Source organism: Cucumis melo, chromosome 4, assembly GCF_025177605.1.
Source record: "Cucumis melo cultivar AY chromosome 4, USDA_Cmelo_AY_1.0, whole genome shotgun sequence".
Taxonomy (NCBI): domain Eukaryota; kingdom Viridiplantae; phylum Streptophyta; class Magnoliopsida; order Cucurbitales; family Cucurbitaceae; genus Cucumis; species Cucumis melo.
Genome location: NC_066860.1, coordinates 33306350 through 33864686, shown reverse-complemented (window position 1 = coordinate 33864686; position 558337 = coordinate 33306350). Strand labels below are relative to the sequence as shown.

General features: G+C 32.3%; 79 protein-coding genes, 5 long non-coding RNA genes and 3 other non-coding genes across 145 annotated transcripts; 44 read left to right on the top strand and 43 right to left on the bottom strand.

Annotated features, from left to right (window-relative positions):
• The first annotated feature begins 2125 nt into the window (after positions 1-2125).
• Positions 2126-2198, top strand: TRNAR-ACG (transfer RNA arginine (anticodon ACG)). Its single transcript has one exon. It is a non-coding gene; the product is annotated as a tRNA-Arg (tRNA).
• Positions 2199-2331: 133 nt separating this feature from the next.
• LOC103486393 (uncharacterized) lies at positions 2332-5411 on the top strand. 2 transcript variants are annotated; one of them, XR_007820456.1, is made up of 4 exons: positions 2337-2403; positions 2502-2591; positions 2938-3552; positions 3697-5411. It is a non-coding gene; the product is annotated as an uncharacterized LOC103486393 (long non-coding RNA). The 2 variants fall into 2 exon arrangements; XR_537082.3 differs by lacking the exon at positions 2502-2591 and having other exon boundaries at positions 2332-2403.
• A 3621-nt stretch (positions 5412-9032) lies between these two features.
• On the top strand, positions 9033-10960 carry LOC103486395 (dof zinc finger protein DOF5.1-like). Of its 2 annotated transcripts, none has more exons than XM_017044142.2 (3): positions 9033-9223; positions 9470-9741; positions 10011-10960. In XM_017044142.2, the coding sequence occupies exons 1-3, from the start codon at positions 9173-9175 to the stop codon at positions 10693-10695; spliced, it is 1008 nt and encodes a 335-aa protein (XP_016899631.2). In that variant the 5' UTR covers positions 9033-9172; the 3' UTR covers positions 10696-10960. The 2 variants fall into 2 exon arrangements, with proteins under 2 accessions (XP_016899631.2, XP_008442559.2); XM_008444337.3 differs by having other exon boundaries at positions 9455-9741.
• A 12162-nt stretch (positions 10961-23122) lies between these two features.
• On the bottom strand, positions 23123-25994 carry LOC103486396 (beta-glucuronosyltransferase GlcAT14C). The gene is made up of 4 exons (XM_008444338.2): positions 25060-25994; positions 24210-24285; positions 24003-24118; positions 23123-23790 (listed from the first exon to the last, which is right to left on the bottom strand). The coding sequence occupies exons 1-4, from the start codon at positions 25607-25609 to the stop codon at positions 23276-23278; spliced, it is 1257 nt and encodes a 418-aa protein (XP_008442560.2). The 5' UTR covers positions 25610-25994; the 3' UTR covers positions 23123-23275.
• Positions 25995-27080: 1086 nt separating this feature from the next.
• On the bottom strand, positions 27081-27635 carry LOC103486397 (RING-H2 finger protein ATL33). Its single transcript, XM_008444339.3, has one exon. It carries the CDS (start codon positions 27633-27635, stop codon positions 27081-27083), a length of 555 nt encoding a protein of 184 aa, XP_008442561.2.
• A 7208-nt stretch (positions 27636-34843) lies between these two features.
• LOC103486398 (uncharacterized) lies at positions 34844-37835 on the top strand. The gene is made up of 2 exons (XM_008444341.3): positions 34844-35608; positions 35928-37835. Exon 2 carries the CDS (start codon positions 36111-36113, stop codon positions 37602-37604), a length of 1494 nt encoding a protein of 497 aa, XP_008442563.2. The 5' UTR covers positions 34844-35608; positions 35928-36110; the 3' UTR covers positions 37605-37835.
• Positions 37836-38201: 366 nt separating this feature from the next.
• Positions 38202-38900, bottom strand: LOC107990623 (uncharacterized). The gene is made up of 2 exons (XR_001762314.2): positions 38618-38900; positions 38202-38486 (listed from the first exon to the last, which is right to left on the bottom strand). It is a non-coding gene; the product is annotated as an uncharacterized LOC107990623 (long non-coding RNA).
• A 1655-nt stretch (positions 38901-40555) lies between these two features.
• Positions 40556-43578, bottom strand: LOC103486399 (ADP-ribosylation factor GTPase-activating protein AGD7). The gene is made up of 4 exons (XM_008444343.3): positions 42459-43578; positions 42269-42358; positions 41306-41831; positions 40556-41030 (listed from the first exon to the last, which is right to left on the bottom strand). The coding sequence occupies exons 1-3, from the start codon at positions 43239-43241 to the stop codon at positions 41307-41309; spliced, it is 1398 nt and encodes a 465-aa protein (XP_008442565.2). The 5' UTR covers positions 43242-43578; the 3' UTR covers positions 40556-41030; position 41306.
• A 17345-nt stretch (positions 43579-60923) lies between these two features.
• LOC103486400 (short-chain dehydrogenase TIC 32 B, chloroplastic) lies at positions 60924-64767 on the top strand. Its single transcript, XM_008444344.3, has 8 exons — positions 60924-61290; positions 62340-62571; positions 62844-62923; positions 63555-63708; positions 63794-63872; positions 63970-64054; positions 64150-64196; positions 64303-64767. Exons 1-8 carry the CDS (start codon positions 61173-61175, stop codon positions 64474-64476), a joined length of 969 nt encoding a protein of 322 aa, XP_008442566.2. The 5' UTR covers positions 60924-61172; the 3' UTR covers positions 64477-64767.
• Positions 64768-65223: 456 nt separating this feature from the next.
• Positions 65224-69111, bottom strand: LOC103486401 (UNC93-like protein 3). The gene is made up of 10 exons (XM_008444345.3): positions 68556-69111; positions 68179-68342; positions 67603-67666; positions 67389-67502; positions 67203-67247; positions 66743-66990; positions 66559-66649; positions 66030-66142; positions 65803-65917; positions 65224-65582 (listed from the first exon to the last, which is right to left on the bottom strand). Exons 1-10 carry the CDS (start codon positions 68712-68714, stop codon positions 65403-65405), a joined length of 1293 nt encoding a protein of 430 aa, XP_008442567.2. The 5' UTR covers positions 68715-69111; the 3' UTR covers positions 65224-65402.
• Positions 69112-70048: 937 nt separating this feature from the next.
• On the bottom strand, positions 70049-72200 carry LOC103486402 (actin-depolymerizing factor 2-like). Its single transcript, XM_051084210.1, has 4 exons — positions 72163-72200; positions 70660-70925; positions 70329-70559; positions 70049-70214 (listed from the first exon to the last, which is right to left on the bottom strand). The coding sequence occupies exons 1-3, from the start codon at positions 72163-72165 to the stop codon at positions 70409-70411; spliced, it is 420 nt and encodes a 139-aa protein (XP_050940167.1). The 5' UTR covers positions 72166-72200; the 3' UTR covers positions 70049-70214; positions 70329-70408.
• An 8161-nt stretch (positions 72201-80361) lies between these two features.
• LOC103486404 (uncharacterized) lies at positions 80362-87459 on the top strand. 2 transcript variants are annotated; one of them, XM_051084209.1, is made up of 19 exons: positions 80362-80698; positions 80923-81757; positions 81856-81924; positions 82003-82201; positions 82423-82504; positions 83162-83230; positions 83337-83418; positions 83510-83569; positions 83665-83717; positions 83800-83966; positions 84250-84433; positions 85028-85085; positions 85169-85225; positions 85306-85554; positions 85838-85899; positions 86203-86259; positions 86370-86463; positions 86569-86709; positions 86832-87459. In XM_051084209.1, exons 2-19 carry the CDS (start codon positions 80999-81001, stop codon positions 86916-86918), a joined length of 2529 nt encoding a protein of 842 aa, XP_050940166.1. In that variant the 5' UTR covers positions 80362-80698; positions 80923-80998; the 3' UTR covers positions 86919-87459. The 2 variants fall into 2 exon arrangements, with proteins under 2 accessions (XP_050940166.1, XP_008442570.3); XM_008444348.3 differs by having other exon boundaries at positions 80861-81757.
• A 2805-nt stretch (positions 87460-90264) lies between these two features.
• Positions 90265-94558, top strand: LOC103486405 (arginine biosynthesis bifunctional protein ArgJ, chloroplastic). Its single transcript, XM_008444349.3, has 17 exons — positions 90265-90695; positions 90874-90966; positions 91335-91458; positions 91717-91790; positions 91992-92036; positions 92151-92201; positions 92284-92352; positions 92446-92504; positions 92637-92706; positions 92849-92929; positions 93020-93106; positions 93282-93410; positions 93503-93565; positions 93645-93722; positions 93802-93947; positions 94024-94094; positions 94286-94558. Exons 1-17 carry the CDS (start codon positions 90636-90638, stop codon positions 94366-94368), a joined length of 1383 nt encoding a protein of 460 aa, XP_008442571.1. The 5' UTR covers positions 90265-90635; the 3' UTR covers positions 94369-94558.
• Positions 94559-94675: 117 nt separating this feature from the next.
• Positions 94676-97290, bottom strand: LOC103486407 (uncharacterized). Its single transcript, XM_008444352.3, has 3 exons — positions 96519-97290; positions 95966-96403; positions 94676-95321 (listed from the first exon to the last, which is right to left on the bottom strand). The coding sequence occupies exons 2-3, from the start codon at positions 96365-96367 to the stop codon at positions 94905-94907; spliced, it is 819 nt and encodes a 272-aa protein (XP_008442574.2). The 5' UTR covers positions 96368-96403; positions 96519-97290; the 3' UTR covers positions 94676-94904.
• Positions 97291-98560: 1270 nt separating this feature from the next.
• LOC103486408 (probable histone H2B.3) lies at positions 98561-99194 on the bottom strand. The gene has a single exon (XM_008444353.3). The coding sequence runs from the start codon at positions 99109-99111 to the stop codon at positions 98692-98694; it is 420 nt and encodes a 139-aa protein (XP_008442575.1). The 5' UTR covers positions 99112-99194; the 3' UTR covers positions 98561-98691.
• Positions 99195-99697: 503 nt separating this feature from the next.
• Positions 99698-102646, bottom strand: LOC103486409 (uncharacterized). Of its 4 annotated transcripts, none has more exons than XM_008444356.3 (2): positions 101807-102646; positions 99698-100056 (listed from the first exon to the last, which is right to left on the bottom strand). In XM_008444356.3, the coding sequence occupies exons 1-2, from the start codon at positions 102520-102522 to the stop codon at positions 100050-100052; spliced, it is 723 nt and encodes a 240-aa protein (XP_008442578.2). In that variant the 5' UTR covers positions 102523-102646; the 3' UTR covers positions 99698-100049. The 4 variants fall into 4 exon arrangements, with proteins under 4 accessions (XP_008442578.2, XP_008442577.2, XP_050940164.1 ...); XM_008444355.2 differs by having other exon boundaries at positions 99698-100062; positions 101807-102605; XM_051084207.1 differs by lacking the exon at positions 99698-100056 and adding an exon at positions 100140-100446 and having other exon boundaries at positions 101807-102595.
• A 1597-nt stretch (positions 102647-104243) lies between these two features.
• Positions 104244-107074, top strand: LOC103486412 (ras-related protein RABE1c-like). Its single transcript, XM_008444360.3, has 8 exons — positions 104244-104535; positions 105102-105174; positions 105279-105379; positions 105816-105881; positions 106131-106228; positions 106349-106411; positions 106553-106645; positions 106762-107074. Exons 1-8 carry the CDS (start codon positions 104463-104465, stop codon positions 106843-106845), a joined length of 651 nt encoding a protein of 216 aa, XP_008442582.1. The 5' UTR covers positions 104244-104462; the 3' UTR covers positions 106846-107074.
• An 85-nt stretch (positions 107075-107159) lies between these two features.
• LOC103486410 (type I inositol polyphosphate 5-phosphatase 8) lies at positions 107160-113532 on the bottom strand. Its single transcript, XM_008444357.3, has 11 exons — positions 113255-113532; positions 112498-112596; positions 112295-112379; positions 111135-111197; positions 110743-110812; positions 110466-110570; positions 108789-109152; positions 108504-108706; positions 108310-108418; positions 108067-108224; positions 107160-107946 (listed from the first exon to the last, which is right to left on the bottom strand). Exons 2-11 carry the CDS (start codon positions 112525-112527, stop codon positions 107667-107669), a joined length of 1467 nt encoding a protein of 488 aa, XP_008442579.1. The 5' UTR covers positions 112528-112596; positions 113255-113532; the 3' UTR covers positions 107160-107666.
• A 10517-nt stretch (positions 113533-124049) lies between these two features.
• On the top strand, positions 124050-130154 carry LOC103486413 (serine/threonine-protein kinase AFC1). Of its 2 annotated transcripts, none has more exons than XM_008444363.2 (13): positions 124050-124376; positions 124642-124813; positions 125079-125105; positions 125285-125438; positions 125522-125570; positions 125692-125806; positions 126000-126091; positions 126195-126351; positions 126439-126503; positions 126889-126986; positions 127079-127184; positions 127282-127421; positions 127775-130154. In XM_008444363.2, the coding sequence occupies exons 1-13, from the start codon at positions 124269-124271 to the stop codon at positions 127776-127778; spliced, it is 1287 nt and encodes a 428-aa protein (XP_008442585.1). In that variant the 5' UTR covers positions 124050-124268; the 3' UTR covers positions 127779-130154. The 2 variants fall into 2 exon arrangements, with proteins under 2 accessions (XP_008442585.1, XP_008442583.1); XM_008444361.2 differs by having other exon boundaries at positions 127761-130154.
• Positions 128941-130154, top strand: LOC103486414 (protein SLOW GREEN 1, chloroplastic). Its single transcript, XM_008444365.3, has one exon. The coding sequence runs from the start codon at positions 128941-128943 to the stop codon at positions 129985-129987; it is 1047 nt and encodes a 348-aa protein (XP_008442587.1). The 3' UTR covers positions 129988-130154.
• Positions 130155-135082: 4928 nt separating this feature from the next.
• Positions 135083-140076, top strand: LOC103486415 (uncharacterized). Of its 3 annotated transcripts, none has more exons than XM_008444366.3 (5): positions 135083-135451; positions 136058-136157; positions 136458-138556; positions 138638-138821; positions 139405-140076. In XM_008444366.3, the coding sequence occupies exons 3-5, from the start codon at positions 136700-136702 to the stop codon at positions 140025-140027; spliced, it is 2664 nt and encodes an 887-aa protein (XP_008442588.2). In that variant the 5' UTR covers positions 135083-135451; positions 136058-136157; positions 136458-136699; the 3' UTR covers positions 140028-140076. The 3 variants fall into 3 exon arrangements, with proteins under 3 accessions (XP_008442588.2, XP_008442589.2, XP_008442591.2); XM_008444367.3 differs by having other exon boundaries at positions 135095-135359; XM_008444369.3 differs by lacking the exon at positions 135083-135451 and adding an exon at positions 135500-135666.
• An 827-nt stretch (positions 140077-140903) lies between these two features.
• LOC103486416 (protein SODIUM POTASSIUM ROOT DEFECTIVE 2-like) lies at positions 140904-142933 on the bottom strand. Its single transcript, XM_008444370.3, has 3 exons — positions 142017-142933; positions 141800-141875; positions 140904-141275 (listed from the first exon to the last, which is right to left on the bottom strand). Exons 1-3 carry the CDS (start codon positions 142641-142643, stop codon positions 141052-141054), a joined length of 927 nt encoding a protein of 308 aa, XP_008442592.2. The 5' UTR covers positions 142644-142933; the 3' UTR covers positions 140904-141051.
• Positions 142934-144873: 1940 nt separating this feature from the next.
• Positions 144874-147844, bottom strand: LOC103486417 (UDP-glucuronic acid decarboxylase 1). Of its 3 annotated transcripts, none has more exons than XM_008444372.3 (7): positions 147179-147844; positions 146903-147050; positions 146725-146804; positions 146535-146618; positions 146361-146435; positions 145750-145842; positions 144874-145547 (listed from the first exon to the last, which is right to left on the bottom strand). In XM_008444372.3, exons 1-7 carry the CDS (start codon positions 147806-147808, stop codon positions 145341-145343), a joined length of 1317 nt encoding a protein of 438 aa, XP_008442594.1. In that variant the 5' UTR covers positions 147809-147844; the 3' UTR covers positions 144874-145340. The 3 variants fall into 3 exon arrangements, with proteins under 3 accessions (XP_008442594.1, XP_050940161.1, XP_050940162.1); XM_051084204.1 differs by having other exon boundaries at positions 146903-147045; positions 147174-147808; XM_051084205.1 differs by lacking the exons at positions 144874-145547; positions 145750-145842 and adding an exon at positions 145857-146272 and having other exon boundaries at positions 146305-146435; positions 146903-147045; positions 147174-147808.
• Positions 147845-160356: 12512 nt separating this feature from the next.
• LOC103486419 (exocyst complex component EXO70H1-like) lies at positions 160357-162578 on the top strand. The gene has a single exon (XM_008444373.3). It carries the CDS (start codon positions 160445-160447, stop codon positions 162368-162370), a length of 1926 nt encoding a protein of 641 aa, XP_008442595.1. The 5' UTR covers positions 160357-160444; the 3' UTR covers positions 162371-162578.
• A 7124-nt stretch (positions 162579-169702) lies between these two features.
• LOC103486420 (probable membrane-associated kinase regulator 4) lies at positions 169703-170569 on the bottom strand. The gene has a single exon (XM_008444374.3). It carries the CDS (start codon positions 170567-170569, stop codon positions 169703-169705), a length of 867 nt encoding a protein of 288 aa, XP_008442596.2.
• A 4003-nt stretch (positions 170570-174572) lies between these two features.
• On the bottom strand, positions 174573-181646 carry LOC103486421 (phosphatidate phosphatase PAH1-like). 2 transcript variants are annotated; one of them, XM_008444376.3, is made up of 11 exons: positions 181487-181646; positions 179182-180837; positions 178504-179099; positions 178341-178414; positions 177950-178034; positions 177382-177468; positions 177068-177140; positions 175585-175628; positions 175368-175496; positions 175191-175289; positions 174573-174942 (listed from the first exon to the last, which is right to left on the bottom strand). In XM_008444376.3, the coding sequence occupies exons 2-11, from the start codon at positions 180656-180658 to the stop codon at positions 174886-174888; spliced, it is 2721 nt and encodes a 906-aa protein (XP_008442598.2). In that variant the 5' UTR covers positions 180659-180837; positions 181487-181646; the 3' UTR covers positions 174573-174885. The 2 variants fall into 2 exon arrangements, with proteins under 2 accessions (XP_008442598.2, XP_008442597.2); XM_008444375.3 differs by lacking the exon at positions 181487-181646 and adding an exon at positions 181258-181440.
• A 3851-nt stretch (positions 181647-185497) lies between these two features.
• On the bottom strand, positions 185498-185986 carry LOC103486422 (uncharacterized). The gene has a single exon (XM_008444378.3). It carries the CDS (start codon positions 185984-185986, stop codon positions 185498-185500), a length of 489 nt encoding a protein of 162 aa, XP_008442600.1.
• A 3570-nt stretch (positions 185987-189556) lies between these two features.
• On the top strand, positions 189557-192091 carry LOC103486423 (ABC transporter G family member 20). Its single transcript, XM_008444379.3, has 2 exons — positions 189557-190147; positions 190260-192091. Exons 1-2 carry the CDS (start codon positions 189730-189732, stop codon positions 192020-192022), a joined length of 2181 nt encoding a protein of 726 aa, XP_008442601.1. The 5' UTR covers positions 189557-189729; the 3' UTR covers positions 192023-192091.
• An 11912-nt stretch (positions 192092-204003) lies between these two features.
• Positions 204004-207677, bottom strand: LOC103486425 (protein ALUMINUM SENSITIVE 3). Its single transcript, XM_008444381.3, has 3 exons — positions 207261-207677; positions 204666-204911; positions 204004-204518 (listed from the first exon to the last, which is right to left on the bottom strand). Exons 1-3 carry the CDS (start codon positions 207504-207506, stop codon positions 204204-204206), a joined length of 807 nt encoding a protein of 268 aa, XP_008442603.2. The 5' UTR covers positions 207507-207677; the 3' UTR covers positions 204004-204203.
• A 2058-nt stretch (positions 207678-209735) lies between these two features.
• On the top strand, positions 209736-214878 carry LOC103486430 (pentatricopeptide repeat-containing protein At2g37310). 2 transcript variants are annotated; one of them, XM_051084202.1, is made up of 4 exons: positions 209736-212505; positions 212595-212659; positions 212745-212927; positions 214574-214878. In XM_051084202.1, exon 1 carries the CDS (start codon positions 209889-209891, stop codon positions 211674-211676), a length of 1788 nt encoding a protein of 595 aa, XP_050940159.1. In that variant the 5' UTR covers positions 209736-209888; the 3' UTR covers positions 211677-212505; positions 212595-212659; positions 212745-212927; positions 214574-214878. The 2 variants fall into 2 exon arrangements, with proteins under 2 accessions (XP_050940159.1, XP_016899723.2); XM_017044234.2 differs by having other exon boundaries at positions 209736-212659.
• A 254-nt stretch (positions 214879-215132) lies between these two features.
• On the top strand, positions 215133-216902 carry LOC127143773 (E3 ubiquitin-protein ligase SGR9, amyloplastic). The gene has a single exon (XM_051084203.1). It carries the CDS (start codon positions 215624-215626, stop codon positions 216476-216478), a length of 855 nt encoding a protein of 284 aa, XP_050940160.1. The 5' UTR covers positions 215133-215623; the 3' UTR covers positions 216479-216902.
• A 2681-nt stretch (positions 216903-219583) lies between these two features.
• Positions 219584-220425, bottom strand: LOC103486427 (uncharacterized). The gene is made up of 2 exons (XR_537089.3): positions 220284-220425; positions 219584-220141 (listed from the first exon to the last, which is right to left on the bottom strand). It is a non-coding gene; the product is annotated as an uncharacterized LOC103486427 (long non-coding RNA).
• On the top strand, positions 220371-221740 carry LOC103486426 (golgin candidate 5). Its single transcript, XM_008444382.3, has 3 exons — positions 220371-220484; positions 220597-220720; positions 220841-221740. Exons 1-3 carry the CDS (start codon positions 220450-220452, stop codon positions 221369-221371), a joined length of 690 nt encoding a protein of 229 aa, XP_008442604.3. The 5' UTR covers positions 220371-220449; the 3' UTR covers positions 221372-221740.
• Positions 221741-223775: 2035 nt separating this feature from the next.
• On the bottom strand, positions 223776-231093 carry LOC103486433 (protein MODIFIER OF SNC1 11-like). 5 transcript variants are annotated; one of them, XR_007820454.1, is made up of 6 exons: positions 230716-231092; positions 230326-230403; positions 229962-230239; positions 228421-229517; positions 226558-228342; positions 223776-224162 (listed from the first exon to the last, which is right to left on the bottom strand). XR_007820454.1 is itself a non-coding variant. In XM_008444387.3 (3 exons), exons 1-3 carry the CDS (start codon positions 231006-231008, stop codon positions 230155-230157), a joined length of 456 nt encoding a protein of 151 aa, XP_008442609.1. In that variant the 5' UTR covers positions 231009-231093; the 3' UTR covers positions 229211-230154. The 5 variants fall into 5 exon arrangements, 2 of the variants coding, with proteins under 2 accessions (XP_008442609.1, XP_008442610.1); XR_537092.3 differs by having other exon boundaries at positions 230026-230239; XR_007820453.1 differs by lacking the exon at positions 223776-224162 and having other exon boundaries at positions 224761-227848; positions 227990-228342; positions 228421-230239; positions 230716-231093.
• Positions 231094-232053: 960 nt separating this feature from the next.
• Positions 232054-235208, top strand: LOC103486434 (glutathione S-transferase L3-like). Its single transcript, XM_008444389.3, has 10 exons — positions 232054-232275; positions 232424-232504; positions 232754-232814; positions 232902-232988; positions 233349-233447; positions 233537-233639; positions 233733-233809; positions 233950-234057; positions 234704-234784; positions 234910-235208. The coding sequence occupies exons 1-10, from the start codon at positions 232265-232267 to the stop codon at positions 234913-234915; spliced, it is 714 nt and encodes a 237-aa protein (XP_008442611.2). The 5' UTR covers positions 232054-232264; the 3' UTR covers positions 234916-235208.
• Positions 235209-236280: 1072 nt separating this feature from the next.
• On the top strand, positions 236281-239842 carry LOC103486435 (glutathione S-transferase L3-like). 4 transcript variants are annotated; one of them, XR_001762316.2, is made up of 10 exons: positions 236281-236440; positions 236517-236588; positions 236702-236762; positions 237043-237129; positions 237539-237637; positions 237711-237813; positions 237894-237967; positions 238114-238221; positions 238479-238572; positions 239148-239842. XR_001762316.2 is itself a non-coding variant. In XM_017044243.2 (10 exons), the coding sequence occupies exons 1-10, from the start codon at positions 236430-236432 to the stop codon at positions 239157-239159; spliced, it is 708 nt and encodes a 235-aa protein (XP_016899732.1). In that variant the 5' UTR covers positions 236281-236429; the 3' UTR covers positions 239160-239842. The 4 variants fall into 4 exon arrangements, 2 of the variants coding, with proteins under 2 accessions (XP_016899732.1, XP_008442614.1); XR_001762315.2 differs by lacking the exon at positions 239148-239842 and adding an exon at positions 238697-238988; XM_017044243.2 differs by having other exon boundaries at positions 238492-238572.
• Positions 239843-240905: 1063 nt separating this feature from the next.
• LOC103486437 (glutathione S-transferase L3-like) lies at positions 240906-244947 on the top strand. Its single transcript, XM_008444394.3, has 10 exons — positions 240906-241117; positions 241194-241265; positions 241379-241439; positions 242527-242613; positions 242896-242994; positions 243076-243178; positions 243271-243344; positions 243503-243610; positions 244541-244621; positions 244718-244947. The coding sequence occupies exons 1-10, from the start codon at positions 241107-241109 to the stop codon at positions 244721-244723; spliced, it is 702 nt and encodes a 233-aa protein (XP_008442616.2). The 5' UTR covers positions 240906-241106; the 3' UTR covers positions 244724-244947.
• Positions 244948-245038: 91 nt separating this feature from the next.
• LOC103486436 (glutathione S-transferase L3-like) lies at positions 245039-256109 on the top strand. Of its 2 annotated transcripts, none has more exons than XM_051084200.1 (10): positions 245039-246730; positions 246823-246894; positions 246984-247044; positions 247747-247833; positions 247938-248036; positions 248137-248239; positions 248322-248395; positions 248554-248661; positions 249133-249213; positions 255857-256109. In XM_051084200.1, the coding sequence occupies exons 1-10, from the start codon at positions 246717-246719 to the stop codon at positions 255860-255862; spliced, it is 705 nt and encodes a 234-aa protein (XP_050940157.1). In that variant the 5' UTR covers positions 245039-246716; the 3' UTR covers positions 255863-256109. The 2 variants fall into 2 exon arrangements, with proteins under 2 accessions (XP_050940157.1, XP_016899634.1); XM_017044145.2 differs by lacking the exon at positions 255857-256109 and adding an exon at positions 249544-249855.
• Positions 250976-252319, top strand: LOC127149107 (F-box protein CPR1-like). The gene has a single exon (XM_051084198.1). The coding sequence runs from the start codon at positions 251043-251045 to the stop codon at positions 252204-252206; it is 1164 nt and encodes a 387-aa protein (XP_050940155.1). The 5' UTR covers positions 250976-251042; the 3' UTR covers positions 252207-252319.
• LOC127149108 (ribonuclease MC-like) lies at positions 254076-255398 on the top strand. Its single transcript, XM_051084201.1, has 2 exons — positions 254076-254507; positions 254649-255398. The coding sequence occupies exons 1-2, from the start codon at positions 254277-254279 to the stop codon at positions 255111-255113; spliced, it is 696 nt and encodes a 231-aa protein (XP_050940158.1). The 5' UTR covers positions 254076-254276; the 3' UTR covers positions 255114-255398.
• Positions 256110-257280: 1171 nt separating the features above from the next.
• Positions 257281-260062, top strand: LOC103487129 (F-box protein CPR1-like). Of its 2 annotated transcripts, XR_007820451.1 has the most exons (3): positions 257281-258274; positions 258357-258458; positions 259707-259740. XR_007820451.1 is itself a non-coding variant. In XM_051084197.1 (2 exons), the coding sequence occupies exons 1-2, from the start codon at positions 257363-257365 to the stop codon at positions 259721-259723; spliced, it is 1113 nt and encodes a 370-aa protein (XP_050940154.1). In that variant the 5' UTR covers positions 257281-257362; the 3' UTR covers positions 259724-260062. The 2 variants fall into 2 exon arrangements, 1 of the variants encoding a protein (XP_050940154.1); XM_051084197.1 differs by having other exon boundaries at positions 257281-258458; positions 259707-260062.
• Positions 260063-267589: 7527 nt separating this feature from the next.
• Positions 267590-276257, top strand: LOC103486439 (uncharacterized). 3 transcript variants are annotated; one of them, XR_007820446.1, is made up of 20 exons: positions 267679-267892; positions 268538-268607; positions 268918-269553; positions 269625-269771; positions 269894-270007; positions 270397-270455; positions 270867-270933; positions 271070-271121; positions 271226-271318; positions 271442-271525; positions 271631-272025; positions 272564-272625; positions 273037-273106; positions 273564-273644; positions 273781-273882; positions 274268-274392; positions 274743-274827; positions 275146-275199; positions 275610-275749; positions 275933-276250. XR_007820446.1 is itself a non-coding variant. In XM_051084190.1 (19 exons), exons 1-18 carry the CDS (start codon positions 267849-267851, stop codon positions 275173-275175), a joined length of 2316 nt encoding a protein of 771 aa, XP_050940147.1. In that variant the 5' UTR covers positions 267637-267848; the 3' UTR covers positions 275176-275199; positions 275610-275915. The 3 variants fall into 3 exon arrangements, 1 of the variants encoding a protein (XP_050940147.1); XR_007820445.1 differs by lacking the exon at positions 268538-268607 and having other exon boundaries at positions 267590-267892; positions 275933-276257; XM_051084190.1 differs by lacking the exon at positions 275933-276250 and having other exon boundaries at positions 267637-267892; positions 275610-275915.
• A 1410-nt stretch (positions 276258-277667) lies between these two features.
• Positions 277668-281101, bottom strand: LOC103486440 (probable serine/threonine-protein kinase PBL7). Its single transcript, XM_008444400.3, has 5 exons — positions 280694-281101; positions 279852-280036; positions 279508-279697; positions 279033-279424; positions 277668-278447 (listed from the first exon to the last, which is right to left on the bottom strand). The coding sequence occupies exons 1-5, from the start codon at positions 280791-280793 to the stop codon at positions 278127-278129; spliced, it is 1188 nt and encodes a 395-aa protein (XP_008442622.2). The 5' UTR covers positions 280794-281101; the 3' UTR covers positions 277668-278126.
• A 1876-nt stretch (positions 281102-282977) lies between these two features.
• On the bottom strand, positions 282978-287191 carry LOC103486441 (WRKY transcription factor 44). Of its 4 annotated transcripts, XM_051084191.1 has the most exons (7): positions 286769-287191; positions 285319-285718; positions 285087-285230; positions 284852-284896; positions 284115-284722; positions 283831-283989; positions 282978-283475 (listed from the first exon to the last, which is right to left on the bottom strand). In XM_051084191.1, the coding sequence occupies exons 2-7, from the start codon at positions 285523-285525 to the stop codon at positions 283319-283321; spliced, it is 1320 nt and encodes a 439-aa protein (XP_050940148.1). In that variant the 5' UTR covers positions 285526-285718; positions 286769-287191; the 3' UTR covers positions 282978-283318. The 4 variants fall into 4 exon arrangements, with proteins under 4 accessions (XP_050940148.1, XP_008442623.2, XP_008442625.2 ...); XM_008444401.3 differs by having other exon boundaries at positions 284115-284896; XM_008444403.3 differs by having other exon boundaries at positions 283847-283989; positions 284115-284896.
• Positions 287192-288729: 1538 nt separating this feature from the next.
• Positions 288730-291183, bottom strand: LOC103486442 (uncharacterized). The gene is made up of 2 exons (XM_008444404.3): positions 290921-291183; positions 288730-289149 (listed from the first exon to the last, which is right to left on the bottom strand). Exons 1-2 carry the CDS (start codon positions 291084-291086, stop codon positions 288878-288880), a joined length of 438 nt encoding a protein of 145 aa, XP_008442626.1. The 5' UTR covers positions 291087-291183; the 3' UTR covers positions 288730-288877.
• A 5757-nt stretch (positions 291184-296940) lies between these two features.
• Positions 296941-301704, top strand: LOC103486443 (protein REVEILLE 8-like). 13 transcript variants are annotated; one of them, XR_007820448.1, is made up of 10 exons: positions 296968-297307; positions 297876-297933; positions 298010-298145; positions 298238-298396; positions 298490-298594; positions 299196-299305; positions 299674-299733; positions 300294-300586; positions 300663-300774; positions 301687-301704. XR_007820448.1 is itself a non-coding variant. In XM_008444406.3 (8 exons), the coding sequence occupies exons 1-8, from the start codon at positions 297153-297155 to the stop codon at positions 300387-300389; spliced, it is 867 nt and encodes a 288-aa protein (XP_008442628.1). In that variant the 5' UTR covers positions 296941-297152; the 3' UTR covers positions 300390-300890. The 13 variants fall into 13 exon arrangements, 9 of the variants coding, with proteins under 9 accessions (XP_008442628.1, XP_008442631.1, XP_008442629.1 ...); XR_007820449.1 differs by lacking the exon at positions 301687-301704 and adding an exon at positions 301255-301279; XR_007820447.1 differs by lacking the exon at positions 301687-301704 and having other exon boundaries at positions 300663-300890.
• Positions 301705-310001: 8297 nt separating this feature from the next.
• On the top strand, positions 310002-312139 carry LOC103486445 (60S ribosomal protein L4). The gene is made up of 2 exons (XM_008444410.3): positions 310002-311161; positions 311763-312139. Exons 1-2 carry the CDS (start codon positions 310058-310060, stop codon positions 311874-311876), a joined length of 1218 nt encoding a protein of 405 aa, XP_008442632.1. The 5' UTR covers positions 310002-310057; the 3' UTR covers positions 311877-312139.
• An 11736-nt stretch (positions 312140-323875) lies between these two features.
• Positions 323876-328214, top strand: LOC103486446 (APETALA2-like protein 3). Its single transcript, XM_008444411.3, has 10 exons — positions 323876-325045; positions 325150-325175; positions 325279-325309; positions 325394-325481; positions 325582-325727; positions 325863-325907; positions 325986-326089; positions 326235-326371; positions 326631-326747; positions 327608-328214. The coding sequence occupies exons 1-10, from the start codon at positions 324513-324515 to the stop codon at positions 327833-327835; spliced, it is 1455 nt and encodes a 484-aa protein (XP_008442633.2). The 5' UTR covers positions 323876-324512; the 3' UTR covers positions 327836-328214.
• Positions 328215-336444: 8230 nt separating this feature from the next.
• On the top strand, positions 336445-344216 carry LOC103486447 (probable LRR receptor-like serine/threonine-protein kinase At1g67720). Of its 2 annotated transcripts, none has more exons than XM_008444414.3 (15): positions 336445-336691; positions 337410-337941; positions 338160-338665; positions 338789-338918; positions 339017-339088; positions 339209-339277; positions 339355-339426; positions 339609-339677; positions 340101-340252; positions 340334-340575; positions 342634-342760; positions 342832-342900; positions 342992-343178; positions 343324-343459; positions 343661-344216. In XM_008444414.3, the coding sequence occupies exons 1-15, from the start codon at positions 336625-336627 to the stop codon at positions 343991-343993; spliced, it is 2763 nt and encodes a 920-aa protein (XP_008442636.1). In that variant the 5' UTR covers positions 336445-336624; the 3' UTR covers positions 343994-344216. The 2 variants fall into 2 exon arrangements, with proteins under 2 accessions (XP_008442636.1, XP_008442635.1); XM_008444413.3 differs by having other exon boundaries at positions 340331-340575.
• Positions 344217-348631: 4415 nt separating this feature from the next.
• On the top strand, positions 348632-352329 carry LOC103486448 (nuclear transcription factor Y subunit B-1). 3 transcript variants are annotated; one of them, XR_007820444.1, is made up of 6 exons: positions 348637-348836; positions 349089-349316; positions 349425-349554; positions 349644-350093; positions 350186-350260; positions 350350-350406. XR_007820444.1 is itself a non-coding variant. In XM_008444416.3 (6 exons), the coding sequence occupies exons 2-6, from the start codon at positions 349102-349104 to the stop codon at positions 351972-351974; spliced, it is 516 nt and encodes a 171-aa protein (XP_008442638.1). In that variant the 5' UTR covers positions 348637-348836; positions 349089-349101; the 3' UTR covers positions 351975-352329. The 3 variants fall into 3 exon arrangements, 2 of the variants coding, with proteins under 2 accessions (XP_050940145.1, XP_008442638.1); XM_008444416.3 differs by lacking the exon at positions 349644-350093 and adding an exon at positions 351930-352329 and having other exon boundaries at positions 350350-350400; XM_051084188.1 differs by lacking the exon at positions 349644-350093 and having other exon boundaries at positions 348632-348836; positions 350350-352152.
• A 3142-nt stretch (positions 352330-355471) lies between these two features.
• On the top strand, positions 355472-364556 carry LOC103486449 (E3 ubiquitin-protein ligase UPL4). The gene is made up of 17 exons (XM_008444417.3): positions 355472-355678; positions 356272-356940; positions 357049-357159; positions 357292-357408; positions 357494-357652; positions 357800-357964; positions 358441-358587; positions 358672-358793; positions 358917-360054; positions 360770-361960; positions 362042-362272; positions 362358-362462; positions 362905-362985; positions 363064-363132; positions 363229-363357; positions 363446-363529; positions 363918-364556. Exons 2-17 carry the CDS (start codon positions 356308-356310, stop codon positions 363981-363983), a joined length of 4548 nt encoding a protein of 1515 aa, XP_008442639.1. The 5' UTR covers positions 355472-355678; positions 356272-356307; the 3' UTR covers positions 363984-364556.
• An 845-nt stretch (positions 364557-365401) lies between these two features.
• On the top strand, positions 365402-368162 carry LOC103486452 (pentatricopeptide repeat-containing protein At3g09650, chloroplastic). The gene has a single exon (XM_008444422.3). It carries the CDS (start codon positions 365710-365712, stop codon positions 367918-367920), a length of 2211 nt encoding a protein of 736 aa, XP_008442644.2. The 5' UTR covers positions 365402-365709; the 3' UTR covers positions 367921-368162.
• A 166-nt stretch (positions 368163-368328) lies between these two features.
• Positions 368329-375294, bottom strand: LOC103486450 (probable DNA helicase MCM8). 4 transcript variants are annotated; one of them, XM_051084187.1, is made up of 18 exons: positions 374923-375010; positions 374553-374684; positions 374273-374416; positions 374068-374182; positions 373759-373981; positions 373439-373602; positions 372639-372902; positions 372456-372551; positions 372180-372332; positions 371632-371702; positions 371427-371545; positions 370777-370906; positions 370170-370221; positions 369906-370092; positions 369442-369616; positions 368916-369086; positions 368714-368827; positions 368329-368601 (listed from the first exon to the last, which is right to left on the bottom strand). In XM_051084187.1, the coding sequence occupies exons 3-18, from the start codon at positions 374327-374329 to the stop codon at positions 368554-368556; spliced, it is 2139 nt and encodes a 712-aa protein (XP_050940144.1). In that variant the 5' UTR covers positions 374330-374416; positions 374553-374684; positions 374923-375010; the 3' UTR covers positions 368329-368553. The 4 variants fall into 4 exon arrangements, 3 of the variants coding, with proteins under 3 accessions (XP_050940144.1, XP_008442643.2, XP_008442641.2); XR_007820443.1 differs by lacking the exon at positions 374553-374684 and having other exon boundaries at positions 368714-368816; positions 374923-375294; XM_008444421.3 differs by lacking the exon at positions 374553-374684 and having other exon boundaries at positions 371632-371684; positions 374923-375293.
• A 498-nt stretch (positions 375295-375792) lies between these two features.
• LOC103486453 (uncharacterized) lies at positions 375793-380644 on the bottom strand. 2 transcript variants are annotated; one of them, XM_008444424.2, is made up of 8 exons: positions 380357-380644; positions 379790-379999; positions 379444-379710; positions 378911-378945; positions 378379-378474; positions 377883-377991; positions 377227-377792; positions 375793-377122 (listed from the first exon to the last, which is right to left on the bottom strand). In XM_008444424.2, the coding sequence occupies exons 1-8, from the start codon at positions 380478-380480 to the stop codon at positions 376700-376702; spliced, it is 1830 nt and encodes a 609-aa protein (XP_008442646.2). In that variant the 5' UTR covers positions 380481-380644; the 3' UTR covers positions 375793-376699. The 2 variants fall into 2 exon arrangements, with proteins under 2 accessions (XP_008442646.2, XP_008442645.2); XM_008444423.2 differs by having other exon boundaries at positions 377883-378000; positions 380357-380643.
• A 1602-nt stretch (positions 380645-382246) lies between these two features.
• On the bottom strand, positions 382247-383909 carry LOC103486454 (40S ribosomal protein S23). The gene is made up of 4 exons (XM_008444426.3): positions 383761-383909; positions 383330-383485; positions 382681-382807; positions 382247-382602 (listed from the first exon to the last, which is right to left on the bottom strand). Exons 1-4 carry the CDS (start codon positions 383763-383765, stop codon positions 382462-382464), a joined length of 429 nt encoding a protein of 142 aa, XP_008442648.1. The 5' UTR covers positions 383766-383909; the 3' UTR covers positions 382247-382461.
• Positions 383910-384682: 773 nt separating this feature from the next.
• On the bottom strand, positions 384683-389337 carry LOC103486455 (interactor of constitutive active ROPs 3-like). Of its 2 annotated transcripts, XM_051084186.1 has the most exons (5): positions 389058-389337; positions 387823-387917; positions 387081-387355; positions 386760-386946; positions 384683-386651 (listed from the first exon to the last, which is right to left on the bottom strand). In XM_051084186.1, exon 5 carries the CDS (start codon positions 386496-386498, stop codon positions 384867-384869), a length of 1632 nt encoding a protein of 543 aa, XP_050940143.1. In that variant the 5' UTR covers positions 386499-386651; positions 386760-386946; positions 387081-387355; positions 387823-387917; positions 389058-389337; the 3' UTR covers positions 384683-384866. The 2 variants fall into 2 exon arrangements, with proteins under 2 accessions (XP_050940143.1, XP_008442649.2); XM_008444427.3 differs by lacking the exon at positions 387081-387355 and having other exon boundaries at positions 389058-389335.
• A 7053-nt stretch (positions 389338-396390) lies between these two features.
• Positions 396391-398351, bottom strand: LOC103486456 (low temperature-induced protein lt101.2-like). Its single transcript, XM_008444428.3, has 2 exons — positions 398194-398351; positions 396391-396541 (listed from the first exon to the last, which is right to left on the bottom strand). Exons 1-2 carry the CDS (start codon positions 398311-398313, stop codon positions 396452-396454), a joined length of 210 nt encoding a protein of 69 aa, XP_008442650.1. The 5' UTR covers positions 398314-398351; the 3' UTR covers positions 396391-396451.
• A 189-nt stretch (positions 398352-398540) lies between these two features.
• Positions 398541-403158, bottom strand: LOC103486457 (ribonuclease MRP protein subunit POP4). Of its 2 annotated transcripts, none has more exons than XM_008444430.3 (8): positions 402842-403158; positions 401773-402050; positions 401597-401673; positions 400560-400810; positions 400058-400126; positions 399833-399891; positions 399016-399117; positions 398541-398920 (listed from the first exon to the last, which is right to left on the bottom strand). In XM_008444430.3, the coding sequence occupies exons 2-8, from the start codon at positions 402044-402046 to the stop codon at positions 398811-398813; spliced, it is 942 nt and encodes a 313-aa protein (XP_008442652.2). In that variant the 5' UTR covers positions 402047-402050; positions 402842-403158; the 3' UTR covers positions 398541-398810. The 2 variants fall into 2 exon arrangements, with proteins under 2 accessions (XP_008442652.2, XP_008442654.2); XM_008444432.3 differs by having other exon boundaries at positions 401773-402034; positions 402842-403157.
• Positions 403159-404160: 1002 nt separating this feature from the next.
• LOC103486460 (uncharacterized) lies at positions 404161-408213 on the top strand. Its single transcript, XM_008444435.3, has 6 exons — positions 404161-404972; positions 405251-405442; positions 405597-405836; positions 406275-406492; positions 407035-407289; positions 407756-408213. Exons 1-6 carry the CDS (start codon positions 404558-404560, stop codon positions 407990-407992), a joined length of 1557 nt encoding a protein of 518 aa, XP_008442657.2. The 5' UTR covers positions 404161-404557; the 3' UTR covers positions 407993-408213.
• Positions 408214-408764: 551 nt separating this feature from the next.
• LOC103486461 (protein IQ-DOMAIN 2) lies at positions 408765-412287 on the bottom strand. Of its 2 annotated transcripts, none has more exons than XM_008444436.3 (5): positions 411966-412287; positions 411573-411854; positions 410823-411044; positions 410510-410629; positions 408765-409907 (listed from the first exon to the last, which is right to left on the bottom strand). In XM_008444436.3, exons 1-5 carry the CDS (start codon positions 412038-412040, stop codon positions 409116-409118), a joined length of 1491 nt encoding a protein of 496 aa, XP_008442658.2. In that variant the 5' UTR covers positions 412041-412287; the 3' UTR covers positions 408765-409115. The 2 variants fall into 2 exon arrangements, with proteins under 2 accessions (XP_008442658.2, XP_050940142.1); XM_051084185.1 differs by lacking the exon at positions 408765-409907 and adding an exon at positions 409937-410384.
• Positions 409812-413537, top strand: LOC127149105 (uncharacterized). Its single transcript, XR_007820441.1, has 3 exons — positions 409812-409946; positions 411615-411753; positions 413393-413537. It is a non-coding gene; the product is annotated as an uncharacterized LOC127149105 (long non-coding RNA).
• On the bottom strand, positions 413057-416250 carry LOC103486462 (beta-1,4-xylosyltransferase IRX9). Its single transcript, XM_008444437.3, has 3 exons — positions 415611-416250; positions 414229-414457; positions 413057-413534 (listed from the first exon to the last, which is right to left on the bottom strand). The coding sequence occupies exons 1-3, from the start codon at positions 416216-416218 to the stop codon at positions 413349-413351; spliced, it is 1023 nt and encodes a 340-aa protein (XP_008442659.1). The 5' UTR covers positions 416219-416250; the 3' UTR covers positions 413057-413348.
• Positions 416251-417498: 1248 nt separating this feature from the next.
• Positions 417499-420973, top strand: LOC103486463 (pentatricopeptide repeat-containing protein At3g53360, mitochondrial). Its single transcript, XM_008444440.3, has one exon. It carries the CDS (start codon positions 418469-418471, stop codon positions 420845-420847), a length of 2379 nt encoding a protein of 792 aa, XP_008442662.2. The 5' UTR covers positions 417499-418468; the 3' UTR covers positions 420848-420973.
• Positions 420974-421194: 221 nt separating this feature from the next.
• Positions 421195-425699, bottom strand: LOC103486464 (DEAD-box ATP-dependent RNA helicase 57). The gene is made up of 13 exons (XM_008444441.3): positions 425531-425699; positions 424738-424907; positions 424527-424650; positions 424325-424452; positions 424113-424204; positions 423879-423975; positions 423632-423712; positions 423325-423557; positions 423040-423234; positions 422858-422948; positions 422505-422627; positions 422008-422158; positions 421195-421880 (listed from the first exon to the last, which is right to left on the bottom strand). The coding sequence occupies exons 2-13, from the start codon at positions 424816-424818 to the stop codon at positions 421426-421428; spliced, it is 1851 nt and encodes a 616-aa protein (XP_008442663.2). The 5' UTR covers positions 424819-424907; positions 425531-425699; the 3' UTR covers positions 421195-421425.
• Positions 425700-426640: 941 nt separating this feature from the next.
• On the top strand, positions 426641-429687 carry LOC103486465 (uncharacterized). Its single transcript, XM_008444442.3, has 4 exons — positions 426641-427325; positions 428304-428734; positions 428977-429232; positions 429350-429687. Exons 1-4 carry the CDS (start codon positions 426824-426826, stop codon positions 429478-429480), a joined length of 1320 nt encoding a protein of 439 aa, XP_008442664.2. The 5' UTR covers positions 426641-426823; the 3' UTR covers positions 429481-429687.
• Positions 429688-434534: 4847 nt separating this feature from the next.
• On the top strand, positions 434535-436175 carry LOC103486466 (uncharacterized). The gene has a single exon (XM_008444443.3). It carries the CDS (start codon positions 434877-434879, stop codon positions 435912-435914), a length of 1038 nt encoding a protein of 345 aa, XP_008442665.2. The 5' UTR covers positions 434535-434876; the 3' UTR covers positions 435915-436175.
• A 2029-nt stretch (positions 436176-438204) lies between these two features.
• LOC103486467 (DNA-binding protein S1FA-like) lies at positions 438205-439640 on the bottom strand. The gene is made up of 2 exons (XM_008444444.3): positions 439416-439640; positions 438205-438610 (listed from the first exon to the last, which is right to left on the bottom strand). Exons 1-2 carry the CDS (start codon positions 439434-439436, stop codon positions 438395-438397), a joined length of 237 nt encoding a protein of 78 aa, XP_008442666.1. The 5' UTR covers positions 439437-439640; the 3' UTR covers positions 438205-438394.
• A 3977-nt stretch (positions 439641-443617) lies between these two features.
• On the bottom strand, positions 443618-446365 carry LOC103486472 (L-type lectin-domain containing receptor kinase VIII.1). The gene has a single exon (XM_008444448.3). It carries the CDS (start codon positions 445941-445943, stop codon positions 443757-443759), a length of 2187 nt encoding a protein of 728 aa, XP_008442670.2. The 5' UTR covers positions 445944-446365; the 3' UTR covers positions 443618-443756.
• Positions 446366-450802: 4437 nt separating this feature from the next.
• Positions 450803-453880, bottom strand: LOC103486471 (peroxidase 21-like). Its single transcript, XM_008444447.3, has 5 exons — positions 453711-453880; positions 453474-453622; positions 452746-452934; positions 452358-452523; positions 450803-451392 (listed from the first exon to the last, which is right to left on the bottom strand). The coding sequence occupies exons 1-5, from the start codon at positions 453781-453783 to the stop codon at positions 450989-450991; spliced, it is 981 nt and encodes a 326-aa protein (XP_008442669.2). The 5' UTR covers positions 453784-453880; the 3' UTR covers positions 450803-450988.
• Positions 453881-460429: 6549 nt separating this feature from the next.
• On the bottom strand, positions 460430-461909 carry LOC103486470 (uncharacterized). Its single transcript, XM_008444446.3, has 3 exons — positions 461467-461909; positions 460973-461063; positions 460430-460864 (listed from the first exon to the last, which is right to left on the bottom strand). Exons 1-3 carry the CDS (start codon positions 461710-461712, stop codon positions 460449-460451), a joined length of 753 nt encoding a protein of 250 aa, XP_008442668.2. The 5' UTR covers positions 461713-461909; the 3' UTR covers positions 460430-460448.
• An 837-nt stretch (positions 461910-462746) lies between these two features.
• On the top strand, positions 462747-462818 carry TRNAP-AGG (transfer RNA proline (anticodon AGG)). Its single transcript has one exon. It is a non-coding gene; the product is annotated as a tRNA-Pro (tRNA).
• A 219-nt stretch (positions 462819-463037) lies between these two features.
• On the top strand, positions 463038-466793 carry LOC103486468 (syntaxin-71). 2 transcript variants are annotated; one of them, XM_008444445.3, is made up of 9 exons: positions 463038-463393; positions 463615-463740; positions 463989-464148; positions 464270-464355; positions 464461-464529; positions 464624-464668; positions 464793-464855; positions 465033-465109; positions 466365-466793. In XM_008444445.3, exons 1-9 carry the CDS (start codon positions 463238-463240, stop codon positions 466378-466380), a joined length of 798 nt encoding a protein of 265 aa, XP_008442667.1. In that variant the 5' UTR covers positions 463038-463237; the 3' UTR covers positions 466381-466793. The 2 variants fall into 2 exon arrangements, with proteins under 2 accessions (XP_008442667.1, XP_050940141.1); XM_051084184.1 differs by having other exon boundaries at positions 463061-463393; positions 464270-464529.
• Positions 466794-473995: 7202 nt separating this feature from the next.
• On the top strand, positions 473996-477168 carry LOC103486474 (zinc finger protein BALDIBIS). Its single transcript, XM_008444452.3, has 5 exons — positions 473996-474587; positions 474669-475068; positions 475447-476249; positions 476513-476715; positions 476863-477168. Exons 1-4 carry the CDS (start codon positions 474452-474454, stop codon positions 476665-476667), a joined length of 1494 nt encoding a protein of 497 aa, XP_008442674.1. The 5' UTR covers positions 473996-474451; the 3' UTR covers positions 476668-476715; positions 476863-477168.
• A 2677-nt stretch (positions 477169-479845) lies between these two features.
• On the bottom strand, positions 479846-483633 carry LOC103486473 (uncharacterized). Of its 3 annotated transcripts, none has more exons than XM_051084183.1 (8): positions 483303-483633; positions 482462-482986; positions 481626-481791; positions 481100-481394; positions 480853-480925; positions 480602-480692; positions 480415-480494; positions 479846-480309 (listed from the first exon to the last, which is right to left on the bottom strand). In XM_051084183.1, the coding sequence occupies exons 1-8, from the start codon at positions 483381-483383 to the stop codon at positions 480082-480084; spliced, it is 1539 nt and encodes a 512-aa protein (XP_050940140.1). In that variant the 5' UTR covers positions 483384-483633; the 3' UTR covers positions 479846-480081. The 3 variants fall into 3 exon arrangements, with proteins under 3 accessions (XP_050940140.1, XP_008442673.2, XP_008442672.2); XM_008444451.3 differs by having other exon boundaries at positions 482462-482948; positions 483303-483630; XM_008444450.3 differs by having other exon boundaries at positions 482462-482908; positions 483303-483629.
• Positions 483634-485869: 2236 nt separating this feature from the next.
• On the top strand, positions 485870-487935 carry LOC107990602 (uncharacterized). The gene is made up of 2 exons (XM_017044153.2): positions 485870-486156; positions 486255-487935. The coding sequence occupies exons 1-2, from the start codon at positions 486030-486032 to the stop codon at positions 487733-487735; spliced, it is 1608 nt and encodes a 535-aa protein (XP_016899642.2). The 5' UTR covers positions 485870-486029; the 3' UTR covers positions 487736-487935.
• A 1172-nt stretch (positions 487936-489107) lies between these two features.
• On the bottom strand, positions 489108-498176 carry LOC103486475 (probable E3 ubiquitin-protein ligase LOG2). 2 transcript variants are annotated; one of them, XM_008444453.3, is made up of 3 exons: positions 497305-498176; positions 489639-490134; positions 489108-489534 (listed from the first exon to the last, which is right to left on the bottom strand). In XM_008444453.3, the coding sequence occupies exons 1-3, from the start codon at positions 497793-497795 to the stop codon at positions 489415-489417; spliced, it is 1107 nt and encodes a 368-aa protein (XP_008442675.2). In that variant the 5' UTR covers positions 497796-498176; the 3' UTR covers positions 489108-489414. The 2 variants fall into 2 exon arrangements, with proteins under 2 accessions (XP_008442675.2, XP_050940139.1); XM_051084182.1 differs by lacking the exons at positions 489108-489534; positions 497305-498176 and adding an exon at positions 490489-495622 and having other exon boundaries at positions 489998-490134.
• Positions 498177-501875: 3699 nt separating this feature from the next.
• On the bottom strand, positions 501876-504325 carry LOC103486476 (V-type proton ATPase subunit G1-like). The gene is made up of 4 exons (XM_008444454.3): positions 504090-504325; positions 502680-502772; positions 502306-502406; positions 501876-502200 (listed from the first exon to the last, which is right to left on the bottom strand). Exons 2-4 carry the CDS (start codon positions 502762-502764, stop codon positions 502057-502059), a joined length of 330 nt encoding a protein of 109 aa, XP_008442676.2. The 5' UTR covers positions 502765-502772; positions 504090-504325; the 3' UTR covers positions 501876-502056.
• A 1105-nt stretch (positions 504326-505430) lies between these two features.
• Positions 505431-507375, bottom strand: PIP2-8 (aquaporin PIP2-8). The gene is given in 3 exon segments (NM_001393785.1): positions 505431-505802; positions 506027-506463; positions 506698-507375. Coding segments are annotated over 3 exon segments (870 nt in total). The 5' UTR covers positions 507008-507375; the 3' UTR covers positions 505431-505679.
• Positions 507376-511956: 4581 nt separating this feature from the next.
• On the bottom strand, positions 511957-512827 carry LOC103486479 (60S ribosomal protein L12-1). Its single transcript, XM_008444458.3, has one exon. It carries the CDS (start codon positions 512661-512663, stop codon positions 512163-512165), a length of 501 nt encoding a protein of 166 aa, XP_008442680.1. The 5' UTR covers positions 512664-512827; the 3' UTR covers positions 511957-512162.
• A 6408-nt stretch (positions 512828-519235) lies between these two features.
• Positions 519236-520154, top strand: LOC103486480 (uncharacterized). Its single transcript, XM_008444459.2, has one exon. The coding sequence runs from the start codon at positions 519503-519505 to the stop codon at positions 520037-520039; it is 537 nt and encodes a 178-aa protein (XP_008442681.1). The 5' UTR covers positions 519236-519502; the 3' UTR covers positions 520040-520154.
• Positions 520155-525263: 5109 nt separating this feature from the next.
• On the top strand, positions 525264-527190 carry LOC103486481 (uncharacterized). 4 transcript variants are annotated; one of them, XM_051084181.1, is made up of 5 exons: positions 525264-525488; positions 525664-525775; positions 526453-526521; positions 526639-526749; positions 526919-527190. In XM_051084181.1, exons 1-4 carry the CDS (start codon positions 525364-525366, stop codon positions 526717-526719), a joined length of 387 nt encoding a protein of 128 aa, XP_050940138.1. In that variant the 5' UTR covers positions 525264-525363; the 3' UTR covers positions 526720-526749; positions 526919-527190. The 4 variants fall into 4 exon arrangements, with proteins under 4 accessions (XP_050940138.1, XP_008442683.1, XP_008442682.1 ...); XM_008444461.3 differs by having other exon boundaries at positions 526883-527190; XM_008444460.3 differs by having other exon boundaries at positions 525265-525488; positions 526867-527190.
• LOC103486482 (BTB/POZ domain-containing protein At5g03250) lies at positions 526888-531493 on the top strand. 3 transcript variants are annotated; one of them, XM_017044278.2, is made up of 5 exons: positions 526888-527035; positions 528906-528945; positions 529095-529164; positions 529279-530499; positions 530795-531493. In XM_017044278.2, the coding sequence occupies exons 3-5, from the start codon at positions 529144-529146 to the stop codon at positions 531323-531325; spliced, it is 1773 nt and encodes a 590-aa protein (XP_016899767.1). In that variant the 5' UTR covers positions 526888-527035; positions 528906-528945; positions 529095-529143; the 3' UTR covers positions 531326-531493. The 3 variants fall into 3 exon arrangements, with proteins under 3 accessions (XP_016899767.1, XP_016899766.1, XP_008442684.1); XM_017044277.2 differs by lacking the exon at positions 528906-528945 and having other exon boundaries at positions 526889-527035; XM_008444462.3 differs by lacking the exon at positions 526888-527035 and having other exon boundaries at positions 528117-528945.
• Positions 529861-530795, bottom strand: LOC127149104 (uncharacterized). The gene is made up of 2 exons (XR_007820440.1): positions 530521-530795; positions 529861-530440 (listed from the first exon to the last, which is right to left on the bottom strand). It is a non-coding gene; the product is annotated as an uncharacterized LOC127149104 (long non-coding RNA).
• A 321-nt stretch (positions 531494-531814) lies between the features above and the next one.
• Positions 531815-535760, bottom strand: LOC103486483 (cytokinin riboside 5'-monophosphate phosphoribohydrolase LOG3). Its single transcript, XM_008444463.3, has 7 exons — positions 535360-535760; positions 534713-534810; positions 534549-534579; positions 533827-533926; positions 532581-532651; positions 532318-532461; positions 531815-532183 (listed from the first exon to the last, which is right to left on the bottom strand). The coding sequence occupies exons 1-7, from the start codon at positions 535489-535491 to the stop codon at positions 532091-532093; spliced, it is 669 nt and encodes a 222-aa protein (XP_008442685.1). The 5' UTR covers positions 535492-535760; the 3' UTR covers positions 531815-532090.
• A 13131-nt stretch (positions 535761-548891) lies between these two features.
• On the bottom strand, positions 548892-550888 carry LOC103486484 (29 kDa ribonucleoprotein, chloroplastic). The gene is made up of 4 exons (XM_008444464.3): positions 550451-550888; positions 550263-550364; positions 549604-549900; positions 548892-549119 (listed from the first exon to the last, which is right to left on the bottom strand). Exons 1-4 carry the CDS (start codon positions 550814-550816, stop codon positions 549054-549056), a joined length of 831 nt encoding a protein of 276 aa, XP_008442686.1. The 5' UTR covers positions 550817-550888; the 3' UTR covers positions 548892-549053.
• Positions 550889-552941: 2053 nt separating this feature from the next.
• On the top strand, positions 552942-557274 carry LOC103486486 (adenosine kinase 2-like). Its single transcript, XM_008444465.3, has 12 exons — positions 552942-553248; positions 553500-553553; positions 555054-555100; positions 555174-555205; positions 555296-555397; positions 555508-555575; positions 555692-555768; positions 556092-556189; positions 556257-556327; positions 556420-556486; positions 556567-556750; positions 556922-557274. Exons 1-12 carry the CDS (start codon positions 553166-553168, stop codon positions 557062-557064), a joined length of 1026 nt encoding a protein of 341 aa, XP_008442687.1. The 5' UTR covers positions 552942-553165; the 3' UTR covers positions 557065-557274.
• A 449-nt stretch (positions 557275-557723) lies between these two features.
• Positions 557724-557797, bottom strand: TRNAI-AAU (transfer RNA isoleucine (anticodon AAU)). The gene has a single exon. It is a non-coding gene; the product is annotated as a tRNA-Ile (tRNA).
• Between the last annotated feature and the right edge of the window lie 540 nt (positions 557798-558337).

The window sequence follows — 558337 nt, the reverse complement described above, 5'->3', positions numbered from 1 at the left end:
AAGCTAAGCTTAATTGAAAAAACCTCTAATAGCGTATCTACGATAACTTTAAATTGTATATTTTCGTCGTATATCGAACGGGGTCTTGAAGAGTATGTTGTTAAATTATAATTGGTTTTCTTACAACTTTATTTTTTCAAATGAGTCGATATTTTGTTAATCGCTCGACCTTTTTGTGAATTTACAAACTTCTTGAACAAAATACTAAGTGAGATAACAACTTCACTCTTCCACTGACTATACTTGCCGACTTTAACATGTCTTAAATAAAAACTAGAAGAAATGTCTTGCAAATTTATAACAAAGATGTCCAATACACTATGCATGTATATACACAATAATATTTCTTGTCTTATTGTAATAAACATTCAAAGTAAAAAATGAAAAATGTGTTCCTTTACAATAATATTCAAACTCCTTACTTTAGTACATACACAACGAATATTTGATCGCAAACAAATTTTATGGTCTCAAAAGAATACATAGTTTCAATTTTTCAAAACCAACGATTTATTTAACCTTTTTCTTCGTCCAATGTAAGGTGCAATCTCGAAAATATATTTTTTTATCCCAAATATTCAACTTACGTTCTTTTCCCAATTCCAATATTTTAAATTATTACACTACAATTTAAATAACCACTATTGTTAATTGCATAAATACAACTCTTACGTAAGTCTTAATTAAATGTACTAAAATGGATTTAATTAGCTAATTTATTTTTTAAAAAAAAATTCATTTTCCACCGATTTTCTTTTGTTAATTTTCAAAAAGGAAATAGCAAAACGTGGTTTTAATTATAATGATGCCTTTGTTTTTCCGGACAAAATACTGTTGTACGTTAGACCAATTTCCCCCATTTTAGCCATCAACCTTCCTCCACCTCTTTCCCTTTTCAGAAACTCTTTCAATCATTCGTCAATTGCTTACGCCTATAAAGTATAAAGCAACGCACGGCCGCACAGCGTAGATTCCCCAATTATTTGCAAAACTTTTCTTAATGGGCTCACTTCCTCATTTCAGCCCAACCCAACCTTCCTTCTTGGGTATAGGCCCATTTAAGCAATAATATTGCCCAGGTTGCATACGTGCGGATGTAGTAATTATATTCAAAATAATTAAGTATATAGCAACATTTTAAAAAATTACAAATATAGTAAAATTTTTCAAAATCTATCAATGATAGAATTCTATTATTGTTATACTATATAGTAAATGTTGATTTATCAAACCATAAGAGTTTATCAACGATAGAAGTCTATCAAGATTTATCAGTGATAAACTTTGCTATATTTGCAATTTTTTAAAAAGATTGTTACATACTTAATAATTATTCTAAAAGTTGCTATTCATTCTAATTACTCGGTTGGGATTGAAGAATCCACTGAAGCCCGTTCATCCCTATTTTTGCAACCATGTTATCTAATAAAAGTTAAATATAACAAAATATGTAAGAGTCTTTCAACGTAGATATTAGTCTCGCTGATAAATTTTGCTACCGATTTTTTTAAAAGTATTTTTTTATCCTTAAAAAATTATTATCCATTATAATTACCATATATTTTCATTTTTTTTAATAGAGGAGCAAATTTAGTAATTCAGATATTTTAAAAGGCTAGATTTCAATATTTAAATCAAGAAGGAATTAAGCTTTAAAAAGATTTTGTATCACAAATATTTTGGAAAATCTATTGAATTAAAATGAATATATTATATATAATTACTTCGAAAAAATGAAAGAAAAAACAATATTAAAATTGCCCGTACACATATACTAAAATGGCTGGTATGTGTATAAGGGTGAACTCATAAAGATAATTATAATATAAAAAAGAATAATGATAATGAGTAGCGATTTTAGAAATAGTTATTAAATATATAACAACATTTATAAAAAATTGTAAATATAGCAAATTCTATTAGTAACATTTTGTCATCGATAGACTCTTATGGTTTATCAGTTATAGACTAATATTTAAAACATGATTGATTAGTGATAAACTTATGTCATCGATAGAATTTGACAGATTTTTTCATATTTGCGATTTTTTTAAAATGTTATTATATATTTAATTGCAACTATCTTTCCAATAGAAGGAGCTGCTGGGCACCTGCTTTCAACAGCGACTCCATGGCCCAATGGATAAGGCGCTGGTCTACGGAACCAGAGATTCTGGGTTCGATCCCCAGTGGAGTCGTTTTTATCTTATCTTCTTATCTAGTTTTTGCTTATAGTAAGGCCACGATATGGATCTAGTGGGCTTTGCCTCTTGAGCCCATTTTTCATCCAATAATTACTAACCGCGGGAACGCTTCCCCCAGTTTCTTTCCAAATGCTTGAAATCTCGCGCGTTTCTTTCTCCTCTCCATTTCCCCGATCAACTATGGCTTCAATATCTTCTGGTATCTACATTGTCAATATCTTTATCTTCAAAACTCGTTTTGTTTAATGTTTATTGATTGTTCATCATTTTGTTATGTTTTACGAATGTTATCTTCAGCAACTGCCATGTAATGGATCGAAATCAGTTCAACAATTTAGGTTACTTAAGTTATATGATTACTGCGTTACAGGAATTCGAACATCAGAGGTATCTAAACTTTGTTACTGATCGAGTAGAAGTCTACTTCCGCTTTAGCTTTTCTTTTATTATTGAAACCAGCCAGCCGATGTTTTGAGTTTTACTGATGCATGATTACAAACTGAAATTCTCGGTGATCTCTGCCCCGATCTGCGGCTGTAAATTATTTGAGTGTACTATTACTAATTGGAGATTATTTCATTTGTTTGAAATGAATCAATTACGATTTTGAATCAACGCAGTCTTTTGGTTCTTGAATTTTGATTTTCTGTGTACTGAAGACATTATTCTACCTGCCGAATGTGCAACAGTAAACTAATGGATTGTTCTGTTTCGATATGTTTCTATTTGATAGATTTTGACGTACCACAGCCTTTTCATCCTTAAACTCTGATTCTCCTTGTATTGCAACGGAACAAATTGAAACGATGCGAGTGGTTTTTGATTATGGAAACGTGTGTCATCAAACTTATATTAGGCAATGCCTACATCCACTGCCAAAGGAGCGACATCAAGATTCTCTGTCGATGATCAGTCTGACGAATTTTACAAGATACAATATGGAAGAAGATGTACTAAGTTGTCCGTTTGAACTTGTATATAGCAGAAACCAGTTCTAATGGCTTTAACAAACTTCTCTGTTTCTTCTTATTGCAAAACCGTTTTGACCAATTTTTTATTAGTTTAGGGTTTTCATAAGTCATATCAAATCCTAATTTCCATGATAAATATCAGTTCTGAATTGACTGGTGTTTTTCCTTACTCTACAGGAAAAATGTAATTCTACGTTACGCATCGAAGTAATTCCTTGCACTCTCCTCTTTATGTAGGGTTATTAGCTTCCTAAACTGTTATTTCTAGCGATGCATCCAGGATTTAGTTGCCGGAGAATGTTCGGGAGATAAAGTCGGTATCGTCGGCGCCAAACATTTTTGCGGGTAGCAGCTTGCATTGCAGTTTCCACACTCTGGTAAGCAGTGACAGCCTCTGCATCTGCATGCCTGATCATTATACAACTGTTAACTACTATTTATATACCAGCTTCTAGCACTAGCAGTGTCTGTCGGTATACTTTCTCTAATGTTCTGATCATCCGTTTCTTTTTTGGTTCCAGTCAATATAATTCGAAGAGGTGTATTTATCAAAAACCAGATCTAACCACTTTGGTGTTGCAGCGCTGTGACCATGATTTGTGCTTGACGTGTCAGGTACATTCTATTCTTGTTTTTTAGTAAGTGGTGTTTAAATGTATGGGGCTGGTCAAGCAGACTTGTATCGTGGTTTAGACGAAAGAGTGTAAGACTTGACCTTCATTCTCAGTTTGCAGTTAAGAGGAAGAGCTAGGAAGGACAATATAGGTGTAACCTTCTCTCTATTAGTCCACAATTTTATCGTCTTAATATGCTGAATAAAGTTTTTACAATCAATTCAGGGGAATAATTTTTCTTTTGAAGTAATCCAACATATATTTTTCCCTCGGGACATTCGGTAAAATTAAGAAGATTGGCATAGCCCTTGCGCAAGGATAAGACACAAATCAAAATAATCCAACATATATTCCTTATTAACCAAAATAACAATAAAGAAAATTCGGTTATTTTTGTAGTGAAGCATATTGATAAATGTTGGCTATAAAGAAGACGTGTCTCCTGTAATTATTAGGCTCTGCACTCCAAAGTTACGACAATTCTTCAAAAGACTTCACCTGTAACCAAGTCCTCTTACAAATCCTCTATTGCTTAGAATTCGCAATTAACGATAGTCAAGAAAAAAACTTCCATTAGGAAAATTGATGATGAAAAAGATTGAATACAATTAAAAAGAACGATGTTTGTGGATGCTACTGGGAGCAGTTCCTTTTATCAGGAAGATTGATTTAATAAGAAGAGTGGATTGACCAAGTTAAAAGATTAAAATTAATAATTTAAAAACATAGAGGATCCTCATAGTTATCTCAGTTGAAAAAATTCAAACTAATGTATATCATCCAATCTTGGTTCTAAGTATAGCTAAAATTTAAGCCACGGGCATTCACAACCTAAAAGAATAGACAACATAACCTACAACTTCTAAGCAACTAAAACAACAATAAAATCAAGACACGGTTAGAGGGGCTGACATAAAATTTATACCAATTCATCCAATGTAACGATGATTCAGTTCTCGGATGTAGGTTTACTAAAATCGTTCAAGAATGGTTTCTAAAAGATCTCGTAAGTCACTCAACAAAGCTTTCTCAAATCTCTTCCTTCCATGGAGACTAAACAGATATATTTCCATCGCTCGAAAACGCCCATGATTCCTGCCAATTGAAGAAAAGTTGCTGTTTAATAAATAGCAGCGGCGCTGTGGCGCTACAAACGGAAATTTTCACCTGTCTTTTTCGGCATTCCATGGCGCTCCTTGCTTGATATTTCTGGGTCTCTTACACAATTTGTGTTAGTTTGGGACTACTTCAACATTCGAATGGTGTTTATTACTCTGCTTGACGGTCACTTGAATTTAAAACAAGTCAAATCAACAATTGACTTGGCTTTCAATAGCTACAATTTTTTCTTCCACTTGAATGTTTATGGGTTTTAGTTTTGAAATTTACTATTTTAGTGGAGTGGAGCATTTGTTTCCAAGTCAATATTCTATTTTACAGGAGTATTTGTGTTCAACTCAGTGCTTCTGTTCAAATAACGTGACCGCAACTACAAACCATGAAGGTTTTGTTTCTATTCCATGACTTTATGTTGAGTGGATACTTTCATTGTTGTTTTGACGTTCTTCAATATGCTTGCTGATATTTGTTCCATTCATTAACTTGCTTAAAAGTTCATCGAACACTTTAGGACCCCAAAATCAAGTATTTTTTGAATCTGATGATAATTATCGCAATACTAGTAGTAGGGCTGTGAAGGATGATTGACTTTTACCTTTTAATTTCGATATTTCCCCCATTTCTGTTACACTTTTGTTTTCTGATATGTCATCTTTTTGGAAATATTCTTTTTTAATAGGATAAAAATAGAAAGTTTGAGCTAGATTGTTTGTGCTGACATTTCATTGAATAGTATTCTCTTAATTTTGATTAAGTTCACCTTAGGAATAGTCATTATTTTTTAACAACAAACACATATTCTTTGTATAGAATAGTGTGCCATTTTTTTTAAAAAAATTATGCGGACATGTATCTTGGACGCACCCCTTTATGACTAATCTGTAGGTAAAAGCGAAACCTGAAAGTGGTCTTCCATTTGCTAAAGACTAAGCCTTAATTGGTAATTCCCTAGCTAAAGATTAAGCCTAAAGTGGTCTTTATAATTAGCTTGACGTTAGCTAGATATTAAGCTTGGACAGGTCTTCCACTTAGAGTTACTTTGGCTATGTGCATGGAGCAGCCCCTGTCGGATTGCATGGAATATTTTAACCAATAAAGGAGGTCTTCTCTCATGAAATTCTAAAAGATAAGTTGGGAAAAATGACTTCTCTCTTGAATGACAAGAATAATATTGGCATATTATTTAGCCTTTACTTAGTCGCATGTTCATTTTAGTTGACAATTCCAACACTATATCATTCTTTTTCAATATATTTTCTCTCCGTAGACTATCCTTCTCATGCAGCAGATTGAACTCATGAAAAACAAAAGAAATGTTGAATCTCAATTATCATATTTTGTTTGTTCATACAGCGCCTATGCATTCTTCATATATGGAGAATTCCTAGTATAAAGTAATTTATTTTGTTATCCATTACCCTTTGACTACTGAACAAGGATATTAGAAGCCTCCACCCATCTTGACAATGGTATTATATCGTCTATTGTTGGATAGAAATCTTTTTGGCTTTGCTTTTAAAGCTACCTAAAAGTCCTCATACTAATGAAAGATAAATGTCATCTTGCTTATATACTTGTGATTACTTCTCTAACTAATGTGAGATTTCGTTTGCCCTCGTAATAATCATTCCCTTGAACAAGGTACTACATCTCGAGTCTTCTCTCATTCATCTACTCCTATTGTCCACAAAAGCATGCATCAAGGTTCAGTTGCAAAGCCAAAGGATGACCCTAAACTCATTTTCATGGATTATATACTTGGTTTCAGCCACCTGTCACACTTTTAATCTATGAAGATATCTACTCCTTTGCCGATGAACTTGATAGAGTTATTACTTACTGCACTAAACACTTTTTCTCAAATATGAGGGAATGGTGATCTATAATATCCACTGCTTTTGTTCAAAATGTCTGAGAATCTCATTTACGTAGATATGTTTAGACAATGACTCCAATAGAGATAATTGTTCATGAATGATCACTTCAATTTCTAACCAACACGATACCTTGTTTGTACTCCCTAACATACTACCCCTTATATGATTAGATGATGGTTGAAGTTCAAAGTTAATTGCTTAAAATAATCGGAAGTACTTAGTTATATTCAAGGTACCTTCAAGGTTCTCCCTAACATACTACCCCAAATTTACAATAAGTGACGCACAAATAGCTTTTTTTGGTTCTTCTAAGTAATTGCTTCCGATTTAGTGAAGGTACTTATTTATATTCAAGTGTCTGCCTTTTGATGGGATCAAATTTGCAGTATAGGGTTCATCCATTTTTGTAGTTTGACCTTTTAGCCGATGATTTGAGATCCTGTATGTTGAGATTGGGAACTTGATTGATTCATATATCTTGTTCTAGAATTTGCAATATTGCATCTTACCCTTTCCCCTCATGGCAACATTAAATTAGAAATGAGGTGAGGTTTGATAGAATGATTCAAACCTACTGAAGAAACATATATCAATATCAAATCATTTTTTATCTTAACCTAAAAAGAGGGTAGTCTAGAATTCGTCATCATACATATACAATGTCAGTTTAGAATTGACATCATAGACTAAAATTTTCGTGGTGGTAAGAATATTCTAGAATTTAAAGGTTCAAATTAGAACTTTCCTTAGATTTTCTACCATAAATTTGAATTTATAACATTTACTTCATCTATTTGAATTTTAATACTTTTGAGCACTAAGAAGGATCTTAATAATATTTTTTTAATTTGACATTTCTCCATTGTAGTATAAACATACTTTTGTCTTTTGTTTCCTTTTTTCCTGTCTTTTATAGTGGTGGTAACATTTGAAATTTTGGCTGTGCTGACTTCGAATCAAAACCATCACTACAAAAATGTAAAAGGTAACGTATTAGGATATCAAAGTCCATGGTCTTTTTTTATTTGGCCTTGAACAAGCAGACCAATTTTTTCTTTTTTCTTTTGGTGTGAGAAAGTTTGCTTCAATTTTAACCCTCAATTCTTTTTAAAAGGAAAAAAAGAAAAGAGAGTTCGGTAGAGTTCATCGAAGGAAAATAAACAAATTTGGAATGGTGACCAAAACGATGTCGTTTCTTGGATACCATAACAATCCTTTCGTTCCAAACATGGTCTTGTGGGGGCACTAGGTCCCACATATATTCCCATGCAAAAAAATAAAAATAATAAAGGGAAGACTGTCGTACACCACAAAAGCCCCAATCTAACTTCTTTTAATTATGATCTTAAAAAAAAAAACCCCCCTTTTTTTTTTAAGTTTTTAAAATAAAATAATTAAGAATATGGGATTTACACAATAATTCCATTCTCCAAACTTCATTCATCTGGTCAGCACTCTCTCGTCCCAGACATATACACCAACTTTTTCTCTTTCTTTTCATTTTTTCCTCAAAATTATATAAAAAAAAATTCCACAAAAAACAATAACAAACAAACAACAAATATCATTTATCCATCATATTTGATATCATATATTAAAGTAAGCATAGTTCAATTGACAAACAAACATATCAATAACGAAGAAATTTGTGGTATGAAAATTCTTTTACTAATAGTTGAACATTGTTTCTCAAAATTTTAAAATCCTAGGTAAGACAATAAAAAAAAGGTAATACTTAGTGCATCCCAAAATGAATCTCTTTATCACTACTCATACAAAAAAGAATCAAATTATTTGAAAAATGAAGAATTTGTCATTGAGTAATTTAGTAGGATGCATCAAAATAATGTTCTTACATATGCATCTAATTGTTTTTAATTAAAAAACTTTAAAAACATTTAAAAAAACAACAAAAAAAAAATCATATATGATTGAAGTACAATTAAGTTATAAACTAAAGATGCATGTAAGTATTATTAAAAAAGAAAAAGAAAGGTGAAAACCACACTAATCTCTCTCTTCTCTGAATGAATTACTAAGCAGCAAAGATTGAAGGAGAGAGAATGTGAAAGTATCAAAAGAAGCTTATGGACTAAGAAACAACATCTCTTATGCCCTAAAAAAGCAATAGAGAACAAAAGGAAAGGAGGGAATGACTACTATTTTATTTTTTTTCTTTTATATATTAATTATATAATTATATATACATATATATATAAATATATAAAAGTTCACTCCTTTAATTTTGCTCCTCTTCTTCATTCCTCCTTCTTCCTCTTCAAACCTCTCTTCTTTTTTCTCTTGATGTGATTCTCCACTATTTATCTCTCCCCCAAAACCCATCAACCTTTACAAAAGAGAAAGATAACCCAGAAAGAAAAAAAACCATGAATTTTTCCTCCATTCCTCCTTATCTTGATCCCTCCAACTGGCAACAGGTAATAAGGGTTTCCTCCATATTTTCTTTTTCCTTTTCTTTTAGATTAATTTTCTTTTTCTTCCTTTGCTACTAAAGCTAAAGAGAAAAAAAAAATGGAACCCCCTCGAGAAAAAGATAAATATTCCCCTACTTTGCTTTCTATTGTTGTTGTTTTTTTTTTTCTTTCTTTTGAATATACTTGAGATATTTGATTTCATTCCCCTTATTCCAATAATTTTACTCATCTCAGCAAGTCACCCATCAGGTGGGAACTAGTAGTAGCACTGCAGTTAGTTCTCAGCTTCTTCCCCCTCCACCGCCTCCTCCACCACCGCCTCCGCCTCCGCCTCCCCATGGCATCGGTGGTGCTGGTTCGATCCGTCCCGGTTCGATGGCCGAACGAGCTCGAATGGCTAATATTCCCATGCCTGAGGCTGCATTGAAATGCCCAAGATGTGAATCGACCAACACTAAGTTTTGTTACTTTAACAATTATAGCCTTACTCAGCCTCGCCACTTTTGCAAGACTTGTAGAAGGTAAATTCAAAAGATACAAAAAATATTCTTCATATATTATTCTCTAATTCCTTTTATATATCACTATATAGAAGATTAATTAAGATGTAAAAATTTTACCTTTTTTAATTTTTAATTTTTAATTTTTATTCCTCCCACAAAAAGGGTTGGAACTTCACAAGGGCACAACTTATAGCTTGTTATTAATTCAAAAAAGTATCTATAAAATATTTAAGATATTATTATTTGTCTCTAATATATATTATGTTAATCTCGGCTCGCTCGAGAAGGTACTGGACCAGAGGCGGGGCCCTACGGAACGTACCGGTCGGGGGTGGGTGCCGGAGGAACAAAAGAACCAAAGGGAGTAGTTCGAAGTCGCCACCGGTCAGCTCGGACCGACAACAAACGAGCGGTTCAGCCAATTCTTCGTCAAGTGCAATAGCTTCCAACAACAGTGGAGGTCTTTCCCCACAGATCCCACCACTCGGCCGGTTCATGGCTCCTCTCCATCAACAGCTTAGTGACTTTGACATCGGCAGTTACAGCTACGGGGTTGGTCTCTCAGCTCCCGCCACCGCTACCGGTGACCTGAATTTCCATTTGGGCAACACTAATTTAGGTGGAGGAACAAGCATTGGATCTCTCTTGGGATTTGACCAACAACAATGGAGGCTCCAGCAACAACCTCCTCAATTTCCCTTCTTATCTAGTTTAGACCCTTTCGAAGGTGGTAATGGTGGCGGCGGAGAAGCACCCGGAACCGGGTGGCCAATGAGGCCAAAAGTACCATCAAGGAATAATTTAACCCAAATGGGGAATTCGGTGAAAATGGAAGAAACCCCGGATCAAGTTAATAATAATGTTGGAAGACAACTTATTGGGAATAATGAACAATATTGGAGCAGTGGATCAATGGCATGGTCAGATCTTTCTGGTTTTAGTTCTTCATCTTCAACAAGAAACCCATTATAGAGAAATGTTGATCAAATTAGTTATTAACACTTTGGGATGAACAATGGGGGTTCCTTCATCATACATCTTCGTTTCTTCATGTGTGTTATCATGATCATGTTTATCTAAAACCCTAGAAACATATGGTAGTTTTTTTTCTTTTCATCTTTTGTTTAATTTAGTTTTAGTATTTAGGATTGGAGTTGGGAATTATGAGAAGTGAGAACATTATTTTTATTTACCATATAGATTAATGGAGATCACTTTGTGTGTTCCTTCCTTGATATATATATATATATATGATCATATCAGTTTCTCAAAATGCATGCTTTTAATCTGCATTTAGAAATATATGTTTTGTGTTGGAAAATCAATGCAGCTCAACCCAATTTATAATATAATATATTATATGTTTTTTGTTTTGTTTTTTATTCTCTTATCTTATAAAGTTCCCAAGTAACACAAGCTCCCCAATTGTTGCATAATAATGACATGTCTCAATAACTTAAACACATGTGTCTAATTTTATTTCAACTCATAATTTACAAATAATATTGTCACTCCCGCATTAGATTTATGGTATATATACATATTTGAAGTATTTTAATTAATTAATAATATAATGTTAAATCCAATTTAAGTATAAATCTTATCAATTAATTATTATTTATGGTTTAATTAAATATTGATGTATTAATTAAAATGTGTGTTTCTTTTATAAGCTCATGGTTCCAAAATGTTGGCAAATTGGAAGTAAAAGCTATGAAAGCTTTTATTTTTGTTTAAAACATTTCCCATAAAGGCTATATATTATATAGTCATGGGAAAATGAAGTTATATTCTGCAAAGTGAGTTTTTGTTTTCTATAAAATTTATCTTCACTCTAGACAAAGGGTTTTGTAGTAAAAGAAAGGGATGTCTTTTTTTTTTTTTCATTCACTTTTTATTTCTTTTCATTTTTCTTGAAAACAAAAAGAAGAAGAATAATGCTATATACCAATGCAGTTTTGACTCTGAAGAAGGTGTCTATTAATCTTTTTCGATATCGAAAAAAGTCTAGATGTGAATTGGAAAGTCGTTTTTCGAATTGAATACCAAAAAAAAAGAAAAAAAAAAAGAAAAAAAAGAAGTTCCCAAAGAGAGATTAATTAAGTTAACTTGATTTATGTTTTTAGTTTATCCCTCAAAACCAAAGGCATCGAATTATTTACTCACTTGGATTTGAGTAAATACAAAGGTAAAAAGTACAGAAAATGGTGCGTTTTGGTCATTGGGTTAGTACTTGCTACTACAACCAAATTAGAGAGCATAAAATTAGGTTTCCATAGGGTTGTTTGTTGCTTGTTTTGGTGATTACGTCAAATTTTCAAATCATCAAAATTTTGAGACAACGATGTGAAAACATAATTAGCCAAAATTGTTGCTTGAAAATTTTGGTGTATAAAATCTTAAATTTTGACTAATTTAAGCACCACGTTAGAAGATGATTGGTTTATGGTGTTAATAAGTTTTAATTTGCATCAGTTTGTTAGTTATTATTTAGGTTACATAGAGGACTAATCATCAATTAAAGAAATTTAAAAATATAATTATAATGTACATTTTGTTAATTGGATTCATATAGTTTTTAATAATAAGAAGAATATATATAGGCTATAGCTACAACCTAAAAAGCAGGGTTTCAAAACTTAGCTTAATTATCAAGTAATAATCAATTGAACTCTAAATTTGGAACATACACGTAATTTTAGAAACAAAAACAAAATTGATCAAACCAACAAAAATTCAATCGATTGAACTGATTAGTTCTAGGGTTTACTTTATATCATTATAATTTGTAAAAGAAATACCCCTACATTTGTTTTTATAAATAGTTAAAGATCGAGTCGGAATGAGTTGGCGTGCTTTACAATATTTATATGTTTTTAATTAGATTTGATCGGGTGAAGTAAGATATTGATCCGTTTAGTTTTTGTGAGAATTAATGTTGATCTTTTCAATATGAAATTCTCACCATGGCTTCTTAGAAACACAACTCTAGATTATACCACTCCTCAAATTAATTCAAAAGTTTTTTTTTCTATTAGAATAAACTCGTTTAATTCAAATAAGATCATTTGGTTTGGTTTTCGAGAACGGTAGATATTGACCCAAAAAGGAAAGAAGAAGAACAGGCCTACCCACTTACACCCCTCATGATCAATTATGATTATTCTTTGTGTATATGTGCGGGAAGTAAGAAGATTTTGGAAACCCCAAATGTTTGAATGAGAGAAAAGAGAGACAAAAAAGGGTTATTATATATATACATGTGTGTATATGTGTGTGTGAGGAAAACACAATCCAACACATATAACAAAAAAAAGCCAAAGATTTTGCCAAAATCAGTGGTTAACTTCAAAAAAACCATTCAAACTGATTTTGGGGTTTGGTGCATTTAGGAAGTCTTTGTTCTAACTTCTCAGTCAGAAATAATCAGAGACAGAGAGAGAGAGAGAGAGAGAGAGAGAGATTCAAATTAATAATATTAAAAAAAATTATAAAAATAATATTACACTTCTTTGTTATGTGTGTGTATATATATATATAATATTAATTAATTAAGGTGGTAGTCATTGTTCCAATAATATGGTCTATGCAACAATTCCAATGAGATGGTTTGTGCATCAATTCAGTACAAACCAAATGATTATGGAGTCTAGCACATTTTTTCAAGTACACACTTTCTTTTTAAATAACGAAACTTCGACTTCGTCCAAATAGTTGTTGTTACATTATTATTAATAAATAATAATGTCCTTTTCTTCATATATATATATATATATATATATATATATATATATAATTATTTCATTCAACTTTAACTTTATACTAGAAAATGTATCATAAATATTTTAATTTTAAAACTTAATGACGAATGAAGAATGTTAATGAAAATTCCTACATGAAAAACATTAACATCTAATTCAACTTTTTCCATATCTGAAAAAATTGATATCTTTATTTTATACTCTTAATCCCTATACTTCTCAAAGCAATAATTAAAATTTCATATTTAAATATTTAAATTCATCAAATTCAACTACTTAGAAAACGTTTGGAATAACAAATTGGTTATTATAGTTATAGTTTGTAAGTGTGGTGTAAATTATTTTAATTTTTGTTATAATAATATATATTTGAGATGTACTCTGTTTTTAGTTTGAGAAGAAAATAATAAACGTTGTAACAAAGACGATGAACTTAAAATAGTAAATACTACGATAAAGGAGAGATTTGAAATAATATTGACTATAGTTAATTTGAGAATACAAAATAGTATTTTATTATAGTTTCCTTAAACTAATCATAGGCACACTTACAGTAGGTCAACCAAGACATATTAATTTATAGTTATTAAGTTGGATGTTTTGATTTTGTTGAAGACTTTTTTAGTTGAATTTTGGTCAGTACACTATAGCATATGTTAGCTTTATTTTATAGCAAGGTATTCTCAGCTACATTATTTATATCTTCATCAATTTCATTTCATTTCAAGTATTTGATTTTGTTTTGTATAATGTATTTGTATATATGTAATAATTAATCAATAGTCAAGATATTCATACAATCTCCTTCCCAATATATATAGCTGATCCTCCATTTCTCTATACCTTTATATTGAACTCAAAAAAGACAAAAGGTGGTGAAAAAATTATATATTATATTTCTTTTGTATTAATTTGTTATTTTACACATCAAAACAAAACAACAAATTACAAGAAAAGTGATTTTTTTAGTACCCAAATAGGTCCCAAAGAAACCCTAAAATAAAGAAAAGTAATATTTTGGAAGTCAAGTGATAGGGAAAATGAATATCATTTGTATTTTGTACAAATTTATTCACTTAACTATTTAATTTTAGTTTCTATGCCATCTAAGAAAATCAGTTTCTATACTTTTAACATATTTTAAAAGGATGTATTAGTCCAAAGTGTTTCTTTAAGTCTACAGAGTTATTTGGTGTGAAGTTTATTGTAATAAGATAAATAATTGATGTTTTTAGTAGTGGAGTTGGAAACACACGGTAAATCAAACAAGAAATAAAACTAAACAAACATAAATTAAATTTACTCTATACGACCACTTTTTCTGTAAAATTATTATATATGAATAATTTAGAAGGTAATAAACTTAAAATATGAAAGAAAAAGAAATTTCCTTGAAAATACATCGACTTAAATTCATTATAAAAAAAATTAAGAAAAATCAACGTATTCAATAAAACCTATTGAAAAATATTTATAAATGTCGTAGGAATTTTAAACACTACCGACGATAACTGGAATTTATTAGTAAGTGATAAGAAATTTATAATCAATAGCTATTAATGGAAGAATTTATTTATTAATATCTTGTTATATTAAAAACAATAAAAATTGAAAAGTAAAAAGAAAAAGGGAAAAAAAGAGAGAAATATTTGAACCGAAAGAGAGAGAAAAAAATGGTAGGTAATGTAGATGAAAAGAAAAGGGAAAGCTAAACCCTAAAATAAACGTATTAGTTTGTGTAGTGACGCATGAGAAGCCGACAAGCCTCTGTTTTCTCAGTATTCTTCTGGGTCCCACTCTTTTTAAAAATCTCATTTTTAGTTTTAATTTAATTTCCCCATGCACTTTTCTACTTCATCAATTTCTACTCTACACTACACTACACTACACTACGCTACTTACCCTTTCATAGACAATGAATATTTTTCTACTACCCTAAACATTCCTCAATTATTGTACAATAACTCCCCTAATCTCCCCTTTATTTACACAAATGAACCCCCAACATATTACATCATCATCATCATCATCATCATCATCATCATCATCATCATCATATATATATATATATATATATATAAATGTATATAATTATAGTTATTATTTGCTGAATGTGTCCTTGGGAGTAAATGGTACTATTTCTCTTCATTTTTGTGCATTACTTAAAAAGGGTAGTAGTCAAAAGTTAGTTCCCATTGAGTTTAAAGCTGATTCTTATAACCTGCTTTTCTTTCTTTCTTCTTTTCTTCCTCTTTTTTTTTTTTTTTTTTTTTTTTTAAATTTGTTTTTCTTTAAATGTACTTTCTTTTAATTGTTTCCGTTTCTTTTTTGGTATACATATAAAAAATACGCTCGGTCACTCATATTTAGGTCGTATACATTTGAACTCTTCATTTTTCAAACTTAAAATCCCTTAACTTTGCTTTTAATAACACTTTTGGTCATTCTATCAAATTTGTTGTTCGTCTTTAACAAAAAGTTGATTTGACGTTTATTTTTCTTTATTAAAAAATATTTTTCTTCTTTTTCTCTTTCCTTTCATTCAAAACTAGCCGAGAATTGGATTAAATGAAAATGGTACCATTGAACTCAAATCTCGTCAACTAAGACGTTGCATTTGAAAAATTATAGATAAGTAAGCCGTCAAGGATTAAAAAATGTAATCTTTTTTCATATAAAATTATTAATTAACAATTCAACTCTCATATATGTTTTGACCAGAAATATATACTGTTTGAACTAGTGGATTAGGGTTTAATTTTGAAAATGTTTGAATTGTTTGGATTGATTTATATAATATAAAAGAAAGTTTAATCATAATTAATTATGACAAAATTTTAGGGTTTGTACGTTGATTTGAACATTGTCTCACAGACGACATAATGACAAGATTACAGGTTTTCAAACTTTAAAAGATTGAATCTACAATATATTTTATTTCTTAATTAATTCTACTTTTATATATATCTACTAAAGTGTTGTCTTAGCATCTAGTGAGTCAATATTAATTAACATCTTAGACTTATTAAAGAGAAACATAGTTTAATGTTTAGGGATTTAATAAAAAAGCTTTATATTAACTTATATCAAAGGATCCAAATGTACCCTTTTGTAATATATGTGATTGCAGAAAGACTATTAATAAGTGAGTATAAAATTGATTTTCCCGCAGAAATAATATGCTTTGAGTTTTTAATTAAGCCAGTGATTAAAAAACATTTTAGCATAACCCTAATCGAGTAATTTTAAAATGCAAAAAGAACTAAGACTAGATATTGGAGTCTACAAGTATTATCTAAGTTAAAACGACCTACCAAAAACAAAATAGGTCAAAAAACTAAAACCTATATGATTGCCATATAGTTAAAGCTTATAAATATTCTATTCTTACGTGTGGTTTTCTTTATTTTGTTATCTATTTTTACATGAAATAAAAATTCAAATAAATTATTAGGAAAATAACATATAATCTATGAAAATGTGTTGAAATAGTATGCATAGTTTTCAAGAAAAAATTAAATTAAAATGTTAACCAACCAAGTCAAAATAATTTATAGTTACTAATCGAACTCTACACATTTCGATTGATGGCGTTGGATTTTGAAAATATATTAGAAAAATAGTTTCCTCGTGTAAAAAAATTATAGGAAGCGATAGAGTTTTCAACCTTATAAAATGAGCCTAACACTTTTGCTTCGGATCATCTAAGTTAGAAAGACGTTAAATTTGAGTGTGTACTAATTAACTCTAAATAATTTCACTTTATTCAAAAAAGTGTTTGAGTGTAAACGAATTAAAGTTTCACATCGATTAATGAAAGTGAGAGTTCTATACAATGCATACAATTATATTAATTAGTACAAAATCTCTCGAAAATTGTTGATCATTGAGAAAAACAAAGACATGTAGCTAGCCAGTGAATATTTCAATAGAGACGTAGGTATTGATTGATAAAGTGTATCCAATATAATATCTCTTCCATTGTATGTGTGTATATATAAAATAAATACACACAGAGAGACGAAGCTTTAATTTATTAGTTTCCCAAGAAACTAAGGGTGTGTTTGGGGTGGGGTTTTAGAGGGAAAAGGATTAGGAAATTGGGCCAAACCGTGTTTGGCCCAAGGAATATGATAAATAATTCTAATCCCTAAATAACCCTATCTTATCCTATTTTTACTTTCTTACAACCCTACATTACCCTACCTAAATAACCCAATCTAAATTCTATTATTATTTTTTAAATTACTACAATCATAATCCTTCCCCCAAACACATATTACTATAACACTACTATCATAATCTCTCCCCCAAACACATACTATTATAATACTACCTTTTATATTCTTTCCCCCAAACACATATTATCATAACACTAGGATTATCATAATCCTAGGATTATTATAATCATTTTCCCCCATAACTCTTTCCCTCCCCCAAACGCACCCTAAGGATATTGCCATGCAAAAAGCTGAAATAATGGGTTTGATTGAAAGGGGATTTGAAGATATATAGTAAAAATAGAATAAATGTAATTTAAAAAAAAAAATCAATGAAAGTATGTAATATATAATTAGTAATTAGAGATAAGAGAAGCAATGAAAAAATACAAATTATTTATAGTATAGCATTTAATTAAAACTTATAAAAAAAAAAAAAAAAAAAAAAAAAAAAAAAAGAAAAAGAAGAAGAAAAAGAAGAGGAGAGAAATGGGCATCTAGAAAGAAAGGAATCTTGAGGGGAGCTGTTTGGATTTTACCTTTTACAAAAATCGAGGCTGAGGCTGTGAGCCTAACCCTTACTAACAACGAATAAAGCAACAAACACACACTCTGGAAATAATTTTCTTTCTTTTTTTTTTTTTTTATAAAAAGAAAATATTATTTATTTATTTATTATTATTATTATTATTATTTTCTTCAAAGAAAATATTTCTCTCTCTCTCTCTCTCTCTCTCTCTCTCTCTCTCTCTCTTTCTTCCAAGTTCCAACAGTGTTAAGAGAAAATCTCGTGGTTGGTCGGCTTGTCGAGGGAAATAAATAGTTTTTCTTCTTTTAGGGATGGAAGAATGTTGTATTATATATTCATTTTGTTCTTTTTTTAACAAACTACCACTAAAATCTACAAGTTGGTAGTAATTGTAATCCTAGTTGTTTGTTGTTTGTTAGAATCAAGTACACTTAGTATGGTTAAATGGCAATTTTTCTTAACCATTAAACGAGAAATATTAATAAAATGATTTGTATCATCGTCGTTTTATTTAAAAAAGGCTCTTTGCTAGGTTTAGATTGTGGGATGTTTTGAAAATGAAATTGTAGAAATATATGATTCATTTTAACCGATAGCTATTGAAAACGTGAAAACTTTTAAATTTGGAAAACAAAACATTTTTTTGTTATCCGCTTAAATTTTAGATATAATTTCTTTTCAAACCCTAAAATTTGAGTCGATTATCATACGTTGTTAAAATGTTTCGTAACTTTGAGAAAGAGGAAGATTTGGGTAAGAAGCATGCAAAGATAAGAATAGGAATGGGAAAAAAAATGGCTCGGAAATCTAAGCGAAGTATTTTTTGTATTGATGATAAAAAATAAAAATGAAAAATGTGTGTGTTTTGAGTGTTGTGTGTGATTTCTATGTTGGTCGTCACATATCATTACCAATTCCTCACATTGATCCTCGTGCTCTGTGCTTCTCACATTCATCTTTCATTCATTCCCCTCTCTCTTTTCTTTTCTCTCTCTCTCTCTCATTTTCCCTTTTCTTATGGAGTCTCCAAACAAGTTGATTGAATTGTGTACGAATCTTATATTTAATGTTCTAATAATAAGTGATATGCCGAGTGTAAAAAATAAATAATAGCCAACTGTTTGAAGATATAATCTTTTAATTGTTGATATGGAATTTTTTAGTGTTTGTTCTTCTGAGTCTCAAAAGATATATAGTACTCTTGATGGATTCCATGATCGAGTTTATCAAACTACCATTAATTGTATACTCTTTTAGATTAGAAGAGATGTGTTATTATTATTAAATAATCAATTAACTCAAAAGCTGAAGCTTATCAATAATGGTAACTATAAGATTATATTATCTAACACTCTCTCACTTGTAGGCTTGAAATATGTAAAAAACTCGATAAGAGAAAATCAATTTTTAATTAAAAAGGAAATAAGCGAACGTTATTGAAACAATGTGATCTAAGTTGAAATCTAACTTGATTGTGATCTTTATACGAATTACCTCTATTCATTGAAATTGAGTCCCACGTATGTTTTAATTTTCTAATAATCCAAAGTTCAAGGATTCGAACCAAACTCACACGTCTCAATTAAAACATGCTTTTCAACAATTACATACATACCCTAGCTAGAGAAATGGTACAACTTCATTTTCTATGTATATAGATTATATATTATATACATATATGTTTATACACAGTTGGATATGCATCAGCTTTCACTTTTTATAGAGAGATCAGCTGTGTGTGCTTATCTAAGAGAGAGGAAAGAAGGAAATGTTTTGCTCAAGTTCTCACGTTCTCCCACATGAACTCAATCATGCAAACCATGGCCCATTTTACACATTTTAGATTCCCAATTTAGACATCACATACACCAATTTTTGCATTTTGGTCCCCCAACCATTAGTAATTTTCTGGATTGGACCCTACCTTCCTTCATCAAAACCTATTAACAATTCAATTCAATCCCGTCTCGTCTTCCTTTTATAATTCACTTTATTTTGTTATTAAAAGGTCTCGTTTGATAACGAGGTTATCTACAGTGGTTTGTTTGACCACCATTAACGTAAGATTTAAGCAAAAGACTAAAATTTTGTTATTTCATATAATAATATATATATAACACAATGATGTGATTTTGGTTATTTGATGTTTATAGGCACACGTCTAGAGAAAATTACATTAAATAGTTCAATCGAAATAATATAGGAACACACCTATATATCTTCTCTTTAGGCTATCCTTAACTTTAATCGAGCTAGGACTAGCTAATTTGAAAAATAAAATCTTCAAAATGTTGAAACAAAACGGGAATAAATGTTCGAGTACATATACTTCTAGGGTTTAATGAATGTTTTTTATATAAAATGTTATAATTTAAGATACGTATTTGATGTAGTGATTATTAAGAAACATACAAATTCTCAAATCTAACTTCATTAAACATTATATAATTCTTTCTATCTCATATTCAAATCTTGATCTCTCCACTCGAATCATTCCCATCTTAAAAATTAGAAAACAAGAAAAAAGAATTGATGGGAATATACAAATGGCTTTGTCAAAAAATAATAATCTTTATAACAAGTTGAAAGGGCCTACTTAACATTTAGCATCACCAACTTTTTAATATATATATATATATATATATATATAGTTTTATTTTTTCATTCCTTAGCCCATTAATTTTGACCCTATCTCCCTCCATAGCATCCAATGAAAAAACGAAACCTTTCTTTTCTCTACTCTTTCATTTCTTTGGTTCCTTTTGAAATTATTTTTTTAGAAGAAAAGAAAATAGAATTTTGATTATTTATCTAAATCTTTTTGTGTCAATCTTTTTTAAAATCCAAAGACATCTTTTTGGTCATTAATTGTGACATAAAAATTCATAAAGAGAGTGGGAAGTAACAAATTATGTCTACACGTTTTTCATTTACATAGTTTATTATATCGCCACTATGACCAATAATTAAATAAGTGATTCTTTTATTAACATTAAATAGTTAAATAGTCTTAACACATTCCCTAGTGTTTTTATACTTTAAAAAAAACATTGTCAAAAAATGTTTCTTTTTTCTTTTTCTTAAATAAACATTAATATATAATATTTTGTTATAATTAATACCATATATATATATATATATATATAAATAAATAAATAAAGTAACACCCGTTTGAGATAAGGAAATAATTTATACGTATTTCCTTCTAATTTTTCAGTTTTTGGGTTTATATATATTAAACAATCACATGAATTTGTAATAAAATTCTAAAAACAAAAACTATGAAAAGCTCGTAGATGGAAGTAATTTTTATAAGCTTAATTTTTAAAAATAGAAATAATGACTCTCAAATGAGATTTTAATTTTTTTTATAAAAAAATTAATGTATATAAACACTATTGTAATAACTTTCTACTACGGCTTAAAAAAAATATGTTAGGTAAGATAATAGGTTTCATGATATTATTAATCATTTAATTCTATAATTTTTTTAATAAAATAATTATGAAAATGAGAGATGAAACTTTCCACCTAAATATATATAAAATATAAGTTTAATTTCAATTACCACTGGACTAAATTTAAATTATGAATTTTATTGCTTAACATAATATAAATTAAAAGTAATAGTTAGTGATGGGTAAAGAGAGTAGCTTTGGCATGATATGTATCATATTATAATTAAACACATTAGAATGATGACTAAAAACAAATCAATTTGTTTTTTTTCTTTTTCATATATGGATATGGTTAAGGAATTTGACTGAGTGGGATCTCCAATCATTGTTCATTTTCATTTAAATTAATAATAGATATTTAAAAATGAAATTTATGGATGCTTGCGTGAGGAAGCACTAATAAAAACAAAAGAAAAGAAGAAGAATATTTATCTTTCTTTTTTGGATTATAATTGAGGGTGACGACAACACCAAAAGCAAACCCCTTTCTTCAATGAATCGTAGAACGACAACAAATCCCTCAACGTTTGCTGCCTTTCGATTTTACAAAACGACAAGTCGTTTTAAAGCGATTGAGACTTGAGAATTCTGAGTCAACATCAACCCTTCCAAAGCCCATCAACTAAGTCCGGCCCAACCTTACGAGACATTTGGGCCTAGCCCAAACCTCAATTCTATTATTATAGATACAATTGAAAAGAATTTCTAAGAAGTCTACAACTATAGCAGAAAATTAATCTATATCGGCAACTACCCAAAAAATTGCTACTTCATTATAATTATTTTGAAAATATTTTAATGTGAATGAATGAGATATTGAAAAACTCGACTTTATATGACTTACGAGCATTTTGGACATAGTCCATGTATAAATATAATATTTCGTTACAATAGAAGAAGTGATAGAGATTGTTCAAGAACTCAACTTTATAAAAAGAAGATATGGATGCCAATGTTGATGTTATTTGAAATGGTTTCATAATAGTCATTGTCTTGACTGTGGGATATCATTCAGAAAATAGGAATCTTTGTTATCAAAAGGATCTCCTGTAACTGTTTCTGATATGGAATTAGTCAATCGTCCACTTTAGTATCCTTTCGAACAAATATAATGGTGATATTGTTCCTCTATTGATCGAGAATTTTGATTTTTGAAAAAGTATAACAATTTTCTTCTGATTATTTAGGAGTTGAGAGGTTTGAACTCCTAACCCCGTGTATCAAGAGGCCTAATTTCATAATCGACTAATAAATTCGATGGTTGAATAGCATATAAGTATAGAAAGAGGCAGCACTGGTTGACAAACATTACCCTCTTAGGTAAACGATGGAGAAACACGTGTGTATATAATAACACATCCGGGTGTGAAATTGTGTTTCTAGAAATAGATTATGGACATTAAATTTAATATGAATGAAATACCGAACAAGTCCTAGAATCTTTGGATTATATCATTTATGAATGAGAATGATATAAAAACCTTCGCATTTATATGCTATAATTTCACCTTCATACTTTACTGTACACAGGAATCACTTTGGACCTAAACAATTCATAGTGGGAATATCGATACCTTTGTTACATTATCTACATTGTCTGGGTCTGAAGTTCTCGTGATCAAGAAGCTTCATCAGAAGCTTTTCCAGCCTCTTTGAGCTACTAGTTGGTTTAACAGCATGGGGACTACCATAGGCCATACAAGGACCCTTCTCCGAGACGGAGCTCTTTAAGCACCAGCCACCCGGTGTCAACTGCCCCTTCGGCCTCTTTAAGAGTTCCTCATCTATTCTGTTAAGTACTGAACTATTCTCGGCAAAACTTCGAGCAAAAGGGAGACCGCTTTGGACCATGTCAATAAAATGTTCAGATGTTAGATTCATGGGGTGTTGGTTTGGCGGGTTGTCCCACTTCATATAATGCAAATCTTGGTTCACAGTAGTGTTTTGGTAGTCCTTGTGATTGCAGATGATTGTGTGGAAGTATCCCTCTGGTGAAGATAAGAAATTGGTGTAGTACATGAGGAGAGTGCGAGGGAGATTATCCCATCCCCATATGCAGAATTCCAAAAATGGTTTCGTGAGAACCACCCATGAAGATCCTGGCAAGAGATTTTCACATCACTTCCAAGAATAACAAACCATTCGAGTGGATCAGTTAAAATCAGTAATCTGTGAATATCTAGAATTTTTCATCTCATCGACTTGAGTCTAGCTCGACTTATATCTAGCACGACGGAAGTATCAAGACTGATAAACTATCAAACGGGTGGAGAAAAATAATGCATAGAATTAATTATAGGAACTGCCTTACCAGTAAACAGCTTGAATGATGATGGTATTGATCTTCTCTCTTTTGCCCAAAACACTCCCGATTTTTTGGTATGATATAAGGCAGGATCTATTATTATGGTCCTTGCTCCCAAGTCCCTAGTTCATTTTATAAAACAATTTAGATAACAATGGTGACATCCAAAGGGATATTAGAGAACTGTGATGCAATGAAGACAATCGGGCTTACTCTTTCCAGCCTAGATTACTTGAGTGATCGACGAAGTTCAAATCCCTTGGAAGGAAGGAGAATACGTGTAAAAGATCTGGAACACAAACATATAGGTTACATGAGCCAAAAGATAATAAAACTCACAAATCGCACATACCAGTACTGCAAATTCGTTTGTTCTTTCAAAATATCAACATGACAGAAGGAAAAGAGTTCACAAGTTCTTGCAACACAAACAGAATAGATCAATTGAACTTTCTTCTTGTTCGTTGGATGGTAAAGCAAATGGCTGCTTAATTAGGGATAAAGATGAATACAAGTATCTTAAAAATATAGAAACTGAACAATATAAGAGTTCTAAAACTTATAGACTTCATGTATATAATCCACCACCGAATCAGTAACAGTTAACAATACCTAAACTAGTTTCTGAATTGAACACCAAGAACTCAGCCTCTTAACCCGAGGACAATTTACACGTAAATTAATTATTTGCTTATTGAACTTTGATTCACTCACGGAAATAAATCGAATGGTAGTTACGTATATATTCAGAATGGGAGGTCAAAAAAATCACGAAGTAAATTGTTAATATCAACAAATTAACAGAAAGCTCGTTGATTTCTATAATTGGTAGACACTATATGGAAATACTCATTCCGAATTTAGAATTAACTTGTAAACAGGGAACATGCCAAAATAAAATCAATGTCGTGCTTAAAGTCGTTTAGAATTCCACTTGACCAAAACTCAATGAACAATACAATTGCATACCAGGAATTTCGTTCTTAACAAATAAATACCAATTAGACTATTGATTAAACATTCCATTTGAGAAAAAATTGCAGAAATGAGCTGAAGAAACTACCGTCTTGCGGGAGCAGAGGATAATCAGAGGCGCTGAGATTAATGAACCAATCCCAATCCTTAGCACGCTTCAGTAATATGGCAATCGCCTGAAGGGTAGACGCAATCGTAGTTGGACCTTTATCAGTGATCAAATTGGCCTTACCCACAACCATCACATTCCTGAATTCTCTCAACACACTCTCCGATTTCACATATTTCGCAAGTTCGAGTCTCTCGGAATCCGAAGCTTCAAGATCAAGATGAAGCAGATAGTAGTTCCTTGGGTGATATGCTGCCTGAAGAAGCCGCCTCATCGATCCACCATCTCCTTTAGTTCCTGATATCAAATACGCAAATCTCGGCAATGGCGGAAGCCCTAGACCTAATATTTCATTCGCGTTGGATTCTAGTACGAATCTCGATGCGGTATGAGAAAAATCAGCGTCGGATGAAGATTTAGGGTACTCGGAAGTAACAATTAGAAGGAATATCAGAAAGAGCAAACAAAATACAAACAATGGCATCAACCATTTCCGATCTGGATAATAGGGAATGTAATTCTTCTTCATTTGAACCACCCAAGTTCAAATGGAATGCGATTTCTTCCGATGCACCGACGCAAAATGAGTTGCTACCTGGGAGCTAAAACCCAAAACCTCGATCCGAAAGTTACCAACTCAAAAGAAGTTGAATAGAACTGTTGAACTTGAATCCCGATAATGAAAACGGCGATGGTTTTTGATGATTTGCTGCCGTGTTCGAAGATTTTGATGCTTGAGAAACACCCCGGCAGGTGAAAGTGAGCTGTCGGTGCGCCGGTCAGGGGCAGAATTGGTTGGTAGGAAAAAAAATACATAAATATATATACAGATCCCAAAAAATAGTATTTACCGTAGTCAGACGTTATAATACGACTCGATATTAAATTTATACAAGTTATTTTGAATATCCATTCATATACATTTCCAACTATGTTAAAGTGATTTATTAAAAATCTACACATATCGAAGTATTTCGAATATTTAATTTAAAGGATAAAAAGAGATCAATTATTAATTTTAGAAAAACATCAATATATTTTTGTCTTTTTGATCAAAATATAATTTTTACATTAAATAGAATGTTTACTATAGGGTGAAATCATGTGGAAAAATAGATATTGAAAAGATTGTTAAATCAATTTTCATAGCCTCACCGTTATGTTAGTTGATATGGGTTTCATTTTCATTTTCTTGTTAAATCACTCTTCATAGACTTCCAAGTGGAGTTTTTTTTTTTTTTTTTTTCTTTCTTGTAATTATTAAAGAAGAAAAATATTATTTATTTATTTTGAGACTGTAGAATCTTCTTGTAGTATAAATATGATCCTAAGAATAAAGGATCAAAATTATAGTAAAAATTAGTATGTTTTTAAGCTCAACAACTACGAGAGGTTGGAGATACATAGACCATCAAATCTCCAATCATTCAATAAAAGTATAAATGGTTTTTATAATGGACTTCACTAGAAATAATTATTTTCAAAAAATGTTTTGATAATTTTATTATTGCATGAAACATATAAAATAGATGCACCGAAAATTACAATAAGTAATAATTAATCATTGCTATTTAATACGAAAACCAGAAGTTTCTATATAATAACAAAGTTGAAACTTTAGGACCATAAGCAAATATAGATATACTATAAGATTGAAAATATATATTCACATTTACGATTAATTAAATCAAGATTGTTCGTCAGACAATGGAATCAAATGACGACACGTGTAACAAAAAGAAATAAAAGGGAAGGAAATTTCTTAAATCAATTTCTCATAACCCAATCCTGATTTCTATTACAATTTTGCGCTTTCAATTTCACAATTAAAAATCACTCCAGTTTTTCTAAATTCTATGAAATGAAAACTATCTACTTCCAAATTATCCACAAAATTTAGCCAAATGGAGATGAAATTTGAACGTATATTTTCGATCTGTGGTTCGAATTTGCATAAAACGGATCAAGAACGACAAAGAGATGGAAGAAGAAGAAGAATTTCAAACTAAATATCCGGCATCCGGCAGTCCTTGGTGGAAATCGTCGCTTCTAGAAGCCGCAGGCCGCCGCGGCGCGTGGTTGTTAATCGGCCGCTTAACAGTGACCGGGACGGCGGCTCGACAAACAGGACAATTAGGGTGAGAGTAGAGCCACATATCGATACAATCGACGTGAAAAGAGTGTTTACAGGTGGCGAGTTGCCGGATCTCTTCACCATCGTCGAACGCCGACAGGCACACTGGACACTCGGTGCCTACTTCCTTACAGTGCTCGTCTTTGTTGTATTTAACGGCAGCAGCCACGTCACTGGAAGGAGTACGATTTCCGACCACCATGGTGACGCCGGCGGCGGAGAGCCTGGTGGATCTTTGCCGCCAGAGACGGAGGAAATTGGGGGGGCACTTGATGGCGAAGATGAAGGAGTAGGCTAGGGCAGGGATTGTGATGACGGCGACGAGGCCGAGAATGAACTCAATCGGAGAGAAATCGACGGTGCGATGTGGGGTTGGGTACGGCGGCGGCGATCGATTCATGGAGGAGGCGTTGGTGTCCATGGCGGAAAAATGAAGGGGAAAGGAAGGCTGTGGAATTGGTTTCTTATCATTAGACAGCTCAGGTTCATACAAGATTTGAGTTTTATTGTTTTTGTTTGGATTTGTAGGATTTTTTTCTTTGTTTATTGAGACAAATTAAATTAATTTGAATAAAGAAAAAATGTAATTGTATTTATTATTCAAAATGAAAAAAAAAAACGGTATGTATTGAAAAAATAGTTTAGAGGTTTAAATTGTCAAACTTTGCCATTGTTTCTCTAAGAAAGAAAAAAGAAGTTGTATATCTCAAATATTGTATATTTCAGCTCGTCTTTAGCATGTTAGTTTCAGTTTACATCTCTAATTACAACTCAAGTGACCATAACTAGAATCGGAATCCAATAAGGGATACAAGTCTAGCCAACAATAATTCAAATGATTTTGCCTCTAAAGATCGAAAATTAAATATTTGTTATGTACTCGAAAAAGTTAGATAAGGAGAATATTGGACAGAGATTAACAATACCACATTAAAAAAAGTCAAGGGGCTCACACTCCTTAAAAACTAAATGAGCTATTTCTCCAATTGTTAATTGATTTTGAGATGAAACTTCATACTACCAAATAATATGAGTGAAACAACTATATCTAATCTATAGTAGAGATATTTTTTTAGGATCGTCGTCTTTACATAACAATATGTTCAAGTGTAATATTGATTGAGATGACTATTTAAGAAGCATTTGGAGGGTCATTATCTTCAACGACCTAACATTTTGAATTTTCAACCTCTAAGGAAAGCATTTATTTTATTTCAAGAGTATAATTTCATATAAATATAGGGAGAATTCAAAACTTTTATTCACATAACTGCTAAATATAATAAATTTTATTTAAGAGTCAAAATGAACATAACTCGACTGATTGTAAACATAAATATTTATATATATATATATATATATATATATATATATAAAAGAGAAAATCCAAGGAACAACAAACATGACTAAAGCAATGGTATGTAATGCCCGATTGAATGAGGGAAGAATTAAAAATAACTTTAGTTGGAAGAACAGTTATATGTTGATTAGGTATGGGAAAATGTTTTTTAATAAAGAGGAAGAAAGCAATAATTGAGAGGTTGTGGCTGTCATCAGCATGATGGCTATGAAACTTACCTAAGTTTTTGCAACTTGGAAATGTGGGCCAAGTGGATGCCTATACACAATGCATCATGTAATTTTCTATCTGTCACTCTCTATATTCAAAGTTTCATTCTATGTTTATTGTACTATATATATTACGATTTTATATATTACTCGATTGCGATCCTTTGTTCTTACATATGGTTGAACTTGAAAAAAAAATTATATATTAAAATTGACACTTTATTTTGACGGATTTTTTTAAAATATTGTCTCCATCTTCAAATCACAAGGAGTAAGTCATAATGGCGTTTATGAAATTCAAACACAAAAATGTTTTTAAATGAAAAAGGGATTTGGAAATTGTTGGGTTAACAATTTGACCCTTTATTTTATGGGCCTGAAGCCCAACCTCAAAACCTAACTATCAATTAGACCGGCCCATTTTCTATTGTCTACACTCAACTGGACGAGATAGTACTATGTGGCCCAAATTATGTCAAGGCCCATCAAGATCCAAAATATATAGCTCAGCCTCAGCCATTCTAAAAAAAAAAAACACATATATATGAATATTTATCAACTTACAAATTTTGTAATTGGATAAGCTCCCTACATGATAAATAATCACTTGAGTTAGTTGATAGAGACATGTAGGGTAGATATATATAGGCCACTTCTTTGTCTAAGTTTAAAAGTTTTGGTGGGAGGGAATCTAATGCTAATAGTCTCCAATATGGAAGCGTCACTCAAGACTTACATGGAGGACTAGTACCGTATACGGATGAAAAGATTCTAAGCGAGTAAGTGCAAAAAGTTTTTGCATCTTCTTTTATGTTTACTCGTTGGAGTTCCTTTTGTCTACTAGTGGGACTTCAAAATCTGTGTGCAGAAAAATAGTATGTATTCAATTTAACAAAATAATTTTTTTGTTAAATCATTGATTAGCTTAATTATATTAACATCTTAACTTTCCTGTGGCTTAAAATTTTGTAGAAGACCCTAATAAGTAGAAATTGATAATGATCGGAGGAGGAAATGCCATTATATGGGATTTGAAACAAGTTATTCTATTTTTATATCATGTTAATTAAACCCTTAATAATCCAAAAACTTAAGTTTGATGAGTTACGATAAATTTAATTATACGAATACTTGTAACATACGTTTTCGTGGATAGGCATTAAAATTTCTGTACACTATAGTCTTTCATTTAAGTTTAATTAGACTATCATTGAGCATTGTACTTTGGTAATTTAAATATTAAATTTCATTTCAAAATGAGAACAATAAACAATTGTTGTTAGTATTATTATTATTATTTAATGTGAATGATTGTGAATATTTTAGTGGGCAAACTTAAGCCAAGTGAGGTGGGCAATAGAATAAAGATAAAAATTAGGGTTAGGCAAGCAGGCAGGCAGGCAGGTATAGAGGGTTCAATAATTAAGATTAAAAAAGATTAACAATTTTGTTTTGACAAATTTTGATGCTAAAGCCATGAGCTAATTACCAAACCCCACTTCACGAGAACTCAAATGTTTCTTTTCCTTTGTTGACAGGAAAAAAAAAATCTTAGTGATGTATAAGATGAGATATGACAAAAAAACTTTTGTTCTCGTTGAACATACAACAGAATGATATATTTTTGTTGTGGGTGTAATCTAGACTATAGATATCAAACGTTGTGTCTAACAGTGGAGATATGCTTGTACACGGTGTAGTTACATTCTTTCTCTCACTATACTTAACCGAATCGAAGTGGAATATCTTTTCATACATGAATGTGATCAAGACCGTACATATATATGAAATATCATAATAGATGTAATAATGGTGGAGATATTTATGAATATATAAAATACCACGTTCTTTATCCTTTGTCCTTTTACGATTATTTAAATTTGGAGTGATTAAACCATAAACACGAAACATCCTAATCTAACAATGTAAAGATGCTCGGACAAACAAAAACACTAAAAGTTAAAAAATAGTTCAAATCTTCCTTACATGTAAACTAAAAAGTAGTTATTTGAACTCCTAAAATAATTATATAAATCATATAACAATGACACATTATCTAACACATCAGATAAAACAAATAAATTATCAACAAAATAATAAAATTAATGCTCATATTTTATAATATTGTGGTTCTCTATTTTCAATTGGTCCTTTTTACTTTTTATTCAACCCACAAGAAAGTACTATGAAACAACAATAGAAGTATTTCTATTTTTTATTAATTAACAATATATATATATATATATTTTTTTTTAAAAAGCTAATTATATCTTTTTATTAATAAAGAAAAAGACATACAATGGATTTCTTAATCCCCTTTTCAAATTATATATATATATATATATATATATACTCAACATTTTCCTTTATATTTAGTTGCCACTTTTGAATTTATAAGAGGAGGAGGAGGAAAGAAAAAAAAAAGAAGTAAAATCCAACCAACCATTTGAAAGTGTTTATTACAAGGAATGCACTAATTTGACATAATTAAGAAAAAAGTTGGATATGGAATAATTAAATATTTTAGCAAAATCTAATGATAATAAAAAGATGAAATATATAAACGAGAATTAAATTGACAGATATCTAAACAAATGATGAAAAAAAAAAGAGTAATAAGTTTTGATTTGACAATATTGACCAAAATATTCAATTATTGCATATTGCATTATGTTAAATCGAAGCTTCAATTTGGGTGTTCATTTATTATTATTATTATTATTATTATTTTATAATATTAGTTTTTTTATAAAAAAAATAAACAAACAAAATTCAAAATTTCATGTGATATTCGTTTGAATTAAGTGCTAAAAATAATTGTGGTAATTAAAGGCATGTTTTCATTTTTTTTTTTTTTAATTTTTTAAATTTAGAAACATTTATTTAAGCAGACGAATCAAATAAGAAAAAAGATAAGCATTTATTTTTCCTTTAATATTTAAAGAAATTTTGATTTGGCCAAAAATTTCAATACTATGCTTTCTAATTCCTTCATTGTCAATAATGTTAGCATGCTTTAAAAAAAATAGTGTAGTAGGCCCTTTTCTTTGTTAATAATTATAATTTGAGAAAGAAAAGTTATAATAATGCATTTCTTCTTCTTGTTCATATTATAAATTTGTTTTCATAAATATTAGTGAAGTGAAGTGAGTAGATCTCAACTTATTTTTAAAAACATAATGACGCGATACATTCTTACAAGAAATTTCTCACACAATTCAACAAAATGTTTGTCGATCTTTTCTTGGATCTTAATTGCTCAAATTACAAATTATTATTGATGCAACCTCAAAATGACAAGATAAGTAATGCAAGTCATTGATCTAAATGCTCCAAATCTTTTTGATAAAATCAAGGCTAAATATCGTTATCGAGTTGTATTCTTAATAAATATTAAGGTTTGAAGTTATACATTAACTCCAAATCTCAAAAGACCGAACGTGTATTTTGGCCTAGATACAATTAACTTATTGTTTCTATTTTTTTTCCACAAAAGTATTAAATCAAATACGTTAAAAATTGAATATTTTACTTTGAATAGAATGATATTTCAACCTAAAATAACAATTCATCTATAATAAATTGAAAGACTACTATAGCTAGTATGTGTGTATATATATATATGATGGGTAATTGTAATTTGAAATTAATTCTTGTCAACCAATAAATATACATAGAGATTAACCAATAATTAAAGAAAAAAAACAGAAAGGAAATATAAGCAAAGCATTAAGAGTTAGAATTAAGAACATGGTATTGCCAAAATTATCACCCACTTATCATAATGGACAACCAATTCATCATTAAGATGTAGACTAAGTGTAATATAGTGCTCCATTATAATTTATTTAATGAACAATTAAGCACATTTAATTAAAATATAGGCATAATTATTTCCTTTTTAGAAAAGAAGAGGCTGTGGGACATATAGGAATAACTTTTAGTCAAATCCAAAAGGAATCACATTTCAAATAGTAATATTTACATAAAAAAAAAATGTAGAAAGTCAAGCATATTTTTGATGGGTGAATTTACTTATCATATTATAAATTGTATAAAGTATTGTAGGTATATCATATGCTTCCTACATAAAAACTAAGTTGTTTTTAATATGTGAAATATAAGGAGAATTAGCCCATACCAAAAAAAAAAAAAAAATATTGAAACACGACTACGACGTTAGAGGATTTGATTATAAAAGATTAGAATCTTATTTAATTTTAAACAGGACCATTTTGCAAAAGAAAAAAAATGTTGATGACTTTATATAGATGACCGAAATAATCGAAATGTGTTAATCCTAACATTTTGCTTTCATATATCAAATAGCATTAAATGAAACTTTTCTTTGAGATTTTCTCTAACCGTAGCGACAACGTATACTTGCAAAGAGAAGTTTTAGGTCATTAACTATTACGTAACATAAGCAAAAAAAAAAAAAAAAGGACTACTATTGCTTTCGAAAATTGAATCATTCCGCATTGGCATATTCTGATTCAAATTATCAGTTAAAAAAAGTTTTAGCATGATATTTAAAAGAGGCTAAATATAAATATTATTGTCTATATAACAACGTAGATTAATTTTAAATTCAGTCTAAATGTTTTAGTAGAAAAAAAGAAAGTAATTTAGTATATATTATGATGTAAAGTAATTTATGAAAAATAGACCCTAACAATCCCATCATATATAACAAGTCAAAGATGTAGAAAAGTTTGGTGTGTAATTTTGGGGTATGTTATTGGTTTCTTTTGAGGTGGAAGGATTGGATATATTTTATTTTGATAGGGAACCTCAACAAAATATATATATTCATATATATATATGAATATATATTGAATATAAAGGAAATGAATATGCACCACAAACAACACTATATAAAAGCAAACCACTCTACTTTCCCCATTTCTTTTTAGGGTTTGAGAAATCTTCTAATTACACTTTCAGATAATTGAATACAAACTTTATTCATCATCATCATTGTTCTCATTATTATTTGTTATTTGGCAAAGTGTTGGTGAGGCCCTAAAGGCCTCAAGATGATGCCTTTGCTTGTGCACTGCAGTTGGTTAGTGGCCAACACATGTTAAGTTTATACTTTCTAATCACCTTTTTTCTTTTTTTTTTTAAATGTTGAAATTTGTATAATTATTATTTTATAATTCAATTTTATTTATAATAAATTACTTTAAACATATTTTGATTTAGGAATTGAGTTTATAATATGAAAGACTGTTTTTATTTATTTATTTTAATGCAATTGTACATTTTAAAATTTTAAATAAACTAACTACATAGCCCTGTCTTTTTTATAAAAAAAAAAAAACTTTAAAAGAGCCTAATACAAATTGTCTAACATATGTATGCCCTAGTATTTTGGAAGGAAATTAGATTAATTAGATCGTGTTTGTAATTTAGAATACGGATTACATTAGGTCCAAACATGGTTTAGGATTTAATTAGTTTGATAATATTTATATTTGTCATTATAATTTTAAAGTAAAATGATCAATTTTCTTTATTTCATTTTAACGACTAGATCATGATTGACAAATAGATTTGTTATAACATTATTTAGTTAATTATGTCAACAATATAAAATAAGTAAAATGAACCATCAAAATTTATACACGTGATTTAAAAGTTAAGATGCGTTTGTGGGGGCAAGTTTTACCTATTAGATCGAGGACTTGAGAAACTTAGGTCAAGAAAAATTTGTGCTTTTAGTGTGTAGGTTTTAGAAAAAAATGAATAAAGTTTTGATTCCATGACCATTCATTCAAATTTTTTTTGCTATTTCTCTTGATTAGATTTGACTACTGCTCATTTTGTTAAATTAAAAAAAAAATTGATTTTTTTAGAAAAATACAAATGAACATTAAGTTATAAAAAATGCCATATTTTTAATTGAAAATTTATGAAATATAGATTTAAAAATAGTTAATTTGACCCCAATTTCTATTTGGATAATCCCATATAGGTCTACATTTCAAAATTTAAACTTTAAATGATTGAATGAAATTCACCCAAAAAAGAGGTGATGGGTTATATTCTATTTATAATAGAGTTTATAAAAAAGTAATCATTGATCCAAAATCAACTTTTTTTTTTTTTTTTGCTTTCTTTCTTTCTTCCACCTTTTTAGTGGCTAATGGCTATTATGTTTTTCTGTAACAATACTCTGCACTTTCCCCTTTCCCTTTTTTGCCTTTCTGGGTGGTGATTAGATTGCTTAATTCAAAACTTTAGCTTTTCTTTATATGAATCTTAATAAAATAACAAACTCCATAGTACTTTATGGGAATTGGGAAGTGATGATCAACAAAATAAATAAATAAATGAATAAAGGTTTATTAGAAAATCAAAAGCTTCTTTAGGCATTAATAAATCCATAGTTGAGTTGAGAAGAGTTATTTGGGTTTCTCTCTTGTTTGATTACAAATATTTCCTTGTGTAGTAAAAAAGTGGAAGAATAAAAAGGCAACACAGAGAGAGAGATTTTTCAAAGTGGGATATGCTGTGGTGGTTGTTTTGACCATCCAATTTTTTTTTTTTTTTTCTCTCTTTAAAACTAGGCTGCGGCATTTCTCTTCAAAATCCATCGTTTCCCATTTCATTGTACTTGCCGCAGCCCTGTTTGGCTCCATTTTTTTTTCTGGGGTTTTACTGGGGTTGGGAAGAAAGGGAAGAAGAAGAAGAAGAAGAAGAAGATATTGAAGAACTGAGGTATTAAGGGATGGTTGTTGACGATACGATGGAGATGAAAGTTGTTCTTGGTTTTGGAGGTCCTTCTACTTCTAGATTTCCCGATGCCTATCCCAAAAGGTATTTTTATCTCTTTGGATTTTTTTTTTCTTTTTCGATATTTGGGTTTTCTTTAGATTTTCATGATTGTTGCTTATTTTCTGTTTGTGGGTTAGTCGTATATTTCTTTGATGGGCTTGATTTGGGGGATTTTTGGGATCTGATATCGGTGTTTCCGAGTAATTTGAGAGTGATTTGGGGCTTTTTTTTTTTAAAGTATGGTTTCGATTCGATTCAGTGTATTTGAGATTGGACGTTGATTCTCTTTTCATTTGGGATGTTATTGCTTCGTTTATCTGTTGAGTTTGTGAGTAATTTGCGCTCTGTTTGGTTAATCTAGGGTTTTGATGGAGGGAAGATACACTGGAGATTGACATCATCAGAGTGTTTTTCAGGGTTATTTTCTTCAGTTGGTGTTGTTTTTTCCTTTTTTTGTTTTCTTTGTTTCTTTGTGTTTTCCCTTCAGCAATGGCAATATTCAACTTCTCAGAAACAAATAGGATTTCATAAGAGATGAGTTGAAATGGGAGATTCTCTCATTACAGCCCTTTCACTGGAGAATCATCATCCGTCTACACTTTTATTCATGGATTCGAGTGCCTCATCTCAAGAAGAATTGGATTTGGAAATGAATAGACAGATCGTTCTTTCCCGTCCTCCTGATATCAATTTACCATTGTCAACTGAATGCAGCTACACTCTGCAGCCATGGAATTCTGATCACTGTAACATTTTAGATGTTGGACTTGCTTCACAAGTTTATGAGACTGAAAGTTTTCTTACTGTTCCAAAAGTTGTAAGGAAATGCACCAAACGGGTAGACAGCATTTGGGGTGCATGGTTTTTCTTTAGTTTCTATTTCAAGCCTGTGTTAAGTGAGAAATCGAAGGCTAAGATTACCCGCGATAGTAAAGGTGTTTCGGGATTTGAGAAGTCGGATCTTAAGGTTGATGTTTTTATGGTCCAACATGATATGGAGAACATGTACATGTGGGCTTTCAAGGAGAGGCCAGAGAATGCATTAGGTAAAATGCAGCTTAGAAGTTACATGAACGGGCACTCTCGCCAAGGCGAGCCTCCTTTTCCATTTGGTGCTGAGAAAGGCTTTGTTCGATCACATAGAATGCAACGAAAGCATTATAGGGGTCTCTCAAATCCTCAGTGTGTACATGGGATTGAGGTTGTTGCATCTCCAAATCTAATGTCTCTCGACGAAGAACTACGAAAAAGATGGGTTGAACTAACGGGTAGAGACTTTAACTTCACTATACCACCTGAAGCAAGTGATTTTAGCTCATGGAGGAACCTTCCTAGCCCAGATTTTGAACTTGAGAGGCCAGTTCCTTCTGTCAAAAGTGCTTTAAATCCTCAACCAAAGAAATTGCTCAATGGATCTACCCTAAATTTGTCAAACCACAACTGTGATATGATGGATTTATCGCCTGTTACCAGCAAGAAAAGAAAGAGTTCATCTCCTAATATGAATGATGATGATTGCGTATTGATGGTCAATCCCCCCGACTGGATTTCAGATATGGACAAGCACTCGAATGGTTTGCAGTGGTTGAACGACTTTAGCGGAGTTATGAAGAACAGTTATGGGCCTGTTACAGCTGCGAAGTCGATATATGAAGATGGTGAAAGTTATTTAATAATCATCAGTTTGCCCTTTGTGGATCTACAAAGGGTCAAAGTTTCCTGGAGGAATACACTCACACATGGTATCATAAAGGTTTCTTGTGTGAGCACATCCTGCGTACCGTTCATCAAGAGGCATGATAGAACCTTCAAGCTTTTAGATTCATCTACCGAACATTGTCCCCCAGGTGAATTCGTGCGGGAGATTCCTCTTTTGACTCGAATTCCTGAAGATGCTAATATCGAAGCATACTACGATGGACCGGGATCTGTTCTTGAGATTATGGTTCCCAAACTCCGTGAAGGTTCAGAAGAACACGAGGTTCATGTTTGCCTTCGACCGCTCCATGGAGTCACTTCTAGTGTAATGTTGAGATAGCGGTTGTCTTGTTGCCATGGTTGATTATATCAATTTACTAACTTTATACCACAAGATAGAATTCTATGAACCTCAATCTATTTTTCACATTTTTCTTTTACAATTTACGTCATTAGTCTTATGCATCTGGTCTCGCTTTGATAGAACCCGGCCCTGATTGTCAAAGTCCAGATTCTTGAAAATTGGCTGATCATTTGGTTGAATATCAATATTTCAAAACTTATTTTTACATCTACTGTAGTGTTACCAGAACTTCATTGAGTTTAACTAAAGAATGCCAGAGGATACTTCTATGGTATTTCAACCTCAGAAATGTTGGCCTTTTATCCTACGTATCTTCTGAGAATTGTATCTATTCCCACTTTGTTGGATCAGGACAAATTGTCGATGTTCTTCCCTACTCGAGTATAAATAGTTTTGCATATCTTTTCCAATGAGCGAAGAAAAGAATATCAATAAGCAAAGCAGTGAAGGAATTTGTATCAATTCCATCATCAAATGGGAAAAAATGAGATACACAAAACTGGTGAAATCTTTGTTCCTACAAAATACATCAACATGCACTTGAACTTGCACAAAGAGTCCCACCACACTCAATTTGGAAAAACAATCTCATTTTTAGCGAAGACTATACCAGTGAATAGTATAACATGTGGGATTACAGGGGACAAACAAGAAAATGAAGCAAGCATAACTTTATCAGGAAGAACATATGATAAAAAATTTCAATTTGTTGGGCAGTCTCCAAAATTCTGAACCAAAAAGTTTGGATGGATGAGTTGAATCTCCTTACAAGCATCATTTATCAGAATGGTAAGATGAATATCCTATGGGACTTCTGGGCTTTGCATATGCTGCAAATATCACCCACCCATCAAGAAACTGCATCGAACATTAAACAATTATAAATGTTTAGATCTCTTTTTTGTCCGCAAGAAAAGAATACATTCTACAGTTTGTGGTTCAAGGCGAATAATCGAAGAGAATAGATAAAACAATTAACGGATACGAACAGGGCCGTGGAAGGATTTGGCTGAGGTTTCCATCTCCGTATCATTGTTAGAAGCGTGAATGGAAGGAAAAGCACCGGCGGCCGGAATAGTACAGCTTTCGTTGCCATCCTTCTACCGAAGAATCTTCCTCCTTTGATAGAGGACGAAGTAAAAAAAAAAAGCCGAACCCTAAGGTGAAGATCAAAATCAAAACTAAAATAAATCGAGAAAAAATGGTTGAAAGAAACAAAATAATTCCTACTAATAAAATTCATTTTTGTGACAACTAATATATTGTAATAATTAAACATTCTATGACTAAATTTAGATATATATTCATGATCAAAAGATTAGATATATATTCATGATCAAATATTAGATATATATTCACACGACCAAATGAATAGATATTCGAATTCTCTATTAATGCGTTGTCGAAAACGAATACTTTCTTTGAAAGTAAATTATATCACTTCATTATTAGTCATCTATAACGGGTTTGGGAGTAATTTTAGCTTCCAATTTACGTTTTACTTAGTACTGCATGTCTATTTTATCTTGAAACTCTTAGAGGACATGGTTGTATCCTCGATGTGTTAATTGAGAGAAATAATACTAATAGCTTGCAATTGCATATGAATGAATAAATGACTTAGTTGAGTTGTATTCATACTCAAAGCCAATCTTCAAATTCTTGGGTTATGTGATCGATATTGACTTTAAATTAAGACATGGTTGTTCAAATCAACGTTTGTTTGCATATACATCTGGTTGAGACTAGATGCAATCATCATGATCTTATAGTTGAGATGTGTTTGAAGGATCGATGTGTTTGTATGGACACGATCATTCGAACAACCATATCTAATATTTTATTAATTTTTTTCTCAAAATTCATTGTTTCATATTTTGCCCTTCATACTTCTTAGAACACAAAAATCGGTTGAGGTTGACAAAGTGTGATTATTAAGCTTTGAAAGTCTGTTTAGAAAAGTTGTGGGTCTAAACAAACGAGTATATTTAGACAATAGATACGAAAAGTACAATCTAATAACAAAGATGTTTTTGTACAAGTTACCCATCCTTCTATAGAATATCATCTCTAAGAGTTGGATATTGAAAATTAAAAAAAAAAAAAAAACAATTATGGAATATAAGATCGAACCAGAGTAATAACTTTCTTTGTTAAAAAAATGAAAACTTTCTTTAATATTCAAAGATTTGAATATCAACTTTTACGTGTAAATTGATATATTGTTTAAAAGAAAGATTCATCAGAACGGTAGCAATAGCATATTGGTAGACAATAGTATAAGGTTAATATTGAAATTTTGTAAAAATATTCCCATCTTTATTCTTCAATTTATTACAATAAAATTTGGTGGTGACAGGGGAGGGACAACACAGATCATCCCTTACCTTATCTTCTTCTGCATATGGACGACCCTATTAAATTTATTTTTGTTTGTTTCATGTAGTTCCATAGAGAGCACTTTGAAAAATCACTTTCGAAAGTATTGGTAAAGGCGTAGAAGTATTAGACTTTCTAAAACTTTCACTCGGATCTTTAGATATCAAATAGAGATGAACTTAACTTATAATTTAAGTTATTTTTAGGCAAAGTTCGATAGGAAACTACAATTGTAGTTTAACATAGATATCCTAACCAATTATCTCATTGATTTTTACGAAATTTGCTTAACGAGTGTGGATATCAATTTAGATCAAGCCTCCAACTGTGAGTATACATTGAAAGATTGTAATTTGTAATAGAACAATCTGAATGAAATCAAAATCAAGATTACCTAATCGTTCTACACATCTCAAAACAAATGAGATTCTTCAATCAAACTCGACAAAGGGCTACCACAAACATTCATTGTGGTAAAATAACTTCTACCAACATTCAAGTATCCTGATGTTCTTAAACAATTGAAACAGAACAAACCCTCTGAGAAATCAAATCAAATTCTTGCTCAATTGCAACCAGAAAAGCATACACGAGGAATGAATGTCATTAACTTCTATTCATTACAAAACAGGAAAAAAAATCAACTGTGAAGTCACAAATTATGTTCCTGACCACATAATAAACAGTGTCTATAATTCGGGTTTACCTCTATTGACGACGTTTTTTTGATGATACAGCACTTGCAAACACAACATGACCCCCCCACCCCCCACCCCAAAAAAAAAAAAAGAAAAAAGAAAAAAAGAAAACTGAAGATGTACTGACCTGAAAAAAACATGAGTGGGATTTGATATCCACTTCCATAAGAATCTTATCAGCTCTATTCTATATGTTCCTGTAATCATCGTCTTTAGCTTTACCAATGTGTTGACCAGCCATCTGTATGAGCTACTCCAAGTAATTCAAATATTCATCATTTGAGGAAACCAGGAACTACCTTGTGGGGTGTATTTCAGATGCTACCTAATCATACAACCATCTTTTTATTACTTGGGAAAAAGATGTAAGGATAATGGATTCAGGATTACAATTGTTTCTTTCATAAGTAGCCAAGTATGCAAATAAACAAAAATTACAGGTTATGTGGCCAAAGAAGAAATGAGTTTTGACTCTAGAGGGTATATTTATAAGGTCTTTATGACAATAAAACCATGTAAGTATCACTACTCCCATGGAGAAATGGGGAGGATCCAATAAGATCCAGACAACCATTGAGAATTAGGTTCATTGTTACAAACCTCAGAGAAAGCCTCCCTCTGACCATGTACCACCACCTGCTTTTCCGTTCTGACCGACGGTTTTCCGATCAGATGCTTGATAATAGTGATCATATCCATCATCTTTTTGGTCATCCCAGCCAGCCCAGCCATCATTACTATTATTATTATTATTATGGGTTCCACTCACTTTGGTTGTTGTTTCCTCTTTCCTGTTGTCTTTGGTATCCCAATCATCCCAAGAACTTGAGTTGTAAGAATTATTGTGATGTCCACTTCCTGACGACTGTCCTGTTCCAGAAGAAGAATTCCATCCTTTGTTATCATGTTCAAATTCTTGATAATATCCATTTTTCTCATTCTCGTTCCGTTGCCATCCATCATTCTTCCAGTTCATGCCATCTTTGGCATACTCTTCAACCTTCTGTGAAGCCATTGCCATTACACCTCTCATAATTCCCCATGTCCTTTGCCCAATTTCTGTTGTTTTTGCTGTGACAACATTGACGGTTTCATTTACTTTGTAATCATAGCCACCCTCCTTCACCTGTAAAAAGAATTTACAAATGTACATTTGGGAGGATAACAATTTCAGTACCAAACAAAACTTAGCTCCCATGGGATCAGGTAACAAATCATTGCTGCCTAAAAGATGCAAGAAAAAAGGTGCATACCAAACAGAAGCAAAGTACAAGTAGTCACGAAATCATTATAACCACAATGCGATTGAAGGGTTTTCAAGGAAAAGAAAAGGCAAACTAGACAAATACCAAAACTAAGTCATTTCCACACATAATAACGCTCCTCTGCATTTTTTTTTTGTAGAGTAAGATGTAAACATGGATAATATCTTTTCAAAAGCAGAAGATGACATATTCAATATGAAGTACCCTACCAACAATACAACTCTTGTAATTTGCAATATCATCAATTTCAGTTCAATTTCATTAGAGTAAGTGCTAACATCAATCTGAAAGAAAGTACCTTGGTAGTCAGCTCTTTTGTGCCAGCTTGAACAGCATTTACAGCCGATTGAGCCGCAGAAGCAGCGACCAGAGATAATTTACCAAACCCCTGAAATGAAACGATGCATTCATTGTTCAACTTTAAATGAAAATTCATAACATAAACACAAAACCAAACAGAAAATATTGATCACACAACAACATAATACCTGAGAAACAACAGAGAAAACATCATTTTGTGGATCGTTCCTTCGAGCAGGTGTAGGACTCGACCCAAATCCAACATACTTTCCACCTTGTGATGGTGGAATTCCTTCAGGCCTTGAATCATTCTCAGCAATTTTCCGGGCAAAAAAATTATCTTTATTTGCAGCAGAAGCCTCCAATTGAGCCCGTGTATAAATATCCTCAGTCGATCTAGACCTAGACGGCATCCCTCCGCCGCCCGTCCCTCGAACATCGCCGGTTGATTGGTTACGCCTCATATCACTAGAAGATCTAAAATTATCGTCGTTATCCCAACTATCCCAACCTCCATTATTGACCTTACTCCCTCCTCCACCAGCACTTTGCGCTAATGGAGGCCTAGATTTCCCTACTCCAATATTCTCCTTCACCGCTGGTGGATCCTTCCAAGATCGACCCTCAGCAAGAGCTTGAATTCGATCCCTATAAACCCCAGCCGCACTGGTATTGTATTTGGTTACAATATCAGTCTCCTTGGGTATTCCATACTGGGCAAGGAAAGCATTAAGCTGCTCATTACCTCCAGCCTCCATCTTCTTGATCTGGATCTCAGACCAAGAATCCATAGTAACAGATCTAACAAAAGAGATATGAACACCAAGTCCACGATGCTTCCCGGAACATTCCAAACACATGAAAACCCCATAAGAAACAGAAGCCCATTGGGGATTCTTTTGGGAACAATCAACACAGATCTTATTCCCCGGCCGCGATTGAAGGTCCCGTAGCCGCCGTGACGCCGCCATTAAGATCAGATCCAATTGGGTATTCAACAAATTTAAAAAGGTAAAATCGGAAGAAAATCCAAACTCAGAAAAATGTAAAAATCAAAATCAAAACTTGTTGAATAATAATAATGTTCAAAAAGAAAAAAAGAGGTGGGATTGATTATGAAGGGAAAGGGGCCGCCGATTAGGGCGCAACCTTAAATTTCAAATCAGTTTCTTCTCTGGTTGCTTCAACCTCTTCCTCTTTCGCCGCGACACCGACACCCTCCACAAATCGTCAAAAGCTCCTCCTTTTTAGCGTTCTGTTTTTATAAACAAAAAAAAAATAAGGGAACCGAATTAAAGCTTTCATATACCCAAATAAATAAATAAATAAATAAATAAAATCCATTCACACTAATATATATATATATACACACACAAACATATATGATATATATTGTGTACGTATTTGTAAGTTTAGTATAAATAATAATTTTTCAAAAAAAAAAAAACAGTATAAATAATAAAATAAATAAAGTAAATTCTAATCTTTGAATATGTCTTTTCAATTCCTCATTCCTATTTTACTTTTGGACTTCTTATTCCCTTTCCTAATCTAAATGTATTTTCCTATGAATTCCATTTTTTCTCTCTCTTTTATCATAATTTCCTTTTCTCATTGAAATTGATTTATATTTTTTGCCTACCAAGGGCAAAAATTCAAAATAAAGACTAAAATTTACTTACTAAAGTTATGTTCACCGTTTGTTTTTGTGGTTGGTTTTGATTTTATATTTATCTAACCATTTTGAATCAAATTACTAAAACATATTTATAGTATGAAAACTTTTTCAAAAGAACTCTTATCCAAGAGAAATTGTTCCAAACTAATAAACTGAATACCTCAACCACTAAATGGACAAAATTGAATCATTTGGGCTCGTTCATCGTTCTAAAGTGATGGATTAATAAATTTTGTCGAGGAAGGTTTGGGGTTTAGAGAACTAAAATATGGTTTTACTATTGAAAGAGAGATTGAACCCCTGAACCTATATTAAATCCACCTGCCTTGATTTTATGATATTGTTCTTTCCTTTAAGTACGTCCACGATATTCTCCCGTTGGTCCATTATTTCCTATGTGTGTGGCCTTTGTCTATATAAATTAATATTATTTAGAAATTTTAAAAAATAACGGGAAAAGAATAGAAATGCTTCGATTGTTAAGTAAACTTCTTGAGTTTTATTGTTGGGCTCAAATAAGCCCACTTCTAAACGAAAGTGAGCTATAACAATGAGCCTGAGCCCAAATGTAACAGCTAATTGGGCTGACAAGCTTGAGAGGTTTACTCTTGGGCTTTCTTCCCCGTTTGAAGATACTTGGCCCAATGTATGACCTATTAATCTGTAATATCAGAAAATATTGTTAATATTTCCAGTGAATCTCTCACAATGAAACCCTAAACCCATTTCTCGCTTTTCAACCTCCCTCCATCTCATCTCCTGCTTTTCAACCTCCTTCGATCTCTCTTCATCCATGGCCGAGGGCTTTCAGAAACAGTGTTTTGAATGTTGGTATCTCCCTTTTTTTCAATTTCGCCGTCCATCGAACCATTTTTCCACTGCTTCGGCCGCGGCCGACCCCACAAGCTTCTTGGTTGGTTTATGCTTCTTTTTCAGGTAACGACGCCATTTGCTCCATTCCCTATTTCCTTTTAATTGATTATTTATTATAATTAATAATCCCTTTCGAATCGGGTCAGACCGGGCTGAATAAAGGCCCGACCCAACCCATTTAGTTATTATTAAATGCTTTTATAACGAAAACCTTTAAACAATTAATATGCTTTTATTTTAAATTTTAAATTTGAATTCACCACTGGCAACTGGCAACGGCTAGTGGGTGAGACCTCATATATATAAGCTATCTTTGGTTCTGTTTACCTTTGTTTGGTATATGTTTGTTTCTTTTCTTGTTGGTTCTTCTTTTTATTTTCTAATTCTCCTTTTAAGATTTTTTTTTCTTTTTTTCATTATTGCCTTGGAGAGTACAATTCACTAGTTTCCTCCTTTCTGTCTCTTCTCTTTTTATTTAATTTCTTGTTGTTCTCTACTGCTGTTTTTTGTTCAATGATCGAGACTAGGAGAGCTTCAAACTTAGTACACTCAAATGACGGTTGAACTTTTTTTTTTTTTTTTTTTTTTTTTGCTGTTGTTCTACTGCTTTTGTTAAAATTTTCACCGATTGTTTGTGCATTTCGGATGTGTAATTTATTTTTCTGGGATGGTTTTAAATATTTCCACCTTTTTTCTTTGCATTATTCTTAATATAATCTTCTAGTTTATTTCATATTGGGTACGTTGTTTTGTTTCACCATTTTTTTTTATATATTTTATTACTATCTTTGGTTCTGTTGGGTGTTTTCTATTACTATTTTTTATGTTGGATTGTATTTGGTGTTTTTGGTATATTTATCTTAATTGTTCCACGTGGGATGGTTTTAAATATTGTACGGATCGAGACCCCTGTGAAAATTAGATATGACATTGTTTTATGACTAGATTATGCTCATTTGATTTTTTTTTCCCATTCTTGTTTTAGGATTTAATTTGAGAATTTGAGCTATATTTTCAACAAATTATGGATTTATATATTTATTTTTGTCTGCTAGTATTTTTTTCTACATAGATTTTCGTAGGAGTGTTGAATTTTATTTTCTCTTGGCACCGTGGATTCATCAGACCTCATATATATAAGGCTCGGTTATTCTTTTTCACCCAATTTCATATTACTTCCGTTCTTCTCTTTTCTCCTTTCTCTACCACTCGTGCTTCTTACAACACTCTCGTCTATGAGGTACCATTTTTCTTCCCCTCTCCTGCCTTCATTACATATTAGTTTGGTAGGTTGAAGTAGTGAGTTTAATTGATCTTTATGGGGGTAGGAATTTATTTGGTGACTTAAAAATTTGCCCTATCTGATTCTGATTTGTATGGTTGTCTATTCTGTTGTTTTGACTATTGGGTTTCATCTAGACATATTTGGCAGAAGGAACTAATTGCCAAAATTTGTGTGTTTCCTTTTGATTCTAACTTGACTGCATTGTGGGTTGCACTCAGTTGTCTATAATTTTCAATGATGAACATGTAATGTAATTTCTCTATTCCATTTGTTTTTTTTTCATATTCTGGATTTTTTCATATATAGAGATATTTACTTTAAATGTTGTTGTTTTCACGAATTTAAACAAAAATTCTTTCTCAAGCTTTTCTCTTTAAGTTTTTATTTTTTATATACTACGTTTTCTTTTTCTAATTCTCATATATCTATTTCAAAACCCCTTTAACAAATATTTTCTTCCCAATTTTTTTTCTTATTTGCAAACTTTTTCTTTAGAATTCTTTTTTTCAAAAAGGATTTTCTCAAAAAGCTTTCAAAATCTCTTTGAAAAACATTTTTCAATCTTCTTCAATCTTGTTTTTGCAAAATTCTTCTGGTTTATTTGTTGTTCCAAATCTTTTCCTTCCTTTTCTTTGCAAAAACATTCATTTTAGAAAAGAGCGAGGGTGTTTGTCGCTTTGTCGGACAATGAGCAGTGAGGCAGCATACATGCTTCGTTGCAAGGAAGCATGCACTCAGTGCGCGGAAGATGCAGCCTTGCAAGGAAGCATGCACTCAGTGCGCGGAAGATGCAGCCTTGCAAGGAAGCATGCACTCAGTGCGCGGAAGATGCCGCCTTGCAAGGAAGCATGCACTCAGTGCGCGGAAGATGCCGCCTTGCAAGGAAGCATGCACTCAGTGCCGCCTTGCAAGGAAGCATGCACTCAGTGTGCGGAAGATGCAGCCTTGAAAGGAAGCATGCACTCAGTACGCGGAAGAGGCCGCCTTGCAAGGAAGCATGCACTCAGTGCGCGGAAGATGCCGCCTTTCAAGGAAGCATGCACTCAGTGCGCGGAAGATGCCGCCTTTGTAAGGAAGCATGCACTCAGTGCGCGGAAGATGCAGCCTTGCAAGGAAGCATGCACTCAGTGCGCGGAAGATGTCGCCTTGCAAGGAAGCATGCACTCAGTGCGCGGAAGATGCCGCCTTGGCACCATTCAGGAACAAACAGTCAAACAAACTTTGTTTCTTTTCCAAACCATGTTTTTTTAACTTTCTTTCATGGTGTAAAAAATCTCTTTTTCAAGATATTTTCTTTTTTTTTTTTCTCTCAAATATTTTGATATCTTCAATTTGTTTTTGCAAAAATACTTTTTCATGAAATTTTCAATAACATTTCCTCTCAAACTTTTTCTCAAGCTTCTTCTCCCACTGTTTTAATCAATCTCTATCCAAATATTTCCAAAAATTCTACCGTTTCCAAAATATTTTCTAAAACGTTTTTCTCTTCTTCTTCTTCTTGTTCTTTTTTTTTTTTTTTTTGCAAAATTTTTCTTTTTAAAAGGTCTATCCAAAAACATTTTTATAGGTTTTTCGAGAAGGATTTCTCAAAGAGCTTTTAAATTCTCCTTCAGAAACATTTTTTTTTCTCTTCAATCTTTTTTTTTTTTGCAAAACTTCTTGTGGTTCATTTCTCTTTTCAAACTTTTTATCTTCCTTATTCATTTGCAAAGAGCAATTGCGTTGGGGCACAAACTGTCCAGCAAACTTTATTTTCTTCCTTTTTTTCTAAAAAAACTTTCCTAAGCATATTTTCAAACTTTCTTCTCTTCAATTTTGCTGGTGTAAAAATTCTCTGTTGCCAAAATATTTTCTCAAATGTCATTCTTCAATTTATTTTTCCAAAAATACTTTTTCATGAAATTTTCGAAACGAAAATTCCAAAGACATTTTCTCTTGAACTTTTTTTCTTTGTATTCTCTTTTATTGTGACATTCTTAATTCTTCTAGTTTTACTTTGCCGGGTTCTTCTATTATTTATTTTGATTCTTTTTAAAATATATTATTATTTTCTTTTGGTTCTGTTACTATTATTATTATATATGTTAATTTGTTAGTCGCGTACAAGTTTTATTTATATATTCAAAATATTTTCTTAAAAAACTTGTTGTGTTCTCTTATTCTCTTTTAAAAATTTATTTTTGTCTTTTTTATTATTGTTTTTGGAACCATTTCTGTTTTATTCTCTTAATAATTGTGGATTGTATTTTGTGTATATGTTGCATTTTTTTCTCTCTTTGTTTTGTTAATATTCTTGGTACATTTTTCTTTTTTTACATTTTTTCTGTTTGAAGTAATTATTTTATTCATCTTTTGGGATCATATCATGGTTTATATTTTTTTCACTCTTTGCCTTTTGTTGTCACTCTCTTTTATTTGGCATTTTTTTGGCAATACTGTTTATTTCATCTCTTAGATATCGGACGTGTAATTTATTTCTCTTAGAGAGCTCAAATTGTTCTCACCCTTTCTCTATGTGCTGTTCTCTTTTTTGGTGACATTTCTGATTCTTTTTAGTTAAATTTTGTTTGGCACAAAATACCAATACATTTCTTCTTGAAGATACTTCCTTTGTGTTTGGTATATATATGTTTGTTTCTTTTCTTTTTGATTCTTCTTTTATTTTCTTTTTGTTTGATTATTGCCTTTTGAGTACACTTCTCATTAATTTTCTTTCTTTCTTCTTTGTTCTGCCCCTACTCTTTTTTTACCTTTCTTGTTGTTCTACTGCTATTTTTTAAATACAACAATTGGGACTAGGGGAGATTCAAACCTTAGTACACTCAAACGATGGTCGAATGATTATTTTCTTTTCTTTTTCTTTTTTTGCTGTTGTTCTACCACTGTTGTTAAATTTTGTACTGTTGTGTAATTTATTTTTCTTTGATGGTTTTAAATATTTTCACCATTTTTTTATATTTTATTACTATCTTTGGTTCTGTTGACAAATTATGGATTGTATTTGGTGTTTTTTTGGTATATTTATCTTAATTGTTTCATCTTTTATCGTCTTTTATTGGGTGTGATGTTTTTTCAGTTTCATTTTGTTTCACGTGGGATGATTTTAAATATTGTACATTGATTTGTTCGGTATTGTACATACGAATTAGTTTTTTTTTTTGTGAGGATGACGGATTGAGACCCTATGAAAATTAGATATGACATTGTTTTGTGACTAGATTAATAAGTAAGACAACGTCCTCATTTGATATCTTTTTAATTTCCTATTCTTGTTTTAGGATTTAATTTGAGAATTTGAGATACATTTTCAACAAATTATGGATTTATTCATTTTTGACTTCTAGTAATTTTTTTCTACATAGATTTTCATAAGAGTGTTGAATTTTATTTTCTTTTGGCACTGTGGATTCTCCTTCTTTTTCTTTGTTGTCTTTCTTTTTACAATTATTTAATACATTGTTAATTTTTTGGAATGTTGTCTCTTCTTTGTATGTAACTCTTAAATTATTCGGTACATTCCTTTGTTTTATTCTCTATTATTTTTGTGAGTTCTAATTACATTGTAAGGACGTTATTTTGTTAATCTTGTTACATAGCTACGTAACAGTATCTCTTCTTGATTACAATAACTATAACTCTGATCTTCTTTGGTGATTCTTCTTTTTATATTCTTTTCTCTTATTTTATTTTTTTATTTTTCTTAACTTGTATGATTGTATTTTCCATATTTTTATAGTACATTTGTTTTATATTGTTCTATGGTTATTAAAAAAAAGCACTCTTCCATTGTGGCTGGCATTCTCCAATTTCACTTTTTTGTGTTATTTTCTTAATTCCGCTGTTTTTCTTGGTACTTCCACTTTTGTATTGATTTGTGTTAGATTTTGTAGAGAAGTATTTTCTTTTTTATTACATTGATTGGTAAGTAAACTTCCTCGGTTTTATTGTTGGGCTTAAGTAAGCCCACTTCTCACAAAGTTGGCTACAACAATGAGCCTGAGCCCAATATTACAGCTAATGGGCTGACAGCTTGAGATTTACTCTTGGGCTTTCTTCCCTGTTTGAAGAAATTTGGCCCAATGTTTTGACCCATTAATCTGTGGGTCTCATACATTTCATCATCCAAAAATAGTTATCAAACCCTAAACCCATCTATGGCTTTACAACCTCAAACGACAGTTGAACTGTCTTTTTGTCTGTTGTTCTACTGTGACTGTTATTGTTAAAATTTTCACTTAGTTATGCATTTGCGGTAAATTTGGATCATATATTTCTGTTCTTTGAAATCGGATGTGTATTAATTTATTTTTCTTGGCTAGTTTTAAATATGTTTTCACCCTTTTCTCTTTGTATTGTTTTTTAGTTATAAAATCATTCTTAATCTTCTTGTTTTATTTTGCTTGGCAATTTTGTGTTGGATATGTTTTGTTTCACTTTTCTTTTTTTATATTATTACTATCGTTGGTTCTGTTACAAATTTATGTTAATTGTTCCATTTTTTCACTCTTTTTTCTATTGTTTGTGATATTTTACTAGTTTCACTTTTTCATTTGTTGGGTATTGTACATATGGTTACTGATTAGTTTTTACCGTGAAAACGACGGATCAAACCTCTCCGATGAAAGTCTTATGCAACTCCTATTCTTGTTTTAGGGTTTAATTTTATTTGAGAATTTGAGCTATATGCTTTTTCAAGTAACTTTTATAAACCCAACAAGTTATGGATTTGTTTCTACATAGATCTTTTCTTTTTTTTTTTGTCTTTGTTTCTTTTTTTTTTTTTTTTTTTTTTTGGATTTACAGTTATTTTAATACATTGTTAATTTCTAGTTTTATTTTGTATGGCTCTATTAATTATTTGATACGTTCCATTGTATTGTATTATATTGTAGTACATTTGTTTTATATTGATCTATGATTGATTGTTAAAGAAAAATCACTCTTCTATTGTGACATTCTCTAATTTCACATTTGTAAATTATTTTCTTAATTTCCCTTTTTTTTAAGTAATTCCCACTTTATATTGATTTGTAAGATTTTGTTGAAAATTGTGTCTTTTTTATTATTTATTATGTTTTGTTTCTTTTGTTGAAAATAAAACTGTGGAATGTCCTTTTTTTTTTCTCTCATATCTTAGACAAATGGTTAAATGTATTTGATAATTACTCAATTGTCTAAACTTTCATATTAATCAATACCTAATAGATTAATACTTTACACAAAAGCCTAACCAATTTTATCTTTTTAGTTCTCAGAACGGTTTACTTTTCGAAATTTGACTTTTATAGAAACAAACTCGATAATTAAATAATTGTAAATTTTATTGACGAAAGATTACGTAGGCATCATTTGGGACAAAGATTTCAGTTAGCTATACTAAACATTATTTCAAAACTTTTATTATTTTTTTATTATTTACTATAATGTTTATTGTTTTCTTATCAAACTAAAATAGACCCACCAAACAAAAACTAATATAATCTACCCTAAACGCAAACTACAATGACTATAATAGCTCAATCTTTGCCCTCAAACTACAATAAAAATGTTACAAAATCTAGCCGCAAAATATTAAATAAAAAGATTATTTATTATTATTTAGATCACTTTCAAATGTATCGAAATATTTATAAACTATAGGAAAGTTTTTTATATATATTATTTCTATCGATTTCTATAAATATCATTAATAAATATGTCATATCGATAGAAAACTATCATTTATAGACTATGAAATTTTACTACATTTTATAAATATTTTCAGTAGTTTAGTCATTTACGGTTATTTCTTCTTGTTATTTAGTAGTACAACTCGAGTAGATAAGTGTTTGAAATAATTAGGCTCAGTTATTATTTTTTCCATTCACAGTAAGTTTGTAGTTATTTAAGCAGTCTTTAATAATTTACGACCAAGCCCAGGTGACTTCACTGTAAAAGTTTTTTCGTTCATTCATTATATAGTAATGTTCTCTTCTTATTATAAGAAACGTTATTTTAGAATATATTTCCTTTGCTTAAAATTTTTTAATAAGGTCAAATAACATGTGCTTGGTCTCTAAACTGATCTTAATTAGATTAATGTTATGTTTTTTCTTTTTAACAAAGACTTTTAATATGTTAATAGCATGTCTCTCAAGTCTTGTACGTCTTTGAAATTATTCGATTTTATGTTTAACGAATTCATCCTAATTCGACAACGATGTTATATTGTGAAGGTTGTACGAACTATATTAGATAGGTGATTACGATCGTTCGGATTACGTGGTTGGAAACTTTTTTGGCAACAAATCCTAAACTAAAAAAACGTTTAAATCAAATTTTTTTGGCAAAAAGCAACGTGAGTGGAAAGAAATTTATTATCATCATCATCAAGGTAGTTTTCAATTTAATTTGAAATATACAGTCCACCTTATCAATTTTCCCAGAAGTTGTTTATCAATTCAATTTGAAATATATAATCCAAAGTTTTTTTATTTAATTTTTTATCCATAAAATTTATATCCATTTGGTTCCCCTATACATAGTATGGTCGAGCAAAGAAAACCCAAGTTTACAAATTTCAAAATATTAAACATTAGTTTTAGAGTTTATAAAATTTAATTTAAGTCTATAATCATTAAGTTACCTTTGAGTTTTCACTAATTCATATTTTCAATCATTTGCAATAATCTTTTATTTATTAAATTTAATTCATTATCAATTTATACACTTAATAATTAAACTCTAAAGTTTGTATGAACCAAAATCTTTAACTAAACTAATATGATCAGAGAAAATATGTACAAATACGTTTCATTCCACCCCTTCAAAAGAGAGGGTATATATAATCTTCAAATGGGTTTGAGAAGAAAGAGGTGAAAAAGGATGGAGAAACATGTGAAATTATAAAAAGGGAAAGAAAAAGAAAAAGAGGAAAGAATGGGAAGTTGGTTGAAATCCCATGTTGTGTGATTAATTGTTAGCATTAATTATGGCCGGCTTTCTACTATGGTTTAAGTTTAAGAAATAATAATTAAAAAGAAAGCACCGCCCGGTCACGTTCAATTTTCCAAAACAACTTGCTCAAGCTCATGATGCCCATCTGCAGCCCATGCCCATGTCTACGTTGTTCATGCTGTGCCCACACACCATACAGCCATACTTCCCCAATTATATTCATATGAATACTCAAATCAAATGTATACTTCCTCTCATTTATGTCCCTATCAATTATATAATTTTCTTTTTTTATTTTTAACGTAAACCCACCTATATAATATATATATATATATATATATATATATATATATATATATATATATAATATATATATATATATATATATATATATTTAGTCCATCAAATTATGAACACCCACATCTATATTCATACCACCTTGTACAGTAAAATGTTATTATTTTCTCTCTTACCTTTATTGGTACTACCTAGGATAAGTGGCTGTAAATTTTAATTTTCCTTTTTTAATTGATCTGTAACATGTTAAATGAAATGAGAGAATCAATTTTTTCAAAAATATTTCGACTACCGTGATAGTATACTTTAAAAAAAACCTTACGTATTGCTTTTCTTGTCAAAAGATAGCATTTAAGAATTATATAGGAACTATGAAATAAGTTAATCAATCATTTAATCGGTATTAAATAATAAAGGGGAGTTGTAGATACTAAAGTACTAAAAAAAAATTATTTGTTTTTTTACATAAATGGAACTCGATATCTAATCGAATTGGTTTACTTGTCTTGTCATTTAAGGAATTCGCACTATAAAAATGTTGAGTTTAAAGTAATGATATGACATGGTTAGACTCTAAGTACACAAATTGTTATCACCCTCGTTTGATCGCATCTCCACTTTTAGATCAAAGCCAACAAAGTTCTACGGCATAGAACCACAAACCAACGTTCTAAATTCTTAACCTTTATTCTCCTAATTAAATCATTTGATGTAGATTGAGATTTCAATCCCATTCCAATAGGCAAATTGTCCCAATAAAAACGAGCGTAATTTGTAAACTAAAACATAAACATTTCATTACTATCTTCAACCACCTTAGCTTATTCTAACACATGTTCATCTTTTCCTACCGTATGAGTTTATACACAAACCTCCCAATCTACCAATTATATAATAAAGAAGAAAGAAAAAAGTGTCAAATCAAATAAAATAAAATCACAACAAATGAAAACTTTTGGTTCTAAAGTAATATCACAAAGCGAAAGTGAGGTAATGGATAACATAGCATAGGTCTAGAAGATGGTGATATTTACTACAATGTTGTGGATTCACATAACAATAGGGAACAATGACTTCACTTCCATTGCAACAAATCACATTAAATGATTTGACAACATATTTTGGTGCCCCAACCTTACCATTTCCCAGCTTTAAAAACACTGAATAATAAAATAAAAAGATATATATATATATATAGAACCCCCCACAAAAAGAAATAAAATTTTAAAAAATAATGTGTATTGATGTATTGATGTATTAATGTATAGGACCACGTGAGACTTTGTTTTATATGTACACACTGCCCATTACCCAAAGTATTGAGTGGTTCATATCTTAACTAAATACTCACATTTATGATTGAAAGCTTTGCTCTCCAACCCCTATCAAAGAAAAGTCAAAGTTTACTTTGTAGGATATATGAACATCCATCTCTACCCATATTTTGACAAGAGATGGCGAAGTAGAGTTTGTTTTTTGAAATTGACTTGTAAACGCATATATAATATATATTTGGTTTGATTAAAAGTTAAGAATGATTCGATGGACAACGCCATTGCGTGAAACTGAAGTTGTATCGAAACAGACAACTCATGTTAATTAAGCTGCCAAAACGAGTACGAGGAAGTCATACAACGTGTGAATATATTAGTTGTACTGTTAGTTTTTAGTCTATAAACTTTGAGATTTGTGTCTATTTGATTCTTGAACTTTATTTTATTTTCAATATTGATATATACTTTAGAGACATAATAGCAAGTTTAAATTATAATCTATTAGACATTTTTACAAGTTTAAAGATTATGTATCGTACTCTAAACTCTAAGTTGATGAACTAAATATATAACTTGTAATTTGACCGTTACTTTAATATATCTATATGTGTTATTGTTTGCGTAGGTAGATCGAAGATTCGTTTTAGTACGTCTAGACTTCTAAGGTTTATAAAACAACATTATTAGATCAAAGTATAAGATTCAATAACTAGTTATCGTCAAATCAAATGCAACTAAATTGACATTAATTAATTAAAAATAGAGATTAAATTGAAATTAATGTCAAAACTTAATTAAAAAATATATTTGTATAACATTTTGAAAACTAGACCTAAAACCCAACGAACAAAATGGTACTTTTCTAAAAGAAAAAGAAAAAAATGACTAGTTATTAAAAATAATAACATTAATTAGCATATTTAATCACTTATTAAGAATAGGTTTAATCACTTCTACACCATCAATTCATTTAGTTTTTAGAAAACTAAATTCTTGATAATAAATTAATAAATAGATGGTGATTTTGCATTCACATTGTGGCCTATAAAAAGCAGTAATTATACTTTTCTATACATGTGTTTGGTTGGAAATGACATTACATTGGCATTAAAGTTTTATCAAACTTCTATTAAAAGTTGCATGCATAAGGATATGATGTTGATAAAATATTGAATGAATTCACTTTTAAAGTATCAATAAATTTGGTCTACCACCAAAATGTCTCCAGTATCTAACTGGAGAATTTAATGTTTACTATTCTTAGAAAACTGTTAATCAGAATATGTAAAATGTAATCGGAATTTATTTTTGTATTTTAATATCTATTTAAAAACCAAACATTGAATTAATTCACTCAACGTTTGATTAATCGATATACTTTTATTATCGATGGACCATTTCATCGTAAATTTGGAAAACATATTTACATGTAGTGAGACTTTGTTCTTAATCAATTATGATCTATTCGAAACTACAACTGTTAGAATTTAATATTTGAAAAAAAAATAGAGCAAATCTCAAAATATAAAGTCAAAATGATCTTTTCAATTATCAAAATCGAGTAATAAATTTAAAATTGGTTAATTATTTTGAATGATACTTAAAGGTTTCGATTGATAATGATTTTCATTTCTACACCTTTATTTTCAAGATTATGTGTTTTGCGGATTTTATTTTTTATTTTGGTCAAATTTTTTATAGAATTGAATTATTTTTTTGGAAACTTAACTTATGGTTCTTAAAATTATATATATTTAGGAAGTTGATAGTCTTATCGTAAATTTTCTTAGTAAAAAGATAATGTCTATAAACTTAGTCCATATCCAAAATTGATTAGTAGTATGGGATTCTAAGGTTTCCATCCCTCTCTTGTCATTATTGCATAACAAACAAATACTTGGTTGATTTTGTTCAAGGACAAGAGACAGTTGAAGAAATTGGATAATATAATCATGGTTTGAACAATTTGTCAAGTAGACAAAAATAATTTCCAGATTTAGACCCTTTTATATACTATTTCTAAGTTTGGATTTTAGGTTAAAGTTTCCATAAAAAATAATAACCAAGTTATAAGAAAAAAAAATATGGTGGATCAACTAGGTCAAAGGCAAACACATGATAATGACAACAAAAATCGAGTCTACCAATGAATTAACGTCTAACGACTAAAATTAAGATTTGTAGTCAAATAATCGAAATAGAGAACGAAGATATATATATAACTAAAATACTCGTTGAGTTACAAGTTTAATTTATAATCGCTTTCATTTTGTGTTCATTTATTGATCGTTGTAACTTCACCCCATATGATAGAAAAAAGAAAATATCGATCATTCCACGCACAATAGACACAACATTATCGATGAAAGAAACTTCCGTAAGATCAACTGTTTTAATGGTTTAAAGAGACAAAGAAAATGACTTTTGTAATATATAAAAAGAACGTTATTCCATGCAAACACCATTATGTGAGCTGTACATATATATATACATACATATATATACATACATACATATATACATATATATATACATACATACATATATACATACATACATATATATATATATATTATATCAATCTATTTAAAATGGTAATTAAGAAAAACACATCTATGTATGTAAAAGTGTATATAATAAATAAAGTGATTTTGCATTTAATAGATTAAAGAACTTTGATTGTATATAATAGAGGGGGTTGAAACCATAAATGCTAACTATTAAATGAGACCTTCTCATAAACAAAAAAGGCTAAGATTTGCCTTTGAAATTCAATGTGAATTTGAACTTTTATCTTCATTATCTTACTATTCAAACAACTTATATCTTTCGTCGCTCTCTTTTATATTTGATTATGAATCAAATCGATTATAATTACTTCTTTTAACATACGTTTTAAAAAGGTACTATATTAATATTATCTATTCTCAAATTAAAAAAAAATAATAAAATTTCAAATTATCGATTGATTTTTTAATTAACGAACGCTTATCACAAGTTTCAACAATATACAAAGTGGAGATAAATATCTATGAACTAATTTATCATTTCTTTTTATTTGTTCGTTTGGTCTACACGTGAAGTTTGAATGGCCTAGAATTTATTGCATTAATTATTGTCACATATAATTGATGCATTATTTTGAGTAGTAACTTCATCAAAATAAATTATTTTATAGAAAATAAAATCAAAATAATTTTTTTATATAAAAAGTTTAATGAATTTTAGAAAATACAAAAACTTTAAAAAGGAAACATAAAACAGACTGATGTATTTATTTTTTTACAAATTCAAACATGGAGTAAAAGATTGAACATTTAATTCTAAGGAGATAAGTATAATAATGACTTCATTCATTAAACTGTATGTAAATTGATTGTTATTTACGAAAAGCAATTATAATTGTGTACCCCAGAATTTTCCATTAATACATTTTTAATAACAATTACTTTACGGAAATCTCTTCAACAAATTAAAATACTTTAAATTATCGTTTTTAAAAAAGGATTGTTTAAAGTTTAGTCACTAAACTGTTTAATTATTTATTTATTAATTCTAAACTTTTAAATTTAAATTTATTTAACAAATTCGTGAAGGGTTTTGGAGAGTGAAAGAGAAGGTGAACATAGATGTAGATAGAGTAACCGCATCGTGTAAAGGGAAAAACGCAAATACGGAGAAGAAGAACAAGAATAACGTCGGAAATTGAAGGGGGTTTATGTCACCCGACGCAATATACACCGATTTCAACTCGGAATTGAAGAGAAACATAGAGAAGAAGAAGATAAAAGAAGAAGTGCTCAAGTAGGGTTTGGCGATTGAAGACAAATCGAAAAGGCAACATGGATTGAAGGGATGGGTGAAGACGCATTGAATAGGTAAGTGGAGAGGGAGACGTTCCGGTAGACTGAAAAGAGAAAGAGGGTAAAGACTCGTTGAATGGAAAAATGGAGGAAGCGCAAAACCGGGTTTATGGAAACCCTAAAACTAGAGTTTCCATAACCCTAGTACCAAACGTGGGTTATGGTTATAGTGTTAATCCGCCCCAAATACCACTAAATGTTAATGAATTTTAAAAGAAAACTAATTGGATTTCTTTATAAATTGAAAATAAAATAAAAAAACAATTTATTTATTAAATTTAAATTTTATAACTAAGGAATTGCTAAAATTTTCAATTTTGTACGAAGCATAACCATAAATTTAAAAAATACATACATACAAACAGACTAAATTAATACATTTTAGCATCATATTTTTTTAATAGCTTTACGTAAAGCACCGAAATACTATATATTTAAGAACAATAAGTTTAGTTCGATAAACGTAGTATAATTTTTTTTTGTTTTTGGTAAAAAAATTTCTAATATAAATATAATCAAAATTTTGTAAAATAGGTTGATATTAAAAATGATTGAAATAAAATGGGATTTTTGGTTTTAGGTTGATGATTTAATAAAAATAAAGAAAGAAAGAAAGAAATGAGAAAATCATTAATAATGAAAATGAAAAGTGAAAAAAAAAAAAAAAAAAAAAAAAAAAAAAAAAAAAAGAGGGAGATAAGGGGATGGTACCCTCTAGCAGTCCTGGGAAACGGGTAAGCCCTATGAGTTTGTGAAACAGCTCTCATTATTATTATGCAATCTATGTTGGGCAAGGCCTCCACTCCATTCTCCTTCCATCTTATGCTTTTTATATATACTAATTATAAATCTTTGTCAACAAAATTTTTGAATTCATCACTATATATATTAAAACAATTTATATGTGAAATTTAAGTTGAAAATAACCATATTTATTTTCAATCAAAAATCACTTAAAATTATCATATATTATTACACCAGTCACCCACATGTAAACAAATTATATATATATGTATGTATAGTATAAGATTGATAGAATTAGTATGAATGTATGTGTCACGTCCATCATTTCCAAAAACAGAAAATAAAATCATATGGTCTTACCACACAAATTTATTAGGTAAAAGAAAGTAAAACAATAAATATGAAATTGAGAGATTTTTCATATATATATATATATATATAGAGAGAGAGAGAGAGAGGTCTGTCTCCAAACTCCACATGCTTAATTAATAACAATTACAATAATTAGTAACTAGTAATTATGTAATTAGTAATATCCCAATAAGAAACGTTCAAAACGGCAGCGTTTTTAACTCTATAATCCAACCCAATAGTTCTGCTCATAAACCCTAATTTAGGTCAATATCTCAAATTTTGAATTTATTTCTTAATTAATTTCTAAATTTAAATTTTTTTTATCAGTTTTGTAATTAAAATTAGTTTTGAATTTTAGTTCTACTCCATCCTTTAGTTTTGAATTTTACATTTCTACTGTGGATTGTTTTTACGATTTTGGTTATCATTGCTATTTTTTATTAATTAGTTTCAAATAAGATTAATTAATGTTCCCTAAATTCCCATCACTTATAAAATTAATTAATTAGAAGTGAGCAGAGCAAAAGTTCAATGCAATATATAAAACATTAAAAAAAAATTATATGATAAAATTGTAAAATTTTGAAACGTATGATCTAAATAAAAACGACCCAAATTTTGTGGATTATAATTTACATATCAATTTTTTAAAATAAAAAATTTAACAATGTGTTTTCTAAAAGTTTCTATCGAGTAAGACAATAAAATTGACACAATTACTAACGTATAGGTGTAACCCTCATCGTTAACATTCAAATATAAATTATTTAAGAAAAATATTTTGGGTGTACACATACGTCCATATTACTCATTGGTTATCCAATCAATACCTACCACAAGACAAAAAATAATAATTTTTTTACCAAAGGATAAATGATGAACTACATTAAAATAGACTACACCTAATCATTACTTAGAAAATGACGTTAACCCTAACGTTATTAGATAAACGAAAAAAAAAAATTGACGTGAGATGAATAATTCAACTACTTTACAAAGCTTGTGAGGTCCCCTCTCATTTTTCCAATGTTATCCACAACGCGTCTTGGTATCATTTTTTTCCCTACAAAGTACCGGTTAAAACGTATTGGGATTTGGATACCATATTAAATAAACATAAATTCTACGTCAAAGACAACAAAAATGTACATCTGAGTTGTAATACTCACATATATGTCTTACAAAAGATTTAGAAATCTCTCTTTATCTTTTTAACGTAGATGAATTTAAAATTTCCCCATCTAAAGGTTACGTAGGAAAAAAAAAAAGTGGATAGATAATAAATAAGAAAATGCAAAGAAGGAGGCAAAAGGTAAAAGCCAAAAAGGTAAACCAAACAGCGAGCTATTTACTATCAAAAACCTGCCAAATCCCCATCACATTAATTCCTTCCTTCTCCACACTTTTTTTTTTTTTTAATTTGTATACACATCCGATCCCCCCTTCCCCACTCTATAAATTTCCCTCTTCTTGCCTTTCCTCTTTGCCTTCCCCCGTTTCCACCGCCGCCGTTCATCGGAAAAAATATATTCAATTTCTTTTTTTCATTATTCCACTCTGTTCTTTGTGAGGTTTTGGGTGGAAAAGACATCGATATAATGTCAATCATTTCCCTAATAACTGGATGGCCTGGACCCAGTGGCTTCGGCTCGGCCTCCACGGCGGAGGAAATCACGCAAGGGATCGATGCCGCCTGCCTCACTGCCATTGTCACCGGTCACATCTCTCTCTCTCTCTCTCTCTCTCTCTCTCTCTCTCTCTCTCTCTCCATTTTAGCTTATTGTTTTCTCAGTCAATATGTTTATTTTGTGGGGGAGGGGTATGTTGTTTTGTTTTGTTTTGTTTTATTTAAACTTCATTAAAAACAAAAAACAAAACAAAAAAACACTTTACTTTTCTTTATATATATGTGTGTGTGTGTGTATATTGCTACTAGAAAGTCAACGTTAGTTTTCTTTTAAGGAAGTATTTGACTCTATTGAAACTATTATGTCTCTTCCATAATCATTGGAATACAATTTTTGTGTCTATTTAGTGTTTCTATTTAGTAATATGTATTTGCACAAACACTTAATCCTACAATTAATCTAATAGATATATCTATGACAATTTTAAAAATATTTGTTTAAAATCAATCAAATCTATTAGATATAATTTTAAGAATCAAATAAATAAATAAATACTCTTTACTTTTTCCAAATTTTGTTTTAAATATTTTGTTTCTAAAGGGCTTCTGTATATCAACATGAAAATCAGAGTAACTTGTATAATCTATTATTCTTTTCAGTGGTTGCTTTTTCAAATTCCTATTCAGAATCCATGAACAAATAAATTATAATTTTAGTCTCAATATTATATATATATATATATATATATATATATATATATATATATATATCATTGTAGTTTCCAATTATGGAAAGAGTTATTGAATTGGGTGTACAGTATCACAAGATGGGGCAAAGGTTCATTTGTCAGCTGAAAGCATTAAAGTTAGAAAAAGCCAAGTTGAGCCAAATGGATCAGAAATATTCAAACTCAAATATATTTATCACAATGACCTCCAATCTAGGGAAATTAGGGGGATGTATAATTTGGGAAAATAGTTGATTCCAACCCTAAAATGTACAATGTGGAATCGATATATATATATATATATATATATATATATATATATATATATATATATAACATTTTATGGAAGAAGGAGATTGATTATTATTCTACTGATATATGATTTGTACGTTGTTAAATGAGAAGAACAGGAGGAGCAAGCGGGATTGGGTTAGAAACGGTGAGAGTTTTAGCGATGCGAAAAGTGCATGTGATCATCGGTGCAAGAAATTTAGAGGCAGCAAATAAAGCAAAACAACAACTGCTTGAAGAAAATCCAACTGCTAAATTGGATGTTCTTAAACTTGACCTTTCATCCATCAAATCCACCACAGAATTTGCTCATAATTTCCTTGCTCTTAATCTCCCTCTCAACATTTTAATGTAAATTCCTTTCTCTTTCATCTCTTTTAATTTTCTCTTACCTTTTTATTTTAACTAAAATTATATATATATATATATAAACTTTGAAGAATAATTTCGAAATATTTAAAGAAAAGAGAAAACCAAAAATAGTATTAGAAAGTTTTTTCAAGTAGTATTTTTGTTGTTGATTGATATAATTTAGGGTTATATATGATATTTATGAGATCCATATAAAATTGAAACATGAAGTGATATATATATATATGTTTTTATTTGGGATGGAATTTCAGAAACAATGCTGGTGTTATGTTTTGCCCTTTTCAACTTTCTGAAGATGGAATAGAGATGCAGTTTGCCACCAACCATATTGGTAAATTTACATACACAACTCTTCAAAATCCCAACGCTTTACTTTTACGAGATTTAAGTTTTGTTTCAATTTAGTTCTTAGATTTCAAATTTTACACTTCTTAATCTAAATTTTTCATCAAATACTATTACTCACTTTATATTGTTTAGTGTTATATTAATAATTACAATCAATTAAGCTTCACTTTTTCTATCATTATTAAAGTTAAAATTAAACGGAGTTCTTTTCAAATATAGTAAAATAAACTAAAATATTTTTAAAACGTTGCAATCACGGTTTTTTAGCTAAGTTGTTTAATAGTGGTATTTTACTACATTTTTCAATATTTTTAAAAAATTTATCATTTAAAATAAATTTTCAATTAAATTCTATTTCATAATTTTTTCAATCAACAAACAGACATTAATTTAAAAAGAAACACACAAAAAGAGTATCTAGTAAAAACCTATGATTAAAAGTGTAAATAAAACTAAAATTCCCAAAAATAAAATTATAACATTTTGAATCTAGGGAGTACGAAACCAAACTCAAAACTAAGAGAATAAAAAAATTTGTTTCTTCCCATATATATTTTGTGTGTATATAAATATAAAATGTGTGTAATTATTGTAGTTGAATTTTATTTGTTTAGGTCATTTTCTGTTAACAAATCTTCTACTTGAGAAAATGAAGAACACTGCAAAAAGCACAGGAATTGAAGGTAGAATTGTCAACTTGTCATCTATAGCTCATGCCCATACTTATGGAGGTGGAATTCGCTTCAATAAAATCAATGACAAGAATGGGTATTCTTTTATTCATTTGGTGTAATTAATTTAAAAAAAAAACAAAAAAATAAATCTAAGCTATTGATTAATTATGAATCTGTAGATATTCTGATAAAAGAGCCTATGGGCAATCAAAATTAGCCAACATTTTACATGTCAAGGAGCTCAACCGTCGATTCCAAGTGATTCTCCTAACTCCTTCTTCGTATTATTTGTGGTTGAGAAATTAGATACCAAAAGCATAATTTGATTTGTTTCGTGGTTTTGGATGGTTTGTAGGAAGAGGGTGTGAACATAACGGCAAATGCGGTGCATCCAGGATTAATAATGACTCCTCTTATGAGGCATTCTATGTTTCTTATGCGTACGACATTTTGACTCTTTCTTTTAATACTCTAGTTTCGATTAAAATCGCATGTCGTCGTCACTTACCCACCTTCGTTCCTTTCTCTCTTATAGGGCTTTTGCAGGCTTTCACCTTCTTTATCTGGAAGAGTGTCCCTCAGGTAAATTAAACCATTTTCTTAACGTTCTAACTTGAAGGATATTTAATAAAAGAGCATTAAATTAGTTTCTTAGATAATATGTGTGTGTGTGTTGTTTTTGTTTTAGGGGGCATCAACGACATGCTATGTGGCGCTTCACCCGAATTTGAAGGGAGTGAGTGGGAAGTATTTTTTGGACAATAACGAGAAACGACCGAGCTCCTATGCTAGAGACGAAAAACTTGCAAAGAAACTTTGGGACTTCAGCAAGGACTTGATAAGTTCGAAGTCTAAAGTATGAAAAAGAAGTGGCATTTAGACCTACACTACTACTGAAGCCTCAAGTCACATGCTAGTTCAAGTTTATAAAGAATTAAGAGATTCAATAATGTGGTTCTTTGGGAGGGGAAATATTATGAATAGTATTCTTTTTTTTACAAAAAAGAAAAAAGATGGAAGTGGTGTTATGGACATGGGAAGCTCCTAGTGTTTGTGTAATAGTGTTTGTGTGAGTATTCCATTCATATTGTTTCGTTGATTATGATTTCGGTCTATTAATTATCTAAGTATATAAGGTTTCTATTTCCAACTTTCTACGGTTTGTGAATGGTATTTCTTTAGAAATAGAGTGTATATATGATTCTTAGTAGATTCGAACTAGAATGTTTAGAATGACATTTCAAGTACTTAAAGATTATTTTTTTAAAAAAAAATAGGATTCAATGATCCACATCACTCGTTGAAAGGAAGAGAAGAACTCATATTTGATTAAATGATGGAAATATGAGTTGAATAATTAAATAAGAGAAGAACAACTCATAATCTTTAAGTATTGATGCACACTAAGTGAGATTAATAATTGACAACTAAGCTAAGTAAAGGAAGTACAATAAATAAAGCACAGTGGAGTTGCAGATCTAACACTTTGGAAAAACATAACTAACAATCCATGAGTAAAACACCACGAGTCTAGCTTTTGTAGGCTTGATTGTTATATTGGTAGCTATCCCGATAAAAAAAAATGGTAAGATTGAAATATGGCTCATGATGAACAAAAGCTAAAAGTTGCATTCAATTTCCCAATTTGTATGGAAGAGATGCATTTTACACAAGATTGGTTGGCAAAGGAAATGAACAGTTTAGAAAGAAATCAATTGGCGAAAGGACAGATTTCTTTGACAGCAATAACATGAATATAGAAGACACACATATATCCGTGTCTACACATTATAATCTTGAGAATGATTTCTCTACCCAAACGGTCAAAGTCAGAAAAGCAACATACGAGAGGCAAAGAATAAAGAGTATAATCACCAGCATTGTTTGCATTGAAATGTATGGACTGAAAAAGAAGACGATCGAGATAGTCGCGCTCTGCCAGACCTTTAGTTGGGCAAACGCTCCTTCCTATAAACCAAAAGATAGCACCAATTTGAAGAAACCCATTACTGACTGCCTTTTCGCAGAACCAGAGATTATAATATGAGAAAAACAATGGCAATGGATGTAATGAAATTATATGAATTTGTTAAATGATGAGGTCGCCATGTATGGATAGAGGATAGAAAGATCACTGATCAATTCACCGATTCCTATCTTGAGAAAGAAATGAAGGATGGGTGAGTACCGTGTCGTGTTTGAAAAGTATTCCAAGCAGAGCATTCAGCTGGGTGTTAAAAACTCCATCACCAATTCCCAGAACGGCCGATATAAGAAGCAGGTATACGGTGCCAAGTGTTTCGCTGGTTTGAAGAGTTGTAACAGGGCATTGCAAGGTTTAATTAGTACACTCGCCCCTCGTGGTATTCATTACAAAATGATTATAGAAGTAAAAGATTTTCCAATGTTGCTAACCTCTGCCCCAGTAGAAGCCAAATAAAAACAACAGCTTGAATTACAGCCCCACCAGATACTAAGAAAGTGATTGATGGAAGACCAGATGTAAGACGACCAGCAACCAATGAGCACTAGAAAGACCAAAAAAAGAAAATAATTAACACTCAAATCTCACTTTTTTTCTATTATCAATAGCTTTGATTAAAGATAAATATATGTGGAGATTTTAAAGAACTTTCAACAAATAGACAAATACCATCTAAATCTACCTCTGCACGTGCGAGCATAATGAATATTTCTAATAGGCATGGCATAACAATGAACACTCTATATCTACAATTGGTTGAGAAGGTTGAGCATTATTTTAGTTCGTGAATTAGGACTCTCGAGATATATTTTGGTTTGTAAAGGGAGAGTCCAATGCCTTAAAACAATTAACTTTTGTGGTTCGTCTTAATTCAATATAGTTTGGTTCGGTTTAGAGTTCTTATTGGCTAGTTGAAAGGAAAAATGAGGGAAACAATAGGAAATAAGTAGGCAGACTTACAACTGCATCAGCAGCCCCATAAACTGCCATTGCACCACCGACCCCTGACACACCAAGTGATGGTGTGACAACTTGTTTCGTGAACTTGGCCCTATGTTTGAAACTCTTCAATGCTTATTGAGAAAAAAACACAGACTACTGCAATAAAGAGCATGCAATACTTCTACTTTATTCTAGTAATTACCATACAAATGCTGCTTGTAGTCCTGAATATGCAATCAGAGGAATGGTCAAAATCATTCTTCTGTCAGCCAATGGAGCAACTACCGATTTTGACAGAGACAATATAGAAGAACGTAGGCTGGATGAGGAGAGCGATGGTTCTTCTTCTTTACTGTCTTCCTTTCTTAAGAACCACATAAGTACGATACCTAAGGTCACAACGCAAAGGAAGATAAGGAACAATACAGTTGTGCCATCGGTACTTCCACCCTGCAGCAGTAACGAGGCAATGAAACAGGATTCAATCTAGAGATGTTATTAGTGTAGACTATTGAAAGAAGAAATGTGGTCAAAGGTGAAACAGAATTGCATGGCTCGGCAATTGCCTGCTTCAACAACGTTATGGTTGTTTCCAATGTGGCTGAACATGCAAACTTTAAAATGAAACTCTTTAAGAAAGTAATTAAGAGGAGACAACATACTGCTTCGTCTTTCAGCACAACGAGGGAAATAATATTTCCAATGACCTGCAATATTTAATCACATAAGAAATCAGATATTCACCAATTTAAAAAGGTATGAACCTTACTATTAAGGTTAAGTACTTGTTTTCCAGATAACATTTCTAGATGAACCAAAGTTTATAAACTTGAAATCTATGAATTCACCTGGTGACTTGCAAATACTCCCCAAAATTCTCCATTGAAGTTTCCAATGACAGTTCCTTCATGTAAGCCATTCTTTCTTGCATGATTACGTGCAGTTGAAGTGAGATATGTACCCTGAGAATTCATTACATGGTGAACACCAAAGATGTTTTCACTCTACAGTTATAGTGATTATCCATTACCATATAGTCCAAAAATATTTACTACATTTCACCTGCGCAACCCATATTATAGAAGCAGCAAAACCAAGGTAAAGAGAAGCTGGAACCATTGTGAACCTGAAAAGAGGTGTTCAGAAAATCATCTCCACTTTTGCAATCGCCTAAACGTTGAGTTGCAGTGTATTGAAAATTTGACGTAAAGTTCAAGACAATATAACACTACTGACCTAATTCAAAATGATATAAACATTCAATCTGAAGAATTTTTAAAAATACTTGTTAAACACCGATTGGTTGAAATAAGTAGAAAATTTATATTAGTTAGAGAGGAAATAACTTTTTAGATATCATGTTAAATCATGGATTGACCCAAAAGGTTAAGTTAATAAATGAATGTAAATTTAAATTTACATGATATCTAAAAAGTAACAGTGCTTTTTCAGACACTATCAAACACAGCCAGTGATTGCTGAACTGGCATACAGTCAAATTTTTATTAAATCATGTCTGCAAAACGCTTTGAGTAATTCACATTGCCAGACTCAGCTCTATTACACTTTGTCTTCATTATGTCAAACTCCCTTCATTGTATTTTCAAAGCAGTCCATCAAAATCAGTAAAAAAAATACCAAGTCGGCTTCAAATTTGCGGCTGTGAACAACCAATAACCAGTAGTCCCAAGAATCAAAGCGTTCTTAGTCCCCAATGCTCGAACCACCAAAGAAGCCACCAGAGAGAAAAATGTGAAAGATAAATACAATATCCCCAGCGAAGTAGTCCCCAAATCCTCCTCCTGAATCAAAATTCCGCAGCCAAGCAAAAACAATCAGCCCAAAATCAAACCTAAAGACGATAACATCAATTAACCACAGAAAAAAAAAAAAAAACACCCATCAAATACAAAATCCAAATTTTCCCACAAGAGGCAAAAATTAAGGTTTCTCGTCCATTTCTTTAACATCATCCAGAAATACCTAAAGAATAGAGAAAAGAACCAAAAACTTACAGTATTAACAGTACTCTCCAAGTTCTGTGCAGCTCCATAAGCAAGGAAAATCAACAGAAAAGCAAAGCTCAAAACATGAACATCTCTCGTATAATTCACTGGAGCTGAAATTGGCGCGTCATTAACAAGCAATCGCGCCTCTTCGTCAACAGAATCCATGGCGTGTCGGCGTTTCAAGCCGATCCAGTCGTAGAAACGCTTAAAAAGGGGGAAAGAGAAAACCCAAATGGAGTGAAGTCAAAGTTGAAGAATCGCCGGCTGAAAGTGAAGACAATCAAAAGGGCTACAGTTTCGATTAACTTAAGGTGGACCGAGCTCGAAATTTTGTGTTTGTCTGATGCGAAAATCGAATTAGAGCTGGCCAAATACGAATTTATATATGCTGATCTGGGGAAACATTTTCCCCGTTTTCGCAATCGCTCGCCGCCCCAAGGTGGGGCGTTGGTGTCGTTATTCAAGTTCTTAGCTTAACTAACGGTATCATCTGCATCGGACTCGTTGCGATTCGGAATCTTCTCAATCACTTTTTTCTTCTTTTATTCTCTTTAAAATATCAATTTCCTTTTAATTTCTATCACTACATCCAGAAAATTATTTTAAGTACAATACTTCCACCTTCCAAAAAAAAATCACAGAAATGGCTCAAAATAGCTTCTATATTAGTTGTGTTATTTTAGTAGTGAAGAAGGAATGTTTTCCCTTTAAATTCTTCGTACAATTTTTTTTCTATCAGAAAATCTTAGCTTATACCAAAAATAGGTTTCATTATAGAAAATATTTTAGTAAATCAATCTAGAGTTTTAGTTAGAAATCATTAATTTGTTTACTTTTGTCATTTATTTTAAATGATTAAATTGAGTAGGAAACTATGCTACTCGGCGTTCAAGAATTATGATTATCTACCCACGTTTGAAAATCAATCTACATAGATAATTCTTTGTATGGGAATTGGGAATTTGGTACTCAAATTATAAGTTTGCAAAGTTTAAGTGTAGGGGTATATTTTTAATATTTATCCAATCTTTTATTATATGTTTCTTTCATACTAGTCAAGAAATCGAGGTCAGAAAGATTATCCAAACTACTGAATGCAACGAAATTTTCCCATGATGGTATAAAAATTTGAGTGTTCTCAATTTAAATTGACTCTGTTAAAAGCTAAGATAGTATCAAAATTAAATTGATGTAATTATTACTTTGGGTTTTCACTGATACAGCAAAACATTTAAGAATGTAAATTATTGATTTTTTTTTTCCTCCACATTTGTTATTATACAATCAATTTAGAATATCTAAACTAATAAATTGAGTTTAACGCCGACACGTCTTCTCTCTTCTTTTTAAAATTTTGTGTTCGTGAGGTGGAGATGGAGAATTGATCCAAACCTCTCTACAATTGAAAAAATTCACAATAACTATCGAAATAAAACATGTTGTTCCATGAACATATTAAATAGTAAATAGCAACTGATTATATGCGGTATAAAGTCCACTTTTCTACCAATCAAATAATACCTTTTTAAAGTCTAAAAGAACACAGAAAAATTACATCAATAGTTGCTCAAATACAAATGTTCACTCCTCTTGTATATCAATCTATGGAGTAGAAGCAGAACAGCATAGCTCAATCTCAAAGCCATCCTGCTCCAATATCTCCCCCTGAAGGGTAAAATTATATAGTATAAGTTGTTGTCAAACAACTAAGAGGCGTATCAGAACATAAATCCAAAACACATTATATACCACAAAGCCAGGACCAAGACACTCGTTCACCTTGAAAAGAAGATGTGAAAGGAAATTGGATAGTATTTTATCCGAATTGGATGTTAAATGTTCGAATCATAGTATAAGGGTCAGCCAACTCGGCTTCGAATCACATCAAGACCCATTTCGGTTGGATCGGTGGCTTGGAGCTCAACCTGAAAGCCATCCAGCTCTCTCTTGAATCTATCTTTGGAGCTTGCATATATCATCTTGCTTCTGACTCTTGAAGAATCAGGGGACCTTCAGTTCAAACAATGGCGTTTTTGTTAAGTGTGTGATTGTTGGAAAGACAAACATGTAAGGATGTAGAGTAAAGCCTAAAGGAGACTGTTAACTATACCAGGCAATAAAGAAGATTCTGCTCTTTTGACAGTTCTCTTCCGTGACGAAGTCGAAATCGTAGATAGCATATCGACATTCGTCTGAAGGGAGGCTTTTAGCAAAGTCCTCATAACTTTGTGTTGGCTCACCGACTTTCTCCACTACAACTTGCTTTTGCTTCTCCTCGATCTTAAACACAATAAAGCGATAGGTTCTTTTTGCCTTGAGTTCCAAAAACTTCAGCTTGCAATCATCATCCACTGCCATTCCCGATGCTGCATTGGCCTATTAAAACCCAGAATGAAACTACTTACAAAAGTTTCGAAGTCCAAAATGGATGCAAACAGAACTAGTTGAAAAGGCAGAACAAAATTGGAAAATAAAATGTTCTTGATTATAGTATATCATACAACTATAAAATCAAAAAGCTGCAAAGCAAAGCAGTAGGTCGAATATTGTTTAACCTAACAATGGAAATGCAGAAATTTGGGAACAATAGAATCTGTCTGATTTTATCATATTTAACAAATTTCCAACAATTATTCTATCTCTCCCTTGGGAGCCTTATCTTATCCATCAATTTGTGGTGATATTTAGTCAAATTTTCCACCGCGTAGCCGCAATTAAGCCCGAGCTCTGTGCCTTGCTTCAAAGAAGCCTCTCGTGCAAAGGCTCCTAGACGCCTTAGCACTTGTAGTGTGTGCCTCAGCTCCTCAAGTTTGATTTCCTACTCTCTTTTTTAAAATTTTTTAATCTTTAAGAAAGAAATGCATAAATATTCTTACAGTCTCAAATGAAATCTCTGTTTTCTTCTTATTCGTCCTACTGTTTTTCTGCTTGTATTACAATTTTATCTACAAACGTCTATTGTTTTCATAAAAACTCTAAGTTTTGAAGGTTATTGCGTTTTAGCGCGCCTCAAGCTTTAACAAAACACTGACCCAAAGTAAGATATCTCGCGACAATTAAACAGTACATGGATTCTGTTCTTTGATAGCTGACGATGGTTTCTACCAAAACTTAAAGCAGAGAATCACAACTTGACTACACATGCACGAGAAGGATTAATAGCAACTCAAAAGGGAGGAATACACGAATATAAGTTATATAACCTGTAATCGCAATCCTTGACACAAATTTTCAAAACACAAATACAAAAATTAAAACGATGATCACAATAGATCCACGGCAACGGATTACTCGAAGTCAACAATACAGAATTAAAGAAAATAACGTTTCACTCAATTGAAGAAAAAAAAAATCACAGTAGAATTCAAATCGGATCTCCTATGTAACACAATGCATTCACTACTCCCCACTCGGAAAACTGCATACGGATTATTACTTCAAAATCACGCACAGAGATTCAAATAATCCACAAAATTGCAAGAAACTCTCGATCGCGATTGTAGTGAATTTCAAAATGGCTAACTAGAAATACAACAATCCTATTTTCTGAAGAACTAACCGATCATCAAACCATGAATAAAAGCAAAAATTAAGTAAGCTTCAGAGAACTCACCATTTTGAGAGAAGAAATAAGAAGTTCCGACGAAGAAGAAGAAGAAGAAGAAGAAATGAGGGAAGAAAATGTAGAGTGGATTTTAATTTTTATAGTGGTTTTTATTATTATTATTATTATTTTGGGTACTTTTTATTTATTTATTTATTTATTTATTATTATTATCTGTGATGGTGCTCGGGAGCAACGGTATCGTGGCGGTGACTTGTACTTGACAGTTGGCGGTGGGATGATGTCTGACCAATCATTATATGCCACGTGTACTAGGAGCGTGGGGCGGTACCTCTAGCTGCGCCGCACCTTTATATAAGCCGGCTCAGTAGTTAACTTTATCATCTTTTATTTCAAACTCCTTTTTTCTCTTTTGATAATTGTTAGTCAAATTTAATTTGACTTTAAATAAAATAATATCATAAAAAATTATTTCTTATAAAATTATTATCAACTAGTTTTATTATTTTATGTATTTACTATATTAAAATAAATAATTTTAATATTTTATTTTGTATTGATATAGAATTGGACATTTTAGATACAAAATTGAAAGTATTAATAATAGTAAATAAATTTTGTAATAAATTCAATCAAACCTAAAATCAAAAGCATTTGTTTACCTAATCTCTTCGGTACTTACTTTTTTTAACTTTGAAACGTTTATATTAAATAAAATTAGTAAACTACGTGAAAATAAAAAATACTTAATATTCGATATTAAAATATTGAAATTTGACAAAACGAGTAGAGTATAATAAAACGAACGTCGATAATCAACAATAAAAAAAATGGTAGATACAAATACAATATTTCTATAGGTTTCTTAATGAGCAAGATAAAAAATAAGTTTGTTAAAATAGTTTCTTATAGTTGTTGTTTATCTCAAACTTACTAATTATAATTTCAAATGAATTGCAATAACGTTATAAAGCGTAGTAAGGTGAAAATCGGCTAAAGCTGGTAGATAGACACGGCGAGCAGCTCGGCGGAGTTGGGCCCCATTTAATTCATCGCCGATGTGTTTTGGTTGTTCGTTGACAAATATCTTCTTTTTAAAAAAAAAAAAGAAAAAAAAGAAGGAAAAGAGAAAAAGGAGTTTTTATTTAAAATTTGAAAATTGGATAAAATAATTGCCATTTCTCTTTCTCGAGATTCCTTCCACTGCTTTGATCCAACGCAATTCTTTTTTCTCCTTTTGTTTTCTTTTCTTTTTTCTAATTTCAATTTTATTATATAATCAAATTAAAAAGAAACACACACACACACTTTGATTCTAATTATTGTATCACATGAATCTACATCTCTCTTTTCTTTCTTTAATTGTACAATCTTTATTTGATTTTAGAATGTCTTAGCATAATGAATTTAAAACTAACCAATTGAGATCGATGATCCAATAAAATTAGAGTGATCAATTGATTTGAATGAGTTAACATGTTTGAACAATGGTGCAGTTTGACTCATTAGTACGTTTTTTTTCTTTACTTACAAAATTCAAAGTACATTGGGAGTTATGATCCGTACATGCAATAGGTTAAATTGTATAAAACATGCATCGTATTTTGTTTTTTTCTAAAAGGAATAAAATTATATTTCTAACATAATCACCGACATGTTTCAAAAATAACATTGAAGTCAACTTTATTTAGTAGATGAAATGGTCACTTACAAATATATAATTGGTTTGATTGTTTTATAAAAATTACTTACAAATAAATTATAAGTTTTCTTAGGTTGCTTTCCAATAACAATAAAAAGAAGTTTGCATTTAAAGAAATATTATACGACAAAAAGTCATTATACTTGATTTTGTCGAGACGAGAGCATATTTTTTACTTAGCCTTTTTTTCCATTTAATAATAAAATTAACTTAATTTAAATTTTAAATAAAATATTGTTAAATTTCTTGTTATTATTAATTTAAATTTCAAAATATAATTTATTTTAAATAAAAATAATAATTTAAAAATCTAACCATACGACCTCGACCTTGACTCCCAAACCAGGGAATGGGACCTTTCCCCGCTCTATCCCCGTTGCCAACCCTATTTTCCTCCTATAATGTTTAAATCGATGGATTTTGTTGGTTTTAACAAGCCACCTCTTCATCTCTAATGGTTGACTTTGTTAGATAAGTTGACTAAGTCGGAAAAGCATGTATATATTTTTTATTTTGTGTTTTGAAATATCTACGTGCTTTCATTTATAAGTTAATACTCGATGGAACTATTCATTTACTTTACCAATAACAAGTGAATAAATAATTACTAGTCTCTTCCATTTTTGTTCATTGAAAAAAATAAACATACTTAATAGTCATTTCACTTATTGTATGTCATGTTTTAGATATAATGACCCTTTGACATTAATGTGAAATTCATTAATATTTGTAAATATAATTTTGTAACGTGAATAAATAGAATACAATACCTTTGTGATACTATTAAAGTTTATCTTTTTTTCTTCAATCTATTCACATGATAATCGCTTATCAAATAGAAATAATTACTAACACGATACTCACGAATATTATTGGTTTATAAGAATAATTGTACTTCACATGTTTTCACGTATGCTAAACTTACCTTAAGCATTAAGACAAGTGCTAATTATACGAGTTTTATTATGATTTTGAAATACGAAACTATACATGAAAAACATATATTGGACAGTGTATTGAAAAAAGAAAAAAAAAAACTAATGCCACGACTATTAAAACTTAAAAGACATACGTTAGATCGACTATATTATTCTTGTAAAATGATATCATTAGGAAAACGAGAAATAGGTTTTTAAGGCATTTTTCACATGTATATATAAAATGAATGCTTATAATGATTTTATTTTACTTTTACCATAGTAAACAATTATCATTTTCTAATTTACACATTAGTTGTCCGATTATTTTTCATCCTTTATTTGTATGGGAAATATTTATCTTGAAACATTGTATTTTTTAAACATATTTTTTAATTTCAATAGTAAAAAAAGAAAAAACTTTGTAAGGTTTAAGTGCCTAATTAAAATCTAAATCTAAATTTGTATGAAACTTTAGGAAAGATGTTTTGTGCGATTTACCCAAACATCTATACGTTGTTATGAATAATTAATAACCAACAAAAGGTTTTAATGGTTAAATTGAAAAATGAGAAGAAGATAAAATAAATTCACAAACTATTAACTTGAGAGGATCACATGTAGTCGATATATTATATAATATATGGTTAATCATATAGGTTTAGTGATTAATCTTTGACAACTATATATGTCTTTAAAAATTGTATAAAAAAGGGTTGTGGAAACAGATTCGAACACTTCCTCACGATCGCTTATCTTTGAAATTGAAATGGGTTTGATGAAATAAATTAAAATTTTACCTTTGATAGGTTTTGACAAATTCTTTTTTTTTTTTTTTAAACAATTAAGGGAACGCATGAACACGACAGAACAAGACCAGACTTTCATAGGGTCAACATAGAGAAATACCAAAAGAAAACTAATATAAAAGAATGGTAAAGATGAAGAAAAATAGTCAGGAAATAGAAAAGGAAATGAGATATTATTTTTCTTCTTCTTCGTTTTTTAAATTCACGAATGAAAACTGAGATTTAACAGCAAATTAAAAAAGGAACGAAACGACAGATCGAAAACGAAAAACCTGATTCCACATCATCGAAGAAAACGACATCGTCGAGTCTCGGGTCCCGCTAGCTCGCCGGATTCTGAGCATCATTCGCCGCGGCCGGAGCAGGAGGCCTTGGGGCTACCGGATCAGCGTTGCGGCTCTGCTGGGGTGGTCGAGTAAGAAGAGCCGAGTGCGGACCACCAGATTCGACCGTGGATCCCGGTCCAATAACCGGCGGTGGAGGGGGTTCGGAGAGGTAATCGGCGGCCATGAAAACGCCCTGCGAAGGCCTCCTCTGGTGCCTGCCGGGTCTCTGCGACATTTTGATTTTACGGTGAGATTTGGGAATGGAGAAGAAGAAGAAAGGGGGGGAGAAATAGTGAGAGTTCGCCGGCGTAACGGTAGAGTTGACTGCTTTTTCTTTTTTCTCTCTTTTTTTGTACGTTTTAATTTGGTTTGTTTGATGACTTCTCGATCTAAGCGAGTCAAACTTATAATGCCAATCTTACAATTTCCAACCTCTTCATTCTTACCTAATTTATGTTTTTTTTTCTTTCTAATCCAATAACCAATCTTTAGTTTAATTTACATTTTCATGTACTTAACAAAGATTAAAAAACATTTAATTGAGTTTATAATACAAATTTATGTTAAATTAATATTTTCATCATATAATATATGGTTATATATATAAGAAAAACAATAAGATTTACATTGCATTTATCTCTTCATTTAGATCTTCAAGTGTTTATGATCGACGTTTCAACCGTTGTGTGTTAAATTTAATAAACATAACATGTCGAAAATAGTTTCCATTTGGTATCTCTTACCAAAATATTGCACATTTAATTATTAAAATTTAATTTCAATTTTAATCTATAACAATACAATCTCATCCTTGAGATTTAAATTTTGTTTCAATTTTATCTATAGACTTTAAAATTTAAACATTTTAATTTTAATCGATCATTTTTTGTATTTAGTGTTGGTGTGTGGATTAATTACAAATAAAAGGTAGGTAAATCGTAAAAAAATATAAAATTCGACAAAATACTTACGATTCATACAAAATCAAGTTCAATTAATTTTGTCTTTTATTAGTTTTATTCTATGTAATGTAAATATTTTATCATTTTTTATATTTCAAAAAACCCTAAAAATATATTTAATTAAATTTTCCTGTCTTTCGATCTCATGACAATTAAAGCATAACTTACGAACTCCTCAAAATAATTAATAGACTTTAAAACTACTAGTAAATTGATCCCGTATTTTTTTTTTTACTATAACAATTATCCGTGGATGAACGAAACTTACAAACTCTCGATCGATCTATATATATATATATATATTATTTAAATAGTACTAAATTAAACTAATTTTTTAACATATTTTATAGAGAAATGATGTAAAAATATTAAGTGAGTTTTAATATAATAAAAAGTTAGTTTTAATTAAAGATGGAAGGTTATTTAAGAGATAAGTATTGGAGGGTGCGAGATTTATGGAAATAATTGGGGTGGGAAATTGAAGTGGGAAACTTCCTAACTGCCCCTGCGATTCATGCACCAAGGAGTGTCATTGTACCCATCCAATTTAACGGAACGGAACGGACACTTACAATGTCTTTTAGATAAGATTTTAAATTCCCATCCATTATCCAAATTAACCTTTCTTTCTTTCTTCTTTTTTTTTTTTTAATCTTGTTGGGTTAGGTGGATTAATGTGTTTTTAAACCACTTTAGTCCTTTTTTTTCTTTTTTTAATTTTTGTAAAACAAAATGATAAAATCAAATAAACAGTAAGTGAATAAAAATATCACGATGTCTATTAGAGATAAGATATAAATTTTTATTGTATTTTATAAATACTTTGATCCATTCTCTTCTACTTTAAAACGAAATATCGTTTTATTAGGTAGCTTTATTTGCTTGTTCGTAATTACATTTTAACAACACTTTAGTTTAAAATGTAATATTGGATTTTAAAATTATATTTGATTAAAAATTGAAGACCATATTTAAACTAATAAATAAATGTTATGTAAGTAAATAAGTTTAATGTGTTGATTGTAATTATGGTTTGTATATTTCTTATTAATAGAATAATGGATTTTTCGATTTAGTTATTGTGTCAATGTTAAGTTTGCAAAAACATATAAATATTCTAAAAGATATTTGTATGTCGATCAATTCAACGGAGATTTGAATCTCCAACTCTTTATTTTTCATGTTATGTGAGAACATTGAGTCAATCATAAATTGTCACGTTGTTTTCGTTATTAATTATAAAAATGCACTTTTTTTTTATATACTCAAATGAATTACAATCATAATTAAATTTGAAGACATAAATTAACATGATCCATTAACCATTCAATCGAGTAGGTTATTAATTATGTTGAATTCAATTATGGGGCATAAGAGTCTACGTAATTTACCCTATTACAACCAAGCCGAAGTCAAGTTGGTTGGACTCGATATCATGAAAGACCGAATACACAAACGCTTCTCCAATTCCACATTAACAAAATTAAGAATTCACATTGGATTAAAAACTTTATATATATGCAGTGGACAAGATTAAGCACATACACATATTTACTTTTTTTATATAGTAGGAAAATTAAATCTACCTTTTAAGTAAGTTTTAATATTCATAATTTTCAGCTTAACTTATTTAATCAAACACTAAATAAGATCTGTATGTGATCAATAATTTTATTCAAATAAAGTAACAAATACATGCAATAAAAATACAAAATTTAATAACTTTTTTTAAATGAAGAACGCCTAAGATGCAATATATGTATATCTAGGGATATTTGATTGTAGGGCCGTTGCACTTGATCAACTTTTTGTTCTAATAACTAAATCAATATAAATATAGTTAGATTTAAAATTTAAAGTTCAAACAATATTCACATCGCTATGATTTAAGGGTCGAATTCATATTTATTCATCTTAATTGAGTGAAAATCTGATGAGTTCAAAAGTGGAACTGATCAATTGAAGGGAATGAAGATTGAATCGAAAGTTATGATATCTTTTTTTTTTTTGTGGGCAAATAAAGTTGTGTTGGCAAATGATCCAAGAGGCAACTGGGCGATAAGTCGTGAGTTTGTAAATTTGAAAGACTTGGATTTAAGTAAGACATGAGTTCATCTTCATATGTCAAATTGCTACATGAAGTTCAATGTGGAGCCTCAATTATGAGCGTATATTTGAGGAACAAAGAAAGATAAAGGTTTGGTGATTAAGAGATATGAAATTTCTACCAAATTATGTCAATCGAATGAAAACATTGTAATTTTTTTTTAATCCTCATTCTCTTTGATTTTAGAGTCGAATTTCTAAAAATGAGAACCATCTAAACTTCATGATGTGAAATTTCTCGGTAAAATTTATTTTTTTGGATCGATGGTACTAAGGGGTGTGTTATATTATACTTTTTAAGTTCAACCATATATTTTAAAATTTAATATTTATGGGTTAATACAGTGATGGATCTAGATTCCAAACCCAACCAAAAATAAGCAAAAATTGATTGAAAAAAAGCCTAGCTAGTAGGGGAATGGGCTTTACTATTAAAGATTAGGTAAGGTTAGGTTGACCTGAAAGCATTTGGGTTTAGATACGAGTTAAACTTGGACATCCCATGTTTTAGATCCGATGATGAGAGTGACCACTAATACCATTTGTACATCAAGAAAACAAAATTCAAACCTAACGACCATGATGCAATCTAGATATCCAAAATCAAGATATAAAAAAAATAACGTCATATTCTCCAACTTACTCGTAAAAAACCGACAAAGGAAGGGGAGGGAGATAAAAGCCAAAATTGTGCTTTCCTTTAAAAGGATAGAAATACAATAGTAAGAAAATCGTAAACGTAATATGGCTAAAAATTTACAATTTAATATAATTGACACGTTATTAATATATTATTTATTAAAACATCAATCTTTAACCCAATAACTAAAAACTTTATTAAACTCTAATTTTTAAATTTTCAAAGTTCGAAAAATATTCATTGAATTTTAAATAAATCTGAATTTTAATATTTATACAAATTTGTTTGTTCAACTTTTCAAATATCTCATTACAAATTTTGAAAATATATTACCAAATTGTAATTTTCCGGCAAAAAGAATAGATTATTATTTAATTAAATTCGATAAAAATCAATCTTAATTACTAAATTTAATTTTAGTTTTATTAAAATGCAATGAATAGAATTCAACAAAATCCGATATAGATTATTACACAAATTATTTTTACACTAAAGTGGTCCTCATCCTGTAGTCGCGACACATCATCACAAAAGCAACCCACGTAAGCACAACACCTGGCATAGCAACAAGATGTGGCAGTTTCTCATTGGAGAAATAAAATGGACCCACCGAGTTTTCAAACTGTCGTCTCTTTAAAGATTGTGAACCATTACGAACTTTTCTATTTTTGTTGTTGCTTTTTCTTGTCTTTAATTAATAAATAAATGAATATACAAAAGATTAAATATTATTTATTATTATTATTATTATTATTATTATTGTTATCTCCCATTGGAGCTTTGTTTCTCTTTCCATCTCTATCTCTTCGAAGCTAAATATTGACCGCGAACCTAAAGCTTCTTTTCCATTTCGGTTTTTTGCCGCTCTGTTTTTTCTCTTTCAGGTTTTCCCGGACAAAACCCTAGCCCTAACCAATCCGCCCCTCGTCGTATTCCGATCTGATTCTACTTTCTATACACCTGAAATCTGTTCCCGACCGCCCAGATCTCAGATCCGTTGTTCTTACGAATTTAGTTGGTGGCTTTCTTGCTCGTGGCTTGGATTTCATCTCGCATTTCCTTTGATTCTCGAGTTGTTTTCATCGGATTTTTCATTTTCAGGTTTCGAGAAAGGTGTTAGAGGTTAGATTTCTTAATTTTTACGCGTTAACTCTCTGTTTTGGATGATGATGATAACCGCTGGCGGTTATTCAGAATTGATGTTTTTCTGATGCTTTTATTTTATTTTTTTTCGTTTTGATGAATTTAGGTTTTTTTTTTGAAGTTTAGCATTTGAATTCGCAGGCTTTAAGGAATTGTATTCAGTTTTTTACGAGATTCTGGATTTTCATTTCCACTCTGTTTAGGATTTTTGGATGCTGTCGATTGGGTTTGCGGGATTGTTAGCTACTGGCTTTGCAGATTTGGAGGAATATATATTGGATGGGAGAAGAAGCAGCTGTTTTGGCTGCAGTTACAAATGAGCCGTTGGGGAAAGAGAACGCTTCGAGTACTGAATTGAAGCGAGACCATCAATGTCTTGATGAAGATACGGAACCCGAGTCTTTGCATAGCAAGAAACAAGCTAAGGAAGTGTCGAATGAAGACGTTCGTTCAGAAGTATCGAATCCCGTAGTTTCTCCGAAAGAGAATCATTTCCATGATATTACTAGCCAACCTGAGGAGCTAGAAAATACTACCCAAGTTGAGCGTGGGGAACTTACGTCCGCTTGTTCGGGGAATTCAAGCTCGGAAGATATCTCAAGCGATGGAGTTCGTTGCCAGAATAACATGTCTCAAAACGACGTTGATATGTGTGATGTCGACGAGGTTTCTCGGGTTGTGATTGAAGTCCCTAAGCATGCTAGTTCAACTGGAATTAGGAAAATTACGTTCAAGTTCAGCAAAAAAAAGGATAACAACGGCGCATCCATTTCGGCAGACAAAGTTCATTCTTATGGAAACTCTGACAGGGACGGTAAACCAGAACCTTCATTGTTGGATGATGCTTGTACGGAAACGTCTGCACATAGCTGGGAAGGTTTTGCTGAGAGCAGCAGGTATTCGTTAGGCCCAAATAAAATGGAATTGAAAATGTCGAAGAAGGTTTTACCAAACAATTATCCGTCGAATGTTAAAAAGCTGCTGTCGACTGGTATACTTGACGGAGCTCGAGTCAAATATGTATCTACGACAAGCGAGGTATTTCTTGTTTTTCGTACTTGATAATTCCCAGCGCCATTTTCTTCATGATCTGATTATTTTATTTCGTTTTATTTTTATTGTACTCTTTCTGTTAGATGAAGCTACAAGGTATTATTAACGGCGGAGGTTACATGTGCGGATGTTCAACATGCAATTTTACAGCTGTAAGTTATAAGCAATTCTTTTACATGATTTCCGGACTCCCTTAAGGTGACCGTATAATTAACGATGATTTTGAACAGATCCTTAGTGCTTATGAGTTTGAGCAGCATGCTGGTTTCAAGACTAGACATCCAAATAACCATATATACTTGGAAAATGGAAGGCCAATTTATAGTGTCATACAGGAAATTAAGAGTGCACCTCTTAGCATATTAGATGAAGTGATTATGGAAGTAGCGGGTTCATCTGTTAACATGAATTCATTTGAGGCTTGGAAAGGTATGGATATTTCTTGATTTTTTTTTTAATTAACACTATTTATCACCTTTCTGGAAAATATTGGGGTGCTTGGGGTTGGTTTGCTTTTATGTATACAATAAAGGATTAGTAAAAAAAAAGTTTTAAGTGTGGGATCGAGTTCTGGATAAGTAATGAATTCCTTCCTCTGGAAATGTAGGAGTTGGACTCTCTTCTTTAATTGACAATTTTATGTTCTGCAGCAAGTTTCCACCAGGACAATGCAAATATTGTAGTGGAAAATCATGATGTGAAGCTTCCTAAACTGTCACATCCCGTTGAGAGGTATTTTGTAATATGTCTGATAATCCCTTTCTCTGGCTGTTGAATTATACAAGGACTTGTTGTATCCAAGAGGGTAGTTCATTCTTTGTTATTTCTTTTTCCTAGCTGGATTATGTCCATCCCTTCACACTCTTGCATCAAACGCTGCTCTCTTTCTGTGTGTATATATATTTTCAGTTGCCAGTGAAATAAAACTTGTATGTTTTCGTGCCTCAAAGACTTAAAGATGACTAAGAGTTAATTTTGGTTTGATTCTAGGGTTTGGGGGGCAAGGAATATTTTAAGATAAGAAACTCCCTAAATTTTTGGTTTGCCACCTTAGCGATCATACACAATTAGATTCTCTTGAATGGATTAGACATTTTGTGTGTGTGCACGTGTGTGTGTGTTTTGGAGATGATGGAAGATCTGCGAACCTTTTGCTGTCAACAACTTAAAATGCTTTTTATTAGTGATAACATTTTGCTCCTTGTTATTGCACGAGAAACATGAAGCTACGAGCTAGGGTTGTTTTTGGACTTTTAACTTTTCTCATAATTATTAAAATTTTGAAAATGTCATAAAGAAAGATGTCTTTTCTTTTTATCTACACGAAAAATATTGGTCTTTGGAAGACTCTTTTGCTTTGGTCATAACAGTAGCTTTTGTTTTATGCAGGCCAAACCCTAATTTTTCCAATGCAGTCTTGCAACACAAGAAAACGGCAGAGAAAGGCACAAAAAGAAGGTATTTTTCTCTAATTGGATTTAGCAAAGTACATTTTCTATTTACTTCTCTCCAAAAGAAGTTTCTAGCATTCCTTGTCACCGATAATTTTCCACTATATTTGCAGGGATAATGATCTTCACAGACTTCTTTTCATGCCAAATGGCCTTCCAGATGGGGCTGAGCTAGCATACTTTGTGAAAGGACAGGTAATTGAAATATTAGCTGATGTATGTATGTGATGAACGAGTTTTCTGATTGATCTGATATTTCTTTCTTTGTTTTCCCTACTTCCCATAGAGAATACTCGGAGGCTTCAAGCAAGGAAATGGTATTCTCTGTAGCCACTGTAATCGAGAGGTTGGTAGCTGTGAAGTCTCATCCTTTGTACTGTATCGATTTATTTTTCTGTCTATATTTATCTATTTCTAAACTATTTCACAAATTTGAAACAGATTAGCCCCTCCCAGTTTGAAGCCCATGCAGGGATGGCTGCCAGACGTCAACCGTGAGTATGGTGTTAAGTTTTATGTTATCTTGAAATGCTGCTAGGTTGTCATACTAAAAAAATATTTTTCTATGTAATGCAGGTACCGCCACATTTATACTACAAATGGACTTACACTTCACGATATTGCAATTTCCTTGGCTAGTGGGCAAAAACTTACCACAGGAGACAGTGATGATATGTGTGCTGCATGTGGTAATGGAGGGGATTTGATTTTCTGTGATCGCTGCCCTCGAGCTTACCATACAGGTGATTTTTATTTTATTTTATTTTATTTTTTTATTATTATTATTTTTTTCCGTTTGGTATATCCCGTCTTAGAATAAGGTTTCACCAGGTTGATTATTTCTAGTTTTATGTTCGTTCAAAACTGCATCCAAAATTATGTAATAGGGCTGGAGTACGGATTTCAGTCTAGCTCCACAAATGGGCTTAGCACAATCATTTTTACCCCACTCTGACCAGTAGTTGTGTTCATTTTCATTCACTTGCCTTTGCTAATTTCTTTGAACTATATCTGCTTATTTTACAGGCTGCCTGCATCTACAGAATGTTCCCGAAGGAGTTTGGTCTTGCCCAAACTGTAGAGATAAAGTTGGTTCCAATTCGAAGGCTATTTCTGGAGGTTCTTTGAGTTTTTCAAAGCCAATTGTTTTTAGGTTGACACGAGTTGTTAAAGCACCAGAGTATGAAATTGGTGGTTGTGTTGTTTGCAGGTAGTTACCTTTTTTTTCCCACTCTTCTGTGACACCCTCCACGTTCATTCTTTGGGCTCCCTTTCTTCTTATATTTTATTTAGCTGAAACTCCGATTCACTAGTGGCCGGATACTTTTTTTAAAAAAATTATTTTGTTTGTTTGTTTTTATTTGTTTCATTGGCTTAAAAATTAAGGAAACATTTTACTAATTATGCTTCTTTTAGAGTTTTATTTTTTTATTTAATTTTTAAGATAACTGCTTCTTATAGAGTAGTGAAGAAACTGTGTTTTTGTTATACATATGCAAAATTTGAATTTAAGTTTAGGGCAAAGACAAGCTCAACAAAAGGAGCTCCAACCGTAAATTGAGTGTAGTTGACTTTCTAGGTGTGTCCTTTGCTCATTAGACTGGATGACGGGGGATATCAACAAACTGGAGGACCAGCATAATGTTGCTTTACTGTTTCATCATAAAGCTGAAGCTTTCTTTACTCCTTACATTGTTTCTTATAAATTTTTAAGAAAGGAAATTTCATATCCCCTTATTTCTTAGGTATAATTTAGTAATTTACACGGCTTAAAACTCTAACACAACTTCTCTCAATCTTGTAGGCGGCATGATTTCAGTGCTGCTAAGTTTGATGATCGAACTGTACTGCTCTGTGATCAAGTATGACCATTATTTCATATTTTATTTTCGAATGGTTTTTAATGTGCTCTGTTTAATTTGATGTCTAATTTTCTCTTTTCCAGTGTGAAAGAGAATTCCATGTAGGTTGTCTGCGAGATAGTGGATTATGTGATTTGAAGGTTTGTTTAAGAACAATTTCATTGCTTTTAATCTTAAATTATACTATGAAGTTACTTAGGGGACCCTGATCTTTCTGTAGGAACTCCCCAAGGATAAGTGGTTCTGCTGTGACGAGTGCAGTAACATCCATGTGGCCCTTCAGAATACAGTTCTGAATGGGGCACAAACCATTCCAGATTCATTATCAGAATTGATAATCAGAAAGCATGTAGGAAAAGGATTATTAGTTGATGGAGCTCTTAATGATGTTCGGTGGCAAATTTTAAGTGGAAAAAGTCGCTATCCAGAAGATCTTCCATTTCTTTCAAGGGCAACTGCTATTTTTCGAGTATGTTTCTCCATATTAGTCTAATATTCCTATCAATTCTTCTTCTTAACTTTCTATTGAAATTTCAAATTCACAACTTTACAAGTTTAGAATTTTTAATTCCATTCCTTTTTACAATTCAAACATATGTAACACACAAATCTGAGCTTCACGAACCTAAGTTTTTTTTAATCTATGAATCAAATTCCGTTGAATAGTGTTTACATTTTTGAGCTGATTCTTTCAAGTTTGATTGACATTATTAATTCTGAAGTTCTAATCACAACTCTTATTCCTTTAACAGGAATGTTTTGATCCTATTGTTGCAAAATCAGGTCGTGATCTGATACCTGTTATGGTTTATGGGTAAGATAAATGTCATTTCTTGTACTTTCCCCATTTTTTTGGCAAGATAAATATTTGGAGTCGTATCTCTATTTTTCCTTTTTTGTTTTACTGAGGTTAGTTTTTGTTTCTTTCACTGGTCAAGTCATCACGGCCATGTTCCCCATGGCACAGCAGTATTGTTGTTCCTTCAATTGATGGGGGAAAGACTCTAGGGTCCTGTTGAATTCATTCACTATTTCTCATTAACTGGATTGTCTATTGTCTGTTTGTGTATTCATACAGTTAGACATTTCATGCTTGATTTATTTTAACTTACTGCAGGAGAAATATATCTGGACAAGAGTTTGGAGGGATGTATTGTGTTGTTTTAATTGTGAGGTATGACTATCTAGCTATAGTGTTCTACATTTTTTTTTCTTTTTTAAAATTTATTATTATTTTTTTAACCCTATGCTGATTCCCCCACTTTCTTCTGATCTGCTTCTTAGGTCAATAGTTGTGTCGGCTGGTCTTCTTAGGATCTTTGGTCGTGAAGTTGCTGAACTTCCTATTGTTGCCACAAGTAGAGAACATCAGGGCAAGGTAGGCGCTTAAGGCTCTTCTTAAGAAGGCTATGGTTTTCATATCTACTTCCTCTCGCTCTAGTTGAATCTTTTTCTTTTTCTTATGTCTGCTTTTTATGCGCAGGGTTACTTCCAAGTATTGTTTTCCTGTATAGAGCGGCTACTTTCTTCCCTAAACGTGCAAAACCTTGTTCTCCCTGCAGCCGAGGATGCCGAATCAATTTGGACCAAGAAATTGGGCTTCAGAAAGATGAGCGAAGAACAGGTAAGTAATATTCCATAATGGCATGGTTGCCTTTTTTATGGGTGTACAACAGAAAAGTTGGTCACTCCAATCAATTAGCTTCTGTTAAATCGTTTCTCATCTTGTTGTCTGTGATTGGGCAGTTGATTAAGTATATGAGGGAGGTCCAGCTGACTATCTTCAATGGAACATCAATGCTAGAAAAGGTGGTGCAGCAGTCAACGTTGTAACGCGTTATGATTGGTGTGCAATTCTCTCTATGAAACAAGTCCAAGTTAGATTCTTGTTGAAAGGAAGGAAGGAAAGAAAAGAAAGGTTTTAGGCGAAAGTTGGAATCACATATATATATCTATATATATTTTTAAATTCATTCTTTTCCCCCTTTTAATATCCTCCATAGAAAATAGTTGTGATGTATAATTGCTGCGAGTTCTCGTTTTGATTGGCAGCCAGAGGAAACAATCAATCTCCTGGGAAGGTTGTTCTGTTTGTACAAACTAGAAATTAGATAGTCAACTAATTGGAGGGGTGCGAGTGAAAAAAAAAAAGAAAAAAAGAAAAAAAAAAGGTGCATGCTGACCTTTTATTATGCATGCTGGAGAAATCTCACTTTGTTTTTGACTTTGATAATATTTGATGTAGTTGTTCCAAAAGTGTAAAAACAAACAATAATAGAAAGAAAGCCTAAAAATGTGCCACATTCAGTTTGTGTTGCTGTTGCAGACATAGAGCCCCAACCTTGGGAAGAAGAGAAGGCTGTATTTCCCTTTACTTGCTTGTTGCCACTTTCAACTTCCAACTTCCAATAATCGCTCCATCTCTCTATCTGTATGCATCTTCTAATCTCTATCCTCTTTTCTTTTTCAAAAATTTCACAACTATTGATCATCTCTCTGTATATATTTGCCTTCACAAATTTGGACCTCGTGATTTTTTGCATCCGTCTGTTCTAGTAATTTCATTTTTAGGATTCGTTGAATAAATGTAGGTTTTATTGTTCTTTCTTTCATTTGCTCGAGCATTAGTAGTTAAAAGTCTGCATATGGAGTCATCAGTAGGATATTGTATATATGTTGTTTTCATTTGAATAAACATATAAGTGATGATTTTTCCCCTTCTTTTTATTATTATATGTAGCGAGGGAGTCAATAGTACAAAATTTTACCCCAATTGAGTAGTGTTCATTTTGGCTGGAAGGATTTGAACAATTGATACTGATCTTTCATGTAAGTAGTGATTATTTTATCACATTGTGGCCTTTGATTTATGAAATGAATTAACGCTTTATTATTAATATGGACCATGATAAGCTAAATCACGAGTAGTGAAGTTATTGTAGTCGTTGACTAAAGAAATCTTTTAGTAGATTCAAAGAGAGAGAGATTACAAATGCAGTCAACAAAAGAGATAAATCCAAGTCGACGGAGCCCATCAGATGGAAAGGATGTTTGATAGAAATCATAACAACTTCATGTCAATGATCTTGACTTGCACATCTCCATTTAAAATTGAGTTCACCTGGAAGAACCTTGAGGAACAATGGTGGATATCCTCAAGAATCAAATTCTGATAGAAGAGGTAAGAGAGTTAGATCAACAATATTAGGAAGAGACCGATTGACGACCCAATGACTCACTCTAACTGTGTCAGAGTTTGAGGCTTCAAATACGAATGATTGCATGTCACACTGCTTAATCAATTTAATGAAATGAAGTTTACTGTCGATTGGATCTAAATAGTTATTTATTTACATTAATTTTTTTAGATTGTATATATATAGACACAAACATATATGCATCAATGAAAATCATGAATAGATTTGTTGATATAAAGGTTGAAGAGATTCATAGAAGAGTTCCGTTAGATTAGTAAAACTGCACTCTGACGTAAATCTGCAAATGTCTAATATATTCCAAAATAAAATCATAAGAACTCGTTCTTGGATATTGGATATTTTTACCCAAGTAAACATTTTCTAACGTAATAGCCTAATTGAATAGATCAAACTACGAGAATGTTTTAAATTCCCCATTTTTTTCTATGGATATCCCATTAAATCGCACTTACAAAAATCAAATGTATACAAGCTCTTGATTAATTAATAAAATAAAGAATTTGTAATGACACAAATATGAAAAAAAAAAAGGTTTTCTTATTAAATTGATTTCAAATTTCACTTTAGGTTTATAATATTCAATTTATGTTGGAGCATTAAAAATTTGTTTTCTGGTTTTTTACATGAATTTGTTTTTCTTCATTTTTTCATTCTCATGTTTTTTTATGTTGCTTGTTGTACGAAACTGACCAAAATCGAATGAACAATATTGGAAGAAAAGTGGCAATGTGCAATACAACCAAAATGGTTAAACCTAATTAAGTAAAATATTCGGTTATAGTGATTACCTAATTACCTAAAGATATTTCTATATTATAGTGATTTTACACCTTAACAACAGAAATAAACAATTAGAAAACATTAAATGAAAATATAAACATATATATATATATATATATATATATTTTATGGTTATTCAATATCGATTGCAACATTTAATATAAAAAATATTATAATTTAACCACAGAGAATATACAACAGAGTTAAAATTGTCTTCATCTTTTTAAAATTTTTAATAATCTATGTGGATTTAATGTAACTATATACATTTTCTAATTAATCTTAAACCATATCTTATACAAATTATGTGTTTGAACTTTAGCTAGGTTTTTAAGTTTTCGAATCTGTTGTGATTTTATTTATTTTTTACTCAATTTATTTTTAAAAGATATAGTTTTTAGAGAAAAAAAAAATGTTGAAGAAAAAGCAAATAAATGAATATTTACTTTTCTGTCTCAATCATGATTTTATACTTTGTCATCAGTTTGTGACAAACCTTATTTGGTACTTTCTGATTCTCTCCAACATTATTATAAAATTTAAGAACAAAAGAACAAAATGAGATAAATTCAAAACTAAGTGGGTTCTTATGAACTATGTTTGTTGCATACAAAATCTACCAAGTTGAGTTGTATATGATGTCTCTATTTGTTCATAACATTTTTTTTTCCACTTTCTAATAATATATCTTAAGCTACTTTTTCTAGGAGAAAAAGAAAAAAAATCTAGAGGTCATAAAAAAAGAAAATTACTTTAGATGATAAAATCTTTTAGAATATTTATAAATACAACCAAATATCACGGAATTATATAGATAGATTATGATATTTTATTATATTTTACGAATATTTGATTTATTTTGCTATATTTAAAAATAACGTTTTTGTAGCCAACCCTAAATTTGAGATTCCTTGGTTGATGACTAAACAATTGATTGTGATTTTTCCTTTTCTTTTTCTTTTTTAAAAGACATTCCTCATGGGTTGTTTTCAAACCTGCCAAATTCAAAATAAATTACATAAATAAACATTCAAAACTTCTAAATTATTAATAAAAAACAATAACTAATTATGATTTTGTAAGAGAAAAATAAGGAAAAAGTGGTGGAAATCCATGAATAAAAATAAGGTTATTTTAGACGTTTTTTGAATGTATAACCTAAGCTTTTTGTTTTTCTCAATTCTTTGTATTATAGAGACTTGTGAAGTGTAATCACCTAAGTTGAAAGAGAAACACAAAAGCAACTCTCCAAATTGAATCCTTCGACCTCCTTCAACCCTCAAATTCTCTTTAATTTTCTCCTTTCAAAGATAAACCCTTTTGTTTTGTTCACTTGCAAAACGATGATCCAGTCCCTCCACGTGATACTCACGTGCTCAAACACCCACCCCTTCACCATCGCAATAGCCGCCGTCTGCCGATCATCATTTGAACTTCACTTGACCCACTAAAATCAACACACAAACAACTTTATATAACGCTTTATTGATCCAATCATCGCCTCCTTTTTCTTCACTCTCTCTGTTTCAGTATTTTCAACAGAACCCAACCAATGTATCTCTCTGTTCCGCACTACCCATCTCTCAAATTCCCCACCTTTCAATCCCACAAGGTTTGTTTTCGATCGCCTCCAAAGCCCTTTTCGAAGTCCCCCCCATCTCTGTGTTTCTGTTTCTGGGTCCAATTTTAGCTACAAATTTGAGCAATGTTCATACCGCTTTTTCCCCATTTCAGCTATATGTTTATTCCATTGCTTTTGGTGATGTTCTGTTCGTTTCTGTTTTTTCTAGAGGAATTTTCGAGTGTTTTCTGTGGCTACCAATGAGACCGCCAATTATTTGCCGCAGGCTCCGATTTTGATTCCTGATGGACCATGGAAGCAGGTCAGGGACTGTTAATTTGCTCCCTTTGTATCCTTAATGATTTCTTGATTGTTTTGATTTAGTTTGAGTTTCTGGGGTTGGCTGATTACTTTCGTGGCCTTCTTGTTCTTGTGTCCGTCTTAGTTTCCTTGTCTTCTCTACATAAGTTTTCTCAGAATGTCAAATTTTATAATCTAAAGAACATTTAGTTTTGTACAAATGTTCTTTGGAAGCGATCAATAAAGTATAGGTATTGTCAGTTTTCAACTTATTATAAGTTTAGACTAAAAAAATTGTTATAAATTCTAGACAATATATTGTTGTCGTGTATCCTCAGTTGTTTTACTTTTTTTTATAAGTTCAAACCAAAAGTAAACTTGTTTTTGTAGATTGATGGAGGAGTTACTGCTGCAAAGGGGTTCAAAGCTGCTGGGCTATATGGAGGATTAAGAGCAAAGGGAGAGAAGCCTGACCTTGCACTTGTTACTTGTGATGTTGATGCCATTTCTGGCGGTAAGAGCTCACTGTTGAGTTTATCTGTGTTCTAAATAACAACCAGTTTTTGGTTGTTAGACAAACTGGTTAATGATTGTTATGGGAAAAGTTTTGGTGGTTTTGGCCACGTTCTTGGGGATTAACTTATCCCGACTGATTTTGAACTTTTTATTCATGCCCGTTGTGTTTTGGTCGGGCACATGAAACTTTGCCATCTGTGTCTAAGCTTGAAGAACATTCTTTATAATGACTAAGTTTGCTCATTTTCATTTCCAGGAGCATTTACAAAGAATGTAGTTGCTGCAGCACCTGTGTTATATTGTAAAAAGGCATTGGACATTTCGGAAACGGTAGGTTTTCTATCTCGAGTTTAAGTTATGTTTACCAAGCAGCAGGACAAGACATTCGTTGATGATAAAACCGTAACTAAACAAGTTCACTGATTTTGCTCCTTTTATACGGCCACTCCGGATTTGGCTCATTCTGTTTAACAAAACAGTAGTTTTAACTTATTTTCTAACAATGATTTGATTGATTCTACAATTTGTTAGGCACGTGCAGTGTTAATAAATGCTGGTCAAGCCAATGCCGCTACGGTAAGCTGTTGTTTTGACGACACCGATTGAATATTGTTTGGACTCGAAAAGATAGAAGTCCATGCCTATGTTGGATGAATATCTACATAGCTAAGAGTCTTTTTGTTGTTGCAGGGGGAGGCTGGTTATCAAGATATGATAGAATGTGTGGACAATCTTTCTAAGGCATGCACCTTCATAGGGTTAAGAACAAACCTCTTAATCTTTTCTCGGAACAATTTTAAGTTGTATATAACTTTAATTGCAGATTCTTCAAATAAGGCCGGAGGAAGTATTAGTTCAATCTACCGGGGTGATTGGTCATAGAATAAAAAAGGTACGAAGATATATTATGTATTATGTTTTAAAAGAAAATATACCTACTGGATGGATTGTCTTGAACTCTAAAGTTATCCAACTTCAAATGCAGGATGCACTTTTGAATTCTCTTCCAAAACTAGTCAGATCCCTTTCATCTTCCGTTGATAGGTATTCCTCAATCTTTTAGTTAGTTTCACTAGTACTTTTTGTGGTTATATGTTCGGCTTTGGCTTCTATTCTGCCAAGTTTTTTCCTTGTTAACTTTTCTGGTTGTTTATAACTTTATCAGTCTGTTTACAGTGCAGCTTCTGCAGCAGTAGCGATAACGACGACTGACCTTGTTAGTAAAAGTGTGGCTATTGAGTCCCAAGTGCGTAAAAACCGTTTTATATTTCCTTGTTCTGCTTGTGGACTATACAATAGTCTTGGTCTAACCAACATAAAAAGCACTTTCAACATTGTACTTTGATAACATCATAACACAATGGATTAACAGATGATTTAATGCCTAGGTTGGGGGCTCAACTATAAGAATTGGAGGAATGGCGAAAGGTTCTGGAATGATTCACCCGGACATGGCTACTATGCTCGGTGTACGTATCTTCAAACTTTGCAGTTCGTACTCAAACAAGTTAAATGACTGGGATTGTTTGGAATAATGTTGAAATGTTACAATGTGGTAGGTTGTAACAACAGATGCGGTGGTTGCTACTGATGTTTGGAGAAGGATGGTGCAAATATCTGTTGATCGAAGCTTCAATCAGATCACGGTATGATTGGTTTTGTAAACGAAATATTCAGGATGGATTATATATTAAAAATTTAGGCACACAGGTAGAGTATCATACCAAATCAATGATACAATACAATAATGTTATATAGGTGACGTTTGGAAGTACCATCACAATTTTCCTTTTTAAAAGAAAAATGAGTTTGATGATGTAGGTGGATGGGGATACAAGTACCAATGACACCGTCATTGCTTTGTCGAGTGGCTTGTCGGGATCCAGTTCAAATATAATTTCGTCCTTGAAAAGTCGAGAAGCAGGACAACTCCAAGAATGCCTTGATGTGGTACGCCTTTTTGAGAAACAGGATAGCTTCAAAAGAAATTTGAGGAAAAAGTTATTTCGATGTTTAGGATTGTTTCTCCTTTCTATTTTCAGGTGATGCAAGGCCTTGCCAAGTCAATAGCCTGGGATGGAGAAGGTGCTACCTGTCTGATTGAGGTCGGTCTGCCATTTCTATAAGCCAAAAAAATCTTTTACATAATCTGTGCATTTTAATTTCAAATTACCAATGCCACAGATTACAGTGAATGGCGCAAATTCAGAAGCCGAAGCAGCAAAAATTGCTCGTTCGGTAGCAGGCTCATCACTTGTAAAGGCAAGATTTTCTTCTTAATCATCTTTCTCCCAAGCACCTTGTCCAAGCATACATCGTCATTGTTTTTCCCATGCTGCAGTCAGCTATATATGGCCGAGATCCAAATTGGGGACGGATAGCAGCGGCTGCTGGGTATGCAGGGGTACCTTTCGAGCAGACGAAACTCAAAGTGTCCCTAGGAAACATTCTCCTCATGGATGGAGGAGAACCCCAATCTTTTGACAGGTTTAAAGACACCCAAATCTAATTTTAATTTGTCCAATTTTGATTATTGTAAATTGTATATTATTTCTTCTTTCAGGGTTGCAGCTAGTAACTACCTTAGAAGAGCTGGAGAAACCCATGATACCGTCAGAATTTACATTTCCATAGGTGAGAGAGGATGATTTAATATAACTCTGAATTGAATAACATTTTCACTTCTTCACTTGGTACATCCTAAGAAAAGATGATTTATTGTAACTATGAATATTCCAAACGATATCTATCGTATGAAAACTATAATCAAAAAGCTTTTCTAATACCAACCTCAAGCTAAGCTAGGTAGTTGCTTTGATCGACAGGTGATGGGCAAGGAGAAGGACGAGCATGGGGTTGCGACTTGAGCTACGACTATGTCAAAATAAATGCAGAGTATACTACATAAATTGTTGGCAAGGCAGCTAGCTATGACAGAATAATTGTATACGATCGGGTCCTTTGGGGGAGAAGAATTATATCAATTGAAATCATTTAGTTGAGTTCAATTGATATCTCATTAAACTAATCTTCTTTAGGACAAGATCTAAAAATTATAATTGAGTTATTCCAATTTCAAAGCTTCACTATTTTCTCTATGAATCTTCTGTTTTTTGGTATTTTTAGAAAAAAATGATGCACTTCTACATTCCATTAGTAATTATATAGAATCAAGTCAAGCATATCCCAATAAAAACTAGAAGCAGTCACAACCATATCCATAACCATAGTAACATATCATTTCCGCAGTGTTGAAATTAAACAAACATCGTCATATAACAAAAGGGTCTATAAATCTCTCATACAAACAAACAACAAACGAGTTAACGTACAATTTCTTGGTCCAAGCATCTCAGACATCAACAATCACAAACGAAACCAAAACAACATTTTATTTATTTACAGAATACTGTGAGAGATGATGAAAACTTGGACAGGTAACGCTCACAAGGCTTCAGTAACAGAGTAGTGCACCTTGGTGACTGATGTTTTCAGGAAGATGCTTCCACAGTGAGAGTCTGAGCTCCCGTCGTCGAAACTCTCAAATTCGTTGAGAGTATTAACCAAACTTTCTTGAGAGTTAAATGATCTTTGATACCGATCAGAACTACCAACAGATTTACGAGCCTGCCTTTTGTCCCTGCCACCACTCCCGCGCGAAGAGTTGCTGCCCTTCTGTCCTTTCTTCCCATTCTTCCTGTTCTTTGATTTCTGCTGCTTCTTGTTGTTTTTGACACAATGGCACAACGATGTCTGAGGAGGGTCATACACATCAGGAGCCCATGTCACAGTCATCTTAGGTGACTCCCCATAGTGTTGTGCTCGGCTACCTTTCATTGCAGATACGAGCTTTGCAGGCACCTGGATGTTAGAAGTCAAGTCAGCAAACAGAAGGGAAGACAAAATGCAAATATGCAATGGATTCACTAACATTTACTTTTCACTCATATCCACAAACAACCTCAGATAATGTGCTGCTTTGTGAGTAACAAACTCAAATCTGCACTTGGGGTGAATAAACAAAAAACGTAGTATAATTTTGTAACGAGAAAATCTACTCATGAAATGCCAACGAAAAAATGGCGAATCAAATTAACTTCATACATCAGTATTGCAAAAAGCCACCAAATTAGAAAGCAATCCATACTGGCAACAGTAGAAATGTCTCCCAAAGAACAAAAAAGCATGGCATAGTAAGAATAGAAATCATTTTTTTCATTTATGAAGCAAATGGATGATAAGCCACTATATTAAAAAAAATGGGTTTTCCATATAATATCTAGGATCATCAATCGTGTCAGCCAAACTTGTAAAGCTTGTCCTTAGAAGTTCCGATGCACACACCATATTTTCCTTTGTGACAATTTTTTTTTTTTTGATATCAATAGTTTCCATGGAAATAAGAAACGGAGATAGCAAAGCTACGCGACTGAATACAAGAATTCTTAAACACAGGACACAGCTACAATTTTTCCATATTTAATTTTGACAAGAAGAGAACTTACTGGTAAAGATATGGATCGTGAAAAGGCTTGATGCATAGACTCATTACAGGATACATCACCCATCGCTGTTTGTCGTTCCTTATCATTGTCTGAAGAATCATTAGGGGGGGATGTTACAACAGGGAGGGGAAAGGATTTGGATTTGCTTAAACACTTCTTAGATGAGTTGCTCGAGGGAATTTCAAGCTCTTTTTGTTTGTTTCTATCATTTGAATTATCGCTGCAATTCACATCACGTTTAAATTCTGAACTTTGAGTATCTTCAATGCTCAAAGACTTCTTAAAAAACCCATCAAGATCATTAAACAATGCAGCATCAATTTCTTTCAAAGACGACTGCAGATCATCCACCAGACCGTCTACACCAACAGCCAACTTCTGATGAATCGAAGGAATGTCCATTCAGATTTATGTAAGACACAAGAAATCTGCTAGAACCTGCACATATATCCAGAATATCGTGAAACAGGCCGGAAAGAAATTCGATCCAGGAGCAAGCTATATTGTGCCTGTAAAATTTTTACGAAGAATATAAAAGGAATAAGGACAATACCTCGCACAATAATCAAGAATGCAAAAACCCTCTCAACGAGTAGCCAATTGCCAGTGACTCGCTTTCAGGGACTTCGATTGCCGCTAAACCTCAAGATCAAAACAATAAACCCTTACCGTAAAATTATAATTTCTCTAGGAATTCCAAACCTCGAATAGGACCAAAAGAGCAAGGAGGAGGAAAGAGAAGATTGAAGAATACGAATAGAGCACGAAATGCACTAAAAGAACCCTATGTTAACTAAGATTACCACGCCGATCACCCTTTTCGAGCCGCTTCAGACGATGCGAAGAGGAACCACCATGAAAAGAAGTCAAAGAAGGAAGCAAAGGGCGAAGGTAGAGATCAATAGTTTCCGAAGGCATATTGAAATGCTCTTCGTAACCCTAATTTTCGTAGGGTCTAACAAAACCTCAGATTTGCGAGCCAAGAGCTTGAAGAAAACTTTGAAAAGAAATTGAAAATGTTGGAATCAATCAAAACACAAAGATTTAAAACATTAAGACCTGAAATCGTCGAGTCAAATGGATAAACCAGAAATCATCTGATCCGTAACATGATGAAAAAGTTAGGTCGAGAAGCAACGGCGGTGTAGGTGGAGGTGGAGGCGGAGGCGGATCGGATAATTTTGGGAGGATGAGGTCGAAAATGGTGGCGGAATTGGGATCTTACGGAACTAATCCTTTGGGTCAAGGGAAAGGAATCGGTCGCGTAGATATAGCTGCCACACCCAATCACAACTCTCCACGTTTATTACCTTTGACATTTCGCTGATTTAATTGTTTTTAGATATTTCCAACCTTACCCTATTGGGCCGGGCCTGTTTCTTTAAAAGCCCATTTTCAATACATTTCCAGCCTTTTTTCTTTGTTTTAATTAAACAAAACAAGTAATAAATTATAAATTTCTGAAGCAATGGTTGGAAAAAATTTATGATACAATGGTTCTTTTTTTCCAAGTAATTTCCTCCTCAATAACAAATCGTGAAAGTTGGGAAGATGAAACCCACCATTGTTATATTTTGATAGAGTTTTCTTTCTTTTAACTTCCTTCAAACTCTTACGATATAAAAACATACTTCTAACATCCTATATTTATTACATAGATGTCACTTATACATACATACAACTTATATCTATTATATAGATGTCATTTATACATACATAGCTTTTGTGTATGTTTTACTTTGTTTAGGTGTTGCGGTTGAGTTTTGATAATTTTGCATGATTAGTTGTTTTCTTCTTCATTCATCTGAGTTTCCTAGCCTATTCTTTGTTATGTTTGTTCATCTATAATAGCTTTTGCTCATTTGAACTTATTCCCAAAACAACAAGTAGAACCATATGTGGCCACATTCCTCCTCACCCCTTGAATTGATTTATGTCCCATATGATGATTGTTTGATTCATATGCCATTATGTTCCACCCCATGAATACATTCATGGACTACCTCTTCTAGCTTGAGAATTTAAAGTTGTTAAAGCTTTAAGAATTCCAAATTATTTTGAGACAATAATTACTTAGTTCGAAGCACTTAAATCTATGTGGTTAGTTTTGAAGGCATCCAAAATCAGTAATTTCAATACTTAATTAAAGATGGTTGCAAAGGTACTTCGAATTCACTTCACATTCAAACTCTACCTTCCGAATTCCATTTAATAATTGTTTATATTTCTTGTCATCTTTTTCCCATCACGAGTTGCAAATAACAAAACCCTAACCACATCGATTCTCTCAAAAGCAATTAATGGCTCTCTTACTTCACACCTGGCAGAATCCTGCTACAAGCAAACTACTCTATCACAATCACGATCACAATCAAAATGGGTTTCCCGAATTACCTCGATTCTCATCAATATTGCCTATCGTCAACAGTTCTATCAATAAATCGATCTCTTGTTAAGAAATTTCAATTCCAGATCATGATGCATGTATTCTATAATCGAATCCAAAGCACAATAACGATCGGATCTGTGGAAACCCTATTTTTCACATTAGGATAGAAGTATCACAGCATTTGCCAAAGAAAATAGAAGAGAATCTACCGAAGAAAGAACTTTGTTATCCATTAAAACTATAGGCATTTCGATACACCTGTAACCAGAGAGACCAAGATCTACACAAAAAGTACCCAAAACGAAACCCTAATTCCAAAATTCACCGACACCGGAATCTAAGAGCTTGTAAATTTGGTTACGGCCTTAGTTCCTTCAGAAACAGCGTGCTTCGCTAACTCACCAGGCAACACTAATCGAACGGCGGTTTGGATCTCCCGTGAGGTGATCGTAGGTTTCTTGTTGTATCTTGCCAATTTCGAAGCCTCTTGAGCAAGTTTTTCGAAGATATCGTTGATGAAACTGTTCATGATGCCCATTGCCTTGCTGGAGATTCCAATGTCGGGATGAACCTGCTTCAAAACCTTGAAAATGTAGATCTTGTAAGTCTCGGTGCTCTTTTTGATCTTCTTCTTCTTCTTGTCGCCACTGTCTTTGGCGATCTTCTTCTCAGCCTTTGGCTTCTTCTCTGCCGAGGAAGGGGTTTTCTCCGCTGGCTTCTTCTCTGCGGGCTTCTTTTCGGCTTTCGTTGGCGCCATTGTTGGTATGAAGGTGAAAGAGCTCTAGCGGTGTTGGGAACGGCAAGGGGGGATTTAATGATATTGAACGATTTTGGAGAATGTTGCAGAGGAGAGTTGATATAGAAGAATGGAGTGGTTTCTTATTGGTTAATTGGACTTTCACGCGGATCATCGACGTGGCGTCAACATCACCGTTGGATTTTATTTAGATACGTTGCATTTGAGATTACATGCTTAGTTTACGATTTGTTCCGAACTTCAGACGGACTTGACATCTCTCGCCATGGGAAAGGCCTAAGGGTTCAAATTTCATACATAAGCTGGAGAATTTTATTTTCTTTGTTAAATTTTAATGCATAGATTTTTAATAAAATACAAAAATAATTATTATATAATAACAAATCAAAATAATTTATTTTAACCAAAACAATATTAGTTTGACCCTATTTACCAACTCAGACTAAGTTAAAAGTTTAAAATCTTCAATGTGGATGAATAAGTCCATTCTCCAATTAAATTTTAAAAAATAAAAAATAGAAGTTTTTAGAACGTTTACTCATATGATAATATTTTAATGTTTGAGTAAGGATTGTTTAATTAAATGTATCCAAAGTTAAAATATTATAGCATTTATAACCATTGAGAAATACATCTTGTGAAATTCTCGTGAACAAAAAGGATGAAATGGAAAAATCAAGCAACAGGCAAATAATCCTTGCACAATGAACTTGTAAGAGCTAAGAACAAATGTTCATTAAAAACGATGGAGAAGAAACTCATCAAACAGAGAAAAAGTTGCTGACTCTATGTATTCGTCTCCTTTACTTTTCAGAACACACAAGTTCAGTGTCCTAACTGCAGAAACACCCAGGTGCAAATTGTAAGACAATAGTCCATAGCAGCGTCCATAGGTATCTGAACTTATTATATTGAACGAAAGACTGCAACTCGGCTCATTAAAACCTGTTCCTGACAAAATGCATAACAAAATAGATTGCTTGTATGAGTATCGAGTTGGAAAAGCAAACTGATCATCATGACAAAGGAAGCGCGAGTTAAAGTTTTGCAGATATGGATTCAATCCAATCATCGATCTCAATCAAGTTTAAAGTAGTCAAGATTTCCAATAACAAAGTCAACAGTGCAAGTGGATCTATCTAGTAGCAAGACCAAAGAGATGGGAAACCCAAGAAAGAACTAAGGAATAGCTTGTAAGACTCCAAGTTTCTAGCACAATCAAGCAACAACGTGGTCTTCTCGTATGCGGCAAGCATGCAAGACACAATAAACAACTGCACCAAAACCATGTTCCCGACTTTTGCTTCTAGCAGCATCTACTTCATCAGCCATATCCTGGAATAAGATTACGGCAATAGATTGGAAAGCTTCCTTGCAATTGTGTTGCTTCGGTCAAAACCATGTTCCCGACTTTTTCAGTATGCAAGTATATTTATGACTCTTCTAAATTTCTCATTTCCTAATAAACAATGACTCTCTCAGCTTGTTTTGTTCATGGTATTGGGAGAAAGAAAAGTTGCGGAATCAATGTAAAAACTGCACTATATGGAGAAACAACAACAATCTAGGATTCTTGCATTTCTCGGAGATTCTACAGATTTCTCGTTTCCCAGCCAAAAGTATGGCTCTTCTCTTCTAATGGAACTAATTTATCTGTGGAGGTTGATTCCAATGGGACACAAAGAAAATCACAATTGCCAGGATTCATGTGGCTGAGCTTTTGCTATGCAAATTTTTACTCAATAAAGCACCTCCTCTGTCAAACTATCATTTAGGGTCTAGATGAACTCCTTTTAGACTTTTACTACGAAGGTTTCAATATTATTAGTTGGCATGTTTACTTCCATATTTCCATCTACCACTACATATGATCTTTTAAAAATGATGATAACCATAAATTTCTGTACAAACAACCCAGATAGTAAGTAACGGAGCTTGAGAGAAGTGAAAGAATGTACAAGAGCATAAAAGAAAAAACCCAACAGAAAAAGAGACCCCAAGGTACTACAAAAGTGACTCAAAGTCCAACAAAATCAAACAAAGGTCATGGTTACACAGAGCACAAAAGTCAATAAGATCTTAGCTCAATACGTCGAAGACCAAAAAGTCCCCGCTTCAAACCCCCATACTCATTTGTACTGAAAAAAAGTTACACAGACCACAAAGGAGGCATTGAACCTTGCCACCTCCCAAACATCATCAAATAACATAAATATGATCTGCCTAGAAGTTTCCATCCATTAAATCCTTCACCTAATCAATAAAACCAGTTATTCCTTAGTTACATACAGGCGAGCCCATGTCTAAACATACAGCAACTACAGGAATAAGAGAGAAATGATCGACTCCAAGAACTTTGCAAAGAGCAGAAACTTTATGACATATACAAGTTAAAATCACACAAATAGAACAGACAACAGAATATACCAATGGCATGCGAGAGTGAAAAGTAATAGGCTACTTCAAAACTCTATTAAAGCATATACAAATCCTTCGTGTCTTACTTCTCAGATTCTCTATTTTTCATCTGCATTTTTATATTTGGAGACCATTCCATAAAATAACCTTTTGATTGTTTAAGAAACCGCATTTGAAGACGGTTTATCGTGGTTAAACTTCCTGTTCCCTCCAAATTCATAAGAACATGATTTATTCTAAAGAATTTCAGAAAATTTGAGAGTAAATTGTGCCGAACCTTTGAGAAGTGGGGTTAACATTACGATGAAGAATTCGACCGACACTCGAATCGCCGCCATCAATCAGCTCCCGAAGACCCAAGTCGCCCACCTTCTCCTCTTTTTCATCTTCTTCTTTCTCGTCTTCCTCGTCTTCCTCTTTCCATTTATTCAACTCACGGTTGACCACCTGCCTCTGAAGCCTCTCAAAGTAATTCCCATAAATATACTCCGGCGAGTATCCATTTTCTTCATCAAACAACATAATATGACCGTGCCATTCCCAAACTCGAAAATCCGAATCCTTCTCTTCGTGAAACCCCACGCACACGTGGTGCTCGCCGACCGTGACGGCTTGGCCTGAATTGGGTTTTAGGGAATCAGTATTTCCGGCGAGAATCACGCGAATGATCTCTTTTTCAAGCTTCGATTCTTCTTTAGCGAGCGGTGTTTTGTTGTCGTCGTTGTCGTCGTCGGAGAGATTGGCGGCCTCGAAGATAAGTTCTTCAAGGGATTGTGAGAGAAGGGGATTGTTGATGTTGTTGTAGTTGACTGGAGGCCTAATTTGGAGCCTCGCCATGAGGGTTTGAAGGAAAAGGTTGTCCATATTGGCGTTGTTGTTGAAGGAATCCATGAATTGGTTCGAGCTTGTGAAATCGCCGAGCAGGGTTTCTATGAATGGAATTTGAGGGTTTTTAGATGAACCACGGGCTTTGCTTCTTCTTTGTTTTTGCATTTATATTCCTTTATCCATCTTTAAGAGAAATTAGGATAAATTATAAAAGGATTCCAATTAGGAATTATCATCTATATTGGTAAATATTAGGGTTTAGGGTTTCAAAAGCCTAAGTGAAAAAGGCCCCTTTCTTGACCAAAACAACATGGTAAATTGTCACAATAATCATATTTGCGGTGGCCCTCGCTGGTCAATTGTTGCTACTTTCTGTTCTCGAGGGGGAGAGATGTTGAGTATCCACGAGAAATCAAATTTGGTGTACGTTAGTTCAAATAAAAATATACATAATGAGAAGCAAGAGTTTGTCTCGAGTCTAAGAGAGTGAGTGTGAATATCGAGAGGAATAAGTGTCCACAACGATGATCAAGCATACAGGGACGTCACATATGCTTTGAAATCATAAGATTCAAAAATATTTTTAACAAAAATAAATAAAAAATAACCTGAAAAGCAGTCAATGTGTATGGATTTTTCATCATTTCGATCTATGTACAGTGATTTGGTTGGAATATTAAATTGTAATTTCAATAGTTCGATATATATATATATATATACTCAATCAAATTTAAAATTAGAGTCATTACTATTCATTACAAAATATTTATTATCGTTCGATCACCATTTGTTAGTTGATGAAACAAAATTCAACCTCAAAGAGGTAGATATAAGATTTCACCGTAGGTATAAATACTATATTTAAAATTTATCGAGGTTTCATTAATTAAAATTCAACAATTGAAAGGAGATGAAAACTAAAGCGCGTAAACCAACCTAGTGTTTAAATCATATATACGTTAAAGGTACTTTAGTCTTAATTTATTTCTTAAAATATGTCGATAATTTAACTTTAATATATCAAAACGAACATAACTCAACTAACATATATGTTATATATGTTAACTTCGAGACTATATGTTTGATTCATTTCACTCATACTGTAAATAAATATACACATTGAATTCATTACATTGGGCTAGTATGTCATAGTAATAGATCTTCTATTACAATAAATAGGGGATGACATCGCCTGTACTGGGTTGGGTCACTTATATATATATAATTTAGACTATATTTTTCATTTTTCACTCAAAATTGAGTTCTAGCGGTAAACAAAATATCATATTTACATAAACAACCTAGATGTATTAATCAATTTTTAAAAAATTTATAATCAAGCTAAATAAACTGTTAAATTAGAATACTAAATAGGTTTTATTTATGTTTAGTGTAATTATAAAAGGTAGCAATTTTTAGAATAACTATTAAGTATGTAGCAATATTTTTAAAAAATTGCAAATATAACAAAGTCTAACATTTACTACATGGTTTATTAGTGATAAACTTCAATCATTGATAGATTTTGACAGCTATATTTACAACTTTTTTAAAATGTTGCTATATACTTAATTATTTTGAATATAATTGCTACATTTACAACTATAAAATCAAGTTGGGTTGACATTCGACCCCTAGATCATACAACACGGGAACTCGACCCGGTTTGCAAAACTGCAACCCAACCCATCCCTTAGTTGGGTAATATGAATTCGTCAGGTTATGGGTTTTTTTGGGCGCGCGTGTGGATGAGTTAAACGATTTTGCTATTTCCAGCCACGACCAAACGACATCGTATAATCCTGAACTACTGCACAAAAAATAGTGCGCGTACAAATGAAGGCGGGATTGATAGATTCGTTCTCTTCCGTCGGATCAACGCAGATATTAAAATCCATCGGTCACGGAGCTTTTCCCCGTAGCCTTAAGACTGAAACCAGGGCAATTAAAAATAAAAGAAATAAAAAAAATATATATACATATTTTCGCTCCCGGAAAACGATTTCAACGGCCGTTCGGTACCGCCGTACCAAGCGACGCCATACCCTCCGTCGTATCTCTCACTGTCATTCTCACCGGATCTTGTAGCTGCTTCGCTCTTCTCAATGGCTGCTCCACCTGCACGAGCTCGAGCCGATTACGATTATCTCATCAAGCTTCTGCTGATCGGCGACAGCGGTGCGTTAATTTTGCTTTATTGCGTTGTTCGAGTTTCGATCTCGTGGTTTCTTTAGTTTTAGAATCAGTAATTGTGAAATAACTGGATGTTAATCGAAATTTTGTTTTTGTATACTAATGTTCGATGATGTTTCATTAATATATATGATTAGAGGATTTCTCTGCTGGAATCTAGAGTGCGTATCAGTTGTAGATGGATTAGCGGTGAAGTTTTCGAAATGATTTGTCATTGGTGTGATTAGAGAATGTTATTGTAATTTATGTTTTGTGAGAGTCGTGTAATATTAATAGGAATTTGTTTTTCTGCTTGAACTCCTGCTCACGAGCTGTTTCTTGTGAGTGTGATATGATGAGAGAATTTTATGATTAGTATGTTTAATAACCCGTTGACGGATTAGCGGTGAATTGCCTGAAAGGATTCATTATTGACTCATTTGTAGTATAAGACAATGTTGTTTTAGCTCTTGTTTTGTGAGAGCTGCATTGTACAGGGTAGGATTTTATTTTTTTTCTCCGCGTCCTAAATTACAAATTCATTAGCTACTTCTTGTGACATGACAAGGCAGGTGTGGGAAAGAGTTGCCTTCTTTTGCGGTTCTCGGACGGCTCCTTCACCACTAGTTTCATCACAACCATAGGGTACGTGCATTCTATAGTGTGTTGAAAATGAAATTAGTGTATTTTCTTTCTTACTTCATTTGCCTGCTCTTCCTGATTTCGTTGCTTTGGTTGTACTCAAACAGCATTGATTTCAAGATTAGGACCATTGAGCTTGATGGAAAACGAATTAAATTGCAAATTTGGGATACTGCTGGTCAGGAGCGGTTTAGAACAATTACAACTGGTCTGTATACATACTTGTCGTGTACTCTTGTTAGTATTATTGGAATATGCAATTGTAGAATGGTCCTAGAGGTCATTTTTGTTTCTTTCTAATTTCATCCTATGTTCTTTTTCATGCAATTCTTAAAATTTCTACAGGATTGATCTCATATAAATGTTTCCATTCCCTGATCTCCATCCTTATTTTCAGTACCTGATGAGTAGGGACCTCTTTTCTTAGTTTCTTTAATTGTACTATTGTTGTTGTTATTATCATTATTATGGACGTATCATCAATTCTTTTTATGTAGATTTACATGCTGACTAAGTTTCAGACTCTACGTATCTGAGTTTTCATACTGATTTGATCTCATTTGTGTAGTTTTGTATCCAAATGTTTCTGCTGTTTCTGGGAGGTTCACTAAGACTAAATCCCAAGTAATACTTTATTCCTGCAGCTTACTATCGAGGAGCTATGGGTATTTTGCTAGTGTACGACGTCACGGATGAGTCATCATTTAACAGTAATTCTTCTCTACCTTAAACCAAAGGTTAAAAATCTGAAGATGCTTGTTACTCTTCAAGTTCACAGTAGGATGCCCTACAGTCGATTCAGATATTTCTCCATTGAAGATACTTGTATTAGAGTAGCTTTTGTAATCCTTTGTGTTAAGGAACGCCCTTATTTTTTTTCTTTATGGCATTTTTTTTTGTTCCTTGTCCAGATATTAATATTTTCCTTTGTCCTTATTTACATTTTTTAATGAATTCAGACATTAGGAATTGGATACGTAACATCGAACAACATGCTTCTGACAATGTCAACAAGATATTGGTGGGTAACAAGGCTGATATGGATGAAAGCAAAAGGGTACGCACTTTTTCATGTTTTTGTTGCTAGAACTTGTGTGCTTGCACATCTCTTCCCCCAGAAATCTATGAGTATTCAAGTCTCAGTGAATTCATAATTGGAAATGGAAATTTCATTTAGGCTGTTCCTACATCAAAAGGGCAGGCTCTCGCAGATGAGTATGGCATCAAGTTTTTTGAGACTGTGAGTAAAATAGTTGATTGTTATTGAATCTGTTTCCTCTTGAATAGATAGTTTAGACTTTAGATCACATGTCTTGAAGATGTTGTAACGTGTGTGTGTGTGTGTGTATCAATTTTGAACTTAAGATGTGGTATATTTCAGAGTGCAAAGACAAATTTGAATGTGGAAGAAGTTTTCTTCTCCATAGCTAAGGATATCAAGCAAAGGCTTTCGGACAGTGACTCTAAGGCCGAGGTATGAACTTTTTGAGGTTTTATGGGTAGATTTTCTTCTGTTTAGTTATATGGACTTTGTGCATATTTTGGTTGTTCATGTACTGAGCCTCTCTCCCCCCTGTTGGAACATTGCAGCCTCAAACAATCAAGATAAACCAAGCAGATAACGCAGCAGGGGCTTCCCAAACTGCTCAGAAGTCGGCTTGTTGTGGATCTTAAGACAGCTACACTAAGGTGGTTTATTTGCAAGGCAATACAATTAGGTTACTCGTGCTTCTTTTTCTGTCATTTTTTTTCACTAGTACTATAATAGAACTCAATTTGGGAGTTCATAGTAAATCCTTTATCAGAAAATTAATTATACGGTTCATCTGCCCCATATTTCATTTCAAACTGAAAAAGAAGTTTCATATTTCAATATAAGTCCTTTTCGTAGTTGAGTTTACAACTGAATATCCTTGATTAGTAATGAAAGTTGCAAGCTGAGAATACACCATCCTCTGTTCTTTTATGGACGATAACCTTTCAGTGAGTTAGAAAATGAACACATACTTTTATGAAGCTTGCTAATAAATATAAACATGTTAGAATAGATAAATCCAGGAATAAAGTTACAATATCTTTCCTATTTCCCAATATTTCTAGCTTTCTTATACACTTTTGCTGCCCACCCAACTTTCTATCATTAACATTCCCAGTCCTATATCTACAAATTTCTCCCCAAAAAAGAAAAAAAAAAAAAAACTATATCAAAATTTTGAGCTTTGACGCCCAGATCGTCCAGATCTTGCTCAATTTGATTCCTTTTCCTTCAACAAAATAAAAGAATCACCAGACTGAAATATATGGTTGACCCACAGCGCAATTTATGCGCTTCAGAGCTCAAGCACTTGAGATCTATCAGACGTACTGTTGATTGATCGATGGGGGCCAGATTAGCTAGTCTTCAGCTTGCAGCTTTTAATTATCAGCTGTTGGAAACTTGGAAATCAAATATACATTGGTTACTTTCCAAAAGTGGGTCAGTGACAGTACGACAGCTAGTTACAGTTACTGAAGGGGGAGGTGTCGATGGTCTCCTCCCTGAGCAAGAGCTCTTCAGCTTGGATTTTGGCTGCACATAAAGACGACAAAGCAGTGTCGATTGCTGGTTTTGCAGGAGCAGCAATGTTGGAGTTTGTAGTTGCCCGATTTTTGTTTGCTAACTCAACTTGGACTGAAAACAGTGAGTAGACAGGTCTGTGATCTGAAAATCTACACTCCCCTCTAACATACCACATCTGCTTCATTCCTATCCCTCTCCATAATATCCGATCGCACCTATCAAGTGGTCGATAAATAAAAGGAAACCAATCAGAAACATTTACTCTTTGCAGGTTAATAAGCTTTAAATTTTGCAGGTTAGATTGTTGCAAAATTAGCAGGATCGGCAAAACATACCAAGCTGGAGTGCGGCGTTTTTCTTTGGATGGCTTCAAGTTCGAAGTCAATGCAACATAATGGTCAGAATTGGTGATGTATTTGTAAGTTGGAGCAAACTCTATTCTTCCTTCTTCCCACCCTTTAAACACTCGACCAGCCCTTTGCTCTAACTTTAGCTGCCAAAACATCAAATAAAAGAAATCAAATTTCCATGTTCAAAAGCTAGTGGATTGGAAGTTTCCATTCGCAATCGAAACTCACTTGATCTTTCTCTAGTAATGCCTGCCAGTCGTTTCTCCTAAGAAGCTCATATGTTTCCCCACAGCCAGTCGAAAGGCGGTAATTCAAATCCCCAAGCCAAATGACCTTGCTGCATATACATTCTTGTTAGAATCATACAAGCAGTATCGATTTGATCGAGTTAATAGGAACTGAAGAACACAAAAGTAATTTACTCATGATCTAATATGGTCTCAGGAGGAGGTGGCAGTGCTCCAGTTGTAGCTTTACAAGAATGTGAAAACCTAGTTTTCTTCAAAATTTCACTCACGTCTGAGTTTCTTTTTACTTCATCACCTTCCTTCTCCCCAGAAGTCAAATGTGTGCAAACAAAGCAAAAGGTTGTTTGGTTCAATGTCATGCTAATGGAGACAGATCCCTATCAAAACACCACAAAACGATCATTCAGCTTCGACTCAAATTCAATAACAAGAGGTTCTTTTAATACAATGGTTGCTCACCTTGTTACCAAGAAACCCCATCACACCTCTCCCGACGTTGGAGACCTTCAAATTCGAAACGTGTTTGTAAAGATCTGCTCGAACCCACACGCACAAGAAAATTCCCACCATCTGTTTACTTGCTGCAAGGCAATACGTTGGGAACACCCTGGTGTTACCATTGCCAGTGTCGTCTTCTAAAGCAAGCAAGTCCGAGAAACTATGCCTTGGCTTCTGGGGTGCTTGCCGTTGGTTGTTTGATGTCGGGGAATCGACGTCGTCGGTGTTGAGGGCTTGGTGGATTAGGGATAGCCACTGGGCAGCAGGGCCACTATCCTCCGCCCCAAGCACATTGCCTGCATTTAGAGGGACGATTTCTTGGAACCTATTACAAAAATATTACAAGTAATTAATTAACTGATAATATTTACAAAATATAAAAGTTTTTTCAATATGAACGATCAATATTCATGATAAATTTCTATTACTGTCTGTGAATAAAATATTACTATATTTTAGGTCGGATATTTTGACTTAAAATTGCTATGTTTGAAAATGACTCATTTCCATAACAATAATCAAATAAACATAACTAACATTGTCTATCTTCTATGAATCTTATTTTCAAAGCATTTCACTTTCAATTAAGTCACATTTTTCAACTTGTTAATTTTCACATTTTCAACATCAAACAAGAATTAAAAAATATGTATATCATTTTATTTTATTTTATAAAACAAAGAGAGACAATAAAAATGAAAAATCGTCAAGAATAAAACAATCGACAAAATATCTATACTTATTAGAAAAATTAATAGAATTTTATTATATGGAACGTAAATATTTATTATTATTACTTTTTTAAGTTTGGGCAAGATTTTTTGTTTTGGTATGGCAAGGTGGGGATGGACAATATATTGAAATGACTTTTCAAGTACACAATTTTAGGGAATCAGTTTAATTTATAATTTTATGTATATGAAAAGTTTGCACTTTTCTTTCCATGTACATCCCAAGGGGATGACTATTAGTCGGCTAACCTTAGGCTTGGATTGAGCTATTAACTATTAAAAAAAAAAGCTAAAATTTGAAGATTGATTGGAAAGGTTTAGGTCAGTTGTTTGTTTGTTTTCTTTGTCTGTCGATTAAGCTCGTAAATACTAATTCAACTAACAACATATATTTTTTAGCTACTTTCGACGATGTTTTATAAACTATAGTCAAGGTTTTAAAACTAAAATAAGTAGCTTTTAAAACGTTTTCCTGTATTTAAAATTTGACTAAAAATTTGAATATTTATATTAAAACGGAGAAAAAAAAAGCTAACACAAAATCTTAGAAAAAAGACGGAAAGGGAAATCATTATCATACATAAAGTTAACTGTGATGCAATAAGTTTGAATAGGAAGGGTAGCTGTTCAAGCAAGCAAGTTTAAGAAGTCAGCTTGGCAAACCCTTTGAGAAATCAATATTTAGACTTAAAATGTCAAAGTCATTCACCAAAATACTATCGAAATAGAACTCCCAATTCCAAATGCTTATTTTCTTTTGAGAAATTTGTCTATAAGTTTAGGTGTTTCGTTAAGACAAATGAAGATAACATCGAAAAATTAGAAAGAAAAACAAACATAAATTTCAACAAAAAGAAAAGAAACATTTTCAAGCACGATATATAAACGAGAAAGAGAGAGAGAATACCCAAGAACATAAATATCAATTGGGGTTGAAGAGTTGAGCCAATCCCTCAAGTTCAAACCTTCATTTGGTGGCTTCCCTCCCACATTCCATGTGCCCACCAACATCCTAATTCCCCATTCAAATCCAAAACCAATTATAATTACAATCATATCAAACAATAAAATATTAATACTAAGATTAATTTTATCTCATTCATCATCAATGTATATATCCATAGAATTATTAGGAGAAAACAAAGAGGACATTATCTAAAAGTAAAATTAAATCAATAAATTACCTTAAGTCAAGAGATTCACTGTTGGGATTAACTCTAAGTCCACTTGTCTTCTCTATTCTCCAACTTTCAACTAGAAATATAGATAACCAATCAGAAACAAAAACGTGGAATTAAAATATTAAATAACGAAGACCCTACAGTCTATACTCTGAAAAACTCAGGAATAAACTAAATGTTGCACCCGCTTCTTCCACCGTCCACGTGGCACAGATCCTGAAATGAGTGAGTTTTTTTAATTTTTCATGATGGGTTATTAATTAAAAGTCTTTTCTCATTATTGTCAACTGATCAAATCAGGTAATTTAATCTGACGGCTCATAAACGACTGAATCTGTAGAAAATTATTATTACCGCGTCGCTGCACACTCAATTTTCTATTAGAAAAAAGTTACCTCCGATCTCTTCTTCCGGCACGACGGCGCAGCGATCTTGATCGGAGCAGCTCCTTCTTCTCTCTACTCAACGGACAACCAAACGACAAACAATTAAAAAACGAAATCGTAAACATATTTACTTACTTCCTTTAAGTAATAACAAAATGTTTATTTACTCTTTTTTTTTTTTTAATTCTTTGTTTTTATAATTTTTCATAAACATACATTAAATTCAATATTTTAATCAAAATTTAATATTTTAAACCTTTAAATTAACTTTTTAATAAGTAAATAAGCTTTTATTTTTTACCAAATTCCACACACGGTGATATTGTGAATGTTAAAATTTGTTCATTTATATGTTAAACTTTGATATCTATACTTTTAAATCTAAAGACTATTACGTCAACAAAATATAACATATACATCCATTATTAATTTAAAGAATTTTCTTCAACCAAAATCTATTTTGCTTAATATCTTATAACATTTGTCTAAAAATTCTTTAGATATTCATCTAGAATTCAAACATATTTCAACCTAAAAACAATTATTGTCCGATGTATCTTTGAAAATTTTTCAAGTAATATAAAGTGAAAATTTCAAACTCAAGTTTTGGAAAATATGGTTTTTTATTAAAAGAAAAAAGAAAAAGGAAATTATTGGAAGAGACACCAAATTTCCGCCAAAGACAAATTCAAAAGCTGTCATCGACTCGATTTAACAACAAAAGTGATCCAAAAGGCAAAATTAGTTAAATTAATTTAGAATCAGTGACTTCAAAAATGTTAAAAAAAAAATAAAACATATATTTTTACTTGTTTAAAAATCGAGGTAACAAAAATAAATTTAACTTCAAAAATTTTAATGGGTGATAGTTTAGTTCATACGTATTAAATTTTACCGCAATTTAATCAACTATTTAGTCTCTGTGATAAAAAAATTTCCAAGTATCAACTTTGACTCCATAGTTATTTTGTTTCTACGGTTTACAAATTAAATTCGATTGGTTGATTTAAAAAATATAAACTATATCAGAATTTATTTAATTTTAAGATTAAAATTGATTTAAAGGGGAGAGTTTGGGGATAAAATGTGTTTTTTTTTTTTTAAAACCGAAGTCTAATCTCAAGTTTAAAGAACAGAGCATGATATTATTATAATTAACAAAAAATTACCTTGAGCGACAAAATCGGACGGAAATCCTTGCTTATCGGCCGGAAAACTCAGCCACTTCCTCGCAACAACCCTCGGCCACGACGACTACACGGCGGAGCAACAAGTCGACAAAACATCATAAGCACAATCCAAAAAGGAAGGAAAAAAACGACATGTCGGAAAATAACTTAAATCTCCATCCTTAAGAAAACCAATCTCTTACCTTAAAGATCTTCCCTCGTTTCATTCCCATTGCTCCGTCGCCGTCAACCGCCGATAAAACAAATCAAAATCTTTTTCCTTTCGGGCCAGAAACCGCCGACTGAAACGGCGGAGTCAATCATTATTGCCAAAATATCCAATTCATAAATTAGTAAAGAATGGTAATATCTTTTCCCCTTTTTGAGAAAACAATCTTTAAGTAAGTAATTAAAAAATAGAGAGAGAGTGAGAGATTAATTAAGTGGTTGATTAATAATAAAATTGCAACTGGGGGTTTGAAACAGACTTTTAATTATTGTTTTAATTAACGTTTTCAACGCTAATATAAAAGACCCAATTGCAGCAGAAAACGGAGACAGCCAGCCTCCGACAAAGAACAAAAAACAGAGAAAATGAAATATCAATAAAATAGTGCACAAAGAAATTGAATTTGAAAGAAAAAAAAGGTTAAAATTTCAGCAACCCATTTCAGATCTTATGAAGATGATCAAGTCCCAGTTCCCAAAAAGCTTTTTTTCTCGGAATACCAACTGGGATTTTCTCGGGATAAGTTCACGAGAAAATTCCTTGTATTGGAAAACTTTCAAAAGAAACTGTAACAAAATTCGTCACAGTTTATGTAAAAGGAAATACAAACTCAATGAAAGTATGGGATTGGTTGAAATGGGGAGATCGGATGTAAACATTGGAAGCTGATCGATTTTCTCAGATGAGGAACAGAGAAAGAAAAGAATGCAAAAAATAGGAGAATTACTTACCAAAGGAAGAGGGTAAGTATGTTTATGTTATTTCAAGAAGCCACGGTGGAAACAGGGGTTAGTGCGGCGGGCAGAGGAGGAGAAGGGGAGGGTGGAGACGGCGGAGGAGATGAGGTTCAAGGCGGCGATTTTGTGGTGTAAAGTGGAAAGAAAGGGAAGTAGTTGGTGTTTGTTTGGAAAATATTCGAAAAAGAAAGAAAGAAAAAATAGTGTTGGTTTTGTTTGAAAGAGAACTGCGACTGCCGTCTCTCTTCTACTTTCTTTTTATGCAAAGACGATGCCTTTTTTCTCCTCTCTTTTTTAAACATTATTATTATATATATACATTTTCAAATATATAATAATTAACCATAATATACCAAAATTTTAAATTCCATTCATTAAAATATCTCTTTTTTTTTTTATTATTATTATTATTATTATTATTATTATTATTATTATATTTTGTAAATAACTTTTAACATTTTTGTTATTTACATCACATCATCATTTCTTTAAATATTGGATAAAAACTAATTTGTAGCATTGTTAAATTAATTTTATTTGTTTTTAAAATAAAGACCGATAGTGAATTTCTAAATTTAATTTGAATAAGGATCAGTCTGGTTAAACTTAATTAATCATAATTATTGCAACTTTTAAATTGATTAATAGAATTTAACATATGAGATAAAAGTATAATGCTCAGTGCATTTTTTAAATTGAAAGAGTATCCCTCAAAATTTACTAACTAAATTAAAATAAAATCCAAATATATATATATATATATATATATATATATATATATATATATATATATATAGGTTTATAATAGTTGAAGAAACTTTATTTGTTTGTTTTATTTGTAAATTATTATTGTATTTGGAATTTAATTGAAAATGTATGTATTATTTCTATTCAAACATTGAATTTCATGCCAAAAAGATTAACATCGTGTAATTTTAAGATTATTAAAATTATTTTTATCATATTTAAAATCACTTTAAGCACTCGTTTTCACTTATGCAATATAAAATTTAGGTCCAATTTGTTTAGTGATGATTTTATTTTTTGTTTTACAAAATTAAGCATACAAACTATTTTTATGTTAATTTGTTATCTACATTCCATTAGTAATTTAAAAATCAATTCAAAATTTAGAAACTAAAATAAGTAGTTTTAAAAAAATATATTTTCAATTTGGTTATGAATTTAATCACCACACTTAAAGAAATATACAAATCACTATTAAAAAAATATGGAGAGACAAAATCCCTATTGAATAAAAACAAATAAATAAAACATCGACTCATTTTTAAATTACATATTAACTATAAAATATGATAAAATGATATTTTTCCAAAATCAATCAATCATCATATGAGTTTAATATTCGTTTTTTTTCTACTTTTCTACTATATTGGCACATCATTTTATTTTGAATAATGCAATTTTAAAACTAGACATATATATTTTTTCCTAATTCTTTTAAAAGAATGTTTTTGCATCTCTCTATCAATATAAAAATTTCCCTTTATATCCATCAAAGAAAAATAATCATTTTCATTTAACAATAAAATAATTTAAAACAATAGAAAATTAATTTGAGTGGCTTTTAAATCAACAACTACAAGAGTACCATATGCTTTACAATAATGATTATTGTAGCACCTCTCTCATTTTCATTCATTACAAAAATGTACTTCCAACCCCATATATACATATATATAATTCTCTTATCATAATAACTTTAAACAAATTAAGACAATAAGTAGAAGGTTAATTGAGATTAAGTTTAGTTTTAATTATTGTACATGTTCAGTTTCCCTTTGTTAATGTACCAATTAATCAACTTTTTGGTAGAATAACACTAAGAAAAAATAGTCAACAAATAAGACTGACCTTATTTATTAATTAATGAAAAGTCTAATCTTCTAGTGGGATAGTCTAATATAAATAATTTTTTAGCTAATTTCATAGTTTGATTACTCTCTATTTGTTTGTGTTGAGGATTTATTTTATTCAATTTTTTATAAATAAAAACACTTTTTACAACTTTTTTTTTTGTTTGAAGAAAATCATTTATATGCATGTTTTAGTAATATTTTATATATTTTTCATGAGAAAATTATTTTAATTTTAATAAAATTAGTTGAAAATTGACTTTTTAAACATTTAACTTTTGTTGGGTTGTTTGAGAAACAAAAATTAATAAAAGTAGTATGTGAATATATATATATATATATATATATATATATATATATATATATATACACAAACATACATACATGTAGAAGAGAGATGAATAGATAATATTCCAAAATATTTGTGGTGAAAACTCATTGAATGATGATACTGTGGTTTTCAATCTTGAAGGCATTGGCCAAGAAGCTTGGGAGTTGTTTACAAAATAGGGAGAGATGATATATATAGTCCCAAAAATTGACAAAAGCATCCAAAATAGCCTTTTGGATTGTACAATGTATATTCATTTTCCTTACATTATCAAAATTTTTTGGCACAATTTTGTGTGGGCAAGACAAAGTGAAATAATGTTATTGTTTCCTATACACTTTATCTTTAGATAACTATGTACTTGTTTTCTTGGATTTACCCTTCAGTCTATTACTGTCCTTATTCAATCAATATTGTTGGACGTCAAATTCTGTCTTTTTCGTAAAAAATTTAAAAACAAAGATTAACACTTCGACCTATACGCAAGTCAGTATTTGAGCCTATATCAAATCGATCTAATATTCAGTAACCAAGTTTATGACCTAATCATTGGTTAACTTGACTCGTTAGATACTAATTGTTTGAGTAAAGTAATAACATATGAATGTATACAACATTATGGCTAGCGTTATTAGCACCATACAAATACTAACATAAATAACTATATCAAGCTTTTAACGGTGATATAAGTCTTAAATAATATTTTCTAAAAGGTGGAATCAAATGATTGAATTGTGATAGATTAACACGTGCATTATTTACAATGTTACATATATCAATTTAAGTAGAAACTCGAATTTAGAAAGAAGATCTTTTGTTTGTCTCATGGTAGCCTGTTCCAATTCCCTTACGGAAACTTTCGTTATTGGGTTAGCCATACACTTCACATGTTTATAGCGATTCACACGGCATCATCAAATGATACAAGTCTTGGATAAGAATCTACAACGCACTAGAACGCCCTTGTTGACGATCCTTCCCTTTAACTTTATACTTTTCGTGTATTAAAAACAAGTTATCTATCTACGAAGAGATAGTTTATTTTTCCATAATTCTGAAAATAGAATATTAAAAAAAGAATTTCTTCTAATTAAAGACAGAATATTCAAATACATATTTAAATAAAAACAAATTAATTAGTTTTAAACGAAAAAAAAAATGAATCTGTTTAATCCAAAATATTGGCATTACACGTGGCCGTTTTGGGTTGCGTTAAGGTCAAGATTTTGGAAGAAAAACACGCAAAGAAAAAATTAAATTAAAATTATATTAAATTTGACCGTGTGAGTGCGCCACACCGGATCACGTTTTCCGTAATATATTTATGTGTATATGTATATATATATATATATTAGTTTAAGGTTTATTGCTTTTGTTTGGATATGCCACATTTTAAATGACGGACCAATAGGAAAGAGCCATGTGTCCTATTAGTAGGAAAATTCCACGTGGACGGCTGTGTTTTCTCTCGGAGATCCTGAAGATCTTTGCTGTGATTAACCTAACGCAACAACAGGTGGTAACAATTCAGCTCATAATTAAAATTATATGTTGTGATATGAAATATTTTTTGATTTTTTTTATAAGTTTAGGAAGAGATTATCTAACCTAATACATGAAGTTGGTAATAATTATTATTGTTCGAAGGTTGAAGTTTCAATTTTTCATTAGAGTCGATGCATCGGGATTTGAAACTTTCATGCAACAACTTTTTAAAGATAATTTTAATACTTCTTTTTATTTGTGATCAAATTGATAATGAATATGCTTGCAGTTTCAGGATAACCATAACTTAAATTTACTTTTAATAAATCCTAAATTTAGTCTTAATCTATGAATTTTAACTATAACTTCCGAAAACATTTCATATTTTTTTATTACTTATTTGATCAATTATAAACAAAATTAACTTTGAGAAACTAAATTTAAGATTTTCTAAAATTAGACAATCAACTTATATTAGTTTTCTTAAAAAAAAAACCAAAATCGAATTAAAGGGTTTGTATCTTTTAAGTTAATGAAAACATCCAACTAAAGAATTAGGTTAAATCGTAACAATTGTGTATAGTCGTGGCGTTCCAGTGTTAATCGTAAACATTTATAATTGCGTATCTCACAACCCATCCACGCTTTTAAAACTGTATACTAACATATAACTAGCTTTTCTAAAAAGCCAACGGGTTAAAATCATAATAAAGTTGGGTTGTGAAATAGAACCAATTTATTTAACATGAACATATCTCAACAGTTAAAAATACAACATTATTATATATATCGAACATATCCATTTGGATGGATGACGTTTATCATTAATACGTGTACAAGGTATATACCAATTAACAAAACATTAAGATATATATATATATATATATATATATATATATATATATATATATATATATATATATATAATCTAAAACTTTGAAAAAGTTCAATTTGTTTAGGCGTTGATTTGCTCTTTTTCACCCATCAAAGCAACCTCACACCCAATATAAGAAATGATTTAAAAACATTAAAGACAAGTTACTTTTGTTGACTCAAAGATCTAAAATAAATCTAACCAAAACATTATAAAAAGTATATATGTAAGAGAAATACGTAATGAAATCATGTTTTTACGGACACGTACCACATTTTATTTATTTTCTTGGAAAAACTTTTTTGACTTTCCCATTAGCCAAACAATACAAAATTTAGTGCATTGTTATAGTGATAGGGAGCTATTGTACGAAGGTCGGTCCAAAGGGATCAATAATTTTCATTATCCCTTAGAAACTTCTAATTATATGTCACACCTTTGATCTCAATTAAATCAAGAAATCACATCTTTAATTATACCAATCTGTTTCTTTCTTTTTTTTTTTTTTTTTAATCTTTTTCTTTTTTATTAGATTAAGTAATACTATGTACTGATGTTAATCCATAAACTCGTTTTCTTATGTCATAATTTTATATATTTGTCTAATATAATGTTCATCATGGGACCCTCCATATGTTATCCTAATTAGTTGTGTCCAACTAAATTGTGAAGATGTAAAAGAAACAAAAAAATAAAAAAAAAAATTAAATGAATTTTTGGAGAATATTTGAAAATGATTTTTCACATCACCATCCAATGTTTATATCTTTGGCGGTATTTACTTCAAAATGCGCCAAAGTTTGGAAACATCACATTAAATAGGTTTTGTTTATTTAATAGAAAGAAGTAATATAGTTGATCTCATTAGGTTGGTTTAAATGGAGAAACGAAAAACGAAACATATCTATAATTCCATATTATATTTAGATAGAGATCATCAATAGAGTGGAACATGTTGACTCTCAAAATAATTTACTGGAAGTCGAAGGACTTGGTACAAAGTTTACTTTAAAACCCTCCATTTCACGAACTTAATGGTATCGTTATTGGACATGCAAAGAACAAGAAAGTGCCACGTTTGGGTTAATAAGGAAAACATAGGTTGAAATATTTATATTTTTTCATCGTTGAAAACAAAAGTTAAAGTGTAACTTGTGACTATAGAAGTGCATATAACCCTAGTAATGGTCGAAAGTTGTGAAATTTTGATTAAAAATATGTTGATTTTAGTTAAAAAAATTTGTGGAAAATCGATAAAAAAACGTATAAACTTAATTCACGTTATATTAGTTTTTGAATTATGCATGTCCTCACATGTAGTATCATAACTATATAAATATATAGTCGAAACAATACAAATATAAGAATCTTTGTTCTAAAATTATTTCAATTAAATTCTTTAATATTTAAAAACCTTAAAGAGACTAAAGCATAGCATAAAAATTAAAATAAAGTCAAACTTGATGCAATCACGTGGAGTGAATAATACAACTTTTTATTAATACTCTCCACCCTTTATTATGGCCTATAGGTATATATATATATATATATATATATATATATATAGATAAAGTAGACTTTTTAAATGATTCAATTAGGAGAATTTGACTTTCCATTTTCATGTGATTGCCAAGCTTTATCCTACTCATCCATAAGAAGAGGGGTCATCTCATCATGTTCATTTTAGTTTTAATATATGCTTTGGTTTTCAATTATATATATATATATAATAAAGTTATATATCATATCGATATCGATGTAGATCTAGTTCATATTTTATTTATTTTTAATAATTCGATAAAGTGGATATGTTCATTTTATTAGTTATCTTTTTCTTCTTCTTTTTTTTTTCGTTAAAACTTTTTGAATTATCGAGTAATTAAAATCATTACTTTTTCTCGTTTATCTAAAAGTTTATTGAGACAATCATTATACCTTTAAATTAGTAACAAAAATATGATCATAGTCCTATCCTATCATTTGCGTTGTAAATTTATATTGATATTCAACTTAATTTCTTTTTATATATGTTTAATGTTTGGTGGATAATTCAAAATTTGTTTTATGCTCTAAGATCTCCTGAATTCAACAAAGATATGTTTGGTTGCGAACTTTGTGGTCTAAATAGTGGAAAACATGAAAACAATACGAAATATAGCTTTCTCCGTTATTTTATAAAATTAAAATATGTACTATATATATGATACGATATTACAAAATAATCATCATACAAAAATTAACATAAAACAAATTCATAAATGAACAACCGATCGTTTACATTCACCCTAGTATTCAGTGAACAACTATAGCTAGTTTTACGGTTTGATTAGAATATATCATATCAAACACGCTTTTAAACTTTGTTTAATTTGAAATTTGCATCAACCCTACTTTTATTTGGATCACATATTTTTAAAATTATACTTTTACGCGTTGAATATCCAACTGACCCACAAATATCTTGATCGATTTCACACTTGACGTGATAAACGAATAAATATTTATATAAATCAGTGAAATAATATAAAGGATGGGATATACATATATGTGTGTGGAAATGATGACATAAATTTGAAATGAGAAAAATGTATTGAGAGTAGAAGTTGAGCTAATCATTGCTTGATGATGGAATAATGTAAGAGGTGGGATTAACATAATGTTATTTACAATTAGTTAATGAGAGATTAGTGGTTGGGGAAAGATAGACTAATCATTGAAATGATTTGGAATTGTAGGCTAATTAATTTTAGTTAATTTAAATTCTGCTCAAATGTGTGTAATGGGCCATTGTTGTGAGAATGTGTTATTATGAGTGCCCAAAGCACTACCCTTAAAGCTCACTTCATAATTTGTATTATATACATCTGTGTGTATATATTTATTTATTATAAGAAAACAACTACATAGAAATTAAAAGAAAAAAAAGGATTAACTAAACTATCTTTTGATTTTGTCATTGGTCCCCTAGTCAAGTTTTTTTGGTTGTCATTGTTTGACCTTACCACACATGTACTTAATCATAACTTAACCATAGGTCTACTTTTAGTCCACTAGCCCCATGACACGAAGTTATGAATGCTGTCCGTGAAAATTATAGTTTATTATGTTTGTAGATAGAAAAAAAATTAAAGTTTAAATGAGATTTTAATTCTACGTACGTTATCTGACTTGAATATTTATAACTATTTGAAGAGAAAGATAAAAAAGGACAATTTGTATGTAATTGTTTGTTTAAAATTATTTTCGTTGTTTAATCATGTTCGTTTCATATTTATGGTATATATAATTCATATTTGTAATTAACACGCAATGACTTTCCATTCAAAACATTTCTATTGTTAAACCCTTGATGGTTATATTTGAGACAACAAACCCTAATTATTCATATCCCATGTGTTACAAATTACTCGTCAATTCACAAAAGGGATGGACCGGTTTTATCATGTAATTACTTTTTGACATGATTAGTTAGGTGGCGAGACACATGACGTGATTGTTCAAATATGCGAATTCAATAACTCGTTTTCGTTTACTTAGTATTTGTTTGAGCTTAAAAGGAAACATTAATACCATAACAGAGAAACAACGTGATGTTTAATCTCAAAACAATTGACAGCAAGAGAAGCAGTCTATTGTACCTCTATCTTATAATCATAGTAATCAACGGTTCTCGATTTTCATTACCTAAAACATGTGAATCTCCCACAAGGTTTTCTTTTTTTTTTTTTTTTTGGTTAAAAAAAGCACAAACCCACCACACCAACCAACCCAAATGGCAAAGTTTATGCACAAAACATCCCATTTGGTTGAAAAAGTAAAACCCCATTTTCAAATGATAACAATTATTGGAGGTTAGGGAGATGAACCTCCCATTAATCATACTCATTAACATTAATAATCAAATGATCAATCAATCCTTTTCAACTCAATTTAAATCCCATTTTGTTGTCCTAACTTCTCTGTCTCTTCTTCACATTTCCATGGAATCTCCTGTGTTTTTGGCATTTTGGACCCATTAAAAAAAAAAGTTGTTTCTTTCTTTGATTGGTTTTATCTATTAATTATTCAATGTTTCCCCCCCTAAACAATGACATTCAATTGGCTTAATCTTACTTGTTTAACACCAATATAGTTTGAAGCATGATTCAAGTGTATATTAGTTTTTTTCTACATAAATATCAACTTCAACCACCCAACTTTGGAATATTAAATTAATTAATCCAACCAAAGTTTATGTTTATAACATAAAATTGTAATTCTCTTCCTCACCAAAACTTTGTAAACTTGACAAATATTCTTAGTAGGTGTGAAATGTTGGTTTATTTATTTAATTTCCAATATATGTATGAGTATTTGGTTGTCTAGTGGCTTCCATGTGTAACTACTTTATATACTTTTTGAAATGTAATATTGACCCTTTCGATTAATTTTAGAATACACAGTGTTAAAGAAAGTTCGTAAGATGTCAAAATCTTACCATTACAATAAGATGTCAAAATTTGATTTTATTTTTATATGTGACAATGACATTATGTAATAATGTAGAGTTAAAATAACACTATCGGTGAATGATAATTACAAACTAAAAAAGATGTTAATGATTTTGTCACATTCTCATTAAAGTGCAATAAAAAAGTCGTAATGTTGATTGAAAATTAAATAGGGATTGGACAAATTTTATTGACTAATACTTTTTATTTTTTATTTCTTTTCTATACTCAAATAAGTAAAAAAAAAAGAAAAGAAAAGAGAAATTGAGAGACACAACAATTTATAAAATGATTTGTTTAGAGAAGTTATAAAATTTTATATGTTATGCTATCGTAATGGCTTTCATCATTCTTGATTGTCGACTTGAGTTTATTATACACTACTTTGAAATTATAGAGTTCGTAATTTCTTTTGTATGCATTGAATTATTATTAATAATAATAATAATAATCTCTTTTGGTAAGTGGAAGATTCCAATCATATATTTTGTGAAGATTAACTATTTATTAATCGTGTAATGACTTTACAACACATGCATGTAACGAGCTAGTTAGGTTATATATAATATAATGTATGAGATATTTGTATATATATATACTTGCCCATGTGGCTCCGGAAGTCATTCAAACTAAAACAAAGAATGTTATTTTCTTTGAGATAGGAAGCGAAGAAAATGAAGTAATTGAATGTACGATCTAATGTAAGATTTATCAACCGATAAGTTAGAATTACAACTTAAAAGAAGTATATATGAACAAAAACCTTTAGTGCCTCGTTTAAAAGGTGATTAACGAGCTTTTAGAAGTTTTAGAAGAAGTTTCCACTTCGTCTCCATGAATTCATTTGATATGTGGTTTAACATTCTCCATTTCTTGTTTACACTAATAGCCTAAATACAAACACATGAATTTTCTAACACCTAAACAATATATCGATTTCTTCTATGTTATTTTAAGTTGGAAAGTTGATATTAATTAGTAGAGAATCAAAGTGCATGTTCATATCAGGTGTGTTATTTTTCATTCGATAGTTGGTAGATGATCTATATTAGATTTACTGTCAGCTATTAAATTATAACTTTGAGTCAATACGTAATTTGTTGTAATTTAACATGCATGGTATCAAAAATCTTCTACCTATTTCAAGCCAAATATAATAGGGATAGTTTTGTAAATATAAAAATTATATTCAAAATAATTAAGTATATAGCAACACTTTAAAAAGATTGTAAATATAGCAAAATCTATCAACAACAAGAGTATATAACTGATAGACTAGGTAGGATTGATCACTGATTGACCTTGCTATATTTATAATTTTTTTAAAAATATTACTACATACTTAATAATTATTCTAAAAGTTGCTATCATTATAATTAAGAAAATTGTATTAGATGACAAAAAAAATTTAGAAAAATGTAGTGATATGGGTCCTATTGTCATAATTTATTTTTTACTATTTTTGCAAACGACACCGTGTAATTACTTTGCAATAGAATATATATAAGGGCAATGGGGTCTTTTTGAGTTTATTAATGGGCCGTTGAGGCCCAAGTTTTGAAAGGAAAAATAGTGGGCGAGCGCCAACGAAAAAAGCACCCATTTTCATATTCCCTCCAATTTTTCATTTTTCTTATTTTGCTATGAGTTGGGACCCACTTGTTCTTAACCATAGTTAGGAAAATAAACCGTTATTCCTGGTTAGGTTAGCTTGATCATCAACCTGGGTTAATCCCGAACTGGTTCGGACTTCTGTTCGAGATCTGTTCCACGATTAGGGTTTCGAAGGTTGAATTTCCGTCATCCTTTTTAGTTGATTTCTTCAATTTTCTTAACTTTTTGGAATTTGGATCGATCTTTCGATTGAAGCTCTGTTGTTGAGACCTTCGACTTCTCTGAGAATTCTGTGTGACTCGAGAAAGAAGAGAAAATTGGGGAAAAACCAGGCAAAATGGAGACTCAGAGGATTATTGAATTTCCACACAAAAACATGGATAAACGTCCGAGGAAGAGACAGAGATTAGCATGGGATATGCCTCCTCCTGTTCCTCCTCCGAAGGTAATGCTTCTCGGGATTTATGAGATTTATTTTGTATTATTTTTTTAGACCTTAATTTCTGTTCTTAGGAATTGGTAATTGTTGTAATTCATTTTCCATTTTATAAAATAGCTGTGCGTTTGGAATGGAGATGTGAACTTTTCAAATCATGGAAATGGATTTCGGCTTTTTATGTGTTTTGTCCATATTATGGCCCCTAGAATCCAAAGCGTTTGTGCTTTGACGACCGGGACTTGTGTTTGACATATGACTTCTATGAATTCAGGTTCTTCCACCACCATACTGCGGGCAGGAATTTGGGAATGGGCAAGTTCCCAATTATGCATATCCGTCCATGTATTGCAGAGGAGCTCCACGCGTTGGATCGCCTCCATGGAGGCCTGATAATAAAGATGGCCACTATGTATTTTCCATTGGAGAATGCTTAACTCCTCGTTGTAAGCATCTCCCAGTTCTCTGAGTGTAGTGCATGCATTTGCTCTTTCTAATTGTCATCGTTTGGTACACTTTACACTTATGAGAGGGATCAGATTGATGGTAAATTTGTTGGAATTTGTTCCTAATTTGGAAGTTATATGGTTATTTAATGTTGAATGTGGTAATTGATGGTTAAAACATTCCTACATTGTATTTCTTGATAATTTGTGTTTATTGTTGATATCACTGTAATTAGCTTATGTCTTCTGTTTATGCTATCTGCAGACACAATTTTGAGCAAAATGGGTGAAGGTCAGTACATTTTCAGGAACTTAATTTGCCTTTATTCTCACTGTTGCTCCTATTTACTATATTTTCTTGGTTTTTATTTTTTATTTTTTTCTTTTCTCTATTTCACAGTGTTTCAATAACCTTTATTTATTATTTTTATTTTTAATTTTTATTTATTTAAAATTTTTGTTTTCCTTCAGGAACATTTGGGCAAGTGTTAGAATGCTTGGATAGTGAGAAAAAAGAGGTTGTAGCTATTAAAATTGTTCGATCAATAAGCAAATATCGTGAAGCTGCCATGATTGAAATTGATGTCCTTCAGAGGCTGGCTAGGCATGATATTGGAGGCACCCGGTAAGATTTGGTGAATCTTACTTCACTCTTTTGTTGGAGAAGTTTCATGTAAATATTAGTATAAGTGGTTTCATTCTTTGCAGTTGTGTGCAAATTCGGAATTGGTTTGACTATCGTAATCATATATGTATTGTAAGTATTTGTTAATATCTCCTGATTTGATTAATTTGGAGGGGCAATGCTAGTTCCTGCATGCCTGAGTATTGTGTGAGTTAAAAGAAAACTTGCGGATGAATTTAAATGGTTTGGACAGGTATTTGAGAAGCTTGGACCAAGCTTATACGATTTTCTTCGCAAAAACAGCTACCGTTCATTTCCGATTGATCTTGTTCGGGAGTTTGCCAGACAACTTCTGGAGTCTGTAGCATGTGTGTGAATAATTTTTGCATTTTTTCTGTTATTTACTTGATGTCAAATACACGTAAGGTGGACTCTGGAATTGCTTACTGAAGTATTCTTTTATCATGACTATTGAATCATGGCAGTTTGTTTGCTGGAGCATGAAATAACATATACATTACGGATGTCTGTCTTACTGGCCCTTTAAATGATTTTCTGTAGTTATGCACGAGCTACGGCTAATTCACACTGATTTGAAGCCAGAGAATATTCTTCTTGTTTCCTCAGAGTTCATTAGAGTCCCAGATCATAAGGTATAGCGGTTTGCTTTCAATTTTTCTGGAGTCATGGAAGGACAATATTCTTGCATGGTTGAGATATGTTGCTCTCTTTAAAAACTGACCTCCTGCATTCTAGTTTTTATCACGTTCAGTGAAAGATGGTTCCTATTTCAAGAATCTTCCAAAGTCAGCTGCAATCAAGCTCATTGATTTTGGAAGTACCACGACTGAACATCAAGATCACAGCTATATTGTTTCAACACGTCATTATAGGGCACCTGAAGTTATCCTGGGTACATTTTTTCTCTTGCTGTAACATTTGTTTATTCGTTGGCTATGATTTGCCCTTTAACTGCACACTGTTTTTATTTTGCCTGCAGGTCTAGGTTGGAATTATCCTTGTGACCTATGGAGTGTCGGATGCATACTTGTTGAACTTTGTTCTGTGAGTATCTTCTTGTAGACTAGGTTAAAACATTTGGTTCTTTGATTAGATTTTGTTTATCCTCAAACAAATTGCACTTCGATTCAATTTCAATCTGTGACCAAGAATGTTTGGTAAATAGGACTTTCCTTCTGTTTTGGCCCTTCCATTTTGGAAGATTCCTGATAAATATTACCATTATGTATTGCGGTGAGAAAATTTATAAGACCTATATCTCGATTGCAGTTATTTTGGTAATTGGCCACATTAAGTTGTTGCTTTAAATTTTTTTGGAGATTATGAATTTCCATTTTATGTTCTCTGATTAGTTTGAGCTAATTTTACAACTAGGTTCTGGATTTTCTTAACCTTTCCATTTTGTTATTTTCTTTTGTTTGATGAGCAGGGTGAGGCACTTTTTCAAACGCACGAGAACTTGGAGCATCTTGCCATGATGGAGAAGGTTTTGGGCCCGTTGCCCCAACATATGGTTCTGCGTGCAGAGTAAGGATTTTGTTCTCCTTTTATTAATTTTTGGGTTGAATTTTCGACAAAGCCCTCACCATTCGTTTATTTTTGTGTTTTAACTTTTGCAGTCGCCGTGCTGAGAAATACTTCAGGCGAGGCATGCAGCTAGATTGGCCCCAGAGTGCAACATCTCGAGAAAGCATGAGAGCAGTCTGGAAGCTGCTGAGGCTGCCTGTAATTATTTCCATCTCTCATTTTCACTTGCCATCAATTTCTTTTTGTAATCCTAGGTGTAATTCTTTAGTGGTCTCTTATGAAATGTTCTATGCAGAACCTTATAATGCAGCACGTTGATCACTCGGCTGGTGATTTGATTGATCTCCTGCAAGGCCTCTTACGTTATGATCCAGCAGAGAGGCTCATGGCAAGAGAAGCACTAAGACATCCTTTCTTCACTAGGGATCTAAGAAGGTGTGGTTACCCCTTGTAGTTCTCTCATTCACATTTTAATCAAAGAGTGAGCCGCTATCGAGGGAGAAAGAAACTTTAAAGTGATGAATTGTTTCACCAATAAGCTCATTATCTGTTTCTTTTTTCTTTTGTAATCGTCAAAATTCTTGTGTAGTTAAAATCAAAAAGATGATCTATCACATTCCCTTTTCTTCCCCCCTTTTCCTTTTCTACATATTACCATATCTATTCCTGATAAATTCCCAGTTTGGTTGTGGAGGTTTTTATGCAAAACCACAAAAGTAATGTACTAATATTCTTTTGTTTTTCTTTTTTGGTATTGATATGTATTCTGGCTAGTTCGTTATTTCCAGGTAAGCTTGGACAAGGACTAACAGTTGGAATGTAGACAGCAAACTAAAGACTGACGTGGAATTGAAATCCGAGAGGCAAGACTTGCCGAAAAGAGCATGTCTAAGAGTGAATGAGCTTTGCCCCACCGTTTTTCGGTTACAACAGGTACAGAATAGGAAAGCCAAACACGAAGATGGAGGTAACAGGAAACGATTGAGAACAGGCTGCTGAATATATATAAAAATATGAAACCTCTGTTGGAGATAGGAAATTGGGAAGAAGGCCAATTATTTGTAGGAGGTTTTTGACCATGTGAATGACGAAAGTTACTGGCAATCAATTGATGATGGTGTTCGGCTTTCAGGTTTTTTATTGCCAGGCAATTGGTAAAACATCATGCAACGATGGCGTTTTCTTTATGCCTTTGAACGACCAACCCAAAGGCCCCCAGAAATTATGACGTTTTAAGTTTTTAGTTTTAATATTTTTTTTTCTATTCAAAATGATTTGTTTTTTAAAAAACACCAATAAAGTAGTAATTACGAACAAGATTTTGATCGATAAGAAACCTAAGTTCTTTTCTCATGTTTAATATTATTTTCTCTCTTTCCTTTTTTCTTTTTAAAAAATAATAACTGTTTAAGTTTTAACTTGTGTAAAATTCGATTTTTTTTTAAAAAAAAGTTTAAGAAGCATTCAATTTTTTTTTTTCTTTTCCTTTTAATATACTTGAAATTCGTTCCTATTTATTCTTAAAATTTTCTACTAAGATGCTTTTATTTTTCAATTGTTATCAAGTTTAGTTACGATTTTGTAAAATGTGCTATAGCATAGAAATTTAATGATGACATTCAAGAAAATAAATTTATTTAAAACTTAACACTTGAAACAGTACGAAATATATTATTAATCTCGAAAGAAGAAGCTTGAAATGAGAGATAAAAAACAGTTTAAGAAAAGATTTTGTGAGCTAAGAAATGAGGCCTGCAAATATAAATATTTTTTTCGAAAATGGCGCCAATAAGGTATGGCTTCTTTTGTCTTCCCTGTTAAACGACGTCGTAGACGGTATCTTATACCAAGGTTTCTGTACGGCCGTCATCGTTATTGTTCATCTTCTACCTTGTGGGCAACGTGATCAGGGTTTTGGAGCGCTGTATATCCCATTCCTCTACTCCCGTCCGCTATGGAATCTCTTGGAAGACTGCAACACTGCCACCACTTACCGTCGTTTTCAAAACCACTTTCTTCACTTAGCTTCAGAACCCGACTGTCGATACCGTCGCCGTCGTCTAAATCATCATCCAGAGCATTTCCCTCGTTCCTATCGTCCTCCCTTGACTCAGTTTTCCAAACTCCGCGACGGCCCAGGTCCTCACTTACCCAAATTCTAGACCCTATTTCCTCATCAGTCCTTAAAACCACCTGCGTTACTCTTACCACGGCCGCTGCTTTGTTTTTCATGCGGTTTTGCGGAAAACCTGCTATTGCAGCTCCCATTCCTCCGCCTACGGTGGAGTCCGTGGAGGAATCGACGAAAGACGAAGCTTCTCGTGGAGAGAAAGAGACGGTACTTGAAGAAGAATTGGTGAACAATTCCAATGATGTTGAAGCTCTTCAATCGCTCATTGAGGTAAATGTTAAGGCTCGGAAGTTTCCTGAAGCTATTAAAATTCTAGACCGTTTAATAAAACTTGAGCCCAATGATTTAGAATGGCTTGTGTTGAAGGCCAACGTTCATAGTCATGTGGGTGACTCTGAATTAGCGAGAAAGGAGTTTCAGAAGATTTTAGAGAAGGATCCTTTTCAAGTTGAGGCTTATCATGGGCTTGTTATGTTAACAGAAACATCAGATATTGATTCGTTGAAGGCGATTCTGATTAGGGTTGAAGAAGCACTGGAACATTGCAAAAAATATAAAGGCAAGTCTGAGGAAAGGGATTTTAAGCTCTTGATAGCTCAGATTAAAGTTATGGAAGGAAGTTACTCTGAAGCATTGAAAGATTACCAGGAACTTGAGAGGGAAGAACCGAGGGATTTTAGGCCATACTTGTGTCAGGGAATTCTTTATACCCTGCTTAAGAAGAATGATGAGGCTGAGAAGCAATTTGAGGTATTTCGAAGACTTGTTCCAAAGAACCACCCTTATAAAGAATACTTTGATGAAAACATGTTTGCAACCAAGCAATTGGTACAGCAGATTGAGAGGGATGCAGCCGCTTCGAATAATTGATTTGTCTTTTTATAATATCTTCATGACTTTCTAGTTCTGTAACCGATGGTTTTGTTGCTTAAAAACTGTCATGGTTGGTTGAAATTAAGGGATGAAAGGTAAATATGTTGTTATTCCCATTTTAGGGAGCTTGATGAATGTAGTTGTTTAACTGAAGTTGCTCTTTAGATCCCATTTTCTCACTGCACATGCCTTGGTGCCTTGAATTTCATGTCTAATCGTATTACACTTTGGTAAGTGAACTTGCTCAACAATCCATATCCATAATGGATTGTATTCTGAAAGAAATGTATAACCTGAAATAAAATGACTGTGCTTTGGACTGAGATAAGTTTCTGGCTTGTTCAAAGGAGTAAAATTTTGTAAGTTTGGACTTTGAATTTCTTTCTTAAACCTTAACTGGCTGGACATTGGAATTGGCTTCTGGATTGAATCTTCTCTCTAATGGGTTACTTATGAAGATCATATTGTATCTTTTCATTTTTGCAAATTGTAATATTGAATTCACTTGCATTGATTTTTGGGTCTTCTGATCAATAAAAGGATGGTGGTAGTTCCGTTTTCTTTCTTCTTGGTCTCTTTAGATTTACGTCTAACTTGCCCAGAGTTTAGAACTTTAAATTATCCTTGAAAATCACCAGATTTCTATTACTATTCTTCCAATTAGTTTTCATTCGAAGGTGAATCTCGATGCTTTATGGAACTTTGAGAAGAGTTGTGGTGGAGTAGAATGGGTGATTCATGGTTCTCTTGGATCTCCTGTTTGAATAGGGTTTTGTAATTTGCTCAAGATTGGTTCGCCTAGTTGTTGGAAGCCCATGCGATTATTGGGTGTCTCAACTGTCTTTCTTCTGTCTCTTCTTCTTTTATTGTGGTTGAATCTGATGTAGGGAGGTGGTGGATTTGATTAACAACTGTTCTTCAAACTTCACTAAGGAGAAGTATGAAATTGACGAGATTGGAGCTTTGGCGAGACATTTGAGTTGTTGTTGTTTTTTTTTTTTTTTTTTTTTTTTTTTTTTTTTTTTTTTTTTTTTTTTATCTTTTTGTCTTCGTATTGGCTCATACGTCACTGTACTGTTCGTCATGTTGCTGGTTCTTTGTAATTTATTTGGAGCTTTTCTTTGCAAGATAAAGCCTTCCTCTTCTTCTTCTTTTTTTTTTTCAAGTTCAGATTTAGGTTTAATAATATGCCCAACTTTATCGAAGAGGAAGGCTTTAGATTTGAAAAATGAAATGGAGCTACATTGTATGCTTTTTGAATATTTTAGGTCATCCCCTACTTTCAACTTTTGTGGCCGTATGTCTCTTCCATGCTAGACATTTCCCGTAACATCTGCCCTTTTGAATGCTAAACTTAATTTTCTACCCTGAGAGGACTCTGCTTCTTTTTCATTTTACTATTACATTACACTTGTTGATGTTATACGATTCTCAAGGAATGGTATTTATATATTTTTTTGATTGTAAAAATGAAGGTTTAAGCTTCATTTCATTTATGTCATATCGCATTAATTCATCTGGACCATGCAGTTGCCGAAGGCGAAGTACAAGTGGAGGCTTGGAGGCCAACAATTCCCCTCTGGATACGACACAAAAGGTTGGTTTATACATTTACTTGTCTTCAGTCGTATTGATAGCTGGTTTCATGTGCGTCTTCATTGCTTCATATAGGAAATGTCAATTAATTTTATGTTTTCTTTCTTTTTTTCTTTTTACATTTATAACTATGATGATCATTGAAACTTCTTGTTGGTTGTTTAGGTTGAATATAGTATTGCACTTCTTGGTTTAATGTAGACATTGGGATGAATTTTGGGATAATAGGTTAACCATATCAGATTTTGATAGGTTAATGCATTTTCTCTCTATTTTTTTACCATGATTTTCATTTTACTAGTAAAAGGGTTGAAAAGCATAGAGAAATTCATCCCGAATGGAGTCTAAATTATTTGGTCCTTGAATTCTGAATTTTGTATTTAGTAGGTTGGTTGAGCTATTCCACGTTTTATTTTAATTACGAACATTAAATACAAAATTGAAGTTGTATGATCATAGGATGAAGTGATGGACTCAAAATTGGATTAGAAGAAGGCAACTTGCATTTTTTTTCTTTTGATATTCGTGAGTGTTTGGATTAACTTATATTCCAACTAATCTTACAAGACAACTCTTTGACATACAAACATTTAGGTGACTATGATAGATTGAACCTACTTTTTAGTTAATTAGTCGGATTATGTTTTTCTCTAGCACTAAGTTGACTAAGTTGACCTTGTTTGTCATGTATATCATATTGAGGAAAAAAAAGATAAGTAATAAAGGGAATCTGAAAATCCAGGGCCGAAAATTGGGATTTGACCTCAAAGACGATGCTCCACTCTTAGCAAATTTACCCTTTTTCCTTTTTAGTTTAAACCCAGTACTCTTGTCTCCTTATTGGAATACTCAAACATTTCTACTATACTTTCCCTTTCTTTTCACATTATTTGCATTTAATTTTTGTACTTCAAATTTTGAAAATTTTTGTGTTAGATTTTGTGTTTTGTTTTTAATTTTTAAATTTTAGATCTGGAATTCATAGTTTTATAATTTAGAATTTTCAGTGATTTCTTCTATTTGTTGATTTCTTTTGTATGCTTTGGTTACTTTTTGTTGATGTCATCTTCAAATATAGTAAAATGAATAATTTTTTTCTTCAAAATATATCACAATTTACTTTATTACCTGAAATTAAGCAGAGGTCTTTTGTTGTTTTTTTTTCCTAAAAAAGAATACAAATGATTTAATGCAAAGTTCTCTTAAAGCAAAATGAATATTGTAAATGTTTTTTTTTCTCTTTTAAAAGATAGGTGGGGTCTTCCAAATATTAAGCCTTTTTTTTTCTCTCTCCTCTTTTTAAGAACATTTTATTATTATTATTATTATTTTATTTTATTTTATTTTAACTGTTCTAATTGTTATATAACTATATTTATGCCCATTAAAAAAAAGGTTAGCTTCCAGAAACAACCAAGGATTTAAATTATTAAAATTCCTAATATTTGTTTTGACTTTGGATTATATCTTTAAAAATCAAATCCCTAACATTCCCTTTTTTTTGTGGTTTATTGTGCATTCTATACAACATTCTTTATATGGATTAGGATATCTATGTTGATAATATCAATGTTTTAGTTATATATTATGGATAAGGTACTTGTATAAACAAATAAATTTATGAAAATCATCCAAATTTCTGATCGAGTTATTTTTGCTCCTAAACTAATTGAGATTGGTAACTACGATTTATTATTTTGAATATCTATTTATAGAAGATATAAAAGATATTAACCAACTTTTATTGTTAATGTTAAACTCTTCTAATTACAAACATATTAATGTATATTTCAATTCAATAACAAGTATTTGAACCTTCAATCTATGTGGTTATTGGTCTAATTATCAAAATTTCAAAATGATAAACATAAAATTCTTTTTTTTTAAAAAAATCAATCATCCTTGGATTGTTGTGATGATATGGCAAGATTTTGTAATGGACATGGCAAATAAACTTAGGTGATTGCCCATATATGTCACTTCTTTGTTTTTTGTGCTAAGTCTATCTCTACAAAGTAAAAGAAGGTTCATTTGTCATTATATATATATATACACAAATCATGTCCTATCACTCTCTCCATGTTTCATGCACCTCTCCTTTTTAGTTGCACAATAAAACATGTTCCAGTTTCTATAATTCTTTTATGGAACTTTTCTCGTTTTATCTTGACATGTCTACGTTGAATTTAGTTGAATGATAATTAGTATGATTGTTGTATTAAAAAAACAACAATATCACACAAATATCAAATACTTAATTTTGTGAGATATTTCTAAAAAAAGTATAAAAATAAATTTTAAATTAGTAAATAAATATGTTGAAATTTGGTTACTTAGTTACCACTATTATTTTTGTTATATTTTGAAATATTTCTTTGATATAAAAAAATATTGATTCACTCCTTGAATTGATTTTGAACCATGAGAACAGGATGAAAAAGAGATAGTCATAATATACTTGTTATCGTCATTCATAATTAGACACGTCATTACATGTTTATATTAATTTATTTTGTGAAGTTGCTTTCTTTTAATTTTTTTAATACCTCTAAGCATATTTAGTTTTAAATTTATTGGTTCAAATAGGATGAATTTAAGTTATTTTGGTAGATCATCTAATATTTAATATCTTAATTCCTAACATTTAATATCTTAATTCGATTAGATTCTTTACTAAACATAATCAAAGTACGTGCAAGTTGTGTATAGATTGAAGTTTAATTCTCAAAAAAAAAAAAAAAAAAAAAAAATCTTTAGAATTGACATTATATTTTGTTAAGATACTAAAGTAACTTATACAAATAGAAATAATTGATAGCTGTGCCTCTATAATTGTGGGACTCCACCACATATCCTAAACCCTAATTTCATTATTGTTGGTACTTTTGAATAATAATATTAATTACAACAATATAAGAAAAAGCAGATCTATTTTTATTAAATTATATATACTTATGATTATTTACGTCATTCAATTTGCTTTTTCTTTCTTTCATAGTAAAAATGTTCTTATATAACATGAAAATATAAAGGATAAAAATTACTATTCATATGCCTAAAATGTTGAACTAATCTAACTTAGTATCATTTTCTTTTATTTTTTGAAAATATTTATTTTGAAAAAATTATGCAATAGTTTCTTTTGCTACTTTTGTTATGATTGATTGAAGAAAAGTTCAAATAATATTATAGGTTTTATGGTAAAGAAAATTTCAAAATAAAGAACATTGAACATTTTAAAAATAATTATACAAAAGTCTAAGATGCTTTCATGCTACCAAACTTTTGTAAATTCACCCTTCTTTAAACTATAAGGAATTCCAAATCTACCCCTGTTGGCCAATTTACAAAACTACCCCTTTTAATTTCTCTATCTTTCCTTATACGACAGTTTCAAATGTCGACATGGCGGCATAACCTTCCGACACGTCGACATTTTTCCTTCAGCCAAATTGGCATTTCAGTCCATCCACTTGCCGCTCATCTTTCTCAATCCTTCACCAATTTAAATGTTCAAATTCATTACTTTCTTCTCTTTTTTTTTTTTTTTTTGTTTTCCTTCTATCCATCGATCCCTTCTCCGTCTCGATTAACCGGAGTGGAATTTTCTTTTCTTCGATTTGGCTAGGATTTGTTCCTGTTCCACTACCTCCACACACGTTCCTTATTTATTGTTCTTTCCAATCTCACGATCTGCGGATTTTCGGATTGTACTGGATTTTTTGAATCTGAGACTGAGAGGTGTCCTTCATTTGCTTTTGGTGGAATTCGAGGTACTCTCGGGGAATTCGATCGTGTTTTTGTTGACTGTTCATTTATTTAGAAAGTGCTTTTAGAGAAGCTTCGACCTGCTTCGACAAAATAGGTAGGAGCTCACGGGAATCACTTGTCTAAGCTTTCTGAACAGTTGTTTTGAAAGGGCGACGTATTCGAGAAGTCTGTCGTTTCGTTTAGTTTTTTCGTGAGGAAATTTCGGTGAAGGATAAGAGTACAGAAAGGAATTTGTTTGTTTGTTTGTTCCTGTGCTTCTGTTGAATGTACTGAGGTGGTATAACGTCAATCGAGTATTTTCGTTATTAGGTTTGTGCCACGGTTTTCTCAGCTGGAAATTTGGGTGTTTTTCTTTTGTTTTGCTGTAAAATCCTAATGAACTGAGAAAGTAGCGACCCCATTAGTCTGATTTTGGTTGTTTTTGATAATTTGATTTGAAAATCCAAGGATTTGATGTTTTGGTGTTAATTGGTATGGTGGTACTTTCAACTTTTCCTTTTGGGAAGAGATAGAATTGAGTAATTGGAAAGAATTTTTGTTTATATGTATTTATTGTTGTTTCTACTGTCGTCTGTTGCAGTTTGGCTGCAATATCAAGTCTCGGTGGTTATTGCCTTAGCTTGAATTCTTTGAAATTAAAGCAGGTTTTCAAGAAGCTACTTTTTGACTTTTTTCCCCCACTTTTTTTATTCTTTTGCAGGGTTTTCTTCTTTATAAAATCATCTCTTTCCGTAATAATTTTTCTGGATGCAACTGAGGCGCGTGAAAATAAGTTGCTCGGCAAAGTTATCGCCATGCAGGTACTTTCCGATGTTCACCTTTAAATTGAATTTCATTTTTGTTTTTGTGAACTCTTCATCCCTCCCTTTGTTCTGCTTCTCTTTATCTCCTTTTCTGTCCTTGTGTTTTTTACTTATTTCCTGTAAATTTAAAATGAATATCTTTGGTTTGTTTTGGAACATTGGATTCTGTCTGTAGCAACACTTGATTCCTCGATAAATCCTCTCAAATTACACTTTTCAAACTTGGGTTTTTTTATTCCTTTAAAAAAAAAAAAAACTCTGATCCTTCACTCCTGTCTGGTTTACCGGATTTTCCAGGAAAGAGCCGGGTTTTCAAATCTCACCAGCTGCTGATTACATGTTGGTTGAACTATGTGATATGGTCTGTACCACTTCCTTCATCAAGTGGGTTTAGTTGATTCCCCCTTGTTTTTGGTCATTCTGTAGAATGAAAATGAAAACAGAACTTATAGTTGGCAAAATGAATTCAAAAATTGTAGTCCACGCTTAAGTTGAAGTGGGAGTGCTTTAAAGCAAGTTTAAATATTTTAGCAGAAGAAATGTCTAAAGAGGTTGAGTTCAGGAGGTCACCGAGTCCCGTTGCTAAATTGATGGGTCTGGATGGGATGCCAGTGCCGCATCGACAGTCGTCTTATAAACAACAGAAGACGGCTTCACCTGAAAAGTCTCAGAGGGGACTTACAGCTGACGACAATCAATTGTATGCACGGAGTTCGAGGCGGCAGCAAAAATTTAAGGACGTGTTTGAGGTACAGGAAACATCAATGAAAGGTAGCAGCAGTTTCTCAGTACCCAAGAATTCAAATCTGAAGCCTTCTCGGACAGAGATGGAATTCATTCAGAAGAAGTTCATGGATGCCAGACGTCTCGTAACAGATGAGAAGCTACAGGGTTCCAAGGAAATTCATGACGCACTTGAAGTATTGGATTCAAACAAGAAACTTCTAGTGAAATATCTCCAGCAGCCAGATTCTCTGTTCATGAAGCATCTTCTTGACATAAATGATGTTCTTCCTCACTCAAGTTGTATTCATATGGCACCTTCAAAATCATCAGATGATGAGAATCATGGGTGCCACAAATCCGGTAGGAAGTTAGCGAGGAGAAATCCACGGAAGAAGCACAGAAAATCTCGCAAGCATTGTAGCAGTCATGTCAGCCCCTCTGATTCTAATTATGTAGCTAAATGTCCTGTTAAAAGTTCTAGAATTAAATTAGAGGACGAGGAAAGTTTGTCTATCTTCCCGAAAAGAATTGTTGTTTTGAAGCCAAATCTTGGGAAACCGCAAAATTCTTCCGGTACACCGTCCTCACATTCTTTTCAGTCTGGCTGTAGGAAGCCATCAGAATTTGAAAGGATAGAGATCAGGGGGATGGAAACTTTGAGGACAAAGAATCATGATGACGGCCTAGGGGTATCAAGTCATGAGGTTAGACCTTCTAAAGAAGTTTCCAAGAAAACTAAGAAAGTGAGAGAGAATTTTGAATATAGTTCCATGAGTTCATCACTTGGAACAGCAAGACATGATAGGAATGGATGTCCTTTTATTGGGAATGATTCGGAGGCTGGGAAATGCAATTCCAGCAATATGTTTGGCTTAAATGGTCAACTCCTGTCTTCATCTTTTCGTTACAAAAAGTCATCCTTGAGTGCAGAAGCTAAGAAGAGACTATCAGAACGGTGGAAAACTACTTGTGACTACCATAACACGGGTGTGGTTAGTAGGAGTTGCACACTGGCTGAGATGCTTGCCATGCCCGAGAAGGAAACTGCACCTTCACATATGGAACCAAGGCATTGGGGAGAATCCAGCGGCAAAAATTTTAATGACCAGCGCATTGAACCTTTTGGCATAAGTAGTAGGGATGGCTGGAAGGACATCAGCTTAGAAAAGTTATCTAGGTCAAGATCTCTTCCTGCCTCATCAACTTCCTTTGAGATTCTTAAAACAAATTCTGAATCTCTGAGGATGGATCCACTGGCGATACCAAAAGAGCCCTTCAAGTGGGAAAGAAAGGAGGCAATTAGTGAGAATTTGTGCCTAAGGGAACATATAGGCCGCAGAAATTCCAGACATAGGAGAAGAAAATCTCATGGTTCTATCTGTTCACTTGAGGAATTTAATGACCCTGTACTGGAGATTTGCACTAGCCAGAATCAAGATAGTGATTTTAAAGACAACGAACCAGCCGATAGGAATCTTCTGGTTGTCAAAGAATCAATAAATTTCCCAGTTCAGGACCAAACTGAAGTTCTTGAAAATTGGATGGATTTGAGAGTGAAATCTGAAGAGGCGATTGTCTCTTCGAATGAGGAACTTCAACTTGAATTGTCTGTTCATTCAGTGGTAGAAGATATTTCTCTATCTGGGGATCAGGACTGTTTTATCTCTAAGGTTTGTCTTAAAATATTCTCACTGTACACCCCAACTGCAATTGAAAATTTTCTCCGGTCTAAAACATTTTGTTATATCCAGGGATTGTCACCAGAAGGATCCGAAGATATTTCATTCCAATTGAAATCTGTATCTGGAATAGAATCTCCTGTAAGCTCAAAGGAGGCTGAGCAGCCCAGTCCAGTTTCAGTTCTAGAACCTCCTTTTACAGATGATCTACCACCTGGTTCTGACTGCTTTGAGAGTCTTAGTGCTGACCTCCTTGGTAATTGCATTCGAATATGTTCTCCTTTAGGCATTTATTGAAGTGATTTGGCAAATGAAATCAAGCTACGTTTGAAATAATTCTTATACGTTGCCTGTTGGTGTTATTCAAGAATGATATTATTCAAACCATGAACATGTTGAATTTTGCTTCGAATGTGAAATTGGGTGGTTTTCATTTGTATTTGTACAAGTTGTTTGACCCAATTTTCATCTTTATAAGTAAATGCTTGTAGCTTCTTGTCATACCGTTGACTTTTCTGATTATCATGCAGGCCAATAATTTCCTTTTTTTTTTTAGTTCTCCAAATTTATCTAGACTTGCAAAGGACGAAAAGGAAAAAAAAATAAAATTATTGAATGGGGTGATCTAATTTTCATTCATCAACGAGCAAGAAGAAATGGATGAATATGATATTGAGAATTGAGATGTATAGAGTTACTATATATGATCTCATTCAAGTATTCTGAAATGAGAAGTAGTAAGGCCTCTATAGAGACTAGAAATCTTATGGCTTTAACTATCGTTTGTTTTCTGAAGCTGGATAAGTTTTAATTCGTTGTCCTGTGTATCATGAATACAGGGCTTCGAATGCAACTCAAGTTACTCAAGTTAGAGACAGAAGCTTTCACTGAGTCTGAAGAAACACAGCACATCTCGAGTGATGAAGATGGAGAGGAAGGTTCCGTCGGGTCTCCAGAGGATAAATATACACCCAATGGTGAAGATAGCTGGGAGATTTCATATCTAACTGATGTTTTACAAAGCTCGGCTTTTAAGGATACTGAACCGGACATTTTTGTCGCAATGTGGCACTCTCTGGAATGCCCTGTTGATCCATCTACATTTGAGTATCTTGAGAAGAAGTACGCGGTTAGGTCTTCTCAACCAAGGTCAGAAAGAAAGCTACTTTTTGACTGTATAAACTTAGGAATTTTGGATATTTACCAAAAATTCACTGACCCTTATCCATGGGTAAGGCCCCCAACAATTCAAGTAGGGTATAGTGAAGGGCTTTGCAATAATTTGTTTAAGTTTCTAGCTAAGCAGCAAGTGAAGAAAGTAGATGAAGACATTGTAGAGAAAGTGGTGGGCAGGACGAGTCAATGGTTAGTGTTGGGGTATGATGTTGATGTAATAGGCAAGGAGATTGAGAGACTAGTGGTAGATGAACTCATAACTGAGGTAGTTGACATGTATTTATAGATTATGTAGCTTTGATGTTGAAATAAGATATTATAGCCTTTAAACAAAATGCATGAGAGAAAAAAACCATTCCATGATTAAGTGATGCATTTTTTAGGTAATAGGTAAGAAGAATGCAGTCAGAGTCAAATTGTTATTTCTCATATGTAGCTGGACTACTTGGGCAAATTATTCAAAATTTAAGGTATTCATTTGAGTTGACTTATGATAAGTAAATTAACTTTTTAAGGTTTTTTGTTTTTTTGTTTTTTTTTTTTTTTTGAAAAAAGATAACTAGCCAATGAATAAACAAATCAAGTCGTCGTTAAGAGCAGAGGATACCCTAATTAGACCTTCTCCAGCGAGCTTGTCAGAATTGCTCGAGAATGATTACAAGTCCTATTTGTGAGATCAAATGTAGGCTCAACCACACTCAACCACATTCTTTGTTTAAAAAATGTCTCAAATGGTCCAATTATAAGTTCGTTCTACCAAGCTTTACTTGCTACTCTATGGATCATGCAATGGGGTGTTGGCTGTAATTTTGCTTAGTGTCTAGACAATTTTCCTTTTTAAATTACAGGAACTAAATCATTTTATGTAATAAACTTACAATGTAATTTGGGTTTAATCATTTAGGCTGAAACTTTACTCTTACCAAGGTTTGAACAGCTTCCAAAAGCCATATTCTATGGAATATTTTTGGAGAAGACAAACCTCATCAATAACAAAGGCTTCGGGAACAGAAAAGGCATGGTTGTTTTGTATTACAGCAAAACGTTGTTATGGGGAATCCAATTCCCTTTCTTTTAAAAATAGGCTATTGGTCCTCTTTCTCAATAGTTTTGCTAGAAAGATGCCACTCTTTTCCTTACTTAAAGCTTAAAACTTCAAAAGTAAGAAAGGAAAAGAGAATTAAACTTGAAACTTCTCAACAGCATGCTCTACAATCCCAACTTTTTCCATCTATGAAAGCATCAGAGTCCAGTTTTAAACTAGATGTACAGAAAACTCAAACTTTTTTTTTGTAACAAGATATGATTAATCAAAGCTGTTTTTCTGGCGTTTCTTCTGTTGTGGCTGATGTCGAAGCCACGGTCAACGAGGTGGATACTGGTGACTGTGGCGGCGGCGGCGGAGTTGGTGGTTGAGAAGTCCAAAACTTTGCATGCTTTAGCTTTGATACACTTGCTAAAACTCCCACTGGTGTTACATCTCCTTCTATTGTCACCTTTTTTGCTGCATAGTCTATCTTGAAGGATGTAACTCCTGCTTCCAAAATTTAAAGCTAAGTCTTTCTTATACTTAGTATTTTGACAGAACCCAAATATATTGAAATATAACCGGTAGCCAACCTAACAAGAACAACAAGTTTTCGATGTACTTGGACCCTCCCAATCTTGGAACTACTCTCCAAGCCAAACTCACTCTCTACAATATTGCGTAGCTTATTCATTCTCTTCACTTTCTACTTATAATCAACGAATACTACAAGCGTCCTAGCTAGTTACTAACATACCCTTAACATTCCTATCACATTTTGGGTTAAAAGCCTCTTTATCATAACATATATTTATCGTAATAAACATTTGAACTAATATAATACTCATACTCAGTCATGTCAGGGGATAATTTTTTTTTTTTTTTAGTAATACAACCAAATCCTATGAAAGAAAAGAAAGATTAAGAATGGATGTCCAAAAACATGTATGAAGAGATGGCATTTTTTACAAGTGTTATCAAAAGGACCAAAGAAAATGCCAAACACATTCTTTAAGGAGGCTGCGACTTACCTTCCATTTTTGAAAGATGTTTCCTAACTTTCCCTTCACAACCTTTACAGTGCAGTGACACCATCAACACCACAACCTACAAACAAAACCAAAACCAAACATTTCCCTTGAAAAAGACAGCTGTTTACCTTATAGAATGTTAAAAGCAGTTGCATTGTTTTTTTTATCCTCCATAATCATGTTCTTTATCAATAAAAGGTATAGCAAAGTGGCAAACCTGTTTGGTAGGAGTTGGTTTGGGCTCCTGAGACAATGTTGGTTGAGTTGTTGAAGAAGTAGACTCATCTTGATATGCCTCAGTTTTGAGTTCTTTGTAATCATCAACCGGGTTGATATCATAAACAGGGTCAACCTCCGGCAACCCGTCGAAATATTGTGATTGTGTATCACTTTCAAGTAGATACCTAGATGATCCAACCAAGGGCGGAGGAGGAGGAGCGACCAAATCACTCAATTTAGCAAAGCTCCTTGTAACAATATCAGTGGGAATGAAGGAGCTCTTCTTCAAAATATCAGTAGATGGAAGATTGTCAGAACTTTCCTTCTCTTCATTTTCATGTTTCACAAATGGGATTTTGTTCTTGATTTTTCTATTGACTTTTGAAGAGGTTTTCTTGCTCTTTGTGAGTTGATGATGGTGAGGTTGGGGACTAAAAGGTGGTCGAGAAAATTCTCGTGGAGGTGTTAATAGAGTATTTGGGGCAGTGATATTTCTTCTTCCATCACAGATGATGGGATTGTGGCGGTCGAGAGCACGGCCACCGAGCTGAATAACAGGCGAGGAAGGGTAGGAGGAGGACGATGAAGATGAAGAGGCTTGCTCAATTTCCATGCTTGAGTTCATATGGCTATTGAAGCTTGGTATACATAGAATATATCTATACCTTTCATCTTTTGGCAATGATTTATGAGAGAAAAAAAGAGAGAAATGGTATGGCTGGGAGAATCTGAACCTATGGGAAGAGAGAGAGAAATGAAAGCTTTTACAGATTGGCCTTTGTTCTTTTCTAGTTTTAAGCTGAGAGAGAGAGAGGGAGAGAGTTTGATTCTTCTTATTACATTTTGAAAAATATTGAGACCACTTTTATTGGCTAACATTTATAAATAATGCAGTCAGAGCCCTCCAATTGAAAAGAAAAACATGTAAAATTATAACAGGGAACTGTAATGCTTTCTATCAGCCCGTGCCTTCAGAATTTATTTGATATGTCCAACAAATTCATGTCTTTATTCAATGAAAACTTTTCTGATGAAATGTACAAAAAAAATTCAATTCCCATGTTTAATGCTCTACCACAGCAGTCTGTAAATTCATCTTCTTTCAACATCATATATTCAGTAAAAAAACTTCATATAGATTTTCTCTAGATTGTTTTTCGACATGTTCGTCGATGTTTTAAGGAATCCGTAATCAGGCATTAGTTTCCTCTGAATAATCAGAAGGTTCAATCAAACTCAGAGCAACATAAAACTTAGTTCTTTCCCATCAGTAAAGAAAATGAAGGTCAGATCTCATAATGAGGATTGTAATACAAAAGAGAGGGAATAATCACTTGAAAGAATAAGAATTACAAGGATTTTAGAAGAAGTTGTACCAATTTGTTAGTAAACCCTTTTTTTTTTTCTTTTTTGGATGTTGAAAAGTATTAATCCCAAAGCTACTTTTGTTCTTCTTTGTTTTTCTAATATGAAGCCAAAGCCATGGGATTTCCTTTCAGTAGCTAATTATGGGAATCAGATGCTGATAGAATTGGATTGTTTTTTTTCTTTTTGCCTATTTTCTTTACATTTAGGCCAACCCATTTTTACCAATATATTGTTAAAGCCTCTAATCAATCAAATATGTTCTTTCTCTCTTACAGTTCATTCAATGCCAACCTACCCTTTGGTCCACTTTATTCTTCTACCACTTCCTTTTTTAACTCTGAAACCATTTCTTTGATGCTAGTATTATAAAAATGAACTTAGTTCAACTAACATTAAGTATATATTATTAATCTCAAAGTTAAAAGTTTAATTTTTCAATCCACATATCGTCAAAAAAAAAAAAAACATTAACAGTTATCTTAATCTAGAAATTTTCTGGTTTTTGTTAAATTATACCAATAAAGAAGGGTGTTTGACCTGATAGTAATCAGAGTCGTTAGGAGAAATCTCGCTTATTAGCACATTTCATCATTTTAAGGTGTAATTACAAGAAATATCAAATCGATAATTTTACGAAGCTAGCTGACCTCTAGTTACTTTTTATCTAGGAACACTTCTGTTTTGAATTTGTGTAGAAAAAGTCAAATGTACAAATTATACAAAGATGGTAGCTCTACATAGAATGTAGGAATGGTGTTGTTTCAAAAACTTAAACCCTTTCTAAAATTTGTTCCATTTTTTCTACTTTTTTTTTGGGGGGGGAGGGGATGGAATCTATTCTTTCTTTTGGATAGAATTGGATTCTTGTACATGAAACAAAGTGATCTTGAATGCTTTGGAATCAGATCCCGAGGTGTCCTATCATCTAAAGTTGTCTTTTTCCATTTACCCATTGGATGAAGAACAATGGAGTGTTTAAGAAAAGAGATATATATCATGGCTTGGCAAGTATTATTTTGCCTTGAACACACCCTCAATTCGGTAAGAGTTGTAGAAACATCTTGAAATAACCACTTTCTTAAAAACAATTGCGACATGACCTCATGTTGATCATTTTAATTTCTATATATCTGGAAGTTAAAAAATAAATTATTTTGGTCAGAGTGCAACATTAAACGTTTTAAAGCTTCCAAACTGGAAAAACCAAAGCATGTGCTACAGCCTGGCTTAGTAAATAAGTTAATGACATATTTTGAAACAATATCTCATTCATCATTATGGGAAGTTTAAAACAAAAGCTCTCTAAGAATTTGCTATCTTTTCGGGGAAGAAATTCAACTACCTACCTACTAGCACCAACCACATCATGTGGCAACCACAGCAACACCGACAAGAAGATTGCAGTAATTCGCCAATGATCAAACACACGAAGAAAACTTAAGAATTGGATGAGTAAATTTATACTAGACGGCTGTGTGAAGCAAAACTTTAAGGAAACAATCCCACACCATCATATCATTCATATTGACAAATACAATATATGTAATGTGATGTTTATTTGCATGGATACATATATGTAGTGTAATGGGGCAAGCAAAAATGACAAGCCCAGAGATAAAGAGGACACTGAAAGCCCATACAAACAGATTGGGCTGTTTCTAACAACCAAACTTCAGGTAGCCTAATCATATGCTGGGTCAAGGAAACAAAAAATGTGGCCTAAAGGACCGTTTCACCAGCAGCACGATCTAATGGATAAAACGCATTTGAAAAGAACAGAAATAAATAGTGGTGTGGCACTCACGCTTTGTGATCAAGATCAAAAAATCTTTATATGTTCCTATAGTGGGATGAAGATGAATTTAGAGGATATTTGGACAATGAATGAATGAATCAACTAGATTCAATTGCTTCTCACTATACATACTTGTTTCATTCCTTGTAATTTTCTTCATCAGTAACCTTTACCTTCGTCTTCATTCAAAATGCGTTTCTGGAAGTCACTCACCATGAGAGGCAGTCCTTCTCTTAGTGAGATTTTGGGTTCCCAGTTGAGTAATGACTTTGCTTTGCTAATATCAGGTTTTCTCTTGTGAGGATCATCGGCAGTATTTGGTCTAAACTCTATTGTTGCACTTGGATCTATAGTTTCTTTGACAACCTATACAAACAAGAAAAGAAAATTTTGAAATTGTTGCAACTCTGTTTCTCACCCTCTCACTCAGTAAGGACTGGACATGAAGTACTCGGGCAGAGCTTGACTTGCAACAAAGAACATATGACTAAAACCCCTGTTTATGGATCATGAAATGATCTGAAAATTTGTTATTATTTATATCAATGAGTCAATTAGAAAGACAAACCTGGGCCAGCTCCAGCATGGTAAACTCTCCTGGATTACCCAAGTTGAAAGGTCCTACATGTTCACCTTCCATGAGTGCCACCAGTCCATTGACCTACCATTGGAGATTATTCTCAAGACCCTCGGTATGGATTCGTTAAATCATGATATAATGCTTTATTTTAGAAGTTGAGCTGCCTCTTTCAATTCATGCCCTTACATACATATATAGTATGTAGTAGCCACAGAAATAAAAAATCAAATGAATTTACAAGCATCAATCTTCACAAATTTACATCCAAAGAAAGAATAGAACAAGATGTAACTGGTCGTAAATTACAGACTAATATTTTAGAGCTGTCTTAAATCTTCCTGTTTATGCGTTCACATTTCCACTTGAAATATGAAATCAACGTAATTGGGTGAAGAATGCTAATGCATTAAATGAAATGCCGAATATCTTAAAGCATATTAACTAGAGTGGCAATATATAGTCATCCAACAAGGGCAAGGAAATCCAGAGTTTTTGTCTCAAAAGAAGTTAGAAGAATGCAAAAGCATCAATAATATTTTTTAGTGTTGCCAGTAAGACAAAGGTTCAGTTGAGAAATTACAAAAATCAATATGACATACCAAGTCAGAGACATATTGAAAGCTCCGTGTTTGTTTTCCATCACCATAAACAGTCAATGGTTGTTTGCGAATGGCCTGAAAAATTACCAAGAGAATCAGAAAATACATTTTAAGCATCGATCACAATAAATTCCCAAATGAAGGGGAAGGGGAAAAATCAAATCAGATGTTAACCTGTGCTACAAAGTTGCTGACAACACGCCCATCATCTAAACACATACGGGGTCCATATGTGTTAAAAATGCGAGCAATTCGAACCTGCAAAAGAAAATCTCGCCAATTGTCAAATGAATCAGGAGGCTACAAGAGATCAATCCTTTTCGTCAGTAACTAATGGAATAAAACTAAAAGTCAGAGTGATTACCTCAACTTCAGCACCTCTATGATAATCCATAGTTAAGGTTTCAGCTGTTCTCTTTCCTTCATCATAGCAGCTTCTCTCCCCTAAGAATTACAATTTTTTTTCTTAAAATTGGATTGTTGAATGTCTTCAACCTATATTGTACAAAATGCTTGCGGTATCTATCAAAACTACACTTTACCTATAGGGTTTACATTTCCCCAGTATGTTTCCTTCTGAGGATGCTCTAGTGGATCGCCATAAACTTCACTAGTACTGGTGAGTAGAAATCTAGCCCCAATTCTCTTTGCCAGGCCAAGCATATTCAAGGTACCCATTACATTTGTCTTGTGATAATTGGTTAAGGATATCCAGGCAAAAACATAATAATTCTAACAGCAAAAATTCTTCTTAAAATGCAAAGAAAGCTAACGCAAGAAGCAAGAATCTGAAAATGGAACTACTGGAAATAGGATATAATAGTCTTGACAGGATTGTACTTGTAATGAACAGGAGATGCTGGACACGCCAAGTGATAGATTTGATCCACCTCTAAAAGAATTGGCTCAACCACATCATGTCGAATCAGCTCGAATCGAGGATTTCCCAGATGATGCACCAGATTATCCTTTCTACCAGTGAAGAAGTTATCAATAACAATCACATCATCCCCTCTTTCAATTAACTTATCCACAAGATGACTTCCTACAAATCCAGCTCCACCAGTGACAACAATCCTCAACCTTCGCCGCCCAATACCGACGGGAACCCTTCCCCCCGTTTTCCCAAATCCATATATCCCCGACCCCGTAATCTGGTCCCTGCTCGTCAAACCTGTAGAAAACGATCTGCGAATTGCAGACCCAGCTTCAGAAGGGCCAATACGGGACAAGGAGGGCTGAAGGATGAAGAAGGTAGAGCCAATCAAAATGCCGACAAAAACAAAGAGAAGTCTCTGCTCTCTGAAAAGATAGTTGATGGATCTGGGGAGAGATCTGGGGTGTTTGAGAGCTTTTGGGGAATACGGCGATGTCGGACCCGGCGGAACCTCTTCATCCCGCCGGTGATTAATGCTGGATTGCTTATGGAGCTGTTTGATGCTCTGCATTGCTGTGTGATGTGTTGTTTCACCGCAAATTCTGTATGATATCTGAGATCAAGAAGAAAACGAGTGGAATTGGGATTTTGGTAGTGAGAATTAGGATGAAATTTGGATGAAAAGTTGAAGTTTAGTGAAAATTAAGATGGAATTTGAACCATTAGAGACCTGAGAGATCGCCAGAATTTCCCAACCGAAACGAATTAAAGGATCTGCCAATTGTAAATTCTTTTTTCCAATACCCTAAACCAATACTTCATTTCCCAAACTCCACACTTTGACCAAATTACCCCTCTCTTACAAAATTTTCCATTTCTTTTTTAGGCCATTCTTCCCTTCCATTCTCTTTCCTTTTTCGTCCTAAAAACTTTTTTCGACGAATTATTACAAATTAAAAACTTGAAAATATTTATACATTTTAACAAAATTAATATTTTTTTTAAACAAAGGGCTATTCATTCCATAGGATGTTGGTGTCTATTAATTAATTTTTAAAAAGTTAATTAACTATAATTAATTTCATTTCACTAATTTTTCATCATTTTAAAAATAAATTAACAACTTCACTCATAATTATTTAAATTTAGTTCATGTCAAATTTCAAAATATGCATTAATAAAAATTTGTTAAGATAAATATGTAAAGTATTATATTTAAAGAACCAAACGAATATCGATAAAATTATAACCTTCTAAAATTTAGAAACTAAACGAAAATTGTTACAATTTAAAACTTTACAAAATATTTAGAAATTAGATTTTAGAACAGAAAAAAAAAATATCTTCTGACACAACCAAACAATGAGACGCATTTTCTTTATGAAATTTGATCATAACGATTAGCTTTTGACAGATATTGAATCCAAGCTCAAAGTCTAAATTAGTCTAAATTTATACAAATAAATTGGGCTTGCTAGAGGCCTAAATTACCTCAACTGCTTCAATTTTTAACAAATAAATGGGCTTGGAAACCAGATTTGGCCCAAACAAGCCCATGCCCAATGGGTTGTCCCAACTACAATGAAGCCCAATCTTATGACAAAAATGAGGGTGGGTGACCTTAGCTCATCTCGAATATGAGTGTATTGATAACATAAAGTATGTTGTTTAAATCCTTCTACCCTAAATTGTTAATACTCGATATATATACAAATGAGAGAGGACCAAATGGTCGTATATAGACTGTATTCCACTACATACATAATATCATGCAAACATAAACTATACTTTGAACTTAAAAGGCAAATATGACATTAAAACATTATCAAGTTAATAAAAAATCAATAAAATATGAAGAATAGTGATCATATCAATATAATGCTTATGCTCATTTTGACGAATCACTCATCACTTATTATTGTGTTATTGTGTTATTGATAAAAATCAAAGAACCGTGGTTACTAAATTCAAAGACTATAGGATTTTCTTTTATTATTTATTTATCGTATTGAATTTAAATTTTAGACCTTAAAGGTATGTTTGACTCAAGGACGTGGAGGAGTGAACTATTTTTGTAGGACAACGTTTTTATATTAAAAAAAAAACTTAGTGCATTCCGTACATTATATCTCATCAAATTGTCCAATCATATCGTGAAATTTTTTGTTTTTTCTTTCATTTTTTAAAATATTTTAGTATTTTTATGTGACGGATAAAAAGAAATTTATAAAAGAGGACAACAATATTACCTTTTTTATCAAATAAGTTTGGATTGATAAATAGTAAATATCATGAAAAGACTTCCCAAAAAAAATTCATTTTGGCCCTTTGAAAAAGATTGAAATATCAGGAAAGGACTTACCAAAGTGGGCTTTAGTCCAATAAGCCCATTTAGACCTTCAAGGTCCACCAAGCCCACGTAACACTTTTCAAATCTTCGAAATTTGTACCACACGTGCCGTTTTCAGTTTTTACGCAATTATCAAAATTATCCCTTAACACATGAAAGTTTTCGTATTGGCCCTTTAGAAAAAAATTAAAAGAAAACAAAATTTTCAATCTTAATATCATCTTAGGAAAGGAAATCAATTTTGACATTAAATAAGTTAGATGGTAAATATCCTCATCAATACATTCATTCCAACATAAATAAATTTGACTAATACATTTTCTATTTTCTATAAAAAAAAATCTCTTAGTTTTGTTTTTCTTTAGAATTTTATTAATTTCATATCTTAGTCTTGTTTTTCAATTTATTGAACACATAATAATTTTTTAATAACATTTAAGGTGAAAGTTGATTAGATTGTTAAAATTGATGACATTTAAGATTCATTTTGGAGCATTTATCTAAATTTTTGTTTGCAATTTGACGAAGATTAAAAATTTAAGGTTAAAATAGATCTAATTTAAAAATTGATTTTGCTTTTTTTTTTTTTTTTTTGAAATGTAAAAATTAATTTTATCTGTTATGTTTTATATTATCAAATAATATTATAATTTCAAAGTTCATAATGTAATTGCATCATTGAAACTTTTTAAAAAAGAAAAAAGAAACTACATTGAAATAATTAACTTGGAAAATAAATAGAGTGGAGGGTAGTAATGAAAATCATATAAAATTGAAGGGTTAAAAACTAAAAATATAAAATCATTTGTGTTTTTCACTCTCCCACATGTTTGTTTGACTTTTATGCCCTCTACTTTGACAATACAAACGGGGGTTATGCGTACCAACTGAGGGGTATAGTGGCAATTTCATACAAAAATGAAAATTTAAATACATTTAAAGTATAGTTGCAATTTTTCTTTAATTTTAAACTATATAAAATTTTAAATTCTTTAAATGGAGCATTTCCAGTTCAATTTTGAAATAAATAAAACGTTATGAAATTAAATTAGGGGCATTTTCAAAAATATAAAAAAGCGGTAAATTATTTATACAGTATAGAAATAATTTCGAAAATGAAAAACGTTAGAGGTCCAACGTGTAAAATATAAAAAATGGTATGTCAACCATACGCGTAATATATTTGGTAACGAATTTGATACACGATCGTTTAAATTTGATTTGTTACACGTTTAATTAACTGGGTTACATCATCCTTTAGATTTGGGTATACGACTTTTTTTTCTTTTCAAAATTTGGTATAAGCTACATGATCATTTAGATTTGAGGTTCCAAATCTAAACGATTTTTTTTTTTCAAATTTTAGTATACAATTGTTTAGATTTGTCTACCTCATATTTAAATTTAAATGTCTAACAAATTTTTTTAAGATTCTTATGTACCATCAGATTTGTTACCTAATGAAAAAAAAAATGAAGAAATAAAAAAAAGAAAAACAATAAAAACAATAGAAAAAATAGATTTGGTTACCCATATTAAAAGAAATGGAAGAAATCATAAAAAGATGGAAAGATATTTAAAAAATGGCTAACTTTACGGTTTTGTTACCCAACCGTAAATATTTCATTAATTTGTTCTATTTAATAAAGTTTCCCATTAAATTATAAAATATTAAATGGAGGTAATTTCTTAAAATAGAAATTGAAGTATTATAACATTTAAGGTATTTTGTTTCTTTATATATATATATATATATGTTTTAGCCTAATTTATTTTTAGTTTAATTCTAAATAAAATCCAATATGATTCAATGTTTTCCATTGTGAGTATTTCTATTGTTATATTCGATAGAATATGTTGACTAAAATAGATCAATAAATTACAAATAATACTATAAGAACACAATCATATTTTGACAATGACAAAAAGATAAATGAGAATGAAAGAAAAAGAGAGGGGAAATAGCTCCGAAATTTCTTTTAATATTTAGATACATTTTTAGTAATATTTCATCTCCCTATATTTAGTAATCATTTTAATTTGTTTCTTTCTTTTTCTTTTAATTTTTTTTTTGAAAAACAAAATATATTCTTTTAAGCTTTCTTTTTTTTTTTCATTTTCAATTCTACTTTTTTTTTAAGATAATTTATTATAAAAATTTCAAATTCTATTCAATGATATATTGTAAACTTCTATCGATGTCTATCAATGTCACTGATAGACACTAACCGATAGATAAAATCTTTTACATGCATTAATTGATAGACAACTGCTATATTTTATAAATATTTTCAACGGTTCTTTCCTTTACAATAATTTCTCAACATTACTATTTTTAAATCTAATATATTTCCATGACCTCTACCCATTTTACATGTATTCAAAATTCAAATGTTCGATCCCAAGAAAAATAGTGTAGTTGACATGAAAATCATTCTATTAACTCCAAAGTTAAAGTTTCGATTTTTCCATTCTACCCATCGTAAAAAAAAATTATTGATTAAAAAAAGTCTATAGTGGGATTTTCCACCCATCTTTTATAAATAATAAAAATTCAAAAGAAAATTAATATAATTCATGCTTGCATGTGAAAATTAATGGTTTAAAGTTTTGAAGAAATTAAATGTCACGTATGAAATAAACAATTTAATGATAATTACACAAAGAAATAACCTTTTGAATTAAGAACTCATTTAGGTTTAAAACTATATAAAAATATTGATTACGATGTAATATAATATTATACTATATAATAATTAATGGTTAAGGACAAGCCATGATGAAATATGTATATATATATTCAATAGCTTTTCACAAAACACTTACGTAATTGCATGTTATTTGTGGTAGGGGTTTCGAGATTTTTTCAACCACCTAATCGGACAATTGGACACATGCATTGGAAAAAAATTCCAAACTATTTGAAATATATTTTCTCGATTTGAATATAATTACGTGCACGGAGTCCAAATCGAAGGAGGACGAGAGATAGAGAGAGAGAGATCGAGAGGACTCAATCTAGCTGGCAGAGATTTTTTTTTTATTCTCCCATGAACCGAGAGCGAAAGAAAGAGATTTGCATAGAGGGCCCTTATAGGGACCGATCCAATGAAGATATTTATCATAAGGAAAAAATTATTCTAAAGAACGCCATAAAACTAAAGTGGAAAAACTCAAAATTCAGAAGAAAAGTTACCACAGATTGAAAATTTTTCATTTTGTGCAAAAAAATCATTGCAATCACACGAAAATAACTCCGAATCACTCTTTCAAAACCCTTTCTCTCACTCTTAAACTAAATACCAAAAACAAAATAATAAAATAACTAAAGTTAGCATACTGATCGAACTTGAAAGTATTTTTTGGATAATTTGAAACTAAAGACATAAACTTCTTTTATAGTGTTCGGAGCTCTTCTAATACTAAACAATTGCACTTCTAATATTTTGCCAAAACACAATAGGTTAATATATAAGAGAGAACATGAAAAAGTATTTTGAATATGTATTCAGTAGTTATATTAAGGGTCGTACAGAATTTCAAATTCAAAACTAATAATATTGTTTAGAGACAATGAGATTATGATGGCCTTATTGAATGTTACGTAGATTTTTGCTCAATGAGATATGAGGGCAAGAAAGAGAGAGCTAGAAAAGAGGTTGGTGACCATTAGTTTTCCCTTCTCTTTTTTCTAAGGGGAGAAATTTTGGAACCCTAGAAATTGATTGAGGTGAAAGGAAGTTGATTGAGATGAATGATAATAAATGAGAAAATTATGTGGTGCATGTCACATTTACATGTTGATTTGTTTTTGATTTTTGATGACTTTTAATGATACACACATCAAGGAATATACCTACAAGAAGTCATGAAAGCTTTATAGAAATTTTATCTTCTCTTTCTATGGCTCTTTCCTCCTTCTTTTCTTTCTAATTTGTTTATATAATATATATATATATATATATATATATATATATATATTTAAATAAATTAGACAAATTAAAAAAGACAAAATCTTGTGGCTTTAAGTGATGGTAGAAAAAAGATTTAATAAATGTAATTTCATTCTTTTTCAATTACAAACCTTTCTCTAGTTTGTTGAAAAAAGGGACCCAATTTGTTTAGTTTCCATATACATCACTAAGTTCACACTACCAATTATATTCAGAGAGATGTTGATAAAGATGAAGAAAAACTTTATTGTCCACATTTTAATTATTGCGAGAGATATCGTTGAAAATGATATTAATCGACTATTTAATTACAAATAGACATATAGAATATTCGATAGAATACATTTTAGTTCGTAAAGTATTAAGAAGGATACTCGTATTTAGTTTGTTAATTTGTTTAAAACATTAAAAAACTTAAAAACAAATTTTCATTCGCGTCAAACTCAAAACTAAAGAGTAAAATGGGAAGAAGTTTTTTTTTTCATAAAATTGAAAAAGAAAATTCAAATCTAAAGAATCGAAAGGATTATCGTTAAAATAATAAAGAAATAAGGCATTAATTGATTTATGTATCCTAATTACATTCTTATTTAAAAATTGAATTGAAAGAAGAACAAACATATACCATCATGATAGGAAGTTTCCTGGAAGAAAACAATAATATATTTTCCCTATCTAAAAAAATTGATGTCATTAATTATTGTCAATGTTTGATCATTTAAAACATCTAAATTAATGCAATAATCAACTCCTTTCCACTAAGTAATTCTTAAATTGGCTACCTATTTGATCAAATTATATTAATTTAGTATTCTTATGAATAAGTTTTTGCCATAGAAAGAGAGTATATGTAAGAAACAAAATGTTATAAATAGTTAATTAAAGATCATATAATAAGAAATAAAAAAGAAAAATCATTCATTCTTTTTTTAATTTTGATATGCTTTAGATAATCCATATTGAAAAGGATGTTTATAGATCTCATAATCTTCATATGCATGTGGGTAGTTACATAATTTTATTCATTTTTGCTAAGACTTCCAAACCACCAATTTGAATAATAATGCATGGTATAGTGCAAAATTAAATATGATATCATCCACATCCATATAAAAGCATGGGTTATATAATAAAGTCAAACAAAATGTAAATATAACTAACCCATTATGTTTCTTTAGCCTATGGATTTGATTATAGTATAATGAATGCATATAATTAATAATACACACTAAAATATTAAACTTTTTTTTTTTTGAAATTGTCTCGTTGGGTAATCAATTGCAAGAAAAAGTTCAAACGTTATATACAACTTTTCGAATTCACATTTTGATTTCAAATTTGTCGTATGCATTATATAATCAAATGTTTAATAATTTAGTTGAAAATAATAAAATCATCGTGTCATTTGAATAAACTTTTTAAGTGGATTGTAATATGTCATCGTGATAAAGGGATAAAATTTTGATTCTAATAAATGTCTTGATTGACCTACCTATCCAAAAGAAACAACTATTTATTTAAGTTAATAAATCAAATTTAATCTATCCTAATAAATCAAATTTAATTTGTCCTTGAAGCTCCCATTATAATTTTATAAATTATATTAAGATAACTAAATTAATTTGAATACCATCTACGCACCTCACACGATAGATAATGTTGAATTACGTGAGTTAGTTTAAATTAAATTAATTTGTAAAAATTGTTCGACATACTTTATATATTAAATTTTGAATCACCAATAAATTATTACTTCAAATGATATTTATATTTATACATTGATTAGTATTGATCTTTTAGGTTAATCGATTAAAATTGGAGCATGCCTACATTTTTTTATTTAAAAGTTCAACTATATTTTTAGTTATTTTTTAAAAATGGGTATTTCTAAACATTCACACACACATATATATTTCCTTTAGAAATTAAGTAATTGGGGAACATAAATATCTTATTTATTTAATAAAATTAATTAAATTTGTACGAAATTTGATGAAAGTTTCTCAATATTAAAAAGATAAAAAAGAAAAAAGAAAGATAAATGGAAGAGTAAGAAATATGAATACATGAATAAAAATTTTTAAAAATATATTCTCAAATTTGGCTTATTATTAAACAAACAACAAAAGTATAAAATTAGATAATTCAATTAAAATATTAAAAAATAGCCTATAAGTTTATAAATAAGAAATCAAATTTCTTATCAGAGAAACAATAAAAGTATAAAATTGATAATTCAATTCAAATTTCAAAAATAGCGTATGAGTTCGAAATAAAATATATATATATATATATATATATATATATATATATATATAAAAAAGAGAAGTAATCAAAAATAGATAAAACCAACACGTGTAGGTGACGCAGCAGATTAAATGGGAAACCCTTTACAAAATTGCATCATCCTAGTCACGTGCCTTTTTAGTAACCGAACTTTTCCGTTACCTTTCGCCAAAATTGTACGGCCGGTTTTTTCTTGTCGCCAATTGACAATTTTGACCCTCTCGCGCCACCGCCGGTTATTTTATTTTAAATCTAATTTCTACTAATTTCATATATATTAAATATATATTGAACATCACTTATCAAGTAGCACGTTATGTTTTTTTATTTTGGAATTTTTATTTTTCTAATCCATTTTATTTTGTTTGAATTTGAAGGACTTCGACCTTTTTTTTATATATATAATTATTTTATTTATTTAAATCCTTTCATTTTCTCCATGATTTATTCATTTATTCTATATTAGTATTCAATATAATATTTCCAATATTCAATACAAATTTTCTTATATTTACATTTGTTGTGTTCTCATATATCATTCTATAAATTTTAATTAACCTTATTTAGTTATATAAATAAAGTGATCTAAGTATCAAAATTGTGATGTAATAAATGTGAAAATTATTTTATACTATTATTACTCCAAATATATGTTCAAATGTTACGTTGTAGATAACTATTAGTGAACATTATTTTCTCTTTTATAAAACTTTAGATTAAAATATATTCTGTTTTATATTTTAAGGAGTGTGTGCAAGTTGTCACATGGTTTTTAGAAGAAAAAAAAAAAGCTGTTTACATTTTTTAAAATGAATGTATATAAAAATAATCACACTTTTTATTTTTATTGTTTTTTAAGTATAACAATGAGCGGATTCAACGATTCAAACCTTTCCTTGGGAAGAAGATTAGGTCAATTGTCGTTGTGTTAAACTCGTTTTGACATCACACATTAGTTGTTGTATAAATAATTTTTACGCGATATAATTAAATTTACATTTACCCATCAACTTGATTTTTTTGACAACTCAATGATTTAAATACTATATATTGAATTTTTTTTTCTTTGGTCTCGATGAAATAACTTTTTAAAGTTCACGGATCAAATTGAAAAAAAAAATTATATAGACCAAAATGAATTAAAGTAATATCTTTAAAATTTTAATTATATTGTATGACTTTGACGTGTAATCTTGTTAATTAGAGAGTTCACTAATTAAAGATAAAATCTTAGGTCTATTCTCTAAATTATACAAAATTTCAAACTAAAAGAAAATCAAACATAATTAATTTTACATTAGAATATATATATATATATATATATACACACACACATATAAGGCAGCCAAATGAGAATGTCAATGTCAACAAATCTAAATAAGTCAATGCTTTTGAATCTTTTAACACTCAAAACCCCCCATTAACTTAGCCTAATCATTATTATTTAATATATAATGTGCCCCATGCATATAATGCCCTTTTTCTATTTTGAGCTTTTATGATTATTATATTACTCCTAAACCTCGACGAGAATATCAATTATTTTTATCTTTTCATAAATGCGATTAAATCCAAATAATAATAAAGGAAAAATTCAAAATCGTCCTCGAAAGATGGTCTTCAAATGACATAGTCGAGAATCCAAAATGTAGAGATCATGGTTCATTAGATTCAAATTAGGACTTACTTTGCAATTTACCTCATATTCAATTATTATTATTATTATTTTAGAAATGTTTTAAATTAAAGCAAGAGATGAAGAAATTAGAAATATTAATTAATTTATATAAATTTAAAATTTGAAAAAATAAAGACAAATTTCTAAATAATAATTTAAGATTGAGTAGTAAAAAGAATATTTGAGAATTAAACATAATCGAATTAAATAATAAATTTGATGATAAATAAAAAAAAAAAAAAGAATGAGGTTATAATAATTGAAAATGAAAAGTTAAAATGGATAGAAATGAAAATAAAAAGATAAAATTAAAGGACCGAACATTTGGGAAGTTATCGTCCACCAACAATTCCAATAAATTGGGTTCAATATTTAGCACGTAAGCCCTTGCTGACTTTTGAAATAACCTTCAACTTCAACAATTATCAAATTATTTGACCATATCAACTCAACTTCCTTAATCAAACTATACTTTATCAACTTATTATTACCCCCATGTCAACTACCTACCTAATTGTTTTTAGTAATTTAATTTACTTTTTCAAAAATTTATTTATATAAATTTAATATAATATCTAATCCTCGTTCTTACTTATTAGTGAAATATGAAAAAAAAATCTCAACAAGTGAAATTTGATGTTAAACATGAATAAAAGAACAATGCATGGACTTAAGCATATGACCTCTCTAGACGGCCACATGTTTTGATATCATCTCAAATCACCAATTTACTTAAAAGCTTGAGTTGGAAAATGAAGGTAAATTTAATATAATATTTTACTTTTCATTCCAATTTGAAAATAATAGAATAACTAATTACCCTCATCTAAGAAAAATGTTCCCTAAAAGAAATAATTAGTCAAACAAAATTTGTTATTTAAAGTTGTTTGTTGTCTCAAAACTAAGGTTGCTGTTTATCAAAAATTTCTGCTTGGACTAATTTCTTAAGCTTAATTATTGTTTGAACCTTTGGTGACATAAATGCTTACATTAATTGATAACTACATTGGACAAATCTTCCAAATAATAACAATTGATCATAATATGACCAAACTTTTTGTTTTGTTTTTTTTTTTTGTTTTTTCGTTTTGTTTATTTATTTATTTATTTTACTTTTTGCATTTTGGTCCTAAAAAATGCTTTCTTTAATATAAGGATGAAAAATGCTCATTGACTCAATCATATGTATATGAAGTTAAGTAATTGCACATAATTTGAATATAATGTCATTGGTTACATTTGTTTGTGTGAAACCAAATGGTTTAAATTTTGATTCTTTTTTATTTAATTTCTTCCCGCACAATGACCTTTTTGAACTTTATCAAATTATATCAAATGTAGTTATTTAGACTTTTAATTTTACAAAATTAATTGCAAACTTTGGAAACTATAGTTTCAATCTTAACCATTCTCACAAATTCATTAGAGAAGGTTTCGATGAAGTAAAAAGTTTATAGTCTAAATTCATATAATTCTCATAAAATTTATCGTTAAAATAGATTTTATTTCCTCCTCTCACAAAATGTGTTCATAAATGGAATGATTCAACATTATAAATCACATCAAACAAAATTATTTATCAATTACACATAAAAGAAAATGTGTCTGATTTTTTCTTCGTCCCATCAATGAGAAATAACTACCAAGCTTATTTTGATAGTTATGTTTATTTGAAATTTGAATTGACCTTTCTCATTTGATTGATCCTTTACTATATACCACCAATATATATATATATATATATATATATATATATATATATATATATATATATATATATATATATATATATATATATATATATATTCATTGTCAATCATTTGCCCTATTTTCCTTGCTTTCCAAATATAATTCTTTAAGAAATTATTTCTTACTTGCTATGTAATTTTCCAATAATAACTTTTTTCTTTTTGGTTTTTTATATGAAAATTTAAAGGAAGAACACATGTTTGGATCATACAAAAGTTGGTTCTTTCTCTTAAAATTATGAGATCATCGATATGATCTCGTGTAAATTATGTCTCTCGCGGTCTAAGAAAATATTGATTTTTTTTCTTTATCAACAATAGGAGATCGATTCATCCAAAAAAATATCTATTTTTTTTTTCTTACTTGTGAACTTGATATATGAAGAAGACACAACGAGTGGAAATCAACTTTAAATGAGAAATAAGTAATATTGCAGGAGCTTGAACATATGACCTGTCAAGATCATATGCTCTAATACTATTTTAAATCATCGATTGACCCAAAAGTTTAAACTTGCAGAAGAAAACGTGAAATATGTCCCTATAATAATAGGATTACGAATTTATTGAATGTTTTAAAGTATTTACATTTTTATCAAATTAATTGTTTCTTTTTTTTCTTTTTAAGATTTCAAGGTTAATTAATGTGTAGGTATCAAAAGTCATATTTTTCTAACTCAATATACAAAATCTACTCTAAGTGACTAACTTTTATATGGTTGTTTTGTCAAAATTTTACTTAACATACTAATAAAACTATAAATCATAAGTTATTATATCAAATAAAAAAGTGGATATTTCCATCTCTTACTTACTGTTTACCATCTAAGCAATGTTTTGTAAATGAGAAAAAGAAATACCAAATCCGACGTCGTATGAAATAGGAGAAGAAATAAAGTTTGAGAATGGTACTCGGTAGTCGCCGTCCTAAACGACGAGGCAAAGGCCTCAAAACGCGCAACCTTTGGGTCAATACACGTGTCATTTTCTTTTTCTTTTTAATAAAAATCCTAAAAAGTCAAACGTTTTTTTCGTTGCCGTCGTTTATCCTCCGAACGGCGCCGTACTGTACTGCCTATAAAACCCAACTGCATACCCTCAATTTTCACCATTCTACTAGAAACGAAAAAAGAAATTGATCACAACAATCATATCCTAAAACTGGTCGTCTCTCAACTTTCGTGATTGTAAAATGCCGAGAAAAGGAATGAGGAGTCTCCTTTTCCAGTTCTCGTCGCCGTCGAATAATTCCATTTCGAGGTATTCGATCTCGTCGCCGTCGAGAACGCCGGCCTTGACTCCACGCCGTAGCTTCAACGACGCCATGATTGAACAGGCCGTTGAATCTGCGGCCGCGATTGTGATGAAATGGAATCCAGATTCTTCGACTTACGCTAAAGTTACTTCCATGTTCTATGAAGACAAAAGAGAAGCCATGCAGTTTATTAAGCGCGTGAATGATCTTCAAAAAGCCATGCATCTTATGGCTTCTGATGATTCCGTTTCCTCTTCCGATCGCCTTGTTTACGCTCAAGGTTTGATGGAAATCGCCATGAAAAGACTTCAGAAGGAGTTCTATCAAATTCTCTCCATGAATCGTGCTCATCTAGATCCAGAATCTGTTTCCACTAGATCCTCTCGGTGCTCCACCAGATCAAGCACTTCTGTTGATTTCGACGAAGACGGAACCCTAGACGATGAACTCCAAGTCGTAGAAGATTCCATCTCTGAAGTTGAGCAAATTTCTTCTATTGTTATGGAGGATTTACGAGCCATAGCCGAGTGCATGATCTCCTCTGGCTACGCTAAAGAGTGTGTCAATATGTATAAAGTGATTCGTAAATCGATCATCGATGAAGGTGTGTACCGTCTCGGACTTGAGAAATTGAGCGCTTCGAGAATCAATAAGATGGATTGGGAGGTGCTTGATCTTAAAATCAAGAACTGGTTGGATGCAATTAAACTTGCAATTAGAACGTTGTTCGTTGGTGAAAGAATTCTCTGCGATCATGTCTTTTCCTCATCTGAATCCATTAGAGAATCCTGTTTTGCCGATATATCCAGAGAAGGCGCTTTGCTTCTGTTTGGATTTCCCGAACTTGTTGCAAAGAGTAAAAAATCTCCGGAAAAAATGTTCCGTGTTCTTGATATGTACTCATCAATCGCCGAAAATTGGCCGGACATCGAATCCATTTTCTCATCGGAATCCTCATCAGTAGTTCGATCTCAAGCTCTAACCTCACTCACGAAACTGGGCGAGTTAGTTCGTGCCATTGTTATGGATCTCGAATACTCGATTCAGAAAAATTCATCCAAATCGCCTGTTGCTGGTGGAGGCGTTCATTCCTTAACACTTCTCTCGATGAACTACCTCACTTTCCTCGCCGATTACTGCAACGCTTTGACGGATATTTTCGCCGATTGGACTCCGCCTGAAAAATCATCTCTCGAACATATCTTCTTCAGCAGTACTTCAGAAACCGACGATTCTCAATCGGCTTCTGGAATCTCTTTACGAATGGGATGGCTAATTCTAGTTCTTCTCTGTAAACTCGACAACAAAGCGAAACGCTACAAAGACGTTTCTCTTTCGTATCTGTTCCTAGCTAATAATCTTCAACACATCGTCTCTAAAGTCCGATCGTCCAATCTTCAGTACCTTCTCGGCGACGAGTGGATCGCGAAACAGGAAGTGAAAGTAAGGCAATTCGCAGCTAAGTACGAAGCATTAGCTTGGGGAAGAGTCTTCGATTCCTTGCCGGAGAATCCAACTGAGAAATTCTCACAAGAGGAAGCTAAAGAGATCTTCAGGAACTTCAATATGGCGTTCCAAGAAACTCATCGGAAACAGAAATCCTGCTTCATTCCTGATCCAAAGCTTAGAGACGAAGTTAAATTATCAATCGGAAGAAAGCTCGTTTGGTTCTATGGAGAATTTTACCGAGCGCAAAAAGCTTACGGCGGTGCTAATGAAAAGCCCTACATCAGATTCTCTCCGGAAGACATCGGTAACTACCTTTCGGATCTCTATTTTGAACCGTCCGATTGGGCAAGTGTTTCCACATCATCGCCGTCGTCCACCTCCTCCTCTCACCGGCGGGAACCCGGACCCCGTTGATTGCAGCTCCGGCAAGGGAATATTCTTACTTTGTTTTTTATTTTTATTAAAAGAAAAAACTTTTTTGGATAATCTTTCGGTATTTTCCCTCCGAATTTTGGATTTGCATGTGAAAGTTGTAATAGTAAATAATACGGATTTAGTAATGCTTTGGCATTTTGATCTTAAAAAGTTGAATAATATTGCTTCATAATGACTTTTCCATTTCCATCTCTTTCCACATTTCTTCGCCATAAATAATTGCAAACAAAAACTTGGCCTCATCATCATTATTATTATTACCATCGCTCGTGGTTCAAATCTCTCGAAGCTACATTTCTTGATTTGTTTTAAGAACAAACATCTTCAACAAAAATTCTAAAACTATGGATGTAAATTAGAAACTTGTAGTGGCCTTAAATAAAAACTGGACCACCATGCCATATTTAAGCCCATTGCTAACATTCTTAAAAATGTTAATAGTTCAATGGTTTAATTCTTTTTTTTTTCTTTCTTTTTATTGTAATTTAGTCAACTTTGTCACCCACCTTGATGGTATTTCTTTTTCTTTCTTTCTTTCTTTCTTTTTTTCTTTAAATATATGGTCTCTAATAATGATAAAAAAAGATATTGGCTGCCTAGCTATTTCAATTATATAATTAACATTCAAAGAAAATGAAGAGTTTAATGGTACAAATAAAGAAAAATGACAATGAGAGTTAACCTAATGAAAAAGAAAAATGTTACATATTGAAATTTTGAAATCCAAAAATACCTTTTCTTTTCTTTTTCTTTTTTTTTTTGGAAAGTTTAAATATTATTTTGTTTTTAATTCAATTTCTCAATCTTTTTCTAAAAACACATTTATGATAATATTAAATATCACTTTAATTTTTATTGGATCTCTTTTAATAACTTTATTATTCATTAATTTATTTATTCAACAATAAATCAAAGAAAAAAATAGATAGGTTAAAGATTTGATATTCACTTGTATCGAAAATCATGAAACTATGAGATTTTTGAGAGTTAGCTTAATTAGCTTTTATCCATTACTTCTCTATTATTCATGTATGCATATATATTGTCTATATCTAACCCTTTTTTTTTTATGCTATGCTATTTCCCATCCATGGTATAAAACTCGACTAATCTTTTAGGTTAAAAGTATTTTAAGTCCCTTTTGACTTTAACTATTATATAACTTTGCTTTATATATTTATATTGATTTTGATTGGTTCAATTGAATATTACTAAACATCTTTTGACACATGAATAACGAATAAATTAAAAATCTAATAAACCAACTTGTTCATAAATTTGATAAGAGGTCCCCTCATATATATGATATTTGTTGCTTAACATGTCACTACATCATGCTATTATTTTGGTTGAAAATAGAAAAAGAAAATCGAGACTCATTTTGTTACATATGTATATAAGTCAATGATTCTCAAAAACAAAGTATATCAAAGGTAATAATAAAAAAAAAATCAATGGATGATCTCATTTGGAGAATTATAAATATTTTATTTATATATATATATATATACTTTTGTATGTATGTATTTATAAATTTAAAAGTAAACACCTATAGTCTAGGAACAATGTATTGAAATTTCATGCATGTGATATATTGAAATTTGAAAGAATCATTTATCTTATTTGTTAATTATATAAATTTTGAATTTAACAAAAAAATGTTTTTTTAGTATATCTAAATTTTAAATTATTGTGTTTTTTCATGAGGAGATTTTTAAATATAATAAAAAAACCAAAATATTTACAATATATAACAAAATTTTAAACTTTATCAATGATAGAAAACTTATATTACTGTCTATCAATATAACTAATAGGAACATATCAATATAACTAATATGAACATATCAATGTCTATCATTAATATAATCTTAAATTTCGCTATATTTTATAAATATTTTATCAAAATTCATCTTTTTTTTTGACAATTTTTCTTTTATTCTCTATTTACTTACTTCTTAAAAAAATATTAATCTAAAATTTAATTATAACAATCCTATAATCCATAAACGAGGAATTATAATTGAAAATTCGAATTCATACACTAAAAACAAATAATTGCATATCATCCCACCAAAATAAAATTTCTCATTCAACAACATATTTTAACTTTTATTTTTACTTTCTTTTGAGTAAAAGATTTAACTTATGTCGTATTTTTTTTTTCTCATTTTTTTTTTCAAAGTTGGAGGTTTTTGAAGAAAAATAAATAAATTTAATGTACACGTCAGAAAGGGAAATTAAAGTTTTGTCTAAAAGAATAATTAATTAAAGCTTGAAAATATAAAAATGAAAAAAACAGGTGGCAGTGACCGTACGATTACGGGTGTTTTGTGAAACGATGAATATTGTGGATAACGACAGTTCCAAAAGATAACGTCTTATCTGTCATTTCTTTCTAACACGACAAAACCTCCAACAAAATATAGATCCACTAAATCTTCTGATTAATTCGAATAATTTTTTGTCGACATTCTCATCACTATATAGCATTATGAAATAGTATTTTTTAAAAAAACAAAATCTAACTATCAAAATATTTAAATCGCATAGAATACTTTTGAAAATAGAAAAATTCGAACCCATAACATAAAATATCAAAGCCACCCTAATCAATACACAATAAATTGGTCACACATACTCGAAACACGATTGTGTAGTTTTTGATATACGATCTCAGACATACTATGTCCTGAAATGCCCTAGGATGAAAGAATTATTCTTTAGTTACTGTATCTCGGGTCTTAGTGGCACCGTGATGAACCGAAATAAAAGAATTTTACCTTTATTTTATTAGATCTCATGCATATTTTGCCTCGAGATACCCAGAAATAAAAGAATTCTTCCTTTAGTTATTCGATATTTCGGATCTTAATTGCACCAAGATAACCCTGATAAAAGAATCATACATTTATTTTATTCGATCTCGGACATGAAATACTTCTTCATTTAGTTATTTGATCTCGAACCTTAATTGCACCGAGATGACTTTGGATTATAAATAAGAAAGAATATATAAATCGAAAAGACATATATGAAATTTACAAAAAAACAAAAGAAAAATGATCGCATGTCGTGATCTTTTCTTATTTTGTTATACGAACTATAAATATTTTTTATTTTTGTTACTTTTATGTAAATTACTCTTATTTAATTTTCATCCCTATTTTTATTACATCATAGAAAAATCTATCATAAACAAAAAAGAAAAAAGAAAAGATAAACATCGAAATATAAGTGATACAATCAACAGACATATTTATTGATTAATGTATATTTCTTTTGCTTTTATAAATTTTTCAAAAATATTTATCAAAATTGAAAATTCTGTAAACTTAATTTTTTTCGATATTTAAACCAAAATGAATTTGTTAATAGTTTTAATTAATTAACTTCCACAATGGTGTTAACATTTTGTATATTATTAGTTAACTATCATAATGATGTAATTTAATTACTAAGCGTGTTCCAATTTATTTGATATTAATTTAATGATAGTGAATGGATTGGGACATTAAAAAGTCAACATTAGTAATTTTCAAACAAGACAAAATGTCAACATTAGTATCATGAAAATTAAAAATCTCATAAAATTAATTATCACATATTCCTAATTAAATTACAACAATCTCAATCTTTTTAGTTTACGTTTTTTCTTTTTTTTTTTTTTTTCTTTTGGTAATGTCAAATAAAACTTTAAAATTTTAAGTTTGTATTTAATAAATTGTTGTCTTTAATTTCATATCAATGGATTTCTTAATTTTTATTCTGTGTTTAGTAAATCTTAAATTTAATAAAACTTCCAGCTATTTTATTTTAGTAGTAATATCAACGAAAATTCATATTGTAATTTAATTGTTTAAAAAACTAAATACTTGTATAATTTATTTATTTTAATAGTATTAAATTATCAGTTCAAATTATAATTTTCATCCTACAATAAATGATTCTTGATCGATCTACTTTAAACAAATTCTTACTTTTACGAAACCTTAAGAATCCAAAGTATTTTTTATTTAATTTGTATTTATCGAAAAAATTAAAACCACGTCATTGGAGATTACTATTAAGCAATTAAAAGAAGAAAAAAAATAAGCAAATGATACCAACTAGTAAATATAAAACATTGTTTGGCTCGATTGTCACGGTAAGAATGACCAACGTATATATTATTTGGTTTAGATAAATGTTGTTTGACATAGTTGAAATTGTTTGAAATATAATTTTATAGGATGATCTATGCATGGTTAAATCAATATATTTCTTTGAACTATTAGACACGAAGTTTTAAAAGATAATTAAAAAGGTATAAATGAAATAGGATTTTTTTGCAATTTTTAAATTGGCTTGAGTAAAAATGAAATTAGTAATAAACTTTAATAAATATACACTTGATTTTTTACTTGAACCTAAAGATTTTCTTTTTTTATATTTTATATATAGCAATATATATTTTTATTGTAATTTTACTTTTGTTGTTCTTTTCCTCTTAAAAAAAAAAAAACACTAAAAGAATGGTTTTCTATCATTCTTTGTATGCATTTTAAATTTTTATATATCGAAATTAACACAAGAAAAAATATTTCAAACAATTTTGATAAATATTGATAGACTTCGATAGATTTCTACCTACCAATGTCTATCAACAAAGAAATATATCATAAAAAAGAATGAAACAGATAAATTAAAGAAATATATCGTCATGAAATGTTTATGAAAGATTAGGGTATATTCATTCTTTAGAATTATATATTTCTTTAATTTATCCATTGCATAACTTAGTTGGATCAAATATACATTATAACCTCAAGTTTGGTTCAATCCTTGCTCCACATATTCTATCTTTTTTTTTTAAAAAAAAAAATCATTATTTACAAACAACTAAAAGTGGAATTTTTAAAACAATTACCCAAAAAAAAAACGTAATAATCCAAATTTTTTGTCTTGAGTAACCACAATATCATTTTAAATCCCAATTAATTTAAAAAGATTTACGAAAGGTGGAAAATAACATTATAACGTTTAGAATGACAAACGTATGGAAAGTAGAAAAGAAAAAGAAAAAGAAAAAAGTATTATTAAACGAAATAAAATCATGGGAAAGTGAAAGCAAAAGAGAGTATTGGGAAAGAAAATAAAAGAGTACTACAATTCCCTTTTTGGTTTTTTTTGGAAGAAAAGATATGCAAAATAGGAATAAAGTGCTAAGAAAAAGGACCAATAAGCCATTTATTGGGACCCACAAAATAAATATCTTAATACACATAATAATTCTTTGGTTTGGAACCTTTTTTGCTTACACTTTTTCTTTGCACTTTTTTCACACTTCCAACTTTAAACCATTGATTTAAGAGTTCTTTCACAGATTAATGATTAATAATACCCTTTTTTTAACTTTTTCAAATTTGTGATTACGTAAATAAATAACCTCTATCGAAGTAAAATTAGATGATATATGCAGAGTGTAAACCATATGATTAAATTTTTTGTAAATCATACAACAGACTTAAAGTACTGGAAAATCAAACCTCTAACTTCGAGATGAATGATACAAGTATTATATAAGTTGAGTTATCCTCGATTTGAGTATAAATTTCTTTTTTTGTTTTAATCTTTTACATACTCGTATTATGTAACAAAAAATGAAGATATTTTTATTTATGTACTAACATAGGCACATGCACTTTTTGGATTTGTTCTATGTTCACTTGGTACGTTCTACAAGAAAACAATATATCTTTGAAATGTGTATAATCAAAATTTTCAAAATGCAAAAACAAAACATTTCAATATTGCTAGGAAAAAGGGGGGGAAAGCTATAAGATGGGACCTAAAAACAGTTGAAATGTGTGAAAAAGTGTTAAGGCAAAGGGGCCAAAAAGGGGACGAAAAACAGTTGATATCATGTTTTTCCTTTTGGGTCCTTTCTTACTGGAAAAAAGATGACGATGATGAAGAAGAAGATGACAACTCATATAACCTCAATTGTATCCATAGAAATATCTTCTATCAACTTCTTTCACTCATTAATATATTTTTGCCTTTATTTCTTTCTTAGAACAATTTCCACATGGTTTTAGCATTATCAATGGCCCCATATTGGTTCATGGGACACTAAAATTTTCTTTTATCTTCAAAATGCTCAAAAGGGTTTGTGAAAAGATGTTGGATTATTTCTGACTTTAACTGCAAATTGTGTAACAGGTTTTTCAAGAAATGGAAAAGAGAGAGATTCTTCAATGCCTTGTGCCATTTTGTCCTTGTTTTTCTTGTGTCTAATGAATTTTGCATATGTCCTGAAGAACTTTCACTAAGTGTTGAGGAACTTGCAAGTTTATGATTCCAAATGGATCAAAATCCTTCTTATCATCTTAGAGGTAAAGTGGTGTTGGGATTTATATGTAGGGGAACAATCAATATTATAAAAAAAATTCTTCAAAACTTAGAATGTCTCTAAAGCTTCTTTAAAGTTTTGGATACTTTTATTTTCCCATCTTTTAGGATTTTTCTGTGCTATTACGAACAAGTAAAAAGACAAATTGTAATGCTATAGATTACTGTCGTCTATAGGAAACAGCATGTTCATGCCTTCATGGTATGTTTCTCATTTGATCAAATGTTAAAGAGTTTTTGCTGTCTAACATAAAGCCTACTCTCTTCTCTGCTTCGATCTCTGGTTTCATTATCATTCATTCGAGATTTCATTTGAATTATTACTCATAGGAACAACCAGTTGAACTTGATGCAATTCCTCTTGAGTTCTTGTCTACGCTATACATAGAATCGATAATACATGACATGAGTAACGACAAGACAGGAAAAGAGGTTGTGTCAGTCTTAATGAACAAGCCACCCACAATCAAAACTGAATCAAATGGGTCTACTTTTATGTCAAAGGATGTAAAGGCAAATACAGATCATCATCATCATATATTAATTAATATATTGCAGCATCTTTCTAAGAAACCTATATTTCAAATGGCTGAAAAAGAAATGGATTGAGAGAATAACAATTCAATTCATTTATATTCATGACAAATAACATCAGCCAAAGCAGTTGACAATGAATACAGTAACTTAACATCGTACTGAATGACAGGACTAAAGAGCCTTTACTCACAACAACTCGTAGCTATAAAAGCAACACCACTCCATCCAGAAGACAAACTAGATAGTTCAAAGCTTTCGTCCTTTATAACATCTCTCCGTTATCTGTTTTTTCCCCGTAACGGCATCAGTTGGTCATTGTTGCTGAGCTGAGAAGTACTAACCCAAGTCTTCACCATTGGTTTAGATATTTCTTGAGTGAGATTATAGACAATGAGAATGCTTACAGTGAGCTATAGCTCCTTCGATGGAACGCGCCATCTCCGAACTTGAACTGTTGCATCTCTTGAGTATTTGTGGATCAAACATACCACTCGATGAACTCAAAGAAAATGAGGAAGATGAAGAAGAAGAACCAGAAGAAGATAGTGAAGAAGGACAAGAAGGTTTAATTGCAGAGAATGGGGCTCTCCTCTGGTTGCTAACTTTGTTTTTGTCAACTAATGTAGCTGTAAAATGGTCTTTTTTAAAGCTTAATTCTTTTCTTTTTGGCCTATTTTCTGCTAGTTTTGCACAAGATTCATCTGTACAGGCAGACTTATTGAAAAGGGACCAGATATATGCTCGCGAGGCCTTAAGTTTCTGAAATAAAGAGGAGTGCTTATGCTGTCTCAGCTTTTGGTGGCCTCCCATTTCAGTATTTATCCAATGCTCAACAGGTTTTAGCTCAAAACTGAACCTGCAAGATTCGGCAGGCGAAAAATTAAAGGACTTACGAGGGGTGTAAATACTTGCATTAGCCGAGGAAGCAGAAGAGCTAGAGATGAAGGAGATTTGGAAGTTTTCTCCAAAGTGAGGTTCAGTTTCGTGGTGAGCATTGGAGTTTTGGATGAGCTTTTGAACCATTTGAATGCGAGGTGGGAGATGAAGGGGAAGAAGCTTTCCCTTGTAGAAAAGCTCATCAGCGGGGGAAATGGTGGTTTCTCTATCAAGAGAGACCGCATTCATTTGAAACTCAAACTCTCTTGCTTGAGGCGGAGAGTTCAAAGAATAACAGAAATTGGAAGAGGAACTTATATCCATTTCTATATAATCCTCAGTATAAGTATATGAGAATTGTCCAATGGCCATATCCACCTTCAACTTTTTTTTTTCCTCTCTACTTAAACTTAATGAAGGTGTAGAGGAAGTGATGCTCTTGGAGATGAAGAAGGTCAGAATTTATAGTACAACCATTCAACGTCTCAAAATACTAAACCTTAGATATTTTGAATACTTCCAAGAAGAGAATTGTAAATGTCCATTTGACATGTGGCAGGAGGAAGAAGTAGAGGAACATGAATGTGGTCCTCCATCAAAGTCATTTTGTATCATAAGTCTATGATTGAATTAAATGAACTTTGTAAAGTAAAAAAAAAAGTTCAATGCAAAGTATAAACTGCTGAACTATCTCATGAAGTCTTTCATATTTTTACTCTGAGCTTTGAAAGATTAGAGCAGTAACTGAAAGGTGACTCAATCAGATTGGAAAACTTTCACTGCATTACTTGAACAAGATCTACTTGTTCTATAGTTTGTACATATGTATCCATGAATTCTAAAGGTTGGAAACTTTCGAGTTGAGAGAGCAGGCAATAAGAAAAATGTGTAGAAAATTTCAGAAGATAAAACAGCGCACCGGCCCTTGTGAAACTTTTTGCACCGTATTTTGTTAGTGTTTCTTGGGGTACTCTTTTTAAGAAATCATGTCATAGTAGAGATGTTCCTCTCATTTTTGGTTCTATCTATCCACCATATTTTTCCATTCCCTTGGCATACGATCAAGCTATAGAGCAGTTAAAACAAAAGAGAAAAATGTACGGGATGAGAATGTAAAACGTTTCATTTTTGCATTCTGTTATGTATAAATTATGAGAAATATGAGTCCCACTCAACCTTAAAAGGCAAGAGGACAAAAGTTAAACACTTTCCTGAAAAGATATCATCAAAAAGGAAGAAAGAGAAGACTCTTCAAGAAAAATTCAAGCTAGTGATAAACACGTTCGAAGCAATCCGCAAAAGGCCTAGAAAGAGAAATATAAAATAAAATAACATAAAATAAAATAAATATATAAATAAATAAAAAGAGGAAAAGATCCAAGGGAACACCAACTAATGAGCTCTCTTATTCAACCAACTACTCTTGTCTGTTACTTGAATGATAATAGAACACAGTGCAAGAGAATCTCCCTTAACTTCAGGATGTTGACAATGTTGTTGTTTTTTGCAGCAAATTCCAAAAGAAAGCAACAGCCCCCAATAGGCTTTTAAAACAGTGGTGTGAGAAAAAGGAGAGCCGACAGAGACTTGATGAACTGCAAAATGGAAATGCCTGTACTTTCATGAGAATTTCAGGATAGACTAAGGTATTCATACTATGTAGATTGTTTCCATGTGTACTAAATTCTTTTTCTGAGCATTATCTAACAAGGGGAAACTTTGGCATTCATTTCATTCAAATTTTATGAACTGTTTTTTCTGTACTGTTCTTTTGCCAGACATCTGATAACTGACAGTGTCCATAAGGCTTACTTCCAACTGAAAGTTAGCCCAGATGTCTAAAGGAAGTTTCTTGTAGCCCCACAGTCTGAAATGGCGGGCACTTGACTCTACAAATCATCTTCAAAAAAGTGTCAAAGCCGTGTTCTTTGATGGCCCTTTGAAAAGAAAACTTGTTCTAGTTCATAATGCATATGCGTTCAAATATAAACCAATGACTTTTTGGTTGAGAATATAATGCCTTAATCATTAAAATACGTATCTAACATTATACATATATATTTTTATGATTTTGGACTGTGACTCTGAAAAAAATATTAAAGTCGAACCCACGGGCCCAACCTGTGGCTTCTACAACATAGTCTAGTCCTTATATGTACATGTTTTGATCACCAAGTACGTCTTCATACTCTAGCCATACCAACCAAACCCTCTAATATCTTCAATTAGTTGGTGTTTTTGAAGTATTGTTTACGTTAAATTTACATGTTCATTTTCTAAACTGAAAACTTGTTCCAAATGTGTCCTAATTTTTCGAAATAGACAGGTTGGATCGTCCCATCTCTGTGCTTATTAGAAGTTCTGTCCCTAATTGAAAATTTTCTAATTCTACTTTCCTTTTTTAACAGAGAGATAAGTAGAGGACTGTTGTATATATTACATCACATATGTTCGTTGTTTGATGTTTCTTCATATTATAGAAAAGAAAAGGACTTCTTACATTAAATGGTTGTTGTCTTTCATTCATTAATTCACCATTCTTTTCAAATCGGCCAAAGAAAAGATTGTTGTGAATATTTGGTTTTAACGTATTATAGAAGTGCCTTTTCAATTTAACTTCTCAACAATTATGGACCTTAGAAACTCTCTAACACGTCTCCAAGCCATAGGTCGTATCAACTTTTTTCAAAGTATAGCTGAGCCGCAAGATTTGAAGACTTGTTAGAATCACATGTTTTAAAAACTGTGGGAGCACATTATTTGAGATCCTCCATTTTTACAGAAATATAGTCTTCTCTAGTAGGCCAACTTCATGGTGTAATATGACTTGTTTGGCATCTTTCTTTCTTTCTTCCTTCCTTCCTTTCTTTCTTTTTTCTTCTTCTTTTTCTATTTGTTTAAGTGTCTAGTTCAAATTGTGCACATCTCAACTATTCTCATAGAACAACTACTCGATCCTTGACAAATATAATTTATTAGGTATTAAATCTTAGGGAAGTCCATCATGACTTATACTTCATGGATCTCATCGACCACCACTAGACGAAGCCATAATGGCTAAATAAGAGAGTCATTTAGGTCCCTTCCTTTTAGGAAACAACTACTGTTTTCTCTAGTGAACCAACTTTACTTTATACTATGGCTTGTTTGGTTAGAAAAGAATTCTGAGAACAACTGTAAGTCTAGAAGGGTCATAGAAGAATGCTTTAAAGTTTTGCATAAGAGATCATTTAATGAAAGGTTACTTTCTCATTATCCCTTCCTTTTGATTACTAAAGGCCAGAGTTCTTCATTGAGGTTTCTTGTCGTATCCCCTTTTGGCTTAGCCTTTTAACCCTCCTGTGTATTATTTTACGCGCCTTAATAAAAGTAGCTAATAAAGAAACAAAAATAGTATGACCAAAAACTGCTCAAACTGTTGGTACACTTCTTTTAACTTCTCCCATGTAAGGACTACAACTTCAAACTCAACTTAACAGGCTTTTTCTGCAAATCGTATTTGTGTGTTGAGGACTCAATCGTTACAACTTCAAAAGACGGGAAGACCAAATTATCAAACGAAACGAAGAGACGAACATAACAGAAAGTGCAAGTTCAGACAAAAGAAACATACTTCAAACAGGATGTTTAGGGAGAGGTGAATGGAAAAGATAGAAGAACATAAATTCTACTCTACGTGGAAATAAAGGCTACTTCAGATCTGTTTGGAAGATGAGAAAAAAGAAGAAGAAGAAAAATTATGCAATGGCTACCGCTGATGAATGAAAAGTTAACAGATACTGTTTGATAATCTCCAACTAGACGAAGACATTGACAGTGCTGTGGATTTTCTCAGCAAGTTCCCAATGAAAATTACGTATTTCATAACAGCTGAAGGAAAAGGTGGGAGGACGTGGTTTTAGGGAGGATAAGGATGTATCGACACTTTGGAAGTTATGTAGTTTGGGTTAAGTGTATGATCTTATGGGTAAGTTTCAAAGGGCAGGGAGCAAGTAGCTGTGTCTTTCAGTGTTATTATTTTTCTCATTACTAGAACCATTCATAGACTTATCTGCAAATGAAGCCAGCCCATATGTCTAAAGGAGGTTTCTTTAAGACCCACACTTGATTAAGATAGAGAGAGCTGCCATTTGTGGTGGTTTTAACTTGGTCCATATGTTGGGAGGTAAATTGACAGGGCATTAAATATGAAGTTGCTACGCAAGCAGGCACAAAGTTTTTTTTTTTTTTTTTTTTTTTGTGGGGGGGGGGGGGGGGGGGGAGGGGAGGGGTGGTGTAGGAGAAGAACATGGTAACACTTAGTTTTGTACCCAATTTTACTTTTTAGTATATAACAACATTTCATGTAATCAAAGAACCTCAAAGCATCACCAGCTAGAACAAAAGTCTGAGTTGATTATTCTGTAAATAAATGAATTAAGTGCATCTGAATGTAATAAAACCAAAAAGGAAGCAGAAGAAGACAAGACAAATTCAACTAACATCTTTACTTTTATTCCACAGGAACTTGCTTGATCCACCCAAATAGCTACAGCTTCAAACACTGCTCCAGTGGCTCTCTTTGTCAAAATTACTTGTGGAAGAAAACAGAGAAAATGTGAAGAATTTCAAATACTTCTATCTTGTGTGGAAGAAAAGGCCGCTTTGATCTTTTTTGTCAGTATAAACCAGTCTTCCCTATTCAATGACTACAATTCAATGTCAGGCAACGGTACTTTCCAAAAATTCCAAGCGTTATAGTCTTCCTGCAAGGATACAAAATGATAACAGCAGTGTTAGTTGTTGTTAGAATTAGTAGGGCTTTGCCCCAGAGTACTTTTGAAAAGAATAATATATAAGATTTTATTTCTTAAATATTTCCTAGATCTTTTCCTTTCTTTCTCCTATTGTACTCCCCAGATCGAAACTGAACCCGTCAGTTGTTAACATGACAAAACCAGTATCCGGACTCTCAAGCTGCTTGGACATATCTTAAGGATTTTGCATTCATTACCTGCTCAACCAGTGAGGTTGGTGGAAACATGTCGTTTACAAGTGTGTGCAAAGACGTGTAAGACTTCACATCGATCCGATGACTAATGGCCACTTCTCCCTGAAAACAGATGCAAAGTCAAATTTCTATTCAATAAAGTAAGGAGAAAAGGCTAATAAAAGATGGATAATAAGATACCTTGGGGTTGATTATAAATATCTTTCCTTTTGGAATCCCAACTTTTCGGTAGCTGAGCTCATCTGTGTCTCTATTGCCAAACCCAGCATAAAATGGATTGTAGTCAGGAGGGAAAAGCTTCTTAATGTCCTGCATTTCATCAGAAGAAAAATAAGAAAAACATCCTACTCATCAAGATAATTATGAAGATCAGCTATTCAATTTTACATCTTTTTACCTCTAAACATGCAATCTTAAATTCATGCGGTGCTCTTCGAATCACTGTCATAGATAAACAAAACCACAAGTCAATTATATCTACAGATAAAGCAGCAAAAGTCAACAATATGCTCTAGTGAAAAGAAACAAAAAGATTTCATGCTGAAGAAGGGGATGAAATGACCATGTTTGGTAGGCAGGAAATCAAATTTGCCTCACAATATTTATCTATAATGACTCTCCATGTCGACAATAAACTTCACAAGAGTCTGATAACTCGGTTAAATGGTCTTTTTGTAGAAATTGAAAGGAAGGTAACAGAACCGAGAAAAGAGATAGATGCAGAAAGAGTTAAGGAAGTGGTTGGAAAAGTATTGGAGGGAGGGAGGTTCTTGAATTTCTTTCTACTTTGAAGGTAATTATTTTCATCTATTGAAGTGAGTAAAGTCTAGATCTGTCAGTGTTATTGGATCTTTGAACAGTGAATGATGCAGAAAAGTCCCTATTCCGCCCATCATTGAGGAGTTCTTGGTAGAGCTACCAAACATTGTATGCTAAAAACTTGTCTCGTATCCAGTTATCATCACATAAGGATTGTGAAAGCTGATGAGATAAGAAGCTTTTCACACACATGAAGACATAGCAGTTGGGGCAATCACGAAGGTTTCCATAGATGAACAGCAAGTAGAATATAATCAAGAAAAGTCCCTATTTGTTTGAGAATTTGAGAATATGGGTCGGGTGTCTCCTTGGGGATGGCATTCTATAATCTATCCTCGACTTTTGCTTTGCTTTATCAATAATCATATTCCTATAAACCATAATGAGTTGGTCTAGTGGTCAAATGAGACACAATAACTAAGAGGTCATGGATTCAATCTATGGTGGCCACCTAGGAATTAATTTCCTACGAGTTTCATTGGCACCCAAATGTTGTAAGGCTAGGAGGTCGTCCCATGTAGGTGGAGGTAAGTGTATACCAGTTCACACACTCACGCTATAAAAAAAAATCCTATAAAGGCTGCTGAAGAAGGAATGTTCCTACGAAATCAGTGTCTTCAAAGAAATAAAAGATTACATGGTTCATGTCCTTGATTTAGCACTACCGGATTTCTCTGAAGTCCTTAACTATAGAACTGGATACTTAACGGAAGGCAAAGAAGTGGTGCAGGAACAGAACAAATAGCTTATTTTAACCAAGCATTTTCATCTACATAGAAGCACAAAGTTATCTCAAAAGCCACGTACTAATACACATAATACCCCCACAGAAATATTAACTATCCGCATAGCCATATTGGGACACATGTACTGGAGGCTGCTTAAAGATAAGAAGTCTTGTCTTAATACATTAGGAATTTCAAGTTCTAACCTTCATTAAAACAAATGTTTCATGAAATTTTGTGTAATAGATATCGACTTCTCTAAATAAAGAAGGGATTTCAAGTTCTTCCTTCACTAAAACGAATGTTTCATGAAATGTTGCATGTAAAAGATCTCACCTTCCCGAAATAAAGAAGGAAATAGTCCATCTGGTGAGATAACGATCGGTCCATTTGGTAAAGCTTTTCCATCCTACAGCATAGCAGAGCTATTCATCAAATTCATATCTTCCTATAAGTTCATGTGAAATCAATTTTTTTAAAAGAATTATAAATTAAGGAAAAAAAAAACATAATGCAAATAATCAAGTTGATAGAGAGATCATGATGAAACAAATCAAAACTTTCAGGTACTGGTCTGGCCTAGGTCAAGTCAATGTTTCAGTTGTTTCAGTTAAAAGGAAGCAGTCACCAGCGATTTATATCAATGGAACCTGTTTTAAGTTGAGTAAGAAGCTTCGGGTAAGATATGCCTGAACAATGGCCCGTGCACTGAGAAACAGCAGCTGATAACCGTTCTCCTGAGTAAAGCCCAATACACCACATCAGATAATAGCTTCAGCAGAGTAAACCACAATACTGTATTCAAATGATGCAGGTCAAATACGCCATTGATTAACTTCAACAATCTTAAACCAATACCTGGTCACCCCCCCCCCCCTCTCACACACACACAAAACAGAACAAAAAAAAAATAAAACTTAATCACTAACCAAGGTTTTTCACTGGGACTGATTTCGATTCAATAACATAGCTGACGATTTTACGACTGCTCGATTTAGTACACAGATAACGGATTAATCATTATATAATCATTAAAACCAGTTAATCCCAAACCAACTGACATCAAATAAAGATGCAGCCTGATTCAGACATTGTAACATCATTCTGAGCCACCTCTACCCCTTCATGGACATGATATTCTGATAAATAGCTAAAAACTGAATTGCGGTAAAAAGTCTACGAAACACCATTTTGTAAGAACAAATGCACAAGTTTTACCTTAATTGCGGTAAAAAGTCTAGCCACGCCAGATTGTGTCCAATCCTTCCCAACTAAGGGCATGAATTGACCTAATACATCAGACCTGAAAAATATGATCCAAGGTGAATAATATTTCCATTAGATTCAATACAACCCCCTCCCCCCAATATGTATCATCAAAGCTAACAATTTCACAACAAAGCAGAAAAGATGTTTCAGTGCCGACTATTATATATCCTTGGATGGTCATACATTCTCTTATAACTAAGAATTTGGACATGAAACTAGCAACCCTTGTATTTTCTTTCCGTGGTCATGTTACAGCAAAAGAAAGTGGAAAAAGGAGCTAAAAACTTCAAAGATTTAAGGGTATTAGCCAAACATATATTTAAGAGTAAAGAAGTCTCACTTAGTAATAGTCCCATCAACATCCGAAATCACAATTCTTGCATTCCATTTCCACAGATAAATGTGAGCATCGACCTGTTAAAAAGAATTTTAACAACAACATATAAAAAAATACAATAAAGTGGTTGTAGTGTACATATGCAGTACTGAGTCTAAATTGAAACCTTTTGTGTCCCAAGAACCCTAGTTGAAAAAGTGAAAGCTATCATATTTTGCCCTTCTTTGAGATTCAATGATGCTATCTGCTCTGTTGTTGGAACATTTGTCCTCACAAGCTGTCTCTTAGAAGCCTCATTGCTTCCATTCTGCAACCTTGGACTCTGTTCTGCTTGTGAGTTCTGTAACGTGGATTCGGAATCAACAAAAATTTCCTCATTTGATGAGTTACTGTTACTGTGATCAAGCGTTTTAACTCTTCTAAATGGAATAGGCCAGAGCCTCCATCTACGGCTGGAGGGTGTGGGAGTAGAGTCATCGTCCCCAGCTCTCAATGAATCATCCTGTTCCACAGAGATTGCATCTTTGGGATCCACTTTTAAATCAACTCCAAATGCAGCCATCCCCAGTACTATAGGAGCAGCTTTTTCCCATGACATGTACCTTTCTCCAAATCTGACAATTAGATTGTCATTTTTAATAATTGATGAAGCAGACTTTTCAAATTCCTGTGCAGACACACGATGTGCGTCAAAGGCGTCAGCTGCAGCATGCAAGCCCATACCAGCATGAAGTTCATGACCGCAAAGAGAGATCTCAAAACCTGCATATGGTTGAAGTATTTAGAGAATGTAGTCTGTGTTAAAGTACTGAGAAATACTTATTAATTTTAAATGAGAAGATGCCTGTTGAATGATGTTGTGTTCTTCCACATAAAGCATCCGTTGGAGATTCCTCTAACTGCCTTACATTGCATTCATCACCAGCAACAGGCACTTGTGAACAGCTCTCCATTCTTTTATTTCCCTCAATTGTGTCTAGCTGTTCGCCATTCAAAGGATCATTATTATGAACATGCTCGTCATCCGAAGCGGCTTGCTCTTCACCAAACACGCATCCCTCAATTCCACCAGCTTTAACAAGTAGCTCAGGAGTCATATTGACCACAGAGCTATCAGAACCACTACCAGAATGAGTGCCATTTTTATCTTTGGAATCGATAACACTCCCATTGGTTTCAGATACTGATGGAACAATCATGTCAAATTTTTCCTCTAATTTTTCAGCCTCCCTTGGGGAGACGACATTTTCAGAATCAGTGTTTCCAACCCGTTTGGCTAATTCCGATAGTTCCAAACAGCTCTTGAAAATCTCTTCCTCAATTATAATACGGACATCTTCTGAATCACTCTGCACAAGATCATCTTCCTGAACTTCAATGCCTGAGGCTGAGGTTTCTTCAGTTTGAGAGACATGTTTTACCTCCCTTTCTGAAACCACTAGGTCACAAGCACTACCATTAGACTTGTTGATCGAACCAGCAACTTTTCCAGAAGTGTCGTTTTCTGTAGATGTATTCAGCTGGTTTATATAATCAGCTGCCCAGGCATTTTCACCCGTAAATTCATTGTCTTCACAAAATTCTGTCCCTTCACCAGGACCCAAATGAAACTGAGGTGTACTTAATTGCACATCTTCTGTATTTTGTTCAGTTGCTAATATTGGAGCAGTCAGTATGTGACCATCCACACTCACTAGGATAACCTCTGAATCTGTACCCTGTGACTCGGCACAACTCTCGTTCTCTAAATTATCGTATCGATTAGAATCACTCTCTGACAACTCTACCAAATCCTCCACAGAAGACTGCTCATCCTGAAAATCATAGAATCTATGCTCAACGTCAGATTCTGCCCTCTCAATTCGTGCAACTCCCATAGAATCACTTTCATCTCGCAGCTGAACAACGGTAGAATCAGAGATACTATGCTCCAGTCGACCTTTTACAAATAAAGTTTTATTGTGTTCATCCTTGCTGTCTCCATATATCAAGCCATCCTTAACCAAATCATCTGTAACTCCATCAACCTCATTTCCTGGACCAATTTCTGCTTCCTTTATGAAATAGGCCTCACCAGAGTTATCAAGATACATATGGAAATTGGATTCAACGCCATTGACAGATATTCGGACGATCTTCTCGGCACCCTTTAAAACGCCCTGGAATTTACCAAACCGAACATACCATGGAGTGCTGCGGAAAGTCCCATCCTGCTGCTGAACAACGATTATATCGACTGCCCCACCAAAGGGATGAAATGGCGTGGCAACTGAATAAACTCCTTGTGAAATGAGACTCCCAACTTTGCCAACAACGTTCATCTGGACGCCTGATTATTACCCTCTCCAATTTGTGAGAAATACCAATTAGAAATTCACTTTCCTTAGTTTGTTTCCTTTCAATCAAACGTGGCATAATTTATATCCTCCAGTCCTTGTGAAATGAATTTCACAACTTGAATACTTCTTAATCTTTTGTTACAATCACCGGTCTACCGCATCTACCAAGAAAATTTACTACATTTAAATTCAAGAACAATAAGAAAAAAATAACAATTATAAAAGCAACAGGGATAGAGTCAATTCAAGCCCTAAAAAAGCAACCAATTCTTCATATTGAAACTGTTGAACCAAAAAGAAAAGCATTCCATCCGTCATTCTCTATCTAATCACAAACAAAAGAATGAACCATACAACTAAAATCCAAAAATCAAATCCTTTTCCATGAACGAACCATTCTTCTATTAATTTGACAAAGAACACAAAATCTTGAAACGAATCATCACTTGACATAAATGCATTATCAAATGAAAAGAAAATCAAAACAAACCCAATCCCGATCATGCGATAATGAGAAGAAACAGATAAAGAAAAAATAAATTTGCCGCCAATTTCCACCGCTAAAAGCTAAAACAACATACATTCTTCAATCTTTTCTGAGACATTCCCATGTTGGCAATGAAAAAAATTTGAAATTTAGAGGTTCGTGAAGATGGCTCGGAAATTGGGTGTCGTAAAATTTGTTTAAAGAATGATTTGGACGACAAAGAAATCAAGAAAGGGAGAAGAAAAAAAAATAATCCAGAAGCAGAAATCTCCTCCATGGATAACCATAAGCATTACATAGGTAAATGGGGGTGGTGGAAATACCAAAATAACCTCTTGAAAAAAGAAATTAGCGATCGGATCCGAGAGATTTGAGGCATTTGGGATGTTGATATGATGAGAATAAGAAGGGTGTTTTGGAGATTAAGAAAGGTTTTCGTGCCTGATAAATGTTTGTTCGAGGCTGATATTGGTGGAACCAGACAACTACAACCTCGTGGAAGTCGTGTATTCAATTTATGTCATTTCTCAAAATAAAATTTAAAACTCATCTCTTTTTTATTATTTAATTTATTAAATTATTTTTTCTTAAATTAACTTTTTAATCCTAAATTTTAATAAATACGATGTTTTTTTTTTCTAATTTTAAAAATACACCTTTTTAGTCGAATAAATCATTTAATCATCCATTTTCAAAAGATACTTTTTAGTCAAATATGGTTGAAAATTTCTTAAATAGCTTTATACTTTCATTTTAAATAATTATATGATATTTTAAATTTAAAAAATAATTTTTAAAAGTCGTATTCTTTCTAAATCTTTTTTATTTTAAACATCGTATAATTATTTTAAAAAATCGAATATAAATTTCTTTGATCTTATAACCCTATGTTCTAAAACTCATGTACTAAAAATAGTACATTTTGAAAATTCGATAACAAAATGGTTCTATCGTTATACACATAGTGACTAAAAATGTCGTTTTTAAAACCTAGGCATAAAAAATACGTATCGATGAAAAACTTTGAAAAAGAAAAAAAAGTAGACTTTCAATTTTTTTTCAAACGGAAATACAAATTTATAATATTGGTTATTATTTTTCTTTTTATTTTTTTATCATTACTTCAAAAAGGTATTTTCTTCTGACAAACATTTCTCCTTCTTTGTCCCAACTCCCATGTTCATACTTCAAACATTAAAAATGTGTCCAAATCTGAACTCTCCTATGCCTCAAATTTTTATCTTGAGATTGTTATTATTAGTTTTAATAAATAGTGAATATGTTTTAATTTTGAAAAAAATATAATAGTTGTTTTCTTTATTTAATGTTTTTTTCTTCTCTTTATAAACTTTTATTTTCAAAGTTGTTCGTGTGTTAATTTAATTTTGCTTTAACATTCTATCTCTTGTTTTTCAAGTTGGTTTAAAATATATTTTGATGAAATATTTGCTTCGTAAATTCAATTGTTACATACATAGATTGTTCGATTTGTGTCAAATATGTTCGATACATATTTGATTATTTTTAATTGTTTTATAGAGATTTTTGAAAAATCAAACATTTCAAGACTATATATATATATATATATATATATTTATTTTGTGTTTGGAAATTTTGTTAAAACTAAAATTACACCCAATTGCAAGGAAATAAAATTAGTTTTTTTAATTGAGCACGATGTTTCTATGCTTTTATATGAATTGAGCTTGGTTGACCTATGCATCTAGTCCTTAGCCCAAGCACATGGATTTAGCTTATTTAGCTGAGCTTATTATTGCGTTGCCTTATAATTTTAATTTCAAATTGGGATACATTTGATTTTTAATTAATTTCAAATTCAATTATCTGTATTTTCAAGATAAATGACGTGACAATTTGTAATTTATTCAAAATTCTTCATTCAGCAATACTATATATAAGTTTAGTTGCGTTTGCTTTCACATCTTTTAATACATAAAATTGGTTTAAAAGTTTCAACTACGATTTATATGGTTGATAATATAAATACACTGTCGTTTACCTATTCGATTTTTTTCTCTTTTTTAAAAAATAAATTCACAAAATCCAACCTATTCTAAAGAGGAAAAAAAGGTTATAAAGCTAATAAAATTAGTAAAGAGGAACATACAAAAACTACACAAAGTATGTTCATTAAAATAAAATCAAATTAAATGAAGAAGATTTGTAATTTAGTTTGTTTTCCTTCATAACTCATAAACTTATATTTATATTTTTCTTCTACGTTTATTTATATATTATTGTTTCATATGAAAGGTGTAGGTAATATGGATAATAGTGGGCCTATCCATTGGGCCACACGATAAAGCTGAAAATTATTTTGGGCCACCGATCTTTTATCCATATAATAATTTGGACAGAAACGGGCCGGCCCACTGAAGTACTATTATTATTTTAGTACCTTTTTAATATTATTTAAGATAGGTGGATGGATAGATTATATTTTGATTGAAACTATAATATTTTTCTCGTTTCTCGATCGAGTGAGCATAATTCAATGTTATTGTCATAATTTTTGTTTCTGTAGACATGAGGTTCAATTCTACGTTTCATTGTACTTAAACAAAATATCAGAAAAAATAACGTTCATTAAAAGTAATAAGTTGATGTTCGAATTTGTAAAAGAAGTTTAGGAATGGTTTCAATATTTATGCACCTCGAGATGACACGAAAATGACATAGTAAACAATGAGTAAAAAAACATTTTTTTTTTATATGTACACATCAAGATGCTAACATCATCAATACATCACTCTATGAATAACATCAACAATAAACCACTCTTTTGACTATGCAGCACTTTATAATCATCTTCCAAAAAAGTCAAACAGTCTGATACCAAATCCTTGTTGAATGTGGAAAGCAAGCAGAGTCTTTATACTAAGTCGTTATTTATTGATCATGACATTATTCTAATCAATTAATTTACTTTTCAATAGGGCCTCATCTTTCATTATCTGTCAACAAATTATTAAACTAATTTAGAAATTCAATGGGCAAGTCTTTCGTAAAAACAAAAAGGCTATATGAAGTTGAATGACTGTTTATGAAGTGTAACACCATTGAAATTAAAATGATAGTTGACAATAGAATATCCATGTTAATAATTACCAAACTTTATAAAAAATGCTATTCTATCAAATAAATAATAATAACTTTTACAACTAACAACAAGAGCATAACTCAACTATAATTAATACATACTCCGTCTTTTATAGTTGAAGGTTCAATCCTTACAAATATTGATGCAAAATATATATTATCGACCAAAAGTTCTCGCATATCGTTAAATAAACAAAATCACAATTAACTTATCAATAAAATTATATTGAAAAAAACGTGTAAACTTAATTTTATGCTTCTAATAAGTTATATTTAGAGTTAATTCTATTTTATATGCAGTTTTGATGTTCGAATTTAATCATATTAAGAAGTCTCGAATTAGACCTTTAAAGATGGTTTTTTTACTTAAATAGGTTAAATAATAATGGTACCAATAATTTTTCATATGTTTTTTTCATTCCAAAAATGCACTTGAATCATTGATTTGAATTATTAAATTCGTACAATGTACATTTTATTTTTATTTTTTATATATATATTTGGATAAAGGCAAAAGAGAAAAGGTAAATTTAGTTAGAAAATGTTAAAAATTTGGGTACAAATATGGAGAGGAGCCCCACAAAAGGGGTGGAAATGTTTTTATCAACTGAAAGAATCCTAAGCAAAATCATATCCCCTCTAATAGTTTTCTCTATTTTTTTGCTTTTTAACTTTTTGTCTTTAAGTAATATTCCTTCAAATCTACTTATTACCTTTGAAGAAAAAAAAAAGGTCATTACGTATTACATATAATTTTCTTTCTTTGACTCTCTTTAAATTTTTTTATTCAACATTGACTCTCTTTATTAGAAAAAGAAAAAAAATTGGGTCGATGGATATGAAAATCCATGGAATTGAAGTCGAAGAAGGAGAGGAGATTGATTTGATGTCGGTTGCATTGAAAATTTAAGGGGTGATTTGTTAAATTTTTAGAATTTTGTAAGACATTGTTTGCAGTTTATAGATTAATTAAACTCACGATCGAGTTTAAAGTATAAACTTAGGATGTAACAAAGAGAAACGAAAGCCTCATTCATGGATGACAAACTATTCAATTTCTACTATGAAGATGATTTCAATTTGTTAAAAAAACAAAAGCAAATTCATGCAAGAAATTAGTGAAATAAACACAAACAAAATCCATTATCAACTCCATTAATTACAGATGAAGAAGAAAGGACATTGGAAAAACCAAATTCAGAATCAATTACCGTTTAATTTCTTCCACGACTTTGTTCTACCACATCAATAGTCGCAGCACAAGACAAAATCCTTCGAAAAATCCCAAACATAATGAAACTGCACGAAAATTTCTTCATCTTCTTCCAAATCAAACACTTCCCATTCCTCTTCTTCCTCTTCCGATTAAGATTAAGATTCAGATTCAGACTCAAATTCCTATTATCCTCTCCTAAACTTCCCCTCTTTCTCTGACCTAATTTCTCCTTCACTTTCTCCAAACACTTCTTCGTTTTCTCCCCAACGGATTCCTTCTTCCTCGAAAATTTATAGCTCCTCAAGTACATTTGCCTGCACGATACTCCATCCACTACCCGAACTCTCCGCCTTACTTTCGGAACCGCCGATTTCACGATCTCGTTCTCCGAATCTGTCCAATTGTTGAGGTTGATGTAGACCGCACGCGGTGTACGGACACTTCTGGCGTCGCTGATGCAGAACTTCGTTGTGCAGACGGCGCTCATCTTTCTTTAATAACCTTTTTTTTCCTTCTCGACGATCGTTAATGGCGGAGAACGGCGAGGAGGACCGGGAGCATTGGCTGAGCAGATACGTCCTTCGTTATTGATTTGTTTGTTTTTATAAAGAAAATTTTAGGAAATTCTCGTTTTTATTTTTATTTTTTAATTTCATTTTTTTATTGCATGGACCGATTTATTTTATTTATTTGTTGTCAGTAAAATCAACGGTCTAATATTGACATTATTATTGCTTTCCTATTTTTTATTTTTCTTTGTTTCATTAATAACTATAATTTTTACTCTTAAAAAAACAAAAAGAAACTTAAATACTCAATAAAAAAAAGAAAGAAAAACTTTTTTTTTTTTAGTTTTGAAATGATGGATTGATGTTAAAAAAAAAATTGAAAAACGAAAAACAAAATAAACATAATTATTGGTGGAAAAATAAGTAAACTAATTATCAATTAAATGTGTGTATTTTATGTGTGAATTTAATAAGTGTGGTTGGGAACTTGGGATATTATAACCTCTTAACATTTTGCTATTTTAGTTGAAACACACTTCTTTTAGTTCTTTAACTAATTAAGTTATATTTTAATTCTTTTTAATAAGAATTAATGGGAAACCTAAAAAAACTAATTTGATATTTGGTACACCACATGAGACTTTAATCTTTTATTTATTTGGTTAATAAGTGAAATTTGAAATATAAACATTTTTTTTTTAAGTATATTCGGATGGAAGATTCAACGACCCACTATTTTCTATGTTGAAGAGCATGTTAATTATTGTTGGACTAATCTTATTAGATTATGCCAACATCTTACGTTTAACAAACACATTAAATTCAATAATTTATAAGGTTGAGATAATATTATTGTAATGTTCCGTCGAATTTTAATGACAAAAAGTATGACTTTGGACTAGATTAAATGATGTTAGTCTTTTTTTTTTTTTTTGGGTGAATTTTGTGATAGCAAGATTGAATTACCAAATTTTTCAAAAAGAAAAAAAGAAAAAGGGGTTAGATTATAAATGTAGTTAAAATAATAAAAACAAATAATAAGAAGTGAAGAGTTTTGGATATTGGGCCATTTTAACGTAAGTCCCCACAATTGGATTTGGTTAGAACGGCCCAACATAAAGTCATAAGCCCAAGTTGTATAAATTTTTGATTTAAATCCGAGGATGGTTGCAAATTTAGTAATTATATTCAAAATAATTAAGTATATAGCAACATTTTAAAAAAATTGTAAATATAGTAAAAATCTGTCAAAATCTATCAATGATAGGAATCTATCACTGATAGATCATGTAGCAAATGTTGGTCTATCACTGATAAACTATAAGAGTCTATCAACGATAGAAGTATATCACTGATAGATTTTGCTGTATTTGCAATTTTTTAAAAATATTGCTACATACTTAATAATTATTCTAAAAATTGTTCCCTATTATAATTACCCTAAATCTTATAATCATAATAATCACCGTTCAAGTAAATGGATTTTTATTTATTTTCCAAATTTATATTGAGAAGAATAATTAAGACTAACAACATGTCTACTGATCTATAAACAAAATTAGTGTAATCACATGAGTATATATTGATTTATTAATTTTAATATATTTTAATAGCTTACGTAATTAGATTGTTTTTTTATAATCACACTTAGATATTTTTGCAAACGCAAGTTGTTTAACCCGTAGGTTGAGTGTATTATATAACCAATTAGTCAAGTGTTCTCAAATCTCTCTCACTGAATAATCAACTTCACTGAACGAGAAAGACGTTTCAACAACCTCTTCAACTAAACCAACAGTAGAAATTGCAAACTTATATGGTCTAAGAGGCGGCTTCTTACTCCTTAACTTTCCTATCGTCAACCACTCACTTATAATTACGCTAAAGGTCAGACACCTCAAAAGAAAAACCGAGGTTATTTGATTTACATTGTTTAGATCGATTGCGTAGCAATGTTTTTACCAACAACATTAATTGCAATAGATTAATTATTCTCCTATTATAACACCAATAATATTTGAGGAAAAAAAAATTAGAAATTCGTTCAAAAGTATCTAAAACAACTGGTAGATCCCACCTAATTTTCAAATATACCTCTATTATTAGATTGTATTAGTTGATTAGTGATTTATTCGCGAGCTCAAGTTTCATTACACTGATAAAACACGAGTAAATAACACAACACAATCTACGGTATAATTGTTTCGATAATAAAATTAATCATAAACTAAATGTATGAATTGCTTTGAAAATTTCATCGAGAGTTTAGAGAAACTAAAATCAAGTACTAAAGCCAGAAACTTATTAATGTTAATACTCATTTCTTGAAGAAATAAGAAAGGAATCTATATATAAAATGTTATAAAAGTTTAGTAAAATCGGAGTCATGTGAATTATTGTTATTATAGTAATAACAAAGGGACGAAATGGGAGGTTGGGTTAACATACCCACCTAATGCTATCAAATTAAACTTTTTATCAATTACTTCTTCCTCTAATGGGAATTTCCAAAATGCTTGACAATCGAAAACGTGTGGAAAACATCATAATCGACACTCTTTATGCTTAATTTATTAGTTGATGGAATGTATAGATTTAACTTTGAGTATGTGGACAAACATACCTATATGGGCATGTATTTACATATTTTCTAGATCATAAATAAACGACAAAAATATCGATGAACTAAAATTATTAATTAAAAAATTAGCCAATTAGAATAACTACGTCTACTCTTATTTGTAAATACAAATAAAGTAACTAAAATGTTAGTTTGGATTGACTTAAAATAAAAATAAAGAAGATTTTTCTCAAAAAAATTAAAATTCATTTCTATGAAAATTTTTATTTGGTAAAATTGTATAAAATATACTTAAAATATTTTTCGATCTTTTTAAATAACTCAATTTTTTTTAAAATATCTCATTTTTCAAATTAAATCATGGAGAAAGATATTTCAAACAAACCCTAAATATTAAATTACTTTTTTAGCTTTTAAATTTTTAAACAAATCTCTAATATTTTCTTAGACTTTTCAATTGTGTTAGATATGTATTCAATAAATTTCACATTTTTATTAGAAAAGTTTGTAGTCTAAAATAAAAATAACTTTAAAAAGTTTAAAACACCGTCAAATTGTTTATATTTTGAAATTTATTACATTTTAAATTTAGTCTAATTATTTATTTATTTTTAATTAAAAAAGAACTTTTTATTATCTAGTAGAATTTTTACCATACGAATACTTACGTGAAATTTATTGTTGTCATTTAAGATAAAAACTAATCTCGATTAAGTGTGAGTAAACTTAGTTTAAGTATAATAAACATGTTAGTTAGTCATCACTACTAACCAAACTTGGAAGGAGTAAAATTAAAAGTTTATTACAAATATTAATAATTCATTTGTATAAACATATGATATTTTAATTGATCATTAAATAAAATATCTAAGGTTTCGTGAGTACGTAAACACACACACACACACATAGATATATATATATATATAAGAAATTGGAAGTTGGGTTGATTTATGTATGGCTATTGGTAAGAAAATGGGAACATTGCCGTCTCCCAATATTCTCCGGCCGTTGGAAGTTTGATACTCCAAATTCAACAACCCAAATTTCTCTTCCCACCTTATAAATTCCTCAATTTCGGTCCATTTCCTAACTAAATTTTCGATTTTTCCGACCCCTTAACCAAATCGCCGCGCCGTTAAAATGGCTTCAATTGGCGGCGACAATTTTTCGTACTTCAACAATAACGAATTGGAGCTAAGAGAGATCGGCCGGCGTCCCACTCTCGGCGAGCTTCTGAAGCGAGTGGAAGATGCTCAGTCGCCGGACCACAGTGTCGTCGATGTTAGTTATGGGTGTAGGTATCCGGCGGCGGCGCCGTTGTTGTATCCTTTCAAGCTGTCGTTTCAGAATCTGAGTTACAGCGTGAAAGTTCGGCGGAGAGGAGGGGGTTCGTCGTTGCCGGAGAATTTGGCGGCGGAGGAGAGTGGTGGAAGGGTTAAATTGTTGCTTAATGATATCTCCGGCGAGGCGAGGGAAGGGGAAATTATGGCGGTGCTCGGCGCCAGTGGGTCAGGGAAATCTACGCTGATCGACGCTCTCGCTGATCGGATTGCAAAAGGTAGTTTTGTCAATCCCTTGTTTAGGTTTAATAGTTATTTGTTTCCACTACCTTTCTAAATATTCAATTTTGTGATTAACGAGTTGAGTTTCAACGTTTTTATTTTGACTAGGGAAGTTGAAAGGGAAGGTGACATTAAACAATGAAGTGTTGGAATCTGGACTATTGAAAGTAATCTCTGCTTATGTTATGCAAGATGACCTTCTATTTCCGATGCTAACTGTGGAAGAGACTCTTATGTTCTCGGCGGAGTTTCGGTTACCTCGCTCTCTCTCAAAATCAAAGAAGAAAGCAAGAGTTCAAGCTCTAATCAACCAATTAGGTCTAACAGCTGCTGCAAATACTGTCATTGGTGATGAAGGCCATCGTGGCGTCTCCGGTGGAGAACGACGTCGTGTGTCTATTGGAATTGACATTATTCACGATCCGATACTTTTGTTCCTTGATGAGCCAACTTCAGGCCTTGATTCCACTAGCGCTTTCATGGTTGTCAAAGTTTTGCAAAGAATTGCACAAAGCGGTAGCATCGTCATCATGTCGATTCACCAACCAAGCTACCGAATCCTCTCTTTACTTGATCGATTAATCTTTCTCTCCCATGGACAAACTGTTTATAGTGGCTCTCCAACAGATTTACCCAATTTTTTGGCCGAGTTTGGACATCCAATTCCAGGGAACGAAAATAGAACGGAGTTCGCCTTAGATTTGGTTCGAGATTTAGAAGAAACTGTTGGAGGAACCAAATCTATGGTTGAACACAATAAATCATGGCAGAGGAAGAACAATGATCACTTAGAAGATTACGAAATTCATCGTGATTTTTCTCGCCGATTTCATCTTTGTCTCAAAGATGCTATTAGTGCGAGCATTTCAAGAGGAAAATTAGTCTCAGGAGCTCCAATTGATTCAAATCGTTCCTCTTCGTTCTCCAAATTTTCAAATCCTCTTTGGATTGAGATTTTAGTGATAGCGAAACGATCGATTATGAATTCAAGGAGAATGCCAGAGCTATTTGGAATTAGACTGGGTGCTGTTTTGATCACAGGAATAATTTTAGCCACCATGTTTTGGCATCTGGATAACTCCCCTAAAGGCATTCAAGAACGGTTAGGATTCTTCGCATTCGCCATGTCCACAACCTTTTACACATGTGCAGAGGCCATCCCTGTTTTCCTTCAAGAACGATACATCTTTATGAGAGAAACAGCCTACAACGCTTACCGTCGATCTTCATACGTCCTCGCACATTCATTAATATCAATTCCATCATTAATTATCCTTTCTCTAACCTTCGCTGGAACAACGTATTTCGCTGTCGGTCTTGCTGGTGGCTTCTCCGGGTTTGTTTTCTTCTTTTTTGCCGTACTCTCCGCATTTTGGGCCGGAAGTTCATTTGTCACCTTTCTCTCTGGGGTTGTTTCTCACGTAATGTTGGGCTACACCGTCGTTGTAGCCATTTTAGCATATTTTCTTCTCTTTAGTGGCTTCTTTCTCAGTCGAGACCGCATGCCACCTTACTGGATATGGTTCCATTACATGTCGTTGGTGAAGTATCCATATGAAGCAGTACTGCAAAACGAGTTTGAGGCAAAATCAGGGTGTTTCATTCGCGGTGTTCAAATGTTCGATAATACGCCGCTCGCAGTAGTACCGTCAGCGATGAAGGTGGAGTTGTTGAAGAGCATGGGGAAGACATTAGGACTCAACATCACCGGATCTACGTGTGTTACGACCGGTTCCGACGTGTTAAGGCAACAAGGGATTACAGATTTGAGCAAATGGAATTGCATTTGGATCAGCATGGCTTGGGGATTCCTTTTCAGGATTTTGTTTTACTTTGCCCTCTTGTTTGGTAGTAAAAACAAGAGGAAGTGAATATAACAAAAGATAAAGTAAAGAGAAAAAAAAAAAACTGAAAAATAAAATTTCTCGTTCTGTGTGAAATTATACACCACAAGAAGAAGGTTGCAATAGGTCTCGATCATGTTTTCATAATTAAGCTTATAAACACAAGTTTAAATTCTAAATTTTAAAAATAAAAAAGGCTATCTTTTCAACACGTTATAAATTAGTTTGAAAATAACATTCATCTTATCACAAATATTTAGAATTGTAATATTACCAACCAAATGAACATAACACAGTTGATAGTATGTACTAACGACTTCAAAGTTCAAAATTACAGGTTTAACTACAAACCCCTAATATCGTAAAAAAGAAAAATCAAGTGATGACTGTTGAACAGGAAATTTTGACCAATTAAATCACGCCACGTCATCACAGCAAAATTGAGATAATTATAATTTGATTGGATTTAGGTAGTCAAGTTTTCTCATACCCAACCTAGTTCAAGGCCCTAAAAAAAAATTGGGCCAAAGAAATAATGGACCAAGCCCGTCAAACAATTGGACCCGGACACGAACCCAACAAGCAAATGGGCCCAAGCCCAGAGTGTCAGGTGGGCTCAAGCCCAAGCCCAATAAGCAAATGGGCTAAGTCTAAGTCCAACAGACAAATAGGCCCAAGCCTAACAAACAAACAGGCCCAAGCCCACTTAAAGCCCATAAAATTTCTCTATAAATAGAGACATCTACCATTCATTTGAGAGACCTTTGATTGAAGAGAAGAATCGAAGCTCTGAAGAATTGAAGACAAAAACTTCTGAAGCCTCTCAAGACGTGCAAGTTATCATCAACCTCAGAATCAACCTTCTGAAAAATCGAAGACTTGGAAGGTCAAACTTTCCTTGAATTCCAGAAGATTGAAGCTCGAACTGACTTGTAGTTACAACTTCTTGAAGATCGAAGACCACGAAGTTTTAAATTTTACTTTTTGTATTCGAGAGAAAGAATCAAAGGAGTAAATATTAGAGATTGTATCCACAATACATAAATCAATACAAAGTTCGATTCCACGAATTAAATTTCTCCTGAAATCTCGTGTGAACAATTTGGCACGCTCAGTGGGACGATCTCTACCTTTCATCTCTTTCTCTTTTCGAAGAACATCCAAAGAAAATCATGACATCTCAAGGCAACACTTCCAAAGCTCTCAGTGACATCGGCAAACGGCCAAACACCCGTAGCCGCTCAAGGGAGATTCAGTCATCTGAAGATATGCCTCCTTTTGAAGTTGCAAAGAATATTTGGGAGCAAATCTCTAAGCCACCAAAAGGTGGAATTGTAATCAAAGAGAATCCTGCGGTTGATGAACGCAACTCGTTGTCTGAGTGCTCAAACGAGGAGGTTCCACAGCCAAATATAATGTCAGTTATGGTAACTAACGTGGATACAAGTGAAAATAGAATGGCAGAGCTTGAAAAGAAGGTGAACATGCTCATGAAGGTGGTGGAAGAAAGGGATTATGAGATTGCATTTCTAAAGAATCACATTGAAAGTCGTGATGCTGCTGAATCAAGTCATAAACATACTGTCAAGAATACTGACAAAGGGAAGGCAGTTATGCAAGAAAGTCAACCACAAAATTCGACCTCAATTGCATCGTTGTCTGTTCAACAATTACAGGAGATGATTGCAAGCTCCATCAAAACGCAATATGGTGGACCTGCTCAAACTTTCTCCTTGTACTCCAAACCATATACGAAGAGGATCGACAATCTCAGAATGCCGAATGGATACCAACCTCCCAAGTTCCAACAGTTTGATGGAAAAGGCAACCCAAAACAACATGTTGCTCACTTCATCGAAACATGTGAAACTGCTGGTACGCGAGGAGATTTATTGGTCAAACAGTTCGTTCGAACTCTCAAAGGAAATGCCTTCGACTGGTACATCGATCTGGAGCCTGAATCCATTGATAATTGGGAGCAACTTGAGAGGGACTTTCTCAACCGTTTCTATAGCACCCGACGTATCGTCAGCATGATGGAGTTGACAAACACAAGACAACAAAAGGGAGAACTAGTCATCGACTACATCAACCGATGGAGAGCTCTGAGTCTTGACTGTAAGGATCGACTCACCGAACTGTCTGCAGTGGAGATGTGCACCCAAGGCATGCATTGGGGACTTCTTTATATTTTACAGGGAATAAAACCTCGCACGTTCGAAGAGTTGGCGACTCGTGCCCATGATATGGAATTGAGTATCGCCAATAGAGGAGCAAAAGATTTCTTGATTCCAAAATCGAGGAGTGACAAGAATGAACTTGATGACACTAAAAAGATTGCAAATAGTGTCATAAAAGAGTCAATGGTTGTTCATGCAACTCCTTTGAAATCTTTCTCTAAAAGAAAAGAAACAAAAATTGAAAGAAAGCATGATGGCGATGAAAAGCGACAGTCAACTTTTAAAGAAAGACAGGAAAAAGTTTATCCATTTCCTGACTCTGATGTTGCAGACATGTTAGAGCAGTTGCTAGAGAACCAACTTATTCAGCTACCAGAATGCAAACGACCAGAACAAGCAGGAAAAGTAGATGATCCTAACTACTGCAAGTATCATCGGGTCATTAGTCACCCTGTTGAAAAGTGTTTCGTGTTGAAAGAGCTAATTCTAAAGTTGGCTCGTGAAAAGAAGATCGAGCTAGATATTGATGAAGTAGCTCAGACGAATCATGTTGCGATCGAGATGACTTCAAATGTTCCGCCATTAACACAACTTGATGATCAAAGAAAAAAAAACTTGATTTAATTTGGGACTTCTGCACCTATACTTGTTCTATTCCAACAAAGGATCGTGACGATAAACTCCAAAATAAAGAAGCGCATGGTAAAGATGATGGCGAAGGATGGATAACAGTCACTCGTCAAAAAAGGGAGACAACCAAATTCCATTCAAAAGGAGTCGCGATCCCATCAAAAGTATGCAAAAGGAAGCATCTCCTATAAAAAGAAAGGAAGAAGGAACAAGAAGATGTGGAATCCTAAGCCCATAAAAGGAAAAGATGAGGACTTCCTCCAACTTCGACGATCGATAACTTTGGCAGAATTCCTCCCAAGAAGTTTCCTTGAGGATCATCCAGAAGAAATACTTGAAGTCACTGCATGTCATGCTGCCAGCATAGTAGAAGTCGACAACAATTATAGATCTTCTAAAGAAGTCAACAATTCAAATGAAATTAATCAAAGGACCTCTGTCTTTGATCGTATCAAGCCTTCAACTACTCGATCTTCAGTCTTTCAAAGATTGAGTATGGCCACGAAAGAAGAGGAAAACCAATGTCCAACGTTTATTTACACTCGAACTTCAACTTTCAAAAGGCTGAGTATCTCCACATCGAAGAAAGATCGACCTTCAACATCTTCTTTTGATCGTCTAAAGATGACAAATGATCAACAACAAAGAGAGATGAAATCTTCGAAGGCAAAACCATTTCGTAAAGAAAATGATGACGATAAGATTCACAGTTGTGTCCCGTCACGCATGAAGAGGAAGTTGTCTGTTGACATAAATACAGAAGGTTCCTTGACTGTGAAACCAATATTTATTATCTTCACCAATCCTACAAACGAAGGAGATGAACAAATTCTTGTTGAAAATAAAAGTTGTTAAATATGCAAAGCTCCTTATCGCAAGAGCTTAAACTGCATGGTGCTTCTAGCCCACAAGAGCTTAAAAGGTGAATGGCGGAGAAAAAAAAATTGAACTACGTTATGACTTGATCCCTATGTTATAAAAAGGGTACGTAGGCAGCTTAAAATTCACTTTAAGTTCAGTCGCACGTAAAAAAAAAATATTATTCTTCATTGTGATGATGTAAGCGCATAGTAAATGATGCGTAAACAGTATAAAATGAAATTTAGGAGCAGTCACACCAGAATAAGAACATTCTCATCACCATTCAACAAATTCTTGTATTTACAAGAATACAACTAAAGAAAAAAAAAGAATGGGGGCAAAAGGGGCAAAGTTAAAGCCTCCACTTGAAGTTCTTAAATTCTTCGCGTGTAGCGTTCAGGCTCTTTTGAACCGTAGCTAGCGCCTCTGTGGCCTCTTTTGTGACAACAGAGATGTTTAATTGTTTACCTTCGTAAGGTGCGGTTTCGCCTCTTCTCCAAAATGTTGACCAGCGAACTCTACTCCTCTTTGATATGTTGCAGACAAGGATCTTTCCATGTGTTGTGCCCAAGAGGATCTTCATCTTCATCTTCTCCCATGTGTTGCAGCCGAGAGGATCTTCATCTTCATCATCTCAAATATGTTGCAGCCAAAAAGATTTTTGTCTCAAGTATATTGTAGCCGAGAAAGTCGTCGTCTCATATATATTGCAGCCGAGGATGTCGTCGTCTCAAATATGTTGCAGTCAAAAAGATTTTTGTCTCAAGTATATTGTAGCCGAGAAAGTCGTCGTCTCATATATATTGCAGCCGAGGATGTCGTCGTCTCAAATATGTTGCCGCCGAGGAGGTCGTCCCCTCAAATATGTTGCAGCTGAGAAGATTGTCGTTCTTAAATATGTTGCAGCTGAGAAGATCGTCATCTCAAATATGTTACAACCGAGAAGATCGTTGTCTCAAATATGTTGCAGCCAAAAAGATTTTTGTCTCAAGTATATTGTAGCCGAGAAAGTCGTCGTCTCATATATATTGTACCCGAGGATGTCGTCGTCTCAAATATGTTGCCGTCGAGAAGGTCGTCCCCTCAAATATGTTGCAGCTGAGAAGATTGTTGTTCTTAAATATGTTGCAGCAGAGAAGATCATCGTCTCAAATATGTTACAACCGAGAAGATCGTCGTCTCAAATATGTTGCAGCCAAAAAGATTTTTATCTCAAGTATATTGTAGCTGAGAATGTCGTTGTCTCGTGCAACCCAGAAAGTCGTCGTCTCATATATATTGCAGCCGAGGATGTCGTTGTCTCAAATATGTTGTCGCCGAGGAGGTTGTCCCCTCAAATATGTTGCAGCTGAGAAGATTGTCGTTCTTAAATATGTTGCAGCTGAGAAGATCGTCGTCTCAAATATGTTACAACCAAGAAGATCATCGTCTCAAATATGTTGCAGCTGAGAAGATTATCGTTCTTAAATATGTTGTAGCAGAGAAGATCATCGTCTCAAATATATTACAACCGAGAAGATCGTCGTCTCAAATACGTTGCAGCCAAAAAGGTCGTCGTCTCATATATGTTGCAGCCGAGGATGTCGTCGTCTCAAATATATTATCGTCGAGAAGGTCGTCCCCTAAAATATGTTGCAGCTCAGAAGATTGCCGTTCTTAAATATGTTGAAGCAGAGAAGATCATCGTCTCAAATATGTTACAACCGAGAAGATCGTCGTCTCAAATATGTTGCAGCCAAAAAGATTTTTGTCTCAAGTATATTGTAGCCGAGAAAGTCGTCGTCTCATATATATTGCAGCCGAGGATGTCGTCGTCTCAAATATGTTGCTGTCGAGAAGGTCGTCCCTTCAAATATGTTGCAGTTGGGAGGATCTTCACCATCATCATCATCTTCAATGCGTTGCAACAGAGAGGATCATCATCTTCATCTTCAATGTGTTGTAGCGGAGGAAATCATCAACTTCATCTTCTCACAAATATTGCAGCCGAGAAAATCATCATCTTCATCTTCTCACATATGTTGCAGCCGAGAGGATCATCATCTTCATCTTCTCATATATGTTGCAGCCGAGAGGATCATCATCATCATTTTCATCTTCTCACATATGTTGCAGTCGAGAGGATCATCATCTCATTTTCATCTTCTCACATATGTTGTAGCCGAGAGGATCTTCACCATCATTTTCATCTTCTCACATATGTTGCAGCCGAGAGGATCTTCATCAGCATGTTCATCTTCTCACATATGTTGCAGCTGAGAGGATCTTCATCATCATCTTCATCTCACATATATTGCAGTCGAGAGGATCTTCATCATCATCTTCATCTCACATATGTTGCAGCCGAGAGGATCTTCATCATCATCTTCATCCCACATATGTTGCAGTCGAGAGGATCTTCATCATCATCTTCATCTCACATATGTTGCAGCCGAGAGGATCTTCATCATCATCTTCATCTCACATATGTTGCAGCCGAGAGGATCTTCATCATCATCTTCATCTCACATATGTTGCAGCCGAGAGGATCTTCATCATCATCTTCATCTCACATATGTTGCAGCCGAGAGGATCTTCATCATCATCTTCATCTCACATATGTTGCAGCCGAGAGGATCTTCATCATCATCTTCATCTCACATATGTTGCAGCCGAGAGGATCTTCATCATCATCTTCATCTCACATATGTTGCAGCCGAGAGGATCTTCATCATCATCTTCATCTCACATATGTTGCAGCCGAGAGGATCTTCATCATCATCTTCATCTCACATATGTTGCAGCCGAGAGGATCTTCATCATCATCTTCATCTCACAAATGTTGCAGCCGAGAGGATCTTCATCATCATCTTCATCTCACAAATGTTGCAGCCGAGAGGATCTTCATCATCATCTTCATCTCACATATGTTGCAGCCGAGAGGATCTTCATCATCATCTTCATCTCACATATGTTGCAGCCGAGAGGATCTTCATCATCATCTTCATCTCACATATGTTGCAGCCGAGAGGATCTTCATCATCATCTTCATCTCACATATGTTGCAGCCGAGAGGATCTTCATCATCATCTTCATCTTCAAAGCAGTGCAGTCGATAGAACAATCATCGTCGTCTCCATGCGGTGTAGTCGATAGAACAATCATCGTCGTCTCCATGCGGTGTAGTCGATAGAACAATCATCGTCGTCTCCATGCGGTGTAGTCGATAGAACAATCATCGTCGTCTCCATGCGGTGTAGTCGATAGAACAATCATCGTCGTCTCCATGCGGTGTAGTCGATAGAACAATCATCGTCGTATTTGTTCAAGCGGCAATCCATCCTCAAATTTGTTCAAACGGCATCTCGATCCTCAAATTTGTTCAAGCGCATCATCTACACACTTCACTCGTATGAAAAAAGAATTTGTGGAAAAAAAAAAAGTTTAGCTTCACTCCTATGAAAAAGAAGGGTAAGTAAGTAAAAAAAAAAAATTGTTAAAAAACATTGGGGTAAAAAAAAAATTGCAAAAGAAAAAGTTTGGAAAAATGGGGACAAAATGGTTGAATTTTCTTTTTAACAAAATTGTAGAAAAAAAAAAAGAAAGAAAGAAAAAAATAATAAAAAAAAAGAAAAAATTGAAAAAATTGAAAAAAAAAATGCAAAAAAAAGAACAAGAAAAAGATAATAAAAAAAAGGAAAGAAAAATGGAAAAAGATAAACGGTAATAAAAGAAAAGGAAAACGATAAAAAAAGAAAAAAGAGAAAAAAAAAAAAAAAGAACTACATCTGCCGCATAAAAAAAACAGAGAGAGAAAAAAAAAACAAGAAAAGAAAAAAAAAAGTTTTAAAAAGAAAGTAACTAAAAAAAACTTGAAAAAAAAATGTTAGAACAAAACGATTTAAAAAAAAAAGAGAAAAGAAAACTTTTTCTAAAAAAAAAAAAACAAAAACAAAAAAAACAAAAAAAAAAGTTAAAAAAAGAAAGGACAGGAAAAAAAAATGAAAATGAAATAAAAGTAAACAAAGAAAAACAAAACTAAACTAAAAGGAGTAAAAATGTAAAAAAAAAAACATATATGTATATTGAAAAAAAAAGATGAAAACGTGAAAAAAAAAAGGGGAAAAAGTAATTGAAAAAAAAAGAAGTAAGAAAAAAAAAACAAAAAATGAAAATGAAAAAAAATATATATATATATATATAGAAAAGAAAAGAAAAGAAATAGAAGAAAAAAAAAAGAAATAAGAAAAGAAAAAAAAAAGAAAATGAAAAGAAAAGAAATCTCTCCAAAATTTAAAAAAAAAAGGGGGGGGGGGGTTTCTCTCTTCTCCGTCTCCTTTTTCTTCTTCATTTGTGCTCTTCCTTACCAATTGAATGAAAAAAAAAAATCTGTTTTTTTTTTTCATCTATCACCTCTTCTTCCAAATCATGAAAAAAAAGAGAGAAGCACATCGGATTTTTTTTTCTCTCCCAAATAAAGAAAAAGAATTGGAGGATCAAACACATATGCAATGAAAAAAAAAAAGTTAGAGAAGATGAATTGGTGTGAATTTTGTTTGCAAGCTTCTTCCCTATTTATAAAGGATGGAAGGTAGCAAATCAAATCTTTTCTCAACAAACTAAATAAAAATCTTCTTAACAAATAGTTAGATTAGGTGAGATTATAGGAGAGAATTCCTAACCTCCTCTATTCTTTTCCTTTATTAAATAAAATAAAAAAAAAACCTCATCTATTGTTTTTTTTTTTTAAGATTAATTAAGAAAAAAAAATGACATTTTGTTTTTTTAAAGCGTTAAAAAAATTTCAAGTCTTATCCCTCCCATATCCTCTTCATAATTAAACCTAAAAAAAAAAAAAAAAAAAAAAAAAACCTCAAATCTTGGAAAAAAAAAATCCCCCGATTTTCTTTTCTCATCTATTAAAAAAAAAAATGTTTAAATTTTATCCCAAATCATAAATGGATTTGAAATGAAGTAAAAAAAAAAAAAATGGCAAACTTTTCAAATTTTATCCCAATTCGCTAAAAATTCAAATTAAAAGAATATGCAAAAAAAAAAAAAAAAACTTTGACTTAAATTCATATTTTGATGAATTGGCAATATTCCAATTTTATAAATGTTAAGTCTCAATTCTTCCATTAAATTCATTGGTAAAAAAGAAAAAGTTCAATTTCATTCAAGTTTTGGCTATATTCCAAAATAAATAAATAAATTGTGAATTAAAATCAAAATTCACTACAAATTTGATATTGGGCTGTATCAAGACTTCATTTTTAATCAAACTTATGTCCAAACGCATAGTTTGATTAATTCGACATATTAACTGGAGCAAAAGTCAAGAACAAGATCACTTGTATTTTTTGTTTCAGCTTATCATTTTCGAGATTCATCCACCCATACACGTGTACAAATCTCGAAAAGGGGGCATTTGTTGAACAGGAAATTTTGACCAATTAAATCACGCCACGTCATCACAGCAAAATTGAGATAATTATAATTTGATTGGATTTAGGTAGTCAAGTTTTCTCATACCCAACCTAGTTCAAGGCCCTAAAAAAAAATTGGGCCAAAGAAATAATGGACCAAGCCCGTCAAACAATTGGACCCGGACACGAACCCAACAAGCAAATGGGCCCAAGCCCAGAGTGTCAGGTGGGCTCAAGCCCAAGCCCAATAAGCAAATGGGCTAAGTCTAAGTCCAACAGACAAATAGGCCCAAGCCTAACAAACAAACAGGCCCAAGCCCACTTAAAGCCCATAAAATTTCTCTATAAATAGAGACATCTACCATTCATTTGAGAGACCTTTGATTGAAGAGAAGAATCGAAGCTCTGAAGAATTGAAGACAAAAACTTCTGAAGCCTCTCAAGACGTGCAAGTTATCATCAACCTCAGAATCAACCTTCTGAAAAATCGAAGACTTGGAAGATCAAACTTTCCTTGAATTCCAGAAGATTGAAGCTCGAACTGACTTGTAGTTACAACTTCTTGAAGATCGAAGACCACGAAGTTTTAAATTTTACTTTTTGTATTCGAGAGAAAGAATCAAAGGAGTAAATATTAGAGATTGTATCCACAATACATAAATCAATACAAAGTTCGATTCCACGAATTAAATTTCTCCTGAAATCTCGTGTGAACAATGACATAGTTAACTCGAACACAAACGTAAAACACTAAAATCAATATGGTTAGGATCTAAGTTATTAAAATACTATTTTGATCCATGCACTTTAAAACTAAAATTGGAGATTAGAAATTCCATATACTTAAATTGATCGAGTCCCAAAATATAAAACGATCAACTTTCTTAATATGTCTTTCAACCATAGCTCGACCGGTTAAAAACAAATAGAAAATAAGAAACAAAGAAAAACCCATACATGGCGAAATATTATTATTAGAAAAAGGAAGAAAAAAGAAAAGCAAATCAAATCTCAACAATATTAATTTTTTCGTTCCATACAAAAATTTAGAAAAGAAAAGAAAAAAAAAACGGCAATTTCTACAAAATAGAAAAAAAGCCAACGAAGCCATTGTTTCTGTCTCCCCTTTTCTGAATATGAATTCCTTCAGACCCTCCCCCGTCAGGAACGCCCACTGCCCATCCCATCTCTATCAATGTCGCTGCCCTACATTACCTCCGCCGCCTTCTCCTTCTCCTTCCTCCTCATTCTCCACCTCGCCGTTGCCGGCGTCCAACCGCAATCTCCGCCCACCTCCGCCTCCAAAAACTCGATGACTGCAACAACAGCTCCTCCTCGACGCCGAAACTACATTCGCGAATTCCTTCAAGCGCACAACAAATTCCGATCGGCATTTCATATTCAACCATTAACCTGGGACAAGAATCTCACTCGATACGCGTGGCGGTGGGGCGAGAAACGCGCCGAGGATTGTAGAATGATCCATTCGTACGGTCCGTACGGCGAGAATATGTTTTGGGGGAAATTAGAACACTGGACGCCGACCGAAGTGGTGGAATCGTGGGCGGGAGAAGAAAAATATTATAATCTGAATACCAATGAATGTGCCGACGGTCAAACCTGCGGCCACTATACTCAGATTATTTGGAAGGAATCGCTCCGATTAGGCTGTGCGCGGGTTAATTGCGATAACGGTGAGTTGCTGGTGATTTGTGAGTACGATCCACCGGGAAATTACGTGAATGAGAAACCGATTTGAGTCCGTCCGGCGCTGAAATCGACGGAAATCTATTTGAAGTTGAAGTCATTTATTATGGATTTTTTTTTCTAATTCCTTTTTGTTATGGTTTATTGTGTTTGTGTTCTTCGTCGTCTTCTCCATGGATTGAGAGATTCGAAGCTGTGTTAAATTTCAGGAATCGGTCTTTCTTTTTGTTCGGCGGATTTCAAGTTTCGACATTCCGGCTTTACGAGGCCACGGAAGAATGAGGATCTTGAGAGCTATTTATTTGAGATTTATTTTCGATTCTTTATTTTTCTACCGAAAAGAGTGATCTAATTTTCCTTTATGATTAGTTGTTTTCATGCGAAACATTTGATAATCTTAAATATGCTTCCTTCTTAAATCTTAAAAAATCAAGACTTCATAAAATAATGAAGATCAAGAATTCATAAAATAATCTTATGAATTGAGCAATTAGCAACAACACCATCCAGTTGAAAATTTCAGCAATAGACAGTCTTATGAATTCAACAAAAAAAAAAAAAAAAAAATCAGCAAAACCTCATTCAGTTCAACATTTCATCAAACAACACACTAAGTCAATTTCTTTACACGGTACAATGTGTATGCATATAATCATTCATCGCTATGATTCTTTACACTATGTCACTATTTTTCTGTGATCAAAGTTAAATGGTGAAGTTCAAATAATAATTAAAAAATATATAAAATTTCATTATTGTTTGTTCTCATGTGATCCAATTTTTTGTTCTATCCTCACCCAACACTAATCTTGTAAGATCAGTATTCGTGTGGCTGCTTCTTAGTCGACCCAAACTATACAAGACGTTGGATCGATGTGATGTTGTATCATAGACTCGCATACTCTATCGCATGATTAAAGAAGTTTAATTTTCAATATGGCTAAAGCACACACTATCAAATTGATTCACTTGAGGCCTTGACGACGGTGTGATTAGAGATGTAGACACATATTGTGATAGTTATATGGTAAAGACAATTAGCTCGACTTGGTTGTTATCAATTTAGGGTTATTTCAAGCATTCATGTTTTTTTTCTCTTAACCTTGTAAAGTCTTTTTCAAGATTAACTAACATATTACTTATTACTTTTTTTAAAATTGTTGTCTTTAACGATCTAATTTTTTATCTAAAGCAATGGAAAGAAAATAAACTAAAAATACCAAACTAAATCAAACTTTAGCCCCTGAATAAAATATAAAATCAAAGTCTATGAAAAAAAAGAACAAAAAGTAGGCTAATTGAAGTTACATTTAAACTCCAGGGAAAAAAAGATCACATCTTGAAAAGAATTGGAATCATAAAAATTGTTGAAATGATATATATTCCTTGGACGGTTAAAAGCTGAGATGAGAACGGGAAATGAAATCAAGCGGCCGTGAAGACGGCGGTTTCCAACTGGTAGGCGGCGGTGAAGAAGGAAGGCCAGCAAAGGTAAGTGGACATAATGCTGCTGACTGTGGAAGCTCCGATCAAAAAATTCATCACCACAATTTGCAATTGAATGGCTGCGATTGGAGAAGCTCCGCCCATTATCAGTCCCGTCATCGCCCCCGGCAGCGAGATCAGCCCCACCGTCTTTGCATTGTCCACGACCGGCGACAACGCTACCACCAGCGCCCTTTTTACTTGCTGGTGCGTTGCCTGTCGTGGTGTTGCTCCAAGAGCTAACGCGGTTTCCACCTGAATTAGATGCGTTGCGAATATGAACAAAAGATTATGGTTGAACGTCCAATAAGCTCAAAATCTTATTACACACAAAATAATAATACTAAATAAAAAAAAGTTAAGTAAAGTGAGATATAAGTAAGAGAGGGAGAGAGAAAATACAAGGCTGAATTGAGTTCTGATATCATCTCGGAGTCTTTTCATGGTGACTCCGGTGACTGTCATGGAATTTCCGACCATCATTCCGGCAACGGGGATTATATACCTGGGAGTTAGAGGGAACACTCTCAACACCACAAGCATCACCATAGTCACTGAAGTTCCGGTCAAAATTGAAGCTCCGGCCACCAACTTTCCTCGAGGCACGTGCTTTGCACGCTGCCCTGCTGTGTACCCGGCAACCGTCACCTGCGTCAACAAATGACACCTTTTCTTATATACGTAAGTGTTGCCTTTTTTTCATATCATTTTGATCGATTATACTTTAAAATATTTATCATCGACTAAAAATTATAGTTTCTAATCACAACTTTCATTGGACTAAAAAGCAAATTACTGTTCAATTGAATTTAATTAAGAGTTTGTACATATCTCTAAACTTTGCACATGGTCACCATCCGTCACAAGTTGACCCTTACATTTTCCTAGAACACCGTTATCTTTTTTTCTCTGTCTATGTAACTTAACATACATAAATGTAACCAAACAAAAAAAAATATTTTAATATTTTTCAAAAAAAAAAAAAACATTTTCATATTTTTCAAAAAAAAAAACATTTTCATATTTTTCAATTCATTTATACGTCACTTCTCTTTTTCTTCTTCCGTGTGATTTTTTAATTTTTTATTATCTTTTTTTTTTTATATATATTTTTAAACGATTTATTCTTTTACTTAAATCTACTATTTCATCTTCATCATTTATGTTATTATATTTTTTGAAGCTAGATTTATTTAAATATCATTTTGACATGTTCTAAACGATCACATACCATAGTCAACACGATCGTTTAAAATCGAAGCATTTTCTCCATAATTAAAAATAACTACACGATCATGTATAATAACCTAAATGATCGTAGATTATTCATTAATAATAGTACACGATCATTTAGAAGAAGACTAAGCACTCGTTGACTAAGGTAATTTTAGTATTTTTAATTGCGGACATTTATGAACTTTTTTCGTTTTCGAAATTGTTCTTTATAGTGTAAATATTTTACCGATTTTATTTTATTATTTTAAAAAATCAAATTCAAAAGGTAAATCAAAGGACAAAACTCACGAACATATCCTATAGAAAATCCCAAGTAATTGAAATTTTGATAATAAGTGATGGTTGACTAAAATTAACGTTTAAGAGATATATGAATTAAAAAAATTAAAAGTCAGAAAATATATAAGTTAAGGTAAGAAAGACGAAATAAAACAAAGACTTGCATATTACCAAAGTAATAATTAAAGGTTAGTCTTTTCTACAAGACATGAAAAGCTATTTACAAAAATTGATTTCTTCTACTACTTATAAAAACTAATATCAAAGAATAAAATAATTTGAACTTCAAAGAAGAAAAGAAAAAAATTATTCTCTCCAAGGGTTTTTTTTTATCAAACATTTCAGTGATTAATTTGAAAAATAATTTTAAAAAATTGAAGTATTTACACAATCACTTAAGATATAGTTTTTAAGATATTTTGAAAATCGAAGAAAATGGTAAAAAATAGTATATTAGACAAAATATTTAAAAATTTGATTATAATGGATTAAAAAAAACCCTAAATTTTAGTCTAAACAATTTTTAATAAGAGAATTTAAATAAAAATAACAAAATTTTAGATTCAAAACATAAAATTAAACCATTATTGTTTATAGAAATTGAATATGAAATTTTGCAATATTTAATCGTTTATGATAATTTCTCAATAACAAAGGACTTTTAAGGAAACAAAAATATTTTTAATCTCATATGGCTGATGGAAAAAAAAATATATGACCTGTTCCAAATATTTTAAAGTTATATTATCAAAATAAATAAAAACTCCCTTCTAGAAGTCAACTCTTTTATTTTGCTTAAGAAATGAAAAACAAATCAGCAATATAATAAGAGAATCAACTTATACATTATTCTCTTGTGGCAAGAAAAAAATATTGGAGATCCCTTTTAACAGTGTTTAACTTTTGAAAATAAATGAATTTAGAAAAAAAATAAATAGTGTTCAATACAAATTTCAGAATTTATTTCGAACCATCTTTTTATTTGAATGCTTTTAATTAACCCTGACATGTTATAAAAATATTACAAATGTGTGCATCTAATGAGAACTTTAGGCTAAAAATCGTTTTTGATTAAAGAGATTTCGAAGCTTACAAATTCTAAACTAATACAGCAACAGTATCTATTGAATTGAATGGTTACTCAACTCAAAAGGTTAAGTGGATATGTCGCACTAGAAATTTAAGAAAATTAAAACTAGTGAAAGTTAATATTAATCTAAAAAGAGAAAATGATTTAAGGGGTTGAATTTTGGAACCTCCATACCATTGAAATTCCCAATCGATTCAAAAGTTTTAAGCCAATGAGATATGATAAATTGGAGAATTCACAAAATCAAAAGTGTTGTTTGAATTAAGTTTACAAAATTGTTGTGGATCCAGAAAAATTTTAAAGAAAACAATCCAAAATTAAAAAAAGAAAAGAAAAGAAAAGAAATGGACAAGAACAAAACATCAAACAGTTGGAAGGCAGAAAAAAGTTACCATGAAGAGATAGGCGAGAAGGATCCAAGAGAGGTTTTGCTGGTTGAAGATGAACTGGAGAACAAAGCCAATAATAGAAAGTTGAAGAAAGGCTCTAAAAATGGCGTAGATCATTTCGGCTTCGAGACCGAGCTTCTGGAAGTAAGAGAGAAGAACAGCGAGAGCGACAATGGCGGTGGCGAGAAAAGGCTTGGTCATACCTTGAAGGAAATCGAGAAGCCATTGAAGATCCATAGAAATATTCATATGAAATCAAAATCAAAACCAAAAAACAGGGGAAGAGAGAGAGGAAGAGATTTGTTTGTTAGTGTGTTGGACAATGGAAGTGGAGAATGAGGTATTTGTAAAAAGGTGTGTACGTGCTTCGGAAATTGATTGATCGTGTTGCGTTGCCACCTCCCCCGGTACCTAGGGCTCGGTCATCAACTCTCCTAGTATCAATTTCTTTACATTCTCCCTTAATTACCAATTTAAAATGGTAAATTAGATTTGATTGTATTTGGGCCTATATATTTTAATCACCAAACTATAGTTTGGGCGAGTCCACGTCCTATTGGTTATAAGAGTGGAGAAACAACTACTATACTACTATACTACTGTAACCATATTTTGTTTAAAATAAAATATTATTTAGTATATATTGTAATCTGACACTTCAAAATTAATATTAAAATAAAAATCGACAATGTGAAGAGACGCATGCCGTTGGCCCTTAATAAATCTGTCACTATATATGTACTATTTTTTCTAAAAAGAAAAAGAAAATCAATTCTAAAATAACACCGAATGACTAAATTTATGATTTATTCAAAGTATATCGACTATATTCAAAATTTAGAGGATACGATAATTAAAATTTAACCTTAAAAAAAACATAAATCAAATTATTACAAAACCCAAAGTATACCAACGGGATGGTTGCTCATTTTCAATAAATAATGGGTTAAATTACAATTTAGTTTATAAATTTTTAAATGTGTTTGATTGGTGAACCGTACATACCACGTTAAAAAAGAATTATCGATCTATTAAATATAAGTTATATTTTATCTCGTAGAGATATTAGATAAAAAATCATTAAAGATAAAAAAAAAAAATAGATAAACTTAATACGAATTGATTCAACAAAATGGACGATATCTTTTAATTTAAAATTAAAGTCTACCGTACAAAACAATTTTATGTGTGGATTGATTTGTTAGAATTTTATAAATACAAAGTGGATATCTATTATTAAGAAATGGTCCACCCATCGCATGTTATGGTATGCTTTATTCCCATCTTTTATATGTCACGTTAGCATATTTTCAATTTATGTTGGTGCAAAATCTACGTGTTCTTCGCCGCAAACCAACTTAATAGTTCCTTTTTTCTCTGTCTTTTCCACTTATCCTTCAAGGAAAAAAAAAAAAAAAAAGAATTGTGCCTTTTAAACATTAAATTTTCGTTGATCGGTCGAAGTTTGGTTTTTTTTATAAGTTCGACGTTGATATAATAAGTTAATTAATATTTTTATTATATCGTAAAAAAAATCGTTAATATAAACATAATAGAAACTATAGACATATTTATTTATTTAAATTACTAATCTTAAACGATAGTAGCTAAATAAGAATAAAAAAATAAATTTATTATAAAAAAAATCAAATTAGGATTACATTTTTCATCTGAGAACTTTGAGATAAAAGAAATACAATTTAAACCTCCCACCTCTATGAAAAGATTGTGCTGTTAAGTGATAGTGTTGATTATTTGTATCCGGCTAAATTTTTAATTTATGTAAGTGAGTCAATTAAAACACGATCTTTACACTATGTTTGAAATATTTTGAGTGAGAAGTATAACTGTTTCAAATTAAACTTATAATTTGACATAAGTGTGTTAATTTAGACCATCAATTCTTGCACATACCTAAACTTTTTCAAATATCGTATTGATAATATCAACGATTAAAATTGATGCATGAACAAAATTTTAATTAAGATTCTAAATTGAGATGCTCATCAACATTTTAGAAGTTTGATTTATAACCTTATAAATCCCGCTTAATATTTATTAAAACAAAAAGTTTATTGAAAATATATTAACTTGAACTTTTAATTAAAACCTGAATAAATCTCAAACTTCACATAAATAATTTTATAAAAGGTTATTAAATAATTTTTTAGTTTTATATAGAAAACAGTTAAACAATACAATAAATTAAAAAAAATGAAAAATAACGAAAGTAAAATAGTAAAAATTATAGCGAAACGAACCTTATGTAATTGTGTATTAGGTAATTAATTAAAAATATTTTTAAATATTATTTAATATAGCAAAAAGTGATTAGTATAATTTTAGACAATCTTTAGGGGAAATAATAATTTTATGAAGGATGTTTATAAATATTTAGTTTATTTGGACATATTAGAAAACTAACAATGAAAAACAATGTTGGTAGACATTGTATTATTAGTTATAAAAATATTATGTTGAAAAAAATAGAGCACATATATAAACACTCGAGCGAGCTAAATGGGCTAACAAATGAACGAGGACGACTGCTAAGCCCAAAGCCTTCAAACCTCAGTTCCCGCCGGCGTCTTTTCTTCCATTAGCTCTGCAGGAGTTACACCGCACCGACGGATGAACTACGGTGCTTACGGTCGCCTTATCCAGCACTGCACTGACCACCTCTTCTTCCGCGTCGGTAAGCAGCTTCACGCTCGTCTTGTTCTATCATCCGTAGCTCCCGATAACTTCCTCGGATCGAAACTCATCAGCTTCTACTCAAAATCCGGTAGCCTTCGAGATGCCTACAATGTGTTTGGTAAAATTCCTCGCAAAAACATTTTCTCTTGGAATGCTTTGTTTATCAGCTACACTCTTCACAATATGCACACTGATCTGCTGAAGCTGTTTTTGTCTTTGGTTAACTTAAATTCGACGGATGTGAAGCCTGATAGGTTTACGGTTACTTGTGTTTTGAAAGCGTTGGCGTCTTTGTTTTCTAATTCGGTTTTGGCTAAGGAAGTTCATTGTTTCATTCTTCGACGGGAGCTCGAGTCTGATATTTTTGTTGTCAATGCTTTGATTACTTTTTACTCGAGGTGTGATGAGCTGGTTTTAGCGAGAATTATGTTTGATAGAATGCCTGAGAGAGATATAGTGTCTTGGAATGCGATGTTGGCTGGGTATTCTCAGGGTGGATCCTATGAGAAGTGCAAGGAGCTATTTAGAGTGATGTCGAGTTCACTGGAGGTGAAGCCTAATGCATTAACCGCAGTCAGTGTTTTGCAAGCTTGTGCTCAGTCCAACGATCTAATTTTTGGAATGGAGGTTCACAGATTTGTTAATGAAAGCCAGATTAAAATGGATGTTTCACTATGGAATGCTGTTATTGGATTATATGCGAAGTGTGGTAGCTTGGATTATGCTCGGGAGCTGTTTGAAGAAATGCCGGAGAAGGATGGGATCACCTATTGCTCCATGATATCAGGCTACATGGTTCATGGTTTTGTTAACCAAGCAATGGATCTTTTTCGAGAACTGGAAAGGCCAAGGTTGCCAACATGGAATGCTGTTATTTCCGGTCTGGTTCAGAACAACCGGCAAGATGGAGCTCTAGATATATTTCGAGCAATGCAGTCACATGGTTGCAGACCAAATACTGTGACACTTGCGAGCATTCTTCCCATTTTCTCACATTTTTCAACCCTTAAAGGTGGGAAAGAAATTCATGGTTATGCCATTAGAAACACTTACGATGGGAATATTTTTGTTGCTACTGCCATCATTGATTCTTATGCTAAGTGTGGTTACCTCCAAGGGGCTCGACAAGTTTTTGATCAATTAAAAGGTAGGAGTCTTATAGCTTGGACATCAATAATCTCAGCATATGCTGTACATGGAGATGCCAATGTGGCTCTTAGTCTTTTCTATGAGATGCTGACATATGGGATTCAGCCTGACCAGGTAACCTTTACATCAGTATTGGCTGCCTGTGCCCATTCAGGAGAGTTAGATGAAGCCTGGAAGATATTTAATATCTTGTTACCAGAGTATGGGATTCAACCACTAGTTGAGCATTATGCTTGCATGGTAGGAGTCCTTAGTCGAGCAGGAAAGCTCTCTGATGCTGTTGAATTTATTTCTAAAATGCCATTGGAACCCAATGCAAAGGTTTGGGGTGCTCTGCTCAATGGGGCTTCTGTTGCTGGTGATGTTGAGCTTGGAAAGTATGTTTTTGATCGTCTCTTTGAGATTGAGCCTGGAAATACTGGTAACTACGTCATAATGGCTAACTTATATTCACAATCTGGAAGGTGGAAAGAGGCCGACACAATTAGGGATTTGATGAAGGAAGTTAGATTGAAGAAGATCCCGGGAAATAGCTGGATAGAAACAAGGGGAGGGTTGCAGAGTTTTTGCTAGAGGGCACTTCAAGTGAGAGGATCCAGAGGTTTATGGAATGTTGGAAGGATTACTTCGGTTGGTTAAAGAAGAAGGAATCATTCTGCAACATGAGATAGATGTCGATTGTGGCAGTGGTTAGTGCATGGCCTGTGATCATCTAAGGAAGCACGGAATAGAAAACCAGAAAACATGTGAAGAACAGTTGCGTTCCTCAAAGATGAACCACTTCATTTAGAGGTCTTGTTGTAGACTTGTGACATTTTGACAAGAAATCCTAGCATTTGTTATTCCTTGAAATGTTGTTGACTTGTGATTCCATCTCACCATGCCATTCGGGAACCATGTGTTACCTACCTAGCTGCAGCAATCTGGTTTCTTCATTGGCCACAGTTGTTCTTTATACTGGCAATTAACTATCCCTAGCTGCAGCTATCTGGTTTCTTCATAGCTTGATGGAGATGCATATGTTGAGAGCTAGAAAACACTGCAGCTTGTAGGCTTCGTTAACTTTGTGATAGATAAAATGATTAAATATTAAATTAATTAATAATTTAAGTCAGTTTTTAAATTGCCACCTCGGGAGGTTTTGTTAACCGCCTGTGGATTGATTTAGATCACGCAGAAGAGACAATTGAAAAAAGAAAAATTTACCCTTTCTGCCTTTTGAGTGAAAAAAACAGAAAGAGTGATTTTTCAATCGTCTCTTCTGCGTGTTCTAAATCAACCCACATCAAAGGCGGTCAACAAAATCTCATGAAGTAGCAGTTTAAAAACTGCTCCTTTTTAAAATATTATTTATTTAATAACTGATCATTTTATCTTTCACTTCGGGTCAGCGAGGAATGAGGTATGCTGAAATCCCAGATCAATGCTCATTGCATATAATATTCGATAATCCCGACAAAAGCAACACTTTATGCTCTGTATATTTGTAAGATGATTTTGGAATGCACTTTAGTATTTCTTTCAACGGAGGTGGGTGACACTTCTCACTTTCAAAAGTAAGAATGATGACTGGGCTCTATTTTGTGCTTTTCTTTCTACCCTTTTAGGTAAAGTTCAGCTAACTGTTTGAGATCTTAACAGAGTGCCTATTTTGTGAGCCTTGACTTGATCGCTCGCAATTGGCCACTGCGTTGCTTGCTTCAGATATCTCAATCATTATGCCTTCAGTTAAGAAAATCTCTGTCCCACTTACCGTGATGATGAGATTGGTGAATCCCATTCCCAACTGAGACCGCTCAACATCCTTCAAGCAGCAGCTTGCAGGTATTGAAAGGAAACTTCATCCTATATTTAATTCTTTCACACTACTGCCACGAATGCTTAACTATGAAGTAGTGATTTAGCCAAGTATAACAGACAATAATATTCCATATTATAAAGTAGTCTGTTCACTATATCCTTTACTTTATTAGTTTTTATATGATAAATATAATGGAATATAGATATCTTGGAACTTGTGTGGATATATCTATATATATATATATATATATATATATATATATATATATATATATATATACCGTCTTCAATTTCCACGATACAAACTTCATTGCTTGTGACTCATTATTTTTGTCTTGATGCTATTTAACATTTAGCTTATATGTGTTTCATTTCATTTCTTTTTGTCACAACATGTATATAAATTGATTGAACTACTAGTAGCAAAGAGGAGCATAACTCAATAACTCAATGTCTCCCGTATTGTTGAACTAAAAAAACCTGCCTAAACATGCATTTGGATAGCCTCCCAAATCCAAAAAAAATTTAGTAAAACACCAAAGATAACTATATTGCAATTTCAATGAAGAAATTACAATATATGCAAGTACCGGTACTTGCACCCTCCCTTAATTCACCCACCAAAATAATGTCTAAATTCATCCCTTCTTTCTCTCTATTTCATAACCAATCTCCCTAACTACTTTCCAAACCAATTACTAATATTCCATAATAATATCCTTAATTACATTCCTTATTGAGAGATGCAAATTTCAATCAAAGGACAAAAGAGATTATTTAGGCTCAACCTTTCAAGGTAGTAAACAAGCTTTCACACCCTACTAATTCTGTAGCAACCAAATTTGATTGGAGCCAAACATAATGGAGTAATATGAAGCCTAACTTTAGGACACATGGGAAGGAGCAATGATTTGTTAACCATGTGGGACTAAGCAATTTGCTATATATATATATAAATTGCCCATGACACAAGGCTAAGGTGGGAAATTGGAAAGAAAAAGGTTACAGACAGGGGGCCACGATTGGTGCAGAGAGAGAGAGAGAGAGAGAGAACACATGTGGGTTGGGTCTTGTGGAATTCCACCGGCTTTGACGAAAGAGTGTTAGGTTGGAGGGGACAAAAGGAAGAGCCATGGATGGGCCACCCTTCACTTTACACTTTTCTGCTTGTTTTGTTGCGTTTTACAGAAAAAAGGCAATGGCTATCTGCTTATGGAAATGAAAGGGATGAACTATAGCATGGATTTGGCCATTTCTTTTAGCTAAATAAATAATTTTAGTTATTATTATAGCTATTAAATTTCTATCGACATGTCGATGTTTCCATGCTCATGTGGTTTTGACATTGAGATGAAAAGTGGATAGTATTTACGTTATTTCATAGAAAAATCCATAAAACGTTAAAAAAAACAACAGAATGCCACTAATGTAAACATAACATAAACATTGACACGTCAATATTTCATCAACAGAATGCTGTATATCTATTGATGACAAACACAGGTCAATTATAAGTGTCACATACTACACACACATTGTATATCGATACTTTCCTTCTCCCTTCTATACATATCAATCCTTACCATGAGAATTTGTATTTATTTAGTGCGGTCTCTACTACAAGACGTAACGATGGAGAACAATTTATTCACGTTTTATTTGATATTCAGGTACAAATTGAAGGTAAATTCTAAGGATTTTTTATGAAAAGAAATCAGCAGGTCCTCTTATCATTAAAAAGGTTAGTTATGTTTTGTGTAGCCCGCAATTGTTTGTTTTGCTTCAAGTATGCTTAATTTTGACCCATGGTATCAATTTAATGAAAAAACATTAGAGTTTTAAGTGCGTATTATAGATTTGCCTTTTATTTATGTTGATATTCTACTTGTAACTCTCGAGTCTATGGTGTAGGTTTAATCTTTTAAATGGCATGAGTTTGGGTAAACTTGATTCTCAATCTCATAACCTATTCCTCCATCGGTGTCAATCAGATATTGTTTTGTTCTCTTTAGATTTATGTATAACTTCATATTCTATAATTGACTTTTCATCCATATTAATTTAATGTTCTTTCATTCCTTTAAAATCAATATTTCTTTTTAAATCATTAAGAAAGACTTGAAGTGTGGTCTATTGATTCTTTGAGCAAGTGAAAAAATTCTGATAGAAAAGAACTTAAATTCCCATCCTTAGAAAAGAACTTAAATTCCCATCCTTAGCAGCTAAGGGTATATTTAGTTTATATTTAGTTGTGCTACGTTTTCACCCATAAAATGTTAAGGGCATTTTTAGGAGTGAGTGAGTTGTATTAACTTCACTCACTGTTTGGTCAAAGAAATTCTTAAATTCATTGTTAGATCTACAATTGAAAGCATATTGAAAACATTGAGCTCAACGACAAAACAACCAGTCCTTAGATAAATCTTAGCAAGGTTAACCATGGACCACAAATTAAGTTCCAAAAAAGTCTAGATATAAGTCTTTATCACTCACTCGCACATAAAAAGAAATCAAATTTAAGAATTAAATAGGAAAAACAATTAATTGTAGATTTTTCTCCATTTATTCCTTTTAATAATAAGATCCATTAGTAAGATAATATTATTAATATTTCAGCCTAATATGCCTTTGGGCCTTGGGGGGGTATATTGGGATCCACATAAAAAGCTTCAATTCTCTTCCTCTAAAGTGAATGAGCAATACGCTCACGGGATCCCATAATGGAAGAATTAGAACCTCCCTCAGTGATTATGGCCGCCCTCGCCACCCTCTCTCCGCCGCGTCTCACCGATCTCTCCCACTCCATTTTCTCCGAGGTTCACCAACACCGCCGCCGCCTCACCTTCATTCTCTCTTCCCCAACCCTCTTCTCCCTCACTCTCCGTCACCTCAATTCCCTCTCCCTCTCCCACAAATCTCTCCTCCTCGCCCGATTCCTCCTCTCCGCCCTCCGCCGCCTCTCCCGCCCTTTCCAGTCACCGTCCAAGCTCCTCCCCTACCACCCTTCCACCGCTGCCATCTCCCCTCAAGACCTCGACGCTGCCGTCCTCCTCCTCCTTCTCTGCGAGGTCCGGCAACACAATCCAGCCGCCCTCCGAACTCCAATCACCAAATGGCGAGCGACCCTTTGTAGAATCTACTCCGAATCCCTCTTGACGATCTCCGGACTCGCCACCGGCGGTGGAGGGGCTTTGATTCCGTACATTGACACGGTGGTGAGGTGTTGGAAATTCGTGGGGTTTGTTGGTAGTTGCGGAGGGAAGGTCCGGAGAGAGGTGGCGGCGTCACCTATGGCGGTGGTGGAGCTACCGTCAGTAGCGGTGGGCGGTGGCGGTGGGACGGTGGAATGTGTGATATGTAAAGAGGAGATGGGAGAAGGGAGAGACGCGTGTAAATTGCCTTGTGACCACTTATTCCATTGGCTATGTATTTTGCCATGGCTTAGGAAGAGAAACACGTGTCCTTGTTGTAGGTTTCAGCTTCCCACCGATGACGTTTTCGGAGAGATCCAACGGCTATGGGAGATCCTCTTCAAGGTGGGATCCACCATGTGTACATCTGATGGAGATGAATGACCAAAATTGAGTGGTATCATGAACTTATCATAGAACCGGATGGAGAGGATATAGGATTAACACGTGAGATGAACTTACACGTGCGGAGGAAACTTGGAGGTGTATGAGGTATATGACCTAACTAATGAGTCGTTATTGGATATGAAGGGAGGGAGGGGGGAAGATGGGCTTTCGATAAAGACACGTGTGGTTCACCTTATGAAGATTCAAATGAATCTTTGTATTTTTATGATTTTTTTTAGGAATTGAGGATAGGTTCTTTTTTTTTTTTTTTTTTTTTTTTGTGAATAAATTATATTTATGTTATGTGTAAATTATTTATCCACTTAATCGTTTTTTGTTTTTGTTTTTTTTTTATACAGAATACTAGAATTGTGTAATTGGCTTTTATAGATGAATAATGTTATCTTATCTTGCACCTCAATCTTCTTACTGATCAAGTGTGTGTCAAATTGTGAGAAAAGTTCGATCATGGAATTATAAAAATGGTTTTGTTAAGAAATAAAGTATAATAAAGTATATCATTTGATATATTATTTATTATTTGTTACATTTTTTTATTATTTTACATTCGTTATTTTTTTTATCATTTGTTATAATATTTACTATTTTCTATTAATTTATTTACAAACATAAACTATTATAATTACTAATATATTTCAATGGGGTTCTAATACACAACAATATCTGATATATTCCAACTGCGTTCTAATTGAATGGCTGGGTGGAAATTAATATGATAATGATTGCCATCTTTAGCTGGTCAGAAAAGACCTCTAAATGTGTTGTCTTACAAAAAGATGCAACTGAAAGCTATATATGTTAAAATTAGTTGATAGTTTTAGTGACATTTTGAGTTAATAAGTTGATAGGGAAGTGGAGGTTCCAAGGTCCACTCACTATATAAGTTTAGTTAAAATTAGTTGAAGTAATATTTATAAAATAAAGTTGAAGAGAGATTTGAAATTTTATGGATATTGTACCGTACAGGTATATTTTTTGTTTTTACATATTAGGGGGTTAGTTTTGAAATGAAAAATCAAAATTGTGGGTTCCAAATTGAAATGAAATTCATGGAGGAGGATTCTTTGTAATTCTGAGATCTAACTTCAAGATGAAGCAATCCATCAAATCCTCTAGGAGTGGAGAGACAAAAACCTCATGTGTAGGTCGACATAGATCGTTTTGTTTTGCCAGTGGGCAGTAAAATAAAAAAGAAAAAGAAAAAGAAAAAGCCATATTATAATTATAATGAAAAGTCGAATCCAAGGATTGTAAAATTAAAATATTACAGAATGTCGGTGAACCTAACGTACTCTGGGCCCACCCCGACTTTCCGACACGTCGAATTCCACAGCCAAAATCCTTTTTTTTTTTTTCTAATAAAAGGGTTTATTGAAGAAAACAACCTTAGTATACTCTTACAGAGGGCTCTTCAAAAACCCCCCATTGACTTGATGTAATGTGTTTAGGTCATTTGCAATATTTTCTTCACTTTAGTAGAAAAGAAAAAAAAAAAAATGAAAAACTGATCTAAATTATCAAGAAAAATAAAAAAATCAACCCGGTGACCCAACCCGATGTCATCGGCCACTCTATGATCACCACCTACAGTGACTCACCAACGGACTTCTGACAATCAACTCCAACGACCGTCGCCACCGATCAACATTGAAATTTTTTAATAAAAATATATTTAGAGTTTAGGCTAATCTTTGTCATTGATCAATCTCCAATTACCACATTCGTTGACTATTGGCAAATTTCTGACAACCAACTCCAGTGACCGTCGACACCAATCAATTTTTAAAACTTTTAATAAAAATATTTTTAAAATATATAACAAACAAACGAAACTTATATATACAAATTAAAAACAAATTCTAAAACAATGTGCGTTTCGATTTTAAGAAATTGTTTAAATAAAAATCAATTTTTGAAAAAAAATTCTAAGTGATTCTAAATACATTTTTAGTTTAGTTAAATTTATTAATTAAACAACATAGTTAACAAGATTTAATTAAATCAATTTTTATAAAAATATTATATAATATAAAATTGTAGAAGACGTACCTCCCTACCAACAATGAACTAGTTTATATAAATTAGTGAAATGTACAATTCAAACTATGTTTTCAAAAAATAGCAATTTCATGTAACTAATATATATATCAAAAAATAATAGTGAAGAAAAATAAACATGATATAACCTAAAACTATAACTCTTTTCGTCCCAAACACAGATTATAATAACTCAAATTATAATGTCTACACCCAAACACAGACTATTGTAACCTACTGACTATTATAATCTACATATTATAAAACAAATCCTCCTTGGTAAAACAAAGTTTCAACACCAATGCAAGGATATAACATATATGCAAGGATATAACATATCTTATCCACCAAGTTATTGATAAAAGATTAATAATTGTTTAGTCAAATTAACAATTTAAAAAACCAAGTTCTATAATCATCTTCTTTTCCAATATTTCGTTCGTTCCTTTTGTATAATTATTTCAAGCCTTCCTCAATATCAACAATTTTCTCCCTTAAGGCAACAATTTTGCCTTTTGAGGACACGAAAATTCCTCTTTTATTAAAGTAGCTGATTGAAGAGGGCATCGCTTCCCATAAGCAGCCACAGCCAGAAGTAGAGTAGCTCCACCAGAGCACTAAAGCATTCAATTCCAAGCTTTTTTTCTTCTTCTTTCTTTTTAAACCAATTGGTAGATCTTAAAGTTCAAAGTATTATGATAAACTTTTAACTATATTCCAAGTCCTTGTTTGTCTACTATTTTCGTTGACGCCAAGAAATGGATCAACTGAAAAATGGTAAAATAACTCCAGTTGAGCACTAGAGTATCGGGTTTGGAAAATAGTTTGATAGACTTGTAAGTACCAAGTAGATCTCAGCATACCTAGTTCAACAAAGTTCATTTTAATTTTGTAACTGAAATAGGAACTGCTTATCCAACTTTGAAGCAACCTTTAAAACTCCTTTAACCTTAGGATTCGATTAAAAACCTTTAATATGCTTAAGTTCCTTTATCAAGTTCACTAATAAGTGTAAAATTTTTGTTGACTTAGAGGCTTAAAATATAAAAAATGGTACCTGTTATATTATAATATAGATCGAGCATAAAGTTGAGGGATCTCTCAAGCTCCCTAAATCTGCGGGTGTCGCTAATTATAACATAATTTTGGATAACCAACCTCTCCAGACCCTTCCCCACACCTTGCAGGCTCAAGGTCTCTCCTAAAGTTAAAGCCCCACAATGAGCCAAATGGGCCGCCACCATTCTCGACTTAAGCCTTATCCCATAAGCTAATTATTTGCCAATCTTTAGTTTTTCTTTTGCTTGGATAGGGATTCATATTTCAAAATTCATGTCATCCTACGAAATCAAATTCCAAATCATTAAAAAAAAAAAAAAGTTGAACTCCTGCTGACCTAACCTAGCAGACTTAAACTATCACTCTATAATACATCCAATCATATTTTATATTTCAAATTTCTCTATTATCCAAGGTCAGGTAAATGAAATGGATGCTAACTGCTTTTCTGGTCCAATTTGAGCTCGAATTCCCTTTCAATCCAAGCTGTGGCCAAAAACAGGAGCCAACGCCAACGAAGAGTATTTAATACATCATTGCCTTCTGGTATTATTGAAAGAATGAATGTCTATGATTGAAATTCTAGGTTGAGTTGGGTTTGATATTTAAAGAGCAATAAATAGATGTTAATAAACGAGAAGGTTTAAACATGGAGGTGGATGAATTGGGTCAGAATTATAATTACCAAACTGCTGCCACTTTTGCAAAGTATTTCCAGCATCTGAAGAAGACAGTTTTTCCAAAAAGTTCCTTACCAAAAAAAAAAAAAAAAAATTGTTAAAAGAGTTAATCTTTCCACTTTTTCTGACTATTTGTATTGTAATCCAGACAATTGTGCAAACGCCAAGAAAATGTCACCCTATACCAAGATGGACATCAAATGGAGGTCTCTCTCGCTCTCTCTTTCTCTCTCTCTCTCTCTCTCTCTTTCACTCTTGGATATGGGTCTGTTCTATCTATCTCTCTTTCTAAATTTTGACGTCGGTTTTGTGTGACAGTGGCAACAAAATGGTGGAAGGTGGTGAAGTTTCTAAAACAATGGAGTGCCTAAGAAGGAGATTACTAGCAGAGAGGCACGCATCATTACTTGCCAAAGAGGAGGCAGAGGTCATGGACAAAAGGGTATATTACCAATGCTAAAACTCTCCTCATTCTTACCCTAATTGTCTTTAGGTTTTAAATTGGACTTCGTCCATTTTCCCTATTGTGTTTCTTTCAAGCATTTTATCGAACATGTTGCAGTCATCAGAATTAGAGAAGCAGATCACAAAGCAGATTCAAATGAAAGCAAGAGCAGAAAAGAAGCTTCAATTACTAAAGAAAAAGCTCGAATCACTTAACCTTTCTTCCACGATGGTGAACTCAGAGGCTTCAATTTCGTCGGAAATTTGCAACGAAGATGAACCGAAAACCCTAATCGAAGTTCCGCCTCTCCCAAGAAACTCCAAGGGCATTAATGAAATTTCTCATTCGGAAGAAGAGAATCCAAATGCTCGTGGTTCTACAGCCTCGAACATCTCTGCTTCTAAAATTTACTCCGACGAACCTTCAAAAACGAAGACCGGAAGTTGTGGAAAGGAATTTGATTCCGTCGACGATTCACTTGCAATCGCTGCAGTGGACTCGCCGGAAAAATCAGAAACCGGCGAGCAGTTGAAGCCGGTGATCAGTGAAAGGATCATTGAAGTTCTTAATGATCTGAAGCGCGCCCGTGGGAGAATTCAAAGCTCAATGAAAATTTGTGAACACATGATTGAAGTCAGCCCAGTTTGAACTCAAATGTGTGTGAAAGAAAGGGAATGGGCCTTATAGAAAGGCCCATCAGACAAAGCCCATCAGATCTTGGTTTAAGTACTTTTTTAATACGGTAATTACAATAGGTAGCAATTTTTAGAATAATTATTAAGTATGTATCAATATTTTAAAAAATTTGCAAATATAGCAAAATCTATCGGTGATAGACTTCTATCATTGATAGACTCTTATGGTTTATCAGCGATAGATAGACAAACATTTGTTACATGATCTATCTGTGATATATTCTTATCATTGATAGATTTTTATAGATTTTGCTATATTTGCAATTTTTTAAAAATGTTGTTATATACTTCATTATTTTGAATATAATTGCTATATTTGCAACTATCCCTTTTTAATATTTGTATTTTTCATCGGTCTTGTTCTCTACTATTAGTTCATTATTTTCTAGAAAATATCTATTAGTCATTCCTCTAGATCTATAAACTTTAAAAATATATTCATATTTTTCTCTTCTTCTTTTTTTTTAATGTGAAAAATATTATTATTAAATAAATTTGGACAAAGAAATAACGGCTCACGATAGGAAATTATTTAAGGTTTATTAAAATGATTAGAAAAAGTTTGAATATTTTAAGGTATAGAGACAAGTGAAATAGGTATTTTAACGTACATATAGGGATCAAAATGTGATATTTTAACATAGATGTTTCTTTGTCTACTAATATATAAAAAAAGAATAAATAATTAAGTCGTAATTTCTCAACCTTTGTTTGTTTTATATTTTTATTTTATTATCTATACTTTTATATATTTTGTAAATGATTCGATGTACGTGTGTCTAAGATGTAAGGTATCTAATAAAATCATACATTTTTTATTTTGTATTTATTTTGATAAAGGATAAACGTAACCTATTAAACAAACATTCATTCCCTTCTAACAAATAGCTAAGAGTTGGCAAGTAACCTTGGCTTCTTGGTAGAGTTTCACAACCTTCTCTCTTCCTAAATTGATCGCATTACAACGTTTAAACTTAAAACTATGATCATATTTGATTGGAATCGATATAACCAGTTAATTAGATCTGGTCCTATCAACAACATGAAGAAAAAAAAGTGACTCACGAGAGTATGTTTCTATTAAATCTCTACTACAACCAAGACACATGCATGAAACAATCAATTTTTCATGAACGTTCAGTCGAACGATCCCATAAAGAGACAAAGTTGGAGGAAAGCTAAAAGCAATAAAAGAATTTAGGGACTTAATTTAATTAATTATTTTGACAAACCAAACCTTGCGGCATGTCTAGTGATAGTAAATCAAGTTTTATTAGAATCCTTAATACTTTAATATTCCTTTTTTTGGACTATTGGTTTTATATGTATAGAAGGTTCAAAGTGGGATGTGAAAGGCATTGCAAAGAGGAGAGAGGGCACCAACATGACTACTTGTGAGCTCAAAGCAAAACATCCACCAAACAACTATGGAAGAAGAGAGCTTTGGAGTCAATTCAAACTCATAATTGTTTTTATTTATTATTATTTTAAAAGAAACTTTTTTATGCCTTTGAGGCTTTTTGAAAAAGAGGGTGAAACATCCCATATTGCCTTAAAAAAAAACCAAGCTTCCCTTTGAGACATGGAAAGCAAAATCATCATGCCTCAGTCTCACACCATCTTATTTGTAACACATTTATATTAATTTAAATCAAGACTGCTATATCAAAGTTAAAATGTTTAATTATAATTCTTTTAAGATCGCACTTTCTCTATTAAATTTTATAATTAAATCCATCTAAAAATTATATAAAACGAGGGCTAATAGAAACAATTTATTTTTTTTCCCTTCCAAAAGGTGCCTTTAAACTAGGGACCAAAGATAAATTTTTTATGCATATACCAATAAAATAAACAATAGGTAAAACTTCATCAATAAAACCACTAAAAGAAAAAAAAAATCAAGTAAAAAAAAATTACTATACTTGATTAGTAAATATTTTTGTTAAATTTGCTATTTTAAACAATTTTTCATAGGTAAACAAAGTTATAGTTATTACTATTGATATTCATTTGAGGTTAATAGATGATGCTTTGTTATGTTTTATGTGTATTAGTAAAAGATGTCAATTAATCTTTAATATCAATATCAAACCATTTTTCACTCTTTGCTAGAAACTTAACTTTAACATCTATTAAAAGTATATAGACTAAACTTAGAACTATAATGATCAAATGAGACTAAAATACAATGACGGACTTCATATTTTAATTACACCTTATAAAAATTGATAAACACAGCATTCTAATTTGCTTAAAAGCTATTTAGATTATCATTCAATAACAACAATAAATTTGTAATAATTGTTAAAGAATGCAATTAACTAGCATAACTTATCATAATCGAGCCAAGTTCGATCTCTTAATACCTTTAACTTCAATGAAACCAATCTTCATGTTATAGCTAATGAATGCAATTCTCTTCTAGACCAAATCAAGACTATTAGTAAAGTAAAACCTTTTGATCTCCTCAACATATTTCATCTAAATTCGGATCAGATAATGTGTATAAAAGATGACCCTTTCCAATACCGAAAGATGACTCTTTTACCCTACCGAAAGCGAACACGTGTATAAGAAAAAAACTTTACATATATAGAAAAAAATGGAGGAGGAGGGGGGTCTAACAGGACAATATGATCAATCAGATCCAGACATTATGCTAGGGAACATCTATCAGTTGATCTCAGAAACAGGGTCTTGTGCATGTACCACTCATTTTGGTTGGTGTAGTGTTCACATCACTTCAAAAGAAATATATTTATATTATACAATACATATATATACACACACATATATAATTCAGGAACTTTCCAAATAAATGCTAAGGCAATGTGTTCTCTTTTATCCTTTACAAGAAAAGATTAAAAAGAAAAAGAGGATTTCCCTTAGAGCCAATAATTTCCCATCCTTTTGGTTGAAACTGCTATGGCTTTACTTTTCCAAATTCCGATGGTAAAATTTTCCATTTCATAATATGTTAAGACAAACTTTTCATTTTCGTGGGTTTGATGAGAATTTTTTAGTTGATTATATTTAAAAATTTCATAATATCCGTTTGGCATTATATTTAGAAAGGCTAGACATATGCTGTAGTCTCTGCTGTTTGATTTCTTTTTTCAATTTTAGTTTAGATAAGTGTTATAGGTGACTAATAATTAACTTATAAGGCATATACTTAGCTAGTTAGCATAAAAGTTATGGAAGAATTAGGCCACCTGAAAAAGGTAATATCAAATTTATGTAAAGTTCTTAGAATTTGGGGGATGAAAGAACTTTTCTTAATCTTTAATAATAAGAAAAATAAAGAACAGAGGAGAGAGAGAAAAAAAATACTATGAATAAAGAGGAAATGCACTCATTAATATTGAAAAATTAGTGTTAAAGGACCGCTTTATGTCGGTTAACAACTTACAAGTACGATTGAGAGAAATCCTAAAATAAATAACAGGGAACTCTAACTATACCAAAAGTTCTTATTGGCTGCACTGAAGACTTTTTGATTGAGCTGAAATCAAGATTTTTTTCCCCAAAAGTGGCCACTGTGTGTTCTATTTTTATTTTTTGGACCATTTGCAAAAATCAACTAATTGGTGTTTAAATTTGGTCCTCAAACTTGTGGTAAAAATTAAACTTTCGAATAACAAAAACTGAGCTCTAATACATATACCATCGATACAACTTTTACAAAATTATACAAGTTTTGAAGGTCTTTTAACACTTATAATTGAAAGCTTAATTTTTACCATGGAAAGGTTAAGAGCATAATCACCAAAGTACTACCACACTGAAGGGTTTTTCTTTTTTTCATTGCAATTTTCCATTCTTTTTTGTTAATCGTTACAAAAACAATGTTTCCTTTTTTAGAAAAATAGTTAAGAACAATTAGTCTCAAAATGTCTGGACTAATTTGGACTCTATTCTAATAAAATTTCAGCTTCAACCTTATTTTTTTTCGACAATTCACCACTTGGAATAAAAAACAAAGGCTACATGAAACATGAAAGAAAGAATATATCGATGTGTGTTAGATTTTGTTAATTGGACAATAGAACTTTTTTTTTTTTTTTTTTTTTTATAGAAAAAGTACGAATAAGAATGAAGAAAAAATTAAGGATTATTTTGAAAGATTTTTTTGGACAACTAATTGCTAAAAAAATTGTAATTAAAGGAAGTTTATAAATTTATAAGATCTAAAATTTATAAGTAGTATGATAACGACACTGGAATCTGTAGTATGACTTTTGATTGACAAATTATGAGCTTTGTATTTGACAGAATATAATTCCCCACTCTTATCCTTTTCCCTTTTAACTTATTTTCTCTTTCTCTCTCTCTTTCATAATTGCTTGGCCATGCTGACAGCTATGCAATTCCATTTCAGATTTAATTTCACAACCACTTTATTGTTGCTTTGTAAATGGAGATACAGTTTTTAGAAATTTTTTTGTAGTTTTATTCGATCTTTTTTATTTATTGAACCAAAAAGTTCACTTAATCAATTCCTTTTATTTTGCTAATTAAGAAGGCTTAGTTTAGCTCATTAATCATGTCTTATCTCTCTCTACCATGCTAAAGGAGAAGAGGTGGAAGGATTAAGGAAGAAACCAATGCTGAATCTCACTTCAAAACTCTACCTAGAAAAAATAGATTGCTGGATTTACAAGGAATGAAATCCCAATTGAAGATCGGAAATGTAACAGTGTAGAAAAGAAAAAAAGAGGGTTTCTTTTTCCTGATTTAAGATTAGGAAAATTTGCCTGAAATGGTGGGTTATGGTTGATGATAATAAGGTGATTAGAAATGGTGGGTTTTGCTCATAAATTTCAGTTGGAGCTTTTTATAATTGGAGTGCAGACATGAAGTGGCCAAAGGCCCCAAACCCATAAAAAAGCCCACCACTTGTCTATAAAAATAAAGAAAAAAGAAAAGGGGAAAAAAGAAAGAAAGAAAAAGGGCAGAGAGAAGAGAACAAGTAAAAAGGAGGGAGATTGAGGATTGGGGATTGGGGAGGGACAGCAATGTCAGATTTGTAGTTTGTTTAGTGTGTTTTTATTATCCCCATGCTAGATCGCATAAGGAAAAAAAAAAAAAAAAAGAAAAACAGAGAAAGAAAGAAAGAGAGAAAGAGAAACTAACCTGGTGGATCCTCTGTGGAAAAGCTTCCAAAAACCCTGAGGGAGTGATTCAATCGGCTGGCTCTCCTCTTTTGATCTGAGACCAAACGCTGCCACTTTCTTAACCGTTATGTGCTTTTACAGCTCAGTCTGTTCCTGGAAGATGGCACAGAAGCAAAGGCCAAACCCATAAATCCCAGATTCAAGGTACACAGGACCAGCATCACCTCCATATTCTCTGAACTTGTATTAAGACTGTTGCTTTCTTGTCTCAAAGGGACATTTTGCAGTTATTTTAGCCCATACCTGTCTGGTCTTTATCTGAATTTTCTTCTTTTGTTCATATTAATGGTGTCTGGATATATTGGGGGGGATGTCGATGTAGTTTCAGGAATAGAGATTGTAAGTGTTGAGTATAAACAGAACCTGGAGCTGAGAGTGGGTCTAGGTCGTGTTCTTGATCTGGGATGATGAATTTTTTGATTGCCGGCTCATTTGGATGATACATATGAATCAGAAACTCCTGTAATTTTGTGTCCAGTGATTGGCCTTTTAGAAAGAAAAAAAATGGTTAAACCCTGCTGGAAGCCTCATGATGATGGTGATTCAAACGGACGAGTTGATGGATTGTTGTGGTCTAAGGATCTGGGGCACCATGTTTATGGACAATTCTCCATGGCAGTAATCCAAGCTAATAATGTGGTGGAAGATCAAAGCCAGCTTGAATCTGGGGCATTGAGTATGACCAATCCAGGTCCGCTGGGAACCTTTGTTGGAGTCTATGACGGCCATGGCGGAACTGAAGCTTCACGGTTTGTCAACGACAATCTCTTCAGCAATCTCAAAAGTTGGTTTTCATCTTCATTGTAAACATTGTACAGTCTGATTTTTGTTTATTGGTTTTTCTGGGTCTTAAAATTTGCAGGAAGTTTACGTCCTCACGAGCTGCTTTTGATGTTTCTTTTGTGGTGTTTCCAACTGCAGGATATGCATCTTTACACCAAGACATATCAGAAAATGTTATCAGGAAGGCTTTTGCAGCAACAGAAGAAGGGTTTCTCTCTCTTGTCCAGAAACAGTGGCTTAATGAACCAAAGATTGCATCTGCTGGATCATGTTGTTTGGTAGGGATCATATGCAATGGACAACTATATATTGCAAATGCAGGCGATTCACGAGTAGTGCTTGGGAGAACTGAGAGAGCCACCAGAGAAGTGATTGCCATTCAATTGTCCACAGAACACAACGCAAGCATAGAGTCTGTGAGAGATGAACTTCGGATGGTTCATCCAGAAGATCCCCAGATTGTGATTCTAAAACACAATGTTTGGCGTGTTAAAGGTCTCATACAGGTAAATGTCCCGGAAACTTTTTCGAAATTTGAGGTGTAGATGTTAATTGTTAAGTGAAGCAATCTAAAAAGCCTCTAGAGTTCTGAATCTTCAATAGCTTACCTTCTGCAGGTTTCAAGATCCATTGGTGATGCATATTTGAAAAAAGCAAAGTTCAACAGACCACCTCTCCCGCCTAAATTTCAACTGCCTGAGCCATTTTACAAACCAATCCTCAGTGCAGAACCGTCAATACTAGTACACAAACTCCGCCCAGATGATCAATATCTCATATTTGCTTCTGATGGTCTATGGGAGCACCTTAGCAACCAGAAGGCTGTTGACATCGTCAACAGCTATGCTCGAAATGTAAGAATCCATCTTGTTGATCGATGACATGACATTGAATTGACGACAACCTACTTTCCTACTTGTGACCGAAATTTTCTTGAATTAATGGTTCCACTTGGTGACAACTGCAGGGAATAGCAAGGAGACTTGTCAAGGCTGCACTTCGAGAAGCAGCTAAAAAAAGAGAGATGAGATATTCAGACCTGAAAAAGATAGATAGAGGTGTGAGAAGACATTTCCACGATGACATTTCTGTTGTAGTTGTGTTCTTAGATCCTCATTTGATCAATATTAGGCCCTCCCCTTGCTCCTTGTCAATCAAGGGAGGAGAAGGTCTCCCCTCGTCGGCAAACTCCTAGCTGGTAAACTTTGTTAATGTCTTTATACCTTTTTCAATTTCTTCACAAACAAAACTAGAAACTTCAGGCTTCTTAGAAAGATCTATCAATTTGTAAGATCTTCTAGTAGCAAGTAAAATAGAAGATGACAGGATGTAAATGTACAAAGTTCGTAAATTGTTTCTTAATGTAACAAAATGAAACAACGTCCTTCATCTTTGTAAATCTTGTTATTCTATCAGAAATGTCAACATTGTCCAGTTCTTTACCATCACCTTCAGCGTAGAATATTCTCGTTTTGTCAGTTGTTGTATGTAGATTAGTAGGCATAAAACATGGCTGATGCCACTGTAGGATGGTCAAATGGAGTTTTTTCTTCTTTTTGTGTGTGTGTGTGTGGGGGGGGGGGGGGGGTTACCTCATCTGACAGGCTACTGAAGATTTCCCAACTCCCCTTATTAGTGATTACTGAAAAAGATATGGGCAAGTCAAACAGAGTGAAAGCAGTCTCAAGGCTTTTGAAGCAAATCCTAAATGCTTCTGAGCTCCATCTGCCATTCTCTATAATGATTAAGACCAAAGACCCCTGCCATTTGCTACCTTTTGAACTACAACTATCAGAGCAGAAAAATGATGTGGGCAGTTGCTAAGGGGATAGGGAAAAAACTAAAGGTGATTTAAATGTGTTATCAAAATGAAGGAAGATTCTGAAATCAATCCATCGCCCGTGTCAATCAACAAATTTTTTTTTCCTCTTACAGATCCTCAAAAGTAATAGAAACAAAAAAGAAAACACTTGGGCTGTAGAAAAGAATGGCTAAGAGCTTCATGCCATCACATCTTATCCAACGACTCAAGAAAAGGCACCTGGGTGACAGCAATAACGCTATGCATCAGGAATTCAGTGTGCAAAATGTGGAGAAAAAACTAAATCATGAAGACCCATGAAGATTAAGTGAGACCTGCAAAGGATAAAAGAAGCAATTAGATAACCTCTCCCGTGTTAATAAAGTTGAATAAGATCTGTAAGATAAGGTGGAAATCAGAAGTATATTGATCATCAATGGATGAAACAGATGGAAAAACTTCTTTTAGGCCATTGTTCTGCCTTCCATAAAACCGTGGTACTTTCAGAAAACAGAATGTGAAACTGTAAGCTATAGACTGCATAACGATTGAGCATTGAGAGTCCTCACCAAACAAGTCGCTAAACCTACTAAAAAGGAACCAACAAGAACATCTCCCTTGCCATTTACTTGGATCAAACTCGAAGGACTTTCTTGAGCACTAAAAGAACGATGATTATAGTAGTATAGATAATTTTATTTTGAAAACAAAAATGGGCATGTAGAAAATTGAATGAAAGTACCCATAAGAGGGTGCAGTTCTAGAAATTAAAACTTCACCTCCGGCTAATGGAGTTCAATTCTATAGAGTTCATACAAATAATTTCCGCATCCTTAAACTGACCAGGATACGAATAACTAAGGGGGTATCTGAGACAAGGTCGGCTCGTTCAATTGGTCAATCAAATGAATAATAGTTTGGCTGTGCATAAGAATTGTTGATTTTGCGTTGTTGTTTAACCAAAGGGGAATTCTATAAATACGGGGCAAATCTGGCAAGCCGAGCTTTCTTCTTTGCTTCTTCATCAGTAGCCATAGACAGAGTTAAGAGCTCAAATCTGAAAAACAGAAAAGATAATCGAACTGAGGAAGAAATAATTATACAATTTTCTCTAACGCGATACCATAAATCAGATAGAAAAACCTCTCTGCTCTTGCCTTTCTCTTCAGCTCCTCTGCTTTGGCCATTTCATCCGGTCCACACACTGAATCAATCCCGAACCTGCAAAGTTCCCGGTTCATAACCGAAATGCCACTCTAAAATTTCAGGCACGACAAAGAAGAATAAAGAAAAGAGGATGAAACAAGAAGAAGTTCAAAACTATCGTCTGCATTCACATTGAAAAACGAGAATACAGAATATCTTGTTCTTGAATAAATGCACTAATCAGTTGAAAAATTCATTATCGATCCATGAAACGGCATCAAATTTAAAACAAACTCTACGCTTGTCCCATTCCTCGAATCCTAGACATACGAACACACAACAAATTCATACGAAAAAGGAAACAATGCCATAAAACCGCAAAATCACCTCTCAGCTCGAGAAAATCGCTTTTCTGCCTCTGATAAACGTACGGGGATCCCAAATCGCTCCGCCCGACGGATCTTCTTAAAGATATCAAAAACAGAAGCATGAGACTCCGGTATTCTCCCCACGGCGGAACTTTGAGATTCAATACCTTCCTTTGTAGCGGAAGAATGGCGATTTTGGTGTTGATCTACATGGCCATTACCAGCGGCTGTGATTCCAAAATCTAGCGGTAGGGTTTGCTTCGGTCCTGGAAGAGTGTTTTCGCTCAGTTCTTCTTTGAAATCGGTCGCCATTGGAGAAGGAAGATCGAGACCTGCGCGAAATTTAGAATCGATGATATAAAGAGGGTGAGCTTTTCGATGCAGTAGCGGTTTTCTTTTCGTTTGGGTTATCTTTATATTTCTCAACGCTGACCGGTTTAGCGGTTTGTGATCCTTTTTGGCGGTTCGTTACTTTTCTTTTTGGCGGTTTGTATTGCGCGGCAGAGAAATAACGGCGTTTTTCATTTTCAGATATGATAACGGCGTTAACTCAACGTTAGAAAAATCAATTTTAATACTATAAAAACGCAATAAAAATGAGAGGTCTTATAACAAATCCTTAAAAAAAAAACCATCAGTCAATACGGGATTAATTGGTTACATGTGAATAGTCTTCTCTTAAACAATCATGATATACCAACCACGAAATGATATTGTACCAAATTTACACGATCTTATGCTAAAACAAAATGATCTTGTTACACGATCTTTTGTACAAAATAATATTCAAACCATTTTGATGTTCTTGAATGAGGAAGATGAGGTAGCTTCAAATAATATTGCCGTTATAAAATATAAGATTTAAAAATAAGAATAAATCATTTAAAAATATGGAAGAGAAGAAGAAGAAATAAGATGAATAAATTGTAAACAAAAGACTGACCAATCGTTCAGAATATCAATGACAAATCTATAAAATACAAACTTTGGTTTTTTTGTTAGGTAAATATTTTTTGTTTTGGTTAGAAAATCAACCTAAAATTAATATATTAAATTGATTTCAAGTCATATGAAAGGGTTTTTCTTTTTCTTTAAGAGGTGATGAAATGTTTATTTTATAGTTGTTTTAGATAAAGAATATCATAATATATTATTGGATAAATTATCTTTTGCTAATTTATCTTTTTTTATTGCGATCTAATTATGATATTTTTTCTATATTTTGGTTGGATATTTAATCTTTGATATTTTATATATTTAACCCAAAAGAAATTATGTAATGAACGACGTAACACAGAATCAAGTAAAGATTATGAAAGCAAAGAATTAGAGAAAATAATAATTGAAAAGTAAAGTTCAACACTTTTGCTGGAAGTTGGTCTCTTGAACATCTTTTTAATTATAATTACGCCCAACTCAGCCGCCACCTGACGCCCACGTCACTGCTTGCGAAGTCCACATTTTGGACTTTGCTCCGACGATGGCCTAAATAAACGCGGCTCTCGCCTGCCATTTCATCGTCACCAGTCCCCAGAAACCGCCGTAGAGTTGAGGCCTGAAGAAATTAAATGGCTACTGCGTGAGTATTTCGCTAATGACGCAAAAACAAGTTTATCGTTTATCATGTTCATCACTAAAAATTATGAGTGTGTTGTTCTCTTATTTGGACGATTTGTTTTTTAATTAATTAGTTGTTGTTTCTGTTTGATTTCCTTACTGTCGTACAGAAAAACTGTCGTACCTGAAGTTCGTCCCCCGTCATTGGAAGCCGACGCCGAACAACCTCCGCTCTTCGACGGAACCACCAGGTAATTTCGTTTACCACTGTACTTAATTTTCTTTTCTTTCTTAGCTTCTTTTCAAGTACAAGAGATGAGTGATCATATATACTTTGTAGTTGTCTGAATTAGACACTACGACAAAAAAGTTTAGAATGAGAGAAAGGTTGGTTGGGACGACCCAAAAGTGGGTTTCTATGCAAATTAGCTAATTCGTTTGTGCGTTTGATTGAAATTGTATAAGCCTAAAATCTGCAATTGGGGGCTTTGTTTATGAAGGTTATATATGGCTTACTATTGCCCATTTGCACAACGAGCTTGGATCACAAGAAATTACAAGGTCCTTAATTCATCTCTTTCACTTCTTCATTAATATTTCCAACAGTTTTTATTTGCAAACTTCTGAATTATTTCTATGTTTTTTCAGGGATTACAAGATAAAATTAAATTAGTGCCTCTAAACCTTCAGAACAGGCCTGCTTGGTATAAGGAAAAAGTGAACCCTACAAACAAGGTAGGGTTTTGTATTGTACATATTTTTGTTTTTTTTTTAATATTATTGTTAGTTGTTTACTTTAACATGTGTTGATGCTTAATGGAGTGTGGACGTGATATTGTAGAAAGTGTTTTAAATTGTCCTGTATTTTTATAATTTTGTACTATCCAACCCTTCTGATCAATCTCCACCATTTGGAAGAGTCAATCCTAAACGCCATTTATCCAAAAACAATTGACAAAAAACTTGGAGACCCAAATAGAACGACATTAACGTGCTTAATATATATAAGTAGTTTCCTGGTGGGAAACAATACTGCTCTGGGTTACATGTTAATTTGAGAACTAAAAATGAGAATTAATTCCTTCTTGATTTCAGGTGCCAGCGTTGGAACACAATGGGAAAGTTATTGGAGAAAGCCTTGATTTGATCAAATACATAGATAGCAACTTTGAAGGCCCTTCTCTTTTCCCAGATGTGAGTTTAATTACATACCAAAAATTTCTATACACATTCAAATATGTTTAAGAGTGATTTAAACATATATAACATATTTGAAATGATAGGATGCTGCTAAAAGACAATTTGGTGAAGCGTTGATAGCTTATACCGATACATTCACTGGGGCAGTGTACCCTTCATTTAAGGGTGACCCAGCAAAGGAAGCAGGCAAATGACCTCCATTTCTCTCTTTCTCAAGTTCTTTTTTTCATGGTTAGAAACAATTGCTGATTATAATGAGTTTTCTTTCTTTAATATTAGGTCCTCAGTTTGATTACTTGAAGAATGCTCTGCAAAAATTTGATGATGGACCATTCCTTTTAGGCCAATTCAGTGGGGTAAGTTTACTCTTTTTTGTTGTTTTTATACTTGTCGAGTTTGTTTGAAATGATATTTTCCATACTAACGTTGGAAATTCAAGGTGAGGTACTACAAGATATATAAACCATTTATAACTGAGTCTCTTTTGTTTGTTTAGGTGGACATTGCATATATTACATTTATCGAAAGATTTCATGTATTTTTAAACGAGGTTTTCAAGTATGATATCACAGAAGGAAGGCCTCATCTAGCTACATGGATTGAGGTAATAATCAAAACTCGATCGTGTTAATTAGTTGTACCTTCCGAATAAGTTAATTCTTTTTTAGATAAGTATTTGTTCTTGTTAATTATTTTAGTATTCCGATTTGCTTTCAACAAACTCTAATCACATAATACAAAAAACATCAAAATTAGGAAAAAAGGAGTTTGTCATATGATAAACTAAGATTGATTATCAAATATTGGGTTGTAAACAAAATATGTGCAAATTAAATGACACCCAAGTATTTTTCTTTTAATTTTTGCACAATTCTTTCGTCTTTGTTTTATATCGGGTTCATAGTTTCATTCTAGTAATTCCAAGTTACAACTATAGCTCCATATCATAAAATGTCTAATAAAAATAAACGTATTTATATTTACATATGTATTCTAAGCCACATGTGTTGAGCATGATATCATTGTATTAATGAGTAATTTATTCGCACGATTTCAAATTTTTCTCATGAGTATTTATAAACACTTGAGGGACCGAACAAACATATTCCCAAATAAACTCTCAAATGTGCACGATCTGAAAAAAAATTAGAATACTAATGTAAAATGGAAAAAAGTATTTAAAATTTGTATTCGATTCATAAAAATATTAAGATATAACATGTCATTTAACGATTAGCATACCGTTGCAGGAATTCGACAAGATTGATGCTTACAAGCAAACAAAATATGACCCTACCGCGATTGTTGAACTTTACAAGAAGCGCTTTATGGTATACTTTATGCAAACACAAATTTCTTAATATCAATTATAAGTTTTTTTTTTTTTTTTGCTTAATTCTCACTACTTCAATCACCTTATGATGTTCATAAATGTTGTTTCTATGCCAATTCATAGGTTTAAACGCACAACAGAAATCAGAGCTCTAACATATCGTCGATAAGCAGCGTGCATGGTGGGCTTGACCTCGACGGTGTCAATTGAGAATTACAAAAGTGCAACGTTTATTTGCAATTTTAATTTGGGTGTATTTTTAATTTAATAGTTATAGGATTATGGATCCAACCATGGGAGATCGATGACAATCAATAATGTTGTAGAGTATTACTCCAAACATTTGCATTTGAATTTTTATGTAATTTTTCATTTGAATGTGGTTTGATAGATAAAAGGACCGATATCATTTTATGTGTGTATGCTTCGCTAGTATTTTTGCAAAGGTATTATTATTTGTCTTCCAATTTAGTATATCAATGTAATCGTTGATTTGAGTAATCTCCAATTGAAGGGGAGGTGATGGAGATGACAGGTGACTGAAGCGGTGTAACCAACCGCAGGCCAGCGCAGTTAGCGACGATTGTTTTCAGACAGAAATTCTTACCGCGACCAACAAAATTAACGAGATAGAATGCTTGGGCAATTGATGGTGGGGAAGCCGAAAGTAAGTTCCCGGATGCATCCTATCTCGGAGAATCAACAGTAGTCTCATGATCAGATCAATCCAGGCCATTCAGATAAAGTCGGGTGACATCATCTTCCTTAAAGAAGAAATTACCAAAAGAGGCTTGAAGACATTGGCAGACATATCTTTTTAGCTTTTCTAGTTTGCATAATTATATTTTGTTTCGGATGTCAATAATAAAATCAAAATATATAAAGAAAATGTTGAATAAAATACACAGCAGTAGCTTTTACTAATTAATGAACAATTTTAATAACCAATTTTTCATCTTTTCTTTTTATTTTTTAATACATACAAGAAATTCTTGCTATTTTATTAAAGTGTTGAAAACATAACATTGAGTTAATTTTAAATGGAATTAACTGAAAACAATGATCAATTACTAACAAATATCTACACTGATAGGCTTAATCGATACGTTGTTTATGTTCTTGGGTTGATTCAATTAACAAAATTTAGGTATAAATTAAGTTTCCTCTTCAACATTTTCTTAATATTTTGTTTTTTTTGTTTTACATTTCTCTAAAGTTGTGATGTTCATCAATTTTTACTAAATATTATCTCCAGGTAAAAAAATATTTGGTCTCGGAAGTTTGAAGTTTGTGTTTAAGTAATCTTTAAAGTTTTAAAACAGATACTTTGATCAACAAACATTAGATAAAATGTACATTTTTGTCGTTTATCTCTAATTGATACATTTGAAGACATATTTTGATTCACACGTTTGTTCAATACTTTGAAATGATACATGAATTAAGTTTCGTGTGCATTAATTATATTTATTGATGGGACCAAAGATGGATCTTACTTTTTTTAAACGAAATTTTGAACCAAAACATATTTGAAGAAAAAAGTGCGACACATTTATAATTGATTCCTCGAAGAAGAAAAAGGAAAAAGCACTCAGCTCCACACGTCAGCGAAATCTTTTACAATCATCTCTCGAAGAACATCCATGGCTGCACTGTGAGTATTGCGAATGCGAGTTCAGTATCACCGCTTTTTTTTTTTTTTTTGCTCGTGAATTTGATTCTTGTTGCAGCCGGGAAGAGGTTCTACCACCGTCGTTGGATGCCACAGCCGAACAACCTCCTCTATTCGACGGAACTACTAGGTTTGTTTTGTTTTACCCTCTTTATCTGTTGAAATTTCTGGTTCTCGCTGATTGAGGTCTTCTTTATCCCTAAATTCACTCGCATTTGAGACTTTTTTCACTGCTGTTTGAAGGTTGTATACTGCTTACATTTGCCCATATGCTCAACGCGTGTGGATCATCCGGAATTACAAGGTTTGGTTGCTCATTTTTGGGTTGCGAGGTCTTATTGTCTTGCCTAAATGTTATAGCTACTCTATTACTTGTTAAGATTGTTCTAAAAATGGGTTGAATTACAAGTTTAGTCCCAAGTTTTAGATTTGTGTCAAATAGGTCTCTAAATCTAAAAAAAAGTTTTAGATTATTGAACTTTCATTTTGATGTCTACTAAGTTTTAAAATTGGTTCTGTTTTTGTATTTCGCATCATTTATTGCCACCAATTGTCATTTGCTGCTCTGCTTCATTTGGGTGCAGGGACTACAAGATAAAATTAAGCTAGTTCCTCTCAATCTATATAACAGGCCCGACTGGTATAAGGAGAAAGTATACCCTCTAAACAAGGTGATTCGTGTTGAAGAAAAATCATATTCTTGTTCCGTTCGCCTGTTCCTGGTTCACTAAAGTTAAATTTACATGATTCATCAAATTATATTTTTAACTTTTTTTTTACAATATGAGGCAGGGGAAACCTCTACTTCGAGGATAATAGTACAAACTCTATTCCAATTAAGTTATGCTCATTTTGACAACTTAAGTTTTTAAGTTGATTGGTGACTTAACATTAGAAGAGGACTTTTCTTTGAACCACTCAATTGTAAATTTATTCTTAACTAAAATTGATTTTCATTTGTTGGACCTTCAACCAATTTTCAAGTTTGCATGTGATTGGTTAAAGCATAGAAATTATTGAATTGTATGCCTAAGATTTTGAGTTGATTGGTGATTTACCACGTGTTTCTTCTTTTAACAGGTGCCATCTCTGGAACATAATGGGAAAGTTATTGGAGAAAGTCTTGATCTGATCAAATATGTTGATGGCAACTTTGAAGGACCTTCTCTTCTCCCAGATGTAGGTAGAAATTAATTTTCTGTTCTGTTTACTGCTCGTAGTGCTCATTTTGGTTATCCAATACAAAATGTAGGATCCTGCTAAAAGAGAGTATGCTGAAGAGTTGCTCTCCTACAGCGATACGTTTGTCAGCTCAATAATCTCTTCCTTTAAAGGCGACACCGCAAAGGAAGCAGGTAAAACTTTTCGACTCAATCGCTCTCTTTGTGCAGTCTTTTGGTTACAAAAATAGCCTGATTATACTACAACACCCAAGGTGCTCAATTTGATTACTTGGAAAATGCTTTGCAAAAGTTTGATGGCCCCTTCTTCCTTGGAGAGATCAGTCAGGTAACTTGGCCCTGGCTGTTCTTTTTCTTCTGTATTTCCAATCAAAAGAGTCTTGATGCCGTAGGAATTTTAGGAAAGCTAAGCTCAGTTGTTGTGTGGTAAGTAAAGTTCTGCTTAGTTTTATGATTGAATTTTCTTTTATTTAGGTGGATATAGCCTACGTTCCATTTGTTGAAAGGTATCAAGTTTTCTTATTTGAGGCTTTCAAGATTGACATCACTGAAGGAAGGCCTAAATTAGCTGCATGGATTGAGGTAGGTTGAATTTGCATATTCTAATAGTATCAGTAGCTTATTGTTGATAATAAATTTTGAGACTTGAAAAGGAAAAATTACTTAAAATTTTAGAAATGGTTCTTAAATTTTGGAAATAGAAACAAAATAGGTTATATGTTTCTCAAGAAATAAGTAAAGAGAACAAAGAATAGAAAATGAGAACATTATCAAAAGGGCCTTTTAAAATACAAGCCCTAACAGCATTTATAGAAAATTTTCTTATACAACTCTGTTAGCATTTTGTTGCAGGAGTTCAACAAGAATGATGCTTACAAGCAAACAAAGTACGATCCTAAAGCCATTGTTGAACACTACAAGAAGCGCTTCTTGGTACCATATGTCTCTTAACACAAATTACTTCTCGATAGAATTACATTATTTTTTATTTTAGAATTCTTATTGCTTTAATCTCTTTATGACGCTTGTAAATGTTTTCTTTTTATTGTTGTGTCAGGCTTAAGAACAAAAACTAAGCTTCAATCTTATCATATCGTCAATAAGTAGCTTGATGGTGTCGATCTGGAATTTCAAATTCACATGTTTTCTTTGTGTATTTTTAAGTCAACAATTATGATGACAACGAACCAAATTATCAACCTTTGAAATTGTAATTGATTAGGCCTTTTTGTGGATTTATTCACATTGGTCCGATCTATATTTGTGTTGATACATAATGCTTATGTGTAAGTTTGGAATAAAGAAATAAATTGACAATAAAAGACATCTATACTTTAATTTGGGATGAATAGTCTTTTGCTTTTTTTTTCGAACATTTGAAATTTTGATTGTTATGTGATTTTTCATTCAAGTGTGGTTAAATGGATAAAATACTTACTATTGTCATCTCATTCATGTTGATTTATCAAATTGTTTTGCTCATTCCTATTAATACTTACGAAATACATATTTGGGAATGACATCCCCACATGACAATCCTTTGCCCCCGATCGTGATGGCATCAAATGTGTACTGGGAGATGGAGAAAGAGATTCGCCTTGAGTCATAGGACTTGAACATACTGGACAAACGATGGACAGTAACCCATTGACTTGGGATGCAATGAATGAAGAGTCACCATAGTTATCTACAAGTAGAACGAGCATATCGATCAAGCCATCTGTAGACAACAATTGGAAGAGGCCATCATTCCAGACAGAATTGATCGACTTTATTCGAATGATCATTGATATGCAGTCATCACACATGAGCAGACTTTGTATCGTGGCAAAAGTAAAATTATGAGCTGGAGTTTGGACGTCGGAAGGAGATAGTTAACACCATATATAATATCGAGGGATTAACTGTGGATGATCAAGTTACCCTTATTCACCTCATTGTCACAAACATCCAGAAGGTGGACTGTTTCCTCGAGATACCAGAACAAGTGCAGAAGAGGTATTGCCTCCATTTACGAGGTAAGATCATGTAGATTAACCACGTACCGTCTGTCACATTCTGTAGAATTCATTTTGGATATCGACACATTAATGGTCATTATATATTATTTTGTCATGTAAAAACCAATGTAACTTTTGTATACCTCATAGCACATTGTAAATGCGTTCATATTATGAAATGTAGATATTCTATATACATCAAATTTTGTATCAAAATTCGAGGTAAACATGCAAGTATGGAAGCTTGAACTGTTAAGTAATTGAGTGCTTCTATAGAACGTTATGTTCAGTAATTGACTACTTTGCATTTATATGTATATTGATTTTGTTATAATCTTCTTAAGTTTTCTAAGATTGAAAAGAAATGTTTGGTGTTTAGGAATGAGAAAAAAATGTTATATAATTGAATGCTCAAGAATTGAATTCAAAATTTATGTTTATCATAGGAATATTTTCTAGCATTTTATTCTGTTTTATGAATAGAAGAAAATAAGCCTTCTTATCGAAACAATGACATTCCGACTCAATTCAACTTTATAGCCTAGACACATACAAAAAAAGAAGACTTTTTTTTTTTTCCTTTTTAGGGATGTTTTTCATAACTTTTATCGTTGTATCAATGTTGATCCTAAGTTTTCAATTTCTCCGTTGAATAGTTTTTAACTCTTAAATGTAAAAAAATAAGACACATTATTTATAAATATAACAACATTTGATTGTCTATTAATGATAATAACTGTCTGTCATTGATTAACAGATGCATTTTGTTATATAAACGTTTTTTAACCATTTTATCATTTAAAACAATTATATTTCAAAGATAGGTTAGTACATATTCATTTGTCATTGTTGCAATAAAGTATATCTCTCGTTTTATTAAGCTTCTTAGATAATCGTTTTGAATTATAGAATTATTAAAATATATCTACAAATATAACAAGAAGTGACTATCAATAGATTTTGATAAGCCTATTATTGGCGTACTTATAAAATATTCTAGTTCATTATGCTATTTTTGAAAAACAACCTTTTAACGTTCTTTTTCTAAATTTCTATCGTTTAATCTTTTTCCTTCTCTATTAATATACCAAACTCTTCTATTAATTTTATAACTCTAAAATTAGTTTAACCTAAAAATTAAAATTTTAGATAGAGCAATAATTAGATATATTCTAAGATAGATCGATCTATTATGTCCGTGTGCTTCTTCTTACCATTCACGTAAAGAAAAGGGAAATTTTAGGGTCAAAATCTGTCCAAGTCATTTACAAAATATAACACATCCTTACACGTCAGTGCTGGCGTTTTTACGAAAAAACGTCTCATAACAAACTTCTCCTAGTGGTTGGTACTTAATACCGAGAACGAATCCATGTGAATCTCACTACCCGCCTTCTCCGAAAATCTTCTCCTAAGTTTCGCATTCTGAGACCCAAGTTTTCTACAATCATCTATCGAACAACTTTCATGGCTGCTCTGTAAGCATTGCCAGTTTAGTGAATGATTTTTCAACTATCTTTTTCTTTTCGCTCATGAATTTGATTCTTGTTGCAGTGTGGAAGAGATTTTACCTCCGTCGTTGGATGCTACTGCCGAACAACCTCCTCTGTTCGACGGAACTACTAGGTTTGCTTTGTTTTGCCTTGTTTATCCGTTGAAATCTCTGATTCTCGCTGATTGAGCTTCTTTTTATCTCGAAATTCACTCGCATTCAAGACTTCTTCATCTCTTATTTGAAGGTTGTATACTGCTTACATTTGCCCATATGCTCAACGTGTGTGGATCACCCGGAATTACAAGGTTTGCTTCTTCATTTCTGGGTTCCGAGATCTTGTTTTCTTGCCTATATTTAGTCCCGAGCTTCAGATTTGTAGCAAATTTGTCTCTAAATTTCAGAATGTTTCTAATAGTTTTCTAAACTTTCTAGTTTGTTTCTACATTTATTAACATTCACTAATTTGTCGGACGCCAAATCAAGAGTTCAATGCTTATTGCACACCAAATTTAGCTTTGCGTATTATAGATTTGGTGTTTTTATTGACGTTGAATACATACTGAACTTACTTATTAGACAAAGTTGTGGGATTAACGGAATACTTTTTTTAATAGTTTAAAGGTTTACTAGATTCAATCATGAAATATGGGAACCGAACTTGTAATTTAAAGTTTTATGGCTTAGTGATAATTTAATTAGTATCAGAATAGAGGTTATCACATGTGGATTCCTGGTTATCTACAGGTTAGAGGAACCTATTATTTTGTAAATTGGTCACATGGGAAATTTGAGTTTATTATTATAAATTTTGAGTCTTTATTGGAAATTAAACGGTGAGTTTTGTGTTTTGAAAATTGTTTAAGGTACTAAACAACTTGATTTAGAAGAACGAGGCTAATTATTATTTGTCAGTTTCTGCACTCTCTTGTTATTTGCACTTACATCAGCTGTATCCTCTCAATTCGTCTTCATGCATAAAAAATTAAATATGCCTTGTGGTATCAACTTAATTGTTTTGGATTTAGTGGTATGGTAGCTGATCATTCTCTTCAACGCTTGATGGTCATTAATTATTATTTGTCAGTTTGTGCACTGTCTTGTCATTTGCAGTTACATCAGCTGTATCCTCTCAATTTCATCTTCATGCATATAAAATTAAATATGCCTTGTGGTATCAACTTAATTGTTTTGGATTTAGTGGTATGGTAGCTGAATTCTCTTCAACGTTTAATTAATTTCAATACGTGCTTGTCTCTATCCACGGATCTTGTTCCACTCTGAAGTGCTTTAGTTAGTTGGATTCTTTTTTGGTTCTTGGTTTTGTTTTTGTTTTTGTATTTGGTACCATACATTGCCAAAAGCGGTCATTTACTACTTTTTCTTTGGGTGCAGGGACTACAAGATAAAATTAAGCTAGTTCCTCTCAATCTTTTTAACAGGCCTGACTGGTACAAGGAGAAAGTATACTCTCCAAACAAGGTGATTCATGTTAAAGAATTGTATACTTGTTCTTTGTTCGAATTGATTGGTCCTTGGTGATTATAAAGTTGACAAGGTTAAAGCATTGAAATTATTGAATTTATTGTAATCCATATGGTTAAGCTTTTGAGTTGATTGGTGATTTAATATGGTGCTAGAGCAAGAGCAAGTGTGTTTGTACCCTTAGAATGTCATTGTCTCTAATTAATATTAGTTTCTATTTGTTGGATTGATTGTTAATTCGTTAATTTAGTATGCAGTTGAATTTCTTCCTATCTGCAGGTGCCATCTCTAGAACACAACGGGAAAGTTATCGGAGAAAGTCTTGATCTGATTAAATATGTTGATAGCAACTTTGAAGGACCCTCTCTTCTCCCAAATGCAAGTAGAAAATAGTGTTCTGTTCTGCTTGCTGCTTGGATTGCTCTATCGCTCATTTTTGTTATCCAAAACAAAATGTAGGATCCTGCTAAAAGGGAGTATGCTGAAGAGTTGCTATCCTACAGCGATACGTTTAACGGTGCCATAATCTCTTCGTTTAAAGGTGACACTGCAAAGGAAGCAGGTAAAACTCTTCAGTTTTCAACTCAATCTATCTCTTCATACAGCCTTTTAGTTTGGTTATAAAAATGGGCTGATTATACAACAAAATTCAAGGTGCTCAATTTGATTACTTGGAAAATGCTTTGCAAAAATTTGATGGCCCCTTCCTCCTTGGAGAGATCAGTCTGGTAACTTGACCTTCCACGATCCTGCCCTGGTTTGGTTTCCTTTTGTATTTTCCAATCTCAAGATTCATGTTATATTATAGAAATTTTAGGAAAGCTAGCCGGTTCAATGTGTTTTAAGTTATGCTCAAACTTATGACTGGATTTTCTGTTTTTTTTAGGTGGATATAGCATACATTCCATTTGTTGAAAGGTTCAGCGTTTTCTTATTAGAGGCTTTCAAGATTGACATCACTGAAGGAAGACCTAAACTAGCAGCCTGGATTGAGGTACGCTGTATGTTCATTTTGCATTCTAATTGTATATATCAGTAGCTCACTGTCGGAAGTCATGATAAAACTTTGTTGTGAATATAAATGGTATGCATTAATCCTTTGGTTACTTCGCTAACTTTCAGCAATATTTGAACCTAAATTGGTTTGTTACCATAGCCCCAGTTTCTTCTTCCTCGGCTCCAAAAGACACGTTTTCCAGTATTTGTTTTCTATGATAGTTCTCTGTTTCATATAGAGTGTGTTTCACATACCTTTCTGAGTGATTTTGGAAGAATGAAGTCTTTTTGTTTTCTCTAAAATATGTCTGGTTTGATAACAAATAAAAAATTAAATTGATTTTTTTTTTTTTTAATTTGTGAAACTACTAGTGACTTTAAAGTAATTGACTGAAAACCACTTTGATTTTAAAATCACTTTTAGATATAGTGCAACTATAAACGAACTTATATCATATAGTCCCTTTTTAGCAAATACAAAAAGAAGAAAATACAAAAAAAAAAAAAAAAACTATGCCTTTTAATTGAACCAAGTTTTAAAAAAAAAATGTTAGAGATTTTTTTCTTTCTAAATGTGCTTTACTATAAAAAAATATGTCTAACCCTGTTTTCTCACGTAATTTATTCGCTCTATTATCATACTTTTCTCCTCAAATTTCATTCATATGTTAATGTTGAAAGCTCTAACTTTCTTTTTATATTACTACACTACACCTTAATGCTGTTTTGTCCTCTTATATATTCATTTGTACACACTTTTATTCTCGACCTCTATCGATGTCAACTATGAAAAAGTAGACGATATCAAAATATATTTTCAAAAAAGAAATAATTGGATGCTAATTTCTTGCTCTTCCAAGAAAAACATATCTAATATGGTCAGTTGATCCCATAGTGTGATCATGGTTGTAAAAATACTTTGCTGTAGGAGTTCAATAAGATTGATGCGTACAAGCAAACAAAAGCTGATCCCAAGCTAGTTGTTGAAGTTTATACAAAGCGATTTTTGGTAAGATTAATTTGCTTTGCATTTCTTGCATATAAATCCCATTTTTGTAAGATTTTATTATCCATGCCTTTTTGTTAACTATCTATACATAATCAGGGTTAAAAACGAAGGTTGAAGAGATGATATTACGAACAAACGACTCAGTATGTCGATGATAATTCTATACTTCCTATTTCATATTATGTATTTTGATAGTGTTTGAAGCGTTTGCTTTGTTTAAGTTAGTCGATGTCTTGAGAATAAAATTTGAGGTTTCTCAAAATATTAAATTATGAACTATTTTCTTCTTCAAAAATAATAATAATAATTATTATTATTATTAATAATTAAAGTTATTTCATTTTCCCTTGATTGATATATATAAATACACATTTAATACCATGCATAAGAATGCAAGGAAAAAGAAAGGTTTATAACGAAAACATTGATTCTTAATTGAATTATTTAAGGTACAAAAATCAAAATAACTTGATATTTGTTTAAAGTTGTTAAAGTTCGGCTACACTTTTTATATGTATCAAGGTGGATTATTTGTCACTTTTGAGTCTTTTTTATTGGGTAGCTAAGGGTCCGTTTCACAACGTTCCACTTTTCTAACGAAGAAGAATGAACTCTTTATTAATGCTATTGAAGATCAACATTACCAAGGCCTCATTACAAAGGAGTGAACGTGTTACTATTGTGAATGAGCCAGCCATTCCAAGCCAAAAGAATTTATGGAAAGAAGTTTGAATCTTTCGAATTGAGGATCCCCTTCTTGTAGGGTTAGTGCTCTAATGTTGGATGCTTTCCATGGTACTTTTCATTTAAAACGAAGGGAAATAATAATAGAAATGAGGACATCGATACAATAGGCATAAAGTTCAATAGCGACGCAAACAATAAAATTGGTTAAAGTGGAGAGGATGAGAAAGGAAGAGTATAAAGAAGAGAGAAAAATATTGGAAATAATGAGAACGAGGGAGCTAAGCCAATTGATCTAAGAACTTCTTAATTATATTTTCTATTTTAGATTAAAAAAATCTTAATTATATATTTTTTTATTTTAGATTAAAAATAGGATTTTTTTTTTCAAAATGGAAAAAATCGACAAACTGTTAACAAAATTTATCACAAAGGAAATGTTCTGTTTTTTATAATTTTTTTAGAAAAAAGTTAATTACATTTTGGGTCTTTTCAAAAATATAACAAACGACAAAATATTTACACTTTGTAAAACAATTTTAAAAACGAAAAAAAGTAAAAAATGCCCCGTATGCCCTGTCAACTACGTCACACGTTAACGTACTTGATATATTTGTACACGATTGTCTATATTTGGGTTATACAATCGTTTAATTTGGTTACATGATTATTTAGATTGGCTAAATGATTTTTTTAAAGATTCTTTTGATACACATAGTTTAGATTTGTTTACATTTTTTTACACACGATAGTTTAGATTTGGCTAGCCCAATCTAAATGATTTTTTTTAGAATTCTTTATACATGATATTTAGATTTGGCTATTTTTTTCTTACGTCGTTTTCTTCAAGTCTTTTATATTTAATAGATCTTGAAAAACCAAATAAAAAAGTTTGAAAAAAAAGTTTGGAAAAAAAAGGAAGAAGAAAGACAATGGAATAGACGAAGAGGGAAGAAATGAGAAGAAAAAGAATAAGAATGATGAACAGACGAAGAGGGAAGAATCGAAAAAAAGAGAAGAAAGACGATGACAGAGAAAGAGAGAAAGAAATACGAAACGAAAAAATTTTGAATATTTAAAAAATGGGCAACGCTTTGTTACATGGGCCAAGGTTATATTTATGAAAGTTTCTTTGAATTTTTATTTTAGATTTAAAAAATAAAATAAAATAATGATAACGAAAGTGTAGGACCAAAACTGTTTTCTAATTCTTGTTTAATATGAAAGTACAACGGTCAACCGTCCAGCGGCCGGCCTTTAGTTCCATTTTGTTTTCTTTTGTACAACCGAGCTTTGTACACGTCGCTACTCGCTTTCGATTCCTCCCATTCTCCATATACATCTCTTCACTGAATCAGCCATAGTCTCACTATAGAATCTCCCCCGACATTATCGCATTCGAGGAGCATCCATGGCTTCCACACTGTGAGTAGTTTCGATTCTGGAAGTGAAAATTTCTTACCTCGCTCCTTTTTCTCCTCTTTCGTTTTCTTAACTTGATTTTTGTTTCGTTGCAGCGTGCAAGAAATTCCACCTCCGTCCTTGGATGCCACCGCCGAACAACCTCCCCTGTTTGATGGAACTACCAGGTTCGTGTTGATTTTGCCCTTATAATCTTGGGTTTTACTTCCTGGTTCAACTTTTATTTCTTTGATTATAATTGTTCTTTTTTCCTCAGGTTGTATACTGCTTACATTTGCCCTTATGCACACCGTGCTTGGATCATCCGAAATTACAAGGTTATTGCCGGTTCAATTTTTGGTTGCAGGGCTTTTATACTCTTGCCTAATTGCCATGCCTGTTTTATTATACTTTCTTCATTACACTTTGTAACGAGGGTCGTAGGAATAGGCATGAAAGGTTAGCTGTACCATAATCTATCAGCTTACTGTAACTATCCAAATTAATATAAATTCTGATGCTATCATTAGATAAATTTGAAGTTTCATCTCATTGGTCACGTGAGGAGTAGTAACTTTATTTATCTTTTTATGTAAGTTATTCCTTAAAGATTTTTGAGTTGGATCCCAATTTTCGAGTGAATACTCATTTGAGTTCCATGATATTAGCTAAAGATGGGGTTCTATTTCAAAGAAAATTGATTATGAAAAGATAATCCTCCTCATATTTCCGATGTGACTATTGATGTGAGATTTGCAATAGTTAGTTTCCAAGTCTAAGACTGAGGGAAGAGTTGAGTGAATGAATAAATTAGTAAATATACTGTAACTAATCATTGAAAACATTATAGTACTTTAGTAGTACATACTTCTCTCATTGAACATTTTAGACTTTATTAGATGACATTATTATTATTTTCATTAGTGATTTAACATTAACTTTCCATTTCAGCTCTTCTTTTTTCCCTTACCATGGTTCAAGTATTCACAAGCATTCATTTATGTATTTTATGTAATTCTCTGCTTCTTTATGGGGCGCAGGGACTACAACATAAAATTAAGTTAGTTCCTCTTGATCTTCGTAATAGGCCTGACTGGTATAAGGAAAAAGTATACCCAACGAACAAGGTGATTCATGTTGAAGAAAATAATATTCTTGTTCCTTGCTTCATTTGCCCATTCTTTGTTAGTTAAAAATCACTCATCACAGTTAGATTTGTTCTAATCTGTAGGTTCCATCTCTGGAACATAATGGAAAGGTTATTGGAGAAAGTCTTGATCTGCTCAAATATATCGATAGCAACTTTGAAGGACCTTCTCTTCTCCCAGATGTAAGGAAACAAATTGTTGGCTCATTTTGTCGTCGAGCATCCCTGCTTGTTGGTGGAATTACTCTATTTCTCATTTTGAGTTATCCGAATCAAAATGTAGGATCCTGCTAAAAGAGAATTTGCTGAAGAGTTGCTTTCCTACAGCGAAACATTTAACGGCGCTATAATCAATTCATTTAAAGGCGACACCGCAAAGGAAGCATGTAAAACTTTTCAACTTGATCGCTCTCTTCGAACAGATGTTTGGTTTTGAATATTGGCTGATATGTGTAGAAATTCTGCTAGGTGCTCAATTTGATTACTTGGAAAATGCTTTGGGAAAATTTGATGGCCCGTTTCTCCTCGGAGAAATCAGTCAGGTAACTCGACCTTTTCATAAGCCATTTCTTGGTATTGTTTCTTTTGTATTTCCATTAAAAAAAAGTGATCATGCCTTATGAATTTATGAAAATTAGCCTGTTTGATGTATTTTAAGTAAGTTGTGTATAAGTTTATGACAAGATTTTCTGTTCTTTAGGTGGATATAGCATACATTCCATTTGTTGAAAGGTTCCACATTTTCTTATCAGAGGCTCTCAAGATTGACGTCACGGAAGGAAGGCCCAAATTAGTTGCATGGATGGAGGTGCGTTGTATGTGCATTTTGCATTCTAGCTCGAGCAAGAGGATATTTCTAGGCTCTTTTCTTGGATTAGAACTATTTTAAATATTTCTAAGTCTTTCTTCCTTGATATTTTTGTTTATCTTCAACCTAATTCTAGAAACAAGCCCGTTTGTTATGGATGATTCAAGAAGCTTATAGGTAGTTATTGTTACCTTCTACTTTAACGGATCTTTTATAATATTATACTGAACTTTAATGGCCTTCTTAGTTCTTTATTCTCTCACATTTTACGCTCTTTCATAGTGTCAACAGTGATAAAAAAAAAAAAAAACAGTTGAATGAGATCCTTTCCAACTCTTTCAAAGAAACCATATCTAGTTTTGTTTATGTTGGTCACATAATAAACAACATTGCTTCTACTTATAATTAATTAGTTGTTTTTCTTTCTACATTCTAAACGTTTCATGGTTGTAAAAATACTTTGTGTTGTAGGAGTTCAATAAGATTGACGCGTACAAGCAAACAAAAGTCGATCCCGAGCTGGTAGTTGAAATTTATAAAATGGTATTCTTGGTAAGATTTGCTCTGCATCTATTTTGCTTTATAAATTAAATTTCTTTTAAAATAAATAATTTATGGCAAGATAAATTGCAAAAACCATCCTTTAAGTAAGTTGGTAGTTGAAAGTATTTAAATAGGTCCCTCAAAATATAGCAACTAGATCCATTTCTAGGTTTAATTTTCTATGCTAAATTTTACAATTATAATGAGTTTGAGGATCTAATTTTAAAAACTGAACCCAATTTTTACAACTGAAATTGCAATTACCACGAGTTTTTTGTGCAATTTTGCCCCCGTTGTATATGTCTTTTTGAAATTTTTTTATATGAATTTTCTAATCAGAGCTAGCAAAAAGAAGGAATAACGGAGAAGTCGTGTATTGCCTTGTGAAGAATAAGTAGTGCAAGATACTGATGAGAACTTCCGGTGTTTGTACTTCTTATCTCCTTTCTCTATATTTTGGAAATCTAAATGTGAGTAGTTAAAACGAACCCAACTCAATTATATCATGATGTTTTTATTATTAATTTCGAAGTTATAGCTCGATTTTCCTATCCAATATATTATAAATAGGAAATGTAACTAGTTCATGTAAGTGCATATTTGGATTGACTTCTTGAGTATTTATAAGTGTAAAAAAAATGTTTATAAACACTTTAAAAAGTTAATCCAAACACATCACGAGTTTGTGTCTTATAAATAAAATTTTAGTTATTGGTGGATTTAGTATAGATCCAAGGCCTCAACCACCTTTCTTGCAACTTTATGATTTTTATATACATAAAAGGTTCTTGGTGTCGGTTTTCTTTAATGTTGGTTTAAAATCAACGTTATCGATTATCAAAATTTCGATTCCAATTATCTTGAATGTCCGTTCATCGAACACCCTCTTGTTTTCAACTCACATTGTTCACCATCTTCTATGTCGGTCTTGTTGTGAGGTATTGCAAAATTAATTTTAAAAAAATTGTTTGTTGTAAGACGTGCTTGCTATAATTTTTATCAATTTAAATCTGTTTTACAAACCCAAAAAATCAGTTAAATATCTCTTTTCAAATAACTTTTTGACGACATCCCAAACCCAATGTCAAACGTAATCAAAGATATTGGCTCCTCAATCCATACCAAAAGAAAAAAATATTTAAAACTTTGATTTATTTATTTATTTTAAAATTTGGAAATTTTGGAATGAGGGTGAGGTCAATTAAAGACTACAAGATAGTATTGTTTGTAATAATATTAAATTTTAGTATGCCATTAACATCAAAATTAAGCACACTAATTAGTACTTTCCCAAAGATAAAAGCCATTTTTAAGTTCAATATGATGCGAGAAAGGGATGAGTGGAGAGAAAAAGAGGAAGAAGAAGACAGATTTAATTTACAAAATTTTTTGTGCCCAACCACTACTATCCCACTTTTGAAGTTTTAATAATTCAGCCCAAATATGGCAACCGAGAAACAAAACCAAATATGGAAAAAGTAAACAAAAACCCTAATTAAAGACATTATTATTGCAAGATCGATCTTCTCCATCTTGTTGTGTTTTGTTTGAAAGGACGACGGAAGATTGATCTCTCTATCTCCACTGCATATCGAAGAGAGACCATAACCATTATTTTGGTTGGCTCACCATTCTTCACGCTACCCCTAAAACTAATTTACACTATATATATTCTTTTCTTTTCTTTTCTTTTTTTATTCATAACCAATTCCTTTTATTTTCAATATTTCCCTTGGCTTTGTTTAAAAATATATAATTACCAACACAACATCATTCTAATTACATTTTTAAATTACATTTTAACCTTTTCTCTATTAAACATATAATATACAACAATAATGGTTGTTGTTTCTGATGTCTTGATTCACATTCTATCCAAGCTTTCACCAGAATCTCTTCTCCGATTCAACTCAGTTTGTAAATCCTGGTATGCTCTTATCAACGACCCTAAATTTGTAACTAAACATCTCTTAGATTCTTTTTCCCACAAGCATGTTCTCCTTCAACGTATCATCACCAACAACTCTGGCAAAAAAGAACACGTGTTCTCAGTCCTTGAATTTTCTCTTGATCGATCTGTGTCGTCTGTTTACGACGTCCCTTTACCATTTCATGAGGGTCCTCGACCATGTTTATCATATCTGATTCTTCCAAATTTAGACGTTAGAGGTCATTCTCACGACTTAATTTGTCTAAGCGATCATAATCGTGATATTTTTCTTTGTAATCCCATGACGAGGCAGTGTCGTAAACTTCCTCCAACAATTCTTGTGATCCCTGAACCTGAAGGCCCTATTAGTTTAAGGCTGGGAGTTGTCGGATTTGGGTACGATGTGAAGTGTAGGGATTTCAAAGTGGTTAAAGTTGTGAGTCTTCGGAGAGGATTTGTACGATATCCTTCAAGAGTGGAAATTTATGATTTGAGAAAAGATAGATGGAGAGAAATTAAAACCCTTGTTGATGTCAACTTTTTATGCCACCCTTCATTTGACATGTATCACGAAGGAACATTTTACTGGTTGGGGATACATTTACCAAGTGAAAAAGAAGCTATACTAACATTTGACATGAGCAAAGAGACTTTTGGAAAAATTTCAATCCCAGAGTGTTTTCACTCTCTCGTGGATCATTTTACAACTTTAATGGTTTTTGATGGATGTTTACGTATAATTTCTTATCTAGGATATGAAAGCAATGATAAAGTTTTTGATATTTGGGAGATGGAGATTGATGGAGTTTCGTGGTCAAAACTATTGACGATTGGCCCTCTTTTTGAAATTAAACGTCCATTGTTCTTTTTAAGCTCCAATGAACTTTTAATGGATTCAGAAGAAAGACAAATGATTTTGTATGATTGTAAAACTCAACAAATCAAAGAGCTGCAAGTCAGAAGTGAACGAATGTCTGTACGCGATAATTTAAGCCGGTTTGCAGGTACTAATTTGTTCGTTAAAAGTTTGGTATCTGTGGAAGGAGGAAATAATATGAGTTATGAGTTTTAGTATTTTTCCAAACTTTGTTTAATTTAGATAAAGTTTAGATGGATGGGAGCAAATGTTGGTTTTGTTTTGAGAGACCATTTAACTTTCAAATAATAAAAAAATATTGTATTACTTTGGAGGCCAATAATGATTCTAAACACAATTTTTTATGCTATTTTTCTCGTAATTGTGATGTGAATAATTTCTATCATTTCCAACCATTTTCTGGCTGTCATTTCTCCAACTTAATTATAATATTTTATTTTTATTAATTAATTACTTACTTTATTTAATATATATGTGTATGTGTGTAAAAGTTATTTTATTATTACAATTTTGAAGCTCATCAAATTAATTATTAATTATAATTAAAAGTTCATATATAATTACTTGTGTGCGAAAGATGAACTTTTAATTCAAAGATTTTATTCAAATAACTTTTTCATATCATAATTGTACGAAAGAGACACAAATTTGAGTGGAAGAAAAGTATAAGTTTATAGTAGTGATCGATCAAAGGGAATGTATAAGTTTAAGATGTCCTTCCAAAGATGACTCGAAAGCCTTGCCACCATTATATGAAAAAGTACTTCATCGAAAATATTGACTGTTCTTGGTCATTATCCTAATTCAAATACAACATAAAAGAATTGGTAATTGAGATACTCTCTTTACCATTATTCAAAATAGAACCCAAGATAAGAGAATGAATTATTATGGTATTTTCTTGACGAGTATCACAAGTGAAACACAACATATAAGAGGTAATAGAAAAGGCAATGGTGGGGAGTGGGTGGGTGAAGGAATAGGGAAAGGGGAGTGGGAAGTGGGGAGGGGAATATAGGTAATAGCAAAAAAATAGAAAAAGAAAGAAAGAAAAGGGTTGTGGAAGTTTTGGGAGAAAAAAGGAAAAATAATAGAAGGAAAAGAAAATAGAAGACATAAGAGAATGGAGAAAAAGGGAGGACGGAGAAAATGCGAGAATGGAAAAAATTGTATATAGAAAATATCACATGCGTAGTTTGTCTAAAATCTCGATTGATCAAAGTCATGATTAACGTCAATATTAGTTCCTAACTAACTCTTATATATATGCACCGATAGAAGTCTATCATTGATAGAATTTGAATTTTTGCTATATTTTGTAAATATTTGAATTCATTATGCTATATATTTTTGAAAATGTCCTTATAATATTAATGATTACAAAAAGATACAAACGTACAAATTAAAACAATAATTGGTGTGAAATTCAATAATAAGACATGAAACGTTAATATTCACTTCTTATATATCTTAAAAAATACCACTTCTAATATTATTTATTTTCATCTTTTAAAATATTTTTATTTGTAGTTACTTTCTTAATTTCAAAACTTTGAACCCCTTGAGTAAATGTCTTAGAAAAATTTAAGTTAGTATAATTATAAGTAAGAAGTGTTGAAATAACCTAATAACATTTTAGGTTATAAATTAGATAATTTTATAGAGAAAATATTGGGAAAAAAACTTTTTTATTAATTAAAAGAAATTAAATATGAAAATAAATAAATCAATATAGGTTTAGGTCATACACTAATCCTAATTTTTTTTCCTTTTATGAAATAGCAATTCAAAATCTTTACATAATAAATATGCATATAATTTACTTAAAAATAAGGCTAATTATCTCTTCTCACCTCTGATATAAATATTATTGATAAAGAAAATGAAAATATAAATTTATCAAAAAATTATCTTGAATAAAAAATTATACATATGTTCTTTTCTTTCTTAAATTAATAAATAAAAATATTATTCACACACTTTCACTTTTTATTTATTATCTACAACGCACAAAAAGACATATATATATATCTATTATTTAACCTTAGAAGTCGAACTACGAACTACGTAAAAAGAACTAAGAAAGAAAAAAGTTGTAATGCACAGAAACTTGCAAAGGACCAAGATGCCTATATAAAGTAGGGTTCTCTTCTTTAATCTCTCATTCTCCAGTTCCATACTCTTCTTCTTCTTCTTCTTCTTCTTCTTCTTCTTCCAGCTCTCATTATTCTACATTTCCATACTCAGCTTATTGTTCATTTCTCAATGGCTCAGCATACTTTCATTTTATGTCTTTTAAGTTTGTTGTTGTTTGTGAATGGCTATCCATTCGACTTCTTCCAACTAGTCGAACAATGGGGTCCAAACACATGTAACGACGGCACCCAGTGTCATGCTCAACCTCAACCCGAATTCACTATTCATGGGCTGTGGCCGAGTAACTTTTCAAATGCCCGACTTTTTTGTGCAACTAGAAAACTATTTGACTATGGCCAGGTTCCCATCTTCTTTATATATATATACATACATATATATGTTGTGTGTTTGTGCGCTTTTTTTTTTTTTTTTTTTTTTTTTTTTTTGCTATCTTTAGCATTCTATTCATTGTTTCAACACATTCTTTTTATTTTATTTTAGATTAGCTTACTTCAAGGAGACCTAGTTCAATACTGGCCGGATGTAATAAATGGGAACAACCGCCGCTTCTGGAGTAATGAATGGAAGAAGCACGGGGCATGTATAGACCCACCTTTTAACATAACTCAGTATTTCGAACTTTCTTTGGATCATCATCGAACGTATGATCTGTTGAAAATCTTAAATGGTGTTTGGCACCGCAACCGCCAAATGCCCAATAATGGTCTCGCACCTAAAGACATTCTAAACCCCATTTTTAATGCAATAAACAAGACAGCAGGCATCCGTTGCAACAAAAATGGTATAACTAAGAAGTTGCAATTGCATGAAATTGTACTGTGTTTTGACAACAATGGTACTACCCTCATTGATTGCCCTAAGTTTGTTAGCAACAGTTGTAATCAACCTAAATTTGTGTGGCTCCTCCCACAACAGAGTTCAGATGGTGTTCCAGATTATGCATGATCATTTGATATCCTCATCGTTTGTTATGCTTAGAAGACCTATTAATTACAGGAAGTTTATGTTTTTCTCCTTATTAAATCAGAATGTGTGTTCACTGTTGTCGCTTAATGTTTAAGTAAGTTTGTGTGTTGGTTGTTGTCGTTAAGTATGTGTTTAAATGGATCAGTTATTGATGTTTAATTTATGTGTGTTCAGCCTGTTGTCATTAAGCAATGTTTAAATCATTTTAATTATGTGTTCACTATTGTTTATTGCTAAATCAGAAAAATTCATCACCAATGTCCCACATTTGTAAGGTCAAATTTTAGTAATTTAATTGTTTTTTTTATTTAATTTTAACACATAAGATTGATGCGTACAAGCAAACAAAAGTCGATCCCGAGCTGGTAGTTGAAATTTATACAATGGTATTCTTGGTAAGATTTGCTCTGCATCTATTTTGCTTATAAATTAAATTTCATTTAAAATAAATAATTTATGGCAAGATAAATTGCAAAAACCATCCTTTAAGTACGTTGGTAGTTGAAAGTATTTAAATAGGACCCTCAAAATAGCAACTAGATCCATTTCTAGGTTTAATTTTTTATGCTAATTTTTACAATTATAATGAGTTTGAGGATCTAATTTTAAAAACTAGACCCAATTTTTACAACTGAAATTGCAACTACCACGAGTTTTTTGTGCAATTTTGCCCTCGTTGTATATGTCTTTTTGAAATTTTTTTATATGAATTTTCTAATCAGAGCTAGCAAAAAGAAGGAATAACGGAGAAGTCGTGTATTGCCTTGTGAAGAATAAGTAGTGCAAGATACTGATGAGAACTTCCGGTGTTTGTACTTCTTATCTCCTTTCTCTATATTTTGGAAATCTAAATGTGAGTAGTTAAAACGAACACAACTCAATTATATCATGATGTTTTTATTATTAATTTCGAAGTTATAGCTCGATTTTCCTATCCAATATATTATAAAAAGGAAATGTAACTAGTTCATGTAAGTGCATATTTGGATTGACTTCCTGAGTATTTACAAGTGTAAAAAAAAATCTTTATAAACACTTAAAAAATCAATCCAAACACATCACGAGTTTGTGTCTTATAAATAAAATTTTAGGGACATTATATTAGTTATTGGTGGATTTAGTATAGATTCAAGGCCTCAACCCCACTCCCTGCAACTTTATGATTTTTATATACATAAAAGGTTCTTGGTGTCGGTTTTCTTTAATGTTGGTTTAAAATCAACGTTATCGATTATCAAAATTTCGATTCCAATTATCTACAATGTCCGTTCATCGAACACCCTCTTGTTTTCAACTGACATTATTCACCATCTTCTATGTCGGTCTTGTTGTGAGGTATTGCAAAATTTATTTAAAAAAAATTGTTTGTTGTAAGACGTGCTTGGTATAATATTTATCAATTTAAATCTATTTTACAAACCCAAAAAATAGTTAAAGATCTCTTTTCAAATAACTTTTTGAGGACAACCCAAACCCAATGTCAAACGTAGTCTAAGATATTGGCTCCTCAATCCACACCAAAAAAAATATTTAAAACTTTGATTTAATTATTTATTTTAAAATTTGGAAATTTTGGCATGAGGGTGAGGTCAATTAAAGACTCTCCAAGCTAGTATTGTTTGTAATAATATTAAATTTTAGTATGCCATTAACATCAAAATTAAGCACATTAATTAGTATTTTCCCAAAGATAAAAAGTCACTTTTAAGTTCAATATGATGCGAGAAAGGGATGAGTGGAGAGAAAAAGAGGAAGAAGAAGACAGATTTAATTTACAAAATTTTTTGTGCCCAACCACTACTATCCCACTTTTGAAGTTTTAATAATTCAGCCCAAATATGGCAACCGAGAAACAAAACCAAATATGGAAAAAGTAAACAAAAACCCTAATTAAAGACATTATTATTGCAAGATCGATCTTCTCCATCTTGTTGTGTTTTGTTTGAAAGGACGACGGAAGATTGATCTCTCTATCTCCACTGCATATCGAAGAGAGACCATAACCATTATTTTGGTTGGCTCACCATTCTTCACGCTACCCCTAAAACTAATTTACACTATATATATTCTTTTCTTTTATTAGTCTAACCAATTCCTTTATTTTCTATGTTTCCCTCTCTTAGCTTTGTTTAAACATATATAATAATACCAACACCCCATCATTCTAATTACATTCTTTAATTACATTTTAACCTGTTTCTCTATTAAACATACAATATATAACAATAATGGTTGTTGTTTCTGATGTCGTGATTCACATTCTATCTAAGCTTTCACCAGAATCTCTTCTCCGATTCAACTCAGTTTGCAAATCCTGGTATGCTCTTATCAACGACCCTAAATTTGTAACTAAACATCTCTTAGATTCTTTTCCCCACAAGCATGTTCTCCTTAAGCGTATCATCACCAACAACTCTGGCAAAAAAGAACACGTGTTCTCAATCCTCGAATTTTCTCTTGATCGATCTGTGTCGTCTGTTTACGACGTCCCTTTACCATTTCATGAGAGTCCTCGACCATGTTTATCATATCCGGTTCTTCCAAATTTAGACGTTAGAGGTCATTCTCACGGCTTAATTTGTCTAAGCGATCATAATCGTGATATTTTTCTTTGTAATCCCATGACTAGGCAATTTCGTAAACTTCCTCCAACAATTCTTGTGGTCCCTGAACCTGAAGGTCCTGTTAATTTAAGTCTGGGAGTTGTCGGATTTGGGTACGATGTGAAGTGTCGGGATTTCAAAGTGGTTAAACTTGTGGGTATTTGGAGAGGACTTGTACGATATCCTGCAAGAGTGGAAATTTATGATTTGAGAAAAGACAGATGGAGAGAAATTAAAACCCTTGCTGACGTTACCTTTTTAGGCGCCCCTTCGTTTGACATGTATCACGAAGGAACATTTTACTGGTTGGGGATAGATTTGCCAAGTGACGAAGAAGTTATACTAACGTTTGACATGAGCAAAGAAGCTTTTAGAAAAATTTCAATCCCAGAGAGTTTTCACTCTCGCTTGGAGGATTATACAACTTTAATGGTTTTGGATGGATCTTTACGTATATTTTCTTATCTAGTATTTAAAAGCAATGATAAAGTTTTTGATATTTGGGAGACGGAGATGGATAGAGTTTCGTGGTCAAAGGTATTGACGATTGGCCCTCTTTTTGAAATTAAATGTCCATTGTTCTTTTTAAGCTCTAATGAACTTTTAATGGATTCTGAAGAAAGACAAATGATTTTGTACGATTGTAAAACTGAACAAATCAAAGAGCTGCAAGTCAGAAGTGAACGAATGTTTGTAGGCGATAATTCAACCCGATTTGCAGGTACTAATTTGTTCGTTAAAAGTTTGGTATCTGTGGAAGGAGGAAATAATATGAGTTATGAGTTTTAGTATTTTTTCCAAACTTAGTTTAATTTAAATAAAGTTTAGATGGATGGGAGCAAATGTTGGTTTTGTTTTGAGAGGCCATTTAACTTTCAAAGAATAAAAAAAATATTGTAATACTTTGGAGGCCAATAATGATTCTAAACACAATTATTTTACAATTTCACTTTTTTTTTCCTGTTGTTTTATGCTATTTTCTCGTAATTGTGATGTGACAATAATTTCTATCATTTCCAACCATTTTCTGGCTCTTATTTTTCCAACTTATAATTTTTTTTTATTAATTAACTTACTTTATTTAATATGTATATGTGTATTGTGTGTCAAAATTATTTTGTTATTACAATTTCAAAGCTCATCAATATTAATTATTAATTATTAAATGTTCATATATAATCACGTGTCTGGTAAATTGTATTGGGTGACACAATAAAAATCTAATTTAGCAATATTAGCACTAACCTTTTCAATTTTGCAAATATAGCAACTTTTTAATTTTGGTTGATATTTCTTATTTTATTTTTTTCATTATTCCAAAATTGCCCTTCTTTGCTGTTTTCTCTTCCTCTTTCGTTTTTCTTTATTGTTCTTCATTTTTCTTTTTCTTATTCTCTTCTCTATTGTTCTTCTTCACCATTTCTCCTATTCATCTACTTCTCTTCTCCTTGTCTTCTTTTGTTTCTTTTCCACCGTTCTTTTACACCGTCCTTCTCTTCTCTCTTCAGTTTTGTTCTTTTAGATTTCTCCCTCTTCGTTGGCTTTTTTTTTTTTTTTTTATCATCTTCTCCTCGTCTTCTTCTCCTATTCTCTTCATTTTTTTCTTCAGGGAAAACAAGAATCATGTATGTATTTCTTCCCATTTTTTGAAGCCCTAATATTATTTCTGTGAATTGCTCATATATTATTTATTAAAATTCGGGCTACAATTTTTCTTCCTCGTCTCTTTTTATTTGTTCTTTTATTTGTTCCTAATATATTTTATCGAAAGGAACTTCGTAGATCAGTTTGGTTTTATTTAGTTACGTTCGGTTTTTTTTTAATTTGTATCAGTTTTTTATATCAGCGGTATGATATACTTATATTATATGTATTAATTGATTGATATATTTACTACATGTTTTTTATTTTTCCAAAATTGTTGCAGTTCATTGTAGTTATGGTTAAATTGGCATTAATTGTTTTTCAGAGTGGTCAATGGGATGAGTAACATTACTACGTGGATTACAAAACAAATTGTGTTTTGGTTGATGGAGTGATATCATCATTTGATTCTTTTGTGAACTTGATTCATACTGAAATTCAGGTTGAGTCATGTATTGAACTTTCAGTTTTAATTTGTTGACTATAGGCGATAATGATGTTCAACATGTTATTAATATTGTAAACATACCATAACAAAACTGTTTTGACAATACATAAAGTGTATCATGCTTAGTGCATCAGGTGTATTTAATTAATTGAGTGTATCAACAGTTTCGCAAGTGTATCAACAACATATCAAGTGTTTCAAACTAATAATATGTATCAATATGAAGTTTAGCAAGTGATTAAGTATATTACATCTATCAAATGTATTAGCAAACAAACAAGTATATCAACGATATATAAAGTGTATCATTCTTAGTGCATTAAGTGTATTTAATTGATTTAGTATATCAATAGTTGAGCAAGTGTATCAACAACATATCAAGTGTTTCAAACTAATAATATGTATCAACGAAGTTTAGCAAGTGATTAAGTGTATTAAATCTATCAAGTGTATCAGCAAACAATAACAAGCGTATCAACGATATATAACGTGTATCAACGATATATAAAGTGTATCATTCTTAGTACATCAAAGTGTACTTAATTGATTGAGTATATCAACAGTTGAGCACCTGTATCAACAACATATCAAGTGTATCAAACTAATAATATGTATCAATGAAGTTTAGCAAGTGATTAAGTGTTTTAAATCTATCGAGTGTATCAAGAAACAATAACAAGTGTATCAACGATATATAAAGTGTATCATTCTTAGTGCTTCAAGTGTATTTAATTGATTGAGTGTATCAACAACATATCAAGTGTTTTAAACTAATAATATGTATCAGTGAAGTATTAGAGAGTAAAAAAATAGTGTACGAGGAGTACATCAGCAAAACAAATCAGGTGTATCAACGATATATATTCGTGTATCAACCGTATATATTAGTATTAATAATGACTGAAGGGTAGCTTCGTAATTTCGTATTTTTAAAATGCGGGTTGGACTTCAATTTTGCTATTTTTGCAAATGTAAAAATGATGTGTTATTGGCCTAATTTATGATACTATAATTGTCATATTTGCAAGAGCCCCTTATTTAATACGTATATGTGTATTGTGTGTCAAAATTATTTTATTATTACAATTTCAAAGCTCATCAATATTAATTATTAATTATTAAATGTTCATATATAATTACGTGTCTGCGAAAGATGAACTTTTAATTCAATTATTTTATTCAAATAACTTCTTCATATCATATTTTGTATGAAAGAGAAACACAAATTTGAGCGGAAGAAAAGTTGTTCAGAAATTTAAGGTAACATTCTTCACTATTTTATTTTCTATTTTCTTTTTGGTATGCGTTTGAAAATAAACTATTATATTCTAAAAAATAATAAGTAATTTTTCATATTGTTATTATGATAGTTGATTTTTGATACTCAAAGAGAAACAAATATTAATCAAACCCATATTAGGTTCAATCTGTTCATGGTAAAATTTCGTATGGGTTTGATGTACTTTTATCTTCAACAAGCAGTTCAACATTCCATGCAGGTTGAAGCATATTATAATTAATAATTGACCCTCTTTTTAAAAGTGAATATTTATTGTTGTTTGATTAATTTTGAACAATATAAGATATGCGAGAAGAATCGGGAGGTGCACCAAGACATCTAGGATTTGATACATATGTGGCACGAACCCTCATCACACCTCAAGGCCACATGTTATAGTATTGATATAGAAAAGATATGCAGTACAAAAGCAAGCTAGAGATAGAGAGAAGTTCGATAAAAGTTCAATACAAGAAAGAAATGAGTAGAGAAAAACCTTCCAATTAAGAGAGATGTTAGTGATATAATGGTATTACACCAATAATAAAATGTTATGTAATTTTTTACCTCTCTCGCTAGCTATAACATTTTTCAAAACAACTGCTGCTATAACTATATATAAAGTAAACATTTCTTTTTATTCAATTTTTTTTTTTTGTAATTTATTTCTTTTTCTTTCTCGACTCACCCTCTAAAAATAATTTCTTTGTTTTTATGAATGTAGAGTAGTGTTTTGCACCAACGAAAGAAAAGTATTATTTTGATAAAATGTTTTCAAAATCATAAATTTTGTTAATCCATTTTACCTTTTGATTTTATTAAGTTTTCTCATAGTTCACTTGGTAGTGATTTTGTCATTCAATAATAAGTATGTGAAAAGGTTTCTCCCATAATTTTATTTCTAAACAATTAATAAAATAATTTCATGTAGTTTTTCGGAGTTTTAAATTAGTTGAAATGACACTTAAATTTAATTGATAATTAATATTATAATCATTCATTATTGCATTTAAGTAAAGCAAATTAATGATTAAATTACGTTACTCAAATCATTTATTCTTATTACAGGTAAACAATGACCTAATCAAATTCCAACCTCGATCAATTCACATCTATAAATAGATCATTGGATTCATAAATCAAATAACATAAAAGAACAACATTGAACACAATTAGGTATAGACATGCATGGAATTATGGAAGAATTCACACTAGAGCGTTCTTTTTAAGATTTCTTCTTTTTTTAGCGTCTTATTAACTTGCCACCATCAAATCGGTAGAAAACAACAAAGAAAAATACAAGCATGGAGGTGATGAAAAAGGTAAGTTTATAAGGTATACTCTCTTATTTCCTTACTTTTCTCTCTTTCACCAGGAGGAAGGTAAACATTAAAATGATATTTTGTTAATTTATGCTTTTCAATTCTGGCTAGAGCGAGGTGGAGAAGGGTTTAAGATCAAGAAGTGATCGATTATAACAAATTATGAACAGTTCAAAGGTGCCAAATTTGAAGGAAAGTGTCTTATAGGTTGTCAAAAATGGTGAGACTGGAAGAGTTAGTAAGAAATTAAAAAAAAAAAAAAAAGAAACTCTAATGTTAATTAAGCTTTGAAATGATCAAATCAAAATTTCAATTTGGTTGTTGCTGAAAGTTTGTCATGATGAAATTATTCATCTTTGAGATGTGAAATATAGTGTATGATTTTAATTTACACATTTCCAAATTAATCACATTAGATTAGTCTAGTTGTTATATATGCTTTTTTAATTATTAACTTAATAATAAAATCATCTAATAGTTAGAATGTATATGGGAGAAAATTTGGTGGCTAATATCATCTTCTGTGTGCTTACTTTAATGTTCATATAAATTATATATGTTTTAATAATTAATATGAGATCACATAATATGAAATTTTATTATATTTGAATATATAAATTCATACTATGCTATTTATACAAATCTCATTTTTTCATATACTAAAATAAAATGACAAATTGCAAGTGCAATGCACGTGTTACAAACTAGTAATTATAAAGCAACGAATATTTTTGGAAGATCGATCAAAGGGAATGTATATAAGTTTAAGATGCCCTTCCAATTAAGATGACTCGAAAGTCTTGCCACCATTATATGAAAAAGTACTTCTTCACAAATATTGATTGTTCTTGTTCATTGTCCTAATTGGAATACAACATAAGAGAATTGGTAATTGAGATATTCTCTTTAACCATTATTCTAAATGGAACACAACATAGGAGAATGAGTTACGAGGAAAGAAAATATTTATTATTTTTTAATTATCATTATCCATAATTAAAATACAACATAAGAGAATGAATTATTATGATATTTTCTTTACCATTATTCACAAGTGAAACCTAGTATGAGTGGGAGGGTGAAGGAATAGAGCAAGGGGAGTGGGGAGCGGAATATAGGTAATAGCAAAAAATTAGAAAAAAAAAAAAAAGAAAGAAAAGGGTTGCGGAAGTTTTGGGAGAAAAATAGAAAAAAAAAATAGAAGGGGAAGAAAATAGAAGACATGAGAGAACGGAGAAGAAGAGATGACGGAGAAAATGTGAGAATGGAGAAAATGGTATATAGAAAATATCATACTGGTAGTTTGTTTAAAATCTCAATAGATAAAAGTTATGGTTAACGTCAATATTAGTACCTAACTTACTCTTATATAATTAATGTATTTGTAGATATCAATAGAGATCGATCGGTATTTATTATTGGTATAATTTGAATTTTTACTATATTTTGTAAATATTTTAATTCATTATGCTATATTTTTTTAAGTAAATTATGCAAAAAAAAATGCATATTTATTATGTAAAATTTTTGAATTGTTATTTCATAAAAGAAAAAAGAAAATTAGGATTAGCCCTTTAAAAGAGCTTATTGTAAATAAGGATAGTAATAATTGACCAAATTAATTAGTGAGTTTCTTTTAAGATACAGTTAAATTAAATTTTGATAAGCTCTTAATTGGCCAGTGCAATTGACCATTATGGTTTGAAAAATATGATATTTGAAATTAAATACTCATATAATAATAATAATAATAATAATAATAATAATAATTCTTTGGCTTTGTTTAGAAAATATGCGTTTCATATTTATAACGTTCCTATAATTAATGATAACAATGACGTGACTGACAATAATTTGTATCCGTTTTATATTTTCAGTGTATGACCTAAACCTATAAGGATTTATTTCTTTTAATTAATAGAAAAGGTTTTTTTTCAAAATTTTCTCTAGAAAATTATCTAATTTATAACATTAAATGTTATTGGGTTATTCGAACACTTCTTACTATTAATTATACTGACTTAAATTTTTCTAAGACATTTATTTAAGCGGTTCAAACTTTGTTCTAAGAGAAAAGTATTGGAATTAAGAAAGTAACTACAAATTAAAAATATTGTAACAGACGAAAATAAATAATATTAAAAATGATATTTTTCGTAAATATATAAGAAGTGAATATTAATGCTTCTTTCCTTATTATTAAATTTCACACTCACGTTTATATTTTCTTTTGTAAACATTAATATTATATAGTTATTTTCAATTATAGCATAATGAACCAAAATATCTATAAAATATAACAAAAATTCAAATTATATAAATGATAGGTTTCTATTGGTGTCTATTGTTGCATTAATAGATATATAAGAGTCGGTTAGGAACTAGTATTGACGTTAATCATGACTTTTATCTACTGAGATTTTTTAATATGATATTTTTAATTTCAAGAGTGTGAATAAAGATAAATTTTTGAAAAATATTTTTTTCGTTGATTCTAAATAACTTTGATTAAGCTCGTATAATCACAATAATATCTTAGAAGAAATACTTTTTAATTTTTCTATTTTTCTTTTATTTCTATTTGGAGCTTTTTTTCCATTGTTATTAGTTATATTTTTTAATTATCTCATATTTGTTTAAAATTAATGTTTTTTCATTTTAACAGTTTTTTTTATTATTTTATTTTATTTTTTCTACGTGAAAATCATTTGCATAATGGAAAATTTAAAAATATATTGCATTTACCATTGTTTACTATTTAATAATATTTTGTTTTTGTCAGTTAATTTAGCTAGAAGACTTATAATAGTTTTTAAAACTTAAAATTAAAAAATATAGTTTGATAAAAATAAATTACAAATTTCTAACCAATTGAATTTAGGACTAAAATACTAAATTATTTAAATGTAAAATCTGTAAATTATGGTTAAAAAACATTATATTTTTTTAATTAATTAAAGTGACAAAGGTATAAAAATTTATTTTCAAACGTAGTAAAATTAAAATATCAAAATTAATAAATAAAGCATAAATCAAATAAAATTATAGTTTTAGTTAAATATATATTTCAAAATTTAAAGAAAAAAAACTAATATTCTTATGATTTTATTAATTTATTTTAAAGGAAAATTGCAGTTGATGCTAAAAATATTTAGCAATATGAGATTCATGTCACCACTTTTATTAATATTGCAAATATGGCAATAATAATTATAAAAAAAATTCTAGCAGCAAATAACGTTAATCAATTTTATTTAATTTCAAAATTACTCCTCGACTAAATTTAGGTTTATTCTCCCTTCATCTTCTTCACCCACTCAGTCCTCCCTCCTCTCCGCCGTCTCCCTCTCTCCCAATGTCTTCTTCACCCACTACATGCTGGGAGTGGTATTTGCAGTGCTCATGGATGGGTCTGTCGTTGATGTGCTGCGTTTTGCTCTTGCTGGTGTTCATATTCGCATCGCCGATTCTGAAGGCGATAGGGGAGGGTGATGAGTTGGCGAAACTAGCGGAGGTTTCAGCCGGATGGTTAATTCCATTGCATTTTAGTTTTGCGTTTCATTTTCCATTGCAGAGGTTCTTGCATAATCAATTGAAGGCGAGGGCGATTATGTGGCTAGCGGCGGTGGGGCTTGTAGTGCACTGACAAGGTTAACTAAAATTGGGTGTTTTTGGGTTGGTCGAGAGTGTGAGCAGTTGGGTGCATTTGAGGGAGAGAAAAAGTTGTGAGAAAAATGATTATAATAAGGTGTTTGGAGGAAGTATTATGATAATAGTGTTATAATAATATGTGTTTGAGGGAAGGATTATGATTGTAGTAATTTAAAAAATAATAATAGAATTTAGATTGGATTATTTAGGCAGGGCAACGTAGGGTTGCAGGGTTGTAAGTAAGTAAAGATAGGATAATATAAGGTTATCTAGGGATTATGATTATTTATCATATTCCTTGAACCAAACATTTCCTAATTCTTTTCCTCCTAAAACCCCACCCTAAACACCCTAAAGATATCTATGCTTTTATAACAGTTATCAGGTGAGAATGAAATTAATCAAATGACTAAACTAAAATTGACTATAAATATAGAAGGTAATCAGTGACAATCATATAACAATTAAGTAAATTTCATGCATAAATTCATTAATGAATAAGGGTATTTTAGATTTTACCATTGGGGTTGGTGTCCAATTTTGCCGAAAAAATAAAACTTTGGGCCATGACTCTAATTTTTTCAAATGTTTTTGATAAATTTGCAATTGCCTTTGCTTTTAATGTTTAAAAACTCAGTCACATGACTATCAAAATGTAATCAAATGATCATTATCTCAAGAGGTTGGCTAAATAGAAGATAATCATATGACAATCAAAAGATAATAAAATGATTATCTCACCAGGCCGACTAATCAAATGACATGTCTCATAAAGCTAACTAAAATTGAAAATAAAAACTTGTAGAAATTAATCAAATGATGATCCAAAGAGGTAATCAAATGATCATTTCATAGGACTAAAATGTAGATTGAAAATAAAAACACTAAAATGTAACAGACAACAATCATAATCAAATAATTATTTCACAGGGCTAACTAAAATTTAAAAAGAAAAAAAAAAATGTAATCGAATGACTGTCATATAACAATCAAATTGTTTTAAAAAACGAATAGATTTTTGACTTTTTACTTCAAGCCCATTAGCAAATTAACAAATTTGGAATGAACTGAATAAATTTGCTACTTTTATAATTTAAAATTTCGAGTAACATAAATCTAATTTAATTAATCGTTTTTTATTTTCTTATCATGCAAGTGGCCTTATTTTAAATTTAATTAATAATAGTATAAATTTAAATTAGTTTAGAATTTAGTCAATAATTAAATAAAAAAGAAAATATTTCACAAAAGTAGAAACAAAATAATTAAACTCCAAAAATAAAATCAAATGTAAAAAATTAATGATTTTATTTTAGGAAGTGAGAATAATTTGTTAAATTTTTTTATTATTATTATTATTTAAGAAGAAAAAACCCAATTGTTATAAGTTAGAACATCCATAATAATTAATGCTCAGATGTCGAAATAAAGTTCATTAATGGGTCAAAGATTTTCTAAGCATCAAAACCCAACACGTGGCGTTACATGAAAGTAAGGCTTTTGTTTTGTGTGTTCTATGTCTCGTTTAAGGGTACCGTGGTGTAAGGTTAGCAAAACCCTCCATCACCACAGTAACGTTCCTCTTGATGAACGCTGTAACGCCGTTCATTTCTTCCATCTTCGCGCCACGAAAATTTCCAGAAGAGGGAGAAAGAGAAGGAGAGACCGAAGAAACCGACCTGTTAGCGAAGATCAAGTTTTCATTTGAGGATCCTCCACATTCGTTGAGAAAATCCCCAAATCTCGCAGACCTTCTCCCACCCGCTAATGGCGGAGAGGAGCATTATGCTCCACATTCTCGAGCCGAGAAGGTAATATTGAAATTAAAAATGAAGCGAGTGTGTTACTACTAGAGGGTTTAATTTATTTCCATTTCATGCACTGCCTTTACGTGTCATCGATTGCTGAAATTTCGTACAATCGAAGTTTGACGAATTCTAGGTCTTACGTATTAGATTTTATTGCTTCTTCTGTGTCAATGACATTGTTGGTTAAGATGGATTAGGATTGGTGTGTGTGTGTGTTTTGATTCTTCAGTTGGGAGTAGTTACTAATGACGTTAGATTCAGTGAGAATGTACATTGTTGAGTAAATGCTAGTGTTAGGGATGCACTGAGGAATGGAATAGAATGATTCTGAATCCGGCGTGATGCATCCTATAGCTATGGGTAGTGGAACTGCAAGTTTTTTTGAAGTATGTTGTTGTCCTTGTTGAGCAAGCGCTTATTGGATGTAGATTCCAGGTGGGTCAGTATATTGGGTAGGATTTTGCTTATGATCCTTCAAACTAGCATTTTGTAATTATTTTCCCGATTCAATTTCAGCGATCATTATTTTTTCTATTTTTCTTTTTTGAAAAATTGTCTGTATTCCTTGAAATTTGAACCGGGTGTCTTATTTACATTTGCTCGCTTGTTGGGTGTTTGTCGTAATCAACGAAATTTTGATGGGAGCAGGGATGCCTATGGATTTGCTCTGAGACCTCAACACACGCATAGATATAGAGAGTATACTAACATTTACAAGGTATTATTTCAACATCTTAGTTCTTTCGTTCGATCTTTTGGTTAAGAGGCATATGTTAGAATTAATCTTATGAATAATTAGTTTCTGCCAGAAATTTTGATCGATGAAATTGAGCTTGAGGATGCAGTAATAGACAACTAGCTAAATCTATGTTTTGTTTGGGTCTGGGAGACTGCAGCATGTGCTATAGGAAGTTATATATGTATTTATAACTATATATACACACTGGTGGTGACCAAATAAGTTCAGGAAGTTCTCCAATATTTTTATCTAAGCTTGTAGTTTTAACTTTTAACATTTACGATATCAGGAGGAAGAAGAGGAAAGGTGCTATAAGTGGAAGAACTTTCTTGATCAAGTAGCTACATCATTTCAAGCGTGTCCTCTTGAGGAGGCAAATACAAATACACTGCAAGCTGAAACTAGCAAGCATAAAGAAGAAGTCAGATCGAGGAGGAGTAGCACAGGGGATGACTCAACTGGCTCAGACTCTGAACCTGTTGACACATCAGATAGTAGTCCTACAAAACTATTAGAGTCCCCAATTGAAACACAAAAACGTGTTGTCCAGACTTGGTGTCAAATTAGGCCATCTCTAAATGCCATTGAGATTATGATGAGCTCTCGTGTTGAAAAGAAGATTATGAAAGATGAAAAGACAATTAATGGTGGAGATCATCTTCCACCACCAGAGGAGGCAGAATCTTTAGATGGAACATTGGCAAATTCTGAAGAGGATGAAGCTTGCATTAGTGGATCACTTAATCGTAGTACATCTGCTACTGGGGCAGAAAGTAGGATGGGTGAATGCATGTCTAACAGTGTGAACCCCTCCAAGAGGGATGGCGACGTGGCCGAAGGAGTTTCACATGATCAGTTGTTTACATGGAAAGAAGAATTAGAATGCCTTGTTCGTGGGGGGTTGCCAAAAGATCTGAGGGGAGAGGTAAAGTTGAAATTTTGACTCATCTCAAGCTCCTTTCTTATGCTTTTTGTAGCTCTAATAATACCTTACAGGTGTGGCAAGCCTTTGTAGGTGTAAAGACCCGTCGAATTGAGAAATATTACCAAGATTTGTTGGATCAAGAAACTAATTGTAGTGCAGATAATGAGAACAATATCCCATCTGGTGTACCGATAAAGTTGAAAAAACAGATTGAGAAGGTCATTAGATGCGCGCCTTGGACTTTATCATTCAATCTTTTTAATTTGTAGGTGCTACTTCTTTTTCCTTGTTTTGCATTTTGTCAAAGACAGTGCTGTAATTCTTGTCTTTTTTCTTACAGGATATACCACGAACATTTCCTGGTCATCCTGCCCTGGATGAGAATGGTAGAGACTCCTTGAGGCGTTTACTTTTAGCATATGCTCTGCACAATCCTTCTGTTGGTTACTGTCAGGTAATTTCTGTGTTACAAGTTCCACTTGGCAAGCAAAGAAAACTTAGCATATTGATCTTCGTCAATGTACATTTACGGAATAAAATAGAAGATGTCTACAAGATATGACTAGTCTTTGTGAGTGTTACCATTAAGCTTTTGGTAACACGTGGTGATCCTTGAACAAGATAGAAAACTCGAGCAATAAACCCAAAAATGTCTGAAACAATTTGTATTCTGTTGAAGTTATATATTGTTTGAACCAATTTCAGTGTTTTAGATGTTCGTTTGCTTTATTTATTTTTAATTGCTGTATATATTGAGAAGTTTATTCTATAATCTGTATTTCTTGAATGCAATTTATGATTAATTTTTTTACCTAATATTTTCTACTTGCCAAAATGATGCAGGCAATGAATTTCTTCGCAGGCTTGTTGCTACTCCTGATGCCCGAGGAGAATGCCTTTTGGTAACTGATACCCTAAACTTTCTTTTCGCATTACTTTTTAAATTATTTCCTCTGAATTAATTCTCTTTTATCTGTTTGAGTGTACTTGTTTAAGGTGTTTCAGATGCAGAATCTTTATTCTTCTGTGTTATGACTTTTTTTATTTATTTTTGTTAGCTAGACTTAGTTCTTAATCAACTGATGTAAATTGATGCTGATTAGATATAAATTCAATATTATATTTGTTTTTACGTAGAACTTGCAAATAAGGCCCCGAGAGTAGTTTCAACCAAAGGCACACATTCTTTGTCTGATTTTAGGTGGCTGCTACAATTGAATGTCTATGGCCCGCTAGGATCATCTCTTCACTTACATCTAATGTGATTAGGTGCCTAAAGATATTAGGGTGAACTGATTACAAAAATTTTCCAGGACTTTGGTTGGAATAATAGATGACTATTTTGATGGATATTACACCGAGGAAATGATAGAATCGCAGGTATTGCTTAGGAATTCATAACCTTTTCATTACTTTGCGTCTATAAACAGCTTTGAAGTCTTTAGGCTTCAGTTATTTGTGTAGGTGTGATTATCAGCTATCCTTATATTTTTCTCAATATTGTTTCTCTTGTCAGGTGGACCAGCTTGTTTTTGAGGAATTGATGCGTGAAAGATTTCCTAAATTGGGTCATACCTTTGATCTTTTTCCACATCTTTCATATTTCTTTGGCATGTATGTTCACTATGAGACTTCTGGATCAATTGCTCATTTGTTTATGCTTCTGGTGCAGTTAAACATTTGGATTACTTGGGAGTGCAAGTGGCGTGGTTCTCAGGTCCTTGGTTCCTTTCCATCTTTGTGAATATGCTTCCGTGGGAAAGTGGTGGGTTTCTCTTACTATTGTTTTCAAGATTGGTGTTTATTTCCTATTAATATTTGGATTCTAGGTTGACCCTATGATTTCATGGTTTTGCGTAACTTATGTTCATAGTGTGGATCTTGACAGTACTCCGAGTTTGGGATGTGCTTCTGTTTGAAGGCAACAGGGTCATGCTGTTTCGGACAGCACTTGCACTGATGGAACTATATGGTACTTTGGTATTGTAAAAGAGTGTTGGCTGCAATTTTTATCAGTTCATAGATGCATAATAAGAGGGTGTAGCATAATACTTCTATCATATTTCTCTTTCTTTAGGTCCTGCACTAGTTACTACAAAAGATGCAGGGGACGCCATAACTCTGTTACAATCCCTTGCTGGTTCCACATTTGATAGCAGCCAGCTTGTGTTGACAGCTTGCATGGGCTTTCTGACTGTAACTGAAGTAAGACTAGTAGAGTTGAGAGAAAAGCTGCGGCCATCTGTGCTAGCTGTAATTGAAGAAAGAACAAAGAAGGGTCGAGTTTGGAAGGATTCCAAAGGGTTAGCCTCCAAGCTTTATAGCTTTAAGCATGATCCTGGATCACCTGTAGAGATGAAAAAGACAGCTGCAGGAGCCGATGCAGGACCCTGTACCCCTAATCTTGATGACTTCCTTAGTGGATTAGCTGGTGATTCAGAAACAGAGTCGCTCCCAGACCTTCAAGAACAAGTAACTATCTTTCCCATGGGTAATTGGTGTCACCAAATATTTGTTCGCCAATGTTTATTTGAAGCTTTCTTCATTCTGCTGATGGTCAATGACACAACAAAAAGGATGTGTCCTTCAATAAATAACTTGGTTGTGATTGTTAGTGATTGGCCTGCAAGCGGCACTTGAGGAGAATCTCATCCCTTATAGTTTTAGAATGTGGATCCTGTAAAGGAACATTTGTAAGAACTACTAGAGTTTTTTTTTATTTATCGTTGTCATGATATTTAGAGTTTTTGGTGCATCTCTTTTCCGTGTAGGATTTATATTTATCTGGAGGTTTTGCTTCAAGTTTCTATGTTACTATAGGTGTATTTTTCAATTTGAAAGGCCTTCTTTAATTTTTCCCCTTATAACCATAAAACAGGAAGATCATCATCATTTATTCTATTTAATTCACCCGAGTGTGATTTCCAATAGCAATGCTTATAAAATGGTACTTGATGTTTAAGGGTTTCCCTTGTTTGAGTTAATTTTAATATAAGCGGCTTTTGTGCAGGTAGTATGGTTGAAGGTTGAGTTGTGCAGGTTGCTGGAGGAGAAAAGATCTGCGGTTCTGAGGTTAATACTATATTTTATTGGGCTTGGCTTTTCTTCTTATCTGATAATTTATGTTGGTTACTGGGTGATTGCCAGACTTCATGATGCAGTGATGATATTCACTTTAGGAAAAAATTTGTAAAGAAAAAGATCCAGTGATTTTGATTTCTTGGCAGTTTGCACCACCTACTGTTATTGAGTTTCAGTCACGTTTATCCACCTCCTACTCATTATATCTGATCAGCACGACTACTACACTATTGCTTCCTTGACGGCTTTTCAAGATTTTGTTTCCTTTTTTAATGTGAATTGCATGGGTTACGGCATGTTGGCAGAAACAAGCCTGCTTCTTCTGCTGAACTAACTCTTCGTGTGATTGTTTAAAGAAGATGGTTCTTGAAACTTTTGTTTCTTTTTTATAATTTTTTCCAGAGCTGAGGAGCTAGAAACGGCACTCATGGAAATGGTCACCCAAGATAATCGACGTCTATTAAGTGCCAGGGTACAAATCTCTTGTTTGTGAGGAAAGCTTCCTAATGCTTGTTGTAGCGTGCTTGCATGTTGGAAACTACAATTCAAGATGAGCCAACTCTAGTTACAATTGAAAAGAAAACCTGAGGCATCTCGTGTCTAAATTTTTAATATAATTGTTTCTTGCTGCAAAAAATTTTGAGTCACAAATATTAAGTAAAAATTCAAACCTAAAGTTGCATCTCTTCTGAATATACTGCATTTTTAGTTTTCAATATCCTACATCCCCTGGGGTTACTCATGAAATCAGTGGTTTTTTCATTAGAACTACGCAAAAAGTGTTTTCTTCTGCACCCTTGCTTATAATCTTTTAGGTACATATAACATAAGTGGAGACTCGGTTTGTCAAAGTGTGAATACTGGACTAGAATCCAAAACTCTACGTTAGGTTTCTTGTCCACAGTAACGATTTTGCATATATTCTCCAGGTTGAACAACTGGAGATAGAGGTTGCTGAGCTAAAGAAAACTCTAGCAGAGAAGAAAGAACAAGAAGTTGCCATGCTTCAGGTGTGTTAGCTGACATCATATTCACATTCTGATAGGGTAGCTTGATCCTAAATCATAATTAACCGAGTCTTAAGTTTTAAACCACCTGTTGAATTGCTTCTAATAAACAATTGTTATCGTTTGTTCTACATGTTAGTTGTTGATGCGTGTTGAACAAGAGCAAAGAGTAACCGAGGAAGCTAGAATAAATGCTGAGCAAGACGTAGCAGCTCAGAAATATGCTGTTCATATGCTTCAGGTTTGGCTTTTATTCAGGTTACTTTTGGTTCTCTGATATTACTGTGCTGAAGTCTGATATACGAAGCACAAAGTTCAATTTTTTGTGTACCCTAGATTTCTTGAGTTTGTTTAAAGAATTTTTGTTTCAAAAATAAACATGTTGATGAATGAAATAAAGGGATAAACCTAACACCAACAGGTATTTATACTAAAAAGTCTCCGATTAGTGCGTAGGTATGATAAGGATGAAGTGTATGCTACTGGTTTCTGCTGATTGTTATCTAGGTACTACAAGATAGAAACAAATACTAGCCTGCATAAATTCTGAAGCTCTTCCAACCGTCGCCATGATCATGTTGATTTTCTCCTCCTGTGATTATCTGTTCTCTATAATTTAAATACAGGATAAATATGAGAAAGCAATGGCTTCACTTGCTGAGATGGAGAAGAGGGTGGTGATGGCGGAATCCATGTTGGAAGCTACATTACAATATGAATCTGGTCAAGTTAAAGCAACGTCATCTCCTCGGTATAAAAGATATTTAAAAGAATATTTGATTTTCTATGCATTAGATTGATTCTTAATTGGCCTCTTTTCAAATATTGCAAAATGAACCAAAATATTTACAAATATAGCAAAAATATCCGTCTATCTGCAGTAGATTTCGAGCATCACAATCTACAATAAATAAATAGATTTTGATATTTTGTTATATTTGTAAATATTTTGAACAAATCTGTCATTTAAAATAATTTCCCTTCTTTTAACTCTTAAAAAAAATTGATGTTTTCTTTGATAGTGTATGAAGAATTTATAAATGCCATGAATGTTTCATTTTGCCATGAATTTCATTTTCATGAGGATTTCCTGCTCTTTAGGGCACGTAATCAAGGATCGGGACAGGAAAATCAAAGAAAGATTGGTTTGCTGCCATTTGCATTGGGCTGGCGAGATCGAAACAAGGTATTATTTTAGTTTAACCACTTTCCAGCGAAATACGCACACAAGAATTATCGATCGGTCGGAATTACGAACACGTTACCTTATATACTCACTCGAAAGCATAAAGAAAGAACTAACCCACAAATGCTGTCTGTGTTTTTTGCCGCTACTTGTAGTATTTGATTAATTGAACTGTTTTGAATTATTAATGTTCTCGTAGGCATGACTCTTTTACCCATGTCTCTTAGGAGGCAGATTGCGCAGCAAAAAACTTTTGTGCTTTTTTGTTCATTACAAATCATTCTTCCCTGATTATGAATTACAATGTGTACTTGGCAGGGTAAATCGACCGAGGAATCTTCTGAATAGAAGATGGTAGAAAAGCAATTAAAGGTTAGTTTCCAAGCCATGAAACTCATATACAGTAGTGGTAGCAGAACAACACGCATTTACATCACTTTCAATCTTTTTCCTTCTAAGAAGTCCTGTCAAAATCGTTGGCTATAATTTCAACCGAAAATTATTTAGTAGATGTTCATCCTTCAAGTTTGGGTCAAAATGGACGTGTGTCATTCCCAAATCCGTGTTAAGTGGGAAGGTTCAAGTTGGATTCCCACCAAATTTTGTGGTTGAAATCAACTTTTTTTTAAAATCAAATCAACCTCTTGATAAAGCTACATTTTATTTTAATTTTTAAATTTTTTCAAACAACTTACTAACAAGAAATTCAAACGACTCGTTATTACTGTGACATTTTAAAAAACTGAAGCAAACTTGGGTTTGTTGATTTTTCTTTTTTCCAGCTTGAATTTCTGTTCTCAAATGGGTCGCCGGCATAGCCTAGAGGATCTTTCTTTTTGTTTTCTTCACATTGAAAGAAGGGAAAGGTTTTTTCTTTCTTTAGGTGAAGAACCAAATTTCAACAACACAATGAGCCGTTCAGGTAGTTTTAAATTAGAATATGGTTTCTTTTTTTTCTTTTTCTTTTTTCCTTCTTTTTCTTAGCGGTATGGGACAGGTGAGGGGATTTAATGTAATGATGTAAATTATTTACTTTCAATTATAAGTTTTGTTTAATGTTTAATGAACAAATATACTTACGTGAAGAAGTGTACTTTCTATACAGGAAAACCCACTAAAAGAATTCTGGATTCAAATTCAACCTTAAAAATCCCATCAATCCAAGTACAAGTGCAAGTACTTTTACTTCTATTATCACTTGCTTTTATCTCCTCACTTTTGTGAAAATTGTTCTTTTTATAACCGTTTTTTGTTTTGGTTTCTATGTCTTAGGTCAAGTTTTATTTAGTTCAAATTTTAAAACGTTTTATGGGTCATTTTTTTAAGTAGCAAAATAAATTAAAATATTTACAATCTATAGCAAAATTTTGGATTCTATCAACGATAGAAACTGATAGACTTCTATCATTGTGTATCATTACCACTAATAGAAGTATATTTGTGTCTATCAATATTTATTATTAATAGAATCTAAAATTTTGATATATGTTATAAATATTTTGTTAAATTTTCTATTTTTGGCGATTCCTCGCATTTTATTTCATTTTATTTATAAATTGTGAATTTTATTTCTTTGGTCTCTTGATTTCAAAATTTACGTTTTTACTCCCAATTTAGTTTAGGGATAGTTGCAAATGTAGCAATTATATTCAAAATAATTAAGTACATAGCAACATTTTAAAAAATTGTAAATATAGCAAAATCTGTTAAAATCTATCAATGATAGGAATATCACCAATAGACCATGTAGCAAATGATGGTCTGTCACTGATAGACTTTACTATATTTGTAATTTTTTTTTAAATATTGCTACGTATTTAATAATTATTTTAAAAATTGCTATCTATTTTAATTACCCTCTAGTTTAGGATCTTCTTAAGTATTTTCAAAGAATTAAATTGCTTATAATTAAAATATTTTTCTTTAATTTTTTCGCTCTTTTACATCCATTTATAATTTTTCACATTGTAATTATTTTAATTAATTAGCTAAAAGTTAAGGTCAAATATAAAAAATGATTTATATTTTGAGAATTGCTTAAAAAAATCTTTTTCTTGGTTTATATTACATCATACATATATTTTTCTCTTCTTTCCCCGGCATTTTGATAACTTAGAGTTACCGTCATAAAGTCATGTTTTAATAGGCATCAATAAATTTAAGGAAACATTAAAATATCATAAGAATGTTATACGCACTATTTTAGTTTCTAAAATTATCAAATAATGTTTTGATAATATTAAAATAAACAAACATTTTTTAAGACGTGATTTTGAAACGAATCAAACCCTCTCTATATTAGTGGAAAGTGGTAATCCGAAATTCATTTTATGGAATGGATTCTATTCTAGTTGTTATTATTTTCAGAAAGAGAATGAATAAATAAATACTCTATTACTATTGTTGTTGTCACTATTACTTCTAAAAGAGAATGAGTACTATTTCTACATCATGTGTTTATCCTAAAAAGTGATATGTCATAGATCTTCACGCCTCAGATACAAACGACAGCCCTGAGTTACATATAAATCCAAAATACCTCTTTTTCCTTTTCTCGGAAACTAAATCCAAAGCTCTTTTTTCTTTTAATAATAATTCCAAAGTATTCGTCGAAAGAAAGGCCTTGCCGGAAATAATTAGCTATGACTACAATTTGAATATTTTAGGTCTATGAAATATGACTTATTTAAACCTTCAATTTAATGAATAATTGACTTTGTTAAATAAACTCTTTTGCAATTAAGAGAAGAGAGGGAACATACCTCAGTCTGTTAATTGATTTTCTTCTGGACCTTATTGCACTAAAAAAAAACATGGAGATAGGAAGAGCATATACAACATTTCAAAGTAAAATAACAAATCATTGAAACCAACCCAATACGTAAAATTTTGTTTTAGTTTCACACTTCACTTTTACAGATCTCTCATACCTGAATACACAAAAGAACTCTTCAATTAAAGAGGGAAAAAAAAGAAAGCAGAAGTAACCGTCGCAATTCCTATAACTTAGAAAATCTCAGTCCACTTTTCAAGTAATTATACCTAACTAATATCAAAGGGAATAACAATCATCATACAAAAACCAAGTGTGTAAATATATATATACCCTATCTCTATATTCTATAAACAAATGCAAAATGGAGCATAGAAATGCACCTGATTTGATGATGTTCTTGTAAATATTCGAGCAGGCACCATCTAGTGCATTCAATCAAGCTTTTGAATCACCTTTGGTACTCCTCGTAGTATATCCAACGGTGTGGCTGGAAAAACGTGTGATGGAGTGAAGACAAGCATCATTATAGTCGTTTAGTTGGATTTCTGTCGTATCTTCTACCTCCATTAAGTTTCCTATCAGAATCTCTGTTGGTTCTTGGAGGAGTATAGGCAGATCCAGGGGAGTCGTTGGGTAAAATAATACCAGGATCGTATCTTTGAGAAGCAAGATAAGATAAAGCTGTGACGACATCGGCGATCACAGGTCGCATATTTGGCTGCTCTTGAACACACATTGCTGCAATTGCAAGAGCCTGATATAAACTCCTTGAAGGGTATTGGCCTCTAAGCATTGGATCGGCCATTTGCGCAAATCTCAGACGGTCTTTAAACAATGGTCTTGCCTGCAATAAAAGAATTTGTATAATAAATATAAAGTATCTTTTCAGTTTACGGTTTGCGGTACTAATCTATTAGAAGATAAGCTTCGACAACAAACTAATATTTACTGCATACTGAGAAACACTTGTAATGGTGCTATAAGATTACGGTCCTAATCAGTATGAATGATATGTCATAAACGTATAGATATAATTCTTAATGATGTAGTTTATGTAATTTGTTTTATTATACTTCATTATATTTTGGTTCTTGTACTTTTGCTAATGTTCCTGATCTTATAGTTAAATTATAAGGAAAAACTAATATTATGTACCATAAAAACTGACATGTCATTAATTTTCTTGTAATACTGCCATCTTCATAGAAGTACGTGACTTGAACAAAACATAGAAGTACAAGGATGAAAATAATAAAAGTATTAAAAGATTATCAAACACAACCTATTTATACCTTTTACTTTCTAGGACAACTTTTCCAGATATATGAAAGATGAAAAATTGTTTCTACCTATGAAGTTATATAAAAACGAAAAACGGTGAGTCCTACAATTATCAGATGTGGAGATGCGTAAACATGAGATCTCTTACCCATGAAACCAGATTTTGCTCCCCTGCAGCTTTCGAATCATCAATTGCTTTCCTGCCTGTTATGATTTCTAAAAGAACAACACCAAAGCTATAAACATCTGACTTGAGAGTTAATTGACCAGTCATTGCATATTCGGGAGCACAATATCCGTAAGTACCCATAACTCTGGTAGATACATGCGTATTATCCCCAACAGGCCCAAGTTTAGCTAATCCAAAATCAGACAGCTTGGGATGATAACCTTTGTCAAGCAGAATGTTGGAACTTTTTAAATCTCGATAAATAACTGGTGGGCTAGCTTTGTCGTGCAAGTATTCCAATCCTCGAGCTGCCCCAGCCGCTATTTTCATTCTTGTATTCCAATCTAGAACTTTTGTACCAGGTGAAATGTCTGCAGAAAAAGAATAACAAATGGTAAGCTAAGGAATTTTTCTATGCAGTTAAAGTATAGAGAGTTTTTAGAAATTTCTATACCATGTAAATGGTCATCTAAAGATCCTAGAGGCATATATTCATATATCAGAAGCCTTTGATCTCCATCAGCACAATAACCAATCAGATTAACTAGATTTGGGTGATGAAGTAGGCTTAACATCAACACTTCAACAAGAAATTCTCTGTTCCCTTGCAACCCATTGCGATCGAGTTGTTTGATTGCCACGACCTACAATGAATGAAAAGAGTGATTTTAAGCCGTACATCCAACTTCAGTTCGAAGTACCACAAACTAAAAGGATTCAATATTTAGGTAACCAAAATTTGTATGTATGCTTGATAGTTATAGAAATCTTCTTTTTCTCCCTTAAAACAAGACCAACCTGATTAATGCTTTCCAACTTTCCTTTGTAAACTCTACCAAAACCTCCTTCTCCTAAAAGACAGTCTGCCCTAAAATTCCTGGTAGCAGCTGCCAACTCCCGGAAGGAAAATATCTGTGCCTTGATAGGTTCAGATCCTCCACCTTTGGAGGTTTCACTGAAGGAGGAACTTGTCTTTAGTTTCCCTACAAAATGAAAAACAGATCACACAATAAAACTCCAAAAACTTTGAAACAGTAACCCAAAAGTCAAATGAGAATCAGTTGATAGCGAAGAACAGAATCAAGGAAACTCGAGGACATGATGAACTCCAGATTAACAAATAGATAAACATCTCGCTACCTGACTCAATTAGTAAGTATGTCAGGATCCGATTGTGTATTCTGGATCAATCCGATATAGTTTTTTTTAGCTATATTCAAACCGTCAGTCTTGAAATCGCCATTGTACTGAAGAAGTTTATCGTACAGCTTCAATGCAGAGCAAAATTCAAAGTAGATTTCGAAAACCAGATGGCTGATTGAAGTACAGCCTAACTGGATCGTTGATACGATTAATAAAAGGACGTTTATCAACCAAAAATCGCTCAATGCAAATCAGACGTCCAACGATTCGCACTAAACATGAACCTGGTTTAGTTTTATATCCTAGAGAAACGCAGTTCGTTTGAAATCAAAGAACGAACTACCTACATCGATAAACAAAAAATTCTACGGAAACTAAAGTCAAAGAAAGAAATCGAAAACTCAACCGAATCCATCGGAACGAAGTGAATTAAAAAAACAAGCAGTGAAGAAAGAGATTGAATGAAAGAAAAAAATAGAGGAAGTGATAGGCGTTACCGTTGGTCGGATCAACTCGAGTGTTCTGAGATTCCAACTTCTTCAATTTCTTGGACTTGAGTTTCCTGTTTGAATTTCCAGAACAAGGAATCCAAATCATGCTGAATACAATCTCCTTTTCTCGCAGTGTTTGATGAACTTCAACAGCAGCATCAAATCAAAAAAGGGAAGTTGAACAGATTGGAAAAATATATGAATTTTTTTAAAAGATAAATTGTGGAAATCGAAAACGAATTTAAAAGGCAGCAGTTTCTTTAGAAAGCTCCGCAGAACTTGAAAATCAGAAATGGCCTTCAGCTGTCTCCTTGAAATGTTTGCTTTGTCTTTTCCCGTTTACTTTCTCTCTCTCTCTCTCTCTCTCTCTCTCTCTCTCTCTCTCTCTCTCTCTCTCTCCCGTCAATATATTTCTTCCAAAAATTACTTCTCCATTTTCCCTCGAAAATTAAAAATTAAAAATGTTTGGTTTTTCTCCCCATTTTTATATATATATTTTTTTTAGTCATCTAAGCTTTAGTAATAAATATACTTTTGTCTTTTACTGTGAATGAATTTTCAGACACATTTTGCTAGAAATAAATAAATTGATTTTTTAAGTTTTTTTAGTAAGAAGTTTATATATCGTAAATAGTGATATATCAATAATAGACCGTAAGAGTTTATTAAAATAGGATATATCACCGTGAAACTTTTATTCTTAAATCTGCAATTAATTATAATTAATATTTTTTTAGTGTCCATGTTTGGCCAAAGAATTTTATCAATATTGTATTTTGGTAATATCAAACACCATCTAAGTTATCGTGTTTGCATATCCATGATTTGAATCTCAAACACTCTCGAGTATTATAAATATATATTTTAGTCTTTGAATTTTTAAAATGGATTTTAAAAGCGCATGAATATATTTTTCTTCTAATTTAAATTTAATCTCATAGTTATATATGGAAAACTTGAACAAACGATGAATAATATGTAATTTCCCAATTCTCTTCTTTTCTTTCTTTTTCTACTCATTTTCCCACGTAAGAAATTTAGTTATAGACTGAAATTCGGACATCAAAAGTAAATTTAGTGATAGGCTCGTTCTCAATTGGGCCTGGGTCCGTTTTGCACTTTGTTGGGCCGAACTGCATCAACCGACGTGTCGTACGGGTCATTTCCATTTTTGTTGGAGTAGTTGAGATCACGTTGGATTAAAATATTGTTTAGAACCTTCCCCTTTGATAACCTACGTGGCATCTATTTATTTATTTGTTTAAAATATCATACTTCCCACAATTGGTCTTTTGTACTACGCAAAGTCCAATTTTTGTTCATACACTCCCAAAAAGAATTCTTAAATTTTTATTGTTATTCAAATTGGTTAAATAATTATATAAAACAAATTTTACCACGTAGGATCTCAAATAAATATAGGATTTGAACTCACAATCTATTGGTTGTAAGAGTGAGGTACATTCATCACACTACATATTTTATTTGAAAAATATATATTGTAATTTGACACTTCAAAATTAATATTAAAATACAAATGATGATTAATAAATCTTGACAAATGATGATTAATAATGAAAAAAATTAAAAACAAACTAATAATATTAAACTATACTTAAGATTTATCAGGAGTATAAATACTAAAATTAGACATTTATAACTACATTTTAATAAGTTTGTTCATTTTAAAACAAAGGTGACACGTACTTCAATGTGAGGTGATGTCAAAAATATCTTATTGAAGAACGAAAGAAAGTTGGGGAAAAATATGTGGATGGGAATATTAAAGTATAAATTTGTAAAATGAAATTTGTTTTCAATTTTCGTTAGTGACAACATTTGAAGTATTCAATATTTATTATATTTTTAATTTTATTATTCAAGAATACGCGTGGAGATTAGAGATTTTCTTGTTAAAAAATGAATTTTGACATGATTCAAAGGAAGATCAGTTCTTCCTTCAAATCAAGATTCCCCAGAAAGGAATTTTTGTTTTTTTCTTTCTATCTTTATTGAATTATTCGACCATAGGAGAGAGCAAAACATGAAGAACTTGTATTATTTTGTTTGATTTTAATGGACCTATGAGATGATAAATATTCAAAATTCCAAAAGCTGGCCAAGACAAGCTTGATGTCAGCAATAATTTAGTTGACTTTTTTTATAAAAAAAAATTATGAGAAAGAAAGAACATATGTAGCATACAAGTATAGGTATAAAAAGCTCAAACAGAAACTTCTTTGCTTCAGAAAAGTACAGTGAGTTCTATAATTAAAAGGAGAGAAGGAAAAAAGTAAAGCTATTAATGTTGGATTAATGTCTATAAAATGTAACAAACTCAATGAAAGCGCTTGAAAATTTACTCAAAACTTTTGTATGAGTATCAAAATGGACAGAAGGTATTAATTAGGAACAAAATATGAAAAAGTGGAAGTTGAAAGACTTGGTTGGACATAAAAACTAAAAGCAGCACAATGAAGAGCAGTCCAAAGGAACTGCCTATTGAAGACGAAATGACATGCTGATGCATCGTTGAGCCAAAGCTCTTGAATGTCTCCATTCCAAATGCTGGCTTTGGCCTGCTCTCCACAAGGGTGCTGCTCTCCATTCATTTGCTTCTATTTTTTTGGCTTATTCCATTTCAGGAGCTACAGAAATTGAAGTTTCAAGTGAAATACCATGATTGTGTTTTCCTTCATAAGTTGTGATGAAAGAATCTGGATCCTCAGATGCTCGTTCGACATACTTGCGTGCTTTGCATTTGAGGCCAGTACATCTATAGTAACTTCTGCAAGGTGAAAGCTTAAGTGAGATCAACCCGGAAAAAATATATAAGCAACCAAAAAAAATTCAACTGCAGAACTTGTGGGTGATATACAATAATACAAGCCACAAGGTTGGTGAGATGCTCATTCTGTTATTAAATTGAATGGGGTTAGTTCTTTTGACTGACAACTTTCAATGGGGAGTTCTTAAAATCTAGAATTTATAGAGACAAGAAAGCAAAGATCAGAAGAATCTCTTTTGCAACTAGAATTAAATGATGCATACAATAATATCAGGCAACTTGGTAAGGGTGATGGAAAAAAAAACCAAAATGAAATCGAGTTAGAACAAATCAATGCAGATTTTTAACTTCGTACCGAGGGTATAGATTACCCTTCACAACTTTCTGCCCATATTTTCTCCAGCGAATGCCTTTGCCAGAAATCTCGATGCCAGTGGAACCTCGATTCATTGCATGGTGCTCATTAACACCTTCAATTGATGTCTCACCTTCATTTGTTGGATTTTTTCCACCCCTGGAAATTGAGCATATAAAAGATTTGTTTATTTAAGATGCAAAGCTCTTCTTACAACTACAGGTGCAGAAAGTCAGAGTCAAATTTAGTATAAAATGACCATAGTTGAAATAGCTTTTTCTTACCTTTTTTTATTTCGCAATTTATCATCCATGGACTCAAGTCCTTTTCTTCCTTCTTCACATTCTACACTTAGACCGCATGAATTATCGGAGATTCCACATCCAGCATTGACTTCTCGATTTGAAAACGGATCGAAGGGTATTACCCCTCTACCTTGACAAGCTTTTTCGATGTGATTCTCAGTCCTACTTTCACAACCTTCTATCCGCCCATTGAGGTAATTGAGCCATAACTCCGGATTCGTATCTCGTGTAGTTCCATTTGATATTGACCCTTCCCTTTGTGTCCCAGATGAGTTTTGCTTTAGAGGCTGAGGCTTTGGGTGGCTGTGCTCACCTTTGTAAACAATTTCAGCAACCTTCCCATCCAATGATCTCTCAACCTTTTTTTTGACAGGACAGCTTGGATGTGTGCACTTGTAATAACTCCGTGGATACTCGCTTCCTTTTACTTGCTTTTGCCCATACTTCCGCCAATTATATCCGTCATAAGAAGGCTGAGCACCACTAATTTGAGGACGAAGCGATGATGTTGGATCTTTTTTGCTATAACTTAAAGTAACCCTTGAGCTTCTAATAGATTGACTGTTTTCAACAGTGGATGTGATGTCCTGAGGAAGATTTGAGGTCAACGCAGATTGGAAGTTGTCATTATCTTGATTTGGACATTGAATACAGAGATTTGACGTCAGTGCAGATTGGAAATTGACATCATCTTGATTCGGACATTGAATACAGACCTCAACTGGTGGAAGTGGTAAACAGTTTTGCAAATTGGTGTTCCCCTGGTAAAAGATAATCCAGCAAAGTCAGTAGACCTTCAAGTGCTCAAACCTTCTCTTCTTTCATTAAATACCATTAGAGAACATCAAACAGATAATCTGAACCAAACTCGATGTCCTAGCATCTTTGACAGAGTACGTACAACGGAATAAAAGTACATGTATAAACAGTTCTAATTATGAAGCCACTTGCCATGAGTGACAGCTGAGAGACGGTCCTTTTCGATACATGCTTCGCCAAAGGTTTGAATATAACAGTGGTTTTGCTGTCTGATACAGCGAGAGTATCAGATGAACCATGAGAGTTCGTTCTGGGGACCGTTTCTGATATTTTTCCCTGAAAATGTTGAATGTCACATCATGAAGTGAAAATTTTTAAACAAGAATGAGAACTGTCGAAGTAAAATATCAGAGTAACAAATCACCCCGGATGATGGACCAGGATTATCCTTCACCTTAAACCTCACTGTCTTTGGTCTAATGGCAGCAATCTTGGTTTCGGATGACGTATTTGGTGGAGAAGTATCGAACGCACACGTAAGAATATCAGAGAACGACTTGAAACTGGAACATGTTGGCCTTGAAGCTACTGGTCTGGCAATAACAACTCTCTCTGCCGCTTTATTGTCCATTATGTACAAGAACTCAGAAATGGTACGCCTATAAATATTCAAGAAACCTTTGATGACCAAATGATTGTTTCCCAGAATGTTGTATCCAAAAGCATTCGGAGTTACGAGCTTGAAAGGTCCCGGCAAAGAATCATGGCTGGATGCTTAAGCAATGGCTTTTCTACATTGTTTGTCGTTAAAAGAGACTGCATACCTATAATACACAGAGAAATGTAATTTTATTGTCCTTAATTTCAATATTGAAAGTGATGACATATTAGTTTTTCGGCTCTAGACAAGACAAAGTATTTAATGATTTAACTACCACGCTGTAGCGTGAAAAAGGGTTGATCGGTTAAAAACAAATGAAAGCAGGTCTGCGCTATTTGTGAAGTTCGTCAAGCAAAACATTCCAGCGCTTTGGATTATAAGCATAACAAAGCCTAAAAAATATGAATTTTTGTATAAGATGACAAATAATTGAAGAAGATATGTAAAGTTATTATCCCAGTGAAATAGATCACCACACAAGAAGTATCCAATTATAATCTTCCAAACATCTATCGCTGCATCATCTATTGAAACTAGAGCACAAACACCAATAGGAAAATCCACATTATGATGTTGATCATTTCTAGTCCAAGTCCATGTACATTTATAATTAATTTATATCCAAATAGTCTCATAACTTCAAATTTTCCATCTCTACCCAATGTAGGATTATTGTGACACTCCTAGCAAACATGTTGCTTGTGACGCAAAATGATTCATTAAAGCAGCTAATCGATTTCAATCAAGAAAGCTTATGATGCTTATCATCCTCATCCAACTAAAAGAAATGCAGAGAGTTTGATAATTGCTTCAGATTGGATTCTTTTCATTGGAGAAGATCACAGCCCACCAGTCAAATAATAAACACTTGCTGAAAGCTTCCTGGCCCGAAAGAATAGTTCAAAGCTCCCAACAAAGGATATCTCAACACTCGAAACAATTTGCCAAATATTTCAATATGACGAAGACCACAGTAACAGCTGTCCCTTAAACACTATAATGAATTACATTATCTGAAATACACAATCAATAACCACTAAACAACAGAAAAATCCAGACACCGAAAACATAAACCTCTATAATCATACTAAAAGAAATGCATCAAACCCCACTTCAAAATGAAGTCATAAAAATCCAAAACTCCAACTCCAACCAATTAAAATAATCAAAACATTCAAACTTCAGAAAGAAGAAAAACAGGGGAAAGACAAACCAAATTGCTTCAATCCCATGCATTGATTCTCGATTCTTCACTTCCAATGTGATTATTTCAAACTGCGTTTTCACTAACAGATGAATCAAAAACAGAACATGAGAAGAAACCCCATTTGCTCAAAGGATCACTCAAGTGTAAGCGAAGATCAAAAAGACGAAGAACAGAAAACCGAGACGAGTGAAGGACAAAAGGATGGTGGCCATTTTCACCATTAGTGAAGAAGAGGTTGAATGTATGGGAGATTATTGGGGGGTTTTAGTTAGTTGGAGGTGGGGACGAAGATGAAGAGAAGCGTCTCGCCAATCCCGCCAACTGAAATTCTACAGAGAAGAATGGTAGTTGAATTGTGAGATGCACGTGCTGTAGCGGAAGGGAAAGGGAGTCTGGAAATGAATGATGAAATTTTTGGTTAAGTGGAACTTCCAGGTTTACAGCATGGTTTGTGTAAGAATCTGCACATTATTTATTTCAATAATACCCAGATGGGAGAAAAGTACTTTTCAGTAATAAAGTTGTGGTTAAATTGGGTTAAATCTCATTTTGAATTTTTTTCCCACCTTTGAATTGCTTCAAATTTACTTTTTATACTTTCACATGTTAAATTCTACCTCTGGTTTTTTTTTTTTCTCTTTTGAAAGAAAATAAAATTCTTTCAAAAAAATCTAAGTTTAATAAATAAGATATCATTTTGGTCAATTTGTTTAAGTTTAAAATAATGGTGTTTTCAATCCATTTTAAATTCAGTCACTTTTAATTAATTTTTGTTAAAATTAGTTAATATTTATTTAAATTAATTAAATAAGAATGATTATAATTTCATTAAAAACACATTATTTGAATATGTTTCGAAAAATTAGATTTTATGATTAGTTGATATTTATGAAAGTACATTACTGAATTTAAATATTATTGAAAATAATGAAAAATTGAACATTTGAAATCTTTTTGGGTGTAAATAGTTTATTTTTCTTACTATTCTTGAAAATCCTTAATTAAAAGGAAAATTATATGACCTAAAATGTTATGTTTTGTTCTATTCTCTAAACTTAAACATATATATATATATTTCTTTTTTATATATAGTTGAACTTTTTTGGGTGTTTTAATCTTACAAAATGATAATTTGTCAATCACTTACATAAGAAAATCCTACAATATATAGAATATATTGAATAACACCGAAATCTTTCTTTTTTTTTTTGAATTGTGCATTCAATAAATTTTAATCAAATAAGTCGTATCTTGTTCAGACCGATAAATAGAGCTGAGGTTATAGTTAAAACTGCTAGTAGAAAACCGAAATAACTAGTGATAGTAGGAATGACGAGGCTAAATGAAATACGTTATTTTTATCCATATGTTTATAAAGCACTTCCCTAAGTTTCTATTTTTGAAAGATACGCCGATGGATAAGTAAAAATACTAATTGAAAAAATATATTCAATTGAAAGTTTTTGACTCATCTATTATTATGATTATAGATGATACTAACAAAAATCATCCACTTTGTTTAATGTTTTGGTATACATACTCCAAAATTATGTGACTGTTGTGTTAGAATTTAAATACAGATAAGAACCAAATTAACTGGTTTTAAATTATAAAAAAATATATTTTAAAACTAAAACAAATCTTTTAAAAATTTATAATCAAACCAAAGCAAATTTTAAAGTTTAGAGACTAAAATTAACCTTTTAAAATTAATAAGAAAAAATAGAATAAACTTGAAGCTTTTTTCTAAGTAATAAACTTGAATTCAGGAATATTATATAGTTTATAATTTAAATCTTAAAAATAATACTCTTCATCTCTAGACTTGAATGAAAATAAACACTGGCACTTGTATTTGATAGAATGTTTCACAAGAAGGATTGAAGTGTTATAAATTTTAATTTATGAAGACTAGAAAGCAAATCATAACATGCATTAGCTAGTGCAAGGTATGGCATCTTCCCATAGAAAGCAAGCAAAACACAAAGCACACATTCCATTGAATTTCCATACAAATTTACAAACCTTTCTACAATCATAAACATCATTAAAAGAAGAAGAAGAAGAAGAAGAAGAAGAAGAATATAAGAAGAAAGTTCAACACAGCAACAAAAATCACTTATTAATTGGTGCAAGAATGGTGTAGACCAACAAGAATATGATAATTACAATTGCACCTGCTAGAGTAAATCTTGGACTAGTCCACAGCATCAGGTTTGATCTCTCTGTTCTTTTAATGGGATCTACTTCTTCAGATAATGGATATTCTGACCTTCGCGGATTCCAGCTTACATATTTGTCGGGAGAGAAATCAGAGAATATCGTCTTTTTTCCTCGCTTTTTGAACTTGGACCATGCCTTGTCCCAGTCTGTTGAGAGCTTATCACCTGATTCACATTATTGGTAATTCAAACAATAATTGTTAGCCTTAATGCTAAATATAAACTTGATCCTACATTTGATATTGAAAATTTTCAAATAATCAGCTTACAAAATAGAAGCACTTGAGTTAGTTACTCTCAATGGTGTCCTAATTCAAGGGCTTGGGATGTTCGAACATACCCTTCAAGTCTTGAATTCAATTTTCTAAGTTTATAACTTAACATAATTTAAAGTTCATGCTTTCTTCAAATTAAACTCGGAGAGAACAAAGAATCCAAAAACTCTTTTACACTTTTTTTAAGAAAAAAACTCAAAGTTACAAACTAGATATAAACCAACTTATACTAAGGGCAATCAAACCTCTACATATATTCACAGTGGTATGATATTGTCCACTTTGGATAATAGAACTCATGCATTTTCCATGAATTTCATTTTTTTTCTAGCCTAAAATCAACAAGGGATTTTATCCGCACTACTAACCAACACCAAGGGGAAAGTATTCTTATTATATTTCAGGAGTTAAAACTCCAATTAGTACATATGATTACACACTACTATAAACAACAAGTTACCTATTTAGGTAAATAGCTAACAGACTGATAAAAGACTAACTGATCTATAACACAGGTTATAGTTAATACTAACAATTGGTAGATGAATCCTAGACTTCTCTTGAGAATCTAGTGCTTCAAAAGCGAGCTGGTCATACTAAAAATAATACCTGATTTTATCTCTTCTTTAGGAACCAAATGATCTTGCTTGAGATGCTAGGACTGGGACATGTAACTCTTAGGGACCGTTTGCCCCCCAACTTCAATTGGACAGAGCGGACTATTATAGCTCATTCCGTGCTTGAACCTCCAATTATAATAGTTTGTGTTTTCAACTATTATAACTCATAATTAACTATAATCATACTATTTAAAATCTCTCTCGTTACCCTATTTACTATTTCTTATTGGACTATTACAACTCGTACTAAATAGTTTGCACCTTAGACAGACATTATTATAACCCACAAGCTATAAAAACCACTCACTATATTAATCAACTCAATGCCCCAAATGCCTCCTTAATCTTGAGTAAGCAACTATCCAAAATGAAGGGTACAGAAGAAATGCTGTTGTGCAGCGTGCCAAGTTATATTAAGAAGAATCAGCAGCTTCTCTAAAGTGCAAATTGAAAGTAACATGCCTTTATCTGAGCGATTAAGAGCATTATAAAGCTAAAACATATTTAACCCATTGAAAAGCAATTTGATCAAAAGCATTATCATATTTTTGTTCGTTCTAGAGATGGAAACCTATTGATTTTTCGATGCCCGTAGTCAAGACATTAAGAAGAAAATTGTTCGTCAATTTTTTATACGCCAAATGAATTTTCCCTGTAATTTGGACGCATTATGCTTTTGTCAACAAGAGATCAAGTTAAAGACCTTCATCGGCAACTAACTAGTACTCAAAAACAGATGAAATGAAGTCCTAAATCTAATTTTAGACAATACATAAATCTAGATCTCAGCACCAAAATGTAACTCCGTTCTAAATACATCCGATCAGACTCAAAAAGGCGGGAAAAGAACGAAAAACATTTTTCAATACTAAGCTACTTTGAGCCTCTAAGCCCTTTCGAGTAGTTACTTAGAACAAAGTTCTATTTGATTCTTGCTTTTCTCCCTCACAGCTCAAACTAAAATCCAAAGAAGCTAGAGAGGTCATCAACGAAGCAGAACTTAAAATCCGCAAAAGAGAGAAAAGGATACCGATGCCATACGTGTCTGATCGTCATTATCGTCATCTTTTCGAGGATCTTTAGGCCTTCTCCCCGAACACAGAGGAATCACCGGCGAAGAAGAAGACAATGACGATGAGGACGAAGATGATTTCCGTTTGTTTCCTGAGAAAAAGCTACGAGGTGCGATTATGGTTCCGACTAGCATCGCGGCAAAGATTCCAACTCCAGATTGAAACCAAGAATTCGTTCCCTAGTCTGCATCCACTGATTCACTTCACTGGCCACCCCTCAGTTCGTACCTTCAGATATTCGAATCTGGCGAACTTTACAGGCCTCAAAATCTGCCACGTCATCCGAATCATCGTCTTTTGTGGGCCCCTTATATCCCACGTCGACTAGTTTGGGCTTTTTATTTAGTGTCATCGTGAATTGGACCGAGCCGTCCAGCATCTTTAGTTTCCGGCCCAGCTGGTTATAAACCGGATGTGTACCAAAATATATATATTGAAACAATGTCAAATATAGCGATTATAATGTGAAATTTTCGTAAAGTTAATAAAATACCAAACTATTTACTACGTTTGTGATAAATCCAAATGATCGTGTAAAAAAAAAGTAAACAAATTAGGTAAAAAAAATTAAATTAAACTAACCGAATTAAACAATAGAATTAAAAAATAATTACTAAATTTAACCAATTGCATACCAAACAATAGTCAAATATAAACAATCGTACATAAGCGTTGTTGTACCAAATATATTAGACGCGTGTTATTGATGGGACATTTTTTGTATTTTATACAATGAATTTATGAGTTTTTTCTATTTTCGAAATTATTCTATATAATGTTTTCTTTCCGTTTATTAAAAAAATCCTTTTTTAAATTTGACTGAACTGAAAGGAAAAAAAGAGAGAAATCAATCAACAGAAAACTAAGGGCACATTTTATTTAAAAAGAACAAAGAAATAAAATAAACAAAGAAATAAAACAATCGTGACCCACTCACTCTACCCCATTGCCTTGTTTGGCAAAACACGAGCCACTCGCGTTTCACTCTCACGTCTCCGTTCGTTTTGGCCCTTGTTTGTTAGCTATCCGCTGCTGCCGATCACCGGTGCCGCGTCCCGCACGTAAATTGTCGTTTCAATAGAAAAATAAAATAAAATTATTCACATGTGGGAGTTCTTCCGCCACGTGTCTTCCAATGCAGGGGCGTGAGAAAAAAAAAGTTGGCCGTTGGGCCCCCCACCCCCAAATCAAATGTGCACCACGAAAAATCAAGTTGGTAAGTACATCAATCTCAGCCGTTGGATCTCGTGGTCACCATAATGTCCAGCGTGTAAATCCATCCTTGTTGTTTTTTGCTCCCTCGTTTTTAAAAACTCTCTAACACAAAAAAATCCTTTTGCTTGTTATTATATATGCAAAAGAGGAATTTGTTGTTTAGTTTTTTACGGAAATATTAATAGAGGATTATATAGATTTGTAGTGATCTATCACTGGTACATTTTATATTTTTGTAGATCAGTAAAATTCAAATGCACCTACAGAGTATTTCGTATCTAATAAATTTTTAATATTTTAAATTGTCTTTTAGTGTAAACTGTATTATACAAGCCTTTTAAATTTTGTCACATACATGTGTTATTTACAACATCAAAGGAAGAAAAATTAATATTTTTGTTGAGTTTAGATATTATTTTTATTTTATATCTACGTTTTAAGATGTTGTACTTTTGTCCTCTTAATTTTCATTTAGTTCATAAAATTTAAATTGTTGTATTTTTACCTTCGAGTTCTTAATTTTATTTTCACTTGATTTATAAGTTTCAATGCCACTTTAAATCTTGACAGATAATTAATATTCATCTGTAGTTATTATTCTTAACGTATATTACTTAATTTATTGATCGGTCATTAGCAACTTTTCATGACTACTAAAATTAATTTTAAAATTACATTTCTTAATTATTTTAGTTAGTAAATTAAAATATCTAAACATCAAACAAAACACCGTTGAAAATTTAGGAATACAAATATAAAAGATTGTAATACAATGATTGAAATAAAAACTAAAATTTGCCAACTATATATATTTTGAAATTCAGAGACAAAAAAAGAAAATTAAACATAAGAATTAGAGTCAAATGTTTAGCTTATGCATTATGTGCTATATAGAAAGTATACCCTAAATCTATATTTCTATAAAATTAAAAAATTCAATTACTTTAATTAAAATGTAATCTAAAAAATAAGTTATTTAAAAAAAAAACTAAAATGTTTGAAAACCATTTGGAAAACATGTTTTCTAGCGCATATATATATATATATATATATATATATATATAACAGTTTTAAGTTAAAATAAGATTAGAATTTCTGTTTTCCCATAACGACAGAAGTACGAGAAGGAGAAGGACAGGGACGAGGAGGTGGAGAGTCATCGGGGACTCGTGGTCCAGAATGAGTCGCTAGTTGCTATCCCAAATCTGTGGGGGCCCCACTTGGTGTCCCGATTCCCGATTTATTAGGCCACCTAAAGCTCCAACATCGCCAAAACATCGGCTACCTCCGTTCCCCCTCCTTCCTCGTCTACCTTCTCAATTTTCAACGGTGATATAAAACAAAATTTATTTTCTTTACTTATTATAACTTCCATTTATTTTCATAATAAAGGCAAAATATAGGATTTGTTGGGAGTATCGTTTTCAAGTAAAATTAACTCGTTTATTCACGTGTTAAATAACAATATACCAGCCAATTAATGTTACATTCTATGAATCAAATTGTTTAAAAATAGCTGTATTTGGTGGATTTGGAAAAACTCTTACACTGGAGTAAGTGAAGATTTGCGAGATTTTTATTTTTTAATTAATTAATTGATTTATTTATAGATTATATTATTTTTATTCTTGTAGGTTGGTTTGTGCCTTGTTTTACAATAATATATATTTAATAAGTTATGTAGAGAGATTTAAACCAAAAAAAAAAAATAGATAATTTGGTTTTTTAAGTTAAATTAGAATTCTGGTTGCAAATTAGATATGTGTGCGTATATATGTCAACCGAAACAATGAATCCACTTTAAGAGTATGTCCAAAATTTAATTTCGCATTCTTAAGATGTATAATTGCACTACAAAAGTAAAAATGTAGGGTTTCATGTTTTAAATTTATTCACCTTTTAGTTAAAATTAACATTTCTCTAACATCATACATTATAAATTATATAGCCTTGCAAAATATACAAGAGTTAAAAGCAGGAAAAAAATTAATAGAATAGTTAACATAGTGAAATTAGAAAAACATGCACACATTTCTTTACTACAACTATCTTTATCGTATATAAATGTATATACTACTGTGATAAATAGATCTATAGAGACGAGTTGAGAATGAAAACCTACACAGAGACAAGAAGTTTGTGAGTGAAGAAGATAAAGGTCCAAGATTATAGACCAAAGCCAATGAAACATGCATCCAACCAATAACCACATTTATCTTTGGAAGATCAATTTGAGTGATCATTAGGAATCATGGGAGAGCGTAGAAAAGTAGCTCAAATGACACTAGTAAGATTTTTAGTGATAGCTTAAAGGAAACATGAAAGAACGTAATAATTGTTCAAATAACTTTATAAGAGCTTAGAGGACTCATGAGAAACTTAGATATAGCTTAAAGGACTCATAAGAAAACCTAAAAATAGCTCACGTATTCTATAGAAAATATGGAGGTCAACTTATAATACTTCTCAAAGAGCTTAGAAATAACTCAAATGGCCCAAAAAATACTTAAAGGTAGCTCAAATGACCCATTCAAAATATCATGGAGGTCCCATGGAGAGGTTGAACAACTTAGAGGACTCCCAAGAAAATTCAGTGATGACAGCTTCGAGGACTTATGAAAAAGCTTCAAGGGCTCATGAATGACCTTCGTAGGACCCACGAATGGTCTCGGAAATAAAAATAATATTTTAATAAACTTAATACTTCTTTTCCATTTCAGCAATAATAAGAATAATGTAAACATTTTTTCTTTGTATTTTGATATATATTGTGGAATAAAAATGCAGAAAAGAAAAGAAACAAATTAGAGACGTAATGAAATATTCATTGCATATATTTTGCCGTAACATTTGATTTAATGTATTGATGGAGCTAAGATTTTCTTAAGTTGAAACAAACGTAGGCATAGTGCACACAAAAGGTCGGTTTGATAGGATGCAATAATCTATAATTGATTATTGACATATTTAATTATTTGTGTGGGTGTTATAAATGGCTTAATAGTTGATTTTTTTTCCCCTTTTAATTGTTGAATCATTGGAGATTTGAGGTAAACAAAGCTATTAGCATCTACAAAACTAATAATTAAATCTAGCAAAATATATTAATAACAAACTTTATTGTACATACCACTTTTAAAACTTCGAGAGCAAGAATAAATTGTATTGTATTTAGATTTTTTTCATTATGTTGTATATATTTATCAATATTTTGACTTTAATTATTAGATTTATAATTAATCTTTTTTTAATACGAATGGTTATTTGAAATTGTCAACTATATCTATTTTTTTATTTTTTTTAAGTGGTTTTTTTTGTTGCGTTTGATGAAAAGTTGAGATTACGTTTGAATGTGTTACTTATTGCTCGATAGTATATGTTTTATACGTAATGAATTAGTAAATTTATACATTTTGACATATTTATAATTATATGTAATAACCTTAATAAAAAAAATTTAATTACATAACAGACAAAATAACTCAAACTACTAAATTTATTAAAGATCATCACATGGGAAATTAAAATGTCAAAGGATTTAATGGTGATCCTTCAATGTCAAATGTACAATAAACTTGCCAAAAAGATTATTGGAGTCTACTTCCATTGTTGCTCTGATTGACTAAGGACTTAATATTGTTTTTCAATAGGTCAAATAATCAACCATAAATGCTATACTACTTGTTATAATTTATATCTTTATCGTATTCTCTCTTTTATCTTTACATTTTTATGTATTCTCATATTGTCTTTATTTAAATAGTTGTGACTTTTTGAGTGTAGGCATCAATTATGACATCTCTAGTACAGTTAAGAAATAGAATGAAATACACGTCATTTGGATCACCTGATCGAGGTGGAGGACACAATATTGAATTAGCTACTTGAGATGCATTGATTTTTTCGATATATACGTTATCTCACAGGTAAAAATAAAATAAAATAAATACTTGCATTGACCTACTTAAAAAAAATAATTGCACACAATACAAAGCTTAGAAAAATAAAAAATAAGAAGATATTTAATTGAATGGAAGTAGTAATTAAATAGTGTGAAACAATAAAACTTTATATGTAACTTCGCCATAGACATATAATAACATTAGAATATAAATTACTGAATTATGTAAAAAATAATAACTACACACTTCACATGCACCACACGTCTTCTATAACTAGTAAAATAAAACAAGAAAACACTACTTTAATCCTTTTTTATTTTTGTTTTGGTTTATTTTCATATATGTATTTTTAAAATGTTCGTGTTGATTTATATATTTTTACAACTTTGATTCATGTTGATCCACATGTTTTTAAAAGTGAAAGTGGTATTTTAAAAGAAATAAAAGTGGTCAATTTTAAAAAATAAAGCCAACCTAAACTTTAACTAACTGATATTTATATATTAGAGAGGACAAGAAATATGAGGTTCAAATCTCTCACCCAAATTGTAATTAAAAATCTTTAAAAAAAGATTAAAATGAAAAATTATAAAAAATAGAATATTCGACAAAATATTTACCATTTATAAAAAATTGAATATTTGAACATGGAGGGTAAATAATTTATTAATTTATTCTAATTTTTTAAAAGAAATCCAAATAGTAATATTAAAATTAAGAAAGGACAATTGATAAATAAAAGCTTAGTTTAGGGCGAAAATAGTATTAAAAGCAATAAAATAATAATAGAAATCAAAATTTAAATCCATAATCCAAAATATTCTTTTAAAGAAATTGGGACAACTAAACTGAAGACTTAATAAAAAGAATGAAAAAAAGAAAACAGATTTAAAATGGAGTCTACGACGAGGAAGGGAATGTACGGCAGGCGATTAAATCGTTTGAATCGAACGCTCCCTAGTGGCCAACCAAACGAAAGGCGTCAAATTTCGCTCCACAAGTTCTCATTTCACACCTTGCCCGCCATTGCTACCTTCCTCCGTCTCTGCTCCGATTCAGCCTTATCATGCTCTGATTAACCTCATGAACTCCAACGCTTCGAATCCAAATCCTTCCATGACGTCCTCCACTGCTGCTGATTCCTCCGGTAAGAAGGTTCGCAAGCCCTACACCATTACCAAGTCCAGAGAGAGCTGGACTGAAGAAGAACACGATAAATTCCTCGAAGCTCTTCAGCTGTGAGTTTATCACGTTTCTTACTTGCAATTTTCCAAGAAATTTCGTTTACTGACGTTGTTGTCTGACTCTACCTTCCGAAACCAACGTCCAAGTCCGATTTATGGTTTTTTGTAATCTGAATTGCTTTATAACGTCCGGAGGAAGTTTCATCTTCCTTATGGATTGTAGTTTTCGTGTTTTTGTTTCTTGTTTTCTGGCTCTGGTGTTGAGGCTGTGTGGTTCGAGGATTTAAACTTCGAGTTATCCTAACTGTGATGGTTGAAGTTCTGGTTTCCCGTTCTTCGTCATTCCACGTTGTTTAATTTTGTATCATTTGGAGCTTTTCGTATCATAATCATGGAGTTGTGATATTGATCTGTTACCGGTGTTTGGTGTAGGTTAGAAATTCATGGACGTGATATCATAGTGTTGAAAGCTCTGTTAGTTGTGGTTTTCCTATCCTAGAATTGAAGTGTTAGAGTCAATTTTAAGAGGTTGATGTGTAAAAATTCACTAGTCTAGTAACTGAAGAAAATTGGAGGGGAAATTTACGATTTCTGCAAATTTAGACGTATGTCAAATTTTCAGGTTTGATCGTGACTGGAAGAAAATTGAAGATTTTGTAGGTTCAAAGACAGTTATTCAGGTGAAAGACGGTCGATTTGGTTTGTTGGAGCTTTTGCTCTTTGATTTCTTCCCACAACATGTTCTTTACTCTACAGTCGATGCTGCAGATTAGGAGTCACGCCCAAAAGTACTTTTTGAAAGTCCAAAAAAATGGAACGATAGCACATGTACCTCCACCTCGCCCCAAACGCAAGGCTTCACATCCTTATCCACAAAAGGCATCAAAAAATGGTACGGAAATCTAATTCATAAGCAACAGAAATACTTCAAAGCTCTTAAATTAAGAGTCTTAATTAATGATATAATTAACTCACATTCAACAGTTTTGTTACCGTTGCAAGCATCAATGGGTTATCCTTCTTCAGTTAATACCCTAGCACCTGGATATTCTCCTTGGGATGACGCATCGATAATGATTAACCCTTCTTTGAGCAAAATCATGCAACCACAAGACGAATTTACAAATCTTCACAGATCTGAAAGTACGTTCTTTAAATCTCCTGAAACCTAAAATTCGTTGGCACTGTAAATTGGACTCTTAAGCCCTTACCTCATCACATGGTGTTACAATTCAGATGATATTGCATCAGAAGGGACACCAATGATCAGTAGTAGCAGCCTCAATGGTATTGGAAGCCCTGATATGGGAAAGCAGGGGAAACAAGCTCCTATGCTTCACGGTAACAATCTAGATTGGTTATAAGTTATAATTTAGGGTGGGGGAGTTACAAATATAAAGAAAAATGGTGCAAATATTTCGAAACAAATACGTGAACAGTTAGGTCAAGGTGCTGATATCTCACTCTTTTTAAGTATATTCAAGCCCTCTCAGGGACATGTATTGTATCTCCTTATATATCCAACCATCAATGCAACATATATTCTCTAGTCTGTTCAACAACCCCGCTCAAAGTTCCACAACTTAGAACACCCTCCTTTTGGTTTAAATGCTCTTAAAAGATCTCATGTGAGAAAATAAGAGAGATGTTTTCCAGTATTTGTTGGTGTTGTGTTTTGAGAGATTGAGAAAATCTATTTGTAGTAAAATTTTAGATTCAGAATATTAAATTGTAATAATTAACAGTTACTTTAACAAAATTTCAAGTACGTTGTCACATAATAGAATTCCCTTTTCAACTTAAAATAAACTCTAATTTAAAAGACATTATTAAATATAAAAGAATGTAACATAGAGTCAAGTCAGTAAAAAACCAGGCGTGCAGGTTGGGTGTTTGGAAGTGAAATGGTGATCTGACATTTTATTTATTGGTTATCCTGCAGGTATACCAGACTTTGCTGAAGTCTATGGTTTCATTGGTAGTATTTTTGACCCAGACAGTAAAGAACATGTGAATAAACTCAAGGAGATGGATCCTATCAACTTCGAAACAGTGAGTTTGAGAATCTGTGGTTCTGCCTTTGACTTGTTTATATTGATTGATTCTTAGTAACCATGTTGGTCACTAGTGCATACTTCGGAGTGATTTTAAAATGTAAAACCATTTTTAAACATACTTTTAATCATTTAAAATCAATTTTGATGATATAAAAATTACACGTAAAAGGTGTGAAATTAAATATTAAATTAATTTTGAGGAATTAAACACATGTTTTAGAGTGATTTTGTATATGACAAAAGTGAAATAAACACTTCAAATCACTCTCAAACATGCACCCAGACTCAAGACTAATGCATGCTAAACACCCTGTTGGAAATAACCGCAAGCATTTGTTCATAACTACGAATGGTGCGTTGCAGGTTTTGTTGTTGATGAGAAACCTCAGTTTTAACTTGTCCAGTCCTGACTTTGAACCACTCGTAAGTCTGACTTACTCCAATTCTCCAAGTACATATATGTCTGCATTTTTCTGTTTCTACCATTTACTTTTCAGTCTCAGCTGCCATACTTATTTCTTGCCCCCGACGTCTCATGGTTGATGTTGTTGTATGGTGAACCTCTATGACTTGAAAATCAATTATAAATTTTCATTTTATTGATAAAGTGGACTGTGAAACTAGAGTGCCAGCTGCTACCAGTTAACATAGGGATCAAACAAAATCTATTTTCTTGAGGGTATTTATCCAAGTCTTACAGAAAATTTCATATGCTTTTTATTAGCTACTCTCGAGTAATAATTAATAAACATTATTGTGCCTTTTTTTGGAATGTGCACAAGTTCTTGTGCGTAACATATTTAATGGAAAAGAAATTTCTAAGAAACTGACGTTGTGTAATTCCCACATTGAAGGAAATCATTCTGAAGGCTCTGGTTGATACTCAGTTTTGGAATTGAATAGTATCTTGTTCTCCCTCACATGGTTAAGCATTTGAAAACGTTCTAAACGGTTTCTATGTCGTCTTAACTGATTTGTTTCAGAGAACTGTGTTGTCAACCTATGATGTCAATACAAAAACAGTAGCAGTCACTGCAGGAATGCCTACAAAGAAGCATGCTGATGATATATCATGTTGAATTACTTACTACCTAAAATTAGCTCTTATCTACTCTGACTATTACTCGTCAAAGTCAGAGCATTGGAACGCCCGATTAACGCCAGCTGCCAGCCAAGGCTGTTAGAGAAGATTGTATCTAAAATTGGTCTCCGCTGATTCTTTTGAGGCTCTTTGGATCCTCCTCTTTGGCACCTTACCAAGGCTCATATTTCACGGGTTTGGCCTATAACCAAAATGTATATTTTTGTAAGATCTGTTTGATGAATTTTGTCATTTACTAATAAAAATACAGCCATGTTAACTGTTTGCGAGGGTGCTTGATCGAGCTGTCGAACCAAAATGTGGCTCGATCTCAGAGTGGCATTGGTCAGATAGGCGATCTTCTCGTGCTTGTATCGCTCAAAGTGAGTGTAAATTGCTGTTGTTATTTAAGTTCGTCACCTCTTTTGTAAGTGGTTTTTTCTTTTTCCAGAAAGAATGAAATTGGTTAGTATATATAAAAGAAACGTGTTTCTAGGTAGTCTTTCTTCCCTTTCAGAGACTAATTTTCTTCAATTATGTTCTGGTTTTCATTACTTGATGAGATACATAAGACCAAAATAGAGTTTAAGTTAGATCATTATCACGATGGAAGAAATATAGTTAGAATATCTTTTGTCAACTTAGTTCTTTTTTTTAGTTCAAATATTTTTGGCTCAATTTTCAACGTGTTTTAAGAGCCTAAAGAGAGCCGATTGTTTATTGGGTCCCGTAGACGTTTACAACATCTCCTCTTGTTCATAGATTTGCTCCCACTTTTATATAGTTAGATTAGATACAAAATTGTTGGTTTTTGAAATAGAAATTAAAAGTAGGAAATCTTTAAACCTGTCATTGACTTATAGGAAAATTAAGACTATTTAGAGGGGTTGGACTATTGAATTGATCAACAACATTGCCAAAGCTGAACTTTATGGAGGTGTATTCGTATTCGGAGGAGTAGGTGATTATACACTTGAAGATTTTCCTTTTTTGTTTTCCAGTGATTTGGCTCGAAGTTCTTCCTCACTGTACGGATTATGCCATGCTTAATTATTTGTTGGTTTCAAATTATTTTGTTGTCCCTTTTCTGTTCTAAAAAAATCCAAATATTGTAGGATTAAAAGTGGTTCTAATCTATGGTTAAACGATGAATGAGAGCTCGCTTGTATGAAAATTGATCAAATTGCCCCAACTATGGTAGAATATTTTCGAGTTCATATGGACATTTTAATATATATTTTGTTAATAAGATGGTTAGCATAAAATTAGGAGAAGGGTTACTGGCATTGTTTCAGGTGGTGGACGGATTTCTGAAGACTCAGTTAGAAGGCCATAGTTTTGGTTTATTACATGAATTATTTCGCGTGAGAGTATTACAACATCAAGCCAAAAAAGTTTTTTACATTGAAGTCACAATTTTCCAAAATGCTTATAGGGTGCAAGTAGTTTTAACTTAAGGGTAATTGATATGATCTATCTCTTTAAAGATTGAAATTTAATACTTATCCTTGTAATTTTTGTACTCAAAACAATATTATGAATTAAAAATAAGAAACAAAAATAGTTGGCTAATATCTCTCTTTAATTGTGTTAGTTTTGACACAATTTATCTATCCAAATTCCAGACAATTTTATAAAAACTAATTTGTATATGTCCTTTTACTATGATTTATTTTTTTATTTCTATTTTTTTTAGAGTTATACATGTTTTCTCTTCATTTTTCTATTTTGATTTTCGTACCTCTTGAATAAACACTTAGAATAAAAAATATATTATTTTGTTTGATAACTATTTGGTTCTAAAATTAAGTTTATTCTGTTAGTTTACTAACTATTTTGATTTTAAAATTAAGTTTATCATATTTCAATCCTTATCATGGACTTTTTAGCCCAAATTTAAAAATGAAGACAAGTTTTTAAAAACTAAGGGTGCGTTTGGGGGAAGGGTTGATTTAGGGAAGGGTTAGTGTTAAGATAAAACTAGTGTTAAGTTAAACCTAGTTTTATCATAACCCTTGTTTGGGGGAAGGGTTTAAAAAGGTAGTTTTATGATAATATGTGTTTGGGGTAAGGGTTAGATGGGAAGAGTTAATGGGGATTTTATGATAAAATTTGTTTGGGGGAAGGGTTAGGTGGGGAGGATTAATGGGGATTTTATGATAAGATGTGTTTGGGGGAAGGGTTAGGTGGGTAGTTTAATGGGGATTTTATGATAAAATGTGTTTGGGGGAAGGGTTAGGTGGGTAGTTTTATGGGAATTTTATGATAAAATGTGTTTGGGGGAAGGGTTAGGTGGGTAGGTTTATGTGGATTTTGTTATAAATTTTATTTTGGATAATTGTTAAATGGGTTTGGTTAATTAATTTTTTATGTGGTATAATATTTTTAAATTAAATTGTAAATATCATAAAAAAATTATTGCATATTTTTTTACGAAATCCTCGAGTCCGTCTTATTCTCCTATTTTATTTGTTGTATGTGTAATGTTATTAAATTAATACATACAGTTGCCCAAATTAAAATAAATTTGTGAACATATTGTGATAAATTTATTACAATTAATTTTTTATAAAGATAAAAAAATTATTCAATATTTCTAATCGGCGATAGCGAAGTCATCCAATTTTAAACCTATATAAATAGCCGTTATAACGCTTTTGGAAAATTGTGACTATTTTCTTTCATTTAAAATAAACATTACCAATGAAGAAAAGAAGTTTTTGACAATAGAAAATGCATAAATAGTCAACATGATACAGAGAAAACGTAAGGAAATAATAAGCAACACAGGTCACTACAAACAGAAACTATCTCTCTATGTCTCGTAGGAGGACTCTACAGAATCCCTCTCTTTCATCCTCAGGCATGAGTACGAAACCCCGAAGGTCGTCCATACGAGACAAAAGATGCCTTTGCAATAACGCCCTATCCAAACTCGTAAGTTCTGGCATCTCACGCAATATGCGGAAAAATTCCGTGCGCACGTGGTTGTCATTTGCAAGGTTGCGTGTTGGCCACTCCGCAATCTGCCTGAGTTGCTCGTTTGTTTGGTCGAGCGCCAGATGTATCGCTTCAAGCTCGAAGTCTCGCTGACTTCCCCTCTTCCTCTTCGATCCACTTGATCCGGTCCTACCCTCTGAAGCGCGAGAAGGTCGGGATGCACGTACATCGTCCTGCGAGATGTCAACTCCCTGGCTGTACACGGACGGGAAGTCCTCGTTTCCATCCCCCATATCAAATCTGTCATATCCGCCACCTGGCTCGTTAGACCCCACGTCCGCGAATGTCTCAGCGAACCGACCGGTCGCCCTATCGCGACCAAATACATATGTAAGCTCGTCGTAATACGGGAATGGTTTGTTCAGGAGTCCTTTCGCTGCAGGATGCGACTGCGGGCAACAAAAAAATATGACGTATGAGTACTAATTGAAAAATTGTTTACTAAATGTAAATTGTGAACGTTGTGTCACGTTTAAATTATATTCCATACCCTAACCTAATTATCAAATAATTCCTTCTCCGCAACGATACATTTCTCTTCATCGTTCCACCCAAAGCCACTGCACGTTGGGCCCCGCATTTCGGCAATGGCCTGGAACGTTCGCTTCAATGTCTTGATCCTACAATCAATTACAGTTGTTGCTCGTACCTGACATCCAGGTAGTTTCTCTGCCATCATGTGTACCAACTGCGCAAGGTATCCTGGGCGGAATGTACCATTATCTGATTTCCATCCCCCCATTGACACTAGCTCCATTCAACATTCCACAAGAGTCCCCTCCTCCTCCCTCGTCCAAACATGTCTCGGGGCACGATTTGAGGTTAACATACTGAGAATCAGAAATTAGAAAAAATACATGCAGTACATAAGTAATTTCACCATTAAACTCCAAAATAAAATAGGCATGATACAAATTATGGCACGCGTACAATACATATGCAACATGCCATATTAGTTTTTACAGTACATGTTAGACACGATAGAATTGCGACGAAGTCATAAAAAACTTGTTATCTAAATTTGTCTTAGCTAAGCGTTGAACATCGGTGAACATCGATGCGGCTAGGTCGTCGCGCCACTGAGACCACTCGTTTGTTGTCTCAATGTACTGAATGTCTTCTGAAGCGGTGGTCGTTGCGTACGTGGAGTCCCCCTCGTCCTCGTCCTCAACGTCGTCGCAATATGTCATTTCCCTGTTGATCAAATTGTGAAGCAAGGCACATGCTAGAATGGTGCGACACTGGACTTGCAGGGGATAGTACGACTTTCCACGAAGAATGGCCCAACGACCCTTTAGAACACCGAACGCGCGCTCAATAACATTCCTTGCGGAGGAGTGCTTCATGTTGAAGTACTCCTTTGCATTTGTTGGCGCATTTGCAGCACCACGCCACTCTTGCAAATGGTACCGCTGGCCTCTGTACGGGGCGAGAAACCCCTCCGCGTTTGGATATCCAGCATCGCACACATAATAATATCCTGTTATTAAATGGTTTGTTTATGAACTTTAAATAGGTAAGTAGGAAGCGACGGTGTTTTATTATAAACAAGATATACCCTTTGGCACTTGTAGTCCATTTTCTCGTGAAATCGCATCACGTAGGATCCGCGAGTCTGCTGCAGATCCTTCCCAACCGGCGAGGACATAAACGAAATCCCCTTTCGTGTCACAGACCCCAAGAACGTTTGTGGCAATTTCCCCCTTACGCGTTCTGAAAGTAGGCCGATCTCCTGCGGGGACGTTCACCTTTATGTACGTCCCGTCTAACGCGCCAAGGCAGTTCTGCAGGTTGAAAGAAACACGATGAATTAACTGCGATGTACCTAAAGGTCAATTATAGTGAACTTCTACGATGCCCACCTCGAAACACTTCCAACGTTGATCATTGCAGTTACTTGTTACCGGAACAGGTCTCTTTATCAACTCCTCGTACAGTCGAAGAACAGCCAACAATACAATGTTGAAATGTCGAGATACTGTCTCACCGGAGCGTACAAATTCTCGTTGTATGACGCGGTTCTTCACGTCATGAGCGAGGACGTGCAAGAACATTGCTACCATTTCCTCAACATCGACAATTTCAGTTGAAGAAAGACCAGCGACATTTCTAAGTAAATGGCATAGAATTGCGAATGTTCGCCTATCCATCCGCGTGCTTTGCCGACACACAAGATCTGACTTGTGTATCATGCGAAAGTAAGCAAGCTCCCTAATTCTATGGCGTGTATCGGGCGGTGTATGTGGGAGACGCTTATTGTTGTTCATTAATAGCTCCAACGTTAGTAAAATCTGACGTTGGGCCAACGTGAATGCAGTTAGAACTCCAATAAGTGTTTGTTCATCCATTACAATGTATGTAAAGTTCCCTAAAAACATGTACTATTTAAATTAGTACAATATCGATATATTGTGAAAAGATATGTAAACTTAGTAATATCCATATTTAGTAAAACTATAAACATAGAACAAAAAAAATTAGATTATGACTGACGAGAACATTGAAAACCGAACAATAAAGAAGGTTATTTCAACAATTTTTACAATCTATTTTAGTTCTAAAATAAGTATTTTAAAAATAGAAATGAAATTTGTTGAAAAAAAAAATTCAACAAAACATAAAGAAGGTTAAAATAAAAGAAAAAAGTATATGGTGAAAACATATTAATAAGTTTGTGGTTAAAATACAATTTCATACAAATGTGTGAGAATAAAATAACTTTAGAAATAGTTGAAGTTTCATTAGTTTTAAATTAAATATAAAAATTGGTATTAAATGAGGCTTAAGAACATTAGAATGGAGAATAGGAAAAATGTTTGAAAATCACCAACATTTATTTTCTTTCTTTAATGTCACAATATGCTACATAACCTATTTTCTTTTTTCTTTTTAGAAAAAAACCTATTTTCAATATATATATATTTTTTAACTAAATTTTTAATTTTTAGATGAAGAGAATATTTTTAACTAATTATAAATTATTTAGAATGTATATGAATTTTTTTATGACTTCTATATTGCTCATAATTACTAATCTCAATATTTGATCTTCAAATATAAATTAACAAAATACCAAATATTTGAAGTGAAATAAATAATATATCATTTATGTTTTTTTATGAAAGAAATAAATACATTTTCCTTGGAGAGTTTTTGTATCTCTATTTTCTCAACCTATGTCCATTTTATTAGGTCTTACAACTTGCAAATCTTTTTATAAGGCCACGAACTCTCAATTGTATATACAATAGTTTTTATTAGACTTTTTAATTATTTGTTGGTAGAAAAATAAAAGTTAGAATTTATGTTTAAAACGCTTTGGACTAAATTATTAAAACAAAAAATGTGATTAAACTTTGGAACGTGTGTACTAAATTTTCAAAGCTTCAAACACATTTGTACAAACTTTATTACTATATAGAAAAAAATTGTTAAAAAACAGAAAATTAAAAGGATACATTATGTAACAAAATTAACCCGAATGTTCTATATACAAAATGTTAATTATAAAATTATACAAAACCGGAAAAAAAATGAACAAAAATAAAATACATTATCAAAGCCTACAAACGGCTATTACAAGAGTACCTCTTCAAATAATTTCGAACTCCTTCGTCGCAACGTCCTACATAAGAGAAGAATATGATTATTATTTGTAATTAAAACACAATAAAAAACGTATGAAAAAAAAATTAAATATACATACCTTTTTAGGACGAAAAATTAAACTCCAAATGAAGATTCAATCGGGAAACCGTAAAAATAAGATTGATTTTAATTTAGTAGCCTCAGAGTTTTGATTCCATTCAAAATAATGAATGGAATTCCATCATAGTTATAGAAAAAGAAATAAAGGACAGAAATGTATAGAAAACATATCGCAAAAACCATACACTAAAAAGACATGGAAGAGACAACCTACATGGTAACGGTAATGAATACAAAAGATAAGTTATAAGCACATAGAGGGTACAAAAGATACATGGTAACAGTAAAGAAGAAGAATGCAGTGAATCAAAAGAGGAAATGTGGCAATATATAGGGGAAAGATGGGGCAAGTTGATAGGACTTGGAGGGAGGTCAACAAAAATATAAAGACCAAAATAGCAAAGTACAGCCAACTATCAATAAAATACAGGCCCTATCTCTCTGCTACAACTGACATAAAGCATAGCATAGTCAAAGGCTATATACTGAAACCTATACCAAAACCATACCCTACAAAAACATGGAAGAGACAACACTGGACAGAAAGGAATAAGAGACAACACTGGACAAAAAGGAAGAAGAGACAACACTGGACAAAAAGGAAGAAGAGACAACACTGGACAGAAAGGAAGAAGAGACAACACTGGACAGAAAGGAAGAAGAGACAACACTGGACAGAAAGAATACAGAGAAATAAATTAACAATGTAACAATACAGACAAACCAATTTTTGTAAATTAAAGTAAATGGAAGTAAATGAACAGAACAATAAAACAGAATAGAATAGTGAAATAAATTTTGTAACCAAATGTGAAGTCAAATTCATACACTAAAAAGACATGGAAGAGACAACAGTAAAGCAATAAGACATGGCAAAAGAATACAAAGAATACATATAGAGAACAATACAAGAATTGAAAAAGAATGTAACAAATTTTAAAATGAAACAATTGTACACAGAGAGGTAATAATAAAACAATTGTAAAAAAAAACAACAATTGTAAGAAAATTGATAAGAATACAGAGAAGACAAGAATTGCAAATTCAGTATTACACAAATTCGAACTCATCATGGCCGGAACTACATACATTCATTAAAAAATAAAACATAGGTAAAAAATTCAGAACACAGAATACATAGGTAAACAATAGAGAACAGACAACACAAAGATAAACAATACAGAACACACAAGACATAGGTAAACAATACAGAACACACAAGACATAGGTAAACAATACAGAACACATAACACATTGGTAAACAATACAGAACAATTCAGCACAAATTCGAACTCATCATCGGCTTTAAAAAAAAAGTGGATTGAGAACTCCAAACCTCCTTACCAAGCTCCAATGGCAGAGTGAAGAATCTGTCCTATTGCCAATCGAAGGACCCGAGAGCATAAACGAACCACGGCGGTAAGGAGGTTTGAAAGAGCCAAAACCCACGATTCCAAAAAGGAAATCGTGTTCGGAGCCATCGAATTCGTCGATTTCAACGAACACAGAAGCCCTTTCGGAGTGAGAGAGACGGATGAGAGAGATTTAGAGAGAGATTCGGCGTAACGAAATCCGGTTTCATCGTGAAAACGCAAGGGCAGAATGGATTAAAGGTTGAGGGAGAAGACGAAAGGAACGATGGATTAAAGGATGAAACGGAAAAAACCAAAATCGACCGGACAAAAGAGAAGGAACAGAAACCCTAGAAAAGTTGAGGGAGAAGACGAAACGATCGAATGGATTAAAGGATGAAACGGAAAAAACCAAAATCGACCGGACAAAAGAGAACGAACACAAACCATAGAAAACTTGAGGGAGAAGACGAAACGAACGAATGGATTAAAGGATGAAACGAAAAAAACCAAAATCGACCGGACATTCGATGAACGAACACAAACCCTAGAAAACTTGAGGGAGAAGACGAAACGAAACATGGTTTCCATGAGGGAGATCACAGAAAGAAAGAAAAAGGAAAAAATATCGAGGAAGAAGGGTTGAGAAGAAGATGAAATCGGTTTGAAGGAAAAATCGAAGACGGATTGCGCTGAAGGACGAAATGAAATCGGTTTGAAGGAAAAATCGAAGACGGATTGCGCTGAAGGACGAAACCGGATTCACGAACACGCGTATCGCCGTTCAAAGGGGAAGAGTGAAATCGTGTTAAGGAAACCCTAAAACTAGGGTTTCCTTAACATTGGGCCCAAACGGGGGTTAGGGTTGGGCTAACCTAACCCCACAGCCCAAACCCTAACCCCAAACACCCTCTAAATCTTTTCCTTCAAATTTTTATTTTGGATTTTGAAAACATTGCTTAAAAATACATCACAATGCAATAAATTTAGGTCTATTTCTTATAATTTCAAAAGCTAAATAAAACAAATGATTACAAAACAAATTTTTTTTTTTATAATTTACAAAAATTTGACTTATTTTTAAAAAACACGATAAAGAATGAACAACGAAAACATAAAATCTTATAGAAGAAGGAAACATCTGTAGTCTTAATTTAAGAAGGAAAAATGCAGCAAAGAGTTCGATTTGGTAACTTATTCATTTTTTGTTTATGATTTATGATTTTTAATTTTTTAAAAAATGTGTTTTGGATAACTAATTCATTTTTTTTTTTTGGAAAAGTGAAAATGAAAAAATACAAAACTTTTGTTATTTATTAAACATAAATTTAGAAACAGAATTAAAAAAAGACAGAGAAAAAGAAACGAAAAAGTAGTTACCAGATGGACCAAATAATTATGAAACGATCCAAATAACAAATCTTCCGATGGTTACCTTGGATCAGCACGCTATCGGGCCAAGGCTAACCCTCGGACCATTTCCTATGAGCCCGGCCCAAAAGCATTAGACTGGATTTAAAAACCTATCTATAAATTGATCATTTATATCACTTTCTCCTTCCTACAGAGTGAAAACCCTAGTTTCTCCGCATTCACTCGCCCCAAAATGGCCGCCGCCGCCGCTCGCCCTTTGGTCGCCGTTCAAACTCTCGAAGGCGACATGGCCACCGATTCCTCTCCGACGGTGCCACTTCCCGATGTCATGAAAGCTTCTATCCGTCCTGACATCGTCAGCTTCGTCCACTCCAACATTTCGAAGAACAGTCGCCAACCCTATGCCGTAAGCAAGCGCGCAGGTCATCAAACTTCCGCCGAGTCATGGGGTACTGGACGAGCTGTTTCGCGTATCCCTCGTGTTCCTGGTGGCGGTACTCACCGTGCTGGTCAAGGAGCTTTCGGAAACATGTGTCGTGGAGGTCGTATGTTTGCTCCGACTAAGATCTGGCGCCGATGGCACAGAAAGATCAACGTAAATCAGAAGAGGTACGCTGTTGTTTCTGCCATTGCTGCTTCTGCTGTTCCTTCTTTGGTTTTGGCTCGTGGCCACCGGATCGAGTCTGTTCCGGAATTGCCGCTTGTGATTAGCGACTCCGCTGAGGGTATCGAAAAGACCTCTTCCGCCATTAAGGTGTTGAAGCAGGTCGGTGCTTTTCCTGATGCTGAGAAAGCGAAGGACAGTCATGCCATTCGTACTGGAAAGGGTAAGATGAGGAACCGTCGTTACATTTCACGAAAGGGTCCGTTGATTGTTTATGGTACTGAAGGTGCCAAGCTTGTCAAGGCCTTCCGTAACATTCCGGGTATCGATATTGTGAATGTTGAGAGGTTGAATCTTTTGAAGTTGGCTCCTGGAGGTCATCTTGGAAGATTTGTTATCTGGACCAAAACTGCTTTTGAGAAGCTTGATTCCATTTATGGGTCGTTTGAGAAGTCTTCTGAGAAGAAGAAGGGTTACGTTCTTCCAAGGGCGAAAATGGTCAATGCTGATTTGGCTAGAATCATCAATTCCGATGAGGTTCAATCTGTTGTTAAACCCATCAAGAAGGGTGTGAAGAGACCTTCATTGAAGAAGAACCCCCTCAAGAACCTTAACGCCATGTTGAAGCTTAACCCATATGCTAAGACTGCAAGGAGAATGTCTTTATTGGCTGAGGCACAGCGCGTGAAAGCTAAGAAGGAAAAGCTTGACAAGAAGAGGAGCATCCCGAAGGTATCTCTAAAATTTGCCTTTGTTAATTCTGTCTTCTTTATTACTGTGTGGTTGGTTACAAATAGTATGAAATGCGATTTATTATTCTGATGTAGGGAGATGTTAAAATTGCATTGAACTCTAGGATGGTTTATACATTCTTACCTTTGTGGCGCCGTTTTTAACTGTTTTGGAACCATATTGTTCTGTTTGTTAGATTCTATAGTATGGCATAGAAGAGAAATAGATGCTGTCAAGGTTTTAGTTCCCGTTCTTCCGAAATTTCTTAGCAAACCCCTCTTCTTTAACTGATACATATCATCTGTTTCTCATAGACAGTGTTGAACCATTTTTGAATTGGTGGTTCATTCTTTACTTTGAATTGAACTGATTGCTATAAGGTAGGATTAAAATTTTGATGTCATGGGAGATTTCCAGGTTCTAAATTTATCGAAATGTTGATTCACACCTTACATGGATGAACCCATGAATCATGGAAATATTGGCGTCTCTGGAGATTTAATACTATAGCTTTAAGTAGCTTGGGTGGTTACTTTCTTCTATTGTTTGATATGTGTGATATTGCGACCCCTATTGACCTATGAGGGCATTTTGTTTTCAGGAGGACGCTGCAGCAGTAAAGGCAGCAGGCAAAGCATGGTACCAGACAATGATTTCAGATAGCGATTACACCGAGTTCGATAACTTCTCCAAGTGGCTTGGTGTCTCACAGTGATTTCCTTTCTCCTCCTTTGATATTTTCATAGACCTTAGTTTGTTAATTAAATTTTGTATGCTGTTGTTGCTCCTTTTCTTGTTTTGTGTCATGGAGGAAATTAGGTCGAGGAATAGTCAATATTACACACAATGGAATCACGAGCTTGAGCGTTTCCTCCTTTTTTGCCTCCTTTCTTGTCTTGGTGGTGGAAGAGTATTTACTTTTGGAAATGAAATTGAACATCTCAAGAGCTTTAGGAAAATCAGTTTAGTTTTTTGGTATCAGTAATTTGCACTGAGGTTTACACTTCTAATCTTATATTTAAATTTTGAACCCATTGTTTTTTTTTATTTTTTTATTTTGATAACTTTGTACTGCATTAAATCGAATTTTCATGCTATTTGAGGGTTTCTGAATTTATAGTATAATATCTATACCATCAGGGCATAGACTAATTCTGATGGTTGTTGGTTTGTTTAAAGATCAATAATATGTTCATGTTACAATAAACAAATATCTTGAAATGGATAGAATTACTTTTATAAGTAATCTTAATGAAATTTTACAAGGAAAGCTTGTTAGTGTTTTTTTGAGTAAATAACGATGTTGTGGTGTAAGCTTTAGCTTTTATGGATAAAAAATTGATCGGGCAAGGTTGATGAAGGATGAGCATTTTTTTTTAAGGAATATTTGCAATTATAGTTATTACAATATTTTAAAACAATTGTTAATATAACAAAATCTCACATTTTGGAAAAGATTACGAATTTTTTTTCTTCATAATCTTCCTTTCTCTTTTTCACTATTCACTTCTTCGATATTCTTCCATATTAATACTACCATCATATTAGTGTATGCTTGCTATCGACTTTCATAGTTCAGTCCAAGATATTTTAATATCTCCAGCCCTAAAAAAGGTAACTTTATTAAATTAGATTTTTTGTTTTTAAGCAAAATACACCAAATTTTAAAAAGAAACTAGATACTAAAAAAAGTTGAGCATCGAAATCGATGTATTTATTCGTTGTCGAAAATGATCATCATCTCTAATTCAGAAGTTATCAGTGTTGAGGACCGATAGTATATTTTTTTAAAGTTTTTCTTTCTGGAAGGAACCTTTTCAAAATCTTATGTTAGGATTAAAATACATTTGTTTCCTTTTTAAGAAGATTTTGCAACAAAATTTAGGAGGAATGGTGCAATTATCTACGAGTATTGTGGGAGAACTATTACAAGTTTACATAATTTGATATTGCAAGTGGGAAGTTGGGGTTCCAATTTCAACTGGGACAGGTTTAGACTAGAGGGAAGGTGACTGCTAATGCAGTGGCTATCAACTTTATTGATATCTTAAATCACAATTGGGTACCAACTAGGAAAAAATTGTCTAATTATTCGAGAACGCGCTAAGTTAGTGGATGTTGGTAAAGAATAGGGAGTTAGAGTGATTGTTTTTTGCTTATGTAGAAGAGATGTTTCATAACCTCACTATTGGACTCAACTATGTCCGTTTGGGTCAAATGAAACTTTCCTTTTTTTCGACTTAATTGGACTTAAAGCCCAAACATTAATATCAAATTTGATCCTATATAAAATAATCATTTATTTATAAAATAAACTAACATTTTATGACCTGTTCAAAATCTCGACCATTTCTATTAATTTTAAAGTTCATAGATATATTGTTTATTTTGAATAATTATTTAAATCCAAATAAGTTTCTGAATTTTGGTACCAAAAGGCAGAAACATAACTGAAAAATACAAAGTGTAATTTTGTTTTGTTTGAATACATTGCCATCCTAAATCATGACAAATTAAATTCATGAAATATTGGATCTAAAGTATTTGACACGTCCATTTTGTCAATGACAATCTTATAATTTTTTTTGTACCACAAAAAGGCTATTAACATTAAATTCCTATCGACCTTACCGTACACCATTCTGCATTCCTCTTCATAAAAAGCACGTTTTTTTCAACTTCTTAATTTTATTTTCATCATCATCATCATTTTAAGAATAAAATTTCATATTTAATTTATTGTCTCAATTTTTCTTATTTATTTTCTTTCTAGAAAATGTTGCTTAATTTCTTTTGTCATAAATTAATTAGCTAGATGATTTATAGTCGCTATCACCAGTACTTGATGCATCATTATATTTATCTGCAAACTTAGTATAGGTTTAGGAATTCAATTCTTCTCAATTTTATACTTTCTATATTTATATGATATGTATTATATATATTGTTGAACAGGAAATTTTGACCAATTAAATCACGCCACGTCATCACAGCAAAATTGAGATAATTATAATTTGATTGGATTTAGGTAGTCAAGTTTTCTCATACCCAACCTAGTTCAAGGCCCTAAAAAAAATTGGGCCAAAGAAATAATGGACCCGAGCTTGCGCAAATAAGTGGGTCGAGTTCGAGCCCACCAAGCAAATGGATCCAAGCCCAAACCGATCGAGCAAATGGGTCCGAGCCTAAGCCTGTCAAGAAAACAGGTCCAAGCTCAAGCCCAACAAGCAGATGGGTTCAAGCCCAAACCCAACAAGCAGATGGGCCCAGGCCTAAGCCCGCCCAACAAGCAAATGGGCCCAAGCCCACCTTAAGCCCATCGAGATTCTCTATAAATAGAGACCTTCTCATTCATCAAAGGGGGACCTTTGATTGAAGAGAAGAATCGAAGCTCTGAAGAATTGAAGACAAAAACTTCTGAAGACTCTCAAGACGTGCAAGTTATCATCAACCTCAAAAATCAACCTTCTGAAAGATCGAAGACTTGGAAGATCAAACTTTCCTTGAATTCCAGAAGATTGAAGCTTGAATTGACTTGTAGTTACAACTTCTTGAAGATCAAAGACCACGAAGTTTTAAATTTTACTTTTTGTATTCGAGAGAAAGAATCAAAGGAGTAAATATTAGAGATTGTATCCGCAATACATAAATCAATACAAAGTTCGATTCCACGAATTAAATTTCTCCTGAAATCTCGTGCGAACAATTTGGCACGCCCAGTGGGACCATCTCTACCTTTCATCTCTTTCTCTTTTCAAAGAACATCCAAAGAAAATCATGACATCTCAAGGCAACACTTCCAAAGCTCTCAGTGACATCGGCAAACGGCCAAACACCCGTAGCCGCTCAAGGGAGATTCAATCATCCGAAGATATGCCTCCTTTTGAAGTTGCAAAGAATATTTGGGAGCAAATCTCTAAGCCACCAAAAGGTGGAATTGTAATCAAAGAGAATCCTGCGGTTGATGAACACAACTCGTTGTCTGAGTGCTCAAACGAGGAGGTTCCACAGCCAAATATAATGTCAGTTATGGTAACTAACGTGGATACAAGTGAAAATAGAATGGCAGAGCTTGAAAAGAAGGTGAACATGCTCATGAAGGTGGTGGAAGAAAGGGATTATGAGATTGCATTTCTAAAGAATCACATTGAAAGTTGTGATGCTGCTGAATCAAGTCATAAACATACTGTCAAGAATACTGACAAAGGGAAGGCAGTTATGCAAGAAAGTCAACCACAAAATTCGACCTCAATCGCATCGTTGTCTGTCCAACAGCTGCAAGAGATGATCGCAAGCTCCATCAAAACGCAATATGGTGGACCTGCTCAAACTTTCTCCTTGTACTCCAAACCATATACGAAGAGGATCGACAATCTCAAAATGCCGAATGGATACCAACCTCCCAAGTTCCAACAGTTTGATGGAAAAGGCAACCCAAAACAACATGTTGCTCACTTCATCGAAACATGTGAAACTGCTGGTACGCGAGGAGATTTATTGGTCAAACAGTTCGTTCGAACTCTCAAAGGAAATGCCTTCGACTGGTACATCGATCTGGAGCCCGAATCCATCGATAATTGGGAGCAACTTGAGAGGGACTTTCTCAACCGTTTCTATAGCACCCGACGTATCGTCAGCATGATGGAGTTGACAAACACAAGACAACAAAAGGGAGAACTAGTCATCGACTACATCAACCGATGGAGAGCTCTGAGTCTTGACTGTAAGGATCGACTCACCGAACTGTCTGCAGTGGAGATGTGCACCCAAGGCATGCATTGGGGACTTCTTTATATTTTACAGGGAATAAAACCTCGCACGTTCGAAGAGTTGGCGACTCGTGCCCATGATATGGAATTGAGTATCGCCAATAGAGGAGCAAAAGATTTCTTGATTCCAAAATCGAGGAGTGACAAGAATGAACTTGATGACACTAAAAAGATTGCAAATAGTGTCATAAAAGAGTCAATGGTTGTTCATGCAACTCCTTTGAAATCTTTCTCTAAAAGAAAAGAAACAAAAATTGAAAGAAAGCATGATGGTGATGAAAAGCGACAGTCAACTCTTAAAGAAAGACAGGAAAAAGTTTATCCATTTCCTGACTCTGATGTTGCAGACATGTTAGAGCAGTTGCTAGAGAACCAACTTATTCAACTGCCAGAATGCAAACGACCAGAACAAGCAGGAAAAGTAGATGATCCTAACTACTGCAAGTATCATCGGGTCATCAGTCACCCTGTTGAAAAGTGTTTCGTGTTGAAAGAGCTAATTCTAAAGTTGGCTCGTGAAAAGAAGATCGAGCTAGATATTGATGAAGTAGCTCAGACGAATCATGTTGCGATCGAGATGACTTCAAATGTTCCGCCATTAACACAACTTGATCATCAAAGAAAAAGCTTGATTTAATTTGGGACTTCTGCACCTATACTTGTTCTATTCCAACAAAGGATCGTGGCGATAAACTCCCAAAATAAAGAAGCGCATGGTAAAGATGATGGCGAAGGATGGATAACAGTCACTCGTCAAAAAGGGAGACAACCAAATTCCATTCAAAAGGAGTCGCGATTCCATCAAAAGTATGCAAAAGGAAGCATCTCCTATAAAAAGAAAGGAAGAAGGAACAAGAAGATGTGGAATCCTAAGCCCATAAAAGGAAAAGATGAGGACTTCCTCCAACTTCGACGATCGATAACTTTGGCAGAATTCCTCCCAAGAAGTTTCCTTGAGGATCATCCAGAAGAAATACTTGAAGTCACTGCATGCCATGCTGCCAGCATAGTAGAAGTCGACAACAATTATGGATCTTCTAAAGAAGTCAACAATTCAAATGAAATTAATCAAAGGACCTCTGTCTTTGATCGTATCAAGCCTTCAACTACTCGATCTTCAGTCTTTCAAAGATTAAGTATGGCCACGAAAGAAGAGGAAAACCAATGTCCAACATTTATTTACACTCGAACTTCAACTTTCAAAAGGCTGAGTATCTCCACATCGAAGAAAGATCGACCTTCAACATCTGCTTTTGATCGTCTAAAGATGACAAATGATCAACAACAAAGAGAGATGAAATCTTCGAAGGCAAAACCATTTCGTGAAGAAAATGATGACGATAAGATTCACAGTTGTGCCCCGTCACGCATGAAGAGGAAGTTGTTTGTTGACATAAATAAGAATGTTCCTTGACTGTGAAACCAAGATTTATTATCTTCACCAATCCTACGAACGAAGGAGATGAACAAATTCTTGTTGAAAATAAAAACTGTTAAATATACAAAGCTCCTTATTGCAAGAGCCTAAACTGCATGGTGCTCCTAGCCCACAAGAAATTAAAAGGTGAATGGCAAAAAAAAAAAAAAAAAAAAAAAAAAAAAATTGAACTACGTTATGACTTGATCCCTATGTTATAAAAAGGGTACGTAGGCAGCTTAAAATTCACTTTAAGTTCAGTCGCACGTAAAAAAAAAATATTATTCTTCATTGTGATGATGTAAGCGCATAGTAAATGATGCGTAAACAGTATAAAATGAAATTTAGGAGCAGTCACACCAGAATAAGAACATTCTCATCACCATTCAACAAATTCTTGTATTTACAAGAATACAACTAAAGAAAAAAAAAAAGAATGGGGGCAAAGGGGGCAAAGTTAAAGCCTCCACTTGAAGTTCTTAAATTCTTCGTGTGTAGCGTTCAGGCTCTTTTGAACCGTAGCTAGCGCCTCTGTGGCCTCTTTTGTGACAACAGAGATGTTTAATTGTTTACCTTCGTAAGGTGCGGTTTCGCCTCTTCTCCAAAATGTTGACCAGCGAACTCTACTCCTCTTTGATATGTTGCAGACAAGGATCTTTCCATGTGTTGTGCCCAAGAGGATCTTCATCTTCATCTTCTCCCATGTGTTGCAGCCGAGAAGATCTTCATCTTCATCATCTCAAATATGTTGCAGCCAAAAAGATTTTTGTCTCAAGTATATTGTAGCCGAGAAAGTCGTCGTCTCATATATATTGCAGCCGAGGATGTCGTCGTCTCAAATATGTTGCCGCCGAGGAGGTCGTCCCCTCAAATATGTTGCAGCTGAGAAGATCGTCATCTCAAATATGTTACAACCGAGAAGATCGTCATCTCAAATATGTTGCAGCCAAAAAGATTTTTGTCTCAAGTATATTGTAGCCGAGAAAGTCGTCGTCTCATATATATTGTAGCCGAGGATGTCGTCGTCTCAAATATGTTGCCGTTGAGAAGGTCATCCCCTCAAATATGTTGCAGCTGAGAAGATTGTTGTTCTTAAATATGTTGCAGCAGAGAAGATCATCGTCTCAAATATGTTACAACCGAGAAGATCGTCGTCTCAAATATGTTGCAGCCAAAAAGATTTTTGTCTCAAGTATATTGTAGCCGAGAAAGTCGTCGTCTCATATATATTGCAGCCGAGGATGTCGTCGTCTCAAATATGTTGCTGTCGAGAAGGTCGTCCCTTCAAATATGTTGCAGCTGGGAGGATCTTCACCATCATCATCATCTTCAATGTGTTGCAACAGAGAAGATCATCATCTTCATCTTCAATGTGTTGTAGTGGAGGAAATCATAAACTTCATCTTCTCACAAATGTTGCAGCCGAGAAAATCATCATCTTCATCTTCTCACATATGTTGCAGCCGAGAGGATCATCATCTTCATCTTCTCATATATGTTGCAGCCGAGAGGATCATCATCATCATTTTCATCTTCTCACATATGTTGCAGTCGAGAGGATCATCATCTCATTTTCATCTCCTCACATATGTTGTAGCCGAGAGGATCTTCACCATCATTTTCATCTTCTCACATATGTTGCAGCCGAGAGGATCTTCATCAGCATGTTCATCTTCTCACATATGTTGCAGCTGAGAGGATCTTCATCAGCATGTTCATCTTCTCACATATGTTGCAGCTGAGAGGATCTTCATCATCATCTTCATCTCACATATGTTGCAGTCGAGAGGATCATCATCTCATTTTCATCTTCTCACATATGTTGCAGCCGAGAGGATCTTCACCATCATTTTCATCTTCTCACATATGTTGCAGCCGAGAGGATCTTCACCAGCATGTTCATCTTCTCACATATGTTGCAGCTGAGAGGATCTTCATCAGCATGTTCATCTTCTCACATATGTTGCAGCTGAGAGGATCTTCATCATCATCTTCATCTCACATATGTTGCAGTCGAGAGGATCTTCATCATCATCTTCATCTCACATATGTTGCAGCCGAGAGGATCTTCATCATCATCTTCATCTCACATATGTTGCAGCCGAGAGGATCTTCATCATCATCTTCATCTCACATATGTTGCAGCCGAGAGGATCTTCATCATCATCTTCATCTCACATATGTTGCAGCCGAGAGGATCTTCATCATCATCTTCATCTCACATATGTTGCAGCCGAGAGGATCTTCATCATCATCTTCATCTCACATATGTTGCAGCCGAGAGAATCTTCATCATCATCTTCATCTCACAAATGTTGCAGCCGAGAGGATCTTCATCATCATCTTCATCTCACATATGTTGCCGAGAGGATCTTCATCGTCTCCATGCGGTGTAGTCGATAGAACAATCGTCGTCGTCTCCATGCGGTGTAGTCGATAGAACAATCATCGTCGTCTCCATGCGGTGTAGTCGATAGAAAAATGATCGTCGTCTCCATGCGGTGTGGTCGATAGAAAAATCATCGTCGTCTCCATGCAGTGTAGTCGATAGAAAAATCATCGTCGTCTCCATGCAGTGTAGTCGATAGAAAAATCATCGTCGTCTCCATGCAGTGTAGTCGATAGAACAATCATCGTCGTCTCCATGCAGTGTAGTCGATAGAACAATCATCGTCGTCTCCATGCAGTGTAGTCGATAGAACAATCATCGTCGTCTCCATGCAGTGTAGTCGATAGAACAATCATCGTCGTCTCTCGTCTCTATGCAGTGTAATGGATAGAACAATCATCGTCGTCTCCATGCAGTGTAATGGATAGAACAATCATCGTCGTCTCCATGCAGTGTAGTCGATAGAACAATCATCGTCGTCTCCATGCAGTGTAGTCGATAGAACAATCATCGTCGTCTCCATGCGGTGTAGTTGATAGAACAATCATCCTCGTCTCCATGCGGTGTAGTGGATAGAACAATCATCATCGTCTCCATGCGGTGTAGTCGATAGAACAATCATCCTCAAATTTGTTCAAGCGGCAATCCATCCTCAAATTTGTTCAAGCGGCATCTCGATCCTCAAATTTGTTCAAGCGCATCATCTACACACTTCACTCGTATGAAAAAAGAATTTGTGAAAAAAAAAAAGGTTTAGCTTCACTCCTATGAAAAAGAAGGGTAAGTAAGTAAAAAAAAAATTGTTAAAAAACATTGGGGTAAAAAAAAAAATTGCAAAAGAAAAAGTTTGGAAAAATGGGGACAAAATGGTTGAATTTTCTTTTTAACAAAATTGTAGAAAAAAAAAAAGAAAGAAAGAAAAAGATAATAAAAAAGAAAAAAATTGAAAAAAAATGAAAAAAAAATGAAAAAAAAAAAGAACAAGAAAAAGATAATAAAAAAAAAGGAAAGAAAAATGGAAAAAGATAAACGGTAATAAAAGAAAAGGAAAACGATAAAAAAAGAAAAAAGAAAAAAAAAAAAAGAACTACATCTGCCGCATAAAAAAAAAGAGAGAGAAAAAAAAAACAAGAAAAAAAAAAGTTTTAAAAAGAAAGTAACTAAAAAAAAAACTTGAAAAAAAAATGTTAGAACAAAACGATTTAAAAAAAAAGAGAGAAAAGAAAACTTTTTCTAAAAAAAAAAACAAAAACAAAAAAAAACAAAAAAAAAAGTTAAAAAAAAAGAAAGGACAGGAAGAAAAAAAAATGAAAATGAAATAAAAATAAACAAAGAAAAACAAAACTAAACTAAAAGGAGTAAAAATGTAAAAAAAAAAAAAAACATATATGTATATTGAAAAAAAAAAGATGAAAACGTGAAAAAAAAAAGGGTAAAAAGTAATTGAAAAAAAAAAGAAAAAAAAAAAAACAAAAAATGAAAAAGAAAAAAAATATATATATATATATATAGAAAAGAAAAGAAAAGAAATAGAAGAAAAAAAAAGAAATAAGAAAAGGAAAAAAAAAAGAAAAGGAAAAGAAAAGAAATCTCTCCAAAATTTAAAAAAAAAAAGGGGTTTTTTTCTCTCTTCTCTGTCTCCTTTTTCTTCTTCATCTGTGCTCTTCCTTACCAATTGAATGAAAAAAAAAATCTGTTTTTTTTTTTTTTTTTTTTTTTTCATCTATCACCTCTTCTTCCAAATCATGAAAAAAAAAAAAAGAAGCACATCGGATTCTTTTTTTTCTCTCTCAAATAAAGAAAAAGAATTGGAGGATCAAACACATATGCAATGAAAAAAAAGTTAGAGAAGATGAATTGGTGTGAATTTTATTTGCAAGCTTCTTCCCTATTTATAAAGGATGGAAGGTAGCAAATCAAATCTTTTCTCAACAAACTAAATAAAAATCTTCTTAACAAATAGTTAGATTAGGTGAGATTATAGGAGAGAATTTCTAACCTCCTCTATTCTTTTCCTTTATTAAATAAAAAAAAAAAAAAACCTTCTCTTTTTTTTTTTTTTAAAGATTAATTAAGAAAAAAAAATGACATTCTGTTTTTTTTTAAGCGTTAAAAAAATTTCAAGTCTTATCCCTCCCATATCCTCTTCATAATTAAACCTTAAAAAAAAAAAAAAAAAACCTCAAATCTTGGAAAAAAAAAATCCCCCGATTTTCTTTTCTCATCTATTAAAAAAAATGTTTAAATTTTATCCCAAATCATAAATGGATTTGAAATGAAGTAAAAAAAAAAATGGCAAACTTTTCAAATTTTATCCCAATTCGCTAAAAATTCAAATTAAGAGAATATGCAAAAAAAAAAAAAAAAAAAAAAAAAAAACTTTGACTTAAATTCATATTTTGATGAATTGGCAATATTCCAATTTTATAAATGTTAAGTCTCAATCCTTCCATTAAATTCATTGGTAAAAAAGAAAAAGTTCAATTTCATTCAAGTTTTGGCTATATTCCAAAATAAATAAATAAATTGTGAATTAAAATCAAAATTCACTACAAATTTGATATTGGGCTGTATCAAAACTTCATTTTTAATCAAACTTATGTCCAAACGCATAGTTTGATTAATTCGACATATTAACTGGAGCAAAAGTCAAGAACAAGATCACTTGTATTTTTTGTTTCAGCTTATCATTTTCGAGATTCATCCACCCATACACGTGTACAAATCTCGAAAAGGGGGCATTTGTTGAACAGGAAATTTTGACCAATTAAATCACGCCACGTCATCACAGCAAAATTGAGATAATTATAATTTGATTGGATTTAGGTAGTCAAGTTTTCTCATACCCAACCTAGTTCAAGGCCCTAAAAAAAATTGGGCCAAAGAAATAATGGACCCGAGCTTGCGCAAATAAGTGGGTCGAGTTCGAGCCCACCAAGCAAATGGATCCAAGCCCAAACCGATCGAGCAAATGGGTCCGAGCCTAAGCCTGTCAAGAAAACAGGTCCAAGCTCAAGCCCAACAAGCAGATGGGTTCAAGCCCAAACCCAACAAGCAGATGGGCCCAGGCCTAAGCCCGCCCAACAAGCAAATGGGCCCAAGCCCACCTTAAGCCCATCGAGATTCTCTATAAATAGAGACCTTCTCATTCATCAAAGGGGGACCTTTGATTGAAGAGAAGAATCGAAGCTCTGAAGAATTGAAGACAAAAACTTCTGAAGACTCTCAAGACGTGCAAGTTATCATCAACCTCAAAAATCAACCTTCTGAAAGATCGAAGACTTGGAAGATCAAACTTTCCTTGAATTCCAGAAGATTGAAGCTTGAATTGACTTGTAGTTACAACTTCTTGAAGATCAAAGACCACGAAGTTTTAAATTTTACTTTTTGTATTCGAGAGAAAGAATCAAAGGAGTAAATATTAGAGATTGTATCCGCAATACATAAATCAATACAAAGTTCGATTCCACGAATTAAATTTCTCCTGAAATCTCGTGCGAACATATATGTATATGGGTATATATATTATCAGTTCAAGGAGGAAATTATTCATTAGAATATCTAGAAATGGTTAGTGCCCTTTGGGAAGGATGAATGCAAAAAAAAAAAAAAAAAAAAAAAAAAAAAAAAAATTCAAGCTCCATGTAGAAGTGGACCTTCCTTTTTCTAGGGATTTGCATTATATATATATATATATATATATATATATATAAAAGGAGAAATCAACATTGGTTTGTTACATTTTTACATTAATTTTGGTAGCCGGCCAAATATTGCTCAAATGTTTATTGAAGAAAAAATGGAATGTTTTGAGAATTAGTGTTTAGATATTAAATATACAATAAAATACTTTTTCTTTTTTCTTATTTACGATTTGTGAGTGAAATCGTTGAACATGAAAAACCAAAATTGAAAAAATAAATAGAGTTCCATCTCAAAGATTATATATAGAATCCATTACTTCAAATAATAATATATCTCTTATCTCTTAAACCATAAAAATAATGATTATAAATTTTTATCTATGCTTATTAATACATTGCATTATAAAAATTAACATCAGCTAGACGTTTAAGACGTAAGTATTTTCATAGGTATGGATATTTTGAAAATTAATATTTCTAATTGTATGATGATGTACTAAAGTTTATTTTGTTTCATTGTTAGATATTCTATTTCCAACAAATATGCCATTAATTGCTTAAAAAAGGTTGTACTATATTAAAGTATATAATGTATTTTAAATTCAACTTTAAGAAGGGAAAGAAAAAAGAAGAGTAGTCTAGAGAGAGAGAGAGTGGTCTCAGTCACAAATTGGTGTCCATTGGTCTGATTGATTTAACCTCCACACAGTTTTCCTTTGTTTTCTTTCAAACAACTCACCGAGGAAGAAGAAGAAGTGCAGTTTATTAGTCACCCCCACTTCTTTCTTCTTCTTCTTTATCCCATCAGCCATGGAAATGGAGCTTTTTCTCCTCCAATAGAAGGACGGCCTTTCCCACTTTCTCTCTTTCCCTTGTTCTCTCTTCTCTGCTCATCAAAACCCAATTGAAACAGTAATGAGTCTGTTTACTGGTGACCCATTTCCATTTTTTTGAGAATCTCAACTGTTGTTCATCTTCTTCCTTCATATTCTCTCAGTTTCTTTCACAATGCTTCTCTGATTCTGTAACTACTGTTGCAGTGTTGGGATGGGTTGATTGGTTCTTTACATTTACAATCCCAATTATGCTCTGATTTCTCATTATTTTTGTGGACGGTGGAGCTTCAAACCCAATGCTGGATCTTAACCTCGAAGTTGTTTCCTCTGAGTCGGCTTCCGATTCGGTTGAGATGGTTACTGACAGGTTTATGCAGTTTTCGGCGAATAGAATGGAAAGCGCCGGTAGCTTTAACTCGTCCTCTGTCGTTAACGGCGATCTTTCCGCTAGTACCACCGGCGACGAGGACTCTTCTTCTAACGCTGACGAGGCGTTTCCGTTTACCTTTGGAAAAGACTACGCGGATCAAGAAAGCTTAACGGCCAAATCACTCTGTGTTTTTGATGACCACCGTGATCAGACGATGGAGCTCTTCCCGCTAACTGGCGGGTTATCTTCTGGTTCGAGTCCGCTGGAAAGGTGCCCGGAGGTTTCTCCGTCGGAATTTAGTTATTGTGGTGGCGCGCCGGAGCGGCGAATACCCGCACCACCGACGCAGCAACAGCATCAGCCGATGAAGAAGAACCGACGAGGTCCAAGGTCTCGAAGTTCGCAGTATCGTGGGGTTACTTTTTATCGACGAACAGGAAGATGGGAATCGCATATTTGGTAAGAGGATTTATTCTCTTTGAAAATTCCTTCTCATTATTAGGTTGCTTGAATTTGAATCCGCCGTTTATACCATTCCTGAGCACATTTTCTGATCGTTACAGGGACTGCGGTAAACAGGTTTATTTGGGTATGATTTCTTAATTTTCCTTTTCCCAAACTCTGTTTATTCATTCTTCCTTATGAAACTCTTGTTCATAATCATGGCTATGGCTGTTTCTCTTTTCCTTCAGGTGGTTTCGATACTGCTCATGCTGCTGCTAGGTAACAGATAAACCATATCTCTTCTTGTTTTTTTGCGTATATTTCTCGTTGGATTTCTCATAAGATTCGTATTTTCTATCTCAGAGCATATGATCGAGCGGCGATCAAGTTTCGTGGGATCGATGCAGATATCAATTTCAATGTCTGTGATTATGATGAAGATATTAAGCAGGTGGGGCTGTTTAAGATAATACTTATTACTATCCGAAAGTCAAATTCTCTTTTAACACCATTGATGAAGAGCTTTACGCTGGCTGCCATTAATAACCCAGATGAGTAATTTCACCAAGGAAGAGTTTGTTCACATTCTTCGTCGCCATAGCACTGGATTTTCAAGGGGAAGCTCAAAATACAGAGGCGTTACTCTGCATAAATGTGGGCGGTGGGAAGCTCGTATGGGCCAGTTTTTGGGCAAGAAGTGAGTCTTAATCATTCTATGACCTTAACTTTTTATACAGAACAATGGAACTTCGTTTTCTGTGTTTGTTGACTAATGCTTCTGGAATTTTGTCTTCAATTGAGCTGTTTTTGTTGGCTTTTTTCTTACTTGTAGGTACATATATCTTGGACTCTTTGATAGTGAGATTGAGGCTGCAAGGTCTTCTTAAATCATTCATGTTTAGCCTTTCTAATTTGCATTTTTATTATTGAACTTCATATTTTGCTGCTTAATCAGGGCATACGACAAGGCTGCCTTAAGATGTAATGGTAAGGAGGCTGTTACAAATTTTGAACCAAGTTCTTATGTGGCAGAGATGGCTTCTGAGACTGACATAGGAGGTCTATTCCTTCTCTGTTTATACAATTTGCTATTTGATCATTGTCATTTTGTCGTTCTAGTTCTTAACGACCTCGTTTGGTCGACCGGGTTACACCTAATGATCAGTATTCAGTATAGAAAACTCTCTTTATTTCCTTTATGCAGAGAACAACCAAATTATTGATCTGAACTTGGGAATTGCTCCCCCAAATCTTTCTGATGCCAGAAATGAGAGCATTTGCATGTTTGGTAATGGTATTCATCACAGCTCACAGGACGTGCTTGTTGACAGAAGAGCTATGGTAATTCCCGAGACTCCCTTCTTGAATTATTTCTATGACTGTTAAAGTTTTGGTATATAATTTAATTTAAAGTAACTCATCATTAATTCTGTTTGGATCTAATTTTTAAGTGTTTAAATAAGTCAAGTGCAAAAACACTTGGAAAGTCAATCCAAACACATCCTTAAACATTTAGTTTGACCCTTAATTTTTCATTGACTGTGTCTAACTGCATTTAATTTTCTTTTCATGTTTGACTAACATCTTGCTCCATTGGCAGCTTGAGAACTCTGTTTCAACAGCAATTAGATCATCTCAGCCATATAGCTCTGCAGTGCCTTCTAATTACCATTCTTCTTGGAATGTTTCAAATTCCAGTTTCTTTCCCGTCTCCAGGGTAATAATGCATTATTTTAAAAACTTAGTTCATTAAACTGCATGATCTGACTGGTAAAATAAATATTGTTTTTCATATTATCCTGCATCTGTATTAATCAGTAGATATACTAAGTTATTATACAAGGTTATACCGTTCATTTATTTTAGTTGAAGAAACTACTGTGTAGTACACTAAAACCTTGATAAAATCAGTAGATATGTTGTTCTCGATTCACTGTTCATTTATTTTAGTCTAAGGGACTATTGTAGTACATATTTCATCCAGTCATATTTTGTTTACCTACGAATTTGGTAAATATATAGTTTTATTGTGTGAGGTCCAATAAACTCATTTATTTCAGTTGAAGGGTACAGATGTCTTCTGTTTACATTCAGCCCCCTCACTTACTCAGTAGACAAGAGTAGTAGATACATCATTTTATTACGTGGGGCTCACTTTTCTCTGGCCTTTTGTTTTTTTCTCTCTCCTTTTCTTTTTTCCTTTTTGTATTTTCAAGTTCAACTTTAACTCTAACAGGACATGTTTAAACTAGTTGAATCATGTTCAAGTTGACGATGTCGTCTTTTTAAGCATTTTACATATAAATTATAAACATCACTAGAATTTGTTGGAATACATTATCTCTATTATCTAATGCATTGAATGACTAAACATAAACTCTTTAATACCATTCACTTATATCGTCTGTATTTTTTTTTATATTTATCTTTAGAAATAATTTGATCTTTTTGTTTATGGATATAGTTAATATAGTGTTTGTGAACTATGTAAATCATGGCGTCAGTCAATGTTTCTAGTCGTTCACATTTTTCTCGCTTTCTTTATTTGTAATTTGACAAATAAGTTGGTGAATGCAGGAAAGAGCAACAGAGATGAGGATGGGGGTTGGGTCTTGGGAGTGGCAAATCCATGGCCACTCAAATGGAACGACCTCTGTGCCACTCTTCTCTGCTGCAGCATCATCAGGATTCCCTTCTTTTTCTTCTTCTTCTTCTTCTTCTTCTTCTTCATCAACTGCCATTTCATCAGCATCACAAGCTGTTGGTGAAATCCATTTCCCAGCAATCTTCTACTGTAGGAGTTGAGCAGAAAGCACCAGGTGGAATTGATAGAAGGAACACTACTCACAGTTTAAAGCCATTATTTGTTTCTGAAAGATTATAGGTAACCTAAAAACTCACTCTGCTTATTTCAAGGGCATTTATAGATGTATTTTAACTAAGATTCACAATGTTGAGATGACGGGACTTTAGAACTCATCCAACTTCCCTTTTTTATAGCCCTGCATTTGCAACGTTGTTATGTTGGGATCAGTGAACTTATAGATATTAAGCTTCTTGAATTGTCCTAATCTTGTAAGCTCTAGACCATAGCTTTACTTGAGTTTATCTAAGTTTTGGTTTGGGCTAGCTTCGTTTAATCAGACAGCCTCAATAATATCTCTGAGCTTTGTGCCCTTTTTTAGTTCTTTTTTGCCCTTTTTTTGTGTTGTATTTATTTCATGAAATTTTCCTTCTTGTTAGATTACAAATCAATGTTGATTCTAGTTATTTACCTTCTGTAGTTCAAACATAAATTTTGTGTAATACCTTTGACAATTTGTGTTTTTAAGGGCCTGTTTGTCAATTTGGCTTTTAGTTTTTGGTTTTTTTTTAGCATGGTTTGTTTTTTCTTTATTCCTTACCTTTGGTTATCATCATTTGTTTTAATTAAATATTTTAATTTATATCTAAATTCCAATAATTTTTTTTTTTAAAAAAAAGTAACCTTCATACTTGGTTATTTGTAGGGTAAGATTATAAAATAAAATAAACAAACCAACCAGTGGAAGTAGTTTTCTCTAATGAGCTAAGCACATTTTAACAAGTCTTTTTTTTCTTTTTCCTTTCAACGACGATATTGATAAGTTATGAACACGTATTTAGTTCACGAGTTTGGTTCGTTTGATTTGAAGTCAATAAGTCTGTTTAGTGTGTAGTTTGGAAGTTTTTGCACGGGTTACATACAAAAGCTTTATGAAATCTCCTCTCATTATTTGTATACTATTAAAAATTATTTAAATTTTAAAATTTATAAGTTGTCAAAATGAACCTAACTCAATTGACATAATATTTGTACAATCAATCGTGAAGTAAAACATTCAATTCTCTCCCTCCATATATTCCTCGAATATTTTGCATGGAGTACAACAAATTCTCAAGTTTCATCCTCAAATTTTTGGTTGGTTAAATATGGACCTATAATTACTTTTATAAAATGTAAGAACTTAAAATTGGTGAGAGAAAATATCTTTTGAGATAGCCAATATGATTTATGGTAAATGCTTTGTGAAGCTTGCATGTATATTTTTTGTATGTAGTCTATTTGTAGTGTCCTTTCTCTAGGATAAAAAAAACACTATATTTAATTGCCTATTAAATGTTTCATAAGCATTGTACCTAATTTCTTTTAATAAAAAAAAAATATATCAATCTTAAATGCCATAATAAATAGAAAACAAAAAGTACCAAATGACTTTTAATTTTTGTGGTTTACTCCGATTCATAAATCTACCTTTGATATGTATTAAAAATTCCTAATTAGATCTCTTCTTTTAAAATAAAATTAAACTTAGTTTAAATTATTTTTAATACAAGAGGTGGAGTTTTAAAATATCCAACCTCGAAGAAGGCTTTTCAACCTTCGATCTCTATTCAAAAGGGAGTATCATATACTTGTTTTGGTTCATTCAATGATTTTATTTAAATAAACATATTTTTGAAACGTTGTTAACACAATGAATGATGTGTTCACGATCACATAATACTTGAAAATCCCTTTCTTACACATCCATCGTGCATTTATAACAAGCTACCTTTCACTAACATATATCAACAAGTTCTAAAGTAAACTCGTTTTTTTCCATTGATATAAAGTATACGTTATCAATAAATTTTTATTGTCCAAATTCTTCATCTCATATGATATTAAAAAATATGCAAATATATATGCCACTTGGATATGTCATTCATTATTAAATACTAGATTCATCCACCTATTAAATGTTTTCTACTACAAAGTAGATTATGTGTAGTATAGGTTAGTTTTGTATTGGATTGTTAGATGGACGTAGGATGAAGTAAAAAATGAAAAAGGAAGGAATTAAGGACCAAAAAAGAGAGGAGGGAAAATGATATGAAAGTTAGAATTTGATTGGATGGGGCAAAGAAAAAGAAAGTGTGGGGAAAGAGATAGACTTAGCTGTCACTATAATATACAAATCCCTACAAATTTTGCATTGCCAATTCCTTTTATAGGACACTGTCACTGCATACCAATAGCTGCAATCATTCATCTTTTTCTCCCTCCCAACCCACCAACTATTTTTAACAAAATTATATTTATTTCAATCTCCAAACACATTTGTTTTTAGTTGTCAAATCATAAATTTGTTGTTTATATTTAGCAAATTTTTATTATTTTATTCTTAAAACATATTTTGATACAAACGTGCGATAAAATACATAAATTATCGAAATATTTCAAGAGTCGTCAGTAAATATAACAAAAAAAAAAAATAGTAGTAGTAGAAGAGTGCATTTCACTATATTTTTTAAATTATAAAAATAACAAATTTAAAAGTACATATTCTTTTAATCGTTTTTTTCTGAATATTTTTGTCCAATTTCTCATATTTTAATTTTTATTAGTTTTTTGTGTTAAAGATATTTTAAAATTTTTTAGTGTGGGTGAAGGTGTATATGTAGTTTTTTACTTTTTAGCTACGTTTAACATTCGATCGAGAAAAATCCAAAAATAACTTAGAAATTCAAAAAATATCGAACTATATCAAAGACAGCTAACAACCTAAAGTACATTAGGTGGGCTCGACACCGATAAATAGACATTTTTCAAAGTAGTCTATTAGTTTTATCCATGGCTATATACCTATTTATGTCTACATAAGTCTACCAATAGTAGTAGAAATACACTAGTTTTATCATGATCCTCATATTATTGTAATCTTTTATCTCTCATATCTCTACATCTCCAGGAAACAACCCCTAATAAAATTCAATTAATTACGATATTATATAAATCTCTATATATATATTTATTTAAATAGGCGTCTATTTGAGGAATAACGTGTTGAAGGGAAGTACGCACAAGCATTCCTTCACCAACCGAAAACTACGAATAACCAGAGATTCAAATCTTGTTCCAATCGCCTTCGTCACTGCTCTGAATCAACAAACATCTTTGTAAGATGAATGCTTTTAATCTTTTGTCTGTCTCCGGAAAGGAGCATGGCAGATTTACCACATCACAAAAGAGAAACTAATGTACTATGTTTGATCTGCAACAAAATCCTGAAATGACCGATAAATTCTTTGTGGATCGGAGAAGAAATCTCCGCAGGTATGAGCATTTTTCTTTTTCGCTTATCATTCTTCGAACCCTTTCATTTTTATGAACAGATTTTAGAAGAATATACAAAAGTATCGGCATTATCGTATCCTTAAAAAAATGATGATCAGAGAGAAGAGGATGGATCGTGAAAGTGGTAAATTGGATGAAATTGCTTTATGTGTTTTGGTGGTTTCAATTTTTAGGGTTTGTATAATGATTAGTTGAATCGATACTGACTGACAGTTGCTAATAAAGTAGGATGTGGATTTGTCTTTTGATGATCGAACTGTTCATCTTCACCTTTTTTGTTTTCTGACAATACGATTGGAACTTCATTCGATAAGGAGAAGACAAATCGATAGGGTGCAAGCCGGCAAGGCGAGCAGAGATGAATCTTATAAACCGGCCTAGACATAGACATAGACATACGGTAAAGATTAGAAGAGATCACGATTTGACTTTCGCGCAATGAGAAGAATATTTTAACTCCAAGTAAAATATATAAACGTCCTCGAATATAAGGAAACAAACCAAAATACCTACTCATCAAACCATTTTCAAATTATGCACAGTCAATAATAAAATTTAGGTATAGTTGCAAATATAGCAATTATATTCAAAATAATTAAGTATATAACAACATTATAAAAAAATTGTAAATATAGCAAAATTTGTCAAAATTTATCAATATAGTAGTAGTCTATAACTAATCGATTATATAACAAATACAAGCTTATCACTGATAAACCATAAGAGTCTATCAACGATAGAAGTTTATCACGGATAGATTTTGCTATATTTGCAATTTTTTTAAAATATTGCTATATACTTAATAATTATTCTAAAAATTGCTATCCATTATAATTACCCTAAAATTTAAAATTTTACTATATTTTATTAAAAAAAATAATTCTTTAGAGCAATCCCAATAATATAACTTGACACAACACCTCAAAGTTGAACCCTAAACCTAAAAATCGATATTTTAAGGCCTTGACTTCACAAACAATTATAGCATGGACCTTGATTCTCCATTTCGGGCCGAAAAGTGATGGGCCTATGGCCCACTAGATTCCATTTGGGTCGGTTCAGGCAAATAGCAATGGGCTGGGAGAAAAGGCTCGCTAACATAATGACCCAACAACTATAAAAATAGTTGTACGAGGGACACGTGTCATAATGTTTACGTTTGTATATACTATATTTTTATTAAGCGTAAAAGATTTATATTTTAATATTAAATATACAGTTGTTCACTTTTAAGCTAATCTGTTTGATTAAGTCAAGTGTTAAGTCTTCATTTATGTAATTTCTTTTATATATAAATATAAAATTAGAAGTTAAATGAGTTAAGCTTCTAACTTTATACACATTCGTGCTCCTTAATTGCATATTAATCCAACTCTTTGTTTCGAGAAAAATGAACTAGCTAATTAGAAAAAAAAAACAATACCTTTTTATTTGATTGTTTTAATTTCTCCAAAATCAACTAAGGTAAGTAACCCATGAATCTAGTTTGTAACACAATCTAATTAAAAGTTATTCAAAAAAATCCTCAAATTGCGTGAAAGCATGCTTTTAGCGTACTCTTTTTTTAATAAAAAAATAAAATTAGATGCCAACAACAAACATGCAAATATGTTGCAATTGGACGATTACTAAAATACTGTTGAAATTAACTTTGTTAGTCGACTAATAAAATATTTGTTTCTAAATGTCGAATGTTTGATCATTTATGCTACGATTATTAGGATCGTTTTATTAAAACAAAAATACTTGTCGACACCATACAGAATATTTAGCAATTTAAAATAAATGTAGAATTTCTGTCATGATTCTGTATCAACCAGAACTATATATGATTTGACTAAAGTTAAAGTAAAAAAAAAGAGAGAGAGAGAGAAAACAGTGCAATTGTTAAAGTAGGGAGTATTAACGTAAAAGGGTTCTTTCCCCACAAGAAAATTAATAATAATATTGAGATGAACAAAAACCGATATATATATATATATATATATATATATTTGTCCTATAAATAATTTAAGTTAGAGGCTTAATTCTTATAAAAAAAAATGTATAACTTAACGAAGTGATAGTTTGAGGCCGTTTTCTTAAGAATAGTAAAAAATAAAATATTTAACATTTATGAAAAAAAAAATCATCAAATATATATATTGACAAATTTCACAATTTTTTAAAAATACAATTATATAATTAAAAAAAATTAAAAGAACGAAAGAAACAGGCTAGCAAGTACATACCATGATTCTGATTGAAATACTTGACCATTAAGCAAATGTTAGAAAAAAGTTAAACAATCATGAAAACGCACTATCTCTTTGTTGTTTTATTGCTTTAATTTTTTTTTCCTTTTAATACAAAATACAATATATATATATATATATATATATATATATATATATATATATATATATGTATATATATATATAACAGCTAAATTGAAATAATGCATGAGCTGTTAGGCATTTTCCACTATGGAAAGTGAGAGAGAGATTCAAAAGGAAGAGATATTAAGCATCTTTTTAGCAAAGCTTTTTCCTTTTTTGCGTTCTCCTCCCATCCTTAGTGTCATGCAAATTAAAACCATTAAAACTTTTAATATCACTTTTTAACGCAAAGTCTTGGATGTTTTTTGGTCATTTCAACTTTATTTGCATGTTAGGTCGTAGAATTGCAACTATAAATTGGACCATAAAATAAGGTGGAATTTTTTTTCAAAATATAACACTCAAAGTAAAACAATATAACATAATATACCTAATTTTCATAATGGGATCGAGAGAGCACTATCAACAACGATAAAGTAAGATAATGGTAGGTGATTTGTTTGAACTAAAATTTGAAATAGTAATAATACACTGCAAACTTTGCATTGAAAGCGATAAATTATAAACTTCCGTGCTATATTATGAAGTACATATTTCAAAATTGATAAAGTACATGAATTTTTTTATATAGCTTGAAATTATTTGATTTTATATTTTATTTCTTATTTCAAAATTTAAAATTTAAATTGTACAACGAATTCTCGAAATTCTTTAAATTTATATCTCAAACATATGCGATAGAGTTATTTTAATTATTCACGTTTTATTTTATTAATTCAAAATATATTAAAAAAATTATCATTTTTCAAAAGAAAAAAATACCGTTTTGATTTGAAATTTCTGATTATCTCAATCATTCAATTAATGAAAATTAAAAGCCTAAAGTTATTTTATTGTTATAATAATAAAAGATCTAAGTTAGTCATTGGCCGATTGCTTTCTTTATTCAATTTTAGAAGAACTAAAGCCTAAAGAGGAAGCTACTGTTTTTCTTTATTACTTTTCTTCTAAATACAGAGAAAGTTACTTTGAATCATAACCAATCCATTAACTTTATTGAATTAAATTGCCAACATAAATTACCACATTTCCAAATTTCAACTTGTTTCGTACATTTTTCTTAGTACGATAGTAATTATATGAAGTTGAATCTTTAACTTTAGTTATTGGATATGCAGTTTATTTCAAGAATAGGTGCACTAAGTCCATCGTTTTACTCCCTAACTTTTAAGAATATTAAAAGACTCTTCAAATAATTACACGATACTTAAATTTAGAAAAATATTATTTGATTGTAAGCAACAATTATAAGGTTGTATAATTATTTCAAAGTTTCAAGCAATAATAAAAATGATATGAGTACTTTTTAAAAATATTTTAAAAACTTCAAGAACTAAAAGTATATCTTATGAAAAATCAAGGTTAAATGCACATATGGAGAACTTTTACATAAAAACAACTTAAAACTAAAAAAAATGCAAAAAATTTGTAATTCCATAAATCAAACACATTTATCTTTTGAACTCTATGAATTAAAATATAATTTTTTAGACTAGCGAATACATGTTAACCTAGATTTAATTAAAATTAACATTGAAATACTAAATTTTAAATATTTGTCATGTAAACAATACCAATGGAGATTTATGAATCATTAGAAATCGTGACTATCTTAAAATCATAATAATCACGTCTAGCTAACCTGAAGACACACTTTCTATTCTTATTCTTACTGCGGGTTAACGTGAGTTGAAATTGGTTGTTGGTTTTATATTTATTGTTTTAGCATCAAATAATTAACAATAATCATGACTTAAACCTTAATTATAATTTTAATTATATGGTCTACTTTTAGCTTTTGTCTAAGACGAGCTTATGCATAAATTAATTGTATATTTCGAATCTCACCTTTCTGGGTCCCACACATCCCAATGACGCGATGCTGACAATAAAACAAAGAAGAGAAGCTTAATTGAGATTCCCAACAATAGCAAATTCAAGGTTTAAATATTATCTTTTGTATCCGGAAGTTTTGTTCCTTTTTTATTATTTTATAAAAAAACATTTTCCATATTGTATTTTTAAAATATAGATTATTATTATTTAATCAATTTTTGGTGTTAGGATTGGACATTTAAAAAATATATAGATTAAAATTGAACAAAGTTCAAAACATAAAACTAACGAACACTTAGTTCAATTGACATATAAATTTTACTGTAATTAAAAAGTTTCTGGATCAAAACTCATAATATTTACCAAAAGTTTTTATATTATTTGTGTTTTTGCTTGTTTTGGAAAATTAAATCTTTTTTTTAACAGCATCAAATTAATAGAATAAAAAATTATTAAAACAGTATAGGTCGATTTAGGTTAATTGGCACGACCTTTCACATGATGAAAAAGTTTGGATTACAAACAAAATAATAAAAACTATACCATTTCATCAATTTACAACTTTAATGAATTTATACTTAGTCTATATTACTAGTTTATTTTTTTTATTCATTTATTAGCATTTTTACCTAAGAACTTTAGGAACATATTCACATGTAAATACACATGCAAATGTAATATCTCTTATGTTAAAATAATTTTTATTTAACTAAAATCGAACTTAATTTAATGTAAAACTAATGAAAAATGACAAAAATCACCTCTAAATTATAACGATAATTGTAATTATACCCTTAACTTTATAATTTAAGAAATCGAGTTCTCTAGCTCATAAGCATTAAGATTGAGTCAAATTCAAGTTATATAATTATTTATATTGTGATATTTATATAAGTTTGAAGTGAATTTTGTTTATATAATTATTAAAAATTTATTATAATTTTAACTTTTCGTCTGATTTTTATTATTGAAAATTTAAGAGTGGAAAAAGAAAAATGAAGAGAGAGAAAGCGAGTCACTTCAATCTCTCCATCTCGCTCTCTTTCCATATATTCCATATCGCGATTGTTTATTGAATACAAGAATTCTTAATTATACACTTTTTTCTTTCTTCCTTACTTTACTTTCTCTTCAGCTTCACCACTCTCTTGCCCTTCAACTGCTCAAATGCCTCCAGTGGCTTCAAGCACCACTGAATTCTGAATCCTCTTTACAATCTTTTTCTGCACGCTCGTCGAAAAATGGACGCTAAGCTTTTGCTTCTGCTTCTTCTCTTTCTTTTCGACGTCTCATTTGCTCAGATGCCAGGCATTTAACTCCAATCTCTGTTATTCTTGTTTCTACAGTGATTATCCATGCTTTTATTTTATTTTATTTTATTTTGCATTTTATACTCATATCTTTTCTGTCTCGAGGTTTATCCAACTATGCAGTTTTTTGTTTCTCTGTTTTTGTCAAGTTTTATGTGGCGTTATCTCCGATTATTCACTTTTCACTCTTTCTGGTCTGCTCAATGATTGTTGATGTGTTTGTTGGATTCTGGTTTAGAATGATATTTTGGTGTTTTAGATTTTAGCTCTATCATCACCCTTACCTAAACTTTGATTCTAGATTATGACTGGTGTTTTCCATTCTTCAAATTTGACTGTTGTTTTCCATTGCGGAAAGAACGTGATGGTATTTATGTACTATATGTCGTTTCTGGTCTTCGAATATTTTGTTGGAGATATTTTGATCTTTATGTATTGGAGTCAATGTTGACTAACTTGATAATTTTGTATTGCGTGGTTTGTTATTTTTTATTGTTGAAGTGATTTTTAATTGTTTCCCTTTCCCTTGGAACACTACTGCCACATTTTTTTTTTGACCTTCTTCCTTTTATTTTTTATTTGATTGTTGTTTTATGATGCTCGCCATATATCATTCCTTCGCATGCTGATTCTCAATGTGGAATGGATATTGATTAATCAAATGGTTGAGTATTTACTACGAATCTAAAGTATTCTGTATATTGTGCGTGGAGTAGGTTTTGTAAGTTTGGACTGTGGAGGTCAAGAAAGTTTCACCGATGATATTGGTCTTGAGTGGGATCCAGATACTCAAGTTCGTTTTGGAGAAGCAATTAACATTTCTGTTGCAAATGAAACAAGGAAACAATATATGACTTTAAGACACTTCCCTGCTGATTCGAGGAAGTACTGTTACTCACTTAATGTCACTAGTAGAACACGTTACCTTCTCAGAGCAACATTTTTATACGGTAATTTTGACAACAACAATGTGTATCCAAAATTTGACATTTCCCTTGGGGCAACTCACTGGGCAACAATTGTCATATCTGACGCCAACACTATCGAGGTTCGAGAGCTCATATTTCTGGCTTCAACTCCTACTGTAAGCGTATGTTTGTCGAATGCTACTACTGGGCAGCCATTCATATCCACGCTCGAGCTTCGGCAGTTTAATGGTTCTGTCTATTACACTCAATTTGAGGATCAGTTTTACCTGAGTGTCTCAGCAAGGATTAATTTTGGAGCAGATTCGGAAGCTCCAGTAAGGTAAATCGGCCTGAGTAGTATAGTTGCTTTCTTGTATACTCATAGTCATATAACTGTAGGAATAGGTCCATAAGCAGCCAACAGTATATTAACAAGTCAATAACTGAACTTTTACCAATCTTCAACAATCTTCATTGGGCCATCTATTGCGACAATGCTTTGGATATTTTAAGATGTTTTAAGAGAATTATAAAAGTAATATGAAACAAACATGTCAGGTATCCTGATGATCCTTTTGACCGGATGTGGGAGTCGGACTCTGTGAGAAAAGCAAATTACCTTGTTGATGTTGCTGCTGGTACGGAAAAGGTTTCCACTAAATTGCCAATAGATGTAGATAGAGATGAAAGACCACCTCCAAAAGTAATGCAGACAGCTGTAGTTGGCAGAAATGGTTCATTAACTTACCGGTTAAACTTGGATGGCTTTCCTGGCTTTGGATGGGCAGTCACCTACTTTGCAGAAATTGAAGACTTGGGTCCAACTGATACAAGAAAATTCAGGCTTGTACTTCCCGGAATGCCTGAAATCAGCAAAGCTGTAGTCAACATTGAGGAAAATGCTCAAGGAAAATATCGACTTTATGAGCCTGGTTTCACCAACTTAACCTTACCGTTTGTTTTATCTTTTCGGTTTGGTAAAACATCAGATTCTTCATTGGGACCTCTGCTAAACGCTATGGAGATTAACAAGTATCTAGAAAAAAGTGATGGTTCTCTAGATGGTAAGCCTAAATCTAAACAAGTTTAAATTCTTGAATGTTATATTTATCGTTTATATCCTACAGTGAATTTATGGTTATCTTGGCTGATCTATTATGTTTGATATGGAAACATGTGAACTTCAGGAGCAGTTGTTGCTAGTGTAATTTCAAAATTTTCATCATCAGATTGGGACGAAGGTGGCGATCCATGCTTGCCAGTTCCTTGGTCATGGTTGCAATGTAACTCTGATCCACAGCCAAGAATAATTAAAATGTAAAAGTTGTTACTATTGCAGCCATTTTCCAAGCCTATTTATGCTCACGTATATTTGATCATTCTAGTTACTCTATCTTCCTTTGGCATCTGGTTAGTTCATTGTCCAAACAGAATTTGTCGGGGAACATACCTACAGACCTTGCAAAGTTGAGCGGTTTAGTCGAATTGTAAGTTCCATTTTGCATGCAACTTTTTTCTTGGTTGTCCAATTGTCTTTTTTCCCATTCTACATCCATAAAGGCTGACGTCTCTTTTGATTTCACCATCTGTTTTTGGCTTCTATGCAGATGGCTTGATGGAAATTCATTTGTTGGTCCTATACCCGATTTTACTGGATGCATGGACTTGAAAATCCTGTAATCTCTAATGACTTCATTTCTATCTCATAATCCGTTGAAGGTTTTTAAGCTGACTGAGATCTTTTCTTTTTTAGCCATCTTGAGAACAACCAGTTGACTGGAGAGTTGCCTTCCTCTTTAGCAAGTCTACCAAATTTACGGGAGCTGTAAGTATCATGGATAATGGCGTTGCATTCTGCAATCCAGAATGGATTTTAATGCAAATTTCAAGGATTTTTTTTTCTATAGATTTGAATTGTCTTCTTTGTAATATTTGACAGAGTTTACATTAGTAGATTCAATTTCCAAGTGAGGTATCTGACATATGTCATGTATTTGATGGTTGTAGGTATGTGCAGAATAACATGTTATCTGGAACAGTGCCCTCTGGTCTTCTCAGTAAAAACCTAGTCCTTGAGTGAGTATCAGTTTCAATACTTGGTTTATAAATTTTTTTTTCATTGTGCTAATATTTGAAACTATTTGCTTTCCTTGAAAAGTGTTCCTACCTGCCTGCACATGGCTTTACTTCCTGAGCATCTTAAAAGAGATTCTACCTACCTGCAATTTTATTTTATTTTATTTTTGAGGTGAATAATTGTAAGTTATGCTGTATATATATATTTTGGTGGAAATAGTAGAAATATGTGATAAATAAGTATCTCTTTCTGAATTTACTTTGTTTCAGATAGTGAATTATTCCCAGTCTGCAAATATGGTCGTAGTTATTTATCCAAACCCCAAATCCTAACCCTTTGTATAACCTCCAACTATTTTAGTTTTTGGGCAAGTTTCATTACTCTTGATGTTGCCTTCACTATGTGCTCTCGTTCATTTACAGCTACTCTGGAAACATTAATCTTCACGAAGGGGGAAAAAGGAACCACGTTTATATCATTGTGGGTTCAGTAATTGGTGCTGTTGTTCTGCTGTTAGCTACTGTGGTATCTTGCTACTTCTTGCATAAAGGAAGACGAAGATATCATGAGCAAGGTACATACAGAAACTTTTTCCTTGCAAGAACATGAGTTGATGTGACATGCTGAAGTGTTTTTAAAAAAATTAATTTAGCAGATCTACCTGAAGAATCCTTGGCTGTACAAAGATTTGTCTCGTCAAAGGGTGATGCCCCCAAGGAAACTGCACATTGCTTCAGTGTTAATGAAATTGTCCAAGCAACGAAAGATTTTGAAAGAAAAATTGGGTCTGGAGGTTTTGGTGTTGTATACTACGGGAAATTAAATGATGGAAAAGAAATTGCAGTTAAAGTTTTGACTAGTAATTCCTTCCAGGGAAGGCGAGAATTTGCAAATGAGGTAATATTGGTATAGCTGGTCCTCTATTTTATTCAGTAATTTTCGCTCAAAGATTCTTGAATGTGTGGCTCAGTATGGGAAGTATGGGTTGTGTTGGCCAGTTCCACACTACTTTCTTTTATTATTTTGTTATGGAGAGGACGTGTGGGGCTGACTAAATCTAGAGTCTTGAGAGAGAGAGAGAGAGGTACTGAGAAAGGCAGGAGTTGCTGTAATCTGACAGAATTAATATTTCTCAGGTTTAGCAGTTCCTTATGGTTAATCACATGATCAAAGAGGAGAAAATGGAATTGAAGATAAGCTTGACTGGAGATGCTTTAGTTCGTTAGTACCAGTAGAGTAACAGTTAATTTCCAACTCAAACATGATCAATGCTAATTGGTGCTCATCACATGATTCCCACTTCACAAACAGGGATGTCATATGGAAGTTTCTTAGCTCTTAATAAGAAGTGTGTTCGAAAATATGGGTGAGTGTGAAATAGTCGTGGAAGCAGTGTTTTATATCCCGAATTTGGTACAATGATTTGATGACCATCTTGTGAATGAGCTTAAAAGCTCAAGTTATGGCTACGGTTTGGGTCTATTCAGTAGAGAACCAGGTTTTGCATATCGAAAGAAGGTAGAGTAAATGCTTGTGGATTCAGTACAACAAGGATAAGTTAGGGTTGAAATGGTTGGATTTAGTAACATCCATCTTAGAGAGAGTACACTAGGCATTGATGGATGTTAACTCTAATGTAGACATGAGGAGTTAGTTGGGGATGGAAAAATCGGTTAGGTGTTTGTGAGGCTCTGCTCCATTATTTAAAAAATTGAAGCTGGGAATGGAGATAACAATTCTCTCTATCTTTTTTCCCTTCCGAGGATTAGGATAAGAAATTTACCCTGACCCTGCACTAATCCTCAAAATTTTCTAGGAAAGGAGCATGGAAACTCATATATTCTTGATGACTTGAAATTCCAGTTAATGTAAGCAACATTCTCTGATGGGCGGAGTACTGGTAGTGGGACATGAAGTTTCAGGTGAGGTAGTTGGTTTCCATTTGATTAACAGGCCTCGAGCAATGGTCCCTATCAACTGATAAAAATAAGAAGCCTACTCCTTCCACTTTTATTTCTTCAATATTTCACAACTCATAAACCAGCAAGAACGTCTGGTTTGCAGCCTAGCCCTTTACCTCTCCTGCTGAGTCATGAGTCGGATCTCAACTCAGTGGGAAATGTTAGTATTGTCATCATGAGAGAATGTTGAATTTCAAAACTAACACCTTCACATTTTCCACCTTGAACAAGGTGAAATTTTTGGCTGTAGATATGGATAAAAACACAAAACTCCACACATTTTATTTATATACACAAGGATATAATGGTGATTGGTGGTCTGTTAAGTGTAGGGAGAAAGGTAACCTGATCATTTTAGTAAAACTGTCCAGGAGAATGAAGGTTCAATTGGTCCTTGGTCTTCATAAGGGACGAGAGAGGGCGGAGCCAAGAGAGGGTTCCAAAAGATCTGGTGTTTAGAGGACCAGACCTTTTGTGGATTGTTTGGCGATTTTGCTCCTATTCTTTCCTGTCTTAATCAAATATAATCAGCTGTTCTTCATCTATAGTTTTATCATACTGCAATGTGCTGACAAGGGTTTGCAGAGTTGTAGAGTTCAAAATTAGAAGAAAATGTTCATACAAATAAAATTATCTGGAAAATGATCGATATAGTTCAATTCACATCCCAGAAGAAATTGCAGAGTTGTGGAGTTAAAAACTAAAAGAAAATGTTCGTGCAAATAAAATTATCTGACAACTGATCAATATAGTTCTCTTCACATCCCTGTCTAACTTATCACTCTCCCCGTGAACGAATAGAACTTCTATTCGTCTACTCCCTCTCTTAACTTGTTGCATTGGCTGGAATGGTATTAGATATTAGATAAAAGACAAATAGAACTTTTATTCGTCTACTCCTATCTTTTTGTATTGACTGGATTGGTGTGATATAAAACCTATTGACATTAGAAATTGATATTTGTGGCTGATGGATGAGCAATTGGTTATGAAGGTCACTCTTCTTTCAAGGATTCATCACAGAAATCTTGTACAATTTCTGGGATATTGCCAAGAACAAGACAGAAGTATGCTTATCTATGAGTTCATGCATAATGGAACTCTCAAAGAACATCTTTATGGTAAGCCCCATGTCATTTTTGCAGTGAACAATGCAGGTTCTGAAACCAACTGACTTCTCGTCTGTGTACAGGTCCACTAACACGGGAAAAAACTATCAGTTGGATAAAGCGCCTCGAGATTGCTGAAGATGCTGCTAGAGGTTTGAATGAAAGCTATGTGCATCTTGTTTTTTGCCCTGTGCATGGAAGAATCTGATTTTCCTTAACACATTCTGCTTGTTACGTTTTCAGGGATCGAGTACCTTCATACAGGCTGTATTCCAGCAATTATTCATAGGGACTTGAAAAGCAGTAATATTCTTCTTGACAGGCACATGAAAGCCAAGGTTTCAGATTTTGGTCTTTCGAAGCTTGCAGTGGATGGGGTCTCCCATGTGTCCAGCATCGTTCGGGGAACTGTTGGATATTTGGATCCAGAGTAAGCTTTTCCCGTTTCTTGAGAATTTATATATATTTCCTGAAGTAAAGTTTGATGGCTATAATGTATTTGTATATGTGTATATGTAGTCTCTAGTTTGCTAAAAATTCTTATCACCTGTCTTGTTGCATTATTTTACTATCAGGTATTACATCTCCCAGCAGTTGACAGACAAGAGTGATGTATATAGCTTTGGCGTTATTCTTCTCGAGTTGATATCTGGTCAAGAAGCTATATCTAATGTAAACTTTGGTGCTAATTGTCGCAACATTGTCCAATGGGTGAGTCTAAATTCCTCAACTATAACGTAATATGGTACTCACTACTCAGCCAATAAGTCAGATGTAATTCTTTGCTATAAGAAATCTTTAGATTCTGTTAATAAAAAGGAAATAGAAAAATATTTACCCTATTTCCCATCTGTGCTATATATACTCATGAAATATATTATGAATGGTGCAAATTGATTGATCATAATGCAGGCAAAATTACACATTGAGAGCGGTGACATTCAAGGGATCATCGATCCATCGCTCCGCAATGAATATGACATTCAATCGATGTGGAAAATAGCAGAGAAAGCACTAATGTGTGTACAGCCACATGGGCACCTGAGGCCATCCATATCTGAAGTGCTGAAGGAGATACAGGATTCAATTCTAATTGAAAGGGAAGCAAATGCGACTAGAGAAGGTAACTCTGATGACATGTCTAGAAACTCAGTCCATTCTTTGAATATGGGTTCTCTCGATTTGTGTGGGAACGAAAACTACGTGTCGTTTGACGAATCCATTGCTCGGCCTACCGCAAGGTAGGAGGGGGGTAGTTAGTAAGTTATATTGTACAAACATCATTTTTTAGGAACATAAAGTTTGCATTCTTTACGCTTGCAGTTAGGTCAAAGTTTGTCAATGTGTCCCATATTTTGCATCTCTTATTACACATCTCTTTAAAAGAGATGAAATGGATAGCTAGTTGTAAATTATTATTTAACAGATTTTTGCTAGAGTTGTCATTGGGTGTTCTCCATTTGTTCAACACACTCTCAGATTCTATTTGCCCCATACTTTACTTGTTTGTAGTATTGAGCTGGAGTGGTTTTAGAGTGCTTTGAAAATTTTGATAACCATTAGAATGCTTCTTTGGGTCCAATAGCTTGTTAGAGAAATACTTGCACTTTTGAGAAACATTCTATTATTATTGTTAAAATTATTTTTCATATTTAATTTACTTGCCGTGTATTTAAAAAGTGAAAATCAAATATGTTTGGTTTCACTGATTTAAGCCATTTTAAAAAAAATCTAAATGTTTAGAAAAATTAAAGTATTTGATAATAACTTAAATAACTTTCGAAACAATTTTAAAACTTATTTTATTTAAATTTTTCTATATCAAAAGTGTTCAAATAAAAACAAATTTTTAAAAATAATTTTTATTCAAACATGTCTGGACTAAAAAGTAAATTTTATTGTATTTTATTGTGATGGAAACTACTCCTAATATCACAACATAAATTATGATTTATAAAAGGTTAGAATCTCTTTTCTATAATTTCCTAGGTTGAAGGATGGGGAGCAACCATCTATCTGTATTGAATATTTGCCTCTACCATAAATGTACATGTAAAGGTATTTATGAATGTTTTATCAAATCATAAATATTCTTTACGAAATTTTATTGTATTATTGAAACTAAATTCTACGATTAAATCTTTCAACTTCCTTTCAAACTAATTCTCCAATTTAACCTAAATAATATTACAGTATTATTACACCAATGTTTTAAAATATACCCATTAAATATTCGTTGAGTTAAAATTGTAGAATTCCAGTAATGTTTTAGATCTGGAAATGTGACAACTTTGGTACTAAGTGAAAGCTAGATGCTTTGGGTCCAATCCAACCCTAGGCATAGATGTGACCACCATTTTTCTACTTTATTTTTATTTTTATTTTTAACCACACCTATGAAATAAAAATAATGGATCCCAAAGCCTTCACTCCTCCACACAAACACACATTTAAAACAACTACTATTCTAGATATTTTAGAATTTTATATTATCAAAAAACAACCCTCTTTTCATCACAAAATCCCCAATTCACATGTTCATAAATCATAACCATATAACATTTTATACATTGCTTCATTGCCATGATCTTTTATTAAATAATTTCTTGAGAAAAAAAATAAAAATAAAAAGACCATTTTTTGTGGGGTTGAATTTCTTTAAATTTAAATCTCAATCTTATATTAAGAGTATTAGTTACTTCAACAAATTAGACGTGGCTAAAAACAAATTTTTGAGTCCATTGATGTTGGTAAGATAAAGATCGATGATTAGTGAATGTAGTTTCTTTTAAAAAAAATATATGGAATAGAATTATTTCAACCATCGAAACAACTAAATTTTAATTTATTCTGAATAAAGGTTAAATTAAAAACAAAAATCATACAAAAAAGGAAACATTCATATAGATGGTTTTAGATCCTTAAAATAGAACATGATATTTAAACTAAATTTCATTCTACAGATAAATGTGTGCAACATTATTAAAGATTTTGAGATGTGAATGATGAAAAGTTTTGACATAGTAAGCTGCTGAATTATTTACCTTAAACTAGGTAGCCAATTTAAAATCTTAAATGAAGAATTAATGGAGAATGATATCGAAGATCATCTCCAAATTATAACATCATTTTCATTCCCGGCGATGGCATCGTGTATGTTTGATACCAAAAATTTTAGGATAATTATCGTGGGTAGTACTTTTAGGTCGATAGCTAAGTGTATTAACAACATTTTAAAAAAATTTCAAATACAACAAAGTTCATCCGTAACTATCGTTTGTAGACTTCTATTAGCGATATCGTTTATTAAGAATTAGTGATATGATTTATCTCTAATAGATTTTAAGACTCGGATCTAAATTTTGTTATTTATACGAATTCTTTTGCATTGTGTTACATTTGTTAATACTTTACGTGTAGTTTCTATATTTATAATTATTTTTAAATTTTAATATTTTAAATATAAAATTGAATATAGTTTAATTGATTATGATTATATTATTCACCTTACAACTAAAAAGAATTAATTAAACATAGTAAATAATTTTCATTGTCCAATGCTAAAAATAGGTTTCAACCACTTTTGATCACAGGAAAGTATGAAATTCATGTGCACAAAATTTTGTTTTTTTACAAAAGAGAAAAGAAGAAAAGGGTTGAAAAATGGCTACATTTAATTTGGGGATTCAATATTTAATTTTGAAGGGACCCAACAGACCAACATTTTGTTCTTCATTAAAATAGTTGGAACCTGCCTAACCAAAAAAAATGTGAATGCTTTGATTTCAATATATTAATTCAATTCAAATTAAATAAACAAAATAAGACTTATACCTACCTCCCCTCAAATATATATATATATATGTGCATACCTACCAATTTTTTAATAACACATACACTTACTTTTATTTTATCGTAAACAAAATATTTACATTTTATAAAGAAATTAAGGGTGCGTTTGGGGGAGAGAAAGAGTTATGGGGAAAATGATTATAACAATCCTAGAATTATGATAATCCTAGTGTTATGATAATATGTGTTTGGGGGAAAGAATATAAAAGATAGTATTATGTGTTTGGGGGAGAGATTATGATAGTAGTGTTATAATAATATGTGTTTAAGGGAAGGATTATGATTGTAATGATTTAAAAAATAATAATATAATTTAGATTAGGTTATTTGGATAGGGTAACGTAGGGTTGTAAGAAAGCAAAGATAGGATAAGATAGGGTTATTTAGGGATTAGGATTATTTATCATATTCCTTGAACCAAACATTTCCTAATTCTTTTTCTCCTAAAATCCCACCCCAAACATACCCTAAGTGTGATGTTATTTGTATTATTATAGTCTCTAATCAAAGATTCGTGTTTGGGTGTATAAGTGAAAGTAAACATAATGATTTAGCAATTTGATATAGGGTTTAATCTCTAGGGTTTTCTTTTTTTCTAATAGACAATAACTTTTGTGTACGGACATTGTTTAATAGATACCAAGTTTGGTGGAGTTGATGGACCATGAGTTCGTCCTTTCAACATGTGGGGGATTATCTTCCTCTGTCATCTACAATTCCTAGTAATACTGTTGTCATTAGCATATATATATATATAGATGACAAACTATATATATATATATATATAGTTTGTCATCTATGATGCATTCTTTTCCTTTTATTTTATAAAAATATATCAAGACCAAATTAGAATTTCAAATTTACATTAAATATTTCACAATGTCATATTTGGTACACATAAAATCGCAATTCTACTCATAAAACAAGAGTCATTTTAACTATTAAACTAGAATTGCAATTTTCAATTATTTTTTATGATAAGTTATCAACCTAAATATCATTCAAAAAGAAAAAACTCTTATGCATTCAAAATAGCATAGATCGTCAAAAACCTATCGAGCAGAACTAACAAACGGTTAAAATATTTATACTGTATAAAATAATTTTGAAAAAAATATATATATGTCCACAATAAAAAATGCTCCAGTGACGCGATTAATTGGTCACTCGCTACACGATCATAATCGTTTAAATTTAGCTACTCTAACTATTGAAATCTAAACGATTTTTTTCAAGATCTTTTATATTTCATAAAAAAGAAAAAGAAAAAAGACATAAAAAGAAAAAAATTTTGCAGAATAAGGGAATAAGGCAAGAAAATGGTCAAACTTGAAATATTTAGAAAAGATAGTAAATATTCAAATATTTTATTATATTTATAAAAACTAATCTAAATAAACAAATATATTATTCAGAAATTTTACCGATTAAAATAAATTCCCTTTTTATCTTACAGAGAGTTCACGAAGAATTTGATGAGTTTAGGAAGAAATTTCTTATATTTTGTTTTTCTCAAATTCATAGGTAAATAAATTAGCTTAAATTGAAAAGAGTACTCAAATAAAAATTGATGGAATTGAGAATTTGGTTGAAAATTGAAATTGAATAAAGATGACAAAATTTAGGGTGAAAATAAAACTATAATTTAAATTAAATATCCTAAAAATAATCGAAATTAAACAAAGATAAAATCGTGTCGCTTTGATGTAACTTCGGCCATTTGTTTAACAATGAGTCAGTAAAGAGAGAGAGAGAGAGCCGATTTCAGTCGGCAAGATATGCGACGTCGTTTCATAAACTGACGACCGCTAAACGTGTGGCTAAGAAACAACATTGAGAAACATCAACACGTGTCCAAATCGCATTCGTTAATCTCGATCAAGAGCAGAAACCGGCAAACCGCAGGAAAAACCCGGAAAAATATGAAAATATTATTTATTTAAAAATAAAATTATACTAAAAAGAAAATAATTTAACCAAAAAAAAAAAAAATTATAATAATAATAAAAGGAAAATAAAAAGCGCTTTGGTTTTGCCCTTTTCCTCTCCTGAATTTGCCCTGAAAAAGGGAAAAACAAAAAACGAACGGTGCTGATAAACTTGATTCTCTCATCTCAGTCGTCTCCTTTCTCCTATCTTCACCATCGTCCGATTCCATTCCACCACTCCATTTCCACCCGATCTAAATCCTTCTCTCTCGCGCCCAAATTACAAATCTTCCGTTTTCTCCCACCAGGTAAAAGAAATATTTCTTCCCTTTTCTTTTTTCCTTTCAATTTTTCAATTCTCTCAATTCGTCTCCCTTCAAACCGACAATACCCTTTTTTCGTATTTCCATGGCTTTTCCAACCTTTTTCCACTCTTATTTCTCACCCATCTTCCATTTTTGTTTCTGGGTTCTTCTCGACGTTCCGTTTTATGGTCCTGTTCATGGGTTTTGTTTCGTTTTTTCTGGTTTATGGGATTGATGATGTTATTTCCCTTATAGGGTTTTGGTGAAGATGGCTGATGCTCCGGCGAGTCCCGGCGGAGGAAGCCATGAGAGCGGTGAGCAGAGTCCGAGGTCTAATGTTCGCGAACAGGATAGGTTTCTTCCTATTGCGAATATTAGTAGGATCATGAAGAAGGCTCTTCCTGCTAATGGGAAGATTGCTAAGGATGCTAAAGAAACCGTACAAGAATGTGTATCGGAGTTTATCAGTTTTATTACTAGCGAGTACGCGAGTATTTTTATGATCAGTTTTGATTAATTAGTTTTCCCTTCTCCATGTTCTGAATTTGGGGGATTTTTTTTTTCGATGGTTGAATTGTTTCTACTTTCTAGGGCAAGTGATAAATGTCAAAGAGAGAAACGGAAGACGATTAATGGTGATGATTTACTTTGGGCCATGGCCACTCTTGGATTTGAGGATTATATCGATCCACTTAAAACCTACTTGACGAAATACAGAGAGGTAGTCATTCGGCTAGTTCTGATGTTTTAACTCTTATGAAGATATTGTTCATTATCCACTTTTCACGATTCGGTTGATGGTTTTAACAGGGGGCCTTGCATCTAGACTTGTGAACTTTTTTGGGGACTCTTTGATAACGTTTTGGTTTCTGGTTAATGGTGTGGCGTTTTTGAAATTTATGCTTGTTTTCTCATCATTTCTTTATGAAAGGCGAAAAGGAATTTTGAATTCTTATTCAAAATCCAAAAACAGAAGCAAGTTTTTGGAAACTAATTTTTTTTTTTTTTTTTTAAGATTTAGCTAAGAATTCAAACTTTTCCATAAGTATGATGAAAATCATATTAAAAATAGTGTAGAAAAACAAGCACATTCTTTAAGAACCATAAACCATAAACTAAATGGTTATCAATGGAGGTTTATTTGTTTATTTTTGGTGGTTAATTTTACTGCTTTTCGTTGTGTTCTTCAACTGATGGGCGGATGCTATGGTTTTGCATTTTTTTGCCTGCTGGTTGGAACTTGGGACGTTTTAGACGGAGGTAAGATAAGTTTTCTTATACTGTCTCTGTGAATTGTCAACATCATGTATGAAATGAGGAGGTTTTTATATAGTTTTTGTGTTTTCTTACAGGGTGACACTAAGGGGTCTGCTAAAGGTGGTGATGGGTCAGCTAAGAAAGAAGCTCATCCAACCCCTATTCCTCAGGTCCATTATATGAGTATGATATTTTTTTTCTCATTGAGCTGGATTTTTTGGTGTTTTCTTCTGACCTTCTCTTTTTTCAAATTCTATAGATGGCTCATCAAGGGTCGTTTTCCCAAGGAGTTAATTATGCAAGTTCTCAAGTACTCTCTCTCTCTCTCTCTCTCCCACACTCAAATAAAAATGTGCATGTACTTTCACAATGTCTTCTGAAGAAGAAGCAGTTTGACTGTCCTCGGGGCGTCTAGGAGAGTGATTTTAAAATGATTAAAATCATTTTGGTCATGTTCAGAAATTCAGAATCAGTAAAAATCATTCATTTGGTCATTCAAAATCAATTTTGATGGTATGAAAATCACTTTTAAAAGTGTATAGCCAACTATTAAAATCATTTTGAATGATCTAATGTATGCTTTGGAATGATTTGACTATGATAAAACGATTTTCAGCCGTTTTAAAATCTTTTGCAAACGTGACATATTCTTTGGATGACTTTGCAACAACTCTCAGATTGCGGATGTTCTTTTTAGCTAGTTACTTACTTTTGTCAAAACCCTTGCGGTTTTTGGTCGTACAACTAAATGATGCCTTGATAATTCTAAAATTACTTAAAAATTTATTTTTTGAGAAGCACTTTCTAAGGCTGCTTGTCCATCTAATTGAAAGTCATGATTACTCTTATGCCATGAAGTGATGCAAATGTGCTTGGTGGTCCTCCCATTACTTATACATCTAATTGTAGAAGTATGTGTTTGGAACTTGATCTAGTTTTCGGTTGTGGCCGGAGGTCTTTTGTGAGAATTTGCTAGAATTCATATTTTAATAATTGGTGGGTACTGGGTAGAGTCTAGAACTTTTCTTGGGGACTTGAAGTTAGAAGTTGATTTCATTTGTTATCCATTTTCTTTGGACGATGTTCGTTATTTATCCTCCAACTAGCACTCTTCTATGTTGAATCTACCTGTAAAGTAACTTCTTCATTTAATTTGTTCTCCCCCTTCATGGAGTGATTTGAGCTGTCTTTTGTTTTCCCCTTCTTTTAGCAACTTCTTTCGTTTAAGCATATTAGTTTTGTTTATGTTTATATCTTCGTGATTCCTGAAGTTATTCCTCGGGGAAAACATTTGCTTCTTATATTACCTGGGGTTTGTTTTAGAGCTCTCATATCGAAGTCTTGGTTGAAATATATGAAAAAGCAGAAAACAAGTTTGAACTTTTCGAGGAAATGGCTTATAGCAGTGAAAGGTTATTTCCCTTTTAGCCATGGTGAAAGGGCAATATATTGGTATTTGTATCTTTTTAAGTTACCTAGAAAATGAGCAAGTAACCTTTTTTCAGCTTCTTTGTATTGGGATCATCTCCCTTTGTGTAAAAATTGGCAAAAGTAGTAAATCTAGAGGCTACTTTGATCATGCAACCTCCCATCCATACTAACTAATACCCATTATCAAATGAGTTATCTAAAGCAAATGAAAATATCGTAGTGCCAAATGGTTGTCCTGTGCAAATAAGATATAAAATAGCATGAATAGGAATAACCAATAAGGGCTTGTTTGGAAGTACAATAGTTTCGAGTAATGTCTTGGAAAGAAATGTTTCTATCTAAACACCTCCGAAGAATAACTTACTTCTTTCTCTCTAAGGTTTAATACCATTTTCCTTTTGTTTGCAGTCACAAGCCCAGCATCTGATGGTCCCTATGCAAGGTACTGACTGAAATTGCCTCAAATCGACCATGTAAACTGTTGAATTTGGAGATCTTTGTTCAGTATAACAGCAAAATTTGAGTCTATTTATTTAAAGTTTGGGTGGTTTTGATACTTTTAATTGTAGAAACAGTTGCAACTTTGTATATTATTATGGCTGTCTATTGGATTGGAAGTTAGGACACAGTATTTGATAGAGGTTCCAAGTCCTGGGGATCGCATTTATTCATGCTTGTAAACCTTACAACCTTTGCAAGGTCTTGTAGGTCTTGAAAAAGACTTGGTAGCAGTAGCACCCTCTGGATTTTTTTTAGAATCATTTTCCTAATCAAAAGAATAAATTGTGCCATGAATGATTTGCTTCTAGGTCTTAACTCCTTTTTTATGCTGATGAAATGAATGGTATGCTCTGTGAAATCCTTCGTTCTTGTGTTTGTCTTGGTTTCTGATTTGCAAATTGTATTCTTAAATCTAAAACATTAGAGTAAAATGGTTTATATGGGTTGATTAAATTTATAATTTGTTCATGTACGCATATGGTAGGATGGCAAATTTGGTTCTGTGACTATTCTAATATATCTCACTGCTTGAAGGACATTTAACATTTTTCAAACATTGGGTTATTTCACATTTTAGACCTTAAAATGGGTCTTCTAAGCAATTCTTCCGCATGAAATGCATTTACCTTAGAGTTACTAAGAGAAGAATGGCAAAATTGCCTTTAATGACTCATGGTTATGCCATCCAGCACATATGCTTCAATTTTTCAAGTCTTAAGAATGATGACATGTGGGCTCCTTCCCTTCTTTATTGATTTGACTTTTTAATCATAAAGTTCCTGCATTTAACAATTAGTTCTCGTTTGAGATTTTGTTAAGGAAATTATTTTCATAAAATGAGATTTTCTTTAAGGAAATTATTTTCATTCCTAACTAATATTAAAAGGTAGGATTTATGTATGGGTTCGCGTGAATATAAAGAAACTAAAATGGTATAGAGAAAATCCTTAACCATTTCTTCTATAAAATGAAAATAGGGTATGGAACCTTAATGGTCTTCTCTATAAAATAAAAATAGGGCATAGGACTAGATTTACCTAATGAAAAAATGCTTCCAAAGGTTCAATGATAAAACTTTGGTTTAGTTTTAAGGTTCTTTTTTATATTAACTTCGTAACATAATTTAGGAGGGTGTCAATTGATTCTTAAGAATTTAATTTTAATTTTTAATACAAACTGAGTAATTTAATTAAATTTGAGATAATTACCTATGATAGTTTCCTTTTCCTAAAACTGGTCTTTTGCTATGACGAAATGCTTGATAAAGAGAAGAAGAGCGATGTTTTTCTCGTAGAGTAAGGCGGTGGGCCGGACTGGGCCCATTTGTAGATGCTTTGTGAATACTTTATTTATTTATTTATTATTATTTTTATTTGGAGATCGGATAATTATAGTTTTAAGTTTTCATAATTGAGTTATAATAATTTATTGTTCGGTGTCGATTTTTTTACTTTGGATTATGATGATATGTGTATCCTAACTTATTTTAATTTGGGTTTGAAATAGTGTTTACCATAAATCATGCATAGTGATAAAATGATTTGTCTCAAGGTATCCGTAAGGCTGGTCTGGATAATATAGATTTGTCGAGGTAATTATTATAGTTTTGCCTCGCTTCAAACGGTTTTAATATTTGTGTTTTTGGATCAAATGATCCACTCTTACAAAATTCCATTCTCCTACGTTATCAATCGTTGGGTCTTGTTGATTTAGTAGCACAATCTACGAAAAAGACCATGAAAATACTTTGGGGCTAAATTACCTCTTTACTGCATTTATTCGAATTTATTTTTATCCATTAAAATTTAATGATACGAGGTTTCAACTTTCAAACGCATGAGATGTGGTTCTTAACTCTTTTATACTTTTAATTATTTAATCAAATAAAAAATTATATTTTTAATAATGAACATGAGTTGACAAGTTAATTATGCTTGCTTGCATATGTGAAACATGTCTATGAATATACTAGCAAAAACTACATTTTTTAATAACAAATTTGAAACTTGGAAAGTTAGAAGAAAACAAATCTAATTTAAAAACAGACAATAAACATACCAACAAAGAAGATGGAGAAATAAATTATAAAAAAAAAAACAATAAATATGATAAAGAAATTATAGGTAACTAAATTTTAGATTTGTGCAAGATTTTAAATTTAGTTATGGGTATCTTCTAATTAACTATTCTCATTCATAATTTATCATTTCTTTTTTCAAATTTCAAGTTTTAAATGCAACTAAAATCTCAATTTGAGCAAAGATAAATGAAAAGAAAATAAGGTAGAAAATTGAAGAAGTCTATAATTAGCATATTAGGTTTAAAAATCAAACCAACTAATTAGGTTAAATTTGTGAAATTAAAAAAAAAAAGAAGATTCTAACCTATTTAAATATTTTAGATAAAATATAATGGTGGAGAAAAAGAATGAATAAAAATTATATTAAAAATACTTTTTACACTTTCTAAAGTGAATAGGAACCAAATAGATGAGCAAAATGATAATTCAAAAAAAAAAAAAAAATCTTATATATATATGTATATAATCTCCAGATATTTTAGTAAGGGAAGAAAAAAAGATGATACTAACCAAGTATATAGATTATAATTAATTAAATAAAGAACATTTGATAAAGTGAATTAACTAAGTGATAATTGAAGTATACAAACCCCAAATTGTAACCTTATTTGTCTATAATTGCCACACTACACTTTGGAGTTTTACATGATTAACTCACTAATTTAGTTTTATTGTTGTAAATTCAACAAAATTAAACAAATAGCCACCTTTAAAAATAAGGCTTATAATTTATGTTATTTCAATTTTATTTGCAACATTAGAATTTAATTCTATGGATTATTTTGTGCTTGATTCGAGCCATGAATTGTTGCATATAAAAGAGTAATAGTGCTCCACATTAACATAATATCTGTTGTGTACATTCCATCCAATTAAGATGTCAATTGAACAAAAAGTTTTCAGAGTTGTATGTCGTACTAATTTTAAGGCAAAATTACTGTGGCAAAGGATAGTCCACTCTTTTACCTATTCGTTTAAGAAAAATCACCCATAGTTAAATGATATATACAATATTTATGACTAAAATTTAAGTAAAAACAATCTTATCCCAATTGAATAAAAAGTATTTACGTTTTACATTATGGTTCTTTTACGAATTTTAGATGTACCAATGAGCAATATCTTGTATCGATTAAAATTATGTCTATCATATGATATAACAAAAATAAATATAAACTATTTACAAAATATAACAAAATTTTACCAATTCAGCGTTCTTTTGAATGAAGTATAAGAAAAAAAAACTATTAACCTTTTGATTAGATGAAGAATAACATAAAAGAATAATACCTAAAAGGATAAAAAATGGAAATAAACAATAATTATAAATATTTTGATCAAAATATATTCACTCTCTCTCAGTCTTTCATAGATATCTTTAAGCTCTGGCGTTCTCTCGCTCTGTTTTTTCATCATCGTCGACGTCAAAAGAGCTTTACAATTTCGATCACCGATAAAAGCATCTGCCGTCAGAGTTGCGTTCCGCCGTCGACGGAGAAGTTTTCTCCCTCACAAACTCCCGTATTTTTTCATCGTGCTTTTGGAATTTCGTGAGTCTTCGGTTTGCAGCGCTAAGGTACTTAGAAATATAACATAGTTTTCTCTTGTCTGATCGTAAATCCGTCTTTACATTCGTGATTTTTGATCTCGTTCTTTATCGCATTCGCTTTGGCTTTCGTATTTTTTGAATGATAAAAGAGGACTAGTTACGACTTACGAGCTTACTAGAGAAACTTAGTTATGTGCTCAAGATTGTCTAGCATATATGATAGATATTTTATTTGTCAATGGTGGTTTAATCCGTGGAGTTTTCGGGTCCTGTGTTAGTCTAGGAGCAGTAGAGGTTCGTTTATTTTTGTTCAAATTGACGGTGAACATAGTTTATTTTATATTTAGCTCTTATGGTTTGAGACAGACAATTCTCAGTGGAATGTTCCAATTCCTATCAGATTATCCTGTGAGTTGCGGATTGGAATGTTCACCTTTGAGTGCTTTTCAATCTATTGAAGTGGAGTTGTTAGTGTTGTGCTAAAATACTGTTTGTTATCGCGTCTTTTATTTAATGTTTTTCTTTCTTTGTAGTTTGGTTCTGATCATTGATAATATGTAAATTATTGAAGCACAAAAGTTGGTCAATCTTATGCAATGTTGTATCTCTTGATTATATAGGAGGGTGTTTACTCTATTAGAGCTAATAAATGATAAATGGGAAATCGTGGCCAAAAGCGTACTGAAATGGTGGATAGATTACCGGCTGATAAACGAGCATGCAGTTCATTGGAATTCAGACCAAGCTCATCAAATTCATCTATGCAAATGCACGTGACTTCGACCAATTCTAGTCCTGGCATCCATGATAATGACATGGACACTTCATCGTCTGCTTCTGCTTCTAGTCGTTCAGAGGGAGAACATGATAAGGATTCAGCCTACGGGTCTTGTGATTCTGATGATGCTGAACAGAAACATAGTGATCTTCGGAATTATCAGAGACAAAGATCATCAGGTGATCATGGACGATTTAAAAGGCTTTTGACAAGCTTGGGTGAAGAATCTGAGTCATCTGTACAAACAGAACTGCTGAGGGAACTATGTGAGGTTTTATCATTCTGCACGGAGAATTCACTATCGAGTATGACATCAGATTCGTTATCTATAATTCTTGTAAATCTGGTGAAACTTGATAGCGACTCAGATATAGTGCTATTGGCTTTAAGGGCTTTAACTTATTTATGTGATGCTTACCCCAGAGCATCTAGTTTTATAGTTCGTCATGGTGGAGTTCCTGCCTTCTGTAAGAGGCTGGGAGCTATTGAGTACTCGGATGTTGCTGAACAGGTGATACGGTCATGCACCCTTAATTGTTCTTTTTAGTTCATTTGTCAAATTATCTTTGAATGCTGAATAGTTTTGCTATATTTTGAAGGACTTTTTGTTTAAATGTAGTGTTTCCAAGCATTGGAAAAAATATCACAGGAGCACCCTGTTGCATGCTTAGAGGGTGGTGCAGTTATGGCTGTTTTAACTTTTATTGATTTTTTTCCTACGATCATACAAGTAAGCCATTTCCCTTTCTGGATGTTAATTCAATCTCGACAGTATGGTTGAACTCGTGTTCCTATTATTTTGTTCCACGAAATCCCATGATTGTAAAGATCGAAAGTTTAAAGTTAATTTGTTTTGGATCAGAGAACGGCTCTTCGTATAGTGGTGAATGTCTGCAAAAAACTTCCTTCCGAGTGTCCACCAAATTTGATTGAGGCTGTTCCTATACTATGCAATCTCCTTCAATATGATGATGAGGAGGTTTGAATAAACTTACTTGAGTGCTTCATATTGCTTTATTGTATTTTATTTATAAATCTCTTCTTGTTATAATGTCATATTTCAGCTGGTAGAGAATGTGGCTCGATGCATGATTAAAATAGCTGAGTGCGTCCATCAATCCTCCGAGCTTTTGGATGGGCTTTGTCAGCATGGGCTGATTCAACATGCCATTCGCCTTATAAACTTGAATAGCCGGACAACTTTGTCCCAGACCATTTACAATGTAAGTAAAGAATCATACAAGTAAGGGACCAATGGTTTAATATTTTGTGTATTTTTATTTTAGTACAAGGCAGAGGAACGTTTCCCTGTAGCATCTACTACCATTTTTAGGGAAGAATGGTGAAATGACCATCAACTTGTTTTGCAGGATTTGCTTGGTGTACTTATCAAACTTGCTTCAGGATCCATTGTTGCTTTTGAAACCCTTTATGAGCTAAACATTAGCAACACTTTGAAGGACATATTGTCTGCTTACAATCTCTCCCATGGGGTGTCTTCTTCGTGTGCTGTAGTTGATGGGCAGCGGAACCAGGTATTAGACTATGAACATGTACTTTTTTGAAACCATGGAAAGACCGACTGTGCAGTGTTAATCTTTTGTAAAAAATAATTCTAGGAAACTTACAAGTGAGACTTCCCCCTTATTACTTATTCTGAAAAACACTTCACAGAAATCTTTTCTTCCAAATTGCTTACTAGAACTGTCTTTTTAAAGTTTCTAGTCATCTTTTTTAATCATGCATCGGCAATATTTCATGTAAACCTCCTCTTGGGGTTTAGGAGTGTTTTATGCTTCTTTCTCATTTCATTCATCAATTACATTTTCTAAGTTCTCTGCACAAATAAAAGTGATAGTTCAATAGCTCATAATTGGCTTACATCGGGTCTAGAATTCAAATTTCATTCTGCCTTTGTCTTCCCCTCCAGGTTTGTAGGGTCTGTTTGTGTGTGTGTGTGTGTTTTAAATAAAAATTTTATGGGGATTTACTGTGGTTGGCTTTTGCCCAGGTATGTGAAGTCCTGAAATTGCTCAACGAGCTTCTCCCAACTGAAGATGCGAAGACAGAACAATTGTCTGAAAAAGTGTCTTTCTTAGTCGGTAATCCCAAACAACTGCAGAAATTTGGCTTGGATATACTTCCTTTGCTTGTTCAGGTGGTGATTATTATAAGTATAAGCTAAAAAAAAAAAGCTCTAGCCCCTACCATCTCCTATAACATCATATTTTCGCTGCTGCAGGTGGTTAGTTCTGGTGCAAACTTGTATGTCTGTTGCGGCTGCTTAACTATTATCTACAAGTTTGTCTGTTTGGGTGAATCCGACATGCTTGTTGAGTTACTTGAGAATTCCAACATTTCTAGGTGAATGATGCCTGATATATATATATATATATATATATATATATATATTTGTGTGTGTGTGTATAATGGTATTTTCTAATTGCTTTCAGAAAGTCTAATGATCTATTCTATCTAATTTGTCAGTTTCCTGGCTGGAGTGTTTACTCGAAAAGACCACCACGTGCTGATGTTAGGTTTAAAAATCACTGAGATTATCCTGCAAAAGCTCGCTAGTATATTTTTGAAATCATTTGTCAAGGAGGGTGTCTATTTTGCTATTGATGCACTGATATCCCCGGAGAAGTATAAACAGTTGATTTTCCCAGTGTTTACTGGTGTCCACTCATCATTTGATTCCTGTCAAAAGTCTTCAAGAGAACATGGGAAATGCTTATGTTATGCCTTTTCGAGTAGCTGTTTCCCCTCTGGGTCAGAAACAGGCAGCTGCAAGCTTGACAAGGATTCTGTTTATAGTCTTGCAAATCATATAAGAAACATTTATTTTGCTGAAGATTTATGTGACACCGATGAAGGAGTAACTGATATTCTTCAAAATCTTCGAACTTTTTCTGGGGCCCTAGATGATCTACTAAACTTGTCCTTAATTAAGGACACTCCAGCTCAGGATGAAGAAAAATTGTATGCTTTGTTAGCTGAGATTATGTCAAAGCTTAAGTGTGGCGAGCCCATATCCACCTTTGAATTTATTGAAAGTGGAATAGTCAAGTCATTTATAAATTACATAACTAATGGTCAGTATCTGAGGAAAAAGGAAGAAGCACAAACTATATCTAGACAATTCTCAATTATAGAAAGAAGATTTGAGGCTTTTGCAAGGCTACTCTTATCTAGTTCTGACCACCCATCAGTAAATTTACCAGTTTTGGCATTGATAAGGAAATTACAAATCTCACTTTCGTCTTTAGAAAACTTTCCTGTTATTTCAAGCCAGGGATTCAAACATAGGAACTATTTTGCTACGGTTCCAAATGCTCGGTGCGTACCACATCCTTGTGTGAAAGTTCGGTTTGTGAGGGGAGATGGAGAAACAAAACTATGTGACATTACCGGGGATATCCTGACTGTTGACCCGTTTTCTTCTTTAGCTGCCATTGAAGGGTTTCTATGGCGCAAAGTTAGCACAAAAAAAACTGAGCAGTCCCCTGAAGAGACTCTGAGGGAGCATCAAATCAAACTACTATCAAATATACGTTCTTGCTTGGGTGTTAACTCAGAGTTAGTGGGGTCTGACATCATGTCCACAGATTTGCCCGAAGTTCAGGTATGTTCCCGTTTTCTTTTTGAAATATTGATGATGTTGAAAGAATTATGAGCTTACTCTTAAATTGCACAATACTTGAAGTAAGGTTATTTGCCATGTAGTGTGGAGGTCTGTTATCTTTAATGTTTATTTATTTATTTATTTTAAATTCAGCGAGATATGGCTAACATACCTAAAGTATTTGGTTTGAGTTTAGGTGTTTTAAGAGAGAGAATAATATCTGATAGCAACTTATGTTGTAACTTGATCGTTGTATAAGTATATATATAGAACTGTGTATAAGATGGATCAGTTCTAGAATTTGAAGCCTCATCCATTGAAAATTTCAATCCAGTCCTTGTGGATTCAACTTTTGCCATTTTTCTACTTCCAAGTAAACTAGGAAAAATATTATGGTTTTATGTGAAAGATTCTTGTTCTGTCTTTCAGTACCTGCTTAATCCATGAATGAAGCATCGATCATATTCTGGACTATGGTAATGTGTGCAGTCCTAAAGTATGCACAAATATTTGTAATTATTCAATAGGCAACGTTATTCTTAGTTGGACTCATTAATTTGTATAAGCTTGTATTCCTTCATTCTTATTTGGAGCCCGTTTTTAAAATTATTTCTATGTGCTTGTATTCTTTCATGCTCAATGATAGTAGTTGTTTCTATTAAATAAAAGGAAATTTGCACACTCCTAATATTATGTTAACCTTGTTTTGGTACAGGTACCTGCAGAAGTCGGTGCTGATGAGAAATCACAGTCTTCTCCTTCTTGCAGTAAGAAAGGCACGGCTCCCAGATTGCTTCTTTACCTTGAGGGAAAGCAGCTGGAGCCCACCATGACAATTTACCAGGCAATTCTCCAACAACACATCAAAGAAAATGAAACTATATCTGGCACGAAAGTATGGAGCCATGTATATACAATAATGTATAGAAGCGCTGGTGAAGTGGAGGACAACACTTGTAACCAATTGTTTTGTGCATCCGACAAAGCTCCAACATTGCAGTTTTCTTCATTTTTCTGTGACATTCTAGATTGTGTTCTGCCTTCTGACTTGGCAAAAGGAAGTCCGGCTTATGATGTTTTATTTCTTCTAAGGAGCATAGAGGGCATGAACAGGATGGCATTTCACATTATGTCACATGAAAGAATTCGTGCTTTTGCCGAAGGAAAAATTGATACCTTGGACAATATAAAGCTATCAGTTCCAACGGTGTCACAGAATGAATTTGTGAATAGCAAACTGACTGAAAAACTTGAACAGCAGATGAGGGATTCTTCTGCTGTTTCTGTCGGTGGCATGCCTTTATGGTGTAAGGAGCTTATGGATTCATGCCCTTTCTTATTTAGTTTCGAGGCAAGGCGCAAGTACTTTCGGATAGTAGTATTTGGCATGCCACAATACCAGCTACATGTGAGATCACACAGTGACTTGGGGACCTCAAATGACGGACGGTCAAGTTCTGGTGGCTTGCCTCGTAAGAAGGTATTAGTACACCGCGACCAAATTCTAGATTCTGCTTCCAAAATGATGGATCAGTATGCACATCAGAAAGTTCTCCTTGAGGTGGAATATGATGAAGAAGTTGGCACTGGGCTTGGTCCAACATTAGAATTCTATACTCTTGTCAGTCGTGAATTTCAGAAGTATGGCCTTGGAATGTGGAGAGGGGATCATGATGCATTTATATCTGGAAAGAGGCTGAACATTGAGGGTAGAGAAACTACTGAATCTCCATTTGGGCTTTTTCCCCGTCCATGGCCATCAACTCTGGACACAGATAAGCTACATCTTCCCGAAGTAATGAAAAAGTTCGTACTTCTAGGACAAATTGTGGCCAAGGCCATTCAAGATGGTAGGGTATTGGATATCTACTTCTCCAAAAGCTTCTATAAACTAATACTTGGGCAGGTACCTGCATGAACTTCTTTCAAGTGCTTTCTCTCATCTTTTTCATATTCCATTACTTGATTGTCTTATTTATTCTTGTAGGAGTTGAGTATTTATGATATCCAATCATTTGATCCAGAGCTCGGTACTGTTCTGCTAGAGTTTCAATCTTTGGTCAACAGAAATAAAATATTGGGAACTGTTTACGAAGAGAACTCATCATCCAAACTCGAATTTTCTTATCATAATACCAATATTGAGGATCTTTGCCTTGATTTTACTCTTCCTGGTTATCCTGATTATTTATTGACTTCGTCTCAAGATAACTCAATGGTAATGCCAATTTTCACTGTGATTATGGAATTTTCTTTTTTGTGGTTGGACTAAATAACACAATACATTTTGACCTTTTCCGCAGGTAAATGCAAAAAATTTGGAGGATTATGTCTCTCTTGTTGCAGATGCTACTTTATATTCTGGAATTTCAAGACAAATAGAAGCATTTAAGTCTGGATTTAATCAGGTTAGCTTCGCTTTGCCCATCTTACACAAGATTATACATCTCATTTTTATTTAGTTGTTCTAGTTAGCACTTGCTGAATAAAAATGATTCTTTATTCCCATTATCTTTATGTTGCATAGCTAAAAGTTTATGGAATTCAGTTCATGTTCTGATATAGCTTTTTTATTTAATCAATGTCTTACTTGAAATATTATCAACTACTTCAATTTCTAGACGTGATATGCTTTATAGCACAATAGAAGGAACAGATGAACTGCAATATTAAAATGCAAGAAACTTTTGAATAAAATTTCATGAGCGTTCTTGTCCTTAAAAGAGAGATGCTCACCAACTTGGTTGGTTTAAAGACAAATTTCCAATTACCATAGAAAATACACTTTTCCCTTGAACATTTATCGGTAACTGATAATCGAGTACTTCTTTTCTTATTGTCAAACCTCAGGTTTTCCCCATAGAACATCTTCAAGTATTTACTGCAGAAGAATTAGAGCGTTTAATATGCGGAGAACAAGACATTTGGGCCGTACGTATATCAGCTAATTATCACATTTACTTAAAATTATTAACCATTAGCTTAGTTCTTTTTAATCTTTTGATGCAGTTGAGTGATCTCCTTGACAATATGAAGTTTGACCATGGATATACATCCAGTAGCCCCTCCATTATTCATGTTAGTTTCTAAAAGGAATCCTACATATTACTTTGTTCAAAATGATTCTTAGTTGCAAGATTTTCACCTTTTTTTTTTTTTTTTTTTTAATTTCAGCTTCTTGAAATTATTCAAGAGTTCGACAACAAACAGCAACGAGCATTTCTACAGTTCGTTACCGGCGCGCCGAGGCTTCCTTCTGGTGGCTTTGCATCTCTCAATCCAAAGTTAACCATCGTCCGAAAGGTTTTTATTATCAACAAATTTTACTCAAATGTTATATTCAACTTTGACTTTTTTTACTAACTTCTTTGTTGGGATATTTTTTACACAGCATTCTAGCAATTTGGTCGATTACGACTTACCAAGTGTGATGACCTGTGCAAACTACCTCAAGTTGCCTCCTTACTCTTCAAAGGTAACAACTTTTCTTACAAAATGATCTTGAAATAGTTATGATTCCAAACACGTGATTTCAAGGCATGTTTGGACATAATTCTGAAAGGGTTATGATTTATCCATCATTTTTAAAATCATTCCAAAATATGATTTTAATTATTCAAAACCAATCTTGATGATATCAAAATTGGATTTGAAAGGGTAAAATTCAATACCAAATGAATTTTAATTAATTAAATGCGTATTTCAAAGTGATCGTAACGATTTCAAAATCATTTTCAAACATGCATTTAATCCTTTCAAAATCACTCCCAAACATGTATCAACTTCTCTAATAAACCAATTGCCCTTTCAATTTCCATTAGAACAAAAACATTAACTTTCAAAATTGGTTTCCATCTGTTCAGGAGATAATGAAAGAGAAGCTGTTATATGCTATAACGGAAGGACAGGGCTCGTTTCATCTTTCGTAGCCTTAAATTCCCATCTTCAGTAGAAAGTGAAATTGGTTAATCAATAGAGTAGCTATAGCTGCTGTATAGATTTTTTTCATAAAAAAAAAAGTAAAAAAAGCAAAGAAAAAAGAAGGGGTAAAAATGGATGAAGAAGTGCAGATTGTGGTGGTTGTGGATAAGGAAGGCTTTCTTCTTCTTCTTCTTCTTCATCTGATTCTGGTGGGTAAAGTTGCAATGTACATAAATCCTATGTACATAGAAAATAGAAGATGGCTGTACAGGAAAATGGTGGGCTTTAGATTTATTGGCATTCGATGGCATCGTCTCTTTTCTCTTTTTCTTTTTCTTTTTTTTTTTTTTTAACCCAATGCTCACATTGTAAATATCTCCTTAGCTAATTAACTTCTAGTTCTCTTTTTTTTTTGTACATAACATCTTTGTGACTTGGGCTTTGATTTAGTCAATTTTCTGACTAAACCATGCATTTATTTTCTCAGCAGTTGAGAAATAGGCCAAGTTTATTTATTTATTTACTGCATCATGTTTCTAAGTGGATTGTTTCAAGTTAAAATTATTTGTTCATTTTTTCTATTTCTATATGATCATTTTAATGTTTGTTTTGAATTGAGGGCGAGGGTGGGAGGATTTGAATCACGAACCATTTGGTCCTTAGTAGACATACAATGTCGAACTAAGCTCTTGTTTGTTTTTATACTTTGTATGTGATTTTTGTATAATTGAAATTGGTTTTGTAGGGTGGATGTTTCCAAAATATTGACTTGTATAGGATTTGTTTTGACAAATGCGGAAGTTCTCAAATTATAAACTTCATTTGTGGGAAAATGATGAAAACAAATTCCTGTCTTTAATTTTACTAATTGTCCTATACACGAATATTTTTATACCATCTTTTAAAATGGTAAACATTACGTTTTCACACCGATTATTTATGAATTAAAGTAAAATTCTTCGAAAGAAATAGAGAAAGGAACTGAAAGTTTAAATATAAGGTGACTTGTATATATTTATATCAAAACATCAGTGGTCAATCTTGGCTAGGGTGTACTGAAAACAAATATATGTATGGACTTAAAATGAAACTATCAGTAGGGGTACAACTTGTTTTTGTCAACTCTGGTAATTTTTCGCTGATAGGATAAGAAAGAAAAAAATGAAGTAAATGATAGAGAATGCAAATAATTAACCTTGAATTGAATGTTCAACCACTTGTTATTCTACAACTAAAAACTAATTTCAATGTATAAAATTTTGGTTATATTAATGTTTGAAACTTCAAATATACTTTCACTTTTTTGGCGCTTTCCAAGTGAAAGAAAACCTCATGATTTTTTCAAAAAAAAAAAAGAAAAAGGAAGAAGAAGAATAATAAATAGGAATAGGGTTTAAAATGGAAATTAGATAGAAAAAGAGTAAAGAAAAGGAATGAAGTTGAATAGATATTTATTGATAGTGTAATTGTAAAAAAGAGAAGTTTGAAAATAATATCTGGTCATGGAGTAGGGACGTGAGGTTGAGGACAACACACGCTCAACGTAGTGTGTCCAAATTCCACACCCAACAAACTCTCTCTCATGTCCTCACTCCCATTATCTCTTCTCTAAAACCCCCCATTCCCTTTTCTCTTTCCCACTTTTCACATAAATCCTCCTCAATCTTCCACAAACTCCATTCATGGAGCAGCCATGAACTTCCCGCATTCGCGGTCGCCGTCCCAACCGTCCCCATGCTCATCTTCACTGCCAACCTTAACGCACACCTTCCTTTAACCTTTCCCCTTGGGCCCTCTTTACCACTCTTCACCACCAACACCACCACCTCCACCGCCAGCACTGCGACCGTCCGCCCCTTCCTGGTGCACAGCACCGCTCGTCAAACAAGCTCCACCGATCTCTCTCTCCTGTCCGATTCGTCGTCCAGTTCCTTAGAACAGAGACTCTTATTATTGCTACGCCAGAGGAAAACGGATGAGGCTTGGATTGCTTATACACAATGTAATAATCTGCCAAGCCCTACTTGTCTAAGCCGTTTAGTTTCTCAACTTTCTTACCAAAACACTCCATCTAGCCTCACTCGAGCTCAGTCTATACTCACGCGCCTCCGCAACGACAACCAGCTCCACCGTCTCGATGCCAATTCCCTCGGTCTCCTTGCCGTCGCCGCTGCCAAGGCTGGACACACTCTTTACGCCTGTTCTGTCATTAAGTCCATGCTTCGTTCGGGTTACCTTCCCCACGTAAAAGCATGGAGCGCCGTTGTTAGCCGCCTCGCCGCTTCGCCGGATGATGGCCCTGCAGAAGCAATCAAGCTATTCAGTTTAGTGACTCAGCGTCTCCGCCGGTTTGCAGATCCCACTATAACGGCCGATTCGCGGCCGGACACGGCGGCGTATAACGGTGTGCTCAATGCCTGCGCCAACATGGGTGCCTACGAGAAGTTTCTGCAGTTGTTTGAGGAAATGGAAGAATTTGGTGCGGAGCCTGATGTTTTGACTTACAATGTCATGATCAAGCTCTGCGCTAGAGCCAATAGGAAGGATCTAATTGTGTATGTGTTGGAGACGATTCTTGCAAAGGATATTCCGATGTGTATGACGACTTTGCATTCTGTTGTGGCGGCTTATGTCGGATTTGGAGATTTGGAAACGGCGGAGAAGGTAGTTCAAGCAATGAGGGAAGGGAAAAGAGATATTTGTAGGATTCTCAGGGATGGTATTTTGGATGAGATTGAAGATATGGAAGATTTGGATGAAGATGAAGATGAGGTATTCAAGAAGTTGCTTCCTAATTTGAATGAAGAAATTGATTCAGAGCCACCATTGTTACCAAAAGTTTATTCTCCTAACTCGAGAATTTATACGACTCTGATGAAAGGGTATATGAATGAGGGCCGAGTAGCTGATACAATACGAATGCTCGAGGCAATGCGCAACCAAGGTGATAGATCCAGTCATCCTGATCATGTATCCTATACTACTGTAGTTTCAGCTCTAGTTAAGGCAGGGTCGATGGACCGAGCCCGTCAAGTGCTAGCTGAAATGACAAGAATTGGATGTCCGGCAAATCGAATTACCTACAACATTCTCCTAAAGGGTTATTGCCGGTTGCTTCAGATGGACAAGGCCAAGGAGCTGCTTAAAGAGATGGTTGATGGAGCAGGCATTGAACCTGATGTGGTTTCTTATAACATCATGATCGACGGAAGCATACTGGTCGATGATAGTGCAGGAGCTCTTGGCTTCTTTAATGAGATGCGATCGAAAGGAATAGCCCCCACAAAGGTTAGTTATACCACTCTGATGAAAGCTTTCGCTCAGTCGGGTCAACCAAAGCTAGCGAGGAAGGTATTTGATGAAATGCTGAATGATCCTAGAGTGAAAGTGGATATTGTGGCCTGGAATATGTTGATTGAAGGGTATTGTAGACTAGGATTGATAGAAGAAGCAAAGCAATTAATTCAAAAAATGAAAGAGAACGGTTTTTTCCCTGATGTTTCTACATACGGCAGTCTCGCCAATGGAATTTCTTTAGCTAGAAAACCGGGTGAGGCTCTTTTGCTATGGAATGAAGTAAAGGAGAGATGTGCTGTGAAGAGAGGGTATAAGTCTGATTCTTTCTCTCCCCCTCCCTTAAAACCTGATGAAGGGCTATTGGATACTCTAGCTGATATATGTGTCAGGGCAGCTTTCTTTAGGAAGGCTTTAGAAATCGTGGCTTGTATGGAAGAGAATGGAATACCGCCCAACAAGACAAAATACAGTAGAATTTACGTGGAAATGCATTCTAGGATGTTTACCAGTAAACATGCATCAAAGGCCAGACAGGACAGAAGGATTGAGAAAAAGAGAGCAGCCGAGGCTTTCAAGTTTTGGTTGGGATTACCCAATTCTTATTACGGGAGTGAGTGGAGATGGGAGCCCTTAGATCGTGATTATTAAGGCTGGCTGATCACTTCAACTGATTTCTCATTCACTGTCTTCTACCTCAACCGTTTGGTACGTCACTGTAGTCTGTAATAGTATGTTGTCAAGGACTCCAATAGAAGATAAGGTGGAAAAGAAAATACGAAAAAGTGTTCAAAAAAAAATTATAGTGCATATTTGATTTTGTAAAAAAATTCTGAGGGAAGATAAATACATTGAACTGCATAATGCTAAAGAAAGAAAGTTCTTCTAATGTATATATGTGCCAGTGGGTGTCTATAGCGTAAATTAGTTCATGTACATTCCAAACTTATGGGCAACTCTTTGACTCTTTAACAATTTGTGACCTAATTTAAATATATGACCTATATTTCAATTGAAATTTTATCTAAAGGGGATTCTTGAGACGTGAGAGACAATGTGTGCACGAAAATGCCATTCTGGTTAAATTGATAATTATGAACAAACGGCTTCCTTTTGGCTTTTGGTATCATTTAACAATTTCATTCATTGGACTATACTATGCAATTATTTCGGCTTCAACGAATAATACATGTTTGGCATAGTGGAAGAGCCATCTCTAGCCTGGAGACATTGCAGGAGAAAAAATAGAGTCAAAGAAAGTTTAACCTTCAATGTCGCCCAGTTTTACCCTCTTGACCTTGTTGATTGACTGGTGTACGATGAGGACAGCACCTATTATAAAAAGATGTTTGGGTTAGTTCAAAGATTGAATAATAACTAGTTAATACATAGTTGTGTTGTTTATTGGTTTTGTCTGCTAAGAGAACTCCACACTGTACAATACCTGGTATGTCTTTGGCCCCTTCTTAAGCAGATATCCAACACTATTGAGATTTTCTATGAAGGTATCGATGTCAGGTACTCGTAGACCAATCTTATCTGCCAAGCTATATATTTCCTACAGGACATAGCATAAGTGGACATGTGGATAGGTAGAGCCGAATGTGATGACTTATCCGCGACAAGAGTAAATGACAGAAGCATACCGAGATAGAAAAACAGTCTTTCTGCTGCAACTCAGATTGCTTGTTGAGTGCACCCAGAAATCGTTTGGCTTCTTTCTGTTGACTCATTCCCCCACTTCGACCAAAATCCAGGACCCCATGCTCATCTACATACTTATCGTACAGGGATTCCTTCATTATTTCAACCACATCCTGCAAAGTTAGTGACCCACAATGAAATTAGCACGTAAAAACTCGAAAGGTAGTAGAACAGAAGCTCTTAATTTTCATGTGAAATCATACGATCTGACCACAATTTGGTTATTAAAAAATTAGCTTATCAATTAGTACAATTAAGTTCTCAATGTACAACATGGGAATTCTAACCTAGAGACCAGAAGCTAGAGCTACAAAAGAATGTTTTTAATTTCTTCCCCCCATTCTTCTTTGAAAAAAAGTAAAAATTTTAACACGGTGCAAAACTAAACAATAAGTCACTAATAAATGAGCCTAGTTTCCAAAAACTATTTTGGTAATTAAAATTTGGCTATATCGTTCCATAACTAACCATTGCATCTTCTACTGTAATTTCTTCCCTGAGGTCTACTCGTGCTCGAGCTTCTGCCAGCCTCACCAAACTTTCCAGTTGCCTTGCTGTTATCGGTGTACCATCCGCTGATGTATTCTGGTCACGCAGTTGTAAGTAAAATCTCTGCAAGATGTCTGCTGCGGGCTTTGACATCCTAATTCCAAAATGGAAAGATGGGGGTTTGGATAGATTTCGAGTAATGAGGCTTGCACGATTCACAAGTGCAAATTTGCATCTATAAAGAGTTGGTCTGTTGCATTGAGTTCTAAAATGTATAGCCATTACTAGTTAGTTAAGGGATTAGGTGGAGTTAGTTGGCTATTGCCTCAGTAAATGGAGCTCTCTGTATGTCATGATCAATTCAAAATACTGATGAATACTTCTCCACGTTTCCGCTAGTTGTTTTAACATCAAGTAAAATACTAGAGAGAGCACGTGTTTACCTGGGGAACACAAAAGTTCTTGCATAGGCTATATATTTGCGAAGAAGTTGGCCAGGTAATGGTACAAAATCTCCATCTTTTGCTTTGTCCAATCTCAGTCTTGAAACTAAAGACTCGCGTTTTGAACCAGCATCTACTTTTCCATCATTCTCCATTGCTACATTCTTTAAAGCCAAAGGAGATATATCTGGTTCGGTAGAAACTCCTTTCTCAGTGGACAATTAAGTGTAAAAGAAAGGAACAGATGAGAAATAGGATGAATACCTTTACGTAGTCTTTTTGCTGCAGAGGCACGTTCCCCACATCCAGCATGAAGCTACAAGAAAAAGAATTCCATCACGTCCTACAATCACAAATTACTAATTGAGCGAACTCAAAAGAATTAGTTGTTTGTGGAACAAATCTTGCAGTTGATTCCAGAATATGAAAGATCTTTCCTTTTTTTCTTTTTTCATATTCATGCAGGATCATGTCATTTTCATGTGACCAACTCTTAATCTAACTATATCTTGTTGGCAAGATAGCTCATTGAATATTAAATTTTAGATAGGTGTCCACCATGACTTCAACCATTTCCTCTAACTCCTTTACTACTTTCTGAGCATTAGGCCGTAATTTCTTAAAGCACATTGCCATCAACTCAAATATCTTATTCATATCTGATCGAACGAGTCGCCATGCATTACTCATAATATTTCTTTTATGTTTACCCCAACAGTAAAGATAACTCATGATTATAATGTTTTCGCATCCTCTTATAGATCTTGCCAGTAGTAAGTTTTCACTGGTTATAGGTTCCAACCAAATTAGACAGGGTACGAGAGAGGTGGTCGTAGCATCATATACACAAATAGCAGAGGTATGAACTTACCGACATGATGTGCTCCGAGACTCTCTTATCCAGAAATTCGTCAGGTTTATCAAGCAATATAAAAACTAAGTCAAATCTCGAGAGAAGAGCGGCACTCATCTTCAAGTTTTCATTCACAGTTTTTGCCCGGCTGCAAGTTTTATTTCGAGAATTAATGCATTGCACCGGTAAAACAAGAGAAACAATCACGTTTTATTTTTCTTTAAAAGGAGACAAGCTTCTTTATTAATAAAAAGTAAATAGTCAAATATATTATACAACAAGGAGGAGGATAATAGAGAAACAATCACAATTTATAGGCATAGGCACCATCATTATTCATTATGATACTTTTCCTTTTTCACTGCAATAGTCCTTATCATATATATATTTCTCGAGGAATAAGAACAGTTTCTCTATAAAAATCAATCTCGGAAACGATGAAATTGCTATTTTGAAGAGGAAGGACTGTGCGAGAACTACTTAACCATGAAGATGAAAGATGTTTCATAAAAAAATTTTAAGAAAAAAAACCATACTTGACGTTTTAGATGTTCCATTAAAAAAATGTTTTATCAATCACAAAATTGAATAGACCAGAGAGAAAATTACTGAAACAGATACATTACTGTTCAACTAAATTTACTTGTAGTAAAACAACAAAAATTTACTTGTAATGACCACCAACAGGGTTAGCTGCAGCTAAAATAGAAGTGCGAGCTGATAGACTTGCTACCAGTCCGGCTTTTGCAATTGATACACATTGTTGTTCCATGGCTTCCAGAAGGGCCTGCAATAATCTAATGTAAGAAAATGTAGCCATGAAAAAGGAAACTAAAAATTCAAGTGAAAAATTCAGGTTTCAGGTCAAAACACCTGATGTTCTGCAGACATTTTATCGAACTCATCTATACAACATAATCCACCATCTGCAAGTACCATAGCCCCTATGGAAAGTATCAATTATCATCACTCAAGGGGAAAACAATATATTTATTATAATGCATTTGCAACATAGAAGCATTTAAGCACCGTTAGACCCAGATTACGATTATAGAAGCTCAAGAAGAGATAATCCCAGACTTGATCATTCATATAAAACGCTCTTCAATCAACTAATGTACTTCTATTGTTGAACATAGAAAGATAAGAGCCAATGTCCTTCAACTTCTTTATCAACTGTGAAATCTATATATGCAATTAGTTAAAATCAATGAGCATTACCAGGTTTCTGAATGTCAGGATTTATTCGGTGCTTGCTAGTCAAGGAATAAAAACAAAAATCTATGAATGACTTTCAAAATCATCAAGCAGCCACCATATTTTGTTTCCACGATTAAAAAGGCAGAGAATCAGACCATTATAAAAACTAATTTTTGGGTTTCAAATAGGAGATATCGTCGCAGTGCTTAAGAAAGACATACCAGCCTCAAAAGCATAGTCATTTGTCATGGAATCCCTCACAACAGCTACAGTTAGGCCGGCCTTGGTTGTTGCATTACCACAAACATATATACCACGTGGAGAAATAGCTGCAGCAGCTTGCAGTAGTTGACTTTTGCCAAGTCCAGGATCACCTAAGAAATTGACAATGAAAAGTTATCTATTATCTATAATGTATTTACCATACAGCACACTTTTCAAAATACATATCAAAATCAAGAAGTGAGCATGGAAAGGGAGGGACATTAGAAGTATACCAACTACTATGACATGAATATCCCCTCTGACAGGAACTTTATTCTGGTCTTTTGAATGCTTTCGCACACCACCAAACAGTGCTAGTGTTATTCCCGCTTTTTAGATTCAAGTTGATCCACAAAATATAGTTAGCAGAAGAAAATGAAGACAAACAGCATTTTTGTACTTCTATAAAATGTTACCTTTAACAAGTTCATGTCCATAGATGGAAGGACAAATGGATTGCAGTATTTGACGAAAGACATCCGAACCATATTCCCCAGAGAATTTCACAATAAATTCTAAATCTCTTGGGGAGAATGAGAATAAATCAAGCAACTCAGTTGCTCTTGCATTAGAGTTAGAATCTTGCAAATCCTCAGGTGTAGACTGTGACTTGGAATTTTTTATTGAAACAGCCTCCAGATACAAATAGTAAAATCCTTGGTTCTTGCTCTTCGATTTTCCTGAAAACATATGAAAAGTTACTCTTAATTGTACTGGTAAGAACGGTAATTAGAAATCCACGACATGAACACCGTTTACAATTATCATAGTGTACTAACAAATTATTAGACTTCAAAACGAAGTTAAACTAATTTTAGCCCTATGAATTGCTATTATCAAAAGGACAGTGTTAGCTATCGCACTACTTATTGATGTGTTGGTGTCTGATTTCCGTCATTGAAACTGATGTGACGAATGACGAGAAAGTCATGGAATTGCTGATGTAACATTAATATGGTCTCCCCCTTAGAGAAGAAAATCAATTAAAACCAACATTAGCCAACATCCTACGACTTTGGAACAAAATAAAAACATACGAATCGAAATTTATTTCTGCTTGTATTATGAAATTCTTGATGAAAATGATGTTGAAGTATGTACTTGCGGCGTGAGAGGTTTAGACACAAACTGTGGGTAAAAAAACATCTGACCTATCGACTTTTACCACTCATGGGAAATATTGAAAACTACACAAGAATTGAAAGAAATATTGTACCTCCTCCAATATCCATGTAATTATTAATTACTCTTATAATTCCAGTAACAGTGACAACATCTCCAGGGATGCATGCGTCAACTAGATCTTCAGTCAGTTCACATTCGACAGTTCGAGGCACCCTGCCTTCTTCATGATCATCAGGTTTAGTGAGTTCTTGCAATCTGGAAAGATTTTTAAAAAATATTCCACATTCGCAGTAGAAGGGAAGATTATGTATCCCCATGGGCACGCAAGAAGAAATAGTTAATAAAATAGATTCTTTTTTTCGAGGAGTTGGCGGTAAAACTAAGAAGAGTATACTCAGCGTTAGAAGTTACCGTATTTTTTGAAAGTCGATTGCTTCAGCCGTCGATCGAATGGGATTGAATGTTTTGCTTTTGCACCCATCCAACTCACAAAACGATGGAGGTGAAAACTTACCATCAGGAAAGCTGCGTGTGATATGGCTTTTGCACTTTGCACAATCAAAGCTCATTTGCACCACCAAGGGTTTGACAGTGCTAACTTTAACAACAGTACCACGCACTGATACAAGCTTGTCTGTCACATCCCAAAATAAGCCTACATCATTTACTTAACAGTGAACTTTAGACTTGATAATAAATTTGTCAGAAGCTAATAATTACCAATATATGCCGCCTTCAAATTCTTCAAAGCAAGCATAGATTCTGAATAGTTGTGCAATCGGACTAGAATTTTTGCTACATCTTCTAAATTATGCACCCACTTGGTCCTCATTACCTGCTTCAAATACGAGTTAAGCATCAAACCCTGAAAGTATGTTAGAATAGACAGAGAAGAACGAAATTCTCGTAATAATTTGTTTTTGACCTGATGAATTGCAGCACTCATACATTTGAGAGCAACTTTAGGATTTTCCTCTAACATTATGTAAAAATCATGTTGATCCCAAATCTTCCGGAATTGTTGAAAGTCAATTGACAAAATAAATATACCACGACCATCATCGACAGCCTGTTAAAACAATTGAACATCAGTTCCCTCCTCCACGTGATGTTAAGAAAAAGTGAGAGGGGCATTGATTGGAATGTTTTCGCTTATAAATGATAAAACGAAGATGGATACTGAATATGAAACGAATCCAAACTACCTGAAAATATTTACATAACTTTTCGTGTCCAGAAGTTCGAACTTCGATTCGTTGCAAGTACGTTAGCAGTGGATGTGGATTACCGATAGTTAAATCAATTCTTCCAACCTAGAAACAAGGAATTTCTAGTCCCTATTGTATATAGGAAAAGGGTACAGAGACGTCCATTAAATACAATTAAGTCCCTGTACCGCTCAGACTAAAAGCGACCTTGAAGGAACTACCTACCTACATCCAAACCTTGATGCAAGGTCATATTTCGAACACTCGAAGCCCGGCGCCAACGAGTTTAGTCAAATTTTATCACATAGAAAGCCAAAAAAGAAAGAAAATTTTGAAAAACCAATTCTAACGAGAGAGAAAGAATTACCTGTGAAGAGAGATGTCGACCTGCCGGAGAAGAAAAAAAGAAACTGAGCTGAGAAATGAGGTTGAGCCATCCATTTTCGACAGTGAAGACAGTTCGGGGGAAGTACAAATCCAAGATATCTCCAGCAATGTTGAAGTCTGAAAACGCTTGCTCCATGCCTACGTTCACTCCGCTTGATCTCCGGACATTTTCATCTCAACAAAGCGTTCATCCAATTTTGGCGGGAAATATAGATGGCAGCATTTTATTCTAGATGGTGAACTGGGCCGACCATCGGCCCACGTCAAGAGTGCTATTGGGCTAAAGCACAAATATAAAGGTCCAGTTCAAACAAGAGGCTAATTTCATGGGCCAATTCTGAGGCCTATTGTTTGTTCCTTTGGAAAATTGTGATCAGTATGTAGCCAGTTATCAAAATTAAGGCTACGTCAGCAAAATGGCAAATACCCTCCGGTATAAATAATCTATAGTTTTAATAACACTAGGATTTCTCTTCATTGTCAACTTCACAAGTACTATATACCTATATTTCACGACTTTGATAATCCAAAAATATAGTCACATTACACGGTACATTTAGTAACTTGAAATATAATTATGTATGTAAAATATAGCGTACAAGTTTTATCAAACGAGTCAAAATAAAAATCACATTTTAAATAACACTTTTACTTTAATTGATTCAAACATAGCCCATGCTCAACAATGACATTCACTTTATTTCAAAAATAAGAACCTCGTCTTCGTGGTAAAAACAACTGAGTGGCATATTAGTTTTATTTAAATTATTTTAAACTGATATCATGGTATGGTAAAGAAACAATAGAGATATTAAACTCTCCTTAAAAAATTAATAGTGTTTAATTTAGATTTGTTATCATAATATGTTTTTTTGTTACTAAATCCATATTTAATTGGGTTAAAAAATCCATAATAAAATGGATCCAAAATTACTACAATAAAATTTTCATTGCAGTACAGCAAAATGGTTAAAAAAGGAACATTCACAATACTATTCACGAACAAAAAGAGGTAAAACATGCCAACCATTTCCGAATTCTGAATGGTGCAAAATCAAAGTCGTCAAACATCTCTTCGATCTCCAAAGGGTCTCATACCACGAAGCTCACAAGCACCACAAACATGACAAGGTCGGCGATACCAAGTTAGCTCACTGATTAGCAATGCCTCCATGTAATTGGTATCAGATGGTCAGCTGCAGCACAATAGACCTTCGCATTCCATCAGAAAAAACCCAAAAAGCCATTAGAATTGGCTGTTCCCGGAATGGTCTTGCTTAGATGGGCAAAGATGGGGCCATTAGTGATCCACATTTGAGGCTGCAGCCGGGAAAAAGCATCCTTGGGATTTATTTGGAATAGCTTTTCAAGTGCTTTCTGTTATGGTTAGAACACCATTTTAAGCACTTGACATCATTCCAAATAGGCCTTGGTTAGAGAGGATATTAATGTCAACAGCAGATATCAAAGTTAGATGAAGCAGTGAGATAATGAAACTTGTGAGTTTTGACAAGAAAGTGGGAGACTTCCTTTGAACATTATCTGATATTTCACAAGCCGAGAATCCTCATTGACAGTTAATAAACTCTTTTCGAGAACCGATGACAACCAAATTTATGATTCTGACTTACCTTCTGCAAGCATAAAGTTGCCTTCTTCTTTCCACTCATTGAACCCTCTCTCAAACAAATTCTCTCACCACATTCACCGATCACTTCTCTGAGATGGAACCAATAACCATACCATCAACATTAGGTCTAGAAGTCCGGTGATGTATTGTTAGGTTCTCCCTGGGAGTTAGTTGCCACCGTTTCGTTTGCATTACTGAAAGATTCATTTTCTTTGGTCAATTCCTCCCTCGTAGCTCCAGAAATATCCTTACTTTCTGCACATGCATCTGAACCATGCAAATCGGTATTTGATCCTTCACGATGAAGCTCCTTGACTTTTTGGTCGAGTGCATTTGTTTTCGACATCTTAGTTGCAGAAGATTTATGAGATTTCAAATTCATGGTAGGATGAATATTAGCACGAGTTGCGCTCTTGGGCAACAATCTAGCAGGTTGGAGCTTTGAGGGCTTGATCTTACTTTCGCCTCCATTTGTGCTGACATTTCCAGCTCCAATCTTAGTCGTGCCACCAGGTACAGCCAGATTAGATTTCGGGCTAGATGTTTTACTCTGAAATACAGTCAAATTTTGGTTCCCTTGCTTAGGATGACTTTAAAAAAAATCCCAAACTAAGATACCGGATCGTATAAAATATAATAAAACTCAAAACTTACCCCATCAAAGTATCCGATTTTAGGAGACGGCAATCGAAGGCCCGAAGGCTTCGTTGAAGCGGGAGGGAGTATAGAAGATTGCGAGGAAGCTTTCTTTACTGATTGAGACAGCAAACCAGTAGTCTGAGTATGCGGTCCAACAGGATGGTTTCTTCCATCATGAGAAGCTTCACTGTCCGTAGAGATTCTTTTGCTTGAAAGTGAGCGAAGGCTAACTCTTGGGCTATTTGATCGTAGTTCAAGAGTGGAATTTGACGATGACTCCGTTGACCACTCACTAATAGAGCTAGCAGGTGATATTCCTGAAGCAAACTTAGAAGAGAGACGTGATTTCCCAAAAGGACTCGTGACCTTTGATGCAACTCGTGATGGTGTTTTTTGGACACCCGAGGAAGGTAAAGCCTTACACTCTGTTTTCTTCCTCACATCTTTGGAGGAAGATTTACCAACCTTGTCAGATGAACTTGTAGAAACGTCGGAGGAAGTCTTTTGGCCACTTTTAGCTGAAGTTGAAATTCGAGTAGGCCTATGTGCAGTAGTTCTAAGACTAACTGAATCCCGCCTATCTGTAATTTGCGTGAAAAAGAACAGAATGGGTATATATTTGCAACCCGTTTCAAAGAATATATATATAACTAAATTAAAGTTCTAATCACCTGCAGGTCTTGTACCACTTATAGTACCATCCTTTGCAGTGGCTGTAGGATTATGGCCAAGGGAAGGCCTCTTTGATGATAATGAGCTGGAAGGAAGCCTGCCGACTGCCTTCAATTGCTTCAAAAGTAAGAACACTTTCTTTTTTCAGAAGCATCAAAAAAATGTGGGACAAATGAGTAGAAAATGGTCAACAAAAAAAATGAGATGGCTCTAAGACAGGCATATGCTAGTCCCTCGTCACAGAATTCTATGTTATACACTTGCATTACATGGGCATCAGTGGTACAATATAACAAAAGCAATGGACTTTGACCTTAATATCATATGAAAAAAATAAAATGCATCGAGTCAAAAAGACCAGATATAAATTTATAATATTGCTGGTGGTCCGTTGATGAAGATGCCATTGCTGTGGGATAATACTTAATAGCCACAGAAGATATTTGAATTCTACAAAATCAGAAAAAACACTAAGGCTTATAAACTTAACACTACCTGTCCACCGCGCGGTTGAGAAGAATTCTGCTTCATAGTTCTTCCAGGTCCTTGCAACGCATCAGGTAGCTTACTGGATGCAGAACTGTCCTTCATCTGAAGTGTTACACAGTAACATTATGAGTTCAAATGTACAAAAAAAGTTTAAATCTAACTTTAGGGTATTTTAACTCTTATTCCATTTTGATTTATATACTTCCAAATGTTCTATTTTGATCCCCAGACTTGTATAAAAATCTTCTTTTGTCCTTAGTCACAGAACTTCCCAATACCCTTAACAAAAATTTCAAGACCATGTTTTTACCACCACCTATATATATAATAGAGTATGAATCTATGATACCATATCTAAGGACAAGTGAACAAGAAACTTAGTAACAAGGATTGAAGATAACTTTTATGAAAAATCAAGCATCAAAATAGAACATGTTGAAAATATAAAGAACAAAGCAAAATAGGTACGAAAGTTCTATTGACCAAAAAGTTATTTACACCTATGAAACACTAAGAGGATGCAAAATTATTTACTTGCCTTATTTTGTGAAGTAAGATCAAGCCTTCCTGCAGCTGAAAATAATGCAGTAATGTTAGATTGAGTTATAGTGAGATATAAAAAGATAATATAAAAGATTCATAAAGTCTAGCTAAACCCACAGTTCTCCTGCAGAGTTAATGGCAAACTCCTACGAAATTTGAAACATACAGATTTGCATGGAGAAGAAGAAAATGATCTCTCTTGCCGTTGCAGAACAGTCAAGGTGGAAAGTATAAAGAAGATAATATTTATGTTCTGTGATCTGTACTCTACTGTCCCACAAGAATCTTTCAATCTAATTATCCAATAAATAGAAGGTTGCGATTCTATAGCACGTAAAGAGCTTCATGTTTTGAAAAGAAAAACTGGTTCTTCAATGAGAACCATACAAAAGTTATAGTACTATTCCCGTTATGAAGCTGGCCTTTTTTGAACAGGCTCTTATTTATTGATTTTATCTAAATAACATAAACAAAGCTCAATTAGTTATCACTAAACCAATATTTTTTAGAAAAAAGAAAGTAGCTCACATGGCGGTTTTCGTGCTTCCTGTCGCCCGGATTCAACTTTCGTCCTGGAATTAGCCTTTCCAACTATTCTACTAGATTTTTGAATTGAAGCCCTTACATCTTCGAATAAATTGCCCTCAATGCTTTCTAGTGGCATAATTTCACTTTCCAATGTAGATATTGAATCTGAAGACTTCTGAACATCTTCTGAAATTATGGGTAACACACGTTTTTCATTTCTGCCTACCGGTGCAATCATGCTAGTTAACTCCTCAGGATCCAAAAACCCTGAAACACAAGACGTTGGAACAGTAGAGGTATAGAGAACAAAATTAAAATCATATTACAAACGCAAATAAGACAATACCTGCACTGGTGAAGAAAGCGCTATCCCATGCTAAACTCTTACGCAAATTATATTTTCCATTTCTTCTGATCCCTTCCGGTTCCGAAGATGGGAGTAATTGAGCTTTATCCTCTCTCTGCTCGAACGCATCTGTTCTCTCCTGTATTCTGCTACAATCTATGGCCTCTGATTGTCTGATTTTATCATGTTCATCGTCCTCATTTGTAATGTCTACACATAAGCACATAAAAAAAAGGTCCAAGACAATCATCAAAACTTCGAGTTTCCCAGACATTAAGCAAATCTTCCAGTTCTTAAAGCCAAGAAAATCAATATAAAACTGCCGCAGATGAACGACGCGTAACTAAGTAAAAAAGATTAATATCAACCAAAAACAAAAATTAAAGCAACATTTGAGTGGTAAAGAGAAAATCGAAAATCCAAGAAAAACAGAAACCACACAACAGAAATCCAACTCAAGCAGCTCGATACATAGAACATACGGCAAAAACACAGATTATCAGCAAAAATAGGATTAGCAACGCAATAAATAGAACTGTACTAAAATGAATAATTTCCGGAACAGACCTAAAGAATTGACGTCGTGGAGGTCGCAAGAAGGAGAAGGGAGGAGAAAATCGTCCTCGGAGGCGAAATCGATGAGGCTGAGACGGCAAAAACGGCGATCGGTATCAGTACCTACGGCGTCCATGAAGATCGATCTGGATGAATCGCGAAAGAGATGATGATCTGTCGGAATCGGATTGAAGGATTTCGAAAATCCGAAGGTGGAGAGAAAGGGACGGGAGGTTTTGGAGAGGGAAAAGGAGGGTTCTGATATTTTAATTTATTTGTTTGAAATCGGTGGAAATGGCGGTTTAAAATTAGAAACTAAAAAGATCATTTACGCCCTTTTATTTTGAACTTCTTTCTATTTCAGCCTCTCCAAAATTAATTTATTTTAAAGTTTAATAAATGAAATGTTTTATTAATTTTTTTTAAAAAAAAAAAACAATGTATAAATCATTTATACCAAAAAATAGTAATCTATACCCATAGATACTAATTTCTTTTGGAAAAAAACATTGCAACGAGTGATCTAGATATTGATTGAAATTAGGTTAACTAAATTTGAATGTGATGGTGTATAAAAATGAAGCATATTCAAATATAATAATTGATTATATTTTACATGATAAAATTAGGAAAGAAAAATTGCAAGATAGGCCTTCAGTTATGAGATTATTAGAATATCACCCACCAACAACCTTTTAAATTGAGGTACATTGCTCCCTATACTATAGATATTAATATTTCTGTGATCTGACGTATAAACATATTAATAGACGAAACCATATTTGAGTATTATAGTTTAATATGGTTCAAGATCAATTTGTTTGTTTGCGAAACCTTTCAAATGTCTTTTTTTTTTAAAATAAATCATTTAAGAAAATCAAAATGTTTCACGATCATTCGAAATAATCTTGAAACACTCTAAAAAAAAATAAATATATTTTTTATGCAAAAAGTTTTTTATAAAAAATTGATTTTTTTTTTCTAGCGTCAATCCGAACTTAAAACCTAATAACTATCGAAAATCAAAATATAAAAATTAAACAATAAATTACGTATTTATTATAAAAATAATTGTAATAAGTAATATTTAACAATAATTTTAATAATTAAACATATAACAACAATGTTAAGAAGTTACAATTATGTCAAAGTCTGAAGTTACTATTCAAATATTTGTAACATGATTAGACTTTAACATTTTTGTTAATATTTTAAATATTTATTTATGTTCACAAGCATCTCTATTAATAGAAACTCAACATCATTTTGAAAATTAGGTTACAACTGATAATATTATAGTTATGAAATGTTGTAGAATAATTCTTATAACTAATAAGGTGTTGCTGCATTATAAAGTACTTATTATTCAAGAGGTTAATTAAATTTATAACAAACTTATAAATTAGAATTGATTCGTCAAATTAATGGGATCATAGCAACTTGTCCTTTTTTTCAAGTAAAAATTACTTGTAACTGACCATTGAAGCTGAGTTCGCACAATTATATACATCTCAACGAGAATGACCATAGGCCATAGATTGACTGGTACTCAATAAGTAATCTATCAATCATACATCATAACTTCATAATCCATATTAATATCTATCTAATTTTTCTTCTGAAATGAAAATATCAAATGAAAAAAGCATCTCATGCTACTTTTGAAATAAGCTAAATGAACACATTTAAACTAAGTGTGAGAAATCGTAAAAACATAATAGGTTTCATAAAAAGCGTTTAAATAAGAAATTACTTATTGAAAAAAAAAACATTTTTTTCTCGAATCAAACCTGAACCTTTCAAAATTAAAAAAAAAATTAATTCTGCATCCGCCTAAATCAAATTATAACTTCTTAAAAGAGTACTTCTAGCCTGGGAATGAAAGTACTATGAAAGAACTCGTTCAAAAACATGGTTGTTGATATCTCTTAATAAACAAGACAAAGTTTTCAGATCAAAATGGAAGGAACTCGATCAAACGATTTCAAAAATAAGACAGCGAGGAGGGAGGCAATAACTACATATAGTCCAAAACAACCCAATAATCAAGAACTCAAAAATACTCTAAAATTATCGATAGAAAACTGTAAGAAGATGATGAACTCTGCCAAGCAAACTTAAGACCTTGGCTTCTCCTTCTTCTCCTTGAAAAGAGCGAGGAGAGACACACCTGACACCTTCACAACCTTGAATCGAACACCAGGAATATCTCCGACGGCATGTCCTTTACGACCAAATCCGGCAATCAACACTTCGTCCTGCAATCATAGTTTTCATATCAGTTACAAATTCCCTCGTATTATTTTGCAGAAGAGGAGGGGGGGTAGCCAACTTACATTTTCTTCAATGTAGTTCAAGCAACCATCATTGGGCACGAATGCGGCAATCTTCTTTCCATTTTTGATGAGTTGAACCCTGGCACACTTTCTAATGGCAGAATTTGGCTGCTTAGCCTCAATACCTCTGAAATCAGATCAGCAATTGCCCATTTAGATACAAAACATTCAAACATGGCAAAGAAAAACTCAGAATGCAGTTTAGAACTCAATAAATTCTGAAGTTACTAACAAAATTAAATCAAGTTGAGTGACAATTACTTGTAATGTTGGGTAAAGCCATGTTTGAGAGTGATACTAAAACAGCTAAAATAATTTTGAAACATGTTAATAATCAATCGAAATCAATTTTGATGACTTGAAAGTCTAATATTAAACAATAAATTGATTTCACATGATTTCCACATATTTAAGAGTGATTTTTGAACTTGAAAAAAGTTATTCTTAACCCTTTCAAAATAACTCCTAAAACATAATTTACCAACGCTAAAATAAATCAGGTGACTCACATACATGGTTCGACTTAATTTATTATGACAAAATTACACATTCTAATTTATGCTTGCAAATCCCAATTGAAAAAAAAATCCGAAATAACAAAAGCTAAGCTTGAAATCTGAAGGAGAAAACAGTTTGCTTGCAATCTTACATCTTTTCCAAGACGATGCCTTTGGCATGAGAAGAACCGGCAAATGGCTTCTTCCATTCATTGCCAAGGTGAGATTTCTTGTAAGCTTTGTCAGCCCACCTTTGCCTTCTACGGTGGGACTTCAGCTTGCGCCCAGCTCCCATACCTCTTGTTTTCCTGTTTTGGATTAAGTAATAACAACAACCATTAATCAATCAAAAGCAATAAAAAAAACAGATTAAAAAAAACCACAATCCAATTCATCTAGAAACCTTATTCACCATTACAGAGTTCTAAAACCATCCAAAAACTAGTACATTAGAGAAATCTATTGGTAATTGCAAACTAGATGAATACTTAGGACAGTTAAACTAAAATGAGGGAAAAAATTCTAAGAATCATTCCCTCCTTCTACCCTTTCCTTTACGTGGAAGTTAGGATAAATATCTCACCCCATGTTTGCAGAGAGAACGGTTTCGGCGAGGGCTTCGAAAGTTGAGAGGGAGGAGCTGCACCAAAACCCTAGTCTTCAAGAAAGGACTGCCAACAACGAAAACTTGATAATATATGGTGGAGAACGTGTTTGATTTCGGCCCATTAAAGATTTTGGGCCGGAAATAAAATTCAGAATTTAGGTCTTACGTCTTTTCTTCTCTTTTCTTTTGGAAAATTGTCACATATGAACTTTTGAAATATAGCCTATTATTTTTGTAAAACAACTCAAATATGATATTATTTATATATTACGATGCAAGATATCTCTTCTTTTGAACCCTTATCTAACCAAATCTAATTTATTACTCTAATATAAAATTTAGGACATCAAACTTCTACAAACGTGAAAATTAGACCAATGACATTCATAAAAAGATATAAAGTCACAATAATATGGCTATACTCCGTTAGAGAATAACAAAAATACATAATATTAACAAAGTTAGCAATACAAAACTTATCCTCAATAAACACCACTTTGTATTCTTGCCTTGATTGTGATTGAAAAACATTATCCGTTGAATCAAAATATTATTGATTTAATTTGAGTTTTTTATAAAATTAATATCAAATCATCTCTTGTCAAGAGCCAACTACTCTACCTTAAACTTATTGGATGAGATTTCGAACTAAGTAGAGTTCTTTAAAATACCAATCCTTCTAAATTTTGTTCACATATATGATATATATTTTAGACTTTCTAATCAAGGCTTAAATCGAATTTAATTATAATTACAGTACTAATAATAATTTTAATTGGTATTATTACCAAGTATAATTTAATTTAAAATCACTTTTCTTCTCATCATAGGGGTGAACAAAGATTTACCCATTAGCACAAATTTATCTTTTCCACGAGCACTGCAAAAGATAGACAAAGACATTGAAAAGTAGAGTTATACATTGCCCATTTGTAGCCACGGCATAAAATACATATTACAGAAGTCTTCAAACATAAAACAAGCCAAATGGCAATGGGGAAAGTAAAAGCCAGAAAAGAAGAGAACAATAAAACATCCTACTAACAGACATTCATACAATATTCTTCAGTAGTTTATTCAGTTTACTTCTGGTTTTTCTTCCACAAAACTCCAATCTTCTTCAACATATTTCCATTCTTCTTCTTTGGCGACTCATCGTCGAGATCTTCCGAGTACGGTGAGCCCAGAGGATAATTGTTATCCAAAGATACTATTCTATCAACAATCTTCCCATTGTTTCCAGTTGAGAGTATTGCAGCGGCTGCCTCAGCTGCTTTCCTCCACTGGTCTGCTTGCACTTTTAACCTCCTCAACTCAGCCTCCATTTCAGAGTTAGCAGCCTGTGCAGCATCTAACTGCTCGGCAACTCGGGCCACTCTTCTGTTGCTGTTATCTGCCTCTTCTGTTGCATGCTTGAGTTTCATCAGTGCTTCTTGCTCTGCAGCCTTGGTTGTTTCTGCCATAGTAACTGCTTCTTCGTTGATCTTATTTGTTTCTATTTTTATCTTCTCAATTTCCATCTTAAGTGCATCATTTTCTTGTGTTGTACTTTGCAACTCCGTCTCCTTTTCCAAGAGCCTGGTCTTCAACTCTGCCGTATCAGTCTCCAATTTCTTAAACTCCACTGCTAGTTCAGACTTCCTTTCCATATCTATCTTCTCGATCTTCTTCTTAAGTGCTTCATTTTCCACCATTGTACTATGCAACTCTGTCTCCTTTTCCAACAGCCTGCTCTTCAACTCCCCCATATCAGCCTCTAACTTCTTTAGCTCCATAGCTAGTTCAGACCCCCGGTCGACTGGAATGATTCTGCTCACCTCTGAGTTGAGCTCCTTGTTTTCCTCCACAACACTACACAATTGCGTTTCTTTCTCTTTAAGGTCTACTTTCAACTGGTCTAAATTTGCTCTGGCCTCCTCAAGTTCTGCTTTCAATTCTGCCTCTTTCTGACGTGACTCTACTTTCATTTGTTCCACGAGTTCGTGAGCAATTCTAATTTGCAATGCTGATCGAACATATTCCTCCTCGTACCGAGTCTCAGCTGCGGCTAATGCAGATTTTGATCTATCTGCTTCTAGTCTCATAGAAGTGAGCTCCGTTTTTATCAAATTGATTTCATCCTTCCCATTGTTTTCCTGGGGACCCACCAAACCATTGCTCGTAGAATCTACTAGACCTTTCTGATTCTCTCTGATCTGTCCCTCCAGTGATTCAATCTGAGCTTTTGATTGCTCCAACTCTAAGGACAAAGAGTTGTAAGCCTCAACGGCTTTGATTGCATCTGATTGGAGCTTTTCCACAGCTGCCTTGGCTGTTTCAAATTGATTTTGGTTTTTCCTTGCAACTTCAAGGGCTTGAGTTTCGGATTCTCTACAATAACTAAGCTCCTCTTTCAGTTTTTCAACTAGGGATAGAGTCTCCGAGAGTTTTGTTCTTAAATGATCTATCTCGGTTTGTGAAGACTCAGCAAGCTTGCTTCGGGTTAACTCAGATTCAGACACCATCTCCAACTGGACCTTGAGCCTCTGAACTTCGTTAATGGCAGAGGCCAATGCAGCAGCATCCATCGAATGTTGCTTTTGAACAGCCTCAAGCTCAGACTGCCACGCTCGATCACGATCCTGAGAAATTTTGTGCAGTTCTTGAACACGATCTTCCTCCGAAGCAGAGAGCTCTAGCACCTGCTGTTGGGATTGTTCAAGCTTTGCAGACATATCTGAAAGTTGTTTCTTTGCTTCTTCTGCCTCCTGTTGGGCTTGTCTTTTATGTGATTCAGATGTACTCAATCGGTCGCTTGTTTTCTTGAGTTCCTCCTGAAGTTGAGAAAGCTGTAATCCCAATTCAGCCACTTTGCTATGCCCTTTACTCTGAAATGAGAAAAAGAAATTCCTAATATTAACAAATCAAAGTGGTATCATATAATGTAGGTAGAATATAGAATCGCTGTAGTTGGTCACAAAATGTAAAACAGGTACCTCAGTGGCTAAACATCGTGGTGATTTCCGGTCAGTCACCACCCTAGGACTTCTCTCTTTGGGTGTCTTACTAGCAGCAAGTGGAGAAGTGGAAACGGAATCAGGATCTGAGCTTGGAGTTTTAAGTTGACGAGCGGTTCGAGGTGTTCTTGGGGATTTTCTTTGAGGTACTTCTGAGGAGCCAGTTCTGCAGTTAAATTCAAACAACTTTTAAGATCTGGTAATAATATATAGCTTTATCTACTTAGCTACAACACTAGGTGCCAATGAACTAAAAGAAATCTTTCATCCTGAGAGAGGATAACGTAAAAACACACATACCGATGGAGGATAAGACACGGTAGATAGACAAACAGTATACTTTACCATCTGCATATACTGTGTTTAGCATAGCTTGACTTGTAATTAAGAACATGGCAATCTCAATCAATCATCACTATTAAGTTGGATTGCATTCTCCGTTTGATGTACATGCCACCATGCTTCATTATTAAATAGATAAGCAAGATCATTCACACGCCTAATGTTCACCAATCTCTCTCCTCACTATCATCCATAAAACTACTTTGTCAACTACATTCCATTTGCATCCAGTTCTGAAATGATACATAAATTGCCAATCTCAATCATACACTTCAAGCACTTCCAAGATACAAAATTAATGTACCCCTATATGCTATGAGTCATCTTTATCTTCTTCTTTCCCCCTCCCTCTTCTTTCAATCACCAACTTGAAAATTCATAACTGAGAATTGTCATTCAATCCAACAAATACACCAGAAAGTACATTGACAATTTGGCATAGCTTACATGTAGAGGGCCAAGAGGCTAAAATATCATATGTCACACCTCCTAGAAAATTTAAATCACGCATGATTGCTTCTTTGGACAATATTAGTTCTTTAAGAAAAACATAAACAGTACAGATAACAGTTAAAAACAATCAGAACTCAAGAATAAAAAGTGGAAAGCCAAAAGATAAGCAACAAAAGAAAACCCGTCGGATTAAGCGACCAGAGGAGGCAAACAGCTAGGCAATTCAAAAACTAAACGTTAATCTTACTTTGCTTTCGGTGTCTGCATGCTTGTGTGTTTCCTTTACAAAAATAATCAAGCAGGTAAAATAATTGAGTTCTAGAGTCCTCTGACCCACTGTACCTGAAAGAGCCGAGAGAATCTTGACTGAGAAATAAACAGAAAAGGGAAGCCAATATATGTTTGTACAAAAAAATTATTTACAAAGGATGGAAACCTTACTACCATAGATCAACATCAGTACCAAACTTAACAAAAAAGACAACACACAATACAATCCCTTCAAAGAAACTCCAAAAAACTAACCCCACTACAACCAACAAAAGCCAAATCATACCATAATTTTAACTTAAACCTTTTGAAAGAATAAAAAAACTGTAAGAAAGAGAGGTCTATATTTATCATTATGCAAAAAACATACTTCAGACTTTTACCATTTCCTTTTTTCCCTTTTGCCCCTCCTTTTTGCTCTACAGTGAGCTCTGTTTTGAAACGCACTACACTACCCTAGCCCAAAATGGGCCCCCTGAAATTCATTCAAAGGAATCGTTTAAGGTGTATTTCGCACAGTTTTTTCAGAGGGAAATTTTCAGTCATTTGAACGTGTAAATTCCAGATCCACTCAAAAATGGAAAAAGAAAAACACATATGCTCGCTTTTGGAAACGTATTTGATTTTGAGAAAAGCAGTATTTCTCTCTCTTAAAGTTGCTTCCATCCAATAAACGCTATTTTGCATCAAGTTAAGCTAAACATAAAGCAATATACTCAATGATGGATCCTAAAAAGCTCTAACAAGTAGATTAAAGAAACAAACACGTCCGAGGAAGAAGCAAAACGAACATAAATGGAGAATGGTGAAGAATGGCTTTCAGAGTCGGTCCAGTTGGGTAAATAAACTGAACTCACGGATCTGAGAATATAAAGTATTCAACATACAAACAAATAGTAAGCAGAAACACAACACCAAATTCACTTCCACTTCCACTTTCAGGAAGAAATAGTTAGCAGAAATAAACAAGACCCCAACAGTTTCGCATCGTCAAAAAACCAAAACCATTCGGAAAACGCAAACGATTATTTTCAAAAACACATAACATTACGAGATAGTCAAGTCAAACAGATATCTTTCAGGAAACAGAGAAAGACACACATCCAAAAAGAAGCAAGTGAGTAAAAGAAAATGGGAAAACCAACGCTAATCTCAAACAAACAGCATTTGACGAAGCAAAATGAGGAAGTGAAAACAGAGTGTTGTAGTTACTTGAAAATGGAAATCTTTTGCTGCGGCTGGTGGAGATGATTTTGTGAGACTGAATGGGTTGAAAGGTGAGAAACCCTAGTTTTATGGAAATGGTGAAAATAGATGGATGGATGGATGGAGGTTGCAGTGAGTTGTTGTTGAAGTTGTTCTTGAGCTGGGTTTAGAGCTCAGTTCCCGAGTTTTGTTTTTCTCTTTCTATGACTTCAAAAGTCTGTTATGTAATGTCAGTGGGAGTGAGTAAGTGAAGAAGAAAAAGCAACGCAATATGACTATGAGTAGTACGATGCATTTCTTTATTCACTCTCTATTTTTCCTTTTTTTAGTGCCACGCTCTTCCTTCACGCGCTTCTTCACCCTCCAATCACTTCTTTTCTCCCTTCACGCGCTTCTTTACCTCCGTTCATTAGTGGTTTTATGAGTTTCATTTATAAATTAAATTTTAAATTTTAATATATATATTTTTTTTCTTTCTTTTTACATCTTCAAGTATAGTAAAAATTTAAAAATACTTTACAAAATATTCAAAAAAATTATCAAATTTTCTTTATTCTATTCATATTTTTATATATATTTTATAAATATTATCCATTCTTTTTATATCCACAAGAATTTCTCTTTTTTTTTAAATAAAAAATCGTTAATTTTTAAATGTAATATCTTTAATTCGTCTTTTTTCAATTTGTTAGAGACAATAAATAAATAAATAAAATAAAACTATTTACACTATATAACAAAAAAAATCAAATAAATTCGATAGATTTTACTATATTTTATAAAAATAATTTTAATATTTTATTATCTTTTTAATTTTTTTTTTCGTTATTTTGGCTTAAATTTAAATTTATGAAATCTAAAAATAATAATTATATCCAACCATAAATTTTATAGACAATGTTAAGTTACTTTATGTAATTGAAGTTGTTTAATTTCAATTTTAGTTTATATATGAATGAGTATTGAGTTTTATTGTTTATTTTTTATTTTTTTATTAGCATTTTTAATATGTATTTGTATTTAAATTATTATTGTTATTGTTATTGTTATTTAGCTAATTTGATTAAAAGTGATTGATTAATTTGATGTGATTAATTTTACCAAAATTAAATATTTGAAAATATATTTATCCCAATCAAACAAACAAAAAATTTAAGAACTAAAACAATATTTTAAACATCATGTTAGTCTTCTTTTAAAAATCAGTAACCCATGAAATTCAACACACGTGTGAGTTCTTTTAAGACTTGTGTTTATAGAAATCAGAGAAAATTGCAAATATTTATAAATACAATAAAAAAAATTAGGGTAATTATTATTTTAGATAATTTTTTGAATCGTAAAATTGTATATCATATCTACTAGTAATAGTAATAAACATCGATAGATGCCTATCACATGTTCGTTTTATTTACTTGTTTACGTGTAGCTATGTGTCGCTATATCGACATTTTTCAAAATGTATGTCGATTTAGTATCAAGGTGACATTTTATGAATTAAAGTTTAAATAATAGTTGGTTTGTATTCATTTGCTGTTACTTGTGTTTTTTATGGGCATAAATTAATGTTTGTCATAAAAATGTCAAATTACAAGTTTAATATTGTTTAATAAATTATCAAACTTTTATTTTGAAATCGGATGTAACCAAAAAATTAGATAGGCTACAATGATTGACATTAAACCATTTTTAGAGAAGTAGTGGTCTAAACGATTAAAGGTGGTTTGGATTGCATTTTTCAAGTGTTTAATTTAAAAAATAAATTATTTTGAACAAATTAAAGTGTTTTGAATAAATCGTATTTTAAATAATTTTTATAAATTTAAATTTAATAAAAAATGAATTTATTGGAAAACATTTTTTCTTTTAAGTTAATCCAAACAAACCGTAAATAATTCCAGGTTGTTTAAAGACTTGTTTGTGTGTCTTAAGGTAAAGTGAGTCAATAATTTAATTGATGTATATTTTAAAACATAGCGATCTATTACATATGTAAAATTTGACGTCCTCTCTTAATACCGTTAGATAAATTTAGTCATCAACAATGGTCATTTGAATTTTTGTGTTTTTCTTTTTTTTTTAAAATCGTATTAGTTGATTTTCATTATTTTTTAACAATATTTTCATATATCTTTTTATTAATTCATTTTGAACTATTGGCCGAAATTTTTTAAATTTGGTTTCATTGAAAACATTGTTTTAAATTTTGAAAATGCTTGCAAAAGGTAGATAACAAAATTAATTTTCTTTTTACTTTTTAGAAGTAAGACAGTTATCAAAACGATACATAAATTTAGTAATTACATGATGTGATTATGATACGATTAATCGAGATAGTTGTAACACATGCCATGAAATGTAATTGAATTTAAAGGTAAAATGCAAGCAAATATGGCTAAGTATAACCAAAACAAAAGCGTTGGTGGGTCAATCAAATTCACATGTTGGGTTTGTTTTTAAAGTAGACTTTTTGGCTGGCCTTTTCTTATAGTTACACATTTGCCCTACTCCTTCCTAAAACGTGACATTAAAAAGTACCCCTCCTAAGTTTACCCACTGATTAAAAACATTAGTGAAAGAAAAATTAAAAAATCAATATATATATATATCTATATATATATATATATTTGTTTTAGTTTTATAAATATATATTATACTTCTAAAGGACGATCGACAATCGACATGTAATTGAGTTAAATAGATAAAAAAAAAAAACTCACACGTTATTTGAATGCACCAACAATTAAAGAGATTTGTCATCTCGTTATTTATGTTGGTTTATATTTACCATAACGTTGTTCGTGTCAACTTCTTTATTTATTGTTTTCTACGATAATTATAACTCAACTCAACTTTCTAAACTGTGTGTTTTGCTATCTATTTTAAAAAATTAAGTCGTATCTTACAAATAAAAAACTGTATTTCTTAAAAAATCTCCTTTCTGTCGAGAAGAATTAACGTGAATAGTCCAAAAAATAATATTTACAAAATATAACAAAAATAATCAAACTCTCTATAACCCATTTGAAAATCTTGCTCGATTTTGTAAATAGTTTATAAACTTTGCTATTTTTTAAAAAGACTATTCAATAAATTGTATTCGACTTTTTTTAGTCAAGTTTTAAAATCTAAAATTAAAAAAAAATTAAGAATTGGATTAAACTCTTAGGGTGTGTTTGGGGTGAGGTTTTAGGGGGAAAAAGATTAGGAAATTAAGTCAAACCGTGTTTGACTCAAGGATTACCGTAATCCCTAAATAAACCTATCTTATCCTCTCTTTTTATTTCTTACAACCCTACATTACCCTATCCAACTAACTCAATCCAAATTCTATTATTATTTTTTAAATCACTACAATCATAACATTCTCTCAAACACATATTATTATAACACTACTATCATAATCTCTCATCCGAACACATACTATCATAACACTACCTTTTATATTTTTTCCTCTAAACACATATTACCATAACACTACCAATAATAATCTTTCCCCCAAACACATATTATCATAATATTAGGATTATCATGATCCTAGGATTATTATAATATTTTTTCCTCATAACTCTTTCCTTCCCCCAAACGCTACAAATGATGAAACCTATATTTAATTGAAAAAAAATGGAAGATTGAAAGAACTATAAAACAAAGTAGCGATGAAATGTGACCCAAACAATTATGACAAATTCTTATATATTTGACATGGCTTTTGTAAAAATAGAAGAGTGAAGCATTGATGTTGGCCACCATGACCCAAATTTAACATTCCTATGGGATACCATAATTGAAGCACAAATCCAAAAACCCATTGTGCTTTGTATCATTATTGCATCACCATCCAACCTTGAACTTGATTCTAAGGCAAGCAACCACCAATGTATTCAAATCATTCCCCTTTTTCTTTTTCCTTCTTTTCTTTTTTATTTTCTCATCAAATAATCAATTCGTGATTCTATTATTTTAAATAAGGGCGTAAGAATAATCTGATAACTCGAACTACCAAACCCACTGATTTAAATTTTTTAATTTTATTTGGATTGGATTTAGTTTCAGATTGGAGAGTTGAAAAATTCGGACCAACCCATTGATTTAAATTTTGTGTGTAAATTCAGATTGGCTGTGTGTGTGCGATTTAAATTTTGTGTGTAAATTCGGATTGGCTGTGTGTGTGTTTCAGATTGGAGAGTTGAAAAATTCGGACCAACCCATTGATTTAAATTTTGTGTGTAAATTCGGATTGGCTGTGTGTGTGAAACTTTGAATGTAAACATTTTTATTTTATTTTTCAAACGAGGAACAACACTGAAATTTAGAAACGAAAAAAAAAAAAAAAAAACCCAACCCAACCCAATTCATATTTTACGGGTTGTGTTGAAAACTTAATTCGAGTTGTCAATTCGATCAACCAAACCTGTTTATACTCCTAATTTTCACATAAAAGAAAAAGATTAAAACTATTTATAAAATATTTCAAAGAATCCAATAAAATGGAGAGAATTTTATAATCTCGGTAAATATATAAAAAATGAGTAATTATTAAATAAAGGTAAGATAGATGGACTAAATATAATAAAATTTTAGTTTATATCGTAATAATTGGTAATTTTTCAAACAAAATTTAGTTAAAATTGTTTTTATTTTTTTTAGAAGAGATTAAAAATATATATATATATACACACATATATATGTATGTGTAATAGTAGAGTGGTATTGGAAATACAAAATGTGTTTATTATTGCGATGTGAAATCACATGGGGCATTAAAAGTTGGCCACATGGGAGTTGGTGGGCGGCGGTTGTGACGGCGGAACGGTGGGAGACGAGAGAGACGGTGGGCCGGATAAGGGCCGTGGATCGGAACCACCGGAAGACGGCGGAGATTTAGTTGAACAGGGGAAATGGGATATTTGTGGTCGGTGTCAATTAATGCTTGTCTCTATGCGAAACAAACTCCATCTCCCTTGTCTCTTCTTACTTCATCCCCAATGGACCACCACCTCTCAATTTTGCCTCCACTTTTATTTTAAAATAAATAATTTAAAACCACACTTTTCAACCTAATAATTTATATATATATATATATATATTTTACTATTTCGTTTTTTACCTTTTGTAATAATAAAACTGCTATAAATATTTATAAATAGGAGATTTTAACGTAGATATTTGATAAAATCTATTGATAACATATACGAATCGTTGTATTTTATATATCTTAGTTAATTTTTATCCGATGATTTGCATGTTTTAATTTAATAACTTTTTTTTCTTAAGTTTGGTTAGGTTTTTAGAATTTTGGTAAATTGAGAAATGAAACTTACCTTTTCGATCTTCGAAATTTGATGAATATATATTTTTGGTCTCTAAATTTTAAAAGTAGAAATTTTTAATTCTTCTCTTTATAACAATAGACCAATCTTATCATTTTTTAAATATATCTTTATTGTCTCGTTTTAAAAAATAGGTTTATAAGGTCATAAAGATTTTAAAAAAATAATAATATGATATTTAAAACTTTAAAAAAATAGTTTTAGAAATGATATGTTTTTATATGTTATTCTTCTAATTTAAAATATATAATTATCAAAAATAAAAACTATTTGAGGGTCTTTTTAAACTTTGTTTCTAAAAACTAGTGAACTAAAAAGATACCTTTTAAGTCTATTCTTATCAACATGTGACTAAAAATGTTTATTTTTAAAACTCATACACCAAACACAACATATTCATCAAAATTTATGGACTAGAAAAGGTAATTTTTTTTTAAAAAAAAACAAAGATAGAAAGATTACTTTTATACAAATCTTTAAAAAAAAAAAGATCAAACGGTAATAAAAGCCATATTTTAATTATTGAATTTTTAAATTTCAATTTAATCCACGCACTTTTATTTTGAAACAACACATCAAAAATCAATAATCAATGTCTATTTGATTATGTTTAAAAAAAATGTTACACGTTCAATGGTTGCATTTACTCTAATCATATATCGACCAATTAAACTTAAAAAGAAAAAAAAATTAATGTAATATTTTGAAATAAAAGTTGAAGAGTTTGTAAGAAAAAAAAATGAATGCACTGTATTCTCAATGGGACTAACAACTAAACTCCATTAATACGATGATTTATTACTATACCAAAAATGTTTGAATACCAATACAATTAAATTCCATAGTCCCATCCCATTTCAATATGATAATTTCATAAATATTCCCATTTCCACACCCCTTTATACTTTGTTTTGTTTTCACAATATTATATAAAACTTTCATCAAACTTAATAAGAAAAAATCAATGATGAAATTCAGATCAAACAAATTGTCTAAACTAAAATGGTAAAATTTCACCAAAAAAAAAATCAAAGCTATTTAATTACCTTTATACCCCTGCCAAAATTCCAAACGTTCCATTCACTAACTCAATTAAAATCATGATTAGAAGGATCTACTGACACAACAATTCTAATTCAATCATTCAACCTAAAAATTCCAATCACATTTAAGACGTGTTTATTTCAAAAAAAAAAAAAAAAAAGAAAAAAAAATCGAGATAGAATTGATTTTATAAAATTGATTTCTAAACAATCAAATTTTCATATTTTTAAAATTTATTTATTTAGATTATTTATAAAATAATATTTTTCAAGAATACATTTTTTTTAATACAATTTCTTTAAAAGAACATTTAAATTTAAATACTTACAAATTTTGTTAAACTTTTTATAAAAGTTTATATACATAATTTTGTTTAAAAATCTATTTTCTCAAATTTTGTTTATAATATTTTTATTGAAAATGAATTATTTTTCATTCTCATTTGAAAAGTTACCGATATCTCAATTTTTGAAAAGAATAATTCAAACAAACCCTACATGTTTCATACAAAAAATTGTTTTAAAACTATCAAATTACGAAGAGAAATGTTATTTTGAGTATTTAAAAAACTATATGAAATAAAGGGATGATTCTAAGCTTCAAAAATCAAATTTAAAAAACAATTTTAAGTGTTCTTCTATTTGTCTAAAATCATTTTATTTAGAAATTACCATTTTTTTTTTTGTACAAAAGCAATTTCGGACACTACCAAACACAGGCTAAGTTCATCCTCAATCTTTTTATTTTTTTACTTTTACTTTTTTACCTTCCAAAACTAAATGGAAAAAAGAGAAAGAAGAGAAAGCAAATTTAGCCTAAATCTCACAACAACCAAATGGGGGTATAGCCCTAAAAAGGTGGATTCCCTCAAGAAACGCCACGGCGGTATAAGTGCTTGCAGGCTCGAGAATAGAAAAATAACATAAATTAAATTAATAATCTCAATAAAAACACTAAATTAAATTATCCAAAAAAAAAAAAAAGAAAGAAAAAGAAAAAGAAAAAGACGATAAGGTCAGTCAGTCATCGCGTTCCAATCAAGACGTAAACGGCGTAAACAATTCCGGGAATGTATCCGAAAAATGTGAGCACCAAGTCAATCCAAAATTCGATCTGCAATTTTTAATACCCAATAATATAACAAAAAAAATAGTAATAATAAAAAAAGTTTGTTATTAATATTTCGAGCAAATATAACAAAATGATCAAAACATTTTAAAAAATAACAAAACAAATTAGATATACGATAAAATCTAAATTATTCAATTAAAAAAATTAAAAATAAAGCTTACCAATGCTATTTTCAAAATCTAAAAATTATTGAAAATTAACTCGATAGAGATTACATTTGCATTTGATGACTGTTTTCCTAAATTAAAATCGATTTTATTTTAAATTGGCTAATATAGTTCAAATGTAGCAATTTAAAAATCAGGAAAAATAGTTATCTGATAAAACTTTGAGAAGTTTGTTTATAGACACCACCCTCCTATATTGGTTTTATGTTTTTGTTGTAAGTTGACTAGAAGTGTTTTCAAAAATTTCAAAAATTGTTTTTGTTTGTAGAGATTAGTTAAGAATTAAAAAACAACCAAACCTTTTTCCTTTTAAAAAAATTACCTATTATGGTGAGATAACTGTACAATTTCCAAAAAGGAAAAGAAAAAAATCAAAATCAGAATGAAAGGGGTATATCTTAGTGCTACATTTGATGTTCTACCCTAATTCTTTTTTATGTTAAGCTTTATATCTATCTCTATATATAGAAAATTTCAAGAAATATATTTGAGGTCCAGAGGATAAAGATTCTAAAACTTAAAAGCATAAACACTCAAAATAAACAAAATCTAAAGTATAATGAAGTTATACCAAAAAAAAAAAAAAAAAAAAAAAGGTAGTTAAAAAGTGAATATTTCGAATAATTAATGAATATAAATCTAAAATGTTATTCAAACTATATTATTTGATAATTGATTAATTATTTTAATTAAGTTTACAAACAGTCTACTATAGTTTTCTTTTCTTTGTTTTTTCAGTAAAATAATTATTATATTTGAAAATTTAAACATCTTCCACGTTGAATTTTCTTGTCTTTGTTACTCATAATAGTTCCTTTTTTTGGGAGTTTTTTTCACTGAATCAAAAAGTTTTTCTTTAGAACTTGTTTTAGTTTTCTGGATGGCAATTTTAAATTGTTTCAACCGATGAACAATTTTCAAAAACTAAAAAAGAAAAAAGAAAATTTAGGCTTGTAACTTTTACATTTTTCTAATTTTTAAAAGTTAAAAACTCAAGACACAGTTACCATTTAAAATATTTTAATTTTTTAGATTCTGTTGGTTACCATTTTAGTTCTTTAGTTTCAAAAATTGACTTCTTTTCCTAAACAGTAAAAAATAGATATCAAAGGAAGAAATTTGAAGGTGAATATTATCTATAGACATAATTTTTAAAAACAAAAACAGAAAATTCAATCCTATTCGATAATCCATAAACACTTTTCCAACATTCAACTTTCTTCTTTCTTGAAAAAATCAAAGCGAATTTTGAAAACTAAAAAAACTTTTGTTTTTGTTATTGGACTAACAACTTAATAATAATCCTAAAATGGAAATAAACTTAATTTTTTAAAATAATAATAAAAACAAAATGATTACAATCTTAGTTACGAAAGGGATAGTATTGAAGATACATTAAATTTGATGGGAATTGAAGGAAAAAAGGGAGGAAAGAGGGAAGGGAAAGGAAAGGAAGGGAAGGAATACCCCAATGCCATAGCGGAGAAAAACGCCGACGGGTGGAATGAAGATGGCGAGAAGGACTTCGACGAATGTGGCCGAACCCATTCTCTTTGGTATTCGATCTACTTGTCCTGCTCCGTGCATTTCCACTTTCCCCTTTCTCCTTCCCTCCCTCCCGCGCCTCACCTCTTCAACTGCCGCCTTTAAATGAACTTCCTATTTTCTACTACCACTTCCTCATTTCTCTCTTCTTTTTTTAACTTCTTTCTTTTACTCCTTCCCTTCCATCTTTTTCTTTTTGCCTTAATAAATCTTAAATTACAATAATAGAAAGTTTACTATGATAATATGTTATTTTCTCAATTAAAATATAATACAAAAAACTTCCCAAATTAAAAAAAAAAAAAAACATAAATTTGTAATTTTAAGAGTAGGGGAACAATATACTAAATTCCTAATTCAACTTTCTCACCTCTTACACCTTACACTTAGTTAACTCACTTATCTACAGGCTCGAGGGGTTTCCCTACAACCACGTAATAATTTCGATAATCAGAGTAATTTAATCCCAGAGAATTTACTACCTGTACGGTGTTAATATTATTGCAAAGATTGTTGTTCATGTAAATCATTTAATGGAATCAATTAGAAGATGGCAAACTCGGAATTCTTGAACTGAGTTTATCTCCTAGCAATGTAACTTTCCAGCAATCCCATTGGAAAATAAACACAGAAGACTTCTTTGGCACAACTGTGAATCATAACCACCAAACAAAGAAAATAACCATGGTCATTTCTTTTGATCACGAGAACAAAACAGATTTAAGATTCAAATGGATGAGTTACCTCGAAATTTATCATCTTTTGTCACGATTCCAAAAGTTTCTGCAGTTTCTCGTATCATGACGCCACTTGTTCCAGTAAAAGCAGGTATTTTACACTCGACAACTGCAGTGACATCAAATGATAACATAGCTAACGTGAGAGAAAACACTATTACAAAACCTCATGCTCTTATTGACTAGAACTAAGATTTCAACATGAAGTCCTTGAAGTAATTTTAGGTGGTTATGTGGACGATATGGCAGGAAAGAAACTAAAAAATTTTGCCATGCTTTTTACTGGTGTAAATATGTGAAGTATTTTAGGAAAGCTTGAAATAAGGAGAGAAGTTGTTCATTCCAGAGAGTTGCAAAAAGTTAACAAGTCATGGAATTAATGGTTTTTAATAGTAGGCCCTACAGTTGGTTTAACAACTCCTTGGGCTAAACAAAAGGTGGAGTTAAACAACTACTACGTCTTGAGCCAAACATGCCCTTAAGATTTCAGCTTAAATGTTCTTTTTACCAATTTGACAAAAATTTGTACTCTCTATATGACTGGGACCTCATTTAAAACCAGTTTGAATCTTTATATTAGATCCTTGAAATTGGATATTTGGAAACTTGAAGTTAACAGGGGCTGGATTTTCATTGGAATACATATAGAACATGGAGCGGGAAAAACAATCGTCCATTCTTTCTGTAAAATTCATGTTGGTTGGGCCTTGTTTTTTGTGCCTTCTTCCGTCGTGTAAAATTTGGTTTATTCATGGAAAAAAAAGATTCTATAAATATGATAATAATGAAAAAAAAAAAAAACTTAAGAGAAAATAGTGATTTACCTCGGATCATGGCACCGTGAAGATCTGCAATGAGAAGATTACGAGCTAACGCATCTGGCCTGCAAGATTTGAAATGCCCAATCACCCAATGAAACAGATAACATACCACTAGTACAGGAAGAATATTAATTTAACGAAAAAAGGCCAAAATAAGTGGGGAAAAGTAACATATACGAATTGAGAACAAAAAAGTTGCAGATTAGGAAAGGGAAGTAAAATACTAACCCAACATTGTGCAATCGTTGTTTCATGTAGCTCTTCCACATATCATGCATTGGCCAAAAGATTTCATACCTGAAATTGAAAAGCACAATAATTCATTGTCAAATATAAATGATAGTGCCCAGCCAAAGAAAACATATTTCAATGGTTGCCTATGGAGAACAAACTTAAGATCTATAGAATGCAATCAGAAGTCATTTTGACCAATAACCTTTTAACTTCCCCTTTCAATGGATGATGATCAGGAACTAGATCGAGGTACTAATTCTAATTTCAGGAGAAACAGACAGTTTCATTGTCATTTTCCTATTCAATCCCTTTAATGACCTTGCTCAATAATCTTCCCAACACCCTTTTTGATGGATATCAATCAACTACTAAGTTCTAATCCTAATTTCATGATAAACTGACACATCCGTTACCATTTTCCAATTCAACCCTATATGGGACAAAGTGGGGCGAGGAGCTGGTAATGCTCTCAATCGAGGAGATAAATGGAACTCACTTGTGGCAATCAGAAGGCAAATCAAATGTTCCACACTTTTTATGTTGCTTCATGGACATATGCCTTTTGGATCGTTTTGAAATGCTCCGCAAATCTCTCATACGAGAGCCAATCATTCCAGCACGTTTTGGAACAAAATTATCAAGAAGGATACTAGCATCAACTTTCAATTCTTTAGACCGCTTCATGTAACCACTGTTTTTTAGCTCGTGACAAATCTTGTCAACCACTCTTCCTCTACTTTTTGAAACCTGCAGAAGAAGTGAGAATAAATTAACCAAGTACATACTACATGTAGCTGTTTTTCCTGTTACTAGGCATATGAGACATCATACTTAACATTATGCCACAATTGACCACAAGCTTAACCTAGTGGGTAAAATCAAATTTAATATTAAATCTAACACTCCCCCTCACTTGTGGGCTCAAAATATGAAGAAATACCCAACAAATGGAAATGAATATCAAATGGGAAGAAAACAACAATACAGGAGCTTGAATCCAAGACATCTTGGAGCAACTTCCTCCGATACCATGATAATTTTATGTAATATATTGAGTAAATCAAAATACATAATAACCTATTACATTGCGAATAAATATAGACCAAAATACTAATAAAGGAAAAATACAAATATGGAAAAAATTAAATAGGAATAAACTCAATAAACCCTAATTGCCTTTGACAATGCCTACAGTCCACAACACTACTTTTTGGAGACTTCATCACCCAAAGCCAACTAGTTGGAGTTTATTAAATCACGTTTGACAACAATGACCTTTTTGTAGATGTTTTTAAGGTTATGTTCATTTCTTCACAAAGCTCTGTTTTTTTCTCTTTTTTGATATTTGAAAACTAAAACTACTTTTTTTAGTTTTCAAATTTTGGATTAGATATTGAACTTTCTTTTGGAACCTTTTAGCAAACAAAGAAACACATGGATGAAGTAGTGTTTATAAGCTTGACTTTCAAAATACAGAAAACGAAAAACTAAATGGTAAAAGACTCTTTAACGTTTCCAGTGAGGACAACTTACATCCATACTTGAAGCCATCAATTTTTCATTCACAGCAGCTGAGAGGGTGAAATATATGGGATCACTTTCATTCACATCTGCATATGAAAGAAATCAACTAAACATAAGTAAACTAAAAACATATTGCCTTCCCCACCAAACGAAAATATTAAAAACCATATCCACAATGAGGGGACCTTTATTTGGGGGTTTCCCTTCAGAAGGCAAAGTAATTGAAGAATTATACTGATTTCTTGAAACAACTGAAGTGGGATCGTTCAAAGCTGATTTTCCCTTGACTTCTTTCTTTGATTTCTCTGTAGAACTAATCTTCTGTTGTTGAAGAAGTTCGACTTTAGCGGCAGCACACCTCCGCTCCAATGCCTCCAACGCGTGTTTCCTTAGATCTTGAGAAGCTTTCTTGTCCGACATTGAAATTTGTTGGTTGATTAATCCTTCCTGAAACAACATACAGCTTTTTTGTATATAGAACTTAAAAAGACATTAAAAAAAAAAAAAAACAAAGGCACAAGATTAAAAACATCTGTACAAAAAAAATGATGAAAATTGGATGTAGTTCCACAAAAAATGTTTGAATGATAACTGTGAAGACATAAAATTCATGGTCGCAGAAACAATGCACTTTTTAGCAGAGACCAAATCGTTATACGTATTACCAAACCCTAAATTAAGACAGTTGACTTACATAAGCTATAAATCAAAAGACAGAAGGTAGCACAAGGCAATCCAAATTTGTAGAGAAGATGTCTTTTTAGATACTATTCGGCTACTGTTATTAAGGGAGAAAGAAACAAAACAGACAACTCCATTCTTCAAAATTTGGCTCCATTATTTCATTAGACAACTCTAATTTTCGTTTTTCAATTGAGGAAAAAGATATAGAGGATGATCGGAAGCCACGTCTCCATTCTTAATTTGTTTATGGATGCAAAAGAACACCGATGAATCTGACTTGACCCCCAAAAGAATATAATAATAATAATAATAGAAATCGTTCCAAATTGGTAGTATTTGGAAGAATTCTAAGCTTCAAAAATCTGTTCCCATTTTTAAAATTTAAGCCTCCATAAGCTAGTGATTTCTTTTATATTACAACATCAATAGTTACTTCTACCATTCAAACCAACTCAACATCAATAGTTACTTCTAAGTTTTTTAATTTCATTAAGACTGATTGAACATCGAATGAAGAAGCAATCGATATATTCTCAGTAGGTGTTGTTAGTACAAACTAACATAACTTACCCAAATAAAACAAATAATACAACCCTTGGAATCGAAAAAAAGACGACGCTGCAGCGTGCTGTGGCAGTCGCCGAGACGGCGGCGGGAAAGAACGGCAGGCGGGATGGGGTGCAGTGGCCGGTAATAGGAAGGAGGAGCGGATGGAACGTGAAATAGACAGTTGGCGGCGAAGATGCAGAGCCGAACGTCCGCAGCTGGGTAGTAGGAGGAGCCGGAGGCAGGGAATGTCAAGACGCAAACGCCTGGCCGGCTGAGTAAGCGGGAGTATGGGGTAGAGGGTTTAAGGTAATTGTGTTAACATTTTTCGAGTATTTTGAGTTTTTTAAGTTTTTTAAGAAAAATTATTTTAAATGATATATCTTTCAATATATAAATATGTATAACAAATTGTAAGACCAAATTAATATATTTTTTTTACAAAAGTTAGATAAAAAAAATTAAAAACCGTTTTACGAAGGGAAACTTTCGGTAGTATATTAATATTTCAGGTTTGTCCCATCTCTTTTATCTTGTTCGTGATTTTTTTTTGTTTCTTTATTATCCTTCTTTTTTTACTGCTATTTTGCGATTGCCAGTTTTCCTTATGCTATTTCTTTATCGTATTTCTTCTGCGATTTTGTGATTTCTTTCATCAATTTTTCTTATGCTATTTCTTGTATAAAGAATATTGAAAAATTATATTGTAGCCAAAAAATGTAAACAATATAGATTGGAGTAGGCAAATGTAAATGTGTAGTATAAAATTATATCGTGTACCAAAATAATAAAAAAAATAATGTATCAAATTTTGAAAAAAAAAATCTTTAAGTTTTGGTTCCCAAATCGATAATGTCCCAAATTTAAACATAACAACTACCAAACAATAAGTCAAATATACTGAACCTGTTGTTAACTACGTGATTGATTGAAAATATTTTGTATTTTACATCATGGGCTCTGTGCTTTTTTTTTCGAAATTGTTTCGTGTATATACTTTACCATTATATTTTTTGAAATACTCGTTTTATGAAGTTTCAAAACAATAAATTCAACAATTAATTGTTCGGGTAAAATAATTTAAATAAATAAACAGCTAAAACAACCAAATAATTTTGAAGTTTACTATTCTATCCATTTCTCTAAAAAAAGAAAAAAAAACATGTTTCTATAGATAATACACATTCCATTAAAGTTATGGATCATTGAGAAAAGTTTTTATCGACTTGATTAAATACGAGAATTAATCTAAAATTTAAAGCAAAAACATACTCATCATTGTATAATTAACCTCATCATAATAATTAAATTTAGGAATTTTTTACCGAAGTATAAAGGGTAAAGTAAAACTAAGATGATTATGGCTCTTTCTCATTCCTTCAACCATCCCTCTCAAGCATGAACAGAATCTACTATCACCACGTGACTGGTGTGGCGTTGCGTCAAAAGTATTTTCTCATTGCTTGTCTTTTACGTCATAGTTCGATTCCCTTAGAATGGTGGTCGGCTAGGGTTCTTACGTGGTTGAACAAACAAGATTCTACTATCAGTTCCACTCATCTTTTATCATGGCTTTACATAATTACTCCCAAAATTTCTGCTTAAAGTAAAATTCCCTCTGTATATGTACACGATTCTGTGACTTTGATGCTATAGACATTTCGCACCCTTCTTCCACTGTAGTTCGCCGGAGTTTAATGTCTCAGAGGTGGTCGAAGGAGTGAGAGCATTCAGTCACCGATGTCGGAAATATCCAGCTCATGGAGCGAAGAATTTGCGGGTTTATGGGAGGATTCGGGGATCCGATACGTGGCAGAACCGATCGGAATTTCTTCACCGTCGTTCGAGAATACGGGATCGATTTTTCCGGTCGAGTCGGGGAATTACAAGGAATCGGTGGAATCAGAGAGTTTGAAGAATCAGGTTAAGGGGTTTGCGCTTGCCTGGGGTGAAATTCTCCTTGAATTGGGGAGAGGTTGTAGGGACATTGTGAAGCAGAATTTGATTACCGAGGATTCATATGTACAAAAGCTCAGAGGACCCTGCGCGAGTGTTACTTCAAGACTGAGTTTCTTAAACGAGTTTTTGCCGGAAGATCGAGACCCTGTTTATGCTTGGCCGGTGATATTTTTTGTTTCCATTCTCGCATTCACTGGTGTGTTCTGGTTTTGGACTTGTTTTTTCTTTTTCCTCATAGTGCTTATAGTTCTGTTTCATTTGTCATTTGGTTTAATCATAACATTTCTCCTTTTTATTTTTTTCATACTCATATAAGAGAGATATTGTAGTGTTTTCCCTTTGATTTAATCTTAGTGGTACTGGCAATTGTGACAAGTATGTCATTTTTTGAATGCAAGTTGTGATAATATATGAATGGTAATCGTGAAACTGTGATATTACGATCTTAATGAAAATAGTTAACATTATTTGCAGTTATCTGTGTAAATAACAGACAAGAGAGCTTTAGCCGACCGATAATGAAGGTGCGCGATCATCTTCCCAGTGCTTCTCTCATACTTCTTCCCGATGGCAGGCATATGGCGTATGATGTATATGGTGTTTCAGCTGATAGAGCTAGATTTTCCATAATAGCTCCACACTCTTTTCTTTCATCTCGATTTGCAGGTAATATTTGGGAGATAGAATACTTTGAACCTCTCAAATTCATGGAAATTCAATTCTTGAATCATAGTTCTTGGACATGCCTAAATTTTAGGAAGATTGTTGCAGAGCTAACATTGAGAGGTGACGGAGATTAAAGCATCTATTTCTATGGCAGGTATACCGGGAGTCAAAATGTCTTTGCTTGAAGAATTTGGTGTTCGCTTGATTGCGTATGATCTTCCTGGTTTTGGGGAGAGTGATCCTCATCCCCACAGAAACCTGAATTCATCAGCATTTGATATGTTGCATCTAGCTGATGCTATTAGTATTAATGGAAAATTTTGGGTGCTTGGCTACTCAGAAGGAGCTATGCATGCTTGGGCTGCACTTCGATATATCCCAGACAGGATTGCAGGTGTGTAAGATTATACGTTTTGATTTTTAACAGTGTAAAGATACTGTACCGCGAAACTGTTTTTTTTTTTTTTTTTGCCCCAACTTTTTGTATTCCCTTGGACTTCCTTTTTAACTGTTGGATTCTGAAATCTACTATGATACTTGCAGACTTAGTATTTTACCCACTAATGAAAAATAAAAAAACAAGAACATATGACCATACAAGGAGTATGTAAAAGTTACAAATTAGGCTACCCCTGTCGCATAGAATATCCATTCTGGTATTGTTTAAACAAAAAAAAAAAAAAAAAAAAAAATCAATTTCTAATTCAGTAACACGGTACCTTGGTTTGCATACATCGGTTGGTTATTACAATGAATTGTATTCTCAAATTATTTAAACGTAATTTAAATGTAGGTTTACTTTGGAATTCAATGAACATTTTCGAATTTGTAGGTGCAATCATGGTGGCTCCTATGATCAATCCATATGAAAAAAGCATGACCAGGGAAGAGTTAAGAAGAACTTGGGAAAATTGGGCTCCACGAAAGAGACTTTTATATTTCTTAGCTCGTAGATTTCCTAGATTTTTGTCCTACTTCTATCGTCGAAATTTTTTGTCAGGAAGACATGAAGAAATTGAAAGACAGTTGTCTCTGTCACTGAGAAAGAAGGTGAGTTCATAGACTATTGAAAATATATCTATTAAGTTCAAAGATAAGATTATTAGATAAGGATAGGTTCGATCTCAAAATTAATTGGCAATAGAGTGATGTAGCTCATGTATCTTATAAAAGTTACGAGTTTTGTCTTCCCCTCGATATGCCATTTCAAGATAGCATCTCCTTGGGTTCACTATTCTTGGGTCTGATTTTTTTAATTAATATTATTTTTTAAGGAATACGAGCATAGCTTCATTAGCGTAAAATATGTACTTTCGATCAAGAGATCATATGTTCATATCCTTCACCCCATATATTATTGAGCCAAGAGGAAAAAACAGAATTGGATTCTGATTGAAGAATGATAAACCGTCTTGGGGAGATATGTCGAGGATACTTCACCATTTCTATGAGATACATAGGTTAACTCTTCCATTGTCAATTGATTTTGAGATGGACAGTGAAAAGGGGCAATTAGTTTAATAAAAGTACTTAGAGAGAACGAGTTCAACTCACACCTAATACTTACAGAACACAATCTTCACAATTTTCAGGATGAAGTTTTAATCGAAGATCCAAAATTCAGGGAATTTTGGTATAGGAACGTGGAAGAGTCGATCCGGCAGAAAAATGTCAAACCTTTTGTAGAAGAAACCATGCTACTGGTGTCAAATTGGGGGTTTAGTTTGGCAGATCTTAGGGTGCAGAGGAAGTGTCAAAGATCTAGCATTCTTCATTGGCTCAAATCATTGTACAGCCAAGAACAATGTGAATTGGCAGGATTTGTCGGTCCCATTCATATATGGCAGGTAAAATCTTATGCTGATTGGTTAAATTTGTCGTGTTTGTTCCAACTTCTAATTGATTGAGAAGATCATATGAGCATTATTACAATCGTTAACCATCGTGGACTAGCCTAGTGGCTAATAAAGAGTTAAGAAGTTATGGAATGGATTCAATCGCATGGTGGCCACACCTACCTTAGGTTTATTATCCTACTAGTTTTCTTGACATCAAATTGGTGTAGGGTCAAAAGAGTTGTAGCCTAAGACTAATGGACGTGTGAGTAAGCTTTTACAATTAGTCACAGATACAAAACACACACACATTACCATTGTTTATTTGGAACTCTTTGTTTTTCTTATGACTTTCACACACACACACTTCAGTATATGCTATATACTGAAAGAACCAGTGTAAACATAATTTTAAACATCGAAATTTGTAATTCGTTTTCTAATATGAATTTGAATTTTGGTTATGAATGATGAACAGGGAATAGATGATCAAGCAGTTCCACAATCAATGACTGATTATATAGGCCGTATTTTACCAGCAGCCGTATTGCACAAGCTCTCAAATGAAGGGCACTTCTCATTTTTCTATTTTTGTGACGAATGTCACAGACAAATATTTTCCACCATTTTTGGACCTCCTAAGGGGCCAGTCGACAGAAAAGAAAGAATTGAAGCTTCTCCTTTAGAAGGAAACATAGATCTTACCGTAAAATGATACGTCTTCTCGAATAATACCCAAGGCTTGTTTCTTCCACGCCCTTTTAGCTAAGAATAGCATATTGATTTGCCTTCCAAATGCTGCTGATGTAAATCTAACGTATTTTGATATTGATATATCCTGATTCCTCATTTGCTTCCACTTTTTGAACTAGGGTATGTTATTTTATCCCCCCTGCTTGGGACTTTTATATTTAACTGAATTTCATGGGGCCGAAATCCATTGCTTTGTACTTCTTTCTCTATAAGTCACGGTTATATTATATAACTTTCAGCTTCACTTCTTGCTTTAAATGTCTTCTAAAGTTTTAGTTTGTTCTTATTTTCATTAGTTATTAGGAATCTCTTATTTTTCACCCTTCATTGTTTGGAATGAAAATTCTTTTAGCTTACCAAAATTAAAATTACAAATTAAAAAAACAAGTCAGCTTCCTTTTTATTATTGAGTTTTAAGTAACAACCCATTTAATTTTGTTTCGGCTTGGATTCTATTTTAGTCTATAAGCATTCTAATTTGTTCAATTTCTAAAATTAAGAAATTTCTATTTTCTTCATTTTGGTTTCATTAACTTTTGAAGATATCTATTTTAATTGTAATTTCAATAAATTAATTACGTAGAGCTTTTGAGTATGTGTAATATGAGTGGAGATGTCCCTATCCTTGTCCTCCATTTCTTTCTTCATAGTTTAATGTTGCGTAACAATGAATTATTTATGAGTTCTATTTTAAATAGTCACTTAATGAAAAATCATCTTAAATAAAAACACAATTTTAAATATCAAATTATTTATTACAAAAATTGTAAAAATGATGAAATAGACAAACTATTTACAAAATCAAAATGTAATGTACTTTTGTAAAGTTAGCTTTAGAAATGATCTTGCTTAATTTTCTTTTGATAATTTAACTAAGATACAAGAATTTAGGATAATTGCAATTTATTATTAATCGAAAATGTAAATAGTTTGTATTTTTTATTGGTCTTGAAAAATCTCATGAGGATTTGAATTGTTTCGTTAACGGCGGATTTCGTTGCAATCTTCCCGCCATTAACGTGCTGCTTTTTTTCTTCCCGGGATCAAATTTCTCAACAGTCTCTCTATTGCTTCTGCCGTTTTCTTCATTCAAATTTTAAGCCATTATCCACCTCCAGACGATCGTAATACCGCCTCGACTTGGCCGGAGATGGTAGATATAACAAATGTTTCTTAGCAGAAGAACTAAACGACGTCCTTGCTCGAGTTTCATTATTCTTCATGTCAATTGGACTCCCCAACCTAGATTTCACTCTTGAAGATTCAGTGAGAGTCATGTAACTCGGAAGAATTGGTGTTCTGTTTTGGCTTTCCTCGTCCCATAAGGATGATCTAGGTCCTTCATTGCTATGCCTATGCGATTTGTTTGATTGGATACTCGCCAGGCTCTTGCAGTCATAATCAGGAATCGAGTTATTTCTTGCGCGTACTGATTTCGTCCCTCCTGCGACTGATGTTTGCGGGGAAGGAGTTGAGAGGGACGAGAAGGTATATCTGTGACTTTCGGATCGGCTTGCTGTTGGCGAATTTACCACCAAGGTCAGTCCGAATCCTTCAATTTCTGGAAACGAATTCTTTTTCCTACTTGACGATTTCAATTTCTTCGGCTCTGCGATTAATCGTCGTTTTGAAGAAGGTGAGAAGGGCTTGAAGGTATATCTATGGCTTTCGGATTGGCTTACGGTTGACGAATTTTTCTCGGAGCTCAGTTCAAATTGAGCATTGGCTTTGTTGATTTCTCTACTAGCAATGCCAGAGCTCATTTCCCCCCATTGTTGAGCTGCCATCCATCTCTCCAACCAGCTCCAACCCCAGGTGGGATTGTTCGGTTCTGTGAATAGTGGACTCATTGACCTTGAAGAATTTCTCGAGATTTTCTGTTGAAGGAATTCATAGAATCTTGAGATGAAACCTCGGTAAATTTCTCCATATTTGAGGTCTAAATGTTTTCTTTCATTCTTCTAATACATAGTCATGAATGATAGAAATAAATTTCCATTTGCTTGAATGTATGTTTTCTATGTTCATTGAGGAAGCATAATAGATAACTGTCAAATAGGAGTTCTAAACCAACCTGTAAGCAAATTGGAAATAAGCAAACTATAAGAGGAACAAAGAACTAATGGACAAACAAACAAATGATGATAATTTAGACTAGTTGTTACTATAACCATCTTCCCAAAGATGTTTAGATATACCCTCTAAACTCTTACTTCGAAACCCCTTAGATTAAAATTTTTAGAAACTAAAATCTTTTGTAGTTTATCCAGAACCGGCTTTGAGGTGGATTGAGGTCTCTCCAGAAATTAGTGCAGTGGACCATGAGGACAATGTAAGGAGTGAGGCTAGATATCCTGGTTAAAATGAAAAAGAGAATCCTTACTACAACTTAGTTTCAAATATTTTTATATCACTTCTTTCTACTCTTAGGGAATCAAATGTGTAAATTCTATTAGGAAAAGAATAATAAGTAAGTCACCTGTTGAGAAAAGGCATATGCCAATGCTCTCTCTCTTCTCATAGCTGCTTCATGCTTGCTTTGTAGTTTAGCCTCAACCTGTTCCTTTGATTGCGTGCTGTCATTCCACCCTTTCCCACCCTGTTAAAATTTCAATGTTTTGATAGCAATTAAAGAATGAAGCAAGTAGGAAATAATTAAAGCATGAGAAGCTGCTTGTTTTGAATAATTTAGAGAGATTAGACAAAAACCAATCCCGTTGCTGGACTGTAGACAAAGACATTCACCTCCAACATAAAATCGTTGAGGAAAACTGATAAGTGATAATAAAGACCTGAAAAATCTCTAGTTCTTTTGAATGTTTTTGTAGGAGCCGTTTCTGTAGAGCGTGATTTTCCTCCAGCTTCTTTAACCTCCTCAATCGGATCTGGGAATGGACACGAACAAAAACTTGCATACACCGGATGGAGTTCATAGCTTGACGATCCACAACAAAACTCTCCATCAATGATTTCAACCTCAACAACCCTCTTAAGGCTTGTATCTCTGATCTTGCCTGTGTTTGATTAAAAAAAACTTGAATTTAGTTATAGCCCTTTAATTTAAGCCTTTGGATCAAGTGGCAAGAGCTCCTAGATGTTGAACCCCAGTAACTAATCTCATTTTCTTATTATGATATCTAACCTTAAGTTGGAGCATTATTAAAGCATTTGATAAATTATCAAATTTACTTTTACTCATAGCATAAGACTTAAGTAGTTATTTTTTTGAATTTCAGATGGTAATAAATTGTCAGTACTACTATTTATCTAATTACCTATTGAAATGTTTAAAAGCCAATTTATAAATTTCTTTTTCAAAAAATGAAATGGTTAAATTATACAAAATTTTTATTTCAACCTTTGAATTTAAAAAAAAAAAAAAAAAAACAATAACAACAAAATCCTTTGAAAACTTTTCAATTAAAATGATGAATTGAAATTGATATGGCAAGTGGCAACTCATATGTAAAAGCGGGAAGGCTATCAGGGTATTTAACATTTTATATAATTTAATTGATAGGGTTGCAAGTATGAATTCACACCAGGTATCCACGAAAAACTGACTGAATCTTGATTACTGCCAGTTCTTCTCTAGATTTTCTGGTGAATTGCGTCTCAGTAATGGTTTGGACACACTTGGTGGCAGCGGTGGTAGACGCCATGCCTGTGGAATTTGAATTTGGAACACGACGAACTTCGCAGTGGCCTTCATTCTTCTGACAGGTTGGTTTTACTTTTTCTATCTGACTTAACTGGTTTGCAATAGTCACAAAAGGAGTGGGACCTGAATTGGGGTGTTTTTGTTTTTCAGACAATTTACTCTTCTGCATGCCAAAAAAAACCATAAGGAAATTTGCAAGAATATTAGAAAATTCAAAAGAAGATGAAAACTTCCAATCTAGTCTGTATGATAAACAAGATGGATAGTCATAAACCTGGTCTTTCTTTCTTTTGGAGCTGGGGCTGAGAGCTTTCTTCAAATTTCTAAGCCAGTTTCCTTTCCTTCCCATCCCTCTGTTATTATATTCTACTCAATGTTCTTCAAAGTCAATATTAAGAAGAGATAAAGAAACCTGTAATTACAATGACAGGAGAGAGATAATTTCACATCTGATCTAACATCATATAAATAGTTAACTTCAGTTCAGTTAAGAAAAAGTTGATAAAATCCCATTAAACTAAAGCCAAATAAAGCTTGGTGGGGAAGATGGTTACAATTTTCTGTTTAATATCCTTTTAGTTTGTCTAACATTTCCTTGAGATGTCAGCAAAGTCACTTAAAAAATATGCAAAAACAGAGACCTACTGCTAGAATATCACAACAACCAGCGTTAAATTTGCAAAATTTTCAAAAAAATATCAACCCATCAAATAACAATTTCAAAGAACTTTGAACCACACAAATGACCTTTTCTTCCTTTTATTTTCATGGGGAAACAAATAGTATTATATTGAAGCTTGTAGTTTAGTTGCAACTGACTCTTCCGGTTCTCTCTCTGACTCTGACTCTTCCCTCCCTTTCAAAGGAAAGTATCTGATTCTACCTATAAGAATCGAATGGTCGCTGGATTTTAGATCCTCCGTGTAGAAACTTTGAATCGGAGTAAAATGCTTCTCAGTTTCTTTCTGCTCTTACCATTGATATTGATTTTGATTTAGATTGTATGCAGCTAGTAAAATCTATAGCTCACGATTCTTCTAGGTTCATGCTAGGGGTGGTCAAAATAATAGGACAAACTGAGCTGACCTACCAAAACCGATATCCGTTGGCTGGTCTCACTCTTCTATGGATGATATGTATATCATACTTGCATTATGGATTGTGGGTTTGAATTCTCTAGTTAGAAATGATTCCAATGATTAATTTAAAGATTGGATGAACGTGACATCACCTTTTAGAATTAAAGGCAATCTAAGTATTCAATTTTGTTGAGCAGGTCGAACACCCGCTTAACTTCATCATTTATGTTTATATAGATTTTGAAATAGTTACATCTATTTTTCATCATTTATGAAACTGCCACCATTTTCAAAATCATCCCCAAAAATTCAAGTTCAAAATTACTGGAAACTTCCACTTTACAGAGTCGACCACCAGCCCACCAGGCTTCAACTGATCAACCTATTAGTTCATTTAATTACCAATTAAAAGTGTCAAACTTACAATTGAGGAACATTATGTACTAAAAACCTATAAAAAATATTCTCTGGAAAAGAAAATCAAATAAAAATTGGAAATATTAAGAACCGTTGGATGGGCGAATATACGCTCCCACAGATATGGTTTCAGCCGTCGGATCATTTTGGACTTAACTTTATCATGTCCCCTGCTGTGACGGAGTTTGGGTGACATCCTGTACAGGTGGCAGGTGTTGATTGTCTGGCGCAGTTTTCGTGGAGGTACGAAGGCTCCATAGCATGATTTTTGAGCAATCTCCCGAAGGAATGCCGGTTAGTTTTGCTTCATCTTCAAGTACTACTTGTTTCACGAAATTGACAGACTTCTGATGAAAATTAATAAAAAAATCATTAAAATCAATAAATTTAAAATAATTTCATACAAAGTTAAAATGAGCTTTTTGACTTTATTTTGATATTCACCTTTTTCGTTGTATTTTTATTGAAGGATGGAATTTTGCATTAAAAATTTATAAATCTATACATTATTTGATATAAAATACATAGTATGAACAAAAAATGAATTTTCACGTATGATTACTTGTGCTAATAATTAGAGAAAGAAACTTAACCAAATAATGAATTTTCTATCTAATTAAATTAGCGAGCTTTCAGTTTTCTACCTAATAGCCTTTGTTCTATATTACTTTTTACAGAAAAATCAATTAATCTATTAAATCCATGTAATTTATAAGTCTAATAATAACAGAATATAAAGAGATGTTTGGACTCTCCAAATAGAACTATAGTGCATTTTAATGTAATTCTTTGGGCAGTTAGATTCATGAATTTAAAAAATATTAAATAAAACAATCTCCTATAAACAAAGTTCAATTATAACATATCAAACCCCTTAAAACGTTCAACGATTAATTGAATACAAAATTGAAAAATCAAGACTTTAATAAACACTCTTAAATGTTCAAGAATCAAATAGACTAAACTAACTTAACTTAACATTTTTAAATATATATTTATATATAGAAAAAAAATACCAAAAAGAGATTATATTTAAAATACCTGAGAAGTGTCTTGGACAGAGGAAGTTCTGCCCCATCTTTCAGGGTCCCAAAGAATGGAACTATTGAAAGCAAAGCTGGAAATATGGATTTGGGGTTTAGATTGTGTTTGGTTAGCCATTTTTTTCAAATGCCATCCAATTACTTGAGAAGAATCACAAATTGGCCCTTCAATTACCACCTTCTTTTTGTTTGCTGTCACCAGTGCCATTGGCCATGTCCCAAACACCCTAAATTCAACACAATTGTTCTTTAATATTTCAATTTTTTTAACTTAATTGATATATTATTTCTTTATTATGTATACTAAATATTTTATCTTTAGGACCTTTTTAGGCATTTTATAAGACTGTAGTTTGGAGATATGAAATTGGTAATTCAAACCAAATAAGCTAAATTAAGACTGTGTACACACCACATTAGATTAAAGAGTTATTGGGTGGGGGAAGTAAAAAGAGAGTTATATAGCTTTAAAAATTTTAAGCTTATGCATAAATAGCATTATTGCAAGCAAGAAAGATTAATTTTTACAATCAAAATTTAACTTATATGCAAATATAACACAATTATTAAGATAAATTAATGTTATATTGGGTAAAAGAAATGAAATGTTGTTTGATACTTTTAAGCATACATATTAAATTTTGGTCACACTTCACTTTTCATTTTATTATGTAAAATTATGATCTTTTTATTGTAATAAATAGGGCCATTCGAGTGGCCTCATCTATATTTGATTTCAAACAAATTTGATAATTTTTATAGCCTCTTTTTAATATTATTAAGGTATGATCTTTAATTTGAATTTATATATTTTTTTACAACTGAAAGTTAAAACTTTCAAAGTCAAGAGCAAGAACACATCTCATCTACTATTAAGCGAAATTAAACATGTAATTTGGTATGTTTGAGTATATAGTTTATACTGCTATATCAATTCCATTCTTCATAGGGTGCAATATTATAACTATTATTTAAATTTAAATTCATTATAATTTTAGATAGAAATTGTTATATGGAACGATGGTGGTTGTTAATACTATAATGTAGTGATGTCTCACGGTTTTACTTTCAATTATATCTACCATTATATTTTAGGAATGGTCTTTACCATTTTTTCTATTGTAATTTATATTTTTTTAGGCTAAGGATATTTATTTATTTTAATTTAAGGTTGTTTTTAAATATACCAAAATTTTTAAAAGAATTGAATAATAGACGAAAAACTTCTATGGGGTTTTATAAGTATCTATCTATGTCATAAAATTTTTTGTAAATATTTTGATCTAATTTTCCTATAATTTACCATAGTATTTTTTAAATAATAAAAATGCCGGTAAGGATATATTTTGAAGAAGAAAAAGAAAAGGAAAGAAAGCATACTCAATTTCCCTGAGTTCATCGAAGAATCGAAGATCGTAAAAGTTAGAAAGTCCAGCAAAGTGAACAATCCCACTAAGCCGATGATGTTCAATATGCTTCAAAGCCACATTCCTTTGATGATTCATCTCCGCTTCAGAATCCGTAAAATTCTCTTTGAAAACCAAATGTCTATACATAATCCCCGTCTTCCTCATTATCTCCGCCACATTACTCCCTTCTCTTTTCGCCTCCACCACAATCCACAACAATGGCTGCCTAACAAGCCGTATCGTATTCCCCAATCTCCTCAACCATACTTCTCTATTCCTATCGCCACTCCTCGTCGGAGTCACGATGATGATCTGCCTTCTCGGCGCTACCATCTTCTTCACTAACTCCTCCCGATCTCTCTTCCTAGCCGGTGGTGGCGGTTCCGCTGCCAGGTTCCGGGTGAAATTCGGGAGGATTTTGGTTGTGTTTGAGAGAGTGATGGTGGAGGTGGAGGTGGAGGATTTGGTGGCGGTCGGAGCGAAACCGGTGAAGAAGCCCATGATGAAGCAGAGGGAGAAATGGAGGATGGCTTTTTTGCAAAGGTGAGCTCTTTTTTTTGGTCTTTCTGTAGAACCCATTTTTGTTTTTTGTTTTTTCAGGAGTGAAGAAAAATGAAGTTATTATGAATATAATGATGATGAAAAATGGAGAATTTAAGATGAAATTTCATTGTATTTGCATGGAGGAAATGGTTTGATTTAGCTGTTTCTTGAAGTAAAAGGAAGGAGGGAAGGGATTTTTTGTGTACCAAATTGTTGGGTGGGATGGAACCCATCAACTAATATCATTTTGTGGTTAGGACAATCAAACCCATTTTCTTCATTTTTATTGGAAAATTTCTAAATTCTACCCGTAACTTTAATAAACCAGCGAACCAAGTTTAAAATATCAATGTTGACTTTATATAACTAAAATGTTAATGTTGATGTAAATATTAAAATCTCAAACTTACAAGAGTATCATCGATAGAAATATTTAAGTAGAAATTAAAATTTTAATCAATAATCGAATTAATGATACTCAATGATTCAAATATAAAACATGGAAAAGGAAAAAGTTAAAAATTTCAAATTTTTTTACTGAAGTAGGTTGTTTGTTTGTTTCTTTAGTAATTTACAAGATTTTATTCAAAAGTTTTTGGTAAATTTAAAACATTAAATCTCAATTTGTTATTATAATGAGTTATATTCAAAATTATTGTGTTTTTAACGAATGTTTTTTTAATAATATCGGGGCAAAGTCGTAGACGGAGTTCAACGACTTTCATAGGCACGTTTATTTTATTTATACATAATCGTCATTAATAAATTTCAACTTCCTAAAAATAATCATTAATAAATTTCCACCTCCTAAAATACACCATTAATAAATGTCAGCCTCCTAAAAATATTTCAATCCTAAAAATAACATTTTTTCAGTAAAGCATAATTTCTATTCCTTTCTCTTTCTATTTTTAATATTTAATTTTTTTATTAAATTATAGAAATATTCCAATTTTGAATTTCATTAATAAGAGATTTTGTTAATAATTCACTGAGAAAACTTTTAAATAATTTTTTAAATTCATAATTTAGGTTTTTGAAAAGAAAATAATTAAATATTTTAATTTAATAATTAAGAAATGTAATTTTTAGAAATGAAACATTTTGAAAAGGTTGAGATTTATTAATAGTATAATTTTAGGAGGTTGAGATTTATTAATCGATATCTATGTATAAAAATAATTTTTAAAATAACATTATTAAAAAAAACGTTCGTTATTAACTTTTTTTTAATAGAGATTGTTTCGGTCTATTTGTTCTCTTTTTAAAGTACAATTTTAGGATATTACACCAATCTTATTTCTCGCTATAATAGCACTAACGATTACGAAACTACCCATAAGGTCACACCACAATTCAAAAGTTCAGCGTCAAGTTGTCAAGTTATATTCAAAGAGAAGGAAGGTGAACGAAGTTCAGTCCTCTAATGGAGTTTCTGTCTTCTTCACATTCTTAATTCTTTTACCCTTTCTTCAGCCCATTGCCACTTCGAAACCGCCAGGATTTAGATACTTCCCTCCACTGGAAGACATTCTTTCATTTGCTTGAAAATCCCAGTTCTTCTTCTTCTTCTTCTGCCGAACTTGTCTTCTCTGTTTCTAAGTTTCAATTTTTTGGGCACTATTGTCGCGTTCTGATGTCGACGTCCTGAATTTGTTCATTCTGTTCGGTTATGCGGCTTGAGCTCAATTTGTTATCACTGCATGATATGACGACGCAAACTCCAAGTACCCTCCTCTTGATGTAGGCGTTTTAGACTCTGAATATTGTTTTGGCATTTGTAATTGAGGGAAACTTTTATGACGTATTAATTTTTGCGCCGCTCTGTAATTTTATCGATATTGAAATGTTGCACGCCAGGTGCTCGATGAATGTCCGCTAAGAGATGTAGCAAGCATGTTCTTACATGAATAATGACACTACAATATAGTTGGAGTTTGTTACTGGAGCTGTACACATTTTGATTTGGCACACAAGGTATTTTTAATGTGAAACTGCACAATAGAAATTTGAATGGAAGTTCTGGTTTGACTTTCCAGACTTGAATGCTCTGATCCAGGCATTCTCACATTTCAATCAATGTGTACGTCATACTAGAGATAGTGGTTTGGAACAAGCATGGTTGAAATCTCCACGTGGGAGATGATTCTTGCAGTTACAGGGGATGAATAAATTGAAAAGAAGTTGAAAGGCTTTCTCTCCTATATTTATGCATCATTCATTTGTAAACCTCATGTGCTGATCTCTGCAGTGTGTTTAAGAATGGCTTTAGAATAGATTACTTGAATGGCACCTATAAGAACCTTCAATTCTATATATTTTTTAACTTTAGCATCGGATGCTATTGTTTTCTTCAACCCTTTTAGTCCAAGTACGTCAACAAAGAACTTCAAACCTCAACTGCATTTAGCACACTCCCATATTCGACTCAGTACCCAGCTTGCCTTTTCTCCCTGCCCTGTTACTGTACATTATCCTCATGATGATAAGATAATCTCTCTCTGCAAGAAAAACTTGCACAGAGAAGCTCTTCAAGCATTTGACATCTTTCGGAAATGTTCAAGTTCTCCATTGAATTCTATCACTTATACCCATCTAATCAACGCATGCTCTTCTCTAAGATCCCTAGAGCACGGCAGGAAAATTCATCGCCATATGTTGACATGCAACTACCAGCCTGATATGATACTTCAGAATCACATTCTTAGTATGTATGGAAAATGTGGGTCTTTGAAGGAAGCAAGAAATATTTTTGATGCAATGCCTCTGAAGAATGTAGTATCTTGGACCTCCATGATATCTGGATACTCACGTTATGGTCAAGAGGATAATGCCATTACATTGTATATTCAAATGTTACGATCGGGATACATTCCTGATCACTTTACATTCGGAAGTATTGTAAAATCTTGCTCTGGACTTGATGATTTTATGCTAGCAAGGCAACTGCATGCTCACGTTCTGAAGTTTGAATTTGGCGGTCACCTAATTGCACAGAATGCTCTAATCTCAATGTATACCAAGTTCAGTCAAATGGCTGATGCAATAAATGTCTTCTCTCGTATTATTATAAAGGATCTAATTTCCTGGGGCTCAATGATTGCAGGGTTTTCTCAGCTTGGCTATGAGCTTGAAGCTTTATGCCATTTTAGGGAAATGCTTTCTCAGTCTGTCTATCAGCCAAATGAGTTTGTCTTCGGTAGTGCCTTCAGTGCTTGTAGCAAGCTCTTAGAACCAGATTGTGGACGCCAAATACATGGCTTGTGTATAAAATTGGGGTTAGGAAGTGATATTTTTGCTGGATGCTCCCTTTGTGACATGTATGCAAAGTGTGGGTTTTTAGAATCTGCAAGAACAGTATTTTATCATATTGAAAAGCCTGATTTAGTTGCCTGGAATGCTATTATAGCGGGATTTGCTAGTGTCAGTAATGCAAAGGAATCCTTGTCATTCTTTTCTCAAATGAGGCATAGAGGAGTTGTTCCAAATGATGTCACTGTTCTCTCTTTACTTTGTGCTTGTTCGGAGCCTGTGATGCTTAATAATGGAATGCAGGTTCACTCCTACATTGTCAAAATGGGCTTCAATTTAGATATTCCTGTGTGCAACAGTTTGCTCAGCATGTATTCGAAGTGCTCAAATTTGAATGATGCACTTCAAGTATTTGAAGGCATAGGAAACAAAGCTGATATAGTTTCTTGGAACACCTTGCTTACAGCATGTCTCCAGCAGAACCAAGCTGGAGAGGTTTTAAGATTAACGAAGCTAATGTTTGCTTCTCGTATTATGCCTGACCATGTTACTTTAACTAATGTGTTGGTGTCATCTGGACAAATAGCATCTTATGAAGTGGGGAGTCAAATTCATTGTTTTATCATGAAATCAGGACTGAATCTTGATACTTCTGTTTCTAATGCATTAATCAATATGTATACGAAGTGTGGATCCCTTGAATGTGCTCGAAAGATGTTTGATTCCATTGGCAATCCTGATATCATTTCATGGAGTAGCTTGATTGTTGGATATGCACAGGCTGGATGCGGCAAGGAGGCTTTTGAGCTTTTCAGGACCATGAGAGGCCTCGGTGTAAAGCCAAATGAAATTACATTCCTAGGAATTCTTACTGCTTGTAGTCATATTGGAATGGTAGAAGAAGGTTTGAAGTTATACAGGACAATGCAAGAGGATTATCGTATTTCACCAACCAAAGAACACTGTTCATGTATAGTTGACTTGTTCGCTCGTGCTGGATGCTTGGATGTGGCAGAGGAGTTCATTAAGCAGATGCCTTTCGTTCCCGATGTTGTAGTCTGGAAGACTCTGCTAGCAGCATGTAAAGTCCATGGTAATCTTGAGGTTGGCAAAAGGGCTGCAGAGAATGTATTAAAAATCGATCCATCAAACTCCGCCGCAGTCGTAATGCTTTGTAACATACATGCTTCTTCCGGGCATTGGAAAGATTTAGCTCAACTAAGGATTTCAATGAGACGAATGGATGTCGGCAAAGTTCCAGGTCAGAGCTGGATTGAGATCAAGGATAAAGTTCATGTGTTTCTTGCAGAAGATAACTTACATCCTGAGAGAGGTAAAATTTACACAATGCTGGAAGAGCTGATGTTGCAAACTTTAGATGATAGTTGTGATCCATTACAGATGGTATCTTGATTGGATTACAAAGTAGGAATAATTAATTTTTCAGGCAGGTTCTTAGATGTATATTGGATCTCACGATTTTGTGAAATAATTTACGAGAAATTCAGTAGTGACATAGAAATGGGTATTTGTTCTTTACACTAAACTGTCTTTTTTTTTAATGATTTGGAATAAGTTCTATGCATTTAACCAAAATAGCTCAATGCTTCAAACTTATTTATTAGTGAAAATAAATAGATAAATAAAACAAAATTTTAACTAATGATTCAAACAACTTCAACCAACTTCAACCAACTTATTCTTGTTTTATGGACCCATAAACAAGAACATCCCGACCTCTAACCAAGGTGGCAAGAGAATTTACGTCCAAGGACCAAAGTCGATCAAGTATAATTTATAAATCTTCAATTCTTCAAGGCAGGCCTACAAATTCTTGTAATTAAAAGAAATAGTGTAGTTCCGCCGTTGCACCTCATGTTTTAAGAGTCAAAATTGGGTATAAATCAACAGATTTTCACATAATTGGACAAAAACTTCCTAAAGGAATACTTAGTTTTGATAAGAAAAATCGAAAAGAGGTAGCAGGTAAATTAGGCTTCGTCATCATTCTTTGGTTTGGTTGACAATGAGTCTCTTTTATGCCTGTGTTTTTTCGACTTCTTTTTCTGCAGCCCAGCGTCATCGCCATCCTTTGATTTTATTGAGTCTGAATCTCTCTTACGCTTGAGTTTTCTTGAAATTTTTTTCTTTAGCTCGGTGTCACCATCCTGATTTGGTTTGGTTGCGATTGAATTCCTTTTAGGCCTGTGTTTTTTCGTCTTCTTTTTTGGTGGCTCAGTGTCACCATCTTCATTTGGTTTGGTTGAGATTGAATCTCTCTTCGGCCTGTGTTTTTTCCACTTCATTTTCCGAAGCTCGGTGATCCAAGATGGGACTTCACAACCTGAGGCTGACATAACATTGGCTATATTTCGCAGAAATGGGATGTCCTCGTCTGTATAAAATGTAATGGCTTCTCCACTCCTTCCTGCTCTGCCGGAACGACCTGTTTATTTGAAAATGCAATTTCAACTAAGTAGTCATGTTAACCAGGAATCTTTTAACATCGTTATGGATTATGTGCACCGTCAAGTTAGAGACAAAAGAACGTAACATTAAGATAAGGCACATACCAATTCGATGAATGTATGCCGCCGCAGAATCTGGAAAATCATAATTGATTACACAGTTGACCCCCTTGAAATCCATTCCTCGAGAAATTACATCAGTGGCGATTAAAACCCAAGTTTTTCCAGCTCTGAAATCGTCAACAACATTTTCTCGCTGCATTCAAGTAAAAATATTAGACCGAGAATGAAAGATTAAAAAACACTTCAACTAGTCTCTGTGTCTTTAAAATGATATGGCAAAAACTTCTTTCATTTTTCCTCAATGAAAATTATGTAGGTACAACAAAAGAAGAAAGAATAAAAAATTTATCGCATTCTGTTAAAACGTTATAAAACTTTTAGAACAATATACGAGAAGGCGGCACGTAGGAGTTCAACAGGATGGTCATGTTTTGCACTTCAAACAACGTTATTAAGGCTATTTAAAACAATTTGGCTTAGTTATTGTCACGACCTCCAACGGTGTATTGGATTTTAGCAGAAGAGGATGAAAAGATTACCTCCAACTGTGACAAGTCAGAATGGATAACACTGACCCTGATGTTCTCAAATGCTAGCTCAGCATAAAGTTCTTTGGCCCGCTCCTTGCTTTGAACAAAGATCAATACTGGTGGATTCAAACTCTGTTGAGAAAGAAAGTGATAAAGTCAATGCATTGTCTGATAAAATCAAAATGAAAAACAGTGCCTATGTTAGATAAGTATCCTATACAAGACATGAATTAGATCCTGTATCTGAGCAAAAAGTTTTTACTCTCATCTAGTTTATAGAATCATGCCATGAACGGACACTTCAAAAAAAATTTGTCCGTGATAAAAGAACAGTTACATATTGCAATTTACATATGACAAACCTCTGAAAAGCTTTGACGAAGTGCAAGAAGCTTTCCTTCTTCACTTCCGGCAAAAACCAATTTTTGCTTAACAGTTTCAGAAGCAGTGTTCCTGATGACATTTCAGAATTACGGGTGTCAATACTGGAAGAATATCATGTGAGTCGAGGATCTTGGAATAAGTATGAAAGTAGCAAACTTACTTCCTGCCAACAATAACCCGAACAGCATCATGCATTACAGAGCGAGCAAGATCCTCAACAAAATCAGGTAAAGTAGCACTAAACAATGAGCGAACTATTGAAGGATTCGAGCATGCTTTAACAACGGTATCAATCTGTTTTATCAAGCCAAGCTCAAATAACTTATCAGATTCATCCAAAACAAGATATTCCACCCTGCAAAACACCAAAACTTGTATGAGAGCAGAGTTATATTTAGGCTAATCTTGTTTCGACAAAATGTCATTGCCCTTCATCAATACCTACCGACTGAGATCGATCTTCTTTTTCCGAATAGCAAGCCTTAACCTAAGTGGCGTGGATATGAGTACATCACATGAGAACTTTGAGAAATCAGCATGTCTTAAAACTTCTTTTGTCACCAACTTGATATGGAATTTTTTCCCTTTAGCTAATTTTTTGCATTCCCTTGTTGTCTGAGATGCTAACTCTCGTGTTGGACAAAGTATAACAGCACGGATTCCTTCCTTTGATGGATCCTGATAAAAACAATGTGATTAGAACACACAACCCATCCAAAAAATATAAAGAACTGGCACCCAAAAGATTATACCTTGAGTCTCATAAGCATAGGGCACACAAAAGCCAAGGTTTTTCCAGAACCAGTTGGGGCACAAGCAAAGCATTCACGGCCCTGTTAGAAAAAATAGATAAAACTAAATAATACATCAAAGTAGTTGACCTAGAAACAAAATTCTTATTATACAAATATATGTCCCATCTTATTATCAATATATTGAAATACGACTCCTGAAAGATAAAGTTACTCCCAACAATGAGATAGTAATGGAAGGTCATACAGATAAGAGGACTGGAATAGCCTGCCTTTGAATTGGTGTTGGCTCTTTAAACCCGAGTTCTATGAGATTATGTAGTAAGTATGAGTCACAGTCATATCTGCAAACAAAGCATACCAACTATCATTCTTCACTCATACTTATAAGAACCTAGGGAAAAGATAAATCTAAAGAAAAATCCACCATTCAATGTGCGGACACGCAGATAAACAATAGAAGTAGTATAGAATGAAGTACCTAGTGCTCAACTCTCCAAAATTCTGAAGTGGCGATGTGATATTGTTCCCAGAGACATGAATATTATACTTCTTCCGGAAAAGAGCATCTCTCTAAGGTGATAAAAAAAATATGGTATGAATAACGGGCAGAAACCATTCCACCATGGGGTATAGAGTTAAAACCAAAATTCACAAGATAAAAAAATGAAGTAACAAAGAGAAAATTATCACCTCGAGTTTCCGATAAAATTCCTTCTTCTCATTGGATGGATCGTTTTCAGACAGATGATTCTCTTCATTCACCGAAGCATCTGCTGTTGATTTTGAATCCTTGAAGACGCTGAATCCCTCCACCGATTCTACATAAAAAAGAATAAATAAAGAAACTCCAAAACAGTTGGCCACAAGAAAATAAAATAAAATAGAAATATACTTGCGGTTTCTGATTTCCTCTTCCTCTTTCTCTTATCCGAAGGTGTTGAACCCTCATGGACTTCCAAAACACCGTTGCCAATGGAACTCGGACCCTCCACTACATTGTCACTTTCTGTTTTCCCCTGTTGGAATGATAAAGTTGAATTACCTCACAGAATCCTTCAATTTTCTCTAGACACGTGCACATTGCAGTTAAATGCACTACCTACCTCAAATCTAGCAAAATCTGCCGCAAACCTCTTCTTGTTGAAATGAATGCCGGCGAACAAGAAAGAAGTTCCTTTCTCCATTACAAAATACAAACAAATCTGCCTCGTCCGAATATTATCTGTTCCTCTAAAGTTCTAGAAACTTCAAAAGTCCAATTGAGCTCCAAACCCTAGCAAAACAAGGTGGCAATTTGATCACCAATTCCATAACCCTCGCTGGGTTTTAATATGCATTTCTCACCTCCTACCTAAGCCCTTCCTCTTTCATAATTATTTACCTTATTCGGTATTCATATATTAGGTTTGTAACCAACGGTATCAAATAATTTAATGAGAATCACTTACTTAACATTCTAAATCTCTCTTAAGCAATTCAAATTGTGTTCAAAATGAATATTCTAACAAAACTAACCTCAAACCTTAATTCAAACACCATGAATCATGTCAAACTACAAAAAGAGCGTTCCCAAGAGTCATAAACTAAAGATCACCACTTACTAAGAATTTGAAAAGGTCTAAGTAGAGCTTTCATGTCTAAAACTTAGTAAAACAAACTTGTATCCTAGCTGAAAACTGTTCGCATAGCTCAGACATCAATCAATAGCTACAAAGACAATAGTTCTAAAAGTCATAAACTAAACTACAACATTTCAGTTGAAATTGAAAGTATTTAAGGAAAGTTATTGCCCACTGAACTTCACTAAACGAGCTTCAACGCTTGCTGAAGCCATTAGAGAGTGGGTATTATAAATCTAAAGTTTCTAAAGTTTACAGACTAGGGTCTTTATAGAACCTTGCTGAAAGAAGGAAAATATCTCGTGGGTGAAGGCCAGCGGATGGTTTCTATCGGGCATTGCCGGAAGGATAGGAGGAAGTCGCTGGATTCGTTGCACGCCGCTCTTGGTTGCGTGTCGTTGGCGTCTAAGGGGAAGCAACGCAGGAGAGGAAAAAAATCAATTAAATGGAAAATTAATATTTCCTCCCAATATTTTATACCTAATTCCTTTTTTACACCATCTCTATCATTTTTCATTTTTTTTCGGTTAGTGTTTACTATCTACTTATCCAACTAAAATAGTTAATGCATCCGTATATTATCATAATTTAAATTAAATAAATTTACATCTCAATTACAAATTATTCTAATCAAATTATAGTAATTCGTTATTTGAGTTTAGCAGTTTTATTATTTTAAATAATTTTTTATGACACATTTTTAGCATATTATTTCTAAAGTTTTTATCAAACAACGACAAAAATTTCTATAGATCTTTACTACATTGAAAGAACTTATGAGAATCTTTACATATTACTTTATCCCTACTTTTTTTAGAAATTCTTCATATATATCATTTATCAAGTAGTTGTGACTTTTCGAACAAAATCTTAAATCTTAGGCGACCTACTACATTTGTTGTCAATGGAACACATGTTTTCGGAATGTGATGTATTTGTTCACGAGATGTTTACATCAGTATTGATTATTTCAATGTAAAAGAAAAAATATGTGTATTATGTTCTTAAACAACAATTTAATTTACGAGACCCAAAATTCATATAAAAAATTTTAAAAGACAAAAATAAAATATTTAATTGATTAAAAATAATAATTAATATCATGAAACAATGCAATGTATCATCTCGAGTTTACAAAGGACATAACAAATAAAACAATTTTCTCTAGATTGAAAACTTTTTGTATTTTCTAAGAGAATTATATGAAAACACAAAATAAAAATTATTACATTATCTAGGTTTAGAAAGAAACTAATCGAAACTAGCCCTCCAAATTTGCAATTTAAGCTTACTCAAATTGGGCCCAATTATGCGGGACGTACGATGTAGCCCAGCCCATAAAATTCAAAAAAGTCGAGTTGTAGTTTCCTATCGTGGGGACGACGCTTTAAAGCGGGAACCATGTGACTGAATACACTGAAAAACTCTTTCCAAATCAGTACGACCAAGTGTCGCGGTGGCAGTGAGCATCGCACGGCGGACCTCCACCGCACCAATAACCCATTCCTTCAATACCTCTCTCTCTATCTCTCTTCAAAGACTGTTGTTACGTCTTTCCTTTTTGATTTCCATGTGGCAGGCTCTTCTGGCGGCGGCGGTGGCAGGATCCACCGGACTGGTCGCGAAACACATTCTAGGCGCCGGTGTAAACCCTGATGGGACTGCACTCGTAGAAGAATCGAAGAAATGTGATGAGAGTTGCGAAGATCGAGAGAAACCCGATGGCATTGAAAAGTTGAAGGGTCCGATCAAAACGGAATTTGGGTCCCTGGTCTCTAATGAACTGAACGAGTCTGAACGTGAGGGGGTTTTTAGGTTTTCGAGTTCGAGTTCACGTGGAGCGACGAGCTCTCGACATCGATCGAAGAATTTGCGGAAGAAAACAAGGATTCGGTTCCGTGGAGGGGAAAAAGAAGCTAGGGGGGGAAATGGAGAAATGGAGAATTGTACTGGTGGTAGAGAATTGGCGATGGGGCCGAAAAAGAGTTCGGGAAGGTTCTCTGTTTGTTTGAAGAAGAGGAGAACTAGTAAGAACTCAGGTGCTGCCAAGACTGAATCATGCTCTTCCAAAGGTAAGATGACGATACCATTTGAATATAAATCCTCTGATTTCTGTTGGTTTGTTGGGAAGAACAGTGCCGAATGCCGATAGAACAACTTCAATTTTCAACTGCCAATGATCCTCCCGCCGATTCTTCTTTTGAGCGATCTTTTATTATAGAAATGTAGAAACAGTTTTTCAGTTAGCTTATTGGCTTACACCTCGAGTTTGAATGCTCCTGGTCTTTAATATAACTTTGCTTTAAAAGAACTTTTTGTTTGTTGTTTGAAGGCTAATTCGGTGGAAAAAAATAAAAATAAAAAGAGGCATATCTTTTTGCATAATTCTTTAATGGATACGTTGGAGGTCTTGTTGCATGGTGTGGGTTGGGGTATGAACAATAACTTAGATGGAAAATTGATAAAAGTTATGCAACTTTTCTTGTATTATTAAGGCGTGGCCCATTGTTAGCTTTATGTTGATGACCAACACTAACCTTTGAAAGCTTCGCCAACCCCACTACTTTTCAGGAGCCTTAGTCGACCCAGGCCAGCTCCAAAAGACCAGGAATTTTAAGTTTTTAAATTTTCAATCCCAAGGCTAAGGCACCCTTTTGGTATATATATATATATAGGAAGGGAGCTTGCAGTCTTTGTTTAGTTTAGTAATTTTTTTTTTTCATTTTTTTTCTTTTTCAGATTCTCTAGCATTTTGGGCACATTGAGCTTTTTACTTCATTATCTTGTAGAAATGTCTGGGAGTAGCATCACCGTTACTCATTTTGTATAAGTTCGTGATTTGGTGCCTGTCTGTTGGTTTTTAAGTTTGAAATAGTTACCAAATCTTATGCATGGTAAACATTGACTGTGATCATTCACCATAGAACATATATAATTAGCACGTCATCTGTTTCCAGTTCGTGAATTTAGCTAGATTTCCTCCTTAATTCTTGTTTCTTTTTGTGAATCAATCAAACATGTATGACTTTTATTTGCTTTTCACTTTGCAGATGACTCTTTATTTCATTGGGGTATTGGTGTTGGAATCATGTACATGATGTCAGCGGGAAAAGCAGAAATAAATAAGTTGAATGTAACTGTGGACGAGACTGCAAAAGTTGTTCGAGAATTGAAATCAGAACTTTACAAGAGAAAATATTCACGTCATGTGGAGGCAGGCAAAGGTAGAGAATGCAATAGAATTGAACCTGAAATTGACAGGTCAAGCGCAGATATCCAGCGATTGAGTGAGGCAAGAAATTACACAGTGTCTATGTTTGACGATGGGGAATGTGAAAGCAGTGTTCTTACTGAAGAACCAGATCCAGAGATACATGATATGGATCAACTGGAAGCAGAGCTCGCGACTGAATTGCAAAAACTCCCATGGTGTTCAACAGAAGATTCTTGCCAAGCAGGAGCTTTAATGGGCCTAGAAAAGGTGGCAGTTTTAAGTCTTAATGGGCATACTGCATTAATTTTTCAATTAATTCTATCTCTGTTCTAATCATGGTTGAGGTCGTGGATGACTATTTGAAACATAGAATTGGAAAGTTTAAAACCTTCAATCAAATCTTGATGAATGGCCGATAGCAGGAAGAGTTTAAATCATTGCTAATTTACGAATCTACATATATTATGCTAACTTCGTTTAATTTGTATTTTCCCTACCAAGTATTGCAGACCAAAGTTTCATCTAATGAATTACATGGGCCAGAGAACTCGAGATCTCTTACTTATCCCTCGCAGGGAGTGGTACCAGCTGAATTGGATCAGAAACTCTGCCATTTGCTTATTGAACAGCAGGAGCATCAAATTGTGGAGTTGGAATCTGAACTGAATGTTGCCCAATCAAAGCTAAATGAGAAAGAAGCTGAACTTCAAGCCTTGAAGGACTGTGTCAGACGCCTCACTGAATTCTCTCTGACAAATGCTTCAGGCAAGATCATCTTAATTAGCAGTTGTATTAGTATTGATTGCAATCAGATATCTTTTGCAACATTTGCTCTCAACGGTTTGCAAATCATAATCTCTAACGTATAGTGTTTGATCCCAGATGATGAAGCCGATGCTCATACTGAGAAGAACCAGAGCATCTCGTGGGAGCAGGGCTTTGAACCAATGAGACCAGTAGTTGTGGGGATGAAAAGGCCTGTTGAATCTGAACCCTGGCATTGTAATGTATGATGATAGAATTTTAGAATAGTTGAAATAAATAGTTAGAAAACTACCAGATCTTAACTTACACTCCCCCCCCCCCCCCAACTGTATATTTCTCATAAAACTACATGTGTTGTTGAATATATTATGTAATATTATATTTAACAGATGAGATTTAGGGCTGAACTTCACTGAATGATTCTCTATTGACTTTGCTAGCCCCCACCATCAAAATGGAATCCAGCAATGTAAGTTGACCTTTTGTCTTGTCTGCAGGATGAAATTACTTGTTAGTCCAAACCCATTTTGGAAATTTCCGACTATACTGAAAGATAATGGCTTAAAAGGCACCACCTTTTAGTGGGGTTTGGATTTCCTTGGAAAAAAAATGGTGATGGTGGTTGCTCTTTTTTGAAGTGTTTTGCATTCGCTCTCTATTGATTTGACTATATTGCCATTTCTCTTTGTCGAGGCTGAAGCTGCTGGAGGGGACAATGACATGCTGTGATGGACTTTGTTTGACACGTTACCTTCTTACTCTCTACAAGGAAGAATTTCATCTTATGTTTAAAAGGTATGTCGTTTTTGTGTTAAAAGCTACTTATTGTCAACTTTATTAATTATTCTAGAAAAATCTTTTTAGGTTATTGATTGTCTTTCTGATTGTATAGTGTTTTGTCACCTTCTAGGCTAAGTTACAGCTAAGTTTTATATTGTAGATGCAAATCTTTGCTCAGGTTATAATAAGAAACAGGAAAGTAGAATTAGAATACTGTAGCCCTGTTTGTTAACCATATGGTTTGTGAAATTTTAGCATATATCCATTTCTTTGAAGATTTGCATCTAATTCTTTTAATAAAGAAGTTGAATTCTTTGCCAAATTTTAGAAAAAGGAGTTTTTAAAAACTACCTTTTTGAATTTATAAAACTTGCCTTGGTTTTTGAGAACTTTGGAAAAAAGTAGATAACAAAACTAAGAAGTTTATAGATGAAATAAATGTTTATGGATTTAATTTTCAAAGACTAAAAACCAAATGGTTACTCAATGAGATTTTAGAAATATATTTGTATAGACTTTTTGAATGTTACCTTATCTACGAATGACAGCCATGTGGGCTGTGGTTTGCTATTTTGTTACTAAGCCCTACTCTATGCTTTTCACCCACCATGTGCCTGGGAATATTTGAAAACCATGCCGTTTCATTAAATCTTACCATTAATTAAAACTGGCTCATATGGTTTATTCTGCTACATGTGTCACATGTATCAACTATGTCAATATTAACTTTATCAAATTTATAAGTCTCATAGCTCTCTGGACCCATTTTTTAGTAACACTGATTTGTAAAATAGGAGAATTGTAGAAGATAATTGCCTATTTTTAAGGGTAAAATATGTTTAGTGAAAAGGTTAAAGAACTTAGAAGTCAAGGAAAGGAAAAGTGGAAAGGTTAATGTTAATGGGGGTAAAAATGATATCCCTTTACAATCTTTTAGTTTTACTCCAGAATGGTTGAATTTTCACCTACAAAAGCTACTTATTGGATACCCTAACTCGTCCACTTTAAGACTGACATTTAGGTGAAAATTTTCAATTATTAGACAACAATTCCATGTTCATAGGAGTAATAAATTTTATCTAAAGTTTCATTGTTTTGTCAATAAATAAAAGAGAGATTTCTTTGAAAATCTTTATTCTTTAGTCGTGCTTCAAAAATGAAAATGTGAGATTTTAGACTCGAAGCATAAACTAGAAATTCAATTTTAAAATGCATCTCTTTTTTACCTTTTAGTTATGTCAATTTTGTCAATTTGTACTCCAAACATTAAAATCTGTAATTTGTTACCCCTTGGTAGAGTTTTTTTGTTTGAAATTTCATTTTAAAAAAGAATACTATGTCTATAGTTTGTGACTCCCTGAAAAAGATTGATTTATTTCAATGAGTTTTTAATATTTCTACTTCTTCTAAAAGGGAAATGGTGATTGAATTAAAGGAATTGGATAAAGAGAAAATTGGTAAATTTTATTATTTTTGTATTTAGGCAACTTTTTATTAATTTTTTCCTCCAAGGGAGAGAGATGGAAAGGAAGGTGGGACAATGAAATAATTGAAAAGGTATTGAAATATTTAAGAGAGAAATGATAATTAAAAAGAGGAAAGTGGGATCTATCAATATTCAATCATGGGTGAGTTCAAATGATTACTAAGTTGAGTGAAGAAGTGGGAAACCCTAAAACTCTTTTGAAAAAGAAAACAAAGAACAAAAAAAAAAAAAAAAAAAAAAAATCAGCCAAAACCCACAATGTCTGCTGGTTGTTTGTTACATCATCAATCAATGCTTCAACCTAATTTGTCAACAACTCATAACTAACTTTCATTCTCTAATTCCCCATTATTCCATCTCTTATTCCTAATTCCTCACCAACTAATTATTTTCACTTTTTCAACTTTAAATTAAAGCCAAGAAATGTATTAACCTCCTCCAAATTTGGATAATTGTATGATGTTATTTTGGTTCAAAATATTCCATTCCCAAGTATGATAACCAAAACTTCAAAACTCTTACTAAAACGAGCATGGTTTAGTTGGTGTAAGGTAAGAAATGGTTTTTGTGATATTGAAAGATATGGTGGATTGCAATGAGGGTAGACTACTCCTATTTTTCTCGGGTTTCTATACAAAGTCTTAATGGGGTGTTTGACCTATGAGTTTGGAATTAGAGGGTTTGGCATTTGAAGCCAAACTCGAAATAGAATTCCTAGGATTAAAAAACTAAATCCATGAGTTTGGAATATGCTTCTTTTTATTATTATTGAATGTCATATGTTTCAGAAAAAATTTCACTCTAACCTCTTACCATTGATCATTGATGACCGTTGACAACAAACGTTAGCCGACTTGACGATCGATCAACCATCATGATGATCAATCATCTTAACTGTCAACTCCAGATCATCTTGATTATCGACTTCGGATCGTCTTGACTATCGATTATGGATCATTGGTGACCAATAATTTTGATCGTTGGTGACCTACAACTTTGGACGTTTCTGTTGTCAGGTGAACATCTTGATCGACGATGACCAATCGTTATCGTTAATTATCGATGTTGTGCCTCTTATCATGGTGGTCAATGACCAAAAGTCATGACCCTTGGCGATCGATTGCATGATGATCGACAACCAACTAATTGTCTTAATTAAACATTGGCGACGGTTGACCATCTTTACCATTAATCAACGACCGTCTTCACCAAGGTTTCTTACACTCTTTTACATGGGTTTGAATAGTAAACACTATTCAATCCCATGGATTTCCTTTTTTTTTTCCTAATTGAATCTAGAAAATTCGTCGGCCAACTCCGAACACCACCCTCAGCTGACTATTAGGTATCATTTATGACAACTCCATCAGCGAACTTCCGACCACCAACTTCAGCAACTGCCACAAACATAGAAAATTTAATAAAAATGAACTTTTGAAATTTTTTTCTCTAAATCATTTTCAAAATATGTCTTTTATTTAATCACAATAACTTTTTTAAAAATATATATTTGTCATTCTTCTATTTTCTTTTCTTCTTGAGTTTTTTTTTTATAATATTATCATTATTAGATCATCTTTTTAGTTAGCTTTTTTCTCTTCTTTGATTAAAACTAATATTTCTTTCATTTTAGGAGATTTGATTTATTTTGTTATATTTTTTCTAAGTAAAAATTGATAAACTATCTATTGTGATCTCAAGTATATATAAATCAAATATTAATATATTGATAATATAGTACAATTTTTAAATATATATATCATGATTCATTTTTAGTTTAATAACATTTTTCATTTTTTTCATTGGTCAATTTTTAAATATATATCATTATTGACTTAAAGAGATAACTGTATAAAAAAAATCGTTTTTATTTAAACCCTTTTGATTAAAATACAATGCACATCATAAGAAGGTAACGTAACTATAACTATGGCTAAAGATAACTTACTTGATCTTCGCTTTTGCATGATTCTTTTGGTTATGCTTTTTTTTGACCTATTAGACACCCTTTTAATGTTTCTTAACTAAAACTTTCATAAACACCATTCGATTTATTATATTTTATGAATAGTTTGTAATATTTATAATTTTTCTTTTTATATTATTGTGATGAAAAATCAATAGAGTTAAGAAATTGAATTAAAACTACAAAATACGGAGAAAAAAAAATCAACTAAAATTTTGATATATGATAAATTTAAGATGTGCAATTCACGAAAAGAAAAATTAAAATAATAAACAGATTAATTAAATTCAAGAATTCAAAATCAACACCCAATTATAAGTATCAGTAACCCAAATTCTTAAATCATGCATCCAAGTATAGACATTTACAATTTTCGGGCATTAGAATCCCATCAAATAAGCCCACAAGCATTCAATTTCCAAGAATTTGATTCCGAACCTGTGCGTTAAACGTCCCAAAAAAATATTCCTTGGTAACAATTTATGCGTGTGAGAAAGTTGATCGTAGGCATATGCAATAAGACAGATTCTTATTAGAGCGATTGGTTAGATGAATGGTACAAAATCCTATTGAATCGATAATCTTCACTCGATGAAAAATTGACACTCGATTTGATGAACTCCTATTTCTAGGATTCGATGTATATCCAAAATTCAAAAATATTTTAATTCCTCATTTAACTACTATTAATTGTCGAGATTTTTTTTCCTCTTGCCATTAATATAAATGCCTCTTTATAACTGCATTTTGGTGATAAATACGTAGTCAAAACTAAGAATATGAAACTTAATTATTAATGAAGAAAAGTGCAAGACATTATTAAAAGAAATAATAAAATATCCAAAGACTAAAACGGCTACCTCTGCTTACGTTCACATTCAAGATTCAATCAGCTACTATACTACTCTCTTCCATATAAACATAAATAAATATTCAATCAAAGACCTACTTCACTCACACACACACACACATATATACATGTATACATATATACATATATTATATATTTACTGAGTTTTTAAAATAAATAAATAAATAAATAAATAAATAAATACCCTCTCGAAATGACTAAAATAGCCCTCACATAGACACAAAAGCTTCTAGATCTTATAATATAGAAAAATCCCTGCGGTCGATTCACCATCCGTGCACTTATACACACACACACATATATATATTATCACACACAAAACAAATATTTTCCCCCAAAAAGAAAGGGAAAAGGAAATAATAATGAAAAACTCATAAATTTCCATAGTGAATTGAAAATCTTCTAATTCTCATCAGTGAAGGACTGACTCCGAAACCGCCCATCTTCACGGCGGCGATTGCAGAGGAACCGAAGGGAGGGTCTTTTTTTGTGAAAGTGGTTGAAGAAGAAGAAGGTTGGGTTTTTTTTTTTTCTTTTGAAAATGAAGCCATCGGCGAAGCCGATATCGAGTCCAGGTCGGACGGAGAAATTTCCGCCGCCATTGATGAGGTTTTTGAGGAGCAATGTGGGGAGCAAAAGCAGAGGAAGGTCACGTGCTAGTCCGATGATGTTCATGAGAAGGAAGACTAACGCAACCGCCATTGAAACTCAAGAGCCTTCATCCCCTAAAGTCACTTGTATCGGCCAAGTCCGAGTTCGTCGCGCCACCACGCGCCGCCGAAAGCGTTCTGGTACTCCTACGCGCCGTCGTCGATGTCGTTGGACCCGAGCTGCTCTGTTTTGCCCCTGTTTTCGAAAGAAATTCAAACCCAATTCTTCTCCAATTTTTCAGAGATTGGTCTCGTTTTTTCAATGTGGGTTCCGCCGGAAACCCAAAGTTAGAACAAATTCGCCGCCGCGGGAAACCCCCTTTCATGGCGGAGTTGAAATTTCAAACACAGAAATCCAAGTTGTCGCCGCTGTCGACAACGATGAAGAAGAAGAAGAAGAAACCGCCGAAGCGTTGATTTCTTCAAATTCTTCTCCCCCGAAGAACGCATTGTTATTAACGAGATGCAGATCTGCTCCATATCGATCGACATCATTAGCGAGTAGATTTTGGGGGTCTCCTTTGAAAAACGAGGAAAATCAGGAAGAAAAAGAAGAAGAAAAAGAAAAAGAACAGAGCACAAAGCCCAACAATGGCGGAAAAACAGTCGAGATTGAGAAACCCACATCCCAAAGAGCTTCAGTTTCGGATCAAGATCCGAGTGGAGGCTTAGAATTCGAGGAGGACGAGGAATTTGCGAAGAACATTGACGAACATTCCATTCCAGAAAGAATCGTCACATCAGCTAATATTAAACGGGAAAAAACAGGGGAAGAAGAAGAAGCCCTCGGAAGCTCATCTCGGCCGTTGATTTTGACACGTTGCAAATCGGAACCGTCGAGAACGGCGGAGAAGATGAATCCAGAAGTAGGATTCTGGAAGAAGAGAAGGTTGGGGATTCCTGATTCTTGCTTACCAAACAATTTATAACAATATAATTATTAGCAAAAACACCACTTTTAATTCTTAATTCCTTCTTCTTCTTACTTCAATATTCATAGTTTTTTTTTTCTTTTTTCATTTTGGGTTTTGTATAAATTTCTCTATCTCTAAAGCTATGGTAGAGAATCTCCATAGCAAAAAGAAAAAAAGAAAAAAAGAAAAAAAAGCTATGATGAAGAAATTGTGAAAATTTTTTAATTTTATTATTTGCCCATGAAAATCTAGAGCTTCTATATTTAATGCCTCTTTCTTCTTTATGTACATGCATTGCCATGGCACCATTAATATACACTTTTTCAGACACAGACAATAACTTTTGGCTTTTTTAGTTTTTTTTTTTTTTTTTTCTTTTAGTTTCAAAAAGTGTTTTTTGTGGGGGTCAAATTGCAAATTTTGGTTCTTAATAAAGTTGGGACAAAACCTAAAGTCTTAAGTTTTTTGAAATGATAAAAACCAAATTTGCAATTTCTTTTTGGATTGGAAATTGAATTAAATGTTTGTTTTGCTTTTGGTTATTTTACAAGTTGGTTGGTGTAACTTCTAGGAGTGATGGAATGGGGAAATTTAAATAAAGCATCTTTGGATACTCTGACTGAATTTATTAATTTATTTGTATATTTTGATAGTATTAAATTGAGTGGAAAAATAGAGAGAGAGAGAGAGAGAGAGAGAGAGAGAGTGAGAGTGTGTATTCCGTCTGACCCACCTTCCCTTTTATTACATTTTTCATTGGTTTCCTTCACATGTCTTGTCTCCTTAACACTCTTTCTTTCCTCTTCCTTCTTCTTCACTCAATGCTTCATTTTTCACTTTTTTATTATTATTTTACTTTCTTTTCTCTTTCTATTTCTACACATTTTGATTCAATTTTCTACTTACTAATCATTCTATTGCTTTATTTTTTGAAAAAATGGAAGTTTTTGACATCTTCTATAACAAAATTTATTTTTATACTTCGATTAAGAAGTAAGAAGTTTGAATCGCTTGATTGTGTCTAAATCTAATACTGCACTGTTAAATTATATATCCCATCCATAATTATTTTAGTACTAGGTTTTAAGAAACTCAGGCAACTCATAGGCAATTTTATCCCCCTTTGAATTCTAGTCTTAGAATTGAAATGTTGTTTTAAGGGAACTTTTACTCTCCCGTAGTATAAGTAAATACATCAATTACCATCACGTGATCAGTAGTTCTATTCTCTACTAACACAGTTGATAAACTGGAAAACATGTAAGAACATATTTGTCAATTCAGATGTAACTATGTAGATAAGATACTCATTATTGTCCCAAATTGTCTATGATAGACTACACTAGTTAGTGTTATCTTGTTTCTAACTTAAACAAGACAAAGATTGTAAATATGTAACAGAGAAGAGAAGGAATTTAGTTGCTATCAAATTCCAACAAAACAGAAATTTAAAGAGAGGTACTGTTTGTTTTGCAGAAGTAATATAATAATAATAATAATAATAATAATAAAAAGCAAAATGGGTTGCTTTTGCCCATAACAAAAAGATACTGAATTGCCTGAGGAGTATAGCAATGCAAGCAATTGAGCTAAAAGCCAACAAAACAAAATAGGCAAAAGGCTAAAAGCCGAGTGTTTTATATCAACATTTGCCTGTTTGGACAGAATCCACAATTATGTTGATGGAGACTTGAAAACAATGAATCCCATAAAAATACAGAAGGCGGACAAAAGATGACTTACTTCCTTCAGTAAAAGGTAAACCCTTTTCTCAGCTTCAATGTTCTCTAGTGTTCCACGTGATATTCAAATAAGTATTGGCCCCCATAAGAACATGTCTTTTCCCTAGTTGACTAACATGTTTCTTGTCACAAATTTGTGAGTGAGTCTATTCCTGTTCAGAAATGAGTGTCTTGTAATCTTCTTAACACAGAATTTCACACACTCAATCATGCAGGAAAATTTCTATTACTCCCTTATGATATCAAACTCTTTTTGTTCACACTATAATTTGGGACCCTAAACTAATGTAGGTGAATCTCAATCTATTTTTAAAGTATGCTTCATGCCATGCAGTGCAATCTCTCTCCTGATCTCTAAAGTCTAGAATCTAGCTATCCCCACCTTTATTGAAAGATTTAAAGTCCAAAAAAAAAAGAAGAGAAGATGCTAACAGTAAAAAGGATTGAGTTAAGGCTATTTAAAGATGGAGAAACAAAAAACTTTCTGGTGTGTACCCAAGAGAGAACAGGAGAAGAATAAGTAGAAGTGTCAATGGTACCTTGAGAAAAGAGCCCAAGTAATATGAGTTTAAAACTCACAAATCAAGTTCCATTTCTGAAGAGTTCTAAGACAGCAGATAAAATAAATAAAACTGTTAAACAACTTTCTAGGCAGTCTATGTAGGAAAAACTTTGAAAAACAAAACGTTCTACAGAGAAGGAAACCTCGGGAAGTTAAATTTTTTTTTTTTATCATTTTTCTTTTCTGTTTTTTTACTCTCCAGGTGCAGACACTCCTTGCTTCAGTCTTTCCCTCTTCATCTTCTTTTTGGACACTGGCTTTTTCTTCTTGGGAGGGAGATTCTTCTGTGCATACAAGTAAAGTGCATAGTTCCCTACTAGGAAAGTCAACAGCAACCCACCAACAAGAAGAAGTACTATTAGTGCTGGATTGAATCCTTTTGCTTCAACATCATTGATCACATTTCCCTGTTCACTTGTAGAACAAACAATTAATTAACCATCACAATAAACCCACCAATATCAAAATTTGATGTTTCCAAGTAACAAAACCACACTCCATCTCATATTTTTATAAGTAATGACTGATCAATGATTTCGTGAGGGAATTCTTCAATTACTAATGGAGATACATTTTCCATAATGTTAAGTCACAGTTCGACTATAACTGGATTTAACACTAGGGCATAGACCAAAACAGCTTCGCTTCTTCATCATGTATATCAAACCTAGATAAACCATTTGCGACTTCAAATTAGTTCTCTACAAAATAAAAAATCATTTCAAATATCCTCCAAACTTTATGATGATTGGAGAAATTGCAAAGCACTTTAATCACAAGTTTCCAACCCAATAGCTTGAAATTCCCCAATTTCAAACAACAATTCGCCAGCAGGGTTCATCTTTCCCAAGATTTTTTCCCCATTGACAAATTCCATCTCTAAAACCAAGCTTTCACAAGCCATACAATGCATACGCCAAGCAACCAGAAGCTGAATTTTCATCCTTTACAATTTCAGCCAACAAAACAAAACAAAATTCCAATCCATACCGGCACTCCCTAACCAAATCACCGCCCCACCAGATGAAATCAAGCTTTCAGAATTAAGAAAAAGACGAATCTCGACGTACACTGATCGATCCAGACAATCAAATCGAATATACAGGCATTCGAACCCGGAATCAGAAATCAAATTAAAAGGGAAAAAAAAAACAGATCTCGTGAAATTGAACGCAAAAAAGCAAGAAACCAAGGGCCGCTCGACAATCATACCTTGCCATTGGCTGAAGCCATGCTATGACTCAAAGCCGGGTAGATCGACCGGCAAGAAGATCCAGAATACCGGCAATTGTAGGGATCAGATCGACGGCAAAGGGTTGACGATGTTGAAAATGTCAGCGAGATCTAAGAAAAAAAAATGAAGATTCATATAAATCGGCGATTTTGGTCCAACCGAGTTCCTGCAGTTTCTATGGGCCGCTTATTTAATCGTAATGGGCTCGTATTCTCTCCTTTGTATTGTTAATATTTTAAAATTAGTTTTTATGTCTTATTTTAGCTTATGGATTAGTCAACAAATGGGATAATTATTATTTATTGGTCTTTGAGTTTTCAGATTTTTTTTTCAATCCTTATTTAAAATCTAAAAACAAATATAAATTCTATTAATAGAAAAAGTATTTTAACTGAATGAATACTTTCATGTATTTATAAATATAATAAAATATCATGTACGATAAGTACTAATATCTTTATCAACCTAGATACATTTACCTATCGAAGATAAAAAGTGATATTCTAGTTTCTTTTAGGGGTCTTTTCAAAAATATAACAAAACGACAATTTCAAAAAAGGAAAAAATCTCATCAACTATGTTAAGGTAATATATTTGGTTCACGATCATTTATATTTGGTTAATGAAATCTAAGCGATTTACGGTTGTTTAATTTGATTGCACGAGATTAGCTAAACGATTATTTTAATATTCATTTGTAATCGTCATTTTTTCCCAGTTTTCTATATATTAGTAAATCTTGAACAATCAAATAAAAAAAATTAAAAAAAAAGAAGAAGAAAGACGATGGAACAGAAGAATAGGGAAGAAATGAAAAAAAAAAAAGGAAGAAAGAAGATGAAGAGACAAAGAGGGAAGAAACAAAAAAAAATGAAGAGACGAATAGGGAAGAAGAAAGACGATGAGAGAGGAAGAAAGACGAGAAGACAAGGTTAATTTCATGAGATTTGTTATACAGACCGTAAATATTTTACAGAGTTGTTATATTTGTGAAAGTCTCCCTTCATTTTACTATATTATTTGAAAATAGTTCGTTAAAACCTAAATAATTCGGTAATTATTTTACTTTTTGTTTTTAGTTTTAAAAAATAAAGCCTATGTTTGCTTCAAATTTACTGAGTTGAGTTGTTGTCGATTCCTAATGCTTTTAAACCAATTTTTTTATAACTGGAAAAAGTAATTTTTAAAATATTGCTATTGTTCATCAAATTTAGCTAAGAATTCAACTATTTTACTTAATAAATATTAATCCTATAATAAAATAAATTTAGAAGATATGCTTAAGTTGGATTGGAAATTTTGTTATCCGATTTCTCTTTTTTTTTTTTCTCTCAATCTTCTACCATAATCAAGTGCAACAATCAAATCCTTGGTTTTTTTTTTTTCCTAAAGAATAATTTCTAGAAACTATTTTTTTCTATTTCAAGTCTAGCTATATTTTGAAAACATAAAAAATAAGATATTAGTGGTCAAATAAGTTTTTGTACAAAAAAAAAAAAAAAAATTGGTTATCACCTTTTTTTTTTAGTTTTTAAAAGTTTGTTTGGTGAAACAAAAATTAAAATATAAAAATTTAGAGGTAAAAGTAAAATTTAGGATTCTAATTCCAAATATATTAAAAAAAAAAGGAGTTATCATCACATAAACGTGGAGTTTTCACGATGTATCCATTTGTGTTAATGGTTGAGTACATCGATAGGATAGCACTATTAGTATAGATATGTATAGATGTTACAACGTCCATAATGTGTGTGAAAAATTAAGTAATGAACAAATTAGGCATCTTAGGTTTAATAATCAAAACAAAACGCATTAGAGATAATTATATATTTTAAAATAGGTAGTAAAGTAAATGGTTCAATTAAAAAGAAGAAATAGAAGTTTCGAGCTTCGATTGAGTCATTGACCGACTAGACACTATCTCCTCAATTTCAATAATCTTCGTTTGATATCTACAGTTTACTAACTGCGTCTAAAAAACGATACTCAAAATTGAAAAGTATGGTCCCATTTGGTAACTATTTGGTTTTTTGTTTTTTATTTTTGAAGAGTAAATTTACAGACACAATTTCTACATTTAAATTTATTTATTTGTTATCTACATTTTATAAATATTTTTAAAATTAAAGTAAAATTTTGAAAACTATAAGAAGGTGCATTTTAATATTTTGGTTTTGTTTTTAGAATTTGGGTAAAAAAAAAATGCACATTTGTAATAGGAAATGGAGAAGTAATAAGTTTAATTTTCAAAAATAAAAAACAAAAAACAAATTGAATTTAAAAAAAAAAGTTGTTTTAAAAATAGGAATATTTACTCTACTTTAAATACTAAAAAAAAAACCGAATGATTTAGAAGGTAGGATGAATGTTTACTCTACTTTATATATTAAATATTAAAAAAATGAAACATTCATAGAACTAAGATAAAATAGGATCGTTTGAGACAAAAGTTATCTATGACTACAATAACTACATATTGCTACAGTAATACTATTTCAAAATCTCCAATTAACTAACTATATATATTATTTTAAAACATTATTTTAAAACTCCTAATTTACTGTCGTTTTTACTATTTAACCTTCATTGTTTTTCATTCTTTACTACAAAATTTATCTTTTTATTATTACAGGACGAGCTAAAAACAAAATATCGTAAACTATAGCAACTATGACTAACGTAGAGTGGGTTTGAAATACTTTGCATAAGGCCCAAGTTTACCATATTGGGCTTGAGAAAAAGCCCAATGATAGCTAGGCCCATTCTTCCAATACAAAAACTAAGGGAGTGATTTATAAATGCATTTGAGAAGTTCAAAACAACCTTCCAAATTCTTTTTACCCACAGATTGACTTCACATCATAACATATGAATCCATATTATTTATTTCTTTAGATGATGACTAATTTACTTTTTAAAAAATAGAATAAACAATTGGGAATTCCCTTTAATGGAGACATTATTCCCACTTAAGCAAGCAAACAAGTTGTGGAATAATGCAATCACATAATGCCACGTGGCCCATTATCCTAGATCAAATCCTCAACCGCCTCCACTATGAATTTAATAAAATCTCTAATTCCTATTATATTACATGGCACACAATCAACCTATTCATTATTACCTTTGGATTGAAATTTTCTCTAAGCAAAAGACAAACATTAAATATCCCACTACCCACTTTAGTCAAATAAAAAGAAATTCTAGAGAGACCCATCTTACCAAACTTTAAGATCACGAAAGAAAAAAAAGGCTCAAACCTATATCCAAAAACAACAGTCTAGAGGGGTGAAAATATTGAATAATTTACCTACTAGATGTTCATGAATAGAAAGTAAACTTTTGTTCAATCTATAAGTAAATTATAAAAATCGTTGTTTTTATATATAATTCATGATAAGATTGCAACATAATGATTATAGAAACACCTCTAATGGAAGCCCACAGACCTGTAATGACAGGTTAGTTTTACCAGTAAATAACTTGTTTAAAATGAAAACAACACCGCGATCAAACGCCCAATTAATTAAAAGAGTAGATTGGAGAAAAAAGTTATTTGAATTTTAACTTAGCGGCCATTTGCATGAATTATTTGATTCATGTTGAATGCTTTTATATTTTCCGTCGACAAAAAAGTCTTCCCTTTTCCAATCAATAATTCATCAAATGTTATGCATATATAAAGTCCTTTTAGTACAATATCAAAAGAAAAGAAAAGGGGAAGAAAAAAAAGTTAAAGATGTGAAATAAATAAACAAAAACATGGAGAACATTGGAATCACTTTCAATTATCAAGAAAAACAGAACGGAACATCAACAAACTAAACAATTTATTTATATATATTCACAAGGAATATAAATAATTTAGAAATGAAGTTACATAATTAATCACTTAAATTGATTGATAGAAGGACTAATGATAAATAAATATTGTTAACTTATTAAAAAAGAACATCCACTTAGTTACACCAGCATTTCCCCTTCTAAATATAATAATAATAAATAACCTAAAAACCTATATATATATATATATATATATATATATATATATATTATTGAAAAGGGGTTAGGTTAATTTTGAAAGCAACTATGCACCAACAAAACAAACCCTAAAGAGAAAATAAATAAATAAATAAATAAATAAATGAAAAGAGGGGAAAAAATATGAGGCCCCACCATCTAACTGAGAATGCTGGCTGATGCCTATAGTTATTGTGTCATACATTAATTTTAAAAAATAATATTGGATAAGATTGAAAAATACAATAATTTAATTTTTATGTGAAAATATATGTACCGTATGATGAGTGGATAATGATTCAAACAATGGATGGGTTTCCCACCGTCCGATCGTCGAGTGAAATTAAATCCTCCCCTTTGAAGCTATGCTCAGAGGAGGAGGAAGTGGAGATGGCTATCATGCCGTTGAGATCGGACACGCTGTCTTGTAGAGTGAGAAGCAAATGAGCGGTACTGAAGCTCGTTGACGGTTTAGACCGAGGCACGATCGGAATCTCCGAATCACCGATTAACATTTGCACTACGCCTCTCATTGTGGGTCGGGTCATTGGATCCGGGTGAGAACAAGCTAACCCAACTAACAAAACTTTCCTCATTTCTGATTCCTCAAACTCGCCGCCCAGTCTTCCGTCAGCTGCCGTCAACAACCGTCCTTCCCGGTGTAAACTCCAAACCCAGTCCACCAAATTACTGTTGGCACCAAATTTTCCGCCGCCGCCAACTGCGGTGGTCTCTTTCTCAATCGGCCGTCTGCCACTAGCCACTTCGAGAACGACGGCGCCAAAGCTAAACACGTCGGTTTTTTCCGTAGCTCGTCCGGTGAGGAGATATTCCGGCGCTAGGTAACCCATTGTGCCAGCCGCGACGGTGGCGTCTGGGGATTTATCGTGCTCTACTTGTCGGGCTAATCCGAAATCGCCTAATCGGGCATTGAATCCTTCATCCAACATTATGTTGCTGGTTTTAACGTCCCTGTGAATGACTTGATTTTCACATTCTTGATGCAAATAGGCTAAAGCGGAAGCGACGCCCAGAAGGATTTTTCTCCGGTGAGGCCACGGCAGCGGTGTTCTAGCCTCGAATAGAGCTTTATCTAAACTCCCATTTGGCATTAAATCGTAAACGAGTAAAATTTCGCCTTTCTCGTGACACCATCCTTGAAGACGGACTAAATTCCGGTGGCGGAGAGTTCCGATGATTGAAAGTTCAGATAGGAATTCATTTTTCCCTTGTGTACTATGGCTACACCGTTTCACCGCCACAATGTCGCCGGTTTCCGGAAGAATCCCTTTATAAACAGTCCCAAAAGCTCCATGGCCGATGATTCTGTTCGAATTGAAGCATTTGGTGGCGATTTTGAGCTCCTTGTAAGTGAATTCCTTAGGCATTTTGATGATTTCTGAAGCGAGGGAATCCGATTTTTTAACCCGCTTGATCTTTTTGGAATATACCCAAATTAACGCGCCGGCGAATAATGCTAGAACAAATGCCCCCGCCGTCACAACTCCGACCACCGCGCCAGCGCCTTGCTTGCAGAGCCCATTGTGGCAGGACGTGGACTTGGAGTTCTTTTGCGTGATGGAATCTGAACCGGATGGCGGTTGCGACGGCGGCGGTGAACGAACGACATTTGCCGTTGGGTTCATCAGCGTCGTCGTTGGCGGCGGCGGAACCGACCCTGATGACGAATCTGAGTCAAATGACGACGTAAAGCTCCACCAGTCCACACTGTGAACTTCCGTACTCCCCTGTGTCGAACCGGAAAATCCAACGTACATAAAATCGTTCAAATACGGATCAAGGTCGAGATTGAACGACATTAGAGGTTCTGTCGGTTTCAAATTCGAATAAGAAACAAATACTTCGAAGATCCGAGCCGACCCGTCGTATTTAATCCATGAATTCACCGTATCGCCGCTTTTAAGATCGACTCCAATTCCCTGAAGATCTTCAACCTCTAACGAAACCATTTCGTTCAGATCCAATCCCACATGGTTTCCATTAATGTCCTTAAATTCCACGTCCATTAACGTATCAAATTCCACCGCCACGAATCCCAATCCCCTCTCGTCAGCCAACCCCAACAACCCACCAGCGCCGCCGAGCGTTTCAGCGTCCGGGGATATAACAAACGCCAAACCACCGCCGATCGACGACGGGTTGAGATTAGTAATGGAGAATGAGAAAAATGTGGAGAAACTAGCGAGGTAATTAATCCCCGGCTGTCGGAATCTGATAGGTTTAGCGTAAAGGACTCTACCGGAGCCGGAATTTGGGACCGCAAGGTCCCGAGTGAGCCTCACGCTCCCGTTGTTCAAGTGGGCATCGCCGAGTAGCTTCAAACTACTGAGTTCAACAGTGCCGAAGTCAAATTCGGCCGCGGCAGCGACGGTGGCGATGAAATCGACAATGACAGTATTGGAAATGGAAAATAGAAGTAATGTGAAGGTAATTGATGAGAATATTGTAGAGAAATTCAACATCATTGATATCAAACTCTGTTCTTCAAACCCATCTCTGGTTTTTCCTTCGCCGGTGAATTGAGGAAGACGATGATGAAATCACGGGGAAGAGAGAGAAAACGAAGAGAGGGAGAATAATGGAATTTTCTTTGGCTTAAAAACGGACTAAACCTCAGCATACAAACAAGGAATACTGAAGAGAATCCAAAGAGAAGAGTGAAGGGGACAAGTGGACTACCGTTCTGACACGTGGCCATCCACAACGGTAAATTTTTCGATGATAAAGCAAACTTTGTTTTTCTTTATATTTTTTTCTTCGTTTCACACCTTTTACAGAGTGGACGGTTTTGTCGCACGTGGCTTTCCTACAGCGCGTGACTTCCACGCTTTAACCTTTTGTGTATACTTAACCACAATGTTAAGCAGATTTTTATCCTTCATTTTGTGGTTAATATTTTTCTGACAATATACCTTGGGATAATCTGATTTTTATTTGATTCTTAGATTCCAAAATAATATATTCATAAATAAGTTTGATTTTGATTAGAATGTTATAATTGTATTTTCAATATTTGAATTGTTTCAACATGGTTTCTAATTTTTATATTTGAACTTTTACATTCAACTTTTTCCTAAAGTAGGTCTTAGTATTTAGAATTAGGTCTATTAATTAATTTAGAATAATTATAAAATAAAAAATTTTAATTAAATTTATAATAAGTAAAAGAATAAGGAGATTTAGTTAATTTAAATAATTAAAAAATAAAAAATAACAAGAAATAAAAAGAAATTAAACCCAAAACTAAAACTTAGGAGAAAAAGTTTGAATTTAATTTTAGATTTAGCAACGAAGTATTATAGTCCAACGTATTCGTTTATCGTATTTAGTGCATGTTGTGATTAAAATATACTGCACCAAATTTATTCGAAAAGGACCATAATTTGTAAATTTCAAAACATAATAATTTAATAGGCTCCACATGATGATTTGAAAGTCATGACAAAGTTCTCTTTATTAAAAAGGGATAATTGTTGAAGATATTGAAACTTTTACACAAAGCTACAATAATAAACCATATATGAAGTCTTCAAATAATAATAATAATAAATAACATTAAATTATAAGGGTTGGGATCGAAAATTATTTCCTTTGAGAAAAAGAAAACGAAATTGAAATTATTTTAATTTTTGCATTATTTGTGCCAATTATATATATATATATATATATATATATATATATATATATATATATTATCAAGTTATTCCAACCTATAATTTTCTTCATCCCTCTCGTGAGTATCTAAACAATATGTCAACTAATAATTTATATAAACTATAAGTGTGAATATGGTCAAGTTGTCAAGTCTAACACCCACTCCTAATTTCTAACAAAACAAGTGATTTAATCGTAATATATATATGTGAACAATGTTAATATCTACGTACATATACATACATTCCAATATTGTTTTGATAAAGTGATTATAGTTCAACTAACATATAACAAACAAAATTTAGTATGTATAGTACGATTTCTATTTGTCAGTGAGAAGACTTCCTTGTTTGATTTTGTATTTTGGTTGATGCAAATTAAATTTGGACATAATGTCTGTAACCGTTCAATAATGATTTTCTCAAATATAATAGATTCAACATAGATAATTTATTGACAGCATGCACACAACTCAACTAATATACGATATGTGTTAACAATCATATATATGAGATTCAAATCAGTTAGCTTTTGTTATAAAAATTATAGAGTAAGATTTAATGATTTTTCTTATAGAGTTAGAGGCACGAACTTAGTGATATATTTAATTCTTAAAATATCTATAAAGGTTAATTAGTTGCATAGTAAATTTCCGCTCTTAATTTGATGAGATATTTTTGCAGGATAGTATTGAAGATCTCATCTGACGGCCATTTGATTTTTTTTAACTTTATTTTCTTAAGAGGGAATGAAGCCTACAAATATGTATTCCATTCATTTGTTGATCATTTTAGGAGTGTTTTTAAAATTGATCCAAAATTTTAAAACAAAAAAGTATATATGTTTTTAATATAAAATAGAAATTCTTACCGATATCAAAATAAATTGAAATATTTACGAAATATAATATAATAAATAAATAAATTATAAAGAGTAGACAATTTTTAGTTATATTTTATAAATAATTTTAATTTTTTTGTACTATACTTGAAGATGATCCGAAAACAGAAAAAATGTTATTTATTGAAGTACACTTATTGAAGAAACTAAAATTGAGTGATAAGGTTTAGAAACCAAATTATAATTTTAACAAAGAGTGTTTGTAAAAATAGCAAAAAAAATTATAATAACAAACCTCATATTATTACATCTTTAAATTGCGAAAGTAACAAAATGGATAATCGATAATCGTATGATATATTTAATTATTTATTAAAAAAAATAAAACAAAAATGGAAAAAAAAGAGAGATAGGGACAAAATAGTCAAACCCGAACAAATCTGTTACGTTTATTCCATCTTTCGAAATTTCTACTAATAGGTGACTGACTAATGACTAAACGAATGAACTACCGAAAGCGGTGTCGTTTTAAAAGAGGCGTCATATTTCACAATCATCTTTGCTCGTGAACACGTGGGCCACCGTTCGATTATTCATTTTCACTTTTCTTTCGGTCCTGACCCGTTTTGATTAGCGGCTGAGATTTGATGATCAGCGCATCATGATAGGATAGGATAGGTTGTGGTGGTGCTAATCGTAGGGGATCGGGAGGAGATCTCGAGAAGAATGGGGAAATGGTGATGACTAGGATTTTCAAAATCGGTGTGGGTCCCATGGTTTGTTAAAAATGCACGAGACCTCTAATTATGTGAATCTTGACTAAGTTTGATCCTACGGTCCACGTTTGTTGATTTTTCTTTTTTTTTTTCTCAATCGTGGAGTGCTTTTTAAGGCTTTATTGAAAACCCAATATATATATATATTTTTTCCATCCTGAAAATCACTGTTTTATCTTTTAAGCATTTAAGAAAATAGGAATTATTCCCAAAGCTTTCTTTCCTTTTAATTTTACTCCACTGTTGGTTATAAGAAAAACATAGATTATCTATTCACAAGACAACGAGGAAAAAGTAAATTGATAAAATATCCTTCACATCATTAAAAAAGAAATAGGAAGCTTTGGAAATAGTTAATGGAATAGCGGTAAAACTAGCTATATATCTCCCTAAAGGGTCCACTGGAAGCCCTTGAAGTGATTAGGGGCTCTCCGATCTTCTTTCTAGCTTTAGCCATGGCCCCTCCCTCCTTCCCGTTGTGGAATTTGATTGTGTTTTAGTTCACCAAATTCTTTGTTTAGTGCCCACACTCAACCAATAGGGAGGTCTACTAACTCACTCATGCAATGGTGTTTGACGGTAGTCATATAGGGTTTGTTATGTTCATCCATCTTCGTTTTTCTCGAAAGATGTTGGGGTTGAAATTCTTTTGATGTTTCTAGTCGATTTTCCTCTACTTGTAAGGAAGCTTGGACCGTGAACTTTTCCTAATTCTTAATACAACTTTCCTAAAAATCAAATAATAACTCATACTTCACTCATATTTAAGCTTAATTATTTTAAAAAAGAATTTTTGGTGTTTGTAAATTTAATTTTAAAAGAATAAAAACGGTTGTCAAACATTTGTTCTAAAAAAATTTCAATGTTTTGTAGTCAAACATGCCTATTACTTATTACTTAGAAATCCTAATTAAGTTCCCTAGAAAATGTAATTAAGTTGGCATGAGATGGCCCCACAGAAATAATTAAGTACGGTTTAAAGTAATAATATTACTTATTTAACTTTGAATAGTTGGTTTTTTAATAAAGTGTTTTTTAGTTTAGTGCATTAACCCAAATAGCATGATATAAAAAGAATTTATAAACCGACAATTTTAGATCTATGCTTTGAGTTAAAAAGCTTATTACTAATAATTATATATTGGTAGAAGTTTTAATAGAGATGGAGCCTTTTTTTTTTTTTTTTTTTTATGTTTAAACTAATTATTCTATTATTTATTTTAGAAAAACATAAATTGTAGTTGAAGAAATTGTTTGATAGCATGGAGTTCCATATCAAAACTAATTGGCTATGAGATAGTGATCCATCTATATTACATGGGGTATGAGTCGCTTTGATTTTTCCAATTGAAACTCTCAACATCTTCAACATGTCTTCTCAAGATGTGTTTGATAGTATGAGATTCCATCTCAAAATCAATTGACTATGAGAAGAGTGACTCGTCTATATTACATGGAGTATGAGTTTTCTTGGTTTTTTTAATATGAGACTTTCAACATAGCGCCACTGAAGAATTAGCTTGCATGTCATTTTTCAGTATATTCCAAATGTACAAACCAAAGTTAAAATGGTACATTCCACGACTGTTTTTATATCGTTTTTAATTTAATAATAACAAAACAAGTGCTTCTAGATTTGTCCTTTTTTCGAATATAAACAATATATATATTTTTTGCAAGTTACAATAAATACATTGGATTATTGAAAAAAAAGTAAAAGGATAAGAAACGATAATTTCTTTTGTTTGATCTCTTTAGATTCACCTATTTTAGTATTTGTTCTTTTGAATATTCAAATTAAGTTTTTGGTGTTTTTAATAAATCTCAAAATTAATTCTTGAAGGATCATTTTTTTAATATAGTTATCAATTTTGATCCTAGATTAGCAAAATTTGTTTTGTCACTTGAAAAAAATATTATGAAAATATTATATTCTTTAAAATATGCATAAGAATGATTAGTATAGATTATTTAGACATTTCAACGTAAGAAAGAAACTGAAACGAAAGAATCAAAATAAAGTCAAACGATTCGTCAAATACTAAACTCGGATGGAACAAAAACAAAACTACTTTTAACTCATTCCTTTTTTGGAATGGTAAAAACCCAATATGCATAGAAGATGAAAAGTTTACATCACAATTACACAATTGAAAGACTTGTAAAAGCAACCCCAAAGCATCATTTTTTGTTTATTCTTTACAATATAAATCCCATAAGCAAACTCAATTAATTGAGTTTTACTTATTAACAAAGCGACAATCTTTCCTAATCTCTCCTTGATCTCCGGTGAGAGGATTATTTTCTGATAACAAACGAATGCCCCTTGAGAATTGTGCATGAAAATAGACATTATCGGCAGCAAATTTCTTGACATAAGGTAACGTTAAAGGATTAGAAGCCAATTCTTGGTCCACTATGAGCAATCCTTTGTGTTTTAGTATGTTACTATAGTACATGTTATCGAGAACCATAGGAGTTTTACGGTCATTTCTTGAATACAACACTGCGTTTGGATCAGGAGTTGGTGTTGGACATCGCATCTTTAGGTATTTGGCATATTCTGGATCAATGGTAGGATCGGCCGTTGGATATAGTCTTTCTACTAAGTTTACGCAGTGAACTCGACCGACTGAATGAGCTCCTGAAATCAAATTAATCAACAAACATAAGCTGCCGAAGTTAAGTATTAAATTTCATTTACTACCACTCATCATGTGATTAGTGGTCCTTAAATGATCGGAAAACTAAATTTAACCAACTGCAAGCTGTACAAGGAGTTGATGTCTTAGTTTTATTATTGAGCTTAGTTGCATATATCACAAAAAAAACCCCAAAATAATAACATATAGCACAAGGATAAAATAGTAGCATATATAGCATAGAAAATAGTAAAAGACTAAAATATCCACATTCAATCACCATTCGAACGTTTTTTTGCCAAATTTTTCAAATTAAAAACTATCATCGATGATATCTATAAACGATAATGATATCATTGATAGCATGAGAGGAAGAAAACTAAAGGAAAAAATTGGTATTTAAAAAAATTTTACGAATATTATTCCTTTTTGCTATGGATTATATTATTTTTAAATTTGTGTCATTTGGTGACGTTTTCCAAAAATAAAAACAAAACTCAAACAACAGCCCATTTACCCAAAGGAAAGCCCAATTGAACAAGCCTCTTATGACCTATTATTATCTCGGCCCAATTATTCGGTTCACCTATAATTACCCATTTAATATTTATTATTTGTTTTAACTTTGAGTTTATTTACTAAGAAGGAAGAGCCCTCTTTTTTATTTTTCTTATTTTAAATAACCAAAATCATTATGAATTTGTGTGTGTCCTTTTTGGAAGATTACAGCTTTGAGTTTTTTTTTTTTTTTTCTTTTTACCCTTTTAAAATTATATAATAAGTTTTTAAGTTAAGTTTGAGGAAAAATTAAATGTCTATTTCTAATAAAATCTTAAAAATTCCAATATTAGGTCTAGTAGATCGGTAGTTTTTTGAAAAATTAAGTTAGAGACTCAAAAATTTATGAACTAAACTTGTAAAGTAACAAACAGAAAACAAAAGAGTTTAAAAGAATAATAATACAAACCTAAAAGAGCGACGGTTGCTTCGGTATCAATACCAATGGAGTTAAAGCGAGAGAGAACATTTACAAGAGATTCATTGTGCTGTGGAACCAACTCTTCAACCATATTTGAATAACTCATTTTGCTGTCTTTTCTCCCGGTTTTCAAATCTATATGAGGCCCCTTTAACTGTGTACGTCAATTTCACCCCATTACAAAAAAAAAAAAAAAAAAAAAAAAAAAAAAAAAAAAAGCAAACACAAATTTTATGGATAAAAAAATATATATACAATTTGTCTTTCTTAAAGCTTTGAACAAAAGTTGGAGCATAAAACCAACGTGATGATTATTTAGAAAGAAAGTTGAAATTACTCGAATTAGAGTTGAGAGAAAGATGATGAAATAATATACCATAACTATGCCATCTCTAGCGGAGAGAGCAACGATGTCAGCACAAGAAACAGTGAGAGGACATTCTTTTTCAACAGCAGCTTTGATCTTATTTACATATTTGAAATTTCTCATTCCAAAACTTCTGCTTGAATCTTTCTCTGATTCCACTCCCACCACCGTCTCCAATAGCAGTGATGCATCACAAGACTACACAGACACCAAATCACACCAAACATATTAACTACTTCTTGTTTCAAAATATAATTAAATTTGACGTTACGTATATTTAGTTATATAATTTGACACTATGAATGTCACCTAAACTCATGCACGTCTGTATCATAGCTGACGCTGGATTTAAAAAATGAGTTACTTAAATATTACGTCATATTTAAACCTTTTAATTCATATTAAACTTGTAATTTAAATCTTAATATACTTATTTATATTTTATGGGGTGATATTTTAAATTTATTTTTATTAATAGTAAATCCATTGTTTTATAGTAAAAGCTATAAATTATGTTAAGAATAGTATAGTGTGGGGACAGAGGTTTAATTTAGAGGGGTAAACAAATGTTTAATTTGTAAGCACTTAAAGAAAAGTAATTGACATATAATATGTCTGTTTAATTATCTTGCTTTCCATCCCTATCCAAAAACAAAACAGTTAGATAATTAATTAAATTATAAAAGTGATTAAAGGAATTAATTAAAATATAAAGTTGAATTAATTAATTAAATTACCTTAACAATGCAATCATGGAAGAGATTTCTGAGCCACGAAACAGCAGTGTTTCCATGTTCATAGTAAAGATCAACGACTTGCTGCTTTATAATTTCTTCAGCTTTTGGACAACTTTTTGCATAATAATTCATTTCCAATTGCCCCCTTCCTGTTTAAATTTAAATAATACATTACAATTTCTCGTTATAATTAAAAAAAAAAGAAGAAGAAGAAGAAGAAGGGAATTAAAATCAGACCTGGATTAAAGAGCTGAAAAAGAGCGAGAAGAAGAAGAAGAAGAAGAAAGCTCAAATGGTTATTGGCCGCCATTGTTGAGCTTTTGAAGCTTGGCTGGTTTTAGTTAAGTAAGTAGGCCATTTTAATGGTCCTTTTTATAGTGGAATTGAAGAAGATGGAGAGTATAAGGCTTAATTATTTATTTAATTATTTTGTGTATATGTGGATTTATATTGGGTCACCGCCGACGCAAATAGACAATTATTGGAGAGCTCTGAAAATATTTTTTTGTAATTATCTTCTTTTATTTTTTAGGAATTTCTTCTCCTTTTTATATATTTTCAATGTTTAGTTGATTGATAATTGAATTTAATTCCAGTCCCTCAAACAATTTTATTTTATTTTCCTTTGTTTTCTTCTCGATACTGTTTCAATGATTTTAATCAAGTTGTTGATGTGATGTTAACAGTTAAAATTAAGCATAATTGAATTGATCAAGACATTTAATTTTTCTTATTTAAATTTATCCATTATGAAAATTACATATATAAAAAATAAGTTGACGAATTAACCCCATAAATTATGTGAATTTAGTTATGAGACTTTGAGGTACTGTTCTAAACCTAATTTGTGTAAATTATTAATCCAATAATTTATAATTGGTTTGAAAATGGTTTAAAATAAATTTAAAAACGTTTCGAAATTAAACCTATTAGAGGAATTGGAAAATGCTTGGATTAAAAAGGAAAAAAAAGAACTTAGAACTTAATACTCACGAGAACCCTTTATGGATGATGCGTAAAGAATTAAAAATTAAATTGTGTTCTTCAACAACTTTTATAGTGGCTACCATTAATATGATATGTCAAAGTCAAATGTAGTGGGAAATTGATGCAATATTAATGTGACATGCAAATTTTTTTGTTTAAAAAGATATAATTCTAACTAACATAAAATAAATAAGGTTATCTCTAGAGTATTTATCACAAAACATTGGAAATAATTATATTTAAAAATAATTTGACATGATAGCATCTTTTGTATTTAAACGAATGGTTTTAATTCACAGTTTAATCTCTACGATAATTTCTTTTTTCTTTTTAAAATAAAAAATTAATGAATTGCTTATTATTAACTTTTCAACTCGAATGAGCTTTTGTGTATATAAGAAGGAAGAGATGAGGTTTTAAATCGGGGAAAATCAAGAAGTTTGAATATAATTTTGTGATCCTAAAAATTTTAAAAATATTGTTAAAGCTTAATGAAGATGCAAATTTTAATTAATAAGATACTTAATTTGAATAAAGTTAACGTGATTGCAAAAATATTTGGTTTAACCAAATGTAGAAATAAATTATTTGAGTAACATGGGGTTGCTTTGACTTTTCCGTACCACCGGTGCTTTATAATTCGTAAGTTGAATTGAACAATATGTATTTAAATTGTTATTATTTTTTCTTTTGACTAAATATTTGAGAGATTTTTTTTTTCATATTAAAAAACTACAAAACTACTTTTTTTAAAAAAAAAAATTATTTTTAATATAGCTAATTAATAAAAAAAAGAAGATACTGATCACACCCAAATTAGGGCAATTAGAATAGCTTTTCCAATTACAAAGGGAGGGAGGAGCCATAATGTGGACAACTAAATTATAATTTTGTGCTTATTATTATAATAATAGTAATTAAAAAAAAAGAGTATCACATCATCTAAATGATGATCGACGTCAAGAGAAACTTCAAAAACTTTATTAGTTTCCGTTGAATTCGTGGAGAGCTTGTTAAGAGATCAGATAATGTTTACCCCATCGAGTTTGATTATATTATCAAATAACAACTTGGTATTATTTTCAAATGCAACGTATCATAGACGAAAATTCTAGCTTGATAGTCGTTCTTTCCAATATCCGGAGATTTTCTTCGTATTAAGTTTTATGGATTAATTTTATTATATTGAACTGAACTCTAACGATCTTTAAAATTTTAATTGATGATTTGAGTTGATTTTATTTCTTCTTCCGATGACGTGTCAAAGTATTTGAAGGATTTGTTGTTTTAGACGATTGAGTTTACATTTTATTTAAGCTTCAACTAGATTTATTTAATTTAAAAATTTAAAGGTTTAATATTAAAATTAATTGGGGATGTTTTTTTATATATAAAAAAAATGAAAAATGAAAAACTCTGATTAAATTGAATTAGTTTAGGGTCTTTCACATTATAAACTATAAGTATAATTTTAAAATAATCAATGATTAGATAAGGAATAAGTAGTTGAATCATTTGTTTAAAATGAGTTTGAGTTAACTTTACATATTTTAAAAATCATTCTTTTAAAATTTCAAACATCAATATGCATTATCTTCAAAAGAATACTTAAAAAGAGAATGTATTTTGCAGTTAAATGTTTAACGAATAAATTTATAAAAACAAAAAAAAACAACAATTCAACTCCATAAACTAATAATTTTATCAATTTAAACATTCGAGTACTTTTATAAACATGCCAAACCTAGCGTGAAACTTATTTATATATAGAGAAAAAAACCTTAAACTCTACAAAGAAAGCAATTTAGGTCATTGTAAAAATTTTCTTCAAATAACAAGTCTATACGTTTACTTTAATACTCAATTTTGTAAAATTAACATTTAAAATTTATTCGACTAAAACTATAAATTTCACATGATATTGGTCCAATCGTAAATTTATACCTTTTATACACACACACACACACAGATATATATATATATTAAAAGAGGAAGAAATTGAAAATTTGTTGGTGTATGAAATGGAAGTGTCCCTTCCCTTCCCATTAGACGCCACTTTCTTTGACCACACAAACACTCTTTTGCCATCACGCGAGCACCCAGCACCGGGCCCCTCCCCCCCTTCTTTTATTTACAAGTTTACACCTATTCAAAATTTGTATATAATTTCAATTTGGTCATATATATTATTAGTTTAAGTTATTTTTATTATCAATTTGTTAACATAATAATTAGAGATTTGTGTTGAGACTTAGACGTGTAAGATTCACAATCAGATTACGATTTAATTAAGCCCCATACACACACACATATTATAATAGATAAAGAAAAAAAAATTATGTTTATTGGGCCACTGCCTAACTAAGTCAATAGGAACTTGACAAAGTTTAAAATAAATAATAGTACAAAGTTCGGTTACCACATGCATTTCAAACCTCTTATTTATTTATTTTTTATTTTTGTAGATTTTTATTTATTATTATTATTATTATTATTATTATGTTTTTATTGTGTCATGGATTCCTAAACAAAAGGCATCTCGGATCTTCACATTTTTGTCCTCCAAGAGTGTTGTATTCTATCAACTCAAAATATATTAAAACGGATAATAAACGTTTGATACCTTTTATGGTTTGCTTCTCCTTATTAATTAATCTTTTAAATTATTTAATTAAAAACATAAATAACAAAAAAAAATTGTAAAAAGATAAAAGAAAACGTACTCTGAATCATCCTCTTTAAATAAAGTTAGTTACGGATGAAATATATCTAATAATAATTAAGTATATAACAACATTTTAAAAAATTGCAAATATAACAAAATCTGTAATTTTATTACTAATAGACTCTTGTGGTTTATTAGTGATTGCTGATATTTGCAACATGATTTATTAGTGATAGACTATGGCGGATTTTGTTATATTTTCAAGTTTTTAAAACGTTGTTGTATTCTCTATTATTTTGAATATAATTGTTATATTTGTAAGTATCTCTTAAAGAAAAATATTTTCGAAGTAAAAATGGATTCGAATAATTTTGAGAATTCGATATATATTTTTTTATTTATTTTAAAGTTTTTAAAGATTCGTTTATTATAATTGTAGAAGGAAAAAAATAAACTACTATATTTCAAGTCATTTTCTTTACAAATATATTATTATAAATTGATCAATAAGTAAGTGAGGTAACTCTTGGATTTTCTGATTTTTTTTTCATACTTTTGTTTCTAAGCTATCTCTAATCTGAACATTTTTTTTGCTACCTAGTCACAATAATATGATATCATCATCCACATCGTCTCAATCTTGTTTCAAACTAAAAGACAACACTTTTTCTCAATTACAAAAGAGAGAAATTGCGAGAGAGAAAATAAAAGATAGAAACCATTGTATTGTTTTTTCTTGAAGAAAGAAAATGTCATTTTAAGAATAGACTAAATAGGAATCTCTTAGACACCCATGTTAAACTCATAATTCACATTCTTATTTATGAGAATAACTTATTTGTGTTTTTTTGTTTGGAATAATGGATCTTGTAAAGTGATGGAATCCATACTATTATTAACTAAACTAAAATAATTTACGTCCAAACACAAACGAAGTATAATCTAATATAATGATCTAGAATATGATTATAATAAACAAAATCTAAATGTTTAATTAAGTGTGTTTATGTATAGAAAAGCGTTAAAAAATATTTATAAATTATTTACTAAATAAAGTAGAGGAGATAAAAAATAATTAAAGAAAAAAAAATGAATGTTTTTTTCTTAAAAAAAGAGTGAATGAATTAAGTTTTGAAAAAATATTACTTTTTAAATATAACAAATTCTTTTTTATCACATTTCATAAAATTAATAATGTAAAGTTGATTTAGGTTAGATTATAAAATAATTTTAGATTCACAAATATAAAAAATGGGTTAATTTGGAAGCTGCATTAAGAGAAAACTTGAAATGACATATTATGTTATCCAAAACATATTTATAATAAACACAATTGCTTTCAATGTGTCCAAGAAATGCTTAAAAGTTATCCATTTCTAACATTAATTTATTTCTATTTTTTTAAAAAGTCAAATTTTTACTAATTTCCCCATTTTATTTATTTATTGAGAGACATACATCAATAGTTGAAAATATTTTTTTATAGAGAAAAATAATAATAATAAAGTGATTGAAAATTGTGATGAGATTAGAGACAAGTTATGTATCCCTTTGAAGCTATCCAATTTGGTGTCATTTTTGGGGATTTTTTTCCTTATTTAATTATTAAAAAATATTCAACACCTCACAAAATATAAAATTATTTCAAATAGATTCAAAGATCATAATTGATTTATTTTATTAGATATAGTAAAGGGTTCACTAATTTATAACATGTATAAATTATATAGCTTTCATTGTGAGTTTTATTGATATTAACTTGGCTAAACCTACCTGTCAAACTTTGTTTGACTTTAATTAATCTAGTTTTGCTTGCGCCGTTTTTATCGTAAAATCTATTTCGGTCATTTAACATACATGTTTTTTCTTAAATTTATTCACTTACCTAAAATTTTAGTCTTTAAATTTACGTGGCTTAAAATCATGCATGCTTACATCGACATGCTAACAAGCATAACAAACACAACGTCATAAATAATTAATTGAAAAACAAAATTATCGATCAAAATGATTAGTCTTCTAAAATTTCATAGACAAAAATATTATAAATTTAGAAGTCAAATGATCCAAATAAGATTTCGTAAGTTTAATAATAGGAAAAAAAAAAGGTATGTTTGTATGTATATGATAAACATGAAGTATGTTCTCAAAACTTGAAAAAATATCTTGCGAGATCTCTTATATTTACCACGCAACTACACAAGATGCTCGATATTTTATATTTTTTTAAAATTTTTCTAGATCTATTGGGACAATGAATTTGAAAAAGAAAACTTTATGATGATTGTTTTTTTCTTTTTATTATCTTTCAAATGGAAACGTATACTTAAAGGAAACCCAATCTCATATATTTCAAAGAAATTAAAATATTTGTTTTATAAATTTGAAAATGACATAAAATAAAAAGGTTTTCTTAAGTGTCATTTTGTGTTTTTCGGATTACAAATTAATCATTAACTTAACAAAAATTGCATATCAATTAACGAGGCCCATTAGTCCAAAGGTTTGGGCTTACCAATTAAACAAGGCCCATTTAAACCCTTGTTGAAGTAACCACCCAAAATTTCACCCGTTAAGGTAAGCATTTTAGTTTTAATTTGTAAGATTCTTTGATGAAATTTTGTTATATACCTTTTAGAGGGGTTTTTTCAAATAATAATAATAATAAAAACAAAATAAAACCAATAAAAATATATTACCTTTTAATTTATATGGAATGTAAATATTCTCTCCATTTTGTTACTTTTGACAACTTTAATTAGTTAATTTTTTTTTTTAATAATTTAAGTAGACAATAATTTGAGAAAAAGAGTGACCCATTTTGACAAGCAAAGGAAAAATTGAATTCCCCACCTCATCATGATGTGACAAAAACTAAATTGACATTGGGAATCTTCACATTCCTATGAACTCAACTTGCTTATTGGCTTTTTCTCATTCATTTTTATTACTCACTTGCCTTACAACACTCATAATTTTTCCTTTCACTTTCTCTTTTATTTATATTCAAATACAAAGTGAAATGATAAAATAAGTAAAATTTAAAATTTAGTTAAAAATATAAGGGCTAAAATTTAAAAAAAAAATTAAAAGAATAAAAATAAAAACAAACCAAATTATAGATGAATTCAATCTAATGTATGAAAATCGAATCTTCACTCTAATGGTTCAACACAAGAAAAATGTGCCAAGAACATTGGAACTAAGAGACCAAGGTTTGGTTGTTCCTATAATTATATTTTTGGAATTCATGTTGTTGTTTATAAAAAAGATATTGTTTAAAATTAAAGTGAAAAATTTCGAATGATTAAGTCGAAGTATTTTTATTGAATTTCAAAAGCAACAGTTTTAGCCCAAGACCTGAGGTGTTTCTTCATGTCAGAGGTTGAAGAAACCTTAGGCATCCTTAGATTTAAAAGAGGAGAATTTGGTCTTCTTATTATCCATGCCTCTGAAAGATATGGTCTTGCTATTTCTCTCTTCTTATCATCATCATTTTCTTGGTGGTCGTTGCCGTTGCCATCGCCGTTGCCGTCGCCATCGCCATCGTCGTCTTCTTCGAGATTTTGTTTGTTTGTTTGAGTTCTAAGCCTTTGCAAACCAGGTACCAACTTCACCATTTGAGGGCTCAAACTTTCTCTCTTAAATTCAAACCCTAAATCCATAAACCCTTTCACTTCTTCAAGCTCTAACTCCCCCAAACTTTTGCAACTTGTAGATTTGTTCAATTTTCTTCCCACTGCACACACAAGATTTCTTATAAATTCCCATAAATTATATATAACTCATTGAGTTTCCAAAGCTTAAATACGATATTAATTTTTAAAAGTTCGATTCTATACTGAACCTGAAAATTTGAGATTGTTGAGACTTTGATCTTCACTTGACTCTCTCTTTGCATCTTGTTTGTCTTTGTCTTCCTCATTATTATAATCTTCCTGTTAATTAAGACCATACGTAAATATAATGTTATATATATTTAGGTTTTAGGTTAATTGATAGTTATTTTAAAACAGCAACAGGAAAATGGGAAGTTATGAGTGTCCACAACTACGTTAATTATCATTTCCTCACCGATTAATATTGATTTCCACTTGTTGAGTCTTCTAAATTTTTCAAACTTAACCTTGATCACTTGATCGATCAATGATTTCATATGTATCATTTTCAATAACATGATATATTAGAGCAAACATGACTACATATATGTTCAAAGCCTCGTCATTCATTTTTGCTTGTTATTCATGTCGATTATTAAACTTGTCAAAGACGAGTAAACTAGTACTCATGGATTTTAGTGATGTAAAATATTACGATCGAGGGGGAGAGAGGAGGGGTTACCTGTGAGACGAGGGAGATGTTGTCGGAGGAGGACGACGAAGAGGAAGGAACTAGATCAATTGTTTGGTCCATTAGAGGTGATAGTGGGGAAGAAGGGACGAAGTTAGTGAAAGGAAAAGAAGATGTTGAGTTAAGAAAATTGGGAAAATGGGAAGTGAATGGATCTGAGCAAAGAATGATTTGGTGGTACCAAAGGCGATCCATGGCTGAAACTAAACATAAAGTATTGTTTGTGTTCATAGCCATTGAAAGAAAATAAGAGTTGTGGAAGAAAGGGAGAAAAAAAGAGGAGAGAAGTTTGGGATATTATAAGAAACCATGGAAGAGGAGAGAGTTGTGGTGGAAATGAAATTAGAATATGGAATGAGTGAAAGCCAAAGAAAAACAAAAAAAGAAGAATAAGTTTGAGTGGAAGTGGATTCCCTTTGGAGGAATATTGGAGGATGTGGTTACAAGATGAACATGAATCCATATCTTTAGTTTCTTTTTCCAATCTCCATGGTTAAATTACTATTTTGCCCCCATATTTTATATGCATATATTTCAATATACTCTTAGCTTAGCTTGATTTGATTCATGGCGATGACTAAGTAGACTAGATGGATTGTTTGTTGACTTAATTACAAATATGGTTTTTATGGACAGGAGAAAACTATAATTATTTCTATGGATGATTTTGGACCAAATGGTATAATTGTTATATGAAATAAGATAAAAATAACCACGTCAAATAGATAACTAGGTTTAGGTTGAAAATAGCATCATAAATTCAGAATGGGCCAATTGAATATGGTTAGATAAGGTAAAAAGATAAAATCAACATGGTCAAGACCAAACCCAAGTGGCTAATATTCTCTTACTCAAATCATCACCCTACAATCAATATGAGACTGGAAATTATATTGGCCGAAGTCACCCATAGCCAAGCAACTAAGAAACATAGTATGTCACTCGGTCTCACGAATTCCTTAATTATCTTAAAGAGACTTTGAATCTTTATCAAGACAACCTAATGACTCTTAACTTGATTTGATTCTTTGGTGGACGTATCTTTTAAAGTATAATTAAACACAATATTCTTCTCTTCAATTGACTATTTTTTTTTTGGAGGTAAATTTTGAAAGGATGAAATACCAATATTAACACAAATGTTTGAATGAAAAGATACATATTTTGGGAAATCATAAATATATAATTTCATATAAAAAAAAGTTTTGATGAAACTATAGAAAATGGTTATGTTTAAATATATATTTTTTTTATCATTTTCATCAACAAATGGGCATTTGGTCTAGTGGTATGATTCTCGCTTAGGGTGCGAGAGGTCCCGAGTTCAATTCTCGGAATGCCCCAATTATGTTAATTGCCTTGTTCTCTTTTCGATTAACTTCCGGCCCATAATTGAAGTGGGCCGCCTTTTTTGTTAATGGGCTACGCGAATTTGGGCTGCCCGTCTTGAGAACAGCCTAAAAATGAGATGATAAAGTTTTCCTTTTTAATTTTTTTTCTTCATAATTATCAATAAATTATGCTTTAAAAAAAATCATGAGACTGAAATTGACTTTAAAAAAAATTACAAGGCCCCCTTTATGTTTCTTTGTAGTATTCTTTCTTATTGGGAAAAAGAATTACAAATATGTAAGAAATTGAGCCCAAGTGTATGAGTCATTACATTTGCTTTTGCGCACGACTTCCGTAGAGATCCTCGGAACCACTTTCACTGCCATTAGTCACCGGAAACCTACCGGAGCGCGGAGGCTAAGGGTCGAAGATGAGCGTGATCGACCTTTTGACCAGAGTAGATGCGATCTGCCAGAAGTACGACAAATATGACATAGAAAAGCAGAGAGATCTCAATGTCTCAGGCGACGATGCCTTCGCTCGTCTCTACGCCACTGTTGAAGCTGACATTGAAGCCGCTTTACAGGTTTGACTCCGATGCCTCAGTCAATTTCTCAGTTTCTACTCGTTCTGTTGCTGAATAAGGAAATGAATGTTTTAATTCTGAATTAGTAGCCTCTTCCGTTTCTGATCTAGATTTAATTCTGTGGTTAAATTTTGGCTTACATAGATGATTTTGCATCTTAATTTTCTGGTGAGGAGGGCTCGGTTCTAATTTAGGAGGTTTTTTTGTGTGTGTGTGTGCAGAAAGCGGAGGATGCTTCTAAAGAGAAGAATAGGGCATCCGTGGTGGCGTTGAATGCGGAGATTCGTCGTACGAAGGCTCGATTACTGGAGGAAGTTCCCAAGTTGCAGAGGTTGGCTGTAAAGAGGGTTTGTGTTCACTGTCTTCACTGAGTTTATTTTGAAAATTCAGTCTCGTAACTCAAATTCCATCTTAAAAGCTATACGTCTCATATGAATTGATGAGAGGATTGTGATGAAAGGATGAGGTTCCTAAATTCATTTTGAACTTAGGATGGTTTGAAATTTTTATACTCGATTGAAGTTGAGCCACTGAATGTGAACTGTGTAGCTTCTACCTATAGATTGGATTGGATGTTCACATAATCTATTGACAGGTTAAAGGGCTATCAACTGAAGATCTTACCACTCGAAATGATTTGGTGCTTGCATTGCCGGATAGGATTCAAGCTATACCAGATGGAACTGTGACTACCACAAAGAATAACGGGGGCTGGACATCCTCAGCTTCACGGACTGAAATCAAATTTGACTCAGGTGATGTATTGAATTCAGTTAAATTTTCTTCAACCGTCTTTGTGAAACTTTCTTTCTACTTTAAGTCCTCAATACCATGAACTAGTCCTATATTTGATATGGACATTTAAATTGATAAAAGATGGGCGGTTTGATGATGAGTACTTCCAACACACTGAGCAGTCTAGTCAGTTCAGGCAGGAGTATGAAATGAGGAAAATGAAGCAGGTAAATTGTATATATCCTAGTGTAGTCTCTTTGTTGAAGAAGGAAGGATGCATGCTTTCTGGCCAATTGCTGTGGTTTAAACCCTTTATTTTGGTGCATATGCAGGATCAAGGATTGGACATGATATCAGAAGGGTTGGATACTCTGAAGAATATGGCACATGATATGAATGAGGTTAGTTATCTTCTAGGTGGGAGATCATATTGTTATTAATTTTACCCCTTACCAACGTATTAGTTGATAGTGAATTGTGGCATGTTATTTGCAGGAAATAGACAGGCAAGTCCCTTTGATGGACGAGATTGACACTAAGGTAATGATCTCTCTCATTTGATTTTTATATCTCTAATTACACGTATGTATATGTATATATATACTTGTAGTCTCGATGTTCATGTTTATGACAACCACCAAATTTTCTTTTTGAATCATGGCAGGTGGACAAGGCTGCATCTGACCTTAAGAACACCAACGTTAGATTGAAGGACACAGTTAACCAGGTTTTGCTCTGTTCCTTCAATCTCTATTTAACCTTTATTGTCAGTTCCTGAAGTGTATGTTCCTGACCCTTGTGTAGATATGTGCTTATCCTTATTCCTCATGCATGCCAAATACCTACATATGTATATTTGTAAGAAGTTTGTAAGTTTATCTAACATGAGTTTTTATTGCTACAGCTAAGGTCCAGCAGAAATTTCTGTATTGATATCATTTTGTTGTGTATAATCTTGGGGATTGCTGCCTATCTATACAAGTAAGTTTCTACATTCTACCCCTGTTCCCTAAAGAACGATAGCTGTAATTGTTTAGCATTTCTAAATCATTTTTAATTCTCCCCATGTGCCATCTATACCATTTTCATCATGTACTGAAATTTGACATATGGCTATTTTATGGGGTGGCTGACCCGAAAGGGAAAATAGAACTTTTAGAATTGGAGATGTCATTTGATGATGTTTGGGAGTTGGTGAAGTTCATTTCCTTGTGGGCTTCATTCATGTGGCCTTTTTGTAACTATGACTGTAGTTTGATTTTGTTGGATTGGAAACCACTTTTTTGTAGTTTTTTGGGGTGTTCCTTTTTCTTTTTGGGCTAGTTTTTTTTGTACCTCTTGTACATTCTTTCACTTCTCTTCATGAAAGCTTGGTTCTTACGAAAAAACAGAAAGAAAGAAAGAAACGAAGGAAGAAAAAACTGATGTAGGCCTGGATTAAGTCACTTTTTAAAATTGTTTGAGGATTTGGAAAGACTTGAGAAGCCTGGGCTGCGATGATGAATGAGAATGACAATGTTTTCCTGGGCCTTGAGATAGGTACTGGCCCATGGCATCTCATATCCTACTATAAGGTCTTAACAGCCCGACCATCCATTATCCTAAGAAAAATTCTATTTAATTTTGTATGCTTCAACTTAGCGGTTCTTTAGGTAAGTGCAACTGAACTTTGTTATGGAATGTGGAAATAGTACTCTATCATTACAGGTTCATGATTCAGATCCTATCTAGTTGATCAAGCTTCCATTCCAACTGTAGTATTATTAACTGACTGGGATTTCTGTCAGATCTTCTAGGGAATTGTTGAAAGTTATGTGAATTTCAATTTTTATTGATTCATTTTATTTATAGATTTACGTTGATTAACCTCATATACTATAGAAAGTGAGAATCCTGTTTACCTAAGGAGGTTTCCAAATAAAGAGTTTGGGATGTCTATAAATAACCTTTGAAGGGTCTAGGTTTAATCTTTTAGGCTGGGAAGCTTGAACTTAAAACCCTTGTCTTTGGACGTTGCTACACCTACAAGGTTGCAAGGAATGAAAGAAAGTGATGATGTTCATGTCAGAACGATGGACGGAGGTTTCATTTTCCTTTGTTTTTTTGAGAGATTTTATCTTGTCATTATATATCAAAACTCGAAACTGTTGATATGTTAGCTGAAGTTTTTATATTTCGTTTGGTTAACCATGTCAAAATAATTTGTAGTTCTAAAAGAGATTGTCTCTCTCTGCAGTGTGTTGAAGAAGTGAGCTAACGCTAACAAAGGGGAAAAATCTTCATGTTCTTGTGGAATATTTGTGTCAAGGTTGCTAAGAAGAGTATCGGTATCAAGTACATTATCTGATCGTGTTTGTGTTGTTTATAATATTTGTATGTCATATTCTTTTACACCGGACTCGCTGTGTACTATCAATTCTTGGTTATATTGCTTGATTCTTTCATGTTGCACTTGTATAACCTGTCCTTGCTTTTGGCTTCAAATTTGAATACCGATCTCCCATGCTTGACATTTTAGATCATATGTAACAATATATGCATACTTAGGCATTTATTCATGTATTGAAATGTTGTGTGATAACAGACATCTGATTGATGAATGTCGTTGCTATGTAAGGTCATCCTCCCCTAATGGATTGTATGCAACCGTTGCTTTTATTTATGATATCGATTTGGACATGCATCTTAATATCGATCACGATCAAAGTTTGATCGACAAATCGATTAAGATAGTAGTCCTTTTGGCTTCTCTCCACTACCCATTGTAGCGTTGTAAATTTGAGCCAAATAAGCACTTTTAGTCCCCAAATAGTGTTCACATAAAAGCAATAATTTTGCTCTATAATACTAAAATGAATATAACTGAAATAGTTGATTCTGAAGAACAGTTATTTTTCTTCTTTTTCATACAGATTTTTGCTTTCAATTATCAGTTTAATTTTTTTTAAAATTATTTATTGGCTGAAATTATTTTCTAAAAAGCATTATTTGATTATTCATTTAACAGATCTGAACATGACGGTAAACAAGTTTAGATATAATAATTAAATCCAACTTGACCATTTGATACCATTTTATGTCATTTTCTTCTTGGATTCCTTCTTTGTTTTATTGATTTATTTATTAATATTTTATTTTAAATGCAAATAATAATGTTATATCTTCAACGAATTTGATATATACACATTTCTAATCCAACATGTTTGACAATACACAGATCAAATCTCGCATGTATTCTCTTTAACGTCACTTTCTTTTCATTTCAAAATTAAGCACTACTTGTTTAGATTATTTTCGTTAATTAACAAATAACATGTCGGTTTGATGCGAGAGACGAAAGAGTTTATTTAAACGAGTACTTCGTTGTATTTTATATATCAATCTTAACCTAACACGCCCATCCTTTTAGACTTAAATAATGAATAAAGAAATTTAACCCGACCCGATCTAACGTTAGTTTTCGATTGGTAATTAAATCATTTCTTTAATAATTGTTGAGTGTCTCGTATAATAGCAAATTGAAGGATTTTTTCAGTGAAGACAAAAGAACATTCTATGGGTATATATAGTTAAAACCAAAGAACCATGATTATAATTTATCATTAATTAATGGCTCAAGGAACGTTAAGCCCTATGTTTTTCTTGTGGAATTAAACATTCATATTCTTTGGAAGAATCTGATCTTTAAGAATTGAGAGTAAATAATTAATATAAACATTATATTATACTGCCACAAAACCCTCACTATATATAAACATACAATATTAATTAATACAACTTGTCACCATCCTCAAGGCGACATGGTAGCTAGGGGAAAAAGTTTGGGAAAATAAGTGAAGAAAATTGTTTGACATATATTAAGTTGTGTAAAACATTATAATCTATTTATGTGATTAATTGTGTAAAGTCATATATCTAATTATTTTCACCATCACATAAGGTTTGCGAGTTCAGATTCATATATATATATATAATGAAATTAAACTTATATATTTTAATTAAGGATGGTTTAGACGATTAATGAATTGCTTGGCTTGATTTTTAAATGTTTAAAAATAAAATTTCACCTAGAAACAGTACTTTGTTTAAATGGTAAAATGTCATTTCAACGAAGCCTTATGTCATAATCAAGATAACTAAATAATAAAAATATTATAGAGCCTTTGAGTAGAAATTAATTCATATGGCTTTAATGTGTTGTTGTTATAATAATAATAATTATTATTTTGAGGTAATAGAAGGAAAAATTGATTGGCTAGAAACTCTATAATTTTCTTGAGCAATGTGTAATTAGAGACATATTGGTTATTGTAATCCAACCTAATAATTTTAATAGAAATTTCAAAATAATATAAATTTATGTGTGAGATTTAAATTTTAATTGCATCACTAGATATCAAAATTCATACTTTTAACTTCGATCTTTTATTAATTTCTTCGTTTTTCATATTTATTACTAATTTTAATATTTAATTTTAAAAGGTAGTAGTTCGTTGTTATTATTTTTCATCATTATTAAATTTAAAATTAACATTTTACTTCTTAATTGTTTTAAAATGGATGAATAAACAAGGATTCCAATGACTGATTTAAGATATTTTAATTAAAAAAATGAAGATTTAAAGTGTAAAATAAATGGTTTGGAAGATTATTCTTCTTGAGATTATGAAAGTATTTAAAAAAATTGTAAACTAAGTTTTACTTTATTAACTATATAATGGGCAATAATTAATTAGTTAAAAGGACCAATGGAAATGAGATAATATAATTCATGGCTTTCAAAGGGCAACATTATTGCCATCTCTTCCTCTCATTGATAGAGACTCACATGTGAGTATGTATTATTATTCCCAATTCCCAAAGCACTTATTCTTCCCTTCAAAATCTTTTTTTTTCTTTTTTGTTGTAAATTTATTTTTACCACATTTCATAATTTCGGGTGTATATGAAAATTAAATCCATCTTTCTTTTAAAAAATTTAAATCACATAAAAAATGAAAAAGAAAATGGGTACGAAGAATATATATTAGTGAAATGAGATTAGACATATCAAAATCATACGTATCTATGACATCATCATTTTATTATTTGAAATCTCGACTTTATTTAATTGGTGAGATATTGATATACCATCTATAACATGTCCTTTATGTGGAGCATATTGTTTTATAAACACATGTCATCTATTACATCAAATATATATATATAAGATATTGGGTTCATAATATTGTATTATGAACTAATTTAAACTTGAATTATCCATTCGGTATAAAAATTTTAAGTCAGTAAATTTTATCCTTTTTAACCATGGTAAAAGTATGTTTACATCACCAATAAATATGGCAAATATATTGGCTGAGGTGATATATGTGAGTCAAATCAGTCATATATTGACACATCACATAGTATATATTAAAACGCACGAGACAACTTCACGTGAATTTCAACGAGAAACGACTCGGGTATGGACTACTTAAAAAAGAATTATCAAGCCATAGAATCAAACTTTATTCAAATTACAGTTACCAAATTTGTAATATAACTTGAAAATTACTATATTTTTTTTTTGTTTTCAAAACCGAGACTTGAATTTTGAAGGCAACTCCAAAGAGCGTAAATATAACAAAAAAAATAATAATAATAGGTGAAAATTATTGTATAGAGACTTAATTTAAAAAAAGAAAATAAAAATCAAATTGTGGAGTTGGAGGATCAAACCCCTTATCCCAAAAAGTTGATATTATAAGTTTTGTACCAATTGATTAGCTGTGCTTACATAATTAATTAACTATTAAATACATTTTTATAGAGGAAGATATCGAAAAATTCTTTCAAGAATTTTTTCCTCCCCAAGAAATTATGTATTAGAACACATAGACATATATAAGAATGATAATAGTAATATTAAATAAAATATCACCAAATAATCTCATAAGACACCGTGGATTCCAAAGCATATATATATATATATTTGGAATTTTGGTTTTGTTATTATTTTGAGATTCTCAAAACTTTACTTAGAAAATAGCATACCATACATTTGGATGCGTTGTTTACTTAATTACTCGTGTGTGTATATATATATGTATGTATATATATATATATGTATATATGTATATATATATGTATATGCATTTCTAATAATATTTTCATATATTTTTTTGGTAACTTGAACACAACTAAATATATTAGTTTAAGGTATTTATATCTTCTTATCATGAGACAATCACATTGAATCAATGGTGTTCGATAAATTTTATATTTGGACACGAGGAGGAGAGAGAGAGAGAGGTAGAAGGAAGGACATACGGGGGAATCTGTTTAATCTCTCTCATCCATGCAACATGTACATTGGAGTGTGTCCTTATCTGGTCGGACATATATATCTTTAGGGCTCATTCTCTTCCCCACCTGTGTCTTAAAATTAGGGTTTATTATTTAAGAGAGAGAAAGACATAGGGTTTTGTGTATATTTGTTATAACTGCATGTGTTAGAGAGAGAGAGAGAGAGAGAGAGAGAGAGAGATGAGAGAGAAAAAGCATTGGATACCAAAATAGGGATGGGAAAAAGCATATGTGATGTGAATGAAAATCCAAGAGAAAACAGACAAAAGTGGTTCATATCTCTCCTTATATATATTTATATAAATTTTCTTTACTTTTTTCTTTATTCCACAAAATCAAAATTAAATTGTCTTCCTAATTAGGCATCAATTAATTAATTAATAATAACAATAATGGTGTCTCTACATTTTGGATTATGATTCTTTACTTATTTTCTTCTTTCTTAAATTGTAAAAATTTATGAGAATAAAAGATAATATTTTAATTGTTTAGTTATGTTCATGTTTATGAATATATAATAATTACTTTCTTTCAGCTCATCTCTCTTAAAATTATTTCAAGATTTTTATTTTGTTCGAATTCAAATTTAATTTAGAAAATAAAATATCAATTAAATTAAATTATAATAACAATGTATTGTTAATGGTGTTAGTTAATAATATAAACTGAAGTTAACTATATTTATTTATTGTTGTACGTGTACTAATTAAAAAGAAACAAAAATAAAATCATGAGTCCCTTAAATCATGGGCTTAATTTTCTATGGTCACCTTTAAACTACTAATTTAAACAAAATAAAACCCACTTAATTAATTATCATAAACACATTTATTTATTATTATTATTTTATTTTGTTTGTTTATTGATTACAATCCTCTATATATGTATTGAAAATTTGTAGGAAAAAAGGTTTTTTTTCATGAAAATATCTAAAATAATACATTAGCAATTGGGTTATATATAACCAATCAAGATCCATCAAAACCGATCAATTATAATCAACATCAATCGATTTTCATTAGAAAAACGAACACTCAATCACACGACAAATAAATCTTTCTCAAATCAATTCAAGTGATTCAACTCCATCGAATTCACCAACATAAACACATGAAATCATCACATCCCTACTCAGGATCCATGCCAAAGAACTGTTCTTCTTCTCTTCTTCTTTTTTTTTTCTCTTTTGAACAAAAAAAAAAAGTTGTGATTACAAAATAGATAGAGACAAGTAAAGGTATCACGGACGGATGTGTGAATTACAAAGCAAAAGCATATGGGGAAGTGTAAAACTATATATTATATTATATGATATAATATAAATCTATTCTCTTTCATCTGTCTCAATGTTTCTGATACCCCTCTGATTTGTTGTACTAACATTACAATTGCCCAAAATTACCCTTTAATAATAATTATTACTTAATCATTCTTTCCCAGATTCACCCTCATAAAGTTAACTCACTTTTTTCTTTTTTACCAAAAAGGAAAAAGGAGTCGCAAGTCACAACTCACAACTCACACACCCTTTATTCTTTCTCTTTGTTTCCATTACTTCTAGGTAGATTAGGTACTTTGTTTTCCTATACATTACAATCCCTCCTTTTTCCACGACCTTCTTCTTTTCACTTTCCCTTCTTTTTCCATTTGGTTAATAGATATGTCGTTCATTTTCTCATTCTTAATTCTTTTGCGTAAAGGCTCAAACTTATTGTTGATATGTTTGGAAAAACTAATTGGAGGATAATTATATTCTTCATGGGAACCACAAATTTTGTTTAAAGAATTCTTATTGCCAGGGGTCCCTACAAAAATAAATGGAAAGTCGTGCGAGATGAAGAATGAAACGAAGAGCGAGAATGGAAATGGTGAAACCATTCTCGACATTGTCCCACCGCCTCGTGGATATCTCTATCGTTATAAACACATATAGGTCCACTATTGTATTTCATTTTCTTCCTTTTTTTTTTTTTGTGATTTGATTGGGTTGGTGCTAGTGTTTTAATTAATAACGATGTTCGTGTGTTTTTCATTAATTAGTATTAAAGATGGTTTTTGAAGTTTGGAAAAAGTGATTGGTTTAAACAAAAATTATTATTGGGTTTTGACTTGTGTGTATAGAAACTTACTAATTGAATAAGTTTTAGGTAAAGTTGTTTGCGTAATAGTCTTTTGTGAAAGGAAAGAATAATAATGGTTTTTTTTTTATTTAAAGTATTCTATTAGATAAAGACAATCACATGGTAGTTATTGGATGTGTGAAGAACATTTTTGTTGACCACAGGTTTCAACCTATAGGTATATTTTGGGAGGAGGTTTTTGACTTATGAATTTGGACTATTGTGTAAATTAGAACAAATTATGAATTCAACACCATTCACTATAAGAAAAACAAGATTTTCTGAATGCAAAGAAACAATCGTGTCGAGAGATAGAAAGTTGAGAGAAATAGTGTCATTGATTGATTTATCGTTAATTAACACATATTACCTTATTAGTTTACTTACATGATGTTTAAAAGTGAATAGAATCTATACATAAATCCATGTAATATACCTTTTCAATTTCAAGCACTTCTAAGCTCATTAATACAATGAGAGAGTCAAACATCAACATATATGTGTGTGTATATATATATATATATATATATATATTATTTTGTATAGTTCACAAGACAAAAGTTGGTACAAACAAAGAGTTTGGTGTAGTTAGTAAGTTTACATCTATATCTATATATATTAATTAATGTTATAGCTTTGAATGTAACTCATCACAAATGGGTCCCCTCCTTTTTCCATTGAAAAGTTTGAATGTACTGTTGAAGTTTGAACCTCAAAAAAGTAATTGAAAAGAAAAATGAAGAAATTAAACTCTATACATTGTGGTTACAAAAGCAAGTGTATAGAAAGAGAGAGAAAGAGAGAGAGAGAGAGAGAGACAAACAGAGAGAGTTGGTTTGTCCATTCCAACATATGGCTTCCAAAATTAATGAGATAAAAGAATAATACAATTTAATATCATTCCTACTATTTTAAACAGAACATTTTTAAATATCCCGTAAAATCTAGCAAAATCTCATTTCGATCTTATTAGTGACTATTATTGATAAAATCTAAAATTATGTGATATTTTATACTTAGGTTTTTACCGTTCTTGTGTTTTTTACTTTAGTTCATTTTAATCATTGTATTTCTAAAATATTCACTTTGACTTTTATATATACTTTAACTTTGCATTTTAGTTCGAACTTTCAAAAAGTCGAAGCAAAAATGAAAATGAATAAATTGAAAAGGATTACTTTTTTAAAGTACAAGAACCAAAATGAACGTTTGAAAGTATAGAAACTAAAAATGACCAAAACTATAATGGTACAAGGACCAAAATAGTAGTACTTAGTCAATTGAGTTAAGTCTTGGTTGAACTATAATAGTATTAAAAAAATAAATATATTTGAAATTAGGAGAGAGAGAGGGAGGGAGGGAGAGATATATTCTTTTTCCATAAGAGAAAAACATGTTGGTTTTTGGTGTTTTCTTAAAAAGCAAACAAAAGAGGGAAAAACCACACTTCAGATCTCAATTACAAGAAAAACACACACTCTCTTCTCTCTTTTTCTTCTCTTCCTCTTCTCTTCTCATCATCATATATAAATTTCCTTTTTTTTTTTTTTAAATTTTCTGTTTGAAGGTCTTTTGTTCAGATTCGAAGTCTTCAAAACTTCTTTGGTTTTTACTGTCTTTTGGCATAACCCTAACATTTAGTCTTCTTCCAGCTGATCTCTTTCTTCCTTTGTCAACAGAGAAGATCATCATCATCATCATCATCATTTTAAACACAAACCAAAAACCCTTAAGTTTTTTAGCTGTTTGTCTGCAAATTAAGAAAAATTTAAAAATCCCTTGGTCTTTTCTTGTTTGTTCTTGTCTAAACCGTTCTTCAATCCTTTCCCAAATAAGAATCCAAAAACAAAACAAAATTATGTCAACTAATCCTTTTTCTCTTCTCTCTTCTACTAACACTTCCTTCCCTCACCAACAAGATGCTAACCCTAACCCTAAACCGAAACCCTCCGCTGCTGCTGCCAAGAAGAAGAGAAACCTCCCCGGAACCCCAGGTGAGCCACTTATTCGTTCTTGTTAGGTTTTTAATTCGGTGGGGAGCTTGAATAATTTGTCTGTTGTTGTTGTTGTTGTAGATCCTGATGCGGAGGTTATTGCTTTGTCGCCGAAATCACTCATGGCGACCAATAGATTCATATGTGAAATTTGTAACAAGGGGTTTCAGAGAGACCAGAATCTGCAGCTTCATCGACGAGGGCATAACTTACCGTGGAAGTTGCGACAACGGACAAACAAGGAACCGATTAAGAAGAAGGTGTATATTTGTCCAGAAAAGACGTGTGTCCACCATGATCCGTCGCGAGCTCTCGGCGACCTCACCGGAATAAAGAAGCATTTCAGCCGGAAACACGGCGAGAAGAAGTGGAAATGTGATAAGTGTTCTAAGAAATATGCAGTTCAATCTGATTGGAAAGCTCACTCCAAAACTTGTGGGACTAGAGAATATAAGTGTGATTGTGGAACCCTTTTTTCCAGGTAAATTTTCCCTTCAACCAAATTCAAGAAATAATGGGTTAGAAATAGAATCCATTTTTTCTCACCATCGGAAAGATTTAAACTTTTAACCTTTACACAAACGAGGTTTGATACAAAGCAGTTTGAAACTGTAGTATCACAGATCAGTCAGAATTCGATATCCAAACACGTTTTTCAAATCATGGGTATTTTTTGAATCAAGAAAAAGGCAAAAACTTAGCTTTTTCACTTTTCTTTTTACTCTTATTGTTAAAGACAGAAGTAATTAATGCAAGATTATGTCTCTGACCTAGAAATTGAATATTATTGTAACAAAAGTAATGACAAATGATTGGACATTAAAACTAAAATGTTTTGATTCTTGTTTTTTGTTTGCAGGAAAGATAGCTTCATAACTCATAGAGCATTTTGTGATGCTTTAGCTGAAGAAAGTGCAAGAATCACAACAGTTTCAGCTACAAATATTCTCAATAATCTAAGAAATGATTCAAATAATATCAATCTTCTTCATCAACAAGCTGATCATCATCAACCTTTGATTGATCATCATCAATCTCTTGGAGATATTTCTGGACTTTCCCAATTCACCAATCATTCAGATCATTTCTTGAGAGATTTTGAGGATCACCAACAAAAGAACAGATCTCCATTATCACTTTGGTTGAACCAAGCTTCTGCTGAAAATGCAATCAACAACAACAACAATATTTCCAACTTTTTTGGAGCTTCTTCTTCTTCTTCCAATCTTTTCGGATCCATAACTGAAAACGGGCTTTCGATGTTGCCAGTGATGGAGAAAGAAGATGTTGAGAATAAGGGAAGTAATAATAATTTTTCTAAAGCTACATCATCGTCGGCAGCTGCGCTGTTATCGGGTCAGTCTTCTCAGTCTGTTGTTTCTTCTTCTCCGATGTCGGCCACTGCCCTTCTGCAAAAAGCTGCTCTTATGGGCTCAACTAGAAGCAGCAATAATAATAATTCCCCGCTCTTTGGTTCGGGTGCTTTCGGAGTCATGAGTTCTTCATCTTCGTTGTCCTCATCGTCGTCCTCCAATGCAGTAAGCAGCTTGAACTCTTTTAATAAATCTAGAAGCTTGACAATGGCTGACTCGGTTCAGATGATCGGTAGCAACTCCGACTTAAGCTCGAATTGTCTCAGCCAACTTCTAATTCCACCAAACGGTAAATTTAATCTTTTATTCACATTCTTAATCCCATTTTAGCTAATATATTTTGAAAATTACCACTAAATTAAATTCAATAAATGACTACTATCAAGAAAGAAATAACTTTGTTACTGAACTATGTTCAAATTAATTTTTATATATATATAAACTGTTAAAATCTTAGACCAAGGACAATGCGACTTTATAACATTTCTCTGAACTTACATTGACCTTAAAGTTTAAGGTAAATATAATCATTTATTCATATTCGTAACGCAGGTAACAACGCTATGAGAAGTAGTGGACAAACGAGGGACTTCCTCGGAGTCGGAGGAGGAGAGGCACCCCGACCACCATTCCTTCCGCCGGAGCTAGCAAAATTCACCACCATAAACTCAACAATGGGACTAAGCCAATTTGCCGCCAACCACTAAAATCTCATCATCAGAAACCATCAAACTTAATCAAAAAAACCGGAAAAGGTCAGTAATTGAAAAAAGGAAACAACCATTGTCATACGTGAGAAATTAGCGTTTTATTTTTAACCAAATTTCATTAAAAAAAAAAAAAAAAAAAAAGAACAAACATAATGATAAGCTAAGAAAGCTAAGCCACATTTTCTTTTACAGTGCAGGGCGGCGGAAACGGTCAGAATGGGCCGACGGCGGGGCCACCGGTGAATGTTTAAAGTTTGCCAGTCCAGATCAAAGCAGTAAAAAGAGCCATGCAATGCAATGTAAACTTTTTTCTCTCTTTTTTTTTTTTTTTTTTTTTTTTTTTTGTTATTTTCTATGTTGTCGTTTGAACTTTTTAATTTTTTTCCCCATTTCTTTTCGTAATTTCGCTTTCAAATTATTGCATTTGCCAGAGAAGAAAAACTACTTCTATAGTTCTATATATATATAAATAAATATATATAAACATATATATCTCTATATGACTACTGGTCAAACTAATCTGGCCGGCAGCCACCCACCAGGTCAACGCCGGTACGCTTCAAAATAATCATATCGATGATAATAATACTAATAAATTAAAATTAGTTAACGATAAAAATAGATTCACCGTTCAAAATTATTAAAAATATTAATAAATACGAACTAATTTCAAATTTTATCGAGAAAAGATATGATAGGATGAAGTTGATATTTTAATCTCAATAATTGTATGTCAACACATGCATGAGTCTTTTCTTAAATAAACTTTTTTTTTTTTTTTAATTTTAAAAGCAATAGATGTATCAATGTTATATATAAATAAAGATATGGGAGTTAAATCTTACCCTAATTCTTATGAAAATTGGAATATTTTGAACATCTAACTTCCTAGTCAATATAGTGTTGTATATGTTGTAAAATTATGCTCTTGTTAACGTAAGGTAAACAAGATGTTGTTGAGATTTTATTTGGAAAATATAAACAGAGTAAAAAATAATCGTTTTGTGGGTATTTTTCATAATTTTAGTTCGACATTTTTATGACAACTTGATTATAATTAAAAACTGGTTGAATTTTTTTTCTTTCTTTTTTCTGATTTATGGATGGACTCGTGAAAATTTTCTAATATATAATTTAAAGTGCCATCCTTACTATATATATAAAAAAAAAAAATCCTTTAATTAATTTACATGATTAATGTGGGATATTATTAAATGAAAAAAATACTTAAATTGCTTCCTTAAACCTTAATTAGTATGGGAAAATTAGAAAATAATGTCATTTAAAAAAAATCATTACGAGTGATAACTTAATCAATAGGATAAAATTATATATAATTTTTTTTGTCGTGATGACAGAAGGAAGAAATCGAAAATAAAATTATATATAATCAATGTATAACACAATTGAATAAGATGTTTTTTTTAGCATAATAATTATCTAGACCATTAAATAAGACTTATACTAATTAGTTTAAAATTCCAATAAAAAAAAAAAGATGAAAGTCTCATAACAACTATTATAAAATTAGATTAAAAATACCTTTTTGGTCTCTCTATTTTCAAATTTATTCAATTTTAGTAATTTTATTTTTAGTAAATCTCAAAATTATTTAATAATTTATATGAAAATAACACTGAATATATTTTATAAGTTTTATAAGTTTTATAGTGAAAATGGTAATAGAATTTTTTTAAAAAAAAAAAATCAATAAACTAGTAATAAGAACTAAAGGTAAGATTTAATAAAAGTTTAAGAAGTAATTAAATTGAAAAGATAGATCAAAATGATATTTTAACACAAATAGTAATCACAAATATAACTTGAAAATTAAACCAAAACAAAATGAGTTAATTAAATATATATATATATATATATATATATATTGTTAGATTAGATATAGTTGAAGAGTTTTAGGGATATGGTTTAAGTTTCCAATGATGTTTATAGATTGAGAATCTCAAGACCCTAATTCAAGAGAGAAATATGAGATTAAAATCTAATTTATTTTTCCAAAATTAAAATAAAAAGAACAATATTGGAACAAATTAAGATGAACAAGAATGTATATAGGGTCCTAGGTATGATTGTAGGGCACTTTTGTTCCTAGGGAACCCACTTGCTTTGGGAGCACCCACCCCTAACACATTTGACTTTGCCCTAAATCCTTTTTTTCCCCTTACTTTTCAAGTTTAAAAAAAAAACCCTATGAAAATTTGGTCAATGGTCTATAGGACATCTCCCTAAATTCAAAAAAAAAAAAAAAAAAAAAAAAAAGAATTTGGAGAAGTTCAACTTTTTGAAGTCCTAAAACAAAAGGACTTTCAAAAGGAAAGATCTATCAAAATGCACAAAAAGCAAAAAGGTGAAAAAAGTTTTGATTGATTTATATTGAAATTATAGTGTAATGATGTCTACCTTTTTGTGTTAAATTACAAAAAGAAAAGGGAACAAAGTTCACCTTTTCTTAAAGGAGAGAAAAAAAAAAAAGTAACTATGTTATTCATAAAAGTAATGCTATGTACATCTTATCAAATAAAAGTATAAAATAATAATAATAATAAAAGTTTGAAAAATATTATTATAGCTACAATATATCACTCATCAAAATGGATTTTTTTTCCATACAAAAATGTTTTGGGACATAAAATATGTGATATTCAATACAATATTAAATCGGTTTTTAAATTTTATATTTGTATATAAATTTTGGGAAATATGTCTTTTATCATTATGGCTCGGCCAATAAAAATAATTATCATAGTGAATATAAATCAAAATTGAGAAACTTACTTTATCACTATGCTAACGATATTATTATAGGTTTAAAATTACATTTGATCTCATGAAAGTAAAATTTTTAGTTTTACTTTTATGTGTAATGATTTACCTATGTACTTTATAACTTGTAACAAATATAAGCTCGATCGTGCAATACATGATTAATATTTAATGACATTTGTTATAAATCTAGATAAATAGACTAACTGGAAGTCAAACTTGCTTATAAACGATACATAAATAGATGGGGACCAAATTGCCATAAGTTTGAAATATAAAACACATGTTGCTAAATTGTTACTTCTGTACAAACATATAAATTTCTTCCTTTTGTATATATAAGAAGAATAGTATCATTGTCTAATATAGGTTTCCAAAATAAACTATAAAAAAGTATGATAAATTTAGGTATATATATATATATATAAATATATAATTCTCATCGAAAAATTATTTACATAAATCATCTATATAGCATCAAGGGGATGAAATACACAAAAGTTGGTAAAGCATATACAAGATTTGAACTCCATGTCAATGGCTGGCTGGGGCAAGGCTTCTGAAGTTCCCATTTCAATATCTTGACCAGGAGGATTGATTTGGCTCGGGCGCAAGGTATCGGGTACTGTTTCAGACTGCAGTGGGACCTCGAGTTGCCGTTGAAGACCAAGTGGAGGATCTGCTTGCATTGGAGGCATGGTCTGTTGTCAATGATCCATCTGCGGTTTGATGATTTGATTGATTGAGCAATGGTCTCGTTCGTCGAAGAATTTTTTCAAGAATGGAACAAAGAGCCATTGTAACTCCAAAGCCCGAAAATGTGGCAAGAAGTACAGCTACAATAGCCTGCATATGAAGCTGTAGATCCAAACAAACGTGATTAATGACTTGATTGCTTAAACAATGTATCTCTTTTCTTCACGTTGCTTCAACAGTGCTACAGTTTTGGACGTAAATTCTTACCTTTGAGTAGAAAACATGAGAAAAGGCGATCACCAAAGATAGCTGGACAGCTGCATAAATCCATATATACTCCTTCAATACTGACAACAAAATTCAATAGTATTAATGAGGATTGATGATCAAGAAAAAGCATCAGAAAGTGTTTCCGTATAACATATTGAAATAAATTAAACAAGTTAAGTCTTACCCATTGTTGCTGCAGTCATGGATGCAAGAAGACCAAATATGCAAGAAAATGGAAGAGAAATAGCTAGAGCGCTTGATCCCATTTTACCAGCCTGCATAGTTGGTACTGGTATTAGCAATCCGAGCACCCTCGAAAAGAAAAAGACGACCATCATTAATCCCCACCCATCTATTGATGTTACATTTTTAACGTCATCGTTGATAAAAAAATGAGCATAACTAGGTAGATAACTAAGAAGAAGACTAGAATACCAGAAGTTGCTCTAGGAAGCCAAAGTAAGCTAGCATGTTCATGATAACAAGAAAAGGAACATCCTGCCAAACCCTGTAGAATTTTCACACAAAAGTTCAGTTTTCAACATAAACACGAAAACAGAATTCGTCTTTCTACAATCAGGCAAATAGCAAAATCTGGTATATTTGTATGTATAATGTTAAAGAGAACGGATACCCCTTTTCTGGATGCCTTAACATTCCAGTGGAGAAATGGTTTACTTGCCTGTATCGAGTAATGGCAACCGGATTGGCCCCACTTCCTTGGATGTTGTAGGTCTGAACGGCATGCACAGGTAACAGCTCAATCGAAAGATTCTGAACCTCTTGCCTGCACACGTCACATATTCTGTTACCTTTAGTGCTAAACCATTTGGTAGCGCATTCTTGGTGAGCCAGAGCAAGTTCACCCTTGCAGTTACATTCCATCTTGAAAGTCTCGGGACTGTTCCCAAACTCAATCAAGCATATTCGACAAACAGCCTCTTCTGAAATATGCTCACCAGCGTCTATATTTTCATCTGAATCATGAAAATAAAGCATGTATTGATAATTTAAGATTAAAGAAAACAGACATATCTAATTTCTAAACGTGCTTCCCCCCAATTAAAATTCCCAACTGAACAGAGTTATTGGAACAATTATACAGTAACCAACAGTGAAGAAAACATGATTTCCATGGTACTTAAAGAATGGAGAATGAATCTTGTTGATGTGAAAAAACCAAACACAAAATGATCTAAGAAATTTACCGTTATGATATGTTGGTGATTTAAATGGGGTCAAATGAATCTCTTTGCCAATATTTGGAGAGATTGGAATCAGACGAACAATATTACCACGTAACAATACACTTCCATCTTTTCTGATCAAAGGTAGGGAATGGGATCGATGCATCGACCTTTGAGCCAATTCTCTCTGTAATGTGAGGAATTCTGTAAGAACCAAATAGAAAAACAGTTGGAAAAAAAATAACTGTTTGAGCAAAAAGGGGTAAGCCATCAAATTGCAATGATCTTAAGAGAGTAGCTTCAGAATGCATTGCAAATAAAAAGTTACATTCTTGTCAACTCAACCAGAAAAACTAAGTCCTATCCCAAAAATGTCAACGGTAATGATCGAAAGACAAAAAAATACAAAACTTTAATTCAAAATATGAAACCCTGCCTTCACTATATTCTGACATATGAGAGCTGTTCTACAAAGTTGTTGCAAAGTGTAAGAGTTAAGACAGAAACGAATGAACAAGCAAAGAATGAAGACAAAAAAAAGGATCACACGGATTTACATGGTACCCTAATAGTATGTAGCTATGTCCATTAGAAGAGGGAGAGAGGTGAGTACCATAAAATACAGATACAGAAGTGTCAATGCGACTAGATGGTTTATAAATTATAGCCCTATATACCCTGGGCCAAGTAAGAACTTGTGCTTGGTCAGAAAATAGATTCAAAACATCCCATCAATAAGATTGAATGCGGGTGAAAACAGTGCTATAAAAGATAATCACATCTATAATACACGATGTTGTTGCAGTAGCCAGTAGTCAATAAACAGTACTAAAGCTCAAAAGTGATGGCATACATACAATTGGGATGGGAGGTTCACTTATGCCCCCTTCATATGAGGATCCTGGATCTGCTGCTCTTTTCAACTTAAGTTTTGTGAGCGACGACGACCTTGATATTCTTGGACTCTGAGATGCAACTACACGAGAAACTTCACAGGGTATGATTGGAGACATTTCAACATCTGGCCTTAAATGTGCATGTTGGGAATTCATGTTTGTTCCTTCTTCATTTGATTTACTTTCAGACGGTGAAGTGCCTGGGGACACTGCAGCAACAGAAAAAGTTGGGGAAGATAAAGGGGAGAAAGCCAGTCTTTTTGCAGAATGGATTGGAATCTGGGGAAATTTTGATATCTCAGAATGCTCCTCAGTGTTCATAGCTGCAAGTGAGGGAGCCTCCATAGGATGTTTATCAAATTTCTGGTGCAAACTAGGGCACTTGTCTTCAGTTGAATCTCCTCCAGCCTTCGGTTTGAAGCAGAAAATCAGAATGAAACTATTTTCACTTTGAGAAATATACACATAACTCAGAATTTTATGAGCCTGAACTCAAAGAAGAATCAAAATAACTAATTCTCTCATTCAAAAAGAGCACAAGATAACCAAGAAGAATCAAAATAACTAATTCTCTCATTCAAAAAGAGCACAAGATAACCAGGCACCATCAATTTCATTGGTTTGATTCAACTTTTTATGTATGAACCTACGATATGATCACCGATTGCTGTTTCCGTGATTTTCTTTACGATAATCTAAACAAAGTTCCAAAACTTACCAAATGTAACAAAAACTAGTTGTAATCAACATTCCACTCAACAAAGTGAATTCCTAAGAAAACCCAGATAAATTTTGTAAATACCTTGAGATTTGGTGCACCAAACCTGTTCTTCAAAGGGTCACCACCATCTTCTTCAGCTAGATTTTGCTTCCCAGCAGCCATTTTGCATTGAAGAACTTACCTCACGCCAATGGCAGCAACTAGACCACGATTCTTGAAAACAAAAAAGTAATGGGGTTTCAAGTTTTCTTTGAAACCCTTCAATCTGATAAAACAATAACCCGAAAACATGGAAAAGACAGAGAGAAAGAGAATCAAAATAGGGGTTTTGGTCTATTCCATTGACATTCATATGAATGTTTGCGAAAGCTGATTTTTTGAGCTATTACAGGTATTTGATATGGTTACATTATCCATTTTCCATTCTTGACCCGGAAAATTAACGTAATTAAAAGGAAATAAAAAAAAAAAGAAAAGAAAAAGAAAAGAAAGTGACATGACAACAAACAAAACTAATTCTGGATAAAGCTTTAATTAACAGAATTATGAAAACCACTTATCTAAAACGTGACGTTTTCTTTAATTAGATGGCAATTGACTTTATTTTTAAAAACCAACGAAGATGATAATCAAGCAGATAATGTGATACTACCTAGCGAAGGGTTATACGCTTCTACTCTGTCCAAGCTCATCTTGTACGTCGGACTTTGACATTTGAAACGATTGAAACTGAGGGTAAGCATATCAAAGGTCTTAATGATAAGATAATCTTTGTGAACAAAATAATTGTATTTATTTCTCTTCCCTAAAATGTCAGAGTATATTTAATAATGTTATGTATATAATTTATAGAAAAATGTGTGATACTAATTATTGATGACGAACAAAATATATATATATATATATGGGGTAGAATGACGAAACAGTGTATGGGCAAAGTAGGTGAAATACATAATGCTTGTAACTACAAGTAAGTGTTTCACCTACTTTAGTTATGTTACAGAAAAATATGGTGTATAACTATAAACTATACAAAACATTATCATACCAAGACTAATATGATATAGAAATATGAGATGTATATATTACCACGTGGAATTATTAATCACATTTATAAATGAACAACTTTCTTCTTGAATATTATTAAACCATGTAAGGAAGGAAGGAATAGAAGAGTAGATTGGTCCTTTAATACCTCAAAATAAAGGAAAACCTATTTTAAGAAAATATATATACACATTATATGTAAGCCAAATAATTTATTACATTTTAGAGTATTTTGGTTACATGGGTTTTTTTTTTTTTTTTTTTTTGAATATATACCTATAATCAATCAATACTAAATAAGCTTAGCTTAGAGAAATTTGAAAATATGGCATAATTTGTGGACTTTCTAGGGAGAATTAACTAATAGGCCCATTTAGACCAGGATTCGGTCCATTTCTTCAGATATTATTTGGGCTTTTATAACTGTTAAAAGCCCCATCCTTCCAATGTATAGGGCTTTATTGCTAAGCTCTTGTTCCGTACACTTGTTTATCCACTTCTTATCAGCTTTTATAATAGTGATAATAATTATTATTATTGTTAATTATACAAAACATTTTTAGTTTGATGTAGGTTTTAATTGTACTCTCGAACTATGAAATTTCTCATTTTAATTCGAAATCGTTATAAAAATATTGCGAGGGTTTTTATCACTTTGATGAAATCAAAACTAGAGAACATTTAAAATTTAAGAAGTAAATAGATACAAACGTGTCTTATCATTCTTTATATATTGAAAAATGTATTTAAAAAAGCAATAATGTAAATTGAATTAAAGATAGCAAAAAAATAATACTTACAAAATTTAATAAAAAAATTTAATTAACTCAATTTCGTGATTTTGTTATATTCGATAAATAATCGTTTCTTGCTAAAAATATAAAAGAAGTTTTTTTAAAAAAATATAACCAAAATATTTACTATACACAAATTTTGAAAACAAAAAAAAAAAAAAAAAACTCATAGTTTCACAAATGAAAAGTATTACCGGTGATATACTTTGTTTAGATTTACTATTATTTAGTTTCCACGGATTTGATTATTTGGATTTAGTTTAGATTTGATTTGCTTAGATTTCGGCTAATTCAATTCCCATTATCTAAATTTTTTTATCTACCGATATAGAAACTAAGATGAGAGTAATAACTGAAATTGAATAGTTAAAAAGATATAATGATTAAAGTGTTGTAAACTTTAAAAAAATGGTTTTAAATGAAGTCAAAACCTTGAAGTAATTGTTAAAAATAAAAAAGGTTAATTTTGAGTACAATAATTGATTTGATTGTTTAATCTAACAGAGCGACTTTGTACTCTATGTCTCCCTTTAAATTACAATAAAGCCCTTGCATGCCAATAATTTAGGGCCCACCCTCTTCTAATCTAAAAATCCATCCGTTCATTTGTTGACACGCGTAATACTAATTTTATATCTTAGAATATGTCCTCGTGCCACGTAATACCCAGAGTGGGACACGATTTTCCGTTATTTCGCACTATTAATACCACCACTCGATTCAGATCTACTTCCATTCTTTTCTTCTCTTCTTCATTCTTCTTCTTCTTCTTCTTCTTCTTCTTCTTCTTCTTCTTCTTCTTCACTCTCGAAGCCCTAGGCGGCTTGGCCTGAATATTGATTCCGAAATTCGATCTCGATCTTCAGTTTCCGTTAGGGTTTTCGGGGTTTCTTTGCTCCGGGAAGTCGATTTTTGAAGAATGTGATGTAGTTTTCTTTCTCAATCATGGTTTGATTTGGGTTCTTCAATGATGGTGATTTGGGACGGGAAAATGATTCGGAGGATGAGGATTCCGATGAGGGTTTGGTTAATTTTTCAAAAATCTATGGGGCTCCTCGTGGGTGGAAATCACACATCTTCCAGGTTTTGTACTCGCTAATTATTTTCTTCAATCTGGTTTTTGATTCTCTCTGCTAGTGTTATTTTCAGGAATTGTTTCCTATTTGCTTCGTCTTTCACGACGTTAAACGTTGAACGAACTCTGAGCGGGGATTGGGGGTGGAGATTGAAGAGATGAATTTGAAGGCTGTGAAATGGCAGATCATTCATGGGGCATTGGCCAGGCGCATTGTTGTTCGAATTTTCCTTCTCGCCTTGACTGTTTCGGCTGTTCCTTTGTTGCATATTTTTATGGGGGCTGATTTTGGAGTGATTCCCTCGGTGATCTTTCGCGATTGTGCTGTGAAGTATGGTGACATGGAAGCAAAAGTTTCTCGGGGATCGTATATGTTTCAAGGTCATTTTCTGAATCCAATTTGGGTGCCATTTGTAGCGATGCACTGTGAGGAGTATAAGAATCTGACGACTAATGTCGTTGCTGAGTTAATGGAGAAGAAACTTTTGAATCATAGTGCTAAATCTCTGTGTGTTGGAGAGGGATCGGGATCTGCCGTTTTGGCACTGAGGGACATTGGATTCAGCGATGTTATTGGTGTTGATCAACACCGTTTTTTCTCTCTAAGGAGAAAACAATTCGTTTACGAACTGGACTTTAAGAGTGGATACTTTGATTTTGTTTTCTCTAGAGATCTAGACAGGCATTCGGTCCCTGCACTTTTGGTGCTCGAGATCGAGCGCGTGCTTCGGCCTGGTGGAATTGGGGCTGTTATTGTGTCCTCGAGTGGGTCAATGCCAAATAATTTGATTAGAGCTGCGACTCCAGTTTCATCTTTGCTGAAAACTTCCACTGTGATGCATGTTGGCCATGTTAACAACTTAACTCTGGTTGTATTTAAGAAGAAACTCGAAGAACATCGCCATTTGGAGCGTCGCATGTCGTCTGAATGTCGCTCTCTGACAAGGAACAAGCCTTTGATTCGAAAACTGGAGCCTCTTGTGAAGGAAGGACCTGTGGGATTTGATAAAAAGTTGTCTTATTTACCAAAGTTTGTTGATGTTTCCAGTGGGAAAAGGTTGATATATGTTAATATTGGAACAGGGAAACGCTTGAACCACACAAACACAGATTGGTTTCCACCTTCCTATCCTGTGGATCGCAGAGATTTTAATGTTTATTTTGTTGATCATGACATGTCTTATCTCGCCACCCATATTCATAACCCTGGAGTCACGTTTGTTTATCATCCTGCCCTAGCAGGAATTGATCAGACAACAGATAGCGACGATGCGGCCGATGACGAAGATGAAGAGCCTTACATTGACGACGAGTTTGATTTCCTGTCTTGGTTCAAGGAAACTGTGCAGCATTCTGATTTCGTCGTCTTGAAGATGGATGCAGGGAAGGAAGAACTGAAGTTTCTGTCAGATTTGTTCGAAAGTGGGGTTATTTGCTGGGTGGATGAGGTGTTCCTGAGCTGCAGAGATGGAGTTGATGAAGAAGATGGTGATCTGAAGAAAAGAGAATGTATGGATTTGTACAAGGATTTGAGGAACAGTGGTGTTTATGTTCATCAATGGTTTCTTGATGCTGCTCCTTCATCCATGAAAATCTGAAGTTGTCTAGTTTGGTTCATGGTTGGTGAGTAAGAATGCTGATGAGTTGCTATGTGGTTGAGCGCTCAATTAGACTTATTATAATAAGCAACCACTTTGTTTACTATTTTCTGCTCTTACTTTTTTCAAGTATTGAAGCAATGAACTGAATCTGCATCGTTTTTGTTTATAATAAAGAACTCTTGTACGAGTTTGCTTTATGGTTGGTGGGGATGTTGATGCATTTTATATTTTAATATGATTATATGATTTGATTAATTTCTTAGGTCTCCTACTTTTTGATTTATATTATAATGTTAATCATAGTCATGATGTGTTTGCACCGACAATGGGGTGTTTTAGTACCTCTAATGTATGATGTGACATGAATGACCTATGATGTTTATGAATTATTAATATTAGGTGGATTATACTTCCAAATCCAATAATGACTGCCCGATTTAATTGGTCGATATGAAATCACATTCTCTATCATTGCCGGAGATGTCGAATATCATTTTTGGTTACCCTAGTTTCGAAGATAATTTTTAGTACTATGGGGGTTTCTATACTACCTTCATTCATCTTTCAACAACAAGAGTTTAACATGATTAGGAGTGGCACTTTCTTTTCTAGTAAAAAAGGGGTTATATATATATATATTAGTCTCCTTGAAATTAAGGAGTGAGAAAAGAAAATGAAAAAGTGGATGCATAAGTTTTATAATTTCTTTTTTTTTATTAATTATAAGTTTAGTATCTAATCTTATATTTGCTCAATTCCTACGCTCTTTTTAAAAAATAAAATATTATTTTTAATTATAATAAAATGAATCAAAATATTTATAAAATATCACAAATGTATTTACTGTAAAGTTGGTGGCATTAAGAAGAGAACCAATTTGTTTGTTATCATTGTTGCTACTTGGAAGTAAAATATTTAAGAGGGTGATATCATTGGAAAGACAAAATAAAAAGAATAGAGATCTAAAGAAAGATGGCAAAAGAGGAGGAAGAAGGCGAGAAGAAAAGATTTAGAGAGAAATACAGAGATCAGAAAGGAAGAAAAAAAATATCTAAAGAAGTTCGAAAAAGAGTGACAATGAGGAAAGACCCCAACCATTGAAAAGGCGTAATGAATGTGGCATTGATTGTACAAGTTGACTTGCCAGTGCGGGTAGAGATCATAGTAAGTGCATTATTCGTGTCGAACTAGCTAAGCATATCGTATACAACATCCACAATTGTCAAGCAACTTTTTGATGTTGGAATAGAAATCTTAGACTTCGAAGGTGTAAAGACGAGAGCCACATACTATTACATATATATAGCAATAGCAATACCAATACCAAGATGCTAGAAGTGATTAAGCAAAAAGAAAAAATTGCAAAGGGTTTGAAGTCAAACAAAACGTGGCTCAGCTCAAGTATATATAATAGAGATAAATTCTAGAGACACTTCTGATGACGAGAATACAAGCACAACTGTTTACAATTTCCTTCTTTTTTTCTTCTTCCATTGCACAATGTCACAATGTGCTGATAATAAGCTTAAAGCAGCTTTCCTTTCTTGATTATTTAGATCAACATGTAGAAAATTCCGGTGGGAAAGAAAATCAATTCAGATGATGCAAAAAGAAATGCAATAAACACAGTGCTGTACAGAGTTTGCTTCAATGGTAATATTATGATAGTACCGTTCTTAACTTTCTTCTGGCCCATTGCTGACCCTTATCTCTAAGAGCCTATCCACGGGTTGTCTGCAAATTGGGCATCGATTCGTCTGGAACCTCAGCACCTTAGCACAACCACTACACATACACTGCCAACAAGAAGAGAACAAGTCATTCGTGCACAAGAAGTGGTCGTAGCAAGCACAGATGAATCCTGGAGAGATTAAACTATGAAAGAGAATGTTGTTGTTACCATGTGTCGGCAGGGAAGGACAGTCGTATCCCGTGGCTCTGACAAGCAAATGACACATTCCTTTCCAGGGTCATTTCCATCGACATCGCCCTCAACTGAATTGCCAATGCCATATATCTCCTGTAGCTCATATCTCATACCATTGACCCACAGGATTTGTTTCAACACTCTTACCTGATATTCACCTTTATCTTTCGCAAACACTGCTTGTGTTATTTGAGAATTCATGGGATCAGGTACCGGGGTACCATCTGGGCCAGTTTGGGTGTCTGTGGAAGCTTCAGCTTTTACGACTAATGGATAGACATCGGTGTCATTCACTTTCAGAAACTCAGACTCTTCAAACTTTGAGAAATCTATTCCTGTTCCAGAAGGTTGTCTGAACTTCTGTCCAAGCCCCTGCTCAAAATGAACGGTTACTGGTTGAAAAATGTCTTCTTTTACCGCGGTCAAGTTGCAATCTTCACCTTCTTTCGCAAAGAAGAAAATGGTGATACTGTTTCAAGATAAGAGAGACTCAGAATCTCATGCTAGCAGAAATCCAGGTCAAATTTCAAATAAAAGAAACAAGAAATTTAGTTGTAAAAACATCATGACAACCGCAGGAAAATGTTAAGACACTCCCAGTTCCTTTTCTATTTCCTTTCAAAATTCAGATTACAGCCCAAGAACTAAATAACAAAATAACACTAAGCTTAATAATATAGTCTCACTGAGCTTGGAGGAACACTCAAGCTTGCGAACAATACACACAGAGAAAAGGAAAAACAAAACACAATAACAAGGAATTTCTGCCCTCCTTCCTTGCTACCAACCAGCTACTTAAAACACAAAATAAACAAACGGTGACCTGTGCTGCACTCTCCCCTCTCAGGAGGTGGCTGCCCTGCCTTCTGCTTCAAAACATTCGTACCCTTCTCTGTGCCTCCTGTCCCCCTTTTAATCCCCACTACTAACGGACTGTGGGTCCCCTCTCTGGTCCCCATCCTCCTTGCTTTCTTCCCCTTCAACACGTGCCTGCTCGGGATTGGTTTCATGGTTATGATCTTCTTTGCCACTTGTCTCCCCCTCATTGGTTTCATGTTTTTTCTTATTCTTCCTATGATACGTAAATAGAATTGGTGGCCTAGCATCACTCTCCTCTTCCAAATCCACCTTGTCCTCAAGGTGGAATTCCGGAAATTGATATTTCATGTCAGTGCAACTCTCCCATGTCGCCTCGTGTGGGGGCAGTCCTTTCCAACTGATCAAGGCTTCCCATTCCCTAGTAGATGGATTCTTGCGATAGCCGTAAACCTCTTCCGGTTGTGTGATCCATTCGTGGTTTTCATTGATGTATGGAGTCAATGATTGTACGGTTTCTCCTCTTCCGACCGCTTTCTTCAACTGGGATACATGGAACACGGGGTGGATAGCAGCCTCAGCGGGTAGTTCAAGTCTATATGCCACCTTCCCGATCCTTTCTAAGACTCGATACGGTCCGAAATACTTTGGAGACAGCTTTTCATTTCTTTTCTTTCTGATGGATGCCTGTCTGTAAGGACGCAATTTGAGAAACACCATGTCCCCTTCCTGAAATTCTACTTCCCTTCGTTTACTGTCAGCTTGTTTCTTCATCCGTTCTTGTGCTAGTTTCAAGTGTTCCTTCAAGGCCCCCAGCGTTATATCCCTGTCTTTCAGCTGCTGGTCTAGCGTTGAATTAGGTGTCTCCATATCTCCATAATAAATCAAGGGAGGAGGTAAACGTCCATAGACGGCTTGAAAAGGAGTAATTCCAATCGAACTATGATAGGTTGTATTGTACCAGTATTCGGCCCAATGTAACCACTGGCTCCACTCCTGTGGTTTTTCCCCACAAAAGCACCTCAAGTATGTCTCGACACTTTTATTTACCACCTCGGTCTGCCCATCCGATTGGGGGTGATATGAGGAGCTCCTGTTCAGCTTAGTACCTGCCAGACGGAAGAGTTCCTTCCAGAAATGGCTTAGGAAAACCTTGTCCCTGTCGGACACTATAGACCTCGGGTACCCATGGAGTCTGACCACTTCCTTTATAAATGTTTCAGCCACCATCTTGGCCGTAAACGGATGCTTCAGCAGCAGGAAATGACTATATTTACTCAACCTATCCACCACCACCAGGATCACATCCCATCCCTTGGATTTTGGTAGTCCTTCAATGAAGTCCATGGAGATATCACTCCATATTGCATCTGGAATTTCTAAAGGCATCAGTAGCCCTGCTGGGGTTAAGGCTGATGACTTGTTTCGTTGGCAGATGGCACACTCTTCACAGTACCGCATAACATCCCTTTTCATTCCCTTCCAATAAATTTCCCCAGTCAGCCGCTTATAAGTTCTTAAGAACCCCGAGTGTCCTCCGAACACAGAGTCATGGTAGGTGTGCAATATCGTGGGAAGCAAGGTGGATTTGTTTGAGACTACCAATCTTCCCTTAAACTTCAGCACCCCCTGCTGCAGGGTGTAATGGGGTATCTCCATCCCTTGTTCTTCGATCAACCGGATGATTTCTCGCAGCGCTGGATCTTGCCTGGTTTCTTCTTTGAGGATCTCTACATCTATCAAAGCAGGAGCTGTAATTTGGTTCAGTTGTGCTGTTGGAGTTATCCTGGATAAGGCGTCGGCTGCTTTGTTTTCCAGCCCGGGTTGGTAAACTACCTCAAACGAATACCCCAAGAGTTTTGCTACCCACTTCTGGTATTGGGGCTGCACCACCCGTTGTTCCAACAAATACTTCAGCGATCTTTGGTCTGTCTTTACCGTGAACTTCCTTCCCAGTAGGTATGGCCGCCATCTCTGGACTGCAAGGACTACGGCAATTAATTCTCTTTCGTACACTGGCCTTGATCTGTCTCGAATACTCAAAGTTTTACTGAAATACGCCACCGGCTTCCGGCATTGAGTCAGCACAGCCCCCACTCCGAACCCTGAAGCATCGGATTCAATTTCGAAAGGCAGGCTGAAGTCGGGCATAGTGAGTACCGGAAGAGTCATCATGGCTCTCTTAAGTTTACCAAAGGCTGCCTCCTCTTCTTCACCCCATTTGTACGCACCTTTCTTAAGCAGCTGGGTAAGTGGCGCGGCTATTGTTCCATAATTCTTAACAAAACGCCGGTAGTAGCCCGTCAGTCCTAGGAAGCCCCTAACTTCCCGCACATTAGCCGGAGTTGGCCATTCACTCACTGCCCGTATCTTTTCTGGATCTGCTTCGATACCTTGTTCCGAAATGAAATGCCCCAAGTAACTAATCCGCGGTTTTGCAAAGCTGCATTTCTCCATATTCACATATAACTCCTTTTCTTGGAGTAATCCTAGGACCACTTCTAAGTGCTGGAGGTGCTCTCCCATCCCTTGGCTATACACTAAAATATCATCGAAGAATACCAGCACAAACCTTCTCAAATACGGCTTAAACACTTGATTCATCAGGGCTTGAAAAGTCGAGGGAGCATTGGTTAATCCAAACGGCATCACCAGGAATTCATAATGCCCTTCATGCGTTCTGAACGCGGTCTTCTCGATGTCTTCTGGGCACATTCTTATTTGATGATAACCGGCTTTGAGATCGATTTTAGAAAACACACTAGCCCCCTTCAATTCATCAAACAATTCTTCTATCACCGGTATAGGGAACTTGTCGGGGATCGTGACGTTGTTCAATGCCCGATAGTCTACACAGAACCGCCAGCTTCCGTCTCTCTTTCTCACTAACAGAACCGGGCTGGAGTACGGGCTTTTGCTCGGACGAATAATCCCTGAGGTCAACATCTCATCCACCAGTCTTTCCATTTCTTCCTTTTGATGATGCGCGTACCGGTATGGCCTTACGTTGACTGGATCAGCTCCACTCTTCAAGTAAATATGGTGATCAATGCCACGCTGGGGTGGGAGTGTTGAGGGCCATTCAAACACGCGAGCAAACCGCTGGAGCAGGGCTGCTATTGGTTCCGCGTTCATCTCCCCTGGCTCTCTATCCTGTTCATACTCTTCCAACGGCCCACACTCTATGGTTCTGCACTCCACGAGGAACCCCTGATCATCAGCTCCCCACGATTTCATCAGATTCTTCAAACTTACTCGAGCTTTGGTAAGGCTCGGATCCCCTCGTATCACCACCTTCTTCCCCTGATGATGGAATGTCAACACCAGCCTTTTCCAGTCGACTTCGGTCACTCCCAGAGAGTGGAGCCACTGCATCCCGAGGATCATGTCTACTCCTCCCAGCTGCAGAGGTAGGAAGCTATCTGTCACCTTCCAACCTTCCAAGTGCACCTCGACATCCTGGCACACCCCCTTCCCTTTGACTGCTGTTCCCGACCCCAGGATCACTCCATAGTTCGGTGTCTCCTGCAATGTTACTCCCAATCTGGTCACCAAATCTTCCGCAATGAAGTTGTGTGTCGCCCCACAGTCGATCAGAATCACTACCTCTTCTCCTCCTACCTTTCCCTTGACCTTCATAGTCCCCGGGTTATTCAATCCCACCACGGAGTTAAGCGACAATTCGATGTTTAAGTTCTCCACGCCTTGCACGTCTACTTGTTTCATCTCAGCCTCCGCATCAAAGAATTCCTCCTCCACAATCTCTAACTCTTCCCCTCCTTCTTTGACTACGAGCATCCGGAGCTCCTTATGTTCTTTCAATTTGCATCGATGCCCTGCAAAGTACTTCTCCCCACAACGGAAACACAAGCCCTTTTCTCTTCGAGCTTGGAACTCTGCGTCAGACAACCTTTTCGTGGGCCCTTCCCGTCGGTTATCCCCCGTAGCTACCTCTCTCAGGGTGATCGTTCTCATTGGCCAACTTCCACTGGTCGTTCCTTCTTTCGTGGCTGTCGCTATGGTGTTCTTAGTTTGCAGGGGTTTATGGCCCGTTTTACTATCGTAGGCACTGATCAGCCCACATTCCCTTCGGACCATTTCCCTATTTTCTATCTTCAAAGCCAGCTTCATCATCTGGGCCAGCCCATTGGGCTCCAGGGTTTCTACTTCAGACTTCAACCATGGGCTTAACCCGTTCATAAACGTTTCTTCTAACACCACCGTAGGTAGGGAAGCCACCGGAGCCAGTAGCTTGTCGAAACGATTCCGGTACTCCTCGACTGTGGTCTCCTGCTTGATCGTTAAGAACCTGCCCACCAACGTTCCTTCCCTGGTCGCTCGGAACCTCACCAGCATTTTCTGTTTTAAATCATCCCAGCCGGCAAAAGCTTCCCGCTCTTCTTGTGATCGGTACCAATCCAACGCAGGCCCATCGAAACTGATCACCGCCACCGTGAGTTTCTCTGAATCCGTCAGGTTGTGTATCTTAAAATATCGGTCTGCTCGGAAAAGCCATGAGTCGGGTTCGGTTCCATCGAATACTGGCATCTCCACCTTCTTAAACTTACTCCGATCTACTGATCGCTCTTCCTCTGTTTTCGTTTCCAGCTTCGGCTCTTCAACCATCGCTAGAGGTGACGCCTCTGCCATGGTGACCTTGCTAGTAGATCCTTCTTCTATCTTCCGTTCGGGAGAATCTTCTTTAACGATTCCTTCAATGTACTTCAATATCACCTGCTGCTGTTGCGCCTGTTTGTCGATCTGAGAGTTCATTTCCGCGATGCTTTTGGCTAACAAGGCTATATTCTCCTCTATCACCGGTAGCCTTTTCATTTCCAACTCCACCGTCTCCAACCTTTCTTCCACTGCTTTCGTCATGGATACGTTTTGCCCAGGTATGATGCTCTGATACCAAAAATGTTAAGACACTCCCAGTTCCTTTTCTATTTCCTTTCAAAATTCAGATTACAGCCCAAGAACTAAATAACAAAATAACACTAAGCTTAATAATATAGTCTCACTGAGCTTGGAGGAACACTCAAGCTTGCGAACAATACACACAGAGAAAAGGAAAAACAAAACACAATAACAAGGAATTTCTGCCCTCCTTCCTTGCTACCAACCAGCTACTTAAAACACAAAATAAACAAACGGTGACCTGTGCTGCACTCTCCCCTCTCAGGAGGTGGCTGCCCTGCCTTCTGCTTCAAAACATTCGTACCCTTCTCTGTGCCTCCTGTCCCCCTTTTAATCCCCACTACTAACGGACTGTGGGTCCCCTCTCTGGTCCCCATCCTCCTTGCTTTCTTCCCCTTCAACACGTGCCTGCTCGGGATTGGTTTCATGGTTATGATCTTCTTTGCCACTTGTCTCCCCCTCATTGGTTTCATGTTTTTTCTTATTCTTCCTATGATACGTAAATAGAATTGGTGGCCTAGCAGAAAAGCATCGCATCGTGAAGGATAAAGTAAATAACTAAATAAAATAAAATTTAACAATTGACAGCACTAAGAAGACAGATGCTAAAAAAGGAAAAACAGAAAGCGATCCAAAGAATGTTTTCAAATGCTCTTAAGGCTTATCCCCTAAGTTTTGTCTCAAGGATCTTTGGTTCAGAAACTTGAGCTATCTTCAATTCATAAGTTGTTCAGACTAATGCCTACATGACAATCAAGAATGCATCAAGAATTGGAATACTTATGGACTATGACAATAGTTAAAATAATAACACCAGTTTATTGTCCTATTTATAAGAGTCAACTTACATGTGTGTCATACTAATACAACATGGGCTTGGAATATATTTCATTATATTACTTTCACTAAGACTTGAAGGAGCCCCTGAAAATGAAAGGTTAAGAAAAGACCAACCACTCGACCCCATAAGAATAGTGAGAGTGATATTAGGAGGAGTAAGAACCTTTGCTTTAAAAAGTGATGATGAACGTAAAATCTTTTATATGACCGTGATTCACGGTTTACAAACATATGATTTCATTTATGATTCTGTGTATGAAACTTCAGCCTCCCCTCTGAAAACAAGACAGACTACTAATTAAGCCTTATCAAAAATTGCCTCTAATCAAACTCATAAGCAGCGGAAGGAAAGGACTGTCCACATTTTCCATTTTTGATTTCGGTGAGTTGAGGGGGGAGCGGGATGGCAATCAATAAGCTAAGGTTTAATAAATGATTGTAGGTGAATACAACCCGTAATACCAGCATAATCAACAAATTTCCGTAGTCAACTTGAACATAGCTCAGATAATCACAAGGCCGTAGGTTCAAACCCCCTACCCTGGTGTACAAAGTTATATTCTTTAAAAGAAAAGACCAACAACAAACACCTGCAGTCTTGATCAAGGTGTGTTCAAATTCAAGCCCGAAAGCTAGCATTCACAACAATATACACCTGAAATTGACTCAGTTTAGTTCCAAGGAGTTAAACCTCTCAATCGTCTCTAACCGTAGGGGAAATTCTCCTTTTCACCACCATAGAGAACTGCTGCTTCACAATTTTAATCATTAAACATCTATGAAAAACCAGAGAACAGGACTTGTTCCAATCATTTTTAACAAGCATGGAAGGTTTCTTGAAATCTACATCAAAGCACACAAGGCTATAATTCTTTAAGCAAAACAAACCATGCAAGACTTGTTCAACCATCTTTGCTCCTCAGTATCAGACAAGCAAAAGACAAACAACATCAGACCCAACAATTCCAAAAACCATCAAATACCTTCAATTAACAATCACAGATACAAAAGGAAAAAAAAAAAAAAAGGAAACAAAAAGCTCCCAAGATTAGAACAAAACACAAACCTCCCAGCAACGGTGGCATCGAACGTGAACGATACAAGATATTGCCCCGGATTTTCTTCATCGGGTTCAACCTTAAGAGTTTCCTTCTTGAGATTAACATCATTCCGTATAGTAACCGCCTTCTGATGCTCAACATAGGGCGTTTGAGGCGGCATAGGAGGGCCATAAGGGTATCTCCCACCAACCCAATGAGCAGGATCCATCTGGGGATGACCTCCACGATGGTGGTGATCGTAAGGCGCCGGTAAAGGCATCGGCATGGAAGGCGGTGGACCAGGTGGCGGTGGAAAGTAGCCAGGATACTGGTAATACGGCGGGGGATGATTGGGATGGTTGGGATATTGAGTTGGGTAAGGCGTAGCGGCAGCGAAAACGTATCGATTACTTGTAATTTCGGGTTGGGGTGGTGGTGGGGGTGGGGGAGTTGGGTGATTCCGGCGACTACCGTGTCTTCTACGGGCATTGGAACCGGAACTGCCAATGTTACCCATGGGGGTGAATCAAATCTGAAGGTGGGGGAACCCAAATGAGGAAAAGAGAAAGGAAAGGCAGAAGAAGGAGAATGAAAAGAGGAAGAAGAAGAAGAAGATATAGAAGGGAAGGGTGAAATTGGGTGGAAATGACAGAGGCGAGGGTAAGGAAAATGGGAAAAGAACAGAGAAGAGAGAGAGAGAGAGAGGGGAATGGAGGTTGGGTGGCGAGTATAATGGGGATTGCGTAAAGCTCCACCCAGAAAGACCATCCATTTCAGGATGGGAAGGTCATGACTCTTCTTAAACTGAGCTGTTCTTTCTCTTTCTCTTTCTCTTTCTCTCTCTCTCTCTCTCTTCCTTTTTCTTTTTCTTTTTATAAATAAATAATCAAATCAAAGGGAACCCAAATATGCTTTTTTTTTTTATATATATATATATATATACATATATTTATCTCAATTAATTATATTTTCCTTTCTAAAATTTGGCTTTTTTTTCTTTTTTTTTTTTCAATTTCATATCTATGATTTGGTTAAAATTAAATAAAATATGCTTTTAATTTAGAGATTTTTCCAAGAATAATAAAAAATAACTGGTTTTTTTCAAAAATAATAATAATAAACAAATTATTAACACCTCAATAAAAATCTATTGTACAAATGTTTTCTCTTTTATTCTTTTTTTTTTTTACCATTTTTTAAAGATAAACAAAAAAAAAAATTAGATTTCACAGTAAAAAAAAGATAAAAATTTACTACCTGATTTTATCATGAACGGTACATATTTTGCCTATTTTGTCATTTTTAGGATTTATATTTTGCCTATTTTGTCATTTTTAGGATTTTACGCGTCTAGAGATTTTATTTGTAAATGATAATTTTTAAAATTAAAGATATTATCTAATTATTGTTTATAATTACGAGATAGGACGATCAAATATTTAACTTTTAAGATCAATAGTTTAAGTACTATAGTAATTGAGTTGTAGTCGTAAAATGTGTTATTTTTATTGCATTGGTGATGTGGTTTTTTGTAAGAGTGTAAATTAAACTTAGAAAAATTAAAATGATTGAAACAAACCGAGTTGATTTGATGATTTATTTCAATTCTTTTTAGTATAGACCTAGAATAATTTTGGTTCGTATTTGGAGCAAACATTTGTTTTGAGTTTTGACGTATGAAGATCACCTTAATGAGTGAAAGCGAGGTAAACATGTAAGCATGATATTAGATAAGTAGGGTTTACAATCTTGATTTTTCAAAAAGTAAAAACAAGAACAAAATAGTTATAATATGATGATGATTAACATGTGTATCAAGGAAGTTCAAATTCCTATTTATTATATCAAACAATATACACTATATATATATATATATATATATATATATATATATATATATATATATATATATATATATATTATAACTCTTTTTAACCTTTTTGTTTTTACTTTGACTAATTTTATGTATGATTAAGAGGTCTTATCAAAGCTCTACATATCATTTTTTAATCTTTAATCTCATGGGGAATGATAATACAAACTATGTCGTTTGAGTTGGGTAGTCCAACCCAACTCTTATAATATAGGTTGTATAGTTTAGGTTATTCTGATTATTCTTAAATTTCTACGAGGAATTGATGACTATCATATGAGATAGAAGGACTAAATTTAGATAGAGATTTAAAAAAAAAAAAAAAAAAAAAAAAAGAGGCAAAGTGGGAAGAAAAAAAGAGTGGTAATAAGAAAAAGGAAATTATGCCTTTTTCCACTAATGAAATTATGTCTGCTCAAAATAAAGAAACAAAATTGTTATACCCTACCAACCATACCCATTTTTCTTTTCAAATTAACTAAATTATTGTCTTTATCCTCCACACTAACCCCATTATATATATATATATATGAAGGAAAGTTTGCTTCTACTATATTCATATATCAATCATTTTCTCCTTTATATTTAATAAATAAAAAAGAAATAACTCTTTTTCCTCTTTAATACCACCAAACAAATTTTTATATCTTTCTTTTTGATACCATTGAATCTATGCATGTGAAATTTTATTAGAATGTGTGAATAAATTGGACCCATTCAATATTTGTAAATAGAAAAATATGTTTTTAGTTAATCTCACATTTAGTACAAATAATACAATTAAATATAAATATATTTAAGTATTTGGTTGGTAACGAAAAAAATATATCATATTGATTTTTAGAATTTTATTCGAGTTTATTTTTCTATTATATCTTTAGGTTTGAAAATGTTGCATCTTTATTTTTAAATTTTGATTTTAATTTATGTTTAATTGCTAAATTTCACCATTTTAATTTTCACATGATTTTACACTCTTATCTCTTACTTGTGATTTTATTTCACTTTTGTACTTGAAGTTTAATTTCTGATGAACAAATTATTAAAACTAATTTAATTATCTTAAATTAATCCATAGATATCTATACCAAGAATCGATTAATATGCATAATGCTCGATTGACACAAAATTTGTATTACCGTAGTTGAAATTGGTAGAAAGGGAGATCAAAATTACATAACTAAAAAACATTAAAGTAATAAGAATCTAAATTTGAAGTAATCAAGATTTCACGATAAATAATAAAGTATTAAATTAAAAAGGAAATGGGTGTAAATATAGTGATGACATATATATATGATATTAAAAAGAAAATGGGAATGGAATGATGGAAACGTGTAGGGAATGAGGAATAGGGTAATTGTGCTTTATTCGGCGAATAAATATTGATTTCACGAAACACCAAATAACTTCTCCATGTTGGACGCATCCATTTTTCATTTTAAATTCACTTTTGTATTCATACTTATCTCTTCATCACTCATTTCACTCTCTCTCCAATATATATATATATATATATAAATATATTTATATATTATGAGTCTTTGGTCCAAAGAATGTAACCTTACACATATAGTCAAAATAACAAAAGAAAAAATAAAGAGACCAAGGGAGTGACTTTTGTGTGTGTGTGCATGTTGGTTTTGAGCTTGGGCTCCCAACTTTCGGCCCAATTACACCAAATTTTAATGGAATAGTCGCAAATGTGACGATTATATTCAAAATATAACAACATTTAAAAAAAATTACAAATATAGTAAAATCAATATAACAACATTTTAAAAAAATTACAAATATAGTAAAATCTATTGATGATAGGAGTCTATCACTTGATAGACTATATAGTAAATGTTAGTCTATCACTGATAAACCATAAGACTTCTATCGACGATAGATTTTGCTATATTTACAATTTTTTTAGAATATTGCTACATACTTAATAATTATTTAATTTTCCATTGTATCCAAAATCACATTTTAGTTCCGATTTTAAAATCGTTTGCATACAATCACACTTGATAATTAAATTTGTATTTTTTAAAACAAACAATGAAAATGAATAAAAAACCAGACAAAGACCTAATGGTTTTTCAGTTCAAAATTTAAATTAATTTTGAAAACATTCATAACATAAACAAAGAAATTTATAGGTGGGTGTTTATAACTTAAAATTTAAAAGACTAAGGAAAAAAAAAAAGCAAATGGTTATGAAAAAAAAAATTAAAACCAACAACATACAAATAGGTATGCTGTATACTTCATTTATTTTCAATTTTACCTCTACCCCTCGATAATTCAATTCAATCTTAGTCTTTTACCTCTTACAATGAAAAAATTGGTAATGTCAAGTTTTCATTTTTGCAAAATTGAAAAAAAAATGATGGGATTTTTTTAAAACAAATTGAATGAAGGGTGTGCATAAGTAATTTAGTCCAAAATTACCATGAACTTCAACTAAAATCTGAGTCCAAATGAGGTTGGACCCAAAAATTTCCCCTCCAATCTTTTCATCTTCTGATATATATTCCTGGATGCCCAAAATAATCATCAAGCAAATCAATCAAGACAACAACATAAATTTAGCATCTCACAAACATTCAATATAAACGAGCAAAGCTCAATAGACAAGCCGACAAGATACAATTAACATTTCAAAGATGGATTTGTTCAATCCCCCACCCTATAATTATTAGAGATGAAAAGGAAATTAATCAATCATAGCTCTGAACACTGAATGGAATCATATATTATTCAAAAGAGTGCAATCTGCAAAATACTGACTTATCCATACAAAGGAAAGGATTCATCTCCATAATACACATGCAGTTTAAGCCGTTTCCAGGCACCACAAAAAGAATAACATAATATAGAGGTTCTTACGGCAAACCTTTATGATCAAGAACGCTCAATTTTTCACGGTCGTCACATGCTTCAGGAGCATGTTCACAACATCTTGTGAAATTCTAGCAGACTCTTCTTTCAGGTGATAAATCTTTTCATCTGTCTCGATTTCAAGCCGCTTAACATTAGCTCCCGAATCTCCACTACTCTATATGATCAAGGGCAGAGTTAAGCATATATATTCCAACACCCCTGGATGGTTATTCCATAAAGAAGACAAAGTGTGCATGTTTGCAATAATTCCTATACTAACCTCAGCAAGTTTTCTTTGGAAATCAGACTCGACTTGGGCACGATATGCAGCAATTTCCTTATCAGCCTCTTCTTTGGCTTGTTTCAGTCTAGCCAATTTTGCTAAAAGGAAAGGAAAATCAAGTCGTTGAGTTATAAGTTTTGTTTAACTTTACAGATTCATAAAGTAATAAGGAAAAGGTAGATCAATAGAGGGAAAATAGGATTTGATAATGATCCATCTTGATATTTCACAAAGTCGTGTCACGCAAATTATGAACTGAACTCTGGAACTACATGCCATTCGAGGAAATCAACATATTTGGACCAAAGACTTGTGCCTGTGAATGTTGAAAAATAAAAAATAAAAAAACCAAAAATAAAGGGTAAGCTTACCATTTCTGGCAGCATTGACAATGTGTTGAGCTTCTTGCTCCGCAGCAAGCAATTGTTGGATACCACCTTGACCCCTAGTCGCCATATTCTCCCCTACAAAAGAAAATGAATTTTTGTGAAGAAAGTAAATTAGTAAAAGAAGGTCGTGGAAACTCAGCAAAATGACATCCTGATCAGAAACTGTGATGCTAAATGTGATTAATTTTTGTCTGATGAGATCAAGGATCTTGATTTGCTAAATCAAGCCAATTTCTTAACCAAAGTGTTAGTGGTAACAGTAGTACTGGAGCAAATCATCACAAGAGGCAGCTCATCCTATCATGTTTTCTTTAATACAACAGATTGTGGGAATGAGAGATTGAGCCTCCCACCGCTAAGATGTAAAGTCATGACAATTACCACCGAACTATGCTCACTTCAACATCATGTCATGTTTTAATATTCAAGGCTTCAATACTTATGAGTAAGATTCCAGCTTCCATAAAACCCACGCGGCTTGTAGCTTGGGCTAATGAAGCCTTACTCCACTTAGAAATGAAAACAATTCACAAATCTTAACGCTTAAAGTGGGTGGTACTTCAAAAGGGGTAGTTGGCTCAAGAGTTTTTCCAAACATCGTTAAGACTATTTTAGTCTCGTCTCATTTTAATTTAGTGAAACCTAAAACTAGTCTACAAAATTTAAATTATAGTTTATCACCTAATCGACACACTAATTTTAGTCCTTAATCGTGGCCATATCATTAACTATAACAACCGAAGAGGAAAGTACATGAAAATGATTGAATTTTTTCTCAGCTTAAGTTTCAAAACCAAAGTCAACTTAGAAATTTGATGCACCGGAATACAAAATAACCTCTATCCATAAACTCAACCCAAACCTAGTTCACCAAAAGATTCTTCTACAACAAATCTTTTAAAATCGTAAATAGATTATGGACATCAAAAGTAAGACTGAAGACTTAAAACTTCAGAAAAATCAAATAAATCTCAAGTTTCAAATTCCCAAATCCAACGGTTAATTACACTATCCAGATGCAGCTTCCTTGACCTGGCGGAAGCGGATGCAGATCGAATAAGTCTCGATTCGTCAGGCCTCAAATCTAATAAAACAAAGAGATCACCCTAAAAGAAACTTCTGATATCAATCCAAAGAGAACCGGGAATAGAAAACAAAAGAATGCGGAAACACAGATCTCGTCAGTAACCAGGCGTACACCAACATCGGCGAGACGAAACGGAGAGAAAGAAATCGGCAGTCAAAGAAGTAGAAGAATCAATCACACGGAACAGAAAAGCAAAGCGATGAAGAAGATGAAACGATGATAGATTCAGATTCCAACAGAGGAGATCATGAATAGGAATAGTTAAGGGGGGAGAGTGAGGGAATAGTAGTTAGAGAGATGGTTACCTGAAGATCGGAGAGTTTGCGGGTGCGAAGAAATTGGAAGATTCAGAGGAAATCGGGATCGGTGTTGTTGAAGGAAAAAAAGAGGGAGGAGAGAAGTTATGGGGTGAGGTGGATTTTTTGTTTATCTTTTTTTTAAGGGAGCAAAAAAAAGGAGGTGGGTCGCGAGGAACACGATTCTTCTTTGGTTGTAGAGGGAATTTACTGTTTTGCCAATAATGTTTTTAAGCAATTCCACTTTCTCCTCTATTCTTTTCATCCTCTTACTCGTGCGTCTCTTTTTTTATTTTTTTTTCTACCATTTCTTTCCATCATTTTCTTTATTTTTTAATTTTCATTTAATCTTTTCATCGATTTTCTTCTTTTCGTCTATGGGATATTTTACAGACGTCTGGGCTTTTTTTTGTTTTTTGAATTGTGTCTTATAGAGTATAAATATTTTACCGTTTTTTTATATTTTTGAAAAGACTCCTAAATTTAAAACTTATATTTTTATTTTAATCCTTATAACTTCTACTTTTAACAGATAGATTTGTGAAATTTTAGAAATTTCAATTTAACTTAAAATTTTTAAATTTTCATTTGGTATCTGTTCGATTCAGGGTAAAAAAAATCGTATAAATCTAATAATCTCATAAAATTGAAGGTTTCAAATCATTCTTTTTTTTTTTTTTTTTCTCGTGAGGATTTAGACAAATGTTTCATAGTTTACTAACGTGAGATAATACTTTTTTTCTTCTTTTTTAACCATCTGTCTGATGAAAACTTACAAGGATCTTATAATTTCGACACTTTGTTCAAGCTCAATGTACAAACTATAAGATTTAAAACTAACGTGTTTCATAGAGTTTTAGTTTGTGTGTTTTGTTTATTTATGCATGTGTTATTTACATGATCTTTTGTGCTTTGCTATTTAAGGGCGTTTGTTTATTGTATTATTGTATGTTCATTGTATTATTGAATTTGTACTTTGTATAGCATAAAATGTTGGATAATTATCAAGAATTTTCTATCATTCAAGAAGTTAAATGAAGTCAATTTTGAACCATTAAATCTCACACTTTGATTAGACCAATTTATTTAGTCGTTGGACTTTGCTTGATAACCAAGTATCTTTTGGAATACAAATGGTCATTAAATCATCCCAAAATCTCTACCAAATAAGTGAGGTACAAATAAGAGAGAACTTTCTTCTCATAATAAAGTTCTTTATATATCTCCATTAGAAAAACAAAACAAAAAAAAAAGTTTGCAGACTCAAATTTGTGAATTATTATATCATTACACCCGTTCTTAATACATCAACAAAAGATGCAAATCCTTAAGTTGGTAAGAAACCATCTCTTCAAAAATTGAGAACTAAAACCATTCATTCAATAGTACACCAATCTAGCAATTCACTACCCAAAATTACAAAATCATATTTTAAACAAAGAATTCACTTTGGGGAAAAAAACACTTCTGTTCTACCTTTCTACTTGGGGAGGGAAAAAGATTATATAAAAATCATCTTCTCATTTGTATTCTTCTCTACTACTAAAAAAAAAGATAATAAGATAGGGAGAAAAAAAACAAAAACTTATGTCCATGATTTTAATGAGTTGGCGGTGAGCTTCTAAAAGATCCGATTGCTTTCACGGCGGAGGCTCGAAGAACATATTGATAATACATTGCAGCAATTGTTGATCCAATTAGCGGCCCAACCCAAAAAATCCACTGCAATATTACCAAACACAACCTACACTTTTATGTTCATACATTCATAATCATCCATTCCTAATCTACGCTAAAAAACAATCTTCCATCCTAAACTTTCATGAAAAATAACAATTTAGTCGAGTTTCCTTTTACAAAAAAATTCATCAAAATTAGCTTAGAGAATAGTTGGTTTAATGGAAATAAGAGATCAAAACAAATCAAAGGAGAGTGTGGATACATACATGATCTTTCCAAACTTTATGATTGTTGATGATGACGGCAGCACCGAAGCTTCGAGCAGGGTTAATGCCAGTGCCGGTGACGGGAATGGTGGCGAGGTGAACCATGAAGACAGCAAAGCCAATGGGGAGTGGAGCCAAGACAGGAACATGGGAATCTCTAGCATTGCGTTTGGGATCAGTGGCGGAGAAGACGGTATACAGAAGAACAAAGGTGCCCACAATCTCAACAGCAAGGCCAGTGCCTCGGCTATAACCATCAACGAGCTGATTAGCACCACCGCCGTAGTGGTTGTAACGATCTCTCTGCAATGTCTTGACCAAGGCGCACCCACATAGGGCCCCTATGCACTGAGCTATGATGTAGAGCAACGCTCGGACCAACGATATCTTTCTTGTTAAAAACATTCCGAATGTCACTGCTGGATTTATGTGCCCTCCTGCCATTTTTTACCCATCCATCAACCGATTTCATCCTTCTAAATAAATTCTACACTAAATTACCCATTCCTTTTACTTCAAATGTAATTTTGTAATGTTGATGAAAGTTCAAATTGAGCTTCAACAAATTCGATAAATTTTGGCTCTAAACTTGAAAAATAAGTTGTTGTGACTTATAATTAGTTTGCTTAATAATTTCCAATGTGGTATAATTTTCAGATGAAGAACTTTACCAGAGATTCCGGCGGTGCAGTAGACGAGGACGAAGATCATACCCCCGAAGACCCACGAGATTCCTACGGGGCCAACTCCGGCGCATACATTCCCACCGTTGAGCGGGTCCGTCTGGCTACTATTTCCGATCACCGTCAAAACGACGACGTACAGAAACAACAAAGTCGCCACAAACTCAGCAATGATAGCTCTGTAAAACGACCATTTCGCGAACTCCTCCATGTCGATCATCGGCGCCGGAAGCGGATCGAAATAGTCTTTCCTCGACGCCGCCCCCCGGCCTCCGATTTCGATGTCGCTGCTCGCCATTGGTGCAGGATCTCAGTGAATGTGAAGTGAGTGAAATTTTTGTTAGGGCTTCGATTGTGGGTTCGGGAATGGGGAAATTTGGAGATGGATAGTTGAATGATTGATGAGATTTAAGGGATTTTGTTTGAATTTCTTGACATCCGAACACTTCTTTGGTTTTGTCTGTGTTAATCCGCATCTCTCTATGAAGGAATTTGTGGTTCGTTCGTTGGAATTGATTTTTGAAAATTTCCGCCACAAAATGATTTCTCTCCAAATTTAGTCTTAGGATTAGAATGAGAGCGATTTTGAGAGAACCATTTGTCCATCCTCTTTTTCTAATTATTATTACATTACTCCAATTTCTTTTATTTATTTATTTATTTATTTATTTATTGTTATTATTTTAGATTTTTATGTATCTTTTAATTTTTGAAATATTTTTACAATTTATAGTAAAGTTTTAAAAAATATACTTCACAACCAACTAAACACAAAATTGTTCCTTTAAATTATATTATATGATCGTGACCTAAAATTATATTATTTTTCAAGATTATATTCTAATCTTTAGGAATATTTAAATCGGAAAAAAAAGGAATGATACAAGTAAAGTATATATTTTGTTTACAGCTTAACATTTGTCTAATTTATGACTCTAAAGTGTCATATTTATTTGTTATTAAAAACAACTTTTCCTAAAGAAATTATTTCTTATTCTCCAAAATCATTTGCTTTCTTACCCACCCTTCATAAAAAGATGATAATGTATTGTATTATATTGAAATCCAAATAAAAAACAACAATGTAAATTAGAAAGAGAATATCCGTACCTAGAACACTAAATAATTTAGTTAATTTTGTATCTATTCTCTCTCTCTCGTATAAATGTATAAATGTATACTTGGAGTAGAGTGATTTTTCTCAAGCAAACTTTACCTTAACTTGTTGTTTATTATAGTAGGTTGAAATTTGACTTCGTGTTATTGATCTCGTTTGTTTGATTGACGTATGATGAATGATTGAATTTATTCATTTTGAGCATTGAACCAAAGACTTTGTTGATTTTTCGTAAGGAATTTGGCTTTCCTACAATATTTCATACAATGTATTGTTGTCTAACCAAATGAGGCCATAATTTAGGTGGATTGGATGCAGATGATGACCAAAAATATAAATAAATTAAAGAATAGTATGTTAAGTAATGAGTAGTAATCAACCGACACATTTTTAAAAAGCAAAATAAAATCATGCCTAACACGTGCAGTGCACGGTGCACCACAATAAGAGTGGACAAGAAATGGAATTAAAAATAAATAGAGGGTGGAGTGGGCCGCACGGCCCAAATGGATATTGAGAAGCCACGTCACCGGTAAACCACACACCAATTAATCAATTATTCATATCCTTACACCTAAACCATACTCTCCCACTCGATCACTACGGCACATTTTGCTAATTCTTTCCACAGCTCTAATTTTGGTAACTAAATTAATTTACAATATTTTATTAATTACCACTAAATTTTGGAACATATACCCATTGAACTGAAGAATCAACACGCTATTAATTTAAGAAGAAGAAGAAGAAGAAGAAATTCCATTATCATGTACTTTGAAGGGATGTGGAGATTGAATTTGAATGTTTTTTAAGTTAAAACGATAGACATATGCGAGTGAAGGTGTTGAGAAGTTTGAACTTTGTATAAATAAGAAGGAATATTCCATCATCGCTGAAATTGGTAATACAAATCAACTGCGACGCAATATGAACATATATATACACAATGTAAATTCAAGTAAGAAAGAAAAATGGAAAATTAAAATTGAAAGCCGTAAACAATTATAATGGAGACTCCATATTCCATTCAATATATATTCTCACAGATCCGAAAGGAGAATTGGAGAAATATATATAATGAGAGATCTGAAATGAAGAGAGAGGAGAAAATTAAAATAGCTAATCAGAAGTATCTTCGGAATCGTGTTCAGGAATAGTATCCAAGGAAGGAGAATTGGAGGATTTGGAAGGAGAAATAAGAGGGGGAGGAGCGACCTCGATCCAGGAGCTAAGATTAGAGAGGACCGGCTTTGCCATGGAAGAGGGGATGAGGGCTGTAGTGATTGTGGAAATGAGAGAGAGAGAATGTTTGAGGAGGAAGGGGAGTGAAGGTGGATATTTATAGAGAGAGGAATAGGAAAGAGCGGAGGAAGAAGAGGGTAATGAATCCAAACACTAACACACGAGAGAAAGAGAATTCCTTTTTTTTTTATTATTATTATTATTAGTTTTAATTTTGGAAAGGAAACGCGGAGAGATTGTTTAGCGGCATGTGAAAAAAACAAATAAAAAACTTGAATAACGCCATGGGGAGCCACCTAACACCCCCCTTCCTCGAACCTACCTTCACTCTTTGGATTTTATGTCACCTTCATCACCTTTTTTTTTTTTCTTCTTTCTTCTTTTTAGAGTTCTTTGGGTTAATGAGATTGGTGTAGGGAACAAAATGTTCAACAAACTCCACGTGACATTGATAGTGAAGACATCCCACACACATTTGGATGCTTAGGAGAGAGTATGAAGTTCGAATATCAAATTTGAGTATCAACTCAAGTAGCTCTAGGAATTTACGTTCAGTCTATCGTTAAATTTGTTAGAGATACAACTAAAATATTACATTAGATAAATAAAAAAATGCCAGAAGTATATAAATGAGGATAACTATTTTTTTTAGATACGAGACTAACTTTTGAGGTAAACCCAAAAGCATATATATCGATAATGAACAATGAACATATTTGTCAAGATATGTAAATGTTGGTTGTTGTCAACAGAACTAGCCAAGTGGGTATTAAGACAAACTATGAAAAGAGGAGGTGAGGGTTTGATACTCGGTTTTCCTCCACTCCTGGCCCAATTTTCCGAACTTTCTAAGTCTGTTTAGTTCGTACTTGAGAACATTTACAATGAGATACCTCTTGATTTACACTTTAAAAATTAATACCATTAACTTCTTTGTTTTCATGTTCGTAATTTCAGGTTTCAAATTAAAAGCATCATAATTATATCCTAAAAGAACATCCTAAATTTTCCTTCCCAAAAAATACAACACTCTAATTTCTCGATCGGGGAAAGAGGAGAGAGATGTATTGCAATTCAAGGAAAGTGAAAATTCAACAGGAAGTGATGGAAATTGTTACATTTGCTTGATATCTGAACTCTGGTTGAACATTAAAGTTGCATTTCTTTGCACATGAAATATCATTTTCTATATAAGACCATTTAGGCTTTCATCTTTAAACTGACATTGAAAATTCTAAACATAAAACTTTAAGAATATTCAATTCGATGAGATTAAATTTCGACAAGAAACCTGAATGATAATGCAGTTTTTCGGTTTTTAACACTCGGGCTAGTATTGGTTCTAACATAGATATAATACTACAAGCATCAACTGAAACAACAGCTTCCAAATTCAAATCCATGAGGGCATTTAAACCAAATAATTGAATATTATAATCCTACGTTATTAATGTTTATTACGTTAAGTTTGAATCATATTTAAACTATTTTAGTGTGAAAATAAAATAGTAAACACTAAAACAAATGATAATAATAAATAGTTGATGTAAAATAGTAAAAACAGCAACAGATAGAGTTCTGAAATAATGTTACCGTTCGGTAATTGAAGAATAAAAAATTATTGTAACAAGATTATAGTCCAGGACCCTCCTTTCCCAAAGGACATCCCATTTGGGAGGAAAACAAAAACTATATATGGTCAGTGTCTTCCTAAAATATAACTATAAAATCAGTTTGAAACTGTCCATTTTACACCAAATGATAAACCAATCCAGTTATTAGAATTGTAACACAATCATGTGCCAGAAAGTTGAATCGTGGAATCAACTTATTGGGAGGTATCCATAATCTACCACAGGGCACATAGCGGCAAACATCGGAGGCCACATAAAAGTACAGGTTTTCAAGCATCAAACGCAAAAGACAGCTCCGTACTTCAGTATAATCAGTAAAAAATAAATCAGTTCAAAATGCATTTTACCCACGAGGCTACTTTATCATCTTCGTGTTTGAGTTATTTAAGTCTTCTAGTGTCGGGGCTTGAGGAAAAGATAGTGTTTTCCACCCCAAGGATATCTGATGCACGGTTTGTTGGGCCTCTCTTTGCATCCAGCTTTGACATTTTATTTGATTAGTTATGTTCTTAGCAAGCTACTATAGGTATTTATAATCAACCATCTTCATTAGCTAAAACCTATACTTAGAGGCTAAGGATCCCCCCCTACGGCTTCTCAACAACTTTAGATCACTACTAAAATAACGGCCCTAACATCCATGAGCTACAAGCAACCAACATTTAAAAGCCTCAAACTAATTGTTCAGAAAACAATTGCTGATGAGCCAATGATTTGAAACAGACTATTTTAGAGATGTATATAGGGGAACTTTTAAACGACAAGAATTGGTCCTGGGAAGCCCATGTACACTAGTTTGAGAATCTTAATCAATACCAAATATCATTTTTTATAAGAATCTTCTTCAATACCTAAAATCATATCATGTCAAAATCAAATCACCAATCCTAGATAAACAATCAAGCAACAAGCCTTAATATACTCTTTGTATACACCCATGATACCATTATATATTTCAGGTTAGCAGAGTAGAATAGATAAGATGAACCCAAAAGGTGCAAAACGCAGTTCTCACTTTAACTATTGAAAATCGCATAATTTCAAGGCAAAGGTTGCAAAAGACCTAATTAATATGTAGCCTAACACAGCCAATAACAGAAAATCCGAAGTGTATAAATATGATTCTATGACATACAAGTTCATGATAACTCATTGAAATGCCCCATAATGACAAGTGCAAGCAAATGTAGGCAAGTGATAGATTAAAAAAAAATCTAACCAGATAATCTTCATACATTCCTTGAACCAATGATAGATCAGAAATAAAGCTTTGATATTCATTGCAATAATCCAATTCAGGCTTCTTTAAAAAAAAACGACAAAAAACGCAGATAAACAAGAGAGAAATAGAGAAAAACCACCCTAAAACTTACGTTAAATAGCAAAACTGATAAAACAAGGATGTAGAAGTAAATTCAATATCCCTCATTCTAAAGGAGTGGCCAAAGAAAGTTTTACTCTCAATCTTGGGGGATTTCAACATCGCCATCAGTAATCTCTTGTTGAAGATCCTTCGGGTCCTTGCCATCGACAGTACAGCCAACAGACACACAAGTACCAAGAATCTCCTTGACGGAGCCAGAGAGATCCTTAGCCATCGACCTGGGCCGCATAACCCTAGCAATCTCAATCACATCATCAAGAGAAATATTCCCATTATGCTTGATGTTCTTAGTTTTCTTCCTGTCACGTTCCGGCTCCTTCAAAGCCTTAATTACCAAAGCCGCCGCAGAAGGAACAACGGAGACCTTCGCCTGACGATTTTGGACGGTGAGCTTTACAGTTACCCTAAGACCTTTCCATTCCTTGGCGGTCTCTTTAGCAATGTCTTCTCCAATCTTCTTAGGGGAAAGACCGAGAGGACCGATCTTGGGGGCGAGAGAACTAGCGGCTCCGACCTCACCTCCGGTGACGCGAACGAAGACTTCAACGACCTGACTAGGGTCCAACTTCGGAGGCATGATTCGGCGGCGGGAAGGGTAGTGGATTCGAGAGATTCCACAGAAGGAAACACAACCACAGCCACTGATGAACTAAAAGAGAGCGGCGAAGAGAAAATGGAGAGGCTTTCGGTTGATTTATGCTAGGGTTTTTCACTTGCCTTCCACACCCGACGATGTGTCGTCGGCCCATTCTCTAATGAAAATTAAAAACCCTAATCCGTTTCTTTTGGACTTTTCCCGCCATGTGTCGGCCCATTCCAAATTGGTTTTGTGAAAATGGGCCTAAATATATTTCAAAAAACATCTTGCGACTAAAATTATATTTTACCTTTTGTTAAAAATAAATTAAAAAATTGATCGTTTACCTAAATGTAACAAAAACTCAAAACTATTTACGGTCAGTGTAAAAAAGAAACAAAAGCATATAAAGTCCGTAATTTCACAACTTTTAGATTTGTCCTTAAATATTGAGGACTATTTGTTAATTCTATTTATTATTTTTCTTTGCAATTTATTCATATTTTCTTTATCTTATTTTTAAACGGTTTATTCTTCTATTTAAATCTCTTATTTCATATTCACCATTTTCAATAAAATTCTATGAAGCTACCTCGTCTTCCTCATATTCAAAAATATCAAGACCGTTTAAATATCATTTTGACACGATTTGAACGATAGTTTGCCATAATCAACATGATTGTTTACCATGGTCAACACGATTGTTTAAATTTGAAACATTTTTTTCATCGTTTAAGACGAACTATACGATTGTGTTGGCTTGATCTAAACAATCGTTTACCATAATCAACACGATCGTTTGATTTAATGTTTTTAACGATTATTTACATCAAACTATACAGTCACTTACCATAACCAAACATAATCATTTTCCACAATTAACACAATCATTTAGCATGGTCAATACAATCGTTTAAATCTAAAATATTTTTTCCATTGTTAAAAAAACAACACAATCGTGTATCATGACCTAAACGATAGCAGATCATTCATTTAAATTGTAGTACACGATCGTTTTAAATAAAATTACTTGTGCGCGTCTTTGTGATCGATTAATCACGTATTGACTATGATATTTTTGATATTTTCTATTATGAGTCTGTAAAATTTTCGGTTTTCATAATTTTTCTATCAAATAAAAATATTTTAACGATTAGTTATATATTTTTTATTTTTGAAAGAAAACAACGAACAACAACAAAATAATATCGAACCTAAAGTTATTAATTCAAATTTCCACTTTCACGTGTGGTAAGAAAACGTAATGATTTTTTTTAGGGAAAAGACAGGTAGTAATATTTAATTATATATAATTGTAACAATCATAGTTTAGATTTAGATACATTTTAATTTAGCCTGTTGTTTTTATCAATTGGGTTGGGATATATTTTTAATGGCCAAAATTATATGAGCCAACGGTCATAGATTGCTATCATAATTATACATATAATTTTTTAAATTTTTTAAATTTTTCCTAATGAGGATATATTTGGCAAATTTAATTGGTCCGTCATGAAATTTCATGTGTAATGACAATAAATCAAACGTCACTAACTATTAAATTATCTCTCTTAATCACTGGTGAAGAGTTGACACAAACTATATATATATATATATATATATATATATATATATATATATATAATGCTTGAAAGAAATACCAAATTTGAAAGTGACTTTATTCAATTTAATAATAAAACAATGTCTAATCCATAATTTTATTACATTTATGTTTCATTTTTTTATCATTGTATTCATAATTGAAGTTTCTCGAAATGTCTTTCGCGATCCTTGTTAAGGAGTAACGAATATTTTAATCCATGCATAGTTCATCTTAGATAAAATATATACTAATAAGTTTAAGGTCATAAGTTTTGATATCTAATGTGTGATTAAAAAAAACGATTTAATATGCTAAAATTACGATTTATTATATATTTGAAATTATGTCGAAAAGGTTTATTATTATTATTTACAATGGGACTTTCATCAAAGCCTAATGGCAAAAAAGAGGTAGAATTGGTGCAAATAATCTAAATTATGAATGAATGAAAAAAGTTAGTAGAATAATAGCAACGATGAGACGAATATTCGAACATAGAAAATTGTGTTAATTATGCTTAAATTAAATTTACTTCGATTATAAAAACAACATATTTTAATTTACATTTTAAAATTGAAAAATAACATAATCGATTAGAAATATCGAAGAAAAAAAAAAACGTAGAAGATATATTTTGAGTTCCTAAGATTTCATGTTTGAACTTAACACATATCTATTTAGTACGTGCAAGTTTTAGATAATGAATTAGGTTAGAAAACTGGTATCTGTCTTGACCTTACATCGTGTTATCATTAGTTGACAAATGAAAATAAAATTAGATGATGTGGCATGATTGAATTTGCATTTTCTTTTTAATGATGTAACACTTTTTTTCTAATTAATTTTATAGTGATATTTGTTTTGTTATATATATATATATATAATAATCACTATAAACACACTCTTATTTATCCATTTTACCTATTTTAAAAAATAAAAAATAAACAATAAATAAGAGGAGAGTTTCAATTTTATTTGGTAACTATTTTCCTTTTCTTTTTCTAAAGTTAAATTTTAAAATCCATCCATTGACAAATAATTTTCTAAGTAAACCTTTTCTTTTCAAACTTTGACCAAAGTACAAAAGCATATTAATAACTTATAAAACGATTACATATATAGGTAAAAGATCAAATTTCTAACGTTGAAAGAATAAGTCTATGTCAATTAAATCAATAGAGAATAATTTAAAGAAAATATATATTAAGTAGACGATAACTTGATTGAGATTAGACAAGAGTACAAGAAACAAACACTTACCTTTTAGACGTTCATATAAGACAAAAATGAGAGTATTATTACGCAAAATAGTTAAATCGGAAAAAAATAAAAACCATATTACGAGAAGAAAAAAAAAACATTAATTTATTTAGAAGACTTCACCACAATTATTACACACATGGTTTGTTCCTATGTGATTGCAACCATCCCTAATTTAAAAAAGATAACGTAGGCTTTCTTTTTTTTGGTTTAAAAATGATCGATGCATGAAGAATCTTATCATAATAAAAGAATTCATCTTGTTTGCATAAAAAGTAGGAAAGTGTAACAGTTATGAACAATAATTGTGCATGGGGTTTCTTTCCCCTTTCTAATTCTCTTTAAATATATATATATATATATACATTGTCTAAATTATATTTTTTATTTTTATTTTAAACTTTTGTAAAATTGGGTGTGATGATAATGATGCATTTATGTTGTTTGAAATTTGAGATTTATTTATTTATCCAAAAAGAAATTTGTAGCTTAAAGTTCACTTTAATTTTCTTTTAATTTAGTTTATATGTTTTTAAAATGTTACAAAATTTTAATTTTTAATTTTAAATTCTATTCGAATTCGGTCGGTTTAAGTATCGTCATTTATACTTTTAGTACAACTTTTAACGCTTATGAACTAAATTGAAGCAAAACTTGAATCTCCATACTAAAATTTAAATATTTTGAATTATGTCTACAAAATTTAAACTAATTTTATTTTAGGACGGTCAATATTACTCAAAGAGTAATCCTTTTATTTTCCAACGTAAAAACATAAAATATAATGGTCATTGAATAATTTGTTTATTATCGTCTATTCATTTATTTAAATAATCAAAACAACAATAATAATTAAAAACTATAGACAATATTATGAAAATAGATCAAAAAAAGTAAAAATGGTAGAGATATTATATATATTAACTATTGGTTTTATATGTGGATTGAATAAATGTAAGACATCAATAATTTTGGGGATAAATTAAAAGAAACAATTGTAAAAGGAGGGAGACAAATTTAAAGCAATTATAGAACACAAAGTTGTAAAAAAATTTAAATAAAGGAAAATAACATTATGAAATGGTCCCTGAGATTATTAATTATTTAGTAAAAGAATTTGAACCTTATCCACTTATCCATTCCAAATGATAGTTGGAATATGTGAAAGAAATTACTTCTAAAATTAATAAATTAACCAATCTAATTGACCAAACAAAAAAATTCACATATTACACATAAAAGGAAGACTCAATAAAATAGATAAAATGGCAGTAAAGGTAACGGTACTATTCTATTTCTTCACGTATCTTTCTTTTTGGTACACCCGTGCCTCTCTCCCTTCACCACCGCCGTCAGATGTTCGTACTAAATTCAACGAAACTAAGTTTGAACGTATCGGATCTGTACACGTCATCCATTGACACGAAATATTCGTCCTACTCAGCGTATTGAATCTTTAGTGGACGGCAGCGAGTCACGGTGAAAACGCGATTTTTCGTATGCTACGTGTCGCGCCCACAATTTTTGAAATATGAAAATTGAGTTTAATTTTGGTTACGTAAACTTATTATTTTATTTTTGGAGAGTGAACTTTATGGTTTGTAAAGTTTATAAAATTCATGTATTTTAAGATATAGTGTGTACGTTACTCATTAAAAAAAAGAGTAATTATGGTAAGGTATTTTTTTTGAATCAAACGGAACCTGACTTTTTTTTAATTAAAAGTGAAATCATAGTACAATAATTCGTAAGTTATAAATATGATTCTTTAAAAAAATGTAAATTTAATATTTTACTATTGTATAAGATCTTTTGTATTTTACTTTTCTATATACAATAGTTAATTTTTTGGATGAGACAATATAGATTTGAGAATTTTTAAAGTTTATAATGGTACGTTTAACTTTTGAAATCACAAGTTTTTTTTTGCCCTAAAGCATTATTTAGAGACTTACTATTCTTGCAAGCTATCTTAACATGTCCCTCAAAATAAGATCTGTATTGGATCGAACACATGTTTGAGATTAATGAGTTTTGATACAATGTTTGATATTATGAGTTTCTGTCTCAAAACCAACTGACAATGAGAAGAGTAATCCATTTATGATTTTTTTAAGATAGGATTCTTAACATCTCAACAAGTGATTTGTTTTTCTTTAAGTTCATTTGATCAATGTGTACTTTGGACTTAGCGTAGTTTTTATATTTTTAATAAATCTCAAATTTAATCCAAAAAATTTGTAGCGAAAATGTTGGTAGGTTAAATATTTATAAAAATTGAAAAGAAAAAGCAAGAGAAGAAGAATTTAATCATTCGAGGAAAATAGAGTGGAAGAAATTTCAAAGTAATGTAACAAACATTTATAATAAAAAAAAAAAAAAAAACCATAATGTGTGGGACCCCACCAATTGCAGTGGCCGTAGGGAGGGAGAGTTCGTAGCGTATAATATCCTTTAATATTTTTGTTTTTGTTATTTTTTAATTTCTCAACCATTTTTATTTGAATCCGAAATGATTGGTACACGTGTTGAGGTATTATTAAGTGCATTTAAGAATTCGTCGTTATCTTCTATTACACCAATCATGCGATGCAGGAGAGTGGTGGCATTGAAATTTTACTAAAATATATGTATTTTTCTTTTATTATAATATTGTCCGACGTGTCGTACCCTAAGGTCTTGAGAACTTAGACAGAATGATATTGTGTTGTGTCGTATCGGATCGTACGTGTCGTCTGTTGTAAATGCCGGATTTTACTACCATTATTTCTCACCATCCCTCTCCTCCTCACGTGCTTATGGTGCACTTCCCATATTTGATTCAAACAATATGTAATTAAATTACTTTATCTTTTTTCAAACACATATTATATATATATATATATATAACCAATATTCTTTTAATAAATTTACTTTGCTCAAAATAAAGTTAAGCTCGTGAATTAATTATCTAAAGATAAATTTGAAGTTTTAATCGTTAATACATTTCATAGTTACTTGTTCGATTTCACTTACCAAATTAGCTCCATTCAATTAATCATGACAACTACGTGATGCACACATTTTTGTTTCAAAAAATTAATGGATAGCAACTATAGAAAAAACGACAAAGACATTTTAATTTAATCACGACAAAATGAATAAAGATATAGCAAAATTTTAGATTCTATTAATAATAGACATTGATAATCACTAATATATTTCTACAAGTGGCATTGATAGACAGTGATAAAAGTTTATTGGTTTCTATCATTAATATAATCTAAAATTTTGCTATAAATATTTTAGTTTATTTTACTATATTTGAAAGTGTCCCTTTATCTAAACTTACAAATAATTTCATAAAATTTAAAATTCAAATTATTGAAAATCAATTTTCATCCTAAAAAGTAGAGTTATATAAGAAAAATTCACAAAATTTTGTATATACAAAAGTGATAATGGAAAAAGATTTATAGGAAAAGAGGACCAATAATAAACAAGTAGTGATGATTAAAATGAGAAATTTAAAATTACATGAACCGAAAAAGAAAGGGGAAGGAAAGAAATAAAGAAAGAGATTTATAGGGATAAAAATGTAATTTGAAGTTATTAGAGGACAAAAAAGTTATTAAACAAAGGTAAGAAGAAATTGGTAAAAGGGTAGAAAATGGGGTGTGAGAATCCAACGGCGAGTGCACGCTAAAACCGTGTGGGAGTTGTGTATTCTAGAATTGTCTCTTGTATTATTATTTATTTGAATATATAATTAAAGTTTAAAAATGTTCGTACGCCGGGCGAAGAAAGAACGGGGGGGGAGAAGCGTGAACTTATCCATTAAAACCATTATAAAAATGGTGGGCCAAAACTCTAAATAATTTCACAATTTGATTCCTTCAGAGCAGTTGAATTTCAATTCAATTCAATCACAAAACAAGAAGAAGAAGAAGAAGAAGAAGATCTGAAACTCCTCCAAATCATCGATCAATTTTTTTCAATGGCGTCACGGAGAGGCGGCTTAGGATTCGGATTCGGTTTTCACTCCAAACCTAACTACATCTATCCGGCGTCGGAGTCACTTCGCTATTCTGAATCTTCTACCGAAAACGGCCTCTTTGAATTCGACGAATCGGATATTTGGACCTCCGCTACTACTACTACTCCAACTCCCCCGATGGAATCGAGAAAGATCTTTCCGATCTCGAAGAAACTCCCGAAGAGGAGTGGGTCTGCTGCCACGGCGGTGGAGAAGGCGGTGAAGGCGTCTTCGTCATTGCCAGTCAACATTCCGGATTGGTCGAAGATTCTGCAGAAGGATCAGAACAAGCACGGGCGGAGAGCGGTGGCGGAGGAGGATTTTGATGATAGTGACGACGAGGATGACGACATTCGACGGGCACCGCCGCATGAGTATTTGGCGAGACGGCGAGGTGATTCGTTTTCGGTTCATGAAGGGATCGGAAGAACGCTGAAGGGAAGAGATTTGAGAATGGTGAGAAATGCAATTTGGAAAAAAACTGGGTTCGAAGATTAATTTTAGATTAATTTTTAGCTAAGCCTCATATAATCAGTACCGGAAATTATACTTAGAATAATGATTAGAGAATTTTGATGAAGTAAATTAATGTAATTTTCCATAAATTTTCTCCCTTTTCTTCTCTCTCTCCTCTTTTTTCTTCTCTTCCTTTTGATTCAAAATGTGTTCTTGTGATTATCTGTATCAAAAACAGTGATTTCTTTTTTGTTAATTAATTTCAATTCTCGAAACTTCAATTAATTAAATAACATTTTTCTGATTTAAGTATTTAAATTTTCGAAACTTAACGATTAAGCAACCGCCCAAATCAAACATAGTTCAAGAACATATAATTATATGTTTTAGGTTCAATTCTTCATTTGCCATGAAATAATTAGAAATATTAAAGCAATTAAAATGCTTAGGCATTTCTTGGGTCTATAAAAAGAAAAGTAGAGTGATTAAAATTAAAAATAACATAATTGAAAGGAAAAGAAAAAAAACTGATTGAAATGGTAGTAGGTGAAGAAAGCTATAGACAAGGTAGAGCAATCTTTGGGAAAAAGAATTCATATGTTTACTTGCTTGCCCAATCAAGCTATCCTTTACCATTAAAAAATATATATATATATATATATTTTTTTTTAAAAAAAAATTAAAAATTGGGTTTCATAGGAATATATGGTCTATTTTCCTTTTGTTAGTATATATATAGAAAATTAGATAATAACCCATTCAATTTTATATCTACAACCGAATGGTTAAAAAAAAAAAACAATTGTTTTAGATGATATGGGTGTGTACTTATTATAATAACTAGCCATTTTGAAAAACAACATTTTTAAATATAATAAAATAAATTAAAATATTTATAAACTATAATAGATTTTTGGATTATGTCGACTATAGATCAATGTCTATTGTTGATAAGATTTAAAATTTTACTATATGTTATAAATATTTTGTCAAATTTGCTATTTTTAATAATTTCCTTTAAAAATTTCACTCATAGGTCACAGTGATAGACTTATTTTAACTTTAAACTTTGAAATATTTTGTTATATTTGTAACTTTATTTATAACATTGTTGTCATAGTTACAACAATCTCATATTTAAAATTGCAGTAAAATATCCTAGTTTATCAAGGTATGTCAATATAATCCGAGTCTTTGTATTTTACAAAATTTGTAAACAAAAAAAAATAATAAAAAAGAAAGAGATTGGCAGACAAACTAAAATTTGAAAAGTGGCGAACATGGATTGGTGAAAGGAAAAAGGAATGGGTGTTTTTGGGAAGTTCTCGAGTTGTTTTACTTTTGCTTATAATGCCTCAAAGATTCTTTGTAGCTTATCCACCTTACCTTGATAGGGACATTTGACAATATTTTTTCTCTCTATCTTGTGGTTCTTTTATTCATTAATATTAATTATTTCAAATATATTATTTATTTTGCTTTCAATTGTCATTATCAAGGAAGAGATGGAAAAACACACACACACAAAAAAAAAAGAGAGAGAGAGAAAACAACATTAGATTTTTTTTGAGGTCCAAATTAAAATTTTAGATGTATGTGAGTTGATGATCATGATGTTAACAATCTCTTTAATTGAATTTAAAAAAAGAAGTGTTAAAGTTTAATTTATTTTTCCACACATAATAATATTGTTTTTTTTAATATTTTTAAAAAGCAAATTTTATTTCTAAAAAAATGTCAGAACGAGTTTAACAAATCTAAGGAGTTTGTAATTTTAATCTCATATTTTTATTAGATTGGGTTGTAATTAAAATAAGTGAGTTTTTTTTTTAGTACTAATAATGCAAAGATAATTACACTAATTGAATTAGAATTATTTAATGGTCATTAAAGATTAGAAGTAGCTGTTTTTAATGTTAACAAATGCGAAGAAGGGAAGGAAAGGAAAGGGAAAAAAAAAAAAGGCTAATTATAGAAAGAGGAATTTATATTATCCAACGGCGCTGCTTGGTTTCTTCCGACCTTCCCCCTACTTCCCCAACTACCTTCAATTTCTTAACGGATAATGTCAATTTTTGTTGTGTAATTTTAATATTTAAGTGCTAGTTTCCTTTTTAGTTCCACCATTAAAAGATTTTGGTAAATTGTTTTACGTATCGTATTTGAATTGGATAAGAAAATAATTCATATTTTGATATACGTTGTTAACATTTATGTATTTTATCTTTCTGATTCTATAATTCTTCTCGTCGTTTGTTATGTAATTGTAAGATTTATAGTCGATGTGACATCTTTTGTTGAGTAGTGTTAAGCAGGAACTGGATTGCTACGATGGTGTTGAGGCTAGTAAAGAGGATGTTTGTTACATAAAAAGAAGTAATAGATAATAAATAAAAAAAATCAGCTTGATTTTTTAAAATAAAAAAAGTCAATACATAAATTAATATCGTATTTGTTCGATCAACTTTTAATGGAGATATTTAATTTTATAGAAAATAATATTATTAATAAAAAAAAACATTTGAACTAATATCGTTTTTTTTTAACTTTTAATTGAAGAATTAAATTTTATAGAAAATATAATATTATCAATAAAAAGAATATTTGAACTAATTTCATTTCCGCCTTTTAAATAAACAAACAAATTTTCTTTAATCGGCTAAAATTACTTTTTTTTTTTTTTACTTTATTTTATTTATATGCAACTAAAAAAAATGTTAGCCACCAAAATATTAATTTAAGTTGGACCGAATTTACACTTCCAATCTTCTAATTAACATGGTTTGCTTAATTGGTAATAAATTTGTAATTAATTTTGAGGGATAATCACTTCCACCTTTTAGTAAAAAATAAAAGGGGAAAAAAGTCAAAAGCTAAAAAGTCATTTTCATATCTAATCTAGTATGGAAAATAGAAAAAGTGGTTAGGAAGATAACAAAATAAATAAATACATAATAATAATAATAATAACTATTATTATTATTATCTTCTATTATCGTTTTAGTTCATATATTACTTTTTAGACATTATTTAATAGCAACTTATATACTGATATGCGATTTTGGATTATTGAACGATTGATATGTTCTCGAAATCTAAAAGTTACATCCAAAATTTAAAAGTTTAAAGTTGTTATATTGATACACATAGTTTTAAATAACATAATCTAGAGATCTAGAAGAATAAATTGACATTTTTCTAATTAATTTTACAACATATTTATATTCTACGTTTAACACATAAAAACATGTTTTTTTTTTCATTTTCAAAATTAATAAAATATTAAAACTATTTACAAAATATAATAAAATTCATCAAACTCTCTCTTGTTTAATTTAAATTTCGTGTTCCATTTTTAACGTTGTAACGTAACGTTTTTTTTAATAAATATAATATAGTTTATAATTTATTAAATACACTAATAAAAAAATAATCATCTTTAAAAGTACTACCAACACATATTCAATAATTCTCATTTCATACATTCAATATAAGCTTAAAGTCAAAAATTTCACCCTCGTATTGCCAATTTTTAAAATAAGAAAATCTTCATCTTCAAAGTTTATTTTAAATAGCAAAGTAGTTTCTAAACGTTTAAAATGTTCCTTTAATTCTAAAATTTCCCTTATTCGTTCTGTCTAAAAAACTCAAAAAGAATTCTTCTTTTAAAAATCATCATTACATTAATTTTTTTTTCACGTAGATTACTAAAAAATGTCATAGACTAAAATGATTAATTTTTGTAATCAACATATTTGTAATGTAAGTATTGGGCGACGAGGTTCGATTGTTCGGTGAAATTTGGCACAAAAGTGATCCATGATTGGTAGCAGGCAGAATATTAGTGTCATAGTGGAATAAGATATTCTTGTCCGGAATAACAATCCACATTGAGATTTGGAAATATGAAAGAAAAAAGGGGGCATCCAAACACTCCCAACACAAAACTAAAAAAGTGGAAAGGAGATGAAAGAAGGGATGATAATGGCAATGGTGGGAATACTATCCAAATAAAAAGAAAGGAATGTGGATTCCATTAATCCACATTTTTATAAAACCCCCCCTCCTCACATGTTAACTGCATATTAGTGAGTTTTTTTTCTTCTTTTTTTAACCAAAAGATAGCATCCGATCGTAATCATATATGTATGTCAGTTGAGTTATGTTCGTTTTGTTCACTATATATTAGGCTTTCATAAATTGTTTTAAAAAATGTCAAAAGATAAAAGTTTCTATATGATAATATCATTGATTGGAAAATAATGTGATCATAACTCAATTGAAATCAACTTCTATTATAAACTTTTAAATATAAGATTTGATCTCCTGTCCCATATATTGTCGAAAAAAAATTGACAAAAAAAAAGTTAAGCTTGTTGTATTCCATGATTACGTCTTAATTACGATGATATATGGACAATTACATCACTATAATGTAGTTATATTTACGTAAATGAAATGTTGTAAAAATCACTTTATATTAATAATTGAGTTGTTTTTACTTCAAATATCATTGTGAGTGCATTTTTTTTTTCTTGTTAATTTTAATGGTTTACATGTATTTATAAAATTTATGATAATGAAGATATCGATGTCAAACTTTTCTATTTGTCGATATATTGAGAGATATTCTAATTTGTGAACCTAGAGAGTAATACGATAGGTAGTTAGTAAGGATTGATGAGTGAATATGACATTTCACTATTTGTCTGGACAATTTTGACATGTGAATACAAATATATGTAGTCATATTCGTCGAACGTTTTTTAAATGGTTTAAACTTCGGGTTTACCTTTATTAATTACATTTCATATATTTTCAGTGTTGTCAAAAATTGAAATTGGAAGTATGTTATAAGTCACATCATTGTACATATAAACTTTATGAGTAGGAAGATAAAGTTAAATTAGTTGGTTGAAAATAATTTATTGCTTACGTTTACTTCATATATGTTTTTGGGGTTTTCAAGAAAATGGAATTATTTGGATGTATATTATAAAGTCACATCATCCTACATATATATAAATTTGAATAAGAATTAACTCTCATATATAGTTTTGTGTCAATTTAATCACTACGTTTCAAAATTGAAAAATTAATTAAGTTTCTAATATTTTAATTAGTGTGTCTTTAAAAAAGTTAATTCGTAATTGCATGAGAGAAAAATGACTAGACGGTTACATATTGAGATTAGTTGGGCCGAATGGGCCGAGAAAAATTTGTCTGGTCCACAGATATTGGGCCCAATTAATCACAACGGGCTAACCGCGCTAGAGTCTTCGTCATCAGCGAGAAGTTTCTTCCGGCCTCCTACCTCGAGATTGTCGCCGTCGATTTCATCGGCCATTGACTAACGAAGAGGAAATATGGGCGGTGATCGGAAGCGAATCTTGATAGGTTTGACTGTGGCGATGTTCGTAGGATTGGTAGTGTACATGAAGCTTTGGACCATCGACTATTCGATGTCTACCGATGAAGCCGAACTTCTCAGGTTTGGATTTTCCATTCTTGGTTCGTTTTTCTCGTTTTGTAGGTTAATTTTGCGAAAATCTGTGTGAAATTATAGGAAATGGTACCGATTTCTCTTAGCGTTGTCGGAACTTCGTAATGTAAAATTCAGTCAGATCATCGGTTAGCTTTAAATTAATCGTTTATTGATCATTCAGACGGCAGTTCGATCTTGCAAACCGGGAGGCAATGGATGAATCTGCGGAATGGCGTCGTATGTACGATAACGAACTAGATAGAGCTAATAGATGTAAAAGTGAACTAAACCAGGTCAGTACTCTAGGGTTAAGTTGCCATGAAAATTGATGAATTCAATAGAGTTTGTTTCTCATTGCATTGATTCAGCGGAATGGTTTCGTTAAGACTTATGCAATTACTTCTCTGAAATCGGTTGTTTAATGGGCGCATGCTTGAATTTTGTTTATCTTTGTTGCTGCTCTCGTGATTTACGGCTTTCCAATCAAAAGATTCATAACGTCTTGCATTGTCAACCGGAAAAAAAAAAACACTTGTTTGACGCTGAATATGAGAAATGCTTGTGTATTGAACAAGAGCTCTGTCCTTGGCAGCATGAACTTTGAAATATTTCTCACATTGTTGATCTCTTATTAGTAGTAAGATGCTGTTTTGAAAGTAACTGGTTTAATTTTGCTAAGTTTTTGGGTTTGAGGTTATTTAACATGATATTGGATCATTGGTATTCAAACGTGGCAATGTGATTCCCTTTTCAATTACTATTGATATCACTTGTTGGATCTCCCTAAATTCCTAATTTTGAAATCTACAAGTGAGAGGAATGTGGAGGAATGTTGAGAAACTAAAAACAAAAAGCCAAATTCAAATGATTATTAAAGGGGTCAAAACTCTTGAATTTAACACCACGAGGCTGTAAGTTGCTTGTACATCTTTGCATTTGACCACTGTTTGTGCACAATTCTACTTAGCAGCTTAAGGCATCATTTGAGAAGGTGGGGGATGCTGCTAGGATCAATGAGAAGCTAACAAAGATGCAAGAGGTAATCCCTTTGATGTAACTAATTAATGAGTTCTTCCTTCAAAAAAATTTGGAAATGATTTCAGAACTAAAACTTTGTCCCACATATTTTCTCTTAAACATGTCAAAAAAATTTCAGGAAAACTTTGCTCTCCGCACACAAGTGGATGCTTTACAGCGAAGGCTAGAGGCCGAGAAGTCGAGATGTGGCTCTCAATAAAGCTAATCAACAGACACTGAATCGAAAAGGGTACTTACTAACATTGTTTTTGAATTGTAAAACGTCTATCACAAAGGTTGTTGCTTGGCTATGGCTTGTGATGGGAAGTACTAAACCAAATTGATAAACTAATGAGGGTCATTCCAGGTCGTGATTTTTGTAGGTTTCTCTAGTTCTCTTTGTTGTCTGGAGTTTGTAGGAAAAGAGATTGTTGTGAAATTGTCGCGAGATCATCAACTCGACTTTCACTTCTGAGGATTCAGCTGGCATGGGAATGACAGATGTGGATATCCACAATCAAAGCTGTAACTAAAAGGTAAAAAAACATGGGGGAGCTTTTCTCCTTCATGAATCCAGTAGTGTATGTAAAAGTTTAGGCTATAGAACAATTTTAGAATTTGGAACCTAGGGTTTTACTCTTTTCTTCTCCTCTTAAGATTCATATGATTCAAAGAGTTAATTTGAATTGGCGCCATGGTCTCGAAATTGATAATACAAATACTATATTAGTTTAGTTGAGTTATAATCATTTTGCTTTCATTAAATATATTAATTAATTAATTGGTTCTAAACATCGTTTTATTTTTCAAAATATATAAAAAAACTTGAACCAAATTGTTTTTATTGGTTAAACCATTCAATAGCATATATCTTTGTTAAAAAGGTTTTAGCGAGATTATAAAAGTTTAATCTCTATTTGAACTTATATACTAAATATACATTTCCTGGTAAGAATGGTTAATGTCACTATTAAATTTCTTTCGACAAGTATTTATTTTCGTCAATATTTTTACGTTTTCATAAGTTCAATTTCGATATGAGGAGCGAATTAATATTTTCATCTTATCGTAGAAAAATCCACAAAACACACAAACACATACATCAAAACGTCACTAACATATTTATGATATAAATTATAGGTACATTTACTTATTTGAAAATAAAAAAAGAAATATCTATTTACTAATTTAAACTTACTTTTCTTAATCTTTTTGTTTTTATAATTTTTTTTTCAGAATTTTATGTGATAGATATAATTTATAATTTTTCAGAAATACCCATTGAATTGAAATTTTGTTAGGAAATTTCTTGAAAAATAAGACATCAATATTTCCATCCCAACATTGATTCAACTATTCAACTAAATTGGCGACATTAGCTACAAATTTGCAAGAAATCATTGATTTGTGTTAAATATGTGTATATGTTTTTTTTTTGGTGATGTATGAAGTGAACGTCATAGAAATAAAAGATAAAAGAAAGTTGTTTTTATTAAATGTATAAGAAGGGTATATTATATAAACACATAAACATAAGAACTAGTTGTTGAATAGTGATATGTTAAGATAGTTATGCATATTAATCTAAAAATAGTATGTTTAGAACAAGAAAAAGACATCATCCAACAATAGTATTTTCTTCCAATACTTTCTCCCTTGTTTTCTCATATGGTTACATATTTTGAAACAGAATAGAGGGAGGGTAAGTGTTTTATTTATTTGCCCTTCAACTTTGCTAGTTATCTAAATAAAAAATATCGATGAAAATTACAAAATTACTTTTCACTATTAGATTTTGAATTCCTTTCATACGTGGACAAAATTTGGGATTTAAAATGGTGTGTTAACAGATCGTTTGAGTTCATCTCACGTTAAAACATGAAGGATAATATTGTCTTAAATCACTGATCGACCTAAAAATCTAAACTATTAAAAGAATATTATAACAACAAAAGAAGTGAGATGCACAAAGATAACGGTCTTTAGTATTTTTCTTATGATTTTTTTTTGGAATAAAGGACAAAAGTGACCTTTTTTTACATATAAAGAAACAACAAAATGCCAATATTATTTGATAAAATAAAAAGAATAAAGAAAAGTATTTTTGTTGATTGTTCATGATGATGATGTGTTGTTAATGTGAATGAAAGTGAAGTTCGCCATTGGAAGCGCTCTCCGTTTTTACACTTTACTTCTTGCTTTAGACTCGCTAAATTAAATCTTCTATTCACACATTCTTACGATCATCCAGGAATTATGATATTTTATCTAAATCTCTGTCATCTTCTTACAATTTCCTCCTTTTCCCTTCATAACCTCTTCTTACATTGCCTATTTCTCTTCATGTTTTGTTCTTTCTCTTCTTCTTCTTCTTCTCATCACCATCCATGGCAACCATGAAATTAGGCATTAAACCCGAAGCATTTCATCGCGAAGGCCAAACTTGGTACCCCTTTTTGTTATTTTGATTCTAAATGCCGTTTTTCTTGTTTGCATTGATTGACGTTGTAATGCCAATTCATATGATTCTGTTTTTTGTTTTGACGCATTTGATTTGATTTCATTAATCTTTTTGGTTTTCTTCTTTCCTCTTAGGCTTTGCTCAAGTGGGTTACCTAGCGATGTTACAATTGAAGTTGGAGATATGTCTTTTCATCTTCACAAGGTATGTTTGTTTTGGATTTTCTATGAGTTTTTGCCGTCGGGTGAACAGATTGATGAATTTCATTGCAATGCACTTAAATTAGTTTTTCCATCTCTGTTTTGGTGTTTACTGCAGTTTCCTTTGCTCTCTAAAAGTGGGTTTCTAGAGAAGCTTATAGAACAGCTTCCTAATGAGGATGAATCTGGCTGTGTTCTGAAGCTTCATGATATTCCTGGTGGTGCCAAAGCATTTGAACTTGTTGCTAAATTTTGCTATGATGTTAAAATAGAGCTTACTTCTTTGAATATAGTTAGCCTTAGATGTGCAGCTGAATACCTCCAAATGACTGAAGAGCATGGAGAAGGGAATTTGATTTCTCAAACAGAGGTTTTCCTCAACGAGGTCTTTGGTAATTGGACAGATACAATTAAAGCTCTTGAAACTTGTGAAGAAGTTGGATCATATGCAGAAGAGGTTCACATTGTTTCAAGATGTATTGATTCATTGGCTATCAAAGCTTGTGCTGACCCACAGTTGTTCAATTGGCCGGTGAAGGGGCAGGAGAATGTCCGAAGCCCCAATGGGACTGTTCTATGGAATGGGATTTCTTCAACCACAAAGCCCCAACCTACCGGTGAAGATTGGTGGTATGAGGACGTGTCATTTCTTAGATTTCCCTTGTACAAGCTTTTAATTTTGTCTGTCGAAGCTAAAGGATTGAAATCTGAGAATATAGCTGCATCATTAATACACTATGCTAAGAAGAATATCCCCTTAATCAACAATCAATCGAGTTTCAATGATATGAATCATGTTGCGTCAGGAATCACAGCTTCTACAAATTCTGAGGTAGATCAACGACTCCTACTTGAGGAGCTTGTGGGCTTACTACCGAGTGCAAAGGGTGTCACCACAACCAACTTTCTACTTAGGCTTCTTAGAACTGCTATGATTTTGCATGCTAGTCCATCATGTAGGGAAAGTTTGGAGAAAAAAATAGGCAGTCAATTGGATCAAGCTTTGCTTGTTGATCTGCTCATACCTAACATGGGATATACAGTGGAAACTCTTTACGATATCGATTGCATTCAGAGAATTCTGGACCATTTTATGTCGATATACCATGCTCCAATTGCATCTTCTCCTTGCATAATTGAGGAGGGACAGATGGTCAGCGGAACGGATACACTGACCCCGATGACAATGGTGGCCAATCTAGTGGATGGATATCTTGCAGAGGTAGCTCCCGATGTGAACCTGAAGTTGCCCAAATTTCAGGCCCTTGCGGCTGCGATCCCTGATTATGCCAGGCCATTAGATGATGGAATTTATCATGCCATTGATGTGTACCTAAAAGTAAGATTTATTTTCCCCTACCTTTTACATCAAGTTCATGTTCTTCATCTTGCATATATTCCTAGAACTGAGAGTAATCATCTACTTTAGCTTGTAGACACTGACATCTTGCAATCTGGTTAAAGTGTAAACCTTTGAGGAGTAATCATTCATGATATTGGTAAAAAAAGAATGAAATAACAATGTAGATCTTACTAAATTAGTCATTCATCTAATCTCAGGTCATCGGGTGAGATATACTATGGTGTTTGGTTGTGAATCTTTAATGGCTGATGGTACTTTACAACTTGTTCAGGCCCATCCTTGGCTTTCAGATTCAGAAAGGGAGCAACTATGTAGATTGATGAATTGCCAGAAGCTATCATTAGAAGCCAGTACACACGCAGCGCAAAATGAGAGGCTACCTCTTCGAGTAATCGTCCAAGTTCTGTTCTTTGAGCAGCTTCGACTACGAACATCAATATCAGGTTGGTTTTTTGTTTCTGAGAATCTGGAGAACTCACAACATCCGAATGGAAACCTTGGACTTCCAAAGAATGATTGTACAAAGGCAATGGAGGAGGGTCGTGCAGACGAGGGTGGTGGTGGAAAGGATGTAAAAGAGAGAGTTTCAGAGCTTGAAAGAGAGTGTTTAGGGATGAAAATGGAGCTTGAGAAGTTGGTTAAGACAAAGAAAAGTTGGAGTCTTATTCCAAAGAAACTTGGTTTTGGAAGAAAATCACAGCCTTGCATCCCAAAGCCAGATGATATAATGGAACAAACAACCTCCGTCAGTGCTCCACAGAATAATGAAAATGGTGATTTGGGTCAACGAGTAGTTGCATAGATGCATCAAATTTAATGAGTCTTCAGTGTAGAATACTTTTGGTCCAACTTTTATTATTATTAATTTTTTAAAAAAGTATGTGTTTGGTTGTAAATTTATTGATTAAAGTGTTTAAAGTGTAATAATATGATTATAAATCATATAATGAATGGCAGTTGAGTTAGTGACTAAATACTAGATGGGAAATAAAAATTATGAATTAATTTAAGAAAATGTTTTAATTTTACCGAAATACTATAATTATTAAAAAAATTATTAATTTTTTCAAATAATTAATTTTGAATTTGAATTTGATTTTTTTATATAATTTTATAATTTCAAATCCAAATTCTTGATACACCTAAAAACATATAAAATATTATTTTCAAAGATGACAAAATTCAAAAATAGTTTTCAAAATACACACATCTATCAAATGCATTTGTTGAATTCAGTGAATAAAAAAACTAAAAACAAAACTCAAGTTGCTTATAAAGAGAAGACTAATGATACCAACACAAGCCACGAAATATATATATATATAAGTTGCACAGAAGATGGTAAATTTTCATCAGAGAATCCTATACTTACAACTTTTCAAGGATATGAGAAGTTTCAACAATTAAATGTAGAGGCTATTTCATAAATTGACATTGAATGGAGTAATTTACAAAAAAAAAAGGGGGGGAAAATTCCTCCACAAAATAGGAAATAATAGCGATATAATTTCGTAGTAGCCTCCTCCATTTGCAAAAATTCCTTCACCCACTATCTCTTCAGAAATAATCACCTGGAGATATCACAATTTTGAGGGTAACCAAGCTGCTCTATTTCCCAACTCAGCTGTGAAGCAACTCTTTCATGGCAAGGCACATACTCCTACAACACAAACAGTCCATACAAAAGTGAACAAAGACTCATAGGATTGGTTTAAATTCTCTAAGTGACCAGTAGACTTCAAGAACAAGATGTATGTATATGCTATGTTTTATAGTTTTGGTATATCATAACACCTCTAACTTCTTCATTAACTCCTTTGCCGTTGGCGCTGATACGATAATTTGGCGCGCACTTGGACTGATAAATCCTTCCTCGACAGCTTTATCAATAAAAGATAGTAGTGAATTGTAGTATCCATCAACATTCAACAGTCCCACCTACAGTTTTCAGTGTTCATTTTTATCATATTCAGTAACTAACAAAGCTAACCGAATAACAGCACAGAGACAAAGTAAGTGAAATAAATATTTGAAAAACGAAAAGAAGGAACACAGACTGGCTTGTCATGAATTCCCAGTTGAGCCCAGGTTATGACTTCAAGTAGTTCTTCTAGAGTCCCATAGCCACCTGCAAGCATTGATATGATTGGAAGAAATATTTCAGCAGATTAATATCAATTCTATGCTTCTAGAGCTATCTATGTTGCAGGTACAAAATGATTCAGATGGTCCATTTCCTGTAATCATATTTAATGGATTACTACCCTTAAGCTGTGGTGATATGGAATTCTTAAACTCCGAAATGTGGTTCAATGTAATATTTGACTTTAACATTAACATTATTGATTAGAATATGATTCAAACCCTCAGATTTAGATTTGCAGTTGAAGTAAAGAAGGGGGAATATTTTGACAACACATCAGCGAACGTTTAGATAATAGAAAGGACATCAAAATATTTTGAAATTCTAAAAGAAACAATTAAGGACAGAGAGTTTTCAAACAGGAAACGTAATAATTCCCTATGGTTAGTAACGACCATTTGAGCAAAGTGAGTCAAAGTAGCCTTTTTTAAAAAATCGTACACAGAAGATACAGAACTAGTGAAGCTATGGATCAGATTTTGGAAAAAAACATAGCTGCCCACAGCTTAAACTATTTAAGAAACTATCTTTTTCAGTGTCTGATATTGATGGGTCAATGATGGTTTCTTAAAAACATGGCTGCACAGCTGCTATAAATGCACAATGCCATCAATATAGATAGTGACATAATTCGTTTGGAAGGAATGGAAAAAAAAAAAGTTAAGGTCTGAGATATTTGGAATTGAATTTTGCTTGATCAGTGAAACTAAGAAGGATATAGAAAGACAGGCACCGAAAGCAGAAGCATAATGGTCAAATTATGGAAAAAAGATAATAAGATGACGATTGCGTGTTTTGGTTTAGAGGAGGGAACAAAAGGAGGATAAAGAGGAAGAAGGCTTTTTAGAGCTTTTGACTGACTGTCAGACAACATAGCCTAATTGTTTTGTTTGTTTCTGAGATGCTATGATAGTAACTTAACAGTCAAGTAAAAAGAAAGGGAAAAAAGAAAAAAAAAGAAAAAAAGAGAGAAGGGTGGGTGGGGGAAGAGAGGGGAAGTTTTGAAAGAGAAGTTAATGATGGGGTTTTGGTCAATATTGAATGCCAAAATGAGTAAAAGCAAAAGGAGGTGATGAGCACTTTTGGTTTGATTGAGAGAGTAAACTTAAGAAGTTAACAGTGCAAGTGGAAAATGTTAAGTGCAGGCTTTATATACTCACCTGGCAAGGCAATAAAAGCATCTGAATGCTTTGCCATCTCTGCCTTCCTTTGATGCATATCTGCCACTGCCTTCACCTCCCCTACAGTTTCACCAGTCAACTGCAAAAGGAAACCGTGTAATAGAATAGGTTAGAGAGAGAAGGAACGAGAGAGAGTAGTTTAGAAGAGAGAAAAAATGATGGGTTTTGCAGGAAAAAGGAGATTAAATCTAAATAGTTTTGATCCAGAGATAATCTCTAATTTCTGTAGTTATCTATTATCGTGACATGGGCTGAATGCAAAATGAAGCTCTGTAAAGTAAGAACTGAAATTAATATCTTCATGAATCAGTGTAAGGTTTGAGATGGTTTAGAAAGGATCAGAGAGCTACAAGTTCTAACTACAGTGATGGCAGTATCATGGAAAAGGCCCCCAAGCATAAGAAAAACACAGATCTTGAGCCACACAGAAGAACGTACTGGAAAGAAGAAGTAATAAATGAGAGAGAGAAAGAGAGAGAGAGAGGAGTCAAGATGGGAAACAAAGAAGATAACAAAAAAGCTAATAAAAAACTAAAAAGCAGGAGTGGGAAAAGTATCGTAAAGAAGAAAGGGTTGGAATAAATAAATGCAAAATCGGATTAATGAAGAAGAAAGAAGAAGAGTACTTTATTTTAATATAACTAAATAAGTAGAGAAAAAAGGTTGAAAACTTTATGAGACTGCTAGGTTAACGGACATACCTCTCGAGGCATGAGTGTCTTGGGTATAACTCTGGACCAGAACAGTAACACGACAAAAGTCAGTACAGTAGAAAACTTGTAATGGTGAAGAAACCCAAAAATAGAATCATAAAAACAACCTTAAAGGGGCCAATGGAAGTAATTAAAAAAAAATGTGGGCATACCCAATGACATGCCGACCGCCATCATGAACAGCTTGTGAAACTAAACCCATCAGGCCAATGCTGCCCCCACCGTAGACCAGATCAATGTTCCTCGAAACCTTAAAAACAACATCAAAAACCAAACTCATCATCTCAAATGACTCGAGAGTTTCATTTTACGAAATGGGATTCTATCCTTTTACTTTGAATGTATGTATGAGAAGCCCATTTGGATAAAATTTCAGAAGAAACAAACCGTAACCCAACTGAGATATTCATGCATTTGCTTTGCAATTTAAGCTTCTGATGCGAAACGGGAGACGAAATATCAAGTTGAAGAATATATTAGTTAAAATAAGTAAAGGGTCATGATCAAGCATAATCACAAACACGTTGTGAACACACTCACAAGACATCACAACTGAACGTCAATGGAAAACAAAGAAAACAAAGGATTTATTAATTCGATCATAAATATTCAAAACAAACAGTATACACATAAAGTTCACCAAAACATTTGGAAAGAAATGCAGAACAATCTCTAGCAACATGAAAAACAAAACACCCCAAATAATCATTTGAACAGAGAAATAGGAAATGGATCGAAAATAGAGTAAAAAAGAAGAAGAAGAAGAAGAAGAAGAGAAGAAGATTTTATCTTTTTTTACCAATTCCTTGCCAAGTTCAATGGCGGAGTCCTGGTAGCTTCTCTTTTTGCCTTGACTACTACCACAGAACACACAAATCCTCCTGAACTTAGATAGCGGCTTCATTTCATGATTCATAATCAAACCCTCCATTTGTGTTCCTTGATATGACCCGATTGAGTTAAAGAAAGTTTTAGGAGTGGAAACAGAAACAAAGCCTGTAATAGGTTGATTTTGGAAGTGGGTATTTGTGAATGCTCCCTGAACAGAACAGAAATGAACTGAGAGTGGAAAAAAAAGGGTAAAAGGAAAAAGAAAAAGAAGAACAGAGAGAAGAAAAGTGAGGGACTCTGTTTTTCTTTTTTCACTTTTATGTAAGGTCCGAAGTTTTCCTCTGTTCTCCCTTCCCTTCTCCCCTTTTTTCTTAATACAAATTTTAAATGAAAATATATTTCATAAATAAATAAAATAAATAAATAAAAACTCCTCGCACGTGCGTACCTCACGCACGCTTTTGCGTCATCTTCACACAAACAAACTCTCATGCCTCCAAGCCTTCTCTTATTCTTCTTCCCACGCTTCTTCATTTTCATTTATTACTAATTTAATTGCAATAATACCTCCTCCATAGACTCTTTTTCAAAATATTTATAAATTCCTTTCAAATTTTACTATATTTTTTAAAATATTTTCATTCTTCTTAATTTTAATTCAAACATATTTAAATTATTTTGAAACAAAAAGAAATGTATAATTGATATTTGGGTGAATAGGGCAAATGTATTATTATTTGTTATATTTACCAAGAAGAAGAGTGTTATTTAACTAACTTTTTATGATATGATTTGCAATTACTCTTTTATTGTAGTTTAATTAGTGAAATTAAGTGTTAGGATATAAATGTTAAAATAGTCCAATGTATTAGAGAGTGAAATGTGGTGTTAATTATGTTTTTATGTTAAATATTGTAATTTTTTTTAATTTTAATTTGTTGTCATTAGTATTCATAAGATATTAAGAAATTTGGTATCTTCGTCTTTTATAAGTAGAATCAATAAAAATATGTTTTTATTCTCTCTCCCCTCCTCATTTTTATTTGTTAAAAAAAAAAAGTAGATATGTTTTATTAATTTTAAATTAATCATGATTTTTCACTACTAATTCCCCAATTCAAGTATAATAAAAATTAAACAAAAATATTAATGATTGCTTGTTGTTCTTCTCTCTATATTTTCATTCTTTTGAATAAGCAACAATTGATTAAATTGAGTTACCATACTTCCTCCAATCATTTATGCATCTTTCAATCAATTAATAGAAGAAATTGCAAACTATTGTATTGCTCTCGCAATTAGTGTATATATATATAACTATAAATTATTGTTTTATACTAATATATTAATTCAATAATTTAAACAAAAAAAAAAACCATAACATGTAAACATTAAAATATATATATTTTTTAACACTACCTTGACTTCTAAAAGTCGAAAGTAATTTGATAATATTTATTTATGCTAAAAATCATCACTTAAAAGAGAATTAGACCTATACGATTATATATGCATTTTGCATTGTAAGTATTTATTGAAGTATAGAATGGGCATGTGTATTAAATTCACAAGTACAATTTTGATTATTAGCTAAACAAATTTAGGGTATGTAGCCAACGAGAGCTTCCCCATCTCTACGTTTAATTATAATATCTTTTCAAAAAAAATAATTAGGGTATCTACTGATATTTTATTTAGGGATCTTTTAAAAAATATAACAAAACGGCAAAATATTTATAATGTATAGAACAATTCAAAAACGGAAAAAGCTCAGAGTCTCATCATGAAAAATAGCAAAAATACCTGTCACCGCACTGTCAACAACCGTAGTTTATTTTTTTTACACCATTGTTTAAATTTGGTTATCCCAATCTAAACGATTTTTTTTTAAGTACATTATCATTTAGATTTGGGATCGTCGTTTTTTTCAATCTTTTATGTTTATTACACGACTTTGAACAACCAAGTAAGAATGTTTGAAAAAAATAATACAACATAAATCAAATAACAGTTTGGAAAAGAAAAAAAGCAAAGAAACAGATAGAGATGGAAGAAAAAAACTTTTATATTTATTACACGTCCTTGAACAACCGATGTTTGAAAAAAATAATACACCACGAACCAATATAACAGTTTAGAAAAAAAAAACTAAAAGAAATAGAGGAAGATCGAAGAAAATAGAAAAATAAATATTAAAGAGGAAATCTTAAATATTTAAAAAATAGTTAAAGGTACCGTATTTTTATATCCTAAGAAAGTGTCCCTTTTATTTATTATGTGCTAAAAAAATCTGAACGTAACTGTTCAATTTTGACTTTAAATTATTAGTCAAAATAGGCTGAATTTCTTCCCTTTTAAAAAACATTAACCACAAATATAATTTAATTATATCAAGTATCCATTTAAATCTTAAATTTCGAAAGTTGCAAGTATCGTTTTAAATTCTAAATTAATATAATCTATTAATTTAAACTTTAATTTTTTATAAATTCATCAATTTATGTACTTAACTTTTATATATGTACGAATTTAAATTACCGAGTTTAAGTTTATATATGCATATGAGTTTAAAATCGTTAAATTGATACAATTATTAATTTTGGGTTTGAATTGATATACAAACCTAAACGTTTATGGTTATAAATTGAATTTTTTTCTAAATAATGAAAATTTGAATCCAGAAGTACCTTATAAGAAAGGTTTATTTGATGTCCAATATTAATCTATTCATACTTGATTTATCTTTGAAAATAACAAAACTTGGGGTATTTTTCTTTTTTTTTTTTAATATTTATCAAATTCTAGAATTTCAATGGTATGAAATTAGAATTTTATGATACTAGTCAAGTTTAAGAAGTAAAGAACAATAGTAAGTTTTTCATCATTATTTAAAATGTTTTTAATTGGAAATATGAAACAGTGTTTTGTAGTAATTAATTAATGTGCTTTTTCAATAGTAAATTGAGAAATGAAGAAAAAATAAATCTTATATGAATTTCTCAACTTTTTTAATTTTAAAATACGAAGATACAAATTTAAAAACCTAAGAGAAAATTAAAAAGAAGAAAATAGAGGGGGAGAGAAACATTAGGTTATGGGTTTACTTATTGATGCTTGGGAGTTAGGCTTTGCTTTGACTAATTTGTTTTATGATATTATTAATTAATTACTATCCTTTATAATCACTTGTCAGAAAAGTATGGACTAATTATAATCATTAAATATTTTTTAATTTTATGTACAATATTCTTTTTTTTTAAAAAAAAAATAATTTGAAAATAAAGCTTGCTTATCAACCATTCTTAACTTTGCAACTTACTTTGATATCTTCACAATGATTTTGTTTTTTCTTTTTCTTTTCACTTTTCCATTTTTTGAAATATAAAGTTTTTAACTAATGATTTATGTTCTGATTATTCTTCTTCTTTAAAAAAATATATTGTTTATTTTTTTGGTTTTTTGAAATGTTTTAGAAGTGTAAAGATGAAACTTTTTTTTTTATATAATATATACTTATCTACGTATAATATGTGTTTTAACATATTATTTATTTTAATATATTCAATATATATGTTTTATTTTGAAAGTTATTTTTTTTATTAATTTTCTTTTATAATTCTATTCAAGTTTTTCTTTTCTTTTATTTCTATAAATTGATATTTATCTTAATATGGTCAAAACATTTTTTAATTAAAAAAGTTGAATGCAAATCCAAATTATAAAAATAACTTTTCTTTGGTAGTTTTAAAAAAATTGATACGATATTGTCTGCAATAAAATAACAAAGTTAGAAATTTTAAGAAAAAGAAAACGATCTTTATAATCTTAGTTCTAAAATAAATAAATAATCAATATAGTCATAATTATTAGTATTGCATATATATGGAATTTTAGAATTATATCTACGTGATAAAAGTGAACTAAAATATTTACAAAATAATATTAAAGTTTATAAGATAAGGTTGTAATATATTTTGCTACATTTATAGATATTTTTAGAACTTATCGTTAAAAATGAATTTAGGTAAGGGCATCTAACAAAAATATCCATATGTTTCGTTGTATTCTGTTTATTATTTGGTCCCTTTTGTTATCATAAATTGCAACAAAATCCTTATGTCCATAAATTCTTAAAAACTATAGTTTTCATTTAGTTTTTTTCTTTTTCTTTTTTCTCCAATTCCATCATCCATGCATGTAGTGTTGGAAACTATAGATCTCACCTTTGGAGTCAAAAGGCAAACAAGATGAGGAGAAAAAGAAAATCTTTTCAGCAAAAGAACATAGAATTGCATGAAAATTTTCTAATCAAAATTACCTTTCTTTCCATCTTTTTAACATCAGAAATACGAACAGTTAATCATGTGCAAATTAATCATTCATTCAATTAGAATCTAATCCCATAACTATGTAGTAGAAGGAAACCTTCTCGTCCTCTTAATCGTCCTAAAAGAATAAGACAAACAACATCTCATTCTCTTTTGAGTACATAATTATGCCTCTCTATGAAGTCATATCTATTCGAGATTTCTAAAACTTAAACATTTTTATTTTTAATTTTTTCTCTATTTTACGGTTTTTTTTTTATTGAGATAGACATGGACATCTACGACTTCATTTTTTCTTCGAAAATATTGCTTGATTATTAGTTAAAAATAAATATTATATATCTCATGATTATTTAAAATCGATATTTCAATTAATTAACTAAAAAATTATTGAAATATTTTTTTCTTTTGTTGAAAATTAAAATGAAATTATCAATAATAAAAATATATAAGAGAGTTTGGGAGGGAACAAAAAGTTAGATGAGTAATTAATATTCCTGAGATAAGACTAAAATAATGTGTGTTATTTATGTGGGAAGATTAATTACCTCTATGTATATATATAATTAATTTCCATCAAAGAAAGAAACACTCAGAGAGAGTCAGAACTATATATTTTCTGAAATCTCATATTATTTAAAAACATTACTCATCAGTTCCTGCTTTGTATTATATATTGAAAATAATACATATTTGCCTTTATGGTGACTGGTTGATTCAGAATTTAGTCTCCATCTCTACAAAATTTAATAATTCAAACAAATTATAATCAAATCCAAAGAATATATATGTGTAAATTTTGAATGTAGTTTTTATTTGGTACCTAAATCAATTCATTTAAAGGATTAACCTCAACAACAAAAACACGTCTCTCTTCGATAAGGACAAGGAAAAGAGAATCGGGTAATACAAAGAAACCTAAACACTTTAAGAAAAAACCAACTCAATTGTTTTCATGTGATGAGTCGTTCCACCTGCCCAAAATAAAAAGATGAACATAGATCGAAATGACTAATTAAACCTCGTAAACAGATCTAGGTCAATTTCGACGAAGACTTTTTTTAGTTGATATGATTATCATTTTTATTAGTGGTTAATTAATATAGGACTTAATTAGATCATAAGATAATAATATATGTTGCATCAACTAAGGTAGGGACAGGTGACTTTTATTATTTGATTTAATAAAGAATTAATAGCTTTGATCAATAAGTGAGAGTATGGTGACCACTTAGAATTAATTAATTTAGAAAAAAAATTATATAAAATAACTGACAGTTTGAAGACCTAATTTTGGAAGCATATTTTATGGATTTTGAGGACCATTCTACTTTTGGTCATAGTTTCATATTTCCAAATTTATATTTAATGGACTTTATAACATTAATTTGATTCCTTCAGGGTCAATTACCCAACTTACATCTACTACATGTCATCATCTTCATTGTACCAAAAAATTCAAGCTACTTTAATAGAGTATTTTCGATCATTCTTAGATTCCTTCGTTCTTTTTTTTCTATTTTTTTAGATCGATACTTCTTGCGTGTTTTTTTTTATCAATCATCTAAAAACAAAATTTTGAAAATTATAAGTTTTATTATTTTAAGCTATATTTGGGTTTCAAATTTTAATCTCAATTTAACCGTCCTCAATTAGGTTAGATCTCATATGTTACTTTTATTAATTTATGAACATCTGTGTTTTATGCTATAAATTCTATATATTTATAATATCATATAGCTTATAGTATACTAATTGCACATATTCATTTATCATTATAATATTTATGACATGAAAATTTAGTATTAATTTTTAATAGTAATGCCATGGAACTTAATTAATTATAATTATAGGCATGAACACCCAAAACTAAAGAAAAATATACATTAAAAGGGTAAATCTTTAGAAATTATAGCATTTTGAAATTTAGGAATAAAATGAAATTAGATGACTAATGTAATATCTTGAAAGTTAGAGATCAAATAAAAACTATACTAGATTAGGAGAAAAAAAATTATATTTTCCTATTACTAAATCACCAACAAAATCCGAAAAGGAAAGTTTGGCTCGTGTATATAGTTACGACTAGATTAAGTTTAGTGGAGTAATAATTTGTATAATAATCATTACATCAAATTGAGTTTTTCATAGAAAAAATTGATAGAAAGATCTAACTTTTGATCTCTAAAGAGTAAGGCTATGTCAAATATGTTAAGCTAAGCTCGTAATTAGTAGTCATAATTAATAGTTTTAATTGTGCATATTAGTAAGTTTAATTTCGATACATGCACATACCTTAAATGTTCTTTTCTAACAGTTGAGTAGATTAATATCATGGGACAAGTAAATATGTGAAATAAAATAGGTGGTTTAATTGGCTTCCTAATCTCGAAGGTAATTACACAAAATGGACTCAACGATCTAAACTGGGTTTCGAAAAAGTTTGAAGATCCATTTGAATTAATATTTTTTTTACAGAAGTGGAGAGCTAGGGTTTTGATGAGTGCAGTTGAAACATACTTATCAATTTATTTTACTAGAATAAAAATGGCACGTGGCATTTTATTTAATTTGTTTGGTTTTGAGGAAGAAAATAATACAAGCAAAGTACAATCCAATTTAATTCTCTTTTGAAGAATTTTTTGTATCAAATTTTAGGCAAAAGGTAAAGCTCAAATCTGTTGTGTTAATTAAATTATATAATCAATAGTTTGGAATAAAAGTACGATATTTTTTTCAATTTCTTCATTACGAGGAAAAGTAAGTTTAAACGATATTTAGTTTAAGTTGGTCAAAGTCATAAATAAGCCTAATGGAAAATGAAATTGTGTAATGTGGCCATTATTGATTACAATTTTTTTTTTTTTGGGTTGATATGGGAATTAGATGAATTAAACGTATATTCATGTGTCCTAAAATAGACTTTATGCTATATTTTTAGGCTAAGTGTAACAACGATTAGACGAGACAAATAAATGACTAGTTTTTAAATAAGGATAGACCAATTATCGTTAATAATTAAAGTACATCCAATTAGTGACCACAGTAATAAATGTGATGATATATTCATTCTTGTAAATACATGTTTTTGCTCTACTATATTTATGTCTGTAAAGGGACAATATATCATATTGTATTAGGTTAAAATATGGAAATTAGTCGATTTTAAATTATTTAAAATCGATTTTTATATATATATATATAAAGAATTCATTTAAAAATTGTAAAGTTAATTAATTAAATTAATTATTCTAAGGGAAGTATTTGTAGTATAGTACTTTTCAATAGTTTTAATCATTTCCAACCTTAGTTATATGTTTGTTTTATTATGTTTAATAGAATCACAAAATTTTAAAAAGTTCTAATGGATTAAAATTATACATTTAGATATCTATTAGCTAGAAAATTTCAAGTACTAAACTTAATTAGTAAACTATTTCTTAAACTAAAATCTTATTTTAAAAATATGTGAAACCAGAAATAAAAATGATCAATAAGAAAAATATTCCTTCATACTTTTAAAATAAATTGTGTTTGATTTAAATTATAAACTTTATTGTGTATAATAATTTACCCTCTCAATTACATTTGGATTCAAAAAAAAAAAATTGCATAAAATTAATAATTATACTTTGAAACTTTCCTAAGTTTTGTATAAAATTAATAATGTCCGAAATATATATATATTTTATATGCTCATCATGAATTTTGTATAATATAAAACTAAAATTGTCGGATATGATTAGATAAGTCGTGCATAATAGAATTACAATGACAATCGAGTCAAATGAAGCTACGGATAGAACTACGAAGATGAAGATCATGAATGGCATCAACAAAATCTTATACGTATCACATAAAGATAATTTTTTAAACAAAAAGAATCGAAAAGACTCTTGAATCAAATTTGACTTAAAGTAGGACAATGCCAACCCTTTTTAGGTATAACAATGACTTATTGACTTATTCGAACTCTACAAATTAAAAAATAACAAGTAACCCGTCCAAAAGTTGAGTAAAAACAATACTTAGTCATATCAGGAAGAAAATAATATGTTTACTAAATGTATATATATATATATATTGATAGATTTAAACCAAATAAAATTAAATATATAATTGGGAGGAAGAGAGGATTTGGTGGGATATTTTCTTGACAAAATTTATCCTAATTTGAGAGAAAAAAAAGGGAAATGACACTTCGAGTCACATTAATTGAATATCCATTTATTGTGTGTGTTTATTTGTTTTTGTGGATTTCATTTCCTCTTTGTGTTTCATTATGGTCTACCAAAGGGAAGGCACACCCCATGCATCCCCTCCTCTTCTTTTCTAATTTTGTCTCAACAAAAACAATTTTTCATTCTTTTTTTAAACTTTTTTATTATTATTTGAAAAAAAAATGACAAAGTTGTTTTTTTCCCCTTCTTTGGGACACTTTTTTGACTTAAATTTGGATCCATTTTCATACTTCACATCACCTTCCACTTACAAATTAATTAAATTCCTAATTTCAATTTTAAATATTATTCGGTGATGATGGTATCTTAGATAGTAATTATCGTTTTTTAAAAAATATTTTCACTTGTCAAATTTTTATTAGGTAACTATCTAGATTCGACAATAGAACCTAATGCTTTAGTTTCTAGTTTAGCTTGTGCTATATTCTAGTTCATTTTTTTTTTCCTTTTTATTGTGGTTTGTATGATAACATTGAAGAATCAAGAAATTGTATATATATTTTCTTGATTCAATTTATATTATTATAGAAACATTTACTACAAGTTCCCACCATGTTGGCCTAACTAGTTGCACAATTATTAGTTCAATTATTTAAATGCTTATATCAATCCAAATATTACTTAGTACAAAAGACATATATAAATTAGTTTAAAATAATAAATAGTTGAATTATCAACCTCATAACTTTTAAATAAAAAAAAATAGAGAGAGATAAAGTGCAATTAACTTTAAAAATTAAGAGCAAATTAAATGAAACAACTAACATCAAATGGCCTTAATTTACTTAACTCAATTTATTATTATTTTTAACTAACAAAGAATCAAATTGTTTGATTTTAAAATGAAAATATATTCTTGTTCACTCAAATGATATAATATGAACTAAATCAAATTTACTTAGAGAAAATGTCGTCAATAATTTAATCAATGTGAGTATTGTTTAATTTTTTGAAAAGAAAATCAATTTTGCACATTATATAAGGAAGAAAACCCTAATTTTGCATATGTTTCCTAAAATGATTTGTTTTTTCTTTTATTAAAAAAAAACCCAACCATATGAAAACAAAATAATAATCCAAACTTCTAACTAATTGACCACATGAAATATAAAAATTTAGATTCAAATTTCTTATTATAATAAAATAATTATTAAGTAAATATATATTAAAAAAAAACACATACTCTCAATGAATAGATGGATTTTATATATATATATATATATAATTTTTCTTGCCCAATTTTTGTTTATTAAAAAAAAAGAAAATATATTATTCGTCAATTATAAGTGTCATTTCCATATCGTGGATTTTTATATAAACCCATATTCAAAAAGGTAATTTTTTTTAAATTAAAAAAACAATAATGATATTAAATAAAATGAAAGATCTGACACACATATATATATATAAATTAAACCAACCTATAGGAGAAGATTTTAGAAATGGGGTGTCACGTTTTGTCCCCTCAAAAAAGGCTAATTAGGCATTGTAGGGTTTTTCTTTTTATATAATTTATTTTTTTTTATATTTTGATTAAAAGAAAAATAATTTAATAATTTATTTATTTTCAATCTTATAGGAATCACAACTACTTCTCCCTTTCTCCCTCATTATTCAATTTCCACTCATTTGTTATTTTCCTCTATTTTCTTCATCCCTCCATTCATTTTAAACCCTTTTTTCTTTTTCTATCTTTTTCCAAATCATACAAAATTTTGTCAAACCAAAACTAGACTTCCTTTCTTTTTAATTTTTCTAAATCAAAATCATAAAAACTTAACACATTTGAACTTTTGACTTTGAGATCATTATCCTACTACTCATCTCTATGTCTTTCCACCGTTGTATTTTTGTTAAAAATTGACTTTTCAGCAAGTTAAGTTTGTTTGTTATTAATGACTATTTTTGGTCTTTGTAATTAGTCTTAACGTGTAAATAAACTTTAAATAACACAAGCTATACTGTTTAACAAGTATGATTATTCAAACCATAGGTGTAAAGATAATCATCTACGCCTGTCAGTTGGATATGTTTCTTCGTAGTTTTAATTTAGAAGTATATAATAAGTTAATTGAGCTTGATTTTAAATACTTTTTTGTGTTTATGTGCTACACTTGAACAAATAAACTATTTAAAAACACGAGAGTAGTAATTTGCGGGATGAAATTATTCTTAAAGTTAGACGAGAAAATCATCTTCCTCCATTAGCACGGACTATAGTAATTTAAATAGTGGAGACATCGAAAAATATATGACTATAGATCATAAACAAACGGCATAGAAAATGCTTCTAATTCTTTTTTTTTCTTTTATAAAAATGAATTATTAGACAGTAATTATTATTGAGAAAAGAATCAAAGTCGTGATGGATTAAAGAAGATAAGTGAATGATAAATATAGGTATATTTGATGATAAGACTTGTCTCATCAATATGTAGAAATGCCTTTGAAAGGCTAGAATTGATTTTATTTATTTTAGTGGATATATAATAATAATCAAAAGAGAAAACAAAGAAACAAGAAAATACCATACTTTTTTGTTATGGTTGGGAAAAAGAAGACAAAATATATATAACCACTAATGAAAGTGAAATTGAAATTATTTTGATTTCATTTCAAAATATATTATCTAATTTCATTTACACCTCCTTGGGGGAAATGCCTAAACCCCTTCCCCTAAATAATCCATCAATGGGGTAATTCCACGTCGATATATATATATATATAATTTGACATTTTGTGTTTGTCACTCTATAACTCATTATTTCATCCTCTTTTTCATCATCATTCTTTGTGCCATTTGTTTATTCTAATTTTGATAAATTGTAATTTGTATATGGTTTTAAGTTGTATAATGTGTTTAACATCACATCATTTATAAATTTGTGAGTGTTTAATTACTTTAGGAGAAGTTTATAGTTTCTTTGTTAAGTATTTCATTATAACGGTTTTTTATTCTTTTGAACTACATTCTTATAATTGCAATGATTTACCCTTTTTAAGTTAAAATTTAACTTGGAGGTTGAGATTGTTCCAATTCCAATAATGACATTTATTAAGTTTTCAAATGATGAAGTTTCATTATGGTCTTTTATCGTAACGAAACTATTATTTTGTTGTTCACATCTAAATTAGGTTTTTTATGTCCAAATGAACTTACATCGATCACTTGTACTCTTTGTCTGGTTGGAATATCATCATCCATTCTCCGTTAATTACTTTTTATTAAGAAAACAACTATTGAATTGAATAACTAATATCTTCAAATAAAGTAAATATATTTTTGAAACCCAACTTGCTAATATATATATATATAAAAGAAGATTGTGGAGCCTATTTTCCTTTTAACCTTTTTTGTTTGTTTGCTAAAAATGAGTAATTATGGAAAGGTAAGGTTCAAATAAATACATCCAAAGACAAGAGTTGGAATAATTACCATGTGGGTATGTAATGTAGTTTTTACTAAATTTTATTTTCAAAATTCCATCACTAACTCTGTCTATTCTGTCTCCATTATTTGTTAGTATGATACTAAAATATTCACTATATTGCTTTCATGGTCTTTGATAAATAAATAGTTTTAAATAGGATATCATATTTTGTTTGCTCTTCATTGGTTGTTAAGTATTAAGAAAAAGTAGTTTTTTTTATTATTATTATTATTATTTCCTTTTTAAAATCAACTCATGAAAATTGATGGGGTAGTTTTTTGGTTACGAGGAAAATAATTTCGTTGAAAGTTAAAATTAAAAATTAATTTTTGACAAATATCATCTAATTACTCATGTTTAAAGATTAGTAAAAGTTAAAACTAAATGATATTTTAAAAAACAGGAAAATATTGTTTACAAATATGGAAAAAAAATCAATCAAACTCTCTTTAGTTCGTTTAATTATTTTTTGCTACATAAAGTAGATAGTTTTTTCTCCTCTTAAATTCACTTGTGTTTTAAAAATGATTTTAAGTTCAACAAAAAAAAAGTGTAATAATTTTCCAAAGACTTCCATAAATAATTCAAAACCCAATCTAGATTTGTTTATTAAGTGAAGTTCGTTAGATATTTTATGGTTACGTTCACATTTGGTTTTTGTTTGGAGTGAAGGTTTAGGATTTACCAATAGTGGGCCTCTATGTGGCCCAATTACGAATGGACCTATTTTTATTTTGTTTGAAGGGAAGGATTATGATCTACCAATAATAGTGGGCCTTTATTTTTTAGGTTTTTTTTTTTTTTTAATATTTTGACAATTTGTTTTTAGTTTTCTATTTTGGAAAGTTAAGCTTATAATATTGCAATATTGATGGATGGGGTTTCGCCCGTTGTCCAAACTGGTCCATATCGTATTTGGAAGCCGTTCAAATTAATTACGGTATGCAATTGAAACAGTTTCTTTCGAAATGGTAAGAATGGAGGTTTGATTATGGGGTGATTGTGTTTCATGCTACTTATGAGTTAAGCTCGTAAACAATTTATCCTCTAATTTTCTTTCATCGTTGCTTGCTCGAAGTGCTTTAGAAAACTAAACAAATTATAGAAACTAAAAACGCATTTTCAAAACTTGATCATGTATTTTACATTTGACCTAGAATTCTTTAAGAAATTTCAATTTATGCTCCATTTATTTCAATTTTAACTCTAAACTAATAATTACCATTTAAACATCAAGTTCAAAAAATGTTTTTAAGAAATGTTAGTGGTTTGGTTCAATTTTCAATATTCTGATCCATTCGACTTCAAACCAAAAGCCAAACAGCCCTAGTCTCTAGTGAGGCAAATAGCTCCAGGGCATCATAATCCTCCAAGAGGTGCAAGCACCTGCTTTTACATGTTGGAAGCATAATATCTTTAAAATGATATTGTAGCCTCAGCCTTGATGAGTTTGGGCACGACACAACATATGTGGGTTTTTAATCTTAGTTGAATGCAAAATTAGAAGAAAAAAAATATATCAAATATCATCGATCAAAGAGAAAAAGTACAGTAAATCATTCAGCACCATTTACTATCGGAGAACAGACCATGGAAAAATAAGGTTAATATAAGAGCGCTCAAAAACCACGTTAATTCCTTATAAATAAAAGCTGCAGATACTCAAAACTGGCGCCTTGGCGGCTTTGCTTCGGCTTGTGTTACTCGGATGGATCTTCCAACCAAGTCCTGCAATGTATACATTTTTACTTAGATATATGAATGATGCTTGATTCCAAATCATACTTCGGAGGGGAATACCGTGCATGAAATGAGTTTTATAAGAAAAGAAAAATGATAAACTGAGATAAAACATTGCACCACAAGAAATATCACTTCACGCAAGACAGATGGGAACAACAAAAGAACATATACGAAGAAAACAAGTGAAGCGAATCGAAAAGAGTCATTAATGTATTCGAATGAATTGAAAATTAATCTGATTACATGAAGAGGATTTCATATAGGCAAAGATGCTACAACAAAATCATGGTTAACCTGATTACATGAAGAGGATTTCATTTTTATAGCAATTGGTCCTTAATGTTGTCTATCTCTTGAGTTCAGTAAGCAAGGTTTAATTGAACGTGAGGGCACATATCAAGGTTCATCATAAGCAAATGCAGAACTGACTAAAAAAACGCACAAGAATGAAAGGTCGGTGTAAACTTACAACTCCATTCAAGGACTGAATGGCATTGTTAACTTCCTCCGCTGAATTATATGTTACGAAACCGAAGCCCCTAGATCTTCCGCTATCACGATCATAAACTACTTTTGCCTCCAAAACATTTCCGTGTTCCCTAAACAAGTTCTCAAGTGTAAGATCGTCAACACCCCAAGCAAGGTTACTCACATGGACCCGATTGCGGTTGTCAAATCTTGAAGCATTTCTAGAACCTCTGAAAGGGGAATCGTCCCTTTTCGGTGGAGGTCCATAGTTTACCCTTAGTGATCTCCCATCGAGTTCCTGTAATAAGTTGACCAAGAATCATTAACCAGAAGAAAATCCAATACTGAGATTTGATTGAAAATGAAGGATAACACTAAGTAATTGGAGCACAGAGGTGAATTTATGAAACTACTGGCCTCAAAAAACACCATGGAAGCAGATAATCTATACATACGTTTTACCCCAAGAAATAAGACCGAGCAAGAGAACATCACTACGATGAGTTCTCTAAATACAATGAGCTCGTTGATAATTTGATGTTCAAAACTTGATAGCTCTATGACTTCCTACTTTTTCATTTAAGGAGTAAATGAATCATGCCCAAAACCATTGGTGCAGAGTATTAAGCTGGCATAAACAGGGTGTATGAAGCGACTTACATAGCCATTAAATTGTTGAGCAGCTGCTTCAACCTCATCAACAGTCGACATTGTAACAAAGCCAAATCCCCTGCTCTTTCCCGTCGTCTTGTCATAAATTACCTTCAAGAAAATTAGGGCAAACCAAATGGGTCTCTTGAGAAAACATAAACACGTGATAACACACAAAAAAACAGAAGGAAAAATACCTCGACTCTTTCAACTTGTCCGGCGCTTTCGAATAAGCCGGCGAGTTGAGCACTATCGACACTGAAAGGAAGATTTCCGACGAACAGTTTGAGGTCAGGAGCGTAGCCGGAGTCGTCTCCATCGGCCTCAAGAGTGTCTTCTTCCTGGTCGTAATCGGATGAGACGGCGACATTTCGAACAAAGCGGGAGGAGAAAGGAGAAGAAACCCTATGAGAAGGAAGAACAAAAGAAGAAATGGAAATAGGATTGAGAAGGCGAATGGAAGAAGAAGGATTGAGAGAGAAGAGTTTGAATTTAGGGTTAGACAAAGATAGAGTTTTGAGGGTTAGGGATGAGAGCGTGAGAGAAGCCGCAGAGGCAGACATGGCTTCCGAGTTTTTGAGATAAGGTTGGCGAAGGCTAGACGGGGAGAAACTTAGATATTTATAGGATACTTTTTTTTAACTTTGTGTACATTTCTATATATATATAATATTAATATCGGTCTTGATATTTTTTTAAAAAATGGGACTTTATTTAACACTTCTTCTTCTTCTTTTTTAAACTATGTTTTCAAATAGTTTCATTTTATTTTATTTTATAAATATTTGAATCCTAAACCTATATTTTTTAACTTAAAAAAATATGGACAAATTGTGAGTTTTTGTTTAATATGGTTGTGGTTGTAGTTACATTTTCATAAAAATTGAGTTTTTAATTTTCTTCTTGAAATCGGATTATAAATTTAACATTTGGATGAATTGGATGATTCAATCTTTATTATTGAAAGTTTTAGAATGTACTTGTAATTGTTATCAAGTTTTTATAATTTACCTAAAATAACTTTTGTAATAAATTTAGTATTGGTATAATTTTGAAAGTTGAAATTTTATAATTAAAAATTTACCCGTGCATGATAATAATTATCACCATGATGTGTGTAATTGGTAAAAAAAAAATTGCTATTTTATTGACATAACACTTGCTACTTAGAGATTTTACGTAGAATTAGTGGTTTGCAATAATAATACATTTAACTTAAGTGATAGTAATTCTATCAATGGACAAAATATGTCAAATAAAAACAGACTAAAAAATTAGGTCGAACCTTTGTTCTTAGAGACTAAAGCTTCAATCACTTACCTCGTAGTTGTTGTACTATAAATAATATGATTAAAATATATAATCTATCAATCTAATCAATAAAACAAACAAATAAAGTCAAAAATAATAAAGTTAAGAAAACTTTGACAAGTTAAACAGTGGGTTGCCCTATTACGATTGTAATCAATATCAACGAGAAAGTTTATTTCATTCTTGTTAATTGGTATGATAGTTAATGAAAAATCTACCAAACATATGCAATTATTGTCCTCTACCATTTTAGTATTCTATTTTTGGTGTACTTACTTTTGCCTCCTTCAAATTTTAGTTCATTCATTTCAATAAAACCATCTTTATTTTTCTTTATTTGTTGATGGGTTTGAATTTTATTTCAATTTATTTTTTATATCTTTAAGTTTCTTTTAAAACTTGTTTATATATTAAAAATTTTACTATTAATTTTATTTACTTGTACAAATACAATTACTGAAAACACCGATTTTATTATAATAGTATTGAATATTTTATCTCTTAATTTATAATTCTTAATATACTAAAAATGTTATGTTTTAATTTTTGGATGTTCGAATTTAGAAACAAGTCATTTTGAAAAAGAAAAAGAATATATGTATTTGGATAATATAAAAATAGCTTTTGAAATGGTTTTAAATTTATTTTAAACAAATTTTATCAAAGAGTTCAAATTTTATTCAAAGTTGAAATAAAAACAACATATTATAAATGGATTGTTGGTATTATTGTGTAACGGTGTAATTTATATTCTTTTAATTTTTGTAACGATGATTAAATTTACGTACTTTTAATTTTTGTAACGATTACATTCTTTTGAGATGACTAATTTTCTACTTTGACATATTTGCTCTCGTCAATGATTTCTCGAATGGTAATTTCCCAATTTATTCCACCCCTTATTAACAATGGGATGTCTTAATTGTATTCCTCTTTTTATATATATATATATATATATATATATATATTTTGGGTCTTTCTTTACACTAATTTATTGGTTGAATTTCGTTTTTATTTTTATTTCTTCGTTTATTATTGGTTTCATGTCTTAAACCATAAAAAACTTAACTACTTTATTTTTTTGGTCCGACCTTACAAAATCTTCAAGTTCCATGATAATTTTTTTTTTGAAATTTATCTTTAAGGTTGATAATCAAAATATAAAAAATTAAAATTAAGCCAATTTCGAAACATGAAAATAAAATTCACTTACTTTAAATATATTCAATATTCAATGCAATGAATGGATAACTTAAAAGATAGGATATATCAATTATTAAACATAAATTTCAAATTTTTTAAACTTTTCAATATACTTTTACATTGCATAGGTAATTTAGGACGTATTTATTTATTTATCTTACACTTTCTTTTTGGGTTTAAGAAAGGGGTTGTTGGTATTTGGGTGAAGAACTACGAAGGAATTGAAAGGGCCCATTGAGGTTGGTGAAGTTTGAGAATTGTGCCACACAACTCCATCACTCACTCCCCAATTCCAGCTATAAATCTCCTCCATTTCTCACCTTCAGATCTGAATCTCATTCTCTTATTTCTCTAATTTCTCTAATTTCTCCGGGTTCTCTTCCACTTTCCTTTCATCAATGGCCTACGATGGTATACTTTTGGGGATGGGCAATCCTCTTCTTGACATTTCTGCCGTGGTGGATGATGATTTCTTGAATAAGTAATTTCCCACCATTGTTTCTTCCATTTTTATTGGTATTTGTTTTCATCAGATCCCTATGGTGTTTTTTTTTTGTATTTATGCTGTTGGGTCTTTCTTTTTTTATTGATTTCGTTGTTGGGTTTTGTGTTTTTTTCTTCTTCATTTCTTAGCTTTATTGTTTGGTTGGTTTTGTGAATTGTAACCTTGATCCAAAATAGCAATATTGAGATTTCATGTTTTGATTTTGTAAATCATTTTTTTTTGTGCAGATACGACATCAAGCCCAACAATGCTATCCTCGCGGAGGAGAAACATCTTCCAATGTAAGGGATTGGTTTTCTATTTTTTTACTATCGTCTCAGTTCTTTTCACGTTTAGCTAGTTTATGGCAACTTATCATTCATAGTATTCGACTTTGTCTTGTGGGTTGCTTGAAATTTAAGTTTGTCGTTACAATTTAGTGGATTCCATCTCAATGGAATAAGGAATAATGAAAGACGAGAGATATTAGATCAGCTACTATTAATATTGTGTACTTTTGATTTCTTGTACGAGGATTGTTCTAGTTGAGGTAATATACTTGATGAAGTTTTTGGATACGGATCTTGTCAATTGTATCCAACTACAGTTGCAAAAGTGACCTGGGAACAATTGGTTGGTTACGAAAGTAATTAGCATATGTGGCTAAATTAATGGTCTGTTAAGTATTCGACATATTTAACTTCAGGTAAAATTAGAAAAGAAACAAGACATTGTCTGTCTTTGATTGGGTGTATGAATTTGATTACAATTAGATTATTAGTAATTTATTACATTTTTTCTTTAAAAAATAAATAAATAACAACCTATGAGCAAGGGTCGAGATAACCCAGACGGTAGATCTTTAGGAAAATCTTCTTGTTTATAATCGTTTGATAGGCTACGTTTACAGAATAATTTTGTTTGATTTGTTTGCCACCAAGAAGCATTGCATACCAATACAAAAAGAATCAAAACACAAAAACTTATCTTCAAATTTCCTAAGGTTTCTGTCTCTCCACGGGTTCCACAAAAGCGCCTGAGTTGCACAGTCAAATAATCACCCCTTTTCCTTCAAAGCACCACCCATCTAAAATTTACACAAGCTAACATCAATCCTTCTAGGCAAATGTCAGACCAGCCAAAACCTCTATCTTGTGTTTTCATTCACAAGACAATACAACAAGTCGAAGGAACAAACACCTAGGGGCCTTAATCTCTCATAGGCTTGTATGAGGCGTCAACCACAAAAAAAACCTTTACCTTCTTTGGAACTTTGCTTTTCCTGTTGTTGTTTCCATTCTTGGAAAATGATTTGGAATATTGTGGACATACTCTGACCTCTTAACAGGGACAAGTGAAAGGGAAAACAAAAGTGATAGAATCTATAAAAATTTGGAGTTATTGGAGAAAAAGTTAAACAAACCCCATAAATTAAAATCAAATAGTTATAGAACAAAAATACAGAAAACTTCCTTTTAAGCAGTGGTCATAATTTATAAAATATGCAGGATGATTATTCTTCTTCATCCTCTTCATGGTTTCTTTTCATTTTTTCCATATACAGCTTTTTCTTTTTTAGTTGGATTAACATTTATGAATTTTTATTATGTACTGTGTTTTCCTTTTCTATTTCCTTTTCCTTGATGAGATTTCTTATGCTATAATATTTATTTGATATTGTTTGATTTTTCGCATATTTTATGATGTGCGTTTTTCTTTTCTCTCTCCTTTTTAATTATCATTTTTCAATAGTTATTCTATCCAGTGTTGATCCCCTTGTGCATCTATATTTATTTTTTTAGGTATGAAGAGTTGGCAAAAAATCCTAATGTTGAATACATTGCAGGAGGTATGTATAGTTTCTATACATGTTATTGTGGTTTTGGCACATTTGTGAACTTCATGTCTTTTATTTAGTGCAGGTGCTACACAAAACTCAATCAAAGTGGCACAGGTAAACTAATTTTGTTCCCGGTGAATATTATGCATATTCCTCAAGTTGTATTTTCTGGTATGGGACATAACTTTTTCTTGGCTTGTCCAGTGGATGCTTCAACATCCTGGTGCAACGAGCTATATGGGTTGCATTGGAAAAGACAAGTTTGGTGAGGAGATGAAGAAAAACTCAAAAAGTGCTGGTGTCAATGTAAGTTTCGTATTTTATCCCCTCTTTCCTTTTGTTGATAATTTTATGTTCCGAATTTTCCATCCTTCTGTTTTTATTTGCTCTTAACCTATTGGTACTTGAAAAACTAGGTTCAATATTATGAGGTTGACTCTACACCAACAGGAACCTGTGCTGTTTGTGTGGTGGGTGGTGAAAGGTTGGTTAAAATCTTATTTGCCTCAATAACTCTTCATTAAATCGAACATATTAAGTTTGCTCCCTATAAAAAAATTCTCATATTGTTAGTGTAACAAGAGTTTGTTTTTGTGGCAGGTCACTAGTTGCCAATTTGTCAGCTGCAAATTGCTACAAGTCAGAACATTTGAAAAAACCTGAAAATTGGGCATTAGGTAAATGCAGAACTCGTATTATGGTCTTCAGAGCGCTTGGAATTTTTTATTATAAATTATTTTCCATTTTTAGAACAAGAATTTAGCTTAATTTTTTATCTAGAATTTCCTTTGGAAAAAAAATTATTTGAAGAATTTCAGCCTTGCCTTGCCTTAGCTTAATTTGTTCTCATGGTGGCTTAGTTCTTAGAACAATTTCATCATTATCTAACAATTGTTCTGTTGAACAAATACCATCAATCCCAAATATTTATTTAAAATATCTCAGGGACCTTTACATAGGATATATCTTCCTTAGCTAACTTGATCTTAATTTGCAACAGTTGAGAAGGCCAAGTATTTCTACATTGCTGGATTTTTTCTCACTGTATCACCAGACTCCGTATTGCTTGTAGCTGAGCACGCAGCTGCAAACAAAAAGGTATACTTGCGATGGAATCCTTTACCAAGGTTTCAGAAAAGTAACTAATATTGCCAATCATTTGCAGTATTTCTCGATGAACCTGTCTGCTCCATTTATCTGTGAGTTTTTCAAGGATGCACTCGAGAAAGTTTTGCCGTAAGTATTAATGCATACTCATTGGTAAGATTAAGGAACCTTATGTGTTGACTAGGCCATATGTATTTATATATTTTTTTTTCATGTTTCAGATACATGGACTTCATTTTTGGTAACGAAACTGAAGCAAGGACGTTCTCTAAAGTTCAAGGCTGGGAGGTAATAGCTTGCTAGATACTTTGAAGACTTGAATGTTGGGTTTCTTTTTATGTAAAATTGGATGAACCTTTTATGGCCAGACTAAGAATGTTGAGGAGATAGCACTAAAGATTGCTGCGTGGCCTAAAGCATCAGGAACACACAAAAGGATTGCTGTTATTACTCAAGGTCCAGATCCAGTTGTAGTTGCTGAGGATGGAAAAGTGAAGAAGTTTCCAGTTATTTTGCTGCCTAAAGAGAAACTTGTTGACACAAATGGAGCAGGTATATTCTGCCCTTGAAAGTTGAAACTTTATTTGAATACATCTTACTTATTGAGATCTCTACTATGATACAAAACAAAATTCATATTCATAATACGTTAAGGTACACAACCGAACACCAGATATGTGTTTTAAGATATATTTCATCTCGTTTTTTCTTTCCTTTTTTCAGGAGATGCGTTTGTCGGAGGCTTTTTATCTCAGTTGGTTCAAGAAAAACCGATCGAAGACTGCGTTAGAGCTGGCTCTTATGCATCAAATGTCATAATCCAAAGGTCTGGGTGCACATTCCCTGAGAAGCCCGACTTTAATTGAGCATTTTTCTCTTGCGAGACCTTTCGCCCTCCTCTAGCTTTCTACCCATTGCTCTTATTTTATGTTCTCTTCTCGCCTCTGTTTCGTGTACCACAGCTCATGCAGATGTTGCCTATTTTTGCACATCCATGGCCGTTTACCATATCCCTGTTATTTCCTCTTGTCATAAAGAATGAGATATTTTTTATATAATAGAGTACTTTACGATTATGTATCTTGTCCTGAAATTTTATTTGGTAATAGAGCTCTTGTATTTTATAGAGAATTGTTGTCTACCATTGTACTTCGAGGCACACAATCAGTTTAGCTCTGGAGCAAAATTGTCGTCTATCGTTGTACTTTGACACCATTAGTTTGGCCTACGAGAAATATGTTAAATTACATATTTACTTTTTGTATTTTAAATTGAATTTGGAAGACCTATATCGATAAGAGTAGTAATCTAAAATGAAAATAAAACTAAAATTTATAATGCCATACTTGTTCTAGAATCAATTTTCATTTAACGTTGTGATGAATTTATACTTCAAAGGGTTGAGGACAATATTTAAGCTCTCCCGACCTGCTCTCTTCAAAGAGTTGAGGACAAGAAACCTATGAAAAATGTAATGGTTTTATCCGATGCCTTTATCTGAACAAAAAACAAATAAATGAAAAAATGGCCCATGCAGGTCTCGAACCTGCGACTTTCGCGTTATTAGCACGACGCTCTAACCAACTGAGCTAATAGGCCATGTGATATTAAAAAATCTATAATTATATTAATGACCTTTCTATCTCATTTACAATGCCGAAAACAACACATAAATTTCTTGTTTTTTAGAATTAAAAAAAAAAAAAAAAAGAAAGCAAGTACGATTAAATTCCTCTATTTGGAATTTAATTTTTCATTAGATACAACAATTCAAAACATTAGTATGAATTATTTTAAAAAGGATTTAGTTTAATTTTCTTAACCATTTTATCCATATTGTGGGAATTGGTGAAATTTTGTTGAAGAAAAAAGTATCATCAAATATGAATGCAAAGACTAACAAAATGATTAGATTTCCTAAATTGCTTCCTCCAAATAAGAACAATAAGAACATCTCGTGTTCTTGTTAGCTTTGTTAATTAAATTGATAGATGTAAATTACATCTGTATTTTGTATTTTAATTGTGATTTAGGTTTAATCTCCTTATGTTTTTGTCCTTTTATCATTTATTTCTTGGAAATTTGGAATAATTTTAATATTTTCAATCACTTCTAAATCCATCTTATGTTCTTTTTTTT

Excerpts from the sequence above, each read along its gene's own strand:
- LOC103486395 (XM_008444337.3), top strand. The coding sequence starts at position 9,173 with ATGAATTTTTCCTCCATTCCTCCTTATCTTGATCCCTCCAACTGGCAA. Across the intron at positions 9,224-9,454 it reads ATCCCTCCAACTGGCAACAG|CAAGTCACCCATCAGGTGGG; the intron begins GTAATAAGGGTT and ends TACTCATCTCAG. Across the intron at positions 9,742-10,010 it reads TTTTGCAAGACTTGTAGAAG|GTACTGGACCAGAGGCGGGG; the intron begins GTAAATTCAAAA and ends TCGCTCGAGAAG.
- LOC103486396 (XM_008444338.2), bottom strand. The coding sequence starts at position 25,609 with ATGAAGAAGAATTACATTCCCTATTATCCAGATCGGAAATGGTTGATG. Across the intron at positions 24,286-25,059 it reads TCCTCTGCTCCCGCAAGACG|ATCTTTTACACGTATTCTCC; the intron begins GTAGTTTCTTCA and ends TTTGTGTTCCAG. Across the intron at positions 23,791-24,002 it reads ATCATTCAAGCTGTTTACTG|GATCTTCATGGGTGGTTCTC; the intron begins GTAAGGCAGTTC and ends ATCTCTTGCCAG.
- LOC103486397 (XM_008444339.3), bottom strand. The coding sequence starts at position 27,635 with ATGGACACCAACGCCTCCTCCATGAATCGATCGCCGCCGCCGTACCCA.
- LOC103486398 (XM_008444341.3), top strand. The coding sequence starts at position 36,111 with ATGGGAGATTCTCTCATTACAGCCCTTTCACTGGAGAATCATCATCCG.
- LOC103486399 (XM_008444343.3), bottom strand. The coding sequence starts at position 43,241 with ATGGCGGCGTCACGGCGGCTACGGGACCTTCAATCGCGGCCGGGGAAT. Across the intron at positions 42,359-42,458 it reads TTTTCTCTGTTGTTTCTCAG|GGGTTTGGTAAATTATCTCT; the intron begins GTATTATGTTGT and ends GTTTCATTTCAG. Across the intron at positions 41,832-42,268 it reads CAAAAGAGCTGACTACCAAG|GTGAAGGAGGGTGGCTATGA; the intron begins GTACTTTCTTTC and ends TTCTTTTTACAG.
- LOC103486400 (XM_008444344.3), top strand. The coding sequence starts at position 61,173 with ATGTCAATCATTTCCCTAATAACTGGATGGCCTGGACCCAGTGGCTTC. Across the intron at positions 62,572-62,843 it reads CTCCCTCTCAACATTTTAAT|AAACAATGCTGGTGTTATGT; the intron begins GTAAATTCCTTT and ends ATGGAATTTCAG. Across the intron at positions 64,055-64,149 it reads GCATTCTATGTTTCTTATGC|GGCTTTTGCAGGCTTTCACC; the intron begins GTACGACATTTT and ends TCTCTCTTATAG.
- LOC103486401 (XM_008444345.3), bottom strand. The coding sequence starts at position 68,714 with ATGGATTCTGTTGACGAAGAGGCGCGATTGCTTGTTAATGACGCGCCA. Across the intron at positions 66,650-66,742 it reads CTACAAGCAGCATTTGTATG|GGCCAAGTTCACGAAACAAG; the intron begins GTAATTACTAGA and ends TTTCAAACATAG. Across the intron at positions 65,918-66,029 it reads TGGCTTCTACTGGGGCAGAG|CGAAACACTTGGCACCGTAT; the intron begins GTTAGCAACATT and ends TCTTCAAACCAG.
- LOC103486402 (XM_051084210.1), bottom strand. Across the intron at positions 70,560-70,659 it reads AGAATCTTCTTTATTGCCTG|GTCCCCTGATTCTTCAAGAG; the intron begins GTATAGTTAACA and ends TTTGAACTGAAG.
- LOC103486404 (XM_051084209.1), top strand. The coding sequence starts at position 80,999 with ATGGGAGAAGAAGCAGCTGTTTTGGCTGCAGTTACAAATGAGCCGTTG. Across the intron at positions 85,555-85,837 it reads GGGCAACTGCTATTTTTCGA|GAATGTTTTGATCCTATTGT; the intron begins GTATGTTTCTCC and ends TTCCTTTAACAG. Across the intron at positions 86,464-86,568 it reads GTAGAGAACATCAGGGCAAG|GGTTACTTCCAAGTATTGTT; the intron begins GTAGGCGCTTAA and ends TTTTATGCGCAG.
- LOC103486405 (XM_008444349.3), top strand. The coding sequence starts at position 90,636 with ATGTATCTCTCTGTTCCGCACTACCCATCTCTCAAATTCCCCACCTTT. Across the intron at positions 92,202-92,283 it reads GTGTGGACAATCTTTCTAAG|ATTCTTCAAATAAGGCCGGA; the intron begins GCATGCACCTTC and ends CTTTAATTGCAG. Across the intron at positions 92,930-93,019 it reads ACATGGCTACTATGCTCGGT|GTTGTAACAACAGATGCGGT; the intron begins GTACGTATCTTC and ends ACAATGTGGTAG.
- LOC103486407 (XM_008444352.3), bottom strand. The coding sequence starts at position 96,367 with ATGGACATTCCTTCGATTCATCAGAAGTTGGCTGTTGGTGTAGACGGT. Across the intron at positions 95,322-95,965 it reads CACGATCCATATCTTTACCA|GTGCCTGCAAAGCTCGTATC; the intron begins GTAAGTTCTCTT and ends TCTAACATCCAG.
- LOC103486408 (XM_008444353.3), bottom strand. The coding sequence starts at position 99,111 with ATGGCGCCAACGAAAGCCGAAAAGAAGCCCGCAGAGAAGAAGCCAGCG.
- LOC103486409 (XM_051084207.1), bottom strand. The coding sequence starts at position 102,522 with ATGCAAAAACAAAGAAGAAGCAAAGCCCGTGGTTCATCTAAAAACCCT.
- LOC103486412 (XM_008444360.3), top strand. The coding sequence starts at position 104,463 with ATGGCTGCTCCACCTGCACGAGCTCGAGCCGATTACGATTATCTCATC. Across the intron at positions 105,380-105,815 it reads GTTTAGAACAATTACAACTG|CTTACTATCGAGGAGCTATG; the intron begins GTCTGTATACAT and ends TTATTCCTGCAG. Across the intron at positions 105,882-106,130 it reads GGATGAGTCATCATTTAACA|ACATTAGGAATTGGATACGT; the intron begins GTAATTCTTCTC and ends TAATGAATTCAG.
- LOC103486410 (XM_008444357.3), bottom strand. The coding sequence starts at position 112,527 with ATGGGAATGAAACGAGGGAAGATCTTTAAG. Across the intron at positions 110,571-110,742 it reads AGTGAATCTCTTGACTTAAG|GATGTTGGTGGGCACATGGA; the intron begins GTAATTTATTGA and ends ATGGGGAATTAG. Across the intron at positions 108,707-108,788 it reads TGGGGTTTCTTGGTAACAAG|GGATCTGTCTCCATTAGCAT; the intron begins GTGAGCAACCAT and ends GTGTTTTGATAG.
- LOC103486413 (XM_008444361.2), top strand. The coding sequence starts at position 124,269 with ATGGAGACTCAGAGGATTATTGAATTTCCACACAAAAACATGGATAAA. Across the intron at positions 125,807-125,999 it reads ACTTCTGGAGTCTGTAGCAT|TTATGCACGAGCTACGGCTA; the intron begins GTGTGTGAATAA and ends GATTTTCTGTAG. Across the intron at positions 126,092-126,194 it reads TTAGAGTCCCAGATCATAAG|TTTTTATCACGTTCAGTGAA; the intron begins GTATAGCGGTTT and ends CCTGCATTCTAG.
- LOC103486414 (XM_008444365.3), top strand. The coding sequence starts at position 128,941 with ATGGAATCTCTTGGAAGACTGCAACACTGCCACCACTTACCGTCGTTT.
- LOC103486415 (XM_008444366.3), top strand. The coding sequence starts at position 136,700 with ATGTCTAAAGAGGTTGAGTTCAGGAGGTCACCGAGTCCCGTTGCTAAA. Across the intron at positions 138,557-138,637 it reads AGGACTGTTTTATCTCTAAG|GGATTGTCACCAGAAGGATC; the intron begins GTTTGTCTTAAA and ends TGTTATATCCAG. Across the intron at positions 138,822-139,404 it reads TCTTAGTGCTGACCTCCTTG|GGCTTCGAATGCAACTCAAG; the intron begins GTAATTGCATTC and ends TCATGAATACAG.
- LOC103486416 (XM_008444370.3), bottom strand. The coding sequence starts at position 142,643 with ATGAACTCAAGCATGGAAATTGAGCAAGCCTCTTCATCTTCATCGTCC. Across the intron at positions 141,876-142,016 it reads AACCAACTCCTACCAAACAG|GTTGTGGTGTTGATGGTGTC; the intron begins GTTTGCCACTTT and ends TTTTGTTTGTAG. Across the intron at positions 141,276-141,799 it reads ACATCTTTCAAAAATGGAAG|GAGTTACATCCTTCAAGATA; the intron begins GTAAGTCGCAGC and ends TTTTGGAAGCAG.
- LOC103486417 (XM_008444372.3), bottom strand. The coding sequence starts at position 147,808 with ATGCAGAGCATCAAACAGCTCCATAAGCAATCCAGCATTAATCACCGG. Across the intron at positions 146,619-146,724 it reads ATAGAGGTGCTGAAGTTGAG|GTTCGAATTGCTCGCATTTT; the intron begins GTAATCACTCTG and ends TTTCTTTTGCAG. Across the intron at positions 146,436-146,534 it reads TCAGCAACTTTGTAGCACAG|GCCATTCGCAAACAACCATT; the intron begins GTTAACATCTGA and ends GTAATTTTTCAG.
- LOC103486419 (XM_008444373.3), top strand. The coding sequence starts at position 160,445 with ATGCCGAGAAAAGGAATGAGGAGTCTCCTTTTCCAGTTCTCGTCGCCG.
- LOC103486420 (XM_008444374.3), bottom strand. The coding sequence starts at position 170,569 with ATGGCCATTGGACAATTCTCATATACTTATACTGAGGATTATATAGAA.
- LOC103486421 (XM_008444376.3), bottom strand. The coding sequence starts at position 180,658 with ATGAACGTTGTTGGCAAAGTTGGGAGTCTCATTTCACAAGGAGTTTAT. Across the intron at positions 177,141-177,381 it reads TCTTACTCAACTTAAAACAG|GATGGAAAAGCTTTACCAAA; the intron begins GTTCCATTGATA and ends GCTATGCTGTAG. Across the intron at positions 175,290-175,367 it reads TATTTATAATCAACCCCAAG|GGAGAAGTGGCCATTAGTCA; the intron begins GTATCTTATTAT and ends ATCTGTTTTCAG.
- LOC103486422 (XM_008444378.3), bottom strand. The coding sequence starts at position 185,986 with ATGAGCGCCGTCTGCACAACGAAGTTCTGCATCAGCGACGCCAGAAGT.
- LOC103486423 (XM_008444379.3), top strand. The coding sequence starts at position 189,730 with ATGGCTTCAATTGGCGGCGACAATTTTTCGTACTTCAACAATAACGAA. Across the intron at positions 190,148-190,259 it reads CGCTGATCGGATTGCAAAAG|GGAAGTTGAAAGGGAAGGTG; the intron begins GTAGTTTTGTCA and ends TATTTTGACTAG.
- LOC103486425 (XM_008444381.3), bottom strand. The coding sequence starts at position 207,506 with ATGAATATTTCTATGGATCTTCAATGGCTTCTCGATTTCCTTCAAGGT. Across the intron at positions 204,912-207,260 it reads TTCTCGCCTATCTCTTCATG|GTGACGGTTGCCGGGTACAC; the intron begins GTAACTTTTTTC and ends TTGTTGACGCAG. Across the intron at positions 204,519-204,665 it reads TCAGAACTCAATTCAGCCTT|GTGGAAACCGCGTTAGCTCT; the intron begins GTATTTTCTCTC and ends CATCTAATTCAG.
- LOC103486430 (XM_051084202.1), top strand. The coding sequence starts at position 209,889 with ATGAACTACGGTGCTTACGGTCGCCTTATCCAGCACTGCACTGACCAC.
- LOC127143773 (XM_051084203.1), top strand. The coding sequence starts at position 215,624 with ATGGAAGAATTAGAACCTCCCTCAGTGATTATGGCCGCCCTCGCCACC.
- LOC103486426 (XM_008444382.3), top strand. The coding sequence starts at position 220,450 with ATGTCACCCTATACCAAGATGGACATCAAATGGAG. Across the intron at positions 220,485-220,596 it reads AAGATGGACATCAAATGGAG|TGGCAACAAAATGGTGGAAG; the intron begins GTCTCTCTCGCT and ends TTTGTGTGACAG. Across the intron at positions 220,721-220,840 it reads CAGAGGTCATGGACAAAAGG|TCATCAGAATTAGAGAAGCA; the intron begins GTATATTACCAA and ends AACATGTTGCAG.
- LOC103486433 (XM_008444387.3), bottom strand. The coding sequence starts at position 231,008 with ATGGCGACCGATTTCAAAGAAGAACTGAGCGAAAACACTCTTCCAGGA. Across the intron at positions 230,404-230,715 it reads CGATTTTCTCGAGCTGAGAG|GTTCGGGATTGATTCAGTGT; the intron begins GTGATTTTGCGG and ends GGAACTTTGCAG. Across the intron at positions 230,240-230,325 it reads AGAAAGGCAAGAGCAGAGAG|ATTTGAGCTCTTAACTCTGT; the intron begins GTTTTTCTATCT and ends TCTGTTTTTCAG.
- LOC103486434 (XM_008444389.3), top strand. Across the intron at positions 232,989-233,348 it reads AAGTGAACCCTACAAACAAG|GTGCCAGCGTTGGAACACAA; the intron begins GTAGGGTTTTGT and ends TCTTGATTTCAG. Across the intron at positions 234,058-234,703 it reads ATCTAGCTACATGGATTGAG|GAATTCGACAAGATTGATGC; the intron begins GTAATAATCAAA and ends ATACCGTTGCAG.
- LOC103486435 (XM_017044243.2), top strand. Across the intron at positions 237,638-237,710 it reads GACCTTCTCTTCTCCCAGAT|GATCCTGCTAAAAGAGAGTA; the intron begins GTAGGTAGAAAT and ends TACAAAATGTAG. Across the intron at positions 237,814-237,893 it reads CGACACCGCAAAGGAAGCAG|GTGCTCAATTTGATTACTTG; the intron begins GTAAAACTTTTC and ends ACAACACCCAAG.
- LOC103486437 (XM_008444394.3), top strand. Across the intron at positions 241,266-241,378 it reads CTGTTCGACGGAACTACTAG|GTTGTATACTGCTTACATTT; the intron begins GTTTGCTTTGTT and ends TCTTATTTGAAG. Across the intron at positions 243,179-243,270 it reads TGACACTGCAAAGGAAGCAG|GTGCTCAATTTGATTACTTG; the intron begins GTAAAACTCTTC and ends ACAAAATTCAAG.
- LOC103486436 (XM_051084200.1), top strand. Across the intron at positions 247,834-247,937 it reads AAGTATACCCAACGAACAAG|GTTCCATCTCTGGAACATAA; the intron begins GTGATTCATGTT and ends TCTAATCTGTAG. Across the intron at positions 248,396-248,553 it reads TCCTCGGAGAAATCAGTCAG|GTGGATATAGCATACATTCC; the intron begins GTAACTCGACCT and ends TCTGTTCTTTAG.
- LOC127149107 (XM_051084198.1), top strand. The coding sequence starts at position 251,043 with ATGGTTGTTGTTTCTGATGTCTTGATTCACATTCTATCCAAGCTTTCA.
- LOC127149108 (XM_051084201.1), top strand. The coding sequence starts at position 254,277 with ATGGCTCAGCATACTTTCATTTTATGTCTTTTAAGTTTGTTGTTGTTT. Across the intron at positions 254,508-254,648 it reads AACTATTTGACTATGGCCAG|ATTAGCTTACTTCAAGGAGA; the intron begins GTTCCCATCTTC and ends ATTTTATTTTAG.
- LOC103487129 (XM_051084197.1), top strand. The coding sequence starts at position 257,363 with ATGGTTGTTGTTTCTGATGTCGTGATTCACATTCTATCTAAGCTTTCA.
- LOC103486439 (XM_051084190.1), top strand. The coding sequence starts at position 267,849 with ATGGCGGAGAGGAGCATTATGCTCCACATTCTCGAGCCGAGAAG. Across the intron at positions 270,008-270,396 it reads CTTCTGTTGGTTACTGTCAG|GCAATGAATTTCTTCGCAGG; the intron begins GTAATTTCTGTG and ends AAAATGATGCAG. Across the intron at positions 270,934-271,069 it reads AGGAAATGATAGAATCGCAG|GTGGACCAGCTTGTTTTTGA; the intron begins GTATTGCTTAGG and ends TTCTCTTGTCAG.
- LOC103486440 (XM_008444400.3), bottom strand. The coding sequence starts at position 280,793 with ATGATTTGGATTCCTTGTTCTGGAAATTCAAACAGGAAACTCAAGTCC. Across the intron at positions 280,037-280,693 it reads TCGAGTTGATCCGACCAACG|GGAAACTAAAGACAAGTTCC; the intron begins GTAACGCCTATC and ends TTCATTTTGTAG. Across the intron at positions 279,698-279,851 it reads AGTTGGAAAGCATTAATCAG|GTCGTGGCAATCAAACAACT; the intron begins GTTGGTCTTGTT and ends CATTCATTGTAG.
- LOC103486441 (XM_008444401.3), bottom strand. The coding sequence starts at position 285,525 with ATGGACAATAAAGCGGCAGAGAGAGTTGTTATTGCCAGACCAGTAGCT. Across the intron at positions 283,990-284,114 it reads AAATTGCGAAATAAAAAAAG|GGGTGGAAAAAATCCAACAA; the intron begins GTAAGAAAAAGC and ends CTCAATTTCCAG. Across the intron at positions 283,476-283,830 it reads AAGGGTAATCTATACCCTCG|AAGTTACTATAGATGTACTG; the intron begins GTACGAAGTTAA and ends TTCACCTTGCAG.
- LOC103486442 (XM_008444404.3), bottom strand. The coding sequence starts at position 291,086 with ATGCTAGTCGGAACCATAATCGCACCTCGTAGCTTTTTCTCAGGAAAC. Across the intron at positions 289,150-290,920 it reads CGATAATGACGATCAGACAC|GTGATAAGCTCTCAACAGAC; the intron begins GTATGGCATCGG and ends AATGTGAATCAG.
- LOC103486443 (XM_008444405.3), top strand. The coding sequence starts at position 297,153 with ATGAACTCCAACGCTTCGAATCCAAATCCTTCCATGACGTCCTCCACT. Across the intron at positions 298,146-298,237 it reads ACAAAAGGCATCAAAAAATG|TTTTGTTACCGTTGCAAGCA; the intron begins GTACGGAAATCT and ends CACATTCAACAG. Across the intron at positions 299,734-300,293 it reads GTCCTGACTTTGAACCACTC|AGAACTGTGTTGTCAACCTA; the intron begins GTAAGTCTGACT and ends GATTTGTTTCAG.
- LOC103486445 (XM_008444410.3), top strand. The coding sequence starts at position 310,058 with ATGGCCGCCGCCGCCGCTCGCCCTTTGGTCGCCGTTCAAACTCTCGAA. Across the intron at positions 311,162-311,762 it reads AGAAGAGGAGCATCCCGAAG|GAGGACGCTGCAGCAGTAAA; the intron begins GTATCTCTAAAA and ends TTTTGTTTTCAG.
- LOC103486446 (XM_008444411.3), top strand. The coding sequence starts at position 324,513 with ATGCTGGATCTTAACCTCGAAGTTGTTTCCTCTGAGTCGGCTTCCGAT. Across the intron at positions 325,482-325,581 it reads ATGATGAAGATATTAAGCAG|ATGAGTAATTTCACCAAGGA; the intron begins GTGGGGCTGTTT and ends TTAATAACCCAG. Across the intron at positions 325,728-325,862 it reads GGCCAGTTTTTGGGCAAGAA|GTACATATATCTTGGACTCT; the intron begins GTGAGTCTTAAT and ends TCTTACTTGTAG.
- LOC103486447 (XM_008444413.3), top strand. The coding sequence starts at position 336,625 with ATGGACGCTAAGCTTTTGCTTCTGCTTCTTCTCTTTCTTTTCGACGTC. Across the intron at positions 339,678-340,100 it reads AGTAAAAACCTAGTCCTTGA|CTACTCTGGAAACATTAATC; the intron begins GTGAGTATCAGT and ends GTTCATTTACAG. Across the intron at positions 340,253-340,330 it reads ACGAAGATATCATGAGCAAG|CAGATCTACCTGAAGAATCC; the intron begins GTACATACAGAA and ends AAATTAATTTAG.
- LOC103486448 (XM_051084188.1), top strand. The coding sequence starts at position 349,102 with ATGGCTGATGCTCCGGCGAGTCCCGGCGGAGGAAGCCATGAGAGCGGT. Across the intron at positions 349,555-350,185 it reads ACTTGACGAAATACAGAGAG|GGTGACACTAAGGGGTCTGC; the intron begins GTAGTCATTCGG and ends GTTTTCTTACAG. Across the intron at positions 350,261-350,349 it reads ATCCAACCCCTATTCCTCAG|ATGGCTCATCAAGGGTCGTT; the intron begins GTCCATTATATG and ends CAAATTCTATAG.
- LOC103486449 (XM_008444417.3), top strand. The coding sequence starts at position 356,308 with ATGGGAAATCGTGGCCAAAAGCGTACTGAAATGGTGGATAGATTACCG. Across the intron at positions 357,409-357,493 it reads TTCAATATGATGATGAGGAG|CTGGTAGAGAATGTGGCTCG; the intron begins GTTTGAATAAAC and ends GTCATATTTCAG. Across the intron at positions 358,588-358,671 it reads TACTTCCTTTGCTTGTTCAG|GTGGTTAGTTCTGGTGCAAA; the intron begins GTGGTGATTATT and ends TCGCTGCTGCAG.
- LOC103486452 (XM_008444422.3), top strand. The coding sequence starts at position 365,710 with ATGCTCATCTTCACTGCCAACCTTAACGCACACCTTCCTTTAACCTTT.
- LOC103486450 (XM_008444419.3), bottom strand. The coding sequence starts at position 375,078 with ATGGAGCAAGCGTTTTCAGACTTCAACATTGCTGGAGATATCTTGGAT. Across the intron at positions 369,087-369,441 it reads TTACAGTAGAAGATGCAATG|GATGTGGTTGAAATAATGAA; the intron begins GTTAGTTATGGA and ends CTAACTTTGCAG. Across the intron at positions 368,828-368,915 it reads AAGACTGTTTTTCTATCTCG|GAAATATATAGCTTGGCAGA; the intron begins GTATGCTTCTGT and ends TATGTCCTGTAG.
- LOC103486453 (XM_008444423.2), bottom strand. The coding sequence starts at position 380,480 with ATGGACGCCGTAGGTACTGATACCGATCGCCGTTTTTGCCGTCTCAGC. Across the intron at positions 378,475-378,910 it reads ATCTTACTTCACAAAATAAG|ATGAAGGACAGTTCTGCATC; the intron begins GCAAGTAAATAA and ends GTAACACTTCAG. Across the intron at positions 377,793-377,882 it reads AAGTGGTACAAGACCTGCAG|ATAGGCGGGATTCAGTTAGT; the intron begins GTGATTAGAACT and ends CGCAAATTACAG.
- LOC103486454 (XM_008444426.3), bottom strand. Across the intron at positions 382,808-383,329 it reads GGCATCGTCTTGGAAAAGAT|AGGTATTGAGGCTAAGCAGC; the intron begins GTAAGATTGCAA and ends ATCTGATTTCAG. Across the intron at positions 382,603-382,680 it reads TGAACTACATTGAAGAAAAT|GACGAAGTGTTGATTGCCGG; the intron begins GTAAGTTGGCTA and ends CTATGATTGCAG.
- LOC103486455 (XM_008444427.3), bottom strand. The coding sequence starts at position 387,842 with ATGCAGACACCGAAAGCAAA. Across the intron at positions 386,947-387,822 it reads ATGCAGACACCGAAAGCAAA|AACTGGCTCCTCAGAAGTAC; the intron begins GTAAGATTAACG and ends ATTTAACTGCAG. Across the intron at positions 386,652-386,759 it reads CACGATGTTTAGCCACTGAG|AGTAAAGGGCATAGCAAAGT; the intron begins GTACCTGTTTTA and ends TTCTCATTTCAG.
- LOC103486456 (XM_008444428.3), bottom strand. The coding sequence starts at position 398,313 with ATGCACGGAGCAGGACAAGTAGATCGAATACCAAAGAGAATGGGTTCG. Across the intron at positions 396,542-398,193 it reads TTCTCCGCTATGGCATTGGG|ATCGAATTTTGGATTGACTT; the intron begins GTATTCCTTCCC and ends TAAAAATTGCAG.
- LOC103486457 (XM_008444430.3), bottom strand. The coding sequence starts at position 402,046 with ATGTTGTTTCAGGAAGGATTAATCAACCAACAAATTTCAATGTCGGAC. Across the intron at positions 401,674-401,772 it reads AGGGAAACCCCCAAATAAAG|ATGTGAATGAAAGTGATCCC; the intron begins GTCCCCTCATTG and ends TTTCATATGCAG. Across the intron at positions 400,811-401,596 it reads TGATGGCTTCAAGTATGGAT|GTTTCAAAAAGTAGAGGAAG; the intron begins GTAAGTTGTCCT and ends CTTCTTCTGCAG.
- LOC103486460 (XM_008444435.3), top strand. The coding sequence starts at position 404,558 with ATGTCGGAAATATCCAGCTCATGGAGCGAAGAATTTGCGGGTTTATGG. Across the intron at positions 406,493-407,034 it reads CTCTGTCACTGAGAAAGAAG|GATGAAGTTTTAATCGAAGA; the intron begins GTGAGTTCATAG and ends CACAATTTTCAG. Across the intron at positions 407,290-407,755 it reads GTCCCATTCATATATGGCAG|GGAATAGATGATCAAGCAGT; the intron begins GTAAAATCTTAT and ends AATGATGAACAG.
- LOC103486461 (XM_008444436.3), bottom strand. The coding sequence starts at position 412,040 with ATGGGAAGGAAAGGAAACTGGCTTAGAAATTTGAAGAAAGCTCTCAGC. Across the intron at positions 411,855-411,965 it reads CCAAAAGAAAGAAAGACCAG|AAGAGTAAATTGTCTGAAAA; the intron begins GTTTATGACTAT and ends TTTGGCATGCAG. Across the intron at positions 411,045-411,572 it reads CAGTTTTTCGTGGATACCTG|GCAAGATCAGAGATACAAGC; the intron begins GTGTGAATTCAT and ends AATCAAACACAG.
- LOC103486462 (XM_008444437.3), bottom strand. The coding sequence starts at position 416,218 with ATGGGTTCTACAGAAAGACCAAAAAAAAGAGCTCACCTTTGCAAAAAA. Across the intron at positions 414,458-415,610 it reads GATGAACTCAGGGAAATTGA|GGTGTTTGGGACATGGCCAA; the intron begins GTATGCTTTCTT and ends TGTTGAATTTAG. Across the intron at positions 413,535-414,228 it reads CTGTCCAAGACACTTCTCAG|AAGTCTGTCAATTTCGTGAA; the intron begins GTATTTTAAATA and ends AATTTTCATCAG.
- LOC103486463 (XM_008444440.3), top strand. The coding sequence starts at position 418,469 with ATGGCACCTATAAGAACCTTCAATTCTATATATTTTTTAACTTTAGCA.
- LOC103486464 (XM_008444441.3), bottom strand. The coding sequence starts at position 424,818 with ATGGAGAAAGGAACTTCTTTCTTGTTCGCCGGCATTCATTTCAACAAG. Across the intron at positions 424,205-424,324 it reads AATTTTATCGGAAACTCGAG|AGAGATGCTCTTTTCCGGAA; the intron begins GTGATAATTTTC and ends TTATCACCTTAG. Across the intron at positions 423,235-423,324 it reads AAGAAGATCGATCTCAGTCG|GGTGGAATATCTTGTTTTGG; the intron begins GTAGGTATTGAT and ends GGTGTTTTGCAG.
- LOC103486465 (XM_008444442.3), top strand. The coding sequence starts at position 426,824 with ATGTGGCAGGCTCTTCTGGCGGCGGCGGTGGCAGGATCCACCGGACTG. Across the intron at positions 427,326-428,303 it reads TGAATCATGCTCTTCCAAAG|ATGACTCTTTATTTCATTGG; the intron begins GTAAGATGACGA and ends TTCACTTTGCAG. Across the intron at positions 429,233-429,349 it reads CTCTCTGACAAATGCTTCAG|ATGATGAAGCCGATGCTCAT; the intron begins GCAAGATCATCT and ends GTTTGATCCCAG.
- LOC103486466 (XM_008444443.3), top strand. The coding sequence starts at position 434,877 with ATGAAGCCATCGGCGAAGCCGATATCGAGTCCAGGTCGGACGGAGAAA.
- LOC103486467 (XM_008444444.3), bottom strand. The coding sequence starts at position 439,436 with ATGGCTTCAGCCAATGGCAAG. Across the intron at positions 438,611-439,415 it reads TGGCTTCAGCCAATGGCAAG|GGAAATGTGATCAATGATGT; the intron begins GTATGATTGTCG and ends ACAAGTGAACAG.
- LOC103486472 (XM_008444448.3), bottom strand. The coding sequence starts at position 445,943 with ATGATGTTGAATTTCTCTACAATATTCTCATCAATTACCTTCACATTA.
- LOC103486471 (XM_008444447.3), bottom strand. The coding sequence starts at position 453,783 with ATGGCGGCCAATAACCATTTGAGCTTTCTTCTTCTTCTTCTTCTTCTC. Across the intron at positions 452,935-453,473 it reads TCCATGATTGCATTGTTAAG|TCTTGTGATGCATCACTGCT; the intron begins GTAATTTAATTA and ends GTGTCTGTGTAG. Across the intron at positions 451,393-452,357 it reads AGCAACCGTCGCTCTTTTAG|GAGCTCATTCAGTCGGTCGA; the intron begins GTTTGTATTATT and ends ATTTGATTTCAG.
- LOC103486470 (XM_008444446.3), bottom strand. The coding sequence starts at position 461,712 with ATGGCTATGAACACAAACAATACTTTATGTTTAGTTTCAGCCATGGAT. Across the intron at positions 461,064-461,466 it reads ACATCTCCCTCGTCTCACAG|GAAGATTATAATAATGAGGA; the intron begins GTAACCCCTCCT and ends CTTAATTAACAG. Across the intron at positions 460,865-460,972 it reads CAACAATCTCAAATTTTCAG|TGGGAAGAAAATTGAACAAA; the intron begins GTTCAGTATAGA and ends TTGTGTGTGCAG.
- LOC103486468 (XM_051084184.1), top strand. The coding sequence starts at position 463,238 with ATGAGCGTGATCGACCTTTTGACCAGAGTAGATGCGATCTGCCAGAAG. Across the intron at positions 463,741-463,988 it reads AGAGGTTGGCTGTAAAGAGG|GTTAAAGGGCTATCAACTGA; the intron begins GTTTGTGTTCAC and ends ATCTATTGACAG. Across the intron at positions 464,149-464,269 it reads TGAAATCAAATTTGACTCAG|ATGGGCGGTTTGATGATGAG; the intron begins GTGATGTATTGA and ends AATTGATAAAAG.
- LOC103486474 (XM_008444452.3), top strand. The coding sequence starts at position 474,452 with ATGTCAACTAATCCTTTTTCTCTTCTCTCTTCTACTAACACTTCCTTC. Across the intron at positions 475,069-475,446 it reads TGTGGAACCCTTTTTTCCAG|GAAAGATAGCTTCATAACTC; the intron begins GTAAATTTTCCC and ends TTTTGTTTGCAG. Across the intron at positions 476,250-476,512 it reads ACTTCTAATTCCACCAAACG|GTAACAACGCTATGAGAAGT; the intron begins GTAAATTTAATC and ends TTCGTAACGCAG.
- LOC103486473 (XM_051084183.1), bottom strand. The coding sequence starts at position 483,383 with ATGGCTGCTGGGAAGCAAAATCTAGCTGAAGAAGATGGTGGTGACCCT. Across the intron at positions 480,693-480,852 it reads GCTTCCTAGAGCAACTTCTG|GCTGGTAAAATGGGATCAAG; the intron begins GTATTCTAGTCT and ends CCAACTATGCAG. Across the intron at positions 480,310-480,414 it reads CTCATGTTTTCTACTCAAAG|CTTCATATGCAGGCTATTGT; the intron begins GTAAGAATTTAC and ends TTGGATCTACAG.
- LOC107990602 (XM_017044153.2), top strand. The coding sequence starts at position 486,030 with ATGATGGTGATTTGGGACGGGAAAATGATTCGGAGGATGAGGATTCCG. Across the intron at positions 486,157-486,254 it reads ATCTTCCAGGTTTTGTACTC|GAACGAACTCTGAGCGGGGA; the intron begins GCTAATTATTTT and ends ACGTTAAACGTT.
- LOC103486475 (XM_051084182.1), bottom strand. The coding sequence starts at position 495,359 with ATGACGAAAGCAGTGGAAGAAAGGTTGGAGACGGTGGAGTTGGAAATG.
- LOC103486476 (XM_008444454.3), bottom strand. The coding sequence starts at position 502,764 with ATGGCGACTAGGGGTCAAGGTGGTATCCAACAATTGCTTGCTGCGGAG. Across the intron at positions 502,407-502,679 it reads TGTCAATGCTGCCAGAAATG|CAAAATTGGCTAGACTGAAA; the intron begins GTAAGCTTACCC and ends CTTTCCTTTTAG. Across the intron at positions 502,201-502,305 it reads TCCAAAGAAAACTTGCTGAG|AGTAGTGGAGATTCGGGAGC; the intron begins GTTAGTATAGGA and ends TTGATCATATAG.
- LOC103486479 (XM_008444458.3), bottom strand. The coding sequence starts at position 512,663 with ATGCCTCCGAAGTTGGACCCTAGTCAGGTCGTTGAAGTCTTCGTTCGC.
- LOC103486480 (XM_008444459.2), top strand. The coding sequence starts at position 519,503 with ATGGCGTCACGGAGAGGCGGCTTAGGATTCGGATTCGGTTTTCACTCC.
- LOC103486481 (XM_051084181.1), top strand. The coding sequence starts at position 525,364 with ATGGGCGGTGATCGGAAGCGAATCTTGATAGGTTTGACTGTGGCGATG. Across the intron at positions 525,489-525,663 it reads GATGAAGCCGAACTTCTCAG|ACGGCAGTTCGATCTTGCAA; the intron begins GTTTGGATTTTC and ends TTGATCATTCAG. Across the intron at positions 526,522-526,638 it reads AGCTAACAAAGATGCAAGAG|GAAAACTTTGCTCTCCGCAC; the intron begins GTAATCCCTTTG and ends AAAAAATTTCAG.
- LOC103486482 (XM_008444462.3), top strand. The coding sequence starts at position 528,887 with ATGGCAACCATGAAATTAGGCATTAAACCCGAAGCATTTCATCGCGAA. Across the intron at positions 528,946-529,094 it reads CATCGCGAAGGCCAAACTTG|GCTTTGCTCAAGTGGGTTAC; the intron begins GTACCCCTTTTT and ends CTTTCCTCTTAG. Across the intron at positions 530,500-530,794 it reads CCATTGATGTGTACCTAAAA|GCCCATCCTTGGCTTTCAGA; the intron begins GTAAGATTTATT and ends CAACTTGTTCAG.
- LOC103486483 (XM_008444463.3), bottom strand. The coding sequence starts at position 535,491 with ATGGAGGGTTTGATTATGAATCATGAAATGAAGCCGCTATCTAAGTTC. Across the intron at positions 532,462-532,580 it reads TGGGAATTCATGACAAGCCA|GTGGGACTGTTGAATGTTGA; the intron begins GTCTGTGTTCCT and ends TGAAAACTGTAG. Across the intron at positions 532,184-532,317 it reads AGTTAATGAAGAAGTTAGAG|GAGTATGTGCCTTGCCATGA; the intron begins GTGTTATGATAT and ends TTTGTGTTGTAG.
- LOC103486484 (XM_008444464.3), bottom strand. The coding sequence starts at position 550,816 with ATGTCTGCCTCTGCGGCTTCTCTCACGCTCTCATCCCTAACCCTCAAA. Across the intron at positions 550,365-550,450 it reads GACAAGTTGAAAGAGTCGAG|GTAATTTATGACAAGACGAC; the intron begins GTATTTTTCCTT and ends ATTTTCTTGAAG. Across the intron at positions 549,901-550,262 it reads CTCAACAATTTAATGGCTAT|GAACTCGATGGGAGATCACT; the intron begins GTAAGTCGCTTC and ends AACTTATTACAG.
- LOC103486486 (XM_008444465.3), top strand. The coding sequence starts at position 553,166 with ATGGCCTACGATGGTATACTTTTGGGGATGGGCAATCCTCTTCTTGAC. Across the intron at positions 553,554-555,053 it reads GAGGAGAAACATCTTCCAAT|GTATGAAGAGTTGGCAAAAA; the intron begins GTAAGGGATTGG and ends TTATTTTTTTAG. Across the intron at positions 556,751-556,921 it reads TGTTGACACAAATGGAGCAG|GAGATGCGTTTGTCGGAGGC; the intron begins GTATATTCTGCC and ends TCCTTTTTTCAG.